Source organism: Candoia aspera, chromosome 6 (assembly GCF_035149785.1).
Source record: "Candoia aspera isolate rCanAsp1 chromosome 6, rCanAsp1.hap2, whole genome shotgun sequence".
In the NCBI taxonomy this organism is placed as follows: Eukaryota; Metazoa; Chordata; class Lepidosauria; order Squamata; family Boidae; genus Candoia; species Candoia aspera.
The window spans coordinates 23696584-24273299 of NC_086158.1; the positions used below are offsets into that span (position 1 = coordinate 23696584).

Below are 576716 nucleotides of genomic sequence, written 5' to 3' on the forward strand. Positions count from 1 at the left end.
TTCTTTCCATAATCTACAGTATCCTCTCTAATCATCAAAACCATAAATCATAAGTTCATTTTTTCTGTTTCACTCAAAAAGTCTATAGGGGATTTCCAGTCAGCCATAAATGTAGATACTGTCTTTTCTCTGATCAAAGAAGTAGATTTAGCCATTTCAGCAAGTTCCATCATCTTCATCAACCATCCCTCCATTGTGGGTAGTGCCAAATCTTTCCACCTTTGTGCATACAATAATCTCACTGCAGTTATCACGAACAAAAACAAAGTTCCATGACTTTTTTCCAACTGTTTATCCATCAATCCCAAAAGAAAAGTCTCTGGTTTCAACTGTAAATTAATCTTTAAAACCCTCTGAATCAGTGTATGTATTTGAATCCAGAATTTTCTACTTTTTTTACACATCCACCAAACATGATAAAAAGTCCTTTCTTGTTGTTCACATTTCCAACATAAATTTGAAGTGCCTTTATACATTCTAGACAATTTCTCTGGTGACATATACCAACAGTACATCATTTTATAAACATTCTCTTTAAGATTATAGCGTAGTATAAATTACAGTCCTTTCAGCCACTTATTCTTCTTCTGTTTCAAATTTCAATAAAAGTTTATACATTTTAGCAATTACATGTTCATAATTAATATGCAATTCTATTTCAAACTCAGTCTTACAATGTTCAAAACCATAAATTCTTTTGTCTACTTTACATTTTTGTAATCATTGTAAATAAGAGAACCATTGAGAACTATCTCACTCTGCTATCAGTTCTTCTTTTGATTTTATTTTACATTCCCCTTGGCAAAATTCTACTATCTCAAAGTTTTTAATTTTTGACTGTACTAGTATCCAACCATCCCAGCAAGTTGCAGCAATTGGGAAGCCACCTTTGGATTTAAGCAGGAAGGTGAAAAAGTGAAAGGTCCCCTGTGCAAGCACCGAGTCATGTCTGACCCTTTGGGGGGACGCCACTTTCACAATGTTTTCATGGCAGACTATAGCGGGGTGGTTTGCCATTGCCTTCCCCAGTCATCACCTTCCCCAGCAAGCTGGGTACTCATTTTAGGTTAGATTGTAGGTAAAACAAATGAACAAAAAATCCTGAAAGAAGGCAGTGGTATCTTATTTCCATGTTGCTGCCAAGAAAATGTCATAGATATTCATGAACTTGCCAGGAGTTGAGCTCAATTTGAAGACTTTATTTTAGCATTCAAGAGAGGAAAAAGAAGAAGAAGCTCCCTTGGGTATAAGACATAGATCTGAAACTGTACAGCTCAGTGAAGAAGTTGATTCCATTTGTGGCAGCTGAGGAAAAGACAAAATCCATGCTTTTGGTTCATTAGAAAAGGATCATGAGAAAAGGGAGAATTTGAAGCCAACCTTGTAATACCTTTCTACAAATCTATGGCATAGCCCCAAGTGAAATTCTGTTTATATTTCTGGTCACCCTATTTGAAAAAGGATCTAATAGAACTGGACAAAGCACAGAAGAGTGCAAACAAAATTATTGAGGGCTCAAGCATCATCCTTGCAAGTAAAGGCTAGAATTTTTGAAACTCTTTAGTTTGGAAAAAAAGGTGATTGAGGGGGAGACGTTATCAAAGTGTATAGAACTATGTATGGCACAGAGAAAGTGATAGGGAGAATTTTTTCTCTCTGATTAAGAATACTAGGACTAAGAGTCCAACTCACTGGAAGGAGTTTTAGAACAGAAAAAAGAACACTTTTTTTTACATAGTGCAGAATCAGAATTAACCTGTGGAATTCATTACCAGATGACATGGTGGTGACCATCAACTTGGATGGCATTAAAAGAGGCCTGGATAAACTCATAGAAGAAAAATCTGCCAAAGGTTATCTTGAAGATTTAATGTTGCCTCCGGATTGGAGAGAACAGCCCTCCAAATATCAGTTGCAGGGGTATAGCAGTGGGAGAGGGATATGTCTCCACCTCCTTTTTGCAAGTTCTCCAGAAGCATCTGGTTGAGCACTCTGAAAACAAAATTCTGGGCTAAATGAGCCTTGGTCTCATCCATCAGGGCTATTCATATGTTTTTATGATCCCAAAAAACAGACTTAGCCAAAAGTAAATCAGGATCTGTGTTGAAAGTGGCTAAGGGAAGATAGTGTTAACCTAGATGATCTATGCTATGATTCAGAATAAGACTGATGGGATGTTGCCAGTTTTTCCACCCTATGGCTCCTTAAAGTTTATCTTCTTTCCTTCCCATAACATTTACTTGAAATTTGGAATAAAACTAATCAAAATAGCATGAAAAATATCAGAGATGGGTAGCATAGCAGACTGGAACCTCTTGATCTTGCACCATACTGGGAGACTTTGGGACCACCTGTCCCACCTTCAAAACTTCATAGGATTCTTGTTATTTGACCAGCCCTTGTGTGGGAGGTAGAGAAGAATTGGGCACTGTTCTCCCAGAAGCAAGTACTAAAACTAAGGGTGAAAATTACAGAAAAATGGATTTCAGCTACTGATTGTGGAAAGTTGATGGTAATCTATCAAGGATGTTCTGATTGCAGTGAACTCTAATTTCACGTCTGTTCTTAAGGATTTGAGGTGCCAGTGACTAGCCTGGAAAGAAATAATGAGGCCATGCTGAATAGTGCAGTGAAAACATTCACCTCCTGGAGACTTGGAGAGTGTATTAGCTAATAAAATACCAGCCATGTGTTCCGTTTTGGCTGCTATTGGGTGGAGCTACTTGAAGGCAATCAGGGATGAAGGGAAGTTAGTTAAGCATGTACTCAAAGATTGAAAACCATTTCAGAAAGAAGAAAGAACGTTGTTCGTCTGGTAGCTAAGTTTATTGCTGTTTTTACAACCTTAGTTATGAGATTGCTAAATGTGTAGCTTACAAATTCATGGCTTGCAATGAAACATTGTTTTCCTTATGTGTAGTCCCTACACTGTGCTTTCTTTTTCAGGCATGTTGCCAAGGGCAGAATTATATACTGTTGAGGGTTCAGTTTTTGCCAAATGCAAAAGTGCTATTGCTTTGTTTGTAGAGCTTTGCAAGCAGATCTCCAATTGCAAAAATGTGCAATCTACATGTGAATTAATAGTTCATGCTGTTATGCTTTGGAGCTTTATTTGCACATTACCAAATGCAAAAAAATGTGCCTTGAGCCTACATATTTATTTATTTATTTATCTAATTTATCCCCGCCCATCTCCTTCCATCGGAGGCCTCTGGACGGTTTACAACAAATGATTAAAACCATCAGAATAATAAAATACAATACAAATACTATAAATAGAAATAAAAATAAAGAATAAAAATCCAAGTGATAAAAGATCTAAAACAGTCCAAGTGTGGGAGGAGTGGTCTATAACAACCATCCTCATGTAACTCTATTCCCCTCTCCACCCCAAGCGAGGCGGCAGAACGATGGGAGGAGCGATGGGGCCAATCTCACCTCCACGGAGAAGGCCCGCTTCTTGGACTCCACCAGATGAAATTCTTTTACAGACGGGGTCCGTAGCATACCCTCTCTGCACAATCAGGTGGGAGGGGTTGATGTAATGGGGAAGAGGCGGTCCCTCAGGTAACCTGTTCCCATGCCATGTAGGGCTTTAAAGGTAATAACCAACACCTTGAATTGGACCCGGAAGCAAACTGGTACTCAATGCAGCTCGCACAGCAGTGGTGTTACATGTGCCCTTCTGGGGGCACCAAAAACAGCTCACACAGCTGCATTCTGGATCAGCTGAAGCTTCTGGATACTTTTCAAGGGTAGCTCCATGTAGTGCGCATTGCAATAGTCTATCTGAGAGATAACAAAGGCATGAGTGACTGTTCGAAGGGCCTCCTGGTCCAGGAAGGGGCATAACTGGTGCACAGCACGTAGCTGCACAAAGGCCCTCCTGGCCATGGCTGCCACCTGCTCTTCGAGCAGGAGCCATGAGTCCAGGAGGACCCCCAAGTTATGTACGGGTCTGTCTGGGGCAATGCAACCCCATCCAGAACCAGAGATGTTAATGTCCCGGATACAGAAGAACCATTAACTCACAGGCACTCGGTCTTACCAGGGTTCAGTTGAAGCCTATTGTTCCCCATCCAGGCCCCCACAGCCCCCAGACACTCGGAGAGGGTGGTCACGGCATCACTTATTTCAGCCGGGATGGAGATATACAATTGAGTATCATCAGCATACTGATGATACCTCATTCCATGGTGATGGATGATCTCGCCCAGCGGTTTCATGTAGATGTTAAAAAGGAGAGGAGAGAGTACTGATCCCTGCAGCACCCCACAAAGAAGGGGCCATGGGGCCAATCTCTCCTCCCCTATCAACACCGACTGGGATCGGCCCTGGAGGAAGGAGGTGAACCAGCGTAAGACTATGCCACCCACCCCCAACTCCCTGAGCCACCCCAAAAGGATACCATGGTCGATGGTATCGAAAGCCACTGAGAGATCAAGGAGAGCGAGGATGGATGCACTGCTTCCATCCTGCTCCCGCCAGAGATCATCCATAAGTGCGACCAATGCCGTTTCCGTCCCATAACTGGGCCTGAAGCCTGACTGAAAGGGGTCTAGATAATCCGTTTCCTCCAGGACCCTCTGGAGCTGCAAAGCCACCACTTTCTCAACCACCTTCCCCAAAAAGGGGAGGTGGGAGACTGGATGAAAATTGTCCAGAACAGTAGGGTCCAGCGATGGCTTCTAGAGGAGGGGGTGTACCAACGCCTCTTTAAAGGCCGCCGGAAACACCCCCTCTCCCAAGGATGTATTAACCATCACATGGACCCAACCACATGTGACCTCCTGGCCTGCTTTTACTAGCCAGGAGGGACACGGGTCTAGATGGCATGTGGTGGCATTTACTGTCCATAGGATCCTGTCCACTTCCTCAGGTCTAACAGGATCAAACTGCTCCCAGATAACTGGGTAAGCCTGTTCCCCTGGTATCTCTCCAGACCACGCCTCACGCCTGGAGTCCAACTTGGAGCGGATCTGAGCGATTTTGTCCTGCAGATGCTCAGCAAATTCCTCTGCACAGCCCTGTAGGTGGGTCGCTGAACCCACCTTCCCCAAAAGGGATCGAGTGATCTTAAACAGGGCCATCGGGCGGCATTCTGCAGACGCAATAAGAGCGGAGAAATATTGACATTTCGCCGCTTTTATCGCCACAAGGTAGGCCTTAATGGAGGCTTTTACCTGTGTTCGGTTGAATTCAGTCTTCGTCTTACTCCAGCGGCACTCTAGGCATCTCTTAACCCTCTTCAGCACCCTCAACTCCTCAGTAAACCATGGGGAGTGCCGGGTTCGATGAGACAAGAGAAGCCGCACAGGCGCAATCCTGTCCAAGGCCCCAGCCGCCTCCCTATTCCAGGCTGCGGCTAGGGCCTCCACTGGACCGTGGAGCAGATCACCGGGTATCATATCTTAAGCCAAAAGCCAGAGAACTGTTTCTTTACTGCTGTTCTGTTCTAATAAGCTGTACACATTAAGTGAACCCACTGCTATTGAATCTTTATTGGGCTCAATTCTGTGTTTGCTCATACAGACAGACCACATTTTAAAAAAAATGCTTAAGAACCATTTTTTCCTATGCAATAAAAAAATAATCATATTGGCTAATTTTTCATTCGGTTCACAATAAGTAGAATTTTCCATCCTACATGTTTGTGTGCTCGAAGGATGACAGATGAGAGAACAGATGATTGATTTGATATCGGAACAATGGGAACTTTAAACTAACATTCCAACACTCAAACATTTCAAATGTTGTACAGTTGTACAGAACTTACTTGAAACACCTGGAATTTTCTGGATGGAGTATAGTATACACTTTTTTTCTCATTGCATGTACACCTAAAATTGGCCTGTAATTCAGTTTGATCACAGCTGGGGATGTGATATGGTTAGTTTGAAACTTTTTAGTTTGCAATCTTATTTATCATTTTGTTATTATGTTAACTAAATTTGGGTGTTTTGAAATTTTGCTGTTTTCCAGTTCCAGGGGGTTTAATTTCACAAGCAGCTTACAAATACTTTAAATAAATGTAAATCTAAATATTGAGAAAAACTGAAAATAAAAGTACTAATATCATAATGTAATCACATCTGGAATACTTTTATATCGTTGTAAGTTATCAGACCTCAAAAAAGATATTGTACAGATGAAACTGGTTCAGAGATGACTCTGCAAAATTATGGGGAGATTGAAGCAAACCCTCTATTAGAGAAGATTAAAATATTCAGGGCATTTTAGATCAGGAAGGAAGTGAATAAAGACATGACATAGATATATAAAATTATGCATGGTGAGGGTGAACTAAGCACAGGAAAATTTTTCTCCCTCTATCACACCATCCAGACTTCCCTAGACCAACAACTTCCTCTCTTAATCCACTCAGGAACCACTATTTTGTAGCTATTTTCCACAATTTCCTTTCTTAATTTCTCTAATATCAGTTCTTTTCCTTTTTTTTAACTGATAACTGAAAATCACTCTCTTGTACCGCTACTAAGAAATCTCTTTCAGCTCTGAGAGAACACCTGACAGTGCAATAAAAGCTGGGTCATTCTTGTGCATTCCTGAGCCATCTCAAAACTATGTAAGTGTAAGAACGCTTATTTTATTTCTCCAGACAGGAACATGGAGGAAATTTCAACAACAAATTCTGTTTCACTTAACTGAATGAGAACTGGAAAAAAATGCATGGGACTTTTTCTGTACTGCATTAACTATTTGTGTTTTCTTGACTAGTGGTATGACTGATTAAGACCTTTTTATTCATACCTAGATTCTTTTGGCATTAGATATGCTTTCAGTCTGTCTTAGTTTTTGAAAGTGACTGATTCAGTATCAGACTGATTTGCAAGGTAATCTTTAAATCAGAAATCCTAGCATGTGTGAATTTCACAAGTATGCTTGAAGTAATATTGGGCTTTCATTGCCCTTGTGGCATGTTGACCAAAATGTGCCCAAACAACCAATGTTTTTCTTACTAACAACAAGGAATACTGCATGTGGCATATAAAAGATTAATGTTGGTGACCTATTCTACATTCTCTCCATATTACTAAAAAGTGCTATGTGAAAGCCTCAACTGACCAAAGCTATGATGGGCAGTGCAGATCAACATCTATCAGCCCATCTGATGACAACCATGACCAGAAGAGTATGATTTAAAATGTAAAAGGAGCACATGATAAAAACCATGAATTAAATTAAATAAATAAAAATCGATACATTGTTTACCAATGAAACTAAGAGAAAGGGGGAAGGATGTAATAGATCTGAATGATGGTCTGATTTTGTGAAATGGGGCTAATGAATGTATACATGATACTGAAGATGTAGGTTTAATTATGCATGAAAGGCTAAAATATATGTCAGAACGTATGAACTGGTGACATTTAAGTTGTTGTGGGAACTTACGAAAATAGAAATTCAGAAGCTGGTAGTTGTATGTACATATTATGAACTATAACAGTGATGAATAATTGTAAACAGCTGATTTGGAAAACATGTACATTACTCTAAATAAAAATGATTGGGAGAAAATCATTTGGGTGACATGAATAGATGGATGGAAATGAAATGAAAGATATTGAAAAAGAGATTGGGGCAATCGGATATTTAAGAATGAATGAGGATAGTGGACTGCTTGATGAGCACATTGCAAAGGAATGAATATAAATCTATAAGTATGATTGATCTGATTGTATATGATGAAACATTGAGGGTGTTTATGAAGGATACAAAGAGCATGAGAATTTCTAAATGTGAGACAGAATATTTTTTGGTGGTGGTGTGAGAGGACCTTAGAAGGAAAACAAAATGAGGTAACAAGCTAAAGTAAAAGGAGAACTGCAAGAAGAATGAATGGGAAGTCATCATAAAGAAAGAGGATATGGAAACTGCTTGGAACAGAGTGAAAAAAAATATATGTTTCAGGGTGCCCAGAAATATATGGAATTACACGAATGGAAAATATGAAAAAAGATGCTTAGTGGAATGATACAGTGAAAGATACATAAAAGATCATGCTTGCTGCAGTATACAAGGATAATAGAATGATATTATATATTGTGTATGTAGAAAAAGGATAGTTCCAAAGCTTGTAGTCAAAGAGAACAAGGAACAATTAAAAGAGGCAGAGAAAATGCAGAGTGGTTTTGATGGAATTTTTTAAAAAATTGTTTTGAAAGTGGGAGGAAAGTACTAAACAATGATTAAAAATAATGAAATGATGTGGAATGAAATGGAAATAATGGAATGCTGGAAGGAATATTTTAGTTATTTGTATGGGAATGATAGTAACATGCTGAAAAGCGAATTAAAATGAATGCTGTCAATTAGATTTAAATTATGGACTGTTTTGTGTGAATATGAAGTTCAAGGTTGGTTGCTGATTATGATAAGAATACATTGTGGATGTAAATATATATGAGAATAAATTGTATACTTAGTGAGTGGTTGAACACTAAGCAGAGTGTAAAACTAAAATGTATGGTGTATAGTTAATGTAAGTGGTAATTTAATACATCATAAGGAATGCTTATGATGTCATTGGGGTGTGTTCATTGGAGATGAATGAAGCAGTGTATGGATGTGGTTAAAAAAGATGGTTTGCAGGAAGAGAAAGTTATGGTAAGGTATATTGAATAGTATCGATATTTACTGGATTGTCTTTTTCTCATCTCATTCCTTACTTTCTTTGGTTTATTAATTCTTACTCCTTCATTTCACATTATGTTGCTTACTCCAAAAGAGAATAGTGCAATGAAGATGTATGAATGTACTTTCCTCACACTATTAAGACACCAGCTTCATAGTTCTTTCTTAGACCAAATTCTCTTTCACTCAGTTTTACCTTTGAGGGGTCATTAAATGACCCTAATTCTTAATAAAACAGGTTTCCTCCTTCCAGATGCCTCCTCCAATAGCCAAGGCGGTTAGGTCACTTCCCCATTTGTTTCCATTTCAGATCAATTGAAAACAACCTATTACAATAACAATAAAGCTGAATGATAGGAGAGACAGGAAAAAATAAAGAGCATCTTCAAACTGCATATACTTAAATTATGGATTCAGTTCCATAATTGCTGAATGTGCATGACATACTTAACAGGGTCATAGGCAGAACACTGTGATATGCAAATGCCATAACACAGTAATGAAATTGGAGGGGGGCTCCTTTCCCCAGTCAGATATAGAGACAGAATTAATTCTGTCTCTCTGCCAGCAGCTGGAAGTCCTAGAGTGGCCCCGCAAAAATGGAGATTTCTAGGAATTTTAGCTCCCTATTTTACTACCTCCAACAAGTCACAGCAGGAATGTTATGAACAGAGAGAAAGGGTTGGGTTGGATAAGATTTCTCCAACTCCGTCTGAGGTAGCACTAATCCCAACTGGGCCAGAGTGTCTTTTTAAAAAGAAGTCTCTTTGTCAAAGATTGTCTTTAATAAGAGAAACTGACAACCTGCCAAGTTCTTCTGAAACAATGGGCATCATCTAAGATGGTCCTTCCCCATCTTATCTGTGGTTGTTACTATCATTGCATGAAGATGAGCAATTCACCCATGTCACACAACACAGCCAATATGTATTGATATTCCAACAATTGATATGACTTTTAAAGGGGATTAGGCAAATCCAGATAGTTACTACTTTTTTTTTTAATTGTATGGCATAGCAGTTCGGTGTTCATACTCCTTTTTTTTCTTGCTGGGAAATCCTTGTGAGGTACAGCAGCCAGATGTGTAGACTATTTAGCCATGACAAGTCACGTTGCCCAGGGTGCACCATGAGGAGGCTGGTCTACATTGCACCAAGTTGTTACTACTGTCAATGGCTTATAATTATGATGGTTATATATCAGCTCTAGTCTACTACCTGAAGCAACAGGCCTATGAACAGGGCTGAAATACTGCTTGTAGACGGCATCTGATTAGCCACTGCAGGAAATGGGATGTTGAACCACACTGATTTCTGGTTCCTCTTGAGTTCTTATTATTACCTCTGTGCTAATATTTAGATATTAATTTTTTTTTTTTTAAAAAGTGGGCACTTCAGCAAAGTATAACCTCCCCATGTTCTAGTCTCTCCCAAATAATGTTGGCTTTCTTCAGGCAGTTATGCATTCAGGATTATAGTCTATAGGAGAAAAGACTTCTGTGTACAACTATATGCATGGTGGTTTTCACAGGGTCCAGAAAAAATGTAGTCTTGGTTTTTATTTATTTATTTTATTATTTAAATTTGTATCACCACCCATCTCCCTCAGCGGGGGACTTTTGTAGAAGTCATGTTCCTACAGTTGAAAGTTTCTGCCTGCAGAGTCTCTGCTGAACACTAAACAGGCAACTGCCTGCAGGAATTTGGTATCACTGAGTGACAATGCCAGGGGGGCAGAAATTAACTGTGATGATGATGGAATCAGTGTATTTGTCTGTTTGATTTATAATCCATACATAGAGCAACTAACAAACATTACAAACAAGAACAGAAAGTAAAATGGTAATAACAAAAGCTGTAATAAAGTAAATGCTAAAATTAACAAATAACTAAAAACAATTGGTGCTGTGCTGTTTTGTCTTAGGGGTATGCCCCGGAAGAGGGTAATTCCTGAGTATCACTCTGGCCTTGTGATATTGCTGTTTTGTTTTTTTTAATTAATGTATTGCCACACATGCAACTAGAGAACTCAATTAAAGAAAACCCAGTGAGTGGAAGACAAGTTCTGCTGGTTCAGGCTAATATTACAGCATTCTATTCTCCACAGTAGCCAATCAGGTGACTATAAACAGGGCATGAAAACTTTCTTGATGCTGTCCCTTAGCAACCCATATTGAGAACCATGGGCTGCATTCACACTGTGTGCTAAACCATAACAGGATTTGTTTGGTTTCGTCTTAGCAGATTGGTGAACTCAGCCATTCTGGTTTGTTAATCATGGTTTATCACTTAGCATGATGTGTGCACCAAGCCAATTTTGATTTATCCATATACCATGGTCAAATTATGGCTTAGTGTGAAATGTTAGCCCAGATGGGGAATTTTTAATCCAGGTAGGAAGTTTCAAAATCCTATTTAGCCATGAAACTCACATGAAGAAATGATTATGGTTATGTGAAAAAATTCACCCAAAGTAGCAAGAGAGTCAAAATATGATATAGTTTCCAGCACATGGATAACATAAATATGTGCTTAAAGCCTATAGCAAGTTACTGGTTCACCATCCTTCCCTGGAAGAGTATATGAAGGAAGAATGCAGCTGGGGTAAATCTATAAAACTGAGCTTATAAATTGTGTTCAGCTAGCAAAGTCAGTGTTCTTTTCTCTTTAGGAACCTAAATGATCAGAAAAAACATTTCTCCTATTATTGGGTGATATAGAAAACAAGTTTCATGAAAATAGACAAATTCAAAAACAGCAATCCCTGATGACAGTGTAAAGTGCTAAACTAAGATACTTTTAATTCCTATCTATTTTTTTTACCAATATGCAGTATAAACAATAGTAACTTCTCTTCCATGGTTTGCTGTAAGAGTTACTGAGATTATATATGTTCATTGATTTCACTGATTTTACATAGTGTTATATTATTTTACTCAATTAATTTCAATGTTTCAGTTCAGGTTCCTCATGAAAATACTAAAGATTATTTATAACTGACTTAGCAAAGCAAAATAATGGTCCAGCAGTAAGAAGATGCCACCTTTTGTGTTTTCTTTTCTGAATTACATGAAACCGTGAGGACTCAAAATAAATAAAAGCATTGAACCAGGACTGGGCAGACACAATGAAAGGTCTTGTCTGATTGTGGTACTCACTGGGTGACTTTGGGCTAATCATTTTCTCTCAGCTCAACCTATTTCACCTACTTGTTGAGAGAATACAATGAAGAACGGCTTCATGCATGCTGCCTTGAGTTCCTTGAAGGAAAATTAGGATATAAATGTAGGAATAAAGCAAGCAAGCAAACAAGCAAGCAAGCAAGCAAGCAAGCAAGCAAACTAATAAACGTATTCTTCATTTTCAAGCCAGCAAGATTAGCATTTCTGCCACATAAAATTCTGTCTTCCTTCCCAAGATCAAAGGAAATCTTAGCTAATTTATTAAACAAGTTATAAATTTTGGCCTGCTTTAAAAGTACCCATTTTGGGATATCTAAATTGATATTTTCAGTGTAAACATATTTATGAACACTTAGAGCAGAAATACCCTTATCCATCCTGTTCATATAAGCAGACAGCTATTTTTTCACAGATGAAAGAATCTTCAAATGTAGTAGGTGCATCAAGTCAGAATTAGAAAATGGTTCAGTTTTTTAATGCGGTAAGTGCTTTAATGCTCCTAAATGGCAATTTATTAGCACATCAAGAATGATCTGCCTTGACAGCAAATATGCTTTGTGAAGTCAGCACAACTTTCCCTCTCCCAAAGGAGTTAGTTTTTATATTGTTGCCCAAATGCTTCTATTGTTTAAAGAAAACCTACTGATCTGTTCTTATCAAAGAAAACTAATGAAGTCTGCAATACTGACTTAGTATACTGTATGTCCTAGTATATGTCACCTAGTATATGTCACCTAGTATACGTCACTATGTCACCTAGTATATGCACTACAAAGTCCTGAGAATTAAAGTAGAGGTGCAGGTATTCTGGTAAAATATTTCATTTCCATTTCTCCTAATATCTTCCCCCTTTGCCCTCTGAAAGCATAGAGAAACAAACAAATATGACTTTGTCAGACCAAGAACCTGGAAAGTAGCAATGGGAATAAACACATTTGCCTTCTATTATTAATTTCTAAGTTTGTAGGTTCTCCATATTCCTCATAAAATACTGTATAATTCAAGTAACAGAAAGTTACCAGAACAATGGCATTTATCATTTTAACTCCTATAGAAATGCAGGTCAATAGGAATGGTCACATCAAAACAAATGCAGCTGATTGAGTGTTTCCAAACATCACAATACTTCCTCATTCCCAAGTCCTTACTAAGTTTAGACCTCAGAATAAACCATCAGAATGTTTAAAGCACATCTCCTCAAAACAATGACTAGTTTATCTCAAAGAAGATGCATCTATCTTAGAGATTTTATAGGTAATACACTCAGTCTAGCATCAGATATGGCTGAAAGGAAGAACCAATGGCAACATCATTTAGTTAGGCTATCCTGCCTGCCTCCATTATTCAGAGAGAAGAAAGAGTCTTTGTACAATAGAATTGTGTAAGCTTTGTGCACAGTACAGCAGATTACACATTTAAGAAGGACAAAACAGCAGCAGCAACAGAAAAGAATAAGAATGTTCACAAATTTGCAACTTGAACAATGGTAGTTTTCTAGGAAAATCTAATCTGTCTGACTACTTGTGGAGGGCAGGCTAAAATATGTCTGAGATGTGCATCTGGAGGACATTTATTAACTAAAGATAAATTACTTCTACTTCATGTATATCAAAAGCCATTAGAAGCATCTCACAGCAGTTCTTGAAGGGCTGAGTATTTCAGTTTTGTTTCAGAGATAAGGTCTTGGCAGTAAAGTGCCTCAGAAGTAAACTGACATAACTGATACTGACCTTATTTTAACAAATCAAAAGCACTGTCCTGAATCTTAACGGAGACATCAGATGTACCATTCTAAGGAAAAAAGGTATGATCATGGAGAGAGCTGGAACTGTAACAGATTTAGGTTGCTGTTTGTGGCCATTAATTGATTTATCAAAGAGGAAGCTATAGCAACCCTGGTCTAGTTCTCATCTTTCCATTTAAAAACACAGGAGCTCTTCCTGTACCTAAAGTGTAAACATTGATTAAAGATAATGAGAAGAGACCTGTGAATTGTGACTCCTTGGAATAGCAGCTTAGTATCATATTCATTAAGAGAAGTGTATTCATCCAAGACATGTATTGTTTTCTTACCTAAGATAGCAAAGGGCATTTTTATTTGGACTCTTATGTGATTTATAAATAAGGAAACAGTTTACTTTGGAATGTGTTTACGATCTTCCAGAATGAAGAAACTTTCTACATAGGGTCATCTAGTAGCTATTCAAAGATGAAAAGGTAATTGCTACAGGAGTTATGGGGAACCAATAATCCTTCAGGTATTATGGAGCAGCCCCAGCTAGTATGACCAATGGTGAAGATGCTGGAAGTTGTAGTTTGGCAACATCTGGAAGGCCACAGGTTTCCCATTCCCATAAGAGCTATAGCACATAGTTGTACTGAATTGTTATTTATTAGATGAATGTCCTCACTATTATTTTTCTGTGGCTTGCATGGGGATCTCCACAACACCTCCAGTTAGAACATCTATTGCCATTTTTACTGTGCCAGAATGTCAGATCTCTTTTTCTGACTGTTTTTTTTTTAAATGCGATCCCCAAGAAGTAGGGGACTACAGTTCCCATTATTCCCAGCTAGCAGTACCAGGATGATGGGGGGGGGGAATTAAATACCCCCTTCTAAGTAGAGAATACTTATTTTTTAAATCCACAATAGCAAGATTCCCCCCTCCCTAAATAATCCCTTTGTACATAGCAGTCTGATGGAAGACATTACACATCTACCAAAAGTTGATATAAAGATTGCAGTGGTGATACTTTAAACTTAATGAATGAATGAGGACAGGCATGGATGAGGGATACAAAACGCCACATTTCTTATTTCTGGAAGGTTTGAAAAGTCTTTGCTAAGCTCGCTTATAGAGGTAAGGGGGAGGTTTTTGAATACATACTGTTGCTTGAGCTACTGGTTAGAAAGTGAGAGTTCGCCCACTTGTAGGTACTCCCTGGGACTTAAACCATGGTCACAGTGTCCAAAACTCTCTGACAGTTTGCAAGTCCAGGAGAACGGGGACCAGGCAACCAAATGTCATGTGCCCAGAAATAAAACCAGGTGTAAAGCAAGTAATGCTGCAATAGCCTGTAGACTTCACATTAGGAGGACTTTAAATCCAGGGGGAAAAAGTGCTTTTTTTCATACTCTAGCCATAAAAGACAAGGGAGAAGCTTTTAGTTTTTCTTTTCAGAACGCCTTTAGTTTCTCATTCTCTGTTGGAAAGTCCTTCCTTTCCTCCTTTTCTCTCTGGCTAAATTCAATGAAACAAAGTTTAAACATGGAATTGATAGTCTAAGCCAAACAGTCGAGGAAAGGAAAGGAACGCGGGCTTTGGGGCTGTTGTGCCGTAAAGGGCAATGCCTTTTCTCTGGTCGCGGTCCCCTCAGCTTGCCCTTCACCAAGCCCTTTTAAAGAAGCTTAGCTTCGGGTCCCAGAGGTGCTGGCGATGATTGGGAGCGGGGGAGAGAGTGAACTCTGCACACGCTCAATACTTTCCCCCATGCTAGTCATCATTACAAAGAGATAATCAAAGGAAATCTGACATACCCCAATACCTGTTCAGGATGCCTCTCCCTGCAGTTCGCACCTCTGTCCTCTGGCATTGTGCCTTTTAAGTCCCCTCTCGCTCCAGAACTGCTCACCACCTCGATGCCCCCTCTGCTTCTCTACTCCGGATCCCACTTCGGCACCCCTCGCCCTCCCGGCATCTCAACTTACCAAGCTGTTCTTCGAAAAAGTTCGGAGGCGATGTAAATGTATACATCACCGACCAATGAAAACAGACGAGAGAAGCAGCCGTGGGAGCTCCAGGCGCTGAGAAGCCGCCGGCCGGGAGGCTCCAGGGGAGCGTCGGCGCGGCGCTCGGCGAGCGGGCGAGCTGGCGGGCTGGCGGCCGGGCGGGGATTGCTCCACTCCAGGGGTTCCCGGGCTCAGGCTGCGCGTCTTGCCAAAAGCCGAGGCATCCTCGGAACTCTGGCGAGGGCTCGCTCGCTCTCTTGCTTCCTGTGTCAGCCGCTGATCGGGGGAAAGAGAGAGGGAGGAGTGGGCTTGCTCGCACCCGCCGCGGCAGAGAGGCAGAGGCTCAGCGGGTCGCTGTTTGGCACGCCAGCCTCCCGCCAAAGGGACGGCCGAGGTCTCCGCCAGTGCCCGGCTCCTCAAAGGCGTGCGGGCAATTCTGGGGGCTGCTGGGAGGAACTATTCCTAACCTAAGCGCAGAGTCTTCGCCCTCCCACCACAGGGCAAACCCGGGAGGGAGGGGGAAGACTTTGTCAATCTCTCCCCTGAGAAATTAGGCAGCCACTCCGAGGGAAGGAAATGTCCTGCGGGGACACGACGGGGCCCGTTTCTCCAGAAGAGCTTTCTCGCTCTTTCCTGAGAATCGGGAGCACTTTACACTCTGCTCATCCACTTCCCTTGCTTTTTCTCGCTGGTAAGAAACGTTTAGGCAGAGCAGGCCTGCAACAGCTGCCCTGCCAAGGCAGTGAAGGCACTGGGTGGACATCTGGCTCAGCCTTCCTCAACCCAAAGTTCTCCAGATGTCTTCTGGACTATATTTCCCATCACTATCAGATGCATGTATGGATAGGCACTGGGGGCTGATGGTGGGGCAAGGGGTTGAGCATCCCACACATAATGGTGGTCTGATTCATAGTTTGCTACTTTATTGGAAAAGACAAAATAGATACATCTCTTTCATTCAAGGTAGAAATGAGACAGTGAAGATATAATCCCCAAAATTATTTCTGACAGCTGACAAGGAGCAAAAGACAGTGGAAGAAATTAGTTTTTTTGCCTCCAAGCCTTTCCAAGGGTGCTGTCAGCCCTTCAGGATGGGTCAGGTCAAGGAATGGAAGCAGCAGAGATCCCAGGGATGCTCTTTATTGCAGCAGGTAGAATAACAGAATCTTAAAAGCTTCTCAGAGTTTCAACATATACCAGACACAATCAAGGCAGGGTTGATTGAATTTCTTTCTCATGCTTTTCACTTTCTCAGGACTGAGTTATCTTTTCTCCTTCCTTAACATTGCCCCCTTGCCAAAGCCAGATCTGTGTCCTTTCACAAGTGCCTTTGTCCTGTGTCCTTCCAACCTGGAGGCTGGAGGAACTTCTATTGCCATAAATCTTGCTGCCCACACAGCTGGACCTTATTACACATCTGGAATGGAACCATGGTGTGTTGCTGCCTGAATGGCTGTAGTGTACAACACAGTCTGTCAAGGCAGTGACTGGTGGTTGCCCCTGGATGAAATTCAGAGATCACCAGTCTGGGGAAAAGCTACCACTAATTGCCGTATGGAATGTCTGGGCACTCCATCCCATATTTTTCCCCTCAAATTTGACTTATCAGTCTGACAACTATTACATGGCAGCAAAGAGTTCATCTGTCTTGAGTGCAATGCAGTGGTCACCTGGGTTTGTGCTGTCTAAATGTAGCTACTGCATTAGTGTTTTGGGGATTTGGGTAAGTGTGAGAGTCATGTTAAACTGTGGGGTGCTCTTGGGTATATTCTGAAACTGTTCCCAAGATGACTATTGAACTGTCAGCCTATAGGCCAGCCTATCAACCACTAAGAGGCAGCAAAGGGTTAAAGTTTTTCATCCCTTGGCTACTGTCTGTGGTCATTTGGATTTATGCAGTTGAGTCACTGGAAAAGTGTTATTGAAGAACTGAAGTTTGAGAAATGCATTCTGCTGTGTACATACAGGTGGAACCATAGACTTACCCTTTAAAGTATACCAAATTATTTATGGAAGCTGGGGTTCTGGCCTCTCTCACAGCCAGAGCAATGGCAAACATAAAAGAATGTCACATACTCACCATCCACCCCGAATGCATTCCAAAAGCACCCTCAGACTGCCTGCTTCATAGCATGGCCTGAATGGAACTGGTATTCAAAAGCAGGAGTAGTGTGTATGTGTCATGTTCACTGATTCAATGTAGTTTATACATCGTAATGTTTCACATGCCATGGCACTGACATGCGTTTCTGTTTGGGAGGGAGCTGCTGTGAGACCTTGTACCAAGCTCTGTATGTGAAATCAATACAATGGAATGTGTTTGGGTTATGTTCTCTGTTCAAGGACTTTTCCTGCAGACCATCAGAAACCGTTAGGAGCACCTGGGATTGTGAACTTGAGAAGATTCTACGGGGGGAGGGATTTCATTTGCACCCAGGGTTTTCAGTTTGAATTTGGCGCACTTTCATCATTCTCAGCTTTCTGTGTGATCCTGCATGCTATTCTTTAATAAATCAGATACCTTTGAATTCATACTCATGAGTCTGATGGTGTTTTAGAATAGGCAACCATTACATAAAGCTGTGGCAATTTATCCAGGGGTTCACTGATATTGCTCTGCCCCTCACTGATTTACTCCATAGCAAGGGCTTGGGGGAGACATGCAAAGTAAAAAACCCTGGGGCAGTGCTGAATTGGACGCCTGAATGCCAGGCAGCATTTGAGAAATTAAAAACCCTTTTCACTGCTGAGCCTATTCTACAGCACCCTGATCCTGAACGCCCCTTTGTGGTCCAAGTTGATGTTTCTGACTCCTCTATTGGGGCTATTTTGTTACAAAGGGATTCAGAAAATTGCTTAAAACCCTGCACTTATCTATCCAGGAAATTTTCTGAAACAGAACGCCGTTGGCATGTTTGGGAAAAGGAGACGTTTGCTGTAAAAGCAGCTTTAGAAACCTGGCGCCATCTCCTTGAAAGCGCTAAATGCCCTTTTGAGGTTTGGACCAATCACAGGAATTTGGAAGCCCTCCACACCCCATGACGTCTCAGCCCTAAACAGATTCGCTGGGCTCAGTTTTTCAGTCACTTTAACTTCCAGTTAAAATTTATTCCGGGAAAGAAAAACTTTCTGGCCAATGCTTTGTCACGGTTACCTCAGGACCTTGACCAGGTGGCAGATGTGGTTGGGACTGTTCTCACTGAACCACAACTGGGCTTGGTTGCTGTCACTCAGAGCCAGACCCGTGTGCAGGCAACCCCACCCCCAGCCCAGTCTGGGAAGCGGAAAGTGCAAGTTTCTTGTCAGTTAGAGAAGGACTTTCTCCAGGCACTGAAATCTGACACTTGGTTGCTAGCTAATAGAGACAATGTTTCTTTTGAAAATGGTCTGGCGTGGGTGGAACACCGCCTTTATGTGCCTGAAACTTTAAGAGCTGATGTTTTGCAGCGTTCCCATGATGATAAACTTGCTGGACACTTTGGTTTTGTCAAAACCTTGCATTTGGTTCGCCGTCAATTTTGGTGGCCAACCTTAAGACGTGATGTAAAAGACTATGTTGCTTCCTGTCCTGTTTGTGCCATGTCAAAACGAAAAGGGGGGAAACCACAGGGGCCTCTACATCCAGTGGCCAGCCCATCCCGCCCCTGGGATGAGATTTCTATGGATTTCATTGTGGACCTACCTCCCAGTCAGAAGAAAATTGTCATTTGGGTTGTAAAGGTTTTTTTCTCTAAACAAGCTCATTTCATTCCATGTGCATCCATCCCATCAGCCCCACAATTAGCGTGCCTATTTCTCCACCACATCTACCACCTCCACGGTAGCCCCTCCCATTTAATCTCTGACCATGGCACACAGTTTACTTCCCAATTTTGGAAATCATTTTTAAAATTGATTGGCACTAAACAAGCACTGTCCACATCATCCCATCCACAGACCGACGGTTCTACTGAGATTTTAAATGCCACTCTTGAACAGTTTCTTAGAGCATACATTAACTACCATCAGGACGATTGGGTGGAGTTGTTACCTTTTGCTGAAGTTGCTTACAACAATGCTGTGCATCAAAGTACCAGACAAACCCCTTTTTGCGTAGTTTCTGGTCACGACTTTGTTCCCATCCCTGAACTGCCACAGCCCCCTTCCCAAACATGTTCTGCGTCTGACTGGGCTGTTAAACTGTCTGATTCCTGGCCAGTAATTCAACAAACTTTGGCTGATGCCCAGGCTGCTTACAAGTCTCAAGCTGATAAGCATTGTTCTTTACAACACGACTTCAAAGTTGGGGATCAGGTGTATCTATCTACTAAATTTATCAAATCACCTCAACCCTCTAAAAAACTTGCTCCCAAATTCATTGGTCCTTTGCCTGTTGTTCATCGTGTCAATCCAGTTACTGTTAAATTGGACCTGCCTCACAATTTGAAACACTTGCACCCTGTTTTCCATTGCAGCTTGCTTAAGCCTGTGCACCACTCACCGCGTTGGTACCCTCAACCTCCTCCTCCTGCTCCAATTATGATTGACAGCCAACAACACTTTGAAGTCAAGGACATCTTTGATTCTCGCAAGCTTCGAGGCACCCTGCAGTATCTGGTCCGATGGAAACACTTTCCTCATCCTGAATGGGTGTCTGCCCACTATGTTAATGCTCCTGATTTAGTTAACCGTTTCCACCTTGCTTATCCTTTGAAGCCTGCTGCTTAATGTATTCTTCATTTTGGGGGGGCAGAATGTCATGTTCACTGATTCAATGTAGTTTATACATGCCATGGCCCTGACGCACGTTTCTGTTTGGGAGGGAGCTGCTGTGAGACTTTGTACCAAGCTCTGTATGTGAAATCAGTACAATGGAATGTGTTTGGGTTATGTTCTCTGTTCAAGGACTTTTCCCGTAGACCATCAGAAACTGTTAGGAGCACCTGGGATTGTGAACTTGAGAAGATTCTACAGGGGGAGGGATTTCATTTGCACCGAGGGTTTTTAGTTTGAATTTGGCACGCTTCCATCATTCTCAGGTTTCTCTGTGATCCTGCATACTATTCTTTAATAAATCAGATATCTTTGAATTCATACTCATGAGTCTGATGGTGTTTTAGAATAGGCAACCATTACAGTATGCAGGGTCTATCTGTCTGGTGGTTTAGACTGCATGGTCTCTTGGTCAAGGCAGCAACCATGACATTTGAGGAACCATCTCAACCAGAGATAATGAGCTCCAGGTCCCCTTGATCTAGCAATGTCATTTATTGGGACCAAGGAAGCGTACCTTCTCTGCTGCAGTGCCTGCCATCTGGAACAGCATCCCCCCAGAGATCTTCATGGCTCTGAATATGTTTAAAAAAAAAGCACTGAAAACTTGGTTGTTCCCCCAGGCCTTGGGTTAGGATCATATTGAGACATTATAGAATTTTATCGAATTAAGTATCTTCTTTCTTCTAGATGCACATGATCTTTGTGCCCATTGTTTTACTACTTTCTTGCTTTTAATGCTGTATGTTGTAGAGTTGGGTGGCCTCTAAACTGAATGAATGAATGAATGAATGAATGAATGCATGCATGCATGCATGAATGAATGAATGAATGAATGAATGAATGAATGAATGAATGAATGAATGAATAAGCCATTTTTAAGTCAATTGGTCCACTGGCCTGTAAGGAAAAAAAAACCAATGCACACAGAAGCTTGCATTCTAAACTCCATCACAGCAAAAGCAACACTACAAAACAGGCAGAGCCTAGGGACCTGACACAAGGGAGCAGTCCCACAACAGACCAGCTGGACCAATTTAATTGAGCAGATTGCCAACCTCCCCTGAATCTTCTCAAGCCACCTCCTCCCATATACCCTAGATTGTCTACATGGGCTGGCTTGGGCTGGCAAAACATGGAAAACACTATGTATGCACCAAAACATCCAAAGCCATCTTCAGGCTGCCTTAGCAGGTGCAGGAGATGAAAAATTGACAACGAAAAAGTGACAACATTGAGATGTCCTCAGCAAATGGTAAGTCTTCATATCTGGAGAAGGAGGCAGGGTACTCAGGGGAAAGGCTAGTCCATGTTTTTAAAAATATTAGAGAAAGATGGAGAGAGATTTGCACTGAATGGATTGAATGTCACAGGGATCTTACCTACAAATTCAACTGGGGGCTATGGATAGATCATACCAATGCAGCTTTGTCAATGCAAGTCTTAGCTTTCGCTGTAGTGATCCCTTTTCTTCAAAATGTTGGGAGATTAGGTAGGTGGGAGTATTCCTCCTAACCTAGGAAATGGTTTTCAGGAAGAACCAAATGCTTTGGGGGCTATGAAGCTTTGTAGATGTTGACAATTCTGTGAAAATTTCTAAAGGCAGGATTCTGAGTTATTTGCGCTTTGTCTTACTGAAATCAATAGGAAAAAATAAATTACCCGTAACTAAATCAACTAAGTAAATCAACTAACTATGGAAGAGTCTTGTGCTACTTTAATGACAGTTTGTTTTATCTTATAGTTCATTTCTTCAGATGAATGAGTTTTTATCCTATGATACAAATATATTCTGGGGTTAGAGAGAGTGATTGTAAACAGAAGAAAACAGAATGCAAAACATATGCACATACACACAAAGATATACATAGATACACTTACAGTAAACACAACTAATTTTGCTTGAGAGCAGGTCTATCTCATAATCTAGGCTTCTTTTATTTCATAGCCTCTTAATTCTGTTGCTCAGTATTTGCTCCTCCCTGTATCTATGTGTGTGCTTATAGTACATGTCTATTTATTTGTTTGTTTGTTTCACACCCCAGTTTTCTGCTGTAGCAAGCACTCAAAATGCTAATAGAATTTAAAAACAAAAATGGACAATAAGCAAAAATATAAATTAAAATTAATGATAAAATGTGAAAGAGATGCACCTTCCTAGATACCTACTCCCTGAGAGAGTGGGGACTAAATACAACTCTTAAGAGAGTGCATTCTCCTGTCTGTTACAAAGACATAACACAAGAACACAATAGCTTTGCTAGCCCTGGCTAAGGTCCATCTTAGCCTAACTTCTTCCCTTTTTGCAGAGACCAACCAAGTCCTTCTGGGGTGCTTGAAGACAAAAGGAGGATGCACGCTTCCCTCCTGCTTTTGTTCCCCTGCAACTGGTATTCGGAGGCATGTTGCCCCCAACTCAGAGATAACACTGAGTCTCAAGACTAATAGCCCATGACTGATCTGGCTTATCCAGTCCTCTTATAAGATATAATCACCTAGTGGCAGGATGGGCAGGATGGACAGGAGTGGGGGAGGCATTTTCAAAAGGGCCTGTCTGGCAGAACTTAACAGCTTAATAGGTTTGTAAAGGGAAAGGTTCCAGTCCTAAGCCATTTAAAGCTTTAAAAGGCAATACCAACACTTCAGCTTGTGCCAGGAACAAACTGGCAACCAGCAGGCCTGCAACTAGGGTCTGTGTCACCTGGGGCAAACTTGGATTCTGCACCCATTTTGACACCACCCCAGCACTCATTTTGATGCCCCCCCCCAGCATGGCGCCTGGGGCACATGCCACGCTTGCCCCCCCCCCCAGTTGAGGCCCTGGCAACTAGCAGGTATCTTTCCACACAACCATCATATGAACACTGTAGTTTGGCTGCAACCTTTTTTTTTTACTACTGCTTCCTCCAGATGTTTTTCAAGACCAGGCCCCCTTAAAGAACATTGCAATAATTCATATGGGCTTTAAACCCATAAAATGTATTCCTCCTAGTCTTTTTTGACCTCAGAGCATTCAATACCATTGACCATGGTGTTATTATGAACGCTGTGCAGGTTGGCGGTGCTGTCTTGCAAAGAGTCCATTCATTCCTAATCGGTCAGGATCAGTCAGTGGTAGTGGAGGAGGAGAAACTGGTCCAATGGTATCCTTCGAGGACTCCTGCAGCATTCATTCCCTTCTACCCTATTATTTCAGTATGTATATGAAAGCACTGGGACAGGTTATACTTTGGTTCAGGATGAGGTATAATCAGCATGCTGATGATAGGCAGTTACACCTCTCCACGCTAGGCCAAGCAAGAGGTACTGTAGAAATCTTGACCCAACATCTAGATAATGTGGGGACCTGGATGGGGACCTGGATGAGGCACAACAGCCTGATGTTGATTCCTAACAAAATGAAATTGCTGCTTGCTCAGAAACCATGTGGTTCTCTGCCTGCTCCAGTTCTAACTCTGCACTGAATTTCATTGTTTCCCTGGGAGCAAGTCTGTAATTTGGAAGTCCTTCTGGACTCAGTGCTACTGTTGCATTCACAGATGGAAGCCACAGCCAGGCTAAGGTAGGTGCCTTTGCCCATCTGACATGACAACAGAATCACACGAGGCTCCTTCATCTTCTACCTGAACAGAAAGCTAAATCCAGTATATATCCTGCTCTGTGCATGCGGCTTGTAGAGATCCATGGTGACAGGCCTTGAAGAAACTATTTAGAAACTGTTACAAAAACAAAACCTGTAGAAATATGTCTTGAGCTCAGGGAGAATGGAAACCATTTGAAAAAGACTCAGGCTGGCTCGTCCTGGACTCCTGGGGCACAAGAGGGAGGGAAGGGAAAATACAATCAGACTTGCAAGATTCTGTTACTGTAGTCAATTTCAATAAAGTGTAGCTGTAGCATTCTTGTGTAGTCTCTTTCCTGATCTGGATAACCTTGAAGGGCTGACATGACTAGATACCAGGTGGGACAGAGATGTTTCTGATGGGGCAGCCTCAGTGTAGACCAGTGTTTCTGAACCCTGGCAATTCTAAGATGTGTAACCCCAGTTAGGTTACATTATAAAGAGAAACTGTTAGGAAGCAGGATCAATGATATCTCCACCCTTTCTTGGACACACAAAATCAACATACTGCCAGATGGAGAATTTGGTCAACTAAATGGAATTTCTATAGGTCATGGCCATGCCATTTTCATACTTCCCAATCCTAGCTAACTGTGCCATTCTCTGGTGAATAATGCTGGAAGAGATTAATTTCCTCCTCTTCTGTCAGTCTGATTTTCATTTTACGTGCCAAGTCAGCCGTTTCATCCAGGATTAAATGTTATGCCAGCAACTGATCTAGCATTAAAGAGCAGGTCTTTCAGGTTGGAGGAGCACCATTGCTGTCACCTTGATGTTTTTGTCTTTATTTATGGGTTTAGGTGTATTGTTAATTGAGAATAATAATGAACAAAACTAAGGAAATCGAGTCTTATTCATGAAACATTATATCATAGTAAATGCCACAATGCTCCCTTTATGTTTTGTTTAAAGAGATTTACACACACACACACACACACACACTCCACCCAAACATTTTATGCTAACTGAGAATTATCCAGGCAATTGACATTTGAAATGGTAGTCTCTATCTTATCCACTCTTTTATTTTTTATTTCCTACCAGCCAAACAAAATAATCCAGTTATGCTGCTGAGCGGTCTCCAGAGTTAGAGCTTCTGGCAAATCCAATATTATGCCAGGCTCATATTAGTAGAGCAAAAATGTGGTTGTTGATTTTATTTTCTTTATATCCCACCTTGCCCCCAATGAGCATAAGCCAAAAGACATAGCTCCCTTCCATTTTCTCACACTACAACAACCTTGTGAGAAAAATTAAGGCTGAGAAAAAATACTGACCCTCAGTCACCCATTGAACTTCATGGCTGAACAACATCTGAAGCCGACAGCCTAGTCATTCAGTACTCTAACAACACTATCACTCTGCTTCTCAAATAATGTCTGATTTAGGCTTGCCAATTTTTGAACTACCCCCTGTGTATATGCCTTTAACCAATTCCTGATCTGAGACAATTAGCAAGTGATACATCCACTTATGAAAACATTTGTTTGCTAATTGCTGCCAATCAGTTTGTGAAGGCACTGGTACTGGACACCAATCAAAGGGTCGGCAACGAAAGGCTGAGCTAAGTAGGACGACAGGGTAAACAGCCTGACTGTAAATGTATTGACTCAAAACTTTTTTTTTTTTTAGAATTTTTATCTCGCCTTTATTACTTTTATAACTAACTCAAGGCAGGGAACATACCTAAATACTCCTTCCTCTTCCTATTTTCCCCACAACAGCAACCCTGTGAGGTGAGTTGGGCTGAGAGAGAGTGACCGGCCCAAAGTCACCCAGCCAGCTTTCATGCCTAAGGTGGAACTAGAACTCTCAGTCTCCTGATTTCTAGCCTGGTGCCTTAACCACTACACCAAACTTCCACTAGATTCAATGACACTTATTTACTGCATCAGAAATATTAGGGGGTGATAAAGCTTCTGGAAGCAGTTTTTACTAAAGCCTTCTAGGCTGCAATCCTATGTCTCCTGGTTGGAGATAGGGGTTCATATTCCGACGAGCAAGTCTAAAATTAGATCCTCCATGCCATCTTCTGCAGTTGGCTGTTTCTGAAGCTGGAAAGCCCAGCCTGAGGTATGGCAACATGAACTTTGGATGTAGATACCAGATAGATAGACTGACAGACAGAGAGACAGATGATAGAAAACACTTTTGTGATCTATGATCACTAAATGTATCCAGAGTATTATGTCTTCCCAGCTCTCTAAACTGACACTAGGATCAAATGTTTATTCCCTCCATTGTCTGCAGTACAAGGATGAAAAAAATAATAATAAAGTCAACAGCCACACTTGTGCTCTATCAATATGAGCCTGGCATAATACTGGATTTGCCAGAAGCTCTAATTCTGGAGACCACTTAGTAATGTAACTGGCTTATTTTGTTTGGCTGGTAGGAAAATGGGAGAAAAAAATAACTTCAGATAGCCAATGGACTCTTTTATTTTCCATATACTAAGGTGACTTGTCATGAATGTTTTTCACACATTATGAACAGGTAAACACAAGTAAATGGCCATGCATGTCAACCCGATGCACAGCTCCTAATATTCATTCTCCACCAGAGGTGGGCAACCTGAAGTTTCAGAGGTGGGCCCTTGAGGACACTTTTTGTATTTACCAAAACATTTCTGCACACAACCATAGAAAATCACCAAGATGGATTTCCCTATTTTGAAACTGGAGTTGCATGAAAATTATAGTCTATTGGAGTTGGGCAGCTAATAAATTCAAATAAGTAAGTAAGTAAGTAAGTAAGTAAAATCTCTGACATAGGTAGTTGAATATGGGTAAACAGTGGTTTTAAAAATCCTTAAACTCCCTCCTCAAATCCCAGGAAAAATGGGGTTTGTCTATGTCTCACATACAAACGGAGATATGGATCTCTGTTTGTATGTGGGACATAGCTCTGTCAGTTTGGCATCATTGTCTTCCCCATTGCAGCCCTCATGCTTTGTCTAAAAATTCAGCAGATCTGTGACTCCCAAAAGCTTGCTCATCCCTACAAACCTCTACAGGTTTGTAACTTCATAAATAAAGCTCCTTCAAATGCCTAGAAGGCTGGATGGGAATGACAATGTCAGTTAAATCTCTGTCTATAGGGAATTATTCAAGACTCCACCTGTTGGCCTTTTTGACCATCTGCTTAGCCCCACACCATGGTAGAGGTCCCAGTGTTGATCTATGAAGTCTTGCAGGACCTGCTGGTGTTTATCCCCTTCTGAAATCTTATTGGGACCAAGAGGAAAGATCAGCAATTAGTACTGGCAAGGCAAAGTAAAACCTAACAACAGTTTCATTGTATAGACTCTATAATTGCATATGAGGGTTTTAAAAATCATACATTCAAAGAGGTGGCGAGAGTTCAGATCTCTTTGGAGCAATCCTGATGTTTCCCAGTCTGTAGCCTATGGACTTTGATGATGGTCCATGAGGACATTGCAGGTAACCAGGGGAGTGAGTGGGGCCAGGCTACCTGAGGGACCGCCTCATCCCCATTACATCAACCCGTCCCACCCGATCATGCAAAGAGAGCATGTTGCAGACCCTGTCGGTAAGAAAATTCCATCTGGTGGGGTCCAGGAGGCGGGCCTTCTCTGCAGTAGCTCCCACCCTCTGGAACATCCTACCCCCGGAGGTGAGGTTGGCCCCTTTGATTCTGGCCTTCCGGAGGAATTTGAAGACCTGGTTCTGCCGCCTGGCCTGAGGCGAGGAGGGGGATAGTTGTGCTTGGGGATGGCTAGTGCCTTAAGTTGCTCATCGCACACAAGGACTGAATTACATCATTTACCATCTGGATTTTATTTTTACCTATATTTATCGTTTATTTATATACTGTATTTTATATATTGTAATTATATTGTATGTTTAGTGTTTTATTGATTATTTTATTGCAAACTACCCAGAGTCCCTCTGGTGGGAGAAGATGGGTGGTGACAAATTTGATTGATAAATAAATAAATAAATAAATAAATAAGATGACAATAATGATATACTTTCATATACCTTTCGTATTTGATATTACGTTACTGTTTCCATTTCATTGTTATTGTTTGTTCCATGAGCATCTTTTTAAATGTTACATTCTCTAAATTTAAAGAGTGTAAATTTAAATTTATACTCTTTAAATTAAATTCAAAGAGATGACAGTGTGAACCTCTGATGGCCTTGAATGTGGGACTCCAAAATGGATTGATAGCTTTTATCTGGCACACTCCAAATATAGCATGTTTAAAATGGCTGGCATGCATAGTGGTCTCCAACAGCTTTCAGTGACGATACAGTGATCTGCATACAAGAAAAGGTTGGGAATCCCTATTCTGCCTTGAGTCTTTTATCCCTAAAAGAGTGAACACAACTTCAGACATATACACTTATCAAGTCTAAGCTGGTGGTATCAAAAAAAGATGCTGGTAGTGATAACAGAAGATTTGAGACTTCTGAAGCTTTATGGTAGTTCTTGCTTCCCCGAGAAAAACAAATTTCTGGGCAAAGATTTCCAGCACTGGCTCAAAGAGTCTGTGAATAAGCTGCACGATACTGCCTGTATACCAAGTTCATATCTCTGCATTCCCAGAAATGCAGTAGGACAATTCCCTTCATGATAAGGAAGTGAACCAGAATGCACCTCAGTAGAATGAAGAAGAATCACACTGAAAAAGTATGAGAAAAAAAGGATGAGGAAGAAAGTGAAGAAAAAAAAACATGTTTATATCATGAATTGCAATGAAACCCCACCCATTATGCCCTGCATTAAAATCTTTTCATCTAGCAAATGAGCCATTCTTTCATTTTCTACTAATTAAACAATAACAATACTTGTAGTCTTGTAATAATAATGAAGACTCTGTCTTTTAAAAAGGGCACCTAAATTAATCAAGCCATATCAGTTTCAAATTTTCCTACATGTTTCTTTCAAGTCCTGCCACTTCTATTATTAAAGCAGCTCATCTGCTTAACCGGGCCATTTTAATGTTCATTCTGATGCAACTATAAAAATGTCACTCTGTTTGATCATCATAAGCAGTTTTCTCAATTATAGCAAATCACAAAACTTTGGTGGGAAGAAACCCATTTTGAACTATTCATACATCTAATCTTTTTCCATTTAAAATACTTCCTTTATAAATTCAGTCTAGGCCAGCCCAACTTTGTGGCTTCCAGATGTCTTAGCTTACGGCTCACATCATCTTAAAACATCAGAATCATAAAACAAAGCTAATCTCCTAAAGAAGAATATTGTGCCAAAATGTAGTTGTAGTGCTGCTAAAACTTAAACACATCAGTTTCCGATCATTGCAAGTTATTTTTTCATATTAACAGATATAGCATGTAACTTCTGTTCAAAATTCTCCTGCTACGCCATTTCCAGCAGAGGCAGATCTAAGTAAGTTAACTGCCCAGAGTCGCTGGGAGTCAGGCAGCATATAAATTTAGATGGTGATGATGATGATGTTAAATTCACCCTCCACTGCTAAATGTTCCCAGCTATTACAAGTTTCCACAACCAGTTTTTCCTGAGCTGTACTTGTGCTATGACCAACTCAGCTTTGTGTGTTCAGTATTCCTTTTTAATGCACCAGTTGACAAACAAGGTCCAGTTTATATGGCCATCTCATATGATAACAAAATAGCTGCAAGAGAGCCACAGTGTGACAAGATTAAGTTGAGAATCAGTTTTTGACATTTCTCAGTTACCCTGCATAGAGGATGCTGGACTTGCTGCAGCTACCATCACCTCAACAAACCAATTTATTATTTTTATTTCTTACATATATATCTTACCTTTCCTCAAAGGAACTCAGGGCAGCTGACATAGCTTGAATGCAAACCTCCCCTCATTTTATCCAAACCAGCCTTGAGTGGGTTTTCTTCCTGTCTAAGATGAAAACCCATAAACAGACATTACTCCAGATTGATGTGGCAGGATGCCCTAATTAGGTGACTTTACTTTTGTGGTGAAAAGACATTAACTTTTCCTAAATCCCATCCTCACATAGTAATATTTCCAAATGTCACCCCACCATTCTGCTAGAGGTACAGTTGGTATGAACACAATATTAGGGTAAAATCAATGTAATAAATGTTAACTACTGATGGAGGTTGTAATGTACTGGGCAACCACAAAACTATAGGGATGATTCCCAGTTCTCAAGTTTCTTCCTCCATGCTGAATGGCTTGAGTTTTTCAGATGATGCTTTTATTATATAAGCACCTTGTCCTATTGATAGAACTCTATGGGGTTCCAGAGTTATTGTCTTCCTTCCATTAATCCTTGTGTCAGGCTCTGCCTGCTACCCAGTAAAAACACAGATGCTAGTGTAGGCTTAGGTTCTGGTTTTATTTGAGTAACAGTATGCGTGCCCTTTAAGAAAAGCTGAGAGTGAGTGGAGCGCGCCGGAACGGGATTTAAATAGCCCGCGCCGGTCAGTGCTCCACCCCTTCTTACTTCGGGTGCGCCCCGAGCCCCGTCGGTTCTGTTGCCGGTAGGTGAGGGGTCGTGGAGCCCCTCCTGTGCTCCGGGCTTTTCCTTAATTGCTTCCCTGGCCAGTGATGGTTCATTGCCGGGCGATCAGGTTTGTAATCTCTTTGACAGCTCAGGTGCGCCTCGTGGTCTGGTCTTGTCAATTACCTTCTTTGCAACATTGTATCTCTCTCTTCCGCGCCTCTGGCTAGAGTTGATACTTTGTTGCCAGCACCTGTTGCTCTCTTTTGTTAGCTAGTTGCCTTTTCCCTTAATCCGCCCGGTACCCATTTCCCTGCATTGTCATGCGAGCCGTTGCGATGTCACAAGCATTGCAACGGTGATCATGACATACTGCCCCCCTTTGAGAAGGTTAGGCCGCGGGTTTGGAGGGGTAGGCGGTATGGAAGGTGTGGATCAGGTCGGGGGCCTGGACGTCACAGGCAGTGACCCACTCAGGGTGTGGAAAGTGTTTCCACTTTACGAGGTATTGGAGGGAGCCCTGCCACTTGCGGGAGTCAAGTACCTCCTTCACTTCGAAGTGTCGCTGCCTGTCTATCATCACTGGTGGAGGGGGGGGCGTGCGTGGGTGCCACCGGGAGGGATCACTTGCTGGCTTGAGCAAGCTGCAGTGAAATACTGGGTGCAGTCTCTTTAAATTATGGGGCAGGTCCAAGCGCACCATGACTGGGTTCACGATTTGTGTCACCTGGAATGGTCCAATAAACTTGGGGGCCAGCTTCTTCGACGGTTGTGGCGATTTTATGAATCTGGTGGATAGATAGACCATGTCCCCCACCTGAAATGTTGGTTGCTGGTGCCGGTGTTTGTCCGCTTGTAATTTGTACGCCGTTTGTGCCTCTTTAAGCGCGTCCTTGATGACCGGCCAGGAATCTGCGAGTTTCTCACCCCAATCACAGGTGGCCACTGTTGGGGACAGAGGCTGAGGTAGTTCAGGGATGGGGACGAACTCCCGACTCGACACTACCCCAAAGGGGGGTTTTCCCGTGCTTTGGTGTATCACGTTGTTGTATGCGACCTCTGCAAACGGGAGGAGGTCCACCCAGTCGTCTTGGTGATAGTTTATGTAGGAGCGGAGGAATTGCTCCAGTGTGGCATTAAGGATCTCTGTGGATCCGTCCGTCTGGGGATGCCAGGAGGTTGACAGGGCTTGCTGGGTACCTATCAGTTTCAAAAAAGCCCGCCAAAACCTCGAGGTAAATTGTGTGCCCCTATCGGTCACCAAGTGGGAGGGGCAGCCGTGTAGGCAGTACATGTGGACTAGGAAGAGTTTTGCCAGCTGTTGGGGATAAAATGCGCTTGTTTTGAAAAGTAGTCTTTTACCACCCAAATGACCATTTTCTTTTGGCTGGGCGGTAAGTCGACTATGAAGTCCATTGAAATTTCATCCCAAGGGTGGGAGGGTTCAGCCACGGGTTGCAGCAGCCCCTGGGGTTTGCCAGCCAGTCGCTTGGCCATAGCGCACACTGGGCAGGATGCCACATATGTCTTGACGTCCTTCCTCAGCGAGGGCCACCAAAACTGTCTCCGAGTCAGGTGTAGGGTTTTCAAGAACCCAAAGTGACCAGCCTGTTTGCTGTCATGCGATCTGTTGAGGATCGCCTGCCGTTGTGAGTTGGGTACATATAACCTTCCCTCCGCCCATGCGAGGTCCTGGTCCATAGTGACCTTGTTGGGGTTGGCGAGGAGCCAGGGGTCAGATTTTAATGCCGTTATAAAATCTGCCTGTAGCCCACCTGGCATTTGAGGTTACCTACGTCTAGGGGTGGGTTGCGTCATAGTTGTTTGCGAGGGGGGGGCAGGCTGTCCCCGAGTGTGACCCTGGGTGACCACTGCCATACCCAGCTGGGAATCAGAAAGCACCGTCCCTACGATGTCGGAGATAGGCTCCGCATCCTGAGGCAGTCGGGAGAGTGTGTCTGCCAGGAAGTTCTTTTTGCCTGGTATGAACTTCAGCTGGAAGTTGAACCGGCTGAAGAACTGAGCCCTGCATATTTGCTTGGGACTGAGGCGCCGGGGCGTACGGAGCACCTCGAGGTTGCAGTGGTCTGTCCAGACATCAAACAGGCAAGTCGTCCCTTCCAAAAGGTGACGCCAAGCCTCCAGCGCTGCTTTAACCGCAAATGCTTCCTTTTCCCACGTGTGCCAGCGCCTCTCTGTCTCTGAGAATTTCCTCGAGAGATAGGCGCATGGCTTCAGGATTCCAGCAGAATCCTTTTGCAGCAGGATGGCGCCTATTGAGAAGTCAGAGGCATCCACCTGCACCACAAAAGGCCGTTCGGGGTCCGAGTGAGCTAGAATTGGCTCTGCTGTGAACAGCACTTTTAGCCTGTCAAATGTGGTTTGACAGGCAGGTGTCCAATTAAGTACGGCCCCCGGGTTTTTTACCTTGTGCGTCTCCCCGACGCCTTTGGTCTTGAGCAAATCGGTTAAAGGTAGGGTGATTTCCACGAACCCCCTCACGAAGGACCTATAGAAATTCGCGAACCCAAGGAAGCTTTGAAGCTGGCGCCTGGTGTGTGGGCGTTCCCAGCTCAAGACTGCCTGAACCTTCGCAGGGTCCATCTCTACGCCTTTGTCAGAGATTCTGTACCCTAGGTAGTCCAAGCACGACTTGTGGAATTCGCACTTGGACAGCTTAGCATAGAGTTTGGCTTTCCGGAGCTTAGTGAGGACTTGCCTCACTAACCTCTCGTGTTCCCTCTGCGTCCTCGTGTAGATGAGGACATCATCCAGGTAAACCAGTACGCCCTTGAATAGGTGTTCATGCAGTACCTCGTTGATGAGTTGCATGAAGACCCCCGGGGCCCCCGCAAGACCGAATGGCAGTACCTTGTATTGGAAGGAGCCCAAGGGGCAGTTGAATGCCGTTTTCCACTCGTCCCCCTCCCTGATGCGGATTCTGTAATATGCCTCGTGGAGGTCAAGTTTGGAAAACACCCTTCCCTTTGACAGGTGTGCTAGCATGTCCTTTACGAGGGGTAGGGGGTATTTGTTGGATAGGGAAGCGGAATTTAATCCGTGGTAATCGGTGCATAGTCTCAGGGTGCCATCCTTCTTTTCCCGAAATAGGACGGGTGCTCCAACCGGCGAGTTCGCTGGTTCTATGAAGCCCCTGGAGAGGTTTTTGTCCAAGAATTCCCGCAGCGCCGCTAATTCTCTCTGGGTCATGGGGTAGATCTTGGGCTTGGGTAATGGGACGTCTGGGAGCAGTTCAATTGTGCAGTCCGTCTTGCAGTGGGGGGGTAATTGGTCCGCCTCCTCTTCTCCGAAGACATCTGCAAAGTCTGCATATTGCTCCGGCAGTCCTTCGGGGGGGGGGGTCGTGGGTATGGTCAATGACTTCTGCCCTCCCCACCGTCAGAGCAGATGGTTTGTCCGGTGTCGGTGCCTGGTAGACCCTGTCTTTGAACTTGATGGAGCGTGTCCTCCAGTCTATGTGTGGGTTGTGGCGTGCTAGCCAGGGGATCCCCAGCACTACTATGGGTTTCCCTATCTGGGTTTCCACAAAGTCTATGAATTCCTTGTGGGTGCCCATTGTCAGGGTGACCATTCCAGTCCTCTGGGTGGCCGGTCCCCCCCCCCCTGCTGAAGAGCCATCTAGTTGTTGGAACGCCAGTGGTTTAGGGAGGGGGGAACAGGGCAGTTTTAGTGCGGCAACAATGTCCAGGTGGATCAGATTTCTGGAGCACCCAGAATCCACCAGAGCTTTGATCGTAGTGGTTCTAGGGCCATAAGAGAGTTTAATTGTCCCTGCCAGGATGGAGCAATTGTCACTCACCCTGGGATTGTTGCGCCCCTTCTTCACCACCTGCCCAGCAGCGCTGCTTAGAGCAGGTGGGGAGCGTTTTCTGCTGGCTGTTCTTGGGTGTCGATCGCGTCCCCTGCGAGGTAGGCATCTGTGTCCTCGTCCGGGGTTGCTAACGCTCCTGTCAGGCGTCTGGGGGGGTTGGATGGCTTGTGCGGTGTCTTCGGTGTGGGTCTGGGCAGGCGATCCATTGTCCTGTTTTTGTAACAGTCCGCCGCTCGGTGGCCCATCTTCCCACACCTGGTACACTGCCTGCGGGCAAGCTTTCATTGTTGGTCCACGTGCCAGGTTGGGTCCGACTGTGGGACTGGTCCTCTGGTGCTGGGAGGGATTTTGTCCTCTGCGGTTGCGAGCAGGAACGTGCGCTGAGCATGCTCCGCTTTTCCAGCTAGGCAAATCCACCCGTGAAGGGAGGCTGGGTCATCCCTATAGAGTGCCCATTGTAGCACCTCCCGGTTGAGGCCACGCTTGAACATGTCAATCAGGGTGGCCTCAGACCATTCCATGATTTTGCCTGCAAGGACCTTGAACTCAAGGGCGTAGTCGGCCACCGTTTTTCTTCCCTGGCGCAGCGCTTGAAGTGTGCACTTGGCCCTTTCCTTCGCCAGGGGGTCCTCAAAGTAATGCTTCAGCTCGGCTAGGAAGTCGTGGAAATTGGCCAAGGCTGGGGCTCCGGACTCGGACATCTGTACGTACCAGTCCATGGCCCTATCTTGGAGCTTGGTGGCCACTGCCGAGATTTTTGCGGCTTCTGTGCTGAAGCAATGGCGGTATTGGGCCATGTAGTCCCTCGCATTTGTTAGAAAGAAGGACAGTTTCGTAGGGTTCCCGTCAAATTGTACGGGGAAGTCTTTGGCGAACCTCCCAATTTGTGGGACCCCTACCTGTGGGTGGTGAGGGATGGCTCCCACTGGCCTGGGGCCACGAAGCCCTGCGACAGAGTCTCGTGCTTGGCCCCTTCCACTCGGGGTTGTTGGCGGGGTGGGTATGGTGCCTTGATCCCCTCTTGCCCCCTGTGCCGCCTCAGTCTTGGAGCGCTCGCCTACGATTGTTGCCAGGGACTGGAGCATATGTTCCAGGTCTCGTACCTTGGCTTCCAGGGCCGTGTCCTTGTCTGGCGTGCTCCGGTCTGTCGATGTCGGGGACAGGAGCAGGTGTTCAAGGTATCGTACCCTGGCTTCCAGGGCCGTGACCCTGTCTGGTGTGCCCTGGTCGTCTGACGTCGGTGCTGCCAGATGCTGTCCGGTCTGTAGTCTTGTGGCTTCCTGCTCGGGCGTTTGGGGGTAGCGGAGCCTCCAGGTGGAGTAGGGTGTTCCCGTCCAGGGTCCTGCTCCACCGGCCCATGTGAGGATTTGCTGGTCCCCGACTTCGTCTTCCGTCAGGGCTCTCCTGTCTGGATTGGAGCTCCAGGTCTGCAACTGGGGTGCGGTGTGGGCAGGGAGGGTGTCCGTGTCTCATTCCATGTGTGCCGCCTCCAGCAGCTGTCGGGTTGCCTCTGCCTCTTGCAGGCCATCCTTCACGCCTCTGGTGCGAAGTGCTGGCTCCATTGCTGTCCCCGGTTCTGTTTTCACCAGTTGATCTCTCCCGCGGAAAATTTTCATCCAGTGGAGCTTGGCGACTTTGGTTTGGTGACTCTCAGCTTTATGTCAGGCTCTGCCTGCTACCCAGACGCTAGTGTAGGCTTAGGTTCTGGTTTTATTTGAGTAACAGTATGCGTGCCCTTTAAGAAAAGCTGAGAGTGAGTGGAGCGCGCCGGAATGGGATTTAAATAGCCCGCGCCAGTCAGTGCTCCACCCCTTCTTACTTCAGGTGCACCCCGAGCCCCGTCGGTTCCGTTGCCGGTAGGTGAGGGGTTGTGGAGCCCCTCCTGTGTTCCGGGCTTTTCCTTAATTGCTTCCCTGGCCAGTGATGGTTCATTGCCGGGCGATCAGGTTCGTAATCTCTTTGACAGCTCAGGCGCGCCTCGTGGTCTGGTTTTGTCAATTACCTTCTTTGCGACATTGTATCTCTCTCTTCCGTGCCTCCGGCTAGAGTTGATACTTTGTTGCCAGCACCTGTTGCTCTCTTTTGTTAGCTAGTTGCCTTTTCCCTTAATCCGCCCAGTACCCATTTCCCTGCATTGTCATGTGAGCCGTTGCGATGTCACGAGCATCGCAACGGTGATCATGACACCTTGCACTTCTCATTCCCCTTCTTCTCCCTTCACCCAAGTTCCAGAGGAGAGCTGTACAATAAGAAACCTTAACATCTTCAAGGTTACCACATTTATTTCAGCATAAGCTTTTAGTGACATAGTGCCCTTGATCAAATGCATAAAATATTTTTTTAGATTTTTTTTTAATCCTGCCTTTATTATTTTTATAAATAACTCAAGGCAGAGAACATACTGTACCTAATACTCCTTCCATTTCCCCCACAACAACAACACTGTGAGGTGAGTTGGGCTGAGAGAGAGGGACTGGCCCAAAGCCACCCATCTGGCTTTCATGCCTAAGGAGGGACTAGAGCTCACAGTCTCCTGGCTTCTAGCCCATCACCTTGACCACTAGACCAAAATGGCTCTCCAAAATATTATACAGAATTGTCCATGCAGAATTGCCTATGTTTCAGAAGTTTCAAGTATTCTGTTATCAGTACCAGCATCTTTTTTTGATACCACTGAGCAAAATATTATGCAGAATTGTATTTATTATTTATTTATTTTATTAATAATTCAAATTTTGCTACAGCCCATTTCCCCCAAAAGAGGAACTCTGGGCAGTTTACAATAAAATTAAACTATAATAATAAACAATTAAGATCTTATAAAAACAATTTACAAATATAAAATACAATATAAATAAGTATAAAATCCAAGAGGTTAAAAATTCTGATCAGGTGGGAGGGGGTCTAAGGCACGAGCCAACCCCATGAATGGTTGCCCACCTTCCCGCCCCATGTGAGACGGCAGAACCAGGTTTTCAGGGCCCTCCTGAAGGTCGGAAATGAAGGCACCTGCCTCACCTCTGGAGGCAAGGTGTTCCAAAGGGCAGGGGCAATTGCAGAGAAGGCCCGCTTCCTGGACCCCGCCAGATGGAATTCTCTTATCGACAGGGTCCGTAACATGCCTTCTCTGCCTGACCGGGTGGGGCGGGTTGATGTTGTGGGGATGAGATGGTCCCTCAGGTAGCCTGGCCCCATGCCATGTAGGGCTTTAAAGGTCATAACCAACACCTTGAATTGGACCCGGAAGCAAACTGGCACCCAGTACAGCTCGCGCAGTAAAGGTGTTATATGCGCCAATCTAGGGGCACCAAAAATAACCTGCGCGGCTGCATTCTGGACTCTTCAGGGGCAGCCCCATGTAGAGCTCAAATTATCTTTGAGCAACCATTCCACAGGAGGATTTTTTGTTTGTTTGTTTGTTTACTTATTCTTTGCAAGGTCACGAAATGTATTATGTAAAAGGGCTTGGGACTCTGCCTGTCTGTCCATCAGCAGGATAACGCTTCAAAAAAGAACAGAAATGGTGTTCTCTTGGTGTAGGAGAACAAGCAGGCAAAAGCAAGATTGAGTTTGGAAATGGGCTGGACCTGCCTGGGGGGCTGCAGAGAAAAACATTCTAGAAAAAAAAAATCACCAGTGTATTCCTGTCTTACGTTTGTTTGTTTGTTTGTTTATCGACTTATATGCCACCTCAGTTACCAGAGTATCTCCAGGTGGCTCAACTTTTTCTTCTTCCCCTTCAACTGAGTTATTTTCTTCCATTTTATACAATCTCAAAAGATGTGGCTGCTGTGCAATAGCAGGAACTGGGGTGTCTTCAGTGTGTGGTCAAAGAAGGCAAGATGGCAGACACAAGAGTGTGAACAAAGCTTTGCCTGTATTTTATGTGCTTTCCCTATCTTGTTTATTTTTTTTAAGAGTATGTTTGCTGTATGGATATGTGTTCATATTAGTTCAGTAGATTAAAATAAACTGTTGAAAATATTTTCATAATTCATACTTGCTACTCACCCTGTGATGTGAAACAAACAAATATTTGAAACCACCAGGTATCATCACTACATAGTAAAAACAAGGCAGTGGTGGTTGTTTTTTACCTTTGAGTCGTTTACGACTCATGGCAACCCTATGTATAAGAGAACGAAATGCTGTTTGGTCTTGCGCCATATGCCTGACTTTTCCAATGTTTGCATCCTTTGTTGCGGTAATTGTATCAATCCATCGCATTGAAGGTAAATAACTTACATATTGTCTACTTGTGCTAATGTTATATCTGTTGCCTTGGCATAACAGAACGATATAGACATCCTCAAATTAAAGGAACTCATATATACATGAATAAGTCATTTGCAAATATTTGCAGATATAAATTAGATGTATTACAATTATAGTTGTTTAGTTTAAGAAATAATCAAACAGCTAAAAGAAAGTAAAATAATTTCTAAAACAGGACATAATTTATTCTCTGTTTTGCTGGGAACACTGATTCCTAAAGTGGTTTAAAATTTAAATGAAAAAAAAAATCACAGCAATATGGATATATAGTAGAATTTTTGGACCTTGGCAATTCAGGTTCTAAATTTTCCTATAGGAGGAAGAAACTACTTGTGATACATCATATGCAGAAGCAACTCTTCCATAGATTTGGACAATATTCTGGCTCTTAGTTGATGAGACATTTCAGATTTCTGTTTCTTCCCTCCAAATGGTCTCAGGTTTGGCTAAGCCCAAGACCAAAGTAGTAACTAAAGAACATTTAGCATTGTGAACTCTCAAAATTATTGAGAAAAAGCAGGGAAGGCAAAATGGCTGTGTTTCCAACTCTGCAGTAGCTTTCAATCTCACAAGTCAGTGTTTACATACAATCAAAGTGAGTCTGAGGTGCTGTGATGGGCTCTATCTTCTGCCAGTGGGCTCCCTTGGGAGAGCTTGGCAGAAGTAAGCAACAACACTGTTACCGTACTCTGCTGTGTGACTCAATCCAAATGTCTTTTAATTCTTCACCATATACCAGAGGGAGAGCCAGTTTGGCATAGTGGTTAAGGCATCAGGCCAGAAACTGGGAGACCAGGAGTTCTAGTCCCACCTGAGGCACAAAGTCATCTGGGTGATCCTGGGCCAGTCATTCTCTCTCAGCCCTAGGAAGAAGAAGGCAAAGGTAAACCACTTCCAAAAAAACTTGCCAAGGAAACTGCTGGGACTTGTCCTGGCATTCTCTGAGAATTGGACACAATTGAAAAAAAAAATGCTAAGGCAGGCCTCCCTCATCCTACTCATCCTATATTCATGTCTTGCATTTTTTTTTTCTTGCCAGATGCAGAACTTTAATTTCTCTTGTTAAATTTCAGCTTGGTTGCTTTGGTCCATTGCTCAAGTTTATCTTTGAATATTCTTTTTTCTCTTCCAAAGAGTTAGCCACACTTCCTAGGTTTGTATCACTTGCTAAATTGATAATCATCCCTTCTGCCCCTTGCTCCAGGTTATTAATAAAGATATGGAACAATACACAAGGCACAGGACACAGCATTCCATTCAAGACTGTACACCAAGCTGACCCATTTTTGAGTATTCTTTGGCTGCAATCATTTAGCCAATGATGACTCCTAGTAGTTATATCTTCTAGCCCATATTTTACCATTTTATCAAAGAGAATATCATGATAAGCTTTGTTGAATGATTTGCATCAGCTGCAATCCTAAACTTATTACTTACATTTTTGGTTAAAACAGAATTGAAGTAATACAACTTTATGTCCAGAGTCCAGCTGTACTAAATAAACAAATGTAGATATAAATATTTGGGAGAAATGTTCATCCATAAACTACAATTATGCAAACCAAACTTTATTGAAAGGGAATCAACCGAAGTTAAATTCTTCATTAGGTGCTTAAGTCCCACAATTTATAATACAGCTAGAGCTAAGATATAAACTCACATTTTTCCTGGCACTGCCTGGTCAATGCTGTCTAAAATGCCTGGGTGTGGACCTTCCAGGGCTTTTGCTTTATTAATGATGTCTATAATATTCTGCTTCTAAAATAAAGTTTTCACAAATATTATCTCCGGGTGTCTCAAAAACCATTTTTCATAATAGCAATTCACTGACTGATATTTCTTTTAATGATGTATATTAAGAATAATCCTGTAAACTTCATTTCTTTCTGTTCATTAAAACTAGTTGTGTAGACTCTAAAACATCAGCTTATAAATGGTGGGTGTTATGTAATTCTATTGGAGAAGTAAGACTAACATTTGACTCCCCCCTTTCTGTTTTTCACCAAGATGGTAAGAATTGTCAAAACTGACAGCACTGGCCATTGCTTTAATAAGGAGATCCTTGAGGATTGTAAGATTGTATGCAGCTGCCACTATACACAAGGAACTTTAGATTGGAGCCTGTAACTTTTATATCATTAGGCATGTTGGATTAAAAGCTGAATAATTTAACTAATAACCCTATGTTGAGGGTAGAAGATTTCAGAATATGATCTATGAAAATTGTCAAGATATAAACTTTAACAAATATGTAAAAACCATTACAACCATCTGAATTCATATCATATTTGAGCCCAATCTGAAACCAAGTACATATATTTCATTTTATCAAATCAACGTTTCAAGGAGAACAAGCGACATAAGCAGAAGGAAAGGAGGAAATAAAAACTGTTTAATTGGCTGCAGAGATCTAGGAAAATAGAGTAATTTTTATTCTGTACAACAATTTGCACTAAGTCTGATTCCCATAGCAATGGACATTTGCTGAATAGTTGTGAGTCCTGAGAAAATCTGACAATGTCTTTGGGGACTCAAATGTTATGACTGTATAGCTTGTGATCATAACAATTTCCATTTTGGGAGGAACTTCTCTAGTAATTACAAAATGCTTCCAAAAGAAATTGAAATAATTGAAATTTCATTTAAGCCATACACAAATGAAACTGGTGCTACTTTTTGCTGGGACACTGGAAAAGTTTCCTATAATGATAGGCACGATATGCAAAAGTCAAGTACTAATGGAACCTCAAGAGCAGTTGATTGCTGTGATAGACCAGTTCTTCCTATCTTTGATAAAAGCATCATCAGAGGAACAAAAGCTTTAGAAGAAGCACAGGTTTTAGAAGGCTATACCATATACTGTATATGTCTGGAAACTCATATTAAACAAATGGTGTCCTGCTTTGTGGAGAACTTCACCACAATCAGAGCTAGCTGTCTGGAACTGCAAGTTGTATCAGAGTAGCCAATAGAGAGTAAAGTGCTGGAACAAGGTCAGTCCAAACTGTAATATTCAGCAGAAACAGTATCCAAGGAGAAACACATAGAATTTAGTGAGTTAGAGTAAGTCCATGAGCAAGCTAATGAAGAAACATTCCAGTAACTAGTCTTCTGAACTAAGTCAGTTACAGATCATTATCAACTTTCCTTAATGTTGCACACATTAGTGTTCTACACCTTTCTTAGGAACAGACAACTTCTTACAAGAAGTTTATTCTTTGCTTCACCTAACCACCAACTGATCATATATTCTTTGTTGCTTATGCTCTGCAGAACTGGGTGATGAGTCAGATTCCATTTAAAATAAAAGGGAGAATGCTCTGGGATGAATCTGAGTTCCTTCTGTGAATTTCTGCTGTAGACCATTTGTAATGTACACCACCCAGTCCCCACAGAACAACAGATTTTCTCTACAATACTGTCAGAAAGAGACCATATTCTGATTCTGATGTTTTGGATCTGGATCTGGATGTCTGATGCCTAGGAAATGGGTAGATATACACCTTGTTCCCTTGAGACAATTTCTTCATCATCATAATAATCATAATCAAACCTTTAATTATGGTCTTTAGGCCAGAAAGCACAACAATAAAATACATAAACTTGTAATTATTATTAAGAAAACATTTTTTAAAAAAAAGATAAAATGCAATAAAATTACATAAAACACATCATTATAGTAACTGTAATAAAGATAGCAGTGGCAATCACCACTAAACATCAAACATAGGTAGGGCAGGTACAACAGATGATAGCACAATATTGGGCAACCTGGAAAGATATGTCAGGATCCTAGTCAGATAGAAGCAGTGAGAGACAGACATTGTGCTCTCTACCAAGGGAGTTCTTTAACATGGGCTAAATGTGTATATTCTGAGCTTCCCTACAGAGCAAACAAGAAAGGAGCATATAGCTTAGGGATTCCACAGAGCCATCTCCTCATGGGCGTAAGCACTGCTGAAAAGGAATGCTTTATAGAACTGGAATAACTGTAGCAAACTCACCCAGATTTTTCCCTGGGAATATATTCTGTTGATTCTTGAACAGGAGGTTGGATTGCCTAGCACCGCCTTTTTTTCAGCGGTTCTAATTCAATGCAAAGCCTGTCTCAGGGGCTGCTAACTCTTACTGGCTGTTTAATCTAGGCATACCATTGACTAGTGGAACCAACAGTTCTTTGACAAAGTCAGATGCTTATGCAGCTCTTGTTTCAATTCGTATGAATTTCCCAGGTTTGGAGTGAGAGCTAGCAAATGGCATCCACCATTATTACCTTTGTGCGAGGGAAAAACAAAGAACCCTCTTGTCTTCTGTGGTTAGAATTGCTGCAGAGTAAGCAGGATATGCCTTAAGAGTGGACGTAATGCACTGTGCTTTCTGGCACAGTGCATGATTTATGTGTGGCAGAGTCTCATTTTCATTTTTACTTCTGCATCAGCCCAGGACTTTTGAAACGTTATCTGTATCTGAGAATAATAGTACCTTATATATTTTATCCTAAAATTTCTAGTATCTGCTCTATTTGCTTTTTGTTTGAATTTCCCTGATGTATTTTACAGGATTTCATCTTAATGGCCATTCATATATAATAAACACAATCCTCTCCTCCTTTTTTAAAATTATACCCTCTTCATATTTATGTCATATAGAGCTAGTACAGTACCATCTCCTCAGATTTTTCTAGCTTTAGATTAACTCACTGTCAATGATAATGTGCTCAATGAGCAACAGAATTACAAATAGTTCTAATGCTGATATGTTACCATATTTGATACAGTAAAAATGCATTTGTTTGTTTGATTGATTTATATCGCTAGTAATGAAAAATGATGGTTGGGTCATCATGCCCTTGACTCATAGCTGCACAGGAGATATTTTCTCTCTTTTTATTTGTGAAAAAAGAACACTGTTGCATAAGCATGCTTCTACATACAGTATGTCAATGCTGGAAGCTCTCTGAGTTTGGAGAACAGGGAAAGACAACATTGCCCTCAATGTTGAAAAGGAGCAAGAGACTTGCATGGCTGAAATTCCACCTAAGCATATTTTATTCTGACATTTTATTATGCAAAGCACCCAGCATTGGTTGGAGTCAGGCATGCTTTAGATCCATGTAATTAAATAAACAAACATATAATATAGCAGTTCTTAGAATTCAATTACAGTTTGTATAATGCTTTAGGGTTTTTTTCTCCTTCCTTCTTGATCAGTAGTTTTCTTTAACTTGTCTTTTTATGTAATTAATCCTATTTAAAGAACAAAAACAACCCTTTTTCCTTCCCCTTTTATCTATTTTAACTGTACTCAGCATTTGTGTGTTCTGTTTATCTTAGTACAACAGGTAAATGCATGTTTTCCATTAATGGCTTAACTGTTTATTTAAAGTTTTAAAGTCTTGGTATAATGCTTGAAAATATCATCCAAAATCACATCTTGCACCAATCATTAGCTGGAGGGAAAAGGAATTCTATGATAAAGAAGAATGGAGAAGAAAATGAATGAAGTCAGTTTGAACCAAAGCTCAGTCAATATGGCTGACATGGCTAAATCTGGAAAGTATGAAATAACAACGAAACCAACTATATTCTGCCCATACAATGTGCTTTTTTGTTCCTGCAGATGAATCCTCAGGTCATAAAAGAATGCCTGAAGAGTTTTGTCACAATCTATGATTCAAGCAAAGGTTGTATATTAGTTTTTCTTAATTAAGATTTAAGCTCTCAGAAAGGATGAATTTACCCAACTGCAATCAGCTTTCCACCGGTGGCAGAAGCTATACTGAATATATTTTGTTTATTTATAATTGTTTTACTACCATTCCCCATGCAAATGCAGCTCAAATTGTTATAGAAAATGTAAAACAGATAAAAATAATATAGATATAGATAGATATATAGATATTGATGATATAGATATAGATAGATAAATATAAATTGATATGCCACCTGACTCCCAACGACTCTGGGTGGTTTACAAATGATTTAAAATATAAAAACAAGATAATAAACAAAACAAAAAACAAAAGTAGAAATGGCAGAATAACAAACCAGGTAGAAACAAAAGAAAACAACCTTGTTTAAAAGAAGACTTCGGTCATCCTCACCAAAGGCCTGGTGATTGATACACACACATACACACACAAACACACAAACACACACCTCCATCCATATATGCATTACTTTAAAAGTGGGCAGGGAGAGCAATATGCATTAATACTGAGAAGTCCTGGGCTTTCTTAAGTAACACACTTAGTTTTGGAAAGAAATATTCTCTAAACATATCAAATGTATAGTCCAACATTTCTCAAAACCACCAAAACAATTTTAAGGACACCTTTTTACATGATACAGAGGATCAAAGCAAATTCCTACCTGCTTGACAGGCAACCACCCAATTTTTAACTTTTGAAAAAAATATTAGAAGTTTAATTCAAATTACCTGTTGGAAGATTTTGGGAAGGAGGGTAAACCTAGTGTAGAGAAATCTTTGTTAAGAAAAACCTAAGTAAAAAACCACAAGTTTTTCAAATGCTAGACGCAAGATATTAAGTTATTTTTACTTTGCAATTCTAATATCCTCTTGTTAAAGTGTAGGCACTACTTAGCTCAATACAACTTACTTTTTAGTAGGCATATTTGGTTAATATTCAGCCTGAAATGCTCTTGCTGTGTGTTTTATTTTTACTAACTCAAGTTCCAGAAGCATTTACTTTTTACTGAATGCTTCTATTTTTCTTTTAATCCACAGGGGTCTCTCAAGAACAGTAGCATAATAAAGGCCTAAACTTTTTATAGAAATAAAAACAAAACAAACAAAACAGTATTTTAACTTCTTAAAGAAGCTTTTTAAAATGTAGTTATGAGGAGAGGAAGGATGATTATTATGTTTTTTTTCTCCTTTTGCCCTGTCACCTTTAAAGTAGTTTCATGGAATCAAACAAATCTGAAGGGATTAAAAGCAAAACTGAAGCAAAAGTACACAAATGCCAATCTAAATGTATTGTGCTGCTTGTAAATTTCGTAATAAATGTCATTCAGGGCTCAAGAAGATCAATACCTTTCAAGTTAGATTTGTAGGCAGAATGAATAACTGGGTTGGCTGAAAGAACAACCAACAGCAACTTGATTCCTACACAGTCACATGGGTCGATCTCAGAGACATGCCATTTCCTCCCCACAATCTGTTGAAGCAAAGGCCTATTTAAAGTTGAGCTAAGGTGGTCTGGCAGAAAAAGTTCTGGAACAAGACTTCATATGTAGCAATCCTTTACATATTAAAAAAATGCTATCCCTCAGTTATCTCATGCAATATCTCAAGCCTTACAACTATCTTTGGTATTTTGCCTCAACCTTGTGCCCTCTGGAAGACCTGGGACCACAACTTCCAAAGTTCCTAATCTGCATGGCCATATCTGAGAGTTGTAGTCTGAAAATATTGTATCTGTTGGGACCCAAGTTGAGGAAGATCGCTCAACAAGATGAGTGGGTCTATAAATTATACCATATTCCAAAGAGAGAAATGGATAAAGCTTTCTATGGCTAGGTTCACACAAATGTACAGTATTCCAAATCAACAATTAACCTAGCATATTTTTCACACCTATCTTCTGTAGTTCAGTATGTTGTTCAAACCCCTAAACTGGATTAACTAAGTAACCATGGATGAGCATGTTCTGTGAACAGACAATGTGTTTAAAATAGAAATAATATTCAGGCTGGCTTCCATGGAAATCAACCCACTATGTTGGAGAAGTGTTACTCCACAGAAAATGTGGGTAGGATTTCAGGCACTATGTTATAAACTTTTCTGTAACACGTGGCTGCCCTTAAACAACCTTGGCTGATCCCCAAAGACTAAGCAGAGTGAGACTTGGCTGACACCTGGATGGTAGGGAGATCAGGAAATGTCAGGGCTGTAAATTAGATTAGGTAATTGAAAAAAACATCCTGAAAGAAAGCAATGGCAAACTTCTTCCTTATGTCAGATCCCTCCGATCAAAGGGTTCACAGAACCCTTTATCGGAGCATCTTCCATCATTTCCTTATCAATGTTGTAGACTCTCTGTCACCTGGTAGGAGAGGGTGTGAAGTTGGAGTGTGAATTGTATTATTATGGCTACACATTTATGATGGCAGACATCAAGGCCAATTGGTAGAGATACACCAGAAACACCACCTGGATGGGAAGGGGGGTGACATACTTTTGTGGGAAAGGGAACAAGTTAAGGGAATGTAGTTTTAAATGTAGGTTTGAGCGGGAACTCTCCATTCGCAGCTTTACCTCTGTCCTATTCATTTCGCTTCATTAAACAGTTAAAGGATCTTGGTCTCCTGACTGTTATTATGTGAATGCTCAAATGAATTGGTGCTGACACCTTATTTTTTGGTGTATGTGTATGTGTGTCTTTGAGTCAGTGTTCAAGTCCCTCCAGTTTCTTGGAAAGATTTCAGATGTGGTTTGCCACTGCTTCCTTCCTAGGGCTGAGAGAGAGTGACTGGCCCAAGATCACCCAGCTGGCTTTGTGCCTAAGGCGGGACTAGAACTCATGGTCTCTCGGTTTCTATGCTGATGCCTTAATCACTACACCAGTCTGTCTTCCTTATTACTACTAAGAAAATGACATGACTATGTCCATGCAGTCACTAGGAATCATCTTGAAATAGGGGAGTCTTTACTTTTAAAAAATTCTGCTTCTTGGTCTTTCAGAGGCTTTATATCAGATTACTGCCCTGCAATATTTATGAGAAACAATATAAGATGGAAATCTGTGGCTTTGGAGGTGCATTAAGAATCTTCTATAGCACAATTCTATGAATTGCTTAAAAATGTCTTTTTACTGAACTCTTTGGCTATTCCTTTTGTATTTGATCTCAATTTCAAGCTTCATTGTACTGTTTTACCATTGCATTTTCAATGTATTTCATACTTTAAAAAAAATGTTGTAGAGTACTTGTGGTTAGTAGCTCGAAAACAATATGGAAATTAATAAGAAGGGTAATAATATTTAAAATTGTTCTGCTTGAAAGTTTCTAATCTAATAGCCACATTTAAAGAAAGATAAGAAGGAAAGGAAAAATAAACCTTAAAAATAGTTGAAGAGACCAATAATTGTGCTGTGGATAATATTCTGGAACAAATCAGGAGCCAGGCTATAAGCCATTGGGACTGAAATGTAAACCAGTAGGAATGTCAAGAGAAAATTACTAGAAACATGTCAGAGTCCAGGAAATATTTCCAGGTGCAACACGAAACCCTCTATGCTGCTTCCAGTTAGTGAGTAGTGGGAAAAATCTAGTGGGAAATTTACACAAGTACTCCTGGACCTATTATCACATGCTGTTAGCTGTGTTTGAGAGCCAAGTCAATTTATTTTTAACCCAGTTGCCCTCTATTTGAAACCAGAATAAAAAATAATAATATTTTCTATGAAATGCTGTAGACCTTGTTGGTGGTCCAATTCCCCATTTCTAGGCTTCCACCATTTTAGCAAGTATTTCAAGAAGAAAGCTGACTTGACAATTCTGCACCTCCCCTTCACAGGAATCGCTCTACATTCCCTTCCCCCTTCCCCCTTCCCCCTTCCTGCCTGCCTGCCTGCCTGCCTGCAACCAAACATGTACATATAATATGAAATAAGGGTGTCATGAGTACTGAAGGTGAACAGGAGGGGGCCACTATCCAGGGGCAAAAACGCATGCATAGTTTAGAGAGTTTGAGCTGTCATTCAAAGAGACACAGAACAGACCCGCCTTGACTTTTGGGGGTTTATCTGTCTGGGTTTTCCCATGCTTCTTCAGTTTGGTAGGATTTTCTGTCTACTATAGCAATAATAAAGCACTAGAGACTTCTTCCTCGTCTCGGCATGGTTCTTGCTTACTCAGGACAAAGGATGTGGATGGCGCTCAGATGTGATTTATTTTATATTCCCCTTTTGGGTGGAATAGGTTGAGGGATTCTTTTTTTTAAACTTCAGGACATGCAGCAACTTTGGGTAGGACAATGATTATTTTCTTTGCTCTTGCTCAGTGCTTAGAGGTCAATAGAAGACCATTGTCTTTAACTTGTTTCTGAGGGATTGGGGAAAAAACAATGGTGGTGTAGAAGTCCGTTACAATATGAAGGATTTTTTGTATGTGTGTATTGTGAAGCTGTCTCTTGCAGTTCAGTAGTTCACTAAATTATGCAGCAGGATGTAGGTCCTGGGATACATACACTGAAAGACCATTCAGATGGAACCCAAATCTATTATTTGTTGTTACGATTCTCACCAAACCCCTCCTGGGTTGATTCTGGTTTGTAGGTAAAGTTCAGACAAAACCTACACAAGAGGAAGGTTAGCTGCTTGTGAACAAAATTAAGGGGAAAAAATGAGGCCAATTATGTTTGTGTAACAATACAGACTGTGATAAGACTTTTGCATCCTCCACAAGCAGCAAGCCCAAATAACCTCACCTTCCTACCTTGTTTTTATTCACTGTCCCTCCATTCCATCCATCTAGTTTCCCCAGACCTAACCACATAGCTGTCAGATTAAAACAAAACCAAAAACCATACCCCACAGCTTGGCTAGTGGCAGCCTAGCACCACACCATCTTTTAAAAATAGTCCAAATCTGTAGGTTCACATTCTTCATTTTTACAATAAAGGATTTCATGTCATCTTAAGAGGAATGCATTTATTATTGTAAGTGGACTGTGATCCATGAATGCTTATGCAATAATAAATGTATTAGTTTTTATGATGCTATAAAACCATTATATTTTCTGTAAAAGCCTAACATGACTCTTTGGAAAATGTTAGTCATGTCGTTAAGGAAATAAACATTGTGATGGATAGCTGGAAAAAATCTATTCTGATTAAATTTCTTCATGCTTTATGAGGTAACATGAGATTGGCACAGAATTTAAATATGATTGTTCCTGTCTTATTTTTCCTTGTCTGCACTGGCACATTTTAAATGCTGTTGTCTTACATTTAATATACAGTGGTACTTAAAAGTTTGTGAACCTTTTTGAATTTTTAATATTTCTGCATAAATATGAACTAAAGCATGATCTGTTTTCTACACAAGTCATAAAACTAGATAAAGAGAACCCAATTAAATACATGAGTCACAAACACGATACTTGTTCATTGATTTATTGAGGAAAATGATCCAAAGCTACATATTTGTGTGTGGCAAAAGTAAGTGAATCTTTGCCTTCAGTAACTTTGACTGTGGCCCTCTTGGGCAGCAATAACTGCAACTAAATATTTCCAATAACTGTTGATCAGTCCTACACATCAGCTTGGAGGAATTTTAGCCCATTTCTCCTTACAGAACAGATGCAACTCAGGGATGCTGATGGGCTTCCTCTGTGGTGGATTTCGGCGGTACTGCTGGTTCTCAGGAAGGAGGGAGCACATTCCAAGGAGGTGGTAGCAATAAGAAGAGGCACAGTCCAGGAAAATGAAGAGGTTCAGAATAGCCCCACCCTAAAGCTCTTCTAGGTTATTTCCCCTTAGGTTAGGTAGAGTAGCTTTAGTCTGGCAAGATTCTGTCTATACAGTGTGAGCAAATAAAGAACTGATGTTTGAATGGACTGATTCTTCGTCATTCTTGGGCTGGCCCTGACATCCTCTCATGAACTGCCTGTTTCAGGTCCTTACACAAGATTTTTCTAGGATTAAGATCAGGACTTTGATTTGGCCATTCCAAAACATTAACTTTCTTCTGCTTTATCCATCTGTTGGTTGTACAACTGGTGTGTTTTGGGTTGTTGTCCTGCTGCATGACCCACTTTCTCTTGAGCTACAGTTCATGGACAGATACCCTGACATTTTCCTGTAGAATTTGCTGGTACAATTCAGAATTCATAGTTCCATTAATGGTGGCAAGCTGTCCTGGACCAGAGGCAGTAAATCAGGCCCAAACTATGATACTGCCACCATCATGTTTCATAGATGGGATAAAGTTCTTATGCTGGAATGCAATGTTTGCTTTTTGCCAAGCATAACACTTTTCATTCAAGCCAGAAAGTTCTATTTTGGTCTCATCTTTCCACAGTACAGTCTTCCAATAGCCTTCTGGCTTACCCACATGGGTCTTTTGCAAGCTGTAGACAGTCAGCAATGTTCTTTTTAGAGAGTAGTGCCTTTCTCCTTGCAACCTTGCCATGCACACCATTGTTGTTCAGGGTTCTCCTTATGGTAGTCTCATGAACACTGATGACCTCCAGTGTAAGAAAGGCCTCTAGTTCCTTAGACATTACCCTGGGATTCTTTGAGACCTCCTGGAGTATTACATGCCTTGTTCTTGGTGTGATGTGATCTTGGTTGGTTGACCATTCCTGAGGAGGGTAACATTGCTGTTGAATTGCCTCAGTTTGTACACAATCTGCTTGACAGTGGACTAGTGGAATCCAAACTCTTTGGAAATAGTTTTGTAACCTTCTCCAGCTTGGTGAGCATCAAAAACTTTCTTGGAGGTCCTCAGAAATCTCCCTTGTTTGAGCCATGACTCAGTTCCACATCCCTGTGTTGTGAAGATCAGACTTTGATAGTGAATACCCAGAATTTTGTTCTTTAAATAAGTCAGGACCTCCCATACTGTCACCTGTTTATCATCCCATTCATTGAAACCCCTGACTCTAATTTCCCTTCAAATGAACTGATAATCTTAGAGGTTCACATACTTTTGCCACACACAAATAAGTAACTTTGGATAATTTTAATCAATAAATCAATAAATAAGTATAATGTTTTTGAATCATTTGTTTAATTGGGTCCTCTTTATCTAGTTTTAGGGCTTGTGTGAAGAACAGATCATGCTTTAGGTCATATTTATGCAGAATATTGACAATTCAAAAGGCTCCACAAACATTTAAGCACCACTCTATAATCCTCTTCTAGTTTAAGGCTATAACCCCATGGCAATTGAAACAGCTTTCCAGGAGCCACAGGATCCATCTGTTTTCCACTCCAAGACTGGAGACAGCTCTCAGAGCATGGAAATCAGGAATCTGGCCCCAGATCCCCCTTCCTGCTTCTCTCTAGTCCTTTGTGGTCAGCATTTTTTGAGATCATCTCAGAAAGTGTCAGAAAAAGATGCAGTAACAGTTCCATATAAATGATCCAATAAGGGAAATGTAGGTAAGTTTGAAATGTAATCACTCCAATGTTTGCTCCAAAGTGCTACCACCAGGTATATATAGAACAGCATTTTAGAAATGTAAATAAGAGAAATAATGTTTAGAAATATTTCTTTTGTGAGACATTCCAAAATACAGCTTAGAAATAACTGATTAATGTGGGAAATGGGATACAATGGATTTATGAATAACACTGCAAAATGGCTATTTCATGGAGGAGAAAGTTCTATCCATATACCTAGCTAACTCCAACATATTTTACCACACCTGAAGATTGTAAACATGTTAATGCACCAAATCTCAACATTCAAATCATTTCAAGTCAAGGTAGGGAAAGCATGTTTCTGGATTTTGTTTCTAAACTCTTTATCAGCAGTGGCAATAGGAGACATCTATATTTTTTACTTTATAACAAAGTGTGTGTGCACGCACCCATGTGTGTGTGTGTAGGTGCACACTAGGAAGCATGGGGCTGGCTGCAAATGCTCTGCTCTGGGTCATGTGAATGGAAAGGAGATGGGAAGGGGGCTTGCCTGACTATCCAGGGGTCCTTTTTTACTTTAGTTTTTTTCTTTTGCTGCTAACTCCCCCAAGTCAAATTTGGTCCTGTTCCATTCTCAAAAAGTTATTCTGCTGATAACTCCCCTTCGGTTGGAACGAATAAAAAGGAAGAAACAAAGAAAATAATTGCAATATAAGTGGAAATATGTAATTTAGAAACTGCAACCACTTTACTTAGCTAGGTGCTAGGTTTTGCCTATCCCTATTCTGTATTTCACTAAATCATTTTTTTTTTCAAAATGTTTTCAGGCCTGTTAGTTTAAAAAAAAAATTCCCAGAACCTCTGCTCACAAGGGAAAGTGATAGAAAATTGGAAATAAAATAAGAAGCAAATTGTTTATTGTAAATGCAAACACAAAATTAATATTTGCAGTGCACAAAATTAAACTTGAATTTTGCAAGTATTGGAGAGGTTAATGTGACTGTATAATGTTTATAAAAATTATGAATAAGTGAACCAACAATGAAATGTATCACAAGCAACAATTTCTGAAACACTGTATAGGTAACCAGTCTTACTCTTATTTAATATCTAGGTAGGTTTGTGTATACCAAAATGCAGCAGTTGTGTTTTTGCCTTCAAGTAAGGCACAGGGGCAAAAAAACATTTCATGGGACAAAGTAGAGTCTGTATTCCATCTAATTATTTTAAGTGAACTCTGAACTTACTTTCATTTAGGACTTCAGAATCCATTTTGTCCAGGTAATTCAGTGCTGAATTCACCGGTCTTTCAAATTCTGGTTATACTGTCTCTCAGGTTCCTTTCTACAGTAAGCATCAGAATAAGTCTTAGTGTCAGTTTGAACATTAATCATAATAGTTGTCAGCACCTGATCATTTGAACATTCACACAATCACAGTCAGGAGGCTGGGATTCCTTTAACTGTTTTAATGAAGCATAATGAACAGTACAGAAGGCAAGCTGCAAATAAAGATTTCCTGCTCAAACCTAACTTAAAAACTACATTCTCTTAGTTAGTCCCCTTTCCCATGAAACCATGTAACCCCACCCCCACCCCACCACCACCACCATTCAGATGGTATTCCTGGCATATCTCAACCCTGTGTCCTTGATGTCCTCCATAGCCATAATAAACCACTTCACACTCCAACTTCACACCCTCTCCCATCTGGCAACACGAATTCCATTCCTTGGAAAAGGAAATGATGGGAGATGCTCCGATAAGGGTTTCTGTGAAACCTTTGATCGGTGGGATCTGACAATAGCACTATCAAGAATGGAGAAGAAAGGAAAAATTCTGGATATACCAATGATATTTTTTTCCAGATATTCTATGCAATAGTTTCCTAAGTTTAAAAGTGACAAGCATTTTATGGAGGATTTAGGACTCCTTGCAAAGAAGCTAGAAGTGATTCTTATTTAAACAAGAGTCTTTAGGGGCAGTCTTGCTTGAGACTATTCTTGTTTAAAATAATGGATATTACTTCTGAATAAAGCTCTGTTCCTTTCATTTCCCCCATTTGCCTATTTCCCATGAATTCTTATAAGCAAAAATATATCCTTTCTACAAAAAAAGTTCTTCCTTCAAATAAATGGAGAAGAAACAAACATTATTCTAGAAGAAAGCATGCAACCTTTAAATCAAGTGTCTAGTTGTGACTTGTGTTTGCTAACTTACTCTTACACAATCTTTCCAGTAGTATAATTCATGATTCAAAGGGATGGAAATGGTCAAGTTGGGAGATTAATATTTTAACCAACAAATGTTCTTTGGGCATTTTTCTTGTTACACAAAAATGCACGAAGTATCATTTTTTTCTCATGGAGTCCTGTACATTTTCTTTTGAAATAATCCAGACTTCTGTGTTTTAGGCTCAGATGTTTGATTTCCAGATGTCTTCTAAATTTTGAGGGTATAGATTCCTGCTACCCAATACTTGCTCACATTCAACACACTGCCCATTGGTTCATCTTTCTTGCCAGTCCATGTAAAACCAAAGTTGAGAAAGGTCTGATCATATTTCCATGTCTTATTTCTGCTTGAGCTTAATTTCTCAAAACTTGTAATACAAGAAACAGCAGTGGAATTTCTTTCACTTTTTCTGTCTTCACCTTATTCGGTACTGTTTTCAACCAGTTTGTAGCCAATGATCCATTTCTGAAAAAAAATACTCATCAGGCCTAATAAAAATAAAAATAATATGCATTTACTGAAGAGTATTGTATATCTAGGAGGTGGGGTTGATGGCATAGACTTTTTCCATTGTGAATGCCTGGCTAAAGCCACTTAATCACCCTTCTTCTTCCTGCTTGCCTGCCTTTGCAAATGTGATTCTTGCGTATGCTTACTTGAGAGGAAGTCCCACATGTGCTCTGCTGTCAAAAAAGTGCAATCCTAAATTTATTTATTAATTCCTACACAGCTCAATGGGTCTTACTCCTAAGTAGGTTATACACAGGGTAATACCTGGATGATTAAGCAGACCTTTTGGAGATACAGGTAGTCTTCAACTTACAACCATTTGTTTAGGAACTGTTCAAAGCTGCAACACAGTGCTGAAAAAAATGACTTACAACCAGTCCTCACACTTACGACTGTTACAGTGTCCCCACAGTCACATGATCAAAATTTAGGCATTTGGCAACCAGCATGTATTTACAATGGTTGCAGTGTCCTGGGGTCATGTGATCACCATTTGCAACCTTCCCAGCCAACTTCCGATAAGTAAAATCAATGGGGAAAGCCAGATTTGCTTAATGACCATGGCAAAAAAGGTTGTAAAATTGGGTGCAGTCACGTGATGCCTCACTTAATGACCACATCGCTTAGCGACTGAAGTTCCAGTCCCACTTGTGATCGTAAGTTGAGGACTATCTGTATACAGATACATATACTCAAATAAGGTTGGCAATGTGAAAAATCAAGAGGGAGGGAGGGACTTGTGCTGTGATGCTCTTGTGCTGTTAACAAGTTAAGAACTCCCACCAGATTTCTAGCTCTCTCTGCTTTCAACTCCCTCAGCTGCCTGGAGAAATCTTTGTTGGAGTCATTGTATGGCAGGCAAAGAAGCTGGGTTTGTGTGTGTGCACATGTGGGAAGACAGAAACCTCAGGTCGTGGTGATGGAAAGGTAGCCCATTGCTCCTTTATGGACTGCTTGCAAATGCTGGTGATGTACAGCCAGTGAGAGAGAAGAGAAACATTGAGGGATGGGATGATGGAGTGTGTGTTTAAGACCAGTGCCTTAAGGTTTTCTTCAAAACACCCAGTACGAAAAACTCCACCTTAAGTAGATCTTCCTGTTATAAAATCATTAATCATTGCTTCAGTTAGACTTCCATGCTTACATGTTCACTCACAATGCTTTCCCTCCAACCCTTTCCACAAGCAACAGATGTGCTGACTTGATTGGCACAGCACTTTTGCATCTTCACAACCATGTGGGACTTTTGGCTGTCTTGGAAAGACAAGGTCATTATAATGCAGACTAAAGATTTGTAACTCCACGTCTGGAGTTGTGGAGTGGGGCAGCTTCACATTGTGGGAACTTCAGCCTCATCGCACTTTTCACCTCTTTCTCCTGGAATTCCACCCTTGAGGGAGAAGGCCAAGTTAACAGGACTTTGCTTGAATCCAGCTCTCTCCCAGTCCCTAAAAAAGCCACTTCCACCTGGCCTAATGTTATACCCACATTTTGAACCTCTCCATAACCTGGCTGGAGTTCTGATGTGGCGTAACTCAACTCTTCCTCTGCCCTGACCCCATTCAAAGCTATTCTGCTAGCATTTATTTTCCTGAAAATGTCTCTCCTAAAACAAAACAAAGCAAAGCAAAGCAAAACAAAACAAAACACAGAAGGGAATTTAAACCTGGAGGAGAGACCTCATCCCACTCCATTCCAAATAACATTCTTTGAAGTTAGGATTGTGCACTCAGTTTTTAGTATTATCCAAAGGGGTGGGGAGTATGTGTTTTGGAGTTTAGAATTTCTGTGCATTAGTTCCTAACTGTTATTTTTAAAATCAACAACAACAACAACGTTTGGACCTGCCATCTTACCTCTGATTTTGGAACTGGGTTAGAAAATACAGTCTTGAGAGCAGGAGAAAATAAGGAGCCAAGAGAGCAAGTGGGTTTCATTCTTTTCACTTGTGCACTTTTAAAAAGATAAAACCACCTTGACCCTCATTCTGCACTTACAGAAGAAATCTCAAGACACTAATCTTTTGCCAGGATTTACTGTTAACTACATTTGCTGTTAATTTAATTTATTTTGTATGTATTATTCTATTTTAATAGTTGTTAGCTGCTTTGAATATTTCACTGAGAATAAATACGAAATATACATCCAACAAAGAAAACACAAATTAAAGAAGAAAACTGAAATGCAGCATATCAGATATGCTCAGATAGACACTTGTTTGGCTTTGGTTGTTGTTGTTGTTTTTAATTGTGATGCACTCTGAGGACCGGCTGACAGTCCCAAAGGCAAGATATAGGCCGTTCAAATAAATAAATTGAACACGGAAAGTCTGTGCTATACATCAGATTAAAAAATGCACCTCTAAAGGTACTCTTTGCATTGTAAACATCCCCATGGTGTGCAAAGAATTTTTTTTGGACTAATACACTTTGATAAAGCAATGGCATTTGTAAAAGTAGTTTTAATTGTGATAGTAAAAGGTACAGTGGCATGCCTGAAGAGAAAGCTAATGGATAAATACCACATATTCTCCAGGAAGAACTCTCAGAGGATTTTGAGCTGGCAAGAATAGAGGCCTCTGCTTCAAAGCTAAGCTGCAATCCAAGACGGAAGGTGGAAGACCAGGGTTGAAGACTAGAGGTGGGTGTACAGTCTGAGGAAAAATTCTCTCTCCATCCCTCTGGTGTTTCAAAGCTCCTTGTTCTGTTGTGGCACACAGTCTATGGAGGTGGGACACGGAGGGGGTTCAGCTGGAGCTGACAATCCTAGGGAGGAAAGCTAAGCATGGCATTGGACTTTTGCTTGTATTTATAATTTATTCTTCCTATCCTTCATTTTGGAGTGGGGAGGGGAATCTTCCTTTCAGGTAAATGATTTACATTAATCTCTATTGTATTTTAAAGGGTCCTTTCTTCTCTCTTAGAGAACTCTGTTTCTATGTAATTTCAAACTCATCTTCTGTGAGTTGCTGCAGATTTCCACATACTTAAGAGATTTTGAAATTTTTATTATATTGCAGACTTAGCTAATCCTAGGAAGCTTCCTTTCTCTGAGAGTTTTATTATTGTCCTCATAGCCATAACAGAAAGTAAGACATGACCTATATTATCTTTTTAACAGTGATAGCAGGTAATGACATCTCACTGAGAAGTCCCCTATGAAGTTTCCAACTATGAATCGGAAGAGTTGATATATTCTGTTTGAACCTCAAGTATGCACATTCCCTTCATCTTTCTACACTGGATTGGCTTTGCAAAGGCCAAAGGCTGCTGGCTACTGTGGAGATAACAAGTCCCAAAGAATCCACAACAGGTGGTATTACCAACTGTGCAAATTTAACTTCCAGTCAAAATAATCTGACAACCCACTGTGAAGAAGGTAAGAATTTAGTAAAATATGTGAGTCTGGAGGAGGTGAATAGAGAATGCCTAGTTTTTCAAAAGCATCTTAATATCATGTTTTGTTTTTGGGAAATCAATGTAGCATGACGTCCCACTCTTATTTCTACTCTCTGAACAGACACAAAGAGCCCAAAGCTAGTCTGGAAGATGTTCCTGCACAAAGCAGATTTGATGTAATAAAAAAAATAGAAGCCCAGTCATTTTCCAGGTTAAGACTCATGCATCTATTTCTGTATAAGAATGGTCTGTTAATGTATGCCCAGCCCATTCAACAGGGTTCTTTCACACTGAAAGGGAAGACTAAAGCAGAGATGCGAAAATAATAATCTTCCAAGTGTTGCTGAATTTCCTATAATTTAAAGCAACTACAGCCAGCAATATCTGGAGGAAAGGTTTCCCAAACTCAGTAGTCATGATACCCTTAATCTTACTGTTTCTGCTGATGCAAATTAGGGTACCACATCTGATGATACAGTTAAAGTATATGTCATGAATCTCCCCACATTTCATTTCAACTGATGACACCAACTTTTACTGTGTGTGAGGGAGAAACTATTCATATTTTCTATGCCATATTTGATTTTATATATCTCTGTCTTCTTTCCTATTGCCTACCTTCAATACAAGCAAAAGCACTGTAAACATACCACATATTCTTTTTGTAGGGGAACTTCAATATTACCTCAGGCCTTTAATCTGTTGGGACTGCTTTTTTTTTGTTTTGCATGTTTCAAACTCTACAATATCTGATTTGCTGTGTGATGACAATGGCAGCTGGGGCAGTGGGAAGGAGGGAGTCCAGAATGGCTCAGGAGTTCATGGTTTTCATGAAAACCATGAGCTTGTCTCAGCTGATATCTGGCCCAACTCATAAGATCGCTATACATTTAATCTAGTTTTTAACTCAGAACAACAGGCTTGTGGTATGAAAGTGGAAAATATTGTTAACAATCCTTTCTGATGATTGAATCCCTTTCTGGCCAGTTTGTGGCTCATCAGCACCACTGACATCTGCAAGCGTGGAGAACCGATATCGGGCACCCCCCTAGAGGGCTAATGAATATCCTACTGCAGGTGCACATTTCCAGAAATGTGTTGGAGAGTTCTACCTTACTCCTTGTCAATTTCTGGAATGCAGAGAAGACAAGCATATTAGATATCATTACTCCCAAGGGGCATCTCTCAAACCACAAGCCTGGAGCTCTGGGACATGATATGGTGGAAGCAATGCACCAAGGAATGGTAGTAGAAGTCAGTGAGTATGACTGAACACAGGTATGAACCTTGGTTTGGGCCTACACTATAGTGATGAGATGCCAAAGGTAAACATGTACTCTCACTGTGTCAGCAAAATTTTGTCTGGCAATACTATTTAAGTAAGGGTAAGGAGGGTGGGATGATCTTCCTTCAGGATGCTATGACAATGTACTGTATTTTGCCACAACATTTTTTGAATTAATTCTGAGGCTCTACATGAACAAGTTGGGTAACTAGGATAACAACATACTCTCAGTGTTAACTGGGATTGAGTTTGTAGATTCCAAGGAAGTGGAAAGGTACTTGGCAGTGTGAATTTGGCAGCATTCGTTGGATCTAGGTCCTATTTGGCTCCTTTGGGCAGTTAGATGGGGTGTACAGTATATGATGGACATGAGATATGGTAAATACTTTGTTGAGGGAGGGAGTTGTGCCTTTTGCTTTGAAGGGCCAGTAGTACATCCCCTCCTGAAGAGGCCATCACTCAGTCCAACTGTATTGGATAACTTTTGTCCAGTCATTCCCCTCTTGGGATGGTTTTGGAGAAGGTGGTAGGACTGCAACTGCAAAGAATCCTCAATGAGCCCGTCAGTCAAGTTTCAGACTTGAGCTTGACATCATGTTGGTCATTCCAGGGGGTGGTCTCTGTCAGAACCTCAGTGTGGACACTGTAGCCCTCTTGGTCCTATTAATCTCTCAGTGGCATTTGATATCATTGACCATGGTATCATTTTTTGCCACCTGTGAGAGCTGGGAGTGGGGGCATTGTTTTCCACAGATTTATTTTTACCTACTGTAAGTGGTGGGAATGGGGGATAAGCAATCAAACACCTGAGCATTTCCTACATACATACATACATAATTTTATTAAATAAATTTTTAACAAGATAAAAACCATATGGATAGTGAAAAGAAATAGAGTAGATAAAGGAAAATAGTGCATAGTGAGAAAAGAAAAGAGAAAAAAGGAAAAAAGAGAAAGAAATAGAAAAGGAAAAAAGAAAAGGAAAAAATAAAAGATTATAAGGAAGCAGCTTCCAATCTTCTTGACAGTGATTATAAAGGCGTTTATATTTTACCCTCTCTCTCTAAGGTTACATCATAGTTTCTGTGAGATTCCAGCCAACCTCTGACTCAGAAAACGAAACTCTTTCTGAGTCAGAGGGGGAAACAGAAACTTACCAGGCAGAAACCGGGAAAGCGAAACCCAGAGATGACTCAGCAGTGCAGGAAAAGTCACAGATGCTGATTGGCCAGTCTTTGGAGGAGGATTTGAATCCTCCAATCAGCACACATGAACAATGGGCAGAAAAGCATGCAAAGAAGAAGGCAGCCCGATTGGCCGCAGAAGGGAATAGGCATGCAAAAGATCAGCATAAAAGGCAGTCGCGCAAAGAGCAAGCTGTCAGAGGCAACCAATCCTTCAAGCTTGCAGTTCCAGCAGAAGTGTCTTTACCCACGTTGGAAAGCTTGTCTATAGCCAGGGGGGAATCAGCGCCAGTGTTTCCTATCAGAAAGGACGTGGATCCTGCAACCACTGTCACAGAGGATCTTCTCCCTGCCGAATCCAGCAACCTCAGCCTTGCATCCAGCTTTGGACCTCTTCATCATCATTGTGTGCATTCCAGATGTGTTTCCAGCCTTGCTTCGAGTTTCCAGCCATGTCCAGAGTCTCCAGTCCAGCTTCATCGTGCTTCAAGTCCTCAGCCTTGCCCAGGATCTCCAGTTCAGCCTTACCATGCCTCCAGCTCCCAGCCTTGTCCAGAGTCTCCAGTACAGCTTTGTTGTGCTTTCGACCTTCAGCCTTGCCTTTGATCTCCAGCCCAGCCTAGTCACATCCTGGTTGACCAACATTGGTCAGGAACTTCAGATCTATCTAGTTACAAATCAGGTTTTCAATCTAGTCTAGAACCTGTGGTCCAGTCCAGCCGTGTTTCAAGCTCTTCGCCTAGTCAAGAACCTCCAGTCCAGCCTAGTCGTGTGCCAAGCTTCCAGTCCAGCCTGGAATCTCCAGCCAAGTCCAGTCATGTTTCAAGCTCTTCACCTAGTCAAGAACCTCCAGTCCAGCCTAGTTGTGTGCCAAGTTTCCAGTCCAGCCTGGAATCTCCAGCCAAGTCCAGTCTTGCTTCGAGTTATCAGCCTTGTTCTGAGTCTCCAGCCCAGTGTACTCAATCCAGCCTGAGTTGCCTAGTTCAGTCCAGTCCTACCTCTAGAGTCCAGCCTTGCCCAGTGGTTCCAGTTCTGTCTTCCCCAGTTCTCCATTGCCAACCTAGCTTGAATGGTGTTCCAGATTGCGGACAATTGTCACCAGTTCCAGTGATGCCATGTGCCCTACCTTCTTCCAGTCTTCCAGCTCCCATCAGCAAATCCTGCTCCACTGTCTTACCACAGGGTCCTCCTGCAACCTTACCAGTTTCCTCATTGTTACCCAGTTGATCTTGATCGGAACCAACCTACCTCTTGACCATAAGGACTTATTTATTGTAAATAGTTATTTAATAAAGAATCGTTTTGGTAATAAACCTGCCTGGCCACCTCATAGTCTGAACAGGACAGTTTCCATAAGCTGTCCTTTCTAATCATCAAATGCATAAATCACAAGTTCATTTTTCTCTTTTTTCAACAAAAAGTCCATAAGGGGTTTCCAGTCACTAATAAATGTAGTTATAGATCTTTCTCTAATCAGACAAGTCAATTTAGCCATTTCTGCTAGTTCTATTATCTTCAGTATCTATTCCTCTGTGGTAGGTATTTCAGAGTCTTTCCATTTTTGCACATATATTAATCTCACAGCAGTATTCATATAAATGCCTAGGCATTTCTGTATGCTGAGCCATACGTCACAGTTCTTTATTTAACATCTATATAAAATTTATGGTTGTAATGTCATTGCTTGGTTTGGTGTGGGTTATCACTTAGTGAGTTTCCATGGCTTAGAGAAGATACGAACCTGGGTCTCTTCAGTGCCAGTCCAACACTTTAACCACTATACCACATTGATTGTTTGTGATTTTAAAATTGATTTTAATGAATTTAATAATATTTTATTTAAGATCAATGTGTGGAATCAGTTGTGCAAACAAATGAATCTTTTTGCTGTTTAGCATCATTATAAATAATCTAAAAATAAGTGGAAAAAGATTATCATAGTGGTGGAATCTGTCCTCTAATTTCCTAAACACTTCCTTTCCTCAAAAATTTCTCATTCTCAAGGAACTTTAAAATGTTTTGGATCTTAAGGTGATATTTCTCAGCTGGTTTTATCATGATGAGGAAGCCAGAAATGCCATCTTTTTTCCTGTTAAATCTCTCATTACTCAACATCAATCTCAGCTGCTTGTGCCTTCTGAACTGAAAAAGCCTCATGGAAGGAGTTTTCTCATTAAACTTTTTTCCAAGGAATTTAGTATAATGTGCAAAACCAGGGAGGTTGAGGATAAAAGGAAAGACGGGGCATGCGTACAAGGTGCTATAACCAAGTTTTTAAAAAAAAAAAAAGTTTTGCTTTTACATAGGAAAAAAGAAAGAAAAAACAGAAAGAGGTTTTAAAAAAGCAGAAGAAACCCAAGAGAACAAAAACAAATTATATTTTAAGTAAAACAGTAGGTACACATGAAATGCCATTAATTAGCCTTTCCAATCTGTTGATAAAGAGCTAGCTCAAAAACCTAAAGCAAAAACATATCTGTAAACTTGGGTAGCTCTATCTTTCCAATATCGAAGAGTGATCTTTGCTACCCACACTAAGTATGGTAATTACATAGTTGTTCATACAGTGTTAAGTCTCAAATTTAGGGTATATTATTTAAAACATTCAGATCCTTAAGCTGTAATCACCTAATTAACAGTTTTTGTCCTAACAACCAGGAAACACACTGAGACAATGAACTGGTCTCTAATATTTATTACTAGTACTTAACAAGAATCCTAACAAACTGAAGAAGCGTGGGAAAAACCCAGACATATAACCCCCAAGGGTTAAGGTGGTTCCAATCTGTGTCTCTTTGAATGGCTGAACAGTTCCTCAGTGCTACGCATGCGCTTGACAGTCTGGGTGGGAGCCCCCTGCTCACCATCCTTACTCATGACATCACCCTCCCCTCCAGATTCACATTCCATTTCAGCCCCCTCCCCTCCAGAGTCTTGATAAGATGTGCTATCTGCTTGTAAGGTCCCATGGGAACTGGGCAAAGAAGGCAAATCTTCAAAGGACAACTCCTCCAAGGACGAAGCAGTGCTGCCCTCCCAATTCGATAACGCCTCCGGGCCAGGTGGCTGCTGCTGGAAAACATCTAGAGAGTTAGCAGGGTCAGCCCCCCTCCCCCCTGGGAAATGCAAGCCCGAGGTTGAGGGCTGTGGTTCCCCCACCTCCTCTGTAACTGGAGTCGAGGCTTCGGGTGGGGGCGGGGGAAAATACACACTCACAAACTCCTCAGCTTGGGCTTCTTCAGCCTGCTCAGGCGAAAGAGGAATCTCGGGTAAAATGCGAGGCTTGGGTTTGTGAGGGAAAAGCTGATGGAATCGATGAACCAGTGCTGGAGCATGTACATCTCTGGCATTCTCCCACGTGCACTCCTCCTCAGGGTACCCTTTCCAGTGTATGAAATATTGGATGCCCCTTCCCCTCCTCCTAGAGTCCAGAATTTCCTCCACTTTGTACTCTTCCTCTCCCTCCACAATTACTGGAGGTGGGGGGGGGGGTAGTTGCGATCGCAAGTTACTTGGGGGAGGGTCTTTGGCTAGCAAGGCTCTGTGAAACACTGGATGGACCTTCATGGATGGTGGGAGCTGTAAACGATAAGCTACTGGATTTATCTGCTGCACCACAGTGAAAGGGCTGACAAACTTAGAGTCCAATTTCTTGGAGAGTCTGGTAGAGATCAAAAACTTGGTAGAGAGCCACACTTTGTCTCCTACTGCAATCGCTGGCCCCTCCTGCCTGTGAGCATCTGCCGCTCTCTTATAAGCACTCTTTGCCCTGTTCAGCTGCTCCTTTAACAACTCCTGTGCGGCTTGTTGCTCTTTAAGAAAATCAGTTGCGGCTGGAACAGTTCCCTGCTGGGAGGAGGTGGGCAACACCTGAGGGTTAACCCCGTAGAGCACTTGGAACAGAGACATCTGGGTAGATGACTGTACAGAGTTGTTATAAGTAAATTCTGCCATGGGCAGCAGGGCTGGCCAATTGTCTTGCTGATAAGTGGTGTAACACCTGAGATACTGCTGTAACCACTGGTTAATTTTTTCGGCTTGCCCATTACTGGCAGGATGATGCGCTGATGACAGGTGGATCTGGACCCCTAATGACTGGAAAAGGGCCCTCCAGAACCTGGAAGTGAACTGTGGGCCTCTGTCACTCACCAAGTGATTCACCATGCCTCTATACCTAAAAACGTGGTCTATGAACAACTGCGCTGTGGCTGGTGCAGATGGGAGGCCCTTGCAAGGAATAAAATGTGCCATTTTTGTGAAAAGGTCCACCACCACCAGTATGGAAGTCAGGCCCTGGACCGGGGGTAAATCAGTGATGAAATCCATGGAGATCGTATCCCAAGGCCTACTGGGGGTGGGTAGGGGTTGCAAGAGTCCTGTGGGCTTCTCTGGGAGAGGCTTGGCTCGTCTGCAGGTGTGACAAGAAGCAACGTACCCCTTAATGTCTGCGACCATCTTAGGCCACCAGTAGTCTCTCAGAGCTCTATGGAGAGTTTTGAAAACGCCTCCGTGGCCTGCCGTTTGGTGGTCATGACACAGTCTCAGTACTTCTTCCCTCAATGAAGGGGGAATATATAATCGCCCACTATGCCAGAGGATTCCTGCCTCCACATTGAATGGGGAGGCAGTGTCTTGCGGGGCCCTCTGGAGGTCATCCATCCTGGCCCTGGCATACGGGTCCTGTTGCTGCTGAGCTCTGGCTCTTGAAAATAGGTCCTCTGCTTGTCTGCCTGCTGCTAAAATCTCTGTTTGGCTCCCCCTCATCGGCTGATCAAAGTTGTGAGGTTGTAATATAGCAGCCTGTACTTCCTGGTGAGTGGGGGGTTTTGCCTGAAAGGATCGAGACAGGGCGTCTGCCAAGCAGTTTTGCGCCCCGGGCACATAAGAAATAACAAAATTGAAACGGGAGAAAAACTGGCTCCATCTGATCTGGCGTGGGGTGAGGGATCTGGTGTTCTGTAGAAGCTGTAAATTCTTGTGATCGGTGCAAACTTTCACAGGAAAGGTTGCACCTTCTAGCCAGTGCCTCCACTCTTGGAATGCTGCTTTAATTGCCAGCAACTCTCTGTTAAAAACATCATAGTTTCTCTCTGCTGGTGAGAGTAGGCGTGAAAAAAAGGCACAAGGAAGCAATGTGTTCTCTGCTTTGTTTGTATATTGCAATAACACTGCCCCAATGGCAACATCTGAAGCATCTGAATACATTATGAATGGCTTCGTGGGGTCAGGATGCCTTAAGAGCGGTTGGGAAGCAAAAAGCTGCTTCAATTCCTGGAACGCTGCCTGCTCCCTCTCCCCCCATATGAATTTTGAGCCTTTCTTCAAGAGCTGTGTAAATGGTCTGGTACGGTCACTGTGATTTCTTATGAAACGGCGATAAAAATTACAGAATCCTAACCATTTTTGTATATCTTTAACATTTCGGGGAGGTGGCCAAGAGAGAATTGCCTGGACCTTAGCAGGATCCATGGATATGCCTTCTGTGGATACTATATAGCCCAGGAAATGTACTTCAGTTAAATCAAAGGCACACTTCTCTAGCTTGGCGAACAGCCTGTTCTCTCTTAGTCTTTGCAAAACATTACGTACATGGGTTACGTGAGTTGTGGCATCCTCAGAGAAAATTAATATGTCATCTAGATAAACGACCATGTACTTATCTAGTAAATCAGCAAAAACGTGTTTCATAAATCTGGAAAATATGGCTCCTGCATTAGACAAGCCAAAGGGCATAACAAGGTACTCAAATTTTCCAAACCTGGTGTCGAATGCAGTCAGGTATTCGTGCCCCTCTTTCACCCGGATCAGATTGTACGCACTCCTGAGATCCAACCTGGTAAAAATGCGTGCCTTCTGTAAGCGATCTGGCAGATCCGAGATTAAGGGCAGAGAATAGGATTCTCTCTTTGTTTGTTTATTTAAACAAGAGAGTCGTGGACCACTCTCATGGGTGTCTCCTGGGTTGCAGGTGCCAACGGGTCAGGCTTCTTTGGTACGAAGAAGGTAGGAGCAGACGCTGGGGACGTAGATGGTCGGATGAACCCCTTTTGGAGATTGGAGTCCAAGTAATCCTTTAAGGTGGCTAACTCCTTGGGGGACATGGGATATTGTTTCCTTGCTGGAATCTTGGCTCCTGGTATCAACTCAATGGTGCAGTCACAGTCCCTATGGGGGGGTAGTGCTGTGGCCTCTTGTTCGCTGAAAACGTCTGCAAAATCTGCATACTTGGCTGGCAAGTGGACTCCCCCTGCTACTGTGACTGCGTTGGTTGCTGGAGAGCGTGGAGCGGCTTGAATCTTGTGGTGCTGGCATTCCTCAGCTGGGAAGGAGATTGCTCCTGTAATCCAGTTCATCAACGGGTTGTGGATCCTCAGCCAAGGCGTGCCTAGGATTACTGGCACATTTAGCGATGCAGTAACATAAAGCTGGATCCACTCAGTGTGGTCTCCCACTGTCAGTTGCACGGGTTCTGTGAGCCTTCTAATCGGCCCTGCCTTGAGGGGCTGGCCGTCAATGGTCTCCACTTCTATGGGGCATGGTAATTCTCTGGTCGGGATGTTGCAGTCTTGTATGGTCTGCGCATCAATAAAATTAGTTGAAGCTCCAGAATCCACAAGGGCCTCTAGCTTGACCTGGTGCTCTGGGTTGACATGGATTTTTACTGGTAAGTAGTAAAAGGCTTGCCTGGAATCCTCGGAATGAGCCCTTCTCAATTGATTGATGGTCTCCCTGCTGAGCTCCTTGGAGGGAGACCAACGGAGTTTCCCTGATTGGAAACAGAGGCGGGGATGGGTCTTGTTTCAGCTGCCTGCCCTGGGGGTCTTACTAAGGCTGCTTGGTCTCTCGCTGGGCAAGCTCTCACCATGTGCCCCTGGGCTCCGCAGTAGAAACACAGGGCTCTCTCTCTCCTTCTCTGCCTCTCAGTCTCGGAAATCAGTCTCCTGCTTGCCCCAATCTGCATTGGCTCCTCTTGTGCTGAGTGAGAGGCTGCTACAGAGAGAGCTGGAAATCCTGAAAACGCTCTGAGTGTCTTGCTTCTCCCCGGCTGCATCTGCCTAAGCTCCTCTAGCCTGGCATCTATGACCACCGATAACTGATATAGGGCTTCTAAAGTAGCTGGTGTTCCCTGGCGCACCAATTCATTCTTAATTTCTTCATCCAGCCCCTGTTTGAATTGGTCTTTTAATGCACTCTCATTCCAGTCCAGATCTCCTGCTAACAACTTGAAATCAGCAATGTAGAGTCCCACCCTCTTGTTACCTTGCTTGAGCCTCCGAATTTCCCGGCTGGCTGTAGCTTCTCTGATGGGGTCATCAAAGTGTGCTCAGAACCCTGCCAAAAAGTTCTGGTAGTCGTTGAGAATCGGGTCGTTGTTCTCCACCATGGGAATAGCCCATTTGGCAGCTGGTCCCTTCAGCAGGCCTAGGATGAAAGTGACTCTGGTTCTGTCTGTGGGAAACTCTGCGGGTCTGCTGTCGAAGAACATAGTACACTGTGTGAGAAAGATTCTCAGCTGTCCTGCTTCTCCTCCAAATTTCTCTGGTTGACTGCCCTGGGATCTCAACATTACTGGTGGAGCTGCTGCTGCTGCTGCTGCTGGTGCCGGTTGTGGGTTAATCGGAGCTGGTTGTTGTAACTGCTGTAGCATGGCAGCTTGTAATGTGTCGATCTGGAGATCTACTTGTTGCTGGTGTTGTTGTAGGGCTGCTGCCAATTGCTGGATGGCGAGCCGCATTTCTTGGTTTTCTGAAGACATTTCTAAACGTATCTCCTTAATTGCTTGTTCCTCCCTCTTTCGATGGGAGCAGGAGTTTGTTAGGATTGATGTCCTAACAACCAGGAAACACACTGAGACAATGAACTGGTCTCTAATATTTATTACTAGTACTTAACAAGAATCCTAACAAACTGAAGAAGCGTGGGAAAAACCCAGACATATAACCCCCAAGGGTTAAGGCGGTCCCGATCTGTGTCTCTTTGAATGGCTGAACAGTTCCTCAGTGCTACGCATGCGCTTGACAGTCTGGATGGGAGCCCCCTGCTCGCCATCCTTACTCATGACAATTTTATAGCTATTAAACCAAACTGGATTGCTAATAGAACAAGCCTATACATATACAATGACCATCACTGGTACTGGCAACTTGATCATTAAGCAAAGCAGTTGCTAAGTGAAACCACCACTGTGCTTATGATCTTACTTCAACTTTCCTTTGCTTTACAGACCTGCAAAGGTTGTAAATGCAAGGATTGGTGCCAGCCCTTTTACAATATTCTCTGGAGATGCCATTAAATATTTAAAATAATGTTTTGTTGAATTAATCTAATTTTAAGATAACATGAAATAAACTTAATTTTTTAAAAAATCTCCTTGCTTTTGACTTGCTATTATAGGATATTCCACTCCTTATTTCAGAGTGTTTGCACATAACATACACCTTAGTAATAAGTAAGTATAAAATAGTATTGCCAGTATAGGATTATCTAAAGCATGTTCCAATACTGATAATAATTCAGGAATTTTAGGTGCTGCTAACACAGCTGGGCCAAATTCCAAAATCAGGACATGCTTTAGGTAAAGTACTATCATTTCACAATGTTCCAAATTCCACTCTCAGATGGAAATAAATAGAATACAAATAAGTTGATCAAAACTATTAAAATATTTAACTATTTGTAACTTTAAAGAAGTGTCACTTTATCCAAATCTGAAAATTCATCATGAGGATAAGGCTCAGATTATAATCTCATCCCATTCTCTTCCAAAGTGTCTTGCAACTTTTAATGCAGGAAATAAAACAGATGTATGGCTAAAAACAGAACTGAGCCCCTGCCAGAATACTAAAGGGTGGGAGTCACATAATAATTTTTCTAGTGGATGGATTTTTTTTAACTTAATCATTTGTATTGCATAATGAAGCTAAAGTTAAAGTAATGATAAAATAATGAAAAAGCTGAAAACCAGCAAATTTAAAACCTCAATCATGGTCTAGAAAAAGAAAACCTAGAGGGTTATCTTTCTCTCTCTCACACACCAACCTAAAATCAATCTGTTTGAAATAAATGAAAGTGTTAATATAGGAATATCTCAAAGTAAATATATCAATCTTGATCTATTTTTTACTACATTTATCTTTATAAGCTCAGTGGAATTTTTAACCATCTGGTTACATAGATTTTCATCTGAAACTTTTTAAATATATATATATTTTAGAGCCATATGTGAAGAAAGTTTCCTTGGGATAACTATTGTCAAATATTTAAAAGAGTTAAAACAATCCAATTCAAGAATTGTATAATTAAAACAATTCAACTGTTACAAATTTTCATAGACAGAACCTATGTAAGGTATTTACTCCAATTAAACAAGCAACCTGATAAATTATCAAGTTCCTGCATAATATCAATGAGTTTGGTAATATGTATTCATAATGTATTCATTATGTCTTCTCAGTAAGACATAATGTATAATGGAAATAATAACAGTGTAGTGAATGAACAGGCTGCAAAGCCCCATTCCACTTTTACTGACAGCCACCCAATAGCCAGTTGGCATCTGATTTCAATACACATCAAGAGGCAAAGATGTCTATCTCTCACCAGTTGCTATTAGGGGGAGGATATCTGTTGGGTGGCCCCAGGCAATAGATAATGGCAGTGATAACTATCAGACCAGCAGCTATACCAGGGAGAGAGACCAGGCTAGCATATGAAAATTGAAGTAACTTTATTGCGGTCATTAACCAGCACAAGGGAATTGGTATTCAAATATCCAAAACTAAATTGATAATATCAGGGTAATTAGGAGAAGTATATACAAAGAATTTTGGCTAAAAAACAATATTAAAACAATGAATGCTAAGATGCTTGCTCAGGCTACACACGTGCAACAAAAGGACCATATGTAGACCCAGTGGGTTTCTGGAAGTTTGAAACTTCTAGCTTTTCACCTTACAGGCTCAGCCCTACCACTGTAAAAGTTTGTCCTCAGTTTCAGCCCCTGTTATAACTGTAGTGTTCTCTGTTAGTCTAATAATGAAGGCCAGTAGTTTCCAATTAAGGATAAGGAACATCCTTGATAAGTCCCTTAACAGTAACTAGCTAGAAAAAATAATCCTTAACTAGCTGAAGCCATATTTGTTTTTTTTCTTTTTTCATATTGCCTCAAGGTTCCTTTGAACTGTAGATGACCTAGTGAGTTCTATATTTCTTCAGAATAAGAGGTTGTTCAAGAACAAAAAGGATATAATTCCATTTGTCTTAACTTAGATTTCACAGATACAACAACCCAATTCTTTCTATCACTTCTGTCAACTAGTTCCTTGATCCCTTTCTAGTACATTGCTCTTGAAGAGGAAATATTTTACCTCCCTGTCCTGAAGGGACATTAGTCCCGCACTACGCCTTGAATGCTGAATGCACAACTTGCAAAGATCTTTATTTTTTCTCCCTCTGTAAATAATCTTCCATTTCAGCTCTTATTCCTTGCCATGTGCCCATATTTTTATTCATTTTAAACATTGATGCCCCACCCTTCAAAACAAATATTACAATGACAAAGAATAACTTTGATTAAATGAGCTCACATGAACGCATACACAAACACAACCAGAATAAAACAACAATTTCTAAACTAGTCATAGCTCAAAAAAACATTTTAGAGATCTTGGGAAATAAAAATGTCTTTACCCTGAGCCCCAAGGTCAGATTAGATTCACATCAGATTAGATGTGAAGCAAGGTATCCCTTAAGGAATTAGTAGTGCTTATGTAAGTCTCCACAAACAAAAAGGCCTATTTCTCAGTTATTATACACTCACATCCTATATTTGGTTGTTCACTAGCAAATAGTAAATAAAAACAAAACCTAGAATCAGTAACAACAAACTGATAATATATAATCTGGTGTGTTATTGAAAGGTACAGATAAAATTGTTTTTAGTCATTGCCTAAAGACTGAATGAGAAAGACAATGAGAGTATCAAATCTCTTGAGGCAGAAAGTTCCAGGCCTGGGAAGCAGGGTGAAAGGTTAGTATTAAATCTGTAAGACTTCATTTATCTTCCATTTAAACTAGGGTGGGCCACATTTCAGGAGGTGGGTTTCACAACTCTGCTTCCCATACCTCTGGAGAGCCAGGAGACCTCCCAGAATGTTCTTGTGCCAAAAAACCTCCATTTTCAAAAAGAAAAAAAATGGTACCACCAAACTCAACATGCAGTTGAAATGCGTATGCATCAGTGCAGGCTTGGACTGTCATGGTGGGTGGGTTGCATGTGATCTCTGAGCCTCTGGCTGCCCAACTTTGTTTTAAATCATGCATCAAGCAATATTTCACCTCCTGGATTTTTTTTTCTCAAATCATATTTGAGCTTCCAAGGGTGCCAGGGTGCCACACATGCTTCCTTTCATATTTGCCAGATGTCCTACTCCACCTGACATTTTTCATTAAAAAAGGCATATTGTAAAAGAATTAGAAAGCTGACATGTTGCAAAGCAAATTGCTGCTTGCAGAATCATACTATTCTTTTTAAAATGGACCCCCAAAGTCTGACGGTTGTCTGCATCCATGTGCTTTGTTTAGAAGCATGCACATCTGCCTAGGAAAAGGACAAAGTTAACCAGGGATGATAATAGGGAACATTCTGAAAATGAGGGTATGTGCAGGTAACATTGTGGTAAATTGTGCTTTGTAATTTTACACCCCTTGTGGCAGCCATTTTGTGAATAGGCAAGATCATTTAGTGACCATTTTACAAGGATGACCACAACATAATTTGTTGATTTTCATATTTAAGTCTCTCTCTCTCTCCCCTCCTTCTTATTCTATTGTGTATGTGTTTGCTTACTCCATCATTTTCTTCAAACTCTTAATTGCTTTTGCTCCATATAGTTTGCCACATGGGGACATTGATGGCATAAATTACAAGTGAATATATATATTAAAAGTTAGTAAAATATAACATTACATAATCTGAACATTGCAGATATGAGAAGAAATAATTTACATTTCTTCTCTCTTAGTATACTCTCTCAATAAGATCATAGAATCCCATTCTTCAGTCATCAATGGAAATCAGGATGCTCATGTTTCTTATTTTACATAAGAAAGTGTCTTATTTGAAGGCTGTCAGCATTTGAAGGGCATCTAGACCATATCCAGTTGAAAGATAATGAAACATAAGAAAGGAAAACAAAATCCTTGAAGTTGCCTATCAGCAGTGAACAGACTTTGGGCTGAGTCCAATAATTCCTTCCATCAATGAAACCTAGATGATAAAATTAATAGTGACTCTCAGAAAGGGAATGTGGTAATGCAATTTTTTGTTTTTGACAATCTCACAACAGCTAAATAAGGAAGTAAATGGGAAGTCATCACTGGTTAATAAAATTTGCTCTCCCCTTGAAGCTACTATGTGTCCTCAAGTCAATCCTAGAGAATTGGGAAAGCCCTCAATGAAGGGGAGCTTCAGGCAGAAGGAGGAGAAGGAGAACAACTAGTGTGTGAACGGAAATCCAGAAAGCCAGTTAGTTTTCTCCATTATGGCAGGACATATTTTATTTCAATTTAAATTACATTCAATATATAGTTTGGGGACATTCTGATATATTCAATTTGCATACTGCACAGCACAGAAACTATTTGTAGAGGGGCAAGGTCTACAGTCTACCATGTTCTGTGATTGGCCAGAGCCAGGGTTCCTGGGGGCAGTAATCTCGATTTTAGAGATAAATCTGTCTGTCTTTTTGTCTGTCTCACTCGCCAGGTAGAACTCTAATTAGTGTCAGAGTTTTCTATATAATGTTAGAGTTTTCTTTGTTGCCATTTAGTGGTTGTCTGGATCTTTGCAGCCTAGAGTAAGATACAATAAACTTTTACCATGCGATTTTCTTGTGTTTCCTATCTTAAAATGGTGGGACACCATGCAATTGGTTTTCAGCAATTATGATCAAAAGAAACTCCATGGGTTGCAAAGTGTGTTTTGAAGGCTATATATCACGTCCTTAATCATCTCAGCTGAGTGGATCTTGGACAGATTTCACTTCTCAGGTTTTGGGGAAAATCCCACAGTCTTGCAAGACTCAGGTGTTTCTTGAGCTTCCCAGCCATTCCTCTGCCTAAGGTCTGCCCAATTATGCAACAAAATCCTCAAGGTGTGCTCTATAAAACTGGAGAGGGGAATACAGAATACAGCCATTAAACATAGGCTAAGGCATCAATAATGCAATTGTAACCATTTTTGAACTTCCAGAACTACATTCCACTTGGTGTCTGAAAATTTCCAATTTCATTTGAGAATGGAACCAAGTCATATTTGCTCAGACAAGTATGTTGCCTGACTTTCCATTATAATTAACTGGGGCCTACCACAGTGCCCATTCTGCCAGGACCAGTACATTATGTTTTATTTAAAAGGTTTGTGCATTCCAGAACTAAAAAAAAATGTAATTATAATATATAATTGTATCAATCAATAAAATTTATTAAAGAATATTTGAAGCCAATGACCTACAAGGCAATTAAATTATCACTTGGCATTCCAGTTAACAATCTCAAGGCTAACACGACTTCTGACAATTGCATCCTGTGGCCTCATAAAGAGGTTAAATATTATTGGGTACAAAATCAAACCTTGAGATACTTCAGGGCTGCAGTAGTAATGAGAACCTTTACAGCAGAGTAAAGGTCCCCATTACTACTGGCTGAAACCCCTTCCCCTTTAAGTAAAGAGCAGAACCATGATAAAACTATACCCGCAACTCCCAAACTCAAAAGTGATTCAAAGAAATTCATGGTCAGTGGTATCAAAGGCTGCTGAGACGTTTGAGAGCAAGATTACCCCTATTGTGCTCCCTTAGCTGTTTGTGTATCAAGGTGATCAAAGCTGTTTCAATGAAGAATCCTAACTAAAAAGTTTTACTTCAGCAAGATCTGATTATAGATTATTCCAGTATTTCAATATTAGTCCATTTCTTTAATATTCAATATCAGAAAAATAAGGGACATACAGAAATTGTGTTTATATAGACATGTATATACAAGAGTTGAATGAAAAGTAATGCCTCTAATATTATAAGTCACCAACAGACTGAAATATTGATACTGCTAAAAGCTTTGACATGTTTTTTTAGCATATCTTCTTTCACTTCAATTGGTGGAAGTTCCTGTGAGAAAATATTATGTTGTTCATGAAATGAAAGCCTGCAATGAGTACTGATCAGTGTATTTTAAGCAACATACTGTGGCTGAGTTTTTAACTGCTGAAGGAGTCCTTCCAACTGAAATTCAGTGCTGAATGCAGGTTGATTATGATGATAATTGTGTTGACATGAGTACTGTGCATTGCTGGGCCAAAAAACATAAAAATTGTGAACTGGGAAGAAAAAACGATATAGCAATTGTTTCTACTTTAGCTAAAATATGATTGATTAGGGACCTGACCAACTTGGTTAACTTAATACTGCCTCAGTTCCTAACTCTTCTAATTTAAGCTACACTAAGAAAAAAAAAATAAGGACAGAGAAAGAGGAAAGGATAAGGAAAGCCTGTAGAGTGTAACTAAAATATATTAAAATTATTACTAATAAGAGTTCAGTATTTGGTTTGATTTTTCTAATTGAGCAAATATTATTAAAGATATTGATAAACATTGACAGGATTTTCTAGGCTCTTTCCTTTTGCTTGCCAAATACATTCCACAAAACACTATGTGAATTACCCACATGACAGCTGTTGTCATTATTTTACTAACAATTGGTAACGCACAGTATATATTGAATGATATATTTGCACCTCTTTAGATCTATGTCTTCACTTGGAAAGGTCATTCTTAGGTCCCTTTTAATATTGTTGCATTCCTTTGTGCTGCCTCCCTGCTTCTTTGCCAAGCAAGGGTCCCTTTAGAAATGACCCAAACTTATCTGCCAGTGTAAAGATGCCAGATTTCTTATAAAAATGTACTGCTTGCGGAAAACAGTGTTTCTGGCCTTGTGGAATTGATCAATATATTAGAGCTGCACAACACTGAATTTAGGGAGAGGTAAAAATGAGCCTTGTGTGGTGCAGAGTGGTAGGCGGCAGTATTGGAACCGAAAACTCCCCACGACCCAAGTTCGATCCCAGCGGAAGCTGGATTCTCAGGTAGCCGGCTCAGGTTGACTCAGCCTTCCACCCTTCCGAGGTCAGTAAAATGAGTACCCAGCTTGCTGGGGAAGGTGACGACTGGGGAAGGCAATGGCAAATCACCCCACTATAATCTGCCAAGAAAACGTCATGAAAGCAGCATACTCCCAAAGGGTCAGACATGACTCAGTGTTTGCACAGGGGACCTTTCACCTTCCACACAAAAATGTATACATCTGCACTGTGAAACATAGCCCAACATGAATTTAGAAAGATGTCCTCTGTCCTGTAATGGTATGTGGGAATGACTTTGGGAAATTGGGGGGCAGGGGGATAGATGCTGCCTAGGGAATGATCAGATAAGAGAGGACATAGCCCACAGCTGCATAATGGACAAAGAAACTCAGAAAGGAACCTCCCTAACTTCTCAGGCTGTAAAAGAGATGGCGGGAGATTTGTACTATCAGACTTGCAAGATTCGGTTAATGTAGCCTTACAATAAAGTAGAATTAGCTCATCTGGTCATGTTTCCTGTCTTGATCTACCTGGGAAGGCTGACAGTCCCACAATGTAAAGGTGGGTAGATTTCAGAGTTGCAAAACTTATTTTGCTACTCTCCCCACCCCCCACCCCAATATGAGATGTACCCCCCACTGGTTCAGATATGTTAATGACACCTGGGTAAAAATCAAGGCTCAGGAGGTACAGGCTTTCACAGACCATATAAACACCATAGATGCAAACATTAGGTTCACCAGGGAAGACACCAAGGACAACAGGCTGGCATTCCTAGACTGTGAGGTTCTTATTGGGACTGGTGGCAAGCTAGAAATAGAGATTTACAGGAAACCCCCACACAGAGACCAATACCTGATGTTTGACTCTCACCATCCACTGTAGCACAAACTAGGAGTCATCAGAACATTACTTCACAGGGCAGAAACCATCCCTACCTCCATGGATGCCAAAAGGAAAGAAAACCAGCACCTGAGGACAGCTCTGAAGGCCTGTGGGTATCCAAATTGGGCCTTCATTAAATCTAAGTCTATCCCCAGACCCAAAACAATGGCAGAAGGGCTGAGACCCAAAATCAATGGAAGAACCTGGTCATTCCTTACATGGCCGGCATGTCGGAAAGGATAAAATGGATATTTGGAAAACACCACATACCTGTATTTTTCAAACCCACTAACACACTGAGACAGAGGCTTGTACACCCTAAAGATCCAACACTGAAACATAAGAAGAGCAATGTAGCATATGCAATCCAGTGCAGTGAGGAGTGTTCTGAGCTCTACACTGGGGAAACCAAACAGCCTTTACACAAGAGGATGGCCCAACATAGGAGGAGCAACACCACAGGACCAGAATCAGCAGTTTACCTTCATCTAAAAGAAAAAGGACACTCATCTGAGGACAATAATGTTCACATTTTGGACAGAGAAGATAGGTGGTTTGAGAGAGGAGTTAAGGAATCCATTCATGCCAAAGTGGAAGATCCTTCCCTCAATAGAGGCGGAGGCCTCAGACACAACTTGTCCCCCATTTTTCATGCTGCTCTTTCATTAGTCCCCAGGAAGATTAAGACCACTTCACAAGTTTACCAGGAAGGCCACACTTAACAATCCACTTGGGGATGAGGGAGGGATTTAGGAGTAAGACATCCCAAAGACAATTCACACCTCGGTGGCACAATTAACAGCCATTCAGGTGTAGGGACAATGCAGCCACCCTGGAAGACATATATGGGGTCCCCTCACCAACCTTTGCCCAGACTGAAAAAGCTGCTTGGACAAGCAGCAAAACATTTCAATCAAAAAGATAGAAATCGAATTGCCATGACTCAACCTACAGACCCCTGAAATCTGGTTTATTCTAGTCATAACTTAGAATAAAATAATTCTGAGGTCAGGAATTAGTTTTGGTGATAAAAACATAATGAAGTTCACAGTCATTTGACAAAAGCAAACTCCACTTCTGGTTACTCCAAGGTTTATTTCAGACATATAAGTAGGAATTGAACAAGAGAGAGAACAGTCAGGCAGACAGAATATCACTTTACATTTCATTGAAGGGAGTTAAAAATAATTGTTTATCCTCTGCAAGCCATCACAGATCTACCATAAGATCCTAATAGTTCTGTTTTTTATATAAATTAAAATATAGAATAAGAGAGTAGTGCCAGTAAATATTTTTTTAATTGAAGATTCACCATACATGCCGTAAACCCAAAATATCAAACCCAACAACATTGCTCTAATGTAACCTCTTGCTACATGTGGTCTGAATGAATCATTTCTCTTTCTTCCTCAAAGCCTTAGTTTATGGCAGTAAAACATCATTGTTTTTCCCCACACTCCTACCCCAGATTTAACATCTGTATCAGCCAAGCTAAACAACTAATTAACTTTGAAAGCATTGGCTGATTCCTCAGCTGTTATCACTTGCATTCAGCCTCCCCCAAAGCCTATCATTATGCTATTGAGAGGGATAATTAAACTATGGGAGGCACAGCTACAGGTTCATAGGGACTGTGAAATCTTAAGAGATATGGCTAGGCAAGTAGTATTGGTGAGATTAGTGTGCTTTTCTGCCTTTCTTTTCACTCACTCTCTTGAATTCAGCAAAATTATATTTTAAATCAGTGTTCATGAAAGATAATGTCCCTCTGCAGCAAGTGATGTTATTGTAAAAAAGGGTAATCCAGCAAGTAAGTCTCGGCTTTGCTGCTATGACTATTCAATCAATGCTGCCAGACTTGGTTATCTATCCATAGAATCAAATCACAAATAACAAATTTTTACCCCTTGCTAAATACTTCATTGACAGAAATGTGGGCCACCAGCTGTTTTATGGGTAAAATTCCAAAGCATAACATTGCCCTGATGTTATCCATTTTTTTCTGAGCCTGGGAAATACAATTTTCAGAATGCGTAATAGATGTCCTTGAAAATCTTCTGTTTAATTGGCTTATCAGCATTGTCTATAATTTCATATAGTGAATTAGTGTAACTGCAACCTGGCAGGGGGGAAATGTCATGGTGTTTTGTTCTGTTTTTCACTTTGGGAGAACAGCAGAGAGAGATGGTATTCCTAAGCACCCATCTCCCCCTCATTCCAGCTGGTGTATAATCACATACATCCTCTTTAGGCATGTACTGGATTAGTCTAAGTTGCTAAAGTTTCTCAGCTTTAGCAACTTTAAGACATGTGGACTTCAACTTCAACATGGCTGGGTGGGGTATTCTAGGAGTTGAAGTCCACATGTCTTAAAGTTGACAAGGTTGAGAAATACTGGTCTATAGGATGGTGACCCCCCTCCCCCACCATCCCCTTCCAATATGTGTACATATCCTTCCCACCCTCATTCTGGACTGTACATCATAGGATAGGTCTGAAAAAACTTTCTATTTGTGTTCAGTTCAACTGAATACAATTGGGGCATATGTGCCATGTGATTTGTTCTGTGTCTTCTGTTACTCTGTTGCCTTTAGGTACAATGGGGATGCTAGTTTATCTGCAGGGTAAAAGCAGATTCAGTGGTTAATCAATTTCTGCATATTGAGCTGGGTATGAGAGGGGCATCAAGTTGTTTCAGCAAAATGTTTTCAGCTGCCCTTGTTTATGCTTCTATACAAACATTAATCCCTTTCAAATATGATGATGGAAATGAAAGACACTTTGCGATGAAGTATCTTTCTGAAGAACAAGCTCAGAATGAAAATGGATATATGCATCCAGTGTCCTGTTTTCTGTACAGTACTGTTTAGAATTCTAGCTGTAGATATTGTTCATTTTGGAGACCTTAGGAAAGAAATGTAGCACATTATTTTTCTACATTTCTGAGCACCGGTGACTCACTGGAACCACAAACTTGGAGTTATGACATAATTCTGCTTTTGTAGTGCAGTCATTATCTCTACCCAGAGTTTCCTATGAAGCATGCTATAATAAGTTATCTTCCTGAAGCACTAAGAGATCACACTAAAACTTGGTTGGTAAAGTTTGTAAGCACCTGCTCAAGCTCTTACCCACATTTTTCATGCAGCAATTTATCATAAAGTGAAGCTCTTAAGCATAGTGTTTGACAAACATAGAGAAATACGGTCTGTACTTGTCATGTTTGCCTTTTTCATTTTTTTCCTATCTCAGTTTGTAATTTTGTCTAGTTTCATATTTAGAAAAGGAACCAAAAAATGCTTAGCATACAACGGATTGGGTAAATTGAACAGGCACAGCTATTCCCAAAATATCGGCCTGACATATTACAATATTAAAAATCTGCTGGATCAGACCAATAAGATGTCTAGTCTAGTATTTTAATCGCACAGTGGCCAAACAGATACCAATGGAGAATTCGGAAGCAGGGCCTGAGTTCATAAGCATGTTCTATTTTGTGCTTTCCAGCATAGAGCTTCTGTTACTGGAGGTAACATGTTGCTTTCATGTTCTACGAAATAGCATTATTCTCCATGGATGTGTTTAATGCTGTTTTGAAAGCATCTAGACTGGTGGTCATCAAATGCATCCCATGTTAATTATTTCCACAGTTTATGTATAACATGAAGATGTACTTTAAAAAGTACTTCTCACCAGATAAACTGATGAACAACTCTGGATTACACTATTATGAAAGAAGAAGAAAAACCAAAACCCTAAATTCTTTCTACTTAGTCTAACTCATGCCCAGTTCTGTAGACTTTGATCATATCATTTTTAACTTGCCTTTTTTCCAAGTTGAGCAACTTCTTACATTGTGTAAATACTATATTGTGTGTCAAACCTGCTGTTGGATTTTCTGCTATTCATTCTATCTTACTCCTTCTTTTTTCTGTCTTTGTGCATGAATGGCTCTTTCAGTAGGAAAACGTAACTCAGAAGAATTTTCTCTAAAGTATTTGGTGTTCATGTCAACCCTGTTTCATTGTACTTTTCATTCAGTTTCTGTTATGAGTCTAGTACTTCTTAAGCACAGATATCTAAAAGTGGCACAGAAATACAATAAAACCGCTTTCTTGCTTTTCTTTCCTCTTTTCACAAAACATCAGATGTAAGCTAAATATAAGAAAGATTAAATGTGGAATATATTCTGAACTGAGAGACAGTATCTGGGTCCTAATACTATCCTCTAATACATAGGTTTAGAAAACATCAAAACCAGATTTTTCTTCATTTTCAAGTCAAAATGGTAATACCACCTAATTATGTCAAGAAATTCTTTGCCTAAATGCTCATCTGAAGGGGATATTTTTATGAACAGAGACAGAAAGATAAAAAAAAAATTGTACAATCAGCTTGGACTGTTTTCCTCTGGAAAGCTGGTTCAGGTAGGAAAAACTCTTCCACATTCATGCTTTTTTTCATTACTTTTAACTGAACAAGCTGGGCAAACATGGAGACCAATAACCATTTTTAAAAGGCAAAAAGTTATCTAGAGCAGCCTGTCTCAACATTTTGACCCTGGGGGAATCCTTGAAATATTTTCCAGGCCTCGGGGAACCCCTGCACATTCAGACTCAAATATAGGCCAGAAGCTACAAAATAATTATATTCATTTCATGAGTAGGCCTGTATACAGTATATGCATTAACAGTGTTCTTAAACTGAAAATAAAGAATGAAACTTCTTTAATGTGAAGTTGCCCGAATTTGAAATAATTTTTTAAATAAATTGTGAACTCCCAGGGAACCCCTAGCGACCTGTCACAGAACCCCAAGGTTCCACAGAACCCAGGTTGAGAAACCCTGATTTAGATGTAGTTTGACAAAGAAATAGTCTCTGTTATTTAAAAATAGCCTCCTGGAAGCAAGAATTATGCAATTCATGGTCACTAGCAGTATAAATCTTATCACTGTGACACAAATTATATATTTTTGGAAGAGATGTGGTTGTAGAAGGAAGGAAAATGCCAGTGCAACATCCTACATTTTTCAGTGCACTTGCATTTATTTAAAATATTTTTATCAGGCTCTTTCACATTAGCTAAACAAAATAGAATACAGTGCAAAAATTATACATACAGTTACAATTACAATTAAAGAATGAAATAGCAGAATTTGAGCCAATGTATTTCACTTGTAATTCATTTGCTCTCTCTTCAACTGTAATCAGTGAGAGAGTTGAAGAAAGACATTTTCCTTGATTCCTGTCCTTATCTTAGTGAACTAGCAGAAAAATAAATTCCCCTCCCTAAAATACATGTAGTTTGTAGGGAGCAGACTTGTGGATTTAATAATTGCTTTTGCAAGCCAAAAAAAAGAAGCCATCAGAATTACACAGCTCTGTTTTGAATCATTTGCAGGTTAGTAAATCAACGAGTCTCTAGACTCCAAATACTGTGTGGTTTGGGATAGACTATTAAAACTATATAAGGCAGGGAAAATATTTAGCTATTATGTGAACATCTTCACTGAGGACTGAAGCTTAATTTGACTTATAAGGTAACCAAACTTCTCCTAGCAGGCCAAGTTGACTTCTCACTTTATCTAACAACATAAAAAATAATATGTACCTGGCAAAAATGTGTGATAAGTGCTTGGCTGGCAGTTTTAGTGTGTATAGAAAAGCCTCATTACAGCTGCCCTTTGATAGTTTTACAGCTGTTGCTGCTCTTAATACTTCCTTAAAAAGAAGCTGTGTGTCTCAAGTGAATTCCTTGGCAGATTGAAAAACTCAAACTCAATAAATAAATAAATATCAGAAGATACAGCACACAGTCCAAAATCTTGTTTTGTAGGTTCACTCCATTTAATTATTTGTTTTTGGAAGCAAATGTTCATTCAAACAAAGTTTGCTACTGATTTTCCATTAAAAATATTAAGAATAATTTGGTAGATTGCCGGCTTACAAGGCTGCATTTATTTTCTAAAATGTACCAGTGAGGGTTCTTCCATACTTCTTCTAAAGTTTTTTTAATAATTAAACAACTCTAACTTTGAAGAGCAAGTTCTTCCTTGACACTCTTGGACTAGTCATGTAACATTCCAGGAAGCTCTGGGGGGGGGAAAAAAATCTCTATTCTCCCAAGAAGACAAAGGCACTATAAATTCATCATACTTTTTAAAAGTGAATGAAGACTTGGGGGGAAAAAACTTGATGGCCTTGTACGAAGTGGGGAAGGCAGCTGCCTTGGGTCCTAGAGTCACAAGGGCCACCAGCCTCCCCTTTGCCACTCCTTGTTCTGGGTTTCAACAAAGTTAATTGGTAGGACTACCATATCTGGGCTGCAGCGGATTAGTAGCACAGCAGGAAGGATGGAGCAAGCTGCTGTTACCGCAGAGAGTAAGGAACATGACCCTGACAGAGATATGTCAAGACAGAGATATATAGGCAAAAAGGGCTAAACTGTTTTTTTAAGTGTAGAGCAAGATAATTTAGAAGTGGCTCAGACAGATTTACTGAACTATAAGAAGCGGGGGGGAAGTACAGCACAGACTTCTAAGATTCTGTTATTATAGCCAATATCAGTAAACGTAGCTTTAGCTAAACCACCCCACCAGGCTGGCCCACTGAGGCCGGTCAGCCGGTCTGTAATGCCGCTGGTCCACCGCACCGCCAGACTACTCCACCGTGCCTCCAGGCCACGCCTCTAGGCCTCCAGGCCATCAGACCAGTGCAGGCCTACCATCCAGAGACCCTGGGGGTCATGCCGCCAGCGCTCCCCACACCACTAGGATCCCCCCAGGGTCCAATGCACCGCCAATCTGCTGCACCGCCAAACCTCCAGGGCTTGTTGCACCGCCAGGGCTCATCCAGGTCTGTCGCCCCTAGCTGTTCCATCCAGGTATGAGAGCTGGGGGTCTCCAGAAGTCCCCTCCCAAGCCCCGACCAGAAGCGAGACTCGGGGGGAGAGGTGAGGTCCAGGAGTCCCCCCTCAGAGCAGCGGTCGACGTTGGCATTTGCTCCCGGTCACCATCTTGGAATTTGTTTTCCCCAATGTAATGTATTACATTATGACATGCAATCCTGTGTCTTGGGTTGGACACACAAGATTTAATGATCAAACAGTATAAAACCCTCTTCTAAAAGATATTATTATCTGATAAAATAAAGAGAATCCTACAACATGATGTGTTTTTATGTGGCTGTTTTTATTGGTTGCTGTGAGTTGCCTATGATCACTGTGTGAGATAGGTGACCATATAAGTTATTTAAATAAATAAACATTTACAGATGTCTTTTTCCCTGAAATATAACATTTTTTAATGGAAGCAAAATAAGATTCTACATAAGAAGTGAATGAAATTTACATTCTCCAGACTGTCTATTCTTTTCCTTCCTTATTTTGAAATCCTTCTTCATATCCTGACATTCAGGGTGGATCTTAGAGTCTATTCATCTTAGGTCAGTTGAAAACTAGAGCTGCAGGATAGCTTAAACTTTCTCCATTGGCTGTTTCATTTTTCCAGATTACTTTGGGGAGAAAATGGCTATGTGGGATTGAAGCATAACAAATTGATCAGTATTAGGATAAAAGTTTGTAATTTGTCAATGGAATCTAATTTACTAGAACAACAAATAGTGTTTTTTTCCCTAAATATTAATTCACTCTCTTCTATACTGGCAGCCCTTGAGGGAATGTTTTTAATTTTCCAAATTAATTTAATTTTCAATTTTCCAAAAATCACAATCATAGCTGTTTTGGTTAGGCTGACAGCATGATTACTTTGAAATCCTGAAGCAGAGCATTTCTTCCAGAGTTGGGAGGTGCCCACCAAGTATCAGAAACAGGTGTTCAATAATAGGATCCCACTGGAGGATAGTATAGGGTTGGGCATTTAGCCAAATCTAAAGTACCTTGAATATACTGTAATGCACTTATCAGCTCAAATATATGAGTTAGGTTAGAGCAGAGCATGCAAAACTTTCTGTGATAATGACTATCCTTCCTTTTGAGTGAAGTGCCTGGGGTTATTCTGCAAAAATAGTAGATGGAGTCAGGACTAAAACTAAATTTGTTTTAATTGACATTTATTTTATTATTTATTTATTTATCAAATTTGTCACTGTCCATCTCCTCTCACTAGAGGGACTTTTAATGAAAAGTCCAGTCATATATTGAATTATTTTCTCCTGTCACATTTAAAAAAAAATTACATTAGTAGAAGTGTTTGGAAATCTTCAGGGGCCACATGTAGGGGCCTGAGATTGTCCATAGATTGTCTGAGCTAGACTTATTAATCCATGGCAGATGTTGCCAAACTCTGTAATACCAGGACATCCTAAAATGATAAATGATTTTGTACAATTGTGTTACGGAAAAATAAATATATCATTTCCTAAAAGATAAGTAATTTTCACCATGCCTTCTTTAAAAACTTAGACTTACTTTTACTAGCACTACTGATAAATTGGTCATCTCTGAAAGTCTGTAACTTTTCAGTAAGAGATAAAAACACTAACCTTCTATAGACCCTCCAAAGACTGTGAATATATTATTGCCAGAAGTCAGTAGTCAATGGGAAACAGCCAATCACAGCACTTCGGTGATTGTTGGATAGCTTTTGAAAAGTTTTGCTGGATGGCTTGCTTCAGGCTTAGCCAACTTTCAAAATTCAGTCTTTGCATCCCATTAGGCCTGTGCAGCCCACTGTGGGCTTGCTTAGCAAAGCAGGAACAAACTTTGACAGACTTTCCTCCTACTTTCTCCACACAAATCTCTCATGAACCCCAGTTTTAGAACCACGAATCTCAATCCCATCAGGAAGATGTGCAAGTTGGAAATGTTTCTTTATATCTATATTTATTTTAATAAATAATTTAAGAAAATAACCAAAGCCCTTTTCAGATGTTCAGGTGAATGCATGGAGCACTCACATTGACTAGAAAATAAAGTGTGCATGCAGGTTGTTCTGAATTCTCTTCCAGCTCCACATATTCTGCCAAAAAGTTTCAGAAGATGAGGGCTTAACCAAGCTTGCCCTCCTAGCTTTACTTCTCTGGGAATTTCTGAACTAGATCTGAATAAATACACAGTACCTAGAATTGCACTGCACTATAAGAGCATTTGCTTAAGATTTCCATGCTTGACAAGGCTGTTCACCACTCCTGCTGCAGAATTGGCAGGATTTGTACTATTGAAGATAAAATTATAAAAGAACATGAAAAAATCAAAAAGCTTCTCCCTGGTATTTCTGATTTACAGTTTCTGTCTGGTCAGTGGGAGAGAAATATGCAAGGCCTTCAGCTGCATTCCTTTCTTTCATACAAATGCAAGCTTTTGGGAAGAAGGAAACATATAATTGGATAAAAAAAAAACCAAAAGTTTCTAGTTTGTCCAGCATTACTTGTTTGACTTGTGTTTTGTAAGACTATCACTAACAAATAGAAGATGAGACAATGGCCTCTATTATTGTCAATTTCTCTGTCTCATGGCATCCTTTAAGCAAAACTCATCTTCAGTACTTAAAAATCATCTTCAATACTTGAAAAGTAATTATATATCTTTTAATTTCAAAACTGTTTCAATTAATATAAATTTGCATCCAGAGTTTCCCTGCTTTTGGAGGAAAGAGGGAATTTTTTTTCAGCAGAGAAAGGCAATGTAGACCTCTGATTTTAGCCCAAACCAGTGTGTTGTGTCTAGCACTGACCACCAAGGCAAACTTTACAACAGGATGAGGGTATTCTCCCGCCCCACCCCAAGCTGGCTGGTAGCATATCTTTCTTGATATCCCATTGTCTTTTGCTTTTGCAAGAGGACTGAATTTACAGATGGCTTTTGAAATTAAGCCAAGGGCTGGATGAAATTGCTACAATGCCAGAACTACAAGTTGTCCACTTCTATAACATCAAGGTTTGCTTGAGTGAAAACATAGCAGAAATGCATGTGTTTCATATATTTTCCTTTTCATTTGACTGGATGAAGATGTCTGTAGAGAAATTTTTGAATCAGCCTGTACACAGACAGGGTTAGCCCCACTACAAGCCCAGCAACATTCAGGTCATTTCTTTCCTGTCAAAAACATAACTAAGAAACCGGACACACCTTTTCAGTCCCTGCATATTGCAGGTTGATAGGATGAGGATTGTGATGTGCCAACAAGTCAGTGTTGATTCTTAGCAACCACGCAGATAGATTTTCTCCAGGATGATCTGTCCCTAACCTAGTCTCCCAGTGGTGCACCCGTTGCCACTGTAACTGAGACCATCCACCTTGCTGCTGGTCATCCTCTTCTGCTCTTTCCTTCCACCTTTCCCAGCATTAGAACCTTCTCCAGAGAGCTCGGCCTTTGCATAATATGTCTGAGATTGATATGAGTGCTGGCTATACTATAGCTAGAATTCAACTGAAAAGTAACATTTCAACATTGTGTTATATGAGCTTATTCATGTGTAGCCAAAGCTGTGCAAGGTAACCCACTCTGTTTCTCCCACACTTGCCCTCTTTTTGTGCAACTAACAAGCTGCTCTCAATAGATGCTTTTCACTAGTCTGATTCCAGAAGGAAGCTTGGAAGAGAATGACTACATTTCGTCTTTTGTAAGAAAGACCATTCTGTTATTAGCGAGGAAATAAAGTTTTATTTCTGTTTTATATTGGTGATAGATTCATAGAACACAATCTCTGGTGGCTTGAAAATGAGATAAACTTTTGTGACTTGGTGGTAGAACAAAGTCATAACAACAGTCAGGATGTCCACTCAGCCAATACCAGAGTAAGGGTGAAATTAGACATTATGAGAAAAACATTTTATGTTTCTGTAATGTCCCTGCCAAATGAAGTGTGGTGGGTGGCAAATGGGGAAAAGGGTTTATTTGGAAATACCACCTTGGCTGTTTCCAAACAAACTCCTTCCAGATATGCTGCACAAATAGCCTATTTCCAGAGAAGTTCCCCACTTTGTTCTCCTTTCTCTTCCCCTTGGTTTTTTAAATTCACGTTTTTAAAAGCTAAAACTTGTTAAGATTGCTTCAGGTGATGCTCTTTAGTTATTATTATTCTCTCTTTTATATCTTTTGTATAATTGTAGGTTGCTTTTTATTATTATATTTTTCATTGTATATTTATTATTTATGTATTACATTCATATCCCACCTTAATCTCTGGCAGCTCAAAATGACATCAGTCAGGGGTTTTCCTTCATTTAAACTTCCAAACAACAACATCCTATGAAGTAGGTTGAACTGAAGCTAATCTCTGAGTTGAATGGAATCTAGATCTTCCCAATTCAATCTTATATATTGATTCTATATAGTTGTTTTTATCATTATTGTAAATCTCCCAGGTAATCTTGGTGTTAAGTGGTGGATAGATATGTTGCAAATAAACAAATCAATAATTAAATATTTATAGGAATTTGCCAGTTCTATTTTTGCCCCAGTAAAGTATGTATCAAATAGGGAGAAAAATTGGTAAATTTGTGCTCTGAAACTGATCCTGCTGAGACATTTTGGGGAACAGAAAAGAAGAACTGAATACTTCACCCACTAATTATGCCTTCAAAAAGTTTTAAGTGATTATTTTTCCTGAGAAAATCCAAACTAGTTCTAAGTGCTATGCATCATTTAATGCTATGCATTATTTTCAATCAGCTTGCATTGAATTTTATAAGAGAGACTCTGGGTTTGAAATTTCATTTGAAGGAGAAGAGAGAGTGAACCTCTTATGCATGGATTCCTGCATGTATTGATTGATGATGTGGACTTATATGGATGTGCCATATTTCATTGCACAATCATCTCTTTATTGGTCTACAGCTTCCCTGGCTTTCCAGTTTCCCACTAAATCCCTAGCAATCACATGCGTTGTCATCTCCAAATTAAATAAACTCCAAACAGTAAAATAAATATGAAGGAAATGCTTAATCATACTGAGAATGGTAGAAAAGTAGTTTGCAGGAGAAGAAATTTTTTAATAAATTTCAAGCTAGGGTTTGCAGAGCATTAATTTTATTTATTTATTTTAAAATTGATTTAAATCCTGTCTTCCTACTCAGTCAAACATTCAAAGCAGTTTGAAAGAAATCTGTTTTCCTCAATGTTTTCAGGAGAAAGTCCAAAGGTGTGCTAAAGCATCACACTATTTCCATGTTATCTTAGGAAGACACTTTACTAAAATAATATCTCCTAATTATACTCGAAAGCAGTATCAACCCTGTTTTTCCAATTCATCTGACTTGCTCAATAAATCATTCAATTTTTTATGCCCCGTACAGACTGTTATATTCATGCTGCATAATAATTCTGTCAAATACTATATTATAATCCCATTTCATTTCCTTGTTTAGTCTTTGGATATTTTTACTCTCCAGTGAAGTGAAATCAAAACAGCCATATAGCTAGCACAAAGAGATGATGTAGTCAGTGAGAAACAGCTATGTATTTTATTTATTTTATTATTAGTTTTATTTACATACTTCCATTTAAAAAAATAACAACAAGAAATCCAGACCAATGATTAATGGATTGGACAATAAAGCCAATCCCTATGCTTCTTAGTGGAGCATATGCAAACCATTCTCTATGCTTCTTGATGACAAGCCTACAACTGTTTCAACATAATGTACTTCCAAAGCTGTGTATAAGTGCCCTATGTTAATCTAAGAAAAAAGAGTGTAAAAATACACATTTCTAAAGAAATCTGAGAAGCAACATAGTCTTATACATAGAATCTTTGATGAAATGGATTTGCTTTTTTATTATTGAATAACACGTGAATTTCATTGGAAGACTTCAGAATGAAAATTGAAGCAACCCAGGCATAGATTTATCAGCTCAATGACAGCTGGTATCTTCTGGCTACCAAAACTACATATGTAGAGTAATCAGATGGTCATAATTTATTCCATCTTTCCCCAAGCATGAGTCCTATGTGTTGGACTCAAAATCCCAGAATTCCCAGGCTACATGGCTAGTTTGCAGAAAGCCTTGTGTAGCCCAAAACAAAAGATTTCCTCTCTATTTACACTTCCTACCCACAACTTTTTCCAAACCAGATGTATGCCTTACTTTAAGGACAGTGAAGAGGTAACTGATGATGGGAAGAGATCACTTCTGTGAGGTTTTTCCTTAACTGTTAATGATTCAAAGAACATAATTTTCATGCAAAGACTATAAGCCTTCTTTAAAAGCTCAAATGATTTGGGGAATGAGTATTACTGTCAATTATATATCAGACTTACCTTTTGCAACATAATGTTATCCAAGTTAGTTTTTAAATGACCTTAATTTCTTTCTTTTAAAAAAATTCCCTGAATTTTATAAAAAAGGATACTCGATTTTCTGTGCATATGAATTTATCTTGGCTTCAGAGCTACAGTTGTTATCCCCACAATTTCCACATCTAAGTTTTCCTGATTTGAGTCAGGAGTTCTGAAAGGAGACTGTATGCCTATCTGACTGAATGTACATATACCCTTCCCTGCACAACCAGCATTCAGCTCCCAGTTAGCAAAAAAATAGAATTTTCCTCCAAATGTTCCTCAGTTTGCTTAGTGAATTATACCTTACCATAAGCAGCCATACCCACACAACAGAGGAAGAGTATTTTGTTTTGTTTTGTTTTTTAAAATAGACTTATCATCATGATCTAAAACATATAAGTGTGTATGCACACATTACAGTTGATTTATCATCTGTTCATCTCTCCAGGTAGTTCCTATATAATGAATAAATCTTAAGTAGTAGTGTAAGCTTTATGGCTTATTTTATTCATTTGTTTGTTATGCCCATTCTAGTTTTCCTTCCCCCAACACATTCCTTTAACAGTAATCTTCCTATAATTTGGAACTGGAAATTGGAGTCTGATTTGATGGGCTCATGTGCCTAATGTGATTAGAAATATTTATTATAATGATATCTACAACTCCCTAAAGGAAGATATGAGGAGTAAGGCTGAGTTATCTCTCATTCCCATATGATTTACTGTCTTGCACAGAAAATAAAAGCACAAAAGGAGTGGGAAATAGATAAATCGGATCACTAACTTTTCTGTTCCAACTGTGTTCAGACACATGTGCTTTAATTCTCCCTTCAGATATTTCTGTTTAACAACAACAACAACGAAAAGGGCCAGGATATATGAGAAGATAACTCAATGAATGCAATCCACACCCCTTTCACCCTTAAAATTTTGAAAAAATGAATTAACATAATACATTAGGATGAATCAGTGGATTGGCTTAAAATAAAGCTTCTTCATACATCCAGTCTGAATGCAACCCAACATCTGTTTCCATTCATATGTAGTGTAAATACCTGAAAACATATCCATGATCAAATAAATAAATATCTGAAATGTAGTGCAGCATTCTCCATCTGAGTCCTGTCTTGATGTGTAGATTTCAAGTCCCAGAATTCTCAGCAATAGCCATGCTGGTTGGGAAATCTGGGACTTGAAATCCACAGGTACGGATGGACAACCGGCTTTGGAAGGCTGATACTATTTTGACTGAATACAGTAGCTCATTTCAAAGCATGTTTGCATACATCTCTGTATGACGGTTCAGCTAACCTGAACTTTTTGTTCTGGCTTTAGTAAAGACTGAACATTTCTCAGAGCATCACTATTTCTTCACAGATTCCAGAACCTGTGAATTCCAGAATAGTTATCATTCTAAATTCAGAATAGCTATCATTCTATAATTCCAGAATAGTTATCATTCTAAATTCAGAATAGCTATCATTCTATAATTCCAGAATAGTTATCATTCTAAAGTTATATGTACACATGCATAGCTACACATATACATACAAAGGCATACTCACAAATAGCACTGTTGCCCTTTTCCTTCCTATTGCTATCAAACAAAGGACTGGGTATTTCTTGCCGACAAAAATTATAAAAGCTTTTCCAGCACATACTCTATGGCTTGGTGAGGAAGACCAAAATGAAAAACTATGCTATTCTAAAAACCGTAGTTTTAGTTCCAACCCTATAAATATTTACCTGAAAGTAAGTCCTACTGGATTCAAAAACAGCTTATTTCTATAAAAGAAGGTCTTTATGATGATTGTATAAGCAGGGAAGTTGCTTTATAAACTGGAAAAGGGGGATATACTGTAAATATAACAATGTCCAATATCATTGACATCTAAAGGTTAAAATACAGTGTCATTATCCAACTGGTTTCCAGAGGTCAACTGAATATTGTTGAAAAATAGTTTGGTAAATTGTGATATCCCTGAGTATGTAATTAAGTCTTTTCTTTTACCTCTTTCAGAATGGTCCATCCATCTGAATCCTAAGAATCACTTATCCACGTCTCTAAATTCAGCTCTCATTCAGCTGACTTTCATTCAGTTTACTGCTGCCTCCAGGCAACTGCTACATACTAGCTCAGCTCTGCTGATTTGTTTGGAAAGGAGATATAGGGCCTTCCCCACTTGCACCTATTTATTGCACAAATATGCTGTGATGTTCTCTTTTTTGTATCTTGTCCCTATATCATTCTCTTAATCTCATCCCCACCTTATGAGTGAGACAGGTGTGGGTTGTCCTTAGCTGTATGGGTATTAAAGTAGTATTTTACCATTATTCTAAGAGTCTCCAAGGATAGCCTCAAGATGGATAAAATTTATTAAGTTTTGCCATCCATTACTTTGGAGTGAAGTTGGGTGACTGCTATGATTAAAAAAGGTAAAAGAGATGAGGAAAGGTAGGGACTGGGAATGCAGCCATCAAATTTCATGCCAGTATTGTTTGTGCCAATTCAAGGATGGGTGAAAAGCAGAGGGGAAAGGCCCAAACAGATGAGCTATATTGATATACTAATGCTGATGTGCTCCAAAACTCCTGATGCAGCTTCACATAAGTACTGAACAGATGGGGAATGAATGGAATCTAGAGGGATCCCACAATGAAATCACCATTCAGTCAACTAGAAATCCTTCACTTGTCAGGCTCCCCTCATTAGGACTCAGCAGTAAATTACTGATCTCTTGATACTTCAAAGCTAAGCTCAGCTTCTCAGCTAGACCTTGAAGAAGACTCATAGACACAGCCCGGTTACATTAGAACCTTCACTGTTGACCAGAATGAAGCCATAAACAACTGTTGATTATACCTACTGTCAATGGAAGATGTAAATTGTTGTTCTGGAGTTGGGCAGCACCAGTATCAAATCAATCAATGACTTTTATAGCCTTGGGATTTTGTTGCCTTCTTCAGGAAGTAGTAATTGAAACTTGACTAGGTCTTGACCAGGCAGTTCTGCATTAATTGTGTTGCCAAATTATATATCATATTAAACAAGATTCACAATAAGACAAATAGCTTAGGGTTTCCTGCTTCATCTCACTCTTAATTCTTTTTAAAAGATTATTCAAATTTTAAAAAATGAATGAGAAGCAGTTCCCAGTCTTTTCAAAATAGGGGAAGCATTTAATTCCTCCTGTACAATGTGAAGTAATACAGCCCAGCAAATGATACCATCTCCTCATGTCAATGATTTATCTGTTAAGAATCTAATAGCTAGAACATATCACTAGGGAGTGGCACAGAGGAATAATTGGGGTTTAATTGGCTGAGAAATGACCTCAGAAATAGTTATTTTCCTTTCCTAGAGATGGAAAAGATCCCGTTAGAGTTCAAGATTTCAGAGGCATGTAGGGAGAATGTAATCAAATAATATATGATTAATTAAGTGATGAAAGAAAAGGGATATTGTTCCCAGAACTTAATTAAGCACAGCCTAAACTTGTTTGACAAGGCAGCATTCCAGGAAATAACTTTTAGATAATAAAAATACTCTCTTTGACTTAAATAAAAGTTCCTGAAAGGAAGAAATAGCTCATGGCCTATTTGGAATCTATGACACATTAATCACAAGGGTATTCCTGTTGATATGAAAGTGGGTCCTGATGTTATCAAACTTAAAAATATATCAATATAATTACTCTTGCCTTAATCAATTTGTATATTTCAGTGAGATTACTTTGGGTCCAATCCATAGTTCTATAGTTTTGTCGAAAGGATATTCAAGACTAGAGAATCTCCTGAAAAGGTAATCCCAAAGCTAGAACAATTCCTTTATGAGAAAGTATCTTGAATTGTTTTCATTTAGATAGCGGGAGTGTTCACATCAAAGAAATGCAGGGGTAACTTAATCAGCATTTGTCAAATCCATAGTGTAGAGCAGAGCTCAGAAACATGGCATCCATGGATAAGACTACATATGTTAGTCTCTGAAGTATCAGAAAACCATTTGTGGTTTTTGATGCAGTTCACTAATGTAGGCATTGTTCTGGAATTCATTTTGTATATAGATTTTAGCTTCCATGTATTTCTACTTGTATTTATTTATTTGTTTGTTTGTTTATTTATTTATTAAATTTATCCACCATCCAGTCTCGTTCAATGACAGCTCTGGGCATCTTACAATACATAAAAGAATAAGAATTCATTATGCAATATAATATAATAAATATAAAATATAAAATCCAAGATGTATTTGTATTTGTATATACACGTATGTGTACCAATGTTTTAACATTCTAATTTATTGTCATAAGTACTGGGGATTTTTTGAAGTAACATGACAGGGGAGGGTATTGTCAGGTGCTGCCCAAGAACAAGGCAGTCAGTCCACTCAAACTCCAGTTCTTTATTTGCTCACCCTGTAAAAACAGAATCTTGCCAAACTAAAGCTACTCTACCTAACCTAAGGGGAAATACCTGGGAGGTTCTAGGGCAGAGCTATCCTGAACCTCTTTGTTTTCCCACCATTGCCTCCCAGACTGTGCCTCCTCTTATCTCCTCCCCCTCCTTGGAATGTGCTCCCTCCTTCCTGAGAACCAGCAGCACCGCTGGAATCCACCACAGGTATCTTGGTTGAGTCCTGCATTTTTCCCTAATAACTCTTATGGTGACCACAGACATTGTTCATGTCTCAGCAGGGGAGAGAATGGAGTGGACACTGCCTGGGCTCAGAAACTAAGCAGGTCTGGAAAGTTAGTATTTGGGTGCAAAACAACTGGAGAATCCCTAGGCAGCAGGCTAAACTAGGAAATAGATAGATAGATAGATAGATAGATAGATAGATAGATAGATAGATAGATAGATAGATAGATAGATAGATAAATCCAAATGATGATAATAGTAAACCACTTCCATACTATTGTCAAGCAAACTCATGTGTTCCTGTAATCACCAGGAGCTGAGTTTGACTCAAAGGCATCTTTATCGTTTTAATGTCTTACATGTTCATTTTTACTCTTCAGATCATTTAAATACTGAAAGCTTCATTACATCTGCTTTATCATTTGTACATCTGGAGCAAATAAAAACAACCTATGCAACATTCATGCCCAGCAGGGTTGTTAATGGCATCCAAGAAAGTTCAATGTTGTCTGAGCTTCAGGGGATTAGATATTATACGACATTTGCATTAAAAACTATTTCCTGGTGAGACTTTGGCATAATTCTTTCACTCATGCATTTCTCATTAATACAGCAAGACCCAAAGCAGATTTCTTAATGAGACATGACCATTGGACTGATTTTTCAGAAGTCACATGCCCCCTTTAGGTTCAATTGTCACAACTTGCCACACTTTTATCAACTGATTGTTTTAATTGTATATATTTTGTAACAGTTCATACATTGTTGGCAATTCTCATAGACTTAATATTTTTTTGATAAATTCATACTTTTTATATGGAACTTTTTATGCTCAAAGTGGTGTAGTGCAGTGAAATACAATTACAATAAAATGATAAAATATGGTGAATTAATCATAAAATAAAGGGCAAAAACATGTACAAAAGACAGATAAAAATAATTAAAAAGTGAACACAAACAAAAATCAAGTCAGCATACTTACAGCAGCCATAACAAGTCAATTTATGAGTAAAGGCCTGAATGAAAACAATTTATTTACCAGTAGATCGATGGACCTTCCTTGGTAAAAATTTTCCTATTCACAGAAGATAGAGAAGAACCTCTATTAAATTGTCTCTTAAACAACTGTATCATGTCCATTTCAACAGAGATATCAATTTCCACACATTTGGATTCAACTGTAATATTCAGTAATAAGGACCACTATAAATAAATATGTTAATAAGTAGACTGATAGTATCACTCTACTGTACATATAAAAGACCTTCATACTGGTCAGATTATTTGTTTGTGGTGTTATTGCACATATAAATATTTCACAGTCAACAGAGAGCTAAAATGAACAGTGTAAAAATAAACTTTTAGTTTTTCTAATATTTAGGGAGGAAAATAAATGAAAATGAAGCTGAGATTTCTATTAGAATTAAAATTACATTCTGTGTTATGCAAAAGGTCAAAATACTGTTTCTTAATATTATTTGTTCTTTCCCGTTCTTATTGATAACTGTAAAAGGATTCTGCTTTCTTATGATAGAATTCAAGCATAGTAGTAAGAAAAATGTGATTAAAAAAACTACTTTCTATTACACAAACTACAATAAATACATATAAACTTATAATTAAAGGGCAAGTCCTTCATGTTGACACTTGCACCAGCAAATTGAGGGCAGATTAGAAAATGGAAGGCAGAAACAAACACACACAAAAATTAGACTCAATTCTCATAAATGTTAAGAAACAATAAAGTCCATGAAGTGGCTTTACAATGGCAAATATTAAATCTGTATGCAGTCTTACCTGGATAGAGACTTCCTGACTATTATCATGCAGTAATTTGGTGGTAACTTCCTCCCCTTCTTCTCTCAATCCCCCGTTTACACTTTGGCAGTGTGCTGTATTGTGTGTGGTGATGCCCTTGAAAAAGGTTCAGAAACTGCTATTTGAAAGGCAATTGCCCCCTTCCCCCCCCCTCTGAACAGAACTGCCACAAAAGGAAGCATAGTTGATAACATCAGAGGCACTGGAATGTCCATGCTGTTCACAACACTGTATTCAGCCTTTCTTCATCCTGATCACTTGCACAGCTCAGTTTGTAAGCTCTTGTTAATTTTCTTTCTTTACATGGCACACTTTCTTTTCAAAAGCAAGATCCATTAGTTTAACCATCTGAACTTGTTATTAAAAGTAGCAAGTGCTATATGGGTACTACATTTTACTTTAAAACTACAATGAAATATTGATCAGGAATGTAGACTGCAACCTACAATGAAATGTGCTGCAGAAAGCAGATTTCAGGGGCCACCAAAGCAATGCACTTCTAGGGCTATTTAAAAGATGTGTTTTCTCATACCAGATGAACATAGTGTGTGAAGTAGCTGGCCTCAGACAGCAATTTCTGCTGTTGCTGCAGTGTTTTTACAAGCCATGGAAAGTGCTGTTGGCTGTGTTTCTAACGCAGTGGTTCATGTATTGTGATACCTCATGGATGATGAAGGAATAACTTTCAGAGTTACATATATATGCAGGGAGAAAAATACAGCAGTAAATCTCCTGGACAAAACACACAGAATAAAGGAAGTTGTCACTCTCATTAATGCAAGAAACAGAATTTCTGAAGTATGACTTGGGAACATTCTTTTATAATACAGTACAGCTAATATTATGTCATGTTACATTGACTGAAGACACTCTTGCAATTGTTTTTGAGGATGAGATAAGTGCTCAGTTTGTTCAAACAAAATATAGCTCTTTCTTGGGATTGTTGTTTATTCGTTCAGTCGCTTCTGACTCTTTGTGACTTCATGGGCCAGACCACGCCAGAGCTTCCTGTCGGTTGTCAACACCCCCAGCTCCGCCAGGGATGAGTCCGTCACCTCTAGAATATCATCCATCCACCTTGCCCTTGGTCGGCCCCTCTTCCTTTTGCCCTCCAATCTCCCTAGCATCAGCATCTTCTCCAGGGTGTCCTGTCTTCTCATTATGTGGCCAAAGTATTTCAGTTTGGCCTTTAATATCATCCCCTCAAGTGAGCAGTCTGGCTTTATTTCCTGGAGGATGGACTGGTTTGATCTTCTTGCAGTCCAAGGCACTCTCAGAATTTTCCTCCAACACCACAGTTCAAAAGCATCGATCTTCCTTCTCTCAGCCTTCCTTATGGTCCAGCTCTCGCTGCCATATGTTACTAGGGGGAACACCATTGCTTTAACTATGCGGACCTTTGTTGTCAGTGTGATGTCTCTGCTCTTAACTATTTTATCGAGATTTGTCATTGCTTTTCTCCCAAGGATTAAGCGTCTTCTGATTTCCTGACTGCAGTCAGCATCTGCAGTAATCTTCGCACCTAGAAATACAAAGTCCTTCACTGCTTCTACATTTTCTCCCTCTATTTGCCAGTTATCAATCAAGCTGGTTGCCATAATCTTGCTTTTTTTGAGGTTTAGCTGCAAGCCAGCTTTTGCACTTTCTTCTTTCCCCTTCATCATAAGGCTCCTCAGTTCCTCTTCGCTTTCAGCCATCAAAGTGGTATCATCTGCATATCTGAGATTGTTAATGTTTCTTCCAGCGATTTTAACTCCAGCCTTGGATTCCTCAAGCCCAGCATGTCACATGATGTCTTCTGCGTACAAGTTGAATAGGTGGGGTGAGAGTATACAGCCCTGCTGTACTCCTTTCCCAATCTTAAACCAGTCCGTTGTTCCGTGGTCTGTTCTTACTGTTGCTACTTGGTCGTTATACAGATTCTTCAGGAGGCAGATAAGATGACTTGGTATCCCCATACCACTAAGAACTTGCCACAATTTGTTATGGTCCACACAGTCAAAGGCTTTAGGATAGTCAATAAAACAGAAATAGATGTTTTTCTGAAACTCCCTGGCTTTTTCCATTACTTTCTTGGGGAGAGAGAAGGAATTAATACTAATGATTTTGAAAATCAGTGTTCCGTTTTATTCACTGAGATACAACTTGTATCTCAATGTTGTTCTCACTGTTGTGGTTTCAGGAAAAAAAAATGTAACTTCTGTATTTGTGGATTCATGAATAACATATTCCAACCAATGTACCAAGAAGTAGAACCACAGAAATTCTGACATCACAAATGGGATTTGGGCGATAACATCTGACTGCTATTAAAAATAGATGCCAAGTTGGCCAACTGCTTCACACTCTTTCCAAATTAAGAGCAGATCTGACTAAACACTGTTGAAGTGAACTGAGCTGAAGGTTTATGGGCTGGAAACAAGATAAGGAAAATATCATGGGGACATAGTAGAAAAAAGATGCCAAGATATGTTTGTGCTGTGGTTAGATGCAAGTGGGGAAAGGCCTCTCTCTCTCTCTCTCTCTCTCCTCTGCCTCCACATTCTTCCTGAATCTTAGAGGGTGTTCAGAAGCTGTGGCCAGAAAAAAAAAGTCCTTGGAAGACCCAAGAGAGTATATTTGTGTACACATCAGCATTTTCTTTGTATGTACATCTGACACAGTGCAATCATCTTCTGCCACCACCACTCCTCCCAACCCCATACTTGAGGAAAGTGGGTTAGCTGGATAGAGCTTTTGAAGTTTTGAACACCTATTTATATTCAGAAGATGATGATAATGGTGGTTTCAACAGAGCTAGACTTTTGGAAGGCAGCAGGTAGACTGCTCAGCAGATGTGTAGGGTGTGTGTGTTATAGATATATGGTTGCATTGTTCCATGCTAGTTTATCTCTTTCCATTAAAAACGTGGCATCTTTCACTCTCCTCAAAACAAGAAAACAATGTCTGTGATACATCTGAAAATGTGTTGAACAGCACCTCAGATTTTCCCTCTTTTTTAAATTGATTTTGGAATTGAATAATGAAGATCATATGGTCCTGGAAAAGGAGAGAATGTGAGAAAGAGACTCAGAATAACTCCACCTTGATTTTGTATGGTATAAAAGGGGCAGAGGGAAACTCTAGCAGGCTTCAAAAGTTTCTGCTATTATACCCAAAAACAACAAAGTAGAGTTCCAATATTTCTTGCAGCATCTGTTTCCTGAGTTGGCCAAACTCGAAAGGCTGACAGACTGGATGACCTGGAAAGTTGGGAATACTTTGGGAAGAGCTCATTAAAATGTCCTGTTTTCTACTCTATGGGCTGGGAAGAGGGGAATTCAGAAGGCCAATGTGCTTCCAGTTGTGTCTGACTTATGTCAAAGTGATATCTCATTCTCAAAGTTCCTCTGGAATCTGATATTTTAGCCAAGTAATATACCAAATAATGCCAAAGCTTGCCAGATTTATAATAGGACCATTAAATATTAATGATGTGTGCCTTGTATTTAACACAGAGTTTTCTACAGCTATGGTAGATCTCTCCATTTACTGGTTTTGGTAGATGTCTTCATGACCTGTAAAGTAGGCACTTTACTGCGATAAAACTAAGAGCAATTTATTTTTTCAGACATGAAGTACGGGCAAGGTTGAAAAGATTACTTTAGGGCAAACTGAAGTGTTTTTGAAAATATTCATGCATTATGGCTATTTTTTAAAAGTATTTATAAACCACTTTTTTACCCAAGCAAGGTTGTCAAAATAGCACACAGTTGGTAAAAAGCAGCGTACTTAATACTTATGAGCATTCTTTCTGAGGCAGAAAAGGACTTACATTAGAATAATAATAAAGTCATAAAATGTGGCCCTATTTCCATTTTCTTATTGGGAATGTGAGTCTTTTAAAGGTTGCTGTGCAACACAAAAGTTTGTCACTCTTGCAGTCAATGTAGTATCAAATTGTCTGGAACTATTCACTGAATGTAACAAATTTCTATAGTAAATACATTATATTCTGAATATATAACTCAGTTCAAAGAAGCTTTATGTTCCCGTTTAAGAACTGACATGATAATCTGAGTTTTGACTGTTTTATTTCGGACTCCAGAAATGGACTCACATTAATAGCTGTTCTACCATGCAAAAATTCCTTCCACATTGAAAATTACGGGATAGACTTTTTCATGGAAGATAGCATCCGGACCTTGTCTGAGTAATGTAGCATTAAAATGCTTACATGGGGAGGGAAGTTTTCTTGCTAAAATAATAAGATGTTTTTTTCTCTTGTAAGTGTAATTGGTACTGCAACAAGGATGATATTGTTTGGGCATATTAGCAGGCCTGTCTGAACCACACAGCCTAAAGCAGGGATACATTAACTAGTATTCAGAAACAAATCCAACAGTCTTTACAGAATTAAAATCTAGTCAGCAACCCTGGCTGTCCAGAAAAAACCCAAAGAGGAAGAATGAGTTGTGGCATGCCAGGCATGCCTTAAACTTTGCAAGCCAGAGAAGTAAAGTGGTTTCAATGCTGGAGCAGGAATGAGAGACCAAAGATCAAATCTTTATTAAGTTTGCCAATTTTGTACTGACCACTCTTGTTCATTTTAGCCTACACCAAGGATAAAAACATAAAGGGGAGAAGATCACATAAATATAATAAAATTCCAAAGTGGGGTCATTAGCTTAACAAGGAACAAACAGAGCTGAGTAGGAAGGGACAATATTATGACATATTAGCCCCGTTCAAGCACCAGGTATTCAGACATGTGTAAGCACCATCTCTAACATCTCTGACTCTCCTTGTTCCTTATGTGGAAAAAGTTCCTCACAGAATAAATTTGACAAAGTCTTGAGAAGCAGCAAAAAGATTTTATTAATGTTCTTGCAGGGATGGGTGCCCAGCCAAAATAAGCAGACCCCTTCACACAAAGCATGCAGTTTTATTCCCTACCCTCAGCCGGTGAAATCCCTCCTCCTGTTCCCCATTGGATAGGTACTTGGGAGTTCACAGCCTATCTGAGACGCCTTAGATTTTGCAGGAAGTCCCGCCTTTGTTTATATCTCCCATTCCTCACTTTTTACCTCCCCCAGTCCCTTATTTATTCTTTTCCTTATAAGGCAGCTAGCCCCCTTGGAGTAAGTAGGTTGGGGTCGTGTCTGACCACAAAGTTTGCTAGAACTGGTGTTGAGCATATTTTCAGCATCAGTTAGGCAGCTTCTTTCCTTAACACCTGTCAGCATAGAGATATTATCTTCTGTTCCCCTGACCACATATTCCACATCCTTAATATACGGTCAAGCAATTCTAGCTACTAGAAAGCAAGCTTCAGTTGGCAAGTTACTGAGAAAGTAAGTCCCCCACCTGTAAAAACAACACCGCTATCCCCCCTTTCTCACACTTACCTTGCTGGGACCAAGATCTGAAGTTCAGAGGAGCTGCTTATATTCAGTGTGAACATGCTTAGGGGTCTCGTCATGCTCAGGCAAATATTGAAGGATAGAGCTTTTCAATACAAGCATTAGAGCAAAGCTATCATGCATAGTCCTGTGCCCCACACAAACAAGTTTGAGTGTAATATCTGAATAAAGCTATTGTGAAATGAATTTATGTTTAACTTACTAACCATTACTAATTTTGTCATTGTGGAAAGAATATCATTGACTCCATTTATTGGGCAACCATCAGATTAGATTTCACTCTATTTTGTATTTATATTATACAAAGAGAATATTAGTTACTTATTGACAAATGGTCTGTTTGAGTGAAACATTTCGAAATTAACAACTACTCCAATCCTTTTGTTCAATTCTGTCATGTTTTTCAGTACAGGATCAAAATGCATCTTCTAAATGCCTATTGCTTCTGGTAGTAAAAATAAGATAATAACATAATCAATCATTTGCTGAACTTTCATATCAACTGAAATAAGTGGCCTTCCACAATCTTCCTAATGATAGGGATATTTAAAATTATAAATTTAGCATGAAATCAATGGAACTTGAAAAGTGCTTTGCTTTGGCTGGATTATGATTCCACAGATTTTTTGAAAAAAAATCAAATATTTATTTTTCAAAACAAGCAAATTTGATTTTCTAAAAGATAAAGGCTTCTTCAAGTTAGACTGAACTCCAGGTGACTTCATGACCACATCCACATAGTTTTCTTGGCAGTAATGCATAAGTGGTTTGCCAATGCCTTCTTCAAGGATGTTTTTTCAACTTCTCAGTTTAGCCTATAGCTTTGGTATTTCTTACCCACCTCCTATCCAAGTATAAGTGTCAGACTCTGGCCAGTTTTTTGAGATCAGCCAAGGTCAACTAGTGCTGCCACTTAGCTGGCTATTGTGGCTGAGTATGGTTTTATTTTCCTAAGAGTTGATGGCTTAAGTTCAATCATAATAAACAGTAAGACATGATTTTGATATAATCCCTTCATTTAGAAACCTCTCATTTATTTTACAGCATCTCCATCGGAGACAGAGTACAAAACATATTTCAGTTTGATATTGGTTGGATGGACAATAACTTGCTTGGCAGAGGGAATGTTATGTCTTTGAGTGGCAAACATTAGTTTACGGGTCTGGAAGAACAGATGCAAATGCTTTCAGTCATAATATGAGCATTCATTATTCCAGAAGAATATGGTCTAAACAGAACCATAGTTCCCACTGATATGTATTTCCTACTGCTGGCCTCTTTGTTTATAGATATAGCAGGTCTGAGTACAGGCAAACAGTTTGGTCAAGATAATAGCAGGGTAAGTGAAAAAATGTATTCTTGATGAGTAATGATGCCAAAAATGATTCCATTCTTATGCCAAAGTCAACCAGAAATCCTACCAAATAGGGATGTGAAGAAGAAGTCCATAGTCCCATTCAATAAATAGGAGGGGCCCCAAATGCAGCATGACAGATTTACCCCATTACATTTAAAGAGCACTCTTTCCATAAGAGTGTTGTCACAAGAACACAAAAGTTACTTACTTCTCACTCAACAATTGTTTAAGTCTAATATGATTCTGTGGAAATTATGCAAACATTGACTTAATGGATTCAGGTCAGTGAGTAAAACAAATGCTTTGCATGCAGGAGGCCTAAACAGTGCTCATGAAATCCCCAGTTTAAAGTAATGCTATAGCAAAGAAAGCCTTGGAAAATATATTCAAGTCCTATGACATGTCTGTACTTACAAAGTTTAGTGTCGTTCGGACAATGGTTTTCCTTGTGACACTCTATGGATATGAAAGTCGGACTTTGAAGAAGCAGGATAGAAGAGTATTGATTATTTTGTTTTGGTGTTGGAGAAGACTTTTGAGAATACCTTGGATACACAGAAAGGCAAATTAATGGATCATAGAGCAAATCAATCCAGAATTTTCACTCAAGGCACAATTGACTACACTCAAACTATCATAATTTGGATGCATGTGAAGATGCATCTCCCTCAAGAAGTCCATAATGCTGGGAAAATCTGAAGGAAAGAGTAGAAGGGAATGACTAGCAGTAATTTTGCAATTATAACTGCAATGAATGTACCACTGAGAGATCTAAAAGGCCAAAATGATCATTCTGGAAGCAATCTGTGTGGTTGCTAAGAGTTGATACTGACTTCATGGTTCTTAATTAATCAAGCAAGGCAATAATATATTATCCATTGTTTTATCAACCATTCCCATTCTACTTTGTTTTTTAAAAAAGCATATCCAGATTTTTTTTGGGGGGATGGGTATATGATCCTTACATTGCATAATTATCTTTCAAGTGGTATGGAGACTCCCCGGCTTCCCATGCAGAAGACATGATGAAGGAAGGCCTTCCATTTTTTTTTGCTTTGAGATTCCAAGTACACATGCTTCGAAATGGTAGAGATAGATTTTTAAAAATAAAGTAATGCTAAAATTGCATGAAACTTCTTATTTTTCCCCATCTTCCTCATGCTTTTAGATAGTACTCTTTGACTCTTTGGCAAACTAATGAAAATTGAATCATGTCTTGCATTATTATCCAGATATTATTATCAGCGCATCCTAATAGAGGTAAGTCAAAATGATAGACTCCCATGCATACAGGCTCTACGTTTGAAGAACTGTAGAATAAAGTAATAAGACTGGGGTTTTTTGCCATCTGACAGATCATAATTTCATAATTTTGATAAACAAAATGCACTGTTTTATTAAGACCTCACTGCTCAAGCTGAAAAAATAGCAGTCATTTTCTCCGCACTCCCAATATTTGGCTGAACTGAGTAGAATCTTTGGTCCGATTGTGTTTTTTTAAAAAATATGTAATATTTTTTTCCAACTATCTAGAAAAAAACTGCACAGGGCAGTAAGTACAAACTGGAATGCACGTGTCAGGTATAAGATGAGGTGACTCATAGTACGGAATACCCCAGAAGGGATACAAACAGCTCCTGTCATGAGTACTGATGGTGAGCAGGAGGGGGCCTCTATCCAGGGGGGAAAATGCATGCGTAGTACTGAGGAGTTAAGCAGCCATTCAACGAGGCACAGATCAGACCCGCCTTAACTTTTGGGGTTTATCTGTCTGGGTTTTCCCACGCTTCTTCAGTTTGTTAGGATTTTCTGTCTAATGTAGCAGTAATAAAACACTAGAGACCTATTCCTCATCTCAGCGTGATTCCTGGCTGTTAGGACAGCTCCTATTTAATGGGTCACTGAAGTGGGCTGTTCAAGAATGAAGGTGACTGTCTTCTCAACTTCCAGTAATGGGACATCCTGAAACAGACAGAGGATACTTTTCTTCCACACCCAGTTGAATGTCTTTAGAATGATTTTGTAAGAGTGTGAAATAGTATCGCAAAGGACTTGTCATGAGCACTGATGGTGAGCAGGAGAGGGCCCCTATCCAGGGGGGAAAGTGCATGCATAGTAGCGAGAATTTGAGCTGTCATTCAAAGAGACACAGAACAGACCCGCCTTGACTTTTGGGGTTTATCTGTATGGGTTTTCTCACGCTTCTTCAGTTTGGTAGGATTTTCTGTCTACTGTAGCAGTAATAAAACACTAGAGACTTAATCCTCGTCTCAGTGTGGTTCCTGCTTGTCAGGACAGGACTACTACAAATCAAACAGGAAAACCACAGTTGAGTGTTTTATTGTAGCAGACAACACCTCCAAATAACAGAAAGAATCTGTCCTTGGAGGTTTTTGTGCAGACACCCATTACAAATAATGCTCCAGTCCCAAATTTCCAGATGTAGAAGACTTTTTATTATTTGACCAGTACAACAATAACACATTTATTTTCTCCTTTAGGGCACCATAAAGATATTTCTACCTACTAGATCGTTATGTCAGAGAAAAACAGTCAAGTGTATACACAGAGCTAAAAAATATGGAGGCATTTGAAATATTAGGCATATATGTATGTTCACACACAAATGGACACATATTTGTATGGGTGATCAGGTTGCAAAGCTAAATATCACAATTTACCCCTTTAAATATTAAGCATACACACAAATGTGTATGCATGCACACACACACATACCCCACACACACACATAGCAGCAATGATTTTCAGATAAACAAATCTAGTCCTCCACAACCAACTGGTTTAAGTATCTGAAATCTTTTCTTAGCAAACTAAATTAAATGGGGGAGAATAATTAGGGCTGCTGATTTAATCAACAGAGATTGATATAATCTTTTCTTCTTTCTCTCATTTGTAACTATTAATTTCCTCAGTAGGGACTGCTTCATTCATTTCTTAACAGCATGGACAAGAGGCAAGGCCTGCTTATAGAAGAGGTAAAATTATTCTGTATCCCAAATTATGGAAGGCACTGTTATATATCTGTATTGTGTAACAGACTTATGTACCTGTGGTCACTTAATTCTGATTTGTTCAGTTAATTCACTTTATCTGGTTCACATTACCCACTGAACTATAGACCAAAGGCTTAAGCTGAGTTCACAGTAGCTAAAATGTGGTAGGTAGTTTATGGGTTATTCTGCAATGTAAATCACTCTATGATGTGTACCATTTTAATGCAATATACCAGAAAGCTTATGTAAGTAACTTTCCTCAGCTTAGTGCCGCAAGCCAGATGTGTTGGAATGTAAGTTTTATCCTCCTTGATGGCATGTTAGCTAAGGAATTATAGGAATAGTAGTCAAGCATCTTTGGAACATTTTAATTGGGAAGTGCTCATGGACATCATTGTAATGGTTGCCTATCCCAAACACTCAGACTCACAAGAGGTTACTTAAATGAAATCTGATTTATTAGGGAAATTATGACAGTTACAGAGAAAGCTGAGAATGACTAAAAGTGTGCCAAATACAAACTAAAAACCCTCGGCTCCAAACGTAAGCCTTCCCCCCTACCAGCCATAGCAAACCCCCCCCCTCCCAGGTGCTGGTAACCATTTTCTACACATCCTGGGAAAGCAACCTTGAATACATGAGATAACCCAAATACATTCCAACCCAGCAGCCAACAGATAAGAACTCCCCGAAGAGGAATCTTCCTCCCTTCTGAGAACAAACACGTATCAGGCTAATGACATGCGAAACGTTATGATGTACCAAGCACATTGAAACGGTGAACATGACATACTGCCCCCCCCCAAAAAAACTAAGGACCCGGTTTGGAGGGGTAAGCATTATGGAATCGAGTAACAAGCACAGGGGAAGCCACATCGTGAGCGGCCACCCACTCCGGGTGGGGGAAGTGTTTCCAGCGAACTAGGTACTGCAGCATGTTGCGAAGCCAGCGAGAGTCAAGAATTTCTTTTACTTCAAAGTGTTGTTGCCCATCAATCATGATGGGAGGAGGTGGCGGAGGTTGATCATGCCAGCTGTCAGAGCGAGCAAGGGGTTTGAGCAAACTGCAATGAAAGACAGGGTGTAAGCGTTTCAAGTTATGTGGCAAATCAAGTTTAAAAGTCACAGGGTTGATTTGTGCAACAATAGGAAATGGACCCACAAACTTAGGAGCTAATTTTTTCGAAGGTTGAGAGGACTTGATGAACTTAGTAGACAGATATACCATGTCACCCACTTGAAATGCAGGGTGAGGGGCACGCTTTTTATCAGCGTGCTGTTTGTAAGCAGACTGCGCTCCGCTAGTGCCTGCTGGATGACTGGCCAAGAGTCCGCCAGCTGTGTTGCCCATTTGGACGGTGAGGCAGGCGGGATGGACAGCTGTGGCAAGTCAGGGATAGGGACAAAATCCCTGCCATGTACGGTGCGAAAAGGGGTTTGACCAGTGCTTTGATGAACAGCGTTGTTGTAGGCAACCTCAGCAAAGGGAAGGAGGTCAACCCAGTCATCCTGTTGATAATTCATGAAAGCACGTAGATATTGCTCCAGTGTTGAATTTAGCACCTCTGTGGCCCCGTCAGTCTCAGGATGCCACGCCGTGGACAATGCCTGTTTAGTGCCCAAAAGTTTTAAGAATGCCCGCCAAAATTGAGAGGTGAATTGTGTGCCCCTGTCCGAAATCAAGCGGGAGGGACATCCGTGTAACCTGTACACGTGTACAAGGAATAGGCGGGCCAATTGTCGTGCTGAAGGAATGGAGACACATGGGATAAAATGCGCTTGCTTGGAGAAATAGTCTTTTACGACCCAAATCACAGTTTTTTGTTGGCTAGGAGGCAACTCCACTATGAAATCCATGGAAACCTCCTCCCAGGGGCAAGCGGGACTGGCCACTGGTTGCAACAAGCCTTGAGGCTTTCCCACTTTACGTTTAGACATAGCACACACAGAACAAGAAGCCACATAATCCTTCACATCTTTGCGCAATGTGGGCCACCAGAACTGTCTGCGGACCAGGTGCAATGTTTTCACAAAACCAAAATGCCCAGCAAGCTTATCATCGTGCGAACGGAGTAAAATCTCCTTTCGCAAGCTGTCAGGGACATAGAGACGGTTGGATTTCCAAGCGAATCCCCGATCAAAAGTAACATTGTCTCTATTGGCTAGCAACCAAGTGTCAGTTTTCTGCTCCTTTAGAAACTTTTGTTGCAATTGAGACGAAATGGACAAGGTGCCTTGCAGCGCGGAATCACTGCCAGCTGGCTGCTGCGCACGGGCTTGGCTGCGGGTCACAGCAGGCATTCCTAGTTGTGGCTGTGTCCACAGCATGCTGACCACCTCTGGCGCTGCGCTGGAGTCCTGGGGTTGCCGGGACAGCGCGTCTGCTAAAAAGTTCTTTTTCCCTGGGATAAACTTCAGTTTGAAGTTGGACCGGTTAAAGAACTGAGCCCAGCGAACTTGTTTAGGGCTCAGCTTGCGAGGGGTACTAAGGGCTTCCAAGTTCTTATGGTCAGTCCACACCTCAAATGGGTGATTAGCCCCTTCCAGCAAATGGCACCAAGAGTCCAAAGCCGCTTTAACTGCAAAAGCCTCCTTTTCCCACACATGCCAACGTCTCTCTGTCTCAGAGAATTTACGGGACAGGTAGGCACATGGTTTTAAGCACCCTGCCCCATCTGCTTGCAACAACAGGGCTCCAATAGAATAATCAGAGGCATCCACCTGAACAACAAAAGGCTTGGAGCGGCCAGGATGTTGTAAAATAGGCTCCTGTGTTAAAAGACTCCTTCAGCTTGTCGAAAGCCACCTGACAAGCCGGAGTCCATCTAAGCAGCGCGCCTGGGTTTTTTACCCGGCGGGTTTCTCCCACCCCCTTTGTCCGAAGCAAATCAGTCAGGGGTAAGGTTATTTCAGCGAACCCCTTTATGAACAACCTGTAGTAATTGCTGAACCCCAGGAAACTTTGAAGTTGCCTACGGGTGCGGGGTCTTTCCCATTCTAAGATAGCCTGGATTTTAGCAGGATCCATTTCTATGCCTTTATCTGAGATCCGGTAGCCCAGATAATCAATTTGTGTTTGATGGAAGGCACATTTTGACAGTTTGGCATACAACTCAGCTTTCCTTAGTTTGCGAAGCACCTGCTTAACCAAATGTACATGTTCTTCCAGAGTTTCAGTATAAATCAATACATCATCTAAGTAGACCAATACCCCTTTAAACAGATGTTCATGTAGTACTTCATTGATCAATTGCATAAACACCCCAGGGGCCCCAGCCAAACCAAAGGGTAAAACCTTATATTGAAAAGCTCCCAACGGGCAATTGAACGCCGTTTTCCATTCATCCCCCTCCCGGATCCTCACACGGTAATAGGCTTCCCTTAAATCCAGTTTTGAGAAGATTTTCCCCTTTGCCAGATGTGATAACATATCTTTTATCAAAGGCAGGGGATATTTATTTGATATTGAGACTGCATTGAGCCCACGGAAATCGGTACAGAGTCTTAATGTCCCATCTTTCTTCGGGCGGAAGAGGACCAGTGCCCCCACTGGCGAGCTAGCTGGTTCAATGAACCCTCTTGCCAAGTTTTTGTCCACAAACTCCCTTAACAAAGTTAGTTCCTTCTGAGTCATTGAGTAAATCTTTGGCTTAGGCAATTGGGTGTTAGGCACCAGCTCAATGGCACAATCAGTTTTCCGATGAGGAGGCAGTTGATCCGCTTCTTTCTCCCGAAACACATCAGCAAAGACCTGGTACTCCTCCGGTAGACCCTCAAGAGGAGGGGTTGGGTACTGCGGAGTCGCAGCTGCCACTACCACCACCACCTCCTCTGGAGCTTCAGTTCCCTCTGGTGCTTGGTAAAATCCGTCCCTAAAGGTTACAGTTCGATAGACCCAATTTATCTGAGGATTCTGCTGGACCAACCATGGGACACCCAAAACCACCAAAGGACCCCCCACCGGAGCCACTACAAATGACAACCCTTCCCGGTGGCTACCCATCTGCAAGGCTACCAAACCGGTGAAATGCGTGACCGGTTTGCCCCCGGCCATGGACCCGTCCAATTGGGTGAAAGCAATGGGTCGTTGCAATGGAAAGGTGGGTAACTCCAAGGCAGCTACCACGTTGGGATGCATTAAGCACCGTGAGCACCCAGAATCGATCATCGCCCACACTTCTATCGTCTTCGAACGGGATCCCAATTTTACTTTCACAGTGAGAATGCGATAGTTGCCACTCACCGACACCGGCTCGCGCCCCTCTTCTACCACCTGCCCTGCGGCGCCCTTTAGAGCAGGTGGCTGGCGTTTCCCGCCAGCTGTAGCAATTCTGGTTCACCCTTGTCCTCGTAGAATGGCACGCTTTCCAGCTTGCTGTCGGCCACAGCTGCTTTCATTTTCCTCGGTAGAGAAGGGGACTTCGCAGTCGATTTCCCCTGCCAGTCCTCACCCTTCGCCCTCGGGCACGCCGCCGTGTGGTGCCCCTCCTTGCCACAGCGCAGGCACTGCCCCTTCGCGTAACGCCGCTCCTTCTCCTCTTCCCAGGAACGTTGTCCGGATCGTCCAAAGGAGCCCAAGGGGCGGGTGGGCTTGCCATCTCGCCCCGACTTCGTTGCTCGTCTCTGCGCAAACACCTCATGGGCGTGCTCAGCCTTTCCAGCGAGCTGGATCCACCCGTACAAACTGTCAGGATCATCTCGCCCCAGCAACCAGCACAGCACTTGGGTGTTTAAACCATCTTTGAACAGCTCTATGACAGTTGCCTGCGACCAATCTTCCACCTTTCCTGCTAGCACTTTAAATTCCAGCGCGTAGTCAGCCACAGTTCTCGATCCCTGCTTGAGTTCTTTCAAGGCACGCTTCGCCCGCTCCTTCACTAGTGGATCCTCGAAATGATGCTGTAGAGCCCAGAGGAATTCGTCGAATTTCTCCAGTTCAGGGGCTTCCGACTGGCACATCTGTACATACCAGTCCGCTGCCCTCCCCTTAAGCTTGGTGGCAATGGTGATGATTTTCACTTTTTCCGATCGAAAAAGCGACCCCCACTCTTCCATGTACGCCTTGGCATTCATCAGGAAGAACGAGAGTTTTGTCGAGTCTCCGTCGAACTTGACAGAGAAGTCCCTCAATCCTCCGCCTGATGGGCTGCGTCCCCCCACTGGCGGTTCAGCTGCTCTGACAGGTCCCACCCACCTCCGCTCAGGGACGGGCAGCGACGCTAGTTCCACCCTGGGAGCCCGATCCCCCTCTTTTGGGCGAGCTCCCCTTCTCCATTCTGGGGACTGTGCCTGAGAGGAAGGGGTGGAATGCCGCTGGCTTGACCCCTCCCGCACCTCTTTCAGCGAACTCAGGTCCATGCCTATGAAAATCAAGTCTATCAACTTGATTAAACTTCTTTTGCATTGGATCATTGCAAACTTCTGATGTAATTTTAGAGTTGTTTTTGTTGTTGTTTTTAAAATTGGGCAGCAGAGAGCTTTTACACTTCATCTTTTCACATTTAACAAGAGATTCCCTTAAGATCACTTCCAGCCATCAACTTTGTATCATCAGTATATCTGAGGTTGTTTGCATTTCTCCCAGAAATTTTAATTCCAGGTTCTATTTTATCTAGTCTGGCATTTCTCATAATATATTATGTATAAGAGAGAGAGAGAGAGAGAGAGAGAGAGAGAGAGAGAGTGAGCACACACACAAACCTTGACATACTCCTTTTCCAATTTTCAACCATTTAGTTGTTCCATATTCCATTCTAACTGTTGTTTCTTGATCACTGTACACATTTTTCAATAGGCAGTTGGTGTGGCTTTTTAAAGATTTGTCCATATCTGTTGTAGTTTACACAATCAAAATCCTTTGTATAAATAATAAAACAAAAACAGAGGTCTGTTTTAGATCTCGCTTGCCTTTTCCATTATCTGTCAGATGTTATCCCCTACCTCTTCTGAATCCAGCTTGTACACCATGTTGGGAATCAAAGCAGGCCACTTTGATTCAGCTACCCATTTGTTCCATAGAGATAGGCCTTTGCTTATAGTTCTCATTCCTTGTATTGATGAAGTTTGAATTGCAAAATCTTGAGCATATTAGTTCTAGCATGTGAGATAAGTGCGGCTGTTTGGTACTTTGAGCATTCTTTACCACTGCACTTTTTTTTTGGTATCAGAATATAAATGAAAATGATTTTTTCCAAAGCCTTGGTCACTGCTGTGTTTTTCATACCTGCTTACAAACTGTACATATCACTCTGTGTCATCTTATAAGATCTGAAACAGTTCTGCTGGTGTTCCATGAATTTCTGCAGCTTTGTTATTAGAAATATTTTAGGGCCCACTTAATTTAATTGCCCTTATCCCTTCCTGCCCTTTTCTAAAATTCACTGTTTAGTTGAGTAAATTTTTCCTCTACCTTTATTGTCTTTTGCTTTCTCATTTGTAGTAATAGAGTGATACAGCATCCATGGCAGATTGGTGCAGATGCCCTTCTATGGAGCACCGAAGTCCAATAATCCTGGATAGCAGACAGTTCCCAGCTCTACCTTCTTAATATCTTGCTTGTGAACTTCTCAGGAAGATCTGGCTGACTTCTACTGCTCAGAACAAAATTCAGTGCCTTCTTTTTTAGAGTCATATCCCACTGAAAACATGCTTATGAAATAGCTACACAAGTAGCATTTTGTTGAAATGTGGTCAAAGACCTTTTATTATTTGGCCCTGCTCTGGTAACATTAATTGCACTCTAACATCTATAAATAAAGCAGTTTTGCCTTTTCTTCTAATTCTATCCCCAAGCCATGAAAATCTTGATTTTTGCAAGTCACTCTGTGAATAAAGCCAAAGGGGCAGAACCAATGAAAATACTGTAGTTGGCAACCCTACAGGTCCATCAGTATTAAAAGTCCTTTCACACATTCCATACTGACAAATCTATCTTAGCTGATCAGCTACTCAGTCATGCCTGAAATGGGATAAAGAACTGAAACCAAGTTGCCAATCAATTGGCAACTGAGCTGCAAACAGATAATTAAGTAACTTTAATCCTGTTTTTTTGCTTTAAAGCTTCCTTGTGCCTTATGTAAAGAAACAAACAACTAAACATTTTTGTATTGATAATTTGGAAATACTATTGAACTGCAATTAGCAAATCAGCAGAGGTAAATAAAATTTAGACTATTAATTGAAGCTTGTTTGTTTTAATGAAGTCAAAGTAGTTGTTTGTAGTAACAACCATCCAGTAGGTATGCACAGAGATTTGAAGAGTCACTTCGATTTGACAAAGCTTTGACTGAAATACTTCTTTGAAAAAAGCACCAAATCAAAGCAATACTTCCCTACAGAGCAGCCACCTTGTTTCAATCTGGATGCTAAAAGAGGGTTGGTCTTGTATGGCACATGAGCAAAGGCCTGTCTCTATGGAGCAAATGAGTAGCTGAATCAAAGTGGCCTGCTTTGATTCCCAACTTGAAGATGAATTGAATTGATTAACCAAGTCAAGGGGCTCCTTTGAATCCAATCAATGCCAACCCAATGTCTGGGATGAGCATTTCATACAGTTACCTAGGCAAGAGAAATACAGCTGTTAAAAACAGGCCAAGGCAGCATCTGACTGACTTTTCTGAGCTATAAAGTTAAGCAGGGTCACGTTTGTTTACCACTTGGCTGATAGACCATCAGGGAAAGCCATGGCTGAATATAAGATTGAGTAGTTGAAAAACATCCCAGAAGGAGGCAATAAAAAACACTTCTGTATTGCTGCCAAGAAAATTACACCAGCCATTTGGATGTGTGGCAGTATACAAATATAGTAAATCAAAATAAATGTAGTCATTAAGATCTGATGTCAGTATGACTTCAGTACTAGGTTAGCTATATTACTAAGAACAGACAGTTTAGCGTAGTAGTTAAGGTATAAGGCTAGCAACCGGGAGACCATGAGTTCTAGTCCTGCCTGAGGCACAAAGTCAGCTGGGTAACATTGGGCCAGTCATTCTCTCTCAGTGGTAGGAAGGAGGAAATGGCAAACCACTCCTGAAAAACCTTGCTAAGAAAATGCAGGAACTAGTCCAGGGAGTTGCCAGAAGTCAAAATTGACTCAAAGGCACACACACACAAAAGTAGATACTTATATTGCAAAAGTAACACAGGTGCATGAGTGTTGGTTCTGCTTATTTGTCTCCTTAAATTATCTAATTTGTCGGATTTATATCTGTGTTCTAATATAGAGATGACTCACAGAAGTACATTAACTGTTGCTGTGAAATCATCTGTCTTTCTTGATGGCTCAGCCCTAGAAAGAAAGACGAAGGCAAACAATTTCCAAAACCTTGCCAAGAAAACTGCAGAGACTAGTCCAGGCAGTCACCAGGAGTCAACACTGACTCGAAGTCCCACCCACCCCAAAAAACCTGGTAGATTTAAAGTTGTCCCTCTTTGACAGAAAAGATTTCTCTTCATTTTCTGAAGAATGATAATACGTCAGAATTTTGACATAAGTGATATGTGAGTATAACAGTCTGAACCAAATCTGATTACAAACTGTGCTGAAGATTTACTCTGAGTCACACACTTTTCAGACTGCTGCTAACACTGAAACAAAGACAATGAACACTGGATTCTACCCTCTAAGGAATGTCCCCATTTCCTCAAGTATTTGACACATGGGTAAATATTGGTTGAACAAAAGCCACATATATTTTTCCTGACTATTTTAAAACATTTTTCCTGGGGAATCATATTCTAGTTGCACATCTACATGCAGTAAATGGGCTCAAATATATTTCTGTGTTTACTGGCAAACTGATGACCAAAAAGGGGACCAGTGTTTTCTTACCACTTAGCCAATTTTCCACTAGCCAAACATACCCTGCGTAACTGTAATTCATTTAAATTTTAGATATTATCTAATTATTGTATTTTTAGGTGTTATTATATAATTTTAGTGTCTATTTTATAATTTAAATATAGACTGCACCCTGGACCTCACTCATAGATGGTAGTTAGGTTGTTTTAGAAATGTATTTTAACTTTGTCTTAAATTTTATTTTGTTTATTATCTATTAAGATGGATTTATATATATGCACTGAGCACTCTGCTTGTACTGGTCTATGACCGTAATGAACTGAATTGAATTGAATTGAATCAAACTGAATCAAATCAAATCGAATCACCACTTATGGAAGCAGGAAAATGGCCCTCTGGAAGCAGGGTCATTGTAGAAATAAGCTTCTTTGGTCCCTACCATCTCAAAATGATTCTCTCAAGATCATTGGTTCCTGCTGCTACTCACAGGAAACAAGATAACTTGAGTAAGATCACTGAGAGGAAGGAGGACTTGACTTCCCATCTCAGGAACCTGCCAAACTGGCAAGTTTCCCACAGAAGGTTCTGTAGAAATAGAAAAAGACTTGTTTCTTTCCTCTTCCTTTCAGGGACCTAGAGCATGATCGCACGGACACACATACAATTTTGAATGAAGAAATTTTTAATAAGTAAAAACCATAAAAGAAAAGACAAATAATAAAGACAAATAGTAAATAGTGAAAAAGAGAAAAGAAAAAGAGAAAAAGAAAAGAAAGAAAAGGAAAATAATAATTATAAAGAAGCAGCTTCCAATCTCCTTGACAGCAGTTATAGATACATTTATATTTTGCCCTCTCTCTAAAGTTACGTCATAATTTCCTTCTTTCTATAAGCTACCCTTTCTAATCTTCAAATCCATAAATCACAAGTTCATCTTTCTCTTTTTTCAGCAAAAAGTCCATAAGGGGTTTCCAGTCACTAATACATGTAGTTGTTGATCTTCCTCTAATCAAACAAGTTAATTTTGCCATTTCTGCTAGTTCTGTCATCTTCACCAACCATTCTTCCATTGTGGGAATTTCAGTCTTTCCATGTTTGTGCATATAATAGTCACACAGCAGTTATCATATCTTCCATGGTTCTTTTCTAATTGGCTGTCCATTAATCCCAGCAAGAAAAGTTCTGGTTTCAATTGAAGGTTTTGTTTTGTTTTGTTTTGATCTTCAAAATTATTTGTATCATTATATGTGTTTCAACACAGAAATTTCTGGCTTTTCTGGCTTTTTTTTGCAAGTCCACCAGGCATGATAAAATGACCCTTTGTGTTGTCCACATTTCCAACATAAATTTGAAGTACCTTTATACATGCTAGACAATTTTTCTGGAGTCATATACCAACAGTGCAACCCATTGTACTGTACAACACTACAAGAATTTATAAAAATTCTCTTTTAGGTTGTAACATAATGTAAATCTCAATTGTTTTAACCACATATTTTCCCACTGTTCCATCAATATATTGTGTCCAAAGTTCTCAGCCCATTTTATCATACAGTTTTTCACTTGTTCTTCTTCCGTTTCAAATTTCAATAAAAATTTAAACATTTTAGCAATTACATTTTCATCATTTGTATATAGTTCAACTACAAATTCTGTCTTCTGCTACTCAAATCAAAATGTCCTATTATCTACCTTAAATCTTTCTATTAACTGTGCATACGAAAATCATTTAAAACTAAATCCCTCTGCAGCCAGTTGCTCTTTTGATTTCATCTTATATTCACCATGTTCCTGTTCTAACAACTCTTGATAAGTTAACCATTTTTATTTATCTACTGTTTCTTTCCTGTAAAATACTTCTTTTGCTGAGACCCATAAAGGCTCCAACAGAAGAGAATATGTGTATCTCCAGGTTGAACTGTGGAGTCCTTGGTGCTCACTGAGCTTGGTTGTTTGCTTGCAGACGTTTCATTACCAACTAGGTAACATCATCAGCTGGCACTTCTAATATCATGGTTCTTAAAATCTGCATTAACCTTAACTTTACTGTACCATAGATAACCATGCCATCCAAACCGCAGATTGTGTCCTTCTAAGATCCTCTTATTTCTCAGTAGAACCCATGCTTTCATCCACCTAGATCATGATCACTGTGAAGAATAAGATGAAGTAGATGCACATAAGTAAAGGTAAATGTTCCTTCAAGTCAAACTTAACTTCATTGATTTCAATAATATTCCCATGAAGTTTTCTTGGGTACAGTAGAGAAATTGCTACTACCATACATTCTGGAATTTCTTTTTCTCTTTGACTTCCTAGTCTGGTGATCCCTAGAGATCTGTCACCAAAGTACTAACCAGGTCTGACCATGCTTAGCTTCTGAGTGCAGTCAAGGTTGAGTTGATGCTGCCATCTGCTGAGATATGATAAATGTAAGTCTATGTATATGAATGAATGCACATATGGCCATAAAGAAGCAGTGGTGGACAAGAATGTTGCCCTAGGGGAGTCTGCAGGGATTATCACAGCCACCATCTCGACTTTTTTGAGCACACCCTGTGGATGCCCCTCCCCACTTCTGTATTAGACTAATCATGTAGGAGTGTTAGAGAGCCATTTGTACATTAGGCTTGTTTTTGGAAGCACACAAAAATCTTTCTGGACAAGAAACAATTGTGGTTCTTTTAGGTTTTACAGATACATATATCTCTAGCCTTCCAGATTCTGAAGACAGTACTTTATACTTGTTAATGTATACAACTGCTATTTTCTTCCCTGCTTACCCTTTAAACCCCACTACAAGTTTTCTTGTCGCAAGCTTCAAACACAGAAAGTAATCTAATATGAGATCTATCAACAATTATGTATTTTGTCACAGTGGACAATACAGTTACTTTGTAGCCTCATGTGGCGCAGAGTGGTAGGTGGCAGTATTGCAACTGAAACTCTCCCCATGACCTGAGTTCGATCCCAGTGGAAGCTGGATTCTTGGGTAGCCGGCTCAGGTCGACTCAGCCTTCCATCCTTCCGAGGTTGGTAAAATGAGGACCCAGCTTGCTGGGGAAGGTGATGACTGGGGAAGGCAATGGCAAACCACCCCGCTATAGTCTGCCAAGAAAACATCATGAAAGTGGCATCCCCCCAAAGGGTCAGACATGACTCGGTGCTTGCACAACGGATCTTTCACCCTTCACACAAGTTATTTTGTTACCTTAAAAAAAGAGTCACCTAACACTAATCTCATGGATTCACTGTTGTTATTGTTGTTTTTAAAAAAATCTTGCCTACATTTCTGTTTGTTTGGCATTTCAATTTCTACCTGGCTTTTTTCCTACTAAAAACAAATCAACATACAAATTGGAAAGTAACCCAACCCTGTTTGTTCAGAGAAACCATAGAATTAAATCTTAATAAATATATGTAAAATGCCACAACCTTTCTTGCATGAAAGATAATACTGTGCTCAGGAATACAATACATATAACAGTGTTGTATGCTTGAGCTCAAAAATAGATAATATGATGCTCCTGGGCTGCAGTATGCCCAGAAACATTTCGTTTGGCATCTGCCAAAATCTCTAGCCCATTTTTCCCCCTAAAATCTCTCTTTTAATTAAAAAGTACTTAAGTGGCAAGTTGGCACACTGCAAATAAGACAAAGACAGCAAGACAAAAAATAGAATTTCTTTTCCAGTTTGCTGTCTCCTTGAAAAAAATAAAAATAATAAAAAAAGAAATTTAGAAAACATTAAAATTGGTAGCAGTTAGTAACAATATATGTAAATTATATTTCTAGCCTAAGAAAATCTGTTTAATTATTTATTTATCACACTGATATCCTGCTGCAACTGAAAGACTATGTGTATAAAACGAAAAATGTAAACAAGGCTAGGATGTGGTTGAATAAATGGCCAGAACTTCCATTGTTCTACTAAACACAGTGTTCATCAAAATGCACAAAGAACAGTGTGCCATCTTCCTATGTCCTGCTATATTGCATTTTTATAAGGATACAAGAGTCTGCCTTATCATTTTTTGTTTAAAAAAGAACGTAGGCAGTTCTGATTTATTTTATGTAGAGCTATTATCAGAACAGTATGATTAAGTTTCTATGAATGTGACCAATTTATGCTACATTGTTTGCAAAACTGAGCATACTATGATTGCATCGATAATCTTGCCGTAAACTGTATTGCATTGTATTATTTTGTTTCACCTGCCAGTAATTTGTTGAATTCTGGCCATGACCATAATAATGTACTAGTACTACTATTACTGGCAGAGTAGGCTTCCACTGACTCCCTTTACCCAGAGAATGACACCTTCAGAGCCTCCTCAGTTGCTGCCCCTTTCTGTGGAAAGGCATTCCCCTGAAGAGCCCAGTGGTGCCTGCTGGTTTTTAGGAAAGCCATCCAAACATGGTTAATCTAGCAGGTGTTGGGGTTTGGGATGCTATGATGCTGTTGCCTCTGACAGTGGGATATTTTGGGGGCAAGCGATGGCTGTTCCTTTATCTTTGTGGTTGATGCTAATATGTGTGTTTTTTTTTCTGTATTTTATGCTTTAACCCAATTCTGTATGTTGGGATGTATGCTGCTCAGAGTTGTTTGCCACTGAAGTTGTTCATAAGCCCAGTAAAATAATTTTAAAAATAAAGAAGACTACCTAAGGTGAAAAAGTGGGGGAAAATAGTGAAAAAATGTTAAGAAGAGACAAAAGAGGAGACACTAACTTAGAAGAAAAAATTCAGTAATTAAAATATGAAACAATTCAAATTTTAATTTTTTTACTATTTCCTTACCATTTTGAAATCTTAATTTTCATGTGTATACAAATCTTTAAATAGTAAACTAAATCTAGACTATATGGAATCATACTGGATGACCAATTTGCTGCCCCCCAACACCCATCATTTTAGTGCTGTTTCTAAATGCAGACTTCCAGCCAGCATTTGCAGGTTTCTTTTGTTTAATATTCAGCCTGACAAAGAGTTCTGAAAAACTTGCAAACTTGCTCATTACTTCGTGACATTCTGACTGGTTCTAAAAATGTCATTGCCTAACTGGATTGGGTAAAATATCTGAATCCTAATTTCCTCAAGATTAGTTCAGGGTGCTGGATCATTTCTCAAGAATCTGCATCATAGTTCCAAGTGAATGTATGTGAGAACATTGCCTCCAGCAGTCGCTGAGCTATCCAGTTAATATTTCTGCTTTGGTGATTAAAACCACAGAGAGGGGATAGCTTTGCAGGGAAGAAAGCTGGTACATTAGCTGCATTATTTGTTTCATTGTGTACAGGTCAGAGGAGCAGGTCTGAAAGATGAGAAGGGAGTTATTCAATCAACAATTCTCAATTTCTTCTGCAAAGCTCAGCTGGTTTAACTGAGAGAGCTGACCTTTACTATTTACATTCCACAGATAGTTGTAACCCTTGCTAACATCTCTTCTCTAAAGTAGTGGTGGAACAAAGTATTCTGTTACAACCCATTATTGTGAATCAGGTCAAACTGCAAAAGTAGAGGCTGGAGGGGGAGAAGCAAGAATCCAGTAAGGTAGACTTTTTATTGGATCAAATGTTACACCAACTTACCATCACCTAATGCCTCCCAGATGTGTTGGAATTCAACTTTCAGAATTTCAGCTGCATCTAACTTTAAGCTCAACACATCTGCAAGGATTCAGGGTAGAGACAGTCCTGGACATTTTATCCTGTGCCATCCTGCATATTTTGCAGGATAGCAAAACTAAATGCCAATAGTTATCGATTTGAACTTTGTGTTAAAAGGCTGTTAACTTGTGGATGCAAATGAAGCCTCCAAGTTAAGAGAGGTTTTGAATATTAGATTCTGGAAACACAACATCCCCCAACAACAACATGGTGGGATTTTTAGGATGCCATAGGGTAAAACTGAACCTAATTTATTGTCTCTCTCCAGTAACATGGGCACAGGATGCAACCATAAAAACTAGGAAAAGTGGAACATCTTGATAATGTATTAAAACCATGGAAAGAAGAGAGAGGAAGTCAGGATGTTGCTAAGGAACTTCACAACGTAGTTATAGAGACATAGCTGGGTGAGATGCCATTCCAAATATGTCATTAAATTAAATACGCCATTAAATATGCCATTAAGCATGCTAAAACTCACACAAAGCCCATTATCAAATATTTTCCACTTCTGTAGAGTATTCCACCATCTCTCAGTATTAGCTATAAATATAGTCCAGTAGCAACAGATAAGATACATTGAGAAGATAAACCCATTGCCTATTATATTGATACCTTCCTGAAGTAACTTTCATAGCTCTGTTATTACAGAGGTAAGATGTCTTTTAGTGAACCTTTGAGATTCTTGCCCTAAGCAAAGCATACAGTGATGGTGAATAGATTGAGAAACTTCAGGACCCAAAAGGGCAGAATATTTTTTTTTCCCTTCTTCCTCCCTTCTACCATAATTGTGTGCTTAAAAACTATATTGTCTGCTACAGTTCTACAAGCCTCAAGCAGCAACAATGACATCTCTAATAAAACACTAGCCTACAGATTTGCCAAGCTCAAACTTTATTATTGTCTTTATTGAATTTGAGCTTTAGTGGTATCAAATGCTGCATCTCAATTTTGAACTAAAAAAAAATACTCCAGCATTATAATCTTAAAAAAAAACTTTGTATGTAATGAAAAAGAGAAAATGTCAAATATGTTGGAAGAAAGAACTTAGGTCAAAGAAAGGATTAAAATGGAACAAAGTAGAAATATGCAGTGCCATACTATTTTTTAACTTTTGAGAAAATGAAGTCAACAACACTCTGCATCTTTTACTGATGGAAAATGGCAGGATTCAGATCATCCCAACCCTACATGTTTTTAGATGATCTTTGAAAGCTTGACTTTCTCCCCAAGATCTGAGATAGATTGGTGTTGTGTCATTTGGTGTAGAGTTTGCCATGGTATGTGTATAGTATGTGTTCCCCCTTCAATTCTATGTGATCATATTTTTTTTCTGTTTTCAAGGTATTGGATTGGTTTTAATTATAGGCCACCAAGAGTCTCTAAATTAAATAAATAACTTGTACATGCTGTATTTGATGGACTTTTATTCTCTACAATAAACTTTTGATAGAGATAAAAGTGTGCTAGCTGCTTATATAATCAATCTTTAAAACGATTCTTTGAGGTAGCCACTGAGTGATTGATTTTTATGGTTGATCAAAGATACGAATATGACTTACTTAAACACATCTTGATCCATCTGGTTACATAAATTGTGTTTGATTGCATAAAGATATTGTGAGTCCCAGTGTTATCCTGCTCTAATTAATAGAAAGCCATTACAACACTATGATTTTTTAAAAAAATCTTTCAAGAGTCCTTTGATTAACAGTGGGTCAAAATAGCAATGTTTTGTACTGTTGGAAATGGATTTTCAACCCATTCCAGGACTGTTATGGAGCCAACTTAATGCATTTGTAATAGCTAAACATAGTGAAAATTATCAGCTCAGAGTGTGGAAATCAGCCCCCAGTCATTTGGAAAGTGCTACACTGGGAAAGGTTACTTTAAGACAAGGATATGCAATCTTTTGGAGGCTGAAGGCTGCACTTACTTATTTTAGTTTTCTGTGATGAAAATCATTACATACATGGGAGGAAATATTATTAACTGCACTGAATTAACAATTCAAGTGTTAATGGAAATTAAATTTAAGATGCTATCAATTTTAGATGCCAAAAGTACTTTATGCTAGTCAGAATTGCCATACCCCAATAACCAAGGGAGTCGTTTTGAGTCTGGCAGTATACAAATACAGTCAATCAATCAGTTGCCACTTGGATGAACCTTGCAATCACTGTTCTTGATTTGATAATTTTTTCTCATATTGGCAAGATCACTAAAGAATAAAGGGATGAGAATTCAAAGTTAGGTGAATAACTTGAACTAGGTGAACTCCAATTCAAAATGTTCCTTTTGTCTGTTTTAAATGAAAACTTGAAGTTTATTTCAATACTCTTGTATTGTGCAACTCATTTGGGAGCTATGAGGTTTGCTTTTGAAAGCAGAATGTTACCACATAATTGCTCTGTTTAATGTAAGACTCAAAAGGGAAAACTTTGATTCAGTGAAGATCAGGCATTCAATTTTTGTACAGTCAAAATATAGAGTTGCTTTTTAACTTCTTGGTCTGGATTTAGAATTGATTTCACCTTAGCTCTCCATCAGGAATATTACTATAGTGTGGTGATTATTTCTGTATATTATGAAAAGCTTGAAAACTTTTATACTAATTTGGTTAGTAAAAAAAATAAAAAAATAAAACTTTAAAATCTCTTTTTTTCCCTCTCTGGTTATCTTAATTTTTGTAGAAGGACTTTCATTTTTCTGCTTTCTTCTCGATTTCTTGTCTCAGTAGTTGGCACCACCTAGCTGACCTTGGTTATTCCTGGAAGTTAAGCAGCACTGACCCTGAGTAGCATTTGGGTAGGGGACTATCTGGGAATCCCAGGAGTTTTGGCTAGACAGGGGGTGGGGGAGGCAGTGGCAAATCACTTCAGTAATGTGACCAAGAAAATTACATGGATGAGGTCAGAAGGAGTCAAAGGTAACTTGATAGGCTTTTACTCTTGCCTTCCTGGATGTTATAATGTGCAAATAGCTCCCTCTGGTGGCAAGAAGTGCTTAGACTTCCACTATCAGTGAAAAAATTCTCTAATAAACAGGACTAAAGCCATTTTTTTTTCTGATACAGATTGTAGTAGAGAAATTAAACCTAACCAGAAAAAAAAAATGGAGATAACATCCTTTTCCTCCCTGCCCTTTAGATGTGACCGGGGTCAAACCCAGTTCATTTCTGCCACAGACGTTTCATTACCTGACTAGGTAACGTCATTGGTGCTAGTTCTCATGATGTTACTTAATCAGATAATCTAGCACAATCAGTGCTAGCACTGATGATGTTACCTAGTTGGGTAATAAAACATCTGCAAGCCAACAACCAAGCTCAGAGAGCACCAAGGACTCCACAGTTCAACCCTGAACTACAGATATTCCCTTCTATTGGAAAAGCTTATTAGACATCAGAACCTCACCTAAAGTGAATGCCTTTTTGCGTAGGTGTTTTCCTGCCCTTTTGCTGAAACAAACTGCTTGTTGTGTGATTCTCATGCTAGGCCATCTGACCTATAGGTACAATGGCCTTATCTAATCCCAGGCTCCTTGTTTCCCACCTTTGCACTGACAGTTCTCACATGCCAAAGTGTAGTGCAGGGTACCTGGCTTCAGTGCACTGGACTTTTTGTGGGGCAATGCGGAAAGGATTAAATGAAAGTGGAGTGGCTTTTAAAGGGATGAACAGGACACCTCTCTTAATGGGGAGCTTAATCCAATTCCAGTGCCAAAGGAGATGCTAGGGGTTGTCATTCAGCAGTATCTGGAGAGTCCCCGTTTCCCTGGGTTTGGTCAAATAACCCTAAAGAACAACTTTCACTGGAAAATTGACTCAGACTGAAAGTGTTACCTTGCTTCCCTGTACTGTACTCTGCTGCTGATATGTGGAAGGCATTAATGGGCTGAACTATATGCAAATCTCTCTCTCTCTCTCTCTACCTCTACCTCTGTCTCATCATCTATCTCTATTTCTATATCATCTATATCTATCTATATCCATATCCATTATTTTCATTGAAGCGGGGGGAGTAGAAATTTGCTGGGAAACAAAGAGGCTTTGGAAATGTCATGGTATGTCAAGTCCAGAAGACGCTTAATCCTTGGGAGAAGAGCAATGAGAAATCTCGATAAAATAGTTAAGAGCAGAGACATCACACTGACAACAAAGGCCCGCATAGTTAAAGCAATGGTGTTCCCCGTAGTAACATATGGCTGCGAGAGCTGGACCATAAGGAAGGCTGAGTGAAGGAAGATCGATGCTTTTGAACTGTGGTGTTGGAGGAAAATTCTGAGAGTGCCTTGGACTGCCAGAAGATCAAACCAGTCCATCCTCCAGGAAATCAAGCCAGACTGCTCACTTGAGGGAATGGTATTAAAGGCAAAACTGAAATACTTTGGCCACATAATGAGAAGACAGGACACCCTGGAGAAGGTGCTGATGCTAGGGAGAGTGGAAGGCAAAAGGAAGAGGGGCCGACCAAGGGCAAGATGGATGGATGATATTCTAGAGGTGACGGACTCGTCCCTGGGGGAGCTGGGGGTGTTGACGACCGACAGGAAGCTCTGGCGTGGGCTGGTCCATGAAGTCACAAAGAGTCAGAAGCGACTGAATGAATAAACAACAACAACCCCCATATTCCACATGTAAAATAAAATTTGTAGAGGGAGAAAAATTGCACTGGTTGAATTTCTAAGTGTTGTTTGGGATACCTGAACAGGATAAGTACTGTCCCACTGGCAGAATTCCCTGCAATTGCCAAAGAGACATTTACATTGCTTGCCAACTTCCTTCCCTTTTTTATTCTTTCTTTATTTTAATTGTATAACCATATAATATGTTATTGTTCTGGAGAACCTGAAAATACCTTTAGGGATTTGAAAGGTACTGTGCATTTATTCTTCTATTATTTTAGATTTGTTTTAAGCTGCAAAAGGAACATATATGTTGTTGAAAGAAAAAATTATTAGCTTCAGGTGCATTTAGATGGACTCTCTTTACACCCTTAGAAAAGCAATTCTGTAATTATTCAGATCTCAGTCTAAGCATACTGCCACATGGTGGCATTTCTGGCAAATGCCGGACTGCTGATTGTCTTTATCAATCTCAGGAGAAATATATATTCACTTCTTGAAGGAAGTGTGAGAATAAAAAATGCTTAATAAATATGTGAGAAAAAAAGACACTGTCTTTTCTTGCATAAAAAATTATGTGGTTTAGTGTGCCAAGTCCTGCAGATACTTTCTTTAGCACCCCTATACTCTGTGGAATTTCACCTTTTTTTGAAATTTTCTATAATAATAATAATTAAATAGGAAGCTGGCATGCAGCAAAATAAAGTATCAGCCATGTGCATCATCCTATTCACAAGGATGTCCCTGGGCCTTATGTGAGCTGCACAGACATTTTTAGAAAATGAAAATTGTGGGTGGCTGCTTCTCAAGAAAAGAACAAATGTAGGCTGGGATCATCAAAACATCCTGTCAGAACAGTAGAAAGCAATCCCATCAATGTGTCTTCCATAAAATAGATGTCTTGGGACTAGCCCTGTTCAGCTTGGCAGCCATTTTGTAAAGGCATAAGCCCCTCAGGACAGCCACTTGGTCAGACCAGTTGAAACATGATCTCACAATTTTCATGTGGCCATTAAGTCCCTTTGCCCAATCTAAGTGAAGAACTTTAACAAAAAATGTGCCTGCTAAATGTTAGATAGCATTTAATTTCTTCCAAACTACTAAACAATCTAGTGCAAGGTGTGGCTATGAATCTTCTGAGACAATAACATTTCCTGTTTTGTCCCATATAGTTGCTGTACTTCAATAAGAAGTGGCTCTTCTCTGATGGGAAACACCTTACTTTTCCACCTCATTTATTGTTATTTTAAGCAAAGCAATCAAGAAAAAGAAATTCACCATATTTATTAATCTCTGAACACAAAAGGAAAAGAACACCATCAAACACCTCCAGCAGGAATTGTCTTTGACATTCCTGAGTCTGAAAATAAAATCAAGAAGGAAAGAAAGGAAAAGAAAACAAGGAAAATAAACTATTATCATAACATTATAGTTATTATTACTATTAGTATTTCATAACATTGCAAACACACTCCAGGAAGGAATAGAACTGTGTCTTCTGCTGGTAAGATTACCAGGCCATCATATCCCTGGAGTAAATAGATGTGATGGTGACAAACAACCTCAGTTCCCCACTTATACTGCAGATATGGAGTTTTGCTTTTATACAGAAACAAAGATGTGAGGAAAGAGTCAGACAGCATGTGCTATTGTAGAAGACGGACTTAAGACAGAGCTGGGCAACCCGAGGCTCTTGGATTAATTTTCAAGGCCCATGCTAAGCAGTTATTTCTGATAATAATAACTCCCATGCAAGAGTGATTCCTCTCTTCCTGATAGCCTGCTAGGATGTGAAAAGTAGGAGAGACAAGAAGGAAAATGGATTTACAGGGGGGAAAAAGAGGGGAAGAGAAGGAAGGAAGGAAGGAAGGAAGGAAGGAAGGAAGGAAGGAAGGAAGGAAGGAAGGAAGGAAGGAAGGAAGGAAGGAAGGAAGCTCTAGTTTCCTAATTTCACCATCTGTTCAAGGTTGTGCTCCACTAACTTGTGGTCTCTGTCAAGAGTGCCAGATGGATGTATTCCTTAATTACACACATGAACACAAGATTTTCATTTGTTTGTTTGTTTGTTTTCTATCCTGCCTTTATTATTTTTATAAATAACTCAAGGTGGGGAACATACCTAATACTCCTTCCTCCTCCTATTTTCCCCACAACAACCACCCTGTGAGGTGAGTTGGGCTGAGAGTGAGTGACTGGCCCAAGGTCACCCAGCCGGCTTTAATGCCTAAGGTGGGACTAGAACTCACAGACTCCTGGTTTCTAGCCCATTGCCTTAGAAAGCTCCTTAAATGTAGCTCTTTATTTACAGATCATCCCTGATCATCCCAGGCAAAGATTTTGTTGTCTACTCAGCAAATTGTTAAGACTATTGTGAGTGATTGTATCAGAGCAATACTATATATGTCTGTATAATCTTATTCCATAAGCCAAGGGACCAAAGATCAAATATAGCCCGTTTTGCATTTATATTTATATCTCCGTGTTTCAGCAGTTTTTATTCTGACTTCTTATATCATTTCCTGTTATTGCTTACATTCAGAGATTTTCCTTTTTACCAGGATTAATAATAGAAAGGATTTTTTTTTACAATATATAAATTAACATGTGGGATTGGCAGTGATAATATGGGATGGTAGGCATTTGGTCATATGAATCTGGAACAGGATCATACAGATTCATGGAAGAGAAAATTTAACTTAGTCAAAACTGTTAATGCAACTTACATCTTCAAAGGCACTTTTTTTAAAACCCCAAATATTGTTGGATCGAATCTCCCATCATCTCCATTCAGAAGGAATGATTTTAAGTTACAGTCCAATACTATCTGATGACCCAAGTTCTGACTGAAGAAATGAATACTGAATGATAAGGACAGGGAAGAGATGGACTTGCCTTTGTACACTCTTAGTGTCATCTAGTGTCAAAATTTTGGAAATGCAGTCAGAGGCATCGGCAGGGGCCAAAGTTTTTGTTAAAATGATAAAACCCACCTTACACGATTGCAAAGTAGGTTCTCCCTTTTTATACATGCATGCAACATCATGAGGCACATTCAAAAAGCATGGAGTTAGTGTCATGGTGTGATGTTCTTTTCATCAATTGCACTCCCCTGAGTACTCTGTGGCTTGTTGGTTTATTGAAAAGCTGAAGTCAATAGGCTTGAATTATGGAATGTTTCCCTTGAGTAAGCTTTTTGATGAGGGTGGATTGCTAGAGACAGTAAGAGCAGCCTATGATGGAAGTAAAGCATGTGTAAACATATATGGAGACAAGGATATATAATGTCCCTTTAGTTGTTTAACGTATTTGTAGAAAACATTTAAAGAGTGCTTGTGCTGGCATTAACGGTGTGTTAGTTAGAGCCATTAATTTGCATATACTTTACTTACAGACAATTTGCATGTACTTTACATACAATACTGTGTTGCTGACTGAGAACCCAATTGATTTCTAGTGAATGCAGTAAATAAATAAATTGTTCATATTTAACTATTTAATAGTTAATAGTGAACTATTCTTTGAGTCTTTCTTCTCTTATATTAAGGAATTGCTTTCAACAAGCAAAACAAATTTTCTACCACTTAGTGATATTTAAGAAAGTGGCTTAGGACATGAACGGATTTCCAACTTTTCTATTATCCTAATCAGCAAAACATGGAATAATAAACATAAATTACAGAAAGGCAGACCCCAGTGGAATGTTAGGAGAAACTTAACAAATACTAAGAGACGTTTGGCCACCTATCAGAGGTGCTTTGGATTAAGTGAGTGGTTGGACTCTTATTAGGCACTCCCTTGACCTTCTTGTTTAGGCACTCCCTTGAGTTGATCTCCACTCCTAGTGGAGTGGAGAGAGCCAGTCTGGTGTGGGGTTAAGGCTAGAAACTGGGAGAGCGTGAGTTTTAGTCCCGCCTTAGGCACAAAGCCTCCTGGCTGGCCTTGGGCCAGTCACTCTCTCTCAGCTATAGGTAGGAGGCAATGGCAAACCACTTCCAAAATCTTGCCAAGAAAACTGTGGGGACTAGTCCAGGCAATTGCCTTCGAGTCAATACTGACTTGAAGGTACCTTTCACGCCCAAAAAAGACTCCCTTGAATTGATCTCCACTTCTAATGACAAATAGACATATCCATGTAGTTTTCTTGGCAAGAATATTGAAGTGAAGCTCCTTTTCCAATTTTTTTGTTTTTAATCTCACCCCCAGCTCCCCCAGGGATGGGTCCGTCACCTCTAGAATATCATCCATCCACCTTGCCCTTGGTCGGCCCCTCTTCCTTCTGCCCTTCACTCTCCCTAGCATCAGCATCTTCTCCAGGGTGTCCTGTCTTCTCATTGTGTGGCCAAAGTATTTCAGTTTTGCCTTTAATATCATTCCCTCAAGTGAGCAGTCTGGCTTGATTTCCTGGAGGATGGACTGGTTTGATCTTCTTGCAGTCCAAGGCACTCTCAGAATTTTCCTCCAACACCACAGTTCAAAAGCATCGATCTTCCTTCTCTCAGCCTTCCTTATGGTCCAGCTCTCGCAGCCATATGTTACTACGGGGAACACCATTGCTTCAACTATGCGGACCTTTGTTGTCAGTGTGATGTCTCTGCTCTTAACTATTTGATCGAGATTTGTCATTGCTCTTCTCCCACGGATTAAGTGTCTTCTGATTTCCTGACTGCAGTCAGCATCTGCAGTAATCTTCGCACCTAGAAATACAAAGTCTTTCACTGCTTCTACATTTTCTCCCTCTATTTGCCAGTTATCAATCAAGCTGGTTGCCATAATCTTGGTTTTTTTGAGGTTTAGCTGCAAGCCAGCTTTTGCACTTTCTTCTTTCACCTTCATCATAAGGCTCCTCAGTTCCTCTTCGCTTTCAGCCATCAAAGTGGTATCATCTGCATATCTGAGATTGTTAATGTTTCTTCCAGCGATTTTAACTCCAGCCTTGGATTCCTCAAGCCCAGCATGTCGCATGATGTGTTCTGCGTACAAGTTGAATAGGTAGGGTGAGAGGATACAGCCCTGCCGTACTCCTTTCCCAATCTTAAACCAGTCCGTTGTTCCGTGGTCTGTTCTTACTGTTGCTACTTGGTCGTTATACAGATTCTTCAGGAGGCAGACAAGACGACTTGGTATCCCCATACCACTAAGAACTTGCCACAATTTGTTATGGTCCACACAGTATAGAATAGTCAATAAAACAGAAATAGATGTTTTTCTGAAACTCCCTGGCTTTTTCCATTATCCAGCGGATATTGGCAATTTGGTCCCTAGTTCCTCTGCCTTTTCTAAACCCAGCTTGTACATCTGGCAATTCTCGCTGCATGAATTGCTGAAGTCTACCTTGCAGGATCTTGAGCATTACCTTACTGGCATGTGAAATGAGTGCCACTGTTCGATAGTTTGAACATTCTTTAGTGTTCCCCTATTTTGGTATGGGGATATAAGTTGATTTTTTCCAGTCTGATGGCCATTCTTGTGTTTTCCAAATTTGCTGGAATATAGCATGCATTACCTTGACAGCATCATCTTGCAAGATTTTGAACAGTTCAGCTGGGATGCCGTCATCTCCTGCTGCCTTGTTATTAGCACTGCTTCTAAAGGCCCATTCAATCTCACTCTTCAGGATGTCTGGCTCTAGCTCACTGACCACACCGTCAAAGCTATTCCCTATATTGTTATCCTTCCTATACAGGTCTTCTGTATATTCTTGCCACCTTTTCTTGATCTCTTCTTCTTCTGTTAGGTCCTCGCCATCTTTGTTTTTGATCATACCCATTTTTGCCTGGAATTTACCTCCGATGTTTCTAATTTTCTGGAAGAGGTCTCTTGTCCTTCCTATTCTATTGTCTTCTTCCACTTCCGTGCATTGCTTGTTTAAAAATAATTCCTTATCTCTTCTGGCTAACCTCTGGAATTTTGCATTTAATTGGGCATATCTCCCCCTATCACTGTTGCCTTTTGCTTTCCTTCTCTCTTGTGCTACTTCTAGTGTCTCAGCAGACAGCCATTTTGCCTTCTTGGTTTTCTCTTTCTTTGGGATGTATTTTGTTGCTGCCTCCTGAACAATGTTGCGAACTTCTGCCCATAGTTCTTCCGGGACCCTATCTACTAAGTCCAGTGCCTTAAATCTATTCTTCACCTCCACTGCATATTCCTTAGGAATATTAGTGAGCTCATATCTAGCTGATCTGTGGGTCTTCCCTAATCTCTTTAGTCTGATCCTAAATTGTGCAAGAAGAAGTTCGTGATCGGAACTACAGTCAGCTCCAGGTCTTGTTTTTACCGACTGTATAGATGTCCACCACCTTTGGCTGCAAAGGATGTAGTCAATCTGATTTCGGTGTTGTCCATCTGGTGAAGTCCATGTATAAAGCCGTCTCTTAGGTTGTTGGAAGTCTATCCTATAGCCGTGGAATTTCCTGGAGCTCTTCTATCCAAGTGCTACCCAAGTCAACCCTGCTTTTTTTCCAAGACCAGTCAAACTGTGGCTAGATGCTGTCACATGCTATGATCAATAACCTAAGTAATCCCTTTCAACTATATGGTTCTCCATTATTATTTGAGGAGACAGAGAACATGTCTTCCTCCATGACTTTTGGAACTCTTTGAATGTGTTGGGACTGTTGCTGTTGGAACTCCCCAGCTAGCATGGCCTTTAGCCAGGATGCATGGGATTTCTGGGAGCTACAGTTCCAAGGCATCTTGAAATCATTAGATTGGGAAAGGCCTTAATGAAATGATAAACTCTACCCGTTTTTGGACAAATGTGTATTATTAACTCAAATTGTTCATTTTAGGATTTTCAAATAGCAGCAAAGGGAACTGCCACAAAATTGTAGCTCCCACCAGTTGGAACAATGGATGGCATTTCTGTGAAGACCAATTTGTGTAGAACTTACTGGTCTTGGTAATATATTTCCCTTTGGAAAACTTACAGAGAAATCACCTTTTGAGATGATACAGATCTAATTCAGTTTTTCTTCCAGTTCCCATCAGCCCAATGGCCAGCAGAAGGCAGTGTGTGCTAACTTTCTATGATGTAAATTAGAGTCTCCAGTTAGCTGCCTCCAATCAAGCTGGGGGTTCTGCTCTTTGGATTTACAGACAATATGGCCAACATCAGAGTGGCTGAGGAATTTTATGAGTTTTTATTATATTGTAAATATATTGTTTATATGTTAAAATACAAAAAAGTTGAGGAGGAGAGCATAAAGAAAGGTAGATAGGTGGATCATGTGGTTCCTTCCTGAATAGTTACCTGGATTCCTGGAATGGCAATATTACTGTAGGATATCACTCAATCAGGCCACTCACACCAAAATCATGCCTCTAGACATTGCCAGAGCAATGCATGGGCCAGTAGAAAATCAGCCCCTACTTTTTTGAGCAATGGCTGAGTGACACCACTATTTATTTACTAGAGTTTTGAGCAAAGCTGAAATCAGGGTTAGCTGACATTCTTCTGTTCCCTTTCATCTTTTTAAGATAAATGTTTTAAACAGAACAGCAGGAATTCTGGTGAGCCTCATGGTGTGTCCAGAATAGGAGTCAATGGAACATGTAAGAGCTGGTCCTGCTTTGCTTTGCAGTATGCTCCAAACAACTTTTTGTCAGCAGGGTAGAATGAAGTTCTCTCAATCTCAGTGATAAGGGATGATTGCAGATCTGCTTCTTCTGGTGATGATGACTGATCAATGTTTTTTTTATTCAAGAATTTCCTTGTGAGAGGCATCTTTGAAGTTCCCTGTGTATTTATCAAACTCATTTCCACAATAATGCCAGTTTAATCTAGTGGTCAAGGCAATGGGCTAGAAACCAGGAGACTGAGAGTTCTAGTCCCACATTAGGCATGAAAGCCCACTGGGTGACCTTGGGCCAGTCACTCTCTCTCAGCCCAGCTCACCTCACAGGGTTGCTGTTGTGGGGACAATAGGAGGAGGAAGGAGTATTAGGTATGTTCACCACCTTGAGTTATTTATAAAAATAATAAAGGTGGGATAGGAAATAAATAAATAAATAAATAAAACAAAATAAAACAAAATAAACATCTCTTCTAGAACAAGGCTCTATCTGTTTACTTTTGCCTATATCCAATGTTTCTTGAGATATCAATAAGTTTTTCATGTTTTTCTACTATACGCTCAACAACATTGTGTGTCTTATCACCTAGGATTACTATGGTATAATAATGACTTGGCTCCTTGTGAATGTGTGTGAGACAGAAAGAGACTGAGTGAGTGTGTTTCCAAAGATGGTATTTCAATGAGAGGAAACATTCAAAAACTATACATGGAGACAATTAGGTGATCATCAAAATAATCACCTCTGACCTTACTCTAATGGTCATCTACTGAGGTCATTCTGGTCTCTGGAGTGAGCCTTTTCTCATTACCTATGTAATAATTACCCTTTTCTTCCTTTTTTTAGTTTTCTGGATGCAGCTAGGAAACAACAATGTGTTGTCCTTTGTTCCAGTCACTGAATTTGCCGTTAATTTGGGCCATTCACAAGATCTATTGGATTTATGCTTCATGAAACTACAAAGCCAAGGGAAACAATCTGCTCCCATTATTAAAATGTAGCAAGCTGAGTATTATTTACAATACCAGCTATGTCCCATTTTGCATTGTGTTGAGTGTTTACACCTCTGTTCTCTTGTCCCACTTGCTTCAGATGACCTTCAATCATGGTGTCCATGGCAACCCAGAGAAAAGGATGATATTGGATTGGCAAAAAGATTTTACTATGAAAAAAAAGAAAGAAGAAGCTTGATGTTTTAAGGTCTGATAGCCAGAAAAATAACATGTTTTTAAATATTTGTAAACATTTTGTGGTTGAATATTTAAAGAAGAGTAAATGAAAGTGTGTAACATACATCCACTTCTGAATGCAGTTTATACATTATTGTATAACAATGATCTTTGTGTCATAGTGGAAGATGCACCATTCAGATGACCTCATGCAAGAATGGAAATTCTATGTCAGTGTCTATACAATCAGTCAATGTTCAGTATAATACGTTTGATATTCATACATTGATTCATAATGTATGAATCAATACGTTATGAGCCAATATGTATAATACATTATGAGTTCTTCCTTTCTTCTTGCTCGTGGGAAGTCAGAACAGATCATAAAAAGTCAGCAAAACTGAAACAGTGTTAAAAACATTTTTTTTTAAAAAAGTAAACAAAATATATTTTATTTACTGTTAAAAGGATATTACAGTAGAATAATAGAATCACGATTCTGTTTCAAACCCTTGCTCAGGACAAGATCCAAAATTAAAGCATCTCCATTAAATGATGATGAAGATGGAGGAGGAAGGTTCCAAGGAAAGGCAGTTAGGGGAAGGAAAAATATGAGTTGGGAGCTGGCTGAGCTCAAGAAATGCCATCTAATTATAAGTTTAGATGGCATTTCTGCATAGGGCTTTGGTGACAAGACTAAAAAAGAGGAATACTGCAGAAAGAGTTGGAGGGCTAGATAGAGCAATGACAGAAGGAAGACCTTGAGTCCTGATTAGTTCATTACATTAAAATTTGCACAGGTATCAAGTGAAACTCATCAGCCTGTTAAGATGCACAAGTGGAAAAAAGATGTTTAAACTTTAGTTCTGCTCAGCGTATATGGCTTAAGCCTTACAGGTTGCTGGTTTTCTAGATATGGGTACTCCAATATCTGGAGTAAATCTTTCCTCAAATCCCTGCCCATTAGTTTTCTGAATATATTCTCATAAAATGTACCAACTCATTTTCTAAAGTAATCTCTCAATAGTATTTTTTTTAAATAAAGCAATACTCAATTTCTTACCATTCAACAGTTGCTGGAATGTGTAGCATGTCATGCAAACTCTGTGATATTTCTTTAAAAGAAAAAAGGGGATTCCTGGTTCAGCAAAATACACACACACACACACACACACACAGCAGCTATGTCCCATTTTGCATTGTGTTGAGTGTTTACACCTCTGTTCTCTTGTCCCACTTGCTTCAGATGACCTTCAATCATGGTGTCCATGGGAACCTTTCTTATATGATTACACAAAGAGAAATATAATTATTATTTCAATTTTAGATTTTGTCTAAATGTGGGGATAAATTATATAACATGCTTGTCCTCATTAGAATATGATGGTATAATCAATATTATTATTTTTACATAGGATAATTACATACATTGTAAAATGTATTTGTGTGTATACATGTTATATATAGATATTTGATCTTGCTTCTAAATCTACTTTAGTTTGGTTTCAGAACATAAACTTTGTCTGTTAATTCTGTGATATTTGTGCATCATAAAATATCCATGTAAAAAGGAGATTAATTTGGGTTCTAAAATTTATATTCATATTCCCAATAGAGGCATTTCAATAAAAGGTAAATTAGGATCCGCTTAGTAAGATGATTTCTGGCACCAAAACAAATCATTTTATGCTTTGTATATTCTTGTTGAACAGTCTTATCTGGGGAATATTAGTCATAATGAGATGTGACTTTCACTCTATAATAATAATTAATTACACATGAAACTCGAAGTCATCTTTTGAGCTTTTCTGATAACTTATCTTAGGAAAACCCCAGAGAAGTTGTTTCACAAGATAAAGTTATTAATCATCACTTGTTGGGTGTTAAGAATTATCTATTGACAGAGGTAAATTAAGGAAGGTACTTTAGGCCCTGTCTAGATAGTTAAATTTTCCTGCCCAGGGCAAGGCAAAAATAATTCAATGGGAAAATCCTTTGTTTTCTTTTTGCCTGCTTTTCAAACATAAATAAGTATAGTCAATTAATTTTATGGTTTGTTTTAATTTAACAATTAAATATATGGTTAGGTAAAAGATACCTTAAAAAGCCCAGCTGGTCCCAACTAATACTACCTTCTCCTCTTCTTCCTCTTGGCTTCCTCTCTGATCTTGTAGGGAGCTAGTGGTGTGTAGCAGGGTGATACGATGCAGACCTAAAAATGACAGCAAGCTCATGCTTTCTAACAGCAGGAGTGAAATGTACCTGTTTCCTAATGGGTAGATGGTTTGACATCTTGCTTCCTTCTGGATTATGGAAGCCTAAACTTTGAGGTTTCATGGACAGGTCATTTTCCTCCAAGTTATTTTTCTTCTTTTTTGGAAACTGGCTATAAAATGTTTACATTGGATACTACACTAGTGTCTTTTGTTTAATCAGTAGAACAGACACATCTCTTCTTTGCTTATTCACTTCTGGAGGTTAATGTGTAGCAATATCAGGAAAGGAAGAATAATTGACCTGGAAGCCCCTAGGAATGGGCTCATATGGCAACAGATGCCCAATGAGGTTGATTTTTAATGCCAGTCCTAAGAATTTATAAATTCAAGAAGAGGCCCAGTTCTGTTGCCCAAGAACTTTCAGACTTCTGGATCTTACTCTTAATTAGGTACTTGTTGCTTCCAGAAGGCACCAGCGCAGAAGATCTTTCAGATTAGCCCCATCAATTGGTCCAAATTACAGACAATCAGAATAAGTCTACCTATAGGACTGTGTTCAGTTTTAACTCTCAACATCTATTTGCGTTAACCTTATAGGTTATACATTTCAGTTTCATGGCTCCAAGTATGTCTATTCACTCCATACCAGTTAGACTATTTCTACCCAACCCTTGGGGTAGAACAAACAGAAACAGTGGCTTATTTCAGAACAAATGTTGCATAAATATTTTTATACACTTTCACAATTTCTGTGAAATATATCCTACTGAGCGTTTGGTTCTGGGAAGTCAGTGTTATGAAAATGATAATATATTGAGACCGAGGGTACGGGATGGGAGGTTTTTGAAATACAGTTTCCAAGTGAGATTGTCAAGGGCCAAGATAGGCAAGGGAATTATCTCTTTTACCTTTAAAAATGCTACTTTTTAAGCATTTTCTGTGAAATCTGGTTTCTGTACCTGCTTTCATTTATGGCACAATAAAATAATAATCTACAGCAGGGAGCAGCCATTTATTCTGGATCTCTGTAGACAAACATGAATGATGATTAGCTACAAAACTAAAATGACTAAAAAAAGAAGAAGAAAGAAACTAGCATCTTTGAGGAAAAATAACTGAATGGGGATTGATAAGAGGAACCAATTCCAGCATTAAAATCTAGGGTCAAAGGAGATGCAAAGGGGAGATAACTCATGAGTGCTGTTTTGTTTAGTACAAAGCAGATGGACCAGAAAGAACAGTCTGTGGATATGACAAAAGCAAAGCAGAGTTTAACCTTTGCCCAGTGACGGCTATTAATGGTGAAAAAGATACCAGAATACCTGATCATGAACCTTCCTCATCAAAATAGAACCATGTAGCTTGCGGGTTGTGAGCCAAAAAGGTCTGCATTTTTCTGGTTTATAATTCCATTTGGTTCATTTTAAAAACAAGGAATTATCCAATTTTATACATTTATTTTAAATTAGAAAGAAAGACCTTAAGATATAAATAATAATTATTTGGGAGGGAAAGCAAAACTAAAAGATTCATCTGTCTCAAGATGGTGAAACTCAGAAGGACATTGCAATTACAAGAAAATAGCTGTTCTCATGCAATTACAAGCATTCAAATTTCCTGTAATAAAATGGCCTTTGGTAGTGAATGGAAGAAAATGTAGCCTCATTCCTTAAAATGAAGATAGGAGAGATTAGCTAATTGAGTACTTGGGTTACAGATGTATGGCATGATTCAGATGTATTCAGCAAATGTGTGAACATAACTTGGCAATGATCATTCCATTTATTTAAGAAATGGCTTTTTGGCTGCTTTGTGGTTTGCTCTTCTCATGAAAACATTGGCAGACAATACTAGATAAGTCACGATTTCCTGTCTGACCTTCAAGTATTCTTGCCTCATTTTCATCATTTTTGTAAATCAAAAACAGTCCATTGTTGCATTTTCTGAGAATCTATTTAGCACCATTGGCACATTAAATGCTACCTTCCAATGAGAGAGATCCAGTTGCAGAAATAAAGAAGATGTAGAGAAGATGATTTTCAGACATCTTCCTTCCCATCACATCAATGAAATATAGCTCCTTGTGGGATTCTTGAGTAATTACTTTTCTTTTATGATATCTCATTAAAGTATTACAGAAATATTCTGGAGTAACGTGCTTGTCCCACTTCCTTATTTTCAGCCCCTAGAGTACCTTTAAATTATACTGGTGAACTTCAATGGCAAAAGTTCAATTTGTAATGGCTCATTTTTTTAGCAGTTTGAGGAAGAGGAATAAAAAGGTTAAAATGGATACATTGACCTTTAACCCTGCAAATTCTCAAGAAGAATATTGCCTGGGTCTGCTTTGGTAGATAGACTGGTAATTTCCAATGTGGGACACGGAGATCTAAATTTTTGCTATCCTATAGTACTCTCTGGGTAGTTTGTAACTGTTTCATAGTTTGTTATCCACTTAAAAATGTTTCCTGAACTCCTTGAGGAAGATAAACCTCAAGATATAGCCAAAGGAACAACGATCAGGTACATACAGCAGTGGTACTGATGTATATATAAGGACAGGATATGACAGTTATTTGGACTAGTTTTGGTTATTATTACCTCCTGAGCTTGACTTGACCACAAAGGGTCTAGACATTACAATCTAGACTAATATAAGACTTTCCACCTGTGCCTAGAAGTTCTTAGTTATGTGTTCTCTGGTAACAATTTTAAATACACATTTGAATCAAGTTGACACAACTATACATCTGAGGAATAGATGAGTGTAATTACACTGTTTTTAAAGCTCCTGTGTTTCCATGGGTGAGAAATAACACATAAGGAGCCATAGAATTCTAAGAAAGGATGAGAATGAGGGGAGCATGGGAAACTGAAAACCAAGAGGAGAAAAAGATATGTACAGTAGATGAACATATACAAGAGAAGAAGTATAAGGAAAACATCACATTAGAATTGGCAAACATCAGAGAAGATATTACTATATTTAGGAATGTTCACAGGCCATGCATCAAACAAGTAAGGAAGTATTTAGAACAAAATGGTGACCACTTCAAACTTTTAATGTAATTTATATAGTAAAATGTCTAAGGAATTGACTTTTGGTACACCATATTTATATCTATGGAATGGTGAAAAACACTTCATTAACCAGATTCTTTGCTTATTCATTCAGCCCAAACAGCAGAATAATGATATCTGGTATTCACTATTCTATCTCATTATAATTGATGATAACATGTGAATACCCAATCTACTGTAACAAATGAGTTAATACAACAAATCCACACATGCTTTTACTTGTTTCTCCTTGTGTGCTCAAGGTCTTTCTGGTGATTTTTCTCTTTGCCATGAAATTATTAGTCATGTCATGTATCCTATATTAAAGGTGTAGGATCATATCATATTATAACTATTTGTGCAGAGGATCACATCAAAACAAAAGTGGAATTTGTTTTAAATTTTGGCAGACAAGACTCTTTTTAAATTTTTGAAAAGAGGTTATTCGATTTATCTGCACAGCACTTTAATTGTTCAGGGGAGTCCTGTCCCCAGTGACATCCCCCCACCAAAAAAGGTAACCCCCTCCCCCCCAAAAAAGGTGAGGAGAAGTCCTCAGTTTTACCTTTCATGACTTCCATTATTTCTTCTAAATAATCTGTAATAACAAGGGAAAATAGTTCGTTTCCTCCAAACAATGGATGACATAATCTGCAGAACTAAAATCAATAGTGCCAATACTAGATTTGAAATTTATTTATTAAGGTGCAGGGAAATGCACTTTCATCTAACATTTTAAGCTTAGCTCTATTTCCCTAGAAACAGCAATGATGTATTTCCTCTGGAATGAACAGTCATGTTATCAGTGTGACATACATAACAATGAAAGCTCCCATCAGTGTTTTGTCCACAGAATCCTACAAATACAGATTGCTTAACATCTTCACAGTGGTGCAATAGTGTGGGGAAAAGTAATTATATTGGAATTAGATGGATGGATTAGAACTTGCTTAATTTGCATTTTAATACAAGGAAGACATTTTTATGGAAGCGGCACATCCTTAAAATTGAATCTCTGAAAAGAAATACAGTTGTTTGACAATATGCATAACTTCTGTTTCCACAACGGTGCATCAGATGGTTATGGAAAGCCTACCAACAAGGAGTAGGTGAAGTGGCACTTTCCCATTCATGTTCCCAGCACTTAGTACCAAGAGATGTACAACTCTTCAGCATTGCAATACCATAGAACTTTCCTGACCAGGAACCCTTGACAACCTAATATTCTCTGAATTTATCTAATCCTCTTTTTAAATCGTCATTCAATATTTGATGGAAGAAAATCCTTTTTTAAACTTCAATTTGTCATGAATCTGCTATCATTTAGTATTATTGGATATGCCTGAGTTCTGCCTTGTCCCCTTGCTTTCCTCCTGCCCCAAACTAGAGGCCCACTCTAAGATTATTTGAATTTCTATGCTGTCTTTGTTTTTTACATTGCAAACAGATGCAGGAATGGATTGAAAACATCTGATTGGGGGAAAAAATGAGAATCTGGATGGAGCAGGTATTTAGAGATTTGTTCATCAATAAGTAGCAAAATGAAAGAAAACGCTACTTCCCAGAGCGCTCCTGTTCTCTTCTATAGTTCAATAGGGCCTAAACAGCATTTCACAGAGAAATAAAGAGCAACATTCTAACCCAGTTTTCTGGCTAAACTTGTCAGCTATTCCTTACAGATAAATGAATCCCTGGAGCAAAAACCCTCTGCAATACTCCTGTCCAGAAGCTTTCCAACTTCTTGTAGATTTCAACTTTTTCTCTGGCTCAGGGTAATGAGCCTCCTTCTCCTAAACTTAGTACCCAGCTTCTGCCTCTGTTCTCAAACTTTTTTTTTTCTTTAGCTGAGAGGGGGGACCTGGGAGAATCTGACTGTGGGCATGGCCTAGAGTGTTCATCTCTCTCTTGGGAAGATGTAGATTCTATGTTTGCAATAAGTTGAGTGTATCTTGTGTCTGGCATTAAGACTGAACACCCTGGAACATCATAAATGCCAACTAGTTTCAAAGTGGCAAATTCTGCAAACATTGGCATATTCTCAGGCTTCTTTCTTGGGTGCAAGTGATACAAAGTTTGGCCATGTAAATAATAGCAGGACTCATTCTGGAATGAAATAATTAGTTATATACAGTATTTCTAATGGAAGAACACTCTAATTTTTAAGTTTTGCCCACAATCTGAGCATATAGAGAATATTACAAGTATTTCAAAACTATGGGAAGGACAAGAAGATTATTTATCCTAGGTGGTGGTGATGGTGGTGGTGGTGGTGGAATGGCAAACCAGTAAACCAGTAACCAAGTCAAAAAATCAAGCATTTAATGCAGGAAAAGAATCCAAGTTTCATTCTCAGAATTTCAAGCAGGCAATCAGCCAGTGGCCAGATCTGGTTTCAGATTAGTCCAGGTATCAAAGGTCAAGATGGTTAACTATTTTTTGGCTTGCTCTTTCTCCAGTCCATTGAATTAATTTGAATACTCTATACCACTTTCCTATAGTAGAGTTTCAGACATATGTTGAGAGAAACCCATGAAACTACAAGAGAAAAAGAAACAATTGTAAGGATTTTCAAAGGAAAAGATGGTAACAAACTTCCAGCTTTTTCCCACAAATTGTAAATTAGGGGGGGAAAGGTCTGGGAAACTAAAAGGACTTTCATCACTTAGTTACAAATAGTTGCTTGCTATAAATAATTGAATCTAAATCCCACTTCTATTAAATGTAAAAGGAAGGCATCATGAAGGAACTCCTCCCCATTAGAAAATGTGAGCAACCAAGGGAGCTTTGGAATGATGGGAAATGTGTGACAGAAACCAGTACCAGCAGATGCATCCTGTGCCATGTCCAGCAATAAGCTTTTAAAAAAACCCTTCAACAGACATTCATAAATTCTCAAGCATTCTGCAGACAAAATAGAAAAACAAGCTTGTATCATAGAAGATGAATACTTTTGAGAAACTACAAGGCAGAGGTTGGCACAGAATTAAATATGATTATATAAGTGTGATAGCATCAACCCATTTCAAGATATGTAGGTGGTCAGGTTAATCTTTTGCAGCAAAAAATAACAAAAAGTATTTTGTCCTCTTTAATACATTTATTATAACATAGCTTTCATCTACCACAAGTTTCTTCATTAGAACTGTTACAGGACTCAACTTGTATCAAAGCATTATTTAACTTCTTAAGTGATCCCTGCTAGTCATAACTATCCAGTATCTAACATACACTTCAGTAAGACAAGTGTTTGTTGAGTAGTCTTCAGCTTGTTTGACCAACACCTCAGGTGAGTTAGTATAAAGTAGTTAGCATACTAGAAATAGCTGTGGCACTTTAGAAATCTTCAGACTGGCAAAAAGAAAAACACTAACAATTCTGTAGTTATTTTTTACTTTATGCTTAATTGCTTCTTTCCCTATCTAATAAAACAGAAGATTGTCTTCTGGAGTGAAAAGATGTAATATTTTTATAGCAAATTCATTTTGTAGTAGAAGTTGCTAGATCACTGTTTTCCAGCCTGGTGCCTCTGGGTGTGCTGAATCAGCTGTTGAGCAGAATAGCCATTAGCTGTTATAAAAATGAATCCAATGTAATCCTTCAAAAAATAAAGTAAGATTTATTTGAAGAAAAGAATCTAGGAATGGGTTAGAGCCTAGGCCAATCATCTTCACAGATTCTGCTCTTCTTTCAGGAGTAGAAGGCCTTGAAGGGGCTGGCTAGGAACTTTCACTGTTGTAGAATTTCTGGAACTGAAGGAGATGGTCTCTTACCAGTCTCTTACAAATTCAGGACATGGAATCTGGAGATCTCAGTGAAGAAGTCTATTACTCCAAGATCTTCATCCCCACAGAACCAGTCAGTTTCCAGTATTTCTGCCTTTAATGCTGCTTATCAAATGGTTCTTCTTTGGCAGAATCAAAAGAATCAGAGTAGGGAATGTGATATGAGTTTTTGTGGTCAATAATTATTCAAAAGTAGGGCCAAGAAAACATCTTATGCTGAAAGTGACCCTGTTCCCCTAATTATTGCATTCTATTCTCTTTACATGATGTATTTATTTATTAATCTTACTATACCGCTGACCACAGAGGTCTGTTAATGGTTTATAACATGAGCACTGCAGCTGAACTTTTTTTTTTTAATTGACTGATAATGATAGTGTCCTAACTGTCAGGAACCATGCTGAGACAAGGAATAGGTCTCTAGTGCTTTATTACTGCTACATTAGACAGAAAATCCTAACAAACTGAAGAAGCGTGGGAAAAACCCAGACAGATAAACCCCAAAGGTTAAGGCGGGTCTGATCTGTGTCTCTTTGAATGGCTGCTTAATTCCTCAGTACTGCGCATGCATTTCCCCCCCTGGATAGAGGCCCCCTCCTGCTCACCATCAGTACTCATGACAGATAGCTTCTTAAGAACCAAATTCTTAATGTAATCTAAACAGGACAATTTATCTAGGTAACATCTGGAATTTTATATTTAAGAGCTTCACCTTTGCAGCAATACTTGCCAACTCATAAATTAACAGCATCGGGGAAGGAGTTACCTCAGAACATGCTGCACATTTTATTCTATATATATGAAGAAAAGAAAAACTTTTAACTGACTGGTTTTGTAAGTTTAACTGCATTTTTTAACTTCTTGTATTTTTGTCATTATGGTATATCTGCAATATTCTTGTGGTATTGTTTTAATTATATTTATATGCCACCTTGGATCTGCCAAGGGAAGAGCTGCTTTAAGTATATAAATAAAGAAATAAGGACGGTAAACAAACTCAAGAGAGGCTTAGGAATTAATTAAAAGCTCTCATGCCCCCCAAATCACTGAAGAGAGAAAGAAAGAAAGAAAGAAAGAAAGAAAGAAAGAAAGAAAGAAAGAAAGAAAGAAAGAAAGAAAGAAAGAAAGAAGCATGACAAAAGTATATCTGTTTACAGAGCACTTTTTTCTCTTAATAAAAAACAAAACAAAACCCAGAACTCACAACCATCTTTTGAACTTTAGTCTGTTTAGCAATCGCTACACTAAAAGAAAAAGAAATTATTCTGAATCTTTGAAAGTTTAATATATTCCTACTTCCCACCCCCTTCTTTTTAGCAGTTTTCTAAAATCTATAAATAGCATAATGTCCTTGGTGCATGAGACGCAGAAAAACTTTCTAAAAATACCACCATCCACTGAGCTGGGACCTAAATTATTCATTTATTAATGCTGTTCAGAGATTTTCAAAGGCAATGTGATAAATACCCCACATGTGAAAATGAGTGCTGTTATTAATGCTTCAGTGATTCCTATTATAATTATCAACAGCACTGTTTTTCTAACGTCTGGTGGTGAATTAAGATTTCCTATTGGAAGAGTCTGGGCTGTCCTTTTTGTAAACCACAAAAATTAAGTCTTGAAGAATTTCTCCTCAAGACGTATGTACTCCTCACTAAGTAAAGGTAAAGGTTTCCCTTGACATTAATCACTTATATCCAGAAAGAACATGTGATCTATGTATATTTGGATGTTGGCTATTACTTTTAAAATGCTTTTATTGAATGATTGAAATTGGTGGGTGAAGCAACCTAATCTAAACAATTAACTTATTGTGTGAGTTTTTAAGATTTGGAAACTGTCAACAAGTAGATTGTGAGAATGATACATTCAAAGAAGTAAGGACAGTAGCTTTGTTTGTTTGTGCCTGGTGTATGTGTATATATGCACAAAGGGATACAAATGTGTTAAATGTGTTTGAATTTGCAATTATAGCAATATTGTGTTTGCAGATGTATATTATACACTTGCACACACCATATATATATTCGCATGTATATATGGTAGGGTACCTGCAGCCCCATCTACATTTCCAACAAATAGAACAAAGGTTTCCAAATAAATGCTACTAATGTTTTGAATGTGGTTGTCATAATTACTTAATGGAAGTTGCAGTCAAACTGGAGGTAACTAGATTGGTAGTGCAAAAAATGAGATTTATGTTAATCCCCTTCTAGCAAGTTTTAACATCCAGTCTAATTCCGAATCATGAAGCACTGTACAGAACTGTCCGTAGTTCTGACTCTCATTTCTCATTTCTCATTCTCATTTCTCATTTGCATTGTTCTTCTAAAGCTCACAAATACTGTTGCTAGTGACTGGCTGCTAGTCCCTGTTAAATACTTCACTGTTAGCAAATAAGACTTTGCTTCTGTTTTACCAAGTTTTATACTAGCCACTGTGGTGTAGTGGTTGAAGTGTTAGCCATGAAAAGTCATTAGGTGACTTTGAGCCAATCACTCTCCCTTAGCCCAACATACCTCACAGAGTTGCTATGTGTAGAAATAGGAGGAGAAAGTACCATGGATGCTGCCTTTCACTCCTAAACCACAGATGGTACATAAATCTAAAAAATAAATAAACAGTTTGAAGCAGGATGATGTAACAAGTTTGGGGCCCAATGAATGCTTATCTGGCAATCAGGGCAAATGTAGAGTTTAGTACAAATTGAACAAATAGTAAAGGTAAAGGTTTCCCTTCACGTAAAGTCCAGTCGTGTCCGACTCTAGGGGGCGGTGCTCATCTCCGTTTCAAAGCCTTGGAGCCGGCGTTGTCCGTAGACACTTCCGGGTCATGTGGCCAGCATGACTCACGGAACGCCGTTACCTTCCAGGGTGGATGATGTCAAGACATGCACCCTGAAAATGGCTTAATTTTTTTCAATTCCATTATTAATTTATGTTAAATTAAATTAATTTAATAACCACCCAGAGTCACTCTTAGTGAGATGGGCAGTGATGAAATATAGATAGGTAGGTAGGTAGGTAGGTAGGTAGGTAGGTAGATAGATAGATAGATAGATAGATAGATAGATAGATAGATAGATAGATAGATAGATAGATAGATAGTCCTAACAGCCAGGAACCACTCTGAGACAAGGGATAGGTCTCTAGTGCTTTATTACTGCTACATTAGACAGAAAATCCTAACAAACTGAAGAAGCGTGGGAAAAACCCAGACAGAAAGTCAAGGCGGGTCTGATCTGTGTCTCTTTGAATGGCTGCTTAACTCCTCAGTACTATGCATGCGTTTTCCCCCCTGGATAGAGACCCCCTCCTGCTCACCATCAGTACTCATGACATAGATGATAGATAGATAGATAGATAGATAGATAGATAGATAGATAGATAGATAGATAGATAGATAGATAGATAGATAGATAGATTCGTTATGGCCACCCACTCCAGATGGCTCTGGGCAGCTTACAAAATATTATATCGGCAAAGACCTAGAAGTTCTTTCCCAGGACAAAAAATCCTCCTCTTCATCTTCTCCCTCATCCTCTTGCACATCATCCAAGTAGAAATTTTAAACATGGTTGTGGCATAGCTATATAAGAAAAAACTAAATATGGCACTTAACACAGCCATTGAACTGAAACTTAACAATAAATCCACTTTCTCCCCTTATTTTAATGTTTATTTAACTTCCATTAATGCTATTTTGTTTTTATAATGCTTAATGGAAAAACACATTGGCACCAAGACCAGGTTTTAGAAACACATTTTTAGAAACCAGCTATGACAAAAATTATTGGATCTGTCTAGAGACCTGATACCCTCAGAAGTCAATGGAAGTCTTTTCCATAGACTAAAAATACATAGCCTTTGTTAGACTTGATCTGACATCCTTTGGATAACAGGGACAAGTGTAAATTAAATACTGAAGTACAAGCTTGGGCATGTAGTGAAAGTGTGATACAACTAAAAGAAACTTTTATTTTATTGTCAATCTCAACTTTGTTTTTGCTGCTGCCGCCCTTCTTCTCTTCAATTATTCCATCAAGTACTGTTCAGAAACATGTGGCCGTGGTAAAGTATGTTGTGCTACTGAAGTGGGATTAAAATGCTTGCATACAAATTCATTGATTAAAGTAATATGATGCCATAGTTAGTTTTCATCTTATAGTTGAACCAAGTGCAGTGGAAAGATCTGTAGGTAGATGAACCAGCATATCCAGGGCCCTTGATAAAGAGCTGGGAATAAGGATAGAGGAACAGTGTCCTTTCATTTCTGTTTTGATTTTTTAGTAGTTGGTGATTTCCTTCCCACTGATTACAGTAAAATAGAAATTATGTGTTTCAAGGTTGATGCATTTATTTTCCCTCAGTGTTAGGGTACTTCCATGTTATGGAAATGCGTATGCTCTGTTGGATATCAGGCATCTCCCTGCTCAATCACGTCACAAATGATGCCATATGACAACAACTAGGCATGTCATTAATTACAGAGAAGATGAGAGAAAGCCGGCTTCATTGGTATGAACATGTCCTTAGAGCGGAATCTTCCACTGTCGCCAAAATAGTTTACCATCTTAAAATCAATGGCCAGCAACCACGTGGGCAACCAAAACAGAGATGGCAAGACACCATCAATAAGGACATGAAAATCGAGGGTCTATGCCCTAAGAATACAGACGATTGGGCAAAGTGGCATTTCAGGATCTGAAAAGCAGACCCTGCGATAGTGGGAAAATGCTAGGAAGAAGATTAGGGTACCTCTGAAAACTGAGGTAAATTTTCAGCCTAGAGTATGTTGGATCCTGTCGTTCCAGGCTCTACAACTTCTTATCCACTCCTTTTTACTCTTCGGTCTTTGGAGCATTAATATAAAAAAGTGACTTTGCTTAACAGTATTTGTGAGCTTTGCAAATGAGAAATGAGAATGAGAAATGAGAAATGAGAGTCAGAACTACGGACAGTTCCATACAGTGCTTCATGATTCGGAATTAGACTGGATGTTAAAACTTGCTAGAAGGGGATTAACATAAATCTCATTTTTTGCACTACCGATCTAGTTACCTCCAGTTTGGACTGCAACTTCCGTTAAGTAATTATGACAACCACATTCAAAACTTTAGTAGCATTCCTTTGGAAACCTTTGTTCTATTTGTTGGAAATGTATATGGGGCTGCAGGCACCCTACCATATATACATGCAAATAAGCCAAGAATTTTAGGTGCCAAAAGACACCCCAAAAATTGGGTTCAGCTTATCCATGGATGGGCTTATCCATGAGTTATCTGTGGATGGTCTTATATACAAGTATATATGGTAAACTCAACCAGCCACTCATTATCACTGGCTGTCTTCACAAGTTATTCTGAACCACAAACTAGCCACTCACATTTTATCTTGGTATGTTGTGTGAATTCATCCCATATGAGTTATTATCATTATTTACTGTGTCATAGGAATTCAAAAAATTAGGGTAATGGAGCAAACCATAATTTGGTTAGGCATGGGTAAGTTCAATCATGCAAATGCAAATCCCTGTGCTACAACTGTGCTCCGTGATCTTTGTAGCAGAAGATAAGAAAAGTGAAGCCATCATCTCCCTCTTTGATCTTTCCAAATGCAGTTTTTTTAGTTGAAAGGTTAATAAAAGTTATTCTTATCTCTCTTGTGAATAGAAGAGTGGGAGTAGATTAAGAAGGGTTTATTCTTTCCCAATCTATATGTTGTAGTTCCAGACTGGATCAGCACCATAAGCTTTTAACATGAGATTTGGGGCAAAAGTCTCTTTCTAGATGTTATCAAGTTACAATTCCCAGATAGCCATGGCAAACAATGAAGGATGTTGGAGCCTTGGGGAGATGTGGATGGCTTTCTATTATTTAATATACTTTATTTATTTAATATATTTAAATGTTATTTCCTGTTCCAAAACTTCTTGAAGCAGTTTACAATAAAAGCAGCAATAAAATACATTGTAAAACAGCACATTAAGATGATATAAAAATATTGAATAAAACAGATGTATTAAAAAGAAGATAGGGAGGTGACAGGGAAAAAGCATCCTGGTCAGTAATACATGCCAGGTTGACTCCTTTATCCATGGTGAAGTAATGGCTGAGGGAGGTCTTCTTGTTCAGACATCATGAGGTCAACTGAATGTATTTAGATAATCAATTTTTATCCTTAATTCATTATCTCTTTTGCACTTTTATGGGAAAGGACTCAAAGAATCAATAATCAACAAAATTCTAGCACTACTTTAATTGAATCAGAATGTTAGCATTTTTTTCCATTGTGTTTCATGCTGATCATTGTTAGCATATTCAATATCAATTAAAAGAAGTGACTAAATTAAAAGGCATATTTACTTACATACCGAACTTGTTACTTCCTTGCATGGCAAGCATCATTATGCAAAGTACAGGAAGGGAATAAAAAATAGCAAGCCAAAGAAATGAATGGTACAGAATGAGAAAAAGAAAGAAATATAACTATATATAATTTAAACCAATACCATTTATTATACCCCTCCATACCTTTCTTTTTTTTCTTTTTCTTTTTCTTTTTTTGCAAATTATCCTTGCTTCCACCATATTCATACATTACTTTATGCATTGTCTTTTGTTCTGTATTCACTCTTGATGAAATGTTTGAATTTAATGTTGTAGTATGATCAACAGCACAGTTATAAATATTAAAGTTATTTGTATAATATATTTGTTTTTTCTGGTGTTGTTTCATTTGATGTGGGTGTTTTAAAAGCTTGGTAACATTCTAAAATGAATTAATTAACACTGATTTTGCATTGTATTAATTTTAGGACACACTTGTCAATTGATTAACAAAAGGTTTTGATCCATATGTCAGTGCTGGTACTTTAACACAATGAGAAAATGGCTAGCCAGTCTAGAATGTAAGAATGTAAACTCTAAAAATACCAGAAATGGAATCTGTCAATCCCCACTCCCCACCCCCACCCCCAGCCCAAGATTCCAAGACCAAACAGATGCTAGTCTAGGTACTATCTGCATTTTCTTTGTGAATAGGCAGTACATTCCAAAATTTCCTTCTAATGTAGGAAATGTCCAGAAAAAATCAACTGGATGCCCAAGAGATTATCTCAATGAGTCTTTCTTTCAAAAAGGGATACGGTCAAATTGTAATAGTAGTGTTTGATACGAATAACTAACTAACTGTGGTTGATCACTTGCATGTCACAATTAACCTGAGCTGGATGTAAAAGGCCTTTCAAAATTCTCCACCAAATTTGTAGGCAGACATATCTGGCAGATGAGTTCTCAAAATTTCTTCAGGGGACAGGAAAATTATTCCACAGTTTATTACATGTAGAATTTCTGTTTAGCAATAGGAGTAATATCATTATTGAAAAAGCCCAGTGAGAAGAGTTCATTATGTTGTCTCCACTTAGGTTTTAATTATAGTATGGGAACCTGCATGCCACTGGCAGCAATGACTGTAGAATGAAAGAGGACATTCACATATACACAACCACCTCACAGCTAAATAAATGAAATACACCCCACTCTACCCAAGAGAATTCTCTGAAATTCTCTTCTTCTTTGAAAGAATTTCCAAACCACATTTGGCTTTATCAAACAGAATCACAACTGGTAGAAACAAACGGTAGAACAATGTCCTGTGTAGCACTGCAAGTAACCTTGTATAACTGAACAGTAAATTTTACCCACTCCTAAAAGGGTTGGTTGCTATCATCCTGCCCTACAGTTGGTTATTTAAGCAAAGAATATTTGTCTCTCTGCTCAGTCTCACAGATTGAGAAGCTCTCAGGCAATGACCACTTCTTTTGGTCCTCAAAAGCCTCCATGTTTTCTTGAAAAGGCCCTTCCTTGGTTGCATCAATCAGAAGCAAAAGGAAAAATGGGATTTTCCTAGGAAGCAACCCATTACTGGGGCTAACAGAAGACTAGGAATCAGAGGCCTTAGATTTGAGTGACGTAGCCCACTTAAAGATGAGGCAGGTCTTAACTACTTAAAATAAGATGCATCTCGATTAATTATGCTAGCAGAAACATCTATGCGGTCATATCTTTTTGAATTGTTGCTCATTTTATTTGGTGATCATGAACAAGGATCTTTTACACTGGACCATAAAGTAAACAGAAGAATGCTTTTAGTTAAAGCTTTCTCCTGATTATATAAGTGTAATAAAAATCCATGACCTTGCTGTATACTTTTCAGCTCTTCTTTTAAAACCATGAAGTAAAGCGGCTTTTGAAACTAGTAGGACGTCTTACTTTCATATGGTGATCCTTTGATTAGTCATGCTGTGTAGCTTTCTGAGTCCTTGCTCAGAAATGGAATCATAGATCTGGAGGGAATCCTGTAGGCCATCTCATAGAAATGTCAGTTTAATGCAAGAAGTCCAGAGCTAGAGGATCTCCATCAGACAGCTGACCACTCTCTGTCTGACCACCTCCAGGGAAACAAGTCTCTAGGAATTTGCTGCATTGCCCAATGGTGATTACTCAGCTACACTGCATCCAGCAGGGCAAGGAGGGCAGGAGAGAGACAGGGAGCAACTGCAGCACCCATGTGGCACAGGGCTTGGCATGTTACCAGTGACACTGCTGTGATGGATTGTGAAGTCAATAACAGTGCATCACTGAGGGCACTGGAAGCTTTTTAACAGCATGACCCTGGCATTAAGAATGGCACTGGAAGCTGTGACTGCTTTTTACCATCAGTACATTTATTTTAATGTTCATCTGAAATCTCTGCAAGCCTATAGATCAAATGCTGTCCTCTGAGCAGCAGCTGAGAAGAATTTGCTTTTTTCTTTAGTATGTAATAGCCTTCCAGATATTTAAGGCTATACCTTGTCTCTGCTCAGATTTTCTTCTCCAAGTAAAACATACAGAACCTTTTCCTTTGGAGGCTGTTTTCTGTACTGTTGGCTATCTTTGGGGCCTTTTTTAATTACTCCGGTTAGTTTATGTCAATAGAAATAAAATTAAACGGCAAGATAAACTTCCCCCAAAAGTTTTTTTAGAACCAGGATTTTTAACGTGTTAGAGAAGATGTAAATTTTCCCTGGGAGATGCAGTCATGTAAAACTGACAGATTTATCTATTTTGCAATAAATCTGTCAAATCTGTGGAATAAATACATAAATCAAAGCATTCTCTTTATATAGTGTTAATGAGAAATAAAATGCCAACTTTTTCTTTTAAAATTAGTATCTAAAAAGCAATTACTTAGGCTTGTCAAGGATGCCATAGTGCTTACAGCTTCTTTGTACTTTAAGGAAAAGTCTCTTGGAATAGGAGTATACAATCATAATAATCTCTAAAAATTAGACTGCTATTTTTTCCAGTCACATTATGTTTTTTTTTCCCTCCTGTTTATCACTTACCTGCACAACAAAGTAACATTTTGCTATGTTGTAGGCTGGGGTTTTCCACTCAACCTTAGGGACTATTTGATGGGAATATGCAAATACATCCAGTTTTCAATCCCCAGAGCTTTGCCTCTTGATAAGGGTTCCAGGAAAATAACAAGAAGAAGAGTTAACAAGTTCTATTGCTTGAAAAAGTCTGAAATGTCCTGTTGTAGTCAAGATGAAGGCACAACTCTTGTAATGTGCTTTTAAATTATTTGACGCAAAGCTCCATAATGCCACCTCTCATCTTCCTGAACTCCATCTGCTATAGCTATACAACTTTTTGTTGTGGTTGTTAATTTTATATTTTGACATTGGTTCCATTAGTACATCAGCAGCAGTGTCTAGGTTGGCTTTTGGATGATATGAGTTTCCATTGATGCCAACATAATGGAAACTTTCCATATTTGGCTCTCCCCATTTTTTTTTTTTAAGTCAGGAGAGGTTGCTGGCATGGGCTCCTTGTTAAAATTATTTCAAAATGCGTGGAAATAATGCTAATTATTCTAAGAGGAAGAGGGGTTATAGTTAGATTTTCTTGAGCTCCCCAACAACTAAACAAAATTCTTGTTCCCCAAATTGGAGGAGCCATATATTGACTCTGAATCTGTTCTTTTTCGCAGGAAGCTTTGTTTGCATTCATAGAAAGTAGGAGCATTTTTATTATGCCTTGTTTAAAATATTGTCTTGCAATCATACACAAATAAAATGCATTAAGAGGCAAGTTGAACACCCTAATTTAGACAATTCATCCTTACCTCTAAGGCATTAGCCATATATGAACTCATAAATGTGGCAAGACATTTCCCAAACTAAGTGTCCTTCAGATGGTTATAATCAGCAGGAATTTTAGGAGTTAAGTCCAACACATCTGGAGGCACCAGACATAAACATTTATCCTGCAATTGTTGTTATTGCTGCATTTTGTGATGAAATTTTACATTCACTCATGAAAACGCATCACCAAGAACATTCTTTTCTGCAGGTGATTGCCACAGAAAATGTTTCTCTGGCAACTTAATAACCAATTGTCCTCCCTTGGATTTTTGGGGAACACACTAACAGCTCATTGATTGCAATTGGTACCATCTAATAGTTCTTGAATGCTCAGCTAGTTTTCTTCAGACATCTTTCTATTATGTCAGCTGTCCCTGCAGGTCTTACTGGAATTGTTGTGCTGTCCTAAACAGAAAAAGGCAACCATTTTCATTAGAATAGGTGGTCACTTAGAAATGCCATATTATGGCTGCAGACAACTGTCTTCCTATGAGGTACGAAAGATGAGTTGCAGATTTCCATTCTCTGGGCAACCTCGAGATATGTCACCATTAACCCTTATGGACCTGATCATTAAAGCAAACATTACTGAACTCTCTACTAGATATAATTTGGTGATGCGTTTGCAGGTTTACTCCTAAATAACTTACATCAAAATGATGCTCATATATTTCTATTTCTATTTCTGTCTCTATCTCCATAATCTTCATCATCTCCATCTCCATCTCCATCTCTCTCTCTCTATCGATGTAGTTGAATGCCTGCAGGTTTCCATAATTGTACAGCGATTCAGTAGACTATTCCACCATATTTACAGAGTTCCATCATTGCATAATGGTACAACTGCAAAGCAGGCCTCCATTGCAATATATCAGATTGCATCCAAACTTGAATTAAGCCCATGCTTCATTTCAGCAAGGGTAGATGCTGATAGAGTGCAGTTTGCCACCCTTAGGTGGTGTGAGAGTGAACTCTTAGGCTGCTAAGGAAAAAAATCAAGATAGGAAATTAGACAACTGCGAGAACAGAGGCAGATTAAGGTAAGTCATCCCACCTAAAGAGGGAGCCAAAGAGCTGTTCTGTAGGGCAAAATGAAAAAATGAAACATCATAGGTCTGAACATGATTTCTCTAAATAGGACTTGTTCTTGAATCTCTGTAGTTGCTGAAAGTCTTTTGGTTCTTAACCTTCTGCAAAGGTTATTATGTATTTGCAGTTATTTGATTTTCTTATCAATTTCAAAAAGGCTCCTAATTCTTCTTGGGAGATTAAACCTAACAGGTGGTAGTGGTAAACTAACCCTGGCAGGGAATTGCGTTCTCACAGATTAGGTGCTCACTCTAGGGATATTTACTGATGCACTGAGTACCTTTTATTTGTAGAATCAGAATCACAATCTTCTGGAAAGAAAAGTTTTGCCTTAGTTATCTATTCCGGTAATCATCAGGTTGGATTACTGCAATGCACTATAGGTCAAATTTATATCATACCTTTTGTTCAGGACCTCAAAGCAACGTATATAGAACTATATTCTCTAATTTCCCCCCATAACAACAGCCCTGCATGGACCAGACAGTGACTGGTCCAAAGTCACCCAGAGAGCTTCCACGGCTGATGGTGGACTTGAATTTGGGTTTCTCCAGAGCCTGTCCATCCTCTTAACTACTACATTACACTGATAATATAAGGTGCCATTGTTAACAGCATTTTGAAGAGGCACCATATGAGACTGAAATATCTGAATTTTGATCTTCTACAGGGCTCAATATGTATTATTTTCAATTCCCTAGCAATACAGTCAAGTTGCACTGCTGGAACACTCTAACACTTCACTATTACAAAGAATACGACCCATTGCTGTTGACAAAACAGCAGGATGGAAGTCTAAAAAGGAGCACTAGTCACTACTGTTCTGTTTTTTATATGAAGGAAATGATTCTCTCAACACTCCATGGATTATCTAAATATTCCCCTGAATCAAAAGTCCAGAAGAAGGCCTTTCCTTGTTCAATCTACTGTTCCGCTTTTGTACATTTCCTGTTGTAGAGTTTTTCACATTTGGAAGAGTGGGCCTCAGAGGCTATTATAATGTGGTCAGCAGGGAGAATTTCAGCACTGGATTTCAACTCTAAAATCAAGATGTATCTCAAGCTAGCATAACCAGCTGTAGGGCAGGATGATAGCAACCAACCCTTTTAGGAGTGGGTAAAATTTACTGTTCAATTATACAAGGTTACTTGCAGTGCTACACAGGACATTGTTCTACCATTTGTTTCTACCAGTTGTAATTCTATTTGATAAAGCCAAATGTGGTTTGGAAATTCTTTCAAAGAAGAAGAGAATTTCATAGAATTCTCTTGGGTAGAGTGGGGTGTATTTCGTTTATTTAGCTGTGAGGTGGTTGTGTATATGTGAATGTCCTTTTTCATTCTACAGTCATTGCTGCCAGTGGCATGCAGGTTCCCATACTATAATTAAAACCTAAGTGGAGACAACATAATGAACTCTTCTCACTGGGCTTTTTCAATAATGATATTACTCCTATTGCTAAACAGAAATTCTACATGTAATAAACTGTGGAATAATTTTCCTGTCCCCTGAAGAAATTTCGAGAACTCATCTGCCAGATATGTCTGCCTACAAATTTGGTGGAGAATTTTGAAAGGCCTTTTACATCCAGCTCAGGTTAATTGTGACATGCAAGTGATCAACCACAGTTAGTTAGTTAAATTATATTTGAACTCTTCAGGATGCAATAGAGTAAAAAGAAATTGCACCGTTGTCCACTTGAGGACTTTTATTTCTGTGACAGGGCCTGCATTTAATGTTTTGGAGGGAGATATGAGCTGTAGTGAGTGAGCTAATGATCTTAAGTAGTTAAAACCACATCACACATGTAAATACGGCCATGATTTTTCCATTTTTTTCTGGGTTGTGGAAAAATTGGTCAGTGCTCGGTCCATTTAATCATGCTATTTTAGGGCATACACTACAGTTTCCATATGCTTCCTGTCTCAAAATAATGGGAATATATCCTGCTGGTATTTACCATCTGTGCTCCTGAAATTTGGCAATTAGAGGAAGATGAAAGGAATGCAGTAAAAGAGAGGGAGTGCATGTTTGGCTCTGGAGCTGCAGTTGTTAAATTGAATGTAGCTGCTTCTCTTTCCGACATCTCTCATTTGTTTATTTGGTTCAGAATTTAAGAAGAATCTGCTGGACCAGGACAGTGTTCCATTGTTTTCTATTATACAATAGCTTCCCCCTGCCCCTGATGTATTTAGAAGGCTCACAAACAAGGATAGGAGGAAGATAATTAAGGTCTACTGCTTGAGATTCCAAAAATATTAAGCATCCATCAACACTACTAGTCATAGATGGCTGATTGTTTTGTTTCACCTCACATTAGAACAGAAGGATACAAATGAGGGGAGGACAGTGACATTTGCAGGCAATGGCATATTTAATTAGTACAAATATAGGCCCAGAAAATATGTACAGTAATCTTTAAGCAACATTATGGGCAATTACAGTGATGCTGACATATCAGGCAGAAATCTTGTATCTGTTTAAGCATCTGCCAAAGATTAGAGTTATTGCAAGTCAAAAGGGTTTCTTTTTTGTCTCTTCTCCTGTTGCCTGGCAGCTGCATTCACTCCCTTGCAATCAGACTTGCACATGTTCAAAGGTAGTATGAACCTTGACTTATACTTAGCTATTTGCAAGATTAAAATTATAATTGACCACCAGTTCCATTGCATTCACCATGACTTATTTGAAAACAAGAATTTATGATGAAGTGGCCAAGGCCATTAATTTTAATGTGACAACAGAGCTTATATTAATTTCTTACACTGAAACTGTGCTATAGATTGGAGTGTTTGCCCCTAGTAATTGCACAGGATATTCAGCATTCCAACTATGAAACACTCACAAAATAATTTGAATGGTTTGTGGGAAAAATATATGAACAAGTTGCCATTTTAATTTAACATGATGGTATTTTACATAATTGGCATGGTAGCTCAGTTTTCAAATATTAAAAAAAATGGCTTTAAGCAAGCTTATGCATTAGCAAAAGTACCCATTCTCTCCAAATGAATAATATTTCATTAAGAGACAAAACAAAGGAAAGGAAAAATTACATAAATATTGGGTGTTTTGTGATAGCAACAAGATAAACCTAAATTGCTAGAAAGCTAATTTAATATGTGGCTAAAGTTTTATTTAATATGCCCATATTTTAAAAACTTCTGCAGAATTGCTGATAGTGTTCATATATTTCCATCAATATATTCAAGTACTGGTTTCACTGATTTCATTTATAAAATGTCCAGATATTATAACATAATCCACACAGCTGCAATATTAGACATCATTCTTAATTCTATTGGTAGTTCATGCTTGATTACAATCATTAATTTACTTGTGTGTCAAAACCTTATAGAATGTTGCTAGACATTCTTGAATTATGAAAATACTAAGTAACCCATTAACTCCCCTAGGTCTGTTTCAGGCACCAGATCCATCTCATGAGTTGCTCACTCATAGAGTAACTTTCCAGGGTAGTGTGAACAGCCTAATAAAGTTGTACTACAATAAGCTATCACAAGTCAAACCATATGGCCAAAGTATTGAAATATTGTTAGTGCAATAAAGCTGAATATTGGAAATCATTTTGCTGAATTGATAACACATGGAGATGCTGCAGGGCAAGCATGAGATACTGTGTAGAACTGCATACCCCCTCTTTTCCACTAAATCATGGCATCAAAAACATGGATTCATGCACCATACTCAGTCATTGTAGTTTGTGAATCATGATTTATAATTTAGAATTATGTGTGAACAGGCTTTGTAGCTTATTTGACAAAACATGGTTTATTGTGATGTCTGATCTGAAACTGGGATTATTTGAGCCACATAAATGGCATGGCTTGGATTCAACACTCTAAAGCAGATATGAGTTATTTGGTGCCTTCCAAAAGGCTGGACTGGAAGGTCAACTAGCCATGTCCATGATGTGAAAGCTGTAATAATATATCCTGAGGGCACCAGATTGCGTCCCTCTACTCAAAACCTGTGATCAGTGTTAATTGTACAAGGAACATTGTGAAGAAGAATGGAAGGCAATAGTCCATACTTGACTCTTAGCTTTCTAAGAGGATTGCTAGGAAATCCCACAGCCGCCTTCATCATTGCACTTTCAGAGACAGGTCAGGTTTGACTCTGGAACTTCTAGTGATGATCTCTAAAACTTGTAAGAACAGATTGCTAGTGTGAGTGAACTCTGCAGCCCCAAAACTGCTGGTTGCTTTTGCATTGGTGTAGACCATCAAGGTAGCCACTACACATCCACCACTGTTAGCACTTATAGCCACACAGATATGCTTTTAGCACCAGCACTAGAAATATTGCTCAGCTTGATTGGAAAGGGTGGCCTATTTTCATTATACTTTCCTAAATAAAAAAAAAATATGAAGAACTTTTTCAAGTGAGGTTGATGTGATTGATCATTTGCATTCCTGGAACATTTAGAATATATATTAAGTGTTAGTTAGAACAGGAAACAAATAGGTTAAAAATGCAGTGACTGGAAGCATTAGTATCTAATTAAGATAAGGAATAGAAAGGATTAAGGAATAGAAAGCAAAAGTCACCAATGGAGATGATAATAGCAGAATTAGAATAAGGATTAGTATTGAAAAATTGTTACATTTGTTTATAATTCAGGCATAGAACAAGGGTACCATTTCAGTACAAAGTGTACAGCTATCTGTACAAAATATTAACAGCTCCTGAATGACTTTCTATCTGAAATTTCCACTCAATCACATCCCATAATTTTATTTATTTTTATAGACATGCAATATCAATTTTCTTTTTTAAAAAATCTCAAAAGATCCTCCTGATTCTAACTGATAAATGCATAATAACATGGAAATGTTCACATTTACAACTTCTTGAGATCTCTGCCGCATTCCTTGAAAAAACAAAGAACCTAATCAGAGACCTCCTTTAACATGTATGACCTAGTCATTCTGCTTCACAGGAAAAAAAAAAAGATGGAAAAAAAAACCATAATGCAAAAGGGCATGATAGGACCGGGAGTGAGCATTGCAAATAATGCCTTCCACTAGACTTCTGAATCCTCATTCAAATTGCAAATATAACCTTCAGTTACATTGAAAATAGGCTCATATTCATATCAAACACTACTATTACAATTTTGACCGTATCCCTTTTTGAAAGAAAGACTCATTGAGATAATCTCTTGGGCATCCAGTTGATTCTTTCTGGACATTTCCTACATTAGAAGGAAATTTTGGAATGTACTGCCTATTCACAAAGAAAATGCAGATAGTACCTAGACTAGCATCTGTTTGGTCTTGGAACATTGGGCTGGGGGTGGGGGTGGGGAGTGGGGATTGACAGATTCCATTTCTGGTATTTTTACAGTTTACATTCCTACATTCTAGACTGGCTAGCCATTTTCTCGTTGTGTTGAAGTACCAGCACTGACATATGGATCAAACCCTTTTGTTAATCAATTGACAAGTGTGTCCTAAAATTAATACAATGCAAAATCAGTGTTAATTAATTCATTTTAGAATGGTTACCAAGCTTTTAAAGCACCCACATCAAATGAAACAGCACCAGAAAAAATAAATATATTATATAAATAACTAAAGTCCTAAATAAACCACATTCAACATGCTGGCTGGGGAATTCTGGGAGTTGAAGTCCACACAGCTTAAATTTGCTGAGGCTAAGAAACACTGCTTTAAGGTGTTCCCAACAAATGCCAACCCAAACCACATATGCTTCAAATCACATTTTATACTCTGAATCCAGATGCATAGGCCTATTAAATGGGGCCAGGGCATCTTTGAAATTACTTCAGTGATGACATTTTAAATGTGGCTTATCACCAGTGATTTCAAACATCTCCTTAGTTATAGCTCAAGCACAAAATTGCTTGTATTAATTTTCTAAATAAAAGTTATGGACATCAAATGTAGGACCCTCTTCTTGAGCTAAAATACTATGCTTGCACATATAATATAGCAACATAAAAACCTGCCTCAGAGCAAGTCAGAACATTGGTCCTCCAGGAAATGTTTAGCTAGGGTTTCAGATAAGAATTTTTCTTAGCTTTACCTGGAGCTACCAACAACTGAACCTAGGAGCTTCTTCACGCAAAGCATGTACATGGACATCTGACCTACATCCACAGATGTCTAATATTACATTGAATAGTACATGTGAGAGCCAGTTTGGTGTAGTGGTTAAGGCCTCAGGCTAGAGACCAGGAGATCATGAGTTCTAGTCCTGCCTTAGGCTTGAAGCCACCTGGGTGACCTTGGGCCAGTCACTCTCTCTCAGCCCTAGGAAGGAGGCAATGGCAAACCACTTCTGAAAGACCTTGCCAAGAAAACTGCAGAGACTAGTCCAGGCAGTCACCAGGAGTCAATGCTGACTCAAAGGCATTTTAAAAAAGGTACCTATTTATATTGCAAAAACAACACTGATGCATGGGTGTTTGGTTTTGCTTATTTGTTTCCTTAAATTATTTTATTTGTCAGATTTATATTTATGTTCTAATATAGAGATGACTCAGAGAAATAAATAAACTGCTGCTATGAAATCATCTCTCTTTCTTGATGGATATTTCTCCTAACAGTTCTGTCCTAACCCCATCTGACTTCCTATTACTTACTGTGTCACATGGCTTTTTACTGTCTTCACAGCTTTCTCCTTTTCCTCATACCTGCATCTTTAATCTTGTTTCATTCTTTTCCTTCCTCAGATCTTCCATGATCTGAGGACAACTTGCACCTCTGTTGTATGCATGTGTGTGTATTCTTTTTTTCTGGAGCGGGGGGATACATCAATTTCTTGCCCACCAGAGTGGTTTATTATAAAAATAAACCACACTGTTGTCATCTTCCCAATTCTGGGATAATCACCATTTTTTTCATTTTGCCAAGAATCTCTCCAATCTGCAAGGCATGTGGAAAATGGAATGAGAAATTAGGTGGCAACACTTCAGTTCTCATGTCACATCTAAGACCACTGGATTGTATCCCAGAGAATGAACATGCTCTGTTATCAAATGTTCGCTGAGTGGCTTTGCCTATTAAAATATAGATTTCTGGTCTTAAGCTCCAGAGGCCACTTTGATTTGTCAGCTTTCAGAGCTCCCCACTTCAATTCTCTAGAATTGATCCTGAAGACGCTAATCCTATGGCATCTGTGAGAATATCCCGGGAGACAACATTGAGAATATTCAGATTGCCAGTTCTGAATGGCAGCAAAGCTTGCACATTATCTAAACTAATAAAATAATCCTTGTATTCCATTTAAATGGAGAAAACTGTTTACGTTTTGAAAAGGAAATAGTATACTCCAGGTTTTTATATATTAGACAAAATTGAAAAATAACTTTTCCCAGTGGTTTCTGGATGAAAAATCTTCCAGTATCATGGAAACAGATATCTTTGCTAAGTTATCAATGCTTTGTCATTGAGCAAAGAGAACTACATTAATATCTGGATCAAGAAAAGTGAGTAATATTAATAATAATTAATAATTCAAACATAAGGGCTGAAACTGATGAGAGGGGAATCAGTAGTTCCCTGAATTGAGAGAGCTGTTATGTAAAAATATCTCAGCTGCCTCTCACGGCCATCAAGAGACCATTGACTTGGGAAGAAAAAGCTGGAATTGAAACTCTGGAATGAATACGGAAATATGTTTCTGTCCGTGCATGTGCATGTTTTGACTTCTTTGCACTGCAGTAAGCATCTGGAAAGCTGTGAAATATACTGCTGAAACCTAGTGTGAAACTAAAATCATTTACTGCTCTGCTTCTCAGCACTGGGCAATTTTAGGACAAAGGGCCCTATGACAAAAATGCTTTTAAGCATTTTACTTCACAGAGTCCTTAGCTAATAAATAGGCTCTTTCCAAGAAAACTGGGAAACTTCAAAAATATAATGACTTACAAAGATATAGGTTTTCTCACTAAACATGTAAAGTGAAACCAGCAGACTTTTTTCCCATCAGTTTCAGTTGTATTGTTACTCAAAATCCAATGAAGAATTGTTTACAATTTTGCTAAACTGGCATTAAAAATAACTGAAATTGCCTGCATTATATCTAATCCCTACTGACCTTGCTTTGGATTTCCTATATTTTCAGTGAGGATGGCTAATAGCCGCAGTGGCTGGAATTTTGGAAACTGTTCCAACCCATTTGGAAGTAAGTGTGGTGTAGTGGTTAAATGTTGGACTAGGATTGGGGAAACTAGTCCAGTCTTAGCCATGGAAGATCACTGGGGTGACTTTGGGCCAATCATTTTTGCTCAGCCTAACCTATCTCAGAGCACTGTAGTGGGAAAAAAACAAGTAGAAGGAATGCAAGATGTTCTGCCTTGAGGTCCTTCAAGAAAGGCAGTTCATCAAGCAAGCAAGCAAGCAAGCAAACAAGCACCAGGTCAGGAGATGTTACTCCAGGACCTTATAATCAAACAAAATCTAATGTAATGGACATACACTGGGCTACCATTGCTGGTCTGCAAAAATCCAGTCAAGCACAAGCAAATAGCAAAGAGCTAGATACTTCTATATCTCTTTGCTGCTTCACAGTGGCCATCTAGATTTTTCCAGCCAGATACGGTTGCCCTAAGACATAAGCATCTTTTTACTGGGAGATGGGCGATGATATAAATTGGAATAATAAATAAATAAAACAAACAAATAAATAAATAAATAAGCAGTAAGAGAAGCAACTGTAGGAAAACAATTATGGCAGACACAAGAGTTTATCCATGAAGCCATGATGAAAGTAACTGCAGGGAAAAATTATGTTTTAGATTTGGTTCAAACTGTTTCATAAACATTCAAAATGTGGATTTATAAACAATCAACAGTGGTGGGTCCCCTTTTTATTTTTAAAAAAGAAACTGCATATGGTGATGGAATTATTTTGATGACCTTATAGATAATCAGGGTTCCCCAAAATACCAGTGATAATATTGGGTTTACAATCTTTCCCCTCCACACAGGACAGTCCCCTGGTATTTCTGTATATATACTACACATAGTACTTCTAGATCAATGCAGTGTGACAAGATCATGACACTCAAACAGAGGTGTTATGGAGGAACATGGTAGCCAGCAGGGCCATTCATTTAAATTCTGTCAATAATTGAACCAGAAGAGCAATTCTTTGCTTTTAATAAAAGAATGGGGCAAGGGTTAAGTTGAGCCTCTGCTATCTCTTCTAATTTTAAAGATATAACTCCTCTCCAAAACAGTGCATGGATGCAAATGCCTCCTATACGTAAAACCTGTTCAGAACTACTCCAGCCAAGTTTCTTCTGCTTATTGTGCTACAGCGCTACAATTTGGTGGATCCTTACAGACTTATGATATATTTAATCATTGTACAAATAAGCTGATAACAAACCAAGCAATGAGTGATAAAGGGCAGTTTTTAAAAGCCTCTCTCAGAAGTTGCTAGTCAGCCACCTCCTGCTTTCATTTTGTCTCTCTGCTTGATCCTGCTCTGAAGGAAATTAAAAAGAAAAAATAGAGAAGATGAAATGACTTTAAAATTTTGCTCTAAGCATTTTTCAGATGGACTAGAAGAAGATACTGCTATGTATGCACACCTGCAAATGAAGAGATCAGGATCTTTTAAAAGTGAGGGTAATGGGGCAGTTGCTCCAGTGTGACAGATGGAAGAAGTCCCCTCCAAATCAGAATTCGGTATCTATAATTATCAGATACATCCAGATAACAACAACAACAATAACAATAAACCGCTGAGCTGTCGATCGGAAGGTCGGCGGTTCGAAACCGCGCGGCGGGGTGAGCTCCCGTTGTTAATCCCAGCTCCTGCACACCAAGCAGTTCAAAAACATGCAAATGTGAGTAGATTAATTGGTACTGCTTCGGCGGGAAGGTAACGGCGTTCCGTGAGTCATGCTGGCCACATGACCCGGAAGTGTCCTATGGACAACGCCGGCTCCAAGGCTTAGAAACGGAGATGAGCACCGCCCCCTAGAGTCGGACTCGACTGGACTTTACGTCAAGGGAAACCTTTACCTTTACCTTACACTCCCAGAAACTCTGGACAGTTTTCTAATTGTTAACAGCATTTAAAAACAAAGAACAATACAAAAACATAAAAACAGCACAAAACAAAGTATTTTCCATTCAAGCCAGTAGCACTAATTAGTTAAAATATACATACCAATAATTATTTTAGTATTTCAGGCTTCCTTACATGAGAGAAACGAGAAATACAAGAAAAGGTGGACTACCACCCAAGGGAATTCTTGCTTTATGGAGAGCTCTCCCCACTGTTTTTAGATCATGTGTTTCTGAGCAAATTAAGAACCAAAAATCTAATACTAAATGCTATATGTTCACTAAGGAAATACAGGTAGTTCTTGTTTAGCAGCTGCCTCGGATAGCGACCAAGCCAACACAGCGGTAATAAATGGGAGTAGACAGCGTTAAAAAAATCATTATCTGACCGATGTGCACACTTGCACCCAAATTTCTATGCCTGACAACAACACACACCGGAATGACAGTAACGCTGGTGTTGCTACACAAGAGAACTTTATCTAAATGAGGTGGCAGCAACCAGTGATCTTCACAGCATCTCTCTCTCTTTCTCTCTCTCAGTCACATGGTTCACCTAGTGACCATTTCAATTAGAAACTATTTCACTGGAACCAATTGTGGTCACTAAACGAGGACTACCTGTAGCATACAGCTCTCTCTCATGATTTTTCCAACTAAATTACAAGCATGTGGGATGGATCAATCCATATACGGAATGCTGCATGTAAGGAAGGGTGACATATCTCCTTGAACATGGGCAAAATCATGCTCTCTTCTTCCTTCTGCCCCAAGGTAAAGGTAAAGATTTCCCTTGACGTAAAGTCCAGTCGAGTCCGACTCTAGGGGGCGGTGCTCATCTCCGTTTCTAAGCCTTGGAGCCGGCGTTGTCCATAGGACACTTCCGGGTCATGTGGCCAGCATGACTCACGGAACGCCGTTACCTTCCCGCCGAAGCGGTACCAATTAATCTACTCACATTTGCATGTTTTCGAACTGCTTGGTGTGCAGGAGCTGGGATTAACAACGGGAGCTCACCCCGCCGCGCGGTTTCGAACCGCCGACCTTCCGATCGACAGCTCAGCGGTTTAACCCGCAGCGCCACCGCGTCCCAACCCCCAAACCCCAAGGCAAACCCCAAACCCCAAGGCAAAAAGCAGAGTCACCTTGTGACCTTATAAATATTCTGCTATAAACTGAAAATGAGGCCAGGCATGCAAACAGGGGACAGGAAGTCACAAATGAAGGTAAGCAAAGAATACTGAAAAATTCTGCTAATACAGGAAGAAATGACTAATATGTGCACTACCTAGGCTCAGAGCAGAAGATATGTGTCTTGCCCAGCAACAAATCTTTGTATAGAACTGAATGAAGCAAGGAACGGAATGGAGTTGCCTCTGGGCCTAGACCAGACTTCTCCCATTCCCTGGTTGAATGGGGTCCAGGTGAAACCAAATGAATGAGTGAGTGTGTGGAGTTTGTTTTGCTTAAGAAAGTATTTTTTCTCTGACTTCACTCCTTTTATAGATAGGGTTACCAGGTATCTGAACAGGCAAAGGAGGACACGGACAAATGGGGGGGGGAAGACATATTGTTTAAAATTCTTGGCATCTGCAACAAAAATTACAGTGAAAAACTGTAAAAAAAAGTACTCAGGGCTACATGTATACGAAATTGCTTTTTCCATCATCAGAAAGACTGGTTTTTCAATCACACGCACTAGAGACAGTGAGGAAGCAAAAGCCTTCAGCATGATTAAGGTCTTGTCAATTTCAGGCAGCAGCACAAGCAGGACAGGGTACTAATGAACTAATTAAGGTCACAGAGCTGAACTTGTTAACTTGCAGTTAGCACTTATTAGGGAATATGGTGTGTGCAGTGGAGAAAAGCTGCTGAGGAAGAGATAGCTTGTTACATGCTCAAAAAGCCAGACAATATTTGATTTTAAGGCTATGCCTGCCAGACAGAGGAAATAAGAACAAAAAGAAGGGTGTGTCTTCCTTTTGCTGGATGTCTGGTAACCTTATTTATAGAGGAGGGCCCAGGATACTTATTTTTCTACAGAGCAGGGAATGAAGTGTGTCTGACTGTAAGTGGAAAGATTCTATAAGAATTCAGCTTTCTGTAATACTCCCCCCCCCCCAGTTCCCTTCAAACAATGCAGATATGATTAACCATTTGGTAGCTGAAGGCCCCATTTTGTATTTGAAGGCACCCAAGAGCTTCAGAGGGCATTGCTGTAGATGGATGAGGGCTAGACATTTTGCTTGTGTTTTCCTGAGTTCTGTGGAAGAAATTTTAGGTTTGCCTTTAGTCTCAGCAAGTGGTAGCACCCGACCAATTTTGGGCTTGAAAACTAAATGAGATTGGTCCTGGTAGGTAGTTAGATGGGAGTCTACCTAGGAATTTCAGTGCTGTTGGCAGAGTGGAAATTAAATGTACCCATCCAACTACCTATCCCAGAAGAAGATAATGGCAAACCACCTGAACTGCTGCCAGGAAAACTAATTACCTTGAAAGGTGCTGGGCTCCCCTTGACTGGATGCATTCAAACAAAGGATAGAGAGCCATCTGTCAGGGATATTTTAATTCGGATTATTGTATTGAGCAATGGTTGGACTTTATGAAGCAAATGGCCCCTTTCAGTTCTATGATTCTATTATTAGGGACATGTCTATGAAGTCTCCCAGAGGTGACCCCAACTAAAAGAAGACTATTTCAAGCCTGTTTTAGACTTATTTATTTATTTATTTATTTATATTTCAAATTTCCATCACCACCCATCTCCCCCCAAGATCTTAAGTTTTTCTCTGTTTCCTGCCTCCAAGTGGCAGAAAGCTGCACAACTATTTTTTAGCTCATCTGAGGAAACTCTAGGGGCTGCTTGGGAACCACAGATATCCTTGGGCTGCTGTGAACCTATTACTGACATTGAAGAACACTTAACACTGGGAAAGGAAGGGATAAACCTCTCCTCATGTCTACTTTATGATTGCCCCTAAGCCGATACCTGTAATTTAAAAGGATAAAGAAAAACAAGCTTCAGAGCTACATGGTATATATCAAGGGCCTATTTTGGTATTTAGGAGGGCATAGCCTTCTACTTATAAGCCACTCAGCTTGGGAAGTAGAATGAAAGTTTGAGATCACCCTCTATTTGATTTAGGCTTAGATTTTTTTTCAAACAGATAATTATTTTGTGACTTTATTATCACCTTTACATCCCATCTTTCCTCTACGACAGTGTTTTTCAACCTTAGCAACTTTCAGATGTGTGGACTTCAACCTCAACTCCCAGAATTGAAGTTGGGAGTTGAAGTCCACATGCCTTAAAGTTGCCAGGGTTGAGAAACACTGCTGTAGGAGCTTAAGGCAGTACACATGAGGCTGCCCTGTGATTTTTAGTCCCTCAGCAAATATCCTGTGAGATAGGATGGACCAAAAGAGAATACTCACCCACTCCCAATCATTCAGCTTTTGGATTGGAACTTGTATCTTCCCTACCCCACATCAAGAACTAAACTGCTTTCTAACAAAATGTTTCAGAGATCCACCCAATATCTATCCTTGTGAAAATTCCTACTGAGGAAATGTCGTGGGTGCAGGACCTTCTTACATACTATAGTCAGGGTTCAAAAGTAGCTTCAGTGAAAGTGATGCTAAGTCCTTTCAAATTTAGCACTCAGAGCTTATAGAGAGAATGGTTGCTTTCTGTACAGAACAAGCCCAGACACACAGACAGAAATCCTAGCACTGAGTCTCTGATAAAACATTTTAAGGGTTTTTGCTGTCATTCACAACTCATTAAGATGAGTGTGTTAAAAAATTTAAAAGCAACCCTTTAGGCTAACTGTTCCAACTGGATTTCTTCATTGCCTTCCTAAATTTTCCAGTGAATTAAGGGATCAAATATTCATAAGCTGGAAGTGAGAGATGTTGGAGAAAACAATGCAGGAAAGAGGAAGCAAACTGCTATGTTATCTGTAGCCGTGCCTAAGGATGGCGCTTTTTAAAATGATTTTAGTTGTCCTTATGTGGTAGGATTACATGTTGGGAGATGAATTACAAATACAAAAGAGGAATAGATACTTGCTATGGAACATATAGTTCATGCAGTCATTAGGGATTTAAATGGATTATTTGTGAGTCTTCAATTGCCCTGGATTTTGTAGTTCACTCAGCTTGGTCTTTCCTTGTTGTAGATCTGAATGTTGACTGTAGAATCTGCTAGTGGTGGCTTTCATCAGTAATGGATTCTGTAATGTGACTATCAATTCATAAGACTATATTGAGCTTTTTACTCTCAAAGATGCAGCAAGTTCCTTTATATTTGGCATAAAATAGGGTGAACATTTAAGTAACTTCCATGAGATACTCAATTTTCTGGCTGGCTATAAAACCATATAATCTGCATTACAAGTTTGAAAAGCAGACTAAGCACCAGAAATAGGAAAAGTCACTCTGAAACATGAAATGAAAATTGTGTATTTTTGAATTTGGAATTGGATGGACGGGAGAAATGTCTACTGATCCTAATTATTCTGGAAATCTCAACACTCCATACATAAAACTGAAAAATAAACTCTCTTTGGTAGTCATGTTATAGGCTTATTCCAACCAATTCCAACCAATGAGAAAAAAGCCCAGAATGCTTTTAAATTATTAATACCCGTCTCTTTGCTAAATCCATTCCCAGTCCCTGGGTTACGGTCTATGACTGCAATAAATTCATCCACTCAATTTCAGACCCCATAGTGCCTTTTTGAGGCAGAGGAAGAGGAGGGGAGGGAGTCAAGTTCAAGTGTTGCATTTCACTAACACTGTGAGTTGGCAGCATAGAAGCATTTTTCAGTTAAGGATCAGAATCCTTCAAGGTGATCTGCAGGCAGGAAATGGACAGGACTACAGCAAAAGTGGGCAGGTCAGAGAACAAAGTAAGAAGAATCATTCAGGCCTGCACTCCAGAGAGTAGCTAATAAATATCCCTAGAGTGAGCACCTAATCTGTGAGAATGCAATTCCCTGCCAGGGTTAGTTTACCACTACCACCTGTTAGGTTTAATCTCCCAAGAAGAATTAGGAGCCTTTCTGAAACTGATAAGAAAATCAAATAACTGCAAATACATAATAACCTTTGCAGAAGGTTAAGAACCAAAAGACTTTCAGCAACTACAGAGATTCAAGAACAAGTCCTATTTAGAGAAATCATGTTCAAACCTATGATGTTTCATTTTTTCATTTTGCCCTACAGAACAGCTCTTTGGCTCCCTCTTTAGGTGGGATGACTTATCTTCATCTGCCTCTGTTCTCGCAGTTGTCTAATTTCCTATCTTGATTTTTTTCCTTAGCAGCCTAAGAGTTCACTCTCACACCACCTAAGGGTAGCAAACTGCACTCTATCAGCATCTACCCTTGCTGAAATGAAGCATGGGCTTAATTCAAGTTTGGATGCAATCTGATATATTGCAATGGAGGCCTGCTTTGCAGTTGTACCATTACACAATGATGGAACTCTGTAAATATGGTGGAATAGTCTACTGAATCGCTGTACAATTATGGAAACCTGCAGGCATTCAACTACATCGATAGAGAGAGAGAGATGGAGATGGAGATGGAGATGATGAAGATTATGGAGATAGAGACAGAAATAGAAATAGAAATATATGAGCATCATTTTGATGTAAGTTATTTAGGAGTAAACCTGCAAACGCATCACCAAATTATATCTAGTAGAGAGTTCAGTAATGTTTGCTTTAATGATCAGGTCCATAAGGGTTAATGGTGACATATCTCGAGGTTGCCCAGAGAATGGAAATCTGCAACTCATCTTTCGTACCTCATAGGAAGACAGTTGTCTGCAGCCATAATATGGCATTTCTAAGTGACCACCTATTCTAATGAAAATGGTTGCCTTTTTCTGTTTAGGACAGCACAACAATTCCAGTAAGACCTGCAGGGACAGCTGACATAATAGAAAGATGTCTGAAGAAAACTAGCTGAGCATTCAAGAACTATTAGATGGTACCAATTGCAATCAATGAGCTGTTAGTGTGTTCCTCAAAAATCCAAGGGAGGACAATTGGTTATTAAGTTGCCAGAGAAACATTTTCTGTGGCAATCACCTGCAGAAAAGAATGTTCTTGGTGATGCATTTTCATGAGTGAATGTAAAATTTCATCACAAAATGCAGCAATAACAACAATTGCAGGATAAATGTTTATGTCTGGTGCCTCCAGATGTGTTGGACTTAACTCCTAAAATTCCTGCTGATTATAACCATCTGAAGGACACTTAGTTTGGGAAATGTCTTGCCACATTTATGAGTTCATATATGGCTAATGCCTTAGAGGTAAGGATGAATTGTCTAAATTAGGGTGTTCAACTTGCCTCTTAATGCATTTTATTTGTGTATGATTGCAAGACAATATTTTAAACAAGGCATAATAAAAATGCTCCTACTTTCTATGAATGCAAACAAAGCTTCCTGCAAAAAAGAACAGATTCAGAGTCAATATATGGCTCCTCCAATTTGGGGAACAAGAATTTTGTTTAGTTGTTGGGGAGCTCAAGAAAATCTAACTATAACCCCTCTTCCTCTTAGAATAATTAGCATTATTTCCACGCATTTTGAAATAATTTTAACAAGGAGCCCATGCCAGCAACCTCTCCTGACTTAAAAAAAAAATGGGGAGAGCCAAATATGGAAAGTTTCCATTATTTTGGCGTCAATGGAAACTCATATCATCCAAAAGCCAACCTAGACACTGCTGCTGATGTACTAATGGAACCAATGTCAAAATATAAAATTAACAACCACAACAAAAAGTTGTATAGCTATAGCAGATGGAGTTCAGGAACATGAGAGGTGGCATTATGGAGCTTTGCGTCAAATAATTTAAAAGCACATTACAAGAGTTGTGCCTTCATCTTGACTACAACAGGACATTTCAGACTTTTTCAAGCAATAGAACTTGTTAACTGTTCTTCTTGTTATTTTCCTGGAACCCTTATCAAGAGGCAAAGCTCTGGGGATTGAAAACTGGATGTATTTGCATATTCCCATCAAATAGCCCCTAAGGTTGAGTGGAACAAAGTTTGAAAAACCCCAGCCTACAACATAGCAAAATGTTACTTTGTTGTGCAGGTAAGTGATAAACAGGAGGGAAAAAAAAACATAATGTGACTGGAAAAAATAGCTTTTTAAAAAAAGAATTACTATATTATGATCGTATATTCCCATTCCAGGAGACTTTTCCTTAATGTATAAAGAATCACTAAGCACTATAGCATTCTTGACAAGCCTAAGTAATTGCTTAAAAATTAATGTGTAACCACACAAATGGCTGGTTATTTATTTTAGATTCTAATCTTAAAACAAAGAGTTGGCAGTTTTTTTCTCATTAATACTATATAAGGAGAATGTTTTAGGAACCTGACAGATTTATTGCAAAATAGATGAATCTGTCAGTTTTAGATGACTGCATCTCCCAGGGAAAATTTATCTCTTCTGTTACTTATTAAAAATCCTGGTTCTTTAAAATCTTTTTGGGAAAGTTTATCTTGCTGCTTAATTTGTATTTCTGTGGCCATAAACCAACTGGAATAATTCAGAAAAGGTCCACAAAGATAGTCAACAGTACCGAAAACAGCCTTCAAAGGAAAAGACAAAGGGCGTGTATGTTTTACTTGGAGAAGAAAAAGCTTAGCAGAAACAAGATAATCTTAAATATCTGGAAGGCTATTACATGCTAACGAAGAAATAAAACTAAACACAATTCAAGCTGAAGTAAACTGGGTTGCCCTGAATAGTGTACTGTATACCAGTAGGAGCATGGGAACTGCATTTCCACATGTTGTATGGTGAAGCCTTTGAAGATTTCCCTCCTTTGGATCTGTCAGTAGATCACCTGCAGTACAATGCTGACCTGCAGTATTGGTTGATGAGGCCATGAAGTTAATACAACAGCCTGACAACTGGGATGAAATCATTGTATTTTCAAGAAAGGTGACATGAACTATCTCACAAATTACAAGCCTAAATGTTTATTGAATATGATCAACAAACAAACTCCTGCCAGGCAGTTGTGCTTAAAGCTTTACAATGGGCTGGATCATGGAAACATTGAGGATGCCTGGGTGGGATTTAGAGAAATTAGATCTATCCTAAACATTTGCCTAGTGCTGGAGCTTCTAGGTGATAAATATGCATGCAGCCTGAATTTCCAAGTATTGGTATCCTTTATGAAGCTTAAAGCTGCATAATCTGAAGAGTTCATCTGTAGGCAAAGATGAAGTATTCCATCATTAATGAATACTAGTTGCTACTGATCTATAAGCTATATAAAAATTCTAGAATTAGAATTAAATGCTAATGGGTCAGCCAACTCTACAGTTTAGTCTTAACTACTAGGGGATAAAATAAAGCTACATAGTAGCCCTGTTTCTGTTCAATATCTATATACATTTGCTTATAAAATGCTTAAATGATCTTGGTCTACATGTGGAAGATCTACATGTGGTAGATCTTGATCTATATGTGGCAAATCCACTTGTGTACAACTGGTAGATGAATGATTACCAGTCTTGATTTAGTCAGAGTATGCTGCTCAGATTCCAATCAGGAGAGCTTTTAAGGCCTCAAACAACACTGTAAGGAAGAGCAGCTGATTATCAATGACTAAATGATTTTTTTCCCCTAATCACAGTTGGTGCATAGATGACCAACCTATAGAACAAGGTAAATGTTTTAAATATATACGGTTAATTTTCCAGTCCTTCAGGAAGAAAATTACCCATGTTAACTGTCCTCTCTAGCTCAAAAGAACATGACAACTGTTTTAGGATTCAACTCTAAATAGGGAACTATATTCCAGCCATTATTAAATTATTGGTAGCAAAAAACAGTAGCACAGCTTCCTTATGGGACACAATTAGGCCTTTATTCCAACTTTGGCCCATGAAAAAAAAAATCAGCCAGGTTTCTTAAGAACCCATTTATGACACCTAGATGCATCCACAGCGTAGTATTGAGACTAGAGGCTGGCCTCTTTAGAACTGAAGTCAAAGTCTGGCAAGACATGATAATTGCCTTGGTGGTGACCATGGTGGTGGTGACCATGGTGATAGGGGTGACCATGGTGGTGCTCCCATTAATAATATTAGACAGGCATAGGTCACTTTGGTGGAAAAACATCATAGGTAAACTTCTGTCTTACTGCTTCTCAATTGATTATCTGCTGGTCTACAAAAAGCTAAGGATGTTACTTAGCAGCATATCCAGGACACAGCGTTACAATAAGTCACATCTCCTGAACATATCAATCCCTCAGATACATTTTCCTGCAAACTATTTAAAGTCACTAACTTTTCCAAAATACTGTTTAAGAGCACATTTTAAAAATACTCTCAGCAGGTAGATATAATCATACCCCAGCCTTTCAGAGACTATATCTATGGGATTTAGGCAAGGTGGAGTTCAGATTAGAACTAAGAGCTACAAGCAATCCTTGGCAAATCTCAGTGGTGAATTAGTTTTATAAAATGAGTTTACTTTTATAGGGGATTTTTTTAAAAAAATCTTTTTTAAAAAACCGATTCCACTATACAGGTTCGCAAGCTAGCTTTTGGGCAAATCCTTGTTCCCAAGGTTAATCTAGTGAACATAATGGTGAAATTAAAATGCCACTTTTTAAGGAAGAAAAGAGGATATCACAGAAATATAAATACAGAGAAAAAGAACATCCACTGCCTGCAGAACTCACTATTTTCCCTAGAGAACCCTAAAATAGCTATAGCGAAATACTTCATTATCCACATTGATTGACTGTGAGGAACAATGTCAGCAGCCAGGAAGGAAAGAAGAAAATTAACTAAAAGTTACAATGGACATGAAAGCTGACCAGTAAAATGGCCCATAATTTTCACTTTCTTTATAGCTTGAACTTGAATAGGAAAGTCACTGAACATACTTCCTTCTGACAGCAGCAGCAAGCAAGTTGACAGCGTGGTTGGATTGGAACCTTGGACAAAAAACTGCTGTGTGTCCAGTTGCTCCTTTAGCTGATGATTTCACTAATGATGTCACCAGAGTCTGAAAGCTCCTACCTTCCAATGACACTTTATGGTGCAGCAGCAATCTCTGTGGATATACTGTACAGTAAGAGACATACTTACCAGGTAAACACTGATCTTTAGCACTCACAGTTTCTTTCTTGCTAGCTTTGAGTACCATCTGATTTGTGAACAGGGTTGTTTATAATAAAACCAATCAATACATTGGTTGTGTTAGGCATATGTGAATATGCAGCTGAAGGTTATATAGCAACTGTTCCTCTTTATGTTCATGGTAACTGTTGTCCCCAATTGATGCAAATTAATTGGAATAAAACTGTCACAAAGGAAAGCTGGCAGTAGTTCTCACAAGATTAGCGTTTTATAATGATAAGCCAATTATAATATTTTTCTTTGTTGTCGACATTGTAGGAAGTATTCAGTGAAGGAACACAAGAGAACAGTATTGCTCTAAAGAGCCATCTTTTACAAAACTCATGGAATGAAGGGCACAGGTTTTGCATAGAAAAATCCCAGATTTAACCCCACCATCTCCAAAGAAGATCCCTCCTCATATCTCCAACATTCCTGCTGGAAACCCTGGAGAGCAAATTTCTGCAACCTGGATCCCTGTGTTGCATGTACAACTTATGGAATTCTTAGTCAAGAACATACTGGGTTGGGGCAAATTGTTGCAGATAGTATACAGACAGATTAACGACCTGGAGTATTTAAGGAAGGTTCTTAGGCCTTTGTAAGCAGATAGGTTTGGTCCAGAAATATTCAATTGTTGAGCCATCATGATAAACATAGTTTAATAGCCATGTATTAGCATCTTATTTCCAGGTGTTGTGTGACCATATTGTTTTTTTCTTCCCTTGCCTGGGAAATAAACACAGCAGGTTACCAAGTATAGGCTTCCCTTGCTTTATGCTATGGTTACATACTCCTCCAAATTTTCATAAAACAAATTCATATAAAGTGAGACATTGAACCAGGGGAAAAAGTGGGGTTGCAGAGCCTCATTCTTCAGCATTACATCATTCAAACCTGTTTTCTTCTTTGTATCATGTTCTATGTATAAAAACATTTCTCCATTTTTTCTATAGCTGGATTTCTAATATGATTACACTATTACGTAATTTGTACCAGCATAGTCAATTCACATCCAATTTGTACCCAAGTTTTGGATGCAAATTGACTAGGTTGGCACAAATTACATAACAGTGAACTTTTTTTTGCATAAAGGAAATTGTTGGTTGAAAATGAACTATCTCACAATAGCGAATTCACATAAAGTGAATTCACATAAAGTGAGGGAAACCTGTACTGATCATCATACTGATGATGTTACCTAGTTGGGTAAGGAAATGTCTGCAAGCAAACATCCAAGGTCAGAGAGCACCAAGAACTCCAAAGTTCGATCCTGAGCTACAGATATTCTCTTGTATTGGATCCAGTTTGCTGCTAGGACCAAATTGCTGGAGAAGCATTTTTTTCTGATTCAGCACAGCACTTCTGGTAACTTTGTGATGTGACCGGCTTCTGGATCTGAAATTCAAATCCAAGCCAAGCTCCTGAAACTATATGACAAACTCTGAGTCCAGACAACATGGAGGCTTCACCTTACCAATTGTTCCAGCACCCATGAACTGAAATCTCTATGCCAGGAACACAGGAAGACATTTTTCTTAGTTTTGAAAACCATATACAAATGCTCAGAGTGAATGCACAAATATAAGCCACTGTGTGCAGAATTAATCAACTCCTGAGAGTTCACTGAGAGTACCATCAAACACAGGTGTTGCATTTAAATGTAGATAACACTCTTTGTGATTCTGCTCTTAGTCAAAATAAATGAAGTCAGTCTCAGAGAAGAGAAGTGTCTCTTGGGTACAGCCTGAAAAAGCAGAACCCTTCAAATGCACTTGAAGAAGTTGCTTCTAATGGTCCTCCCTAATTCCTTCTCCTTTCTTTAGAGTTTTAGGGGAAAATGCTTTCTAAAGGTTTCCTTCCTGCATCAAATCATCTGAATCTCTTGTTTAAAAGAAAATAAATCCTCCCCAATTTAATACTCTACAGATTGGCATGCAAGGAAAAAGTGTCCTACAAACTTGGAGAAACTATTTGGGTGAAGAGCTGGTTTTGTGGCTTAAAGCATAAATTCCATCTTGCTTGTTGTTGGCCTGCAAAGTGGAAGTAGAAGAGATGGAAAGAGAGAATAATGGAAATAAAATGTTCAGGGTCTCCAGACGTGGTTTACAGATTATTTCCATGTTGGCTTGCAGATTATTTTGCATATACTGTACCTCTGAATTGTAGAACTGGAAGGGATAATTTAGGCTAGAATTCCAAATTAAAGTATCCCAGACAAATGGCCACCCAGCCATTGCCTGACCACATCTAGCAAAGAAGCAGCCATCACCTTCCTGGGTAATTGGTTACACTGTCCAACTGTTTTTACTATTAAAAAGATTTTTCAAACATTCAACTGGAATTTGCCCTCCTTTAACTCAAATCCATTATTCCATGCCCTGAATGGTAGAACTCAAGAGGACTGGTCTTGTGTAAGGTGGATTTGATATCAGGCTGTTTCCACTTCAGAAGTAATCCAGTTTGCTTGTTCAGGCAAAGAGGCAATACAGTTTTTCTTAACAATGCACTTTGTGTCACTTCAAAGTCTCAATAGGTTTCAGTCTTCAATCATCTATATAGGTCTGTGCAGTAGTGAAGCAAGAATGGTCAGCTATTTACTTTGCACAAATCGGTGTAAGTAGTGGAAATGATGCAAATGTCACTGCTGAACAAGATCTATATTAGGAACAATTGATATATCAAAAAGTATGTGCACACTTCCATGTTCTACAGGATTCTTCATCAGGCAAAGTGGTTCAAACATCAGGAATAGTTGAAGAAAATCATCATCATCATCATCGCCAAATTAAGACTTAAAATTTAGAACAAACTTGGTCTCAGAATAGAAATAAACACCAATAGGTGTTATAAAATATCTCTAGCACCATGGAAGAAAGAAATAGCAGATTCTCCCTCCCATATTTCTGAGAACATGAAGGCTAGGCAGAGATCTCAGTTAAAGGGAAACACTGAAATGATTGATCATGAATTGCCACTGTAGATGACGATAACAAAGATAATCCTGCCACATTAAATTTTCTTCTGATACATACCAAAGCATTTCATATTTCTGGTAATGATTTAGCAGCAGGCTAATTTTTTTCTGAGATAGACAACTTCCATTGTCTTCTACACTAGGTATTACAAGAGCCAGTTCAGTGTAGTGGTGAAGGGATCAGGCTAGAAACCAGGAGACTGTGACTTCTAGTCCCGCCTTAGGCACAAAGCCAGCTGGGTGACCTTGGGCCAGTCACTTTCTCTCAGGCCCTCTGAAGAAGGCAGTGGCAAACCACTTCTGAAAAACCTTGCCAAGAAAACTGCAGGGACTTGTTCAGGCAGCCTCTGAGAATCGGACATGATTGAATGGGGGAAAAATGTGATTTCTAGAATTTCAGACAATGGTATTTCTGAACATTACTTCAAGATGCCAGAGTTTAATCCTGTGACCTTTTGAATTAAATTCATGTACTCTATATGTGAAGTATGGTTGACATTACTGTTGAATGGAATCCAATTAGTTTTCCTCCCCCAAATGGAAAATTTCTACTAAAAAATCAAAGAGGCAGTTATTCATTCTCTACCTGAAGCCTTCTATGCCCCACCCAAAATATTTTCTGGAAAGTCACTCAACTTCAGGAGAACATGAGAATATTATCTTCAATTGGCAGAGAGACACTTACTGGATTTCACCCATTTAATTAACCATGTTTGCTGATTTTAAATTTGTTAGGCATTCTATGCAATTCTCATCTTCATAGAAAGCTGCTTTTTATATATAAAACATGCTAAATAAATAAGCAAACCAACAAGATTTCCTGTGGTCAAATAACCACTGACAATTGAAGTCAAATGAACCGATGGGGAAACTATGGCCCTTCAAATAACGTTGGGTTATAAATCCTGGCTCAGCTGGATGGATCTGAACCTCCAGAAGATCTAGATGCTTCTAGTTCCTTATTTCTATACTGTAAAACTATCTGGTATAGTTTTACCTGGACTTTTGCATTATATTTTTTAAAGTCTTCCTTCATGCAAACCACATGTGGCCAGTTTTGTTTGGAAGCAAATTTCTCAGCACAGCTGTTGCTGAAAATATTATTTTCCAAAACCTCTCCATTCTTCCCCTAGTCACTATGCTGCAACCTGATTAGTTTCTTGGGGGCTACTTCAAATTACTTCTGTGAAACTTATATCCTTTAATTTATGGTGCTTATTCATAGGGGAGCTATACAGTCTACTAACAAAAAGTTTTCTGGGCATTTCATAAATAAAAATTAAAGCCATAAAACCTAAAATGGAAAAACAATAAACACATCTTAAATAAGTAAAATAATATTGGGGGGGGAACCAAAATGAAATAAAGGATAGGGTTATTTTTAAATGAGCAAGCAAGCAAGCATGCACATAACAAACCTAAATATAGAATTCTGACTAGAAGGAATATTGCTATTACTGGAAAGCTAAATCTATGAATTCTTAAGTTCTGTTGTGCTGAACTGAAGCATTGACTAGGGAGAGAAAATCTCATGCCTGCAGCTGGAATAGAATCATGGAGGAAGAAAAAATAACTACATCAGCAATAAGGCTGGCATTGATTATGTGTCATGAGTACTGATGGCGAGCAGGAGGGGGCCTCTATCCAGGGGGGAAAATGCATGCGTAGTACTGAGGAATTAAGCAGCCATTCAAAGAGACACAGATCAGACCCGCCTTAACTTTTGGGGTTTATCTGTCTGGGTTTTCCCACGCTTCTTCAGTTTGTTAGGATTCTGTCTTATTAGCAGTAATAAACACTAGAGACCTACTCCTCGTCTCAGCGTGATTCCTGACTGTTAGGACATCAATCCTAACAAACTCGTACTCCCATTGAAAGAGGGAGGAACAAAGAAAAATAAAGGAGAGACATTTGGAAAATGTCTTCGGAAAACCAGGCAACCCCCACTACTCACCAGGAGGTACAGGCTACTATATTACAACCTCACAACTTTGATCAGTCTATGAGGGGGAACCAGACAGAGATTTTAGCAGCAGGCAGACAAGCAGAGGACCTATTTACAAGAGTCAGAGTTCAGCAGCAACAGGACCCGTATGCCAGGGCCAGGATGGATGACCTCCAGAGGGCCCTGCAAGACACTGCCTCGCCATTCAATGTGGAGGCAGGAATCCTCTGGCATAGCAGGCAATTATACATTGCCCCCTCATTGAGGGAAGAAGTACTGAGACTTTGCCATGACCATCAAACGGCAGGCCACGGAGGTGTTTTCAAAACTCTCCATAGAGCTCTGAGAGACTACTGGTGGCCTAAGATGACTGCAGACATAAAGGGCTATGTGGCTTCTTGTCATACCTGTAGACGAGCCAAGCCTCTCCCAGGGAAGCCCACAGGACTCTTGCAACCCCTACCCACCCCCAGTCAGCCTTGGGATACAATCTCCATGGATTTCATACACTGGAAAGGCTCCCTGAGGAAGAGCGCACGGAGAATGCCAGAGATGTGCATGCACCAACTCTGGTTCATCGATTCCATCAGCTTTTCCCTCACAAACCCAAGCCTCGCACTCTACCAGAGATTCCTCACTTGGCTGAGCAAGCAGAGGAATCCCAAGCAGAGGAGTTCGTAAGTTTGCAGTTTCAACCCCCCCCCCCAAGCCTTGACTCCAGTTACAGAGGAGGGGGGGGAACCGCAGCCCTCCACCTCGGGCTTGCATTTCCCAGGGGGGAGGGGGGATGACTCTTCTAATTATCTAGCTATTTTCCAGCAGCAGCCACCTGGGCCAGAAGCATTATCAGACCTGGAGAGCAGCACTGATTCGTCCTTGGAGTTTTCCTTTGAAGACTTTCCATCGTTGCCCAGTTCCCATGGGAGCTTAGAAGGAGACATAGACTCTTATCAAGCCTCTGGAAGGGAGGGGGCTGAAATGGAATGTGAATCTGGAGGGGAGGGTGATGTCATGAGTACTGATGGCGAGCAGGAGGGGGCCTCTATCCAGGGGGGAAAATGCATTCGTAGTACTGAGGAATTAAGCAGCCATTCAAAGAGACACAGATCAGACCCGCCTTAACTTTTGGGGTTTATCTGTCTGGGTTTTCCCATGCTTCTTCAGTTTGTTAGGATTCTGTCTTATGTAGCAGTAATAAACACTAGAGACCTACTCCTCGTCTCAGCATGATTCCTGACTGTTAGGACGTTATGTGCCATCAAGTCATTTTTGACTCTTACCAACCACATAGATAGATCTTCTCCATGAAAGGCTGGTATATGGTACCCTTATTATTAAGCCACCTAGAGTCATTTGTTGAGATGGGTGGCTATAGCAATCAAGTAAATAAAATAAAAATAAATTAAATAAATCCATGCTCCAAAGAAAAGAAAGCTGTTAGCATGAAGTACCAGCTAGATTGAAGGAAAGAATCTAGGTTATGCTTAATTCTGACTCTCATTCAGTAACTTCCTTACTCTTGACCTGTCACAAACAACAATAGAAAGAGCCATATGAGGTTGATCAAAAGTGCTATCAAGGTGCAACTGTGAGGAGAGAGCGACTTCACATTCTCAAGTCATTTAAGTAAATAATGAAGAAAGTCTTAGGGGGCAGAGAACATATTCTTTTGGATAGAACATTGTAGAGAAGGCAGTGTGGCTACAAATCCAGAGGTACCTTTGGGGGGCTGGAAGTGGGAGGCATTGTGTTACACTAGTTTTCCTCCTTCTTCTGAGGTCAGTTTCAATTGGTGTTGATTGGGAAAGAGAGTGAGCCCAAGACTTTATGGGGTTCCACAGAGCTCAACACTGTCCCTGCTCCTATTTAATATCTACATGAGGCCACTGGCTTAGTGTGGAAAAGTAGGCTGCTTAGCAAAATTGCAGGCTGTGTTTCCTTCTTCCTCTCCTGTTTGAGCCTTCTCCCCAGCGTCAGCATGGCAGAGTTGCCAGTAAAGCTGCAACCTTGAAACAGGGAGGCGATGGGAGGAAACAAGTGTGTTTTGGAAGCTCTGCAGCCAGCAGCAAACCATGAAAAGCAGCCAAAATAAAATAAGGTATTTTTCCTTCACAGGGACTGGATGGTCCAGAGGAAAAAGAAGCAGCAAAGCAAAGCACAGCGTGGGAAGGAGCAAGTGTTTTACATGCTGGCCATTAATAGAGAAGAAAAACATTGAAGAAATCCCAGAGAGAAGAATTAAAGACAGGACAATGTCTGTAAGAGGAAAACATTATTATAGTATATAATATATAGTAGTAGAATATAGTGTAGAGAAAATTGTAATTGTATAGTAGCAATAGTAATAGAAATAGAATATAGGATAAGATAATAGCAATAGAAAGCACTCATGTAAGTTTCATTTTTGTATCTTGTTTCTTTCAAAATAAAACATCTTCCCAACCCTTACAGAGAGATATAAAACAAGGACCTGTCTAGGACCCAATGCTTTTGTGGTTTTTTTGAGTGTGGGTGAATTCTAACTGGGTCCAGTTTAAAAAAAGAACCCATGACATCCATTAGCATGGGGTCAGAAGTCTTCAATCTGCAGATAGTACCCAGCTTTATAACTTGATCCCAAGATGAACATGTGATGGAGGGCTTGTCCAAGTACCTGGAGGCTGTTGGGCTCTGAACAGAGAGAAACAGGCTTAGACTAAGCCCTAGAAATATGAGTAGCTTTGGATTCAAGGACCTTCCATTTCCAAGGATTTTTCATCTTTAGATCTTGATGGGGTTGCACTTCCTCAAATCGAACATGTGCATAATCTGGGGGTCCTCCTGGATTCTCAGTTCTTGCTCATTTCACCTTTTTGAGGAAATTTGGTTTACAGGGACCCTGGGCAAGCCTTCTCAGTGATGGCTTCTCCTCTATGGAACAGCTCACCTCAGATATCCAGTCCTCCTCCATCTTGTCAGGCTTCCAAAAGGGTGTGATTTGGGAATGTATTCTAGGATGCAGAGGTTTACCCTTTCCCCATGGGATGATTTTGCCATGGGATGTTGGTTGATGTTTATCTGTTGGGACCCTTGTTGCAGGGTTCTCATAGCCACTTAAATCTGATGGGAATTTAGTGGCATAGAACCCTTAGTCGATATATAAATAAACAAATTGATTTCTTCCCATAGGTATGATTTTTTATGCTTTGGAATCCAAGCCAGCCAAAGATTGATCCAAAAGCTTAAACAGTCTTCAACGTTGTTCATTTTTTGTGTGTGATGTAGGCTGCATATACAAGTAGGAAGTTACAGGGCAAGGTGGAGAATGAGAGGGTAGCTGCAGAGCAAATGTGAACACTTAAATACAAACTGTTGCAGGCAGAATTTGTGGGCAGCACGGTAACTGCTCTAAATCAGATGCAAAACCCAAAATAATAAAAGGAGGAAAAGCCACTTCTGATGATCCATTACCCTTTTGTGATGTCACTGCTTCTTTCAGCACACTCATACCTGCAGCCATCAGCATTCACATGAGCCAGCACAGCACAACTCTTCACCATGTGTTGCATGTACTCTCTGGCTTCAGCAGTGGATTTGAATATAAAGAAAATTTCCTGATCTCCTGCCTGATTTCCTGCCCCTGTTTTACCCCAGTTGCACCAGAACTGGCAGCCGCTGTGCTGTCAGCAGGATCAGTAAGTGGACACAGCTAAAGATAAGCAATCAATGATAGATAATGGACTTGCTTGCATTTCTACTGAGAAATGTTCTTATGTAGTATCTGAGTCAACAAAAATATTCGGAGATGGCATCTGCAACTGCCTCTAAACACAGTGTTATTGAATGTTATTGAATTTCTGCCATTGCTCTTTTGAAGAAAGAAAAATACAAATCCAAATGTTTACAAGAAGGAAGCTTACATTCTTATACCTGAATGGCCCATTTTCCTTGTATGAAAGCATGGGGTAGCTTTAAATAGAGGAGGAGGTCTCGAATGAAGATTTTTCAGATTCAGTCCCAACCCTTTCTCCCACAGTCTTCTTGGTCACCATATTCTGAAAGTTAGAGGAGTCTGGCTTAGTATAGAAAGAACTCTCCAAATAGTAATAATAATCATTTTTTTCTTCTTTTCAAGCTGGGGGACACATCTGATACTTGAACAGCATGCTGGGGATGCTGTTCCGATCCCTTTAAAAAGTGGTCAGAAAAGGGGATAAGACTAGAACAAAAAAATAGAAGAAATAAATTCCCAAGCAAGCAAGTCTGTCTTAATTTTAGACATATCACTGCTAGACTTGAACTTTCAAAGCATTGCCACTTCAAAATTTCAGCAAATGATGCCACCAAACTTTAATGGCAAACTGGACTGCTGAATTTTGGTGGCAATGAGAGAAGAAACAATTGTGCTACTTGATCTCTGGGCACTTACAACTTATAGGCTGATGGTTGACTATTCCTACTCTATGGTGCACTTAAGAGTTATTTGCATCCTCCTTGGGCAGGCAAGTGGCACACAGAACCGAAAATAAGGATGAATAGGTTAAAATGGACAGTAGAAGTAAAAAGTGAGAGATTCACATCAAATGCAAGGAAAAGAATACAGAGCCCTAACAAAAATGAGAGCCAGCTGGATGACTTTGGGCCAGTCACTCTCTCTAAGCCCAACCCGTCTCACAGGAAAATAGGAGGAGAAAGAAGTATTAGGTATGTTCGCCACTCTGAGTTATTTATGAAAAATAATAACGGCAGAATAAAAAATCTAAAAAAAGAGGTTGCCAGTAAAAACACACAAACCTTTTAAACAGCTCAGTAAGTTTAACATATATGCATAATAATTTATTTATTTATTGTTCAAATTTAATTACCGCCCATCTCCCCCAAAAGAGGGACTCTTCTTTAATTACTTTTTTAACATAAGAGCACAATATTTAAAGTGTGTGACTCGCCCAAGACCTAATTCAAATTGTCAATTTGGGGAGTTACTATAATTAAATTCATTAAACAGTGTGTTTGTGCAAGGTCATATGTGCCTATAGAAAAATCCAGAGAATTGCCAAATTGATTAGAAGGAACCCAACTTGATTCAAGACATTAAATCATTTTTCCAAGTTAATCTGAAGATTTTATCTGAAGGGATGAATTTTTCCACACCCATATTCAAAAGGTCTTTGTCATTTTTAATCTTTTGTTTTACATTTACAATAGAGAAAACATAAAACATAATCCACAGGATGAATTCTTTTTCACCCAAATGCAACTAGAGCATGTGTGTGTGTGTGTTGTGTGTTTGGCTAATGGAACAAACTATTTTTAATGTCTTAGATATAAGGTATTTCTCTATATAACAATTTTAGATTTTCTTTTTCATTTTGCTATAATGGCATGTCCTAAGTATTCTGTTCTCCACATTCCAGCAAAAATTGGAGGGAAAGCATCCACCTAGGTAGAAAAACCCAAAAGCAGTTTGTGCAAAATAGTTCAATATTTCTTCTTTCAAAACAACATAATAGTTATGGTAATCTCCTGTTTTTCCTAAAATATGGTAAAGCCAATTTCCTTCATGCCATTTGCTACTTGCCACATTACAATTCCATTTTGTAAGGGAATTACTAAGGGCTTCTTTTATTTTTTGTTTAAGCAATCATGAATTCTGTCTCATTTGCCTACTATATGTGATCCTTATTCACAAACTGCTAGCAAAATGAGATTAGAATATATTTTGTACACAGTCCCTAAGAGGAAAAATATTTTTCCCCAGTAGATCTGGCATTATTCACATGTTGGAGAAAATAGTAGTCTCAGTTGCCCAGGGACAGCACAGAATGGTAATTAAATCTGGCAGTTCTATTTTCTGAGGCAGGGATCGTTTTTTCCTTCACTGTTTGTCCAATCTCAATCCAGACTATAGTTTGGTGCTTTCTGGATGTGTTGGGCCTACAACCTACAGAATTCTTAGCCAGCATGCTCCCTGGGAATTGTAGTCCCAATAAATCAGAGAGAACTAGTTTTAAGAGGTCTCCTATAGATTGTACACTTTGTTCTGGATGACACGAGAAGAGCACCAAGAAATTGTCGTTCCCAGTCTTCATGGTTTTGCCTTTTCATCTGCTAGAATATTTCTTGGAACTCAGTGTGCCAGTTCACTGTGTGACAGTACATGGTGTTGATCGTGTCTGGTATGTTGATCATAGCAATTCCAAGATTTAGATTTTGCCATTCCATGTTTTACGGTTATTACAAACAAACAAATACCTCATTATTTTGACAATTGCCTTCTGTCCAAGGTTATTGGGAAGTGTTCCTCATTTTCCTTCAGGACTTGCTAGAAATAGATTCTGTCTCAGACACAAAGACACAAACTCTCCTTGCTTTGTAATTGCAGGTGTGTGGCTCCAGATCAAGATGGAACAATGAATTGTATTGGGTACATTGTGTCCTTATGCATAGTGCTGCCAGTGTTTTAAATATGGTATCTTGTTTTTGCATTGTGCTGAAACAATATTATTATAAACATTTTCCTTTCATAAATCATTTTTTTATGAACAAGAGACATGTTATTGAGAGAGAAATTTGTCACAGTTATAAATGGAAAAATAAATTCCAGGCTTGTAATTTTTGCTCTCTCTGTTTATTGGAATTGGAGGTCTACTTTTCTTCAAAACTTGGTGCTCAAGTTAAATTGAAGCATGGGAAACCAACGGTTCTGCAGACAACTGAAGAGATGATTGTACATTGAAAGTCAGCATATTCACACATACATCTGGCTAACCATAATTATACCATATTCTTTGCATAATAATTTCTCCAAAATCCTCCTTTGAAATTTTAAAAGCAAATTTGCTTTAAAAGCAAATTCTCTTTCATTAAATTGAATGACAACTGATAGGAAAACATTCATGACAATATCTGTATCCCTAGATGGATGGATGGATGGACGGACGGACGGACAGGCAGGGGATAGAGATGTTTGTTCCTTTGTGCCAGTGTTGACTCCTGGCAACTGCTTGGACAAGTCCCTGCAGTTTTCTTGGCAAGGCTTTTTGTCAGAGGTGGTTTGCCATTGCCTGCTTCCTAGGGCTGAGAGAGAATGGCTGGCCCAAGGTCACCCAACTGGCGTTGTGCCTAAGGCGGGACTAGAAGTCACTGTCTCCCGGTTTCTAACCTGGTGCTTTAAACCACTACACTAAACTGGCTGTCAATATAATATATGACTATGAGTAGAACATAATTATATTTTTAAACCAGCTTTTTAGAAAAAGATCAGCTTTTTACAAAAGTGCATGCTTTAATAGTTATTTAAATCACAGCTGTTGGCTGGCTGAGAACACTTTCTATTTGAGCCATAAATCATTCGTTTTCATTTGAAATCCATTCCTTATTGGTGCTGCAGGGTAGCCCTCAAAACAGGGTATTTGGACAGAGATGCATTTTTATAGAAAAACAAAGGTTTTTCTTGAATTGGTTAAGATTTCACGTGAGGGTGTTTTTAAATTGCATTATTTATGATTGTTGGGAAAGCTCACCTGGGAACATATTCCTCTGAGGGTTCAAATACATTTTGATTAAACATGCTGTAGTTTTAATTAGCATTGTGACCTTTCCTGCCTTATTAATTCACACCTAACTTGAGGCAAAAGGATTCACCAGCTGTTTAAATACAAGACATTAATTGACCCTTTTCAAGGAGAGCCTACCTTTCTGATCAAAAGACAACCTGACCCAGAATTCCTTAGTTCTTATAAGGACTTGATGATATTTCCCTTGCATGCACTATAAATCTGCTTGATCCTTTGTTCAACCATCTGTTTTTACTAGAGAAATACCTATTTCAAAAAGTATATTTTGAAGTGAATATTGATGCTCTGGGAAGGGAGCTCAGATGCCAAGGGAATGTGGGGGAGTACAGAGTACAAGAAAAGCTTTAGCTTCAGGAAGTGGACGTCTGTTCTCCAATACTGTCTCTGAGTTTCTACAGAAACTTCTACTGCAGTTGTTTTCTAACACCAGCTCTCCAGTGTTAAAAAGAAAAGAAGAGAAGATATTTAAACACATCCCTGAAATGGTTGTGTCTTAATCATTTCAACCCTCTTCTTGAAAAGTGAACCCTCTTTTTCACCTCAATATATATATATATATTTGAAATGGCTTTCTTTGCTGTTTGCACCAGATTAACACTTCAGTCCTACGTGTTGTAGTAACCATGTAGTATCCATGAAATAAACCCTACTTAATAAGTCCAGTTTGACTTATTCCCAGTTAAATCCATACTGGACTACTGTCTAAATACAATCCATTTGAAATCCATATGAATATTCATTCTTGTATTTATTGCTTGACAGGAATACATTAAATTTCCTAACAAGAGTGACTATTGAAACAGTTACCTCAGCACTGTCTGTTCCAGCCAGTAATAATTCCTGTGGTTTTCAGACAGGAAAGGTTAAGGTATGCATGTGTTTGTTTTCCTAACCATTTGTTGTTACAATTACTCATAACCAGCATACAAAATAAAACAAAATACCATAGAATGAATGAAATAAGTGATTACAGTACAACAACAATATTGAATTAGCTACTTTCTTCTCACTGATGGTTTTTCTCTTCTAGAGCAATATTGTTCTTGAGATCCTAAGGCGAAAGAAACATAGCAGCTAACAACTTAAAGGTATCTCGTGAAAAATAAATCTGATCTGAATCCAGAATGGCTGAAATCACTGCAGAATAGTCTCTGTAATCCAAAATACACTAAGGTTGCTTTTGAAGTCAGTTTAATCACAGTCTGGTATTGCAAAGAGTATGGACCTCTGTGCCCATTTTGTCCATCTACTCTCCTCCTCTCACCCTTGTGCCAACTGCTGCTGACTTTGCTTGCTTGTTAGGCAGACAACATGCAAGTTTTCTCATAGCATCCACCGTTTGTTTGTCAATTCCCTTGGACCAAAAAAAACGGAAGTGGGTAGACTGTAATGGTCTGTAAAGGAGAAGGAATAACAGTGAAAGCTTTTGATGGTAATCACTACTGATACACAGAGCCTAGGAAAAGCTGATCCTCAACAAAGATCTTTTGAGTTGTCACCAGTCATAGTATGGCAAAGGATTCTGACCTGCAAACAGCTAATGTTAATTCATGATTCTTGGGGCTGAACCCATACATCTTGAAACTATTTCCAGCCAGGTGAACCAACTCTCCATTCTAGTTCTAAAAATAAAATACACTGTATTTAATGTTCTCTATGTCTACCTGAACAGGTAGACATAGAGAACATTAAAAACAGAGAATTCTGATAATGTTTTATCATAAGTTAGGATAGGTGTAACAGTCTAAGAAAGTATCAAAAACTGATCCACAGGGTTTTAGAAGATTGTGATGAAAGACTTTTTTTTTTCTCCTGCCACTTTTCACGAAACTTTCTTAGTCTCAGATGAAAATTATTACATGTCAGGACAAGAGCCACAAGATAACAGCTGCTGATGCAGATGATGTTGACTAAGTGAATCAGAGACAGTGTTTTTAGTCATTTAAACTTGATGATTAATAAAGAGAGATGACTGGTATTTCAATAGCAAACAATTTGACTAAGATGACCAGCAGCATTCTGGTGGTAACATGGAACACATTTGTATTTATTTAATTTATTTGTCCAGTTTATATGCCATCCATCTATCCAAGGAAACTCTGGGCAGTGAACAAAATAAAAACAGAACATTCCAGTCGACACCAATAACAAAAACCCCAATCAAGGCCCAGCAGAATCTCAGTAGCCACAAATCATATGAATCCATACCAGAGCTCTCAACATTAATATGCTGGTCCTAACACCTGGGAGAAGAATCAGGTCTTCACAGCCTTCTGTCAGCCCTCCCAGGTAAACATGACCAAATGAGCTAATTCTACTTTATTGTAAGGCTACATTAACAGAATCTTGCAAGTCTGAAAGTACAATTCTCCAGCTGTCTCTTTTTACAGCCTGATCAATTAGAGCGTATCCTTCCTAAGTTTCTTTCTCTGACTGTTAAGCTGCTGTTGGCTCCTCCCTCTTTTATCTGATTGTTCCCTAGGGCTGGAACCAACTGGAACTGACCTTGGAGGAAAAAAAGAGATACCATGACTAATGGTACTGAAAGCTGACAAGAGATCAAAGATGGACAGGATGGTTATTCCACCCCTGTGTTGGGCCTGTTAAAGATCATCTACAAGTGTGACCAATGTATAGCAGCCTGAAACCTGACTTCCACAGGTCTAGATATTCTGATTCTTCCAGAGCCCTTTGGATTTGCAAGCCTACCACTTTCTCAACAATCTTGCCCAATAAGGAAAGATTGAAGATCAGATGAAAATTGTCCAGTACAGCCAGGTCCAACAATGACTTCTCAAGGAGGGAGCGAATCACCACCTCCTTGACAGCAGGTGGAAACACCTGTTCCTGCAAAGAGGCATTTACCACCATTTGAACCCATCTACATGTCACCTCCTGAGAGGCCCTAAGCAACTAGGAGGAGCATGGATCTAACATACAGGTGGCAAGACTTAACAGTAAGATGTTTGGCATGATCCTCACAGCACCCCTGCAAGTGTTTCCCCTATCTCTTCTTACCCAGAAGGGACTGAGTCACTCTAAACAGGGTCACTGGGTGGCTATCTGTAGATGCAATAAGGATGAAGAAATAAGTACATTTTATCATCCTTATTGCAACAGAGTGAGTCCCAATGAAGGCTCTTACCTACGCTTAGATTTATTGCTTATTTTCCTCTTTCATCTTCAGAAAAATGAAGTGTCAACATCTTAGTTCTGCTGTTGTTTATATATGGTGCCCACAGAATACCATTGCACCTGACTGAGCTGTTTTGAGATGTTCTCTCTTTAGGATTTTTTCCAGGTATGTATGTATTGTTTCTTTACTTGTTGGTGCTTCTCCCTTATGCTTGAATGGTGGTGGCAGTGAGATCCACACTCAGAGAATAAGTCATTTGGGGCATACAGCACAAGAACCCTTTTTGTGCAAATGCAATGGAAGAACCACATTCTTACTGATTTCAAAATAATACAATACTCAGAGTCTATTTTATTATATTTACATCTTGTCCTTTCAATAATAACAAAAGATAACACATGCTATTATGATTAAAACAACTAAAGAATATTTCAGTGCAAAATCTACAACTTGATTATGTTTCGTGGTCTTTCCATTCTACTTCTAAAAATAAAATACACTGTATTTTTTTTCATTGCAGTTTAGAGATGTTCTGTGTAAAATGCGATAAGTAAGTTATATAAATCTTATTGAAGACAATTAGATTGCCGCAGTAGTGAATATCTTTCTTTTTAAGACAGGTAGACTGATCAAAGGGACAACATAGCCATTTGACATTATGTTGCTATATTAAGAATCTTTATTTAAATTTTGTTCATATCATTACTTTCAAGAGTAAAACTTTTTGTTTATTTATTTATTTATTTACTCAATTTATATAGCCACCCATCTCACTTTTATATGATTCTAGGCAGCTTACAATAAAACAGATAAAAACACAAAATACATAATATAAACAAAAATAAAAACACATAGCTGGGCATGATCTTCTAACCTATCATCCATACAACCAAGAGACGGGATGTAACCCATGCCCAGAGCCCCAGGCTCAAGCACAAAGCCAGGTTTTCAAGGCCTTATGAAAGGCCAACAGGGATGGGACTAATCTAATCTCAGGGGGAATAATGTTCCAAAGGTTGGTGCCACAGCAGAAAAGGCTCTCCTTCTGAGCCCTGCCAGCTGACACTCCCTAGCTGACAGTTCCCAGAGCATGCCCCTCCTGCCAGATCAGATAAGATAGGTAGAAACAACTGGGGAGAGATGGTCCTATAAGTAACCCAGGCCTAAGCCATGAAGGGCTTTAAAGATGACAACCAGCACTTGAACTGCACCCAGAACACACCAGAAGCCAATGCAGCTCATGGAGCAGCAGTGTCACATGTGCCAAGTAACTGGCACCAGTAATTTCCTACACCACCACATTTTGCACCAGTTGAAGCTTCCAAATACTCTTTAAGTGCAGCCCCACATAAAGCACATTGTACTAGTGCAATCTGCAGATCACAAGGGCATGAGTGACTGTGAACTGGGCCCCTCAGTCCAGGAACAGCACAACTGACACACAGCTCTAAGCTGTGCAAAGGGTCTCCTGGCCACGGCTGCCACCTGCCCTTTAAGCAGGAGCCATGAGTCCAGGAGGCCCCCAGATTGTGCACCAGTTCTGTCTGGGGCATTGCCACCCATCCAGAACCAGAGATGGAAGGTCCTCAGTGTAAGGTCGGAGAACCCAGAAGCAATAGCTAATTGCGACTGGGTACTCTAACCTTAGGGACGCGGTGGCGCTGCGGGTTAAACCGCTGAGCTGTCGATCGGAAGGTTGGTGGTTCAAAACCGTGCGGCGGGGTGAGCTCCCGTTGTTAATCCCAGCTCCTGCTCACCTAGCAGTTCGAAAACATGCAAATGTGAGTAGATCAATAGGTACCGCTTCGGCGGGAAGGTAACGGCGTTCCGAGTCGTCATGCTGGCCACATGACCCGGAAGTGTCTATGACAACGCCGGCTCCAAGGCTTAGAAACGGAGATGAGCACCGCCCCCTAGAGTCGGACACGACTGGACTTTACGTCAAGGGAAACCTTTACCTTTACCTTTACTCTAACCTTACACATCAAGGGGAATGAAAGAGAGAAGAGAAATAATGGAGGGACGAGGGATGAGAAGAAAGCAGCTAGCAACAACCCCACTCATAACTGAAAGACTGCAAAGCCACCATCACGCAAGCTGTCAACACAGAGGAAGGGGTGGGACAAAGAAAAGGCAGGAGGCTTAGGAAGGGATGCAGGAGGAAGTGGGGCTAGTCATGGCTTTGACAGCCTGAGAGAAAGACCTAATAAAGAACTTCGCATATCCATCGTGGCTTGTACTGTGAGTTTCTAAAATTAGGCCTTAAAATCATAACTCTCACACTCAGAACCAGGAGGTCCAAAAACCCAGAGCCACTCAGTCTTGCTTGAGTTGAGCTGAAGCCTATTGAATCCTATAGACAAGAGGCAGAACTTCCATGGCATCACTCAGGCAGCCTGGGGTGATGATATAAAGCTGGGTATCATCAGTGTACTGATGATATCTTACTCCAAACCTTTATATGACCTCATCTAGCAGTTTCATGTAGATATTAAATAGGAGGGGAGAGAGTACTGAGCCCTGAGGCACCCCACAAAGGGGCCACTGAGTGGATCTCTCCCTTCCTATCAACACCAACTTCAACTAACCCCAGAGGAAGGAGGAGAAACAGCACAACACCGTGCTGCCCAGCCCCAACTCCCAGAGCTGATCCAGAAGGATAGAATGATCAATGGTATCAAAAGCCACTGAGAGGTCAAGAAGAGCAAGGATGGACACACCATCCCTATCCTGCTCCGACCAGAGGTTATCCAAGAGCTCAGTCAATGCAGTCTCAGTCCCATACCCAGGCTTGAACCTTACTTAAAGAGGTCAAGATAATCTGCTTCTTCCAGAGTCCTCTGAAGCTGCAAAGCAACCACCTTCTCTACAATCTTCCCTAGAAAGGAAAGGTTGGAAACTAGACAAAAATTGTCCAGAATGGTGGGGTTTAGTGATGGCCCCTTGAGTAGGGGGAGAACCACTGCCTCCTTAAGATAGTGTAGAACTACTCCTTGCTTTAAAAGGAGTTAACCACCACCAGAACCTAACCACACATCCTCTCCTGGAAGGCCTTAATAGCCAGGAGGGACATGGATCTAACACAGAGGTGGCTGCACTAACAGCCCCAAGGAACCTGTCCACTCCCTCAGGCCCAACAGGTTCAAACTCTCCCCAGATAACCAGTAACCTTCACAGGACCTGCATCAAGGCCAGAGTCCAACTTAGAGTGGATCCTATCAACTTTGTCCATCAGATGCCTAGCATCTTCACACCGACCCTGTAGGTGAACACTTCAGAACCACTCCTACCCAGGAGGGATTGGATCACCCAAAACAGGGCTGCTGGACAGCTATCTGCAGACACAATAAGGGAGGAGAAATATTGATGTTTAATAGCACCCTTGTTCTTCCCTTTTCCCTTTGTTGATGTGATAAACATTGCAACAAATCATGAAGAAGCAATTTCTTTCAAATATCTAATGAGTTATACCATCCCGAATCATGAAAATGAAGGTTGACACACTATGTCCAACTCAGAATGCATGTTTTTCTTTATTTATGTTTCCTGCGACAATAAATTTGATTTTCACTGTAGAACTAAGTTCTTAAATTCACTTGGGTCTCATATTTAAGGATTAGTCCTCTATAGATTTGTTAAGCTCATAAAGTGAAACCATGATATTGCCTTCATATCCTTTTAGACATTGGAAGGCAGTGTTGAAGGGGGTGGGACCATTAGTATCTAGACATGATGAAATATAAAATAAAGTATTTATTAAGTATCATATAAAAAATCTGAGCAGCAGCTGAGTAGTTTCCTAAGAATTCTTTTTTTAAAAAAGAGTGTGGGTGTATCAAATGAAAGTTTATAATATCATATGTTAATAAGGCCAAAAGCCTAGTCTAGCATTCTGTTGTAACAATGTGTTAGAGGATTGGTAGGGATAGTAACCAATTTAGACACACCCAGAGCTCAGACACCAGTTGGAGTGAAGTTGATTATTATATACAGGGTAATGCAGTCAATAATTGGTGCCATGTGTGTTCAGGTACAATGTCCTCCACTCTTCCAGATATGCACCATGTGGGTATTTAATTATAAGCCTAACTTAACAGCTTTTGCCTACATGCATTTACCAAGCCTTTTTTAACATTCCTTCAGGTTTCAGCCACATGGAGTTTACGCCTTCTCCCTTTGCCCACAATTGCCAGCTTAATTGCAGACTGTTATGCTAACTCCCTTCTTAGCTAGCCTTGTCTTTTGCTTCCCTGGCATAAAAGCACTGAACTGCCCATAGGAGGAGGAGGAGGAAGAAGAGCTAAAAGCTTACAGTTGCTTTCTGACTTAACCTTCTGAAAAGCTAGAACCTCGGCCACCCTTTGCTTTCAGTCCAGGCTACAGGGCTTCCTTCCTCAGGGCTGCTGAGGTTCCTTTCCCAGGCAGGACATTGCCCATCTCCCCTTCCAGCCACTTCTTTTGGAAACTGAGTCAGTCTGTCACATATTCCTTGATCCTTTTCCTGCTCTGTAACCACCTCTCTCCTTGGTCTTCAGCTTCTCTGGGAGCTCTGCTCCAGGGGAATCTGCACAGGGTGCATATGGATGGATGTTTCAAAAAGTGTAGCTGGCAGCTGTGACTGCACCATCAAAGCCCACCCCTTTTTGCATGTGATGCAGCTGCTCATATGACTCCCATAAAAATGGTGAGGAGCTTTGATCACACAGTCACAGCTGCCATCTTGACTTTTTAAATCTCCTCCTACAGATACCCTTGCCCTGCTCATTGATCGCATCACCTGTAGACCTTGAAAGAAAAACCCGCCCTACCTATTGTTGTCTCTTATGTACATCATCTCAAAAACCAAATGTGTCAGCTCACAGGTGCAGCTAGGATTTTTCTAAATGCCTCTGTGACTCTAATCCTGCACCTATCAGATGACCAAGGGGTCTAATGCTGAGAAGAAAACCATCTTCAGTCGTGGCAGCCTGGAGTGCCCCACAATGGCTTACCAAATACCAATTGGAAGCCCACCATTAAAACAAAGCATGGTAATTCATTTAGCCACAGAAACCAAGAGGCTCACTGCTTCTCATATTGAGAATAATGCACAACAATCACAAAGACTTTTCTTCATCAACCTACCCCTTATAGACCTTGAGCACTTCCCAAATCTAAGTGCAGCACCCAGACACCCAGAATTTACTCACTTCCAGTAGCTACTGCAGGCACTAAGCCTGCATCATAATTGCAGAAGGTTACCCTAGAGATTCTGATCTCACCAGCAATATTGGTCTTCATCACTTATCTTAGCCATTGGTTGTGATGCTTCACAATATTCTCAATATGAAAAGTCGATGTCATGAGTACTGATGGCGAGCAGGAGGGGGCCCCTATCCAGGGGGGAAAATGCATGCGTAGTACTGAGGAATTAAGCACCCATTCAAAGAGACACAGATCAGACCCGCCCTAACTTTTGGGGTTTATCTGTCTGGGTTTTCCCCCGCTGCTTCAGTTTGTTAGGATTCTGTTTAATGTAGCAGTAATAGACACTAGAGACCTACTCCTCGTCTCAGCGTGATTTCTGACTGTTAGGACAGTCTTCACTTGAAAAAATGAGTATGTTCTTTTTTTAATTGTGGGCTTCCAAATGGCATCTGGTAGACCATTGTGTGGCAGGACAATCTGCCATGATAGCATAACTCAGTCAAAGACCCAGATGCACAGAGTAGTGATGTGGTTCATCTCCAATCAGGCAGGATCAGGACCTCCAAGGGGTGGCTTGTTCAATGTTTTGGAGTATTCTAATGGGTTAAGTCTAATAGAAGGCTAATATACTGGAGGGCTTTCCTTTCACTTTCTTTACTTAAAAATGCAAGATGCCACTGTTTCTCAATGGCTTGCCTTGGAATCTTTCTGAAATAATTTTAGGGTCCAAGAGTCTCATTAAAATGTTTATGGCCTGCAAATGCTCACAGGCCTCCAGTTGCCTACCCTGGGCTGGGAGAATAATGGAAAATGTGCAGGCTTATAAATGCAATAAAAATTGCATAGGGAAAGGATTTATTTCTAATATTGATACCTTGCCTTTCCTTCAAGATAATATACTGTATGATTTTCTCTTCCCTGTATTCTATTCTCATAATCATATTCTGGGACTGAGAGAAAGCAATTGGAACAAGTTCAACTAGCAGGTTTCACAGCCACTGGTCCATGGAAAAAATTAGTCACCGTTTCCTTGGCATTCAAGCCAGCTATGCTGCTGGCTCAGCCTGAAAACACTTGTAGTCCAACATGTTTAGTGAGTACCAGATGGAGCACCATATTCCTTCTCTGAAAATCCAAGGACATTTTTACAGGATCAGCTGCTTTTGTTCTTACAGATTCACATGGTTGTCTCTAATACTCTTGAGAAGATACTATTTTATTATCTGCACTTAGTGTATTTACAAATATGCAGTGTCAGCACAGGAGACCAGCCAAGTACTCACTTTATAAGTTTCTACAAAATACAAGGGTTAATAATTTAGAGGCTTTGTTACTTATAATCAGTCTGTCAGCAGAATACAGGTAGTCCTCACTTAATGACTGCCCTGTTTAGCGACTGTTTGAAGTTACAATGGCACTGAAAAAGGAACTTTATGACTGATCCTCACATTTACAACCATCGCAATGTCCCTGCAGTCATGTGATCATTTGGGCATTTCGCAATCAGCGGGCATCAACCACTGTCACAGTGTCCTGTGATCATGTGATTGCCATTTGTGCCCTTCACAGCTGACTTCCAACAGGCAGAGTCATGGAGAATCCAGAAGTAAAATTGCAAGTCACAGTCACATGACGTCTCACTTAATGACCATGTGTCTTGCTTAATGACTGCATTACTTAGTGACTAAATAAGTCCCAATTGTGGTTGTTAAATGAGGACTACCTGTATAAATAAAGTATAAAAACAGCAGTAGACATTAACTGTTTAGGTTATGTAGTGCTTCATGATAACTTGTTTCCAAAGTAGATGCTTCATATATGCTATATATGCAGTTGAAGTATTCTATACATTTGACGATAGAGAAATCAAATATGCTCGTTAGAACCACTGCCAACCAGATACTTCCATTAATACCTTTAGTTATTGCATACCAAACAAAAAGTAAAATGTATCAGTGCTATAAATTGAGTAGTATCATTGGGAATAAATTAGAGTGTGAATAAAATACAGTATTCCCTGGTTGAAAAAGTTGGTGCTATATACAGCTATATGGGATAAACAAGTGAGATATGAAAATATTATGCTATCAGGATAGTCCTGTATCACTAGTTCGGATTCCTTCCTTCCTTCCTTCCTTCCTTCCTTCCTTCCTTCCTTCCTTCCTTCCTTCCTAAAATAGCCATCCATCTCACCTAGTGATTCTACATGGCTAACAGTAAAAATATAAACATGCAATAATACATAGAAAAAACAACATTACAATGTAACTGAAACCTCTAAAAACTATTTCACAAACATTATCCCATATACGCCAGCCTCAGTTAACAACTTGGCCCTGGCGCCTGTAGGAAAAGCCAGGTCCCCAAGGCTTTCTGGAAGGCTAACCGGACAGGACTATCCAGATTCCATTCCTTAGGACAGGAATTGTGCCACAACAGAGAAGGCGTACCTTCTAGCTCACTCTAAATGACATTGCTTGACAAAATGGGAACAGGCTTCAGGATATCACTAATTTAAAACAAATTATTGAAGTCTGTTGGTCACTGATGGTTCTCCCACAAATAACAGCAAGTAAAATAAAAAAGGAAAGTGCTGCAACAGAGAGGAAAAGTGTAATTAAGACTTTTTGGCTATGGGAAAGGCCCACAAATAAATTGTGCTGTGCGATAAGGATTTTTTTTTCTTTCTTCTTCATTCTCAACTCATTTCAAAGGAAAAAAAGAATGTTGGTTACATTTAAGAGTACAACTGGGGAGACCCCGGTTTCAGTCTACCCTCAGGCATAAGTTAAGGCTAGTAATGATCTCTCAGTGCAACCTAACCTACAAGTTTATTGTCACAGGGAAAATAAAGGAACTTCTAACAAAAACATAAGATTTAAGCAGCATTAAAATCTGGAAGCAGACTATTATATCTTGCCTTCCTTGAAGAAGAAGCTGAAAGAAAATTTCATCTTCTCTAAAACAGAAAAGTTACTCCAGATTGCCCTCGCCCTACAGATAGTTCTCTTAATAGTTATAATACTGTCTTTATCATGTTTATTTATATTTATTTATCTGTGCTAGATTTACATCTCCACTGTACCATTTATCATATTAATTTGCTGTAGTTGCATTTCCACTGCTGCTTATATTCAATTATTCATTAAAATTAATAATTATACTCTGCCTTTCCTTCAGCAGCTCAACGTTTATCCGTGCAGCAACCCTGTGGGGTAGGTTGGACAGAGAGTTAGTGACTGGTCCAAAGTTACCCAGTAAACTTTATGGTTAAGGGTGGATCTGAACCTGCCTGCGTCAACAGTTACACCACACAGGCACTTGGTTCAATTATGGCTGGCTTGCTTGCTTATTTATTTATTTATTTCAATGTATTATCCGCCCAACTCCAATAGACTCTGCAGGAATGTGGCTGAACAATTTCAATGATCTATCCATGAAAAAAAAAGTAAGAATAATAAATTAAAAATTGCTTTCAAATTCAGTATTAATTCCATGCATTATGCAATTTAAGAGGAGAACACTACATCGGAAAAGGAAATAGCTTAAAAAAGAGGAAAACTCAATCGTAATCAAATCTGATCCCATGAATAATTCATTTCATATTTTGTAACCAAAGTAAATATAGTATTTCCAAGCAGAAAATGGACCTAATGAAAAGCCTTATTCTTTTGGAATCTACCCTATAGTGTGCCCCATCATTGCATATTTCTCTTTCCTGCTGGGTTAAATGTCAAATGTTTTCCCCATCTATGGGGATGAAAAAAAGTGCCCACTAAAAGCATATGATAAATTACTTGCAGATGCTATTTTGTGTGCATGTTTGTGTGTGTGTGAATGTGTTTTTGTGTGCGTGTGTGTGTGTTTTCCACATGATGCCTCAGAACAAGGTAATATATCGGGCTTTATAGAGAACTTCAGCTGCCAGAAAAGACTACCGACCATAAACTGGAAAGGAATTCACTGGGGAGAAATAAGTTTGTGCAAATCCTCAATGCCATAAGTGGAGTCACAAATGAGAATTATATTCATATCCTTTGCCTCCATGTGCAAGCTGGTCAATTAAAAATGAACTGAATACACCCTAGGGTCCAGTTCTTCAAACAATCCTAATGATTTAATGTTTGCTTGCCCTTAAAAAATGATCCAGACAGAAAATACTTAGAAGGCCAGACTAATTGGTTCTTTATCTAAAAAAACCCCTTAGATTCTAATTCTTAATTATATGTAATAGAGTACAATTGATATAGATATGTATACCTATCATCTATCTATTCTAGCTATCATCTATCTATCATCTATCTATCATAATGTGATAGATGTGAATATTATTGATAATATTGTGATTATTGATAATTGAAGATTATTGATAATCCCCAGCTGCCATTATTGAGTGACGTAACCTGCCTGGAACGAAATAGGCTGAGATCTAGACACTGAGCCATGTCGCTAAATCACTTGTAGAAGATGACTTCAGCGGCCACAATGTGTGGAAACAGTATTGGCTAGAAAATTGTCCTCCACAGTGTCGAAGCTTACCCTACATCATCTGGATTTGATCAGTCCTGTGTGATATGGACAACACTGAACAGAATCCGCATGGGCTGTGGTAGATGTGCTGATGTCCTTCATAAGTGGGGCAAAATGACATCACCGAACTGTGACTGTGGGGCTGAAAAACAAACTATCCAACCTATAGTGACAGAGTGCCAAAATAGAGCCTATAACGGAGATTTCGCTGATTTCCTGGCTGTGACAAATGAAGCAAAAAATTATATTTGTAATCTAGACATATGCCTATAATTTTATACTCTATATTTTATATCTTGTATTTTATTTCCTGTGTTTTTATTCTATTGAACTGTGATGTGAATGTGCCATACAATAAATAAAATAAATATCATAGTGTATTAAAGATAAATGGATATGTTATGTATACACATACTCACATATTGTATCTATGTGTCATGAGTAAGGATGGCGAGCAGGGGGCTCCCATCCAGACTGTTAAGCGCATGCGTAGCACTGAGGAATTAGGTAGCCATTCAAACAGATCGGGACCGCCTTAACCTTTGGGGTTTATATGGCTGGGGTTTTCCCACGCTTCTTCAGTTTGTTAGGATTCCTGTTATGTACAAGCAATAAAACATTAGAGACCAGTTCCTTGTCTCAGCATGTTTCCTGGCAGTTAGGACATCAATCCTAACAAACTGAAGAAGCGTGGGAAAAACCCAGCCATATAAACCCCAAAGGTTAAGGCGGTCCCGATCTGTTTGAATGGCTACCTAATTCCTCAGTGCTATGCATGCGCTTAACAGTCTGGATGGGAGCCCCCTGCTTGCCATCCTTACTCATGACACTATGCTTCTGAAAGACATCCTTGCTGTGAAATGTTCCTCAAAGAATACAGTACATTCCAGCTCATAACATGATATTTTGATTTTGCAGTGCTGTCTGAGGACAATCTTCTATTTGAAGGTAGGCATATTCCTCGGATGGCAGACTGACCTAGCATACAGACTTCCTGGCCATCTTCTTTTCTTTAAAATGGAGATAATGTATTTCTATTTTCACAATAATTATTATTTCAAAATATACATCTTTACGAAAAAGTGTACTCCAATTTGTTAACAAAGGCAGAAGGAGGAGTGAGAAAAGTCATGGGTGGTATGGACAAGTCAAAAACAGCCTGTCTCCCTGGCTTACTCTTTCCTGCTGCTCTCTGGAACCAAGTTATACAAAAGAGAAGAAAATGATGAATGTTGTCAGGTAACAGTGGGTGAACCCACCCTGTCTTGGTCCTCAAGCGCTCTGCCATCTTGGGTGCCTGCCTTAATTCCTTTGTCCCTGCAAATACCCATAATGTCATTCCTTTAAAATCAGACACACAAACTGACATTTAGACATGAATGCATGATCGAGTTTCATACTGATAATTCAGATAGATAGAGATAGAAACAGAGATAGAAACAGAGGGATAGAAACAGAGCCGGTTTGGTCTAGTGGTTAAGGTGCTGGGCTAGAAACCAGGAGGCTGTGAGTTCTAGTCCTACCTTAGGCATGAAAGCTGGCTGGGTGACCTTGGGCCAGTCACTCTTTCTCAGACCAACCCACCTCACAGGGTTGCTGTTGGGAAAATAGGAGGAGGAAGGAGCATTAGGTATGTTCGCTGCCTTGAGTTATTTATAAAATAATAATAAAGGTGGGATAAAATAAAATAAAATAAACAATAAAATAAATAAATGATATAGATATACATAGTCTTTCATGTAACTTTATAGGCTATAGTAGTGATGCTGTAGAAGTCTTGTCCTGCTGCCTGGAGGTTGGTAGGATTTGGATGGGATAAAACAAGTTGAAGGTAAACCCAAGTAAGACCGAGGTACTGCCCATTGCAGAGCTTAGTCTGATTTTTGAGGGTGAGGCACTATGCCTGAGACAGCAGATCCATAAATTGAGAGTCCATCTGGACTTGTCATGCTTGCTTGAAAGGCAAGGGAGGATTTTGCCCATCTGATACTGGTGTGCTAAGTTGTGGCCTTCCTGAGACATAAGGCAGCAGCATCCACTGGTAAAGGGAGGAAGGGTCTGTTGGCATTTTTTTTCTGCTCTTGGCTACCATGGTAATTAAGTACTTCCTAAAGCATCAGCCGAGTGAAGAGGTCAAATTTAATTGTCCTGAGTTTAGGTGTTAATAGTTGCATTGCCTGAGGGAAAGGCAGCTTGCAGGACTTTTGTTTAGTTTTTTTAGCCTTGCAGCCAAGTAAGCAGCTCGCTCCTCTCTGAGAGTGTGTGTGCGCATGCACAAGCCTGTAAATATGTTTTTGTGCTTTCTATAAATAATTTTTTATAGAAATGCCTGGTGTGTGATTTTTCTGATCTCCTGGGCCAATCGCTTCCTAGCCTACTCTGACAGGTTATGGGACCAGTAAAGCAGTGCAGTAAAACCCCAGAGAGCAGAGAGATCAGCTCCATACCTCATGTACATTTTTAAAGGCAGGTAGCAAAAACCTGTGAAGACTTTTCTTTGGAGCCGCCTGGAGATTTTTCAGCAACTGCCAGTCTACAGGACAAAGAAGCTAGCTGAGGTGACTTGCAAAAGAAGGAAGAAGCCATGGCTACCTCCCAGCCCTCAGCGATGCCTCTTGAGCGCCTATCAGAGACCAACTACTTGAATTGGGCCCTGAAGATGGAGATGTATCTTTGCAGAGAGAATCTTTGGCTGCCAATTGGTGAGCAAAGCCCCCAAAATCCCAGTGTTGAATGACTGAGACAGGATGAGTGGACTAAAGCCACCATTATCCTGGGAGTTGAGGATAATCAGCTAGTGCACGTGTGAGGTATGCAGTCTGCAAAGCAACTTTGGGACTCTTTGAGAGACTTGTATGTAAAGGCAACAGCAGGGAGTAAAGTTACCCTGACAAAAAAGCTGTACAAAGCCTACCTTTCAGAAGGAGATAGCCTTCCTAAGCACCTGCATTATATTCAGCAGCTGTTTGTTGAGTTGCAGGAGAGAGGAATGGAATTTACACCTCCCACAAAATCCTATATCCTGCTGTCCTCATTGAATGAAACGTGGGACATGCTGATTTGTACCCTGGAGGCTATGCCTGAAGCAGGCCTCACCCCATCGTATGTTACACAGCGCTTACTCGCTGAATGGGAGAAGAGAGAGGAAAGATCCCCCCCCATCTCTTCTGGAAAGCTACAGCACCAGAAAGCAAAGAGAAAAGAAGCTGAAGCTACAGCACTAGCCAGCCAGCGATGCTTCAATTGTGATTCAGCTGGACATTTGCAGAAAAACTGTACCTTGAGACCCAAGAGTAGAAAGACAGAGAAGAAGAACACAAGGGCAACACAGAAGAAGGCTCTTCAGACAACCCAAATTGCACAGGTTGCTGAGAAGGGTAATTCTGATGTATGGATGTTAGATTCTGGGGCCAATTGTCATTTATGTAATTGTAAAAGCTCTCTTGTGTCACTGTCTAAAACAAACAGACAAAGTGTATCTTTGGCTGATGGGTCTGTGAACAAAATTATGGGACAAGGTGACTTGTATTTTTCCTGCTTGGGAGAAACTGTAAAAGGTGTGTTGTATGTGCCAAATCTACAGTCAAACCTTTTATCTGTAGCACAATTAGCTGCAACAGGGTATATCACAACATTTAAGAAAAATGGTTGTGAGATACGTAAAAATGGAAAATTGTGTGCTACTGGTATTGTAAAAGACTCCTTGTACATTGTGCAAAATGCAAGGAAGCCAAGCTGCAAGGCTGCAGTTGGCAACACTCCATATCATGATCAATGTGTACACCTGATGCATAGGAGATTTGGTCATGCTAATTTCAAGTATACAGCACAAATGCCACAGCTGTGTGCTGACCTAAAGATAAAACCCTGTGATAAATACTTAGACTGTGTAGTTTGCAAAGAATGCGAAACACTAAAAGCTCCTGTGAGTAAGCACAGTGACAGAGTTACAACTAGACCTTTGGAAATTGTACACTCTGACATTATCGGTCCTTTTGCTCCAAGTCTTGGACAAGCAAGGTATGCAATGACCATCATTGATGATTTCTCAAGATACACATTTATCTACATCTAAAAACATAAAGATGAGGCATTTGAGAAAGTTATAAATGTGAGATGGGCAAATGGAAAATTCCCTAGGCCTGTATCTGTACTCCAATGTGATAGAGGAGGAGAGTACCTTTCTCACAAATTCAAAAGGTTCCTAGCTGAAAAGGGGATAGAACACATTCTTTCTAACCCTTACACCCCTCAGCAAAATTGTGTTGTTGAAAGAAAGGGTAGAACTTTGCAAAATGCAATGGAATGCATGCTTAAAGATTCCAGGTTATCATTCAGATTTTGGGCAGAATCAATATCTACTGCCTGTTATGTACAAAACAGACTATATAACTGTGTGGTTCAGGACACTCACTTCCATTTGTTTTATGGTGTGAAACCAAAGGTAAACCATCTGAGAATGTTTGGTAGCACTGCATGGGTTCATATTCCAAAACAACAGAGAAGGAAAGGAGGCCCCACAACAAAGAAAGCCATCTTTGTTGGCTATGAACAAAGCCAAAGGAGCTACAGGTTCATAGTGGGAGAGAAATTAATAATTAGCAAAAGCACTTCTTTTGCTGAACAAAACTGGGGAGATTAAATTCTAGCTCTCCAGTGGATCTATCTACAACAGAACAGCAAGGACTTGCTGATAGTGATCTTTTGCCTGATGAGGACATTAAACCTGAAAAGCAAACTGAAGATCTGTCTGATGAGATAGATGCTTCTCAGGAAAGTGATAGGAGTCAAAATTTAAGCCCTGTATTACCTCGCAGATCTTAGAGGAGTAATAAAGGCGTTCCTCCATAAAATTTCAGGCTGAAACAGTAAAGGCTTTTCATATATTCACAGAACCTGAGTCCTTAGAACAAGTGAATGCTTTACCACCTGAGAATGCACAAAATTGGCATTCTGCCATGCAACAGGAGTTAACATCCTTGAAAATAAAACATGGAAACTGGTAAATCTACCTCCCAATGAATGCTGTCTAGGTTGTAAGTGGGTTTTCAAACTGAAAAGGGATGCTGATGGCAAAATCCAAAAATATAAAGCAAGGCTGGTTGCAAAAGGGTTCATTCAAAGGAAAGATTTAGACTTTGACAAGACTTTTGCACCAGTTACTAAAAGTGAATCAATTAGATTACTGTTAAAAATTGCTGCACTCAAAGGAATGTCAGTTTATCACTATGACATTCAGACTGCATTTCTCTATGGTGATTTAGACCACAAATTATACATGCAGCAACCCCCTGGCTATGAAAAAGGGGAGAATCTAGTCTGTGAACTGCAGAAATCAATCTATGGGTTAAAACAGGCTGCTAGATCCTGGAACTAAAAATTAGGTGAAAAACTGCAGAATTTTGGTTTTGTAAAAGGAAAAGCAGGTCCATGTGTATATGTGAAGAAAGACAAGCAAGACCGTATGTATCTGTGCATTTATGTTGATGATTTGCTGCTGTTCACATCAACAGAAAAACAAAGGCTTGATTTTGAAGCCTGCATGAAAAGCCATTTCACATTAAAAAGCCTTGGAACAGTAACAAATTACCTAGGCTTGGTAATACACAGGGAGAAGGATGGTAGCTTTCTGTTAAGCCAACATAGTAAAATTCAAAAGCTCTTAGAGGATTTTAACATGCAAGACTGTAAACCAGTCTCTACTCTGATGACAACAGATTTTCAGAAAGATATAGGAGAAACTCATTTAACTGAAGCAGAGAAATATAGATCTGCAATTGGAAGTTTACTGTACATTGCAAATCACTCTCACCCAGATATCTCAAATTCTGTGGCCATTTTAAGTAGACAGGTAGAGAAGCCTATATCTACTGGAAAAGCAGCATTGAAGAGGTTAATGAGGTATTTGCAAGGAACAAAGAATTATTGCCTGAAGCTAAATGCCTGTGGAACAGAGAAATTGCAGGCTTTTGCCAATTCTGACTGGGGAGCAGATGTCAGTGACAGGAAATCCACTTCTGGGATTTGAATTCAATTTGCTGGCATTCTAGAAAGCAAACACTTGTTGCTCTTTCCACTGCAGAAGCAGAGTTTTATTCTCTAGCACAAACCTGTAATGAGGTTATATGGTTTAAACAGTTGTTAAAGGACATAGGCATGGAAGTGAACCAGCCTATAACTGTTTATGATGATAATCAAGCTTGAATTGCTATGGCAAAATCTGAAGCCTGCAAGAATAGGACAAAACATGTAGATATTAGATATCACTATATCAAAGACATGATAGCCAAAGGGGAAATAATGTTAAAATGTTGTGAATCAAAAGACATGATTGCTGATATTTTAACCAAACCTCTTGCTCTACCAAGACATACAGAGTTGACAAAGAAAATTGGTTTGTGTCTTACTTGTTAACATAAAAAAAGGGGGAGTGTTGGCATTTTTTTTCTGCTTTTGGCTACCATGGAAATTAAGTACTTCCTTAAGCATCAGCTGGGTGAAGAGGTCAAATTTAATTGTCCTGAGTTTAGGTGTTCATAGTTGCATTGCTGAGGGGAAGGCAGCTTGCAGGACTTTTGTTTAGTTTTTTAGCCTTGCAGCCGAGTAAGCAGCTCGCTCTTCTCTGAGAGTATGTGTGCATGCACAAGCCTGTAAATATGTTTTTGTGCTTTCTGTAAATAAATGTTTATAGAAATGCCTGGTGTGTGATTTTTCTGATCTCCTGGGCCAACCGCTTCCTAGCCTACTCTGACAGGGTCAAAAAAAGCAAGATGTATTACAAACATGCAAAAGGGGTTAGGCTTAGATCACAATGCAGCAACTTGTGCAGCACCCTCTGCCTTTTTGAAAACCTCCACCCCAACCCCCTACCCCCAACTGCTGCTGGTATAAGAACCTTGCAATAGTGATTCATCACATGCTGAAGTCTACTGCAATGCACTCTACAAAGGGTTGCCTTTGAAGACCACACAGAAGCTTCAATTGATGCAGAGTGCTGTCAGGTGATAACCACCAGCAGTACATCACCCCTGGTCCCAAAACCCTGCATGTGTTACCAATAGGCTTCAGAGCAATTCAGTGCTTGTTTTGACTTATAAAGTCCTATAGTATATGGTTTGGTACCAAGGTATCTCCAGGACCAAAATTTCTTTAACTAGAATCAGCCTGTCTAACACGATCAGGTATGGAGAGGCTTCTGTTGCCCCCTAATTTTCCTAAAAGTAAAAGTGCTGTGTTGAAGATGCAATACTTTTATATATGGCTTCAACCTTATGAAATAGCATTCATTCCTTTCGATATTAGACTGTTCTTCACAGAACAGGATTTGCAGAAAGCAATAAAGACAGAATTGTTCTACAGGTGGTCATCTGACTGAAATTTCTTGTTTGAATGCTTAGATGAGGTACATTTAGAGTACTGTTTTTGGTTTGGTTTGAGTTATTGTAAATTATGTTTTAATATTTAACACTGAAATTACTGTAGTTGTTACTATTTAAAACCTACAATTTTTTAATGTATGTTGTTATTGTTTTGTTATGCTATTCTAAGCTGCTGCTGAGTGGGCTGGGTTTGTCTGCATAAGTATTTAATATATAAATAAATGCATACAGGTAGTCCTTGTTTAGCAACTGCCTTGTGTAGTGACCATTCACAGTTACGACAGTGATGAAAAAGTAACTTTGCAACCAGTCCTTGCATTTATGATCTTTGCAGGTCTGCAAAGCAAAGGAAAGCTGAAGTAAGATCATAACCACAGTAACAGTTTTACTTAGCAACTGATTTGCTTGATGACCAAGTTGGCAGTCCCAGCTGTAGTTGCTAAATAACTTGTACATAGCTGGGTGACCTTGGGCCAGTCACACTCTCTCAGCCCTAGGAAGCAGGCAATGGCAAACCACTTCTGAAATCTTGCCAATAAAACTGCAGGGACTCATACAGGCAGTCGCCAGGAGTCAACACTGACTCGAAGGCACACCACCAGGAACAAAAACAATAATAAAAAAATAAAAGTGCATATTCTTCAGCAAAGGATCATTACCTTGTTGTGGTGCTGGAGCTTGAGCACCTCAATGATCCCATGAGCTAAACCGTGAAGGGCCACCCAAGACAGGAAGGTCATGACAGAGAGGTCAGACTAAATGTGATCCCTGGGGAAGGTAATGGCAACCCACCCCAGTATTCTTGCCGTGAAAACTCAATGGATCAGTACAACCAGAGATATGTCGGTATACCATCGGAAGATGACACCCCCAGGTCGGAAGATGGTCAAAATGCTACTGGGGAGGAACAGAGGAGGAGTTCAACTAGCCCCAGACATGATGACGCAGCTAGCTCAAAGCCAAAAGGATGGCTAGCGGCCGACGATGCTGGTGGTGAACGGCGAATCCGATGTTCTAAGGATCAACACACCATTGGAACCTGGAATGTAAGATCTATGAGCTAGGGCAAATTGGATGTGGTTATTGGTGAGATGTCAAGATTAAAGATAGACATTCTGGGCGTCAGTGAACTGAAATGGACTGGAATGGGCCACTTCACATCAAATGACCACCAGATCTACTACTGTGGAAAAGAGGACCACAGAGGAAATGGAGTAGCCTTCATAATTAATAGTCAAGTGGCTAAAGCAGTGCTTGGATACAATCCAAAAACGATAGAATGATCTCAATTCAAATTCAGGGCAAGCCATCTAACATCACAGTGATCCAAATATACGCCCAAACCACAGATGCTGAAGAAGCTGAAGTAGAGCAGTTCTATGAGGATCTGCAGCACCTACTGGACAACATGCCTAAAAGAGATGTTATTTTCATCACGGGAGACTGGAATGCTAAGGTGGGCAGTCAGGTGACACCTGTAATTACAGGTAAGCATGGCCTGGGAGAACAAAACGAAGCAGGACATAGGCTGATAGAATTTTGCCAAGACCACTCACTCTGCATAACAAACACTCTCTTCCAACAACCTAAGAGATGGCTTTATACATGGACTTCACCAGATGGACAACACCAAAATCAGATTGACTACATCATTTGCAGCCAAAGGTGGCGGACATCTATACAGTCGGTAAAAACAAGACCTGGAGCTGACTGTAGTTCCGATCACGAACTTCTTATTGCACAATTTAGGATCAGACTAAAGAGATTAGGGAAGACCCACAGATCAGCTAGATATGAGCTCACTAATATTCCTAAGGAATATGCAGTGGAGGTGAAGAATAGATTTAAGGCACTGGACTTAGTAGATAGGGTCCCGGAAGAACTCTGGACAGAAGTTCGCAACATTGTTCAGGAGGTGGCAACAAAATACATCCCTAAGAAAGAGAAAACCAAGAAGGCAAAGTGGCTGTCTGCTGAGACACTAGAAGTAGCCCAAGAAAGAAGGAAAGCAAAAGGCAACAGTGATAGGGGGAGATATGCCCAATTAAATGCAAAATTCCAGAGGTTAGCCAGAAGAGATAAGGAATTATTTTTAAACAAGCAATGCACGGAAGTGGAAGAAGACAATAGAATGGGAAGGACATGATACCTCTTCCAAAATATTAGAAACATCAGAGGAAAATTCCAGGCAAAAATGAGCATGATCAAAAACAAAGATGGCAAGGACCTAACAGAAGAAGAAGAGATCAAGAAAAGGTGGCAAGAATATACAGAAGACCTGTATAGGAAGGATAACAATATCAGGGATAGCTTTGGCAGTGTGGTCAGTGAGCTAGAGCCAGACATCCTGAAGAGTGAGGTTGAATGGGCCTTAAGAAGCATTGCTAATAACAAGGCAGCAGGAGACAACGGCATCCCAGTTGAACTGTTCAAAAACTTGCAAGATGATGCTGTCAAGGTAATGCATGCTATATGCCAGCAAATTTGGAAAGTACAAGAGTGGCCATCAGACTGGAAAAAATCAACTTATATCCCCATACCAAAAAAGGGAAACACTAAAGAATGTTCAAACTATCAAACAGTGGCACTCATTTCACATGCCAGTAAGGCAATGCTCAAGATCCTGCAAGGTAGACTTCAGCAATTCATGGAGCGAGAATTGCCAGATGTGCAAGCTGGGTTTAGAAAAGGCAGAGGAAGTAGGGACCAAATTGCCAATATCCGCTGGATAATGGAAAAAGCCAGGGAGTTTCAGAAAAACATCTATTTCTGTTTTATTGACTACTCTAAAGCCTTTGACTGTGTGGACCATAACAAATTGTGGCAAGTTCTTAGTGGTATGGGGATACCAGGTCATCTTGTATGCCTCCTGAAGAATCTATATAACGACCAAGTAGCAACAGTAAGAACAGACCACGGAACAACGGACTGGTTTAAGATCGGGAAAGGAGTACAGCAGGGCTGTATACTCTCACCCTGCCTATTCAACTTGTACGCAGAACACATCACGCGACATGCTGGGCTTGAGGAATCCAAGGCTGGAGTTAAAATCGCTGGAAGAAACATTAACAATCTCAGATATGCAGATGATACCACTTTGATGGCTGAAAGCGAAGAGGAACAGAGGAGCCTTATGATGAAGGTGAAAGAAGAAAGTGCAAAAGCTGGCTTGCAGCTAAACCTCAAAAAAAACAAGATTATGGCAACCAGCTTGATTGATAACTGGCAAATAGAGAGAGAAAATGTAGAAGCAGTGAAAGACTTTGTATTTCTAGGTGCGAAGATTACTGCGGATGCTGACTGCAGAAGACACTTAATCCGTGGGAGAAGAGCAATGACAAATCTCGATAAAATAGTTAAGAGCAGAGACATCACACTGACAACAAAGGTCCGCATAGTTGAAGCAATGGTGTTCCCCGTAGTAACATATGGCTGCGAGAGCTGGATCATAAGGAAGGCCGAGAGAAGGAAGATCGATGCTTTTGAACTGTGGTGTTGGAGGAAAATTCTGAGAGTGCCTTGGACTGCAAGAAGATCAAACCAGTCCATCCTCCAGGAAATAAAGCCAGACTGCTCACTTGAGAGAATGATATTAAAGGCCAAACTGAAATACTTTGGCCACATAATGAGAAGACAGGACACCCTGGAGAAGATGCTGATGCTAGGGAGAGTGGAGGGCAAAAGGAAGAGGGGCCGACCAAGGGCAAGGTGGATGGATGATATTCTAGAGGTGACGGACTTGTCCCTGGGGGAGCTGGGGGTGTTGACGACCGACAGGAAGCTCTGGCGTGGGCTGGTCCATGAAGTCATGAAGAGTTGGAAGCGACTAAACAAATAAACAACACAACACTTTACAGTATGTGTTTAATAACTGTGTTTGTCACAGCTATTTTCTGTTACATGAACTATAAGGATATTGTGCAACAAAAACAGGTCTTTTACCCTGGTGTATATTTTTTAAATCTGCAGAGACTGAAACGATCCCAAGTGCTATCAGTCCTATCAGTTTAAAAATTGAAACAGTAGTCTATCTATCCCTCCTTAACAGAAATTAGTACAGCCAGAAAAGAGTTGTAAGAAGTGGAAAGGAACATAGTAGGGCCACATATGGAAGTCGGAGTCATCTGAACTTGCAACATTCAGAATTATTTTCATCTGAAAACATACTCAAAGTATGTTCTCACATACTCTAATTTATAGTCCTTTTATGCTGACATTTGTTCACACATAACGTTTTCACCTGTGGCTGTTGCTACTGCCATTTGATTTATTATTGATATGATTAAGTGCATTATTTATAGACTGGAATAAGACTGAAATATTCTGGCTGGCTTACAGTAAAAACCAGAGATTCAAAATGACAGGAGAACAAAAGCTCAGCATGAAAAAAAAAACACCTTGTTAGAACAACACGAAATCAAAAGCAAAACAAGCAGAAAGTAGAAAAGAGAAATCAGAGGGAAAAGCTAGCTTCCCTCCCCCATACCAATACACACACATACACACACACACTCCTGATCAACCCTAGGAAAATTAAAGTATCTTTCCCTGGCACTGAAAGAACTTTGGGTCAAATGTGAAAGTATGAAGGGCTATATGTGAATACTGTGGAGAAAGAGATATTTCAAAATATTAGACAATTCTCTGGGAATGCTCTTCATGGCTACATGTGGAAGAACAAAACATGTTTCTTATACCTCCTGAGTGATCTAGGGTTTTTTTAATAAGAAAATGATAATATGCACTTTTTGTTGTTGTTGTTTATTCGTTCAGTCGCTTCCGACTCTTCATGACTTCATGGACCAGCCCACGCCAGAGCTTCCTGTCGGTTGTCAACACCCCCAGCTCCCCCAGGGACGAGTCCGTCACCTCTAGAATATCATCCATCCACCTTGCCCTTGGTCGGCCCCTCTTCCTTTTGCCCTCCACTCTCCCTAGCATCAGCATCTTCTCCAGGGTGTCCTGTCTTCTCATTATGTGGCCAAAGTATTTCAATTTGGCCTTTAATATCATTCCCTCAAGTGAGCAGTCTGGCTTTATTTCCTGGAGGATGGACTGGTTTGATCTTCCTGCAGTGCAAGGCACTCTCAGAATTTTCCTCCAACACCACAGTTCAAAAGCATCGATCTTCCTTCTCTCAGCCTTCCTTATGGTCCAGCTCTCGCAGCCATATGTTACTACTGGGAATACCATTGCTTCAACTATGCGGACCTTTGTTGTCAGTGTGATGTCTCTGCTCTTAACTATTTTATCGAGATTTGTCATTGCTCTTCTCCCACGGATTAAGTGTCTTCTGATTTCCTGACTGCAGTCAGCATCCGCAGTAATCTTCGCACCTAGAAATACAAAGTCTTTCACTGCTTCTACATTTTCTCTCTCTATTTGCCAGTTATCAATCAAGCTGGTTGCCATAATCTTGTTTTTTTTGAGGTTTAGCTGCAAGCCAGCTTTTGCACTTTCTTCTTTCACCTTCATCATAAGGCTCCTCTGTTCCTCTTCGCTTTCAGCCATCAAAGTGGTATCATCTGCATATCTGAGATTGTTAATGTTTCTTCCAGCGATTTTAACTCCAGCCTTGGATTCCTCAAGCCCAGCATGTCGCGTGATGTGTTCTGCGTACAAGTTGAATAGGCAGGGTGAGAGTATACAGCCCTGCTGTACTCCTTTCCCGATCTTAAACCAGTCCGTTGTTCCGTGGTCTGTTCTTACTGTTGCTACTTGGTCGTTATACAGATTCTTCAGGAGGCATACAAGATGACCTGGTATCCCCATACCACTAAGAACTTGCCACAATTTGTTATGGTCCACACAGTCAAAGGCTTTAGAGTAGTCAATAAAACAGAAATAGATGTTTTTCTGAAACTCCCTGGCTTTTTCCATTATCCAGCGGATATTGGCAATTTGGTCCCTACTTCCTCTGCCTTTTCTAAACCCAGCTTGCACATCTGGCAATTCTCGCTCCATGAATTGCTGAAGTCTACCTTGCAGGATCTTGAGCATTGCCTTACTGGCATGTGAAATGAGTGCCACTGTTTGATAGTTTGAACATTCTTTAGTGTTTCCCTTTTTTGGTATGGGGATATAAGTTGATTTTTTCCAGTCTGATGGCCACTCTTGTACTTTCCAAATTTGCTGGCATATAGCATGCATTACCTTGACAGCATCATCTTGCAAGTTTTTGAACAGTTCAACTGGGATGCCGTTGTCTCCTGCTGCCTTGTTATTAGCAATGCTTCTTAAGGCCCATTCAACCTCACTCTTCAGGATGTCTGGCTCTAGCTCACTGACCACACTGCCAAAGCTATCCCTGATATTGTTATCCTTCCTATACAGGTCTTCTGTATATTCTTGCCACCTTTTCTTGATCTCTTCTTCTTCTGTTAGGTCCTTGCCATCTTTGTTTTTGATCATGCTCATTTTTGCCTGGAATTTTCCTCTGATGTTTCTAATATTTTGGAAGAGGTATCTTGTCCTTCCCATTCTATTGTCTTCTTCCACTTCCGTGCATTGCTTGTTTAAAAATAATTCCTTATCTCTTCTGGCTAACCTCTGGAATTTTGCATTTAATTGGGCATATCTCCCCCTATCACTGTTGCCTTTTGCTTTCCTTCTTTCTTGGGCTACTCTAGTGTCTCAGCAGACAGCCACTTTGCCTTCTTGGTTTTCTCTTTCTTAGGGATGTATTTTGTTGCCACCTCCTGAACAATGTTGCGAACTTCTGTCCAGAGTTCTTCCAGGACCCTATCTACTAAGTCCAGTGCCTTAAATCTATTCTTCACCTCCACTGCATATTCCTTAGGAATATTAGTGAGCTCATATCTAGCTGATCTGTGGGTCTTCCCTAATCTCTTTAGTCTGATCCTAAATTGTGCAATAAGAAGTTCGTGATCGGAACTACAGTCAGCTCCAGGTCTTGTTTTTACCGACTGTATAGATGTCCGCCACCTTTGGCTGCAAATGATGTAGTCAATCTGATTTTGGTGTTGTCCATCTGGTGAAGTCCATGTATAAAGCCGTCTCTTAGGTTGTTGGAAGAGAGTGTTTGTTATGCAGAGTGAGTGGTCTTGGCAAAATTCTATCAGCCTATGTCCTGCTTCGTTTTGTTCTCCCAGGCCATGCTTACCTGTAATTCCAGGTGTCATTTGACTGCCCACCTTAGCATTCCAGTCTCCCGTGATGAAAATAACATCTCTTTTAGGCATGTTGTCCAGTAGGTGCTGCAGATCCTCATAGAACTACTCTACTTCAGCTTCTTCAGCATCTGTGGTTGGGGCGTATATTTGGATCACTATGATGTTAGATGGCTTGCCCTGAATTTGAATTGAGATCATTCTATCGTTTTTGGATTGTATCCAAGCACTGCTTTAGCCACTTGACTATTAATTATGAAGGCTACTCCATTTCCTCTGTGGTCCTCTTGTCCACATTAGTAGATCTGGTGGTCATTTGATGTGAAGTGGCCCATTCCAGTCCATTTCAGTTCACTGACGCCCAGAATGTCTATCTTTAATCTTGACATCTCACCAATAACCACATCCAATTTGCCCTAGCTCATAGATCTTACATTCCAGGTTCCAATGGTGTGTTGATCCTTAGAACTTCGGATTCGCCGTTCACCACCAGCACCGTCGGCCGCTAGCCATCCTTTTGGCTTTGAGCTAGCTGCATCATCATGTCTGGGGCTAGTTGAACTCATCCTCCATTCCTCCCCAGTAGCATTTTGACCATCTTCCGACCTGGGGGTGTCATCTTCCGATGGTATGCCGACATATCTCTGGTTGTACTGATCCGTTGAGTTTTCACGGCAAGAATACTGGGGTGGGTTGCCATTACCTTCCCCAGGGATTGCATTTAGTCTGACCTCTCTGTCATGACCTTCCCGTCTTTGGTGGCCCTTCATGGTTTAGCTCATGGGATCATTGAGGTGCTCAAGCTCCAGCACCATGACAAGGTAACGATCCTTTGCTGAAGATACTGTAAAGTATGCTACCAAATTAGGTTGGTAGTATATTGTCCTCATTGTCTTCAGTTGATTGCGAACTGTGATGAAGCTTTGGCTTTAATTTGGTAGTACATGAAAACAATGAAGTAAATGCAACAGAAATAAATGCCATCTGAACTGGTGCCTGTGCATCTGTTTTTTTTCTTTTGTTCATTTCCATTTTTCCTAGAACCCAGTCTGAGAAAGTAACCTAGGGAGAAAGGAGCAGAAAGGAAGATCAGCAAGGTAAACCAGTGGTTGTCAACATTTTGGACCTTGTGAAGAATTTTCAAAGCTATTCAGTGTCTTCCCACAAATTTGTTGCAACAGTGGGTATGGCCAACCAGAAAATCAGGGACTAGAGAGCACGCTGGTGAGGATGTTCACTCTCATTCCTTCTAGCATCCAGGATGTTTTGTCTAGCCATAGTGTTTCTGGACAGGAATGCACACTTCCCAGCAAGGCACAATGTTGCTATCTCCTGCTTATTTTATTTCTAAGAATGCCTGTAGAGCCCATAGGGGGTATGTCAATTTCCTCTTTTGTTCTCTGACTCAAATGTATTAGTTTGAAATCCAAACTAATGGATTTGTAATAACAGTTTCCTCCAATAATGATTATGTTTCTCCTCTTAGCACAAAATGTCTTTGTATGTAGCCTAGGAGTTCCTTGATTTTTTCAGGCATCTTTTAAACTTTTTATCTGGTTTATTCACATTCAAATATTTGAAGAGGCAAACAAATGGCATGTTTTTTTTTTACTTCTTCACTGCTGTTCCAGAAAGGAAGGGTTGTAACAATTAGCAGACATGATGTATTACTCCTTCATTCTTGATATTTTCCAGACAATATTTTATTAGCCTTAAAAGAAGCTGATCTTCCCTTATCGCAGGAGCACAGATCCAATTAAAAGCCTCCAATCAAGAACAGTTGTGGCACAAAAATTTATTCACATTAATATAAAGCTCAAGAGCAGCCTGTCTATGGAAGTTAATCAGACGGCCACCTGGGGTGCCAAAACTCCAGGGGCTTCTTACTGAGTAGAGTAAATGTCTTTGAGAGAAGGAGGAAGCCACCATCAGTACTTTGGAACACAGTGTTTCAAAACAGTTTAGTGATTGATCAACTGGGTGCCATTCCCCACCTCCTGAAAGACACATATGAGAACCTTTGGTTGCCCAGAGCATAGACATAGTTGAAGTGGTTTCCACAGTTGAAGTAGAGGGTAAATGAAGGAGTGACAAACTTTATAATAAGCCAGTACTGGTGAGGAATATAGAGACAAACTTAACTCTTACAGTATTGCTTGATCCATAAAACAAACAGACATTTGCCATCAAGCACAAACTGAGACTCAACAAAAGGTTAACTTGTCTAAAACCATACAAGGCCTTTGGCTTGTTTGCTAAATTTCATATTTGTAAAAAGGTTATTAGATACAAATCTCTTGTATTCTGAGAAACAGCCAATAGAATTGGCCTGATATGTCAAATGTGTGATTTGTATAGCAACATCAGATGTCCCTGGCTGTTGTGGAATGTCCCTGGCTGTTGTGGTAAGACTTCCCACAGGAATTGCTTCATTTAAAACAGATCTTTAAAAAACAACTTGAACTATGGAAATTGTGGTGGATTCTGAAAGCAAAATATGAGACTGAAAGAAATATGAAATCTTGGGTCTGGTTGTAAAAAGGTATTTTGCACTGATCTACAATCTGCCAAGAATCAGAAAGTGACTCATCTGAATGTAGATGTTAATTTGGGGTCCTAAGAATCATGGTGTCTTGTGGAGAAATTGGCAGTTATGTTTCATCAAAAAGATATTTTGGGGATTATCACACATGTATATGTTAAAATAGTGCTAAATTATATGATTTCCATGAATCTTCTGCTTTAATATTTATATGGACCTCAATAGTGGAACCTGTTCATACTATTAGAAGGCCCATACATTTTTCTTTAAAATGCATTTTGCAGGTTTCCACATTTTTAATTTATATGCAAAGTAAAAATGCTTGTTTCTCAAATGAATTCAGTAAGGTGAAACAGTATGCTTTAAAGGCATTTTCTATATTCAGTATACAGCACACCACAAATTATTTCTGAGCTATGATGATGATGGAATGATGATTCAGAACACACCTATCAGTGCACATATTCTTGGGTGCAGTTCTGATTAAAATGAAACAGTGAAAGAAATCTTATGCAGGAAAACTTTGGGTGGGTCACTGTCTTCAAAACTTCAGTGTGTTTGCTACTAATCACTGAGCTGATTTACCATATATTAAAGACTAAGCCTCAGTTTACAGCATAATGAAAAGTCAATCATGTTACAACCACAATTACTGCCAAACCTTATATATATTCTTATGTAATGTTAAATTTTTAATTCTTCCATTTAACATTATTCCATGCTACTGACTTTCAGTCAAGGATTTCATTATTTATTTTGTGTTGTGTGTTCCAGCACATGGTAGTAGTGGATATGTTGATGATTTAGTTAAAGTAGAAGCCTTTGATTCATTTTCTAATTATTTCAGCCATCTCAAATAAATAATATACTATTTACAAATGTAAGAGAGTGATTTACTCTATCTTGCAGTGGATTCCCTCCTCGCCCCCGAGCTCCCAGCTAACAACCCATCCTTCAAGTGTAGTCTATAGCAACATTTATTTTATAAACTATCCAAGTTGTTTATGAGCAAAGTGGAGCTGCCAGTGTTTTTTCTTCGGTTTGGTTCTGTTTTCTCATGGCTGTGCCACTAATGAAGCAGGCTTCTTTATATGTATCTCTAGCTGGATAAAAAGGCATGTGTCAGGATCCTAGCAGCTTCTTTTCTTGATGGTGACTTCCCTGGCTGCCTTCTACATCTCACCACCTCTTTGTTGTCAAGATTCTAGATTTATCAGAAGATTTAGACCAATCTACCAATCTGTCCACATCCCAAAGCAAATGCTTTAAGTTCATGAATACATTAATATGTATTGGGTGGAGTCATATAAAAGATCAATCCATCTGGGGGACTTTTCTGGAGACAAGACTGTGGGGTATCAATAACTTCCCACGCTTTAAAATGGACTGTACTATATAACACTGTTGATTGTATTTAGTATGATAGATGAAACTAATTAGGAAATGAGCTAAAAGTTTTGCTTCACGTGAAGTGTACCCTTTATGGCACAGAAGAAACTTTTGTAAAAATATAGAGTTCATAGTGGCTATTAATGTTTTGACAGGTTACTAGTCAGTAAATTCACAATGATAGAATATTTGTCACCATGTCAAACTTACTACCTGGCTAGACACCAGGAGACTGTGAGTTCTAGTCCTGCCTCAGGCACAAAGCCAGCTGGGTGACTTTGGGCCAGTCCCTCTCTCACACTGGGAAAAAGGTAATGGCAAACCATTTCTGAAAACTTGCCAAGAAAACTGCAGGGACTCCTGCAGTCACCAAGAGTCAAGGCTGATTTGGAGGCACACACACGTGTACCAAAAAAAAAAAAAAAAAGACCTCTACTTGGTGGGTTGAAGTCTTTTTAATCATTAAAGATGTGGCTTCTAAAAGGTAAAGGTAAAGGTTTCCCTTGACGTAAAGTCCAGTCGAATCCTTCTAAAAATGATAAAATATGTTAATGATAAAAAGATGATATTCCTGCACATAGACTAGAAGCTCAAGACTGTTTTATATTTGCTTAATCCTTAATTCTCCACAGACAGACTTACAGGAAGCTAATGATGTAAATAAAGAAAATGGTTGTATATATGTATAGTAATATCAAAACAAACTGAGAATTCACTTGGGAGGTAACACAGATAAAAAGAGTGATGCACAAAGAACCAGTGGGAGAGAAATGAACATGTACATCCAGAAAAGCAGCCAAATTGCTTATGAAATTCAATTTCTTAGGGTCAGTTAATGTCAACGTATTGGACTAAAATCAGTCTTGGGGAACTTAAAAGGTTTTTCTTTGGAATTAGAGAGAATGAAGCCAAAGGAGTTCTGGATGAATATCTATCTGCATGAAAGAACTGTGATTGTAGGCCTAAGCAAGGTGTTCTTAAGGTAAAGGTTTCCCTTGACATTAAGTCAAATGAGCTAAAAATAAAAAGAAACAGCAGGTATACCAGGATGTTAGATAATTTGGCAACTTTTAAGGTGACATTGTTTAGGCCAGAGGCAGGCAACCAGCTGCCATCAATCATTTTCTGTTTTGTTCACCAGCTTTCCTGTTCCACTTTAACACACACACATACACCTCTATTTGTCTATCTGTTGCCTTTCTATCTATCCTTTGCCCCAGTGTTTGGCATCACATTTATTTATAGGAGTGACTTTGGATCCTAAAATGTCCCACTGCATCAATAGAATGCTTAGTAGAGGGTTAGTTCACCTTCTGGTAAGTGGATTTTGATATTGGCCTTTCCACCATTACAGATGTTTTATGAACTCTAACATTTCCAACTGTGCCCCTGGAGTAAAAGGTTGCCTACATCAGACTGAGCTAACATTAGGGTTACCAGTGCAGACCTGCATTCCAAAGTCATGGAAACTGGAATATTCTTTATCATTAGAAATAAGAATTCTTGCTTGGGTTGGAACTCATAAAAAACCCTACCGCTTAATTCATTTACATTGCCCTCATTAGTTACCACTCACAATAGTTTGTATTTGCCCTGAATGACACTTTTGTGTGATAGGTTCCCTTCTCAAAGGAGATGAAATGTTTTGTTTTTGCTATGATATCTAATTTAATGCTTAACTGAGGAAGAAGGGGGAAAAAAAGTGGCAGCTAAATATGGGGATCGGCAAAGGGCTACTAGAACTGGGCTGCAAAACACCAGACTCTGATTCCTAGATGGTGGCAAAGAAACCCAGAAAACATTAACTCTGTGCTGCCATCTATTGTCATCCAAAATTTTGCACCTCAGATCTGTAGCCCTAGATTGATACTAAAACATCAGCAGCAGCCAATGGAACAATGGCAAAACCAGGAAAAAATTTCAAGTACTAGCCAGTATGAATAAACTTTCCACTCTGATTTCACACAATAAATTAACCCTGAGCAGTGTGATAACTCATGTAATGATCTGTGAGAATAACCCTGGGAGACAGGAGGAGGACGAGCCGCAGCCTAGGCAATGGTCAGACATGAGATATCTCAGCCCACAGAAAGAATGGAGATGTGGAAAGTGTCTCAGAAGGGACCCTCCCTAGTTCTCTGGAAAGTAAAGGCAAGGAAGGGGGAAGTACTTTCAGACTTGCATTCTGTTACTGTAACCTCACAAGAAAGGTAGTGTTAGTACTCATGATTTTGGTTCCTTGTCTGGACTACCTCGAAAGGCTGACAATTTCCATAACATTGGAGCCCTGTAGCAAGAATTAGTAGTATATAACTTCCCTGCCCCAATATGATACAGCTAACAATATGGAACCCAGCCAGTCATGAATAAAATGATAATTTGGGAACATTATTGAAATTATTATTTCAAAATAAATGCTACTTTCAATAGGATTTACTGTTTGCCACCCTAGGGAGACAGTTATAGTAGTTTTAACAATATTACTTATGTGTTATGGCTCATGGCCATAACTGTTGGGTGCCTATGGCAGCTGCTTAAGTTTGTTTATTTTCTATGCATGGCATCTGCAATATTGTCAGGGTATTGTAACATTAAAGCCTCATGTGGCGCAGAGTGGTAGGCAGTGGTATTGCAACCGAAACTCTCCCCATGACCCGAGTTCAATCCCAGTGAAAGCTGGATTCTCAGGTAGCCAGCTCAGATCGACTCAGCCTTCCATCCTTCTGAGGTCAGTGAAATGAGCACCCAGCTTGCTGGGGAAGGTGACGGCTGGGGAAGGCAATGGCAAACCACCCCGCTCTAGTCTGCCAAGAAAGCATCGCGAAAGCGGCATCCCCCCAAAGGGTCAGACATGATTCGGTGCTTGCACAGGGGACCTTTCACCTTTCATTGTAGCACTGGCAGTAACATGGGAAGAAGTAAGACTCAGCTTATTGAATGGGTCTGTTAGTCTGTTGGTAAGAGCACAAAGTCTAGGTGCCTAGCTCTTTATAATATTGCACAGGTGATCAAATATATAACTTTACAGTGTAAAAGCACTATAGGCTTGTTATTTTGGTAAAACAGATACAGTGGTTGACAGGGAGAGGAAGTACCTTCCAAATTAATTAAGAACTTGTTAAGTCTGTCAGGAAAGCAAACTGATTAGATCATTGTAGTTCATGTTTTCATAACCTAATCTGTAGAAGGAAGTCATAATTACTCTGCTAAAATAAGGTGATGTGGGCTTTTGTCCTCCAGCCAATAAACTGGAGTAATCCCATTGTATTAATTGCATTATTTTCTTGAGCGTGCAATGCATTTCTTAGCTTTAGATCAGTGGCATATCCTAAACAAGGAATTATAAAAATAGCCTGGATGCTGGAACTGGAAGTGATTTTTAACAGACTATCAGAAATATTAACATGGATAACTTAAAAATACAAGTATGAATATTCTGAGAATATACTCAGAAAAATAAGGTAGTTTTAGGCTTAGAAACTGCATAAACAATAATTTGATGTTATCTTCTAAAACACGCCTGCATTTTAATACATTGGGAAGCCGAGAATATTACTGTACTACTATTGTCTTTCAAACTGAATAATAATAATAATAATAACAACAACAACAACAACAACCTTTAAGTCTATGTGAGAAGAAAGACATGGCAAAATGTCACACTCAGTGCTTGGCATCTCCAATCCTCTCCTTTTTTTAAAAAAAGAAGAAAATAATTAAACAGCCTTTCTTCCTATTTATATTATTTTGCAGAGCTGACTATATCAAAATCAGGAAATATAAAGAGCAATTTACATTTTAATAACTGTAGATAATTCTGGCAAATAAATTCAGAAATCATCATCATCATCCAGGTTATGCTTAAGATAATTTATTTTTATCAATTATTTGCATATTTTGCAACAAATATAGCACCACCACAGATATACATTCTATTGCTGTTATCTTATTAAAGCTATATCATTGGTAAATTATTATTATTAACCTGCCTTTCTACCAATAGACAGAATCAAAACATTTGGGCTTGTCTCTATGTAATTCTATATCCTGAAGTTTTAAAAAACCTTAATTATTTATTGTCATCCCATTAAATATTTTGAACCAAACAATGACTCCTCTTGCATACTACACTTTTTTGCTCTGTGCTTTTAACATTTTTTTCCCTTCAACCTTCAACATTTTCAGAAGTATCAGAAGCCATCTCTGGCCCTGTAGCTGTCCAGCTCTGCCAAATCCCTAATGCCTCTATCTCTCGTTATTAGATGAAAGCTATTTTTATCTAATTTCACCTTTTCTATTTTTAAATCAGGATTATAAGTATTAATATGCTGAGCCATCTGCTAGGGAATGGACATACTGATTTGTCAAGCAACTACAACAGCAGACCTAGTAGGGGATTCCACTTACAATCCCAGTAGTTTCTATACCAATCCACATAATATGGAAAGCAAACAGGGATAACTTGAAATCCTAACACAGAAGGACAAATATATCATAGACACCATTAAAACTTGGTGGGATGACACACAGATCTGGACCCCTGGAAGGCTACAACTTATGTAAAAGGAATAGAAAAGGAGGGGCTGCACTGCATGTAAAGCAACCATATGCCTGCACATAAATTCAAAACTCAGAGCATGGAAATCCTGTTGAGCCTACTTAGGTAAGAATAAAAGGAGAGAAACAACTGTGATATTTTTTATTATAGACCATCTGGACAGGGAGAAGTTATATGAAATGAGAACTTTCTGTGTTAGATGAACACCATTTTCAAATTGGCATGCAATAATGACAGTGGGAGATTTCAGCTACTCTGATATCTGCTGGAAATATAACTCTGCCAAGAACTGGAGGTCCTCAAAATTCCTGTCCTCTGTTGCTGACAATGTCATCTATCAGAAAGTGGAAGACAAAGCAAGGCAGTTTTCTATTCTGGACCTAATCCTATCTGAAAGGGAGGAATTGGTTGAAAAAGTACAGGTTATTCAAACCTTGAGACCAAGTGACCATATTATCATTGAATTCATGTTATCAAGGGGAGGAAGAATAGACAATATTCAGAACTATATACTGGATTTCAGAAAAACAGATTTTGATGAACTCAGATGGGAGGTTAATCATACCTAATAGTTTGGAAATCCTGAAAGAGGTAAGTGTCTGGGAACTAAAGCTCAGAATTAGCTGAAGCTTGTAAGAAATGCCCTACCCTACCCCACCCCATCCCCGAGCTTTTGAGGATATGTCAGAAACCAAAGGAAATAATAAGAGAATTTAGATGTATTGTAAGGAGAAAGGAGTGAATTGCTTATAGCTTACACTGAGGAGATAGAACATCTGTAGATAAGAGGTGAAGGAAAACATGTTCTTCTTCTTTGGAGTTCTTCAAACATAGGCTGGAAACCATCAGTGTGAAATGCTTTAGCAGATCCTGAACTAAGCAGCAGGTTACACTAGATGGCGGCTGAAGTCCTTGGCTACTTTAGGATTCAGTGATAGATCATTTTCCTCGTTGGTGGCATAAGTTATTGGTTCTGCTTCCTTGTGCCTATAAGCTTGAATATTTGTTCCAGGTACAGGTAGTCCTCGCTTAACAACCACAACTGAGACTGGAATTTCAGTTGCTAAGCGAAGTGGTCATTAAGCGAATCCAACCTGATTTTACTACCTTTTTTGCAGCAGCCATGAAATGAATTCTGCAGTTTCCCATTGATTTTGCTTGCCAGAAGCCAATTGGGAAGGTCAAAAATGGCGATCACGTGACCACGGGATGCTGTGACAGTTGTAAGTGTGATCCAGTTGCCAAGCACCCAAATTGTGATCACATGACCGCAGGGACACTGCGATGGTCATAAGTGTGAGCACCGGTTGTAAGTCAGTTTTTTTAGCACCATCGTAAGTCTGAACCATCATTAAACAAATGGTCATTAAGTGAGGACTACCTGTAGTTCTGTATTGTTTTCAATCCAAGAGTTTATTTGAATTAGCTGTTTCTGAGTGTTGTGAACTGAAGGGATAATCTGTGCTGGTTATTGTCAGCTTAGAAGTTAGAGATGGCTATCCCCCACATTACTACCCAACAATGCATATAGCTGGTATATCACTGCCTCTCCTTCGTAAAAAGAAAAAAAAAACTTTGTTCTCTCATCTGGCACTACATGTGTAGTCATGCAAGTCTGCACATATTGTGAGTGGAGGATGCACAGAAGCAATTTATTTCCCATCTTTTTCAGAACCTCTGACAAATTATCGAACATTCTTTTGATCATTAGCAGTTCCATTATGAAGCTGAAACAGCTTATGTGTCTCACTGTAAGAGCTCTGAAGCCAAATGCTTTTGCACAAGGTACATACCAATTAACAGTCTTGACTCATTAACATACATTTCACCACCTACACTATAGTTCTGTTCTCATCTAACATACATCATCTGCCTCTTAAAAGCCAATCTTTTTTGTTTGAAAGTAATCATGAGGTTTTTTTTAAAAAGAGGAAAATGTGAAGGAAATGAAGCTGCTTCTGAAAGTTTACTCCTGTTTTTGAAAAGGATAGTGATGCTTCATTGATAATATTTGAGAAGGAGAGCAGTTTACTAGGTGAAATTTGGGGGAAAATATAATGTAATGGGCACTTCCAGACAGGAACCTGTGTCACTCAGAAACCAGTTCTGCACCTGTGCGATCCCACAACATTGACTGGTTTGTCTTTATAACTACTATGATATAAAACAGTCTTTTCTTTGAAATGCTAGAGGTCTGTGGAACTTGTGGGCAATCTGTTTCTCCATTTACTAGAATATACATCACATCTTTCTTCCTGCTTCTAAGCTTTCTGCCACCTGAGAAAGTACATGAAAGAGAAAGGTGGCTTGATGGCTTAGCAGCTCCCCTTCATAGGACCCACTCAGTTTTTTGCATTCAATGGAACAAATATACACAACTTGAAGGGCCTGGGTTATAGGAAAGGGAGAATGCAAGGTATTATTTTATTTCCTTCTACATGGAATGGAGTGAAGGAATGTTAATTTTTCCAGGACCTGTGGCAAATCATGGCAGGGCATTTAGATGTTGCTCCTTGTTCTCAATTTGTAAAGTTGGCAGCAAAAAAGATGACCACAAATAGGCTTCAAACTGTCTTTGGGGATTAGGAGTGAAACAATGATAATGTGGAAGTGCCCATCTTTTAATGCAGGGTTCCTCAACCTTGGCAACTCTAAGCTTTGCTGGCTGGGGAATTCTGGGAGTTGAAGTCCACACACCTTAGCGTTGCCAAGGTTGAGGAACCCTGTTTTAATGCATCATTCTGTGATACCATCAATATTCCAATCTTAACATAGATATTCCTTTCTTTCAAAACTTTTTGACCACTTTGGTGAGCTAGGCTAAAACACTTAATATAACTATTCCCATGGTTTGAGCTTTAGATCCATTGGTAAGGTCCTGTTTCCATTCCAGATTGCTGTTTACAAGGAACAGACCCTTCTGGCTAGCAGTTCTGGAAACATTTGTTAGGATCTCCCATCTTATCATCCTACCATAACAAAAAGCTGTTGTCACAATGGTATATTCTTTATCTCCATCTTTTCTGATATATATTGAATAGCTGAGATTTGGATTATAATTGATTTTAAGTTTGATATATATTTTCTTCATTCTTCACCTAAGAGCAATGGTTGAGAAAGGAAATAGAATCAAAATCTAGTTAAACCCATCCACCTTGTGTGTGACAGCAAGTCATAGCCCAGAACTGTTTTCAATCTTGTCACATTTTCACCCTAACACATGCCATTCTTTTTAGTTTATTGCAGAAATTAAGAAGTAGAGAATATACATTTTCCCACAGATAGTAGCTTTCTCCTAGGAAAAGGGGGGACTGCTGCTTTGCTGATTTGAGGAGACTTCTGGGAAGAAGAAGGCTGGTAAATGCCCAGGACAAGATTCTTGAAGTGGAGGTGACTGGGTCTTCCAAAGAAAACCTTCTGAAGGAAGAAGGGGGACAAGAAGGGGCAGTTCTACTCATCATAGATGACTTCCGTGGGAAGAGAAGAAGGGAGAGACCATGTTCAGGATAGATCTTGTGTTACTATATCCATGTGCTCCTCCCAATAATACAATGAACTATAAGAATTCCAATGCTTGGCAAGGGATGGAAGGCAACCATGTGAGAGCATATGTATTGTCTGAAGGATGACACCGAGATATCATTGATCTGCTAATTTGTTTCTAATATTAGTCAACCAGATTCTACTCTGTAAATGCCTTTATTCAGTGCACACTGACTTAGCTTTGAACCATAATGCTGTCTTTAGTCACTGATTAAATACTTCCATATTTGTTGTAATAAAACGGGCAAAACATATACAGTAAATTAATCAAGAACTTCAAAGCTTTAATACAATGGATCAAATCATGTTAGGAATTATGATGTAGACACAAAAAAGTGAACCAGGCACTGTAGCTGGAATTGCACATTAAATAGCAATTTCCTATTGTAATGTATGAGGCATTCTTATTTAACATAGTGACGCATATTTCTGATGACCTTGTGGCTTTTCAAAAACACTGGGAAATAATAATTGAATATTGCTTCCATGTTCTGCTTTTAGGGTGTGATGATTAAGTCACAAGTCATTGTAGCTGATCTGAACTGCATTTAAAACTTACTATAGCCAAATACAGTCATTATCCTGTATACTAATAGAGAACAGAATCCAAGGTTAGATCCTCCTGAGACTGGTGATAGGCAATATATGATATCTGTAGATTCTTTGTTCCTTCTGAAATTTTAAAGGAGTCTTTTATAAATAAATATATGTGATTTCTGGGCCTCAATGAGAGCCTACAAAATTGGGGGGGAGGGGAAAAATAGCAGTAGTCAATACTTCATTTAAGTTAAATTAAACTGAGGTTATACAGACAGAAAATAGTTTATCTCAGTTTGCCTTCTGTCCTGTTTGCTGGATATTTTGTGACTTGCCATCCTGACGGTAGTACCATTTTGTTGTTGATCATCTTCCATGACTCACATTTGTAAGAATGCCTTCAACATTCAAAATCTCTGCATCAGGTCCAGAAGTTTTCCTATCCCTACCTCACTGTTCACAAAAGTGCAATCATCACCATCATCATCATCATCAAAATTCAGGACTGAGAAAAAAGAAGGGCAAAAAATTTAAATGAAATGGGGCATTCTGGAAAAGTGCCTGGCTGGTTTGCTGGACCACAATTCAATGTTTTATTCATTCATTAAGCTGAATAATGTTTAATAATCCTTAATTCAATAAAAGATAATCTTTATCTTATAATCACACTGCCACCAGTAGACAAACCAAGTATGAGGTGAAATACATCTTTATTTCATATAAATGTTGTGGTTCTCTTTACCTGCAAATAATAGCCATGGGGAAGAGATTGCTGCTGGTTGGAAGGGAAATTTAACTCTTAATTCCTCTTTGGCATTTAAGCCAAAAGCATTCTTTCAAAGCTGGAAGTTTTGGAGTTTCCCTTCTATTTGGCCATGATTTAAACCCCTCTGTGATTTCTCATGCTCTTTAAAGTTGTATTAAATGTTCTATCTTACAGAAGTGGCAAGCCTAATGAGGAACCACATTCTCAGCTGAGCAGACTACTGTATTAAATCACACTAAGCTCTCCGTATATTTAAACAACTCTTTTCTATCCCCTCTTCTCAATCTTGCCTTAAACAAGCATAGACTAACATCATCTCAGTGTGCAGCAGTAAGACAAAGCATCTGCCAAAAGAGGAAATACAAATTGAACCTCTGCAATCTGCATTATGATGCACTAGACCAATGTCTCACTGTATTTGGTAGGTTCTTCAAACTTTTAAGAACTTTTAAGAGGTGGAGTAGCTTTTTTTCTTTATGAGGAAAAGGAAAGACTCAGAATCAACACCCTCTCATGCACACAAAGCTTTGAAATCCATGTATCAACATACATTATTTCTACATGTAAGCTTACAGGGACACACAAAAAATAATTGTTTAAATGTCAAGCCCCCTGGCGCATTCCTCACCTACACAAATTTAGAGAGGATTACTCCACATCAATTGGAAATGTTTTCAGGTTAGAATAATCCAACCAATGCAAATTTCTGTAACACCATCACATGTACTGTAGAAAGGAAACAGAGAAGCAGAAGGCATCCAATCAGATTTCTAATTTCACTTCATTTTATTTGGCTATGAAAAATGTTACTGCTAATAATAAAGTCCTGTCATTAGAGACCCAGACATAATAACCACCTAACATTTTCCCCTCAAATATTGAGAAAGTGCAATAACAAATTTTGAGCAATTTGATTTACAAAGCTGAGTACTGCTCAAGTCTCTGATGTAACCCAATTTAAACTGAAGTAAGATAAAGCCAAAAAGCAACCTTCAACTAAACCAAAGGTCAATCCATCTCAGGGAGATTATTCTATATTTTAGTCTCATTTCTATTGTTGAACATGGAAAGTCCTTTGAAAAAATGGGCACTTTTCTGTTACATTAGGTGCTTGTTTCTTTTCCATTTCTCCTGACTCAAGACATTTTGCCTCCTGAGGCAAAGATAGCACCCTCGCCTAAATTCTGTTTATAGAAATTGAACTGACTAATAACTGAATTTATTTGGACAATCTCAATGATAAAGTGTCATCAACAACACCTGAAAGACATAAATCTACTGCCTGAGATGGCTGCTGCATCACTCTGCCTTATCAGAGGATTAGCCCATTTATTACTGATAAAATACTTGCCTTTACTATTAGCAAATCATGAAATCTCATGTAATCACATCTTGGCTTGTTTCCAGATTGGAATAAAATAATCAATTCCAGTGTATTTTTAATTGGTTAATCTCCCATCTAGCAGTGGAGTGCAGATACAACATGGCAGTTGAGAGATTAATGCTATTTATTTGCTGTACTCTGAAGCTATATTGATATAAATGTATATGCAAATAACAGCACACCAGGAATCACCAGGAGACTATGAAAAAACCCTGCCTGTTAATAGCTGTCAACAAGTGTCCCACTGAATGGCCAAAAGCCTATTTAAACAAGGATCCTACTTCTCCTCTGGTCAACCCAATCCCTCATGGCGACTCCCTTAGGTCAATGTAAAATCTCTTTTTCACTTTGTTTTCCAGTCTTTGAACAGAAATATAGCAGCCATAACCCTATCCTCCATGTTGTAATCCTTCCCCTTTTCAATTCATCTTAAAATAATGGCCATTTATCTCATGGAAGTGAATTTTATTAGTTAACTATGCAGTGTATGACACTTTGCCCTATAAGTCAGTTTCATTTGAATAAACCCACATTCTATTCTGAGATAGAAAGATTGGGAGAAAAAGTTATCTCTTGTCCCCATCACTAAGTTCAGCAGTATAAATGTTGAAATGTTATACAGTGTAATAAATGGTTCCTTGGAACTCAGCAGGGTTTATCCTTCTGTCAGGCATGAATGGGACTGCACTCTAAAATGACATGTTATTTTATGTTTCATGAAATAAGCAAAGAAAGCAATCATAATTCCTGCGTGAACTGTCAAACTTTTAATTACATTGTTTTGACCAAAGTACAAATAACATGTTAATTTGGGCTGTATTGTGGGCAGGAAACAATCTGTATATCAGTTTCTGGATCACATTTTGCTTACTGTGCCTTATTTATCTGGTTGACAGCTTAATAGATGGAGTACTCAGTATTTACACTCACCTTCCTCCTTTGTTTTCTGTAAAACAATTGTTCAGCATTAGAAATATGTTCTTTAAAAATGGGATCATAAGTTGGCTTCTCTACCAATCCTTTTGAAAATAATACTCTCCCAGTTTTATAGGCTGTCACTTCCAAAGCAAAAAATATATTTGACTAGCCAAACAGATACTGTACATCAGGAATATATGATCCACAAATATGTGCAAACTACATGTACAATCAGAAAATCAATATTACACATTGGGCACATTTGCAGAACATGAATTCTGGTTTAATATGGAGTGTTCCTGGAAAGAGAATTTCTAATTCAGAAGACATGCTTAGCAAACTATAATTGGTATTACCTATAATCTGTTACCTTTGCCACTGTGACTTTATCCCTGCTAAGTCACTGTTTGGGCAATATGATGATTTAGTGCAGGAAGAGGTCAGTGACAAGATTATATTATTAATTGTGACTATTCTTTGGCTGGGAGTGAAAACAAATAATTTCACTGGAATAATGACAATGCAAGACTTAGTCAAACCAATGAAAACAGTTAAAATTTATAGTATAAATCTTCTATAGCATCATAAACCATTTGATAATCAGTTTGACTATATCCTTCTGCTTGTAACTCTATTTAGCCTCTATTTAGTATCCTTCCCAGTTATCCAAATTATGGTGGCTGGCAATCCATAGCACAATCCTTTCTGTGGTGGTACTTAAATTCCATAGAAGAGACCAGGCCACATGCCTACTATCTGGCCCACCCAGCATTATCTGTCATTTCTTCAGCAATGTATTATTGTGGAATTCACTGCCATCCATTGTGATGTCTACCACCAATTTAGATCATTTTGAAAAGGGCCTTGATTAATTCATGAAGGACCAGTCTATCAATGGCTATGGATTCAATGGATGCTTACTACCTCCAGAATCCCAAGCAATACACCTTAAATACTAGCTGCCAGGGAGCAGCAGTGCTCCCTGCCATGTTTTTTAGCTTCCTAAATGCATCTGGTGAGCCTCTGTGAGAAGGCAACATGTTGGATTAGACTGACTGATTGCCTCATCCAAAAGGCATCTTATGTACACAATGACCAACTATTTACATTTAGGAAGCCAGAACCAGAACTTGAGGACACTAGCTGTCTTCTGTTGTTGCTCTCTAGCAACTGGTACTGTTAAGGTCATACTTCCTTGGATTCTGGAGGCAAGATATGGCTAAAACTAGTAGCCATATATAGTTCTACCCTTTGGTATTGACTGTAGATGGTGAAACTGAGGATATCCACTTCCTGATTACATAACCACCAACAACTCTACTTTGTCTGTTACTGCTGCTATGAGTAATGTGGCTAATTAGTTTCTCTACAGTGCTTTTAAATGTTGATACACTGTATATTTTAATATAATTACACAATAAATAAGTAAATTCTTAATATTCTGGTTTGATTTTCTTTAGGAGTTGTTTTGTTGGCTGCCTTGAAGATATTTGATGAGCACTGTATCATCAATATTTAATTCCTAAGACAGAATTCTTAGCAACCTCTCTGATCTAAAATTCTTAAAAAACATGAAAGAAGTAAAGACACTACATCAATCTACTGCAGTAGCAGATAGAACATCAGATTCACAAGACTGGGAAGATTCCAGTTTATACCCCTTTTCAAATTAATGGTGGCTTGGATGTTGTGTGGAGAATTACTACTGGTATTCTGAGCTTTCTTAAACCAGGACAGAATAAAAACAGAATGCAAAAGATCTATTGTACCTCATAGTGGATCTTCTGGGTAGTCCAACCATTTTAAGCAGTATAGGCATCACTACGGAGGAAAGTGGTGGTGCTTCATTTTGGCTGTACTGCTTTACTTCTTCCCTGGAAAGTTTGCACAGATAATTACACTGACTGTACTGTAGTGTGATGCATGTGAGACTGACCAGGGAGATTTAGATTCTAGTTCACATTTAGCCAGGGAAGTTCAGTGGATGATTTGGCCCAATCGCTTATTTCAATCCATCTTCCTTCATATTGTTTCTGTTATCAGTGTGTTGAAGTCCCAGAAGAAAGCTAGGATAGATATCAACTAAATAAATTAAGTCTTGGTGGAGCTATGCAATATTTTAATGCAAACCTTCTCAACCTGGTGCTTTCCAGATGTGTTGGGTCTTTGGGAATTCCCTGCTGCGGCCCCAACAATATCTGAATGGCAGTGCGCTAGAAGGCGCTATACTCTACTGGGGAAGTATGTCTCTGAATAGTCTTCTACACTGACAGAATGCAGAAACAGACACCACTGTTCTGGTTGCCAGCCAAACAATCCATCTATGCCAAATTCCAAGGTATTCCATTCCATTCCTCTCCCTTCTCCACAGATCCTTCCCTGTTTTTGTGCAGAGATGGTGCTGTTTTGGCTACCTAACCATCCCTCTTCACAAAGGAAGTTTGCTATTAGCATATAGAGAATGAATGCATACCCTGAAGCTGCAGTCCTAGGAAGATTTGTTCGAGAGTCTCCCTCACTATATTCAGTGTATTTGACTACTATGGAACAGATAGATGCACAGTTACAGTGTAAGTTACATTTCTACTTGACAATGTCTTTTTCTGTGTTGCTTTTTTTACTTTTTCAGGGGAGAAAAAAAATCAATTTATTCTTCAGTTAGTCTTTGTTGATTTTCTCAGCCCCTGAAGCTCAGCCATTCTTCATATGAGCTGAGTTAATCTACCTTCTTCCTGATAATCAAAACTAATTAGCAGAGTTTTTCTTATAAAACTGATTTCGCAGCAAAAGAACGTCTGAAACACATAGAAAAGGGTGATACCCCTGCCTGCCCGCCCCCCCACCATCATTCTCATTTCTGGAAGGTTCTACATCATGCTGTTAAATCTATGATAGATCAGATTTTGTTTTGTTTTTAAATAACAAGTTCCCAATAGGCCAGCCCACCAAAAGCAGACTCCCACATAATGTTCTCTAATTGGCAGTTTTTTTCCTCAAATAAGGAGTTACATTGCAGGCACAAGTTGTTATGTAAACTAAAATAATATTGGATTCAACATAACAGAATCTCTTGTCCTTGCCTCTGCCCCACTTTAATTTCCAGAGAAAATGAACTTATGGAACAAAGGAAGATCATGAGAAAAATCTGATGATGTAATTCTTGCAGGTGATAATACTGGCAATTTAACTGATTTTTATTTCCTTCTCAGGTATCCAGCTTGGGTAGGTAAGTTTGGTTTTTGTTTTTCAAAGATATGAAAATCGTAAATATTATAAGGTTATTATTATTTAGCTGCTTGAATCTTCTTGCTGGATCTTGCTACACACACACACACACACACACACATACAGTATATATCAGTGCTTTCCCAGACATGGGTGCATGACAGTGTGGCCAAAGAAAGCAAGTCAGAAAAGAAACAAGGTGTTCTATTGCCTCTCCTATAACATAGCTGCCTTTAGCTCTCCATTAACTATTACGTATCAGCAGCCATTCCATCATAACTAGAGACAAGAATACAAGTGTAAGAACGATTGTTGGGAAATCAACAGCTGATCCAGATCAGCTTTTTCCCTTCCTGTATACTAGATTTGATTAAGAAGTCTCAATAGCCTAGACAAGGCCTGTACAACTGCACAACTAGACAAGGCCCAGGGACCACATGCAGCCCGCCAAGTAGCCTTGTATGGCCCACCAGCAGTTTTTGAAAACTCAATCAATCCACTATTGCCAAATGTCTCCACCACCAGGAAGGATCCACCCATGCCACTGCCCTGAGAGACACACCGCTGAGTAATTTCAATGCCTCCAGCAATGCCTCCAGGCCTCACTGACACTGACTCTAGCCACTGAATAGCTGTTTCACATGCCAGCTATTCCTTTGTGGCCCACAATTATTCTGAATTTATCAATGTGGTCCTTTCCCTCAATGACCTGTGCACTCCCTATATGTAAGGTGTCCAGCAGGTCATCTCTTCTATTTGCTAATTCTGAAAGCACTTAAATTTAGATGTCAATCTGTGGCGGTGCATGGTTTGAATATGGTTCAACTGCTTCAGACATTGCACAAGAGTGAGCACAGCACTTAACTGTTTTCAGAAAAGATATATGGCTTTCAAGAGCCTACTGCTGAGTCTCATAAATTAGCACATTTTTTCAGGCTCATGTGGAAGCCCAGGAAGAATGAAGATGCTTTAACAAATAGCAAAAAAAAAGGGTTCACTTTGCAACAGCATGACATCTGAAGCGCTGCTTCCAAATAATTTTGAAGCATGCAAAGCCTGACTGCATTTTCTAGTTTATATGTTGCATGTCTAATTTCATATTTTAAGTAAATGTATCTATATGTTAACAATGAAGTTGTATAACAAGAGATGAATATATATGCAAGATTACTTTTGTTTAGTACAAAACGGGTGTGTGATTTCCCCCCTCCCCTGCTTCTCTTTCTTTCCTAGACAAAAGTTTTTCTGATAGTTTTACAGTTCTCTGGACAGATTATAATCTTATTTTAATAATTAACAATCTGTCAGGGGAACCACAGTTATTGGGTAGATCAAAAATACAACTAATAAACAAAGTCAATCATGTTTACAGAATTTTGGGGCCAAATTTCATGGCAGAGACCACTCTGTTGCCAAAAACCAGAGAAACAGCATTCTTGTGCCCTGTTTCTTCTTCTTTTTATAATGACCTTTTATATTTTATTAAGGCCTACCTTGTGGTGGTAAGGGTGGCAAAGTGACAGTACTTCTCTGCCCTTACTGTGTCCGCAGATAGCCATCCTGCGGCCCTGTTTCGGGTGACATGTACCCTCTTGGGTACAGGGCATGTGGAGACCCCACTGTAGGGCTGTGCTGAAGAATTTGCTCAGCACCTTTCGGATAAAGTCACTCGAATTCATTCTCAGCTGGATGCCAGCCTTATTGCATCCCAGACAGGTGCCCAGGGCAGAGTCTTGCCTTGTTATCTGGGAACCTGTTGGGCCTGAGGAAGTGGACAGGGTCATTATGACTGTAAGCTGGACCACCTGCTCTTCAGATTCATGCCCCTCCAGGCTAATTAAAGCTGCCCCCTTATGGACTTTTTGCATGAAACAGAAAAAATGAACTTATGATTTATGGTTTTGATGATTAGACAGAATAGATTATAGAAAGAAGAGAGCTATGTTGTAACCACAGAGTAAGAGATAAATTTATAATTGTACTTACAATGTTGTAAAAAAGATTGGAAGCTACTTTGTATTTTTTCTTTCTTTTCTATTTTTCTTTCAGTTTTTTTTCCTTTCTTGCACTTTCAGCTTTCACTCTGATTTCTTTTTTTCTTTTCTTTTTTTTCCTTATATTAGTTTTTATTAGTTTTTATCTTCTTTTTAAAAACATCTTTAATAAAAATTATACAAAAAAAATAGATACAACAAATGGCATTGCCAATTTCCTGTGAACCAATGTCCTTCTTCCCAAAACTGGTAAGAACTGGATCTCATTTTCAGCTTGTCTGAATGAAAATGGAATTGAAGAGTTCTTTGACTTAGTTTCAACACTGTTCTTGAGTGGTAATCACTCTTTCCCTAACAGCAAGCTTGCTTTTTCATATGTAACATTACCATGCAAACCACAGAGGAAAGCAATTAAATTTAATAGAGGCTTCTTTTGTATATTGAAGTTGCCCTTGATTTAAAATCCTCAGAGGAAAAAATAATTAGATTTGATAGGCTCAGCAGCTTCTGAAGATCATATTGTATAGGTATAGCTTTACTCAACTTTTTAAAGATGAGATGCTAGGCTGCTTTTATTAAAGTTGCCAAGGTATTGTCACTGCCTGGGAAAAATCAACATCTCCAACATTTCAACATCTCTAATAGGTTTACATCTTGGGGATTGAGAAGAGGTGAAAATGAGGCAACTGCACATCAGATTTCTGGGATACTTTAGTCTGTACTGTTACAACTTTGGATAAAAGATTTGTCAATCTATCACAGAATAACAATTTTGGGAATTAAGCATTTGCAACTGGCTGTGATAATTGTGAAGCAGAGATATGGTCATAATTCTTGGACAAATAATCTTTTTGACAGCAGATACAACTTATCTGGAACTGCTCAACCATGTGGTTTAAAATGCAGCAGCATCACCTCCTTCAATGTATTATTATAATTATTTGTGGTATATCTGAAGAATTTATACACTGCTTTTTCAACCTGAAAGAATACCAAAGGGGTTCACGGAATAATGAAAACCGGACATTATACAATCCAAAAAGCTATGATATTGAGGGAAATGGGAGTAGAAAAGGAGAAAGAAAACAATATAGTTCAGGCATCCTTTCTTAGTGTTGTTATAATGTGTGATGAAGCCAGCTATAACAACACTGTATAGATAAAACTAGTTGTACTACTGTCTACAAGCACTGTGTTTCTAGTAATGCCACTTCCTTGTGATGGTGCAGTTTTATATATGGTGGCTTGCACAATTACATGTTCAATTTGCACTTGTTCTGTGTATTCTCAACTTTCCAAGGAAGGCCCAGTCATTCTCCAGAAAGGACAAGAGACCACTGACCCAGCTAAGTAATGAAGGCTACGTTGAGCCCTAGTGTTGATGTTGAGGAGACAATGCTAGATTAGTTCAGGAGTCAGTTCATGGGCCACATACAACTCTTGAACTCCTTTTCTGCAACTTCAGAATCCACAGAGCTCATACTACCTCCTTCCCCCACCCTGCTGTTTGGTGGGGGATAGCTAACAACACATGTATATGCCTAATTTAGATTGAATAAACTGAAAGAACATTTCTACAAAATCTCTCAAATCATCTAAACATCCCTAAAATCCTGCTTACCTGACCTGGTGACTTTGTTCTGTGGCATTTGGCACCTAAAAAAATAGGGGAACAGAGTGGACACAGATACCAAACACTGGCTTGCCCCCAAACCACAGGGATCATAGGTACGTCCATTATCCAACAGGATCCTTCTTGCACTTTTATTGCACAACTACTGTGTTTATTGAGCATCTTATTTGATAATTCCAAAATGCTTCTGGTTCAAACTATTTTGCTTTTATTATGAAAGCTACAGGGCAAGAGAAAGGGGAAGAAATGTAAGGTTATTCTGAAGAGGAATAAAAGTGGAGGCTGCAACCTGTGCATGTTTGCTTGTCAGTTCTTTTATTCTGGATCACGGGTGCATGAAAATAGAAATGATATATTCAAATTACATTTGTGGACAGCAAATAATTAAGGGCTGCCAAACATTCTGATCTTCACATGTGCTTTGAAACTGAGGAAGGCTCCCTGTGAGACAGATATCCTTCTGTGAAATGACAGGAGTTTGCAGATGGCTTAATTAAAGAGAAGGTTTTAGAATGTAGGTGGAAATCAAGCCATAAATTCTATGTCCATGAACAGTTTGTTGCTTGGCATAGACCTTACATTAATGACAGCAGCCTGAGTGGCTCTGAACAGCGCATATTAGCATCACAGGGTGAAGGCCTAGCATGTTGACTGCCTCAATGCAATCGGTTGCTACTTTCATGCTTCTCTGTGGTGCCATTGTTCTGCTTGTTTATAATTTCAGGAGAATGCATACACACCCATTCCTAACCCCTTATTTGTTGCAGGGATGCATGAGAATGTTGTGGGTTCAATTAGCTCACAGAATTGCTGTTGTAGAGGAAAAATGGAGGAGGAATTGCTACATACATGCCTCGAGATTTAGAGGAAAAGCAGGATATAAATCACCTTCATCATCTAATTTGCCTTTTTTCCATAAAAGAAATAGAAAAATATCAATAATCAAATGTGGGAGAATTGAATCAGTTGCATTGACTGATTCATTCATCTGGAAAGAAGATTTGAATGCACAGCTCTTAAAAGTCTGATTCTGAATCTCTGTGTATTCAGCTATGTTTGTTGGATTCTATTAGGGTTGCTAATTCTATTTTCTGACACCTGCACGGCAGGCTGGTAAGGCATAATCTGTCTTCTTGATGAGAACAAATGTAACTATTGATCTGGCACTGCAGAAATATAAGAACTTTTTTTTAAAAGTTTTAATATTTTATCAACTTTAGGAAATTAATTCATAAACAAGATGAAAAAAAGAAAAAGAGAAAAAGTGGGAGAAAGTAAAAATAACACCTCTGCTGTTGCCTAATCTGCAAAGCTTATTGATCTGTATCACAGTCTATGCAGAATCTTACTGCCTCACTGACCATGTCCTCCTTTCATTCAAGGATAGTACGTCAAAATCAGGAGGGATTTTCTGTTTACTTCTTATTCTGTAGATAGATGATCCACCCAATTGAAACCAAGCAGGTTAGGTCTACTTCAGGGCACAGCCTTAGAATTCAGGGCTTCAGCTGGCCATTACAGTGTTGTATGCCTCTTACAGAACCCTTTTAAAGTTTTCTGGTGAACTGTAATATTTATAGGAGAAAATTATTAAATATGTTGTAAGTAATCATATTAATTGCAATTAATATTTTTAAATTTAGATTAAACTAAATATATTTTTCACCAGTTTCTAGAGTGTGACCCATGGCATAAGGTCCATTGAGGCCTGTGATTCCAAAAATCACAGGACATCCTCAAACTAATCAATATCTGTGGCTGTGCACTTGACTGTCATGATGGAAGGAAAGGAAGTTACAGATTTGTTAAATCAGTAAATACAAATACATGAGGTGTAATGTTTGAATTAATTATATGGTTGAGCAGGCAGGGAGAATAAATTTATCTTTTCCAAATCTAAGCCTCTATTTTCTAATGATCACCCATGACATCATGAATAAAAGGGAGAAGAAAGAGCAAAATTGTATCAAAAAGAACTAAAGTTTGTGATGCACATTGTGGTTTGTCTCCTGTCAAGATTTTGTACCAGGCATGGGTTTAAACATTCTCCCTCTCATGTACTCACAGACACAAGAAGTTCATACATAAAAAGTCATTCTGTGTATAGAATACTCAGGAAACCTCCTTTCTGCATGTTTCAGGGTTCAGATCAGGACCTCTTCTACCTTTTCAAGTTCATAGATCTCTGGCTTCCCTTTTTTCAGCCTTGAAGCCTTTGTCTGTTCCTTGTTTAGCAAAGGTCTCTTTTTGGCATGAGAATCAGGGGCTCTCACTCCACCAGCTGCAACTCTTAACATCTCTAGTCCTTTGGACCAGTATTGATTTTTCCAATTTGATACCTTCTCTATTTTTATTACTGCCATTATGTAGTGTCCCCTCCTTCCGCCTGGCCTTTAAAACAATTATCTTGGGGTAGTCATCACAGAAAGTACTTTAATATGATTCATCTTTCAGGCCTCACCTGATTTTTTTTTTTAAAGTACAGTTAACCTTTTCCCCTGGGATGCTTAACCTTCTTCCATTTGGCAGCTCACCTCCTCACTAAAACTTCCTAAGAATTCTTCAGCAAGTTGATGAACTCTTAAATTTTTACTTTTTACTTCTGAATCATTCTGACTTTCCTACCATAGCATCATTCTCTCAAGTTCTCTCTTCCATTTTCCAAATGAATGGCTTTGTGCTGTTTATTATATTATTTTATAACGAAATACCTGAACATACTTTTAAATATATTGATTTGTTCTTTTCAATTTTCTCCTAGCAAAGCCAAATGTCTACAACCTAACTCTGCATTGTAAATCCATCTCACCATTATGTGAGCATTAATTTTCAAAATTATGGTAGAGCACATCAAGCTTCATAAACCTGAGAACATACAAAATAGAAGCATTACCATTCAGTGTTATTATACATAAAAAGAGGCAAGTTAGGGTAGCAGATGTGCTGATTTCTCCCTGAAAACTAGGCTTTTGCTCTTTGGTTCATTAAAGTGTCTCAATTCCATTTACTGTCTTTCTTTTGTTTTGCTTTTCTAAATAAACTGATTGCATCATTCTGGAAATCTGGAGTTATTCTGCATGCTTAATTAACCCAAATACATTCAGGGCTTTTTGTGCTAAAATAATTAAAATCTAGGGCTTGACATGAATTAGAATGCTTCTGCAACTGAATTATTGTTTTGATTTTGGAGTTCAGAATACACACACACACACACACACACACACACACACACAGGTCCTGAAGAGCCAGCTCAATGGGAAGAACAAGATCCACACCATCAACATGTATGCCCTGCCAGTCATCAGATACCCTGCTGGTATAGTGAGCTGGCCAAAGGAGGATATGGAGGCTGCTGATGTGAAGACCTGGAAGCTCCTCACAATGTACGGAGGCTTTGACCCCAAGTCCAACACCCAGAGACTGTATACCAGGCCGAAAGAGGGAGGGCGGGGTCTGGTGAGCGTCCAAGCCACTGTCCTGGATGAGACCCAGAGCATCCAGGAGTACACAGTAAGATGGCACCTGAAGATGAGCTGCTGAGAGAATGCCTGAGACAGCAGCAGACATGGAAGGAAGACCAAGCAGAGGAAGTGCCATGACAAGACCCTGAATGGGATGTACAATCAATAGATAGCTGAGGTGGCTGACCTGGGGAAATCCTACCAGTGGCTGGAAAGAGCTGTACTAAAAGACAGCACTGAGACACTGATCATAGAAGCACAAGAACAGGCACTAAGCACCAGATCCATAGAAGCAGGGGTCTACCAGACTAGACAGGACCCAAGGTGCAGACTGTGCAGAGAGGCCTCAGAGACAGTCCAGCACATAGTGGCAGGGTGTAAGATGCAGGCAGGAACAGCATACACTGAATGGAACAACCAAGTAGCTAGCACTGTGAACAGGAACATCTGCACAGTGTATGGGCTAGACCCTCCCAAGTCCAGATGGGAGATTCCATACAAGGTTGTGGAAAATGACAGGGCTAAGATCCTGTGGGACTTCCAGATCCAGACAGATAGGCAGGTACTGGCCAATCAACCGGACATCGTGGTAATAGACAAGGACCAGAAGACAGTGGTGGTGATAGATGTAACAGTGCCAAGTGACAGCAACATCAGGAAGAAGGAGTATGAGAAGCTGGAGAAGTACCAGGGCCTGAAGGAGGAACTAGAGATGATGTGGAAGGTGAAGGCCAAAGTGGTCCCAGTGATGGTAGGGGCACTTGGGGCTGTGACTCCCAAGCTGGGACAGTGGCTCCAACAGACCCCAGGAGCAATAACAGAGCTCTCTGTCCAGAAGAGTGCAGTGATAGGAACAGCTAAGATACTGCGCAGAATCCTCAAACTCCCAGGCCTCTGGTAGAGGACCCAAGGTTGAGGAAGACACATTGTCAGCACCTGATCATTCGAGCATTCACACATACACAGTCAAGAAGCTGGATCTCTTTGAACTGTTTTAATGAAGCGTAATGAATGGCAAGCTGCGAATAAAGATTTCCCGCTCAAACCTAATTTAAAACTACATCCCCTTAGTTAGTCCCCTTTCCCACGAAGCATGTCACTCTCCCTCCCATCCAGATGGTATTCCTGGCGTATCTCAACCCCACATCCTTGATGTTCTCCATTTCCATAATAAACCACTTTACACTCCAACTTCACACACCCCTCCCATCTGGCAACATGAGAGGATGAAATGATGGGAGATGCCCTGATAAGGGTTTCTGTGAAACCTTTGATCGGGGGATCTGACACACATACCACCCATATGGGTGAGAAGGGATTTTTTTTTAATTTTATGTTCATTCACAATGGAACTGATGCATTAGAAATCCTCTTCCTCCTCTGCCTTATTATTATTAGTAGTGGTAGTAGAAGTAGTAATATTTTCTACAAAGCAGCACATATATGGAGTAAGGCATAGCTTTTAGCTGTTCTAGGTTATTTGTATCTTCATTCATTCAGTATGCTCACATGCTGTATGTTATCTTTTATTTCTTCCTTTTGAAGTGCCCAGTGAATGATCACACCTTCAATTATGTAAAAATATATTTATATTTACTTGATATATAATATTATTATAATACATATAATATAGTTACAATTATATTTAGATTTATACTATATTTTAATAAGGCATGATTAATGATTGTTTGTACTGATATTCCCTGTATAGATAACCCCTGTAAAGAAACAAAATAAATAGCAAACAAAAAAATCAGTTTTGATGTGATAGCACGTATCAATGAATTATGTTACATTCACTCATATAGAAATTTTATTTCTGTAGGCTGAGTCTAGAATTAATTCTAGAAATGTTTTCCCATTAAACTGGAGTTCAGGAAACAAATGGACAATAAAGCAAATCCATAGATCAATCACTGAGCAAACCTGAGAAATCTACTCCTCCCATAATCATGTTATGAAAAGAACTCTTGCAATTGCTGCCTGTCACAATGTAATTCTGTGTTAGGTGATTTAGAAGGAAGTTTTCTTATCTCAGGAAAGCATCCATAGGATTGCAGCCTAAGAGATACCAAACTAAGGTGTATCCAACACCTGTAGCCACCAGGGAGAGGGCCTTCTAGGTGGTGGTGATGCCCCAATTGTAAAATGTTCATTTCAGAGACTCCTTCCTTCCTTCCTTCCTTCCTTCCTTCCTTCCTTCCTTCCTTCCTTCCTTCCTTCCTTCCTTCCTTCCTTCCTTCTTCAGATACAATTTAAAAATTCTGAGGTTAGGAGATACAAGTTTTGTTCTTCATCAGGTTTTACACCCCAATCCCATACATGCCTACCTGGAAGATAAGTCATTGTACCAAATAAGACTTAAACTTAACTAACAGAATATAAATTCAGGCTTATCCTGCTTTCATAATCTTGTGAAAATTTGTGTTAGTTTTTAGGAAAAGTGAAAAAAAAATACTGATAAAATAATAAAACAAATATCCTTTACAATTAAGATTCTTAAGGTGATGCACTGGCACCTCTTTTCAAACTCTGTGTTTGTTTAGTGATAGATCATGCATATCTTTGATTTAATGAAAACTAGTAGAGTGGAAAATAATCTGCTGAAAAATAATCTACAGCAAAGGCTTGCCCAGCTACACAGGCTGACTGTATTTCAGTTGTTGTTGTTTTCTTAATCTAGTTTAAATGATCTTCTGGATGCCTCTTGGGTTTTCAAGCATCCTGCATATGAAGAGCTGTCCCAGTTAAAAATAAAAGATCGTAAGAGGGGAAAGCAAGTGTCTTGCTCTGTCCATTCAAGATTAGCCTTTGGGTAAGAAAACAAAGGAATGCATAGGTCACTTCATTCGTTTTCCCCATTGTATCAATATACATTGTATGACTGTTTAAATCAACAGTTTCTAAATTTTCATCTACACATACTAATTATTGATACTTTTGTTGATACATTTGTATGCATATCTATGCTCTCTTTTATGGTGGTGCATTTCCTCTATTGGGGAGCAAAGCACAGGAACTCATGTTAGGTCTACTACCACAGGTTCCTTGAAATTAGGCCGCAGAAGAACTCAGTCATATTTTCCTTCTTGATATTCATGCACATTACCAAACAATTCATACACAGAATTTTCTCATACCACATGTGTTCTTTGTGCTAACGATAAATCATAGTTAATAGTATTGTGAAGGATACGTTGTCTACATTTCGTCTAGAAGTGGGAATTGCTTTTCATAATATTATCCAACTGGAATAAGGATCCTCTTCCTTCCACTGCAGTAATAAATCAAGAAACCTAATAATGAATTCCCATTCATAACATCCCCAGCTTGCTGTCTGAGGCAGCTGCTTCAGCCTATCTAAGAGTAGAGCCTGTCCATCAGATTCTACAGTGTGTGAAATGAATTGTTCAGACTGAGGAATAGATTTGAATTTTAATATTTTATTTAGTATGTCTCTCATGAACTGGTGAGTGGAGAGATCTTCAGGCAAGAACTACAATCCATAAGATATCCCTAATCAGCCTGGTTTGTTCTGGGTGCTACTGATTCAGGAAATAAATAGCCCAATAAAACTCTTGGAAGACCCTGCCAAAATCTACCATTCATTTCAGGCTTTATAGGGAATAGAAATTTATAAACCTGCAACTCCCTTTTCTGGAAACACTATTGTGGTTTTTGAGTAGCAATTTACTTCCTGAGTCCTTCTCGGCATGGTATTGTGGTATCAAACTGATACATGAGATTTACTGTACATATGTGTCTCTCTCTCTGTGGAGGTCCAAAAAACCTTGAGGACCAATCTAATTCTCTTCTTTCAGGACCTGCCTAGCTCTTAATGGAAAAAAAAGTTTAAGACTGTGAGTACTATGGAGAGGCAAAAAAAGAACTCTTCAGACACTTCTCAAACATTTCAGCCTGGATCATTTCCATTTTTCTTGCCCTCTCTTTCCATCACAGCATTGTTCTGCATTCCAGAGGAATAAAGGGTTAGGGGCTGTGCCACATTGATAGAGTCTGAGACCACCCCCAACCAAATACAACTGGAGCAGAATAAGCTAACATTCAGCTTGTTGTATTGATCCAGTTTTTCAGGCATAGCTACCCCCAAAGTTGCAAAGCCATTCATATGTGAGCAGAAGCAGCTTGTGAACAAGATGTGGCATCCAGAGCTCTTCATGATGAGATTGCTACTGATACATTGAATGCAGAAAGACATTCTGTGTAGAATGTGTAGCCAATGTAGGAATTCTGGGATTTGCAGTTCCCACATCGCTGAAGAGTGCCAAATTGGGGAAGGTTGCTCCTGTGCCAGATCACCCCCAAACCATCTTCATTTACTTTCTTTCCCCTTTTGTGACAAGAGGCAGCAACAGAGGCCACATTAGGGGGTCAAAGAGGCCAAGTGTCAGCCACTCAACAGATAGTTTGCCTCCAATTCTGATTTCAGAACCTGTTGTAATGAATTAAAGATAATGCTGACATCAACTATAATTATTTCTGTTCCAAAATTCTAGCACGGGAATGTTCAACCTGAGGTCCTAGAACCCCAGCACATACTAAGAATGCTTTGGCTTTGACCCAGTGCCCCTCTGAAAGTTATTGCCTTTGGGTTTCCTCCTCTTCGTCACCCAAATGCAGCAACAGCTGTATTCTGAGGCTGGGAGCAAGAGATGACATTTATGGCTGGATCACTGTTTGCACTGGCTTTGTGCATCAGTGCTGAAGGTGTGGCTTTGCAAAGATACTCTTCCTTGCTTATAATCTGAAAGCAGCTCTGCTACATGATATGCTTCTTCTACTCTTCTGCTATCCTGCTTATATCTGACTCCTCCCTCCTGCAGCTCTGAATTGTGCAGACTGAACCAAAGAGCTTCTGGTGGTTTTTTCCCCCTCCCCTCTGCTATAGTTTTTCCTAAGCCGGCAGCGTGAGACTGATATTCTGCTTGCTTTCCCCTACGGCACGTTTTTTGACATCGGCTTCCAGCTTTTTACTTTAAGAGCTAAACTTGATCACCTCTGAGGATTATAAAGGACCAACAAAGAAACAAGAAAAGGAGAAATTGTTGTGGCTTATTTTCTTGCCTGGAATCTTTTGCTCTCTGGGACTTAACATTATTGCTTCTTTTAACAGTGTGAGCTGGGCATTACTTGGGTGCATCCTAAGCAGGCATCCAGAAAGGGGAAAAAATTCTATACAGTCCAAGAATAAACTTGGTAGAGAAGATGAGCAGTCTACTGTGGAGCTAGCAATGTTTTCATCGGATGAGAACACAAAGAATCTGTGAGAAGGTAAAGTAACATCTACCCCAGCTAACCCAACCATCCTGGCAACAATGTCAGTCACCCAGAGTAATGTTTCACTAAATGGGACAAGCTACTCAAACCAGGGAATTATGGATATACCCAAAGATCAAAAATCGTTGAACCTTTTTATTTTTTGCTTGATTTTTGTCATCACATTCATAACCCTGCTGGGTGGCATCTATTCATTAGTGTCCCTCCTGAGAATGCAGAATAAAAGTACTGTTTCGATGCTTGCAACTTCCCTGAGTGTGGATGATCTGATTAGCGTGGTACCAGCAACAATTTTTATGCTCAAGCCTTGGTTGAATGAGATGCTTCCCCAGACCTTGTGTACCACTTCGGCACTACTGTACTTATTTCAGGGCTTCTCCAGCAACCTGATGGGGTCCCTTGTAGTTTCCTACAACTTCTACAGCCTCAACAAAATGGGAGCCAGCCAAGGGGCCACCAAGAAGCCAGTGAGCATGATATGGGCTGTAGTCACTATCTGGATTGTCTGTTTGCTAATTTGTATTTTGCCTTTATGTGGCTGGGGCACCTATGCTCCCACTTCTTGGGGATGCTTTACTGACTGTACCAGTTCATACACCTTGTTTCTCTTTATAATCTACTCATTGTGTTTCTGCCTCCTAATTATGCTCTCCATTCCTCTTATTTATCAGCTGCTGTGTTCAGATGAGCAACAGCACTTTTATGATGATTATCATCAAATCACTGGAGGACATTTTTCTCCTGGGGTACCTCCATTTGACAGTCACATATCATCTCTTCCTTCAGAAGACACTGTGAACAAAACCTTGAAGCTCTGCCAGAACTCTGACCCAGTAACCAGACAAAGTCCAGCTGACCGGTGTCACTTGGACCAGTATGGCACACGAAATGCGCCACATAACAACCGGAACATCACTGTGGAATTTGCTCAGAAACGCTTCTCGCTAATTCTGGCTCTGACAAAAGTCATTCTCTGGCTCCCAATGATGGTAAAAAACCTGCCCAAGTTTCTTTTCTTTATCTCTAAAGGTTTAGTTAAGCAGTATCTGGGGATATCTGGAATTGGGGAGCAACAGAACAGAGCAAATGAAGCTGTGTTTTGTGTCCAACTTGAAAACTTGCATCCTGCATTTAAAACTTTGGTTAATCAAGATTTTTTTAAAGAGTTACTGTGTCATATGCTTTGAATCTTTATATTCTGTTTGACTATCAGTTTGGCTGCTGTTTAAATGTATTTCTTGTCTATTCAAACAGTTGGGTACGTTCCTGAATTCAATTGAATTTATGTTTCTCATACTGGTTTATCTAGTGATCAGGAACACAAAATGCACAAGGCCCCATATCAGTGTATTCTTAAGGAAATGAGTAAGGTTTTAATTACTTTTCAGATGATTGAAATTTGTTTTGCTAAATGTGGAAAGTGTTGGTTATAGTCAGATACAAGCAGGATTCCAGACGACTACTTTATGGCTCTGGTTTTATGCTGGCATAAGCATTTCACAGATATGTCTTGCTGAATGATTCCAAGAAAAAAAGTAGATGGGATAGGCCAAGGTCTTCTGCTCCAGGCAATTCAGTCGGCATTAAGTTGTCTGTTTTAGCATCTGCCAAAATTTCCTTGGCTTTGTTTATTAGCTGCAAGACACACCTTTTGATGGTGAATTGCCTGTAGCTATGTAATTGAAAAATATTGCACAAGTGACTGAATGTATTTCCTTATTTTCTATTTCCTTTTTTTTTTTTTTTTTAATCAGAATTACCAAGAACTGCCTTGATGTATATGAAAGTACAGACTGCAGACAGGGCAATGTTTACATGTGATTTTTTTTGTTCATGTACGTCTTACACCCCATTCAGTGCCCCATTGCATTTGTGAATCCCACTTTTGCCTGGCACTTGGGGAGTCATAGTTTGGAATCCCTTGTTTCTTCAGAGCCATTTTCTAATTCTAGGTTCATTGATGCAAACTTTATCATCAATTTGGTCTAAGACTGAAGATCTTGTGTAGTCTTTCCTGGAAATAAGCCCTATTAAACACTACAGGATTTACTTCGGAGGAACACATACACTCCCCCTTCCAGTACTCAGAGCTACATTTTCTCACATTCTTCCCTTGTAACCCTCCTCTAGCAATCCTCCCTTTGCCCTTACTGATGGAATTTAAATTGTAAGATCCATGGGGCAAGGACTTGCTTCTTTATTTATGAAGTCTGAATAATGAAAGTGCTGTGCAAATCATCTATCAAGGGTACCTCTCCCCCTCCCTGCAGTAACTCAAAGGGCCCTTTATTAATAGCTCAGGGTTGAAGCTACTTCTCTGCTACAGAACAGGCATCAATATTTATTGTCTCACTTGAAGCAACTGGCACTCTGAGAGACCCAAATGGGACTTGTGTTAGAACATTTGCTTTTTGACATCTGTCAAGATTCAAGACACACAAAGCTCAGCTGAGATAAATTCCAGGAGAACAGGAATGTTTATCTGCTTTATCTCAAATCCCTTAGAGACCAAATGGCTTTGGATGTCTTTTCACAGACAGCAGAAACTGCTTGTTGTTGCATGCATTATTCTGCAATGGCCCTGTAAATATATTATCAACCAATTACCTGTATAAGGTAGTAGATGAGCCTGACAATGAAATAAAAGGTTCACCATCATGCCTGGACCTCATGGACCATGGGATGTCCAAAACTGGGCCTTAGCCTTACAAAGAGCAGAGCAGGGACATGTGTGCCCATGGATGTGTTTGAGTAAGTTGAGTGTGATGACAGAATGTGTGCAATTTTGAGGTTGGCCACTTTTGGCCTTGGCTCTACCTACCATAATACGTAGACCGTAGAAGACGACCCCCAAGTAAATGAGGCTGTTGGGAGGAAAAGGCTCACTTCTACTTTAGGCATATAGCAGATTGCAAAGTATAGCAGACATACATTGCAATGCTAAGTAGAAGTCAGTTCTACTGAAGTCAGTGGTATTTATTTGTGAGTGGTATTTATCTGTGAGTAGACATGTTTAGGAGAGTTCTGTCTGGATCACGTCCTTGTTTTCTAAGATGCCAGTGTTCAAATCAGGGGAAGCCTACGCAGCAAAAACTTATGAGAGCCTACGCAGCAAGAACTTATACCATGTGTTATAATTTCTGTTCAAGCCAACTGACTGCTGTTTAATTTCTTTGTCATACCTCTCTCTTTCAGATACAAATGGTTGTTCAGTACACTGTTGGGTTTCAAAATCTTTCCTTTGAGATATTCAGCTTCCTGCTAACTTTGCTAGCTGTCACCATCACTCCAATGTTTGTCTTGTCGGAGCACTGGAGTCACCTGCCTTGTGGCTGCATCATCAATTGCAGAAAGAGCATCTATACAGTGTCATCAGAGGAAAGCAAGGGTAAGTAGGAAGGATGGGGAGAGAGGTTATATCACCTCTTCCACAGGGGTATTATAAACCCTTTCTGTCAGACAGTGCAGATCCACTGTAAAATCCATAGTTTTATATCACTTTTAAGATTTTTCACTAGGACACTCTCTTTGGAGGTCTCATCCACTTTGGAACTGATCTGACCCATTTAAAAATGCAGACCCCAATGTGCCATTGAAAGATAAATGTGGTCTTCTGGCTGACAGAAGCTCAGCATCCATTATATGAAATATGGCCAAATAAGAAAAAAGGTGCTATGATTTTACAGTCTTTTTCATCAAAGTGAATGATGGTTCACAGGGTGGTTTTTTTCCTTCCCCATGTCTCACTCTATGTGATAAGCATGTTCTTTTGTGCACTGTAATGTACTAAGAATGTGAGGGTTTTATCCATGGCAATTGTCATGAGTGAGGATGGCGAGCAGGGGGCTCCCATCCAGGCTGTTAAGTGCATGCGTAGCACTGAGGAATTGGGCAGCCATTTCAAGAGACACCGATCAGGACCACCTTAGCCTTTGGGGTTTATATGGCTGGGGTTTTCCCACGCTTCTTCAGTTTGTTAGGATTTTCCTGTTATGTACAAGCAATAAAACATTAGAGACCAGTTCCTTGTCTCAGCGTGGTTCCTGGCTGTTAGGACAGCAATTTCCTTAACCCTCAGTTACATTTTGGAACTGGGGTCAGGTTGCCATTGTTCAGGTAATTCAGCTCATTAATCCCAAACTATTTATATGACTCTAAGCATATAGGTAGTCCATCTAACCAATCAGACCATCAGCTATTTATGGTGGCTTATGAAGTGAGCCTTTTCCTCCCAACAGCCTCATTTACTTGGGGGTCGTCTTCTACGGTCTACATAAAGCTATTTTTCTACCTGACCCTGGTTATAAGGAGGGAGGGATGTCAAATCCTTGGCAGCTTATTATATGAGGTCATAGGTTGGGTAGGACTATGCCTTATATTCATTTTAGCTGGACTGAAAATTCCTAAATGATGCAGAAGAAGGAAAAAAGCTATAGCTGAAAATGGATCCTGTTTAGAATCCTAGCAAGGCGCAGAATCCTCTTGCTTCTTCTATTTTATAATATCTTCCCCAACATTTTTTGACTAATGGGCACAGTTGAAATTTTCAGAGCCTACTGTGGTAACAAATGATATCTATGTGAGGGGGGCCAAACACAAAATGTCCACAAAGGAAGGGAAATGAAAATGCCTCTAAACATGAAGTGAGGCAACTAAAAATAACATGCATGCATTCTGTGGGAACTACTCATTTCTGCTTCACCACCCATTGTACCAGAAGCAAAAGTAATATAGTGTAGAAACAAGAAACCTGGGTGGGTAACCAAATACAATGAAATATGCTTATGGCAGGATATAAATTGTAAAATTTAAATAAAACTAAACTAAACTAAACTAAACTAAACTAAACTAAACTAAATTATGGAACCTGAACTCAAAAACCAAATTTCTAAAAAAAATTGATGTATTTATTTCATAGAAGGCAAACAAGTAATGCTCAGAAAAATAAGCACATACTACAAACATACATGCAGACCAAAGAATCCATGCCATATACAGACTGCAAAATTAAAATAAGCAGGCAAAAAATGTGTACTATACATAAAACCAGGCAAAATGCACAACACACCGAAGTAAGCATTTCTATCACCCCCACCCCTTCTAGACTTTTAGTGTGCTCCTTCCTGACTACTAGTGCAACTTTATCTCCTTTTTTGGATATGTTTCATAAGATAAATAACTGGAAACAAGGATTACATTGGTGGTGGACACTCTGTATGTATGTATTTAATTCAGTTTAGGCACCACCTGATGACAAACTGACTCTGGGCAGCTCACAGTATAATAAACCATAAAAATACAATGTAAAGCAAAACAAACTGAGATCTAGTCACTCTATACAACATAGACATCAGTATGTCAATCATAGTTAAATAATTATTTTAAAGAAAATCTTCAAGTTCTACTGGCAGTCCCCCATATCTTTTTCTTGCATTCAATTTTCTGAGATGCAACTATCTTCTTTTTGTAGGAAACTTTCCCATATACATGTCCATATAAGCTTGGAATAAACTTTTGGAACTCAAAGCTAAGATAATCTTGCCTTGGTCATTTCCTGATTGGACTATTGCAACAACATCTACCTGGGTCTGCCCTTGCAGACAGTCAGGAGGCTACAGCTGGTCCAGAATGTAGAGATTCAGTTGGCTGAAAGCACGTCTCAGTTCACCTGAGCATGTCTGCTACTAACAGACCCTACTAAGTGGCTACAAGTTGACTCCTAAGTATAATTCAGGGTGTTTGTTATCACCTTTAAAGTTCTGCATGGGTCAGAGCCATGCTGGATACATGTAGAATTGCCTTCTCCAAATGGTTTTTGCCTGACCAATGAGATATAGTGGGAAGGACACCCTTGGAGTCCTATCCTTCAAGCTGGGTTACCTTTAAATACCAAGATGGCATCCCTTTTTTGTTGCTGCCCCTCTCTTCCAGATCAGGGTTGCATCCAAGGTCAGATCAGCACTAATCCATTGGCACTGAGAAAAGCTGATAAGTTCATCTGGTTATTTCAGAAAGCCTTTACCTGGGGACAGGTAAAATGGGGGTCCTCAACCTTGCAGTAGAGATTTGGTGATTACTGAGAGTAAATAATAATAATAATAATAATAATAATAATAATAATAATAATAATAATAATGATGTTTTAATTATTATTGCTTCTTGTCTGGTTTATATTTAATGCTTTATATTATTGTTCTTATTCCAATAATTCCATTATTCTATAAGGTGCTTATAGAGTGTTGTTGGATTCAGTGGCATATAAATCACAGCAAATAAATGAACAAAGAAACTGCAGACACTAGTAGTCTCCCAGCATTACAGCCATTTGTGCTGTATCAGGGCCTAATTTGGCAGATCACGTCATTTTGTTTTCAGAGAAATTTGTGGGAGATTTCTTTTATATCCTTATTGTCTAAATAATCTCTTATCCAGCCTTAAAACAAACTGCTGGCCAGCCCAGGTCTTTAAATACTGATGAAATACAGTAACATTAGTTAACAGCAATTCCACTGATTACCTTGGCAGCTGTATTATAAACCAGTCGAAGTTTTCAATTGCCTACGCAGGCAACCCACATACAGTACATTCCAGGAGTTATGAAGCACAATTTTATTCACAATTCACACCAAAAGCAAAATGGATCTTGACAGAGAGAATCTTTTTTCTCCGAATAGATGCATCCTCTGGATCTTCTAGAGCCTGCTTCCCAACAGCTGTGTTTGCTTAGTTTCAAGAGACAATGTGTTATACCTACTGCATATTTCTGGCTCTGATAAAATATTTGCAGAAGGAAATGTGTGGCAGATGGTAATCCAACAATTACCTAACAATTTAAACCTGAACTTTTTCTCTCATTTTGTTTAAGCTAAAGGTTATTCCTCCCCTCTCCCCAAAAACAAAATATTTACCCTATGTTTATGGCTGCCTGCAGAATTAAATAGTTAAAAGTACAATCAATGTGTCCAATACCAACATCCCACTGGTTTAAAACCTTTTATTTTTATAACTACCTTTGCTGGAAACTACAACTTCTTTTTATTTCTAACATATCCTGTTACAAAGGATAGGAATAGCAAGCAGCAATAGGAATAGGCAACCTGGTGTCCTTTAGGAGTTCAGGAATCCAATTCCAATAAGATGCAGTTAAGATGGCCAATAAGAAGGGACTGTGAGAATTGTAGTTGAAAACATCTGGGGGCACTAGAATCCCTACTGCTGATTTAAGCCTTGATTCCAGAATCAGTACAATCAAGGAACACAGCTTATTTGCAGAAGTGGGCAGATTTGCAATTCTGAGAACATGTATTAGGAGCTCTCAGAAGATGGCTGCTACAGTGTGTGCAGCTATCCACAAAACATCCTTTCCCTTCTGTCTAACTTGTCTATCTGAATCACCCTACAATTCCCTATTTAACATAGCCTTTTCTTTTTCTGGGCAGGTGGGTACAGCTCCAGAATATTGTTGCAGTCCCTTGTCATTTTGATTTTGTTAGAAACCTACTGTGTAGGATCTATTTGAGGTTGGAAACGTTCTTATGAATACAAATAATGTTAGAGGCTGACGCTTAAGTAGCTTACTATTTACATTGTTTAAGTCCTTAAATATGAGTGTGTGTGTGTGTGTTTTCAAGTCAGTGCTGACTCCTGCAGTTTTCTTGGCAAGATTTTGGAAGTGGTTTGCCATTGCCTGCTTCCTAGGGCTGAGAGAGAGTGACTGACCCAAGGTCACCCAGTTGGCTTTGTGCCTAAGGTGGGACTAGAACTCATGGTCTCCTGGTTTCTAGCCTAATGCCTTAACCACTACACCAAACTGATTATATAAAATAATATTTTAAGCAGCTGGATTAACAGAAGTTTTTATGAGCTCCTTAGTAGAAGGCTTCTCATTTGCTCTCTGGATTAAGATGTTGTAGCACTGAGATTTTTTTTTCCTTATTTTTTCCATGGAGGAGGAAAATGAGAGATCAGCCATAAACTAATACTGTTATTAGTAATAATTGCATATGTCCCACTTTAACATCAGAAACTATGCATATGAAACTATAGGTCCAGCTCTGGGACTCAAGCATAGATGCAACTCCAGTTGATAGCTTTTACTCTTAATTCTGAAGAGATGGCTTTTATGTTCACTGTTCTTCCTGAATCACTACATAAAACAAATACGAAGAATTCAATTAAAACTTATCAGACAGATAAAAATGTAGCAGAAGTTGAATCCCAAACCAATTGCACAACAAACAACCAAAAAAAAAATCAGAAAAAAATAGAGACATTGGAGACATTCAGTTTGATGAGCTACATGTTAGTTAGGTGCCAGTAAGTCAACCTGATTCCTGACAACTGCATGGACAAATGTTCAACATCTTGAAGTTCTTCCAAGAAGAATCCTATGATTTCTTTGATCCTATCTATCCACTTTATCAATTGTCTTCCCATTTTTCTACTTCTCCCATATTTCCAAACATAGATAACCCCGTTCTAGTCCATCATCCACTTATATCACACACCCCGTATATGAGCTTCTGATCATCACCTCAAGGGAGGAATCAGTCTTTCTTGGGCCCAGGGTTGAAATCAAATAGCCTTATTACAGCCATAAGGCCAGAAAGCAACAATATAAAACCTAAAAAGTAAGTGAATATAAATATACATATAGATCAATTGGCAAGGATATATAGATATAAGATAAATAACAAGAAATAAGAATGAAATATAGAATATAAAAGTACAGGGATAAAAGTGCAATAATGATAGAATAGAATAACATAACATAAAATACCAGAAAGTAAGTAAGTCAAACTTATAATGCCAATAAAGGTTTGATTGATTGATTGATTGATTGATTGATTGATTGAAGTCAGACTACAAGTAAAACAAACAGCACATGCAGAGACACAAAACTGGGCAACCTGGGAGGATATATTTGGGTTCTTATTGGATAAGGGGACCGACAAATAAAAGCCGTGCTCTATGCCCCCAAATGACTTCAGGATGGGGTGCATGACAGTCATCCTAGAGTGTAAGGGAAACAACAGAGGACACACAGCTCAAAGACTCTAATGAACCATCTCCACAGGGGCATGGCTGCTGGTGCACTGGAGTATTCTCAGAGTGTCCAGAGAGGACTGATGAAGGCAGTGCGTCTAGCCTGGCTAAGATAAAATGCCTACATCATTTTGATATTGTAATAGATGATAAATAGGAGGCTGGTGCAAGCCCTGTTTGGAAGAATCTCCTGAACTAGAGGACTAGACACTAGGCTTAGATTAGATCAGGGATTCCTAAACTTTTTGCCATTGTACCTCCCTTTAGTGTAATCTTAAAGCACACACCTCCCCTAAAAATCCAAACACCAAAATGAATACAAATGAATAATGAAAACAATACAATGAAATGTTGGGAAAGGTGGGTTTATTGTAACAATGTAACAAAAAGGTTCTTTGCACGGGAGGTACGCCTCGCAGTTTGGGAAACCCTGAATTAGATTGACGGTCTGTGTCCCCTGGAGTTGGGCTGCCAATAAATTTTAATAATAATAATAATAATAATAATAATAATAATAATAATAATAATATCCATTGCTTGAGAGCTCATTTGGCATTTTCAAAGCCTAAGGAGCAGAGGTTCTCTATTGAAACACCCAATAAATTGATTTTATCACTAGCTTTCTTAAGCCACATTGATTTAAAGTGGTCCCTGAGGGCCAAAGGATCAGGCCTATAGGAAATAAAATTAATTTTAATCAAAAGTTGATGAGTAAAAACCAAGCTTTAGCTTCCACAGAAACTAAACCTTTCTCCAAACGTCGAACGGTGTTCTTAATACATTTTGGGACTGCAAGGATTGATTAGTTCTTCTTAAAGTCCATGATCCTCTTAGTAATTATTTCCAGATGTATAATCTGATGGCAATTATCTTCTTTCTCTTTCTTTCTCAAAGGCAACTTTCACAGCCAAGTATTACCACTGGGAAAGACTATACTTGTAATTGTTCTGATCTTTGTTGTCATAGAACTATCCTTTTCCTTCATGACACTATCATTGCCTTCCTCATTTGGATTACTCTTTATCCTACAGCACACTGACCTTGTTTATCTATTCCTGAGCCCAAGGAAACAAAACTATCACTTTAAATTCTTCACCATTAATTATAATTTCATGAAACCTGTTGGTTGATACATTAATTTTCTTAACATTTAACCCTAACCCAGTATTTTCACTATGCATATTTTCATTGTGAATGCTCTCTCTCTCTCTCCTGACAATGTCCTGATATCTCAAATTCTTACCTTGAATCAAAAGAGGAGAATGGCCAATCTTTTAATGTATTTGCTATTAAAGATATTAAACATATATTAAACATGTATGGGAACAACCTGCATCATTGTCTTGTTCCTTTTCCTATTCTGAATCATCTCCACATTTGATTTCTACAGTGAATTCTTGTTCATTGTAAAGATTCCTCAGAAGAATAATCAGAGACAAAGAGAATAATCTGATTTCTCTTATTTGTAAAAATCTTTGTAAACATCTTCTTTGTAAAATCTGTAGTTGAATTTACTTGCATGAGAAATTAGTCAACCTGGTCAGTATGAGTATATTCACCATTTTTTTACAATCTTTAGGCTACAAAATCTTGTTTTATATTTGTTGACAGAGAACTGTCATCACTTTAACTGCCTCTTCTCCTGCAACTTTAATCAATGCAAATATGTATTAACCTGACCCAGTGTTTTCTTATCTGGCAGCTGGTTTACTTTCTATCTTACCTGACTGGTTCCTGAACATATTCTGAAAATGGTTTCTGTCATTCTGTAATTCCATTTGATTCCATATTCCTTCAACCTTCTTTGATTTTATTAGATCTCTTTTGTGATTAGATAATATTCCTATCTAGATATAATTTTTCTGTGATTTCCTGTGAACTCCTGTGATTTTTTTTTTACTTTTCTCTCATTTTTCTTTCCTTGTTATTTTAAATTTAACCAATATATTTATGGTCTCTTCCACAGTTTGCATCTGAAACTGTCTTGGCTGCCTGGATTGCGCTGGATTGCATGTCTCTGTCTTTTTCTAATTATACAGTTGGTTTGATTCTGCTGTTGTACATCCAGTAATGTCCATGTACTACTGTATATATAGTCTGCATTTACGTTACTTGAAGAAGGGGTTGGCAATAAACAATTTTTTTCATACAATCTTACTGACACATCCCCTACATTATTGTATTTCTCCAAATCTTCCTATGATTCTCAGTTCCTCCAGTTCTCCAATGTTTGCACTGCAGTCACCCTTTATAGTATCACTTCCTTTCCTTTGCAGTTTGTCATATCAACATCTTCCACTATTGCATTTGTAGTGGGGACAAATACTTGTCTACACATTTGTTGGCTATAGACAAATTCTGATAGATATGACTCTATCATTTATTGAGTCATAACCAAGCACATCCTTAGTGGTGCTATTTTTTAGTATTATTGCCACTCAATTCCTTTGTATAGTCTCACTCCTGAATAGCATAGTATGCAATTATATGGTGTGGATGGTCCCATCTCTTGGCTGTATTAATATCTATGCATTGCTCACTTGGCAGCCATATATATTTATTTTGTATTTATTTTATATGTTAACTGCTTTAATTATAATTGTTTTAATTGTTTTATGGTTTTATTGTTGTAAGCTGCCCAGAGTCACTTGTTGAGATGGGCGGCTATAAAAATCAAACAAACAAACAAACAAACAAATAAATAAGATTTAAAGTGGCTCATTCCATACCACTTATGTTTACGTATTCTTAAAGCATCCAGTTTAATATGCTTCATTTCCACTTCAACAATTTCAAGTTGCATTTGCTTCACACCATCCCATGTACCAATGTTATGTGTTCTTGTAGTATGAGAAATTCCTCTTTTCAGTACTGGTATCACCAGTGTGTGTTTGTGTGTGTGTGTGTGTGTGTGTGTGTGTGTTTTACAAGCTTTAACATTATGGTACTAAAATAATAGTACACATTGTTCCCCACTGGAATAAAACTATATCCAAGTCCTGCAGATAAGTTGAAGGGTGAAGCGTTAAACCAACAAAATAATATACAGACAATTTTAAAAGATTAACGCATTTATAGGAATATTTCCTTTTTCAGGGTATCATTTTAAATACCAGCTCCAAGTCAAATTAGAATTTATTTACATTTTATTTCTGTCACAATAAGGTCATTAAATGTACTTGCCATGTAAATTTCACAGTCTTTCAAAGGCTGTATTCCTAAGAGAAGCAAAATAAAAACTATTTTCTAATATCTGGGAAATCATTGCATACTTGTCCTAAGAAATGTTTATTTTACATTCCATGTGCCATGATACTTCTGTCTTTAAGACATAAATGTATGTGCAAAATATCTTTTACTACATTTAGTACCATTCTAAACACATTTACTAGAATAAGGCTCATTGAATTCACTTAATCACTGTGTGACTGATTTCCCCCTGTGCATCCACTGCACATGATAAAATGAAGAACAGCTTTTTTATACAGTTGCCCAATTGCCACACTGTCTGGGAGATAATCACTTCCTGCTGTTTTTAATTTTTTTTAAGCATTAATATATAAAGATGAATGTATGTATGTATGTATGTATGTATGTTGGCCTGGTCAAGATTTCTGCCACTGGAGAGTTGGGGAAGGCTCACCCAACCCACCCCTTTTTTTCCCATCCCTCTATGAGGCTGTAGGGGAATGAAAAAAGTAAGAAAGACAGAATTCCTTAGAACAACCACTCTAAACTTTTATCTCCTTGCCAGCAACAGAAAGATAGGGTTAGCCTTCTGTTAACTTTTGTTCCAGTTTGTACAGTAATGAACCAAGGGCTGTTTACAGCTAAAACTAATTTCCTCTAAGTCTGATGCTAATTGGATTATGGTCTTTACACAATATACTAACTTCCTCCATGCACCAGTTAAGTATGTTGTGCAAACACAGCCTGTGAATTTGGCTTCATATATTTTCATGTACCTTCATCTATTTTCTATTTTGTTGTTTAATGTTTTAAAAACACATGTTATGATAAATGCACTGCTAACCCAATTATCAAAATATGGTGTACTTTTTAAAAATACTATTAGCTGTCATTTGCATTTCCCTTCCTGTTTCTAGCTATTTTAATGCATTTACTTTCTTTATTTAGCCAAAAGAAGAGGCTTTGAATTCAATTTGTCATTTCAACAAGGTTATGGAATCTATAAGATATCCCATGACAACCACCACAGTGATGGCGGCAACTCAATATCCTACCACAACTTGCTCAACTGTGATTGTGACAATGCAAAAGGAACTCAAAGGGAAAGCAGCAAAATAGAGTTCAGCACAGTTTCCCTGGTGGACAGCTCCATACTTAAAAATGTCCCGGATTGCAAAACCATGGACAGCACAGACCCCAGGAAAGACTTGAACAGGGATAAATTAATAGACTGCCTAATTTCTGATAAAATGTCATATAAAAAAGAAGAGATCAGGAATATTGAAAAGGGAACTTTTTTTGAAGGACCAGAAAGACGGTTGTCTCATGAGGAGGGACGGAAACCAGAACTCTCCGACTGGGAGTGGTGCAGAAGTAAGTCGGAAAGGACACCTCGACAGGTAGTGTGTTATTTAGTACTGAACTATTTCATATCCAAGGTTCACAACTTGAGGCCCCCTTAACATCCATGAGTGTGACCTCAGAGAACTTTCAAAACTTTCCACTAAAGTACAATTTTTAAAATGAAACAAAAGGAGGATGCTATTAAGTAAATGAGGAATAATCATAACAATTATATTTACTTAATTTCATACAGCTTATATGCAAAGCAATCAAATTTAGTTATTGTCCTTGACAATACCCACTTCTTTGTCCTGACCCTGGCTACTTTGGGGAGTGTGCCATTCAAAGGGAAAGTGTTGTTGGCAGCAAAATGTTGCACACACACACACCTGATTTGTTTGCAAGTGTAATAAGTGTTGAGAACTTCACAGTGTTGTTGGTTCTAAACCTTCCAAGTGATGACAGTCAACCTGCTGCTCAGGTTTGTAAGAAACATAACCATGTCCTAAATTACAACTCAGTCAAGGGAATATACTTCAGCATAGTAAAATGCATTCCTATGTATTTCACTGGAAAGTAGTAGTAAACCACAGATACATTAGTTTAGCTACATTGCAGATAGGATAGGTCTGTAATCTATTTTGGCAGTTAAGATTCAAATTGAGAGAGTAGTTCTATATGAATTATTTCTGATTTCATTCAAATTTAAGATAGGATTCAAAGAAGGCATGATTTAATCTGAATGTGTGGTTTGAGAGGCCAAATGTTTAACTCAAGCATCTTCAAGTTTCTGCACCTGATTCAGAAAAAATAAATATCTACAGCTATAATGAGAAGCATCAAAACACCTGCAGCTGCTTCATTATTTAGAAGAATACTATAACAATACCAGGAATGGTATATCCTTTACAGCACACTGTCTTTGCCAAGTTTGGACTGAATACTTCCACTCCAGTGATTTTTAAAAGATATTTCCTTTGTACCTCTTTTAAGGCAGAGGTAGCATGGGTAAGGAAATGGCAGCAAAGCAGCTTCCATGTGCTCCAGTGAAGAACCTGTAGAGAAGTTATGCTGAACCAATACAGAAGGTGACTCCAATTTAAAAATAAAACCTTCCAAATATTATTTAAAAAGTATGTTTCCACTTCTACTTTTATTTTCACTTGGGGTGCCAAGCTTGGCAAGACTCTCAAGAGGCTTGGCAAGACTCTCAAGTCTCCTATTAACTTGCCCTAATGGTGTGGCTTTGCTGCTTCTCATGGTTGGGTTTATTGGATGGCCAGACATGTTGGCATAGTTGATTAGCAAACTTAGCCTCTCCTGGGAAGAACACTGGTGGGTGCCAGGGTGGGTAGACATATTAGCAAAGCTAATGCCCCTTTGGAGCAAGATTTGGCTCCTGGTCTGTCACAGAGTTTCCTGGCTGGCATAGAGAAAGTGGCATTTGTAGAGTTGGTATTCACCTCAACCCATCATGTTTAAAAGTAGTAAACATTTGCACCAGTGCCTATAAATGTTCGCCTGTACCATTCACTCTTTGAGACTTGGTCCTGTCCAAATTAATTTTGAGCCAAGAGTGTGACTGGATGTATAAGCCTTCAGGCTATAGTCCAAGTGGCTGGAACTCTCTATTTAATTGATTTCCAGTTTAAATTAAATCAATTTTAATATTTGCCTTGACCCCAGGCATCACCCAGTCCTGGCTCTATTTCTGCACTCCAAAGTCAAATGCTACCTTCAATCTAAAAAAACAACAACAACTGTGCATTCCTGCTGTGGGGAACAATAAAGAGGACAGTCTTTAAAATAAGCAATGAGGATGAACAAGGTAGACTGTAGACTGTAGCTTGGAAAAATAAGTACAGTGGCAGAATAGAGTACACTGAACAAGATCACTCCAAATAGTGCAACAATTTTTTTTCAGTTTCCATTTCTTTAACATGTACTATGGCAGTAATTTTTTAAATGGGCACACACATGCTCATGCTTAAAGAGCTGTATTATCCACTAAATCATTTCAGCCCCAGGTTTCAGTAGAAATTATTTTGGTTTATATGGTTGGACACTGTCCCATAATTTAAACTAAAAATGTGATGGCTCAGTTTCATCCATTTGACAATAATACTCTTGTTCAGGCTGACCTTTATTTGATTTACATGATGATACTTAAATGCAGTTATGTTCTGAGTGCCTTGAGCTATTTTGTCTCACTGCTGTGGCTGTTCAAACACTGTGGCAGTCCTGTAAATATCGACAACTATTAGAAGCCATTTTTTTTTAGCTTTTGTCTATAATGGAAAGACCATAGTGTACTATCCTGGTAATTTTCTGAATTCTTACCCATGGCTATACAGTAGCATCTGGCAATAATTTTTTGCTGTACAAATGAATAAATGCTACTTTCTCTTTAGCTGAGGTTGAACAAAATATTAAGTCATAGTTTGCATACTACAGTGACAAAACCTAACTGCTTGCGCATGTGAGTGAACACACGTTCATTACATACATACAGTATGTTAAGACACAGGTTTGTTTGTCTTAGTCTAGTATGTTATGGGAACATGGACACTGTGGTTTGTTAACCATAGTTTGTTTGTTTGTTTATATTTCAAATTTCTGTCACCGCCCATCTCCCCCAAGGAGATGTTAATTTACAAATTAACATTTTGTACAGTCTATGCATGAGTGCAGTCTTTAGCTGCTTATGATTTTCTATTGTGCAGATTTGCATTACTCCACATAAAAAGTGAGCCCTCTGAGGTTACTTCTTCTGTTTCTTTGAGTTTGGACTCCTTATTGTATAAATACTGAAGGCAAACTGCAAGGCTGAACATTTGAAACCATCTGTTTCACAGAAGGAAAACTGATCGTATTAAGAAACGCTTTCAAATAAACAAGCTCCAAATACACACAGTGAGTGTGAAAGCAGGAGAGAAAGAAGCAAAACTATCACCACTCCACCCACCCCCAAAAAGACAAAATTGGCCTGCAGAGCTGTCTCACTGAAATGAAACCAAGGTAAACACGTATGGAATGAGAATCAAAATTATCTCCCCAACACACACACACACCCACACACACACACACACAAGAAATGCCCCTTCTTCCACCTCCATCCCCACCATGCACAGTAGACTATGTGGACAGCCTAAACACCCAGTGGCAATCACATCACACCAGCATTAAGAGGGTCAGAAATGGCCCCAGTTGTCAGTTGGACCAATTGCAGTCATGTTCTACAACCTTCACACCTGACATCTTATAAAAGCCATTATTCTGTAAAGTAATCAGAAAGCTAGATCTGCAGGTGTGAGATATATACAGTAAGCACAAGGTAAGGACAGATTCTTTCCCAGGCAACAGGCCCCCTCATCTGCACAATCACCTGGGTTTCTCTCACAGGATAAATATGGCTTCTATGCAGCTGCCATTGAGAGGGGCATCTCACACAAAGAAGAAACCATTCAACTTTCACTGATCTGTACTAGATACAGAAGCAAAAAAGGTTTCCGGACAGATAAAAATATGGGACCAGGGGAGATAATTTGTTTGTTTTGCTCAAGTTAAATATTGAAAGAACTAATGCAAATTTTGTTTTCTCCTAACAAAGGAAAGAGAGAAACCAGAACTCACCATACTGAGCAAAAATATTATATGCAATGTACTTAGTGAGTTATTTTGCTGTTAAAAATTATTGATGAAGAACTAAAGACTAAACACTTTTTGGGAACAGACATTGGGCTCAACGCTCCTCCTCCTAAGGAAAGCAAAATGAATATCTGTTGTTTTAAAACCAATTTAAAAAAACAACCAGAGTTAAAAACAACAAAAATGATGTAAAAATAGCAGCCGAGAAGACTCACAAACAGTCAAACAAGCCACGACACCCATGCTATTGGTTTCTTTGCTTTTGTTCCAAGATCACACCACTTGCTACAATCAATGTGCCCTGTTGCATAGTTGTGGCCCTCCCACTTAAAAGCACAATTCTATGCAAATGTTCTTGGAATGAATTGTACTAGATTCTGTACTTAAACCCATATTGCTATAAATATTATCACCTAAGTAAGTCTTTGGATTCTGATGTACAAATGTCCTCCAGGACATCAGTTTCTACCAATTCCAACCAGTATAGTCTATTACAAGAAAGTGTCATAACTGTAGTCCAAAACGTACTGATGTTACTGGATTGCCTATCTGCAACAGAGAGACCAAAGTAACTGTGCTTCAGTATAAGCCAATTTCATATGAATAATTAGAAAACAGTTTTGGGGCTTCATGTTGTCATTTCTCTGCCCTCCCTTCTCCACTGAATTAAAGGCTGGTTCCACTGCAGTACAATTTCTTATATAAAAACTATGATATTTATGCACCATAATTTGTATGCCACGTAAGTACTCATTTTATTTATTTTATTTATTTATTTAAAAGATTTGCATAGCCGCCCATCTTAAACAACTCTGGGTGGCTCAAAACAGCAGTAAAACCAAATAACTATAAAATATGACCATAAAACCATAAAACGAAAAGAAAAACCTGGCACCTTAATCATCCCCTTGGGATACCCCACAGCTGGCTCCAAATATCCTCATTCCTTTTATCTATTCTGTCCCAGCATCTGGGTAAAAAGCCAAGGCTTGATGGCCTTCTGAAAGGCTAAAAGAGTGGTGGCCTGCCAAATTGCCAGGGGGAGGCTGTTCCATAAGGTAGGAGCAGCCTAGGAAAAGTCCCACTAGGTGGCAGGATTTCAGGGAAGGGACCTGGAGTGTGCCTACCCTATCTGATCTGGTGGGATGGGCAGATACTCTTAGTGAGAGGCAGTCGCAGAAATAACAGCAAATAATCATAGCATTCTTGGTAGCTTATATCCATAATAATAATACAACCATTAAAATTACAACAAAAACAGTATTATACCATAATATCCTCCCCCACCCCCCACCCCCCTTCCACTGCATAGACACACTTACCTTCAATTAAGTGGTCTCATAAACTGAAAGCTCTTTAGAAATGTATAGTCTTAATGGCCTTCTAGAATGACAATAGGGAAGGGACAATTCTAATCTCAGGGTACAGGCTATTTTAGAGTGAGGGGGATACCACTGTGGAGGACTGCTTCTGAGTGCCTGGCCCTAAATATGTCAAGGGGAGAGGTTTATTGGACAGCACATATGGGGTAGACAGATTCTATCTGGAAGACATAGTCCCCAAGGTAATAAGGAATGGAGTCATAAAAGGCTTTATGAATTTGGTCAGCACATTGAATTAGACCCAGAAGCCAGCTGACAACCAATCTGGTTCCTTCAGTATCTAGGTTATTCTACTAGAGTGTCTTTCTCTCTCCCATTTCAAGGCAAACCATTACATAGATTCTAAATGATTTAGGGTAGCCCCAGACAGATTGAGTTGCAATCAGACCATGAGCTGACAAGAGCATGAATTACCATTGTTAGTCCCTCCTGATCCAGAAAGATCATGACACTGTCAAAAAAGTGAGATAGATAGATAGATATTCCAATTGCAACACTCTTTTGAAATGCTAGATTTGACATCAGCAAGAGCCAGTATAGTTCAGTGGCAGCTATAACTTATTTTGCCTTAGAGGTGAAATTTATCATTTTGGAGTCAGATCTTTAGCCTACCTGTCTGTCCTTCTGCTTCCCCTTGCCTTACTGTTTATTATTTTATCATGTCTCTGATTTTGATTCTTTCCAAAGCATAATTCAGGTCACTGACATAATGCCCTCTTCCACTGTGGTGTCTGAAGTTCAAGAATTCTGTTCATAAGATCTATTATGTCCTGGATCCAGGACTAGCTGCTGGCCTGCCATATTTTTCCTGAACAAACCAGGTGAAAGGCAAACACGAAAGCAAATTGTTTATTTATTTATTTATTTTATTGAACTTCTCGACCGCCCAACTTATATACAACAACTCTGGGTGGTTTACAAATAATAAAAGTAACATATTACTAAAAAATACAATGTACATATAAGTATAAATATATATAAATATAAATATAAAAATACAAATATAAAATATAAAATATAAGTACAAGATGGCAGATCAAGATCTTACCATTGGCACCACCATGGTGCTAACCACCTCCATGCCTGGCTATCCCCCCTCCCACCCCAAGTAAGGTGGCATAACCAGGTTTTAGCCCCATTCCTGAAGGCCAGGAAAGTGGGGGCTGTCTTGCCTCTGGGGGTAACTTATTCCCAAGGGTGGGGTGCAAACAGCACAGAAGGCCCTCCTCCTGGACCCTGCCAGTTGGCAATAATTAGAAATGACTTCTGTACTTCAGAGGCTATGGAAAAATAGATGGAATATATTGGTTTTATTAATGACTGATTTATTACTCTAGTAAAAAGTATAGTATGTGAAAATTTCCTTATCAACATTTTCTGTTTTCTAGTGAATGTTGTTCTTTCTATATCATGGAGGGAAGCAAACTGTTCCCCTTTTAGTGACATCACAAATGCTATCCTGTGGTTTTTCTTTAAAGAATTCTAATTAACAGTTCATTGCAACACATTCAAGGGCATGATTTTCAATAGAGCACATAGATTAAAAATACACAGTTGTGTCCAAAGATTGTTTGCTTTTCTACCGGGTAAATGAGAAAAGCAATTCAATAAAATAACAACAACAATAATGCGGTATAAGTAGGCAGTGTAATTTATGTCAAGCTGATAGCATTGTCTCTTTCTAATATTGCAATCAAAGCTGAAATTGAAGCTGGAACTAGTTCTAATTCTCAAATATTCCATACATCTCAAACTTCAAATGTATTTTGAGAATGGTATAGATCCATGTCATTCAAAATCAAAGGAACTTCATCAAGAGCTTGGCATAATGACATTTAATTAAGCCCACTAGGGTATCATGAAAGTCTTGAAGAAAGAAGTACAGGAAGATTTCAAATTTAAATTTGATGAATCAACTTGAACCTCTTCATGGTGTAAAATTCCTTTAAAAACTATTGTATTTCAGCAAATAATCAAGAACTGATTGACAGAATCACTCATAGACAGTACTACATCCTCTTCATATTGCATTATATTAATCAAAGTATTTCTAGAATGTGTCAAAAGGGTTGTGACCAACTAAGTACCTCTTACTATTTGTGGTGGAAATGCCTATTTAATTACTCATTTTATCTAAAAGTTTTTGAGGAAATCTAAATAATTACATTGTCCTAATAATTAATTATTGTCCATTTTCCTCAGGATATGGTGACATATTGCAGCACAATATAGTAATTCAACTTTTGTTATGGGCTGCCAGATTTATTATAAGAAAGCAATGGAAAAGTGACAGGAATCTTTTTTTATATCAGTGCTATTTAATACAGTGTGACGAAGCAGCAAAGAGTTTTGAAAAATACTTGTTTTCCATTTTTTACTTGTACCCACAAAATAAATTCTAATGGAATACCTTCATCTATATAAATGTCTTTTATATAGAAATAGTAAGGACTATTTCCATATGGTCCAGAGCTACAGTATGTAGTTTTGTTTGTTTGTCCATTTGTTCTGCTTCTATGTATTTTCTGCTTCTGCTCCTTTTTTATTTTATTTTTTATCTTGCCTTTATTATTTTTATAAATAATTCGAGGTGGTGACCATACCTAATACTCCCTTCTCCTTCTATTTTCCCACATCTTTCCTTGTAGTTTCAATGACTATTATGTTTCATTATTTAAAACTAAATCCATATATTTCTAAGGTTACAGCAAATACTGGACTATTTCAATTGTCCCTGTCCTATTGCCTTCCAGGCCAATATCTGTCTGTCTGTCTCTCTCTCTCCCTCTCTCCTCTGCAGGCAAATCAAGCAATCACATGCAAGCAGAAATCTTGTGCTGTGCTGATACGCATGCACCAGTTCATTTTTACATGCTGAAAATATGCGTCCAACAGGAAGATTGTCTTCCTTCCTTCCTTCCTTCCTTCCTTCCTTCCATCCATCCATCCTCCATCCATCCATCCATCCATCCATCCATCCATAAATTATTGCAGAGGATGTTCATGTTTCTTTGTATGGCATGGGATCCTCAAAATAACACCCATGTATCCCATGCATCAGGGACCCCATGTAGCCGATACTTTCCCATGTATCAGGGACATTGCCTTTGGTGCATACTATGTTCTCCAGCCCTCTGATATTTTCACAAACAAATAATATATGGAAAAATAAATGAATGGGAAGCTGGCATATCACAAAACAAAGCACTAGCATCCAGCATCTTATTTTATTCTTCTAATAAGGCCCTGATCCTCACAGTCCTCACAGTCCTTCCTAGAAAATTAAAAAGGGGCTGTCTGCAGCTCAGAGTTTTGTTTGAAAATATGGTCTCCTGCATCTCTATGAGTTTTCTGTGTGTGTATGTTTTGTTGCGTGTTAGAAGCAGAAATATGTGAGTTGGCATTTGAGGCTCAAGCTTCACTTTTCCCTTCTCCTTAGGGAGCCAGGCAAGTTATTTCTTACTAGCCTCACCAATTTGCCTTCTATAAAATGGACTGCAGAACCATATTTTGGTCAAAAAGACCTATATGTGTCCTCAGTTAAGTCGAAAGGACCAGGACTACACCTTGTTCAGCACTAACTCCAAAAGCTGCAGGTGCTTGCTGAATTCTTTGCACTGAAGTGGCCCACTCCTTCAGCATAATGCAGCTATTCTAAAAAGGACCACAAAAAAAATCAGAGGATGAGAATATTTTTAGTTATCTCTTTTTTCCTGGTTGAAGGGCAGTGACAGAGATAGATAGATAGATAGATAGATAGATAGATAGATAGATAGATAGATAGATAGATAGATAGATAGATAGATAGATGCTAAGATACTCCACAGAACCCTCAAACTCCCAGGCCGCTGGTAGAGGACCCAGGTTGAGGAAGACACATACTGTACCACCCATAGGGGTCAGAAGGGATTTTTTTTTAAATTATTTATATATATTATTTGGGTGGAGGCAGAGGCAGCAAATGGATTTCTGCATGGTAACATTTCATGTGTTAGATTTTTGAAACTAAAATAATACTGTACTTCATGCTTGCTTCAAGAAGTTCATTGATAGGGAATGGTGGAGAACAGATGACTTGTCTGGGGTTAGTTGCCCACTTGCCTCCTGCCTGGAACTCCCCTGTTTAAGGGACTACCAAATCTTAGATTAAGCATTCTGCATCTTGTATGGGGTATTGTGCATCCCTTTCTCAGTGCTGGATTAAGCAGTGCCAGCTTTCACTAAGAAATGGGCAGTGTTACCAGCTTTTTGTTCCACCTTCTCTCGGGGTCATCTTGAACTTGCAAAATTGATGCTGTTAGTGCTCCTCTCATGATTGTTCAGCAGCATTTTTCTCTAATGGGAAAACTCATCCAGTGCATATACATTAGGCCTTGATTGGGCCTTGTACTCTACTCCCTCAGAGCAGCTTTATTATACTATAGTGATTCTTCATTTAAGTAGAGCTTTGGCAACAACAAGGCTTGATCAGAAATTCAGCTATTCTTACTGTGGAGTGAACAGGGCTGTCTTTGGCCTTTTGGGCGATCTTTCAGTGTGCCATACTCATTTTCATAAATTAATCTTCAGCAGACTTTTACCTGAAGTCAAATCACTCAGATTGGTAAGCATGGCAAGGAGTTCTGTGCAGAACTCTTTGTTTTATGCAAGGACAGGAAACACACTACTCCTTAGAGCACTGAAAAATATGTAGACTGAAGCCCACATATTAATAATTAGGAAAAAAATCTACGCACATAATCCAATATATTTCATCTCAAGGTTTCAAATGGCGAAGTTGCAGATCCATCTAATTTTGTTCACAGTTCTGGTGGCAAGGAAAAAAAAAAGAATGAAAGCAACCATCTGATTTGTTTATTACATTTACTTATACATGATTGCTTGCTTTCCTATGTTCAATAAATAATAATAATAATAATAATAATAATAATTTAATTTATATGTTGCCCAACGCCCAGCAACTACTATGTCTCCCAATGGATCATCAAATAATTATTAAAGATAACAAATAATTTAAATTCATTGGACTATATCCAGCATTTTAAAAAGTCATCAAAGATATAATAACCCAGAAGCATTTTGTCTACTTAAAAAAAACAGCAATAATTCTATGTTTTACTACCTATAGTAGTCATATTTTTAAGAGCAAGTTCATTCATATTGTTTTCGTATCTTTAATATGTGTTATTCATATTGAATGTTTGAATTCATAAAAAATCATATGATAAATATTTTTTTCAAAAATATGCATTTCTAGAGAGCTCTTCCCCTAACGTTTGTCATTTTACATGTAAAATGGATGTATTTGTACATATTTTGGTACACACGTCTGGATCTGCAAACCACACTGCAGACAGAACAAAAATGGAAAGACAATGGCATTTTAGCTTGCATATTAGTTCAGGAACTGTGAAATAGGGCACTTTGTATTAAAATGAGGACCAAACAATTTCATCCTTATCTCTAGCAACAGCCAACATAAGAAACAAAAATTTGTCCCTGAAAGACTTTATAAACCATTGGACTGCAGGTAGCACAGAAGCTTCCTAACAGGTACCTCCTTCTTTGGTGTCCTTAGGTTCCCCATCCACTTGGCTATTATTTTTTAAAAAATATATATTTTAATTTAACAAACTAAATTGAGCACTGAAATGCTGCAAAGCACTAGCCTTCAGCATCATCTTTATTTTCAGCAATGCCTCGGGCCCCACAAAAACCAATAAATAATCTTAGAAAACAAAATGGTGATTGACTGCAGTTCAGTTCTTTTTTCCAAACATATTTCACTCCTGGGGGTGGGGACGGTAGTTAAAGTAACACACTAAGGAGCAATTCTGGGCATTTTGAGGAAATGTCAAAGAGAGGCAGAGGAATCAAGAGAGTTGCATTTCAGAACATCTAGGGAGTATCAGATTTAGAAAAGACTAGTCCAGAAAGCTGCTTCTGAGAAAGAAGATTAGTCATCTCTAAGCAAAAGTACTGATTCTTTGAAACTTGTCCACTTAGTATAGTTTCTTCATATCTTATGCTCCCACATCAACAGTAGTACTAAAACAGGAGGTCCTCATGTCAGGTAGTTATATTTGCCCACTGTTTTCTAACAACAGCCCTGACGACAACAAAAATAAGGAATCCTTTTTTATTCTAACAATGTCTTCTTACCAAGAAATAGAGCTGTTTATTACTGAATTCTGGAGGATTTATGAGACTCTCTGTTTCAGTTTCCAAAGCCTTAATTACTTCATGGTAGGAATCAGTGATTAGTTCCACTTCTGGAAAGTGCAGACACCTTTAATGGAATGAAAACAACAACAACAATAGAGAGCAGGCCTTGAGGGGAACATAGCTATAAGCAGATGTAAATCACAAAACTGATTTTCTCCAAAAGAACATTCAAGTCTCTGAGTAGGTTATGTGGAGATTTCTGGTAAAAAGAAAAAGAAAGTAATTTTCTCCAGATGAAAAATACCTACATACAGAGGTCTGTGCTCCAGGATTTAAATTCTAGGGTTTTTCTCCTACCTTCCCAACTCAACAGATACATGAACTATTGCCATGATGCCCTGGAAGGCACCTAATCCATGTTGACATAATGATTCTCTCTGACCTCTGACCACAATTATTTCTTACCTTAAATAATGGTGGTCTAGAACAACTGGTAACAGAGTGACCAGAGGAGATATAATTCTTATTTCTAAACACTTGATATGAGTGTGTTGAACTAATTGAAAAGAGGGACCAAAGGACTATCGAACTGATTATCTTAGTTGAGAGGAAATGTACTGTGAAGTCCAACACTGACAGAATTCACTTTTCAATGAAAGAGCATTGGATAAAGATTTTCAAGAAAGTCTCCTTGTTTACATCCCTAATTAACAAACAGTAGTCACAGAACAAAGCAAAGATGCTTTGCTTTATCACAACATGGAAGCAATAAGAAGGGTAAGTTAAGACAGGGTTCCCCAATCTTTCTGAAGGTAGGCTGTGGACAAGTGGCTACAATGGGATGAGAAAACTTGTGCATTTACAAAATGGGATCCATGGTATGTATGTCCAGTTACAACACTCCCATATACTAGAAGGCAAATTTGTAAAGACTGCTCCTTGTCATCTCCTCAAGATGCTCACTATTTTTGCCTTTTTTTCTCCCTGGGCATGTACATACATTTCCAAACAAATCCCCAGGGTGCACCCACCAACTGATTTTATACAGATGCTAATGGGAGTTACATAAGGATCACAGGCATTCTGGGGGATGAAATTGACACTGTAGGCTGACACTGCTTTACAACATGCTATCCTCTGTTTTTGTTTTTTGTTTTTCTATAAAAGTGTTAGAGTATCCACAGGTACCTTGTATTAGGGTTTTCAGGATTAAGACATAGTTTAGGAATGTTCATGAAACTTTTCTACATACTCTTGATCAGGAATGTTCTATCCCTATTAATCTCAGTTTTAGGAGATTAGCACTCAGTACTATAGTACTCAGTACTATAAATTTTATATGTGTCTATTCAGAAGTAGGTCTAGCTGAATTTATTAGGGCATATTCCTACATAATTTATGGATAGCAGCTCTGGACCCACTTCTCCTCCAAGTCAATTACAGAAGATATTTAATTCTTACTCTCCAAAGTTCAGTTGTTACAAGACAAATTGATGCACATGCCAAACAGACTTGCAATGCCTATATTTTTTTTCTTTTTGAAAAAAATTAATAACAAACCACTTATCATTGTCACTTATGTTAATTGCTGCAGTCATGTGGCTTTCAAGGCTAAAAGCAATGGCCTATTGTCTCTCATATTCTAAATATTCTAAAAGCAAAAAAACAATTATTACTAGGAAACAAAAACAGAAAAGCAATATGAACCCCAGACAATCAAGACAATATTCCAGGAAACAAAGGTGTTGGCATTTTGAATGTCATTACAATATATTAAATGAAGTGGCCTCCAGTGGATTGAGCTTTATATTTCAAGGTTAGAAAAAATACTTCAAATGGTGGAAAGTACAGAAGCCATGTCTTCTATCTTCCCTCAGAAAATGATTTTAATTTTAAAATAGCTATGCCAATGTATTCAGACCAAAAATACTACTATGCATAAAATTATATCATAGATAGATAGATAAGAGATAATTACATACAATGCCCATATATTCTCATTTCCCATATGATCATATAGAATTGTATTAGAGCAAAGGCAAGCAATTTAGAATATTCTAATCTATCACTTACATGCAATATCATATAAGTGTTGCATTTTGGAATGCTACTTGTCCTATTTATATCAAATTCACATGGACCATTATAAGAAGGTGTTGTTATGCAATTAGAGTGTTCAATTCTTTCAGAGACAACCTAGACCCTTTTTATCTAAGGTTTTCTGTTAAAATAGCAGCATAAAAGGATATCACAGATATCACAGAAAGAAAAGCACTTCTATTTGAAATTCTATTCTGTTTGAACAGATATTTTCCAGAATGCAGTAAATGCACATGTCATATTCTTATTATTGGACAGTGGGGAAATGCCAAACACCACATGAAATGCATTAAAAAAAAGTATTACTCTTCCCACAAAATATCATTTCTAACATCAATGCTTGACAAAATGATAAATATATTTAGACCTTATTTAAGTCTCTTGCCCTTGGAACTTTTAAATAAACATACCCAAAAACTTGCTTGGCAAATTTGTTGAAGAACTGTACGTCTTACTGAGCTTTTACTTCTCTTTTATGTGAGAGGAATATTCCAGTATCTAAAATGGTAGATTACTTTGCCAGAGGTATTGGCCATATATTTTTTTATGGTTTAGACTCTGGAAGAGAGGGATATAAATTTATTCAGTTTGTATTTGGATACAAATTCACCTATTTTAATTTTTTTCAGATAAATACAAAAACTGCAAATCAGAATATCACAGTTTTCCAAAGGTTGCAATGTTGTTTACTATTTTTATAAAACAAACAAAAGCCCTAGGTGTATTAGGGAAAGTCTGTTCAAAAATGCATATGCAGGAAAATAATGGAGAAAAATACATTATATTAGAGAAAGATATTTTAAAATGGGGAAATTGCCAACAAAAATGCACTTACTGGAGAAATCTGCCCCCAGACCCACACAAATTTTAATAATTCCTTTAAAAGAACAAAACTGTCCCATTTGGATTTGAAACAGCCTCCCAAATGAGAAAAAGCAAGCAAGCAAAGAAAATTATTGACAGATTGGCAAAAATGAAGAACCAAGGGAAAATAAAACGGATTGATCCCCTATTCTTATTCCCCTACCTTATCAGGCCTTTGAAGCATTCATACAGTGCTTGAAAAAGCCCTGTCCATTTTTTAATTCACCTACAACCTCATCAGCCAACTGTTTCAAGTGACATTTCAGTGGGCTTGGTTGTACACATAGAATTCATTCAGATACTCACAAAGATGATGGAAACAAGATGAACTGTTATGTTGTATCCCCTTAATGATACATGTAGAGCAGTGTTTCTCAACCTTAGCAACTTTAAGAGGTGTGGACTTCAACTCCCAGAATTCATGGCTGGCTAGGGAATTCTGGGAGTTGAAGTCCACACAACTTAAAGTGGCCAAGGTTGAGACACACTGATGTAGAGTCAGATTTTACACACACATACACACACGCAGCACAACAGTCTTTAGACTGTCAACAAACATGTACAAAAATGTCATTTTCTTGGGCACAGGATAGACCAGGAAGCTGCAGCAACTTACTTTTCATTCTATCTTTATATGCTATTTTATTCTTTCAGTCATTCCAGCTTATACTTGCATGGTGAGGAGTGACTGTCAGAAGCGAGATTCCCATATTTTCTGGACCTTGAACCTGGATGTTCAACTGCTATAGTTTAAGCACTACATATAAATGAAAATTCCATCAACTTCAACTTCTCCCAGAATAATTGGTTTATTTCAGCTTATATTGTGTACATTACATTCTTAAAGTGGAGTATTATTTCCCAGGATAGTTTCCCCATCCCACTCCTATTTAAAGGCTCTTTTTAAATTTTAAAGTGCTCTTTTTAAAACTGGATAGCCTGTGCATTAGAAGCATTTTTAAGGGCAATATAAAATGCACTAAGAGTACGCTAATAATTCTGTAAGAAAAAAAAATCATTTCTGAAGAGACAAACCATGCAAATGTCACAAGAAGTAAGTTTAGTTTTCATGGCATGTTGTCTGGCATCACTCTGATTTCCATTTTAACATGAATGTGCCTCCAGATATAAATATGAACAGATTGCTACTGTTTTGCCTGATCACTACTGCCATACAATTTGGGGTAGCCTGAAATATTTCTTCCAATTCTCCAGATATATTTTGGGCTCATTGAAGAAGTCAGTAATTAAGCTGGGTGCGTGTTTGGAATACTAACCCTTTAATACAAGGAAAGGCAAAAAATGGAGGGGGGAGGGGGGAAATGCATGCATCCTAAAAAATAAAATTATACTTTTTGTTCCTTTGAAATTATGGAAATGTTTATTATATTACCTAGCATATTATCCAGATTTTTTCTAAGTTTTATTCATGAATGGAGAATCACCTCTGATACAGTATGAATTCACATCCTCTGTGTTAGATTCTCATCTGGCCAGACACACAGAGAAAGAGAAGCTGTTGTTTCTGCTTTCACCTGCTCTACCATCTCCTTAATGTGGTAATAACGAATTAAGCTTGTGTAGCTGGGCTTCCTGCTTGAGGCAACTGAAGGAACGAAGCTCTATGAGTGGCACTGTTAGGATGGCTGTTTTAAAATAGAGGCATGAAGCCTCCTTGATGTGTTTTTCTAAATAAATGGCTTGCTTTCTTCTTTTAACAATGGCAGTATTTATCTTATTAAAAGTGTCAAGATTATCTGTTCCTCAGTTACTGTAATTAATTTTCTTGTATGAATGAATTAAGGCCATCCACCCTGGAAAAAGAAACCCACAGTCAAAGTTCTGAGCTCCAAGAAATGGCTTCTTCTTAGAAGCACGTATGCGGAACACATCCAAATTTACTTGTAGCTGTTCTTTTCTAGTCCAGTTGTGGCATCTTCCATAGAATGTCTTGATGGTCCTGCTCTTATATTAGTAGTAAAAGCGATGGGAAGCAGCAACAGTGATATGATGCTCTACGGCTCATTGGTCAGGCTGGGGCTATCCTGTCTATGTACTAAAATGCCCTAGAGTGGCTCAGACATTATGGGACATTTAAATAGTTGCTCTTACATTGCAATGTTGAAAACGAAATTTCCATGATAGGTTTTTTTGTTTTTAATCGTATGGCATAGCAGTTCAGTGTTCATGTTGCTTTTTTTTTCCTTGCTGGGAAATCCTTGTGAGGTCCAGCAGCCATGTGGGCAGACTATTTAGCCATTGCGTGAGGTGCCCCATGAGGAGGCTAGTCTAGTCTACATTGCACCAGTTGGGCTGAGAGAAAGTGACTGGCCCAAGGTCACCCAGCCAGCTTTCATGCCTAAGGTGGGACTAGAACTTCCAGACTCCTGGTTTCTAGCCTGGAACTTTAATGACTAGACCAAACTGGCTCTCATTCCACAATAGGTATCTGTAATAGATGTTGCAACTGCCCAAGTATTTCAGGTGCTAAGACAGCCAATGCATTCTTGGTCTGCATTAAAAGGACTGTGTTCAGATCATAAGAGATAATATTTCTATTGTATTCTGCATTGATTAGACTGTAGTTCTGGAAGATGTGTTCTAAGAGACTTAAAGATGTTGGAGTTCAGAAGAGAGACCAGGGTTAGAAGGGGTCTGGAAACTAAGTCCAGGATGGTTAAAGGAACTGGGCATGTTTAATCTGCAAAAGGGGTTATCTAAAAGGGAGGTATCTAAAAGGCTGCCTCTAAAAGGAAGAGGATTTTTTTCTCTGTTGAAACTGAAACTAAAGCTGTACAAGGATGATCAAAATTTCAGGAAAGGTGATTCAGTCTGAAAATTAGGAGAACTTTCCTACAGATAGAAGCTGTGAAACAGTCTATCTAGAACAGTTGTGTACTCATTCTTACTGGAGGTTTTCAAATGGGAGCTGTCAGGAAAGGTTTAATGGATTCCTGCACTGAGCAGGAGATTGGACTATATAATCCAGCCTTTCTCCACCTTCTGACCCTGGAGGAGCCCTTGAAATATTTTCTCAGGCCTCAAGGAACCTCTGCACATTCAGGGTCAAATATAGGCCAGAAGTTACAAAATTATTATATTTGTTTCATGGGGAGGCCTGCATATATGCACTGACGGTGTTCTTAAACTAAAAATAAAGAATGAAACTTAACTCTTTAATGTGAATTTGAAATAATTTTTTAAATAACTCGTGATATCCCAGGATAACCCTAGTGACCTCTCACGGAACCCTAGGATTCCATGGAACCCTGGTTGAGAAACCCTGATAAAATCTATAATGTCTCTTCCAACTCATCCGTACTATTATTCTATGATTCTGAGGTTCTGGCTCTGCTGTACAACACAAAGAGCTGTAAGAAGTGAGAATGGAAACTGGCCAGGATGGCTAGATATTGCTTCTTAAAACACAATAGCATGCCTCTGAAAAACCAATAATTGAGGACTTACGGTGAAAAGATGATATTGTATTTGCATTGCCTTCTTTGAGATTTCTCACAGGATGATGGGCTGAAAAAAGCATTTCATCAGATCCATCAGAGCTCAGCTTTTATCTGTATGCAGTGATGCTACACAGGCAGATATGTTGCTCTGAAACAGCAGAGGTTCAAAGGAAAATCAGAAAATCAAATGCTTCCTTATGTCACCTCCTTTTTTGGAAAATTCTTGTTTAAAATACTAGATGTAAACCAGCTCTGATTTTACTCTGATTGGAGGTTCAAAATTCAAGGAAGGCGTGATTTGCTTTGAATCTGTCATTAGGGATACAGTGACAATGCAGCTGGATTGGAGCTGATTTGGGGAAAAAAACCTTTATAGGCTGCAATGGTGAAATTTCAATCTTGGAAGCTATTGATTAAAATAGAAGGATGATACAGGACATTAGCCCTGCCAGGTTTTAGCTGGGTACCTCCAAGGGCTTTATTGCAATTTCTTTTTTAAAGATTCCCCTTTTAGGGTAGAATGGTAGGGTTGAGGAAATGGCAATACAAGAAGCTTCCAAATTATCTGAAATCTAGAAAAGAGCCTAAAAGGAAGTTGGCTGAACCATTGCAGTATCCTACTATAACTTAAAAACCCAGATTAATGTTCAGTACATACCTACATGCATACCCATCATGCTATTCCCTTTCATGGTAAGCAACATTATACAGAGAACAGAAATGGAGCAGGAAATAACAGATTAAAAACATGAGATAGGAAAAAGAATGGGAACACAGCTAATTCTAATTCAGTACACCATGATCTAACCTCAAACACAGTCTCAGGCCCACTAAACTCAAGACAGAGATGGACAAGTAGAAGACAACAGAGGAATTAGAGAGGGAATTAAAAATGGAATATGGGAGTGAGAAGAATGAAGACAAATGAATGAAATAACTCAGACAAGACAGACATACTAAGACAAACATGGAATTAGGTCAGAGACAAATAACATCTGAATAAAATATAGATTTGGAGGAACATATGATTACACCTAAGAAGAAACCAACAAGCAAAACCCCACCAAATAGCATCAACTGTTCCATCTCTCTCTCTCTCTCTCTTCCCCTCCCCCTATCTCCCAGCAGAATAAGCTGCAGAGCAAGCAAACCTAACAGGAAAAGTGAGAAAAGATAAACAGAAACAAAACCAAAAGAATGTTCCACCCCCAAATAGTTCTGAAAGGCAGTCTAACAAAGTAAAACTCACTGGCCAGCCGTTCACATGACTATCTGAGAGTCTGCCACAACAATCAACTAAGGTAGAGGTTCCCAACCTTTTTGGCACCAGGGACCAGTTTCGTGGAAGACAATTTTTTCCACAGACTGGGGGGGGATGGTTTTGGGATGATTGAAGCTCTTCCTCTTTTTCCCGACCTTTTATTCTTTTTTCTTTGTGCCTTTTGGAGATAGCAGCCAAAGGGCTTGCTTCCTCTGACAGGATGCAGAGCTCAAGTGGTAATGTGAGCGATGGGGAGCGGCTGTAAATACTCAGGCTGCAAATTTGCTCGCTCACCCATCACTCATCTCCTGCTGTGAAGCCCGGTTCCTAATAGGCCATGGACCAGTACCGGTCCGCGGCCCAGGGGTTGGGGACCCCTGAACTAAGGAATTGGATTTGCAAATTGGATTTGCATATCATCTGTTGGAATACTAATAGCAGCAGAAAAGTCATCACAATTCCAAACAAAGTGCTTTGAAAACTTCGAGTTGGATTCACTGTTTCACAGCCAGTCCTCATTTTGATCTGTGGATCTGTTTTAGAGGAGTGACTTGAGCAAAGTGTCATCAAATTAAATCATCTTTGCACTGCCCTATTAAAAAAAATTAATAAATACCCATCTTCTGTTTCTTTTTCTTACACAATAGACATGCCATCCTCTCACAACTAATTTCCATATACAATAATATGTCTTTTTAAAATTTATCCTTTCCTCTAGGTCAGGGGCTATAAGTGTGGCTATTAAACTGTAATATTTTTAATGTGACTGTCCTTCCTGTCTTTCCTGACACATTCCTCCATACCTCCCTCTTGGCTGCATGGTATTCCTAGTCCCTATCTGGGGGCCAATTAAGATATCCAAGTGCTACAGTATCACTCTTTCACTGTTTTTGGATAGGCTGCCTTTCCTTTTTTTTTTTTTTGATCAGGGATTTGCTAGTCCCTGGATGAAACAGAAATCCTAACTTTTCACTTTATGCCATTCAGTAGAAAACAAGGGAATATGAAATATAAAGGATTCTACATCACTGAGCACTTCTGTCAAATGTATCCACCTCCAAAATAAAAGATTACTTGAATATACAGAAAAGAAAATATGTACAAATATGTTCTTTCAGCAAACAGAATTAAGAAAAATAAGCCAAAAATCCTGCTGTCATTTCTCTCACTGGTAATTAATGGTTAAAAAGCCTTTCCCTCTTTTCCTGACACATTTTTCTGGATCATGCCCAGCTCTCTTTCAGGAGGCTTCAAACTCTCCTTGAACCAACATCCTGGAACCAACAAAACAAAGCTTCAGTAGTATAGCACTGTCCAGTCAAATTTAGGATTATCGTCCATCTCCACTCTTCATTAAATCCATCAATCTATAACAGTCACTGCTGTCTAGGTCCATCTTAGTTGCCAGATACTATACCTCCTCCATTCCATTTCTGCCCCCACTCCCAGTTCTTCTTCCCAGATTTCCTCTTGTAATTTAAGATTCCACCTCCGATGCCAGCCCAACACCTCTCCTGTGGGAATGTCTTCCTATGAGAAATTAACAATTTAATTACTTTGAGCTTCTCCTTATCAGAAACCAATACAAAGCCTTTATGTTTTTGAACAGAGAAACCAATCTTGCTCCTCTGTTACTTCTTCCCTACACCTGCCGCTTGAACAACTGATTCTCTCCCCCTGGTTCTCCCCATTCTTTCCTGATAAATAGAAAGAATTTAACTCCATAGTGGGCAGCAATCATCCACACGGTGACACAAGGGGAAATTACTCTGTACATAAGGAACAGTCATATATATACCTGTTGAAAAAAAAGGTGAAAGGTCCCTGTGCAAGCACTGAGTCATGTCTGACCCTTTGGGGGGATGCTGCTTTTGCGACGTTGTCTTGGCAAACTATAGTGGGGTGGTTTGCCATTGCCTTCCCCAGCTGTCACCTTCCCCAGCAAGCTGGGTGCTCATTTACCAACCTCAGAAGGATGGAAGGCTGAGTCGACCTGAGCTGGCTACCCGAGAATCCAGCTTCCACTGGGATCAAACTTATGGGGGGAGTTTTGGTTGCAATACTACCACCTACCACTCTGCGCCACACGAGGCTGTATACAGTTGTTACCTAATATAATTAGGTAACATATACAGTTGTTACCTAATATAATTTTAATTCATTTTAAATATCAAGTAGACTACCTCAAATTTTACCTTTGTTTTTGTCCCACTCATTTGTCCTGCTCTGACTACAGTACCTACTTTATGGAGTAATGCCTCCTGCACATCACTCCAAAGACAAAGGCAGCCTGTCCCCATCTTCAGAATGTTGTACTTGGGTTATTTATAGCCTGCCAATCATTACAGAGATCTAGGCACAGGAAAAACAAAACTTTTTTTTTATAAAAAAGCTTTAAACACAAAAGTAATAACCACGTGTATATTCATCTATATGTACAAAATATTAGGACAGGAGAATATGCCTATATTTGTATACTAACAGATATCTACCCTAGTAAAATTGTTCCTGAGAGTATTATGAGCATGAGGCAGTCAATATTATATCCCACTGAAGCAGTTAAACAAGAAAATAGTGAGGACCTCATTTGTTTGGGGGGGGGGGATGCAAAGAGACATAAGAAGCAAAGAACGAAGTTGTAGATACTCTCCAAGGGTTCATTTGGACATTTTCAGTATTTTCATCAGGAACAAATCCATGTAGGTCTTCAGACTTGTAACTTGAAAAAACTTACTTGTGTTTGACAGGGTTTTTCTCACTCAGACCAAAGTTTTCACTTCCAAGTAGAAGCTGAACAGAACTAGGCCCAGATTATTTGGTAGGATCCTGTGAAAATTAAATTAGCCTTCAACTGTATAATTCCATCCTTCGTTCTATGTGATTTGCTCCATAGTCCCATTTTCCAGAGTATGTGAGCTTGTGATTATATGTAGATTGCAGGCATGCAAAGCCTTGTGAACAAAGTATGTCCAAACAATCTCCCATCTATCCACCCATCCATCCATCCTTCCATCCATCCTTTCTCCAAGTCCCCTTTTCTACTTGTTCAGCAGCACTGGAGTATGGTTATTCGGAGAAACTGTAGGGAAGAAAGGTTGAATGAAGACTGCAACTCAGCACCGGGGGAAATGAAGGATATTTTTTAAATTAAATTGTCCAACATAGACATTTTAATTGTTTTCCATGGATGTTTTCATTTATTGCCCATAAAATTTTTCAGAGTAATAAAAGCAACAACTTTATTTCTTTTTATGGTGGTTTGTGTTCCAAGGCATTTGCTAAGGAGAGAGCAGAAAGGCAGAAAGGCAGAGCATGGTTAACAACAGAGAGAGAGAGAGAGAGAACAGGTCTCCCAGATATATCTGTTATTTCTTGTCTAAAGAATGGTCTTGCACACAACTTCATAATTAGAAATGGTACCAGGAAGCCAGTTCAGTGGTGATTATAGATTTCCATTCTGTTCAACAAGATTCACTGTCTTTGAAGAGCTCCTCCTGCTCCAGAACTTTTTCATAGCCTGCAACATAGATGACTCTCTGCCAAAAATCTAATTAGCAAGCCTGAAGTCACAATCTCCCTTTGTACCCAATCTGGTCACCTCAGTCTGTGTATGCACTGAACAGATTTTTGACGGAGGCACCAGGCTGTAGACATGAATAAAAAGGTGGATTAGAAAAAATCAAGTGCGAAGGAATCCTCCAATCTTTACAGCTGGCACTTCTTTAGCACTAAATAGCAGTCCATACACTGCAGCACACATCAGTCTAACTGTCTGGGGTGAATTTCATAACTTCTTCACCATTTGAATTACCAATTTCAGTGGTGAGGCTGGATATTCTTTTTTGCCTTTCACACACATTTTCACTTCACATGCTTTTCTACACTGACTAAAAGGATAGATCCCTGTCTCACTGTGTAGGTCATCATGATTAAGGCATACAGGAAAAAGCACTGAAGATTAATTTTTCTTCTGAAAAAAACAAACTTAGTTTCATGTAGCACAGAAGTCTGACTATTTTTGTTGTTGTTCACATCTCATATGAGCCAAGCTTATTCATGTGTATTCAGGATGTTTTTCTTTTCCAGATAAGTGTGAATCAGATTGTCACTTTGATCTCTTAAGGTTGATTTTCTTTCTTCTGGTCTTTAGAAATAATAAAACCTTCTGCACTTTCAACAGCATGGGTAGTGAAAAAGGAAAATGAAAAGGAATTCACCTTTCATATATTTTTCTATTGCAGAGATATGGCAAATAAGGGGTGAAGGTAGTACATTAACTCCACCTCTGGCTGAAGTGGCTTTTTGGCCCAGTTCTAGTGTCACATCTTTTTTTGACTTTAGATTATAAAATTATACACTCTAGTCCAATCAATCAATTAATCTATCAACATAACCGACTGATTAATACTTATTAGTTGATACATTCCAAATTAGGAAAAGAGATTAATAGGTAGAAGTTCTTTGTCCAGGAAGATAATTATTTCATTATGAAGCCCTGGTAACTTTGTGTCATTTTCAAGATAGCAATACAGAAATAATTTGCTACTTCCTTTATGTGCATAGTTTTTTCTACTTGCCAGCCTAGCATATAGCATGTAGCCCTGGAGACTTCCATCTTTCCATCCAAGTACAAACCAGGGCCAACTCTGCTTAACTTTCAAGCTCAGACAACATTGGACAGGTGCTAATACTTGCCAGAACAAAATTGGCTTGATGGTTAAAAAATAAAAGGAAATGGTGCATTTTCTGAGACTGTGCAGGAAACAGAAGGATTCAATACATTATAGATAAACTGGGAAGACTGTGTTTTACACTGTTCCAATTCAAAATAAGAACTGTGAATAAAGTAGTTATGTATTTTTATACCATCAATTAAATTTAAGGTCTTTAAAAACTATTCTCAGCACACAGCAGTGAAAATAATAGGGTTTAACTGGATTTCTGACAACTGTTTTTTTAAGCAACATTAAATAATAGCAATTTTTCTTGTTTCAGCGTTCAGGTGGTGCCTTAGCTATTCCTCTGTGTGCATTTCAAGGAACCGTATCGCTCCAAGCCCCCACAGGAAAAACCCTCTCTTTATCTACATATGAGGTAAGCTCAGAAGGACAAAAAATCACCCCCACATCCAAGAAAATTGAAGTGTATCGCTCCAAGAGTGTGGGCCATGAGCCAAATCCTGAGGATTCTCCAAACACGTTTACTGACACCAGTGTGAAGATTCACTTAGAGGTACTTGAAATTTGTGACAATGAAGAAGCCATGGACACTGTTTCCATCATTAGTAATATTAGCCAATCATCTGCCCAGGTCCGCTCTCCATCCTTACGTTATTCTCGGAAAGAAAATAGATTTGTCTCATGTGATTTAGGAGAAACGGCATCTTATTCACTCTTCATACCATCAAGCAATCCCAACAGTGATCTGAACATATCCATCCCTGACACTGTGGAAGCTCACAGGCAGAATAGTAAAAAACAGCACATGGAAAAAGAAGGTTACCAAGAAGAGATACAAATGTTAAACAAAGCATACAGGAAAAGAGAAGAAGATGGGCTTGGTAACTAAAGCAGAGAAAAAAAGTTACTCTGAATAATTTGGCCCCTCATTCTTTAAGTTTGCTTGGGCCCTGAATCATTTATTCATGGCATTTGAGAAAGCAATTGAATAACATTAAAGCATTCACAATATAACCCCACATACAAAGTAATACTTTGTCCAACAGTTGTTTTAAGCAGCATTGCTATATTCCCAAGGAATTGGGTAGCAGGGAGGGTCATTGGCTAGGACAGATTTCCCTCCCTGCCTTCTGAAGAATTACTGATGGAAGTTTCCTTAATGAGGCAGCTGAAATCTCTATTATTTTAATACCAGTTTTGCTGCACTAGCAATGGAGCCAAAAATGAGGCATTTGAGGGGTGTGTTAGGGAGGCTGTGAATCCTGGATTAAAAATTAGATAAAAGCACTGCAGCCTCCCAGCCAACAATCTCAGGGGGACCATGAGTTACTTCAGACCCTCAATTTTTTAAATAAAAAGCTGGTTTTTAGATTTTATGGAACTTGAGATGGGAGGCAAAATGAAGTTGGGCTCAACCTTATGCAGGTTTACCCACCATCTTCATGGATACATCCTTGCAATGTTCTTGGCAATAGTACAGAAATGGTTTTGACTTCCCCATCTAGCCTATACCTCTGGCATTCTCTGATAGCATCCTATCCAATTACTAACCAGACCTGACTCAGCTTAGTTTGCAAACCCAGATCAGCTCCTCCAGGCGCAGCACTATTCAGTCTATTCCTTTCATGAGAAAGGAGTTTGCTATCATCTTTCAGTGTATCTAGCCAATGTAACGATAGCTGTGACTCACCATTTTTGAGCAGTGTTAAGTGTAGAGATTAATGCAAAATGACCACTTGTTTACCGAAGGAACTTTTTGGTCATTTTAATCCAATGTTCTTATTGCCTCCTGGACTAGTGATTAATTACCATTGAAAATAGTCCCATTCTGCTTTCAAAAAAGCACATAACCTGTTTTTTTTTCATTAATATAGTATATAGAGTAGAAAGGCTTTGCATTGCTGTATATTAAACAACTTTTTTTCCCCAGTGTGTGCATGTAAAGCATACACAAATATTATGGATGTCATGGACAAAGTAGGAGAGTCACTGTACTCCACTAGCTCCATCATGGACTAGATCTGCCATGGAGGCTATGAATATACAGAATGCTAAATCATTGCTTTCACCTGAATGGGATCAGAGCTATGCTGAACCTGGAGATGTCATAATACTTTTCCTTGTATTGGAGCCAATGAGAGTGAAGTAATATAAAAAACCCAGCTCCATCTCTCATTCTGGCCTCAAAAGCCAGTTGGGCCTTCTACTGGGTTGAGTAACAAAAATAATTTCCCCTCCCACTCCATTGGATTTACACAGCCTGTGCATGATGGCAGCCAAATATTGAAACCAGTTCTAACTGGAGTGGGACAGAGAGAAAGAGAGATATAGCAACTTTCTAAATTAATAAAAACAAATTTCTACCATTTGTTTTAATTTTCAACACTGGGCTAACTGTATATGGACACATACAAAAGTGAAGGTGGTCAAAAGCCATTTTCCAATGGAGTGTTCATTATTATTACAATGTTGTGTGTCTTTGTACAGAGATACACAAAATTATCTGCACTTTTTAATTCTTAAAATTCAGTTTTTAATTTCATAAAACTGAAATATGTCTCTCATATATTGAAATAATTGTTCTGTGCTGCATAAACTTCAAAGAGCCCTATGTTGCTTGCTTTAGCACTGACAATTCCATCCAAGTACTGCAGTGTTGCTGATACACAAACTGAGCTCCCACAGACTTACTACAAAGCACCATAATTTAAGTAATCAACAAAGAATTGATTTCATGATCTACACTACATAACCACCCCCCAAAAATCAGAAACATAGCAACTGATTGACAGATTTTTGTAGGATAAACTTAACCTTCTTTTCTTTCATCTATCTGTGGATTCCAGAGTTCAGGTAGGACACATTTATACTGAGATATTCATTACTGAAATGAATAAGAAAACCATTCTATGTTTGCACAGAAACCACTGTATGCCCAGAAATCTTTAAATCCACCACAAGCACAGAGGCTTGATTCCCACATTATACCAAGAAAGGCAAATATCACACAATATATACAGTACATGCATATATACTGTACACACACATCACTCTATTCTCTTTCAGGCTAAGCAATGATATGCAAAGTGCAGGAAAGGAGTGAGAAATAGTAAGGTACACAAGTTAAAGGCAAGAAATAAGAATAGGAAATGCAGCTATACATAATTTGTACCAACACCCTTTGTAGCATTGTTCCATACCTCTGTGCTTGCAATACATCCTTGCTTCTACTACCTCCATACACTATTTCATATATTGTCTTTTGTTCTTTAAATATATTTATTTATATATGAGGTTTTTACATTGGTTCATTTCAACTGTCCCTAACCACCACCTTTTTATGAATCTCATCAACTCCACTCAACACATGTTTCAGTCTGCTCCTTTCACTCAACCAATTCATTCTTTCTTCATAGTTGCCTTGCAATGTCAACCTCATTCATTCTCTCTTTGTTTGTTTTATATCCTGCCTTAATTATTTTTATAAATAACTCAAGGTGGGGAACATACCTAATACTCCTTCCTCCTCCTATTTTCCCCCACAACAACAACCCTGTGAGGTGAGTTGGGCTGAGAGAGAGTGACTGGCCCAAGGTCACCCAGCTGGCTTTCATACCTAAGGTGGGACTAGAACTCACAGACTCCTGGTGTGTAGCCCATTGCCTTAACCACTAGACCAAATTGGCTCTTTATGCCTAAATAATTTCCACATGTTTTGTATTCAATCCACATTCACTCAGCACTCCTTCATTCCTGGTCCTATTTTTTTGCTTTATTACACACAGTCTTAAGTAACTCATAGTGCAACTAATATTTGTGAAATACCCATCTCTCACTTCTATATAACAAAATGAACCAAAACACATGCTTATATATGGTTAATTTTGCTTCTTTCACCAAATACTCATTCCTCACAACAGACCATATGCTACCTACTACCTTCCTACCAGCTTTGCATGTCTTAAAATCTTACAATCCATTTTTCATCTTTAATAAACATTTTACTCAAGTACATAATTTTATCTTGCTCTAGTTTTTATCCATATGTATGTGACTGATAATCATTCAATCAATCATTTTTTCTGTTGAACACAGCTAACTTTGTCTTTGATGCATTCATTTTCAGATTCATTCTTCTCATTGCATCATATAATCTATCTAACATCCATTTTATATAATTCATGTTCTCTGCAAATGTGGCATTGTCTACACTGCATTTATTCTCACTCATTCTTTACTTCCACGATATACCACTTTTGCCATATTCAGCAGCCAACATTCAACTCCACGTCTTCCCAAAATTTATTTATTTATTTAATTTTTATCCCACCTTTATTATTTTTATAAATAACTCAAGGCGGCAAACATACCTAATACTCCTTCCTCCTCCTATTTTTCCCACAACAACAACCCTGTGAGGTGAGTTGGGCTGAGAGAGAGTGACTGGCCCAAGGTCACCCAGCCGGCTTCTAAACCAATAAGTATATAAACAATGTAAGTTAGTTCATCAAATCTCACATTAGTTTAGAAAGTGAGAAAGGAGTGTGGTTCCATGTGTATTGGCAGAAACATCAATAAAGTGGGGGCAACTTTGTTCCAAATCTCATTATAGGAGGTGAATTCTTCATCTTTCCTCCACTGTATGGCCCTAGTTTGAAATCCACAGATTTGCTTTGCTATAGCCTAAAAGATATATTCTGATTTATAATTTGAAAATATAGCTATTATAATAAGGCTTGAATTTAATCAAATTCAGCTGTGCACATTTTTGATGCCTTACTGAAAACATGGAACTTCAAGTGACCTATTTCCACAGGGATCAACAGTGCAGAGATTTCAAAAGAGCCATCCTACAGGGAGTTGCTGATTAAGTCATCCTTAAACTGTCCATATTCTTCTGATGGTGATAGGAGAGATGCAGATATCTGGCTATTATTCACCAGTTCTATTTTTAATCTGCATTGAAGCCATCAATCTGTTAGTTAAGATTATTAATTTATCTTTCACCTTTCCCTGATTTTCATCAACATCAAAGAGGATTTTCAATTAGGGCATTTTGAACCCTTCAAATTATTGATTCAGAACTCCTGTCATGATGGATTTTGCATCTGCACTCACTGAAGCTACAAACCACAAATACAGAGAACATTTTGATCGCTAAAGCTAAGTTTTACGGACTGAAGTGAAAATTCTGTTCTTAAAGCCTCCAAATTCTCACTGTTCAGAACTGCCAATCAGCCTTATGTCCTGTTTTCTATAATTTTTTTAAAGAGCTATAATCCCTGGACAAACTTTATCGTACTTCCAAGAATCTGGTCTAACACCCAATGCTCATTCTTTAATACCAACTTGAAACCATCCAATTTCTACCCCAACTATCATACTAGCCCATAAAAAAGAAACAGTTCTAAAATACAAATGAAGCGAACTATATTATTACTATTATTATTATTATTTCCCTCCTTTATTTTATGCAACTCAATATATAATGCTTCCATCTCCTATTTTCTCCACAAAAACAACCCTGTAAAGTAAGTTGGGCTGGTAGAGAGTTACTGGCCCAAAGTTACCCAGCCAGCTTTCATGTCTAAGAGAGGACTAGTGTTCATAGTCTCCTGATCTATATAGTCCAGCACCTTAGCCACTACACAATATTCTGCTTGTGTTAAGAGTTTTCTTAACACTAATTTGTCATTGGTTAATTATGCATTTATCTTGGGTTAGATAAAAACAGTTCAGGACTCAACCTATTTGTATGGTACTGTTCTGCTGTTGTGCAAAAGAGGTAAATAAATTTTCTTGTACAACCCACTCCATAAATGGCATTCTGTCCAGTGGCCAACTGGATTGTGTCTCATTTCAGTAAAATGTTGGAATGATTGGGTGTTATTTATCCATCAAGAGCTATTTGCATGGTATTAAAATCTACTTATCCCTTCCTATTGTTTATTTATTAGAGAACATTAGAAATGGTGAATTGCTTATTATTTTTAGAAATCCAGATGGATTTAAATTTTTAAATCCTTTTAAATTTCTAATGAGCAATTATTTCATCCTTTTCTTCTCTGAATTTTCCATCCTCCCCTGTGACCTTTAATATGCATCAGAACATAGTGTTTGACATTTCTGGGCAGAAGGATGGTTGTCAAAGTGACCTTTTTGAAGGTGACTTGAAAGAAATGTGATCCAACCAGACTGCATGTGGTATAGAAAAAATCCTGGAAAAATATAAGAAGCAGACACTGAGTTAACTGAACAGCAGTAATTTTAGGCGACTGAATAATACATTTCACATCACATTGAAAATTGGGAGGCTCAATATTCACAACATTTTCTGTATGTCAGCTCGCTCTTCTCCGTGTCCACTCACAGCTCAATTTCTATTTAGTTAGACTGTAATCTAGAATGTCAATCCTTGGTTGCTCTGAATCTATCTACATTGCCACCATGGGGTAGCAAATCTATTATTTTAGGTGTTTTTTTTTGAAACCTATCTGACAAAGCTTGAACAAGAAATTTTGTTGCCTGAGGCAGGGAGCAATATGGTCCTTCTCTCCTTTCTATTACAATGACTCCTTTCTATTATTACTTCCATGTGTAGAAGACAATTGGACTGACTTCAATATTGGCAATAGGACTTGACTTCTGGTTCAACTGTGGGCATTAACCTATTTTAGGAGGTTCAGGGTGAGCTGCTTAGCACACACAGCTCTGTCATTCCACATGATTCCTGCTTCCTACATCTGCTGCTTGAAATGGCAGCCTACTTGTGTCTAATGACTGAGCAGCAGATGCAGCCTTGTCACAAAGGTTTTAACAAATATGTTAAAATGATCCTGTATCTGCTCCGCTTTGGAAAAAAAAGGAAAAGAGAACACCAAACCAAAATAGTGTGAATGGTAGCAAATTCAATCTACTTTAATGGGATTTACTTCCATGTAAATACATGTTGAGGATCAGGACACAAATACATTAACTGAGAGTGGTGTGTAGTTTGCATCCCAATATAATATGGAGTATTTGTTAAGTAGGCCCTCAAGGCAGCTGACAACAAAATACATACATAACAGGTACATTATAATTAAAACATAAAACTAGCACCAGTTAAAATATATTCACAGCATCTATTTAAATGTTTTTTTCCTGCTTTGAAGAATAATCAAGAATATGTCTATTAGTCTTCTAAATCAGTCATTAATTCCTAAGTGTAAATTACTCCAATGTCTCTAATAGCTTGTGTTGTTGTGCTAATGGATTGTTTCCACAGGATTTGTAGCATTTAGTAGACTAATGAATATAGTGAATATAGTATTATTGCAGAGTGATAAGTGGCTGTGAGCTTTTAGTTTCCTTGCCATACCACTTCTTATAATGTTTGACTACGCTCTGAGGGCAAAGAGTAAATGTGCAAGTCACATTTTTCAGTTTTCATTCTCAACCCTATTTAGCAATGTCTCATCCATCAGTTCTCAACACACTCATCTACAGTAGTATTTGGGTGAGTCCTGTCTACTTTGCAAGACCGTAAAAAGGAACTGTGTGATTAGGTAAACTCCTGTTAGTAAGTGTGAATAAGTCATTACAAAAAGAAACTTCTTCACACTTGACATCATCCAAGATAAAATACTTTCTAATGAAATTGCTCAAAGATGCAGCTACACCAGAACAGATATGATCTATATCTGTATCTGTATGTGCTAGCTCATCATCATCATCATCATCTACATCTTCCTCTTGCTCCCCCTTCTTTTTCTACCTAAAGTACATGTGCAGTGAAGCTGGACCCGCACCCATTTTTCAGCCCAGCTGATCCGGTACAAAAGCCATAGACACATAATCCTAAACTAATGGAGGAAAGGTGGGATGCAAAAGTTAAATATTAATATTGTTACTAATAACCAGAACACTGTTTTACCTTCAAATATATAATACTTTTTTGCAAACCAACATACACATAATCATAACATGTCTAAAATTCAATTACATTTCAAATTCAGGCACTACATTTCATGGTTTGCTGCCTTCAGTACTTGACTGCAAATCCAGCAAGATGTTTTATTACATCAGTGGGTCTTTGTACTTTCAAAAGGAGATTTCATAAGCATAATATTTTTACTAACAGCCTTTTCTGAATAATCAGCAACCACAGTGCCCCTAATCAATTAAAAGAGATTAAGAAAATGAACATTGCCATTGAAATTTGATTCCATTCCTATAACTACTGTGTCATCATGAATGCAAACCAATGTTTGAACTTAAAGCAGCTTTTAATAAAATCTTTAAAAATGAGGAGAAAGAGAAACAGTATGGCTTTATGGGAATTAAGTGTAATTCAGATCTGAGCCTTTAACCATGGTGAGATCACTCCCTAGTGTGGATGAGATTTACCACTATCATGAACCTCTGCAGGTGGGACGACTGATAAACATGATCCATCCTACACAACTGATGGATCTAGAGAACATTTAGGGATTTTCCAGAAGCCTAGCAGACAATTCTGGTCAGGTGCCTGATGAGATAGTCCTTGAGTGACTCCTCTCTTCTGTTCAGTTCTGAGGTGCTCCTTGGTTTACTGAGGAGCTCCAGGAGATGTAGAGGCAGAAACAATGCTGAAGGCATCAGTGGAAGTAGACAAATAGTAAACTTGATCAAATATAGGAAAGACTCATGTTCAAGCCTACATCATTGGGTAAAGACAGTGAAATGTTAACACTTTGACATTATTGTCTAGGGGGTTGCTATCTGGTGGCCTTCTTTAAAATCAATTGAACCTACCAGTGAAAAAATAGACAAGAAAAGCCACTGCCTGGCCACTGTGATAGACATTATTATTATTTTATTTTATTTATTAAATTTATATCACTGCCCATCTCCCCCAATGGGGGACTCTAGGCGGTTTACAATAAAATGTACACATGCACATTTGGCTGTCACAGTCACTCAAATTCGCCAGAATCTTGTCTCCTCATGGGCCAGTATGAAATGGTAATGAAGCAATGTCTTATACAGTTATCTAGGATTCATTTCAGCTTGTTGACTGTGGTAAAGTGGATAAGATGCTCTCTAGCATGAGCCCTGCCATCTGCAGTTTAGATCTATGCCACTCATGGCTCATTTGTGGGGCCTGGAAGTATGAGAATACCTGGATTTCAGAAGTAGTCAATGTCTCTTTTGGGGAGGGAATTGTGCCAAATGCCTTTAAGGAGACATTGGTATGCCTCCTTCTGTAGAGGCCCCCTCTGGATTCAGCTATTTATACAACTACTGCCCTCCTTCCCACCTTTTCTTCCCACCTTCCCTAAGAAGGCAGTTGAGAAAATTAACTGAAACATTGTTAGTCAATGTTTAGATCCAGGCATGGGAATGAAATGGCATTACTAACTTTGATGGATTATCTTTTTCTGCACTGGATGGAGAGTTCAGCCTTTCTGGTGCTAACAGACTTCTCAGTGACATTCAATATTTGGATTACCTGTGAGGATTGGATGTTGGAGACATTAGTCTGCTTTTTTCTGAGTGGGTGAATCCAATAGGTGGGATCAGGAGGCAGCGGGGAGAGACAAGTCAGCATCGTAGGTGTTCCCCTGTAGATTCCTGCAGGGTATTTCTTTTCCTGTTACTTTTTAATATCTACATGGGCCTCCTGGGAGAGGTTCAGTTCAGGGTGAGATATCATCAGTGTGTTGATGATGATACCCAGCTATACATCACCACCCCTGGTAGACCAGAGATGCCAAGGAACTCTTGACCTACCTTGGAGGTTATGGCCTGAATGGGACAATTTTTTACCTTTAAAATATGGAGTTGCTGTTTGTCCAAATATCATCTGGTTCTCTGTCTGTTCCAGTTATAAATCAGATAGGATGGAATTTTCCTTGAGACCTGGCAATGGTAATTCATGCCCTCATCACCACTAGGAATGATTAACGCACTGTGCTCCATGTGGGGTGATCTTTGAACACTACTCCAAAATTGCAATTGATGCAGAATGCAGCTACCCATATGCTGACAGGTAAAAGCCACTTCAGCAACATGACATCTACAGTTGTAGTCAAAATTATTCAACCCCCATTGCAAATCAGGTTGAATGTCAAAATGTACAGACTTTCAGCTGTTTGCAATGAACAAACCAAACAAAAGCAATTGAAATAGCTCAACACAATGAATGCTTCAAGTGGTGTCCCCAAAGTCAACTGAAAATGCAACTTATAATGACTTCTGGATGTTGATTGTACTACACTCCCTTGCCAGCAATCAACACCCAGATATGCAAAGATCAACACTAGGATTCACACCAGATGAACCATCAAAAAGCGCAATACACCTTAATCAAGAAACTATTAACTCAGTCAATCAACCAAGCAGCAAACAGCCCAATCAAAGAACTCCCAAGGAGAGAACAACACTCCTACCAACACAAGCAGGGCAAGCCACTGCATATAAATTGAGAGCAAGGTTCATTCCCTCTTCACACTGAAGATGTTGCCTTATCTGGCAATAGAACATCTGCAAGAAAACAACAAGGCTCAGAGAGCACCAAGGACTCCACAAGTCATTACAAGTTGCATTTTCAGTTGAATTTGGGGACACCACTTGAAGCATTCGTTGTGTTGAGCTATTTCAATTGCTTTTGTTTGATTTGTTCATAGCAAACAACTGAAAGTCTGTACATTTTGACAACCTGATTTGCAATGGGGGTTGAATAATTTCGATTACAGCTGTATATTGCAGGCATTGCGCTGGCTTCCAATAGGCTTCCAGGTACAAGTTGAAATGTTGCTTTTGACCATTAAAGCCCTACCTCCATAGCTTGGCTCCTAGGCACTTGAAGGATCATCTTCTCCACATAGAACCCACCCAGTACAGTTATCCTGGCTGGATTTGTTGACAATCCTCAGTATATGAGAGGTCAGAGCAGCAGGAGTCCAGAGTTGGTGTTTTTTTTTGTGAGGGCATCCAACTTGTGGAATAGTCTATACTGGAGAATAGATTGGCACCAACTTGAAACTTTTCTATAGTTAAAATCAAGCTATTCAGCATGGCCTTTGAGAGCTAACGCCACTCAATATTGGTGGATGCCTTTGATTGTGGGATTTGAAATTGATATTGTTTTAATTGATGTTGTTATCCTGTTATTTATTCTGGTTTTATTATATGTTGATTTTTGTGTTTTATAGTTCTATTGTGTTTTACTGCTTAAACCACCATAAGTCGCAAAATCTGGCAGTACATTAATTTAATAAATAAACAAATAATCACAGATCAGTGTCAAGCTATTTCATTAAATGATTGGGATAGAAATCATGGTAGTGTGGAAGTGCCCTCTTAATTTTTCAGATGTCTTAATTAATCTACTTGTAGAATGCCCCATCTACTGGCCATTTGTAAATTTTCAAATCTCACATAAAATAATGTATGTGCATTTTCCCTACCAAAGAACCACCACATGTTGCAATTGCCCTGAGGCAAAAGCCAGAACTGAAGTCTGACCTTCTGGTATGTGTTGAGTCTTCAGTAACTTGGATAGCTCCATGGTTGCCATGAAAGGCATGAACGCCTGAGATCACCTGAGATCACTTGATCACCTGGCAGTAAACTGAAGTTTACAAGGACAAACAACCACAGGGTCTCCAAAACCAGCCCAGCAATAGAATTCAGCAGGTCAGGCAGGGCTCTTACTGTGCAGCAGCAAGGGTGGAACATCAGCAGCAATCCCAATTGTTCCCTAAGGCTCAACATCAACCAGAGAGTCTCACATCTAGTTGTCTGCAGAGCAAAAAGTAGAGGTGCCCAAAGGCTTAGAGTTCTGCTGTGGGAACCATATTACATTTCAAAACAACTTCCAGGGGATGCTTAGTCTGAAATATCATTGAAGAATCCCTTTTATGATTTGTACAATCCTAGTGAGAGTCTTCTACAAGATCTCAGAACCTGAATATCTGATAGTATGTATATGAGATAATCATCCTTTACAAATATAGTTCACTTATATTTAAATGTGTATTTAAATATAAAATAGAAAAAAATTACATATCATAAGTTATTTTTGTAACATTTGACATTTAATAATAAATTGGTAATTAGATTCAGTACAGATGCAGACTCAAAATGAAATCCATTATAACTGCAGACTCAAAATGAAATTTATTATATGGAAATAAATTATCTTAACCAATTATTATGTTGATTTATTCTTATTCAGTGTAGTTGAAAAATGAACTCTAGCATCTAGTTTTTCCCTATGGTTACTGGATATTTACTGGACACCCAGAGAGCCAGTCTGGTGTAGTGGCTAAGGCATCACGCTAGAAAGCAGGAGACTCTGAGTTCTAGCCCCACCTTAGGCATGAAAGCTGGCTGGGTGACCTTGGGCCAGTCACTCTCTCTCAGCCCTAAGGAAGGAGGCAATGGCAAACCACTTCTGAAAAATTTTGCCAAGAAAACTGCAGAGACTAGTCAAGTCTGTACCAGGAGTCAACACTGACTCAAAGGCACCAAAATCAATCAATCAATCAATCAGCACCAAAGCTACGGTTTACTGGTTTAACACTTGAGAACATTAAAAAACTCTTATTGAAAAAGTGCAAACAGAATTCATGCCCTTTTCCTGTAAGAAACAAGCTACAGCTTCCTCAAAGTGTCATCGACATACATTTGCAGATACAAACCTGACTACAGTTCTTTATTCACACCATTCATATCCTTCTGACAGAAAATCAACATCTGTGTGAAATTTTCATTTAATATTTACATCAGGCACTGAAGAATGCAAGATAGTTAAGATTCTGCATACATACAGTACTTGACTGTAATCAGCAGACATCTTTTTCCTGGTTCTGCCAATCAAAATTACATACACCTACATGTGAAGTGGAAATAAGAGTCTAACTGTACTAACAAAAACATGACAGCATAATTTCCATAAATCAGAGTTTGCCTGGAATGTCAAGTGTGCTTCACTTTATACCTGCTTCTCCTGGACCTTCTTTATCCACTGAGTTTTAAGTTTGATTGGTTTTACCTTGAACTATACATGAAGTACAGCTATTAAACTGCAGCAATTACAGTAAATCAGGGCCTTCCAATTCTTTTGGGCTGTTGACAACTAGGACTGTGCAGCAGAGACTGTGCAACTGTCCTCTGCAACTGTTGCATGATCCTGAGGAAAGGTTTGTCTGTTTTGGAAAGTTGCAGACAGCAATTTTGTGAACTTTGAAGCACTGTCTGAAATGGGACCTGAAAGACTGCACAGCCTTTCTGAGCACATTTTGCATGGTGAAAATACAGTGTGGGGGCTGTTACAATTCGACTTTTGGGAGTGCAGGCTTTCCAATTTGCAAAATGCTGACTATGATAACTGACAAAGAGTTGATGGCCCAAAATTATCTGTCAGCTTTCATCCCTTTTTTATGCAGGTGCACACCAAAGCTGGAAAGTTAGTTTACAGCATGCCAACTTTAAAAAACTTTTTAAAAAGTCGAAGATCAGGGAGGGAAGGGCCCTGGCAGGCCTGAACAGGTCTCTCGGTACTCCCAGGCACCATGTTACGGAAGCAAAAATTACAATATAAATCTGTGGACATTTAATCCTTGATGCCTTCAATAAATATGCCTTAAACTCCATGTTAACACGGATCAAATCAGATGCTTAGGCTGCAAATTCTCCGCATCTCGATTTGGGATTGAGCCCCTCTACCTCGTGGGAGCCTGGGCCGCAACTGGGGGTGGGGGGCAAGCGGGGCATGTGCCCCAGGCACCGCGCTGGGGGGGGGGCGCCAAAATGGGCATGGAATCCCTGTTTGCCCCAGGTGACACAGACCCTAGTTGCGGCCCTGGTGGGAGTCTTAAAATAAGCTGAGCTGAACTCCTGATCGCATGGACACAACCATGCACTTTGCTCAGCAACGACTCAGAAGCCATTTGCCATTGTCCCTTCCTTCTTGCCTTCGACTCCCGTCCAAACTGCACCGCTGGGATTTCCAGGTAGTCTCGCATGGACCCTACAGCCCAGACTAGGCTGGCGAAATGCTGCCGCTTGTTAAGCCGGTGAAAATTACCACTTAATAAAAGGCTGCGATTGTATCTGAAATGCACGTCTGTGCCACTCTGGGTAAAGCTGGACCGAAAACACCTTTCGCTGAAACACCGCAAAAGATTCACACACACAAAAAGCACGGTTTGCTCAACACCACGGCTGGCTTAGTATGACCCTTGCCCGCGTACGTGCGGACGACTTGCCAAGGGCTTATCCGACCACCGCTCTAGGACAGCAGCGCTTGTAGCAACGCGGATACGCCAGCTGTATTCGAAATTCCAAATTAGAATTCTAAATTCTAAACCCTCGCTGACTGGGGAATTCTGGGGGTTGAAGTCCACACATCTTAAAGTTGCGAAGGTGGAGAAACCCTGTTCTTCAACGCCCACTTAGCGGCGTTTGCGCCTGCGCGCCAGCCTCTCGTTTCCGAAGGGAAGTAATAATACTGGGACAGGCCGGCTTGAGCTAGTTGCTGGTTTTGGTTCCGGAGGTCATCGCGTCCGCTGACGGAGAGGAGGGTCCTTCGATCCGCGCTTCTGTTGCCAGGTTTACGATGAGCTACGAGCACCGCCGGGCTTGGGGCCGAGGGGGCGGGCCCCGTGCTTCGCAGTCCTCGTCGTCCTCGTCTTCCAGCGGTGGCGGAGGAAGAGGTTGTGCGGGGGGCGGCGGGGGCGGCGGTCGCGGCCGTCCGCCTCCTCACCTGAAAGGCCGCGAGATTGGCCTGTGGTACGCGCGGAGACAAGGCGAGAGAAGCAAAGAGGCCGAGAGGCAGCAGGTGGGTGATGGCACCGGCAGGGAAAAGGAGGGGGAGCAGAAGAGCTCATTTCTCCTTAGTTTGCGACGCGGGGTATGCCTCCTCCTCAGTTAAGGTCGTTTCCCTTGATAGATCGGGGAGCCTGAAATTGTGGCGAGGAGTTCGGTTGATGGGGAGTTGCAGCTGTAGAACTGACGGTGAGGTATGTCTTGAACCTGGGAAACTGTTCAGTTCGTGTCAGGGTTTTGAATTTCTCGTATTCCATGAAAAGGGAAGAAAAATCTCTTACTTTTTGTGCATAGCAGTATACCTCTTTCGAATCAGTTGTAGACTGGCATAGTAAATACCTTTATGATGACTCCTTATTTGTCTTTTTTCCTAAGCTAAAGAAACTCCAAATATTGTAACCTTTTGACATCTGTTGCAAAGTTATCTCTTCGACAGCTTTGGTTATTCCTTCCTGTTCTGGGTTTAGGAGAGCCTTCTGTGTGCACTATATCAAGTTGAACATAGTAAAACAAGTGTGGCTGTATGAAGGATTTGTATGATGATACTGTTATGCAGTATTAGGTTGTGGTTCTTTGATAATGTGGAATTGACTGTTCTCTGCAGCTCCTACTAGTTTGATGTTTTCATTGAGCTATTTGTCAGCATGCCAAACTATTTTACCATTTTTAGCAGGCCACCCAGACACCTTTAGCATATATCTTAGTATATGTAAGTACTTTGCATGGTTCTCCTGATTAACCAATTGCCATAGCAGTTCCTACTGGTTGGCAGATGTTCTGCCTGTCTAAGTCCACCTTCAGTACCTGAAAGCCTTTTCACTAGAGATTCCACTATTCCCATTAGTAATCAGAAAATGCTTCTTTTCCTGCTCATTGCCATTGACCACCTGAATTTTGGGGCACCTAATGTGTTGATTGATAGAGGAGCAAAGTTCCTTATACGAACGGCCCTGTTTCTTTTCACTCCCTCTGCTACGTCCTAATGACACTTGTGGATAAAATTGGTCAGTGAGACAAAGCCAGAATAAAATTAAATGCTGTATTTTAAAGTTTTAATAAGATACATTTTATTTACATAGAGAGCTGTGGTACATATGGATGAGCGCAGAGAAGAACAGATTGTACAGCTGCTGAATACTGTCCAGAACAAAAATGAAAAAGAACAAGAAGCTATGTCTTGGTGGTCTGATGAAGAAGGGTAATAAGAACATTAAATCCTTTTTGTTTTAGATAAATTTCAGTTTCAGTAGGAATTACAGACCAAACAGGGAACAGCTTAAAAATGAGAAAACATGTAATACTGTGTCTAGTCTGATTTCATGTCTTGATTGGAAAAATATAAGGTTTGGAGAGGTTATTTGAGATCATCTGGTTCAATCCCCTGCCCAGTGTATGAATCCACTACTACCTCCAACAGATGGCCATCCCGGCTTCTGTTAAAAAAATAGCTCCAGTGAAGGAGAGTGCACCATTTCCTGAAGCAGTCTGTTCCAATGTTAAATAGTTCTCAGTTAGGATTTTTTTTTCCTGATGTCTAACCAAACCTACTTTCTTGTCATTTAAACCCTTTGTTTCTTGCCCTGACTTCTGCACCAGCTCTGAACAATTCTGTCCCTTCTTTTCCATGACAGTCCTCCAAATACTTGAAGACAGCTGTCATGTCTCCTTGCAATGTTCTCTCTTCCAGACTAAGCATATCCAATGCCTCCAACTGTTCCTCTTAATCTTTCCCTTCCAACCCTTTATCATCTTGGTTGCTCTCCTGTGACATACTCCGGTCTGTCATTGGCCTTCCTAAAATGCAGTGCCAGAATGAATGCAATATTCTGAACCCAGACAAATACTATTACTCTCTCATGGGACACTGAGTCAAACACTTCGCTGCAGGGAAGATACGCTAAATCTCCCACATAACTGTAATCAGGTAAATGGGTCATTCTATCAAAAAGGGAGATTAGAGTGTTTGGGCATGATTTATTCTTGGTGATCCCCATGGTGGCTCCTATCAAGCGATGTATTCTTTCCTGTATGCTCAGAAACTGACTGCTTAATAATCTGTTTTGTCCACTATTGACCACTAACTGACCATTCTGGAGCCTTGGTCCTCTTTTTCCCCCTTTCTAAGTTAACAGTGATATTTGCCTTTCTCCTGTCCTCTGCCAATATTCCTGTCCTCAATGTGACAGGAATATTTCTCAATGATCACAGAAAGGGGCTTGGAGATGACATTGCAAGCACCTTCAGAATTTTTGGATGATGTAATTAGTCTGGTCCTAGAATCTTGAATTCATTCATTCATGATAACCAGATGCTTCCTAACCATCTCGTTACTTACCTTGGATTCTTACTCCTTTTTTGTCATTCTGTTTTGTTCCATTTGAACAGAGTTCCTCTTTCCTTTGATTAAGAATAGTCAGTCTGATGCTTTCCCTGTATTTTGGACTACAGTATTTTTAATCCGTTTCCATTGTCCATGCTGCTTGAAAATAGTGCTAGTTGAATCTCTAAATAATGGGGAGGTAGAGGGGAATGAGGTGTATATGTATATGTAAATATATATATACAGGTAGTCCTCATTTAGTGACCACAATTGGGACTGCAACTCAGTCATTGAAGCAAAGCGTTTGCTAAGTGAAACTGCGACTGTGCTTATGAACTTACTTCAGCTTTCCTTTATTCTGCAGACCTGCGAAGATCGTAAATGTGAGTATTAGTCATCAAGTTACTTTTTCATCACTGTTGTAACTATGAATGGTCACTAAATGAGGCAGTCATTAAATGAGGACTACCTTCATAGATATAGTCATTTGTTTATTTGTTGTTGTGGCAAAGTAGCACATCACAATAATGCTTTTTAGTTTGCAAGATTGCCCATTAGGAATCAGAATGATTAAAGTAGAATTTTGGTGTTCGTGAATGGATAGTGAATGAAATTGTCTTTTCAAAAAGCATTACTTGAAATTGTATGATAACTGTAGTCTTGTGAATAACTGACTTGCTGAAGCTTGATTGCTTATGCTAATGAGTATCATTGTTCTTTAGATAACCTATCGTTTACTGCCATATTATTCCAAAAACCTTTCCCAACACTTCCTCTGTATGTTGGCTGCATTGATAGTAGATAATATGTATATTATATAATATGTATATGTATCAACTAGGTCAACAGCCAACTGAAGTCAGGGAGTTGAGTGCACAGGAGTCATGATGTTATACTTTATACATTTTATAATTAAAAGTTTTAGACTAGAACTTACTTGAGACTGTGCTATGATGTGAGCAGAAGGAGTATGGCAGACTGATACAGGAGAAAAGAAAGCACAAATAGAACAAATCTGAATCTGCCAGATCCACGGAAATTAATAGCACTTACTTAATTGTAGGTGAGCAGAGAGTTGTAGATCAGAATTTTAATGATTAAATACACATTTCAATAAAATACTTTTTTTCACAGTTGGAATACTTACATTTATTCTTTTCCAGGTATACAAAGGAGGTTCCTACTGAAACAAAGCCTGTTGTGGAAAAACCTGTTGTGGAGAAGGCCCCTGAAAAGAGAAGGCCAGCCTTGGAAAAAACATTTCTAGGTCAAGATTCAGAGTATCTCTTACAAGAAAATATGCCGGATAGTGACTTAGATGAACAGTTTAAAGAAGAACTGAGAAAGAAAAGATCTGATTCAAGATATATTGAGATGCAGGTACTGAGGTTTTCTGAATGGCAGAATACAACCTTTAAAAGTCAACTAAAATTTATTTTTATTAATGTTTATTAATTTTCCTCAAAATTATAATAAATTGTACAAAAAATGTAATATTACTCAATGGAGTGTGAGGTAGGCAGTCTTATACATCTAGAATCAGTGAGACTTAATTTCTGAGCTGATGTGTATAGGATTGTCTTACAATAGAGCATTTTTTCCTTCAGTCAAGAATGCTCAGCCATTGAAGCTTCATAATCTCTCATGTCCTGTTGGCAGTGGAATGATGAGATGGAAGTGAATAGGACATGATCAGTGTCAAGGTCTAGGAATAATATAAATAAATTGGCAGTTTAAATCACATTGTGTTAGTCTCAGTGGAGCTGAGGATAAAGACTTATTTCTTGGTACACAAGGCATGCTAATCTGTAGGCAAATGAGGCACCAAGGTAATTAAAGAAACCAAACATAGACCAAGATTATGGATAGGTGATTTGGCAGATGAAGTAAATCCAATCAGTGTTAGAATGTGCTAGATCTGCAGATATGCTTGGTGCCTTGGCAGAGTGAAAGGACAAAACTTACTAGGCTCAAGGGACTAACTGCTAACAAGTTATAAAATAATCTGAAAGATTGTGAACTATGCCCTTCTGGGCAAATATTCTTATAATCAATAAAGGAAGAATAATTGGAGGAGATACATAAGTAAATAGAATTATGTCTCCTCTGCATATCTTTGGGATATCATTTTTGTTCCAGACCAGTGTTGTTCAATTGACAACTTCATGTGTAGAAGCATGTGGATCTCAACATGCCAGTAAGTAGTGGTAAGCATTCCTTTCCTCTTTAAATCATGTGATGTCAGCGAGCAGCTGAACTGCAGTAGACATTCTATCACAGCTCTGGCTTACTTTGAAGAATCCTTATTGCAGACCATGGTATTGTTTTCACTGAGACCAGCACTTCAGTGATGTCACCAGTATGACTTAGAGAGAGAGAAGGGTCTGCTCACTGCATATATGCTAAGGTATCACTTTAGCAGAGACACTGTCCTTTGAATGCCTGGTATACTTTGTCTTGTTTCAATTGAGCTTTGAACTAATGTATAACAATAAAGTTATTAAAAATGTCATTTTTAAATGTAAAGAGAAAACTAGTACATCTGAATGCCTTTGGAATAGGGGATACCAGGGAAATTACGTTTTATAATCTTATTAAACTTTTTAAGCAAATGAATTATTATGAAATAACCAAGTTTCATGTTCTTTAATTTGCAGAGATTTCGTGAGAAATTGCCTTCCTACAGTATGAGGAAGGTAAGGAATGTTTATTAAAATAATTTGCTACATCTTTAACACAGTTAGGATAAAGAGATTTAATATGAACAAATGAATGCTAAGAATCATGAGGGAAATCTCAACAATAAAATACTAAAAGCAATGTGGTAGAATAGGGTAATTTGTACAAAGGAGTTGGAACTTGGTGGAATAACATCAAATTTAATCAGGCCATTTGTTTAAAGAATTGTCACCTAGTCTGCCTGCTGAGACAGTTATGAACCTAAAGTTAAAACACTACTTCTTTTAGTTAGCATGGTTAGCTTAAAGATGAAGACTGTAACTCATGAAGAAATGTAAGTAGCTGCTTATAAAGTACTTGAAAACTGTTGTTTTATTAATGCTAACATTTATTTATTGGGGGAGGGATCTTAATGGTCTTAAATGAGGCGACATTTTAGCAGAATTAATGCCCCTTTCTAACCTGTAAGGCTTGTGCCAGCCAGAGTACAGGATAGGAAACTAGGTGTTTTTACTTCTATTTAATTCCCATATATTATCCACTATTCTGATTAGAGAAGTAAGAGTAAATGCAGAATTTCAGGTCTAGTGCAATTGCCTCCCTTGCTGGAGGTGCATCAAGAAAATGGTAAGCATTTGGATCTGCAAATGCAGGCTGTCTTTAATGCATTCCCAACCTGTCTATTTTATTCTCTTTTCTGAGCGTCATTAGTAATAGGGCTACAGTTGGTGTAACTGTACCTGGCTAGGTTACATATCTTTTAAAATAAGGGATGTTTGTTTAGTTATTAATTTAATTTATATCCCATCTTCTATTTAGAGAACCAGTCCAGACAGTTAACAGAACTGAAGCCAAAACATGTTACCACCTAATAAAGTTAATACTAAGTTTATCATTGTATACTGTGGATTTTATTTATTTCATAGATGGAAATGGTGCATGGATACATGGTTGGTGCATCTATACACAAAAAGTGATCACTTTTATTCTTTCCAAAACAGGAGCTTGTAAACCTTATAAATAATAGCCGGGTAACTGTTATAAGTGGTGAGACTGGTTGTGGAAAGACAACCCAAGTAACTCAGTTCATTTTGGATGACTATATTGAAAGAGGAAAAGGATCTTCTTGCAGGATTGTATGCACTCAGCCTAGGAGAATCAGTGCTATTTCTGTAAGTGATATTTAAATCCCTTCTGTAACTAAAAGCAGTAACTGTGTTTTAGAAATACATAGATTTTAATAAGGTATTAATTTTATTAAAATCAAGGTAGCAGAGAGAGTTGCAACAGAAAGGGCTGAAAGCTGTGGTAATGGAAAAAGCACAGGATATCAAATTCGCCTTGAAAGGTACGTGATTCTTGTTTATAACCTGACATTTCACAGAATGTAGATTCTCTTGAACAGTTTCCAGTCAGTTGGAAGTACACTTAACATTAGAATGCCAGGATCCAAATTTTGTTTGATCTTGTAGCCAAGAATGGCTTATGCATCACAGTTGTTAACCTGGACAAAAAGGAAGCTGTTGTTCAACTGATCCTCCTCAGAGTCTTTAAAATTGGGTACACATTGCACAGCCTTCAGAGACTCCATTGATGTGCTGAAGAAAGTTGCAGCTTAATAATAGTTTTGTAGCCAAATAATAATTTTATTGTGAGAAATATTGTCAGAAAGAGAAAGGATTGGTTAGGCTGCATTCCTGTGTATATACAGTATATCTAGAGACAGATATAGGATTACATTGTTAGCATTCTAAGCACTAAAAAGAGATAGCACATGGACAATGACAGACAAAAAGATTGAGATGATGATTACAGTTTGGGAAATAGTAACAGAGAGTTGGGGAAGGCTTATAAAGAAGCAGGGCACTTAGAATTGCAGAGTCCCACTGGATTATGTAAGAATGGACATATCCAGAAGAGGATCAGGAGAAAAAGAGGAATAAAAAAATAGGTAAGATCTTATTTCAGAATGAAGGGAATGTAAAGGGCCTCACTTTCTTGTGGGTCATGAATACTGAGAAACTAACTGAAGTCTGAGCTAGGCTTTAATCTGCTGGCTTGAATACCTGCTTGTTCTAGAAACAGCCAAATGAGTTCAAGAAAATGATCATTGGGATGGTGAATTAGTTATTAGAGGTTTCTGAAGGAAACTGCGTGATTGCAAAACTCTTAAATTAAGATGGCAAAGCTAAAACGGAAACATTAGGACTGAAGACAAGCTGGATTTATCTACCAATTAAAAGCTTTTGGGAACCTGCATGTATTCAAACATGGGGGTCATGATTTGGCAGAACTTTATTCTTGCATGGCTATTAAACATCAAAATCACTGAATCCCAGTTCTGTATCTCTCTACTATGATATTTAGCCTCTTAAATGTAGCTACGTAGACAAAGCAAAAGTCTTTTTCTGTATGAGAAGCAGCAGTGCTTCCAAAATAGGTGGAGGGCCTGCTGCAGTAGTCTCAGTTTTGTTATCTGCCTTTCACTGAAGTGGGACAAGGTGTTGGAATGCTATATTTACCAATGTTTGAAGGAATTAGGATGATGCCAGCAAGAACACAAAATGCAAACTATCATGATTGAGGTTTTCAGAAGCATCATAAGACTGACTTTGTGATACAGCTAGGTAGAACTCAATGTAAGTTACTTTAAACAAATGATGACTTCCTGATTCAAGCAATCAAATGACTCACGCTAGTGTGATCAAAATATGCATATGTTGCTACTTCCTTGAATGTTTGCTTCATTTGCATACTGCTTTCTTTGTGTACTGAACTGAAAGTAGCAATACACGGAACAGGTAGTCCTTCTTTAGCAACCACAGTTGGGACTGCAAACTTGATTGTTAAGTGAAGTGGTCTCTAAGTGAAACTGTGACTGTGCTTATAATCTTACTTCAGCTTTCCTTTCCCCTACAGACCTGCGAAGGTCATAAGTGCAAGAATTGGCAGTAAAGTTACTTTTTCATCACTGTCATAACCACAAATGGTTGCTAAACAAGGCAGTCATTAAACAAGGACTACCTGTATTACAATAACCAGTACAGCACTTGTGGTTGCTTTGGAATTGGCTGCTCTTTATCTTTTATTCTTACAGTGCACAGTGATTCTAATAAGCTATAGTTTACTGAAGTCTTGCTTCAGTTCCAGTGAAAATTTTAAAAAGCTGAATAACTGCTATTTAAACAGTAGAACTTACTGTGTTTTTTTTGTTCAGAATAATGCTTGTGACTCTCAAGATGATTCTGAGGAGGGCCCCCCCAATTAATTAATAGTAGTAATTTTTAAAAATGCCTGAGATCTCATAAAATCACCACATTTTGCAAGACTTTGATATTCTCTTTTAAAATCTCAACGTTTTAGACATCCATACCAAAACTCTTTTGAGATTTTGCACCACCATACTGAGTTTTGATGATTTCAGGAGATTTAAAACTATTACTATTTCTATTTTGGCCCAATACCATAGGCAGTTCTCTTGTCTACCATCAGTAGTCTGCAGACCGCCTGTTGGAATCTTTTGGTATATTGATTTGGTATTCTGCACGTTTGTGCAGAACTAAGTCCAGACAGTCCTTTCTCTGAAGGGTTCCTTCCATGCATCAGTGGTACTGGAATCTAGCAGAGGCATTTTCCTGACAGTTTTTTTCCTGCAACACACAGAACCTTTTTCTGTGCTATTCTAGAGGTTCCTAGAATAATTTTCTATTGCCAGTGGAATACGACTGAAAGCAATTTATGATCCACTCTATTGATTTGAGTAGGTTTCATCTAGGGAAATGTGTTGATAGAATTATAGGTGTCATCTTCATTTTGCACAGCCACGCACTTCATTTGAATCTTAATATGTGCGTAGAGCTGTTGCTGAAGTCATATTGATTCATTATAGCTTTTAAAACTATATGTCCTCCTCCTAGTTCTCTATTGATTTTTTCAAATGCAAAAAAGGGGAACTGAAGTATTCTTAATGGATTTCTTTCAGCCGGTTGCCAAGGAGACAAGGTTCAATTTTATACTGCACAACAGGAATTGTCCTGCAGTGGCTCCAGTCAGACAAGTATGTATTTTTTTTTCAATCAAAAGAACTAATAAATGTTTTTTTCAAGGATTTATTTAAGGGTACATTTGCTACTGGTAACAACTGTACTTGCTATGGCCAGTCATTTCCATTTACTTGCAACTTTTTAATTGTATTTCCTGGTTTTGAAAGCCACCATGTCTATTTGCTTTGTATTTTTTCTTGTAGACAGTTGTCCAGTGTAAGTCATGTAATCCTTGATGAAGTCCATGAGAGAAATCTTCAATCAGATGTTTTAATGGCAATAATTAAAGATCTCCTGAATGTACGACTAGATTTGAAAATAATTCTGATGAGTGCTACACTGAATGCTGAGAAGTTTTCAGATTATTTTGGTATATGACATAATCAAGATTTTTATATGTAAAATGTAGTTTGTTTTAACTGTTGTTAGCATCTAAAAGTAAAGTAAGTCCAAACTGAGAAATGGCAAGTGAGCATGAAACTACTGTTGGATATTTCTATAATCAGAATAGCTCAATCAGAATAGCTAATACATGTTGTGTTAATATGGCACACTTTTTTAAAATCAAACCAAGGTCCATATAAATGTGACACATACATACATACATACATACATACATACATACATACATACATACAGGAAAAGGTAAAGTAAGGCTGGGATGAAAATTAAACCTGTTTGAGTTTAATTTCAATTAATGTTTTTCAGCCTTTTTCTCTTTAAGGGTTCTTATAGCTTGGGGTGATTTCATAGCTTCCCAGGGCAAAATAGGTGTTTGAACTTAGCACACTGACTGTACACATTTTGGAAGCCAGAAAATAAATTGGTATTTGGGGGTGCTGCAAAATGGACCTTGGGAAGTGCAGCTCCCCTTCTTAATCCATTTCTTAGACACTGTGAAGACCACAGCTTGAATTCTATTTCTGGTTTTTCATGTGCAGATGGTTTAGGAGCATGTTGAGGCTTTAGCTGGGCTTCTATTAAGGCACTATTATGCTTTGCTGTTGGTTGTAGCAATATTCCTTGAACTTATGCAAGTATATCCCATAGTTGGAACTATTAATTCATCCAAACAGAACCTTTGTATATATACTAACTGTGTACATTCCCAAGATGCTTACAGGGCTTACATGTTTACATTCTAAGGCATAGAAAAGTTTGCAGTTGGGGGTTTTGTATGTTTGAATAGTTTACGTTCCTTGTATTAGTCATGTGCATATGCAACAGAATGTTACATTCTCTTAAGAAACTAGATCAATACAAAATTTTTGAATGGTTTTTTTATTCTGTATATGCGTCATACGCTTTTCTTGTGGCATTTTATGCCTCATATATTGATGCTCTGTTTCACTCACACAGCAGTCTGTTAAAAATGCTGGTGTTGTCATATTTTTTTTCTCCTCTTTACGACAGACAGTTGTCCTATGATCCATATTCCTGGCTTTACTTATCCTGTCAAGGAATACCTTTTGGAAGATGTAATTGAGAAATTACGGTTAGTCAGAAGACGGTCCTCTTTTTCTTTTCAGAACTGTAGTAATCTAATTTGGATTGAATAGCATATAGACTTCAACCTACACATAAGACTTCCCTTGCTGTCTTACTTCTTCATATCTCCCGCACATGATCCTATGCCTGAACCTTTCAGTACAGATGTGGGGCTTGTGTACAGGTAGTCCTCAGTTAACAACCACTTGTTCAAAGACCATTCAAAGTTGTGATGGTGCTGAACAAGTGGTGCTTATGACCAGCCCTCAAAGTTCTGGCTGCCGCAACACCCCTGCAGTCATGTGATCATGATCAAAGTGCTTGGCAACCAGCTCACACAATGGTTGCAGGGTGCCATGGTCACATGATTGCAATCTGCAACCTTCCTTGCCAGCTTCCCACAAAGTCAATGCGGAGCCAGCAGGGAAGGTTGCAAGTAACTCCTGCCACTTTTTCTCTCAAGGAGCCCCCTACAGTATATGAGATCCCAGTACTTTGTAGCATGCTTCCGCTGCAACACCCCTCCCCAGCCTGCACGCACTTGCGTGGCACCCCAGCACTCCTCCCGCCTCACTCCATAGCACTCACCTGCCCTGCAGCCTGCTTGTGAGCTACCCAGGACTTGCAACTTCCAACCAGTTTCCCCATTGACTTGTAGGAAGCTGGCAGGAAGTTGCAAGTCGCAGTCACATGAGTTTCTCACTTAACAACCACAATTTTCGCTTAATGGCAACAGGGATTGCTGGGGTTGCTGTTGTTAAGTGATGTGGTCACATGATGACTCACTTAATTACCACATAGCTTAGCGATCAAAATTCTGGTCCCAATTACTGTTGTTAAGCAACGACTACCTGTAGTGCAATAAAGAAAAGTGGAAAATTCATTTTGCAGGCAAATATCCTGCAAAATGATAGAATCATTTTGCAGGATATTTGCAAAATATCATAACATTGTATCTGTTTCAAAGGTACATACCAGAAAACATAGATCGCAGGCCACATTGGAAAAAGAGATTTATGCAGGGACATATAAGCAGACCAGAAAAGGAAGAAAAAGAAGAAATTTATCATGAACAATGGCCAGATTATTTAAAGCAACTAAGAACACGGTAGGTATATATATTTCCTTTCCCTTTTTTATGCAACTTTCAAATTTTCTTGTCGAATAACTCTTTAACTTCTAAGGAAGCAAACTGTATTGAATAACGGTAGTTGACTTCACAGTAAATGTGTGGGATTGTGAAACAGAAGTATAGACACTGTTAAACTAGCAGTATTTTTATGATTTTTGATAATATAATTTTTGACTCTTGTTAAGTTTACTCAGTGTATTGTATTATGACAAATTTAGATGTGCTTATGTGGGGAAAAACAAATTTCTCATTGCTTGAAAGCAAACAGTTCATTTACTGTAATTCCTTTTTAGCAGAGTTAGCTTAGCTATTACTCTGTCCTTAACACACACTGTAATTTTGCTCTTTTTTTTCTTTCATACATTGAGAAGTGGTATATTCTTATTGAGCATAGCAATTTTGTGTTGGATGTACTGATTCTTTAATCTCTACATGATTTCTAGATATTCAGAAACTACAATTGATGCACTGGAAATGATGGATGATGATAAAATTGATCTTGATTTGATAGCAGCATTAATCAGATATATTGCTCTTGAAGAAGAGGTGAGTTTCTTACGGGCTAGTAGACTGCCTTGCTTGATTTATTTATTTGCTTGTTTAGTCATCTGCAGAGGAGTCAAAGCAGGCAAACTGTTTGTGGCATCATGATCAAAGCCCCACCTCTTTTGTACACACAGGTACAAAGGGGCAGGGCTTTGATCATGACACTGCAGTTAGAATCTTGCCTCTTTTGACTTCCACCCCGCAGACAGCACTGCTTCTTTTCTCTCTTAGTTTTATGTGATGCTATTTAAGTAAAATTAATATGAAATGCTAAATTTGAGAAAAAAAGACTTACGTTGTCATTCTATACAGGTCTAGCCAGCAGAAAGTCCACTGCAATGGGGCTTACTGCCTTCCAAGTAGTATATAATGACAGCCATAAGCAGTTGGTTACTAAAAGAAAACAGTAGACCATATCTATGTGACTTTGACTGGATCATGTACATCATGATTTAAGGTTAGAAAGTATTTTGCATTTCAGCACTATACATTCGTAATAGAGAAAGTTATTTTGTAATTGATTTGCATATGGGATTTTGCAAGCTGTGCCATGAAATGGGTAAAATAGAATTAACGTCATTTTCTCTTGGAAAACGTTAATATTCCTTGAGAAACAGTGAAAAGTATTTTTTCTACTATTATATATTGCCCATACAAGTATTAATTTATGTAATATTGAATAATGACTAGGCTACCAGACTTTGACCATTATCTGATGAGTTAAACCTCGGCTGCAATTGAGGGCTTGCCTACCTCTGATCTAAAGCTCTGTGTAAAAAGACTGACCTAGAATTATGTATGTGACCATATTGTATGCTATATTTATGAATTTAAAATGCAGATATGTTATTTAATATACCTGTTTTATATTCAGGAGGGCGCAATTCTGGTATTTCTTCCTGGATGGGATAACATTAGCACACTACATGATCTTCTGGTATCTCAAGTTATGTTTAAATCAGGTAAAATTTTACAATTGAAATAGTTGTTTGTTTGTTTTTTGAATAGCATATGGTATGTTAGGCTTTTTGTAGAATTTGACCTAAGAATTCGGTAAATCGTTTTCAGACATATATTGGCTTACATTACATTAAATATTGGCTTGGAGTGAACTAGTAAATCAATACGGTCAAGCAGCTACTGTAATACTAAAGAGCAAAGTTACGGATATCTATATAATGTTGAGCCTTTCCAGCTGGCACTCTGAGCCTCTCCCCCTATTCTGTTTGCAGTTGCTTTGCATGTCCCTTTACTCTTTAGCAAATGCCTGTCCTGATTTTCAAGCAACACAATAGCTGAAGTGGGATTTGTTGAACTGCATACTTGAAATAGCAGTAAGTAAGATTGGAAATAGCATTTAATGGATAAGTCAAGGTGATGATGGTGATGACGACAATGACATATGAAGATGATTTGGGGCCAAAGGGAATTTTTGCCAAGAATGCCTATCTGGTCAAAATCACTCCAATTTTACCACCTAAAATCATCATCAAAGTTATAAAGATCCCCAGAACGCTAACCAGGAATCTGCAGGTTTCTCTCACCTGCCTGAAGTCAGTGCTGATGATTCCACTCTCAGAAAACTGGATAGAAATAGAGCTCATGGGACAGTAGCAAAGTGGAAATTGCTCACTAAGAAGAACATTGATATTTACCTGAAAAAGGGATGCAGGTGCTGTCAGAACTCTTCAGATTTCTGGAGGACTGTTCTGTTGACAAATGAGTCAAAAATTGAACTTTGGGGCTATATAGATGGTGGTATACCTGCCAGGAACTGAACACTGCATTTAAAATAAGCTGTCAAGCATGGAGGTGGCAGTACCATACTGGTAGTAGCATTTGACTCTCTCAAATGCTAACAAACTTTGGTATTATTTGCTTACTCAGACTACCTTTACATAATATTAGGGCCTACATAAATCTCTAATACAGGGTTTCTCAACCAGGGTTCCGTGGAACCCTAGGGTTCTGTGAGACGTCACTAGGGTTTCCTGGGATATCACAATTTATTTAAAAAAATATTTCAAATTTCAGCAACTTCACATTAAAGAAGTAAGTTTCCTTCTTTATTTTCAGTTTCCAAACACTGTTAACGCATATATACAAGCCTACACATGAAACAAGTATAATCGTTTTGTAACTTCTGGCCTATATTTGAGCCTGAATGTGCAGGGTTTCCCCGAGACCTGAAAAATATTTCAGGGGTTCCTCCAGGGTCAAAAAGTTGAGCAAGGCTGCTCTAATAACATTCAGGGGCAAATAGGCAAACTATCAGAAAATTCTAGGGGTGAATATTTTTTTACTGAACTGTAAGTCCGATTAAACTTAGTAGGGTTAACTTCTAAATAGATTTGTCTGGTAATTGCAGTATAAGTTGAAAAATATCAATTTTACGATTATTTTCAGCATAGCTTTACCTGTTAAGATCACACATATAATGATTATCAGGGCAGTGCATAGTATTTTAAATGGGAACTTCAGGAGTATACTGGCGCAAGCAAAGCATTCCCTTGCCCCTGAAGCATTAAAGTAGTTGCATCCCCTGTAAAGACTGATGTAGCTGTTTGAAGACTCTCCCCCACATACACAAATGGTTTACTTTGTTTGATTTTCATGCCCACACAAACATGCATTTTGAGAAAATCTTTGGAGCAACTGTCCCCACCCAGCTGTTAGAATTATAGATTTGGAAGGGAGCGCAAAGACCATCTAGTAATCCCTCTGCAGTATACAGAAAAAACTAATTAAATCATCCATGAGAAGTGGCTCTTCAGCTCTTCTTTAAAAGTTTCCAGAAGTGGAGAACCCCAATCTCCGTTGATTGAGTGATCCATCCCTTCAAATGTTTTACACGTTGCTGACTGCTGGGGAATTGTGGTTAAAGGTTTACCATTATTCCCTCAAATCCATCCATCCCAACTTATTTAGTACCTACCCTAATATTGGGCCTGAACAGTATTTTTGCCCTTAATAACAACAAATGTGTCTCTATTAAAAATCATATTCAGTAAAACTTAAGTTTTTAATGAATTGGAAAGCATCTCTAAGAACTATTTGTACAGCTTTGTTGTCTTTTTACACTTCAGCTCTCTACTTTTTTTTTTCTGTTTTCCAACTGAATTTCACATAAAGTATCGTGCTTGTTTTAATTTTCAGATAGGTTTGTCATCATACCTTTGCATTCATTGATGCCTACTGTTAACCAGACTCAGGTATGTATAGTAACTGGTAAAGACCATAATTTTAATAACCTTATCTATACAGGTAGTCCTTGCTTACCAACTGCCTCGTATAGCAGCTGTTCGAAGTTACGACAGTGGTAAAAAAAAAAAAAAAAAAGCAAAGCTTTGGAACCAGTCCTTGCATTTATGAGTGTCACAGCGTCCTGCAGTCACATGGTTGCCAGTAGGGTGGTTTGCAACCAGCATCCATTTACAGCTGTAACAGCATCCCACGGTCACGTGATCCCCATTTGTGTGCTTTGCAACTGGTTTGTGACAAGCAGAGTTAATAGAGAAGGGGAAAGTAAAATAGTAAGTCACAGTCATGTGATGTTTTGCTTAATGACCACAGTGCTTAGCAATGGAGTTGCCAGTCCCAATTGTTGCTAAGCAAGGACTACCTGTAGTAGAAAATGCATGTATCTGCTGAAGAATACCTTAAGTCTGTATACAAATTTGGCATTGAATTAAATTAATTTAGTCTGAATTTTCACAAAATTCATTAAATTTTCTTTAGCATTTAAAGTAACATGAAAAGTCGACACCTTCCTACTCTGAAAAGACTTAGAACATACTCAAAAAATAGTCATCCTGAATCTCCAGATATGGTGGAATGGGTTTACACTACCCACCTTTGGGCAGTGTTGTATACCACACAAAGTCCTTTGGGATTGGGATGGGTTATAAGTAGTGTAAAATAAATAATAAATACATCTCTAAGATAAAGAACATAATGCTTTAATTAGGAGATGTTCTACTTTGAAACACTAATTTTTCAAGGGATTAAAGATCATTAATAGTAATCAGATTTAGGCATACCAAGAATAGATCCATTCAGTCAGTGGCACTTGAGTATGTTAGAAGTAATTTAAATCCCACTGATTTGCACATACCTATTCCATCTGTAAGAAGTTTAGCTCCAGCTCCCTTATTCCAATTTTTTTGGTTTCTATTTGATTGCTGTTCCCTGCTATTTTAATGATATGGTTCAAGTAATACATTCATTGTTTAAGTGTTTTAATTTAAACAATTAAATTCTAATCTTATTTTAAATGCTTCTCATTTAACTGAAATAATTTAAATCTGTTAAAGACAGTTTAGAATAAAAATAGATTTTTATAACTACTTCTCTTACTCTCCTCTCTCTCTCTCTCTCTCTCTTTTTTTGTAGGTTTTTAAAAAGACCCCTCCTGGTGTTCGTAAAATTGTAATTGCTACAAACATCGCTGAGACTAGGTAAACCTTAGTTTATGCTTCTGGTAATACATGAAATTAACGTATTAGCAAAAATTTGAGTATCTTAATCAAAATTAAGATGATTTGTTTGCGCAGTAGTAGCAGTAAAATGGAGGGAAATGTTTGTAAACCTTATTTCTCTATGTTTTCATTATTAGACAATTTTGCTTAGATGTTTTAAAGGATGTACAAGAGAGTCTAGGCATTTTCAACATTTATAGATTGGGTTGAAGTCCTGAGTGAAGTTAGGGTCAGTGCCTATGGCAGCTTTGCTGAACCTGCTGTAATTTTGTTGAGCCAAGAACTGCCAGAATTCGAAGCCAGGATGTGTAGTGGCTGTACTGGGCAATTGTGGAGGGCATCAAATTGAGCAAGGCAGGCTTACAGAATAAATGCAAAGATGCCTTTTTGTTGTTGTTGTTATGCCTCAAAAGGCACAACTGAAACTAAATAAAAAATAGTATATTGCCTTTGCTATTTTCCAAACAGAGTGTGTCCCCTGTGTCAGTTTTACTTAATTTTTACATATTTATATGTGGACAGAAAGAGTCAGGCAGATTATTTGGTTTGAGGCTACCTGCTCTACAATTATTTGATGCTCAAAATCTGGAAATTCCTATGGATGAAATGTAGATAATCATACATAGGATTAAGACTTTGTGTCAAAGGTTAAATCCTAAGCATACTTATTAAGCAATTCCATCAACTTTCTCCCAGATAAATCTGGTAATGTTGTTTAATTCTAATATTACAGTGTAAATTTGTCCTCTGATAGTTTTAGCATTTTGTTGGTTCAGTGGAAGCATTCATACTGCAGTATGCCCAGGCTTACCTTTTTAATCTTGTTCGACTTTTTGGCAAAGGAGGAAACAAAGCAGCAGCCAGTAATTGTTGCTGTTCCTTATGACTTGATTCTGGAGCCATGGGGAAGAAAAGGACAATGTTTGTGTCTTGCAAGGAGAAAATTACTTTATACAGGGGTTGATTGGTACAAGCTAAGAATCTATGTGATGTAGATAAACGAATTGCTTCTCTCTGTTTCTCTTTTCTGCAGCATCACCATAGATGATGTAGTTTATGTTATAGATGGAGGAAAGATAAAGGAAACTCATTTTGATACGCAGAACAACATTAGCACAATGGCTGCAGAATGGGTTAGCAAAGCAAATGCCAAGCAAAGAAAAGGTAGAGCAGGCAGGTAAGTGTAATGCCTACTGTTATAAAATGCTGGCTCATTTGGAACATTTACTAATTAACTTCAAAGACTTTTCATTTTTCATTTTTTCCCTTCACTGCATATACTTTCTTAACGTTGAAGTCTTACTGCTTTACTATTGCAATTTTATTTGCTGGCTTGGTTCTTCTAATTTTAATACTTTTTTTTAATGGGTGGATAATCAAGGTAGTATAGCAGATCCCGGTATATTTTATGGTAAGTATATCAGGGCATGGGCTAGAAATTGCTTTATCAAATGCAATATCTAGTCCCGGCTTTCTTTACAGTTTACTTGGTCAGATGCTTAAACTATGGAAATTGTTATCAAATTGCATGTGCAAATCTTTTTGAATGTTTTACCAATTATTAACATGATTATTTTCTCTGGAATTTAAACTTAATTTAAATTTAAAACATGAACTCTAACCCTAAATCTCCCTGAATGTATACCTGACAAATGTATATGAACCATTACACCACTGAAAGTGGTCAGAGGCCTCAGAAGGATCCTACTTCTTCCTTTCCCTGCAAATATATACAGAATAATAATGTGGGAGGTTGAATTCAGAGGGCCAAATTCTTTCTTTTGAGTTGATGATGTTATATGTTTGTAGACTAATCACTCTGTGGATTTTTCAGTATTTTTTACTCTAGGTATTACCCATTTACTAACCATATCCACTTAAAACATACAGTTCAGTATCAGTTCCATATAAATATTTGTTAAATTCCAAAATCCTAGTATCTGGAGAATATGCACTGCATTAGTTAGTTGACCTAGAGTAGGGATAGGTAATCAGTGGCTCTTATGATCTCCTATTTGCAATTTTTAGAACCCATTCAGAGCATAATTGCTGAAAACTGATTGCACTGTTTTCATCCCATTTAAAATGGGAAACAGGTGAAAAGCTGTATGATAGGCATATCATGGTTATAAAAACAAACCAAAAAAACTTCCATATTCCCCAAAGAAACCAAGCCCCACTCACATTGGTAACAGGATTTTATTTCATACTGTGTTTTATCAGCCTCCCCAAAACTGTTAAAGAGTGGCCCTTGGCCACAAGAAGTTTGCCCAGCCCTGATCTAGATCATTGACCATCTTTATAACTGCTTCCTCATGATATTCTGATGATATACTAGACAGGCATAGGTTTTAAGTTTGATGTTTTCCTGGTAAAATTATTTTAGATTATTCAGTCTGAATGTATATGTAACACTGTTCCATAAAAAAAAGTGCTTCTAAATAGCTGTAATTATACAAGGCATCCTTATTACTACTTGGAAAAAAAGTACATAATAGAATATATTTATCCTTTTACAGAGTCCAGCCTGGCCACTGCTATCACTTGTATAATGGTCTTCGTGCCAGTCTGCTAGATGATTATCAATTGCCTGAAATCCTGAGGACACCTTTGGAGGAACTGTGTTTGCAAATCAAGGTAATTTACACTATTGGGACAATGATGATATATGCTGGTGAAGTCTTGCTCTTACTCTTTAGGAAACAGATTTTGGTAAAAATCTTGAATTGGTCATTCAGTAACTTTTACAGTAATTCTGAAGCTCTGGGTGACCTAGTCCAAAGCTAGGTTCCTAAAAGACGTTGGGGTGCAGAAATCAGAAACAAAAATAAGGAATAAAAAATAGCAAGATGACAGTACATTTTTTTTTTACTATTCATTAGGGATTAAGACTGAGCCTCCTTGTTTAGCTGAAAGGTTTAAATGGACTTTTTTTTTTTTGCTTTGAGGTAAAAGTTATATCTTGTGAGGATAATGTAGAATAATGTACATTGTATAAAGTTAACTTTAAAATTTGATTAATGTTAACTGTTAATATAATCATGTGGTTATTCAAACTATTGATTTATGTGCATATTTGCTTTCAAAGCTTTTAAAATAAATCTTGAGTAGTAAGTATCAGTATAATCCAGTTTGTTGTTGGCATGACTTCTGGTTGATTTGATATACCGTAGATATATAATTTATTTTATTATTATATTTTCATCCCACTTTTTATTTTTGGTCAGTCCAAGGTGGCGTACATATCTAATGCAAGGGTGCAAGGAAGGCGCGGCAAGGCTCAGGGAGGGTGTGAAGGGGTGTGCAAGGGAGACATGGCGAGTGGGGAGGGGGCGTGGGGCTGTGTGAGGGGGTCATGAGGGTGTGAGTGAAGCACAGCAAGGGTCATGAGTACTGATGGCGAGCTGGAAGGGGCCTCTATCCAGGGGGGGAAACGCATGCGCAGTACTGAGGAATTAAGCAGCCATTCAAAGAGACACAGATCAGACCTGCCTTAACTTTCAGGGTTTATCTGTCTGGGTTTTTCCCACACTTCTTCAGTTTGTTAGGATTCTGTTTAATGTAGCAGTAATAAACACTAGAGACCTACTCCTCGTCTCAGCGTGATTTCTGACTGTTAGGTCAGCAAGGGTCGGGGAGAGGGCATGAGGGTGCGAGGGAGGCATGGTGAGGGTCGGGACGGTGTGCAGGGGTGCGTGAGGGTGCAAGGGAGGTGCAGCGAGGCTCAGACAGGGTGTGCAGGTGGCCAGCATGGCGTGAGCGCAGAAGGGCTGGAAGACAGTGTGTGGGTGGGGGAGATTTACCCCAATGACATGCAACCTTCCCTGACAGCTTCCCCATTTACTTTCTGGGGAAGCCAGCATGGAAGGTCACAAATGGCAATCACATGATTGTGAGGTGCTGCAACTGGTCGTAAGTGTGAGCTGGTTGCCAAGCCCCCAGATTGTGATCACATGACCACAGGGTTGCTGGGACAGCCAGAACTCCAAGGACAGGTCATAACCACCATTCGTTCAGCATCATTGTAACTTCGAACAGTCGCTGAAGGAATGGTCATAAGTCGGGGACTACCTGTAATGCATTATCACTGTTTTTTCCCCAGGTAAGAAATCTCTTTTCTGAGGTGTAAATTAGACATAAATGGAAAAGTAGTAGTATTATGCAAGTCATATGACTCTCAAGGTTACATAGTTCACTTTGAATTTATAATCAAGTAGAATCTTGGTTTTCTTTCAGATTCTGAAACTTGGAGGCATTGCAAACTTTCTCACCAAGCTCATGGATCCACCATCACGTGATGCTGTATTGCTGTCCATAAAGCATCTAAAGGAGTTGGTAAGTTTCTTTTTCTTTTGCTTGCATACTAACAAATTTATTTATACTTAACTGTAACTGTAGGATGATGATTGAAAATTTGAAGAACGCCAAATAGGTGCCCTTTTTACTATTGAAACATATTATACATTTCATTTATATCTAGTACAAAATAATGCATCAAGTGTAACAATTAGTGTCTTCTTTTTAGTATAAAAATTACTATTGGCATAACTACAACTGCAAATTTAAAATTGCAGTTTCCCAGATTCAGAGGATGTTCCTTTTTGAAATTATACATCTTTTTTCTTTGAATTGCAAATCTAACTAGAGAAATTGTCACTTATAAATAAAATAAAATGTTATAAATATTTTATTTATAACTAAAATAGAATCTAAATAAGTAAACAATGGACATTTATTTATCAGTTGCACATTTTGAAAATTATTTAAAATGAAAGTTTCACATTATGCTTATGTGTTTCAGTTCAATAAATTAAAAAAAATCACACTCGGAGTTGTATGTATATTGTTTGTGTCATGGTGTTCTTGTGCATTAGTTAATCTGTAGTCTGAACCAATATGTGAATTTTCTACCCTTTGTTTTTGCCAAAGAATAAAAAATGCAAGCAGTGGCTTTGAAACTTCAGCTTTGTGATTGAATTTGGCCCTCATTTTTTTCTTTATCATGTGATGGAAGTATGTGTTCGGAATAAACTCAGTTATCCTTATGTAAATACATCAGGTTGGATGTTTAAAAAAAGTAATGCTACTGCAAGTAACTTAATAATTTAGTACCTCAATCTCCTTTATTAAAGCTGTTATCCATGCTCTCCTCTTTAGTGTTGTATGGTTTTTCATTGATTTGGCTTCTTTCTTCTTCCCCATTTGTGTTCTTTCACTGATAGAATGCTTTGGATAGACAAGAACAGTTGACTCCCCTCGGTGTCCACCTGGCACGGTTACCTGTGGAGCCGCACATTGGAAAAATGATTCTCTTTGGAGCTTTATTCTGTTGCTTAGATCCTGTTCTCACTATTGCAGCTGGTCTCAGCTTCAAGGACCCTTTTGTGATTCCTTTGGTAAAGTATCTGAAGATAAAATTAAAATAAACATGTAAAAAACCTGTCCTTTTTTAAAAAAAAAGTTAGTAAAAAGTAACTGGCAGAAATCCAAACGTTTTACTTGATTCTATTCTAATTATGGCAAATTCGGAGTCACTGTTTAGTTGGTTGTATACTCAAAATGTTCTTTTTATTTTAACTTAAACAAATTAAAAAGTGTTCTGTGTTTATCCCAACAAGTGTTTTCCTCCTCTAAAGGGTAAAGAAAAAGTAGCAGATGCAAGAAGAAAGGAACTCTCGAGGAATTCTAAAAGTGATCACCTCACTGTTGTGAATGCTTTCAAGGTAATTCTGTTACAATCGGCAAGCTATAGTAAATTCAGAGAGAATAGGTAGCTGCCTCTTTGAAAGCAACAGCATGAAGAATTCATAGATATAACAGACATTTATTGCTACCCAGTGAATGAAATCTACAGGATTTTTCTTGCTTCGAGCAATATTTGATTTACGGGCATAGTGAAGCATAATCTATATTAGAAATACTTTAGTTTGGAGACCGAAATCTTATATCAGTAGCTGCTGTGATTCATTCTAAATAATCATAATCAGTTTAATTTTACTTCAGTGTTTCCTCCAGTTTGTAGATCATGAAGTCCCTTTGTCTCTGTTTTAAAGCATAGGATCAATTACTTCAAGTGTTCATTTGTTTTATAAGCAATAAAAAGTCTTGTGATAGTTTAGGCAAAGATAAACTTTTGGATCATAGTCCATTAGCCTTTTTACTAAAAAATAGTGCTTTGGAATTATTCCACGTAGTGCTGTAAGGAAGTAAGATAAATTTTGTTTGTGGCTTTTTTCCTGTTCTGCATAAATATATAGTTGTATGACAGAGATTATCAGTATACTTCTTCAAAATTAATGCATTTATAATTAAAATGCATTAATTTTGAAGAAGTATATTGATAATCCCTGTCATACAACTTCTTATTATTTCCTATCAAGCTTCCTAAATCTACTTGGTATCTGGCATCTCATTTCCTTTTAAAAATCACATTTACTCAGTATGTTTTTCTCTGAGTTACCTAGTAGGACCTATAATAAATGTGTTCCTGTTTTCAGGGTTGGGAAGAAGCTCAGCGGCGGGGCTTCAGGTGTGAGAAGGATTATTGCTGGGAGTATTTTCTTTCTTCAAATACATTGCAGGTAATAACTTTGTCTCTGGCAGGAAACTGCAGTCTACAAAATCTGCAAGAGGATGTGACTGGTATTGTTTCTACTTGGAAACTGCTTTTGGACTATTCGAAAACGAGGTTTTGATTTTGGGTTTTGACGATTAAATTGTTATTTTTCTATAGAAATAATGTTAATTAAGGTTTAATTAAGAGTAAGAGTTTAAGCTATTATAATATGCATTTATATCTGTGTTGAAGAAGGTTGGAAGTCACCTTCATTCTATCTTTTCTTGCTATTCCTGCACCTTTTAGTTTTTCTTTTTTCTTTCAATTCTGTATTCAAGCTTTTCTGTACTTTGTATTTTAACTGTATTTTGAAATCTTAATAAAGTTCTATAAAAGAAATCTGCAAGAGGTTACTTGGTGCTTCTATGTTGCTCTTTAGATGCTGCGAAACATGAAAGGGCAGTTCGCGGAACATCTTCTTGCAGCTGGGTTTGTGAATAGTAGGAACCCCAGGGATCCCAAATCCAACATTAACTCAGGTAAATGTTGAGAGAGAAGGAAAATAGCAGGGATGCTTTCAGTTCTCCCATTGAGAGTTCCACTTCACTTGGCTGTTTTTTCTTCCAGAAAACGAAAAGTTACTCAAAGCTGTTATCTGCGCTGGGCTATATCCAAAGGTGGCAAAAATCCGAACGAACTTCAGCAAAAAGAGAAAAATGTAAGGCTTCTGGAAATTTACCCTTAGACTTCTTATTAAGAATGCATGGAGGATAATTTATTAAGCAAAGCTCCATACTATTGCAGTGAATTTACTTGGTATGTCATCACAAGCCTGTCTTTTTAGCACTTCTGCATGGTGGGATTTAGTAGACAGTGATTAGAGTCCCTTTTCAGTGGGAGCCTCGGCTTTTCACCTTCTTTAAACCCCAGGATATGGCCTTTCAAATGTACTTCAGCTCCAGCTCCAAGTTAGCTGTAGCCAACATGATCCAGGACCTTTTCTAAGGTCTCTTCACAGTACAAGTTTTTGGGGGCTGCTCCAATATTTTTTTGTAGCAATATGCAAGGAAGGAAAAGGGAGAATTGGAAGACTAGATCTATCCATGTTCTTGTTGCTTTACCTATGTTCAAGACAAATGCCTGAAGCAGCAACAAAATCTGGCATACAGGTAGTCCTCGCTTAATGACCCTAATTGGGACTGGCAACTCTGCTGCTAAGCAAAGCAGTTACTAAGTGGGAAATCACATGACTGTAGCTTGCTTGCTCCCCCTCCCCTTGTAGAGCGGAGAGATTGGAGACAAAGGGATTTCAAGAGAGTAAGCTGTTTGCCCTTCTGCACATTGATGCTGGCAACCCAGGGCTGGGAGCAATGGGTATGCTATGCAAACAGCTTACTCTCTTGAAATCTCTTCCTCTCCAATCTCTCTGTTCTACAAGTGGGGATGGGGGAGCAAGCGATTTCCGTAGGCAATCTGCCTGACCCTTCCCACCCTTGCGGAATGGAGAGATTGGAGAGGAAGAGATCTCAAGACAGTAAGCTGTTTGCATAGCGCACCCACAGCTCCCAGCTACATCCTAAACACCTACATCCTAAAAAAAATCCCTTTAATTGAATTTGAGGATCGTTTAGAAGATTTGATGTTTACTTTGGTTATTTTAGAAATTCTAAAGCCTTATCCAAGTAGCTTTATATAAATATTCTCTTTAAGAAATCATCTAATCAGATGTTATTGAAGAGTCATTGTGATTGCATCAATGTCTGAAAAGCTTAAGCAAGTTGCAGTAGTATGGTTTTGTCACCAGATGGTGTTGCAAATGAACATTTCAACAACTTAGTTCTTAATTGCTCCCTTAACATATTCTAAAAGTATGTTTATTTAGTAGATAGCTAGCAAAAATGTGTTAATTACAGATCTCTGTGATATCCTGAATGAGGAAATGGTAGATAATAGCTTATTGTTATGTCCAGAACGTATTCCTGCTAGATAAAAGGTAAATAATATGGAAACAGTGGGTCATATGTTTGGAATTATCTTTGGACAAATAGCATTTTTTTAAAGATGCCTGGGAGAAATAGAAGAACATATATACACAAGAGTACTGAATATTCAGGAAACTAACTGAGTTCTCTTAATTTTGAATGGGGAATTTTAAAAGATTACTCTTAATCTGTTTTGCATGTACTTCTTGGTTCTTATCAAAGGTTTAATGAATATGCTACTTTCTAATGTATTTACTTAGACATATATGATGTTCTGCATTTACAATTGCCCCTCCTTACATGGAACAGTTGTTTTAACTCATTGAGGGAACTGCAGATTTTCTCCAGTTTCCCCCATTCCCATTCACCATCTTCCAGGCACACGTGGCACTTTTTCCAGAGACTTCCCCAACTCTTAGGATCAGTCAGAGGTTAGTGTCACACTGCAGAACAGAGTGTGAATCAGTAAATGGTCATTAACTCTTTAATGTCTTTTCTAAGAAAATAGTTTTAAATGTTGGAATTCCTGGATGTCTTAGTCACCTGCAGGTGAGTTATAACTGCTTTGTGTGTTTAAGGGTTAAAGTTTCCACCAAAACAGATGGAACAGTCAACATTCACCCCAAATCTGTGAACGTTGAAGAGACAGAATTCCATTACAACTGGCTTGTTTACCACTTGAAAATGAGGACAAGTAGCGTAAGTTACCATTTTTTTACTCATTTTAAATGTAAATGTGTATATAGGCAGACTTTTATTGAAACAGTTCTGGTCTTTCTATGATTTAAGACACTAGTTTCATCTCTAATCATCCTTATTAGCTACAGGTATGAAGTAGAAATAATCAAGCTTTCTTGGATATAGTAGTAGCAATAGGTACTCAATCCTAGACTGACAGATATTAAGGTGAATGCATGTAGCCATTCTGAACAAATCTCTCTTGTTTATTCACTTTTGTACCATGCTTTTTGAGTAGAAATACCTTTGCTTATCATTTGGTCCTGTGTCATTCTGTTAATAGTATAAACGGAAACATTTATGTAACTATTACAAAAATATCTGGGTTGATTTAAATATTCAATCAAGTACCAGAATGGGCTGCATTCAGGTTGAATGGTAAAACAAGCCTTAATTAAAACTAAACTCAGTGAATTTATTTAGGTAATAAGAAAAGCCTGATGGATTAGAAATAAAAGCAAAAAATGCTCATTTTTCTTTGTGGTTACACTAGAGAACAAGTGTAACTAGTGCAAAGCTGCAGGCATGATGGATTTATTCCTTTCATTATAAATCATGATTTATTGTGCAGTCTGGACACAGGCATTTAAAATCAAATAATGTCCCTTGACTATATTACAATATTTTATTGTGTGCTAAATGCTTTCTTTACCACAGATATACCTGTATGATTGTACAGAAGTCTCGCCATATTGTCTCTTGTTTTTTGGAGGAGATATTTCAATTCAGAAGGACAAAGATCAGGATACAATTGCTGTAGATGAATGGATTGTCTTTCAGTCTCCAGCAAGAATAGCACAGCTGGTAAAGGTGAGTGAGTTTCGGCAATCCAGATGAAACTAGCCACTTAAAATAATTAATGTAATTTAATAATTACATTATAAAGACTATTTTTAAAATCATGTTTCATGTAGATTATTTCCTTAAAATGTAGTAAATATGAAAAATATTAAGCACAAGTCCTGTTCAAACATTTCATTAAGGGCTGATGCTTAAAACAGCCACATCATTTTTTTCAGGCTCAGGTGGCAGCCTGTGAAAACCATAGGCTACTTTAATTAATAGCAGAGAGGTGCCCTACTCAGGGTCCAAAATGCTTCTTCCAACCCATTTCCAAAGCATACCCATACCTAAAATAGAGAGGTATTTAAAATCTTTCAAATATTTCTATTGATACTAAACACTGCATTACAAAATCATATTCATTTTAAACTACTGCATTTGCTATTCAGTTTAATGATGCACTATATTGAGATTATTCATTTAGTTTGATTTTTATCTATTATGTTCTGCATGGGGTAGCAATTAGCTTTTAAAAATATATGTGCATTAAACTTGACTTCAAGAAGTATCATTTAGTTTGAAAATAGAATTGTTTGACTACATTGATCTCTTGAGAATAGTTTCCTTCTGAGACTTGCAATAAAAAAATAATTTCAGAGTCCAAAACTGCATTACATGCTACAGCTTTATATAGCTTGAACATGTAAAGTTGTTCTCAAAACGAAATAGTTGACTGTCTAAAGCAGTGTTTCTCAACCTTGGCAACTTTAAGACGGGTGGACTTCAACTCCCAGAATGGCTGGCTGGGGAATTCTAGGAGTTGAAGTCCACCCGTCTTAAAGTTGCCAAGGTTGAGAAACACTGGTCTAAAGGTTTGTCCCTCCTGTTACACAGCTGTCCAACTCTTAAAATCTGCAGGACAGGCCCTTTTAAAGATTCTCTAGTTGTCAACACTAATATTCCTAAGGAATATGCAGTGGAGGTGAAGAATAGATTTAAGGGACTGGACTTAGTAGATAGGGTCCCGGAAGAACTCTGGACAGAAGTTGGCATCATTGTTCAGGAGGCGGCAACAAAATACATCCCAAAGAAAGAGAAAACCAAGAAGGCAAAATGGCTGTCTGCTGAGACACTAGAAGTAGCCCAAGAAAGAAGGAAAGCAAAAGGCAACAGTGATAGGGGGAGATATGCCCAATTAAATGCAAAATTCCAGAGGTTAGCCAGAAGAGATAAGGAATTATTTTTAAACAAGCAATGCGCGGAAGTGGAAGAAGACAATAGAATAGGAAGGACAAGAGACCTCTTCCAGAAAATTAGAAACATTGGAGGTAAATTCCAGGCCAAAATGGGTATGATCAAAAACAAAGATGGCAAGGACCTAACAGAAGAAGAAGAGATCAAGAAAAGGTGGCAAGAATATACAGAAAACCTGTATAGGAAGGATAACAATATCGGGGATAGCTTTGACAGTGTGGTCGGTGAGCTAGAGCCAGACATCCTGAAGAGTGAGGTTGAGTGGGCCTTAAGAAGCATTGCTAATAACAAGGCAACAGGAGACGACGGCATCCCAGCTGAACTGTTCAAAATCTTGCAAGATGATGCTGTCAAGGTAATGCATGCTATATGCCAGCAAATTTGGAAAACTCAAGAATGGCCATCAGACTGGAAAAAATCAACTTATATCCCCATACCAAAAAAGGGAAACACTAAAGAATGTTCAAACTATCGAACAGTGGCACTCATTTCACATGCCAGTAAGGTAATGCTCAAGATCCTGCAAGGTAGACTTCAGCAGTTCATGGAGCGAGAATTGCCAGATGTACAAGCTGGGTTTAGAAAAGGCAGAGGAACTAGAGACCAAATTGCCAATATCCGCTGGATAATGGAAAAAGCCAGGGAGTTTCAGAAAAACATCTATTTCTGTTTTATTGACTATTCTAAAGCCTTTGACTGTGTGGACCATAACAAATTGTGGCACGTTCTTAGTGGTATGGGGATACCAAGTCATCTTGTCTGCCTCCTGAAGAATCTGTATAACGACCAAGTAGCAACAGTAAGAACAGACCACGGAACAACAGACTGGTTTAAGATTGGGAAAGGAGTACGGCAGGGCTGTATACTCTCACCCTACCTATTCAACTTGTATGCAGAACACATCATGCGACAAGCTGGGCTTGAGGAATCCAAGGCTGGAGTTAAAATCTCTGGAAGAAACATTAACAATCTCAGATATGCAGATGATACCACTTTGATGGCTGAAAGCGAAGAGGAATTGAGGAGCCTTATGATGAAGGTGAAAGAAGAAAGTGCAAAAGCTGGTTTGCAGCTAAACCTCAAAAAAACCAAGATTATGGCAACCAGCTTGATTGATAACTGGCAAATAGAGGGAGAAAATGTAGAAGCAGTGAAAGACTTTGTATTCCTAGGTGCAAAGATTACTGCAGATGCTGACTGCAGTCAGGAAATCAGAAGACGCTTAATCCTTGGAAGAAGAGCAATGACAAATCTCGATAAAATAGTTAAGAGCAGAGACATCACACTGACAACAAAGGCCCGCATAGTTAAAGCAATGGTGTTCCCTGTAGTAACATATGGCTGCGAGAGCTGGACCATAAGAAAGGCTGAGCGAAGGAAGATCGATGCTTTTGAACTGTGGTGTTGGAGGAAAATTCTGAGAGTGCCTTGGACTGCAAGAAGATCCAACCAGTCCATCCTCCAGGAAATAAAGCCAGACTGCTCACTTGAGGGAATGATATTCAAGGCAAAACTGAAATACTTTGGCCACATAATGAGAAGACAGGACACCCTGGAGAAGATGCTGATGCTAGGGAGAGTGGAAGGCAAAAGGAAGAGGGGCCGACCAAGGGCAAGATGGATGGATGATATTCTAGAGGTGACGGACTCGTCCCTGGGGGAGCTGGGGGTGTTGACGACCGACAGGAAGCTCTGGCGTGGGCTGGTCCATGAAGTCACGAAGAGTCGGAAGCGACTAAACGAATAAACAACAACTAGTTGTCAAAGGCTGTCTTCTGGACATGTGGAAGAGAGCCTTCTGCACCCCTCCCAGGTAATGGAACCTACCTTGGAAGCTGGGTTTGATCTCTACTTTTCCAGGGTTCAGAAAATGTGAAGATGCAAATTTAAGTTAAATATACATCTTAAATTTAATGCATGTTTTCAACTTTTTAATTTTTTTAGGCATGTTGAGTATGTTAAATAGAAATGTAGCAGTGATAGATTTAATTGCTTTTGATGAAGTACTGAGGGGTGGGGGGGGAGAAGTGAAAAACAATGAGAGTGAAATTAGAGTGACTGCACAAAGAGAAAGTATGAACCCTAGATGAAAAAGTATTAATTTCCCAAAATAATGAATGAAAAGAAGATGTGGAAGTTGCTTGGTACAGAATGAAAATAATTATGTTATTAGAGTGCCACAGAAGTATTTGTGCACTAATGGGTAGTATGGAAAAGGATGCTGAGTAAAATGATAAAGTTAAAAAGGCTGTGTATGAAAAAAAAATGATTGTAAGAGAATGGTGAAAAAGCAAAGCAACGGGCTAGAAACCAGGTGACTGAGAGTTCTAGTCTTGCCTTAGGCTGGGTGACCTTGGGCCAGTCACTCTCTCTCAGCCCAACTCACCTCACACGGTTGCTGTTGTGGGGAAAATAGGAGGAGGAAGGAGTATTAGGTATAGTTGCCTCCTTGAGTTATTTATAAAAATAATAAAGGCAGGATAGGAAATAAATGAATAAAATATTGTGCCTTGTGTATGTAGAGAAGAATATAGGTGCAGAGAATGTAGTCAAAGAGAGCAACAAATAATTAAGATTAAAGAAGCAAAACAAATGCAGAGAAACTAAAGTAAGGGAATAGTGGAAGGAATATTTTAGAGATTTGTAGGGAAATGATAGTGATATGTCAAAGACAGTAATTGAAACAAATGCTGTAAACATTGTCAGAGAAAAAATGATTAAAAAGGGAAGTCAAAAATGCTGTGAGAATTGCAAAGCTGCAGGTGTGGATGGTATAACTGGAGAAACATGGGTATGGTTTGTTTACGTACTTGTTTAATGCGTGTTTGAAGGCTGCTTCTGTGCCTGATGATTGGAAGAATGCTGTTATTTTTCCCTTAAAGAGATACCTGAAAAAGTATCAAGGGTGAATTCAATAGCAACAGAGATGTAAGTATGTATGTATATATGTATGAATATTTGCCAGTATAAAAAGGCAGGGTATAAATTAAATAAAAATGAATGTACAAAGCTTATTATTTAGATAATCTAACGCGCTACAGAAAAATAGAATAATGGTAAAAACTTGCTGCTACTCATTTTCCTGAACAACACTTTTTTATTCTCAGGATTTGAAAAAGGAGTTGGATGACCTTCTGCAAGAGAAAATAGAAAATCCACAACCTGTGGACTGGAACAATACTAAATCAAGGGACACTGCAGTGTTGACAGCTATTATAGACTTAATCACTACACAAGAGAATGAAACTGCCAGAAACATTGCCCCTCGTTTCCAAAATGAACAATACAATTAATAGTGTTCCCTTTCTGTTGAAAACATGACAGAGCTACCAATTTTTTTCTGCCCCTCCTTTTAATTTTTTTATATTTGGGCATCTTGGAATATCATTGTTAGCGTTAATATTTCTCGATGGCTTTGTGTAAATGGCATGCAGTGTATAAAGTACGTGTTTACATAGCTCTACATGCATTATCATCTGTGATATTGTGTATGTGTGTCAAGTTTATTCGCTGCTGCTTGTGTAACTTTTCCCCCCCTGTGGTAAAAGTTGGATGAAATAAAAAATGAACTGATTTTTACATTCTTTGGCTTACATGACTCTGTAAAATTGTTGGTTTGAAAAGTGATCAGCATTAACTAAAATTTCACTTTTCAGCTATTAGTCCTCTATTTACGGTACTGTCTGTTCAGAATTCTGAAGGAATTCAGTTAGAACCAGAGTGCGCACCACTAGGAGCTGTAGGGGTTTGTCAAGTTGAACCAAACCAATAGATAATACCATGATAGGAAAGACATTCGTGAAATGGATGTATGTTTGCATCCTTTTAGGAGTAAGAGTAAATATGTGCTCCGTTCCAGCTGTTAGGCATACAGTGTAAGAAATAACATGTTGACTTTCAGCAACCAGGGCTGTTCGTAAAGCCTTGTTTGATATGCTGTAAACATCTGTCAGCTGTTTGGATAAGAACAGGATTTAATTTCTTCCCTTGGCAAAGTGCGTATTTGGATTGGGACTGTGGAATAGAAATAAAGTCCTTCAAATTCCAATGGAATGAAGTATGCTTTAACTGTACACTAAGGAGCAAGCAGACTTCTATTTCAATAATGTAAATTATTCTTTTTTTTTTTTTTAAGTTCTCCCTGTAATTATAATTGAACCCATGTACCACTTTTTAAAAAAAAATCGGTCCAAGGTAGATACCCTCCTAATGTATGCAACTCCTTGAATTCCCAGTCTTCCCAGCTGAGATTTGTGGGAGTTGAAGTTCACACATCTGGAGAGTGTGCAGGCTTGGAAATGTTGGTATATGTCCTAGTATTCATAATGCACAAAATTAGTCAGGATTATGAGAATATTTGTGAAGTTATCTCAAGAATAGGGAGAACACAAGGTTGTGAGCAGAGCTGTTGTGTTGGCAATGTCTGAACGTCATTGTTGAACTCTTGCTGCATGAGTACACCAATATTTCCTGCAGAATCTGGATTTAAGCAATATCTACTTAATTCAAGTTACTCTTAAGCAAAGACACACAGGTATCTTGAAACTGATGCAGTCACTCCATGTCTGGCTGATAGTCTTAAACTACGAAAATGACACAAGACCTTCCTCCTCCTGGGGTATGCAACCCTAGTTCTTAGGGGATTTTTTTTTTTTAATATTAATTGTAATGCTATAGAAGTTGCTTGTGTGACCCAAGGCTTTGTTTTGTTTACTGAGTATGTATTTTACCTTTGATTTCCTGTAACCTGATGAACTCCTTAGACTTCCATAAACTGCTGTATTTCCAAAACTCATTTATTTGTTTTTCTACGTAGTTTCCTAATACACCATACATATTTTTTGCTAACAGTTTGCTCCAATATATTTTTCTATATATGTTTTCTTTAAGAGGCATATACAGCTTTGGAAAAAATGTTCCAGTTCACTTGTAAAATTGAGAAGAGGGGCAGGAAAGATTGTATTAAAATTCAAGTGGAACCTCATTTCTCTCCATCCTATAAACAAAGCAGACATTCTTAGGTGAAGTAGACCAAACAAAATTTAGTACTCCTTCTAAAGTTCTTGCTAATGAAAGTAGCTGAATAGATTCCAAGAAACAGTTGTGTGGATTTTTTCAGATCAGTTCTTTCTATCTTCCAGGTGAATTTGTCATTTGCAAACATCCGTCCTTAAGGAATTTTTTCTGGCATGTATCTCACAATTGTTGTAGATAAGAATCTGTTAGAAAACTGAAATAAATTGGTCAATGATTGCATTAATGGGATTTTTAAAAATATTTGGTTGCATACTGAGCATCCAACACACAATTGTGTGAACTTTCCCAATAGGTGAAATTTAAAAACTTTTTTGTAACCAAGTAGTGAAATGTGTTAGTTACAGAGCTGTCCAAAGTAAAATATAAAATGGTATGGCTTAAATACTAGCACTTCCCCAAATGTCAATATATGAACTGAGTTCACTGGCTAATTTGATCCAAGATTTCACATTACATTTCATAGGTTATTGCAGTTTTGTTACTCATGGTCCAGTTAAATTACTTAGCATGAGATAATGGGTATGTTCAGGTACAAATCTTTCTTCTACATAACTTGTTCCTAAAAAAAAACAAAAACCACTTAGGGCTGTATTTTTCATATATTTGCATATTGCAGCAATGTTTATCTTGTATTTCAATTAACCAAAAATAGAAATGTATCCCTAGGCATAATACATGAAGTTTATTTCATTTTTTTTAGGAATGAAAGAAGTCATCTATTAACATGTATGTTACTATATATATTTGATTTTCAGCTATATGAACTTCAGCGTCTTGAATGAACTGATTTTAACTTTTTCAGTCATTCAGCCACTTCTGACGCCTTGTGAATTAATAGACAGCATTTCACAAAAACTGTCAGCAACTATTTCTTCCAAGCCCATGCTTCTGTCATCAGTGATGGTATCTAGCCACCTAAATCTTCTGTCCCTTTTTTTCAGCTGCGTTTTTTAAATCGGTAGACATCTTCACCCAGGGGTCTTGGCATACAGGGAGGAAACGGCTGCCATTGCTGGGGTCAAAGGTGCTGGGATCACTTTTTGAGACCCCCTCAAGGCTGACTGGGATACCTAATAATCTAAAAGCTCGTCAGTTGCAGTTGGCTGAACTTTGAGCTGGACTGTGACATGGAGTCCCACCAGAGCTGAAAGCTGAAAACAAGGAATAGGGAATTGGGGCTTGAGCTTTTGCTGGAGGAAATCGGCCATGAGTTGCCATTGCTTCAGCATCCATCTCCCATGCCTGCTAAAGGTTCAGTTGTTTAAGACAGTGTTTCTAAATCTCAGCAACTTTAAGATGTGTGGATTGGTGCACTGGCTGGGGAAGTCCACACATTTAAAGTTGCTAAGGATGAGAAATGCTGGTTTAGGATGCACATTTTCCAAACAAAAGCAGAGATTCTGCAAGATCTTATGACCAGAAGCTTCCTCAAGCAGGAACTGGAATTCTTAACTAGATGTTGTATAGACATGCCACTTCCAGATATATCTATTGGCCATAGATACAGTGCATCATTTATTTATTTATTTATAAATTTATTCACTGCCCATCTCTCTCCTACAGGGGTATCATCCTAGAGGGAATCTCCCCTGGTTCAGCCTTTGGTGGTCCAGCTCCTTGGGCAGTATTGGGAAGCAGCAGGCATTCCCTTTGAGACATTTGGATCCATTATTTCCCATTTTACACAGCCCAGATGCAGATACACTTGGATAAATGGTCAACTCTAAAAACTGAGCAGCTACTGCTGCTCCACTAGACACAGAGGTAACATCATACCTCTCAGCAATTTTTATCTCAGCAGAGGGGTACCCTGGTATTTATCTCAGGAATGCTGCCACCAGTCCTTTGTTCCATTCATCCTACTTCTAACATCAGCTTGTAGCAGAAAATCCTGTTATTTCACTTAATAATGGATGACACCCTTCATTAGAACAAATTGTGTTATTTTGATACCAGAGGCTGCAATAGCAAACCTAAAAAGGGCCAATAATACAACCCTCTTATGCAAGTCAAAGTATACAGGTAATCCAGGAGGTTAAAGGTAATGAAGATGGGACTACAAAGTAAATGGTCGTATTCGGAATACAGAAACTGTATTAGAATAATGGTTACTGTCTGATGTTTCTATTCTTTCCTATTATCTGCCTTGTCCTGGCTTTCCTTAACTTTCCTCACTTCCAAGTATCTCTTCTCCTTGTTATCCACATTCCTTGCCTTCTAAGCATTTTATGGCTGTACTGGCATTTTTATTGCTTTTCTAAGGGGCCAAAGAAAGGTGACTAGAGGCTGTGTGTGATCCGCTTGGCTACCTAACACCATTTTCTCCGTGCAGAAGTATTTTTGCCATTAGTTTCCTTGTAAACAAAAAGTACCTGAATATTTTCTTTGTGGAAACACATTTATTTACATACAAAGGGATACATACATAGAAAATACAGCTCTGTATGAGCTGCCACCACCATACGGTTATCTGTTAAGGCCATGTGCATTGCATAACTTCCATTATGGTCTATGACCATAATAAAGATTGTTTTGATTGGATTCTCAAAAATGTCACACCATTTTGATGGAAACAGTGGCTTTATAGCAGTGATTCTGGACCACATGTTAACATACGCTCAACTAGAAAGAATGTACAATCTAATTCATGGTCAGCTATTATACATATTACAGAACTTTCCATCTATCTGAAGAAAAACAAAGAAATCACACTATGGGTTTCTTTTAGCCGTTTGATCCTTATTAAATGATGAACCATGCTTAAAAAAAGGTTGGAATTGCTAAAATATATCAGTAAAAAGCCATGGCCATTTACATAAGCATTACTAATTTCTATTGATAAATAATGACTACAACTGCAAATTAATTCCTATGCATGACATGTGATAAAAGTGTTTTCAAAGTCAGAACAGAAATACAGGAGTCATTTAAGAAGGAAAAAGGAAGACCATATATTGTTCACAATCCAATAGGCTGCTTTAGTAGAAAGCTAACTGCTTAAAACAACTTGAAATCAATGAGTATCATGGCTAGCAAATCTGAACTCAAATCATATTGTAAAGTATTTTAAACGGGAACAAGCAAGTTTAGAGTACTATACATTATAATCCATCTCAGGCACTGCTACAATAGAATTTTTGAACCCATTTAAAATAATATATGGGATTGTTCTAGTTCCCCTTTAATCAAAACATATCCATTTCACAAGGGCATGTTTGAATAGTTAAATAATTTTTTTAAAAAGGCAAATTTTATTATTCCTACTCTTTAAAACATCTTAAGTGCCTCTCTCTGAATAGTTACTTTGGGGAGGGGGGTGGATAGAAAAGAATCATTACAAAACTTTTTTTTTTTAAAAAAAAGCAGAGATTTGAAATGTGTTTGAGCAAACTTACCATCACATATTACACACCAGTGGTAAATGCTTGCTTTGGATACACACTCAAAATACATGGCATTAAAGGTTTCAGCCTGCTCCTGTTCTTCCTCCCCCCACCCTCAAATGTTCACTGCAATGTTGTTTGTATAAATGCCACAACACATTCTATTCAACTAAGTAAACATAATGTAGGCAACGGGGGGGGGGTGTCTCTTGCAATACTATTTGAACCACAACCACTAAGATAACCCCTCTCCTCAGTGCAGTTTTCAACTATTTCACATGATAGCCAAATGATTTAGGGTTGCTCTGAAGCAGTGTTTCTCACCCTTGGCCACTTCAAGATGGCCTTCTGGCCATCTTCAACTTCAACTCCCAGAATTCCCCAGCCAACCATCTGGGAGTTGAAGTCCACCCATCTTGAAGTGGCCAAGGTTAAGAAACACTGCTCTGAAGTAAAGCACCAATGTTTTCAGGGAATTGGTGGCTGGTGTAAAGTCAGTTGTCTCAATAGCCTGGAGAGCAGATTTAGCAGCAGTGTTTACACATCTGTGGCAGTCCAAGTAGGTGTGCACCCTTAGAGGTGACAATCTTCCTGGCTTTTTATATGAATTATGTATTCATTCCATCACAAAGCAACAGAAGAAACTTCTGCAGAAGGATGCTTAATGAGCCAAAACAGAGTAGAACAATGTCTGATGAACTGCAGGTATTAAACATGATCTGCAAGCAGCAGCTGTCAGTACCAGAATAATATTGCTTTGCTTTTGCTTATAGAAGCTTTTTCTGGGTGGTCTAATAACTCACTCCAGGCTTACAACTGTTTGGTCTGAATAACACGACAAGGAGTTTAATAAAGTGCTGTTTTCTCCGCTACTACCAAGTTACGGATGAAATTGCTTCTTCATCCCTCATGTACTTGGTGATGGGCCAAGAGGGGAGAAATACTAAATCTTTGCAGAAACACAAAGACAAGCAGGGGAAGGAAATTAAAGTGGTTTCAAAAATAAGGGGATTTATTCTGTCCAATTCAAGTGTCTGGCCGATTCACCATTTGGGTTAGCTGACAAAGAAAGCATGTGTAATTTCAAATAGATAAACATTGAAATTGTTTGCCCATACATATGCATCATCTTCCATATCTTAAGATTTTATTGTAGTTTATAGAATTTTTTCTTATGGTACAACTAACATAATCCAGATGACCTGTAGGTGGCAGTGAAGAGCTAAGCATTCTCTCTCCCCCCCCCCCCCCATTTTATGCTACTATCTAATGGCCACCTGGACTTTTGTAGGCTGTATCCCAAATATTTAGTCATACTTGTAGTGCACTGAAATTTAAGTCTTCCATTGCAGCATCTCTTTTTGGGGGGATATGGTGCAGCTCTCCCTTACATATTTATTGAATAGAGCTTGGTTCTTGACAGTACAACATTCCGTTTTATGCTGTTGGATCAGAATTTATCTATTAAACACACCTTCTTAATAACTAGGCTGACCATATTTCCTTGAGACAAAAATGGAATGTTGGGATGGCAAAACGGGATGGGGTTAAACTTGCGCAATATTCCGTATTCACGAAAAAGACGTTAAAAAAAGTTGACAGTAAGCTGGGAAAGTGCAGGAGGGGGAGGTGTGGCAGTGGTTGGGTCTGGAGAGGCTGGTGCAGGGGTGGCGTTGGACAGAGAGGTTGCAGGAGGGCTGAGGGTGGCAGCGAGCTGAGGGCGGCAGCGGGCTGAGGCGAGCTGGGACGGGAGGATAGAAATGAAGCGGCAGGAGGCTGGAGAAGTACAGGACGACTGAGGGTGGCAGCAAGCTGGGACAGGAGGAGAGGATCAGAGGAGTCTAGTGAATGGTTGTCCCCGACAGCCTATTCCTCTCTGGTGCACCCTTTTATTTTCTTCCCGCTGTTTTGGCCTGAGAGCCAGTTGGCTTCTTTTCTGCGGGGCGCTTTTCCAACTGTCCTCTACTGCAGATTGGTAGCAGTGACTCTTCCTCTAGCTTACCGCCAATCAGCTGTTCCTGCGGTTCCGCTCTAGGTTTCCTGCCGGATTGAGAACTACTGCCAAATCAGCCTCCTTTTCAATTTCAATTTCCCCCCCGCTTGTCCCAATAACGGCTCCAATGTTTTTAAAAAATGGGACAAAATTGACATTTATATTAAAACGACGGGACAGTTGGGAAATGTTAAAAAAATGGGACTGTCCCATTCAAAACGGGACGTATGGTCAGCCTATTAATAACTGTTCAATTGCCACTTTTTATTCAATCTGGTCTGTGTTTTGATTTTTTTCCCCCAATTGCTATTTCTCTGGTTGTCTTCTTTCAAAACAGAGGCAAGTGAAGCAGACAGAGGAAAAGTTCTAATAAATACTATTTAGAAAAGTATGAAAAGCTGCAAGTGCATCACAGTATATGCTTTTTTAAAAAATATAACTTTTATTAAGAATTTTAATTACAATAGTAAAAACTAATACAAACTGAAGTTAGAGATGACAATGGAAAGAATAAAAAGTGCAGGAAAAAAGAATATATAAAGTGACTTCCAACCTTCATCACAAGAAGTATAAACAAATTTAATAACTTCACCCCCTATAAGGTTAAGCAGGTATCTCTTCATCCCATATCCCATCCTTTATCTATATGCAATTCCATAAAACATCGACTTTTCAGTCCTGGTGTCAGCAAAAAGTCCATAAAGAGTTGCCAGAACTTTGCAAAAAAAAAAAAAAAGAGGGAGAATCTTATTGTAACCTTGATCAAATAAACCAACTTTATATTCCTTCTTTTACTTCTAACAGTCTTAATCTTTAATTCAATTAAATATTGTCATAGGATGATTTCTCTTCAATTCTTCTTTATCCCATATCAGAGATTTCTTCAAGGTTTTAACAAGCTTCTTTTGTAGATCCAGTAAGAAAACATTTTCCAAGTCATTCTTTTATCATTTGTATTTTCCTTTTATTTTTTTAAAAATTCAGTCAGTTTCTTTTGTTTATCTAGTAAAGCATCTTTTTCCAAATCATTCTCTTGGCCTGTCATTTGTAGATCCACATTCTGTACTTTCTCTATCTTGTCAGATAAAATTTCCACATCTGTCATTCCTTCATTAACATCTTTTGGACAGTCTATCCATAGAAACAGACATGATTACTGACAGTGTTGATATTGTAGTTACTAACTTCTGGCTCCATTCTTCAAAGATCTCCTTTAATATTTCTGATGTTGTAACGTTTTGTTTCATTTTGTAAGTCCTAGTATTAACTCAAATCAGGTTTGTATATATATTTTTCTTCTGCTTAAAATCTTTAGTCCCCTTTAGTGTCCAGTTTCTAAAATCATCACGTCTTTTGTTATGACATGCAATTGCCAGAAAACCAAATCTGTTTCACATGAGAACTTATTTTTTATAGTTAATTCCAAAATCTTATAGCAAAAGCCAATATTCCAAATTTATTTGGATCCTTGATCTGTTTATAACTTTCTTAGATCAAAATCTTAAGTTTTTGCTGTTTATTTCAAATTCTTTAAGTTCTTAAGCTTGTAATTAATTTTTCTTTTGTTCAGAGTTGAGGATAACTCACCCAAGACTTTTCAAACTTGTTGTTCTGAAGGTCTCTAATAGCTTTAAGGTATTTAATAGGCAGTTTCCAAAATTGATTAGAAAGTGAGGTTTGTGAACTTAAATGTCCTTTAAAAGGCTCTGATGTGGTTGCAAACAAGATGGCTGATCCTGTCGTCTCCTAGTGTGCAAATCTGTGGAAAACCGCTGTCCTGCAATCTCGTGAGGAGCAGCCATCTGGACATGTGGACAATTTCCCATCCTCTCCTTATCTGGAGAGGTTCCAAGGAACCAGTCTATTCCCCGGTTCCTTGGTCTTTGCTGCAGACATCAGCTCTACTTCCACAAAGCCATCTTCAGTTTGCCATACCTCCCCTGGAAGTCCATACATTATAGGCCTCGAGTTAAGAACATCTGACTTACGGACAACTTGTACTTACGAAAAGACTGCCTATTACTAAAAATAGTGGTGGGCTGAATGGCAACATGATCCAGCTAAAAATGGCGGACGGCGTTCTCTTTCCTCAAGCCGACAAACCCCTGAAGCTGTGCAATGTTTTCATGAGTGTCACAAAGTAGCGCATGCATTTTTAATACACAGCCTGTTTTCAGTGGTTCATGAAAACATTGCATAGCTTTAACAGTTTGTCAGCTTGAGGAAGGAGAATGCCATCCACCATTTTTAGTCAGATCACCTTGCCATTTAGTCGGATCACGTCACCATTTCTATTTACCATGCCTCCAAAGCATAAATCCAATGGAAGTGCTGGTGATACATCAAAGAAAAGGAAAATTATCATGACTGAAAATAAAGTGAAATAATAAAGTGATCAGAAAGTGGTGAAATGTCATTGTACACTGGAAAAGCATTAGGCTATAGTTGGTCAATGATTGGAACAATTTTGAAGGTTAAAGAAAGAATGGAGCATGTGAAAGGCCCTGCTCTGATGAAAACTACAATCACTACTAAGCAACACAGTGGTTTAATCACTGAAATGGAAAGGCTATTGATTATTTGGTTAGGTGATCAAAATCAGCATAATATGCCTATTAGCCTTACTTTACTGCAAGAAAAGCCTTGAAACCTTTTCAATGATTTAAAAGCTGCATGGACAGCAAATGAAGGTGATGGTGATGAAGAATTGTTTGAGTAGGGGTTGGTTCAATCATTTCAAAGTGAGGGCAAATTTACATAAAAGTACAAGGTGAAGCAGCAAGTGCCAATATAAGTGTTGCACATGATTTTCCTGACATGTTTAAAACAATTATTAAGGGGGGAGGTTATTTGCCAGACCAATTATTTAATGTAGACGAGACTGGCTTACTTTGGGAAAAAATGCCTGAAAGGACCTACGTTTTGAAAGAGGAAAAAGTGCACCAGGGCATAAAGCATCGAAGGACAGGCTATTATTATTGCTTGGGGGTAACACATCTGGGGATTTCAAGCTCCAGCCTTTGCTTGTGTATCATTCCCTAAATCCAAGGGCACTTTGCTGTATCATCAAGGCATCTCTTCCCATTATTTGGAAGGCAAATACAAAGGCTTGGGTTCTAATTGCCAATTTTCAAGATTGGTTCTTGAACCAATTTGTCCCTGCTGTTGAACATTATTGCTTGATCAAGAAAATTCAAGATTCTCCTTGTGCTTGACAACATAACCGGACATCCAGGCACTTTAGATGACCTTCACCCCAATGTAAAGGTCACATTTTTACCCCCAACACCACATTGCTACTTCAGCCAATGGATCAGGGGGTCGTAACTTCCTTTAAGGCCTATTATTTACAGCGGACCTTCTCACAAGCAGGCAGGGCTACCCAAGATGTGATGAGCTTAAGAGAGTTCTGGAGGAATGATAACATCTATGATGCCATCAAAAATATTGCTGATTCTTGGGATGATAAAAAGCAGTCAAGTATGAAAGGAATTTGGAACAAATTGTGTCCCCAATTCGTACATGCTTTCCAGGAGTTTACAGCTGATGACATCGCTGAAGCCAGGCAAGCTATGGCTGATGTTGGTAATCAACTGCAATTGGACATCAGTGAAAATGATGTCATACAGCTTCTTGACTCCCATGCAAAAGAACTGACCAATGAAGACCTTATGGAACTAGAGCAGCTGATGATAGCATTTGAGGAAGAAGACTGGGACCTACAAAATCCAGAACCAAAAAAGGTTTGGATGAAAGAGTTAGCTGAAGGCTTTCATCTCATTGAAGCAGGGATGGCAAAGGTAGAGGAGCAAGATCCTAATACAGAGAGGTTTACTGTAAGTTACCGAGGGCCTCAGCTGCTACAAGGCCATTTATGGGGAGAAAAAGAAGAGCTCTGTGCAACCTCCCTTGATGCCTACTTCAAGAAATGGACTCCAGAAGTAAACGCCTCCTCTCCAGCACCAGGTCCATCCTCCAACAGCAGCCTTGTGCTGTTAACCTTTAATCATGATTTTTCTTTTTTTCTATCTAAACCATTTTAAGAACAGTTTCTTTTATTATTATTCTATTATTATGTACTGTATTACGATGTTTATGATGTTGTAGTATATTTGGAAATGTTTCTTAAGCATTTTATATGCATAGGAAGGTAAATAAATACTATATACTAAGACAAAACATTTGACTCACTGATGCTAAATAACCTGTTCCAACTTACATACAAATTCGACTTAAAGACAGACCTAGGAACAGATCTCTTTCTTAACCCAGGAACTGCCTGTATTTGCCAGTGACATCAATAGTGTTTCAGTTTGACTGAAGTCAGTTGGAAAAGTGATAGTTAATGTTCATGGGTCTCAACAGCCAGTCTCTAGCTCAAAATATGCAAACGGTTGGCTCAGTCATGTGCATCCACAGCAACTGCACACATAATAGAAGCCTGTTCCTGCTTCGTGATGTTCATTGTGGGAGTGAAGCAATTTCATGGAAGTGAAAAGGGTATATTAAATTAAAATGGAAGGTGAAATGAATGGACTAGAGAACTAGCTTTTAGAACGAAGGCATATTAGACATAACAGACAGGAATAATTAGGTCATTGTAAATATTGTAAATCTGTAAATAGGAATGCTATTCAAATATAAAATCAGCATTTATTTTTAAAAGTTTTTTAAAAAACCAAAGTTCATACTGTAGAAACTGATTCTGAAGAGCCCTTATTTGCCTTGAATTGGGTTAGTTTCTTCCATTCTTAAAATCTATTTCATATATTTGATCTGGAAGGGACCAAGATGCCACTGACTTTAGTGCAAATTCTAGAGTACATGTATTGTGTAGAGAGCCTTATACATTTGTTTCTAGGCCTAGCAAACGTCCCATTCTTTCCATATTTTTTTCAATTGTGGCTTGACATGTGATCTCCTTGGCACATTCCATTGGAAACCACCCTCTTTCTCCATCACGCAATCGCTCTCCTTCAAACCAACCTGCAATGAAGTGCAAAGGGATATTAAACACATTAAAAGAGCCCACTGTAAGGACAAAGCAACCTGTGAGACCCACTGAAGCTCTCCTGAGTTTAATATCCCATTTAATATAATGGCTAGTCAGCTGGGTTCTCAAAGACCACTGATCTAATAAACGTATGTGTATATACTATGCCCTCTAGTAATTAGTGAGACTTAGTGACATACTAAAGGATGAGGAACTCGCACCCCTTGAACCCCAAAAATAAGCACTATGGGTTTACAAGCTCTACTGCACATGCACAACCAGGACTGGATTGGCTCGATTTTACCTGCACCATATCTTTTTCCCTCAAGGGGAAGGACAGTGTATAAGCAAATGTAGCATAATCACCAGAAGTTATAACAATGTCTTCCCCTCTCACCATTTGTCTAGTTAATGTCTTCCTTTTTAGAGGGAAGAGACAGAACATTTTTTTTTTCCATTCCCAGGCAGAGAGAACTGAATTATTTCAGAGGGTAAGGTTTAATGGACAGGCTGACACCATTCTATTAAACCCTGATCCCTGATACTTAAACTTTCTTGTACTCTGGCCTTAATTAATAAAGTTAAAGTTCCCAAAGACTGTACTTTGTCTCCCATCAAATAGGTTAGGAAACATCAGCTTTGTTTTTATATATGATAACACCAGCAAGACTTTTATATGCACAACGGTGGAAAGATTTGGCAATACCTAGAATGGAAGAGTAGATCGTGAAGATGTGCTGAGATGGCTAAACTGACAGCTTTGATTAGAGAAAAGACATTAAGTTTAATGCTGATTCGAAACCTCTTCTGACTTTTTGCGTGAAACAGGAAAAAAGTGAAAGTATGATACATGGGTGTGATGATTAGAAAAAATTCTAGATGATAGAAAAAATAAAAGTTATGTTGTAATCTTAGAGTAAGAGTTCAATTTAAATTTATAACTGTTGTAAAAGAAAATCAGAAGTCATTTCTTCCTATTTCTCTTTTCTTTTTTTCCTGCACTTTTGGCTTTGTTCTTCCTTTACTTTTTATCTTTTCCTTATCTTAAACATTAGTTTCTGTTAGTTTTTATCGTGCTTAAAATTTAATGAAGTTATTATTATAAAAAAACTAAATATCAGCTTGAACAAAATGAAACCATTTAAGCATTGATACATGCTGTTCCAGCGGCTCTTAAACTGGGGATAATTACCCACAAGGGGGTAATCTGGGCATATCCTGGGGGTAATAGAGCAATTTGTAATTGCTTGTTTGAGTCGAGGATCCAGTTTGGGCTGCCCCTGCTGAGACATTTGTGTAAAATAACAAAGTCTGGTGTTTTTTTGTTGTTGGGAGTGATGACGCTATTTGAGTCCAGGAAAAGGGGTAATTGGGTCAAACAGTTTAAGAACCACTGCACTATGCAGTAGGAACATGTGGCATTTAAACCATACCAACTGGTTTAGCTCCAGATCCAGTTTTAAAAGGCTGGCAATGACTGATACATGAGCAAGTACTTTTGGATGAAAATCATACTCTTATGATTTTAATTGTTTGTTTTATTTTATTATTTGCTTTTATCAGTTTTTAAATTGGTTTGTTATATGCTGACTTTGGAAGACCTAGCCTATTCATAAATATGCTAAATAAATCCTAACAAAAAATAATAACTAGGGCTAGAGTCTCTGTGTCATGAACTTGGTTAATCCCCATTTAAAGCCATTTAAATGTTGACATCTGTTGACTTGTTTCCTTGGACACACTTTCAAGTTACAGGCCTATTATTTACCAGTAGGGTCATGCAATGCTTCAGATTTAACTGAGAAGAAGAGCAGAGAGGCTTCCACTGCATGAACCTGGAAAGAGATGTGGCTGCTTTCAGGACTCTCACACACACTGCTGAGTTCACACTCCCATGCTTTCTGAAGCATCTGTTTCAAATCAAATCTGAAGTATTGCACAGCCGTATTTATTCCTTGCCTGCTCCTTTTAAGGGAAAAAAAAATCCAGCTACCTGGCACTGGTAGTCCTCGATTAACAACAGTAATTGGGACCGGAATTTCCTTTGCTAAGCGATGCAGTCGTAAAGCACAATGCCACGCGACCGCATCGCTTAGTAATGGCAACCCCAGCAGTCCCCACTGCCGTCGTTAACCGAATCCCACCAGTTGTTAGGCAAGGACCCACCCCAATCCAAGCCATTCCCAGCTTGGTCCCTCCCAGCCTTGAGCCTCAGTAAGGTAAGAGACTGCTTCCTCTGCCTCCTCTTGAACTCTCCCCACCTATCTTCCTCCGCATCTCTGTCCTTTTGGCTGCCCACCTACCCAATGCCACCAGCTGCCCCTGCTGCTGTGCCCTGCCTGCCGCCACAGCTTGTGCCACTGTTGTACTGGCTGGGGCCTTTCATGCGCCGGGCTTCTTTCACAAAAGAAGTCCCTGAGTGGGGCCCAAATGGAGGCCCTGACTAGCATGCGAATGGAGGCCCTGAGCGGGGCGCGAAAGAAGCCCTGGCTGCACAAGCGTGAAAGAGGGCAGTGTGAAAGAAGGAAGGCCCTGGCCGGTACAGTGGTGGCATGTGGTGTGGTGGGCACAGTGGTGGCGGGCATGGAGGCTGGGGCAGCCAGTGAAAACAGGTAGGCAGGCAGCCAAAAGGGACAAATTTTGTCCATGTGACCATGGGGGCGCTGCAATGGCCAAACCTTCCAGGACTGGTCGTAAGTCCCTTCATTTCAGCACTGTTGTATCTTCAAATGAACGGATGTTAAGCAAGGACTACCTGTATTATTTGGCTACTTTCTAAAAGATAATCATTAACTAATGCAGTTGTGAAATACAGAGAGTGCTATGTTGTTAACTTTCCGAACAGCTACACACAGAGCGTTACCATAAGCACAGATTCCAAATACTCTGAGTCCTAAAAGGACTGGGGGAAAAGAACAGTTATTTTCTTTTATGTACCATCAATTAAAGCAAGCATGAATTTGAATTTGCAAAGTTTAACATTCTTCAAGATTAATCATTAAACCTTCCATATACTTTGCATTCCTTTTTCGTGGCTTCTTAGAAACATCTGATTTATTTCTGCAGCTTTCTGTCAGAAAGGTGGGTTTTCTGAACATCCCACCACACCTGGTTAGGTAAAATTACAGGGTCAGATACTTTCATGACATTTTTATAGAAAGTACTAAAGATTTTACTGAAAGCATAAATGAAAGATAAGGTGCAGTATTTTGCTAATACTCATATTCCTTACAAAAATGACTTTCAGAAAGCCCTTCAGATGTTTTCCATTTGACCATATTTTATAAGTATTTTTATTCCATCTACAGTTTTCCCACATACTTGGGACAAATGCCCAAAGAAGGTATTTATAATGTTTTCATTTTGAGATGGCCCACATTTTACTCACACAGCAAAAATGGAATGAAACGTGAACCTAAATCATCATAGCTTAACATTTTTAACAAGTAAAGCTGGCTCTTTCATATGACAATATCCTAAGAATGCATGATAGAAAGTAACATTATGATTTTATGTAGCACAAATGCTAAAGAGCTTTGCACTTAAAAGGGTTTTACAGCAGCTAAACAACTGAAAAAGCCCTTTACTCACCATCATGGACTTTCTGATAAACAAGAACTACATCAGCAACTTGGAGGGACAATTCATCAGGTTGCTTGGCAGTGTATGACCTGATGACTTCTACCTGGGTCAATGCTGAGGGGAAAAAAAGTATTTATTAAGTCATATGGTGAATTTCAAAAGCTCATGAATTCACTTTAAACATGAAGCAGTAACAAACATGTTCAGTAACACTTAAATGTCTCTGCATACAGAGTTTGCAAAATTCTTTATCTCTTCTGCAAATTCAGGAGAATCAGACGGAATACAGAAAAAAAGCAAGATAAAAATGTTCATATAAATCATTTTAGAGTTTTAATTATCAATTACATCCAAAGCTATAGACCAGTAGGGGGCTTCCTTGCAATGTTCTTAAGTCTTTCTCATGAAAATTAAAAGGAAAAAAAAATCAAAGGGAATTAGATAGTTATGATAGGGTCTCTGCTGCCTCCTTGTTATTCATAGATATATTGATAAATGTGGGCTAGGTCCAAAAAAAAAACCAACCCCACCAAAACCTAGTCAGAAACTGAACATTTAAACTTTTCATCAATGGTCAGTGCAGCTCACATTAAAGCCCCAAGTAATTTTCTCAATGAGGACAAGGACACCCTTGAATAACATGGTGAAGAACACCGATACAAGACCTGAACGCATTGAATATTACATGGTAGGATGCCGAAGCACTCGCCCAAGACCAAAATTGTTGGAGAACCCTTACTGCCCGATATGCCACACGGCAGTGATCCGAGACGAGAGAATTTTCTCATTCCTTGCTTACTTGTCCTGTCCTTGGTCCTTCTATCATTGCTCTGTCCAAGTGCAGTAATCCAGCGAGCTCTCTCATTCCTAAAAGGGAGGAAAAGTTATCTATATTTAATTATTTCCCTCTTTTTCTATAGGATGTATATATTTATATTACACGTATTTTAAACAACTATCATCTAGTGACCAAGCTCCCCTTTTAAAATGACATGGGGTAAATGAAAGCAGTATAGAGAGTTCTGGAGAAAACAGATTATCCAGATCCATATTAACTGGGATTTAAGCATGGGTATAGGATCAAAACTGTACTGATAAGACTAGGATAGAAGAGGGTGACCCTCCTCATCTTCCCAGATGTACCTTTGGCTTTCAATACCATAAATATTCTTATGAACTGCATGGGAGTGGGGAGCACCACATTGTGCTACTTCTCCTGTTTCTTAAGTGGCCAGTATTAGTTTGGGGGGGTGGGGGGAGGTCAAACCTTCAATTACTCTGGGAGAGGTAATTCATTAGCATGGAGTAAAGTTGTTATCTCTATGCTGCTAATACGCTACCCCATGCCAGAGAAGTGAGTCAGTAGAGGTGACTGGGATCTGCATTGGGACAAATGTTGAGGTTGCTCCCTAGAAAGACAGGTATGTATATGTGAAAGCCTTCTAAATCTGGAGATTATTGATTAACTAAACTTGTCTGCCACCCAACTCCCAATGACTCTGGGTGGCTCACAATAATCAAACATGGAAATTACAATGAAATCAATAGAAGATAAAGATAAAAGATGGCAAGCGCAATGAAGTGGGGATCTATTGTCCCTCATCAAAGGCCTGGGTGAAGGGCCAGATGTCATGAGTAAGGATGGCAAGCAGGGGGCTCCCATCCAGGCTGTAAAGTGCATGCGTAGCACTGAGGAATTAGGTAGCCATTCCAAGAGACACCGATCGGGCCCGCCTTAACCTTTGGGGTTTATATGTCTGGGTTTTTCCCACGCTTCTTCAGTTTGTTAGGATTTCCCTGTTATGTAGCAACAATAAAACACTAGAGACCTGTTCCTTGTCTCAGCGTGGTTCCTGGCTGTTAGGACACCAAGTGTTCACAGCTCTTCTAAACAAGAGAGGGGTGGGGGATCCAGATCTTGGGGGGAATCCTGTTCCAGAAGGCAGGTGCTGCTGCAGAGAAGGTACACTTCCAGAGTCCCAATAGATGACATTGTTTAATTGAAGGAACCTGACTGCCCCAACCCTGCAGGATTGAATCAGCTGGGCAGGTGTTACGGGAGACAGGCAGCCCTACAGGTAACCTTAAATAACCTGCAGGTAACAACCAGAACCTTGAATCGCACCTGGAAGCAAACTGGCAATCAGTGCAGCTCATAAAGTAGGGGCATTATATGGGCATACCAAGGCACGCCCATTACTGCTTGCAAAGGAGATGTTCCATCTACAGCTCTAGATGGGATTGTACTCCCCAATATGGAGCTGGAATTTTCCTGGACTTCTAGCTCCTTTTTGTCTAATTTATATCTGCTGTAACTACTGGTCTTGGAAGTTTACATAGTTAGAAGCTAAACAAGCATTAAAATAAAATATTCACTGAAAAGCTTAGACAAGTAAAATTATAAAGCCATAATGGTCTTGGATGGGGTTGAACTTCCCCATTCAAGACTGGTGTGCAACTTGAAAGGAGCTTGAATTCACACCTCCTGCTCAAAGAGCAGGTGGCAGCTGTCACCAAGAGGGCCTTTGCTCAGGTATACCTAGTGCATCAGTTGTGCCTGTCCTGGACAAGGAGGCCCTTCAGACAGTCACTCATGCCCTAATCACTTCATGAAGAGATTACTGTACTATAATGCCTGCGAGTCCCTACTGCTCCACAAACTGCACTGGTTAACAGTTGGCTTCCAGTGCAATTCAAGATACTGGCGATCACCTATAAAGCCCCTCATGGCATATGGCTGGGTTACTTATGCAACCAACTGTCTCAAGTTGTGCAATGCTCTGCGTACCATTGCTTTTGCAATGCCATCTTGGGAGCCCAGGAAGCATGTCTTCCCTGTTGCAGTGCCTGATCTTTGGAGTGGCATCTTCCCAGAGATACAGATGATTCCCACCCTGATGATGTTCAGGAAGCTATTAAAGACCTGGGTTATTCTCCCAGGCTCTGGAGCAGAATGAAATGACCAAAGTAATGTCCTTATATATACTGCTACACTACAACAATTTTAAAATTATGCTTTGGTATCATGCGAAGCAAGATTTTCTATGTGACTTTCATAAAAGAGACTGTTACTTATTCACAGAGCTAATGCAGTGAGAAAATCTCAGGGAGTTACAGTCACTTTTGAAAACTAGAAAGTCTAATTATGTCTTGAAGGTGGTTTTTAATGCATGCAGGACATTTTCTAAAACAGAGGGGCCTCCATGAATCAGCACAAAAAGTACGTCATTTGAGTTTCAGTATATGAAGAAAAAGAGTGATTTTAATAAAGAAAATTGAATCAAACCTCCACTTACTAAGTTTTAAGACACACACAGCAGAAAACAGGTAACTACAGGTATGCTAATGACACCTGTCATGTCATTTGGAATACGGCATAGACTTCTGAGCAGGATTAGAAGAAGCTTCGTTTCTTCCAATGAAGAAGTCATGATGATTAGACTTTAAAAGTCTGAACAGTTATAGAAAAGGTTTAGTTATGCCAATTTTAAAATTGGCTGACTTCACCAGAGGCATTCTGGCATTTTAATCTAATCATATTGCAATATTTAATCAACTGGCTCTAAAACCATCCTATAGGAATATGTGTGTGTCTCTGTCTATATTTCACAATGTGGTGATCCTTCATGGTTCATTTTAACGTCTTGGAAGGAAGAAAAGTCATAACGCTATTGGGCAAAAATATATGGATTTTTATGCACATAAACCCTCTTTAGCTTTCTGGTTTTGAATAGATTTAGACTTTTAGTTTTCAGAAAGCTACTGAGAGGCTAAGGAAATTCCACAAAATGGAAATTTTTTTTATGGAATTTGAACCATTGAGAACAAGATGCTTTTTGTTGTTGCTGCTGCTGTCTCAGGATGAATAGTCTTTCAGTGTAGTCTAGCCAAACAAGGCAGAGCAGTTTCTTTTATCATCTCCCTTCCCCAGGCTACACAGAATTCAAAAAGATAGTTTCCATGACTGCAGTTTGGATTGAATATGTGAATTATAATGCTTATTTCCTAAGGAAGTAATTAACTCTATGTGTTATCTCACAAATCTGTAATCCTATGATAGTTACTAACAAGAAAATCTATAGGTTGATAATAATTGAGGAGCATTTTATTATTTTGTATTTGCAGGATAAAGGTCAACAGAAGCAGAAAAATGTATTTCAATACAGTGGACGGAAAAATCTTGTTCTAGAATCTCAGATATAAAAGGCAGATAGAAGAAATTTAGTTACTGAGTGCCATTTGCTTACTGAATTTCAGTTCCCAGAAGTAGTTCAATCTTCTCTCCTGCATGGTTACTTAGGACAGTTAATCTGAAGAGGTGATTGGCAGAACTCTGCCGAGAGTAAAGCATTGGTGTACTGTTTTTTACTGGAGAGGAATTCAGTTCTTCGTTGTCACACTGCTCAACTAGTAACTGATCCCTTAAGGAGTAATCCGTAACATTGTAGCTCTCTTCACTGCAAACACAAAGAACCAACAAAGGGAGATTTAGAGTCAAAGCGAGTTTAGATTCAGATCAATGCTAAACATATCAGGTGTCTTGCTCTGCAGTGAATGGTCCAGAGAACAGTCCATAGCACCTAATTTTCAGACATTTTCAGCCTTTCAGCAAGAGGAAGGAGGAAGAAAGAAAACATTAACGAAGTATCTAATTATCAAGACAACAAACGAAGCTAATATTGGATCCTTTAGAGGAATTCTATTCCATAATTAAGCTTATATATTTTTGATATACTTTTGTTAATTTAAACATCCCTAACTTGCTTCCTTTTATAGATCTGGGTGAGAATAATGTTAACTAAGGGGGAAAAACAACATTAAAGTTACCCTCTAGCTCTTTACCCAGGCCTTTGGCAAGGGACAGTGAGCCCCTTTGCTTCATCATGCTAGCTATCTTTATCATTTTTTTTAGGTTTTACTGATTTTACTGTAGTTCCTTTGTTTGAATGTTGTGAGCCAGTGATATTCCAGTTATATGAAATAGCCTCCCCAATGCTGGTTATCATTTGGGCTCCTGACAAGACTTTTGTTTATTTATTTTTTTACTGAGGCATTTAAATTAATTTTACTTCACTTAAGAAATTAATGTTCTGCTTTTAAGGCTTTAGCTATTTATGGCTGAAACAGCGCTTCATCAAATAGCTCAAAACACAATCTAAATGGTCAAATAACTGAGAATTCTAGAAAGGAGCAAATTAAGTGGCCCTCACAGCAAGGGAGTTACATTTATTTATAAGATTTACATCTCATCTCAAGACTACATGAATTATTACTCCCTTCTCCAATTTTTTTCAACAACTTTTTGAGGCAGGTTGCGCTGAGAGTGAGTGAGTGAGTGGCTGGCCCAAAATCACCATATGAGCTTCCATAACAGAGGGTGGACTTGAACCTGGTCTCCACATCCTAATTCAGCACCTTCACCGCTACACCACACATAGCAAAAGCGGTGATGATTGCTGTAAAATCCTCTCTACATCTACTGCAAATTGAATCTCACTGAACTTAGTGAAGCTTGTTTCTCATATAACAGCACCTAAGGTTATACGTTTAGCTTTAACTGGGAATCACGATCAAAGTTAAAAGCATAATAAGATATATTCATGATACATTTGTTTATCAGAATCTATCCTACGAGCAATGGTCTTCTATGATACTGCATCATCGAACAAAATAAAGCTCATAGGAATGTGCACTAAAACATGTCTTTTGTTGCAGACCTAGGCAGGCAACAGAAGCCTGGCAACTTGTCAAATCTCTGATGACCACCACCATCCTTTTTGTGTGTATAAGTAGTGAAGTCTGCTCTATTTCCAAATGGAAGGATTTTTGTTTTGTTTTGTTTTGCTTTTTACATGAAGAGGACTGGAGATCCTTAGAAAAAGCTAACAGATTAACAAATAGGCTGTTTGTTTCCAGATTCATGAGCTCATGCACTGAGAAATGCTATCAAAGCATACACAGAGGCAGAGAAAGCAGTGTTGAGTAATAGTGCTTATTTCTAACTCATATAAGCAAGAGCTGATTATACCAGGCTATTCTCACAGAGGTGCAGAAGTTACTATTTAGCTTTGCCCAACAGTAATATTCTTATTTAAATCTTAGAAGAGAAATGAATTGAAAAACATGAAGAAACTTCAAAATAGACAATAAACAGAAGATGACAAAGGGCGTGACATTTTATTGGACTGAAAAACACTGTCTGGCATAAATTCATATATACAGAGTGGCAATTATGCTAGCATAGGTGCCTTTGAGTGTTGGTCACATGGAGACTGTCATACTGCAATGATAATTCCTAGGCACAGCTGTCTCAACCTTCTACCTTGCTACTTACATCACACTCCTTCACTCACAGGAAACTGACATCAGCCATATTTATCCATTTTTAAGCTTTTATAATACTTTAACTGGAAGCTTGGTATGTTCTAATTCCTCCAAAATTATTTCTATATATAATCTAAATCTATCTTTATAAGCTAGAGACTTACATTCTGACACTGCATGTACTTGGGCATTTCTGTACATTATTTTATTTTAGTTACTGATGTCCTATGCAAGATAGGAAGAAATCTGGGCATGAAGCTGTTTAAAGGTATCAGGAGGATGGATCATCTGTGCTGGTGGTTATCAGGTTATTTGCATGATTAAATCTATGTCTAGCCTTGCCTCTTTCCCCAGCTAAGATCTCATATATGTGGCATCTTTGAGTGAAACCATTATGTTTTTGAAAAAAATGCTGGCATGATACTAGTTTATACCCTATTCCCACACTACCATGATTCTTTGTCAGCAAAACAGGTGAAGAGTGAACTGTGAAGTCACTAGTTAATATCAATTGGTCACTGGATGAAAATGTAGTAACTACCAATTTGGGGGCTACCACAATGGATCTGAATCACTGCCTTCACCTGTATAGATTGTAAGGCTTTGAAATGGACTTCTTGGGCCAATGAACATAATTGCCAATCTTTGTGCAATGTGCCTTGTGCCCCAACCAAAAGATTTTAAGGCATTGACTATGCACATTATTCATGATGCCACGAATGATTATCTGATGCCAGAACTTCAGAGAAAAGTCATCCATACAAGTGTATCAATCCAGTTCTTGTTAATAAAGGCCAATCTGCTCTCTACCAGCAGGTTCCTCTATTGTATTATCAATCCTTCCTGTTGGTTAGATCGGTTTTGTGCCTATGTCACAGTTACTAATGCTGTACAAAATTCAACATTACTATATGCATGCTTGATAAAAAAACAAGTATTAAACTATGGAGACTCAAAGCAAAGAATATACATTTTAACCTGATAATTAAGCTGACTCACCACCCTTCTTATTTGGATTTATATAGCTCTCAAATCACTCACTGCCAGTCAATAAAAATTAACATGTAATAACGAGAGAAAAAATTGCTCCTTCCAAATATAAAACAGATAATAAGATACATTCAAGTTGGGATTTGAAATAACTCTGCAGCACATTACAGCAGATAATTAATATGAACGAATATTCAGCAAGAAGCTGGCTGCAGAATGCATTTTATCTGTGCTTCTTCCAGAACAGTCTTATGCTATGTGAAATTTGCAAGTTTACCAATTGTTCATTAAGCATATAATAACTACATAATAGTTATAATTCATTTAATTATAATAAACTCATTTTAAAAAATAGAGCAACGTCACATTTCTTGTTTCTCTGAATCTGAAAAATTATCTGTCAGATAAAAGTTGCTCAGATTCGTTCTCAGTTGGATGCTGCCATTTATACAAGTCCTGGGGTGATGCCTGGGGTGCAGTCTTGCCTGGTTAGCTGGGAACAATTTAAACCTGTTGGACCTGAGGAAGTGGACAGGGTCCTTATGACTGTGATCTCAGCCACCAGCTCTTTAGATCCATCCCCTTCCTGGCTGGCCAAGGCCTCCCAGGTGGTGATGTAAGGGTGGGTTCTGGTGGTGATGAATTCATCCTTGAGGGAGGGGGTTGTTCCTCTGCCTCTTACAGAGATGTTGGCCTGCCCCCTCCTCAAGAAGCCATCACTGGATCCCACCATACTAGACAATTTTCATCCGGTATTCAACCTCCCCTTTTTAAGAAGATGGTTGTGCAACAGCTTCAGAGGATCCTCTATGAAATGGATTATCTGGACCCCTTCCAGTCAGGATTCAGGCCCAGATATGGGATAGAAACAGCATTGGTCATGCTTGTGGATGATCTCCAAAAGTGAGACCATGATGGGGGTAGTGCATCCATCCTTGCTCTTCTTGACCTCTCAGTGGCCTTCAATACCACTGACCACAGTATACTTCTGGATCGGCTTTGGGGGTTTGGAGTGGGCAGCATGGTTTTTTGTTGGTTCACTTCCTTCTTCCAAGGCCAATTCCAGTCAATGTTGATTGGGAGCGAGAGGTCCAGCCCTCGGCCCCACTATGTTGGGTTCCAGAGGGCTCAGTGCTCTCTCCACTCCTATTTAACATCTACATGAAGCCGCTGGATGAGATCATCTCTCACTGTGGGTGAGGTGCCATCAGTATGATGATGATATACTCACCCCAGCTATATATCTCCACTCCTGGTGAGCTAAGTGATGCTGTTGATGTCCTTTCTTGGTGCCTGGAAGCTGTGGGGGTCTGGATGGGGAACAACAGGCTTCAGCTGAACTCTGGCATTACTGAGTGGCTTTGGTTTTGGGGCCTTCTGTATCCAGGGATTTACTATCTTTGGTGCTGGATGGGGTTGCACTGCCCCAAAAAGACCCAGAGCACAATCTGGGGGTCCTTCTGGACTTATGACTCCTGCTCGAAGAGCAGGTGACAGTCATGGCCAGGAGAGCCTTTGCACAGCTTCATGTTGTGCACCAGTTGTGCCCATTCCTGGATTAGGAGGCTACAGTCTCAGTCACTCATGCCCTAGTCACCTCCCATATGGACTCTGTAACACACTGTCATGTTCACCGTTCCAATGTTCCTGGTACATCGTAACGTTTCGCATGTCATTTACCTGATACGTGTTTGATCTGGGAAGGGAGGAGGATTCCATCTCGGGGAGTCGTTATCTGTTGGCTGCTGGTTTGGAATGTGTTTGGGTTATCTCATTGTGTTCAAGGTTACTTTCCCAGGATCAGTAGAAAACGGTTACCAGCACCTGGGCGGGGGGGGGAGTTTGCTACGATCGGGCGAGGGGAGGGATTACATTTTGAGCCGAGGGTTTTTAGTTTGTATTTGGCACGTTTTTACTCATTCTCAGCTTTCTCTGTATTTGCATACTATTCTTACAATAAATCAGATATCATTAAGTACCTGCTTGTGAGTCTGACTCTGTTAGGATAGGCAATCATTACATAAAGCTGAGAATCTAAAAACTTTTTCCATTAGCTCCTTTCCAGATTTATTTTGTGAGGGGAAGTGCTAGCGATGAGCAAAGCAAATCCACAAGCTATGGAAAGCGAGGAGTCAAGCAAGGGGGAACCCGATTCTACAGTGGTAAGAACGGAGAGAGTCCCCCCTAGAGAGACTTCAGAAGTTCGGGAGGGGTCGAGCTTCAGCCTAGGGGACGAGGAGGCTGGAGCCAAGAGAGCCCCTGAACCGACCGGCGAGTCACCAGGCGAGTTGATCACCTGGGATGAGACACAGGGACCCCTACCCGGGACGTCAAGAACGTCTTGGAAGCAGCGGTACCCGTTGTCCCCAACCGTGGTGAGGCAAAAGAAACAGGAGGAATCCCAAACCCCTGATCGTATAAAACTGCTGGAGGCTAAATTGGAGTCCTTAGAATTTATGTTCCAAAAAATGTCCATGGACTGGGGTCCGTGAGAGAGGAGGAGAGAGGAGTTCAGTCGTAGGTACTTGACTCCTTCTTCACCCCCACCTTCCCCAGAAGAAAGGAGTAGGACCCGACACCGGAAATAAGAGCACCGAGGGTGAGAATTTCAAGGTCCCCTCCTCGAGAGCAGAGATCTTTGGGGGCTACGAGGAAGCCCGATCGTCCAGCTGTGACGAAGGGGCCACCCGGAGCGGGGATAAAGGACTTTACCGTTCAGTTTGATGGGAGATCCAACCAAGCTGTCGTTCTTCCTTACCAATGCAAGAAGTTATATGGACGACTGGGAACAGTGCTTCCGTTCAGAAAGGGCCAAGATTAATGCCATTGCCACTAAGCTCAAGGGGCGGCTGGCCGATTGGTACGTGCAGTTGTGTCAATCGGAGGCCCCTAAGTTAGAGGAGTTTGAGGAATTCCTGTGGGCGTTAAAATTACACTTGGAAGACCCGTTAGCTAAGGAAAGAGCAAAACGGGCATTGAAGGAACTGTGCCAGGGGCCACGATCGGTGGCAGACTACGCTCTGGAATTTAAGGCTTTGGCTGGGAAAGTTGAGGATTGGTCCCAATCCACCTTAATAGAACTTTTTAAGGACGGTCTGAATACGGAGGTCCTAAGGTGGTCACTTGGGCGAGATGATCCGGACTCCTTATATGAGTGGATACAGCTGGCAGGGAAGGCTGAGCATGCCCAAGAAACTTTTGCTCACCGAAGGGTGATGAAATATGCTAAGCTCAGCAAGGGTTCCCACACTGCTGCACCCACTGGAAAGTCCGGGCAACGTGCGTGGGAAGAGGAGAGAGAGCGTCGCTACGCAAAGGGACAATGCCTCCGATGTGGGAAGGAAGGTCACCGAGCGGCGGCGTGCCCAAAAGGAAAGACTGAGGAACATCCAGGAAAGTCGCCGGGGAAATCTCCCTCTTTACCCAGGAAGATGAAGGCAGCTTTGGCTGAGACCGAAGCAGAGGAAGTCCCTTATTTTGGGGATGAGGGGGAGCCCGATCTGCTCCAGCCGGCGGGAAACGCCAGCCACCTGCTTTAAAGGGCGCCGCTGGGCAGGTGGTAGAGGAAGGGCATGACCACATTTCAGTGAGTGGCAACTATCCCACACTGACAGTGAAAGTGAAGCTAGGCTCCCTCACAAGAACTGTTGAAGTGCGGGCTTTGATCGATTCAGGGTGTTCACGTTGCTTGATGCACCCTGACGTGGTGGCTGCTTTGGAGTTACCCAGGTTTCTGTTAAAACGTCCCATGATTTTTACCCAGCTGGATGGTTCTACGGCGGGGGGGAAGCCAGTCACCCATTCCATGGGCATGGTGGCGTTGCAAATGGGCAGCCACCGTGAGGGGCTGCCGTTTGTAGTGGCGCCTGTGGGGGGTCCTTTGGTCATTCTGGGGATTCCTTGGTTGGTCCAGCAAAACCCGTATATAAATTGGGTGCACAGGACTTTGACTTTTGGGGATGGTTTCTATCAAGCCCCTGGAGAGGACGACGCTCCGCAGGCTGCAGTGGGGAGGGCGGTGGCAGCAACCCCACACTTTGCTGCCACCCCACTGGAAGGCTTGCCGGAGCAATACCAGAGTTTTGCAGATGTGTTTGGTGAGAAGGAGGCGGATCAACTCCCACCTCATCGAAAAACTGACTGTGCCATAGAGTTGGTCCCAGATGCACAACTACCCAAGCCAAAAATCTATGCCATGACACAAAAGGAACTGGCGGCGCTGCGGGAGTTTGTGGACAAAAACTTGGCCAGGGGTTTTATTGAACCAGCAAATTCACCAGTGGGCGCCCCCGTTTTGTTCCGAGCAAAGAAGGATGGGACATTGAGACTTTGTACAGATTACTGAGGATTAAATGCGGTATCAATATTGAACAAATATCCTTTGCCAATAATAAAGGACATGTTAGCACATCTGGCCAAGGGGAAAATCTTCTCTAAGCTGGATTTGAGGGAAGCATATTTCCATATCCGTATATGGGAGGGGGATGAGTGGAAGACTGCTTTCAATTGTCCTCTGGGTTCTTTCCAGTACAAGGTTTTGCCGTTTGGTTTGGCGGGGGCACCTGGGGTGTTTATGCAATTGATCAATGAAGTGTTACATGAACATTTGTTCAAAGGGGTACTGGTCTATTTGGATGATGTTTTGATTTATACTGAAACGATGGAGGAACATGAGCGTTTGGTGAAACAGGTGCTTAGCAAACTGAGAAAGGCTGAGCTCTATGCTAAGCTGTCTTAAGTGTGAATTTCATCAGACTCAGCTTGACTATTTGGGGTACAGAATTTCCAACAAGGGTATTGAAATGGACCCTGCAAAAATTCAAGCTATTTTGGAGTGGGAGCGCCCACGTACGCGCAGGCAGCTCCAGAGTTTTCTTGGCTTTTCCAACTATTATCGCCAGTTCATCCAGGGGTTTGCAGAAATTGCATTGTCTCTCACTGATTTATTACGAACAAAGGGGCTGGGGGACACATGGAAGGTGAAGAACCCAGGAGCGTTGCTCAATTGGACACCTGAGTGCTAGTTGGCTTTCGACAAACTTAAAAGCCTGTTCACTGCTGAACCTATTCTGCAACACCCTGATCCCACAAAGCCTTTTGTGGTTCAAGTGGATGCTTCCGATTTCTCCATTGGAGCACTTTTGTTGCAGGCGGATGCTGCGGGCTGCCTGAAGCCCTGTGCGTATTTGTCCCGCAAATTTTCTGAGACGGAAAGGCGATGGCATGTTGGGAAAAAGAGGCTTTTGCAGTCAAGGCTGCTTTGGACATGGCGCCACCTCTTAGAGGGGGCCAAATGTCCTTTTGAGGTTTGGACTGACCATAAAAATTTGGAAGCGCTTAGTACACCCCGTAAGTTCAGTCCTAAGCAAATCCGTTGGGCTCAGTTTTTCAGCCGCTTTGATTTTAAGCTGAAGTTCATTCCGGGAAAGAACAACTTCCTGGCTGATGCACTTTGCCGCCTGCCCCAGGATTCGGTTCAGGTACCTGATGTTGTGGGTTCACTGTGGACAGAACCCCAGTTGGGTATGCAAGCTGTCACACACAGTCAGACTCATGCGCAGCTACCCTCAGCTTCAGTTTCACCGGCTGGGGGAAGGCTGTCGATTCTTTCGCAATTGCAACAACAGTTTCTCTCCGAACTGAAATCTGACACTTGGTTGCAAGCAAATAGAGACAATGTTGCATTTGACCGAGGCTTCGCATGGAAGCAGAACCGCCTCTATGTCCCTGACAGTTTGCGAAGGGAGATTTTGAGTAGATCTCATGATGATAAAGTGGCTGGTCATTTTGGCTTTGTGAAAACCTTATACCTGGTGCGCCGGCAATTCTGGTGGCCTACATTGAGACGTGATGTCAAAGACTATGTTGCTTCTTGTCCTGTCTGTGCCATGTCAAAACGGAAGGGGGGCAAACCGCAAGGCTTGCTGCAGCCAGCGGCCAGTCCCTCCCGTCCTTGGGAGGAGATCTCCATGGATTTTATTGTCGATTTGCCTCCTAGTCAGAGAAAGACTGTGATTTGGGTGGTGAAGGACTACTTTTCTAAACAAGCCCATTTCATTCCCTGTGCCTCCATTCCGTCTGCTCAGCAATTAGCCCGCCTCTTCCTAGTCCACATCTACAGGATTCACGGGAGCCCCTCCCGCTTGGTCACAGACCGCGGGACACAGTTTACTTCCCAGTTTTGGAGGGCATTTTTAAAGCTGGTGGGCACCAAACAGGCGTTGTCCACTGCGTCGCATCCTGAGACTGACGGATCTACAGAGGCTCTTAATTTGACCCTTGAACAATTTTTGCGAGCATTTGTTAACTATCAGGACAACTGGGTTGATCTCCCGCCTTTCACTGAAGTGGCTTACAACAACGCTGTCCATCAGAGCACAGGACACACCCCTTTCCGTACTGTTTTTGGCCAGGATTTTGTGCCCATTCCTGATTTGCCTCAGCCCACTACACTGCCCTGTTCTGCTTCGGATTGGGCTGCGCACCTGGCCGATTCCTGGCCAGTAATTCAACAAGCGTTGGCAGATGCCCAGTCCGCCTATAAACTGCATGCTGATAAGAGACGAGCCCTTCAACCTGCCTTTAAAGTTGGTGATAAAGTCTACCTTTCCACCAAGTTCATTAAGTGTCCTCAACCCTCGAAGAAATTAGCTCTTAAATTTGTTGGTCCTTTTCCCATTGTGGGGGTTGTAAACCCTGTCACGTTTAAATTGGATTTGCCACACAATCTTAGACGTTTACATCCTGTTTTTCACTGCAGCTTGCTCAAGCCTGTCAACCACTCCGATCGCTGGCATCTCCAACCTACACCTCCTGTGCCGATTATGATTGATGGACAACAACATTTTGAGGTGAAGGAGGTCCTCGATTCTCGCCGGTTTCGTGGCACTTTGCAGTACGTAATTCGATGGAAGCATTTCTCCCACCCTGAGTGGATGGCTGCCCGTGATGTTAACTCTCCTGTTTTAGTTAGACACTTTCATGTTGCTTATCCTATGAAGCCTGCTCCTTAATATTTTTTGGGGGGGCGGTATGCCATGTTCACCGTTCCAATGTTCCTGGTACATTGTAATGTTTCACATGTCATTTACATGATACGTGTTTGATCTGGGAAGGGAGGAGGATTCCATCTCGGGGAGTCGTTATCTGTTGGCTGCTGGTTTGGAATGTGTTTGGGTTATCTCACTGTGTTCAAGGTTACTTTCCCAGGATCAGTAGAAAACGGTTACCAGCACCTGGGGGGGAGGGGGAGTTTGCTACGGCCGGGCAAGGGGAGGGACTACATTTTGAGCCAAGGGTTTTTAGTTTGTATTTGGCGTGCTTTTACTCATTCTCAGCTTTCTCTGTACTTGCATACTATTCTTACAATAAATCAGATATCATTAAGTACCTGCTTGTGAGTCTGACTCTGTTAGGATAGGTAATCATTACACACACTCTACATGGGGCTGACCTTGAAGAGTATCCAGAAGCTTCAGATGGTGTGAAATGCAGCAGCGCAGGCAGTTATGTGTGCCCCAAGAATGGCACATGTTACACCTCTGCTCCATTGGTTACCAGTTTGCTTCCAGATCCAATTCAAGGTGCTGGTGATGACCTCTAAAGCCCTACATGGCATGGGGCCAGGATATCTCACTGATTCTCCCCAATTACATCTACATATCCTATCAGGTCTGGCAGAGGGGGCATGTTGCAGGTCCTGCCAGCCAAAGAACTTCATTTGTCAGGACCCAGGAGGACAGTCTTTTCTGCTGTGGCACCCACCCTTTGGAACATCATTCCTCCCATGGTGAGATTGGCCCTAACCCTGTTGGCCTTCCAGAAGGCCCTCAAAACTTGGTTTTGCCATTGGGCTTGGGGATCTCATGGAAGGGTGGAGCCCATTAAATGCCTGGTATAAGTTTAGACTTATAAACAGTTTAGACTTTTTGTTATTAGTCTTTTAAATTGTTTTTAATTGGTTTTAAAGAATGGATTATGTTGATTGTTTAACTTTTGTTTTAATTGTGTATGCTGCCCAGAGTCAAATGCAAATGAGATGGATCGCTATATTAATTCAGTAAATAGGCTTTTTATAGCAGAAAGCATTATTGATGATAAACTACCAATCACACAAGTTTACATTTGCTGAAGAAGAATCTGCATTAACTTCCACAATGCTTGTTCCTGCCTGGGTGAATGCCCTTAAGTAAATGTACTGATTTAATGAATTAACTAAACTTAATTTAGATTCAATTCAATTCAAACTAAACATAATCTGGATTCAATCTCCATCCTCACTGAAAAAAACAGAAGTATATAAAAGAGTGTGTGTAATGTTTAGCTGGTTTTAAAACATTAAGCATATAAATCTCCCCAACCCTCATCAGTAAACACATTACATTAGTTCCATTATTGTCTATGGGATCCAACTGAAAATTCATATGGATAATTTTTTATATAAACAATTGATTTTCTGGAGTTTGTAAAGCAATTATTTTTAAATGCACTAGAATGAGAGAGCTTAATTTGTTTACAGTGCATAATGAGTCTTTACAATCAATGCCAACTCCTCACCATCTCAATAGCCACCCTAAGCAATATACTGCTGGAGTGGATGGTTAACAGATGTATGAAAATGGATATGCAATCAGGCTGGATTTATATAGAAAAGTGTTCCCTTCAGTGTAAGTAGAAAAATGAGAGATTAACAGATGTATGAAAATGGATATGCAATCAGGCTGGATTTATACAGAAAAGTGTTCCCCTTCAGTGTAAGTAGAAAAATGAGAGATTTGTTTGCTAGTAAACCATTACTGTAGTTTCCACTTCAAATTTGCCCTCATGCCAAGAAATGCAGGCAATGTTACTTGCCATACAAATACATTTTTTCTTCTTTCCCCCTTTCCTGTTAGAATATTCTTTTAACAATTAAATGCAAAAATTGGCAAAGGTTTCAGTACATTTTAGCTTCACTATTTTTATTGGTTTTAATGCTTTGTAAAGCTTTGCAACCTAACTATTTAAGGAATTCAAGCAGTAATTTAATTACAAAAGGGTGTTATTGTTTTGAATATTATTCTGCTGTGTGTAGCACAAGTTTTATCCAGAAACTGTAGACAGGTAACATTCCAAAGGGTTTGTGACCTTTGGCTAGCTTCATATTTAAGAAGTCCAGCTGCATTCCACTGTCAGGATTATCTCAGGAGCTGACAAACCATTAGATGGAGAAAGAATTTCAGTGGTGTCCAAGGGGACTGTATACCATGTAAGAATATTTAATAACAACAGAGTAAAAAAAATATGGGTAGGCTTCTTAAAATGTGTGCATACTACTCTGACAGTTATCCATGTTTCTGTTAATGAAGCTTCAGAGTAATCTGAATTGTTGTAAAAATAATTAATTCAGCAGTTGAAAACAAGAAACATTTAATTGAAATAGGATGAGGATGGGAACAACCAATATGCATACAGATATCAGACATGGAAAAAGGATGTATGTTGGCCAGGGAGCTTTGTCAGGCAGGACCTAGGAGGAAGGCCTTTTCTGCCATAGCCCCCACCCTGGGGAGCATCCTTCCAACCATGCTGGCCTACTGCAAGGCCCTTAAAACATGGTTCTGTCAACTGGCCTGGGGATCCCATGATAGAGTGGAGCCTGTTAGATAGTTACATGTTGGTTATTTGGAATGCACTCACTGTTTTTTTTTTGGGGGGGGACTTTTTAATTTATTTTGGTTGTATTTTCAATTGGTTTTTATGTATTTGGATTGTTTTATTGTGTACACTGCCCAGAGTCACTACGTGAGATGGTTGGTTATATAAGTGTGATAAATGAATCAATAAATATGCCATATTTTAAGGTAGAATAGCTTAACAACAGTTCAGCATTCACTGAATAATATGTTCACTAATTAGGGCTGAACAAAGCTTTGACAGAATTTCAAATAAAGCACCCCTTCAAAGCTGTTTCGTAAAGCACTGAAGGTCTTAATGCAGAGACAGAAAAGCAACATAATCACTTAGTTTTAGAATACATAGGGATTCCACTTGGCCTCCATGTGCTACAAAACTAGTAGGGATATATAAAACCTATTAATTTGGGCATAGAACATTCTGGAAAATTTCAGATCATGCCTAACCTCTTTGGATCATGCTACTCCAGGGTGGTTTCTGGAAGACATTTTTCAGAACTGAAAGCAGATTAGGGTGTCCAAGATAAGGGGTTCTGGACAAAACAGGCCTGTTTCAGGGTTGGGCCATGCTGGAACAATTCAAACCAGTTCCAGCTCACAGGATTTAAACCTGAAAACTGCCAAAACTGTCTCTGGAATGACATGGTTCAGGGTGGAACAGAATGTTCCAGAGATCCTTGGAATGTTCCCTTCTAGAATTCATGAATTTTGGACTTTCCTAAAAAGAAGGCCAAGAGTCAAGCACTGTGTGAGAAAGTTGGAAAGAACTTCTCATTCACTGCTGGTCACGGGCCTTCTCAGGTTGAGCAGCTCCAGAGTATGCTGGGGAAATTCTGCAATGTGAGCTGAAGAAGTCAGAACTTAGATCCTCTCAGCACTCCCAAAGCTTTGGCTAGAGAGTCAGGGGAAGCCATACATATTTAAGTGATTACCATAAAGTAGTGCTCTTCAAGTATTTGTAAACTTACAAGTCACTCAATCCTCTGAGAACTACTACACAACTTCACTTCTCAAGACAACAGGATCCACAACCCATTCTTAAGCATCAGATTAACCCATCAGATTTGGCTAATATGAAGAAAATTAATTATATTAAATTAGCTTCTTATAGCTCTTTGGTCTTGAAAAAGTCTCACTGCTTGGATGCCTTTCAGCATGCTTGATGATTATAAAAATTCCATGTAATTCGTTTAATGACCTAGCTGGTATGTAAAGCATTTGGAAACGTCTTCTTAGCCAATGCACAATGCTGTCCTTAACTACAACAACCTTTTGCAAAGTACTTAACTTTTGCTCAGTTTTGAATGTAATCACCAATCCATAAGATTCCAGGTTCAGTTTCCCATATCACTCCTTAAAAGGATCACAAATGAAGAGCTGAGCAAAAACTATGGGAAAAATGACTAGCCTAATAAACATGAATATCAGCATATAAGACACTCAGATGAAAATGCTTCCCCCTCTATTAGATTGCTTTCTCAAGAAACTAGTTACCAGGGTTTTTTTTTTTAATGGCAGAAAAGACAGTGTTCTTATTCCTCAACTAGGAATGAAAAGGGAGTAATCGAAGCAGATAATAAAAAAAATTAACATAGCAAATAAAGATTTATACATCATACCCACAGAAAAAGGCGATTGATTAAAAATCAACTGAACTGTCAAACTTTTAAATAAGAGAATTAAAAAGTTTATTCATTAGGTTTGTTTATTCATTAGGCATAATAAAAGACTTAAAGGCATAATTCTACCATTCCACTGTAAAAGATCATGTATTCAGTAAAGTTCCTACCTTTTCTTTTTTGTGATAATGAGGACATCATTAAAGAGGAAGAAATATACTTGTTGCTTAGAGGTCCTTTTAGAAAAAAGCCCAGTGTCTTCCACAAATGCTGCCAATTCACCCCGTTTCACTAACCATCGTGAAGAAGAAACCAGTGGAAAGGGCTACAAAGTAAGAAAACTGCAATTTAACCTTTTGTCTGGATTTTCTGAACAGACATGTGTGTTTAACAATAATTGGGTGCTCTTCTTACAGTTTTAAATGCAAAAGAAGACAAACTGGCATTTGCTAGCTAGGGATATGAATCGTGCTGTAATCTCTATGCATCTTTGCTTTCAGGAAGCACGTTATCTTCCAGAACATCAACTGAATAATCTCACTTTGCCATAAGAAAATAAACATAGCTTATTCCCACTGTGACAACTCAGCATTAAAACAAAGCAGAAGTCAAAAGTTTGCATAAAAACATATGGAAGAAATTATCCTACCTTGATTTTAAATTCTAATTGGGAGTTGATGGTATACATCATTTCTGTCCTTTCCATTTTTCGAGCACCTTCATTGCACAGACGAACCAACTGGAAAAGAAGGCATCTATGTCATCTGACACTGACACATCTGCATTCAGTATTAAAAATTGTTACTTTTTCTTTACAAAGTACCTTCTTTCAGAGATACATAAGGCGATCAAATGGAGATTTTTATTGTGCAGTTATCTTTCAGTGAAGTAGTCTTTTCTACCAACAATGTAATTAAGAATGCTACTTCCATTAATTTTTTTTTTTAAAAAAGACACTGCTTACAATTTCCTTAGTATTCTAACTCATAAAAACGTGATCCCTGCGCCTTTGGTTTTTCCTGACCAGCCACATCCAACACACAAGCACACATCCCAGGACATAGTAGGTGTTTTCGTTTGGGTAGAGGGATGGATGGGCAGGGCAGGAGACTGAATGTTTCCTAATGCATTTTTTTCTTTGCAAGATTTTTTGTACTTCTGCAAAACTTTGTGTACAGCCAGTATGCTAACTTTTGCTAATTACTTGGTAACTATAGCCATCACAATTCAGGGTGGTTTCACAAAACATGCTAACCTATAAACCCTAGCTAGAAAACACACAACATGCTATGTCCAAACGAACAGCCTAGAGCAGTGTGTAAGCTGGATTCCATCAACATAAAGCCTTCTGCAGTTGGTCACAACGTAAGAACTCAGAGAAATCATAGGACTGAGACTTTGGATGGGGGCTATACTTCCAGCTCTCTCCTCTCATCCCAAGAGACAGAATAGCAGAACCTCAGAGCCTAGGGGCTTCTGCTGTTACTTTCAAATGCCATATCTGTCCATAATATCATCCTCACTGTGAATGAGAAGGCAGACCTGATATGAATCACCAAAGCCTGGGTGGGAGTAGAGAGTAGGTCTCTATCTTTGAAATCTGCCCACTCAGGTTTCAAATCTGGCACCAGCAATGGTCCCAGTGTAGGGGTGGGGGGGCCTAGAACTATGAAGAGCCCTAGAGAAAGCTGATTATTTGGATTCTTGGCAAGGCAGGTTTCAGGCCTCACAGGTTTCTAGCATGGAAATTGCATTGGATGCACTTGTCTGTGGAGGCTGGGATTGAGGAGCACAACCCTCCTGGCCCTCTTTGACCTTTCAGTGGCTTTTGATACTATCGATCACAGTATCACAGAGTCCCTCCGTTCGGTCATGGGCAGTGACAAATTTGATAAATAAATAAAATAAATCTTTCTGGACTGTTTATAAGGGACCGGAGTGGGGGACACTGTTTTACTACAGTTCTCCTTTCTAACAGGGCAGTTCCAGTCAATGGGGAGAAGAGTGCTCTCTCCAGAAACTTCTTTATGTGGAATGCCTCAAGGCTCTTTCCCCTCTCACTCCTTTTAGCATCTGCATGAAACCACTGGGGCAGGTTATTTGTTGGCATGGGTTTTGGTATTAATACACTGATGGCACCCAGTTACATATCTCAGGGAGTCGGGGGGAGGGGCTAGTCTGAGTCTCTTTGTAGCACTCTCCTGTTTCCTTGGACTTAATGCATGTTTCTTCTGCACCTGCTGTTTCCCTAATGGCCTCTGGATTCCTTCTCTAAGGCCATCTCCCTGGCTATCCACACCTTCTCACAGCCACTCATGCCCTCCCCCTTGGACTACTGTAATGCACTCAGATATTCAGAAGCTGCAGCTGGTACAGAAGGTAGCTGCCCAGGCAGTAATGGGTGTATCCGTTGTACCAGGTTGACTCCTCCGCTTTGGGGACTGCACTGGTTGCCTGTCACTTTCCAGGTGAGAATCAAGGAAGCCACTGCTGGTTGTCACTTTCACAGTCCTATGTGGCTCTGGATCAGTTATCTGAGGAACTGCCTTCTCCCGTATTCATCTAGCCATCCAATCAGATTGAATAGGGTCAACTCCGTCCAGGCCCTGTCCCTTCGTGATTGTCATCTGACAGGCCTCAGAACTGGGCTTTTGAAACAGCCCCCACGCTTTGAAATTCCATTCCTACAGAGGTTTGGTGTGGCCCTGACTCTCCAGGCCTCAGCTGTTAAGACCCACTTTTTCCATCTAGCACAAGAGGAGGGGATGCTTTGAATGGAAGTGAGGTTGTGGGCACATGATGGTTATTTTGCTGGTTTCATTTTTTTTATTCTGATTGGTTCTTTTATGTATGTTTGCATTGTATTTTCTTTTCTCTATTGTTAGACTGCTACTTTATGCTCAGTCCTCCTCCAAGTGACTATTTATTTATAAGACATATATGGCAGCCCATGTGTTTCTGGGTGACTCATAGAAACAGCAATAAAAACATAAACAGACAATAAAACCAGCATTGAAATGACCAGGACCCCAAAAACAAACATTCCTCCATACAGCAATGTTTAGTTTAATTGGGCTCTGGCCACACCCTATCCTAACACTTACCGGAAGAACCAGCTCTTCAAGTCCTTCTGAAATTTACTTCCTGATCTCCCCTTGACTAAGCTAGAAGGAGACACTCTAGTTTATAGACTCCCAACTGCCAAATGCCAATGACATTTGTATTACTACTGACCTACTTTTAAAAATTAATGTAACACTTATTTCCTCATTACCAAAAGAAAAAAAAAATGCAAGAATTTCTGGAGAAGCAAAAGTTTTTAAAGCTTTCCCCTTGCTGCTTTTTTTCCTATTGCGAAGGTCAACGTCAAGAATTATAGCAACACAAAATGCCGATTCTATTTATTTCCAAGCTATATCACTAAATCCATTTCCCAAACATACCATTAGTGAAAAGTACCACCAGATGTTGCTTAAAAAAAATAATCATCTTTTCTAATTGCCACCAAGATAAACCTACTGTACCCAGTAGCAGCCTCACCCAACTTCCTGGAGGTACATTTGGGGAAGTCTGTTCTATTTCCCAAAACCTTGGAAACCCCCCCGCAAAAAAAAGGAACAGAAAAAAACTTGTATCCTTCCCGAGAGAAAATTCAGCTTGAGTTACTTAGATACAAAGCAGTTACATTTCTATTTCTAGCTACTTTATGTGTAGGAGGCACATTAAACTATTTTCTTTTTTCAGTAGCAATGAATTCAGTTCAAATAATGAGTAATTTGGAAAAAATGAAGATAAAGGCATTTTGAAAAGACCCATGGGACATATTTTTCCTGGGAAGTATTTGGCAAATTGTTAGCAAGCTATTAGAAGCATTTTTTATGAGCCAAAGATAAAGATCAGGTTTATCAATAATAATTTAGTGACATCCACATAAGAGTAATACTACCAGTCAAGAGAAAGCTATTTTGTCTTCTTTCCTGATTTGAACAGTATGTACAATGAATCACTTTTCTTAGAACAAACTCTTAGAATGTTGATTACATCATATAACATGCAATATCAGCATGTAAAAATAAATCATCAATAACCATATTTAAATTAACAGTTTTCATATTGTTCCCCTTTCTACTTCTCAATATGAAAAATGTTAACACTATATTACCTGGAATAATTTATAACAAAAATGCCTGTGTCTTAAGCAGAATATAACTTTTACTTCTAACAGGTAGGCTAATCTGCAAGTAGCCCAGTGAGATCTTCCACAGAGTCATTATTGCAACTTGAGTCCTGTGACCTATATTCCCTCTACCCAGCATGGATGGAAGTTAGGACTGCACGCCTATATAATTCAATTTACAATACTGATAATCCATAGTATTTTATAAGTGTTCATTGAAAGCAATATCACTAAATGCTAATTTATTTTCTTGCCAGTGATAAGCATATATGAGAAATTGCTGGGCTTGGGGAATAAATTCCCTCCCTCTTCTTTGTCTTGAAGATCTCAGGGAGAGAACTGGATTTTTGCATTATGTTTAGCCAGAAACCAATTCTCCTTTTCTTCATGTTCTCCATGATTGCAGTGGAGAGGAACTACTTGTGCTTCTTATAGAAGTCCAGGATGTGACATTCCAGTTGTCCCTTCTTTCACTGATACAAGGTGGGGGTTCTTTCCTTCCCAAATTAGGCTTTTGCAAAAATTGGCAGCCGAAAATATAAAGCCAACCATCCCTAATGGGAGTAAACTTATCAATACTGCCATTTTTCTCTTCTTCAACATTATATGCATGTCTATGGAAATACAGAAGGCTCAGAAGCTGCTAAGCTAAACCAAAAATTGCCCCCATATTTAGCTTGCAATAAAATTCTGCTGCAAACTTTAATGTAGCAAATGACAAATGATCAGTACTAAATTCTACTTCATGTGATCACTGTATAATTTTAGGATGTTCCTTAAAGGAAATTAATCAAGAAACAATGTATATGAGAGATTTCTTGTTGAATGTGTTCTAAATGTGAATTTAGTGTAGTAAACGTTAATACATTCTGACACTAATTATTATATCAATATCAGATTCCTCTGAAGATATACATCAGATTCTTCTGATGATATGCATCAGCCAACATATACATATAAAGGTTTGACAAACATAAATATGAGTGCTAAATAAATGATACAAATGGTATATTCCTCAAGTATTTGAAGAAGACCAGTCTCAAAAGTTTCATAGGCTATTAAGCCAAATTCAGACACCAAATAGTACTTTAGCTGTATATATTTTAGCTTACCCTATAGAAAAAAATTAAATTCAGACCACAGAAAATAAAAATGTTTAAAACTGCTGTAATGGACAAACCAAATGCAACAGAGACAGTATGTCTGATGCTATTATAAGTGAGCAGAACTTATTATGCAACTACATAAGTAGAATCAACGTCTTTGATAGTGAGAATCAATGTAGTAGTACAGGTAGCATGTTGAACAAGGACAAGTAAGATCCGGAATAACTTTTCTGAATCAAATGTTACAAAAAAAAAAAAAAGACAGACTTGCCCAATGCAATTCTGATAAAGGAAAATATCTGTGGAATTCTGACTTCTAAACATGCACAAAAAGATTTCAGCTACAAACATATTCTATTATGTACAGAAAAACTAAACATACCTTGCTTACTTCTTTTAAAGCCCTTTTGCAAACTTCGTATTTTGGCAAATCCTTCTGCGTTTTCTGGCAAATTGTCTGAAATAAAGAGTTCACCAATTTAGAGCTGTGTATGTTTTTCTTTGATTAGTTGAAAGGAGAATGTGTATGGCACTCAAATCTGCAAACCTGCATCATGAATTTTCTGCAATTTTTTATATTCTGGAGAATCAAAATACACTATTTTCTAGACCATCACGACATCTTGTTCTGAAATGTTATTTTTTCCAGGAAATACCTAAATTTCAGCTTTAATATTTAGTGTGATGAATTGGTAACCCTATCTTCCATTCCACAGATCTTTCTTCTACTTTCAAGTAGAAATGCCTCCACCCACTCACCTCCCCAATTCAATTCTAGCAAGGTAATTCCTAAAGATCTGCATACTGGAGTCTTTTGAGAACATTTAGATAGTTAGATCCAGCACAAGATGCAAATTAACATTTTCTCTTTTATTTTACAATAAAAGTAAAAATGTCTGATCATTAAATCAACATTTTATTGACTTGCTTTTATAAGCAAGCTATGAAAACAAAGGAGCACCAAAGCAAACATCCCACACTGATATATTTCTAATGACAAGGGGATGTAGTGCTCTTTTTTTGTGAAAGAAGCCAAAACGCTATAAAACTGTTCCTGGTAATATGTTGTTTTTAGAGTCTGAATGCAATAAAAAGAATTATTGCTGAATTGCAGGCCAAAAGACAGCAATTATATACTAATACATAATTCAGTATACCAAGCTATGGTGGCAGAAGATTCAAGACTCTTGCTCACAAAACTCATTGGGTGGCCCAACCAACTCAGATTTTCACAACTGAAATTCTGTCTTGTGTTTTATTTATGAATGTAGCTTTTTATTAATAGACATTTTAATTGTTAAGTGAAACTGTAAGAATTATCTGTACAAGGTCTGAACATAAATCAAACAAGGAATATAAAACACTTTGACCATGTAAAACAAGGATATAGGATTTTTTCCCCCTGTGTAGAACTGCATTTCCAGTGGGAATTTGAAAGGGGCTAAGTATTGATGATGGTTTGGATGGTGCCAACACTTTCTTCTTTCTAGCCCATACATTGTCTATCTCTTTTACATTTTTTCTCTTCTGATACCTCCTTTTCCCTTTCCCCACAAAGGATCAGGTGCAAGATCAAGACTTGATCAATCAAGTCTTTTTACTCAATGGATTTTCAAGATGTTTGACATTTCACTCTCAGTTTTTACTTTATCTTTTTTGATACCCTTTTCAAATAACCTGAAACAATGAGCATATGTTCTGGAGAATGCCTCCCATTTAATTAATATATAGATATATATATAGATTTGTGTATGTATGTATGTATGTATGTATGTATATTATTACTAGACTTCTAAAATTCCAACTTTCATACAAAATACTCAAATCATTTCCATTAGATGTAAATCTGCATTTTTCCCATTCTAATCTGACACTAGTAACGATAAGGGAAGGAATTACTACATCTGTGCCAAACATTTTTTTCCTGTGGTTTACTTTTTTATTATTCTCTTTTAATTTGGTGGAAGATAAATTGTATTCCATTCTTTTCAAAAGATAAAAATTTCAGCGAAATCTTCATGGGTGGAGAGTGTGAAATGTTCTTGTACTTCACTCAAGCTGCATGTTGAGTGAAAGGTGTTTCTGAGTTTCTTTTCTCTCACTGTACAAGCATCTCCATGTGGTCTGCAGCTTTCCCATTCCTTCCATTAAATCCCAAGAGATTATGAACTTCCTCTCAGGAAGCTTTTGCAGGTCAAGAAGCCTTCAGAATCAAAGAGGTATAAATAGCAGGGAAAAAAGAAAGAAAAAAAGAATACCGCCAACAACATCCGTTTCTACTTCCTACAATAAAGGAAGATTTAAAAAAAACCCACCAAAGAAATACAAAATAAACTAAAACAGACTGAAATTGAAGTAGAACAGAAATTCAGAAGAAAACTTTAAGGAAACGGGAAGGAAGATTGCAGGGTATTTTGGTTTTGCCGTCAGGTTTGGGGATCCTATGGAAACATGGAGGCCGTTAAATGGTTGCACAGTATATAAGTTTAGACAGCACTTCCTCCTCTCTTTTCGTTATTGTTGCTTTTAACAGTTTCAATTAGTTTTAATGGTTGAATTTTGTGATTGTTAGTTTGTGTTTTAATTGTGTATGTCACCCAGTCACATGTAAGTGAGATGTTTGGCCATATAAATTAAATAAATAAATATTAAAAGATACTATGGCATTGTGACAACTGGTTTAAGTGTGACTAGCTTATGTTTTAGCCCATAAAGCCTTAAGAAATCATTTCCCACATTCTTAAACCTAGTATTCTTCTAAAATGTTTATAAGCAGCACTCAGTGTGTCAAATATCATCTTCTGAAGAGAATGGCACTGAATAGTGCAACTAAAGTCAAGTCAACCAGCAGGAAAGGGCAAGAAAAAAAGGATGAAATCTTACTTTTATTTAGAGCTTTATAATCCCACAGAATATTTACTTGCCCCAGCAAAAATGTTTCCCAGGTTTCTCTGGGCCAAAACTTTCTAAATTACTAAAATTACGGAAGTTCAGCAGTTTATATGCTGAGTCTAAGTCCTGATTACATAATTACAATTATGACAGTGGAATTACGTATTTAAACACATAAATAGAACAGACAATTAAAAATAGGCTGCTCTTACATCCATCAGCAGTGGAAGTCGTGTAACCCTTTGCATTGGAAGAATGAGGAAGGAAATCATTGGTAAATTCCTACACTCTTCTTGAGATTCAATCCGTGACAATACTTCCTTGAAAGATGGATTGGTAGCTCTGTCCAAAATAACAACAATTTTATAGACAGCCTTAAATATAAAGGTGATATATTTAAAACTACATTTTTGTTTGAATATTTTGATTGGTTTGCCAGGTGCTTTCGTGGAAACATGAAAGTTAACACAAACAATCAGAACTCATAAATTAGGGGTTTGTCCAGAATTCACAGCACCATCCCCCAAATCTTCTATTAAGATGTGGTAAGATCCTGGGTGGTGATGAAATTGTTGCTTACAGTTTTTCAGTTCAGAGGAAGCTGAAGATTAGCTACCACAGAGGGTCTTTTACATGTCTTGCTAAACCAAGATACATTGTAAAAACACAATTGTTTTTTTTTACAACATGTTACCCCCAGAGGTGAGGCAGGCCCCCACTCTTCCGGCCTTCCAGAAGGGAGTAAAAACATTGCTTTGCCACCTCGCTTGGGGCAGGACGGGGGATAATCAATCATGGGGGTGGTTGGCCCCATGATGTGGCTCCGAGGAATTTTATCAAGATTGTTTCTCCATCCAGGATTTTATATTTATATTTTAATGATGCACTTGTTTTTATGATTTTAATCTTTTTAATTGAATTGTAAACTGCCCAGAGTCATTTGGTGAGATGGGCAGTAAAGAAATGTAAGAATTAAATAGTGCAGCTACAGCTATAATTTCTCTTGTTTGTTCCATTGATCCATCTGCACAATTATGACTGTACATTATGAACTCTCTTCACTGCAGATCAGGTAAGAGGGTAGGTGGGGTCTAGTGAAGGGGTTAAATATATTTTAAGAATATTTTAAATATACAGGTGTTCTTTGCATATGAGAAACTTATCTCATAAACTACTATTCCTTTTCTATTTTTTTGCCAGAAGAAATAGGTCTGGTGCTAATATGATTTTCAATTTTTTTTTTCTTCAGAAAATTAACCAAAATTTTAGTAACAATTGTGACTGTGACTATTTTTTGTTTTACCTACAATTATATTCATATTTTATCATGCATGATGCCTCTGGATAAAGAACAATTTAGAATTATGTTGAAATAAATTAGCTCTGATGATCAGTGGAGCAAAATCAAAATCCCATCTTGTTGTCTCCTTCAGTTAGTATTGCTGAAATGTTTATTTTTCAAAAAACAAAATTATACATATTATGCATAATTCATAACATCATTTTCCTCCCAAGCAATTCCAGTAATAATAGTTCCCATTACTTACAACAGTTTCTGAAGTGTCCGTTGTTGATAGACTTCATTTGTGCAATATTTTATATAAGGGTCAAAAGTTGAAGTAGTATGCTTTTCTACAATATCACTGATATCTTCTATGAAGATGTTACTCTGATGCCTTTCTTCAAGCTCTGTGAAGAACCTGAAATGAGCAGAACAAGTTTGCAAAACACATTTAATCACAATTTGTTATCTAAAAGCGAAAAGGTCCTTTATTGTCTTTGTACCCATACAATTGCAAGTTGCTAGACAGCATGTCCTTGAATACTCTATGGAATTGCCCACAAGAGAAGAACCTGACCTGACTCCTTACCTGAAAATCATTAACACTTTTACTGGCAGGAAAATGTTGAGTTTGAGATTTGTCTCTCTGGATGGAAGGTAAACAATCAACTGACTACAGCGAAGACTGCATTCAGAAGATAAATGAACGTATTTCACAGGCTATTCAACAAACAACTGGAAGAAACTGTATGGGAACACTTTTGTTTCAGAAAAGTGAATGTTTGAATTAAATTAGGTTCTTCTGTTCCTCATTTAAAACATGTGAGGCTGAAGTGGGAATTTACATATTTCTGATGACCAGAAGTTTTACACAGCGTAGCTGCTCCTAAGTATTTTATTTAGAAGCCAGATGGATGGTGATTATTTTATCAACTCTCATACCTGTTTATCAGGTATGCATACATATACACACACCAAGATACATATACATTACTGCTGTGCAGTGCTTTGGATTTGAAGGCAAAAATGATTTGCAGTGGGGAGAGGAATGCCAATGTAGTAGGCCAGAGGTGGTTTCCATAACAACCTTTTTTCTGCCACATGACAAAGGCCTCTACCTATAAAGCCTGGCATAGAGCATGGTTACTGCCTGTCTCCTATAGTATCTGCCTGGCTGATCCAATCTGGCAGGGTTGGTGCGCTCCAGGTTCCTTTGATTAAAGGATTAAACAATGCCATCTATCGGGACCCAGAAAGTGCTTCTCTGTTGCAGCGCCTGCCCTCTGGAATGAGGTTCCCCCCAAGATTCAAACTGCCCCCACTCTACTTGTGTTTCAAAGGGCCCTGAAGACATGACTCTTCTCCCAGGCCTTTGGCAAGTGTGATTGAAGCCCCCTTTTGTTTTCCCTTGTTCCCATCTGGGTTTCTGTATCACTGCCATCTTTCCTTTTTGTGTGTGTGTGTTTTCTTCTTGTTTTAAATGTTGTTCACAATTTGTAAACCACCCACAATTGCTTGGAGTCATATAATTTATTATTGTTGTTCTCCTAAAAGATGTATCAGGGAAAGAATAATAATTTGAACCAGGTTCAAGTACCAGGGAAGAAGTTACCTGAAGCCTTCAGCAATTTCACATTTTCTCCCCAAAGTGATTCTCTGTATTTTTTTCTTAATACATTTTAACTTCGAAACGTAATTCTAAAACAGAAGGTATTGATTTAATAAAACTTCCCAGCCCAAGGGAGTCTTTGATGCAGATTGGTGGGATGGGGGAGAAAAGGAATAAACTATTCTAAATATTATAATGTAGGAGTAATGAATGTTCTAAGGCATGGTGCTAAGCTGCCAGTTTGAAATTATCCAGCAAAGAGCAGTGAGCAACCAAGGTATGTATCATTCCCATGCCTAAACAATTTGCTTAGAAGATACATTAGTACAGAATGATCTATTTACAGGGTTGTTTTACCTACTAAACTTTCAGAAAGAAAAGCAGCTCCATGTAGGAATTAAACATTACCCAGAACCTGTCAATGCAATTTAAGACTAGATATAGTCTGTTATTATAATTTTATAAAGAGCAAAAAAAAAAAAGTGCAGTTTTCCCTTTTGTTAACTAGAATTTTTCTCCCATCAGCAGACAGCCTGGAAGGAGGATCAGTATATGGAAGTAAATACACTGAGAAGTAGATCCAGCAGCAACTAGTTAACAAAATGTACCTGTAGGTAAGACCACTTGGTAGGTCTTTACCTGAAATTGAAATCTTAACCATCACTTTTGTAAGTGTAACCTATCTGTGCTCAGCTTTGCAACATCAGCATTTGTACTATGAACAATATTCACCATAGTGTTTTTCACAGATATACAGGCTCAAAGATGTCACTTGCAATTCAAAACTACAGCTTCTAAATAAGCTTAGGATCAACAAATACTGCTTACAGAACCAAATTGGGGGAAAAAAAATCTTTTTTACATATTTAGAAAATGGAAAAATTCAAACTTAGAGGAAGCAGAGCAGCTCAAGGATAGGTCTACAGTATACATAGAAAATTCCAATTATCTCCAGTTTGTTTTAAAGACAATTAAATGGGAAAGAGATGTGAAATACCATTGTCTAATAAACTAACTTCAGCAAACGATCATTGCCTTGTCGTGGTGCTGGAGCTTGAGCACCTCAATGATGCCATGAGCTAAACCGTGAAGGGCCACACAAGATGGGAAGGTCATGACAGAGAGGTCAGACTAAATGCGATCCCTGGGGAAGGTAATGGCAACCCACCCCAGTATTCTTGCCGTGAAAACTCAACGGATCAGTACAACCAGAGATATGTCGGTATACCATCGGAAGATGAGACCCCCAGGTCGGAAGATGGTCAAAATGCTACTGGGGAGGAACGGAGGATGAGTTCAACTAGCCCCAGACGTGAGGACGCAGCTAGCTCAAAGCCGAAAGGATGGCTAGTGGCCGACGGTGCTGAACGGCGAATCCGATGTTTTAAGGATCAACACACCATTGGAACCTGGAATGTAAGATCTATGAGCCAGGGCAAATTGGATGTGGTTATTGGTGAGATGTCAAGATTAAAGATAGACATTTTGGGCGTCAGTGAACTGAAATGGACTGGAATGGGCCACTTCACATCAAATGACCACCAGATCTACTACTGTGGAAAAGAGGACCACAGAAGAAATGGAGTAGCCTTCATAATTAATAGTAAAGTGGCTAAAGCAGTGCTTCGATACAATCCAAAAAACGACAGAATGATCTCAATTCGAATTCAGGGCAAGCCATCTAACATCACACTGATCCAAATATACGCCCAAACCACAAATGCTGAAGAAGCTGAAGTAGAGCAGTTCTATGAGGATCTGCAGCACCTACTGGACAACACGCCTAAAAGAGATGTTATTTTCATCACGGGAGACTGGAATGCTAAGGTGGGCAGTCAAATGACACCTGGAATTACAGGTAAGCATGGCCTGGGAGAACAAAACGAAGCAAGACATAGGCTGATAGTACTTTGCCAAGACAACTCACTCTGCATAACAAACACTCTCTTCCAACAACCTAAGAGACGGCTTTATACATGGACTTCACCAGATGGACAACACCGAAATCAGATTGACTACATCCTTTGCAGCCAAAGGTGGCGGACATCTATACAGTCAGTAAAAACAAGACCTGGAGCTGACTGTAGTTCCGATCACGAACTTCTTCTTGCACAATTTAGGATCAGACTAAAGAGATTAGGAAAGACCCACAGATCAGCTAGATATGAGCTCACTAATATTCCTAAGGAATATGCAGTGGAGGTGAAGAATAGATTTAAGGGACTGGACTTAGTAGATAGGGTCCCGGAAGAACTCTGGACAGAAGTTCGCAACATTGTTCAGGAGGCGGCAACAAAATACATCCCAAAGAAAGAGAAAACCAAGAAGCCAAAATGGCTGTCTGCTGAGACACTAGAAGTAGCCCAAGAAAGAAGGAAAGCAAAAGGCAACAGTGATAGGGGGAGATATGCCCAATTAAATGCAAAATTCCAGAGGTTAGCCAGAAGAGATAAGGAATTATTTTTAAACAAGCAATGCGCAGAAGTGGAAGAAGACAATAGAATAGGAAGGACAAGAGACCTCTTCCAAAAAATTAGCAACATCGGAGGTAAATTCCAGGCCAAAATGGGTATGATCAAAAACAAAGATGGCAAGGACCTGACAGAAGAAGAGATCAAGAAAAGGTGGCAAGAATATACAGAAAACCTGTATAGGAAGGATAACAATATCAGGGATAGCTTTGACGGTGTGGTCAGTGAGCTAGAGCCAGACATCCTGAAGAGTGAGGTTGAATGGGCCTTAAGAAGCATTGCTAATAACAAGGCAACAGGAGACGACGGCATCCCAGCTGAACTGTTCAAAATCTTGCAAGATGATGCTGTCAAGGTAATGCATGCTATATGCCAGCAAATTTGGAAAACACAAGAATGGCCATCAGACTGGAAAAAAACAACTTATATCCCCATACCAAAAAAGGGAAACACTAAAGAATGTTCAAACTATCGAACAGTGGCACTCATTTCACATGCCAGTAAGGTAATGCTCAAGATCCTGCAAGGTAGGCTTCAGCAATTCATGGAGCGAGAATTGCCAGATGTGCAAGCTGGGTTTAGAAAAGGCAGAGGAACTAGGGACCAAATTGCCAATATCCCCTGGATAATAGAAAAAGCCAGGGAGTTTCAGAAAAACATCTATTTCTGTTTTATTGACTATTCTAAAGCCTTTGACTGTGTGGACCATAACAAATTGTGGCAAGTTCTTAGTGGTATGGGGATACCAAGTCATCTTGTATGCCTCCTGAAGAATCTGTATAACGACCAAGTAGCAACAGAAAGAACAGACCACGGAACAACGGATTGGTTTAAGATTGGGAAAGGAGTACGGCAGGGCTGTATACTCTCACCCTACCTATTCAACTTGTACGCAGAACACATCATGTGACATGCTGGGCTTGAGGAATCCAAGGATGGAGTTAAAATCGCTGGAAGAAACATTAACAATCTCAGATATGCAGATGATACCACTTTGATGGCTGAAAGCAAAGAGGAACTGAGGAGCCTTATGATGAAGGTGAAAGAAGAAAGTGCAAAAGATGGCTTGCAGCTAAACCTCAAAAAAACCAAGATTATGGCAACCAGCTTGATTGATAACTGACAAATAGAGGGAGAAAATGTAGAAGCAGTGAAAGACTTTGTATTTCTAGGTGCGAAGATTACTGCAGATGCTGACTGCAGTCAGGAAATCAGAAGACGCTTAATCCGTGGGAGAAGAGCAATGACAAATCTCGATAAAATAGTTAAGAGCTGAGACATCACACTGACAACAAAGGTCCGCATAGTTAAAGCAATGGTGTTCCCCGTAGGAACATATGGCTGCGAGAGCTGGGCCATAAGGAAGGCTGAGAGAAGGAAGATTGATGCTTTTGAACTGTGGTGTTGGAGGAAAATTCTGAGAGTGCCTTGGACTGCAAGAAGATCAAACCAGTCCATCCTCCAGGAAATAAAGCCAGACTGCTCACTTGAGGGAATGATATTAAAGGCAAAACTGAAATACTTTGGCCACATAATGAGAAGACAGGACACCCTGGAGAAGGTGCTGATGCTAGGGAGAGTGGAAGGCAAAAGGAAGAGGGGCCGACCAAGGGCAAGATGGATGGATGATATTCTAGAGGTGACGGGCTCGTCCCTGGGGGAGCTGGGGGTGTTGACGACCGACAGGAAGGTCTGGCATGGGCTGGTCCATGAAGTCACGAAGAGTTGGAAGCGACTAAACGAATAAACAACAATAACCTAAAGAGATACAAGACACCAGAAAGCATATACTGATCAGAAATTGAGTGTAGGGCTAGCATAAGGTGGATTCTGAAATTTTATCTAACTCTAGAGTTTTCTTTTCTCACAAAGACAGAGCAAGCAATTAACATGATTAATTTACTAACCAACTGAAAGTTTTATTAGCCCTTAATAACCAAAATATTAATATTTCACCTTGGTTATTAGACAAAGCCAGACACATGCCTATTCTTGAAGATACTCATATTTGATTAATTATAACTTCTATATTATGCTATGATATTAACAAGTAAAGTTCTCAACAGTTTTTTCCCCCGAGGATTTGATTTTCATTTCTAGTATGGGCCAGAAAGCATACAGAGATTGATAAAATACAAGAAGAAACTGTTGTTTTGGTTTAAGTATGCTTTATTCTAATTCAGAAGTAAACTTATTTTGACCAATAGAGAAACATGCTTAGTAGAGATCAATGCATAATTATTAATATTTTAAAGACAAGGTTATGATTTCAGCCGTAAACATGCAGTAAACAGGGCCAAAACTTAATCTACTCACCCAGTGAATTTTCCAAAAGTTTTTATAGCCATACTAATAGCATCTCATACAAGATAATATAATTTTTGGACATACTAAAGGTGTGACTCATCCATCACTTTGCAGGTGCATTTTCACTGATGTAAGAAGTAAGAATAGACCAAAGGCAAAAATAATTTCATGGTTATTTTCATCAAAACCAAATATATCAGAGCATCCCAACTCCTTGATAGTTTTTTTCCCTTCAACGTTACTGTGAAAGGGGATAAAAATGTTTCCTAACCAGAAGGACTACCCTGCCTCTGATCACGCTGAAACTAGATAGACACAAATACATTAACTTAATAAATCTAGTTCTAGTTAAGAGCTGCTCCGTATAAGCAAGGAAGGTACTTTATACATTAATATCACAGCTGCATGTTTGAGTAACATGTAAATTTACACTCAACCTTAATCTGAAGACCCAGGAATAAAAATGCATACCATAGTAAGAGGAGGTCTTCAAGCAGAACTGTATAGCTCTCTGCTAGAGACAATCTGACTTTGGTTTTTCATAGTGCTTGGTTCATTTGGAATTGGGAAAGCATGTTATGGATGACAAGAGCCAGAATGCATGGCAGAAACAGAGCCTGAGCCTCAGAACACAAAATAGTTGCTTTAAGCTTGTAATATTCTAATGTTATGAAAATCCATTTCACAGAAAGACTATCACATCATCAAAATACTAAATAGCTATAAATACATAAATGAACAAGGTTCTTCCTGGATGCAGGAAAAGATGTCCATGGAGACCATACTGCATATCCCATTCAGCAGCCTAGTTTTATGATTATATCCCTAGGACATCCCCCTGTGACATATCTTATATAGAAATAAACTGCAATATCCCCTGGCAGATATATGAAAAAGCTTACATGTGCTTGCTGCAACACCTATTGATTTGTTTAGTAACAAGCCAGCTATTTATGAAAGTTTTATGAATTGTATAAACTTGAGCATGTCCCTGTTTCAGCAAAAAAAGAAAGAAATTTCTTTCTGGTTATTTAGATGCTAGTTTAATATAAAACAACAGGTGGATAAAGCACAATGATGCAACTGTTCTACATGGTCTTCTTCTCCTTTCATATCCAGATCAGACCTTAAGCTGCCAATATGATGCCACCTTCTTGGCTTTGTCATTGGCCAAAAACAAGTCATTTTCAGTGCACACTATTGGTAATAATCAGGTCAGCAGGGGGGCCGAATTCTGTCTCTCTCCACATTCACACAGCATGCTATTATCCATCAGCAATCTCATTTGAGCATATTAGTCTTACACTTAGGCACTCCAACCCTCAACCTATTCAGAGTCCTCCAAATAATATGAGGGAGGTCAAATCCTTCAGCCATATTCTTCTCTGGGACTATTCCTTGGTCAGGGATTTCTCTCCTCCATCTTCCAATTCAGTTTTGCTCTTGCGTGCCCTCAAGAGTATCTGCTCTTGCCATGAAATTCTTCCTAGATTTTAATCGACGAGTTTGAGGCTCGTACCCATAGAGAGGGTGCTGGGGATCCTTCTCGTTTTGTTCTCTCAACATCTGCTGCTACTTCTCTCCTGATCTTGGGTGGTGCAATACCAACAAGGAGGTACATTTTCTCAATTGGTGTAGGCTTAAGACATCCTGTCACTATTCGTACTGCTTCATTTACGGCGATGTCAACTTATTTTGTGTGTGTAGATGCACTCCATACTGAAGTGGTGTACTCTGCTGCAGCGACACTCAAGGCCAAAGCTGATGTTCGTAATGTGGATGGCCAGGCTCCCCATATATAATTTGTCAATTTTCTAATAATGTTATTCCTTGCACTAACCTTGGCCTTAATATTCAGGCAGTGCTGTTTAAAGGAAAGTGTTCGATCAAGTGTCACACCGAGATACTTCAGTGTAGGACAATTCTGTAATCGATTCCCTTGCCATATAACATTCAGTTTAGCCCCGGTGTCTTGATTTCGAAGACAGAAAGTGCACACTTGGGTCTTACTTGGATTAGGCCTCAAATGGTTAGTAGTGTAATATTGTCCAAATTTTTCAAGTGCTACAGTGAGTCTTCCAGCTATCTCATCAAAACTTGATCCTTGTGTAGCCACTGCTGTATCATCTGCGTAGATAAACAGTCGCATATCTTGCGTAGCAATATCCTATGATTAACGGTATCATATGCTGCAGTTAAGTCAATAAAAGCCACGTGGTAAAGACATCTTCTACGTGGTGAAGACATCAAATGAAATATAATCCTATATGAGTTTTCAGCCAAGAGAAACCAAACAATAGCACAAATGATTCAGATTTTTTGGATGAGTCAATGCCCAAGGTTATAGTGTTGCTCTATGGTAACTTTCTTATGTAAGAGGATTTCTTTCTTAACTTTTGATTTCCTTACCTTGGCTCTTGCATAGTACAGCTAATCTAGCAATAACAAATAAATCATAACTTTGACTCTGTTTCAGGAGATTATAAATTCTAGAAAAATGAGAAAAATATTTCTCTCATACATACACTGTATCTCTTCTATACCTTATCCTCTAACCACATTAGATATCTGCAATTAATAGTGCAATCATTTGATCATTATGTCAATAAATTAGGGCTGATCAGGTGGTACAAACTCCTCATATGACATATTCCATAAATCATAAGTCTGGTTCACATAGTGTTAAGCCATGGTTTATTTAATAGCCTATAGCCTGGTTTATGTGATATGGAATATACCAGTCTCTCTAGTCAGGCAAACATAAACATCTATGTAGCCCTGGACTGAGTTTCAGTTTCAGTGTTGATAGATAAAACAAAGATTTGCATACTGCAAATGTTAACACTGTAATTTGTGTTACAGACCGATACCATGGACTAATACAGGTTTTATAACTGAAATACAAATGTTATTTTAATAATTTGCCATTTCTGGATATGGCCAACTTCATACATATTATGATATAATGGGCTTGCTTCATTTAGGCTTACTGTGCTGCCACTGTTGTTTGCAAACCATAGTTTGGCAATGTGAGAACCAGGCCACTATGGTTGCTTTAATAAATTACGCTTTAATAGATAACTTTCGTTGGCACCTTTAAGCAACACTAAGCACCCTACCCCTGCAACGATTACAAATTGTTCAGGATTACCTGATGGAAATAAGCTTTTGAACTAACCTTAGGGCTAAACCACTGTTTTCAAAGGCAGCCTGAAAGTCTTCATGCCACTGCTAGCATTCAAAGAAATATCAAAATGTCATCTAATAGAAAACACCACCAACCAAATAGAAATGCTGGAACTGTAGCCAAAGTGCTGAATTAGAATTGGGATGCAGGTGGAGAGGGCCAAAGGGAGAAAGGAAGAATAAAATCCTTACCAGGGATGGTCTGAATTACTGGCCATGATAGCTAGAATTCTGGGAACTGTATTCCCAGCATATTGGAAGGCTGTTATGAAATTAAACATGTAAATGGAACTCTACTCATAGGGTATTCCTGCAGGCGTAGAAGTCAATTTTTGATGATTGTCTCTTCCTCCCTTGTAATCTTATAACCCAGGAAAATATCCTGAGCATCAGTGCATTCAATTTTTTTTGAATGAGAAAAAATTGCTCCTAGAAATAAAAGCTCTTGAATATACTTAAATGCAATTCTATGCATGGTTACTCAGAAGTAAATATAACTGCATTCAGTGGGACTTATTCTCTAATAAGGACATATAGATTTCACCTTAAACAGACTATCTACCATCATTGTCCACAATTAAAGGGTTAATTATGTAGACTAGTACAAATATAACTAGAAATCCATGGGGCTTTACACACACAATTTAGATCACAAATTAAAGATCAAAATATCCTGCAACAATAAAATCAATAGATTTTATCAAGTTCACAACCATAAAATAGCATCCACTAATCATGAGTTAATCTTTTATGCATATTGTTCCCACACATCTCTTAAGTGTTTGGCAAAAGCTGTTTGGTCTAAGACCAGAAAAGATATGATTCTAAACCAGAAATACCTTAATTAAAGAAATCTGTCAAGGCCTTCGACAGTATTTATACTATGCACTACACTGTCTGCCAACAGATTAAAACAACACACATATAAATCCATTTTAATGGATCTGCGTAACAAACATGCAGCATATTCCATGAAAGTTATAGTATCTCTCGCAGCAAAGATAGGCAACATAATATGATTTCAAGCAGTAGAAACTTTAAAGAATTATAAAAAAAAAACATTCCCAACTTCTGTCTAGCAGGCACTGTTGTTTAAGCTCTACTGATTTTGGTAAGTCTTAATAGCAGCTGTAAAGTACCTAAAATCTGCACACATACAACTCTGATTTAGTTCTTTACTTGTTTACAATTTGACCCTGAAAAACATAAAGACCAATTCCACCACACTTTTATAAATTTGTCCTTGGAGTGAATTGCCTAAGAAAATGGAGTAACAATGCAACTGCCAACACTACTAACATTAAAGCATTTAAAAATTCCTGGAAGCACACAACAACAAAAAAGGCATGTCACTAATTCTGGTGATAAGACTGCTTAAAACTTACTTCTTGCTTGCTTCACAGACATCAGCAATATTGGAGAAAAGATGATGGCTTTCAGTCTTTGTCATTGTAGAACTTAGTTCTTTGGAATTCTTAAACATCCGGATCAGAATCTCTAGACTGAGCAGATATGAATGTTCTGAAGATATTACTTCAAATATAGCCTGCATGATCAGGGGCAGGAGGAGCAAGAGAAAGCTGAAGTCATTTCTTTTGATTTTTAGATGACAAACTAAAAATGTATTCATAAATGTATTCATAATAATACAAAATGTATAAATGTATTCACAGTAATACATCTTCACAAGGGTATTTTTGAAGATCCAAAACAACGATCTTGAAAGAACTTTTCTGAACTATAAATTTATTAAAATGTAATATTTAGTACATGTTTCAACAAGTAAAATACAAATTTTAGGACGACTTTATACCTGTTTCAGCATGTACTTTACTTAAAACAAAAAACAAAACTACAAACAAAACATACACAATAAGTGAAAAAGGGTGAGGAAAAGGTACCTTTTCGCCCTTGGCCAGTGAAGATATATGAAATACATATTAAACATGTAATATAAAAAGAAGAAAGTGTGTAAAAGTGTTGGTTAGTGTAGACTGGGTGCCAAAATGTGGCAGATTTCAAACCATTTTCAGGTTTTTGGGGTATTTTAAAAGGGAAATATCAGCAGTTTGACTCCTGGGGGCTCCCAGTCTCAATGTCATCCTTTAAAAAAAGGAAATACTCAAATGCAAAATCAATCAATCAATCCACACCATTATAGTGGCAACACCATAGCATTCCTAGTGGCAGCCAGAAGGCAGGATGGCTGAGCTATAACCCTCAGATCTTTAAATATTATTCCCCATCCTTTAGATAAATACGTAAATTATACCGTATTTTCAGACTAGCCCTTCTTTTTTGTTTCAGATTTTCTTTCCTCATATATTTTAATATATCAATTTAATAACAAATTTGTGCCCATGCAATAGCATGAATATAAGTTTTTGGAAAGAATTACAAACAAAAAGGAAAGGAGAAAGAGCCTCACAAACAGAATTTTTAAAAGGTCAAATTGCTTGGAAAATCTTAAAGACTTTAAAAAAATCAACTGTTGATAAATTACAAAAATCAGCAATCCACTGCTATGTTATATACGTATATGTATGTATGTATGTATGTGCCAGTAAGAAGAAGTAATCAATTCTTGATACTGTAATATATTCCAAAAATCCAGGATACATTCAAAAACCCCTATATTATCATAACATATTGACTGATCTAGTCATGTTAAAAATCCTGGTAATTCAGCCCAAATATAACAAAGATAGGACAAGTCCAGACCTTATAAATTATGTCCTGAATTGTTTCTTCATCAGCACAGAGATTGTAAGCAATCCTTATTAAATATTGTTTGAGATGTCCACCATACATAAAACAAAAATAAGCTTTCTTAATTACAAAATTAAAATGGCTCATAGTAAAATCAGCAGCAAAGTCACACAGAATAGTGAGGTTACTGCTGCTGCTGCTGCTATTTTTATCAAATGCAGACAGGAAAGTTGGTTGAACATGAAAAGGTTAGGGATCCAGAATGTATATATTGTCCCCCACACAAATTTTTCCAGACCCGTATTTCCTCATTCCACCAAATCTTTTAAGACAGTACCAAATGCCTCCCCTCCCCCATCTAGTATTTTAACTATTAAAAGCAAAGTAATGAAAAGTGAGCCTGATTCAAGTATTTATTTTTTTTTAACATCATCAATGCACATATAGTTTGACACAAGGAAAATGACAAAGAAAAGAGCAGAGAGACAGGAGATTGTGTGACTGATTTGATTATTCATTCTTAAGTTTGGTTACAATAGTAGTGACCAAATTTTTTTGTGCGGGGCACAACCGTTTTATGAAAGCCAGTTTAGTGTAGTGGTTAAGGCACTAGGCTAGAAAACAGAAGACCCTGAGTTCTAATTCCGCCTTAGGCATGAAGCAATTCTTCAGATGAGTGGGCTTTGACTGTCAAAGTTCTCAGCAATGGTCATTCGGGCTTGGAAACCCTGAGAGTTAAAGTCCACATATCTGGAAAACTGGTTAATTGTTTTCAAGTCCTTAATCAACAACCAAGTGAACATAAAGAAGATCTGTATAATATGACTAGAGGGAACAGAAGCACCATGACTTACATTCCTGCAATCATCTTGCCTTGAAAACTATGTTTCTACTGCAGGCAATTTGTTGCCTTAACTGCAGCCATAAAGAAAGGATTTGCCTAAAGAGAGCAGCAGTGTTCCATGACTAATTTGTTCTGATCTGATTTTTATTTTCAAAGAAAGGACAGCAGAGAACTCATCTTCAAGACTATTTAAGGACTCTTTGTTCTCAATCCTGATGACAGCCCTAATTGATTCCCTCAAAGCTGAGAAATCCAAGGCTAGGCATACCAGTTTTGAAAGTGAAAATGAGATAGGGGTTAGCCAGTTATATCTGCTGTGAGCCACGCAGATAACGAAAACAACTTTTCAAAGGATTTCAGAACACTTCAAAACAATTGGTTCCAAAAAAACAAAACAGGGAGTGTTTGAGCTCATGTATAATCTAGTGATGCTAATTGGAGATGAAGAATGAGAACGTATTTTCCAATTCTTATTTCTTACTCAAGACAAGTGACAATCTCCATGAGTGACACTCCAAAATGTAGTTTCAGTTCATCTGCACAGCATCAATGCACACAGATGTTTAAAACTTGATAGCTGATGAACAGTTGGTAGAACTTTTTAGAGATGAAATGTGCACTGAAGCTTTGCATATGGCACTGAAGAAGTACTTACATTTAAGATTAAAGGGGCTTTAAAACAGAAGGCACATTTTTAAAAGCTAGTGCTTAGGTCCAGTGTAGTAATTACATTTAAGATTAGAAAGGCTTGTAGATAACAGATACATTTTTAAAAGCTAATGCTTAGGCCAGATTATTTTTTCCTTGGCTTGCATTATCACACGTTGAATTAATAAATTGCAACAACAGATAGTGTCCAAGATAGCCCATTATGTACTTTCTAAAACCTTACTCAGTAACTTTTACTCAGTTCTTTTTCATAAATACATTTAAAAATAAAATTTATGAAGCTTAAATTAATCAGTAATGCAAGGGAAATAGCATCGAACTGTATACTGTGTTTCTGTCCATGTATTTATTAAAGCAGTCTAGATTAGGTACAGTTTATATTAGAATGAGAAACTCCTCAAAACTCCTGTTCAATGGAACTAGTGTGCATTTGGGGAACTGAACCCTGCAGATGTTTTCTCGATTCATTTAAAGATAATGCCTTCATTTCTTACCAACATGGCTGGTTTACCATGTAACATTAAGCTGAGGCTTGGTTTAGTTAGTTTATTAAAAAGCCAAGTGGCTGAAAAAATAAGCCACAGAGTTCACAAACCATGATGGGATACACACCAAGGCTAAGTCACGAACTGTGTTGTAACTACCACCACACAGTAAAAAGTCTTTCAAGGTAATCTCCCTGACCATTTTGATCCTACTTTACAGCCTATAAAATTGTAGCTAATCAATCCAGCAGTCTTTTCCCTTTTTTCCTCTTTAGTTTGAGTCATTACTCAGCCTTGAGCTCCTCTGATTTGGACCGCAGCTAAAGAGAACTGTACCAACTTCAACTTTTCCCCTGACAGCTGATAAGTTTCTATCATTTTAATAATAAGTTGCTTCTTTTCCCACTTTATTCACAGCAGAATTTAATTTAGAATGTTGATGTTCCCTCCTTTTGACATTCCCTACCCTGACTTTACGCAGCTTAAAAATCTGACTTGACTTACACTCAGAATGCTCTTTAGGTCCTTCCTTATGATCTTTCATTGAACTGTCAGGACTATTCTGAGGAACAGTTCTCTTGAGTGCAGTCCAAACCAAAAGGAGCTGGAGGAGAGCTTTCCACACTCATCAAGGGGGCAGCAGAAGCCTCTAGAGGGCTGAGGAGGAGAAAACAGCAGATTTTAGGATCACTCCTCATAATAATATGTTATAAAGATTGAGATCCTAATGCAAGCTCATGAGCAGAACATGCAAGGGGAAGGAGATTATTTCCACATTTCCACCTACCTCTGGTCCCACTGGCTACATGCCGACCTTTGACAAATACCAAACATCGCAGAGCATTTTCTCTAGCCAGCCTTGACATATTACCTTCTTCATTCATTCATTCAGCAAATTTTACCACCACCCAAAGGAGGACCTCTGGGCGGTTTACAACAAACACAAAGTTTAAAATTCAGTACTATTATAAAAACAATAAATATAAATATAAATAGACAATAAAAATATAAAATGTGATAAAATCCAGATGGCTAAAGATTGATGGCAGATATTTTTAAAATGCATATTTATTTGTTTGTTTATTTTTTTCTCCTAAGATGCTCAATATACATAAATATGGTAAAGGAGGTAAAGGAATGGAATCAGAATCAAATACATCTTAAGACTCTCTATTCAGAATGTTTTTGCCCTTGGAATCTCATGTGATACATGATATGGAAATCTTACTATACTGCATTTTTACATGCATTTATGAACCATCTTAATCATGTCCTCATAAAACATTTACCAGGCAGAGAAGATTACTCCTCCTGTCTGACCTATGTAACAGGTTCTATACCCAAGGTTTGCACTTTAGCCACAAGAGTAAGTACCCACCAGCAGAATACTCACCAAATATTTAATACAATCCAGGTTACTAACTATACTGGTGCTGGAAGTCTAAGATAACAATAATAAACACTGACTGGATTTAGAGTTGAAGGGTAAAAAGTTGTACAGCCTAAGTTAATCTCTTTACACCATATTAGCAGAGTAATTTTTCTGTCCCCTTTTAGTGATTTGGCAATTTTTAATTTTGATTTTATTCTCATCTTTAATTTTCTACTTCTGTTGTTGGTGGTGAAAATTAATTTCACCAATTAATAATAAATTCCTATGGACAACAGTTTCCATCAACCTTTTGACAAATGGAAGGAGTCAATGAATAGTCATGCTATATGTGCTCTCAGGTACTTCCATCTCGGAAAATTTAAGACATATAATACAAGTAGTTGACTAGGAAATTATGAACCGCAAAAACAGAATTGGTTATGAGTAAAGTCACAAATATACAGTGTTTATTCTACATACTTTACTTCTTTACATGGGCTAAGAATCTTCCCATCCTTAGATATCCCTCCAAAACCACATATTGTTTATGCTGTATATGTAATTATACTTTATATACCACCCGTTCTACCAGCAGAAGTATTTTCTTCCCATAGGTAAGCAATACAATTTCAGAAAGCCTGGATAAAAAGAATGCTATTGTAATTTGGTTCAAAGAAAAAAGATTGAAAATAGAACCAGAATTTACTGAGTTTGTCTTTCTAAAACAAAAGTAATAGAAAGCCATGTATTCATAACTGAACTCATGATTCAGGTACCTCTTGCCTTTTTCTTTCTTCTTGGCTGATGGTCTGAGATAAGCCATTCCTCTTCACCTGAAATGAATGCTTAATTATTAATATATTTTTCATAATTCACACTTTTAAAAAAAAGATATAAATAGTTCATCTGCTTACCTTAACTCAGGATTCCTCAACCTTGGCAACTCTAAGCTGTGCAGACTTCAACTCCCAGAACTCCCCAGCCAGCTTTGCTGGGGCGTTCTGGGAGTTGAAGTCCACACAGCTTAGAGTTGCTCTGCCTTAACTCAGTTTCTAAAATGTAAAGCTATTTCATTATACAGACAGCAACTGACCATTTATGATCATATCTAAGGGTCTGTCAGCTACTCAACTAGAGGTAACCTCTGTACTGTCAGTTCCCTTTGCAGGACCACAACTATTGAAGCCCTGGCCAATCAAAGGCATTCTGCAGGGATTCTATTATGGCTTCCTGGATGTAAAAGGAAAACTGCCCTGGGCAGAGTGTTACTGCCAAAAGTGTGTTTGTGTTCTCAATTCCCCAGTAGACTAAGGTGTTGATTTAGTTCTGGTAAAGAGTTCTCAAATTGCACGATGCCCCAGAAATTTCAAGGGTGGAACAAGGACGTGAAATTCAAGGGGGGGAAAAATCTGTGCTTAAAAAAAAACACGGTATTTCTTATATGAAAATTCTAACAGACTGGGAATATTGAGGGGAGTGAGTAGGTTGATGGAACATTCTGTGAAGATTGGCAGATCAGCAGTGGGCATGTGATAGGAAGGAGGGAGACAAAAACCTTGCAAATATTCATGAATGTGTGGTTGGAAGATTAAGACCTGGGCAGACTGTGGGAAGGAGGAATAGAAGACAAATACATGTTATCTCTGTTACTTTATTTTAAATTACTTTATTTTCATTAGTTTTTTGTTACATGAAAAACCATTTCTGCTTATTCCTACTCAAAAATATAAAATGTTTATCATGTGTTTGTATTTTAGTTAGTTTTAATTTATTTAGTTTAGTAAATTTAATTTATTTATTTAATTGAATTGTTTGTAAGGCCAGAAGTCAACTGCAAAGAAAACGTGAGTGTGTGCATGTACGTATGTGTATACATATATACATATATGTATATATACATATAAATAAAACAGATAAAAGTAAAAATTAAAGAAAAAATACAGTTTCAAATCACAAGGAAAGGTACATGATACATATATGAGCAACCTGGGAGGACATATCTGTATTCTGGTTGGACAAAAGCAGCAGCAAACCGAAGGCGTACACCCTGCCAATGTATCCTATCTTCAGGATACGATACAGAAAAGACATCCAGAATTCCAGACAGAGATACCAGAAAAAGAGCACATGGCTCAGGGACACACGCACTGGTGATGTAAATGGGTATTTTTGTAGCACCCGAGCAAAATTGCAGAGGACAGTGCATCCAACGTGGACAAATAAAGGCATGATGAAATTTCAGAATGGTGATAGAGGAAAGGTAAGAAGCTGGTGGGAAATGCACAAGTGTAAGCTTTAAGTTTACTATTTTTTTGCTTGATGCACACTCAGAAAGCCTATTTTATTCATACACTTATGCTTACCACAGAAAGAGGCATTACTTTACAGTGGGCTTATCCAGATTAGTGAAAGCATGCCTCTAATCATTTTAATACAAGCAAAACTCTCTATTACTGCAATAAAAGGTTAGAATTAAAATTAATCAGATTTGTCCTTGTTAGACAGATTCAATCATGCAGATCAGCTCCTCACATTCCTACAGCCTCAGCATGTCAAAATTGCATACCTTGCATATAAGAAAAAATCAATTCAGGTCCCCATCCCCATAAATTTTCTTTTAAGATCAAAATTTGGGACTGATCCAGCTAATTGGTCATTTATAGGTAGCTAGGTAACGAGAAAGGCCATTCATCAGATGATTTCATAAGAGAGGGAATGCTTAATTGTTCCCTTAGAACAACATGTCTTTACCTGAGATTCTCATTGTTCATGAAAGCAAAGGAGCTGTCACTCTGAGAATGGGATATTGGAATTGTATCTCTGAAGATCTATTCTTTCCAGAAACTACTTTTCTGTAGTTATAAAAGGTGCAACTATTTTAAGGTGTTGCAGATAACTTGAAAAACGTAGTTGTATAACTTAACATATACCATTGCCAAGTTCATTTTCACTTTACTTCCTTGTATGCTCACGATTAAAGCTATCTTTCACATGCGTATTACTGCCCTGTTATTGCATATTGTGAATGAGACAGCATAGCTTTTACTTCTTCAAACAAAGAGGGCTTTAAAAAGAGCTGGAAGATATCACATTTCAAATAGCTTAGGAACTATTTTCAAAAGACTTTGTTCTATCCAGCTTCTTTTTCATACAGTCAATTTAGAAGAGATAAGCAAATTAAAAAGGAAAAAAAAACACCTTACATAAAACCAGAACACATGGAAGGAACAAGAAAGATAATCATAATAACCCCCACACATAGTACCAACATTTCACATATATTCTCTATATATATATTACACACACATTAAGAATCTGACTACAGCACAATTTGTAACCCACCAGCTATTTACCACCTAGCAGTTTGGTCCACCTCATCTTTGAAAGCCATGGTTTTTAGCCACAGCTTGTTAACAGAATATATTCTGCTAACCTATACATCTTGGCTTACAAACACATAAGCTGGGTTCACAACTGCATTAAGCCATAATGCAATTTGTTTGGTTTGGTATGCTGAATAAATCCAACCAACAACTCAGCAAATTACCTGATTTTGCTCCATATTTGGGAAAGCAAGAACAGACCATAAAGTGTAATTACTGAACTATATTTGGCTTGGTGAATTTTTCTCTAATACCTTTCAGTTAATCCAGTCATTCTTACATACAAGATTACGTTATAGCCAATAGAGACATTTTTTTTGAAAGTCGTTACTGCATAAATAATAGACTAAAGACAATTTTACTAAAGGGAATCAGAATGGCTCTTGAGTCATAAAAGCATTAACTTTTTTTCTGTTCATTTTGGGAACAATAGTAGCATGCAAAGATACTGCCAAATATTAAAATCAAATATAAGCAGCTAACTACAAGTCTCTTAAGCGATGAATTGGACTTCTAAGTGCAGCTAACTTCAGAATACAAAAAAGAAACATAATTTTTCACCTCTTACAGATTAAGATTTTGCAAAATTATTTCTGTATCTGTGAAACTGCAGGAAAATAGTTGTATCACAGAACTGATGTTCATTATCTGCTTGTGCATTATCCATTCCACATTGCTCCAATATTGCTGAGGCAGCTGATAGCAAGTGGGCAGGGGCTAATGACATGATTATTTTTTGCAACAGCTCTATCCAACCCCTATGGAATGGTGTGGGAAGCAACCACATGAAAGCAATAATCAGACTGCTAAGATAATGGCCAAGTTTGGATGTTCACACTATAATTTAAGCTCCCTGCAATGAGCCATTTCAGGTTGAAGCAGTCCATCTTCTCTCCTAATCCAGCAGAGACCACAGCAGGAAATTAGCAGCACAGCATAGTTGGTTGTTCTGATTGCAATAGGTCAAACTTTGAGTAGTTAATGAAAACAACCTTTTTAAAGCAGTTGATTAAAACAATGATTTTTGGCTTGCTCTTAAAACTATGCCATTAAACTATGTTGCGTATCTGATTTAGCTGAAACCCAATTCAATTATACTGCTTCAGAAAGATTTAAGGAATGTTCATTCACAATGAATCTTTTGACTAAGCTCACATTTGAACTTTCTGAAAATTTTTAGCAATTTGGAATTTGGGGGGACAGAACATCTGTTCAAGTGTTCAGCTGAAAGTGTGGAAGGCTTGACGTATGAAAATACATAGAAAAACATGCCCTGCCCTTGAGTCTCCTTGCTCTTCATGCAGCGATCTTAAGGAGAACTGTCATTTACATTGGCTTGACCTCAAAGAATGCACCTTTCTATACAATGAAAGACCCCAATAAGGCAGGAATATTCAGGGAAAGTAACCTTCAAACCTCTGTCTGAGCACAAATTGATGTGCTCAGGGAGATAAAGAAGAACCTTGTGGGTCAAGTCTCCCACATGTTCAGTTGAATGCCTGATCAGGGCTTCCATCTCTGCAAAACTGAAATTGCCAGCAAAGTTTCAGGAGAATTAGGGTTCAAATTGGGTCAGTTTCAAAGAAGTCCCAATGGTTCCTTGATACACGCAATATGACATGGAACTGAGGGGACAGGGAAAGAGAGGGGGTAGTCTTCTGATTGACAGCTTTAAAAGAGAACCACCACACTTTAAAGATATATTACAAGCCATGCTTTGCAGGGAGCCAGTGTTTGCTTGCCCTGGTATTTATAAGAAAAGAACCTATTTCCATAACCTCTGCTCAGCTGCTCTTTCTTCATATTTTGTATTTTTATTCTTTATGCATTGGTATACTGCCTACTCCATGAATTCTGTGCAGCTTACAGTCATCACACATTAAACCATAGCCAATTAATCACTTTAACAGCTAACCCACATACTGCTGTCAGCCACATGTGAAGATCTTCTCTCCAAAAGGCTCTGTGGAAACGCCCAGCTTTTACTGCTTTCCAAAATGGTAAGAAGGAAAGAGCCATCCTGACCACCCTCCATATTGTTATTTTATTAAACATGCATCAAAGTTTTTTCCTCTCCATAAAATTCCAGTAAAGATGGTTCCTGAAGTCTTAACACGTATGGTCTGGTTGCCTGAAAAACCATGAGTCAAAGGCAGGAATGCAGATCCAGCAGCTACCTATCTTTGACAATTACAACTACTGAATATTATCTGCATGTTCATAAATACTTTGCTTTGGGTGGTAGTTGAAGGGGAAGAAAGGCTATAAAACCTCACATTGGCTGGTAAAGAGACTTGCTTATTAAGCATTCCTGGTTTTCAGTTTGAGCTTTGAGCTACATACTAATATTATGACACTTACCACAGACAGCTGACTCCAAGTCGATCTTAGAGGTTTGTATTGAATAACTATTTTTTCATCTGACTTGTGTTCTTTTGATTCTACCTCTTCATCGGAATCTATATCCAAAGCTTTTTCTTTGTAATTCTGATACAACACTGCATTTTCTGCAATAACACAAAAAGGAAATTGATTTGAGAAGTTTCTAAGCTACGTAATTATAATTTTCTCTTGAACAGTCAGCCTTGTTCAGAACAGAGACCACACTAGCATACTACAAATTACAGGAACAACAGGTCAGCCAGATTCAGTAAGGAAAAACAAAAAACAAAAGAGAACCCATTTTATTCTCCCCCATCCCGTAGGTAATTGAATACAAAGGGTTCTTGTGAATTTTGGCTAATTTAACTTGTTAGTAAGCAAGGCATATGACGAGGAAAGAATAAAATCAATTGAAATTTTATATAGGCTCAGTTAGCTTCTTGTACTTCTGACTGCAAATGAAGAGCTGAAATGTATGTAGTGACATCTTAGATTTTCAATACTGTATATTGGTCTTTCTTTTTTCTCATGCCCAATTAAAATGAAACAAATTATGTTCACATAATAATCAAATCAGTCCATATTTAATCATGTTGCATAATTTATACAAGTGGCTATATTTAGATTTCCTTTACTTTATAAATACTGAACACACATTACCCTAATAAGATTCAAGAAATTAATAATACCTTAGCAATATGTTGTAAAGCCAGAGTAGTACTGAACATCATGTTATTATAAATAAAATTAAGGGCTTGACCTAAGTGTCTGAAGTCTCAATCAGAAATCCCAAATAGCCACATTTTCAGATAAATTTAAGTCCCTTTATATTCCACATGAATAATAAAAATAATATAGTTCAAAAATACACACATGATCAGTTAGGAGACCTAGGAAGTCAACAGTAAGATGACTGTGAAAGTAAGCTGAGCTATGTTTCAAGTCTTCTTATATGCCAACCCTATGAATTCTATAGAAGTTAGTTCTGTGTATATATACATGGGATCAGTCTGAACAAGTCCACTTTCCTGTTATTAACACTTTGCGGAGGGGGATAGGAACTGGACTTGACCCCTGCTTTCAATTTATCATGTTAGATTTCAATTGTTGTTTCATTTACAGCTTTGGCTGAAAGCCTAAGATTTATTAAATACAGGACATATAAATATGTTATACTGGTAATAACAGTGTGAAGACACCATTGAAGTTGTGGAAATATATTAAAAATTGCAGTATGTTAAACAAGCAGTATACGTAAATCAAATCTTTATTATATTCATAGACCAGCAAAAAGCAGTATATGTATAATGTAGCTAAAAAATGAAGCAGTCTCAAATTAAGAGAACTGAGGTGTTGAATGAACAAAGGCAAAGACATTAAAGGAAACTGCTTAATAAGAGAACTAAGACAACATAACAAAGGGAAAATTATGAATTAAAAAAAATTCACCGACATGTGAAATGCAGCTGACCAAAAAACAAACCAAAGTGTTACCTAGGAAAGTGATCAACAAAACAATATGTATATTAGTACAAGAGGCAACAGTGATGACAACAGAAATTCACAATACCCATAAGGACAGATGGGGAGGGCATGCAAGTGGGAGATAACCAATGCATATATAATCCACTATAACAAGATGAGTACTTCACTCCCACACTATGAATTAACTATACAATATGACAGAATGGCAACTATTCCTTGCAGTAGGAAGTCCCCTCCTGTTTTACTCTACCTGAATATATCATAAAGCTGGTCCAGATTTCTCTCACCCATGCTTCTGGTAGAACACTACTACTGGATATTACAACAAAAATGCCACTTTATATTCTGTAAAGGCTTTGGTTTTGTTTTCCCTCACCCTGTTAATATAAATTCAACAGAAGAATCTACACCCTTGGTCCAAACTTTGCACTGCAGAGTAAAACTTAACTTGGTTCCACTTCTTTATAAATCATTAAAAAGTACAGTATTTAAACAATCCTTACCTTGTCCATCAAAGGTCCCTTGTCCTTTGAGCATTTTCTTCTATAATATTTCAAAAAGAAAACAGAGAAGAGGAAACTGGTAAAAATAGGAATTTTCAGTGAATTGCGTAAGAAAAATGAATTTAAAATGTTTTTCATAACATATTTAATCATTAGTAAGTTACATTAGTAGCCATCTTCCAGGAGATCTATAACTTTGGTACAGTTCTGAGTTAGAATCAGAACTTTCCAAACCCATTCACAAGAGAAAACACACTCAGAATCACTACCTCCACTGAAATTAGAGGAATAGATATTTACAAGTAAGAGAATTTCACATGCATATCAGTTATATTACTTTTTGTTCAAGAATAATTTTAAACTTTTTGTTAAAGTATGAAATGGTTCATTGGGTTAAAGTGTAATAAAATACATAAAATAAGTGATTTTGTTAGTCTGAGATCATCTTTGTGTAATTAAGAAAAATCAGCCTTTTCCCCTAATTATCCTAAGAAAACATCTGGTTCTATAGGGGTTTCAATATACATTCCTAAAAGCTAATTCACATACCAGCTTTTATCTAAATTTGTATTTTCTCAAGATTTTTAAAGCATTTGCTTTTAGACTCTGAATATATTCCATCACTGGTTATTTCATTAAGGCTTAAATCTTACCTTATTTGGTAATAAGTCTAGGGGGGTGGATTAAAATTTAGGTACATGCAATGGGGCTGGCATAAACAGACTTCCCTATTCCACCTAGCAGATTTTCTAGTCTCCCAAAGTTATACAGAAGATCAGAAGTATCAGCAAGATAAAACAGGTCATAGGTCAGATGCATTACAATTTACCTCATTCAGCTTCATCATTATAGAAGAGTTGACATGAAAAGAACAGGATATAGTAGCCATGATCTGTTAGCTACATTACAAGTAGCTAGGTTTATGCATCATGCTAAGCCATAGCCATAACTTGCAGAACCCAATGGCTGGGCTGCACAACACATTAAGCTAAAACTAATCCAACCACACAGTCCCAGGGATACTAAAAAAAAAACCTAACATTCCTCAGATGATATCCAAGAACACCAAAATGGAATATTTTTTTTAAAAAAAATCTTCAAATCCTATCAGTTTTTAAAATGTTTTAATGTACACATTCCTAACTGTAATCTCTGAAGTCCAGGGTGGGGAGGGGTTAGATTATGACATTTAAAAAATATATTATTTGTAAGTTTTAGTGGCCAGACAGTTGTACTTTGGTGCCTAGCAGTGACTGGACTGCAAATTAAAAAAAAAAGGAATTAAGCACACTTTTAGTAAAGACATGACAGCAAAATTATATTCAAGAAATCCAGTTGTACATCTGCCATATTTAGTTCAGTTATACAAATGTTGCCTTTGAACAAATTATTCATAAGTTTGAAATTTGGGGAAATTTCTCTTTTCTTTATGCAAAAGGGTCTATATTAATGGACAGTAAGTAACTGTCAGTGTAATGAGATTCATCTACAGATAATGAACCACTTTTGACTAATACGAATTAAGATGCCAGAAATGTTGATTTGTAGATATCTATTCCCTTGCTCCAATGATCTGAAAAGTAAACCCAACTCCAAATAATGCTTCCAAAGGACTGCTTTGGAATCTGTATTGAATATGCAATTTGCACAAAAAGTTCATGAAGAATGTATTCCATTAGTCATTGTAGAAAGAACAATACTTGCACTCTGCTCTTCCAGTTTCTCAGTTCCATGATTGTCCTGATATAAAACTGATAGAATCTCTATAAAGTGGATTCATCTTGAAGTATAACTGAAGAGCAGTTGCATAAACAATACTTCCATAAAGGGTTATTCAGACATTTACAACCAGGAAATAATTAGCACAGCAACATCAATATAATGATAAATCAAGATATACGATCCCAAGTCTTCAATCAGGGCTTATTTACATAATTGGGAACAATCATGTTTACCACATAAACCAATGTTATAAACTTGAGCATCTGAAGGGAAATTTATGAAACAGTAATGTCATTCTCTCATACACATATCTATATACATTTTAGGCTTCCATATCTATATACATTTTAGGCTTCCAGTCTGGAGAAAGACCAAGCAAGTCAATGCACGACCCTGCCTTTTTTCTGAGGTAAGATTGAGGCACATGGCTTGCTTCTGATCCCAACAAGAGCTCTGAGTGCCTAAAAACACAGGGTCAAAGAAGGTTACTATTCTCAATGTTCAGTTTGTTTCTATACTGGATAGTACTCCACACTAACCAAACTCTGAAGATAAGAGAATTGGATTTTTATCCAGAGCTTGTGCTAGAGTTGAAATACATTTCAGACATAAAACCTCATCCCATGTCACAGGGATAAATTTCTGGATAGCTGCTAAGAGCACTTGTTGGAGTAAAGAACTCCCTATGGGTGTTTTAGCCATGCAGACAGAATCTTAATTTCCTACTCAAAGGAGTAAATATAGCATTATCATAGATAACTAAAAGTGGGTAATGCATTGTATAAAAAATTAAAACATGTACATTTTAAAAAATGTGATGCACTGCACTTTTAAGAAAGGTTCCCCCCCCCCCATGGATAAGTTTGATAGCAAAGGGTCTGTTCAGGAACATTTCAAAGACTCATTTGGTGATAGAATCTCTAAATCTGGTAATAAAAATATAAAGGCTACTGTCTGTAAGTAGTTGGCATTAAGTTCTATGCTGTAAAATTGGATAATATAGAATGCTATGTAGAAATAAATGCACTTATTTCTTTTCCTACTTGTTTCAGTAAACAGAGAAGTTGGTATATTTGTAGGGTAAGCAACAAGATCAATATACACATAACACAACATAACATGAACTTTCTGTTAGAGAACACTTCCTTTCTCATCCCTAAACCTACAAGAGTTCTCACAATTTTTTTTCCCTACATACCATAAATCCATTCACACAAGGGGCACATCATGTCATATTAGAAGCAATATATATATATATACATATATTTTCCCCTTGTACCTTGCTTTGTTATCTTTTCCATCCCCTAGTATTTCTCCATCTAAGCCAGTACAGTTCAGGAAAAGTCACAAACTGAATAGATTCTTTCACCTATTCCTCCTGCTATTTGTGCTCATCCTATATTAACCACTGTAATGAATGCATGTTTGCAGAATGCTGTATTCATCAGAGCAAATATGCCTTTTAAGTAGTCTGTGAATTAGTAAATTGCAAGTGTAACCCATTTCACAGATTACTCTGTAGTTAAAACACTACTCTGATCTTCTTGCAGCATAAAAACTAAAACACCGTATATTTAAAATAAACCAATCTGAACTACCAATGATTGTAAACTATTAATAATTTCATCTATTTACTTACCTTTATTCTTCCTAAACTAGAGAACTTCTCTTTATCTTCCATGACTGCCTTCAGCACTGGCTGAGACATCCTGTTTTTCATTTTAAAATTGGCAATACCATCAAAGTCAATACCACTCACAACAGCTCGTCGGTATGAAGTAGACCTCAAGCTACGCTTTAGCATCCCTGGACTCTCCACATCCCCTTCTGCTTCTTCATCTTCACTGGCTACCAATGGTGCATCAAGAGACTCTACCATGCTGCGTACCTTTAGCACCCTGCTGTTTGCTTCTGCATTCTGACAATTAGCTTTGCCAATTACTCTTATTTCAGAAGCTAAACTCTTAGGGATGATCTGCTGTTTCCCCACTTTTAATGCAGCAAGACTATTTGTACTCAGAATCACAGCTGACATATCTGATTGGTTATTCCGATTTGATGGTATTCTTTGTAGAGGCAAATGCGGAATGTCTGAGGGAGCACGCAGGCAAACAGATTCCGTCTCTAAGTTTTTAGGAAGTTGACTGGGTTGTAATGCTAAGGCAATGGTTGTGTTGTTATTTGGTGAATGCACAATTTCTGTTGGTGACAGTCCAAGGCTTGATGTGAAAACAATTTGTTCTTTCTCGGGGCTAAGTGATGGTTGATTAGAAGCCTTCCTTGGGTGAGTTGATTTATTGCCTGCTGAATCTATACAGCCACTAGATGTAATGTTTATAGAATTACTTGAAACCATTTTCAAGATTTGAGGGGACTGGTCAGAAAGCGTAGAAGATAAGGTTCTATGTTCTGGAAACTGAACTTTTCCATTTGGCACATTTTTACAGTTGAAAAGCAAGGGACCTCTCTGAATAGAGCTGCCGTCCGGAGAAGTAATTATTGTTTCATCAGGTTGGGTTAAAGTGAATGTATCTTTGTCTTCCACAGGAAAATCTGTGAAGAGGACCCCAGTGGAACTCTGATAAGACTGTGGTCTGGGTTTGTTCTTTGTATGCAAATGCCCATGATGAGGTGATCTTCTCTTCCACAATGGTATAATGTTGTTATTGGAAAAGTCTACTTCATTTTGTCCATCCATAACCCAGAACTGAGGTCAATTCAACATCAACACAGGAATGCAATATGTCCTATTGCACAATAAAAAAGGGAAAAGAAACTTAAATCATTCAGTAGCTATTGACAATCTGACTAACAAATCACCCTTGATGGGTAGAGGGTAGAGAAGAAAGTGTCCACTATTTCCAAAGTACTATTAGTTCATGTTGGCCAAGAAAGTGGGGCTTTTCAGTCTGGGAGACTTGTGTGGGGGAGGGATTTCAGCAGTGGCAGCTTAAAGATGGCATAGCTAATAGATACCATTCAAACCCCTCTCAGAAGTATAGAGGAAAAATGGATTAAGTTTAGGGACCTCTGAAACATTCTTCTTTTAAACAGTAATTGCCCGGGCCCCATTTATGGAAGAAGAATCATCTAAAATATAGATCAGTATTTGAAATTATCAGATGTACTAATATTTCTCATTCAAGTTAAAATCCCAGTAATTGTTTCAGTATTGTCCATCTTCCCACAGGCTTCCATCAACATGGTTAAAGAATAATGGAGAAAAATATTGCAGTCCATAAGATGAAATGAAAAAAGAAGGGTATTTGATGAACACTCTCTCAAAGACTTTAGGCCTACAGCTGGTGGGAACACGACTAGTGGTGGATGCATGGAAGCAGAATTTTACAGAGAAATAACTAGGCAATCTGCAATGTATTCTTACATTTATTCCCACCAAGATAATATAAAAAGGGCACTGGTTATATTGTGCCAGAAAAAATTAGAAACTTTTAACTAAAATTAGAACCTGTTTTACTGAGATAGTTATTTAAAGTAGGCAGTTTCTTATTCTATGTGCAGTTAAACAGCAGAGGAAAGAGGCAGCTTTTTAAATAAAGGGGCTACTAAATTACAGCACTGGAACACTTGCCAAGAATAATTTAACATACGCCACCGTGGTTCCAGAAGGCAAGGCAAAGCAAAAGAAATAGAGTAATCATTTGTATTGGATCAACTTCTGTTGATGTGCAAGTAAGCCACACTCTGCTCTTCAGCAGCCAGGCAAATGAAGAACCCTTTATATTTCCTACCACTAACAAATTCTCTAGAAAAATATATTTTTAGGTTTGCAAACATGTGATCTGGTGCAATTTCCTTCATCAAATCTAATTTCACTCAATACCACCATCAATCCATATTTCGGTACACTCCTAGGATTATGCAAAATATGCTCAGGATTGCTAAGAAAGCTCCAATATGTACAATGCATAACAGTGCCTTTGAGAAGGAAAGATGGAGATACTTTAAAAGTATCCCAAAAGGTACACAATGATGCTTCCAAGGTTTCTTTCTTTTTCCTAAGGAATCAGAGGGGGTAGCTACCATATGACAAACCTGTTCCCAAATTCTTCCCTTTCAACAAAGAATAATGGCATTACATGTTGCAAAGCAGCAAGAATTTAACTTCCTTTCCCAGAAAAAAAATCCTGTATAAATTTACACTGAAGAAAGCGCCAATGAACTCTGGTATTCACTTTTGAGTTAACATGTATAAGATTGCACTTTAGCAGCAGTTTATTATATTGTGCCTCGGGCCAGCAGAATCCCAATCTGATAAGCAGAACTGTACAAAGTTTAGGAGCATTTTACAACCCAGTACATTTATTACACAACATGAGCTTTTAAAGCAAAAGAAAGTGGTAAACTAGGATTTTGCTTTCAGACATTTATTCCACAATACTTGCATGGGGTTTTAGAACTGTATTTTGCTCCAACAACTCCATGCTCAAGTATGCACATTTACTCAATAGAAAGCTTTGCCTAGCCTGAGGTTGAGAAAGCCCAGGCCTGTTTTGAGGATAAGCCCCCTTCAGTGCCCTGGGACTTGCTGAAAACATGCATACTATTACACAGTTAGTACTCTCTAAGAAGCACAATAAACGAGAAGAATTCCAGCATCCACATTAATCCAACTGCAGGCCACAATACAGTTGCAAACGTTCCAGCTCTCCAGGACTCTTGGATGGCATTTCTACCATTTCTATCCATCATAAGCACGGAGGAGGGGGGGGCGTGACAAGCCTTCTGTGTGCGATCCTTGAAATGAACTGCATTTGAAAAGAAGGATTATTTTTTTCCCCCTTTGTCCGTTCAGGACGCCGTAATCTGTTTGAAGCCTTTGAAATAAAGCAGACGGCACCTTTAAGAAAAATCTGAACTTTCACTATAAGAGTATGAAGTAATTCCCATACTGTACATTCCTCCGTAACTGCTTGCGTACCAGCTCGCTGTTCCTGTTGTTAGCGTTCTTATAGCATTGATATTATTCCCTACATTATTCTTCTGTAGGCTTTTTGGGCGGGGGAGATACAGCAACCCCCCATCTGCCTGAGGCACTCCTGCGGCGCAGCGATGGAAGAAGCACCAGCGTGTTTACACACACCAATTCCCCGTCTCTTCAAGATCCTTTTAACTGCAGCAGCTGCTAGGGAAACTTCGTGCGGGGAAGGGACGCCTTCCAGCCTGTCCCAAGCTGCTTTCCCGCCAAGATACCCAAACCCAGAAGCCCCCGGTCACGTCTAATCTTTCCCCAATTAAGCCCAGCCGACTCACCTCATCGGAACCGCATCTAAGTAAAGGCGGCAGCAAAGGACCCGCAAAGCTCCCGAGCCTCAGCGCAGCCAAACATTCCGACGGGTCGCACCCGCGCGCTCCAGCCTCTGCTCCCAACTCGACCCGCTCCTTGCCCGCCTGTCCCCGCGCGCTGCTCGGCCTTCCGTCGGAGCCCCGCCCCCGCAAAGGCAAACCCCACCTTCTTAACTCGGCAGGAGGGCGTAGAGGAGAGGCGGCCGCCGCCGCCGCGCGCAGGCTCTGCCGGCTGGGTCCTCGAGCCACCGAGGCTTCTCCGCCCGTCCCCAAAGAACCTGTTCTGCTTTGCATGCAAGGCGCAACCGTCCCGTCTGCTGCGCGTCGGAGGAAGACGGGAAGGGCTTTTGAGGGCGCGTGAAAATGCCCCATCAATCACGCAGCGTTTGGAAATCAGACGTCCCGGTCCTACGGCCAGAAGGGGATGACATCCAAATGGGATGGGGCGGGGGGGGAAGGGGAGCGGGGAGTCATTAGAGTTATTTCAGTGAGTGGACAAAAGTATAAAGACACTAGGCAAATACCGCAGCAAAGAAAATATACACGTTATCAGACCCAAAATGCGAGGACTCGGCAAGCTATTTAAAAGGTATCACCTGGATGAGGTGTAAAAGCAAATCACGTTGTGGTTAGGATTGTCATAAAACAAAATAATTAAATAGTTTGCTCCTTTAGGCAGGGCAGGGAAGCAGCTGCAGAACTTTCCTTTGCTCCCCCCTTTTTTCTTATTTTATCAACTTACTGATAATTCTAATGAACATGAAAGCTTGCATGTTATCCTGCTTCATGCACAAACTAAACAGTATGGTCTGTTAAACCGGCCATAGTATACGGCTACCAGGTCTAAGCTGCAAATATCCAGATGGCAGCAAATATGGCAAACTCACGACATTTTTGCTGCTATATAGTTGAACTTCGGATGTTTGCCAAGTGGATATGTTAGTTTATTATTAATTAGTCAAATGACCATTATCAAAATAAGGTAAAGCCACACGGATATGATAGCCCTACCCTAGTGGACTGATCCACATAATGCTAAAACTTAACGGGTAGGCTTATGCAGCGTTAAATCAGAAGCAAACAAGCCATGTTATGTCATAGTGTTTTTTTATTATGTTCTGCTGACCAGTTAAAGGTATTGGAATCTAAATGGAGGCCTTGGCAATGATAATTCATTAAGGATTTCAGCTGTACTACCGCACTCAAATATGGAGCTCTATTCTGTACCCTTATTTCTGCTCAGTAAAGTATAATCTCAAGTAGGCATGCATAAATTAGGAACCTTAAGCATCTACCTGAATTTTCCAGTCTGATCCAGAGCACTAAACTGGTCTCACACATAGAATAGGCCTATTCAAAATTTGGTCCAATGATTCAAGTACTAAAACAAACTAGTAAAATCATCATCATCATCATTATCATCATCATCCTGGGAGCTGAGAAATGTGAGGTTCTTCCTGCATTTCCATTTACTGGGCCATGACTCCAGTGGACAAATAAGAAAGACCAAAAGTACATTGTCACCGCATGTAAAGAGAAAAAGGTGGTCAGGCAAGGGAAGCCTCTCTGAGTTAAAAAGGTCCTGCATGCTCCCCATGATGTTTGTAAAGTAATTGTAAAATAATTGTCCGTTATTACCCTAACCTTTTTACTCTTGTGCAGGTGTTTAGATAAATATTTAGTCCTTAATTCTTATGAAAGAGTTGTGAACTTGAAAAGTTGAAATGGAAAGTAAGTGCCCACACAATTCACGGCAGAATCACCACTATCATTCTTTCGAGAGAAAAAAAAGCCTGGTGTTATGAAAGGAATGATGAGATTTTCCCTGTCCTTCCATATTCCCAATTGCACTGATTTTTCTGATCTGTTATTCCCACTCGTTCTGTCACTGCTGCTTCCTGCTATCATCCACAGCATTCCAAATGAAGTTTTATGATGAAAGCTGGAGAAAGGTCATAATCTGGGGTTGTAAATAAGCAGAAGTAATACTGGCCATCTTTGTAAATTATGTAAGCACAAAAGCCTGCAGCTTCAAGGATGTCGCAACTTTTTAAAGACTTTGGTCCGTACTGTAATTCTAAGGATCAGAAAAACATATTTAAAGTAGTAAACATCGTTTCTGGATCACGCAAATGTGCCAAGAGGTTTTTAGATAGCTACAAGTGTCTCAAAGCCTCTTATTAGTGAATTGCATTCATTAGAGTTCACATAGATTAGTGCTTTTCAGGCTTGGCAGCTTTAAGATGTGTGGACTTCAACTCCCAGAATTCCCCAGCCAACATTATTATATGCTTATATAACATATCAAGCTTCTGTTTGTAGCACAGGGTCAGGCATGCTGGCTGGGGAATTCTGGAAGTTGAAGTCCACACATCTTAAAGTTGCCAAGTTTGCCGTAGATTCACCAGCTTCTTTTTCAGAGGAGCCTTGCCCCTCTATTTGCATGCCAGCTAGAAATCAAGTAAGTGATGTTTTCCTTATTATGGGATTTCCATGATGGAAAAAAAAAATCACATCACTGTTAAAAATACCAAAAATCCTTTCAGAGTTGGCAAAGATTACACAACTATTTTTGTGGGTTGGGTTGACAGACTTCTCGCCTAGGTCTCTGCTGGCGACTTCATATGCTTATATAACATATCAAGCTCCTATTAGTAGCACAGGCTCAAGCCAGATAGCAACTCTACTTTAAAACCTTGACTCTGAAATATAAAAAGATGTACTGTACTGCCTAAGGCTCAGCAAAGCTGGAAAAGGCTGGATTGCCTCTGCTCTAAGAGAAACACTTTTCAAAGCTCTTTCAATGTAGCCCTAAGGTAAAGTGATATGTTCCGATGCATCCAACAGCAGGAAAAAGGCTGCTGCGCATGAGCTGCACATATGTGCAAGTCTCTCCCAGCTACAAGTGATGCCAGAGGAAACACTCAGAATGACTTGAAACTCCTAGTTGAGAATAACATTTTCTCTGTAATGCAAAGGAAAACTAAGGTGACTTCATTTTTTTTTAATCTGTTCAATGGTGTCCAATTAATTTGGTAATAGATTAATTAATTATTGATTAATAATCTGGTAATAGATTACCAGAACATGACTCAACACTTAGATACAGTACTGTGTTTGCACACCACACTATAGCACCATGCAGTCAGCTTTGGTGATTTATAAAACATGATTTACGTATTAAAAGCATATGTGAACCCAGCCAGTAGTACCTTGTTCAATAAACCATGAGAAACAAAATCGTGGCTTACTGTGATGTAGGAACCTAGTGGTAGTTTCACTATGTATGGCTTCTTTCATCATAGCAACACATACGGTAGCAATTGTACCATCCATAAATTTTCAAACCAAAAGAATTATGCAGGTTAAAATGTAATGCAAAGAGACCCTGTGTTTGAATTGGTACTGTCAGTAGTACATGCATATATACTAAGCCTCAGCACCTTCCTTTATTAGTTATTTACAGCGTTGCTGGAACAGCCTAGCAACCACAGTTTTGTCCCCTATCCCTATGAGGGTAACCTTTGTCAGACCATGATTTACACAGCTTTATCCCACTGTTTTCTGAATCACAAAAACCCAGCAAGGCCAAAAACACAAAGGAGGATAGAGATTGTCAAGACAATGCATTATTATGCCAGCAACATTTTCTACTGCCACAGTAAAAGCTGAGCCCTGCTAAGGACTGCTAATGAGGAAACACTTTAAGGGGTGATTCTTTCTACTGGTAGAAGGCTATTTTCCTATGACCATTTTTTTTTAGTCTAATGTGTTTATATGCATGCCACCCTTAATTAATGCTCTGGCAATTTACAGCATAGTAATTAAATACATTAATAATAAATCTGAACAACCCCCTTTAAATAGAAGGACAAAAGGCAGTTGTTGAACCATAATATTCAGCAGGAAATAAAGCCCAAATGACATTGCTCATTGTTGGTAAATAAGAAGGCAATATAATTATACCATCTATTTCTAACTACAGGAAAAAGGAAATGCTCCTACTAGTAATTTAGATTTAAAACCTGAGCTTTCCCTAGGGATGAATAGGAATGGCATTTCCTTTCTTGTTTCCTGTTCTTCTTTCACTGGTCACGAAAGGCAACTGAGGCTAAGAAATAGAGAACTATCCATGGGTCACCAGGAAGAATTTGAAAATTATATTTGCTCTGTGCTCTCTCCACTTGGCACACATACAGAACACAATTCTGTTCCTGGGAGGTCTGATGTAATCCTTGTGTTAGGTAAACTGAGTTGGCAACAATTCATCTGGTCATTACTCCAAAGTCCCAAGCTTATTCTGCATCCTAAATTAATCTGTTGCCTTCAAATGGGGATGATGGTAAAATCAAGAATGCAGTATAGTTCAACGTATTTTCTGGATGCTTCTTCTTGGGGGTTAGGTAATTGCTTGGTCGGGGGGTAGCTTGGCCAGGAGTATCTCTTGCCAACTTCAGAGAAAGAAGGTCTAGTGTGAGTGCCTCCACTACATTTCATTTGGATTACTATAATGTGCTCTATGTGAGACAGCCTTTAACACTATTTTCGGGCTACCCCTAGAAGAGAACATTCCATTCAAAAAATTTTGGGGGCTGGATACCTTCATAACAAATATTACAACTTCACTGGCTTCCAATTAATTTTAACTCAAAATGCTGGTTTTGGTCTACAAAGCCATAAACTAGGAGCATGCAACTTTGTTAACTTGAAGGCCATATGAGACTTTGCATAGTACGTCAAGGGACACATTTCAAAAGTGGGCATGTTCAAGAGCCGTTTTTTGAAGGGTGGAAATTATGAGAGCCGGTTTGGTGTAGCGGTTACTCACAGTAGTGGTTAGTATAGTGGTTAGTTGTGTAGTGGTTACAGTTTGGGCTAGAAGCCGGGAGACTGTGAGTTCTAGTTCTGCCTTAGGCACAAAGCCAGCTGGGTGACCTTGGGCCAGTCATTCTCTCTCAGCCCTAGGAATAAGGCAATGGCAAGCCACTTCTGAAAAACCTTGCCAAGAAAACTGCAGGGACTTGTGAAGGCGGTCTCCGAGAATCGGACATGATTGACTGGATTAAAAAAAGTATCTTAAGCATAGGCAAGCCTTAAGGCAATTGTTTTGTTCAGTATGCAGAAAAGGGCCAACATTTGTGACCTCTGCTAGTCTGAAGTCCATGAAAGGGATACTGGTGGACTGCATTTCTGTACTCCATTCTAAACAGTATGGGGTTCGGTTATCTGAAGCACTGCCTTTTCCCACTTGTCTGTAATTTACAGGGTTCATTGGGTGGCCTGATATTTCCTATAATCTGGAAATGCTTGGTTGATGAGTATCTGAAAGAGAACTTTTTATATAGCAGCATTCTGTTATAGTGCACTCCTTTTAACAAAGTTAGACTCTCTGTATCTTTCCCTACCTTTCTTTCTCCTCTCCTGTGTGTCCTGTTGGGATTTTCATTTTTTTAGTACTTTTTACTGCGGGTTAAACCGCTGAGCTGTTGATCGGAAGGTCGGCGGTTCGAAACTGCGCGGCGGGGTGAGCTCCCATTGCTAGTCCCAGCTCCTGCACACCAAGCAGTTCGAAAACATGCAAATGTGAGTAGATTAATTGATACCGCTTCGGCGGGAAGGTAACGGCGTTCCGTGAGTCATGCTGGCCACATGACCCGGAAGTGTCTGCGGACAACGCCGGCTCTAAGGCTTAGAAATGGAGATGAGCACCGCCCCCTAGAGTCGGACACGACTGGACTTTACGTCAAGGGAAACCTTTACCTTTACTTACTGATAATTTCTAATCTGATTGCACTGAATATTTTTGTTTCTGTGCTCTCCCACAATTTTATTGTAATTTGATTTGTGTATGACTGCCCATGTAGTAGATAGAAGATATAATTTATAAATCCAATAATCAAATAACTGCATTCATTCATTCATTCATTCATTCATTCATTCATTCATTCATTCATTCATTGCAGTTCATATGTTGCTCAGTCCAATAAAGCTCAAAGCAGTTTACAAAGGAAAAAAAATACAACTTAAATAAGACCAACATTGCAGTTCATATGTTGCTCAGTCCAATAAAGCTCAAAGCAGTTTACAAAGGAAAAAAAATACAACTTAAATAAGACCAACAGAAATCATAACAGAAACCAAATAGCATCCCAAGGAACAGCCATAACACAGAACATTATAATAGGAAGGTCTTCGTTATTACCAGTCTATCCCCATGGCTCTCTGGAAAAGTTGGGTTTTAATCGATTTCTGAAAAACTAATAGGGTAGGGGCCAATGTAACTTCTGCAGGCATACTGTTCCAAAGAAGGGGGGCAGTGACTTCTTACTTTTCAGTCACTTTTGATTCTTCCTGACCTGATGGACATCATTTAGTCACACTGACTATCAGCAATTGCTTTGCTGGGATCTTGTCATCGGTGATAGCACCTAGCCACCCTTTTATTCCTCTTGGCCTCTTTTTTCAATTGCCTTTGATATTTTCCAAGTGTCAAGATCTTTTCCAATGACTCTTGCCATTTCATTAAGTATCAAAAATATTTAAGCTTAGTTTCATTATTAGTGTTTCCAAAGAGTAGTCTACTTATACTTCATCTAATAGTAAATAATTTGTTCTTCCTGAGGAGTAAGGTGTTATCAACAAAATTCTCCAGAACCGCAATTCGAAGCTATGATTTTTTCCTCATTCAATGTTCCAGCTTTCACACCCATATGCTATGGGAAGACCATATACTTGCAATATGCACCTTTGTTGTCAGTGTGATGTGTCCAACCTTTAATATTTTGTCTAAATCTGTCACAATCTTTCTCCTGAGTAGGAGACTTCTCTTTATTTCATGGCTACAATCACCATTTCTGTGAATTTTAGAGTCAGGGAAGACAAAGTCTGTTACCATATCAAATGTACCTCGGCCTGTTTACATTGTGCAAGTTTTGCTTGTTGACATAATCTTGGGCTTGTTTGTTTTTTTAATATTAAGCAGAAAATTGGCTTTTGACTCTGCCTTCACTGTCAGCAAGAGGTTCCTACAGTAATGTGGAGAAATCATAGTGTAGAACTTCCTAAAATAACCCTTCTTTAGAGATTTCTAAAATAAACCATAGTCACTGAATCAATAAATGAAAGTGGAAAGGAAAAGCAGACAACTTTACCAACTGCTTAGTGTTAGTGAAAGCTGTTTTAGAAGTAATATGCATTTAAAAAGAGGAATCTTTTTGTCAGACTAGAGTTTCTCTTATAAACCTTGCAGCTAATTGTGATTCAAGTTGGTATGTTCACATTTTCACCATTCATTTTTTAAAAAAACAATGGGTGAAAAAAATTGTTCAGAGTCTAGTGATCAACCAGCTAGCCTGTATTTATAAGAGGTAATAAAGGATGATAAATTATCATTTGGTCTAGTGGTTAAGGCACCAGGCTAGAAACTGGGAGACTGAGAGTTCTAGTCCTGCCTTAGGCATGAAAGCTGGCTGGGTGACCTTGGGCCAGTCACTCTCTCTCAGCCCAACCCACCTCACAGGGTTGTTGTGGGGAAAATAGGAGGAGGAAGGAGTATTAGGTACGTTCCCCCCTTGAGTTATTTATAAAAATAATAAAGGAGGGATAGAAAATAAAATAAATAAATAAATAATAAAATAAATAAAAAAGCAGGACTCGTTATGTATAATCTTTTATATAATGGGCATACAATCAGGATGACAGTAGATTGTACAGTATGCAAACATTCCTTTCATAGCTGTAGAAGCAACATGGTGCTAATTGTAACAAGAATGCTTTTAAACCAGTTTTCCCTGATTTGGCCGCCTTCAGGTGAGTTGGTCCATCAGCCTCAGTCACTATGGGCCATAATCTTTATCTTGCCATATTTACTTGAAGGTTGTGCCTTAATGTAAGGTAAAGGGAAAAACTCCCTCAAGTCAAGCACAATTTCTACTGATTACATGGACAACAAATGAACTGTATAGTTTGTTCGGCAAACAAAGTGATTACATGGACACAAATTGTGCAGTTTGGCAACAACATTATTTTGCCAGCGGGCATGTGGATCCCAGGTTGATGCGGAGCCTATCGAGCGGTTTGTTTGAATTGTATTGTTACTGCCAGGGGGGTGGGAGTGTAGTGGGTTTTGTATTTGGGATTTTATTTTTGTAAGCTGCCTGGAGTCACCGTGAGTGAGCAGCCATAGAAATCTGTAAGTGGTTTGCGATTAACTTCCTTCAGGATTTGTTTGTTTGTTTTAATTTATAGCCCTGGGATTTCCTGATATTCTCCCATACATACCAACCTTATCTGTTCCTGCCCAGCTTTTTCAATCAAGTGGTTGCAAGAATGCATTTTAGGTAAACTGATCAAGTGGATGTCACTGAAGACATATTTGGCATAAAGCCATTGTTCTAGTTCCCCTGTAAAACAACATGAACGTTGCCAAATAGAGTCAGATTTTTGTTGTAATAAATTCCAAAAATGTACAAAGAAGGCAAAGTTCCATTGTAAATAGGGGGAAAATCCAGGTGTCAATAAGTTAGAATAGTTCTCAATTACTTTTCAAGCTCTGAAGATGTTAGATTACTGTATATTCCAGGATATATATTGTTCTTTACATTTGGATCTTGGTTTCAGTCGTCGCTTTTCAAGCAGACACACTGTTTTGGAAAGTGTTGTCCATGCTTTCTGTTACTGCTGTTAATCTTGGCTTGCACCTTCAAGTTTCCTGCCACTTAAATTCATGCTGAAATATTTAGGTCATTGTTTCTGAAACTGAGCTTAAAAGGAAAAGCTAGAGGAGTGCGAGCTAGCTAGTCATTTGGTAGACTTATTGCCAATTTCCTTGTACTTGACAAAAGGCATTCTGCTTTCATTATGCCTGGGAAAAAAAATAAGGCTTCCCTCTCTCTGTGAATTTGAACTTGAATACTCACCTACACAGATACCTTTAGAACAAAGCCTTGGGCCTCCAGCCAACTTGTCCTGCAGGGCACAGTGGTGATTCTGTACCAAACATTCCTTGGAAAAGGAAAATGTCAGATTTAGAAACCAGCTGGAATGACTATTTAGAGAATTGCAACAGGATTTAACATATGATGGCCATATATCACCCCTCTGTGTAGCACTGATACAGGCAATTTCCAAACGGATATATAGATTATATCTAGGTGGGAAAAAAGATAGAAAATTGGTCTTGTGGCTTAGATTCCAGAGAAACTCAGAAGTATAGAATATTTTCATACGAATTTAGTGCCATACAGTTTCTTTAAACATTACCCAGTTTTCATGGCTCCGTATTTAAATTTTGTTCTGAAAAGGCAGTCAAGCTTAAGAATCTTGTGGAACTGATCAGACAAAAGCATTTGAATTGTTCTTGGGCTTTTGTCCCCATCAGTTATTATTCATGTGCTTCTGCTGAATCAAGAAGAAATGCATACATCTCGAAGAAAAAATTACAGAAAAAAGTGTATCTCATGGCAAGCCTCCACCTTGCCAGTAAAACCAATAAGGAAACCCACTCTTTAACACATCAAGAGGTTCAGTTTACCACCTGAATAAATTAAGTGCATATAACAATTTTGTCCATGGTAGTCTGTCTTTGTTTAACCGTTCTAAAAGCAATGAAACGATTTCAAGCTTCTGTTTCTTTTCACTGCTTAAAAAGAAACACACTGCTTTCTTTGTTTCAGCCCATCTTAAGCACAGTACCATGATCAGTGAGTCCCTTGCTGCTTTGTCCAAAGCTATAATTGTCTTTAAAATCGAGCATCAGTTGTCTTTTCTTGTTCATTGCTTCTTAGGGTGGTGTTTTTTTCTTGTAATTGACCTAGATTTTTTAAAAAACATTTTTTTTTTCATTCTTACCTAAAACTATCTCTATCTAAAAAAGCTATCTAGGTGGTTGCTAGAAGTCAAAAATGACTTGATGGCACATAATCAGTTAAAAAAAAAACCCTATCTCTACCCTAGTCAGGTTTTTTTTTTCTTTTCTTTTCCTTTTCGCCTTTCAGTCAATGATTCCTGGCCACTGCCTGGACAAGTCCCTGAAGTTTTCTTGGCAGGCTTTTTCGGAAGTGGTTTGCTCTTGCCTCCTTCCTAGGGCTGAGGGAGAGTGACCAGCTCAAGGTCACCCAGCTGGCTCTGTGCCTAAGGCAGGACTAGAACTCACAGTCTCCTGGTTTCTAGCCTGGTGCCTTCACCACTACACCAAACTGGCTCTGGAGTCAGGTACCAGCCTCTAACTTCCAAGCCAGGGTTATTTCTCTATTTGACCCAATTTGTTGCCTCACTAGTCAAGGAGATACATATGCCTTATTGGCACATTCCATACAATTCACCCAATGAATCCAACATGTGGTTCCTTACTGATATAGGTTTAGCACCTGCCTGACAGAAAATCAGGCCTCTGTATGAGCTTCTGACTCTGAAGTAAATAGTTGCTTTGTTTAAACAAGGAACCTGGGGTTTGAAAGATTGCCATCAAAATTGTCATGTGGATGGTAACTATTGCCCCTTTTGAAGTTATTTCTACAACCAATATATTGAGGATTCAAAACTTAGGCTTCCCTTCTTGTCCCTGGATATCACTTCTAGAACTGGCCGTGGGTGGGGGGGGGGCAAGGTTGATAACTGGGAGCATCTTTATTTTCAGGATTGTGTCCCAAAGCTTGAAATATTTGACCCTATTTTCATTTGGGTCTAAATGCAAAAGCACCAACTTCTCTTGGATTCAACCTTTATACAACATGCCTTTGTTACCTAGATATGAACAGCTGAAAGTTAATACTTTTATGTTCCTCTTCCCTGAAACAGATACTGCTTCCTTTTGTTATTTCTCTGTTTTCCTTTCTTCTGATAACTATTTCAGCCCACCCCCCCAGCTTCTCTTTTTAATTAGTGGTTGAGCTTCCCTTTGCTTTCTTGTAGTCCAACCCTGTTATTTCCCTAGCACCACCTTTCGCTCTGAATGTAGATAGTGGTGGTTCCCTTCATGTTGTCATTTCTCTTTTTAAGTTGAGGTGGTTGGAATTAATGTGTTACAAGGATGAGAATACTAACCAAAATCTTTTTCTCTTCTCTATCATGAATGTCTGCTTCTCCATAGCTTTATGTTTGTATGTTGTGTAAAAGAAAGCTGTGAACCTTTTGGAAATGACATGTTTGTTTCTGCTAAACATTTCCCATTGTTTGCGGTTGAAAGTGCTTGTTCAGCTGCAGTGACTTATTTGACTAATGATTCCATGTTGTTTGTACATCTTAGGAAGAATCTGAGCAAACTGTTCTCAGATTAGGCAGAACACAGAGGAACATCAGTGCATATACTGTGTGTCTGTAACACAGCTGTAGGGAAGATCTAGCTTTACACAAGTACCCATGCAAGTCAACAAAACTTTGGGAACTGAAGATGTTCAGCAGCAGAAATCAGCAAATAATCTTTTTCAGAAAGAAAGTTTTTTATTGGGTGTCAATATTACAATGGAGCACTTAGAAATAGGAATGTGTCGACATTACCCACAATGGAGGAAAGGTTGGTGAAGATGATGGAACCTGCAGAGATAGCTAAATTAGCTTCTTTGATCAGAGAAAAAAACAGTATCGATATTATAGGTTTGGGGTTTTTTTTGCATGAAATGGAAAAAAAAGTGAACTTATGATTTGTGGTTTTGATTAGAAAAAAATTGACAATAGAAAAAGTGAGCTTTTACTCATAGAGTAAGAGGTAATCTTCTAACTGTATTTATATTTGTTGCAAAGGAAATTGGAAGCTTCTTTGATTTCTTTTTCTTTCTTTCTGCACTCTTTCTTTTTTTCTTTCTTGCTCTGTTCTATTCTTTATTAGTTTGTGTTCGTTTTTATGTTCTTTGTAAAATTTTTAATAAAATTAATAAAGAAATAGGAACGTGTGGGTATAAGTAAATTCAGGCTATATATTTATATTATTTACACTATTGCCTTGTATGTATTCATTATCTATTCCATTCCATTTTCTGCGAATAAAAAAATAATAGAAAAATTGCATTCATTATTACAAGCAATTTGCCCTAATAGACACAATTTTGTGTGCCATGTCTGCTAACAGGAACTTAATTCAACAATATCTAATGCATAAGCATTTGTAAATTGACCATGATCCATTTCAGTGAAGCACTTTACCACACAGAGGTTAAGTGCCTTGTTGTAGCAGTGAATCTCTCTACCTTCCTGAAACATGGAAGTAGGCCTGATCTATGTCATCTCTGCTTCTCTTCAGGAAGGGCTTTTGAACTTATGCAGAACTCCTGTTATTTGGTGAAATGAAACAACTTTGTGACATTACTGAAGGGGCACTTGCTTAAATCTCTAATGAATGATGCATCTCTTCAAAGATTTACATAGCTCTGCTAATAAATATTTTTTTAGTACATGACTTTACGACATACATTGTCTTTTAACGTGAGCTTTCCCAATTAAATGCTTTTTTGTTCTTGAGTTAACACAGTAGAAGTTAGCAATCTTTGTGTTTTACTGCTGTCATTCAGGTGACAGGCAATATCATGGATTACGCCATTTTGCTGTAAAAGAAATAAAGGGCACTTTTTGGTTATTGTTCCCCTATATTTTGCAAGACTGAATGCTAAAATAAACCAGGGGGATTCATTTTTTTAAAGTGTTCCTGGGAAGGTGTTTGGCAGATTTCTGATGGAAATGCTATATGACTTTATGCCATGCAGGGGGTGTGTAGACCAGATTTTTTTATTTAGCAAGTCACTGAGAAATGTATGAATGTGGAAAGAGAGTCTATTGCACATCTTTGACTGAAAGAAAGCACACAGTAAGGTGAATAGACTTAAATCATGGAACATTTTGCATGAGTATGGAGATGAATGACCATTCTGAATATGAATGAATATCTTGGTATATAATAGAAGTAAAGTATGTGTAAAAGTAAATGGAATACTTAGCAAATGGGTAAACATTAAGCAGGGAGTAAAACAAGAATGTCTGATGCCCCCTTGATTGTTTAATGCATAATGTGTAAGAGATGCTTTGATGACAGAATGTATGTGAATATATGTTACTTATGCAGATGATGCCATGTTGTAGCAAATCTTAGATTGTATGTGTTCGGTAGCAAATAATAATGGTCTGAAAATGAATGTATCAAAGATAAATGTTTGACAGAGAAAATGGACTGTATGATTGCAAAAATGACAGAAAAACTCAGAGCAGGTAGCTGAATGTGTATACCTTTGTAGAGTGTTTACTAAAGATGGATAATGTATGGATAAATTTTAAGACATGCACATGCAGGTAAAAGGTGGTGGATAATATGTGGTCTGTTGAGAGGAATTAATGTTTGTTGAAAGAAGTGAAAATGGCTGTGTTTAAGAGTATGCTTCTGCCCACTTTGTTATATGGAAGTGAGAATTGGGTGTGTCAGGAAAATATACTGTAAAGGTAAGTTAAATGCACTGGGAAAGAGTTACTTAAGACGTTTGAAGAAATAGAGTCAAGAATGAATGGATGGGTGATGAATGAGTGTGAACTGAATACAAAAGTGAGTGACTGGAATGAAGTTCACCAAAGTGGTTTTGTCATAGAGAGATAATGAACGAAGACTGAATTGCAAAACAACTATATGAAGGAAGAGTGAATGGGATGAGAAGGAAAGGAAGACCAAGAATGTTATGATTGAATGGAATTTATGAGATCCTGATAGAACTGAGAAGTTTAAAGAACTACAACTTCTCAGTTCTATCAGGATCTCATAAATAGTTCTCATAAAGTACTACACCTTTAAAAAATGCAGGTTTTTTGTTTCTCTTACAGACATAGTTCTTCTCTTCCAAATGCTGACCAGATTCTGTATTCTTCTATCCCAGCCTGGCCTATGAACTTCACAGAGTCCTTTTTATTACCATTAGCTTTTCTACCAAGATACTCTTTTACAGGGAGTCTTTTTTTGAATGAAATTAGTTAATATATCATGCTGAATTTAGAATTAATGAGCACAAGTATTGTTTTTGGAATATTCATATAATAGGAAGTGCTTAGCCCTGTCCTTGAAGTTAATCCAAGGCTTTTAAAAGTTCTTGCAAGCAAGAAAAAAAATGCTTTTATAATGTACCCTGCTATCTTAGCTTTAAAATAATATATTGTAACTTCAAAGCAGTATTCATGTAATTGCTACTTTATCTTAAAAACCACATGCAAATAAATAGCCAGTTAACTCTTTGAGTTAAATTTGAAGTTGGTGATTGATTTTTGTCCTTAAATACATCTTTCAATTTACACAGAGTAAAAAATGACTACATGTGCATTACCACAGAATAGTGCTGTGCAGCAGTTCAGATTTGATTTCAGAAGCGCACAAAGGCACAAACCTAGCACCTGTCTGCAACTCATTAAATCAGCCATATCTTTTCCTACAAAGAAACACAGATACTTTAAGAAGTTACAAACATATGCCATATCTGTGACCCTTTACGCGCATAACACCTTTTGAGAATCAAATCCAAAACTCTGTACGGTCCTACCAAAAAAAAAAAGGCAAAAATGGCATGTTTGTGTATACTAATTAACATATTATTAGAAATGTAAACTTTAACAAATGCTGCACTTTAAAGAGAACTAGAATACTTCTTGCTACAACACAGAAAACTGTCCTGGGTGACCTGTATGCCTGCATCCTATTTTATTTTATAGCCAAAACTTATCAGTAAAGTTTTGGCTATAAAGTCATCAACCATGGTTTATAAACTACAATAAATGAGTTTACAGAACATGTTAAGTAATTTATTTATTCAATAAACCTTGATTAAACACAGCATGGTGTATAAATACACATTGCCTGTCTGGTCCTGTCCTGTCCCAGGCCAAGCGCACAGAAACACACACAGAGGTGGTTGCAAACTTTACTGATAAGTTTTGTGAAGTAAATAAACAAGTGGCAAAAGAAATGTGAGTGAAAACCCACACACCCACACAGAGGAGAAACAAGTCCCCAAAAATCCAGCAAGCTTTCCTTGAGAGAGTTCCAATCCAAAATAGTGGTCCGTTCATCAGAACAGGGCTTGCAGAAAGTTGGGTCCCATTGTGAGGTTGGTGGTGAAGCCATTAGTGGCCTGCTAGAACCACCTAATGGAGCAGAGCTTAACACAGCTGAGAAGCTGTGCACAGAAAAAGAATATGATCTAAAATAGCTTTAATGAGCATGTCAGAGAAACACAGGTTATTGATCTTACACATTCAGCCCTCGCAAGCATAAAGAATCACACACTTAGACAAAGTAGGTTTAAGATAAGTAAAAAGATTCTTACTGACTTTATTGTTGGTTCAGTTACATCCATCTTTGGTGGAAAAATGATGTTCCTTGTATCTTCTGTTCTTTCTAAATTTAATTCACCCTAAACTCTCAACTCTAGCTGCCAAGAGCTGCATGGAAGAAAATGGAAATTACAGGCCCACCGCACAGCACCTAGAAAAATGGAGCAGCACACAGCCGTGTGCTTTGCTCCCGGTGGAAGGAGGAGGAAGAGAGGAAGTAGGAGTGGCAACAAACAGCTTCCTCTCACAAGCATCATGGGACAAACTCTATTTACATGTTAATGAGGCATGCTGGATTTGCCAGGACTTCCAACAGGTGGGACGTGGGTATCGACCCTTCGAGGTAAGCCAGGTCAGGAAACAGACACCACAAAGACTACTAGAACTTACTTCGTTGTTGTAGAACAGTATTTCTCAACCTTACCTACTTTAAGATGTGTGGACTTCAACTCTACACATCTTCAAGTTGCCAAGGTTGAGAAACACTGTTGTAGAGTATAATAGAATCTTGAAAATTTCAAGTTTAACAGTTTCCCTCCTATGCTTCTTATACCAAGGAGAACTGAGGCAGGGTAATCTTCTTTTTCACCCCTTCCTCATCAGGGCTGAGTGGATGTTTACTTAATTGTTACTGCGTTCCTTCTTCAAGGATCTCTCCATACTCTTCTGCAGTGGGTGAGTTAACATACCTACTCTGAAATAGCTCCCACCTTATGGAATGCTCTGCTCCCAGAAGTATCTCTACTTTCACATTGCTGCTGTTGCATAACAACATTAACATTTTAATGTGCTTTTTGTCCTAGCTGGCTAACTGTGGGCACCTATCTACGTCTCATTTGGGTTTTTATCCTTGCTTTTATCTTTGTGATACTGATTTGGATTTTAGCTTGTTTGTTTGTTGGATGTTGTATGCCACCCAGAGTCCTTTGGGACTGAGGTGGGGTATTTATAATTGCTGTAAAATTAACTAATTAAATAAATAAAATTTAGGGCTCTATAGAACAAACTGAAAAATATTATTTCAGGCTACCAGAGGGAGCAACAGAGTTTGTTCCATATCAAAGAGCATGGCCACGCATGGCAAAAAGTCATATGTAATTTTGGTTACTCACTTGGTGCTGTCACAGGGGTGGCAGTAAATCAGGAGCAATGTACCTGGGTGTCACAGATCCCTTAGAGCAGTGTTTCTCAACCTTGGTGGCTTTAAAATGGGTGGACTTCAACTCCCAGAATTCCCCATCCAGCAAGCCTGGCTGGGGAATTCTGGGTGTTGAAGTCCACCCATCCTGAAGCTGCCAAGGTTGAGAAAGACTGCCTTAGAGAGTCAAGTTTTCTTTTGGATTTGCTGCCTAACAACTGGAAGCCACTTGTCTATTTGCGTGCTGTCCTCAACCGTTGCCTTTTTTAATAGAATCCCAGCTTCCCACTGGTGGTCTGCCCAGTCTTCCTCAGTAAAGGAGGTTCAGAAGGATAATTGTCAAGCTTGGGTCTCCAATACAGGCAGAACTTACTGTAAATATAATACTGGAAGGCTGAATAGAATGTGATGTTGTTATAAGACAAGATAATAGTGCCAAAGATAAAACGCTACGGATACAGCAGCAGCATCTGTCTCCCATGTATATATACATGTGTGCCATACTGCTAAGCCTGGTTATAAATACAAATTAGGTAGCCAAAAATACAATTAGCTTAAACAAAAGGGCTTGAAAAGCAAAAGGATGCCAATCAATCCCCTAATTTTTCAAAATAGACATGGCCTTTTGTGGGAAAGAGGCCCAGACAAATGTTCCTTTGGCATTGCTTCTGAGTAAATATGCATATGATCAGGCAGTAACTCTCTCTTATTCAGAAACACTGATGGGTATGTTTTTGGATAATATCTGATTAGAGAATACTTAAATGTTAAGTGCCACCAATATTTTCCCTCCTCATGAACTATCTCCAATTTTGTCACTTGCAATGGTCTAGTGTTAAATTTTAAAAACTTTCCACCAAACAAACAAAAGAGAAAGGGAATGTAAAATACTCTAACATAAAGTTTGTGGTTGCTATTGGCAACTGAAGCAAGCTTTGAAGAAGGAATAAAATAGTATGTGAACTTGAGAACTGTCTCCCAGTCGATAGAAGTCTACCTCCCCAGCACCAACCCCACCATTGTCTCTGCATATGCACATAGCACACAAAAGGTGTGCAAGTAATAATATCTGAATGGAAGAGGAGGGAATATAAATTAATTTTATTTATCTAATCTATTTTTAAGCTGCCTCAGTTGCCATGGCAACTCTAGGCAATATATAGCCATCTAATAAATACATTAATACTACTACTACTAATAATTTATTAAACTTGTATGCAGCCTGTCAACGACTCTAGGCAGCTCATAACAAACAAAGAAATTACTATAAAAACGGGAAAAGAGAAAAGAGAAAGATAAAAGATGGCAAGCACGATGAAGTGAGGGATCTTTCCCTTCCTTGCCAAAGGCCTGGGGGAGAGCAACAACAATTTTAACAACAACAATTTTAACAGTCCATGTTATGGAAGACAGTAACGATAGCTGTGTGAAGGGCCCTGTTTCCTGGTTGTGCTGACACTGACGGATTTTAATATCTCTTGGCTGCTATTTGTATTTAACTTCTTCAGCACTGTTTTATTGTTATTGTTTAACTGTTTTTATGACTCTTAGCCACACAGAGTCACTGGTTATATACTGGCTATATACATTAATTAATTAAATAAATAAATAAAAACATCAGTCAGTTTTTTAAAAAAACAATGGGATCACAAATCATCCTGCCCCAGGCCCTGCTGAAAGGGCAAGTCTTCAGAGCTTTCCCAAAGATCTGGTACAATATCAAATAAAAAATAAACTGAATCCTGACGCTAAAGGTTTTGCTGCAAATAACAGCTTATTGTTATAATTAAAAATCAGGAATACAAGTATCATATTACAATAGGAGGATTCAGCAAGGATGATGAATAGTTTTGAGTATTTTGAATATCTGGAATTCAGGTTTAATTTTTTTTAAAATAAAATACTTGTGCAGGTGTACTGCACACCTGTATCCACAATCACAGTTTCAATTACATTCTGGAGAGTGAATAGGCAAAGGTGGAGAAAGAGCGTCTGGGACGGGTGGAGCAGACATGTGGAGGTTCAAATGCATTCCATCACGATCTGCTCCTGATAAGGATGGAATCTGGCAGGTTTGTTGGTGATAAAATGAAGAATGAAGTGTGTAGTTGCCAGCTGGCAGTTCCACAAGTAAAATAAAGTGGAAATGGAATAATGTTAAAGAGGGCTCATGTCTAGATGCAGTCTATCTTTCTGATGAAAATATTTACAATTTGGGTTCAAAAAAGAGGATGCGATGTATCATTGAAAAGATATCAAAACTTAACTTTTGTGGAGACGTAGGTAGCAAGCATCAATAGAAAGCAAGGAGTGTAACTTTTAAGACAGGTTTGGTTCTTGAGGTGTGAAGAAAATGTAAATCCTTTTCCTTGCTTAGGGATTATGTGATCCAATGTGCACATAGATAATTACCTTAAAGTGTGGTGACTCATTTTTCTGTACCCCTTAGCGATATAGTCAGACTCTATTTCTTGATTAACAAATCCACTTGATTTAAAAAAGGAGTAATCTCAAGACAGTAAAGTTGGATCTTCAAATATAAATAACATTCACAACGTTTTATTTATACTTCATAGCAGTGTGAAATTTGAGGGATTTTTGTGTTATGTGTATACTTCTGCTTTTTCTAAAATACTAAGAATCAGCCATACAGTTCAACATTTATTCACTGCATGTTTAAGTAACTGTTAATTGGCTCTTTCTATAGAGGAGGAGGTATTTTAATAGTTAACCTAAAAATTCATACTGTGAAATTTCAGAGAATCTCTAAAAAGTAACATGCTTTGCCACTTAGATAAAGCAGGATTGTTGCCCCATCCTTCAGGTATACTGTAAATGAAAGGTTTTGCTAGACAACCATCTAGCACCACCATTTTGTGGCAGGATTAGAGAAAAATCATGTTAAGTTTGTAAAGAAAAAAAAAACTATTCCATACAGGGAGAGTGATAACAATCTAGTCATAGGTATGTGAGAAATAAAGTGATTCAGAATTGTCCAGATGACATTGCAGATTGTTTTTACTAAAATCACACTGTATATTTTATTAAAAAGGGAATTATTGGGTATGGTTGCAGTCTTAAAGATTGTTTCAGGAAGTAAAGAAAACTATTATATCTAGTTTCATAAGTTTAAAGCCAGTTCAGCAATGCTTTCCTTAATCACACTGAAGTTTCTCAATGCTATGGACACAGTTTTCCATAGAGGGCACACACAAGCACACACGAATTGGAAATTTGACATTAAAGGATTCTGTAATCCCATAGGTCCTCCTCAATCATGTCTGATATAAGTAGTTCCATTAACTTATGAAGTTAATGGAACTATGGAGATGCCAATGTTTCATTTTCAACAGTAGTCAGCCAGACATGGTCAGCTGTAAGGTAAGAATAAAACTACAACCCTTGGTTGTATAAATCCCTTTAGTATTACCTGATCGGAAATAGTTGAGCAGCACACAATCATTGTGTATTTATTTATTTAACATATTTCTAGCCTTGATATCCAAAAAAAAAAATCTTACTAAAAATCTGCATGGAACCAGTCATTCGCTGTAACTTAGCTGTCAGTCTTAATAGTATTCAAATCCTTGATCTGGAAACTACATGTGGAAAAAGGAAGCTTTTAAAAAAATTATATTTGAAGACTGATAGTAAACTAACTGATAAAAGAGAGCAGCTAAACATGCATAATAGTTTACCTTCAAGCAAAAAAAAAAAAGACTCAGCACAGTTTTCTTTTAGTGCTTTTTAAAAAAAATGAAACTATGCTGGAAAAGCTATTTTCCAAGTTAAGAGGGGCAACAGCTATGCTGGGATTGCATTTATAGCTAGACAAGCAAGCTTCTTTGGGATCAACAAAAAAACTTAAAAGTGCACTCACACTCTCTCTTTTTAAGTGCTGCTTTCCAGAAACATTACAGTGTGTACCACAATTCCCTTAGCATGAGCTTTGCATTTTGCCCCTTTGATTTTGGAATAGTCTGCATCTTAAAGAACAATTTGGAACAGAATCTCCCAAAAAGTGCTATTTACCATGGATAATATAAACAACAAAAAAAATACATTTAAAATCAGAACTATACTGGGATTTGAAAAAGGGGTAAAAACTAAAAGTGGTTTGTGCATGAGAGAGACGGGAAAAAAAGAAAATGGACCAAAGACATCTGCATTATAATGGAATATTGTATTAAAAGATGACACTTCTCAGATAGTGGATTTGCAATAACTGAAAAGTATTTCTGGCCAGGATTCAAATCCTCTTCAGATCCAGCCAGGTTATCAGGTAAGCTTCTGACTTTTTTTTTGTTCCTTTGAGTGACAAAAGTTTCTCCTCAGGGCTATATGAAAAACGTTAGAAAAACAGGACACTTCGAATAGCAGGATGCTTCCTGGAAAATAAATCCAAGGTCCCTTCCTCACTTTCAAGCTTTTTGTGAATATTCAAGACATATGTATTGTGGAAGGAAAGCCTTGCAGTGGCTAGCATGAAGTATTCCTTCTTTTTGTTTACTCCCCTGGGACTTTAAGGCAGCCTGCAGAGTACTGGGCCACACCTGGTTTCCAATTACAAAAGCAAAACACTGATAATGCTGAAGCATGGGTGTGTTGGTGTGTTTTGGAGGAAGCTTTGTGTTGTGTGGGAGCACAGAGGAAAAATTTGCAGCTGAGGGAGTAGAGCAGGGCCAGCTCAGCAGGCAGTTGATGGTGAAGGAGGAGCAGGCTTGGACTTCAGCAAGCCAACAGCAGACAAACTGAAAAGGAACTAGGGCCCAGCAGCCTCACCATCCCCACAGAGATGCTGAGAGCTTACAACCAGCCAGCAGCTAGTAAAGCATCTTCCTTTTGCCACCCCAGCACAGACTGAGAAACTGCAAAGCCACCACTTCAGAAGAAATTCAGAACAACAGCTAACAGCAACAGAAGCCAACTGACTTGAAGGTGGCTAAATGGTGGCTAAAGGCGATGTTATAAGCTCAGGCAACAGAGGAGAACAGAATTGTTCATAGGACTCTTCAGGAATTAGATAAGCGTGTAGGCATAGACATATTGGTTGTTCAATCATTAAGTTGTGTCTGACCCTTCCATGGACCATAGCACGCCAGGCCTTCCTGTCATATACGTTAGTGTAAATATAGTATAAGATTGATTCAAGTTGTTTTCAACTCCACATAGATAGATTTTCTCCATGACAATCTGTCCCTAACCTGTTCTTTCAAGTCTCCCAATGGTGCACTCATTGCATCTGTAAGTGAGACCATCTACCTTGCTGCTGGTCATCCTCTTCTTCTCTTTCCTTCCACCTTTCCCAGCCTTAGAGCCTTTTCCAGAGAGCTGGGTCTTTGCATGATGTATCCAAACTAGGATAATTTGAGCCTGGTCATTTGTGCGTTGAGTGAGAACACAAGTGGGTTGATTTGTTCGATGATCCACCGTTTTGTTTTCTTGGCTGTCCACAATATTTTCAGGAGTCTTCTCCAACACCAGAGGTCAAGGCATCAACCCCCTTCCTTAAAGTCCAACTTTTACTTCCATACAGTGTCAAAGGGAATAGGCTTAGTGATAAGTGTTAAAGTAGAAGTTAGGAATAATAAAAGCCTCCTTGAAAATACAGGGAAGATTGTTGATAGTCTGTACCACCAACTCTTTGCACTTTTTATTGGTGGTCTGCACTATTTCTCAAAATAACCCCTGTATATGTGTGTGTGTGTGTGTATGTGTATGTATATATATATATATCAGAAATTTCACAACAGTTTTTTAAGGTAAGGCAGTAATAGATAGAAAATGTACTTCATGCTCTTGTGAAAGACTGTGGTTTTGTGTGCTACAAATACACATTCATAAAGTTAATTCCAACATCATAAAAAGTTTATAAAAATACAAACTAATCGAGATAATTATATTCTTAGGAGTATGGCGGCAGGACGAGCAATGTGAGAGCTCGAGAATATTCTCATCTACAACGCAGGACGAAGGTGGCTTTGCGGAGTCGGAGAGACAGGCAAACCACGGAGGCAGCACTGGAAGAAGAGCTCTGCCGACGAAGAGCTTCAGCGGCCTTGGAGCGGCAGGCGGAAGCTTTGACTTTCTTCTTGTCACTTTCACTTTCGCCGTAAAAGAGCAGCCGGGAAGCCAGGAAGCAAGAACCGTAGAGCCTGCGTGAGTAGCCTAGCTTTCTAGGCAATTCTGCTGCCCCCTTCACTTCGATGAAAGGAACAATAATTACTGACTAAATAAAGAAAAAAGAAGAAACTTCCTAAGTAGGGGGGGGGGAAATCTTTATTATAAGTCCTTGCTGCGATAAAGGGAAAACTGATTTATTTAATTAATTCATCACGCCATATTGTAATATATTATAGCTTTATATAAATACTTAAGCATATTTTGTACTGTATAAGTAGAAATAGATATTGTATATTGTAACATATAAACGAATAGTGTATTCAGATTAATAGTTAAGATAAGCTAAAAAATTAAGGATATTTACAAAACAATATGAATACAAGAAGACAGACAAGAAGCGGGGGAAGGTGAATGGTTGAAAGCCATGTTTGAAGACTTTACATAGAAAACAATTCAAAACATCACTCAAAATTTAACTCATTTATTGGAAATTGATGGCTTTGAGAAAAGATTAGACCATAAGTTAGAGACAATGGACAAAATAATAAAAGCAGATATCCAAGAAGTAAGAGAAAGAGTGGAGAAATTAGAATGGGAAAAGGACACTGAATTAGACCGTTTAACTGTGTTAGAGTTAAAACAAAAAGAATACTGTATTAGGCTTAGAGGAGTACCAGAAAAAAAAAGAGCCAGAAATGAGAGAAATCGTGATTCAAATGCTTGCCAATTTAATTGACTGGGATGAAGAAAAATTAGAAGAAAATATAGAAAAAATATATAGAGTTAACTCGAAATATGCAAAGGTTCATAGGAATCCAGGAGACATAATAACTGAATTTGCAAGAAAGAGGACAAAAGAATTGATAATACAGGCCTCTTATGGTAAAAAAATTAACATTGAAGGAGAGGAAATCATGATACTGAAGGACATACCACTGAAAATACTTAAAAAGAGAAGAGAATACTTTTTTCTTACTGATGTCTTAAAAACAAAATTCCCTTCAGATGGGAAATTCTGGAGGGAGTTAATGTTATGTTTAAACAACAAAGATACAAATTGAATACTATCTCAAAAGCGCAGGAATTTCTTAAAAAACATAAGAAAGATCTGGAAACAGATGCAGAGGGGAGTGACAGATTTAAAAGTAAAGGGAAGTGTCTAGATTCTGAAGACCCCAGTGTAGAAGAATTAGCTTCTAGCTCTAAAGAGTTTACAATACTTCTCTCAAATGAATGAACTAAAATGCCTCTCCTGGAACATAAATGGAGTCAACTCCCAAGTTAAAAGGAAAAAAGTTTTTCATTATTTATATAAATTGAAACAAGATATTATATGTCTTCAGGAAATGCACATTGCTAAAAAAGATGATAAATATTTGATAAACAAGAAATTAGGAAATGAATTTATAGCAGCAAGTGAAAAAACACACAAATGGAATTGTAATATATGCAAAGTCTCATTTAAACTCTAAATTGATAAGTGCTGACAAAAATGGAAGATATATAATAATAGAAGTGGAACTGCCAAGCTTTAAAGTATTAGTGGTTGGAGTATATGCCCTGAATGATGATCAGAATTTTTTTAATCAAAATTTACTTAATGTACTTTCTGAACTACCCTATAATAATTGGATTATGATGGGAGATTGGAATGGGGTTACTTTACCTATCATTGATAGAAAGTCTGAACAACAAATTTAAAAAAATCAAGGAAAATTACCTCAGTCTTTTTTTGATATGACCAAAAATTTGGCTATTGTAGATGCCTGGAGATTATACCTTCTACTCAGATAGATTCAAATTGTTCTCCAGGATTGATATGATATGGCTATCTAAAAATCTGGCAAATAAAATCTCTGATGTAACAACCCTCCCCAGATCCTTCTCAGACCATAACCCAAATCAATTGAGCATAAAACTCCACCCAAAAAATTATAGGTGGAGATTAAATGAAACTTTGCTGAGAAATAAAGAATTTGTAGAAGCTTGCAAAAAGAAACTAAAGGAATTCTTTGAATGGAATCTAAATAAAGAAGTAAGTATTGGTACTGTGTGGGATACTAGTAAGGCCTATATGCGAGGGTTCTTTATGTATCAAAATAGGTGTTTGAAAAGGAAAGCACAACAAAAAACTCAAATAATTTTAGATCAAATTAAGTTAAAAGAAAAAGAGCTCCAATTAAAGCCATCTGATGAGGAAATAAATCGCCAAATAAAAATTTTGCAACAACAATTAAAAATACTTACAACAGATGAAATTGAGAGGAAACTGAGATATATCAAACAAAGAAACTTCGAACATGCTAATAAAGTGGGCAAATGGTTGGCATATAAATTAAGAAAAGATAAGGAAAAAAATACCATTACCAAAATTCGAGAAAATGGGGAAGAATTAGTTGACAATGAAAAAATTAAGGCATTTTATAATTTTTTTACAAATTTATATAAGAAACAAGAAATATCAATTGACAAAATTGAAAACTATTTGCTAAAACACAATTTAAAGAAACTAACTAAAGATCAAAAAGCAACAATTAACAACCCCATTACAACACAGGAAATTATAGATGCTATTAGAAAACTGAAAACAGGCAAAGCCCCAGGACCAGATGGTTTTTCTGCAGGATACTATAAATATTTCCAAGATCAAATACTACTACCATTTAAGGATTTATTGAATATGATTGTATCAGGAAATCCAATACCTCAATCTTGGTCTGAGATGAATATTATATTAATTTCGAAAGAGAAACAGGATCCGACACTATGTAGAAATTATAGGCCTATTTCGCTACTGAATAATGACTACAAAATATTTACATTAGTTCTAACTGAAAGATTAAAAATTATATTACAAGAAATAATTGATCATGACCAAAGTGGATTCCTACCCCGAAGACACATAAAAGATAACATAAGGACTATCATAAATATAATAGAGTACGCCCAAATTCATAATGAAAAACAGATTATGCTACTCTTTTTAGACGCAGAAAAAGCCTTTGACAATTTAAACTGGAATTTTATGCTTAAAACCTTGGAATTTATGGATTTTGGCCACACATTTATAAAGGCAGTCAAAGCAATCTATACATTCCAAAAAGCCAAAATTGTGATAAACGAAGATACAACACAAGAATGTGTAATAGAAAAAGGTACCAGGCAGGGTTGTCCACTCTCTCCCTTACTATTCATATTGGTTTTGGAAGTCTTAACAGAGAATATTAGAAAGGAAAATCAGATTGAGGGAATAAAGGTAAAACAAGAAATATATAAATTAAGAGCGTTCGCAGATGATTTAGTTATTACCCTACAAAATCCACTAACATCTCTTGACTACTTATTAAAAACGCTACAAGAATATGGAGAATTAGCTGGTTTCAAAATAAATAAAAAACGAAAATGATAAATTTAAATACATCACAAAATATTCAGAATATATTAGAAAATAAATCAGGATTCTCTAGTGTTAAAAAAGTCAGATATTTAGGGATAGAGATTACAGCTAAAACTAACGATCTATACCAAAACAACTATGCAAAAATATGGAAGGAAATTCAACAAGACTTAGGGAAGTGGGAAAAACTAAATTTATCACTTATGGGCGAATCTCTGTAATCAAAATGAATATCTTGCCAAGGATGTTATTTTTATTTCAAAATATTCCAATATTATTAACTGACAAAACTTTTAAATTATGGCAAAAAGACCTATCAAAGTTCATGTGGCAAAGGAAAAGACCAAGGATTAGACTTAAATTAATGCAGGATGCTAAAGAACGAGGAGGCTGGGGTCTTCCAGATTTTAAATTATATTATGAAGCATGTGGATTATTATGGGTAAAAGAGTGGAATACTTTACAAAATTATAGATTATTAAATCTAGAAGGCCACGACCTGAAATTTGGTTGGCATGGATTCCTATGATATAACAGATTGAAAGTAAATAAAGTATTTAATAATCATTGTATTAGAAAGTCCCTTCTTAGAATTTGGGAAAAATATAAATCTACTCCAACACCCACTCTACCATTATGGATTTCCCCGCAAGAAGCGTATAGTAGGAGAGAAAAAACAGGAATTTGCAAATGGCTAAGCTATTTGGACCTAATAAAATTTGAAGGGGCTATATATAAAATGAAAAGAAGAGATGAATTGGAAAATGAAGGACATCCATGCCAATGGTTTTTGTATTTTCAATTAAAGGAACAATTTAAAGTTGATGCCCAAAGTTACAAATTCACAAAAGATTTAACCTGGTGGGATAATTTAGTTTATGCCAACAATGACCACATGATTTCCAAAATATATAAAATGTTATTACAAAATAAGAATGGCAAATGTACAAATTAAACAATGTATGATTAAATGGGAGAAAAATCTTGGACATCACATTGACTATGATGTTTGGGAAAGAATGTGGACCAAAGGGCTGAAATTTACTTTAAATTATAATTTAAAAGAAAATTTTTACAAAATGATGTACATGTGGTACATTACTCTGGACAAAATATCCAAAATGTTTCAGAATACTTCAAATGTCTGCTGGAAGTGTAAAAAAGAAACAGGAACATTTTATCATATGTGGTGGACTTGTAAGAAGGCGAAAAATTTTTGGACATCTATACACAATATAATTTGTAAAATGTTGACTAAAGAAATTAATAGAACACTGGAACTGTGTAATAATAGAACAGTGAATTGTGAGAAGAAATTATTTAGTTAAGGTATAAAATTGTATTACTTAGGGAGTTGTAAATCCATTTCCTTTCTTTTAAACCTCTTCTTCTCTTTCTTCTTTCTCCTTTCCTTTTTTCTTTCTCTTGTTTTTGCATTTTATGTTTATTGTTTATTTGTCATTTTATGTTTGTATTATTTGTGTAAATAATTTAATAAAGACTATTTAAAAAAATACAAACTAATCAAAATGTTCAAATATTATTAAACATATCAAATGTAACTGTAATGTATAAAGTATTTATATACATTATAATGATATGTTAATCACAATAATTTTCTCTCTCCTGCACAGATTTGATATCATTGCAAATATTTATTTTCAAAGCTTATATGGCCACCCATCTCATATAATGATTCTAGGTACACAAGAAGCAATAAAAACAGGATAAAAACAAAAAACCCCTTCCCCCCAGGCACCAGACCAGCAGCCTCCCAGCTCAAGCCCCATCCTAGCCCAATGCAGGGGGGAAGAGCCAGGCCTTCACTGCCTGGAGTTACTACTGGTAACTGGCACCCAGGAAATTGCTTGGAGTCAGTTTGGATCTTGGGCTGAAATAAGTTCCCTTCTGTTGCAATAGATACTGTCATATGCCTGAAATGTCCACACGAGCCACTTGAAATTCAGTTCTGAAACTACAGAATAATTAGCTCTTCAAGGTTTCTTCTTGACATGTCTTCCTGAACATTTATTATAAGAATTTATAATTTGCATAATGAATCTGCATATGATAAATTTGCATCTTCTTTCTAGTAGCAACTGGAACAGATATTTAAGGAAAATGTTCTTGGCTAATTGATGCTCTCAGTTATACAGAGACAACAGCGATGAAAGTAACCAAGAGTCAAACAATAAAATCCTTCACTGAGCTAAGTATTATATGATTTCTAGTGGAGAATTACTATTAATGTTAAACTTGGGGAGTGGAGGATCCCCAGATAAGGAGCATGAAATTAATGTTTAAAAGGGAGAATGCTGAAGGTTTCACTGTTGTCACTTGAAGATAGCTCTATAGTAGTTACAGAGAATGAGGATCAAACATGTTTAGTTTAATTGACTTTAACTGTTGTTTTAAGCTTTGTATTTTTGTTTTAAGTGTTGTAAACCACCTTGAATACTACTATAAATAGGGGGAATGTAAATTCGATAAATAAATTCATAAATTTTATATTATATTAAAAATATACAAAATCCATAGTGAGCAGTATTTTTATTGGAACAAACCAGAAGTAAATAAAAAGGTATTCAGAGTTTTAAATTCTCCAGAATTATTCTTTAGACGCAATGCTACAAAAAAGAATGATCGTGTCAATTTACATATTGCATTCAGTTACAAGGAAAATTATGCCTTAAAAACCAAAGACCTTTTGTGTTTGATCTGTTTCTTACCATGCATGATATACACAGATGGTATATCACGGTCTATATATAATGTTTATATTAGCAAGGCCAGAAAGTAAATTGCGGGGGGGGGGGGAGAGGAGTTTGGGGGGATTCTCTATCCCATTTCTCACGAATATATTCAAACTATAAACTTCACCTTAGACTCTCTTTGAATAAGGTGTTTTGAATGCATAATAACAGTTGTCTAATCTCTCCTCCATAAACTCCTGTATGAACTATATAAACCCTATCGACTAGAGATTCAAACTTTCACTGTAAGCTTTAACATAAAAAGAGAAGCAAAATCCTTTCCTCTATTGCCTCCAAAAACACTTATTTAGGTATGCAATGTTTCAAATGATTAATATTAGTATTTCCTTTCCTTCCTTTAGGATATAAATATGTTTTTATATTTATATAAAAATAACGCAGCAATAATTTGCTGGGGTTGCATATTAGTAATTGTCCTAAAGTCATCCAGTCAGGGTCTGAGGGTGGACTTAAGCTCCTCTCAGTTCAGTTTTCATGGCGGTCAACACAATGCCTATGAAAAGCCCACAAAGAGGACTTGAATGGCACAGCAGTCTCTGCTTATATTCCCCAGCAACTAACAGTGAGATTGTTTTAAGATACTGAATGTAATGTATAATCAAAATAGTCCAGTCCCATTTTTAAAATATCTATGTTGATGGCCATCACCAGATCATCTTCAAAAACATGGGTGCTATAATCTAAATAGGAACTTACAAGAGCATGAATAGCTGGCAAAATTATTGTAATTGGTACAATTTTCCATGATAGATTTCCACTCTTTGAGCCCATGCATCAAGTAAAGCTAACGTTTCATGAAAATTAAAATCCAGCTCTCTCTCTCCTTGTTATGTTTGTTTTATATTTAACCTTTCACTTAGAGCAGCAAATGAAAGTGATAGAAACCCTTTCACCAGAGAAAATTCAAAGCAGGTAGAATTTTTCATATTTTCAAATATTGCACACTTGCAACCAATACCAATAACTTTGCCTCAAGCAATGCTCTTTCATCTCTCACTGGTTTATCAAGGGTTACTGCTCTAGATAAAATACAGCATCAATCTGCAGTCTTTTAGACATGAGGAGTGCAAGCTTTTTCTTCTGCTTGCAGTCAAGTTAAAAGAAAAAGACTCTTGTTAAATGGATACAATGATGCTGTTTGGAAGAAGGATGTGATACCCCATTTTTGGCTCCTGTGTACTTATTAATATAAGTATGTATATTATAGGACATCACTTGTTCTGTAAGAGTATAGAATATACGTATAAGTATGCATCTTCTAGGACGTTCTGCACTGAGTAACTTGTCATTTTCAACTGTACAATATACAATTGTACAATGCAGTTTAATCAAGATGTATATTACACAAGTGCTGGTATGTGATTAGAGAATGTAAAATGCTAACTTTATTAGGATTGTCTGATTTTCAGCTAACGAGAACAATTCCTCTCATACTGATTGGGCTGTGATATTTACAGATTCCCCTCCCAACTTTAGCATGTTGTAACCACGCTATATGAAGTTCCAAATAGGATCCTTTATCTGCAACAGCACTGTGTGTGTGTGTCATTGCATGGAAGGAAAAAAATTGGGCACTCTGGCTTCTCTAAAGTTATAGCTGGATAAAACCCAAGCTAATTATTTAGTTCTCTATGAGAAATAATTTAACTAAAATATTGACAAAAAAGTAAACTGGGATGTAAACAACTCTATAAAATGAATAGAAGACTACCAGTTTGCAATTGATCTAGCCCACCTTAGTTTTTGCTCTTTAGATTTTAGACATGATTGTTGTTTTGAATGATTAAATGCATCTATGTACTATGCATGCATTTGTGCATGGCAAAAGCACAAATCTGTCTGCTTTAACAAAGAACAGACCTTTGAGCTGCATTGATAACGTTGCTGTAATTATTATGCAGTACTTAAATAATAAGAAAAATATATGGTCATAAAACGTATGGCTTTATTTTTGCAGATTATCTAATACCAGTTCTTTAAAGCTGCCCAGTCCCCCTCTTTTTATCAAAAACTCTTTCCTCCAACTTCCATCTGAAATGGTTTCCCCAGGAGATGCCCTGTAGAAAAACAAAGAGGAAAAGAGTTGCTAATAATTAGGAGGTTGATGAATGGCAACTAAGCTGGGATCCAAAGCATACTTCTTTGAAAAGAAGTTCCACTGAAATCAGTGAGGCTACTTCCACGTCATGTCTGAAAAATCAGTGTGTGGAAGAAAGAAATGCTTATTGAGAACAGAGGCTAAAAATTGACTGGCTGCCAAAAAACATACCAAGTGGAAAAACAGACATGGGGATTTGCATGGAGTTGGCAGGCACTTGCTCAAGGAGATGCCAAGACAGAACACACAAAGCGACTAAAATGAGTTAGGGCTTATGAAAGGAGAGAGAAGGAAGAACAGCCAGAACAAGGGTAGACAGAAAAAATCAGGAAGGCTCCAAGATCCAAGATTTCTAAAAAAAATGCTAAATAAAAACAAATGGAAAACCACCAAATACAAAATAAAATAATAAAATGGTACACATCTACAATCAAAGTGCAGAGACACCAGTCTGTAGAGAAAAAAGACTAAGATATAGTTCATCTCTCTCAGTCCTCAAGACACTAAAGATAAGCTTGCTATTGGAAATGGTGTGCAGTGATTAATGTTTTGAACTGAGAAATGTGTGTATCAGTGGACATGTTTGATTTCAAATAAATTCAATATTCCTCGAAAGCTGTGTTGAGTGTAATTGTTTTCCAACTGTGAGCTAAAGTTTTACTGTTTTGTCTCCACCTGCTGGCAATACATTTAATCTGCAGGCTGCTAAAAGCTGCTTCAATCTGAGTTGATTCTTGATGACCATCTAGAAGCCTTCATGGGTTGTTTGTGGGTGGGTGAGCTGGGAAAGCACAGATGTGGAAAGGCTTTGCCATTGTTTTCTTTTGGGATTTTTTCCCCTCAAGTCTCACCTGCAGTCTTGAGAACTCCCACCAAGGTTCAAACCTGTGTTGTTTTGTTTTGTTTTGTTCTGAAGTCAGCCAAAGTCAGCTAGGTGCAGCTACCTCAGCTGAGCTGCCATCTGGGTTTCCAACTTGCAGAACCCTCAGCTGCCATGCCTTTCCTTCTATTTTCCTCTAGTTCATTTCAGGGTTGAATTTCACCAGTGAGGTTTCTGATGATGTTTTCAGAAAAGCTCTAAGCATATAGACAAGAGACCATCTTCTCTTCTACGGATCTGCCTACAATTTATGAGGATATTCAGGTGCTTTGCTCCATATCTCTGTATCTAAAGGCTGTGTTCACACAAAAGGCTTAACCAAGTCAGTTGCAAACTTAGTGGCTGTGTTTGTACAATATAGTACCATTTGTTAGTTTTAATCTAGGATTGTGTGTGTGTGTGTGGCTTAGCATGTCATAAGAAGTTATGAGTCAGTGCATTATGTAAATCCAGAAAACATATTAATTTAGTAACGAAATTAGGAGTGTTGTGTGAAGCCAGCAAAGAGTTTCAGACTGGGGGAATGCAAGAAAGAGGTTTTTCTGTAGCGGTAGCACCCTGATCCTGAACAATTCCATTATTGATGGCATTTAGGTTATTAGTATTTTCCCTTTATTTCAAAGGTATTTAATTATCATATTCAGTTTATATATTTTCTTTCTGCCTTAAATTTTCTTTAGCATTGTTTTAAATTATTAGTTTGATTATATTATTATTCACTTTTAGAAAACTTATTAGTACCAGGAGATAGCATTATTTTTTCCAATTAATTAATTCAGATATAGGAAGTAAGAAGATGGTGGTGATTGTAGCAAATCTGATGTCCCAAGTTGCATGAGAACAAATATTTTCTACCAGGTCAAAACTACCTTTAAATAGAATTTCTGTATTCCAGAATAAATATTTTTCAGAGATCGTTTGACACTTAGGAGTTGCTGTAATGAGCAATGTGTATGCTGAGAATAGTACAGGCACAGACAGGGAAGCTGATTAAAAATAATAGGATGCAACATTGAAAGTGAAAGAATTTTCTTGAAGCCAAATAAAACTATTGCATGTTACATGTCAAATTCTCCTACATCACATATCAATATTTGTGAAACAGTTGTATTTTCAAACACTTTTAGAACTCATTTTTGTTTTCTGTTTTAAGTTTCTGATGCAATTAAAACTAAACCACATTTTTTTTTAAAAAATCAGCAAATATTTACATTTGTTTATCTATACAATGCAGTGTTTTCCCCCTGGAAACAAATTTTTGCTCTATGAAACAACTGACACAGTTTTTTAACCTCAAGAGACAATGAATTGATCTTATATAGAAGACTCTTCCACTTAGGTAAATGAATCTTCCTCTCAAAGCATTGCAGTCACCATCCAACATTTTCCTGCATAGTAAATTGCACCAGGTTAACCATTAAATTAGAAAAACGTAAGCTTGGTTGCACAATATTCAAATGCTTAATTTATATCACTTCAGGAAATAACTTAAAGTACCGCTTACATACAATGTCATTTTTATTTTTTCCCCCCAAACCGCCATCAAAGATGTCCATTAAGAACATCTGTTGTTAGTGTAATTATTCCATTTGCCACTAGAAAGAGCTGTTTTGTCTTATTTTTAATCCACTGAATCACATAAGCTCTCCTGTTGCAAAGGTGCAAATAGGCTGGTATGGTAATGGCTTTCTGGAAAACTAGAATTATTTAAAATAATGAGATGATGAGATGTGGTTGACAGTTAGATTTTCTAGACTCTGGAATTGATAAAAATGGTGTGTTACAAAGGAAATTCAGAGATGAATAACAATGGTCAAAAAGGTTTGGGGGTCTATATAAAATCATGAAAGACCATGACATTTCAATTAATACAGAAGTCAAAATGGCCCACTCAATGGTCTTCCCTATTATGATGTATGGTTATGAAGGATGGACTCTGCACAAAGGCAAGAGGACTCCTTTGAACTATAGTGCTGTAGAAAGCTACTTCACATTCCTTAGGAGGAAGATGCCAACAGCATAGGAGGTGGATAGATAGAATACTGAAAGCTACAGGAATATGCATGCGAAAATTGCATTATATAGTCAGAGACAGGACAGCTTGGAGAGTTTTATTCATACAATCACTAGTAACTGACCACAGCTTGACAGAATGTAACAACAACAGCAACATTGGGAAGGGAGACAGGTAAGACTCCGTGATAACATTGAAACCATTTTAGGAGGTGTAAGAAGTTTTTATTTTTACAACCATACAACATCACTTGCATTGTTCTACCTTGAGTATCATCAAAACAGAGGGCATCAAGAGATTCAGCTACAAAGGGCTGGAAGTTTATGAAAATTTGTATGATTTTGACCCACCTGGATAAAAAGTGATAAATACTCATCATTTTTAGATAATGGATGGGTGAGAAACCATTGTAAGGCTAAAGAAACACTTTGTCAGTTTCAGCCCAAGAACAAGCAAGTCAGTCCACTCAAACTCCAGTTCCTTATTTGCTCACACCGTGCAGACAGAATCTTGCCAGACTAAAGCTGCTCTTACTGACCTAAGGGGAAATAACCTGGGAGAGTCTAGGGTGGGGCCACCCTGAACCTCTTCATTTTCCCTCCATTGCCTTGTGGACTGTGCTGCCTCTTATCTCCTCCACCTCCTTGGAATGTGCTGCCTCCTTCCTGAGAACCAGTGGCCCCGCCGAAATCCACCACACACTTATTTAAAAAGAAAAGAAAAATACTAGAAATGCCATGATTGTGTGAGTACAGCAGACCTCACCTAGCTAGATCAGTAGAGATTCCTTCTTTGCTTAGTGCTGGACCTCTCCAAAGCCATGAAGGGTCTTTGCTTTGGTGGAAGCTTCAACAATGCAGTCTTTTGAGGGGGCTTCACAAAGTGCCAGATGCTTTAGTCACCTACTGTGCAAGCACAGAAAACATTTTTGCCAGAATGAAACAACTAGGCAAAGCAGTAGCCCATTTCAATGATGCTGATTGGAGACATCATGGCACGGCCGCTTTGCTTTCCCACACACAGGCACTGCCTCAAAGCAGATCATGCCAATGATCAGAGTGGATGGATGGATGGATGGATGGATGGAAGGAAGGAAGGAAGGAAGGAAGGAAGGAAGGAAGGAAGGAAGGAAGGAAATTAAATGGCTGTCCTCAATCTCCAAGTCTGTGAATGCTTGCTAGTGAAAGCTGCAAGAGAAAGCTTCAAGACCATACATCATGTTCCTGCTCAAAGTTCCAATCAGCCAATTCATTTTCCAAGACACTGCATTCAATTTGTTCCCCTGCAACACTCACTCAGCAGTTGATGTCTACCCAATGTGCATGGCCCTCACTGATCCGTCTGATTATTATACCTTTATGGAGTTTTTTTTTTTAAGTGTGGGTTTATTGAAATTTTTGCAAAGCCTATGTTTCCCTTGAGCTTGCTGGTATTTCTGCTGCTTTTGGAGTATACAAGGATCCAGAGAATGAGTTAATTATTCACATATAGGAGTAATGGGCAAACTTTTTTTCCTTGTAAAGGTCACTACTTCAGGAGTAATCTTTTGGGGTCTGCACATGATAGGAAGAACTAACATAATATGGGGAAAGATACAGTCATTGTGGATTATACAGTATATCACACACACACACACGAAGAGAGAGAGGGAGAGAGAGAGAAACATACAGAGATACTCAATGCCTCTCTCTTTTCCAAGTAGTAGGTAGTCAGACAAGGAAACAGTAAGCTTGTACCAGAGGTCAGGTCAGGTCAGGACAGGACTTTATTACCATCAATAGACCAAAAAGGAAAAGACCACCATCGTAAAACATTGTGTAGGTGTTAATAGTTAACAACTATATAAGAAGGACTTCACACACTGTATAACACAATGTAGCAACACAGAATAGTCTTTGTTGCCTAATAGGTAATTTAAATAAAATAAATCAGAGTGCCCTGGGAATTTAGAGAGGAATGGGAGATCAACCGCAAACCAGTGTCCTTGTAGAACGGACACTATAACAAAGCAGCGGTCTGAACTGATTTCCTGAACTGATCTTTTGCAATTAAACCATTAATAAATAACCATACCAGTGGTGTGGGGCTCCAGTAAAGAAAACGTATCAAATCAGGAGGATTTGGGTAGGTATACAACTTGCATTTAATGGTCACCAGCAAGAAATCTAAAAAGGGCAATTGGGAATGTTAGTTAGGAAATGACGCTGTATCTTATTTCAACTATCTGCCTATGGCAGTAGAGGCAAGCCATAGTGAGCAAGTATTCTGTGAAATAAGTGAGGATGATATTGACTGTCTTTCACTCGTTTTCTTCACTGATATTCCCTCAGCTCTATCAGCAGTCAAAGAAGTATTATACGTCTGGTGCTGACTGCTTTTTTAAAAAAATGTTTTTTTTAAGGCACAGGTCTCTTAATCATGTGGAAACTTACTGTCTCATCTTGTTGCACGAGCCATCAAGTGGTGCAAGTTGAAGAGGAACTATAAAATCAAGCATGGCAGATGATTCTTCATACTGAATGGTCCAGTGATTGGAGACAGAAACAAAATAAAACCATCAAGGAAGAAGGAACACTAAAATTTCCCAGCTTGTGAGAAGCAAAAGTCATAGGAATATAAGAAACCGCCTTACCTAGTACTTTTTGTTTCCCCAATATTGTTTATTTCAGTAACACTCCAGATTTCAGTAGAAGTCCTTCTCACTGACTGCTAATTGGATATGCCAGTGATTATTTATTTTTTGATTTTTTAAAAAGCCACCCAATAGCCAAAGCTTTTGGGGGCAGTTTACAATGAAACACACTGAAAAATACAGTCTGAATAAGAATATATGGAGTAAAATGCAAAACAAAAACACTATATAAACTAGGTAGCTGCAAGGTTGTCATTCAAAGATGAAAGCAAATTCAAATACAATTAAAATACAAGCTGGTTAAAAAGGTTGAGTTTGGGATTCTCAGAACACCAGAAACAAGAAACTGAACCCAGTCTAAAGACCAGGTTCAACACACACAAAAGGTGAATCTTCACAAAAGGTGAAGCTGCACCAGTCATTCCTCTTCAAAGGAAAAAGAAAAGATACACTTGAATTCAGTAAGTGTGATAGCCAAAAAGGAAATGACAGGTGTAGTCAGAGCAGAGCCACATGGCTTCACTTGTGTGTGTCGTCGTCTTGTCAGAGGAGGAATGACCGGCTCAGCCCAAGTCAGTAGGTGCCATTCAGTTTCAATCATGTTTGTCCTTTCCTGGGACAGCTACCTTGGTTCTTTCCAAGAGAGGATAAATATGGCCCAGGAGAGCCATGCAGCTTTCCAAGGGGCAAGGAAAGGTTTGATGGGAAAAGGGAGAACTAATCTGGCACTCTGGATTAGGCCCTCAGACTATAGATTGCTTATCCCTGCTGTACACAAAGTTTATATGAACTAGCCTTCTCAAACAAAATAGTAGGGGAACCCTCATTTTCTCCTCCCAGCTATCATGCTAAAGACTGTTTTTCTATTGTCAGTGGAGAACAGAAGCAGCATTAGAAGGACCTAACTTATGTAGTGCCTAGAACTTCTGCAGGCATAAAAATAGAGACTTCTATGGCTTGACATGACATAGAGCACAGATGGACAACCTTCTCTGGTAAGAGCCAGAGACTACGTCGCCACTGCCACCATTTTCAGGGGACAGCTGGTGAAGTCATCACCAAAATGGCCACTTGAGGAGGCAGCAAGCACTTTCTTCCACTCTTGTGCGGGTCAGGTAAATATATTTCTTTTGTGGACCACATGCTGGATGATTTAAGGTGGCAAGTCAGATCTGGCCTGTGGGCCATAGATTGTTGACCCCTGACAGGTTATTACAATGATAATGAAACAAGGAAGAAGAAGAAGGATGATGATGATGAAGAAGATGATGATAATGATGATGATAACAAGGACAATGAGGAGGATGACCAGAATCTCAGACTTACTGAAATTTTCAAACATTATATAATTCTGGTGGATCAGGGATTAGTGAATTGTTACATAAAACACTTGGTGTGCTTTTTGTTGTACAAAGTTTTGAACCACCAGAAATATACCTTAAAAGTTCTTGGAAGATGCATACTGGCTGCTTATACACCACATCTGTCTTTGAAAATGGACTAGGATTCCTTCATGGATATTATACAATTTGTATCTTCTGAAGAACTAAAATTATGTAGCTGTAACTTGTAAACTATGTAGAGTTCATTTGCCTTCTCTTTCCCTATCAATAGCTTTGTGAACAGATGGTTAACACCTCCCCCCACACCAGGATCAAATACCACCCACATCCTAAAGCTGCTTCCTCTGAAATATGTTGGCATGTAACTGAAAAGACAATGCTAAAGAAGATGAATGGAATAAGCAGTTCCCAATAGAGAGCTCTAATAGATGCTAGGATATGGCTGAAAAATAGTTCCAACCTAAAATAAAAATAAAAATAAAGTGAAATGTGAGTAGTATGCCAAATCTACAAAACCAAGAAGCTTTGCTGTTTCATAACTTCTCATTCTAGGTTTTTTTTTTAAGGCAATCAGTTAAAAAGTGCATGAGCTTTTTTTTAGGCTAGAGGTGTTATTTCCTCTTTGTGCCCTACACAGCAGGTATGGTAAATGGTTATATGATGTCATTAGAGTTAGCATAGCTCCTCAATATCTTCACCTTCCAAACAAACAAACAAAAAATAAAAAAATAAAAGTCTTCCAAAAGTTCTCTGAACTCAGAAAGAGGTTCCAACCTTGAATTGGTATGCTAAAGGAGATCGTTGGTATGATTCAAAGATCAAACAAAATGGAAGGAATATACTGAAATACTATACAATAGAGATGTCAACATCCAAGGTACCTTAGAAGATAATCCCTACTTACAAGAATTTCCAAGTTGGAAAGCTACAGGAACTGATGGAATACTCACTGAAATATGGCAAGCAACAGAAGAAGAATCAGTAAAGGTTCTAACCAAGATATACACCAGCAAATCTGGAGAGTGACACAGTGGCCATCAGATTGGAAGAGGTTAATCTACATTCCAAAAAGCCTTCCACAAGAGAATATGCAAACTATTGTACAATATCCTTAATTTTAGCAAAATAATGCTTGGAGTCATCCAGTGCAGGTTAGAGCCATTCACGGAAAAAGAAATGCCAGATGTTCAGTCTGGCTTTAGAAAAAGCCAAGAAATATAGCCAAAATTTATAGATTTATATTTTGTTGATTTTTTGCCCTGAAATCTTAGATTTTTTCCCCAAAGATTATACATTTCTCCAGATAAATTAGAATAAAAGCATTTTCCCATTCTGTCTACATTTTGAACCCTGTTGTTGCTTTGAATATCTTCATTGTTCACCATATTTTTGCAATCAACTTCCAGGTTTTAGCCAAGAACTTGGCAATTGTATTATTGATAATAAAACTTTCCCTGAGTATCTGCAACCAACCTCCACAATCTGAGATTTGAGTTTTCCTGTTAAAAATCTGACTTCTTAACCAGTCTGGACAATTTTTTTGTTTCAGAAATTACATTAATAACTGCCTGGAGCTAATCTAGGGGAAAAAAACTGTGATCATAAAGGCATTCTTGCCTTTGTCTTTATGTACGTCTTAATTTTACCACTATGTGGCACTAAAGCAATTTTTTAATATATGTAGCATTTTAAAGAGAGTATTGCATATGTTTTGTGGCAACAAGCTATTGGCTTGTTTGCAAAATCTGAGTTGCTATTATTAATTACTGATTGACTTAAGGGGAATAACCTTACTGAAGCATCAGTGATCCATTTCAATGCAGTAGACCAATGACCTGACCCTTGTATTTAGTGCTTTATAATGTGCAACTTGGTCACAAGCCTAAGGGTTTTACAAAGACAGTGGAAATAACTCCTGAAAGCTAAATAGTCTGGCACAATCATTTGGTAAAGCAAGCAAGCAAAGGAGTGGGGTTTTCAAACAGTTTTCCCAGAACAGCTGCATTAGGATATTTTCAGAGAATTACAGATGGTGTCTAGCAATACAAAAAATATTTTTATTATATCCAATCCAGACTGGCACTTAAATGTCTTTGTTTGTACAAGTGTGCGTGCCACATTAAATCTTTAACAGAAGATACAAAATTATACCTTCTTTGCATATTTGATGGTGCGATCTTCTATATACTCACCACAAGTTATATTCATTGTTTTCAAATGAATGCTGAAGCATAGCCTAACTACTTGCAGCCATAATATTTTAATCACTGCCACTGAGAGACTTCTTAGTCAAAACCAACCAGAATGAATTATCACTAGGGTGAGACAGAGTTCCATTTGTTCAGTCTGAGATAATTTTTTTCAGTGAACTGCTGATTCTCTATCCAATGTCTTTTCCATGACATATTTAATAATATTTTTCATTGTAACTTCAGCAAAGAAACTTGCACAACTTCCTATATGCACATGGAACTTTTTATTACTTTCACACACAGGTGAAAAGTATACACACAGAATGTATACAGATATAATCACACTGAAGTCTTGATAGCATACAGACACCAGCATAATGGTAAAAATTATTAATTCTACCAAGGTGGCACAAGCAGATCCACATGAATATCTGCACAATTAATTGCATCTCTGGATTAGAATCATAGGGTCTTAGAGGTCATCTAGTCCAACCCCCTGCTCAGTGTAGGATCTCCCCAGCATCTTTGACAGATGACATTAGCCTGTGTTCAGAAATACATTATTAAAAAGGAGAGGCTCTAATATCCATATGCCAGTCATTGTTGATGAAATATTACTCTCCCAAATTGTCTCTACAGGGTTGTAGAAGTCTCAGAGAAGGCTAGGGCAATGCTGCAGTGGGCTGCATGCTAGGTAGACATTAGTTCATGTTAGTTTTTATGTTCTCCTTAAAACCTTTAATAACATTTATTAAAAAAAAAAGAAAGGGTGGGTCCCATTAAATGCAAGAGAGCCTGCTAGCACAGTGTCAAATGGCAACCTAGGATTTTTTTTTTCCTGTTCCTATTTATTGGGGAAAAAGTGGATTATGGAATCTCAGGAAAACCTTTTTTCATGATCTGTAATTACACTATATCACTGTAATGTAAACAAATTCAAACTGATAACAATACACGAACTATTGGAAGTTTTGTTTGCCATTCTTAAACTTCACCAAGCCAACTTTGAGATTTAGAGATTTAGAAAACAGGCTAGCTCAGCTTGGCCTCCCCGAATTGCCCAGCCAGCATAGGAATTGAAATCCACACATCTTGAAATTGCTGAGGCTGAGAAACACTGCTATAGAAGATACTTGACTTAGTTCAGAATCCAATCAGAATCTCACTTTAGATATTCAGTTGTTTCAGTCTCCCTACTGAGTATTGCTGAAAATTAACAAGGGACTATTTTTGTTCAGAATTATTCTAAGATTTGTAGGCACAGCTGGTGTCTTTAAGAGTATGAACAGGGCCAAATTTCCAGCAGTTTCAAGGTAGATCAGAAAATTGACAACTATTTTTTACTTGTTAACATAACTGCAAAAACATTTGCCCTTTCTGCAGAGCTGGATTTTGTCAGTTTTCAGAAAGATAGGTGGATGGGTTTTACGTAGGTGTAAACTTTGCCATTTGGGGTTTTTTTTCAAAATGGTGATGGGCTGTCCTTTGCTGAGTATGTTCAAAGTTGAGCTGAATAGTGATCTATCAGGGATGCTTTAATTTGGATTCCTGCTCTAGGCAGAGCATTAGATTCCATTGCTTAAATGGCCCCTTAGAGCTTTATGATTCCACCAACTTTGGCTCTAAGAAGGAAGAATTTGAATCAGAGGCAGCAGGTATCTGCACCCCAAAAGTAGAAGAGAAAGAGGAGCATAAGCAATCTGGAAAGTGCTTCTGATGTCTTAACTCCAGTAAAGGAACTAGGAAATATGACTCAGCCAATGCTGAACATTTTAGAAATGCAAAGGCACAAGATTTTTCTGCTGGAGATAAACTTTGTTTATGCTCCAAATCCTGAGATAAAGAATGAATAATTCACAAAGCTCAAGTGGAATTATACAAAAAGCACACATCTAAGAAGCAACTGTTGGTGGGTTGTTTTTTTTTTGAATCGTATCAGATATACTTCCAAATGTTTCATTGAACAGTGACAGGATGCTATTTTTTCAAGGGCAGATGATGATTTCTTGAAGAATACTTTGATTAAAAGCCTTATAAGATATCTAGCTAGCTCTTCTATTGCCTTAGAATAAGACACAATATATCCTCATCCCAAAGTAAAAACATCATTAATACATTTAAGTTTTTGATTTCATTTCAGTGTGTCCAGTATTATGAAGCTCACCTTTCTTATTAGGTTTTTAAAATTTGTTCTTCTGGGTAAATATAAAATTGTAAATATAAAATATATTTAATTATATGGCTGGTGTTTCTTTTGGCTTCTCATATTTAAATGTCTGTCTAAATATTCATTGATTAATTTAGGTTGTTGTTGATTTGGCTTATGAGTACTTAAAGTTAAATGTACCATCTGAATTAACAGCTGGACAAGAAAGTAGGGATGAACAACCTTTTTCTTGGCAAAGCCACATTTCCTTGCATTAGCCTGCGGTTAGGAAACTCTGGGCAAAGAGGCACTGCCTGAACTAGAAGTAGTTGAGGTGTCAATTCTCTAATTTCCACCCCCCCTTTTTTTCTGATTTTTCCTTCTATTTTTCTTTTTCTAACACCAGTCTTTCTTTCTACTCTTCTTCTCCACACAGTTGGCTGCCAGGGAAGGGATAGTGGAGTATTGCAAGAGATTTGAACTGATTACTTCCAGAAACTTTAGAAATCAGGCTAAGAGCTACATGAAATTTGGCCAAGACTGGCAAATTGCCCTGGCCTGCCTGTTTCCCTGTTTTTAGTCTTGTTCGTATTATAGCCTGAAAAAGCCAAGTTACCACCCTGATTCTTTCTAATGCCCATTGTGTTCTACCTAATTACTTTACCAAATTTTCTATCCCATACATTTTCTGAGAAGCAGTGGGGAGGATATATGCTGAAGTCTGAGAACATTCGGGATCAACTTTCCCAACCAGTCTAGAACTTTGCTGAATGCTGATAGGCTAATCCCTGTTTCTCATCCTAACATACTTTATAGGGTTGCTGTGAAGGTAAAGAAAGAGGAATGGGCAAAATCATATATACTGCCTTGATCTCCTTGAAGATAGGGCGAGATATTGATAATACTTTTAAAAAATGGTCAAGCAAGGAACATAGTTTAGGTGGCTTTAAAAATAGAAATTACACTGGGTATGGGGATAAAATCTCAATAACTGTGTTAATGCAGCAGCAACCAGATCTAGCATGATTCTTAAATTCTTAACGTGCTGTTTCTCCAGTAAAGAGACAGTGACCCAGCTGAAACAACCATTGACTGAGAAGCAGTTGTTAATATTATTTGCACAGTTTCACTAAAATCAAAATACCGATAAAGGATGTGCAAACAGTAGTTTCCAGAATAAGAATAAATGATGTGTCCATTTTCTTCTTGGTGCCTAAATAAATTTTTTATAGTGATGATGTTGATAGTGACAATGACAATGATGATGATTTTTTTCCCCTGGAAAATGTATTGGCAGAATCTTGACTCAGCTCAGACTCTCAATCAGGATCTTTCATTATCATGTTGTCAAACACAGCCTTTATTATAATATTGATCAGATCAGGGCCATTTTAAGTTCAGGGTTTCCCACATTAGACGGCTTTGCAATAACATACTCTGGACAGTTCTCTGCATTTAAGAGATTGAAGATAATGTTTCTGAAACATGCACTTAACATAATGATTGTTTGGTCTAGTGCTTGGTCAGTGAAACAGTGAATGGATCAGTGAAATGTAAAGTTGTCCTTGTAATGAATCCCACCTCATTGCTTGTTGTCAGGGCCACAACTAGGGTCTGTGTCACCCGGGGCAAACATGGATTCCGTGCCCATTTTGGTGCCCCACCCAGCACTCATTCTGGTGCCCCACCAGCGCAGCGCCCAGGACACGTGCCCTGGTTGGCCCCCCCACTAGTTGCGGCCCTGCTTGTTGTTTTTTTGTCTTAAGAGCAGACCATGGAAACCATGATGATCTGTTAATCACCCATCCAGACAACTCTGAAGAAGGGTTTCCAAATTTTGGGATACAATTCTATAGCTTGACAAATCTACAGATAGCGGCTGTGGTACTTCAAACATGTTCATTGTCTTGGAAAACTCTAAAAAAGCCACCTCAATACAAAAGGACAAGATGTTCTGTTCCACCCCATTTCCTACATGCTGGTTCACCAACTTTATATGAAAAAGTGCTGAATTGTGATAAATTGCTGGATTTATTTTTGGACAGTTGGCCTTTACTCTCTTCACTCTCCTTTTTGATTGCTGATGGATATAGATAACATCCCCTCTAGCAATTCAGCTGCCACAGGAATACTGTTAATTATTGTTCTAAGTAGCCTGTAGCCACTGTCTTCTTTAACAAACCCCAGCCCAATCAGCTGTGTCTCATTTTCTGAAATTAATAGTCTGGTGACTTAAAATAAGCATTTGAATGCTGGACTTCTGCTTCTTGAATATTTATTCCAGTTCTAGCAAATCACCTTACTGTTACACACAATTAGTGGAAAAGTCACAGTCTGAGTTTAATTGTTTGGACTGAATCTAGGGTGATGATTGTGGTAACACCTTACAATGTTACCTAGAATTAATTTCAGCTTGTGGAAAGCAAGGAAATTGATAGGTTTCTTTGCCGTATGCACACCATCATCTTTGATTTGGATCCATCCCCCTCCTGATTCCTTTCAGCAGCTGGAGGGCATGTGAGTGGCTGAATTTGAGATGCTTCTTTAAGAGAGACTGGAATGCCATCCGCCTTGAAAGAGACAGTAGTGTGCGCTCTCGTAAAGAGGCCATATCTCATCCAGCTTTACGTGAGAATTATTGTCCTGTCTCCAACCTAACATTTTTGGTTGTGGGTGATGACTCAGCAGATTATTCAAGTACTTTTCAATTGGAATTCAGACATGACAAAGAAAAAATACTGTTGCTGTCCTAACAGCCAGGAACCATGCTGAGACAAGGAATAGGTCTCTAGTAATTTATTACTGCTACATTAGACAGAAAATCCTAACAAACTGAAGAAGCGTGGGAAAAACCCAGACAGATAAACCCCAAAGGTTAAGGTGGGTCTGATCTGTGTCTCTTTGAATGGCTGCTTAACTCCTCAGTACTACGCATGCGTTTTCCCCCCTGGATAGAGGCCCCCTCCTGCTCACCACCAGTACTCATGACAGTTGCTCTGGCAGATAACCCACATTGGGACTTGGATAATGGGAGTGAGCTCTCCTTGGTTTAATTAAACTTCTCAGTGGCCTTCATTACCATCAACAAAATTTTATGGACCGCCTACAGGAAATTGGAGTTGGAAGCATTGTTTTTTTGATGATTCCACTTTTACTAACTGAATGGGCTATTCCAGTTAATAATAGGGAGGAGGGGCAGTTGAGCTGGGAGATTCTCATGTATGGGGTATAGCAGCTCTCTCTATACTGTAACTCATTAACATCCATTGGGTATAAAGTCTTTGGGAGATGTCACCTGCCTATTTGGGGTAAGGTATAATCAATAACTTGATAATACTCAACATTATATCACTATACCAGGCTGAATCAGAGATGTTGTGGTATCTGGACAGGTAGAAACCAGTTCAGACTCAATCCTATCAGGACAGAATTCTGTGTCTTTAAAGCATTCTATTTTCAGGATGTACCTCTGCACTTGATTTCCTTCTAAAGGAGCTGGTTTGCAGCTTGGAGTCATCCTGGCCTTCTACTGGGACAGCAGATGGAAACTATGGCCAACGATGCTTTTGTTCAACTGAGGCCAGTGTGTGCCAATTGTGGCCTTATTTGAACCAAGCAGTCCTGGCACAAATGACTCATAACTTTATCACTTTACTGTATACAAAACATCATGGCTCATCTGCTAGCAAGTTAATGCTTTTATGCTAGTATTGTATGTATTTTTCAATTGCTGCCCTTAGACTTCCAGATCAACTTCAAAGTGCCAGTTTTGACCATTAAAGCCTTGGTTTGGCCCTAGGTACCTTAGGATCATCTCTGTCAAGTAGAATCTATTGTCTCTGCGCATGTATGCTGAGGGTCCTGTCCCATGAGAAGTCAGAAGGCAGTCCTTCTCTGTGGTGGCCCCAATAATTTGGGAAACCATGTATCTCAAGGTTTGCCAGGCACTCTCCTTTGGGGCTAGGCAAGCCTTCATTTAACCTTGGTGAAACCAACCTTGTTTGAGTTCACATTCAAGATTAAGTAGAATAACTGATTGAGTGGGAGACCATTTTGTTTTGTTTTGTTTTGTTTTGCATTATCCTATGTTATTTGTATCTATTTTATATAAACCACTAGGAGCCACAATCCATAAGTATAAGAGAACTTGTTAGCAACAAAACTCGAAACAAATTAGATTCCAACAGTCTTTGAGTTTAGAAATAGAAAAAGACTTTATTTCGCTCTCTCTCTGAGCTTCTACGGTTTGCAAAGCGTGGTGGACTTTCCAGGAGCACGATGCAACGTGTCCAAAAGAAAAGCCACCCCATACAATATTTCAAGTTTATTTTTATACATTTTCCTGTCCCGTCGCTCCTCTTTATCCATTTGCCCATTGGCTGGGTACTCTCAGACTTACAATCTTCCGGCCGCCTTTGTTTTAAACCATTATCATATTAGGTGATGTGTTTAGCCGTTGCCCTGATAAGTTTAGCCATTACCAGATGATGAGTTTAGCCATTGCCATGATAAGTGATGAGTTTAGCCCTTATCATTTGATGAGTTTTCCCCACTATCTCCTCCTGACTTCGTGTTGGTTTAAGTATTTAACATGGCGTTGCTTTTGCTCACTAGCTTGAACTTATTTACACATTAAAATCTTTACCTCTCACAAACTGTAGATAGATAAATACGTTGGTTTCATTTTGGGGCTTCTTTTTAGTTCAGTCTTGGGGACTGAGGCAAAATGGCACAAAACTCCTTAGAGGTTGAACACTCTTCATTTGTTGAAATAAAAATAACAACAGCAATAAATAGAGGTCATAGGGGCAGAGTCCAAACAGAGCAGGAAAGCTCACTCCTGTACCCATTAGACCCAAAGGAAAGCCACAGCCAAGTGCTTTGCATTCATTAGGATTAAGAGGAAAGTGAAGTTGCCCTCTGTAGAGTCCTCAAAAAAAAAAAAAAAAACTGTATGCCACAGATAGTTGCATGTCCAACATCACTATGTGGCATCCTCAGGTCAATGACATCTGTCTTCCAGCTTTTTTATGAGGACCTAGAAAAAATAGCTTTTGGGCACCATAGCAAATGAAAAAAGCGGCTGTCAAGGTAAGTTCCTAATCTAAAAAAGAGGACAGATGAAGAATGTTGCTCACAAAGAACCTGAAGAGCTGCAGAAAAGGCAACAACTAGTTTGGATGAAATACTGAACTTCCTCTGGGTTTTTAGAAGAGAAAGTGAGACTTTCTTACTTGGGTCTGTTGCTCAACATTTTGTGATACCACTTACCAAACTGTTTCTGAATATCACTGGTTTAATCCCTTGCCTCAATGAATTGGATCTATGACTACTCAGCTTTTCCACCCTTCATTTTAGGATTTTAGAGGTAGGAACTCCCATTCTGTGGGACCAGCTGCCACCAGAAATAAGATCAGTGTTCTTGTTATTAACGTTTATTAACATTTAGATGAAAGCTTTTAAAAACCTAGTTGTTCCAGTGGGCATTTGGGGAATGGGGAGTCAATGATCCATACACCTGGGATGTGTGTGTGCTGCTTTTTGATTTGTTATTGATTATTGTTCTGTCATTATTGAATTGAAATACACACACACATATCCTCTGAATGATTCATGTATTGATGTATATGTGTGTGTGTGTGTATGAATTATGTGTATTATTGTTATACAGCTTTTGTAAGCCACTTATTCATTTGGTTGAAGTGGCATAAAAGCGCTTGCAATAAATGAAAATAAATCATTGAACAGTCTTGGGTCTATAAGAACTTGATCTGTAAACAGCCTTGCAATTAGTTTAGTGGGCTTCTGGCTGGCTTTAAGCCATAAAACAGATCAGCCCGTCAGGACTTACCAGTACCGGGGATGAATCTAGCAGACAGTACTTAAATCCATCAAACCTGGAGCCACAATTGACCTTTAGAATCCCTGATTATCTGGCAGACATTAAAGGGAGAAGCTTTGCACAATGTCTTTGGCCAGGCATCAAGGCTCATCGTTGAGGAACTACTCCATCATGGTATGATTGTAAAAGAAAGTCTTGCATTAATATTGTATTAAAGACATCACCTATGTCATCCTTTGGCCTGCCTTCAAAATGAAAAGGAGATAATAGCTGCAGGCTGGGTATGGTTTTGCAAGCGTTACTCCTTGCTTTTGGTGAACTTCAGATACTTGCTGTTATTTTTATACTTTAGTAATTTTAGATACATTATGAATGCCTGTGTGACATGTAATTGTGGCCTTGCTGTGATAATTATTCATGACAGAGTAGTAATTAGTATAGCAGGTTCCAAGTATAGCATTTTTATGTGCCTGTTAGAACTTGCCCTCTTTATTATAAAATAAAAATGCCTGGATCCTCACAGTTGTCCATTGAAGCAAAACTGCCTTACCATTTCAGCCAAACTTGTTATGTCTCCACTAACACTAACAGATGGTAGCGAATTAGTGAATTACAGTTGTTATCCCCTTTCTCAAAAAGATGCATTCCTGTGTAAATACAGACATATGTATGGCAGCAGTGATATGGAGATGCTTTGCATTGGCATCAAGGTGAAATTAGGGTTAGGCACAAGCCTTTCTGAGGTTTACGGCTAAATTTAGAGTGAGGAATAAAATTTGAATTACTTTTTATGATTAGTGGTAGTCCTTGTATTACATTACAGTTGGCATTCAATGCCAGGCTGAGAGTTAAAATAAATATTTATATTGGCATTATGGGAAAGACAGAGTTTACGTTGAATGAGGTTTAAATTTTGTGTGACGGCGAGTTTCTGTTGTGAGCAGTAGTCTTAGTTTTATGTTACACTGAGACTGAATGCTCAATTAGGGAACAATATTTATACTGGGGTTAGGTGAAATGAGGGTTATGCTTAGGCTTCCTTGAGGTCTATAGTAACATTTAGTTTGAGGATTAACATTAGGGTGAGGTTTAGCAATTCAGGTTAATTTTTGTTTATGTTCAAACTGAAGTGTGGGACAAGGTTTAGGGTAAATATTTTTACTGGTGTTAGGGTAGAATTAGGGGTAGGGTAAGGTTTCCTTGAGGTTGATTGTAAGATTTAGTATGAGTTTAGCATTTAATGTAAGCATTAGGGTGAGTTTTAGTTGTTAGTGATAGACTTAGACTTTAAGCTATGGTCTGAAGTTAGGGTTAGGGTTTATTTACCTATATGTATTTCCTTACAAATTAAATGTATCAGGCTGCCCAACTCAAAACCAACTCATGTAAACAATATGATGGTATCCCATAAAAACAATTCATAGCATTTTCATACAATAAATGCTCACTTCCACCCTGCTGGAATACTTTACTTCTTCCCTGCTACAGTTTCAAAGTCATCATGACATATATCATTTTCCCACTTTTTATTTTAAGTCTCTTAAAGATACCTACTGAAAATGTCCAAATCTGTAAACATTTCAGAATGTACACAGACGTGCTTTTAATATCAGAACTGATTAGAATTGCATTGCAATTGGTTAGGGTGGGGTTGGGGAGAGATGGGCATTTCTTGATTGGCTCGATACATTTACTTTGTTTCAAATATTTCTTATTAGATACTGTGTCAACATTCCTTGTCTGTAGTATTTAACCTGGACAGTGGTGCTTAAGGCTAAAGTTAATTACCTAAGAAAGATCTGACAGTACCTGATTCTATACTAGGCATGGACAATATTTTCCCTTTCTTGGGCTGCCCTTCTGTTTTTTATTTGTTTCAGTCTGAGAAGGTGGCAGGGGCCACTGCCAGTGATAATACTAGAAGGATCAAGGCCAAAATTTTCTACCCGTTTTTTTCCTATAGGGAAGACTGGGGAGTGCTTTATGTGGAAATGGGTATGCTAAGCCCTATGGATACTTATTACCATGCTAAACATTAAGTAAGATTGGGCGAGATTAATATCTGGTTGGGAGCCCATTCTCCATCTGTTTGGCAACAAAAATGGATATTCTGCGATATAGCACAGAGAAGAGGAAGGCATGTGGGGTGGGAATCCCCATCAAATTTGGTATCAGAATACAAGATGTTATCTCAACAGGAAAAATGAGAAATTACAGACAGGTGCAAGGAAGAGTACTGAAAATCTTGTTAGTATTGGATGTTTTTGCTAAATATATTTCTATTATTTAAAGTTCATGCCCAGCTAGAGAGTCTATGCTCAGTGTTGTAATGGACATATAGATAGATAGTTCAATTAAAACTAATGAAATTGATGTCCCTGATGTCACTGTGTTTGATTCTAATACCCCCCCCCCCAATCTTTACAATATTACATTCAGTGATTAATGCTATCCTCGCTGGTTTTTGCAACAGTAAAGTAAGTATCTAATTTTATTTTCTGATCTCCAATCCAATTCAACAGAGCTTTTCAACAGCAGTTCAAGTAATTGGAAATCTGATGTGTATCATCACAATTTATATTGCCTTTCTTCATTGAATCAACTATTGAGGTCTGTTTTAAATACCAAGATAAAACAGAAAGTATCCTGCTATCACTGGCAGTTCTGAACATGGTTTCTTATTAACAAGCCAAAAGGAAAGAACCTGCTGACTCTTTCTTTTAAGGGTATGTTCAAATGATCTCTGCACTGCTTGTGATGATTCACAAAAAGTTATAGACAATTTTCATTGGGAGCTGAAGCAAAATGTTCACCAATATATTTCCAATCATTTTATTTGTTCATTCTTATTACAAGACTAGACTTATTTCTAAAATCTTATTATCCAAAATGAAGAATATATTGCCAGCTTTATAAAGTAATTCAAATGAAGGGAAGAAAAATCACTCCATGAAATACATGCCTTCCTCCTTTTATTTCTGCCTATATAGCGAAGGTATAATTTCCAGCTTTAAAAATGGAAACTACTTTATTTCACTAGTGATTCAGAACCCTGTCTTCAACCCATTAAGATTCCACAGAAATACCATTTAGATGTTATTTTGGGGGTTGGGTGGAGAATGCCACAACGGTGTTTAAATTTAGCTCTGATTCTAGTTGATATCTTTTCCACAAAGTGTTCAAGGTTGAAATGGAAAGAAAAGAATATTATGTTGATTCCACCTTGCTGCAGAAGTTAATTTGTTTTAGTTAGACTCTGCAGAATCAGGAGTAAACTGCAATGAGTAAGATCAGAACTTTCAGAAAGGACGGAAGGAAGGAAATCATTATGCTTGTGATTTGGGATCATCACTATTTTAGTCCCAATGGTGTGTGTGTTTGTATCTCCATCATCTTAATCCATTTCTGAATAAGCAACATTATGCAAAATGCTGAAAATTAGTAAGAAATGTAAGCCAAAGAAAGAGGGCATGAAAAAAGGAAATATAGCTAAATCTAATTTAAGACTCTTCACTATACCTCTCCATAACTTTCTGTCCCTGCAAACTATCTCTGAGGTCACCACTTCCAGAAATTGTTTAACGCATCATATTTTGTCCTTTTGAAATTTTCACATCACTTTTTAGAGCATCTCATCAGCTCCATCTAAGCAAGGCCATCTTGTTCTTCCCCTTTCTCATAGCCCATTCACTGTTCCCTCATAGTATTTATTTGTTTTGCAGTTCAGTCCTCATTCAGTGTCTCTATATGGCCAAACCAGCTTAAAATACTTACCTTGTACCAGTCCCTTACTTTGTATTCAATCCACATTCATTCCCCATCCAGTCACTCTTGACCTTCACCTATTCTTGTTTTACTACACTCACTTCCTGAGTATAACATTCCCTGTCAAGTTCCACCCAGACCAATACTTGAAATAGAAAGATTGCAGACAAGGATATAGATCTTGATAAGATAGTTTTATCACAGATACTAGAAAAGCCATTAATAATGAAGAAAAGTAACTACTGCAAACTGTTAAGATTTTGTCTCCCTCTAATACCTTTCTCCCACCTATGCATCATAATGGCATAAGAGTCTCTAATTCTTGGTGGGAGGAGTGTGTGACTCCTCCCACTTGTTCATTGTTCTGGTGATGAACCAGACTGATCTCTGTCCTTTTGCTTTAGATCTTCTAGCCCTCATGCCTCTATTGCATTCAATTTACTTTTGTATTTCTCCTGACATCCTGAAATTTCACTTCCATATAACAGTTTTTGTCCAATCATTTTTCATAAAGACCACACATTACCCACTACTCTTCTATCAGCATTTGCCTATCTTAAAATGTATTTATTTTTGTTTATTTATCACAGCAATTTATATGCCACTGAGTTCTAAGAAGCCTCTAAGCAGCTTATAAATAAAATAAAATAAAATAAAATAATAAAATAGAAAGAATAACTAAGATAACATAACAGCACCCCAGAAGCAATGAAAACAGTAAACCTTCCTATTAAAACCACAAGAAAACACAATCCTGACAACCATCATTTACTGCAGGGAAGGAAGCTTCCATACCTTCAGTCCATACCTTTGTCAAATGCCAACAGGGTTGGTGCTGATCTGACCTCAGATGGAGCACTGTTCTGAAGGAGTAGGGAAACAACAGAAAAGGCATTAATGGTCCTTGATGCCAACAGCCCCTCAAGGAGATATGAAGGGTGCCTTCTCTACCAGGTCTTATTGGACAGGTAGAAACCACTGGGAGAAGATGGTCCTACAGGCATTCAGGTCCTGAGCCATAAAGGGGTTTAAATGTGACAATTATCATGTTATATTACACCTGGAAGCTATGTGGCAAACCATGCAGCTTTTGTAGTAGTGCTGTTCCAAGGGCAAATTGAGAAATGTTCTTAACTATTTTAACTTCTATATTCTTCACCAGCTGTAACTTCTGGGTGGTCTTCAAATTTCAGTAGTCAAAACAAGAGTTGATCAAGGTAGTATTCATTGCCTCTAGATCCAAAAATAGTCAACACTGGTGTATAAGGATTGTACATCTCAACCCTGGTTTTTCCAAGTGATGTGTCAAGGTTCTGACTTGATGTCTGAAGGCTATAGGGATCTGGAGGCAGGAGAATAGGCTCAGAATCAACTCTTATAACAAGTGGCTGTGGATTCTCAGGACATTTGGATCCAGGGATTTCCCTTTTTTGATTCTGGATCAAAGAACTCAGTGTGCAATGTGAGGCTCTTCCTTAACTCATGGCTTCTGCTCAAAGAGCAGGTAGCATCTGTAGCTTAGAGGGCCTTTGTACAGCTCTTATGAGCCAATTGTTTCCACTTCTAGATCTGGAGGCCCTGCTCATGGTCACTCATGCCTTGGTCATCTCATGACTGGATTATTGCAATGTGCTCTACATGGGACTGTCCTTGGTTACCACCCAGAAGTTTCAGTTGGTCTAGAAAGCAGTGGCATTGGTACTTATGGGCATACCTCAGTAGTACCTCAGTATGCCCATATACTAAGCCAGTACCTCAGTGTGCTCATATAACACCTCTATTTTGCAAGATGCACTGGTTATCAGTATACTTTTGGATGCAATTCAAACCCCTTCATGGTTCAGGGTCAAGTTCCTTATGAGACTGACTATCTGTGATTATTTCTGCCTATCCAGGATGATATGATAGTATCTACATACTTCTGATCCCATACCTTAGGCAATTTATCTGGTGGGACCGAGAAGACAAGCTCTGTTGCTTCTCCTACTCTTTAGGACAACATCTCCCTTGAGTTTTGGCTGGCCTTGAGCCTGTCTGCCTTTGAAAAGCATTAAAGACCTTTTTTCCCTTGGGTCTGGCAGCAGTGTGACCCATTGGATGAATTTTCCTAGGAGTTTATGCATTTATGTGTTTCCACTTTAGGTTATGTTTTTTTACAATTTGTTTTACTGTGTTGTTTTTATTGAGTTATTATTGTTTATTAATGTTCCACACTGTCCTGAGTCATGGGCCAAGTGGCTGGGCGGGTGGGAGGGGGGAGAGAGAGAGAGAGATCAATTAAATAAAACAAAGATGGAATTGAGTAAAGACCCTCCTAGCCACAGCTGCCCACTACTCTTTGAGCAGCATTTGTGAGTCCAAGAGGACCCCTAAGTAATGAACCATTTAACTCTGGGACAGCATGACCCCAACGAAAACTGAAGTTAAAATATCACTGGTCTCAGCTGGCCTCTAAACCCAAATCTACTCCATCTTGGCTAGTTTGAGCATGAGTCTGTTTTTTTCCCATCCAGATCCTTACAGCCTCCAGGTACAGGGTTGAGATTTACAACTGAGAATCATCAGGATTCTGATGATACCTGGCCCTGAGTTGCAGATGAATTCTCTGAGTAGCTTTGTGTCCTGTTAAATAGGAGAGGGGAGAGAATAAAGTTTTGCAGCACCCAACAGTCTACCACCATGGACTGTAACTAACCCTGGAGGAAAGAAGAAAACCACTGCAACAGAGTCCTCCACACTCACAACTCCAAGAGGTGGTCCAAAATACCACCATAACTGTAAGTATCAAGGGAGCTGAGAGATCAAGTAGAGCAGATGTTTAGAGGCTTAGTTTCCAGCTGTTGCTCATGAATGCCAAATCTGGGCCAAGATGAAAAGAGACTCAAACTTTAAAATGAAGAAGTTAACATTTCTTCACCACTTTGTAGTAGTCAGCCATCTTGCAGATGTGGTATTAAATAATAAGTTGGCCTTTGTGGAATCCTAATTGGTCCAGCATTATGGCTGCAATTAAGATGTGTCTCCTGAATATGAATAAATATTTCAATATGCTGCTTCAGTTATGGAAGAGGCACTTTTAGCATGCTGAATAATTAGCCATATACAGAATCTCCTCCCATCTGGCTTTAGCTAAGAAATAAACATCTGTTCAACATCTGTTAAAAGTAAAAAAAAACACTTTGGAGATGTGGAATATCTGTAAATTAAGGAAATTGCTAGTATGTGGTAATCAAAAATCATCTGGTGAATCAGCATAATGTAAGTTTTCATAGCTTTGTGTTTACTGATTGATTTAAAGAAAAAGATGAAAAATGTTAGGCTGGAGCTTACCATGTAAACATAAGCACAGCTGTTCCATACAGCCTGAGTTTTAGACAAAATCTCAGCCATGCCATCTGCCAACCTACAATGCCACACTTCTGAAGTAGCATTATCTTAAGATAACACTCCCAAGGTAAGAGATTCTGAAACTTTATTTTAGAATGGTAAATGAAGTCTACCTTCTGCCATAGCATGCACACATAGCATAGGCCCCCAACCACAAAACATACACACCACCATCCATATTTGATTGAAAGGTGTAACAAGGCAACAGAAATCTATTACTTGTCCCACATTTTTTGGCTACAGGCTGAAAAGTTGGATTCAATTCTTGCCACTTGGCTATAAGATACAAACACTTTCCCTTTTAATATTTTTCTCTTACCAGAATTATAACTTTACTAAATTTAACTTTCTAGTTATTGTGCTAGTTTACACTTCAACTCCACTATTTTATACACATGTCTTAATGAAAGCTTAATGTAATCTTATGATGGGAACTTTAGCACTAAAAACTAAAGTGCTACATTTGACACAAGATTTGACACCAGTGCTGGATATAGATTTTCAATGTGTCCAAAGGGGATTGGAGCCAGTGGAAATGGAGCTGTGGAAGTGTTGCTTCGTTTGAAGGTTATGGTCTTGGAATCCATGGATGGGTGGGTGGGTGGGTGGGTGGGGTGTGGCAGGTGGGTATGACCCTGATCCAGCACTGCTGAGTTTTATAGGAAAAATAAAAATAAAAACTGGTTCTTATAAGCTAGAATGAACCAATTAGATAACACTCCTGCTTTGCAATTATCTTTTCATTTTCTGACTTTCTCCCTTTGTGAATCTACTTGCCAGGATTCTGCAAAGTTTCAAAGAAGTGTTTTCATTCAATGAACCTTCAAGTGAATAACCCCTCAAAGCAGATTCACAGATTGAAATGGCAACTTGTTTTGCTGTGGCTCATAAAATCAGGTGGTTTTGAAGTGCTTTGCATTCTTTAGAAGTACTTTACAGATTCATTGGATTTTCTGCTTTTTCTGTAGTCATTATAGACAATATTCAATGTTGCAACCATACTTCCATATAAGAAGAATGCTGAAGGAATTGTTGAATGTTATGTTGGTATTTCTGACATTGTTATGAGTAGTTGGCCAATTATCACCTCATTAAACGTCCCCAGTGTGGCTCTCCATAGAGAAATGGGTTTACTAAAGGTAAAGGCCAGGCATGGATTAATATCTTCAGTTTATGACTGAAGATGTTTTTCTTTCCATAGATTCTCTAAGTCTCTTAATACCTGCTGGCAGATTTACATACATTTGGAAACACAAGAATGAAGAGAAAATGCTTCAGTATGGGTTCTCCTCACTGTTGAGGAAGCTACACTATTAGCAAGCCAAACTACATTACTGTAAAACAGAAAAAGGTAGATGCTAATAACCAGTTTGTTATCTGCCCCACATGTATTGTTGTAGGCAACCATGATTCTGTTTCTAAGTCAATAAAGTACTTTGAGCAGCTGACTCTCTCTAAATATTACAGGACATTTACCACTCATCCAATTTAATATTCTTCATGTAGTGGTAGTGGAAGGAGAATTCATAAGGATCTTTTACACTGATAGTAGTTTGGGTGCCATTAAAATACTGGCACACAGCCTGATTTACTGTAACTTTTATAAGAATAATAACAACAACATAATATTTCCTCTGATTAGGAATATTCCTGATCACTCTGATGAATTTTATGTTAGATACCTTCTGGATGACCAAGACCCAAAGTTTTCCTCCTCCTCTTGTAAATCAAGATGCAAAGATATGTTTATGTAGATAATGGCTGTGTTTATGGCAGATACTTTAACTTAGTGCCTTTTCTTGTAAATATTATTGTAAATTATGAGTGTATTCAGTTGCTCCTCTATATTTTGGTATGTGACTATAACAAAGTTCTCCTCTGTCTCTCTCTCCCTTTATCTGTCCATCCACCCTTGGTCTATGTCTATCTTTTTATTAAACTCTCTACCTACTACAGCTCTTTTGGAGTAGCAACATTTCATTCACTGTCTCAACTCTCAACTTTTTTAATATGGATAGGTATCAGCCCTAATGTTGCTCTCTTCTGAGCTAAAGGAATGCTACATTTCTGTGCTGGTCCTGCCAATGCAGCTGGAAGTTCAACTTAGCTGTCAGCAATCAGAAAATGGGCTGCAAGTTGATCAAATCAGAATGTACCCTTGAGTGAAAGCTTCCTTTTAACTTCAGGAGGATAGGAGCAATTCCTATTAATTTTTAAGATTTTAATTGATGAACGGTTCTCAGGTTAACACTTTCAGACACTGACATTAACTTTTTACTCTTTTAAAGAATAGAGATAGCCTGGCTATGAATGCCACTAATTTGGTGCTAATCTCTTTCTCTTTAGCACTTCATCTTCTACAGAAGATTAGTTTCTATCAAATTACTGACTTACATAGATGCCTGAACACACACTCCATCAGGATCTCTACAAATACTCCTGTGCCTCAATGCACCAAATAGAAAATGGAGACAATGGCCTCGAACACCACAACAAACTGTAAAATTCTCTTTTGGAATTCATGTATTTTTAATTCTTCATATTAAATAGAAAGAAAAATAAAGCAAACTTATGGAGCAGGGTGAATCAAAACAACCACGAGAAAGCAAAACTGTAAAAGAGAAATCATGTATTAAATGGACTTCTTGACTTTGAATTTCGCCTGTGATTTATAACTAGTAGATTATTCTAGTTATGCTTCCTAAATTCTGTAGAGATTGTCCTGTAGACTGCCCTGTCTCAATTTTAATCCCAATTCTGATGAGATTTTCAGTAATCAAAATATTGGGTTAGATTGAAAATAATTTAGAATGAGAGCTTTCAAAAAGAAGCTTGAAAATTTTAGTTTATCCAGGTCTTTTAGGAAACTGCTATTTCTTTCCAGTGAATTAGATAGACTCCCAACTCAACAGTTGCTATTCTCCATCCATTTCAAGCACTAGACAATGGCAACATCAAATCAAGGGGCAACTGGTTATAGGCAGGGGGACACCATGTGCATTTGTGACAATAGGACTTAAATAGATATGTTTCTTGTGTTTTAGAGTTGCTAGCAAACAGCATTTTGCTGAGAAAGAGATGAATTTACATAACCTTGAGTCCTCCAGAAATCTTGACTACCATCCCCATAATCCCCATGCAGCATGTTAATTAGATGTATTGTTGTTGTTTATTCGTTCAGTCGCTTCCGACTCTTCGTGACTTCATGGACCAGCCCATGCCAGAGCTTCCTGTTGGTCGTCAACACCCCCAGCTCCCCCAGGGATGAGTCCGTCACCTCTAGAATATCATCCATCCATCTTGCCCTTGGTCGGCCCCTCTTCCTTTTGCCCTCCACTCTCCCTAGCATCAGCATCTTCTCCAGGGTGTCCTGTCTTCTCATGATGTGGCCAAAGTATTTCAGTTTTGCCTTTAATATCATTCCCTCAAGTGAGCAGTCTGGCTTTATTTCCTGGAGGATGGACTGGTTTGATCTTCTTGCAGTCCAAGGCACTCTCAGAATTTTCCAGTTAGATGTAGATTGGACTCTATATTGTACTTAAAATGCACAGGATGTCAGATCTCACAATTTTTAAGCAATTTAGGCTGGGAACTCTGGGCACTATAGTCAGTCACACATGACAAACAATAGTTTAAGGAAAGAAGTTTTAAAAAATGCAGCCTTAGAGCTGAATCAAAATGTGAATAAAAAATTATAGCATTTGGCATTTTGGCAAATTAGTGCTTTTAAAAATAAATTCCTTGGAAACATTCTTGATTCACTCTGCTAGACAATAGCATGGCAATAAAGATAAGGGGGAAAGGATGCTTAAGGGATTTCTGAAACTGAGGAACCTGATTGTTGCTGACTCTGTTATGAAATAACCTGCACTTCTAAAGTGTATGTCAGAATGTACCCGGTAACTTTTCAGACTTCGATGTTCCAATAAAGTTCCTAGCACCCTGAAATAGGCTTAGAAATGCTTATTTTGAGATGAAAAATATAAAAATACATTCAAACTTCCTTCAAGAGACTGTAGTTACATGGTGTACTAGAGAAAGGCAAGCCATGTTGAAAACGACAGTTTTCCAGAGCACTGTGTTTTAATCTTCATTCCACAGAAGCTCAAGAGAGGAATTCCCTGACTTCAGTTGATCTCCTCCTCGGAAATTCGCCAGGATGGAGAACTCCCTTCTCCAAAGCAATATACAGAAATAAACACCAGGTGGCTAGGGTGGCAATTTTCTTTCTAAATATCATCTGAAGTTCTTTGCCATTGGTTGTGACTCATTGGGAACAAACCATTGTGACTTGCAAACAAGTCACATCGATGTGTGAGAAAGAAAGAAAACGAGGAGAAGAAAAAGATCACCAAGTCCTTCCTTTTGTATCTATTCAGCTTTGCCGCTTCATTTTTATGATGGAAGATTCAGAGCTTCTTGTATTCTTAATATGAGCTGCCGTCCTTTAGAACATAATACAGTTAGGCAATTTTAAACTCTGGACTTAAAGGTCTTAAAAAACAACAGAGGGTAGGCAGAAAAGACCTATAAATGGCAATACCATACAGATTATTTCATTTACGTCGATATGAAGGCACCCTTATTGCATGGGGGGGGTACTCTTCTGCTATATTGAATTCTAGATTTCTACCCCAAAATTATCAGGCATAGTGTATACCTTGGACAAGTCTAGCACAGAGTGTTTATCAATAAGAATTTGCCAGATTGAGAGAAAATTCAAAATTAAAAGGAAAAAATATCTTTGTTTGGATCAGTGTATTGCATCAGTTACATGCAGAGATTATTTCAATTTGCATCCTTTATGGAGTTGGATACAGAGCAGTTGTTAAGAGCTGTGAGAAATAGGCTTCCATCCTGTTGGAGAGTAGCAGTAAAGTAACCATAATCCTTCCCCTTCTCCTTCATAAATACACACAAGCTGGAAATTAACCCCGTGTATTCCCAATGCAGCCTGGATGAAGCTTCTGTTACCATTTCAGCAAAAAACCCAATCCTAACAATATTTTTGGACGAGAAATTGGAGACGGGAGGACAGTGATAATCTGATAAATGAGATCAATTTCCCCTTTATTGCTGCAAAACGAAGAATGTAAGATAGGGCTATTGCTAAGCAAAGTCTCACTTCAATCACTGGATCCTCCAGAGAGGACCCAGGAGGACTGCTATCTGAAACCCCAAAACAGCCGTTCTGCAGTTTTCAGTTCCTCCTACGATTTTCAACAATGACCAACAACTCCAATGACTGGGAGTGGAGGACACTCAGGTGAAGATAGCTACCGTTAAAAATGGTTGCTAATCAGTGTTCAACAGTCTTCCCCAACCTGATGCCCTTCAGATGAGGAAGGAGATCTGCTGGCTGGAAATTCTGAAATCCAACACTTCTGAAGATGAAGAGATTGGGAAGGCTGGTGTAGAAAAATATTAAAATAGACAATGGAGTGATTCAGGACCAGTTGTGCATGCCCCTTCCAAGATTTAGGTTTGAGACATAAATTGGATCAGATTCAACATCTAGTTAATGCTGTAAGGCAGAACCAACTGGACAGAAAAACCATCAGAGCTTTGTAGTAAAACATATGCTCTGCATATAGAAAATCCTTGGTTCAGATTTTTGTGTCTTCAGCCAAAAGGATCATATAGGAGATTATAAGAAATATCACTACACGAGATCTTGAAGACCTGTTGTCAACTGAAGAAGATAGTAGAATAGATAAACACAAAATCTGACCTGGAATAATGCAGTTTCCCATGTTTCTATGAACAACCTGAAAGGTGGAAATGTATAAATTCAGGCACCATTTGATCAAAAAGAAATGAAACAAATGCCCAGGGGACAAATTTTGTTTGCCATACACGCGGCATTATTTCATATAAGTGTAGCATCCTAGACACTGCTTTTATTGGACAAAATGACAACATATGAGATGTACAATGAGTGCTGAAACAAAGAATGAAAAAAACAAATAAATATTCATAATGGACAAGAAATAAGAAATATAACTTTCTCCATCAGTCATATGGAACTGGTGCTTTTTCCTTCACACTTAAGAAAATTCAACTACATATCAGCCAAGGGAAGCATATTTGGCAACACTGAAACAAGTCTTTAATTCAAACCCAGGTTGATAATTGGCTTAGGGAGGAAAATATAGTTTAATTAAAACAAATGTCTTTAGCACTTCAGGAGATCCAACTAACTGTGGGGAATTTTTGCTGCATGCATAGAACACACACACTTTTCACATGCCTTCCTACCCCATTTAGCTTTATTGCTGAAGTATAGAAACCATTACATTCTTTGTTATGCCTAAAGTATAATAATATGCCTGAAGTATAATAATTCTGTAAGCCGCCTGGAGTCACCGTGTGTGCGCTGGGTGGCCTTATAAATTTGTTTGATAAATAAATAAAATTATTCTAAGCATAGGAATCCAGAAATTTTATTTATTTATTTATTAATCCAGGAAATTGATAAATTCCATCATTTAGATGAAAAACCTTGTACATTGAGAGCTGAAAGTAGCCAAGTTTGGTCAATCTAAATTCAACATTGAATTCAGTAGTGCCTCTGAATGAGTAGCTTGCTGGAAAAACTGTGTTTTCATTGCTTTTCTGAAGATGACAAGGGTGGGGGACATCTAAAACTCATGGGGAAAGCTTGTTCCAGAGGACTGGAGTTATACACTGAGAAGGACTATTTTAGGACCTCTGCCTGCTGACATTTACAAACAAGGGTACCTGCAAGATTCAATCCTGAGCTGAGCGAACAGGGCAGGCAAATTTTAGGTACAATCCCAAAGGAAGACTGGGCCTGAGCCCTATAGGGTTTTACAGGCTAATACCAGCACCTTGAACTGTACCCAGAACTTAAAGACAGCTAATGCATCATGTGCAATATAAGTGTCACGCTGCTGATCTGGCTTTCATATGTCAGCATAAAGCTGCATTCTGGACTAATTGCAATTGCTAGGTCATCTTCAGAGGCAGCTCCTAGTAGAGAGCATTACAGTAGCACAATCAAGAGGCGGTAAGGACATGAGTTAATATAGACCTGTCTACAAATTGTCTAGCAAACTTGACAGGACTACCTGAAGGGGGATTTACTGACTCTTCCCGCCCCACTAGGGTACAGGCTACCTTAACCAGTGCTGCCAGATGACAATCTTTTGATGCAATAAGGGTAGAAAATACTGACATTGTGCCACTCTTATCAGTGGGCCTGAATATGGGCTTATACCTGTGTTCAGCTATATTCACTCTTTGCTTTCCACCATTGTCGCTACAGATGACATTTCTGACCCTTTATCTCCTATAGCTTCTTTGTAAATCAAAGAGAACTTTGGAAAGAGAGCCCTAGGGCAATCATGTCCAATGTCCTCAGCTTCCAGAGGTTGACAGATTCTGGAGAGCTGCTTACTTATTGTTGAAAAAATCCCCAGGTGCCTGCTGGAATCTAATAAGACCCAAAATTACATTTCTTTGTTATATCAATATAACCCCCAAAAGTAGATGACCTCTGAAGTCCTTTCCAACTCTGTAATTTTATAAACAAACATTTGGTGCAAATTTTTACCAGGAAAAAAACCAGACTAAATAATAAAATAATAAAATAAGTCACAGTGGTGGTTAATTTACTGGAATTCCCCTTCATAGAAATCTGTGGCAGATTTGCTTTACATCCCAAGAAATGTTGAAGCAATCCAGTGGAAGACAAAATTTAAATAAATCACATGGATCCAAGTGAAGTCCTGCTTTAAAGTTAACATAGCTAATAATTTAGTCCTGCATTTGCAGCAAATGAAGTGAAATGCTCTTAGAACCCTGAAGCACTTTGGCTGATTTAGACTGGATCTGGATCACCTGCATCTTTGTGGTCTATAGGAAATGGGTAAATATTCCAAGGCATGAAGTAATTCATTGAAGGGTTTTTAAACTGATTTGACTGAATCAACTTAACAAACCAGAAAACAAATTTAATTGTTGAATCAGATAGTGTACCTCCAAATGAATTCAAATCAACAGTACACATTGTGAGCTGATCTGCACAACCTTAATATCTGTTTTTTTCCCTGAGCATGGACTAGTAGAAGTCTCTGACACCAAATATTCTAATTGCTTCCCAGAATAATCATTGCTTCTATCTATTAAGTTGTAAAAGCAATAGGACTCATCTCTCTGTATTCATGGTACTGTATTTCAGATCAGCATGTAGGGTGAAATGTACTGACCTTTAAGTTAACACCTTTATGTTTTAACACTTGTTTAACATTTGAGTTCTTGAACAGATCAAGAACTCAAGAATTAGAATGCAAATTAAGTAAACTAGTAATAACAATTTGGTACAAAATCTATTGTATAATCATTTTGTTTCCTTCCCTCATTTCTCACTTTTTTTCCTTTTCACTGTCTAATATTTGCTGTCAATCATTCTCCCTTCTATTACTATCAGAGTTAAGAGAAAAGCTCAGATATTATGGGCTCAGAGTGCATAATTTTAATTATATACTATCTTACTCAGGAACTAAGGAAAAATTGAGATTTGATAATTCAAGATTTCTTGAGTATTGGCTACATGGACAAAATTTTCAAGGGTTAGGTCAAGCTCGGTTTATTTATATAGTTGCCAGAATCTAATTGTTCTTAGAAATCATAACACTTTGATATGTAACAAAGATTTCTGTAACTTTGCAAGAGTCCTTGATCATTTCAGTGGAATGCTTATGAACAAACCATGTGCTTTTCTGTCATTGGCATCTGTAGCAAGGGGCTGGTGGAAGTGACAAAATGGGCATTGTGATGTTTCAATGCAAACGCCATTCCTTACAAGTCACATTGTGACCTAAGTGTGAAAGAGCAGAGTTTGCACTGTGACTTGACAATGACAGTTTAACCCTGAGCTACAGATATTCTACAGATATTCTCTTCTATTGGAATGTTTTGTTTGTTTGGCATCATTGTGATTAAGAAAGGATATCTATGTCTCCTGTGAAAGATAACACCTATTCATACATGAATCTGTACAGGCAATTCAACACAGCTTGGGGAAAAGCTTGCAATTTTCACTATCAAATAATATAATCAAATTTATAGTCATGTAAATAACAAGATAATATTTTAACCATTGGAGGAAATTAATATGTTAATAGATAAAAGTTACATTTAAATTCTATTAGGTAGTCCTCTTGTCTGTTGAAAACAGAGTATATAAATATATTGATTCTTCGCTTTAACAACGACTATATCCAAAACAATGCATAAAAGGAGGGCTGCTGTGTTCACATATTACATTAACCAAACTATGGTTTCTTGAACAAGCTATAGTAGCCTGGTTCACATAGCATTGATCATTACTGTTAGATGAAATAGAAATGAACCAAATTAAGCTAATATGTAATGCTGTTATCCAAATAAAGTTGTCCCTATTGTCAATTTCAGGAGTAGCTCCTACATAGGCAATTAAAACATTTCATCTAAGGAAATTCTTTAAGAAATTTAACTCTCAGATCTCAAATCTCTCTCTTTGCTCTATGTAGTGAGGGGAATCTTTTTCGTCTCATGCCATACCTCACTGCATTCTATAGCAAATCTGACTCATTTTATTGGCTTTTTGCCACATGAAAGTTTCAAGGAATGGCCATCAAGAGAGAGATGTCCACCCTCACAGAGAAAGATCTAAACTCCAATCCCCCTCCCCTTCCATCAATTCCTGCAAAAAGCTTTGTTGTCCTTACCTCTTTGACCCTGGAGTTCTAGCAGCAATAGAGGAAAGAAAAGTAGATCAGGACAGGACAGTGGTAACCGGAGTAGGTCAATGTAAGCTTTGGATTTGCAGGATCCAAAATTTTCTGATCTCTAAAAATATCCTCAACATTAAGCCATTGCATAGTGCTATAGAAAAACTTGTCTCTTCAAGAGATTAACTGAAACTCAGTTCCCAAAGAAGTACTGAAATTTTGGTTCAAGATTAGCATGTTCAGAAAAAGGGAATACCCATGGCAACATTCCCTTTTAATTAGGATCTTTCATTTGGAAAGCTATGTTATTTTGACAAAGCATGTGCTCTTTTCCTTAATTGGCTCCAGATGTTTTCTACTTTTCTTAAGGGATTCTATTTTGAATTTCTTATTAAAATATAATGTAAGCAAGTTAGATTTTGTATATGATAAAAATGTCAATGCTCTATATATTTCTCATGCATGTCGGAGAGGAAATTTAGAGGGCTGAGTTTTAGTTAAAGGTTCCACTATAATGTTTTTCCATATTCACCCTTCACTTCTTCTCAATGGGAAATTTTAACATTTTAATAATGCAACAGAGTATTTACTTATTATCATTGTTTGGTAAAAGTTGCAAAAGGATGGAAATATTGGAAGGCAAATTAAATGTATTCTTCTGATTCAAAATCCATAGAAAACAATTATTTAGGATGATCATATATGCCTACTAGGCCCAAGAAATATGTATTATCAAGCTAGGAACCACAACATGAAGCATACTTATAAGATATCAGAAATGTGTTAAAATGAATGCTTTTTCAGTAACAGGATCATGAAGTATCAAATTCAAGTGCTATTCTACTGCAAAATTACTCAGAAAATCCAACATAGTGGTTATCTATTTTTTTAAGTAAACCTTTTTAAAACAGTAGAGTATCCATCAATAATATTTATTCAGTCAATGACCAGCAAAATTTAAAAGGAGAAAACAAAGTAAAACAACAACAACAAAAAATACAATAATATACCAGCAACTAATACAATAGATCACATAATAATATAGCTATTACTCTATTAATATATTTGTTGTCCAGGTAGTGTGAGTCTAAAACATTAATAAGTATAAAATAAATATATATACCCCAAACAATTAATTAAGTATTTCAATTTAAAAGTAATATTTAAAACAAGGGTAATTAGTTCTTTAGCTGGTCCTATTTGTCTTATTTTCATTGAGGCAACACAAAACTTGGCTACTGCACACAAAATGTATGGTTTTACCTGAAGAAGATGTTTGTAGCTTTAAAGAATGCAGTTCTCAGCTTAGGGAAAGTTAAGTTTAGCAAATAACTTGCTGGTTCCCATACACCCCGTTTATCCAAATCCTATCGTGTTGGGGCAGCCTGTTGACTTCAATGTGGACTGAGATCTGGACTGGAATGAGAGTGCATTAAAAGACCATGTTCCTTATTCTTTGAATGATTGCTTGGCTTGATCATAACCTTCTCCCCAAGCCTCAAAAGCCCAAGCCACTTTCTGGCTTCCGGTGGGAATGGTGGACTGAACGGCTGTGCCCGCGGGTTCAGCGGGCAGATCTGACAATGTGGTAATTTTTTTTCAGGCTCAGGCAGGCTTTCCTGAAGCCCAAAAATGTTTTCCCTAACTTGGAATCATCCCATCTGTCCTCCGGATGGCTGCTCGCAGCCAGAAGATTGCAAACAGCATTTCATGTTCAATTGGTAAGAGCCAGGTGGGAGGCAGGGATTTCAACACTTTCCAAGCCATGCTGTAGCTTTAAAGGGACCCTAAGACTGGCCACCCCATTTCTAAGTCACCAATTTGTATTTTTTTAAAATATGTATGTATGTTTCATATGTACCCCAAGAGAGGCTTTCTACAGCAAGGAGAAGCTGGTTCTCTTGGTGCTTAACATTATTTTTGGGATTACTTAAAAAAAATTTTTTTTTTAAGTTTTGGATTTCATTTTCCTTCCAAATGTAAAGGAGGATTGAGAGTAAACAATTGTCTTCCTATTACTATTTTTGCATTAAATCTGAAGATATTAGCATTTTCCTACACATTGAATTGGCTGATTTGAACCTTCAGCTTTTTGTTTTCACTTTCCCTTGAGAACTCTCTACTATCTCAATTTCACTTTATGAAAACACACTCTGGAACTCTTCCATATCTTTGACTTTTGCTGGTTAAGCTCCTAGGGGGCGCCATAATCTACTGCATGAGACATGGAGGATTTCAAACAGATTCTTTCTGACTTCCACCAAGATTTTAAACAGATCTCTTCTGACTTCTACCAAGTTTTTATGCAAGATAACCAGGTTATTATGGAAAATATGAGATGTGGCACTGCGGGTTAAACCGCTGAGCTGTCGATCGGAAGGTCAGCGGTTCGAAACTGCGCGGCGGGGTGAGCTCCCATTGCTAGTCCCAGCTCCTGCCCACCTAGCAGTTCGAAAACATGCAAATGTGAGTAGATCAATAGGTACCGCTTCGGCGGGAAGGTAACGGCGTTCCAAGTCGTCATGCTGGCCACATGACCCGGAAGTGTCTATGACAACGCCGGCTCCAAGGCTTAGAAACGGAGATGAGCACTGCCCCTTAGAGTCGGATTCGACTGGACTTTACGTCAAGGGAAACCTTTACCTTTTATGAGATCTAAAATGTGCCATCAGGTTGGGGATGTGGTGGACGAAACTGAGGAATTTAAGAGCAATAGAAAGGTCTTTTTTAAGAGTGAGATTGGGATTTTTATCGAGATGCTGGATGAAGATTGGATAGTAGAGTTGGAGAAATCTAAGGGAGAGAGTGATCTGCAAGCCATAAGTAAAACTGATCTCCTGGTGGAATGACATGAAAAGAATCTGGAATCTTTGACGAGGACAGTTGGGCTGTTTGATTCTTTCAAGAGAAAAGCTCTGTGCACCCTGTGGAGATATGTAATTGTTCTGGTTTATTTTGAAGTGGGATAAGGGTTGAAGAATGTTTATCTGGCTTGTTTGATTGATGTTATTTGCTTCTAAAGATTTGGATTTACTGTTTTGAATTGTCTTGTTTTTTGGGTTTATTAAGATTGGGATTATTAAAACTGTTTTATTATTAAGTATAATAGCAGACAACCTATGTGCTTGTTAATTTGATTCTTATTATAGTAGACAGAAATGTATAGAATAGTGGTAGGAAGGGAATAATTAAATATGTGTTATCTTTTGGAGGGGAGAAAGATGTTTAGGAGGTTTATATGAATTTTTTTTTCCTTTTATTTTAATAGAAGGGGGAGGAGTAACTGTACTTAGTGATTTTTATTATGTGTTAAAATGGAATGACTTATAGAAATAATGTGGTGTTTTGGTTGAATATAGAGTAAGAGATTGATTATTGAAATTTTTGTACATCTTTGCTGTTAAAAGTTGGAAGCCACGTCTTTTTGTAAATTTGAAAAAAAAATTCTTTTGTTTTTCTGCACTTCTTTAGTTTTTTTCTTTCTTTGTAGTTTTCTTTGTAGTTTTTATTCTTCTCTTGAAATTTAATAACGTTTGCTAAAAAAAAGAAAAGCCCAACCCACTTTTTGGAGCAGGGAGGTAATTGAGGTAACCCCATGAAACAAGTCCCCCATATCCCCCACAACTACACCACTCTACCTTTCCATGAGGTCTGCTTTCTGGCAGCAGGAACTCTGGTCTTCATGCAATGGCTAAATGAGATTGCAGAGCCAGTTTGGTGTAGTGGGTCAGGCACCAGGATAGAAACCAGGTGACCGTGAGTTCTAGTCCCGCCTTAGGCACAAAGTCAGCTGGGTGACCTTGGGCGAGTCGCTCTCTCACAGCCCTAGGAAGGAGGCAATGGCAAACCACTTCTGAAAAACCTTGCCAAGAAAACTGCAGGGACTTGCCCAGGCAGTCTCAGAGGACTGGGCAAGGATTAAAAAACAAATGATATTGCAACCAAGGTGGATAGCTCCCAGCTACAGCTGTGCTGCCATGGGAACTTGAATATCTCATGGAAACTAGGAAATTTTCAAAAAGAGTTTCTTCCTCTAAAGTGTGGGGAGGAGCAAACTGTATATGTGAGAAGAACAGAAACTGCATTAGTTTCTGCCTTCTCACTGCCTCATCCATACTGCTTTGACAGGCTGTTACCATTTTATGTCCTTGGCTATCTCCCTAGAGACCTGATGTGGAAGCAGTGAAATCTAGGTATATATTTCATTCTGTGCTATATATCTGTAAATAAAAATGATGTCACAAAATGACAATCAAACTACAGTGGCCTCCTTATAAAGGAATCTTAACATGGTTGCTAAGTGTGCTGGGACTATAGAATTTTTTTCTTGTTCAGGGAACTGGGCTATGCTTAGCAGTAATATAGTCGCAATAGAAGGTGATAATCCTCTTAATGATTTAATGTAATAAATCTTCTTGAATTTTTAATACCAGATAAAACTTATCACAGGAAAGCCAACATTTTAAGTATAGCCATTCTTACGTTAAACAAGAACTGTTAATGTGACATTAATCAGTGTCGCACAGATAATATAGCTATGTGTTATAACTTATATTACCCATGCTTTCAAGTGGATTTGAACATGTAATATGAGACATAGGGGGAAATGCATTCTAATATCATGCTTTATAAACAATATTTTAAGAACAGATTTTTCACATGAGTGACAACTAATTTAGAATGATAATGGAAATACATACATATAATTAAATGGGAATCCCATAAAGCTAAAGCTTTGGGATTCCACAAAGTCTGTTATGCTATTGCTGTACTGGCTTTATGTGATACCCCTACAAGCATTTTTAAAATTATAAAAATTTACAATCTCATCCATTTTTAAGGAGATGTGGTAGACTGCTTACTACTTCAATGGAATCACATGAGTGGCACAGCAATCTCTGGCATTACAGTAAAACATGAAGGATAGTTTTTAAAGTGATTTGACAGCACCATGGACATACCTTCCTGGACCAAACTGGTGTGTCCCAGTGAAAAGGAATCCCTCTTCTAATTCAGGGGTTAGGAAGAGCAGGACAACAATTATGTAAACTAAGCTCAAATTCCAAAATCTCCAGTATGAGTCCTAAAAAAGTTCCAGAAGGTAGCAATGTCAGGCTTTTAGGCAGGGAAGAATGAATACAACATGGAGTATCAGGCAGTCAGCATTCAAGGACATGAGTAACCACTCATGAGTAATAGCCATTACTTTCAGCCTGGAGCTGCTCTCAGGCAGAAAGGTTTATTGTGCTCAATAGACCTGATCTGGCTGCAAAGCTACTGTCACTTTGAGTAGATCTTTCTTCCCTGGACATTCTTTCCAGCAAGCAAGCAGTTCCTTGCCTCTCTGTCTTCAGAAATTCAACCTTGTGCTGGTGCCATTCATGTAGTCTGGATGGTTACAATTCAGACAGACAGACATCCTTTATTTTGGTCATTGACCAACAAAATTTACATTCAAAATTAAAATGAAACCCATCCCATTATGCCACCAATAGTGCATCTTAGAACAGATTCTGTACAGAAGGTCCTCAGCTAATGGTAGCTGATCTAGCTCTAGTTCTGCTAGGTAGGTCCTAGCTGAATGGTGTAGAGCAGTATTTCTCAACGTTAGCTGGGTGGCTGGGGAATTCTGGGAGTTGAAGTCCACACATAGTACAGACACCAGGATTGAGAATCAGTGGTATAGAGGAATGAGAGGGATTCCATGACATCCCTTGGTAGAGTCATTCCCAGGTAATACTATGGATGCTATGTTGTGGGTTTCTGTTGGTCAATGACCAAAATAAAGAATGTCTGTCTGTCTGTCTGTCTGTCTGTCTGAATGCTGCTGAAATCTGGTTCTATTTCAGTTCCTTAAAAGTACCAGCTAATTTAGGAAAATATCAGTACCATATTTTATGTATTTATTTATTTGATTTATTTTATACATAGCCCATTTCACTATAAAAGTGACTCCGGGTGGCTTACAAATAGAGAGTCATACAAATCATTATAAAAATACAAAAAATACAAGAAGGTAAAGGGGAAAAACTAAAAGGCAGGGACAGTGTCTTCAAACCACCAACCACCCCTAGGGCTGCCTACCACTCTTGGATCCCCATGCTAGTTGGCAGAGACTTAACACTGTTAAGAGTGGGGGCCAACCTTACCTCAGGGGGCAAGATGTTCCACAGGGTGAGGGCAATGGCAGAAAATGCTTTCCTTCTCGATGACGCCAGTCAAAATTCTTTTGCTTATGGGGTCTGTAACATGCCCTTCCTGTTGGACAGGGTGGGGCGGGTCAATGTAATTGGGATGAGACAGTTCCTCAGGTAACCTGGGCCCATGCCAAGAAGGGCTTTAAAGGTGATAACCAACACCCTGAATTGGACCTGGAAGCACACCGGCACCCAGTGTGCAGCAGAGGTGTTACATGCACAGCCGTAGAGGCACCCATAACTGCCTGTGCCACTGCATTCTGCACCAGCTGCAGCTTCTGGATACTTTTCAAGGTAGCCCCATGTAGAACACATTGCAGTAGTCCATATAGGAGATGACCAGGGTGTGAGTTGAACAAATGCTCTCCTAGCCATGACTCCTACCTGTTCCTCGAGCAGGAGTTGTGAGTCCAGGAGGACACCCAAATTATGCTCTGGGTCCATCTGGGGCAGTGCAACCCCATCAAGGACTAAAGATGGTAAATCGCCAGATACAGAGGAGCCCTGCACCCACAGCCACTCCATCTTACCAGGGTTCAGCTGAAACCTGTTGTTCCCCATCCAGACCCTCGCAGCCTTCAGGCACCGTGAAAGAACATCCACAGCATCGCTTAGTTTACTCAGGATGGAGATGTACAATTGGGTATCATCAGCATAGTGACGATACTTCATCCTGTGGTAATGGATGATCTTACCTAGTGGCTTCCTGTAGATGTTAAAAAGGAGTGGAGAGAGCACAGAACCCTGAGGCACCCCCCAGAGCAGGGGCTATGGGTCAGACCTCTCACTCCCTGTCAACACTGATTGGGACTGGTCTTGGAGGAAGAAGGTGAACCAGTGCAAAACTGTGCCACCCACCCCAACTTCTGGAGCTGACCCAAAAGGATATCATGGTCAATGGTACTGAAGGCTGCAGAGAGGTCAAGAAGAGCCAGGATAGATGCACTGCCCCATCCCGCTCTCACCAGAGATCATCTAAAAGCACAACCAATGCTGTTTCTGTGCCATATCCAGGCCTGAACGCAACTGGAGGGGGTCCAGATAATCCTGTTTCATCCAGGATCCTCTGGAGTTGCAGCACAACCACCTTCTTTCTAGGGAAGGTGAGAGGCTGTATGAAAATTGTCATATCATATGCAGCATGACTTTTCCTCCTCTTAGATAAGTACAAGGCTTACCTCTTATGAAGTATAATGAAGTACAGTCACTAAAAGCATGTTAAAGTACTGTGAACTCCAGTCTACAGTTTTTTTTTAAATGTGCAAATGTCAAAGGAAGTTGCTGTGATTATAGCGTTATTTTGTTTAAATTATAACAAGAAATACTTTTCTAAAATGCAAATAGCAAGATACACAGAAAGGGAAACCTGTACATCTTAGATAATATTGTTCTGATTAGATGGTTTCCCTAAGTTATCTTCAGCCTGCCTCATACAAGGACATTGTTTCCTTGACAAAATAGACACAATAAGATTTTCATCAGTAATTCATTATGTAAATTTTAATTCAAGCAGCAAGGCCAGCTTGAGTATTAATTGTAATATACACATCTGGATTCCCTTGGGCTGTGTGTGTGTGTGGCAGGGGGTAGAATAATGTGTGAGAGACTATTACTTGGAATGTAAAGTACTATTCAAAATAATTCATTTCCAAGTCTTTTTTAAGAAAGAAAGAAAGAAAGAAAGAAAGAAAGAAAGAAAGAAAGAAAGAAAGAAAGAGAGAAAGGCTTTGTTACATGAAATTTGCAGGTGATTGGATCTCATATTCTAGAATTTTTATGACTAGAGTTTGAATCAACAAGCGTGTTATAATTCACAAAGGCAGAGCTACCAGATCTGGGCTACAAATAATAAGAGGACTCCTGGATGGCACCAAAAGCTAAAGAAAACTCTAGATCTTTGCTGCCATCTGATGATTGTCTGGATATTTGCAGCACAGATCTGGTAACTCTACATAAAGGATGTTGTTAATATATTCTATTTCCCCCTTGCTTTTGCACAGGAGTATAGAAGAATGTTCATCTATAGATTGCTCTTAGCATGGTAAGTATGATGTCTGCCAAATCACACACTCCACTCCCCCCACAGCAGCCAAAATTAATTTCATTATCTACAGAAGTATTTGAAAATAATCACAAGTGAAGCAGTTCAATGCTTAAACTGCCTTTGCTACTATTTACTTCAATGAAATAGTTACCCAAACCAATCCAGTTACTTCAGCTCACACATTATCTACATGTACATCCAGATCATCTGTATCTACATCTACATCATCTGTATCTACATCATCACCTTACAGCAGTGTTTCTCAACCGTGACAACTTTTAAGATGTGTGGACTTCAACTCCCAGAATTCCCCAGTCAGCATGAGAGCATTCTGGGAGTTGAAGTCCAAGCGTCTTAAAATTGCAAAGGTTGAGAAACACTGCCTTACAGCATATTTCAATACCTGCAGGCTCTTTCAAAGGAAGGCAGTGTGAATAATCAAGTTCCAATCTGTGGTTCTCATTATTCTGGTGAGTAGTTACTGCTTACAAAAGCTTTCTGATAATATCTTTTCTCCATCTACCAATAGTCACTTTATTCTTTTCAGCCCCATTAGCTGAGCGCAAATATTATTCTGTATCTCATCTTCCACAAAAGAGGTTGTGAAAATTCTTATTAACTTTAACCACAGCTTGGCTAATAGTCAATGGCTTACAAGCCTGCTCTGAACAACAAGGATCATGTGAAATTAGCAAAGCAATATTTTGCTTGAACTTTTAGCCAGCTCCATTAGCAACTCTGAAGCAATTTCCCCTATGAAATGGTTGAAAGCTAGGACCGGCCAAATATGAACCTGCTGCTTCTAATTAGCATTTGAGCACAGCCTCTCATCCAGCTTTTCTTTCAAGCCATTAAGCTCCCATTTGTTTGGCACTCAGCCTGCAGCCTTTCACCTTATGGGACTTGTAAACCACCCTCAAGATGGTTCAATCACAGCTTATGCATTTCATCCCCATACAATCAAACTAATCCATTCTCTTCAAATCTACTCCCAGGGTGTCAGAAACAAAGAGTTGTAGAGACAACATCGGACAACACTACAGTCAGTAAAGCAAAGCACATCCTATTTTATCTTTTCATTGTATGGTTCCCCAGCCTCTCAAGCAATTATTCATCGTGCAAAAACAGAGCAGATCCCAAGACTCATTGCACCCATCCTTTTATCAGTGGCAACCTCTCAGATCTAATAGAAAAAATTGACTCCCATCAGCTGATTTTGTAATTGGATATGTGGCACTTTATTGCTTTCTTCCTTAAGCCTCATGGGCTGCCACTCTGATGGCTCAGAGATGTGCAGATTGCAGACTTAGACCATTAGTTTCATAATCTCTAAATGCTTATAATGAGATTGCTTGGACAGCTATTGACACCTCCTTACTAGAACATGATGTTCTTGCCAGGTATTCCAAAGGATACAGCAAACTTAGTTTAGCTGACAACTGCCAAGTACCATCAAATTTAGTGACTGCATTTTCACAAGCAACCAAAATTTTACTTGGGGATTCATCTGCAAGGCTTAGCACAAAATCACATAATGAGGAAGAAGGAAATCTTTTCTGATTGCTTTGTGAGAACCCAACTAATGCTGGAAGTCCACCTCTGTGGTGCGTAAGCTGACAGCATGAATTGCCCCTAAAAGAATGGTGTTCACTTTGGATCTAGAAAAGCCCTGTTTCAGTCAGTTCAATCCAGCTGTATAGGTCAGATTTACCCCCAGAATATGATTGCGGATTGTGAGAACAAAGTATTTCAAAACCAACTTAAAGAATAAATGGATAATATGTATGTTTGCTTATCTATCTAGTATGATATTTATAGCCCACACTTCTACTGCATACTCACCAGTCAGGGTGGCTAACAAGAATTAAAAACTGTGTGACTAAAACTATTTAATGGAGAATGCAAAAAATGCAGTGTGTATTTAGTAATACCAAGAATATCTTATAAAATCAATATTGCTTATAAAATCTATACTACCAATGAAACAAATGTTTTCCTAAGTAGGAAGTCCAACCAATTGGTGAAAGATCATGGAATTGGAAGGGACTCAAAGGTCATCTAACCCAACTCTCTGATCTGATAAATCATGTTGGACAAATGGCTACCCAACCACCAGTGAAAGGGAACTTATCACTTGGTACTAATGAACAAGACTATTCTCTCTCCCTACCCGCCCCCAGAACCCTTTAGATCAGTGTTTCTCAACCTTGGCAGCTTGAAGATGTGTGGACATCAACTGCCAGAATTCCCCAGCCAGCCAACTTCTGGGAGTTGAAGCTCATACATCTTCAAATTGCCAAGGTTGAGAAACATTGCTTTAGATATTTATTTACACATTAATCTTCCATACTACTGTTAACGATATCATAAAACATAGCCATGAATAACATCAAACTATAAGATTTGTATCTTCAACTTTCTAAAAATCTGTAAAAATCTTAAAAATAATAACATCCAACTATAACTATAATGCAACTTCCTAATTCCAAAAGCAAAATCACCCACAAAAGCTCATGGGGGTATCTGAAGACTTCTATCATGCCTCCCTTTAGTTTCCGTAGTTCTGATAAATCTAGATCCTCATAGGATGTGATTTCTAGTCCTCTCACTATCTTGGTAGCCCTTCTCTGAACTGACATTGTCCAAAACTGGACATTGTATTCCAAATGGGGCTGACCAAGGAACAGTAGAGTGGGATTATTACTTACTGGGACCTGGGCTTAGGGTCTTCTTCATACAGCCCAAAATAGCATTTGCCTTTTAGCAGCTGCATCTTACAGAGGGTCATATTCAACTGACCCACAGTGAACATGACCAACAGTGGGTTATATTCATCTACTAGGATACTTAGATATTTCTCACATATACTGCCTACACAGGTCTCCCTCACACTATTCTTGTACCTTTCATTTTATTTTCCTCCACAGATGTAGGACTTCACATTTCCTTGTTAAATTTCAGCTTAGTTATTTGGCTCATTGTTCCAACTTGTCTAGATCTTTTTTACTATTATGTTTACCTTCTAAAGTTTTAGCCACCCTTCCTAGCTTTGTATCTTCTGCTAATTTGATAATCATCCTTCAGCCCCTTGATCGAGGTAATTAAAATAAAATGTGGAACAGCACAGGGCCCAGGTCAAAGCCTGTAGTATTCCACTCAATACTACAGGTAGTCCTTGCTTAATGACCATAGTTGGGACTGGAGCTTCCATGGCTAAGTGATGAGGTCAATAAGTGAGTCACACCCAATTTTACAACCTTTTTTGCTATGATCATTAAGCGAATCACTACAGTTGTTAAGCAAATCATGCAGTCTTTAAATGAATCTGGCTTCCCCCATTGATTTTGCTTGTTGGAAGCTGGGAAGGTCACAAATGGCAATTGTGTGACCCTGGGACACAGCAATCGTGAGTGTGAGCCAGTTGCCAAGCACCCAACTTTTGATTATGTGACCGCGGGGATTCTGCGATGGTTGTAAGTGTGAGGACCGATTGAAAGTCACTTTTTGCAGTATAGTTGTACCTTTGAATGGTTGTTAAATGAATGGTCACTAAGCAAGGACTATCTGTACTCTCCAAGTTGACATGGAGCCATTTTTAGCACATTAGGTGCCTGTCATTCAGCCAGTTATGAATCCACCTGACAGTTGAATCATTTAACCCATATTTCACCATCATGAGAGACTTGTCAAAAGCTTTGCTGAGGCCCGAGTACTCTATGTTCACAGCATTTCTCCAACCTATTAAGCTAGTAACTGTCACAAAAGGAGATAGTTTAGTCTGCCCTGATTATTTTGTGACAAATCCATACTGGCTCTTGTAAGTGTTGCATTTCTATCCAAGCACTCACAAACATGCTGTTTAAGAATTTGCTCCAATGCAGCTTGTGGAGCAGAGGTGTAATATGTGCTCTTCTAGGAGCACACATAACTGCTGCTATATTTAATTGTCTGTGTTGTTTTAATTGTTTGATTGTTTTTATTATTGTTAGCCACCCAGAGTCGCTGGTCTGAGATGGATGGCTATATAAATCGAATGAATGAATGAACGAATGAATGAATGAATTGCCCCCGCTGTTGCATTCTGCACCAGTTGAAGCTTCTGGATACTCTTCAAGGGCAGCCCCATGTAGTGCTCATTACAGTAGTCCAATCTGGAGGTGACTACGGCATGAGTAATGTGAGTACAGCCTCCTGATCCAGGAAGGGGCACAACTGGTGCACAACGTGAAGCTGTGCAAAGGTCCTCCCAGCCATGACTGCCACCTGCTCTTTGAGAAGGAGTCATGAGTCTAGAAGGCCCCCCAGACTGTGCACCAGGTCTGTTTGGGGTAGTGCCATCACATCCAGCACCAAAGATGGCATAGTCCTAGAACCAGTAGGCCCCAAACCCCAAAGCCACTCAGTCTTGCCAGGGTTCAGTGAAGCCTATTGTTCCCCATCCAGACCCTCACAGCCTCCAGGCACCGGGATGTCATTCACAGCATCACTTAATTCATCAGGGGCAGAGATGTATAGTTGGGTATCATCAGTGTACTGATGATACCCTACCCCATGATGACAGATGAGCTCACCCAGCTTATCAAGGTTGCAATATGGTGGAAGATCACTTTATGCAGTTTTTGATGCCACATTTAACTGGTTCCTTTGATGTCCATGGTCTACGAAATGTCTTGTGGTAATATAGTGACAACTATATGTATATATTTAAGAATGTTTCCCAGAAGGAAGGGAACAGGTGAAGGGAACTTTACAGTGCTTGCCTGTCATAGAAACTTTATTTCAGAGAGTGACAGTAGACATCTGGGGGCCTGCCCAACCCAAGACTTGTTGGAGGAAACAGTCTCTATATATTTTTATGACCTACTCTGCTAAATGCCCTGAACCAGATTAATGCTAAGACTGTAAATCAGTCTTTAATTGACTTTTTCCCAGAACAAGTTGACTGCTGGAGATCTTGACAGATGCAGCAAGTATTTTCTTAATGGATTTGATGGAGAAATTATGGCCTACTCATGGTATGGAACATTTCATGTCAGTCTCCTATCATTGCTTAAACAAATGGATTAGTGGAGCAGTTGAATAGGACTTTCAGCACCATGATTAAAAGCTTTCTCCAAGAGGACTCCAATAATTTGGATTTGGTAATGCCACAGCTCTGGTTTGTATACAGGGCTGTGCTATACCATTGTTTGGGAGTTTCCTCTTTCATTCTTGTGTATGGGATGGATGTCAGATAGCTAATACAACTGATATTATATATTATATTATTTAGATTATATGCTGTTCCAATCCGAAATTGATTCTGAGTGCCTTATACTCTTCTTAGAAAGGAGTTAAAATATACAGGAAATAACACAAAGAAATACCCACTCCCCCCCCAAAAGAAACCATAGTAAGCCACAATAGTGTCACATCTTTAGTGCCATTTCCTCAGAAGCAATTCAACTTACCACTTCATCTCCAAAGGCCTTCCAGAAAAGCCAGGTTTTGACAGTTTTCCATAAGTGATGGGGTTGTTCTCAGAGGGGAGGAAGAGGAAAGTACCAATCGAAGTGAAAGAGGAAAGTCTTCCTGAAATTAAACCCCTCTGGATTTGTAGAGCAGCTACAAAACAGCCTGAGAAAGAAGTTTACCCTTGCCCAGCAAAGTCTGAGAGAGATCTAAGCAGAACAGAAGACCTGAGATGATTTGCACACCAGAGAACACACCTTGAACCAGGAGACTCACAAGACCTAAGCAGCCTGGGAGGGTCCCTAGCGCATTTAAGGGAAGTGGGACAAGTAAACTATGTGAACAGTTTCCAGGAACAGGTTCAAACCTAGATTGCTGCTAGATGAACATCTTCATCTCTTACTACTCCAGGAAAACTATTGCTATTTGGGTGCAGTTTTTCCACTAGTAAAAAATGGAGTTCAATTGTACAAATGAAACACTTTTTCTAAACCAAGGATCTACTTAATATATTTATATGGGTTGGTATAAAGGTATACACAGACTGAAGAGCTTCACCAGGCTTTATGCAACATGTGGTGGGAGATAACTCCAAAAGTGAGTGAGTCTAGGACATGTTAGAGGGAATTGTTAGGGATTTACTTAGAATAAACTGCATACCTTAAGTTTCTTTAAGGCACCTTGTTTGCCCTTAGCCCCCAAAATGTGTGAAAAGCCTAAAATATTTGAGTTCATCCACTTTGGAGTCAAACAAACAAATACAGTAAAGCCCTAGACTAAAGGGCGTACTATTATTCCAATAAATCACATTAATCTTTTGCCATGAAAGATTATTGTATTTCCCCCTGTATTCTTACAATCTGAGCCCTTGATAGAATTTAATTCAGATTTAATTCAGATTTTTTTAAAATGCTGTCTTTTAATCCAGCTCCATAACAGTAACAGTTATGAGTGTTATTATGCCTTTGGATAATAAAATAGGAAATGCAAATCCCAGATGGCTGCAAAATTAGAAGCTGTTTTGCTTTTATGCTTATTAGGCTGTGTGATTTAAAATGTGATTTAAAGTAAAACCCTCTATACTCAATGATAGTTTAGAGTATGTAGGATGTGCAGACTGAATTATCCTATAATAATTATGTAAAGAGGAATGTTTGCAAAGCACTTGTAGCATCATGTTTTGCTTCCTGTATGGAGTAGGATTACTCCCAAATTCATTTGTAGGTTTGAGCCTGTTCCTGGAAACTGTTCACATAGGTCACTTTTCCCACTTCTCATAAATGCACTAGGGACCCACCCAGGCTGCTTGGATCTTGAACTGCTCTCCCAGTTCAAGGTGCGATCTCTTATTTCTACCTCAGAATAATGGGAAACCCTGCCACCTGTTTTCAGCAATCATCATCAGAGAGGGATCTGAGGACCCCAAAAAGGAGGGGTCCTCAGAGTCAATGGCATTAGGACAGTATATAAATGTGATCAATCTTTAGGATCATCACTGTCATCTCTATCATCTAGTTGCCCACTCTATTCAACAAGTTGATGGGCTAAAGAGCAGCCTTCTCCAATCAGTTGCCAGTTTTAATGGATCTTTAATGGATTTATGGGAACTGGAGTCCAACATATTTTAGGACAACAGATTGGGACCATTGGTCCTCTCCTAGGAGACCAAATTTAAAGAACTACCATATTAGTTCTTTGAGATGCCCACAAGCTTTCCTAGTCCAAAGAGGTTCTATTTCTTGACATTTCTGAAAATATTTATGCTTTTGCTCTGTTCTTGTCAATGTGATAATAAACTGATCTGAAAATCCTCATCTGACAATTTTTAGTTGCTCTGCAGTGTCATTTGGTTTCAGCAGCATACCATGCCTACAATGACAGTATGTTCTGCTGACTGTTTTGTTTTTAGAATCAGTGAACCAAAATATGATTAAAAATATACTTCCTTCTAACTCAAGGTTATTTTCATTGGGATGAGAAAGAGTGTTATATTTACAGTATGTTAAAATGTCTCTTATATCCTATTGCTTCAAGGCATCTTGTTATTGATAAAATCTTCTGGGCCTTGATGAAATCTTCTGGGCCTTGTAGTGGCTCCAATCATCTTTGGAGCCTAAACTATGTCAGCTTCAAGACTATAATATATGGTTCTGTATAATCTCTTTTTTGCTGTACAAGAATCCAAGAATGTGAGGGCTTTACCATGACATACATTGCATATGATAAGTAGATAAGACTGTTAAGCATTATTACATTTTTTTTTTCTATCTTGGTAAGGCACTGTGAGAGCTGGACCATAAGGAAGGCTGAGAGAAGGAAGATAGATGCTTTTGAACTGTGGTGTTGGAGGAAAATTCTGAGAGTGCCTTGGACTGCAAGAAGATCAAACCAGTCCATCCTCCAGGAAATAAAGCCAGACTGTTCACTTGAGGGAATGATATTAAAGGCAAAACTGAAATACTTTGGCCACATAATGAGAAGACAGGACACCCTGGAGAAGATGCTGATGCTAGGGAGAGTGGAGGCAAAAGGAAGAGAGGCCGACCAAGGGCAAGGTGGATAGATGATATTCTAGAGGTGACGGACTCATCCCTGGGGGAGCTGGGGGTGTTGACGACCGACAGGAAGCTCTGGCGTGGGCTGGTCCATGAAGTCACGAAGAGTCGGAAGCGACTGAACAAATGAACAACAACAACAAGGCACTTCAATAGAAAATCAGAATGTGAAGCAAAATAGCCAGTATTAGGCTTTCATATTCCATAGCAAACATTGGTAGAGACAGAATTAGGATTTTTATTCTGGATCTCCCAGTACTGGGATTATTCTGAAATGTTACAATAGAAACCTATCCATAGGCCATTCCTCAAGGTTGCCATATTGGCGAGCCACCAATTTGAACATGCATTTTTATGGCAATTTGCCACAGAATCAGAAAACCTGCTGGTGGCAGTCATACAATGAACAGGTTACAGTATAAGGCTGTTTTTAGCTTGGTAGGACACAAGCTGTGCTGCAAAATAATGTTCACTTGGAATATCACCTCAGCAGAGCAATGGCTAATTGGTAATCTGGGGATCATGTCAAAAAAACCCACCAGATTTCTTCCAACTTTCTCCAGTTGGGAAGTAAGATCATTATGTTAGTTTTCATCTATGCAGGTTAAATCTTCCTTTCCCCTGGCAAAGTTATATGTAGATTTTTTACTTGCCATGCTAGAAAGTATTTATGACACCACTTAGATATTATACTAACAATTTCTAGTTTATTCCTAAGCTATTTTTTTTAAAAAATTGTGAATCATAATGTTAAATAAAATTCCTAGTTAGTTCTGTACTTCCTATGTCTCAATACTGATTGCACAAATTCAGTACTGATCCAGGCATAGCTAGAAAGTCATTCATTGTGGAGAATTTGCCAATAAACTATACACAGAAAAGAGAAAATTTGGAGGCTGGATTCTGCTTGCAAGAAATAATTCATTCTGTCTGTGTGCAACACTTCCAGTAACAATTTTGGTTAAGGTAATAAGTAAAACCAAAATGAAACAAAAACCCTCCATTTATAGGAAAGAAAAAAAAATACATATATCTGAATGGGCTTCTTGTACCTTTGCAGTATGTAAAGTGGGAAGAAAAAAATCCTCTCTTGATCCACCTTCCTTGGTATCCATTTGTCTAGTTTGACTCTATATTCCACTGTTCTTCAACCTCAGCAACTTTAAGATATGTAAACCAACTCCTGTAAACCAAACCAAATTCTGGGAGTTGAAGTCCACACAACATAAAGTTGATAAGGTTGAGAAACACTGGTTTACTGTTGTCATTTTCCTGCTGTTTACTTCTGAAAGAACTGAAATAGATACTTCTCTTAACACCTTTGCAGAATTAAAACAAAGGCCATCATTTGTGATAAACATTTAAATAAATATTTCAGCCTCTCGGGTTTCCCTTCTGTCATCCATATCCTTCCCTGGGAAATATGCAAAATCAAAATCATTATCGCTTTGTTGAAATGCAGCCATTTTGCAGGATTAATGCAGTTTCTTATTTTCAAATCAAAATGGAATTCTTTTGGGAGGGATGGCTCTTAGTGGGGCCTACATGATACTTTATGCAATGCATTCATTAGTTCTGGTCATTCAAGAGAAATAAAACAATACAGAGTATCACTACATTTCAGTATTAGATGTCCGATAGCTTAGTCAGGCATACAGTTAAAGAAACTTCACTCAGTCAGTTGTGAAACGTCACTTGGTCACTCTAATATAGTCAACTGATCCTGAGTAAGAGCCGCTGAAAAAGAAAGCTTTGCAAAACTCATTGCGGTACAGAACACATTTCCCAGTCGCCGATCAGCTGCAGTGGCTCACTCGTGCTTACTGCTACCTAACTGATCCTGGGGAAGGAGCTAGTGATATCAGGACATTTTAATGATAGTCATATCAACCTTATATGAAACTTGGAGCAAATAAGATGAATTATAAGCTATTTTCAAAGGTAGCAATTTCCTCTTCTACCAGTACTGTCTGGATAGAGCTCTTCAAGGTTTTGGAGAAAAGTCTTTTCTTGCTCTGCCTGGCCTTCATATGTTCATAGCATGTGCTGTACCATATGTAGGATTATAGCCCTTCCCCCATAACATAAGCAGCAGATGAACATGCTGACCAGCATCCTCTATCTGAGTAAAAGGAAGTGGGGAACCTAAGAGTGTGCAATGATGTGATTTGAAAAAGGATGACTTCAAAACAGTCCCTTTCTGCCTGCATAACCATACAGATAAAAGGGACGCGGTGGCACTGCGGGTTAAACCGCTGAGCTGTCGATCGGAAGGTCGGCGGTTCGAAACCGCGCGGCGGGGTGAGCTCCCGTTGTTAATCCCAGCTCCTGCTCACCTAGCAGTTCGAAAACATGCAAATGTGAGTAGATCAATAGGTACCGCTTCGGCGGGAAGGTAACGGCGTTCCGAGTCGTCATGCTGGCCACATGACCCGGAAGTGTCTATGACAACGCCGGCTCCAAGGCTTTGAAACGGAGATGAGCACCGCCCCCTAGAGTCGGATTCGACTGGACTTTACGTCAAGGGAAACCTTTACCTTTTTAACCATACAGATAACCTTGCCATCTGTTCTGCTAAGCCAGGAAAACACTTACCAACAGTTACAGACTTCATTGTGGTGACAGGACCTACCTTGAAATCTGCACAGACTTAACAGTTTGAGAAATCAAAGACTGCTTCTGATACTGTTTCTGCCCTCAACTTTCTTTGTGCGTCTCCTGTAACCTTCTGGGAGTGCTACTATTTGTACTGCCTGCAACCTGATTCTGCGCACGGTATACCTATTCTTTTGATTTTTAATCCAGTTCTTGAGACATCCAGATGTAGGTCTAGGTTAGAGCAAAAGTAAGATCAGGCCAAACAGGGGTCTTAATAGAACTGTTAATGGAACTTGGGAAAGATCATTCATCTGACAAACATGCCTGTATTTTCCCATCTTTGATGATCTTTAGCTTGTATGTGCATATGGATTGGCAATGCAGTCCTTGCAAACACCAGAATTTCCACAACGTCCCCAGATAGGTGATAGGGTCCATAAACAACCCCACTATTACCTTTAAAAATCATTTAGCTATTTTAAATGGCTGGAAGCTTAGGTGGGTGATTTTCAAAAATCTAGATAGATAATTGTCAGCCCTCCCAGGTAAACCAGATAGGAAACACGACTAGATACGCTAATTCTACTTTATTGTAAGGCTTCATTAACAGAATCTTGCAAGTCTGAAGGTACAAATTCCCTGTCCTCCCAATTTACCACCTGAGTAATTAGGGTGAGCCCTTCCTAAGTTTCTTTCTTTGGCCATTACTCTGTTGTGGACTCCTGTCTTTTTTATCTGATCCTTCCCTAGGCAGCAGATCTCCCCCACTCCCCATCTTCCAAGGTCGCCCTCACATTCCATCACAATGATAGATAGATGAATGGAGACAGATTACAATGAGTTAGTTGTGGAGTAGCTGATATTCTCTAGTGAGATGGCTTAGTGTGCTATGAGGGAAAATACATACTTATTTCCTTTTTTCCATAACAGTTTTACCTAACTGAGTCATAGTTTAAAAGAGGAAAGAAAAGCGGAAAGAAAACCTATGATAAAACATAGGAGAGTTAAAAATAATAACACCATAGTTTGGACCTCTAAAAAATTGTGTAAGTGGGACATGATGATCACACAATAAAAGATTCAGTTAGAAGCTCATCTGGAAGTTTTAAGTACCTTCATAGCAAAATGTAAGGTACAATTTAGGTTAAAAACATGTAGAGCATATTTTTCCCAACACATTTTTCTCAGACTTTGTGTTTAAATTGCATAGTCACAATGAAAAATCCTTCCTGTGTACAGCAGAACATTTTGAAGTGATGTGTGTTTTTTGGAGAATATCAAATCTCAAAGCATGTGGGCTATATTGCATTAACCCAGTATGAGTCTTCCACTTAATTGTGATAAAAAATATGCCATAATTAATTCATAATAAGCCCCTTTAAAACAATTAAAGAGATTCTATTTCTAGTTTAGGGGGAGTGATGTGGGGAGGGAGGAAAGAAAAATTAATTATACATCTGACTATGACCCCAGATAACTTCAGCATCTTTTTTTTTTTTGCCTAGCAACAAGACTATATTAATCCAATGGAATGTTACCATGAGAATTATACCAATCTATGAGGTGTTCTGCTTTTCCCTTTTTCTTTTTTAATCTTCTTGAGCTTCAGGCTTGTAATTCAAATTTATATTTCACCTGAATTAATTCTACTGTATGGAAAGGGGAACTGGGAGAAACTATTAAAGGAAACACATGCAGAACACTATTCTGCTAGTGGTAATATGGGCTGCAAGATCCATAGGAGGAATGTTGCTCAGAACCAGATGTGAAGGTGATTCATTCAGCGAGGCTAGAATCAGTGAATGCCACTCAGTTACACTCAGAGATTTAGTAGGCTGAGAAGAGAAAGGGGGGTTATAAATATTTTAACTGGAGGGGGAAAAAAAATCAAACACTTGAAAGACTGTTTTGAATGAAAGATGGTCCTCCACGGAACGCTGAGAAAGAAATGGATTTTTCGGTAGAGCTAATGCATGGCTCCCTATTGATCTAGCAATTAAGCCAATTTTTATGACTGAATGTCATAAGGTCTCATTATTGACATTTCCATATGATTTTGTTTTCCCCAAGATAAAAAAAAAACAACCCTTCCCTCCACCATCTGAGTTATCATCTCAGTCTGCTTATCCCAACTCAGCCTTCCCAAACCTCTCTATTTTCAACAGAAACATTAATTCTGGCTCTGTGTTCAGAAGCAAGTTCAGCATAACAAGAAGAGAAGACTACATGGCAGAGGTCCAGAGCTGCAGGCAGCCCCAGAAAGGTCAGGTTTTGGCCCACAGAAAGCACCAAAATGGCTTACAAAACAGTAATTGTTGATTTTGACAGAAGATGAAAATGATTAAATTAAATATATGACTTCAGAATAATTAAATTTATTGTAGTTAAATTTATTTAGAAGCAGTTTGATTACATTGAAATGTAAATTAAATCCAATCATGTTTAGTTTCTGGCCCTGACTCACCCATGACTTTTTGGAGTGTGGATCTCTCAAAGGCCAAATGTGACCCTCAGCCCTCTACCCCCCCACCCCCGCACCTACCCTGGTTAATGACTTTACATGGCTAGACCCATCCCAGAAACTCATGGCTGTTTCCTGAAAAGAAGAAAAAGAAATAGATGCTATGAGAAAAATATAAAAGATACTTCAAGAAGTCAAAGAATTCTTGTGGCACTTTAAAGAGTAATGATATTTTTAGGGCATAAACTTTCATGAACTTGATGCTCCCAGGTTGATTTGGAGCCAATCATGTGATTAGTTTGAGTGTGTTTGTTGTCACCATGGGGGGTGAGGGTTTACTGCTTTTTTTTTTTGTATTTGTATTTGTATTTTACTCTTGTAAGCCACCCTGAGTCACTGTCTGTGAGTTGGGTGGCTATATAAATTTGTTAAATAAATAAATAAATAACTACAGTCCACTTCATCAGATGCATGGAATATTATCCTAACAGAATAGTATATACACCTATGAGGGAAACATTGTATAAACTGGTATAGAAGCCATTTTAATTTTCTATTAAATCCATGCATCTCCAGTGCTGTGCTCACTGAATCCAGCATACATTATTTCCATTCCTATGATAATCATGGACTGGTGACAAATGAAGTTAAATCAAGTTGGATTTATTCATTCACTCTGTTTATATCTTGACTGCTGAATAGCTACTAAAAACTAAGTTCCAAGTAACCACCTGCAAGATAGTTTAGAGTCACAAATGCTATTTTTCATCTGGATATAAAATAATTTTGCTAGGCATCAATAATTGTATAACTAACATTTGTTGGTTCCCAGAATAAAATCCAATTTGTGTTAAAAGATACATGCAATCCTACTGTCACGTGGCCATTCCATGAATTGCTGCAATGAAGCAGCAGCTTCTGTGAAAGGATATGGGGTGTTTTTGCTGTGACAAGAAAAAATGCCAAGAGATCCAGTTAATGATGTCTTCAGAAGTATATAATTGCATATTACCCCACTGTAGCTAAACAGATGTGCAACATCATGCCTAGTTACTGTATTCAAAATCTGGACTTTAATATGCTAGAGTAAAAGGGATCCAATTTATATGGATCCTCACTTTCTACTTTCAACAAATGTTTTCACCAAATAAATGTATACATAACAATTATAAAAAGTATTAAAATAGCATTACAACAACATATCTATCACAACCAGTTGTAAATTATATAAAAGCACAAAATTGATATGATATGTCTTAAATCTGTTCCAGCATATCAAAAAATTAGGGTTCTATATCAGCTCTGAAGAATAAACACAGCACATTTTATAGGGGTTACATGAAGAGAAAGCTCAGAAATGTATTCATCAAGAAAGATGGCATTTCTTTTTTAGAAATGGAAAGCTGTACTGCTATTATTAAAACCAAACAGACAATCCTCATTGCTAATAAAGGAGATTTGGTACTGTTCAGAAGTATATCAAACGTACTTTTGAATGCTTTAGAAAGCCCCATGGGGATATGATTTTAATGTTTCAGTTTCAACTGAGATACCATACATACATACAGTACAGTTCCGCTCTAGTTCTTCCTGCAGAGGAACATCAGAGGTGACTGTCCAGAAGAGTGCAGCACTAGGAACAGCTAAGATATTGCACAGAACCCTCAAACTCCCAGGCCGCTGGTAGAGGATCCGAGATTGAGGAAGACACATACCACCCATAGGGGTGAGAAGGATATAAATCAGCTGAAGAAGTCATGAACAACATATAGCTTGATGTCATCCAAGTAGAGGAGGTGGCTGATGGTAGTTCCACTCTTGAACACACACATACACATGCACACACACACTCCTACAATGGTAGGAACTTCCCATATTACAATATATTTTACTGTACTATAAGTGAAAAGTGCCTCTACATTATACTAGTTAAGGCTTATTTGCAGGCAAAGACCAAAATATCAAACTCATTACAATTCTAAAAACAAAATGGGGGTGGGGTGAAGAACTGGAAAGTAATAGAATTACAAATCATCCATACAGACAGTCTTCTGAAGTTATTCTTAGTTTCCCCTCCTTGTGTCAGCCATTACACCCTTCAGTCAGCCATGGAGGTGAGCACCAAAAATAGAAGACAGTCAGCACACCATCCCTGTCCTTGCACTTCACCTCACCACATTAGCCTTTTATGAGGAGAAAATAAATGCAAACCAGCCATTATCAGAAGAGTGGCAAAGCTGTGCCTCCGTTTACTGTTGGACTGAAAGAAGCAGCTTGGCTTCTGTAGGCATCATGGCAGTCTGGCTTTTGTAACTCCAGAGGCAGGAGGTGGGACAAAAAGGGACTTGCCAATGAGAAGCTGCCCTCAGCTGCAGAGGAATCACTGCAAAGCTATGGTCACAGTGTTCCTCTGGAACAGAGGAAACTTACTCCAGAAGGAACTTGCACATCTGAAGTAGTCAGAAGGACTTCATGACGGATGTGACTGCAGTACTGATCTTAGTTCAGTGCATCTTGTGAGCATGGAAGGGCCTTCAGTTACTACAACAGGAAACCCTTCCAAAGATATTTCATATTTATCAATATTAACCACAGTCGAACATGGACTTCACAATATGGGTTGTCATTTAAATCCTTGAGTTTAAGAGTGTCTAATGCTGAGGGGCCTGAGGTTGTTTCAGTTAAAAAACAAAACAAAACTCAGTATGAATTTCCAGTCTTCTTCTCATTTATCCCGGTGATCCAATTCTCCTTGCAGAAAACAAGATCAAAAGTATTGTGCTACACATCCACCAAATTTGTTACAAATTTCTGTAATTTGCTACAAAATATATGAACATGCATTTTATGAATATAGGAAGAAAGCATTTCCTGAATTTTCCTTTTCCAAAAGTCAGCCATTTGGAAAACAGTTTAAAGGATTTGCATTGTTGTAGAGAGGAAACAGGAAATCCCTAATATTGAATTGAATGGCTACATCAAATGTGGCTTAGTGGTTATTTGTGAGTTGATGGGATAAATGTCTTTTTTTCAGTTATGCTACATGTTGAATTATGCCATGCAGAGAGAATATTCTGCATTCCCCCCACCCCCCAGCATGAATTTCTTTCATTTCAATGTCAGAGATTTTGCTTTCAAAATGTCTCTCAAAGAAGGCAGAATTTCAGTAAAATTCTCGTGGGTGGGGTGTTTATGCACTTACTACAATATATTCAAGGAATGTGTGTAAATGTCCTGCCTTTCAGTGTACAGTCATTTCTCCAGTGGGAGAGAAGGAAGGGTGGGAAGTTCAAGTAGCTGCACAGCTGCTCCAAAACATGGTTGTCTTTGAAGATTAGCCATTGTTTTGGTGGAGCTTGCTTGCCTGAATTCTAACCCTTCTGGTAACCCCAAAACAGGGCTTCCCTTTGGGCATTGGCAGTGGAAGTAAAAAAAATCCTCAAGGTGGTGGCTACAACCATATGGTTGAATCCTACCTTCATTGTGGATGTGACACATGTAAAAAAGACAGGGCTTCAATCATTTGGTTGCAGCCATGCTCCTGATTGTTTTGACTCCACTGGAGAAGCTTCTGGCTTCTTTCTCTTTTCTTCTCTTCCTAATACAGCTACTTCTCCCTCTTTCTTCATCCTCTGATTTTTTTTTCCTTATATAGTTTGGCTAATTTTGCTGGAAGGAAGGAGGGAAACATATGTGTTATTATAATGATTGCCTATTCTGACATACTCAGTCTCACAAGGGGATTCTTTATGAAAACTGATTTATTGAAAGAATAGTATGCAAATACGAAGAAAGCTGAGAATGAGCAAAAGCACGCCAAATACAAACTTAAAACCCTCGCTTCAAAACCAGCCCCGCCCTTCCTCCCTCCTAGCAACCACCCCCTCCCAGGTGTTAGCAACCGTTACCCACATCGGCCTGAGAAAGTAACCTTGAACAGAGTCACTAACCCAAACATACATTCCACAGTTGCAGTAAGAAGATTACAGCCTGGCACGGCTGGAAATTTCCAGCCCGCAAACATGGGTTAGAAAAGTGACATGCGAAACGTTACGATGTATACAGAACATTGAAACGATGAACATGACAGTTATGTCTCCTTGTGTGTTGTGTGAAGATGTGTTTTGGTATCTGCAGACAGGGCAATCAATGCATTTTATAAATGTTTTATTTTATAGTAAATAGTTATTAATCAAAAGGTATTAATGCGAAAAATATCCATTGATTTATTTGTTCTGCCTCTGCTCTTTTTTGGAGTGTGGCTTTTGGCAGGTATAGAGGTGTGCACAGAGACATTCATAAACAGACATCCACATTTGTCACATGTATATATTTATTGGGGGAAAATACCTGGGATTGGCTTCAATGGGATTTGGCAAAACTAAGATGACAAGGTAAGAAAACTGGGCATTGCATAGAATTTTTATCTGTGTTTACAATTCTTTTTCTGTCTACACTTCCATTCTCAGCCATCTTAAAATCACTGTTGTCTTCCCTTTGCGTCTTCAGCAAAGGATCGTTACCTTGTTGTGGTGCTGGAGCTTGAGCACCTCAATGATGCCATGAGCTAAACTGTGAAGGGCCACTCAAGACAGGAAGGTCATGACAGAGAGGTCAAACTAAATACGATCCCTGGGGAAGGTAATGGCAACTCACCCCAGTATTCTTGCCGTGAAAACTAAATGGATCAGTACAACCAGAGATATGTCGGTATACCATCGGAAGATGAGACCCCCCAGGTCGGAAGATGGTCAAAATGCTACTGGGGAGGAACAGAGGATGAGTTCAACTAGCCCCAGACGTGATGACGCAGCTAGCTCAAAGCCGAAAGGATGGCTAGCGGTCGACGGTGCTGGTGGTGAACGGCGAATCCGATGTTCTAAGGATCAACACACCATTGGAACCTGGAATGTAAGATCTATGAGCCAGGGCAAATTGGATGTGGTTATTGGTGAGATGTCAAGATTAAAGATAGACATTTTGGGTCTCAGTGAACTGAAATGGACTGGAATGGGCCACTTCACATCAAATGACCACCAGATCTACTACTGTGGACAAGAGGACCACAGAAGAAATGGAGTAGCCTTCATAATTAATAGTCAAGTGGCTAAAGCAGTGCTTGGATACAACCCAAAAAACGACAGAATGATCTCAATTCGAATTCAGGGCAAGCCATCTAACATCACAGTGATCCAAATATACGCCCCAACCACAGATGCTGAAGAAGCTGAAGTAGAGCAGTTCTATGAGGATCTGCAGCACCTACTGGACAACATGCCTAAAAGAGATGTTATTTTCATCACGGGAGACTGGAATGCTAAGGTGGGCAGTCAGATGACACCTGGAATTACAGGTAAGCATGGCCTGGGAGAACAAAACGAAGCAGGACCTAGGCTGATAGAATTTTGCCAAGACAATTCACTCTGCATAACAAACACTCTCTTCCAACAACCTAAGAGACGGCTTTATACATGGACTTCACCAGATGGACAACACCGAAATCAGATTGACTACATCCTTTGCAGCCAAAGGTGGCAGACATCTATACAGTCGGTAAAAACAAGACCTGGAGCTGACTGTAGTTCCGATCACGAACTTCTTCTTACACAATTTAGGATCAGACTAAAGAGATTAGGGAAGACCCACAGATCAGCTAGATATGAGCTCACTAATATTCCTAAGGAATATGCAGTGGAGGTGAAGAATCAATTTAAGGGACTGGACTTAGTAGATAGGGTCCCGGAAGAACTCTGGACAGAAGTTCGCAACATTGTTCAGGAGGCGGCAACAAAATACATCCCAAAGAAAGAGAAAACCAAGAAGGCAAAATGGCTGTCTGCTGAGACACTAGAAGTAGCCCAAGAAAGAAGGAAAGCAAAAGGCAACAGTGATAGGGGGAGATATGCCCAATTAAATGCAAAATTCCAGAGGTTAGCCAGAAGAGATAAGGAATTATTTTTAAACAAGCAATGCGCGGAAGTGGAAGAAGACAATAGAATAGGAGGGACAAGAGACCTCTTCCAGAAAATTAGAAACACTGGAGGTAAATTCCAGGCCAAAATGGGTATGATCAAAAACAAAGATGGCAAGGATCTAACAGAAGAAGAAGAGATCAAGAAAAGGTGGCAAGAATATACAGAAGACCTGTATAGGAAGGATAACAATATCGGAGATAGCTTTGACGGTGTGGTCAGTGAGCTAGAGCCAGACATCCTGAAGAGTGAGGTTGAATGGGCCTTAAGAAGCATTGCTAATAACAAGGCAGCACGAGACGACGGCATCCCAGTTGAACTGTTCAAAATCTTGCAAGATGATGCTGTCAAGGTAATGCATGCTATATGCCAACAAATTTGGAAAACACAAGAATGGCCATCAGACTGGAAAAAATCAACTTATATCCCCATACCAAAAAAGGGAAACACTAAAGAATGTTCAAGCTATCGAACAGTGGCACTCATTTCACATGCCAGTAAGGTAATGCTCAAGATCCCGCAAGGTAGACTTCAGCAATTCATGGAGCGAGAATTGCCAGATGTACAAGCTGGGTTTAGAAAAGGCAGAGGAACTAGGGGCCAAATTGCCAATATCCACTGGATAATGGAAAAAGCCAGGGAGTTTCAGAAAAACATCTATTTCTGTTTTATTGACTATTCTAAAGCCTTTGACTGTGTGGACCATAACAAATTGTGGCAAGTTCTTAGTGGTATGGGGATACCAAGTCATCTTGTCTGCCTCCTGAAGAATCTGTATAACGACCAAGTAGCAACAGTAAGAACAGACCACGGAACAACGGACTGGTTTAAGATTGGGAAAGGAGTACGGCAGGGCTGTATACTCTCACCCTACCTATTCAACTTGTATGCAGAACACATCATGAGACATGCTGGGCTTGAGGAATCCAACGCTGGAGTTAAAATCTCTGGAAGAAACATTAACAATCTCAGATATGCAGATGATACCACTTTGATGGCTGAAAGTGAAGAGGAATTGAGGAGCCTTATGATGAAGGTGAAAGAAGAAAGTGCAAAAGCTGGCTTGCAGCTAAACCTCAAAAAAACCAAGATTATGGCAACCAGCTTGATTGATAACTGGCAAATAGAGAGAGAAAATGTAGAAGCAGTGAAAGACTTTGTATTTCTAGGTGCGAAGATTACTGCGGATGCTGACTGCAGTCAGGAAATCAGAAGACGCTTAATCCGTGGGAGAAGAGCAATGACAAATCTCGATAAAATAGTTAAGAGCAGAGACATCACACTGACAACAAAGGTCCGCATAGTTAAAGCAATGGTGTTCCCTGTAGTAACATATGGCTGTGAGAGCTGGACCATAAGGAAGGCTGAGAGAAGGAAGATCGATGCTTTTGAACTGTGGTGTTGGAGGAAAATTCTGAAAGTACCTTGGACTGCAAGAAGATCAAACCAGTCCATCCTCTAGGAAATAAAGCCAGACTGCTCACTTGAGGGGATGATATTAAAGGCAAAACTGAAATACTTTGGCCACATCATGAGAAGACAGGACACCCTGGAGAAGATGCTGATGCTAGGGAGAGTGGAGGGCAAAAGGAAGAGGGGCCGACCAAGGGCAAGGTGGATGGATGATATTCTAGAGGTGATGACCCGTCCCTGGGGGAGCTGGGGGTGTTGACGACCAACAGGAAGCTCTGGCGTGGGCTGGTCCATGAAGTCATGAAGAGTCGGAAGCGACTAAATGAATAAACAACAACTTCGCTTTGGGTAACTATGATATAGTTAAAATTGTTATTTCAAATCTTTAATAATTTTTCTGTCACATTAAAATAATAAGTAGGCAACAGTCTTTGGAGGGAATTTTGAGGAAACCAAAAGTTTGGGGAGACTGCCAAAATTTGGACTGGAGTTAGGATCAGGATGACAGAGTAGGCAAATTGAGTTAAATGCTCAATTTAGGATAAGGCAGTCTCTATTTTCCCAACTTGATTTGTGAATCCTGCTGCAGAATCAATTCTTCATATGTTACTTTTCTAATGTAGTCTGTCCCACTGGCCATACTGACTCTGCTTTATGAGAGTTGAAGTGCCTTCTGTCTGGTGAGCAAGGAACCAGAGGAGACTGGTCTAAGCAGTAAAGTTATCAAGAGTCTGGAGACTTCTCAAGCTGATGCCTTCCAGAAGCATTTTGTCACACTATCCAAATTTCCAGCCAATATTTTCAGCCCATATAATGGCAGTGCTGACTCCAACTCTTGAAGGTATTATCTAGTATCTTTGGAAGGCACAAGCTGAAACAGGATACCACTATTCTTCTGTTGAGAATAAAACTGTTCAAATAGTTTTAAATTTCCTGAGGAGTTAACAGAGAATAAGTCAAAAGAACAAAACTGAAATATACAGTATATCAATGAAGAATATTGTGTTAGAGTGCAAACTTCCTTTGATATTCCCTCAAACAACTAATTTATAAAGTTAATAAAACTTTAACGGTACATTCAAACTTCTTAATTAAGCTTCATAAAAATGCAGACCATGTTCCTTATTTCCTCCGCACATTACCTGTCTCTGAACTTTTAATTACTTTACGATAATCAAGAAGAATTACCTTAAAGGATAATAATTGGGTAGCATAAGAATTACTTCTTTTGTGAGATGAGAAGCTGGATTGGCTAATGTGTTAACAGATCAGATTAAGATGATGTGAACAATCTTTTTTTGGCCTGAAGGCCAGAAACAGTGACATCATAAGTAGAATTGGTGGTGCTGAAGTTTTTGATCCAATTATTTGCATCTGGGGGAGCTCAGTCAGGTTAAGGGGAAAAATGAGTATCTTAAGCACTGAAACTGTCCTAACTGCCAGGAAACACGCTGAGACAAGGAACTGGTCTCTAATGTTTTATTGCTTGTACATAACAGGAATCCTAACAAACTGAAGAAGCGTGGGAAAACCCCAGCCATATAAACCCCAAAGGTTAAGGCGGTCCCGATCTGTGTCTCTTTGAATGGCTACCTAATTCCTCAGTGCTACGCATGCGCTTAACAGTCTGGATAGGAGCCCCCTGCTCGCCATCCTTACTCATGACATCACCCTCCCCTCCAGATTCACATTCCATTTCAGCCCCCTCCCCTCCAGAGTCTTGATAAGATTCGCCGTCTGCTTCTAAGGTCCCATGGGAACTGGGCAATGATGGAAAGTCTTCAAAGGAAAACTCCTCCAAGGACGACTCAGTGCTGCTCTCCAGGTCTGATAACGCTTCTGGCCCAGGTGGCTGCTGCTGGAAAAGAGCTAGATAATTAGGAAAGTCATCCCCCCTCCCCCCTGGGAAATGTAAGCCCAAGGTGGAGGGCTGTGGTTCCCCCACCTCCTCTGTAACTGGAGTCAAGGCTTCAGGCGGGGGGGGGGGGAGGTGCACACTCACGAACTCTTCTGCTTGGGCTTCTTCGGCCTGCTCAGCCGAAAGAGGAATCTCGGATAGAGTGCGAGGCTTGGGTTTGTGAGGAAAAAGCTGATGGAAACGATGAACCAGTGCTGGAGCATGTACATCTCTGGCATTCTCCCACTTGCGCTCTTCCTCAGGGTACCCTTTCCAGTGTATGAAATATTGGATGCCCCTTCCCCTCCTCCTAGAGTCCAGAATGTCCTCAACTTCATATTCCTCCTCCCCCTCCACAATTACTGGAGGTGGGGGGGGGCAGTTGCGATCGCAAGGCACTTGGGGGAGGGTCTTTGGCTAGCAAGGCTCTGTGAAACACTGGGTGGACTTTCATGGATGCTGCTGGCTGTAAACGATAAGCCACTGGATTTATCTGCTGCGCCACAGTGAAACGGCCCACAAACTTAGAGTCCAATTTCTTGGAGGGTCTGGTAGAGTTCAAAAACTTGGTAGAGAGCCACACTTTGTCTCCTACCACAATCGCTGGCCCTTCCTGTCTGTGAGCATCTGCAGCCCTCTTGTAAGCACTCTTTGCCTTGTTCAGCTGCTCCTTTAACAACTCCTGTGCAGCTTGTTGCTCTTTAAGAAAATCAGCCGCGGCTGGAACAGTTCCCTGCTGGGAGGAGGTGGGCAACACCCGAGGGTTAACCCTGTAGAGTGCCTGGAAAGGGGACATCTTGGTAGAGGACTGTACAGAATTATTATATGTAAATTCTGCCATGGGTAGCAGGGCTGGCCAATTGTCTTGCTGTTAAGTGGTATAACATCTGAGATACTGCTGTAACCATTGGTTAATTTTCTCGGCTTGCCCATTACTGGCAGGATGATGCACTGATGACAGGTGGATCTGGACCCCTAATGACTGGAAAAGGGCTCTCCAGAACCTGGAAGTGAACTGTGGGCCTCTGTCACTCACCAAGTGATTCACCATGCCTCTATACCTAAACACATGGTCCATGAACAACTGCGCTGTGGCTGGTGCAGATGGGAGGCCCTTGCAAGGAATAAAATGTGCCATCTTTGTGAAAAGGTCCACCACCACCAGTATGGAAGTCAGCCCATGGACTGGGGGTAAATCAGTGATGAAATCCATGGAGATAGTATCCCAAGGCCTACTGGGGGTGGGTAGGGGTTGCAAGAGTCCTGTGGGCTTCCCTGGGAGAGGCTTGGCTCGTCTGCAGGTGTGACAAGAAGCAACGTAACCCTTGATGTCTGCAGCCATCTTAGGCCACCAGTAATCTCTCAGAGCTCTATGGAGAGTTTTGAAAACACCTCCGTGGCCTGCTGTTTGGTGGTCATGGCAAAGTCTCAGTACTTCTTCCCTCAATGAAGGGGGAATATATAATCACCCACTATGCCAGAGGATTCCTGACTCCACATTGAATGGTGAGGCAGTGTCTTGCAGGGCCCTCTGGAGGTCATCCATCCTGGCCCTGGCATACGGGTCTTGTTGCTGCTGAGCTCTGACTCTTGTAAATAGGTCCTCTGCTTGTCTGCCTGCTGCTAAAATCTCTGTCTGGCTCCCCCTCATAGACTGATCAAAGTTGTGAGGTTGTAATATAGTAGCTTGTACCTCCTGGTGAGTGGCAGGGGTTGCCTGAAAGGATCGAGACAGGGCGTCTGCCAAGCAGTTTTGCGCCCCAGGCACATAAGAAATAACAAAATTGAAACGGGAGAAAAACTGGCTCCATCTAATTTGGCGTGGGGTGAGGGATCTGGTGTTCTGTAGAAGCTGTAAATTCTTGTGATTGGTACAAACTTTCACAGGAAGGGCTGCACCTTCCAGCCAGTGCCTCCACTCTTGGAATGCTGCTTTAATTGCCAGCAACTCCTTGTTAAAAACATCATAGTTTCTCTCTGCTGGTGAGAGCAGGCATGAAAAAAAGGCACAAGGAAGCAATGTACTCTCGGTTTTGTTTGTATATTGAAATAACACTGCCCCAATGGCAATATCTGAAGCATCGGAATGCATTATAAATTGCTTCGTGGGATCAGAGTGTCTTAACAGCGGCTGGAATGCAAAGAGTTGCTTAAATTCTTGGAAGGCTGCTTGCTGTCTCTCCCCCCAAATGAATTTTGATCCCTTCTTCAAAAGCTGTGTGAGGGGTCTAGCTCTGTCACTGAAATTCCTTATAAAACACCTATAGAAATTGGAAAATCCTAGAATTCTTTGTACATCTTTAACATTTCGGGGAGGTGGCCAAGATAGAATTGCCTGGACCTTAGAAGGATCCATGGATATGCCTTCTGTTGATGCTTTATAGCCCAGGAAATGTAATTCAGTTAAATCAAAGGCACACTTCTCTAGCTTGGCGAACAGCCTGTTCTCTCTCAGTCTTTGCAAGACATTACGTACATGGGTTACATGAGTTGTAGCATCCTCAGAGAAAATTAATATGTCATCTAGATAAATGACCAGATACTTATCTAGTAAATCAGAGAAAACTTGATTCATAAATCTGGAAAATATGGCTCCTGCATTAGACAAGCCAAAGGGCATAACAAGGTACTCAAATTTACCAAACCTGGTGTCGAAGGCAGTCAGATATTTGTGCCCCTCTTTCACCCGGATCAGATTGTACGCACTCCTGAGATCCAACCTGGTAAAAATGCGTGCCTTCTGTAAGCGATCTAGCAGATCCAAGATTAAGGGCAGAGGATAGGATTCTCTTTTTGTTTGTTTATTTAAAAAACTGAAATCGTGGACCACTCTCATGGGTGTCTCCTGGGTTGCAGGTGCCAACGGGTCAGGCTTCTTTGGTACGAAGAAGGTAGGAGCAGACGCTGGGGAAGTAGATGGTCGGATGAATCCCTTTTGGAGATTGGAGTCCAAGTAATCCTTTAAGGTGGCTAGTTCCTTGGGAGACATGGGATATTGTTTTCTTGCTGGAACCCTGGCTCCTGGTATCAACTCAATGGTGCAGTCACAGTCCCTATGGGGGGGTAGTGCTGTGGCCTCTTGTTCGCTGAAAACATCTGCAAAATCTGCATACTTGGCTGGCAACTGGACCCCCCCTGCTTCCGTGACTGCATTGGTTGCTGGAGAGAGGAGAGCGGCTTGAATCTTGCGGTGCTGGCATTCCTTAGCTGGGAAGGAGATTGCTCCTGTAGTCCAGTTCAGCAACGGGTTGTGGATCCTCAGCCAAGGTGTGCCTAGGATTACCGGCACATTAAGCGATGCAGTAACATAAAGCTGGATCCACTCAGCATGGTCTCTCATTGTCAGTTGCACCGGTTCTGTGGGTCTTCTAATCGGCCCTGCCTTGAGGGGCTGGCCGTCAATGGTCTCCACTTCTATGGGGCATGGCAATTCTCTGGTCGGGATGTTGAAGTCTTGTATGGTCTGCACATCAATAAAATTTGTTGAAGCTCTGGAATCCACGATGGTCTCTAGCTTGACCTGGTGCTCTGGGCTGATGTGCATGATTACGGGTAAGTAGTAAAAGGCTTGCCTGGAATCCTCAGAATGAGCCCTCCTTAATTGATTGATGGTCTCCCTGCTGAGCTCTGTGGAGGGAGACCGATGGAGTTTCCCTGGTTGGAAGCAGAGGTGGAGATGGTTCCTGTTTCAGCTGCTTGCCTTGGGGGTCTTACTGAAGTTGCTTGGCCTCTCGCTGGGCAAGCTCTCACCATGTGCCCCTGGGCTCCGCAGTAGAAACAAAGGGCTCTCTCTCTCCTTCTCTGCCTCTCAGCCTCGGAAATCAGTCTCCTGCTCACCCCAATCTGCATTGGTTCCTCTTGTGCTGAGTGAGTGGATGCTACGGAGAGAGCTGGAAATCCTGGAAACGCTCTGAGGGTCCTGTTTCTCCCCAGCTGCATCTGCCTGAGCTCCTCTAGTCTGGCATCTATGACCACCGATAACTGATATAAGGCTTCTAGGGTAGCTGGTGTTCCCTGGCGTACTAATTCATTCTTAATTTCCTCATCCAGCCCCTGTTTGAATTGGTCTTTTAATGCACTCTCATTCCAGTCCAGATCTCCTGCTAACAACTTGAAATCAGCAATGTAGATTCCCACCCTCTTGTTACCTTGCTTGAGCTTCCGAATCTCCCGGCTGGCCGTGGCCTCTCTGATCGGGTCGTCAAAGTGTGCTCATAACCCTGCCAAAAAGTTCTGGTAGTCATTGAGAATTGGGTCATTGTTCTCCACCATGGGAATAGCCCATTTGGCTGCTGGTCCCTTTAGCAGGCTTAGGATGAAGGTGACTCTGGTTCTGTCTGTGGGAAACTCTGCCGGTCTGCTGTCGAAAAACATTGTGCACTGTGTGAGAAAGGTTCTCAACTGTCCTGCTTCTCCTCCGAACTTCTCTGGTAGACTGCCCTGGGATCTCAAGACTACTGGCGGAGCTGCTGCTGCTGCTGCTGCTGCTGCTGGCGCCGGTTGTGGGTTAATCAGAACTGGTTGTTGTAACTGCTGTAGCATGGCAGCTTGTAATGTGTTGATCTGGAGATCTACTTGTTGTTGGTGTTGTTGCAGGGCTGCTGCCAATTGTTGGATGGCAAGCCACATTTCTTGGTTTTCTGAAGACATTTCCAAATGTCTCTCCTTAATTTCTTGTTCCTCCCTCTTTCGATGGGAGTAGGAGTTTGTTAGGATTGATGTCCTAACTGCCAGGAAACACGCTGAGACAAGGAACTGGTCTCTAATGTTTTATTGCTTGTACATAACAGGAATCCTAACAAACTGAAGAAGCGTGGGAAAACCCCAGCCATATAAACCCCAAAGGTTAAGGCGGTTCCGATCTGTGTCTCTTTGAATGGCTACCCAATTCCTCAGTGCTACGCACGCGCTCGACAGTCTGGATGGGAGCCCCCTGCTCGCCATCCTTACTCATGACAGAAACCATCTCAAAATGAAAAAAAAAATGTTTTAAATGCATATTTAAGATGATTTGCATCCTAGAGTACTAAAGGAATTATCTGATACAATGTCCAAACCTTAGGCATTAACATTTAGAAAATATGAAAAAATCATGAAGTGCCTCATTAATAGAGGACAGCAAATATAATCTCTAACTTCAAGAAGGGGAAAATATGATCTAGCTGGTTCCTTCCATCGCTATGATTCTACCATTCTAAGCCTCAGCAAGGTTTAGGGCCACATTTCCCCATTAAAAGTTCCCCAGTGTCCCAAAATATTTATTTATTTTATTTTTATATCACCAAATCATTCAAGGATGGACTCTGGAGTTTGCATATGTGGTGCTCAGGGTTAGCACATGGCTTTCAGACCTCTGTACTAAGCCATGGTTTGCTTAACCATAGTTTATTGAATAAACCAGAGTTAGCAAGGTAATCACAGTGACAAAAGACAGAAATCAAATATATATGGATCAAAATAATTCCTTCAGATTCCATGGGGGTTACCATAACAGAGCTCTAACTATATAATTACTCTAGACAGATTATTCCCCAATTTAGGAATTCTGCTTTACCATGGTTTACAGATTGTCAATCAGGATGTAACTTCATTTAGCCAGATAGTCAAACATCAACCTATTACAGAGGCCTTTAAAGCATGCAGGGAGAAGCAAAGGCTAACAATAAGCAATAAAGGCTAAAATAAACAATAAAAAAGGCAAACGTTTGCATATGACTAGTTAATCTTATCATGTAAATATTTAGGCAGTAATCATCACATGTTAGAGAATCAAAGAAATACAAAGTAGCTATTTAAGGTTCAAATTAATAGTTAATTATTCCATTGCTTTTATTTTTTTTTAAGAGGCCAATAATTCTGATGGTAATAAACATCAAACCTCATTACATAAAAGCATTAGGAGCTGAGGCATGTAGTGATTAATCTCCTTGATCTTATGTTTTGAAGTTTCTATTTTTACAAAATGCATTTAAACTAGTCTACAGAATCCTGATGAGAAGAAATGATTTCTTTTGCTGAATGCATGAGTCACTGACCTCGCAAGCAGCTACAGTGGTTAATGTTAAACTTTAATTACACAGGGGAAAATGTGTGTTTGTGTGTATGTCTCATATTATGTTAAAGTGAACATCAGAATTTGGTGACAGTAACCATTCATTCGTGATTGCTGGCAATCTGCAAAGAATTTTCTGCTTTCCAAAAACCACGGGAATACATTCACAAAGTGAGTTATAGAAATATGCAGAAACCATTAGGTGGCAGCACCTTGCTGACCTTGTTCAAGATTGGAAACTGACAGGAGCTGGACCAGTTTAGTACTTGGATGGGATTCCTCAAATACCAGGGCAGGACACTAGATTGGGAAGTTAAAAAAAAAAAATCTTGACAGAAGCCAATGACAAACCAGTTGGAAAACTGCATGGATGGTTCCACAAAGTTCTCAGGACTTTAACTAAACTCATAGGATGCTTTAATTTTTTCATTTTATGAATGTATTGCTATAAAAGAAAAATTAGATTAAAAACACATTACCAGAAAAGGACAAAGTTGCATTAAATTTGTTTATTTATTTATTTAATCTTTTTATCCTGCCTTTATTATTTTTATAAATAACTCAAGGTGGCAAACATACCTAACCTAATACTCCTTCCTCCTATTTTCCCCACAACAACAATATACTAACTTGTAAGCATAGATAAAAATATGGAAATCTCTATCTCCTCTATCTCTATCTCTATATATTTCATTCATTCTCCTGGTGACTGCCTGGACAAGTCCTTGCAGTTTTCTTGGCAAGATTTCAGAGGTGGTTTGCCATTGCCTTCTTCCTAGGGCTGAGAGAGAGTGACTGGCCCAAGGTCATCCAGCTGGCTTTGTGTCTAAGGTGGGACTAGAACTCACAGTCTCCTGGTTTCTAGCCCGGTGCCTTAACCACAACACCAAACTGGCTCTCACTGCATTAAATTTTTATATGCTAATTTATAAGCATAGATAAAAATATGGAAATAATTAGTACAATTTAAATATAAATGGAAGTTACACCAGATCATAGTGAAGAAGTTAGTGCCAAGAGAACTGCGTGCTGTGTCAAGATGATAATTGTAGAAGAACTACTCTGAAGAAGTTGCTCCTCTTTCTTAGGGTTCATTATATTTAAACTGGATTTCCATTGAACAGTCCTTCAGCTAGCAGATATCTTCAAACAGAGGGAGTCCAGGACTGTAGTGAAGAAGGTCTCCTTGGCCTGTGGTGATTCAATGGACAAATCCCTGTTGTTTTCTTGGGAACAAAATGGAAATGCTTTCTTATTGCTTTCTTCTGTGATTGATATTGTTGTTTTTCTTCCTGGCCTAACCAGCAATGCTATCATTTCCAGGTGGCCTCTCAGTTTTGCACCTTATGCTTCCTGAAATGGGGAAAATCAGCAAAACAAAAATTTGGTTCTGCTCATTCTAGGAGTGCTCTTGATGTAAAATGGGTGCTCGTGGCCCATCCCTGCACCAGAAGGAATAGATGAAGTTCCCCTTTTTAATCTTGAATCGGCTTGGAAGGGGAGGAAAGATCATTTGCAAACTTAACCAGGAAATCTGGGAAGGAGACAAGCCATGTAAATGATGTAAGAGAGAAGTATGGGAATTCTCCCAATAATGTACTTTTTTAGATTACATTTAGATTCAGGAACACAATAATTCCAGCGTCAGCCAGGAGTGCAAGCTGTATTTACTAGTATAATAATATGTTTCTTATGATGAAAACTGCAATGATATACTTTGCTAAGGAAAACATAAAAATATTTACATTACAGCATAACTTTAGGGAGACACTGGCAAGGGAAGATGCAGATACAGCAGCTTCAGAGGTTTCTTCAGTGGTATAAGGAACAGCGAGAAACGAGCTGCATTTTCAAAGCAAGAGGGTTGCTTTGCAGGGAGACAGACTAAAGAAACAATTGTAACAGTTAATAATTAACTTGCTTTCAGAAATCCCAGAAGAATTAAGCCTGCATTAAAAGGTAGGTTGTAAATTACATCAATCAGAAACGGTAATGCTACATCTGGTCTTGTTGCTATTTGTAGTAGACGTGTAATTAATTGCTTTGATAGAATTTTAATTAGTTTAAAATTAAACTAAAATTGGTTTTTTATTTAAAAACTTTTTTTGTCTTGGTGCTCCACTTTTTGCAATTGTATTCAAAGGTCAAATATAATCTAGAAATCTAAAAATATTGCTTTATTATGCTTGCTTTAAATATTTACATCCCGAGTCAGAATACTCATTCTCCCAAATTGTCCTTCCCTTGAAAATGTCTTCTGTTCACCACCTTCATCTTTATCTGTGTCCTGGCCTTTGTCCAAGGTGAGACTGAAAGCAGCTTAAGAGGAAGGAAAGGGTAGAGCAGAAACTGAAACTCAGTTTTAAAAAGCCCAAATACCAATTAAACCATAGCTGAGGTTTCAGTGATGGGCAGTAGCTGAAAAACTCTTCCAGATGAAATACCAATCGAACTGTGCAACTTCCACTGTCTTGAAGAGGGCTGCATGTAAAAACGGGTGAGGCCAGACTCTGTATTCAGATGGTTTTTGAGGAGCTTTAAGCATCTGTAAAGTTTAGGAATCCATTTTACTGCTTAATCCTTCCCCAAACCTTCAAAAGACACACACACACATCCAAATGTTGGCCAACTATCTGAAAGACACAAACCAGATACTGATAGATGATATATGGCCACATTTTCTGAACCTGTTAGCTAGCACCTAGCATGAATCTCAGTAAACTCCAGGAGACAGTGGAGGACAGGAAGGCCTGGTGTGCTATGGTCCATGGGGTCACGAAGGATTGGACATGACTTAATGACTGAACAACAAAAAGCAGACCCAGCCTTTCAGATGCATCTCTGTTTTGCTCTTCAAAAGTCAGAAGCTGTTAAAAACATTAAAAGTATAAATAAGACTTCAAAACTAATGCCTTTTTATTAAGCACGGGATTGCAGTAATTTTTTGCTTGGGCATCTATCAGGGAGCAAATGATGATGCATGACAGTGGCTTGTGGGACAATGGGATGCAAGTCCACACTGGTAGCATTTGCAGTATGACATAATTGTACATGTATCATCATTTTAGGGACGCGGTGGCGCTGCGGGTTAAACCACTGAGCTGTCGATCGGAAGGTCGGCGGTTCGAAACCGCGCGGCGGGGTGAGCTCCCGTTGCTTGTCCCAGCTCCTGCTCACCTAGCAGTTCGAAAACATGCAAATGTGAGTAGATTAATTGGTACCGCTTTGGCGGGAAGGTAACGGTGTTCCGAGTCATCATGCTGGCCACATGACCCGGAAGTGTCCCTAGGGACAACGCCGGCTCCAAGGCTTAGAAACGGAGATGAGCACCGCCCCCTAGAGTCGGATTCGACTGGACTTTACGTCAAGGGAAACCTTTACCTTTACCTATCATCATTTTAGTGTCATCAGGGTTTGTTCCTGATACAAACTGTACGTGATTCCTTTCTGGATGCACTATTTCTTAATATATTTTAATTTTTTATTTCAAACGCTCAGGATTTTTTCCCCATTTTCATTCTCTTCTATTTTATTTCACACGGGCCCTGGGAGCTTTTCCTGGGATGCCTGCCTAGGCTATGTTACCTATTAATTTTTAACATACTTTCTGCCATGGTTAGATAACTCTGTTCTCTTATACAATGATGCTTTACAAGCTTTCTCAACTTCTAAACTCACAGAGTTTGGCAATAAAAGAAAATAAAATTCCAAGGATTCTTCTGGGAGCTGTTTTCTGAAAAACAACACCTTTAGTTAGAAAAATTGCAGCTTTACTTTGTCGTCTTACAAAAATGAAATTGGTAACTATTCCTTATCTTAAAAATGGAAGGATTCATTACGTTAAAAGGCTGACCAACTATCTCTGAAGGAATGTGAAGCCTGACTGACTCATGAGAGTTCATTAGAATACAGGTGCCACTCCTCTGAAAAGTACCAAGCTGGGTTATTCTAGGTTAGGCTAATCTAACATTAGGTCCAGGAAAGAGAGCCAGTTTGGTGTGGTGGTTAAGGCACCAGGCTAGAAGCCAGGAGACGAAGAGTTCTAGTTCCACCTTCGGCATAAAGCCAGTGGGTGACCTTGGGCCAGTCACTCTCTCTCAGCCCTTGGAAGGAGGCAGTGGCAAACCACTTCTGAAAGACCTTGCCAAGAAAACTAGTCCAGGCAGTCACAACACTGGCTCAAAGGCACATGTACACACAGGTCCAGGAAAGTTTAGATTACAGCCCTGCTCAGAACTGAGTGAGTATCCAGTCAAGAGCAAAGTCATTTAGCTAACTTCCCAACATTTACATCGGGACATTTTGCCCCAGGTCTTTTGCCCTGGGGCAAAAGACAAAAAAGTCACCCATTTGACTGGCAATTAAATTAACCAAGTTGGAAGTCTCATCAGTAGGATAGCATCTTCCCTCTTGCCCAAAGATGGGAGACTAATTTAGGAAAGCAAGACAGCTCTGTCCTCCAAGAAAGGAAGAGACGCAGAGCTGACACCACAATCCCCTCCAGCAGGGACATCCATATTAGGTTTGTGTATCTGTGGAAGAAAATCAATATGGTGATCATGACTGCACACCAAACCCCTGACCCTTTTTACACGTGTTGCAATTATGTTAAAACAGGCAGTGCTTCAGTCACATGGTGACAGCCGCTGTCTTGACTTTTCTGACCCCATCACCCACCTGCAGATACTCTGACCAGCATCATCTTCTACCTGAGGCACATACCACACTCTGCTAAATGCTAAGGTCAGCTCTGATCCTCCTGCGTCTCACCCCAAATCCATATCCTCAGGGTTTGAATAGGAACAGTTTACCAGATTCAGAAATCTCTGTCATTTCTGAGTCTGGTAAAACTGGTCTGGTTCAGACCCTGAGGATCAGGATTGCTTTCTTGCCTTGCCAAGGTGGAGGGGACAAGTCCTGAATGCATGGTCCCATCTTCCCACACAAGATCATGTGTTCTGTTCTAGCTAAACGTTGTCTGGCTTAGTATTGCCTGTGAGTTACTGATGGCTATTCTCAGGAGTCTGACTCTTTTGAACTGGAGATTCCAGAAACTCCTGGGCATGTTCTGCATGTAAAAGATGTGGTTTACTGCTTAACCATGATTCTAAAAACATGTGCATAGGTACCAATTCTTTTAATCACACAAGTAAGAGATGTTTTGTACTCAGTATATATAGCAAAGCACATTTTCAAGGTGATGGGCATGAACTAAATATTCTTAAACTATCCCTGAAATGGGCAGCAGTTATTTCTCACACTCTTGACGTCTTACTTTAGCAGCTCTCTTGCTTTTATTAATTCAATAAGGCACCTTGGATTATGTTCTGAAAATAGATTCAGCAGCTGTCACTATGGTCTACCAAAGCCAAACCCAAAAATCAGAGACAACATCGGAACAGCACCAAAGATATCTATTCCCATGCTTATAATTAAGACTATAGAGAGCATGTGCATGAGGAAGAGAAAGAGAGAAATTATTAAGAGAGAAATTCATTTTATGAAGTATATAGATAAGCACTTCCTGATTTTAGATGCTAGACCAAGGGAGGGTATCTTTATTCTATAGCCACAGGCCCAATTGTGGCATTTTAATGTGCATTATGATTACCCTAAGTTTGACCTTCTTATCATTTTCTTTTCCAAACTCCTCACTAGAAATAGTGAAATAAACTCACTAGAAATCTATTCTCTTCTATGAAATTTCTAGTGATTTAAATCGTTTTGCCTCTGAAATATGCATGTATGTACAATTGCAGGTTACTTTACACACACTGTTCCACGAAGCTCAGTCATTAGGATGCTTGCTTCCTTGCTTGTTTTGACTTGGTGCAAATTATCTGGTATATTGATGATGTCACAATGCGTAGGAATCCTGTGCCTTGCAACCTGGATTTGGCCTTCAGTTTCCTCTCATCCAACACATGTTCTCTTGTTCCCCTTATTCTCTGCCACGGCCACCTAAAGCAAGCTGCCTTGATAGCACCCTGTCTCTGCTCAGGCAAAACCACAGCCTTTCTGTGCTGTCCATTACGAGAAGGAAGCTCATTCTTCAGCCCACCCCACAGAATAAATGCCAGTTTCCTAGGGCAAAACAAAGTATTGTAATTCTGCCCACACAATCCCATGACTTTTCATTCTTGGGTACTGCTACCTCTATGGAGCCTTTAACATCTGACAGCTCTTGGACTTCTCTCAGAGCAGGAAGAGTGATAGTGCCTCTTGGAGCATTGAGTTAATTGATGGGCCCTGCTTTGACCTGGCAAGTTGAAAAGGTGATAACAAGCCTCTCAAATGTGGTAATTGTTTGGGACAGATTACCAAGGAGAGGAAATGAGAGATACTTTCCTTTCTGTTTTAGGTTCTTACTGTATTTATTTCAAGTGTTTTAAAAGGTAAGTCATCTTGGCAATATTGTTTAGATTATAATGAATAAGTAAAAGTTGTTTTTTCTGATAAAGGTCAGGGCTATTGCTCAATGAATTTATGTAATATATATATATATATATATATATATATATATATATATATATATATATAATTTATATATATATATATATATAATTTGTTTATCTTATCTAAGCATCATGCCATTTGGGGTAAGGAAGTATATGCTTATTAAAGTCCTGAACTTTAACATTTACCACTGCATGATTTCAGAAAGCATTCATTCATTCATTTTTGCAGTAAAATGATTGGAATTACAGAAGTGAGATGAGCATGCCTGCAAGGCAACTCTCATTATATCCATCCTACTGATATTTTGTCTTCACAGTGGCAATTAGCAGTTTTTCTGTGCTGTCATTGTGCTTGATTACATTAGTTTGTGTTTCCTGGTGAACAAAAACAATTGAAGAATGACATAAAATTGGATTCATATACTGGTGGGTTTCCGTGAAATCCATGAGCATACTCACAGAGCATACTCACAGATCAACTATAGGTTGTATTGTTGCTGGTACTCCTACATGTATAATTTGGAGGATAATTGAAATTACTTGGGAGGGGAGGAATACTTTAATCCACTCTAAACCTATTGAGGCATTCCAATGGAATTTAAGTTCTTGGGAGCATTAAAAAGCAAGCCAGATTCTAAATTGACATGTTGTTGCATGTAAACTTGACCATAAATTTGTCCCTTGTAATTATATGAAGAGATATATGCCATGGGGTACCTAGATGTTCTGTCCTGGGCCCAGTGCCCTTCAACATTTCTATAAATGACTTAGACAAGGGGATAGAAGGAATGTTCAGCAAATTTGTAAATGATACAAAGCTGGGCAGTGTAGATTGCTAACACCTTGGAAGATAGGATCAAGGTTCCAAAAGATCTTGATAGACTTGAACATTGGGCCTTTCCCAACAAAAAACAGTTCAGTGGTGAAAAATGTAGGGCTCTGCATTTAGGTAAGAAAAATCAGATGCACAGGTACAAAATAGGCAGTTCCTTGCTATCCAGCAGTATTTGTGAGAAAGATTTGAGTAGACCAGAGATTAAGCATGAACCAGCAATATGCTGCAGCTGCCACATGAGTCAATGAGGTCTTGGGCTGCATTAACAGAGATCTAATGTTGTGATCATGGGGAGTGAGGGATCTGTTCTACACTATGCTGGTCAGACTGCATCTGCAATATTGTGTTCAATTTTGCTTGCCATAATACAAGAAGGATGCTGAGGAACTGGAACGGATGCAGAGAAGAGCATGAAAAAGGAGTAAATAGTGTTGTGACTGTTTGGATTCCCTTGGGGGAGAAATGAATGACATTTTGCAGCCTACCTCCAAAGTCAGTTCAATGTTTAACAAATAATCTTTTACCCTTTGGAAGCTAAATTAAGCTGCTGGGTTTTATTTCTTCCAAAAATTCTTGTTCCCATCTCTCAGTTATTTCCAAGAAAAGCTATGGTACACTTTCAGTACTTCAGATCTGATCTCTTCCCAAGGATGAGCTCTAGTAACCTTCACCAGGCATTAATGAAGTATTGCCACACCAAATTCATAATTCTGTTTTTCATGGGGAAATGGGATTCCAATCTGAGTGGATCAGTGTCTGAGAAATGGAGGTGGGGAGAGAGTCTGAGGCTGAATGATGCTTTGAAAGACTGCATTTCCTTCAGTTATGCCTCAAGGGTTTTCTCTTGAATGAGTAATCCCCTTGGTTTTTTCTTAACATAGGAGCCTTCCTCGAAATTGACATTCTCAAGGCTTACTTTTTTTCATTTCCATTCTTTCTGTGCCAAATGGCTTTTGGAGGCGACCTTGACAAATAGTAGCAAAAGGTACCATGACTGCCCAGGAGAAAACAGACATTACTTTTGTAGGATTTGCTCACACGCAGTGCTAAAACACAGATGGCGCATAGTGAATTGGTTCACAGAAATAACAGAATTGTGGGATTTTGAAAGTGCAAAATATTGAATGGTAGTGGGGTTTCAGATTAAGGTAAGGAGTGCTAAATCCAAAAAGTTCATATAACTAAAATCTTTAAATAAACAACAAAAATGTTTAAAAATGTGATGCCATCTAAATGTTAGCATTGTAACTCTCTAAATTTTGTCATCCCTCTATAATCCCTATAAACTAGGGTTACTATAGTGACTGAGGCAGTATATAAATTGATAGATAAATACATTTCCAAGCATCAGATATGGACAAAATTCAGGGAAGTTATATACATATGTGTATGTAGTGAGTCATTTCCAGTCACTGGTACAGAATAATTTTGCAAAAAAACTTGGGCTTAAACGAAGAGTCCAGCATAGTAAGACCTAATACTTGCCTGCTTGTTAAGATTCACAGTTATGAACAGAGCAAATCTATTCCAAAAGGTAGCATGTGTGCTAATATGCCACAGCAATAAAAAAAATGCAGATCTTTTGATATTACTGTAAGATTACGGTAATGGCTGTTAGAATGTTTTATGCTTTGAGAGGCCTGAGACAGAATATTCCCATCATCTGAGCTACAGCTTTCTCTAACTATCTACTCAGCACATGATTCTTCTGTATGATCTTGAAGGGACTCTGGCACTTATAAAATCAAGGTTCAGAATTCTTTCAAAATTCTCTATCAAATTTGTAGTCAAAGAAATTGAATTTGAGAGACCCGGCTTTAAGTCTCCATTGATTCATGGAGCTCATATTCTCCAGTCTTGATTTGGCTCAAGACTGGCAAAAAACTGTAACCTAACTTCTTTCCATTGGTAAGGTATTATTTGTTTTACTCTGAGAATAGCAATATTTGTTTTAATGACCAGGCCACTGGAGGAAAAAAAGAGAGAAAAGAAAAAAGATAATTCACTTTCCCTGAAAAATGATTATTTCTAAAAAAAATGTATTTTGAGAAATGTTGGCTCAGCTATAGTTTGATTCAATTACAAAATTAACTTAAAGGGGTAAAATATAACCCACCTACCCCACATACTAAAAAAAAGTGGATTAATTCAAAGCTGAACCCCAGAACATTAGTTTTTGGAGTCTTGTCTTAGTTTTGCATAAGGATTAGAGCCAAAGAAATCATTTTCAGTAATACTCAGTATTGTTTGTTGCATTTTATAGCATTGTCTTCTTAGGTATACAGATTTCTAGAAATGACATTTCTACATGAGCCTGTAAAAAGGGGCCACACTGCAATTAAAAAAAACAACCTCACAAGTTGTTAGTGGGTTAATGGTATTTAGCATCAAGAGTTAGAAGAACTTAATAAAGATGAAAGCGGGAAAAACATAATCAAGAACAAAAGGCTTATGGAAGGGATAAAGCTATAAACTCTGGCATATGGATCAGAATACAAAAAGCATGGTTCAGAAATTCACTGGGTGACTTTGGTATAGTTAAACTTAAATAACTAACTTAAAATGGAGTGAGAAAATAAGGTATGCTATATTCTTCTTCTTGAAAAATAACAACCAACCAACTAACCAGCCACAAGTTTAAGTCAATCCATCAAAGTCAAATGTTATTTTCAGTCATAAACCAAAATTCTGTATAAAACATCAAACAACAAAACATAATAAAACAAAAAATATTTAAACATAAAATGTGCAGCTAGTTGCCTTCTAAATGGAAAACAATCCGTCATTTCTTAATTATACCCAAAGATTGAACAAAATATTGTTCAATCATGATCTTTCTTTCTTAGAGCAAGTTTCAAGGAAAGGTGATATTAATTTAGAGCACCATGAATAGTACTCTGAACAGCTTAGCAAAATGTGTGATATTGATTTAACTACATCCTCCATGCAGGGACAGATTTGATCTGTTTTTTCTTCAGCTTGTATACAATAAAAAGTACAATAGGTCCAGCATCAGCAACCAGGCATGGTCAAGATGGCCCAGTGAAGCTGATATTAGCGGGGGATGCTGTTGTCATTGTCTTCATTTTGGAGGGGTGGGCTGTGGAATGGAATTGGAGAAGAAACATTTTACCAGGTTGATTAGGGTATGGAGATGGTGTAGGTTTTGTATGGAGATGGTGGCAGGCTTAGATACTGTAATAAGGACTTTTTATTACAAAATGTTTACCAAAATAATTATTTTAACTCAAATCTGAACTTCCAGCCTCATTTGTTCTTAGACAACTTCATATCTTACTTACCACTTGAAACTATAATACTGTTATTTTTGATAGTTCTATTTCCTGGCTCTTCAGCAAAGGATCGTTACCTTGTCATGGTGCTGGAGCTTGAGCACCTCAATGATGCCATGAGCTAAACCGTGAAGGGCCACCCAAGACGGGAAGGTCATGACAGAGAGGTCAGACTAAATGCGATCCCTGGGGAAGGTAATGGCAACCCACCCCAGTATTCTTGCTGTGAAAACTAAATGGATCAGTACAACCAGAGATATGTCGGTATACCATCGGAAGATGAGACCCCCAGGTCGGAAGATGGTCAAAATGCTACTGGGGAGGAACAGAGGATGAGTTCAACTAGCCCCAGACGTGAGGACGCAGCTAGCTCAAAGCCGAAAGGACGGCTAGCAGCCAACGGTGCTGGTGGTGAACAGCGAATCCGATGTTCTAAGGATCAACACACCATTGGAACCTGGAATGTAAGATCTATGAGCCAGGGCAAATTGGATGTGGTTATTGGTGAGATGTCAAGATTAAAGATAGACATTTTGGGCGTCAGTGAACTGAAATGGACTGGAATGGGCCACTTCACATCAAATGACCACCAGATCTACTACTGTGGACAAGAGGACCACAGAAGAAATGGAGTAGCCTTCATAATGAATAGTAAAGTGGCTAAAGCAGTGCTTGGATACAATCCAAAAAACGATAGAATGATCTCAATTCGAATTCAGGGCAAGCCATCTAACATCACAGTGATCCAAATATACGCCCCAACCACAAATGCTGAAGAAGCTGAAGTAGAGCAGTTCTATGAGGATCTGCAGCACCTGCTGGACAACACACCTAAAAGAGATGTTATTTTCATCACAGGAGACTGGAATGCTAAGGTGGGCAGTCAAATGACACCTGGAATTACAGGTAAGTATGGCCTGGGAGAACAAAACAAAGCAGGACATAGGCTAATAGAATTTTGCCAAGACAATTCACTCTGCATAACAAACACTCTCTTCCAACAACCTAAGAGACGGCTTTATACATGGACTTCACCAGATGGACAACACCGAAATCAGATTGACTACATCCTTTGCAGCCAAAGGTGGCGGACAGCTGTACAGTTGGTAAAAACAAGACCTGGAGCTGACTGTAGTTCAGATCACGAACTTCTTCTTGCACAATTTAGGATCAGACTAAAGAGATTAGGGAAGACCCACAGATCAGCTAGATATGAGCTCACTAATATTCCTAAGGAATCTGCAGTGGAGGTGAAGAATCGATTTAAGGGACTGGACTTAGTAGATAGGGTCCCGGAAGAACTCTGGACAGAAGTTCGCAACATTGTTCAGGAGGCGGCAACAAAATACATCCCAAAGAAAGAGAAAACCAAGAAGGCAAAATGGCTGTCTGCTGAGACACTAGAAGTAGCCCAAGAAAGAAGGAAAGCAAAAGGCAACAGTGATAGGGGGAGATATGCCCAATTAAATGCAAAATTCCAGAGGTTAGCCAGAAGAGATAAGGAATTATTTTTAAACAAGCAATGCGCGGAAGTGGAAGAAGACAATAGAATAGGAGGGACAAGAGACCTCTTCCAGAAAATTAGAAACATTGGAGGTAAATTCCAGGCAAAAATGGGTATGATCAAAAACAAAGATGGCAAGGACCTAACAGAAGAAGAAGAGATCAAGAAAAGGTGGCAAGAATATACAGAAGACCTGTATAGGAAGGATAACAATATCGGAGATAGCTTTGACGGTGTGGTCAGTGAGCTAGAGCCAGACATCCTGAAGAGTGAGTTTGAGTGGGCCTTAAGAAGCATTGCTAATAACAAGGCAGCACGAGATGATGGCATCCCAGCTGAACTGTTCAAAATCTTACAAGATGATGCTGTCAAGGTAATGCATGCTATATGCCAGCAAATTTGGAAAACACAAGAATGGCCATCAGATTGGAAAAAATCAACTTATATCCCCATACCAAAAAAGGGAAACACTAAAGAATGTTCAAACTATCGAACAGTGGCACTCATTTCACATGTCAGTAAGGTAATGCTCAAGATCCTTCAAGGTAGACTTCAGCAGTTCATGGAGCGAGAATTGCCAGATGTACAAGCTGGCTTTAGAAAAGGCAGAGGAACTAGAGACCAAATTGCCAATATCTGCTGGATAATGGAAAAAGCCAGGGAGTTTCAGAAAAACATCTATTTCTGTTTTATTGACTATTCTAAAGCCTTTGACTGTGTGGACTATAACAAATTGTGGCAAGTTCTTAGTGGTATGGGGACACCAAGTCATCTTGTATGCCTCCTGAAGAATCTGTATAATGACCAAGTAGCAACAGTAAGAACAGACCATGGAACAACGGACTGGTTTAAGATTGGGAAAGGAGTACGGCAGGGCTGTATACTCTCACCCTACCTATTCAACTTGTATGCAGAAAACATCATGAGACAAGATGGGCTTGAGGAATCCAAGGCTGGAGTTAAAATCTCTGGAAGAAACATTAACAATCTCAGATATGCAGATGATACCACTTTGATGGTTGAAAGTGAAGAGGAACTGAGGAGCCTTATGATAAAGGTGAAAGAAGAAAGTGCAAAAGCTGGCTTGCAGCTAAACCTCAAAAAAACCAAGATTATGGCAACCAGCTTGATTGATAACTGGCAAATAGAGGGAGAAAATGTAGAAGCAGTGAAAGACTTTGTATTCCTTGGTGGGAAGATTACTGCAGATGCTGACTGCAGTCAGGAAATCAGAAGACGCTTAATCCTTGGGAGAAGAGCAATGACAAATCCCGATAAAATAGTTAAGAGCAGAGACATCACACTGACAACAAAGGCCCGCATAGTTAAAGCAATGGTGTTCCCCATAGTAACATATGGCTGCGAGAGCTGGACCATAAGGAAGCCTGAGAGAAGGAAGATCGATGCTTTTGAACTGTGGTGTTGGAGGAAAATTCTGAGAGTGCCTTGGACTGCAAGAAAATCCAACCAGTCCATCCTCCAGGAAATAAAGCCAGACTGCTCACTTGAGGGAATGATATTAAAGGCAAAACTGAAATACTTTGGCCACATCATGAGAAGACAGGACACCCTGGAGAAGATGCTGATGCTAGGGAGAGTGGAAGGCAAAAGGAAGAGGGGCCGAACAAAGGCAAGATGGATGGATGATATTCTAGAGGTGACGGACTTGTCCCTGGGGGAGCTGGAGGTGTTGACGACCGACAGGAAGCTCTGGCGTGGGCTGGTCCATGAAGTCACGAAGAGTCGGAAGCGACTAGATGAATAAACAACAAATTTCCTGCCTTAAGACTTTGTTTTACTTCCTATTTTATCCTAGACATTATTCTATAACCAATGCTCTATATTATATCTTAGCTCTTAGTTCCTGGGCTATTGCTAATGTTTATATCACTTCTGTACTATCCCCACCCAGCACTATCTCAAAAACACTTGCACGTAGAGTATAGCTAATATGCCATTCTATGATTTGCACTTTTTACAGCACTTTGGAGCTGGGTAGTGTAATTATTATTATTATATATGAAAGCCCACAAAGAGAAAGCAAAATAGATTTGTGTTTAAAGTACTGCTGTAGACTAAACGAAAAATGCTGTACTGTGGGACCTCAGTTTAATGGACCATGCAGTGCAAGAGGATATCCATTCTTCCTGAATGTCTTTTGAATTACAAAGTACATAATTGTGACAGTTTAAATCATCTGTGTACATCATTTGCATCCATTTGCATACTGATGTTATACACAAATGTTATAATTCGTATAATTTTCACCGTAATATTACTGTGCAAATGATATAAATGGTTGTGTATACAATAATATGAAGGAATGGGGAGTAAGTATTTCTTAAGTCCCTGGTCCACATTACTTCCGATGCAATGGACATGTCTGTTAATTTGGGGAGATTACCCAGAGGGAACTTTTGTCCATTGCATTTGAAGGCCACTAAATGGGAGTCCCCTATATAAGATTACACTGTACACTAAAATTGAAAATAGTCATACTTTCACACTGCTATCCAAGGCAATCCATTTTTTTCACTCCACACTCACAATTAATAATGCATAAAAGTAGAGGGCAAGAACCAAGGCCACTTTTGGTTTTATGATGGCCGGTCCAAGATCATCTCTTGCCTTTATGCAAGAACAGAATGAGAAAGGAAGCACTTGTTCTAACAGTCATCAAATGTTATCACAGAAGTTCACATTGATCTTCTTTCTCTTTAAAAGCTTTAGTCCCAACTTAACATTAAAATCCTTGCTGGTATTGCCCATGCCAGGTTCAGAAAATTCCAAAGGCTTAAGTGCAGTGGAGACAATCCTACGATAGCGTTTTCTGTTTCTAGTGTATAAGTGCTGTGTACAAAGCTTTTCCGAACACCACAAAAAGGGGCATAGTAAATTTATCCAGAAAGGAGGACAAGACTAGCAATACAAGAGATCCATAGCGTGGGGTTAGATCAATTCAGGACAAGATGAGCTGCAATTGTAATAATCCTCCATAAAGAAAGTTACTAGTAAATAGTAGAATAAGAAACCAAAAGATAGCAAAGATAGCAAGTTTTGTGAAAAGAGGCTGCATTAAATCCTGTATTGTTAGCTCTCATGGGTAAGACTGCAAGGTTTTGTGAAGTTAAAATGAGGACAGTGAGAATGTTGTGAAGTTTTCTAAGGTGATCAACCTGAAGGACTACAGAGAGGTCTTTTCTGATAAAATTTCTTTTTATTTTATCACTTAATGAGTGTGATTCAGAAAAAGTGTTGCTTTCTCTCACCCTTCTTCCTCTCTGGCTCTCACTTTTAGCTTCTGGGTGTTGTTCCAAGCCACCAACTGACAGTATCTCTAGCTGGGTTATTTAATCTTGGATGCTGAAATTTCTCTAAATCCCTTGCTAGAGACTACACAAACACACACACACTTAATATATTACTCTTGTCTTTTTCCTTTCTGTCAAGAAAGCTGAAATTGCTGGCTTGTCTCTTTTCTGGGACTCCTCACCACTGGATCTAGTACCCAGCTTTCCTCTTCATCTTTGCACATCTCCCTTGGAAATTCCTATCCCCAGTGGGCTGCTAGTGCCTGGGATTAAGCTTAGAGGAAGCAGTATCACAGTTTTCTTCCTCATATTCTCGCCTTGCTGGCTCTGCCTTGTTAGATGGTTGGGCTGGTTCAATGGCTGTTGTAAATTCTCTCAGCTGCATTTCTTGGCCTTCTTCATCTGCCTAGAATTTATTGCCAGGTAGAATCAGTAATCAGTAATTAGCAAACTTCCTTAGCCTCTGCTCTTTGCCACTTGGCCTTGCTGCTGCTAGAGACTAGCAGAAATGGTGGATTTTTTAATGGCTTCACTCACCACTGGTCAAACAAATCAGCTGCCTCCCCTTGATGTCTTGCTTTCCTTCTTTTTGGTGTGATCACTACCTCAATGCTCCACCACAGTTCCTCTTAACTGCTTCCTCAGCTGCAGATCCCCTAAATCTTCAGTTGTGTTGAAGGAATCCTGTAAAGCACAACTTATATACACCTCCCTCCCTCTGGATCTTCAGCTTTCTTCCAAATCCCTGAACCTCCTGGAGCCTTCATTGATATTTTGGGCAGTTTTCCATCTGCTCTACTCCCTACCAAGTCTTCAATCTGTAACACATCCAGTGCCACACCAATATTCCACTGCCACCATGCTACACCACTCTGCCTCTTCTACCTCACTGGACTGAGCCATTTTAAAGCTTCCTCTTTTTCATGCATGTCCTTTCCAAGAAGAAGTGTGGAAAAAAACATGACTACATGACAGGACCACAATTTTACTCAGGTCACCGAGAAGACCACTGGAAAGCCAGTCAGGAAAAGCAGAGTTTCTTCATTTACAGCAGATTTCAGACTTCATGGGAATCTTCAGGGGTGACAAAGGGGTAGGGGTAGGAGGCAAATTAAGATATGTGTGTGTCTTTTTTGCATGTAATCATGCAAAAAAGCTATGACTTATGTACTTGCATCAGACATCCTGATCCAAGTACCTAATTGCAGCATTTGCAGGATGATGTCTCACATTGTGACATCATTATGGTTTGCTGGGTATGCCACAGTGAAGTTGGCCAAGTTTTTGAAGCTTCTTTATTTGTTCCTACTGTTTAGAACTAAGTATGTGTTTAAAAAGAAATTTTAAAAATCTGGTTCTTGATGGCAAATTCTGTGTAATGTGATGGAATATAAATCCCATAAAATAGCATCCCATTAAATGCTTTGCAAAAACCGTACTGAGTTTAGCTATTTATTTACAAGCCCCCCCCCTCCCCTCTCTCTGTCTGTCTGTCTCAGAAGAAATTCAATAATATCAATTACATCTCTATAGATCTTTGTTAAGCCAATTACAATTCATTTAACTGCAACCAAATGTTTAGACATAAATGTTCCAGTTAGGGTTTAAAGTACAATTTATATGCATGGTTGCACAGCAGTTCAGAGCCATTTATCCAGTTTTATAGGACAATAATTGTGAGAAGGACAATGAAAGCGCCTCGGTTACAAAATATATATCCATTGAAATACGAATCCAGATATCCTCACACAGAGAATCAACTCTAGAAATACACAATCCTGGACCAGCTCAGAATTAATTTCATAACCCAGCTAACCAGTAACCATATGTTAAGTTGAAATCTTAAAGGTGGATATTGCTATATAATCTTTATATACTATTTTTGCTAATGATTTCTAGAGTCAATTTCTAATGGATTATTAAACTGCTGGAAAATTATAGAAGTCAGTTCTATTTTAGTTGGGTCTTCTAAACCAGATGGGATAGGATTGTTTATCATGCAAAGAGGGTTATTTGTGCATAGCTGGTAAATATAGGGCTCTGTACCAATGTTTGCTAACATGATAGCCTTCAAATGTTTAAAAACCGAGTCCCATTTTCCTGACCATTGTCTGTGAACACTGAGGCTGAAGTGAGGGGCAGTCCAAAACGTCTGTAAAACATCAGACCAGAACCAGTTTGATATATAGCAATAAGCAAACTTTTTGGTTAATGGAGCAAATTATTTGGGGGATATGATATGGGTACTCTCAAAAAAATATTGCTCACCTTGTGGGAACAGTCAGTTGCAAACCACTCATTTACCAGAAGGCAAAATGGTAACTTTGCTCCCCATCACCCCCTTTTAATTTCCAGAATCCACTATACCACACCATTGTATATTGTGTTTATTGTGGTATATTGTGCATTTTCCTGGGCATGCAGGAACTGTCCCAAACAAAGAAATGAGATGTAGAATTAAATTAATTTTCCAAGAATGGTTATAGGGCTTCTTTGAAATGAAGATGATGCTAGAAGTTGACACCCTGTTTTGTAACATGCCAGAATCCCTTAAAAAAATAATAAAATGCATTATTTATATTAAAAAAATAAAAGGCTAGCAAAAAAGTTAACAGTAGTTATTTATGTCAAGAACAGAACTGAAAGCTTTGCTTCAAACTGATTAGTAGTTCCATACTCAGTGCTATTTCCTCTTAGCTTGCTATTTTAATAGTTGGTGTCACAGCAACCTCAACAGGGCCTTGGATTAGTTGAAGCCAAGAGCTGGTTCAGATGCAACCATGCAAAAATATCTGAGGACTGCATAAGGCTTCTAAATACCTTTCAGTCCTGTTGGACTCTTTTATCTACCTTCAGCAGCCCAACTGTATGGCAGCAGATGCAACAGTTCATGAGAAAACTGAGATCTGCTGTGACCTGGAGATTGGAAAAGAGCCACACTGAGATCACCTGAGGTTTCTGTGGGCAAAACTGTGGGCCTCTGTGCCTCACTTTAGTAACTGCTTTGCTTGTGGGGGATTAATGAAAGAATATCAGTTCCCTAAAATAAGCAACTTCTTGTATTTGACGCATACACTGAAATCAAGTTGCCATGTCAATATCTGCCAGAATGATCAAAGATAACCCTGAAATCTAATTTGCACAGCAAATACATTCTGATTAAAAATATTTCTCTGCATAACAACAGAAAAACTGATAATCAATTTTGAGACCAATGATTTTTAAACTACTTAAGATGAAAATAAAATGTTAAAACATAAAGTAGTATGCTTTTACCTTTTCTGGTTGTGGCTGATTTAAAATAATACATTTAAATTTGCATAAACTGAAATTAACACATTAGATATCCTAGTAACTCAGGAGGATTACATTTTAAGCAATTCATTATATAAGTGCAATTAGAAATTATGCAGCTTCATTTGAATAGCTATTGGTTTTAAATCACTGAAATTAATCAGAAGTGACTGATATCTTGCTGGTGGATTTCCTAGATGATCCTAATTGGCTACTGGAAACAGAAACCTAGACTAGATTTAATTTTCAGCCCGATCCAGAAGATATCTGCAGTTATGTAAACAACTTGTTTTAAATTGTCCATAGTGTTCTTTAAACGTCAGTAAGCCTGACTGTATATTTCCCACTGAAGATTTTTTTCTTGGGGTTATAAAATGAAATACTAATAAGTAGAATATATTCTTTTCTCTCCTGCCCTCTTTCTCTCTCACTTCCTTGTTATTTCTCTGAGCAGTGAACCAGCAAAGCCTGTGCTGATTTATAGAATCATTCATAGCCGATTTCAATTTTAAAGGAACTCCAGTGAGTATAAATCAGTTTATATCAGTGATTTTTAAAAATCATTTAATGTTATGTTTTCCTTTTTGAGCCACTCAAAATCTTTAGAAATAGTGCAGGTGTTTCACATATGCAGTCGTTATGGTTTTACATCAGTCCTACATATGCTAAAACAACATCCTTGCCATCTTGAAATTGAATTTCTTGCAGCAGCAGCAATAACAAATGCATTTGATAGTAGCAAAAACTACACCATGTCTCCTTGAATGCAAGTAAGGATGGGCTCTCCTCGTAAGCCATTTTTTCTACATGTTTGGTAAAAACTTCTACTGTCGTAGGACTGAGTATATTTGTGCAAGGCTAGCTCACACTTTAAGTGGAATTCATATGAAAGCATATTTTTTTGTTGTTGTTATTTAGTTCTTAGCACTATGGGTTCCACTTGTTTTGGCTTAGCCAAACCAACCACTATATTTTCCACATAAGCAGAAGATCTGAATCATGTTTTGTACTGTCTGAACCTCATAAGTACTAAAGAAATTATCCTGCTTTCAGTGTAAACAGGATATGTGTAGGTGAGCTCAGCTTGTCTGCAGTATAGTACACAGAAATAGCAACAATATTGTGATACTATATGTGAGGTGTGGTGACTGCAGCATCACTGTTGTCTTACAATCCATAAAACTTCTTAGATTTCCAGTACTTAAAGGAATTTCTGATGAACTAGTAAATGTGGAGATTGAGGAACTGGGCAGGGCAATCAAGACCCCTTTCAACCTTTATGCATTTGAGGTCCTATTTGCTCAGAAGCTTTGTTCGCTCTCTCCCCTGTAGAACTGGAACATGCTGATCACATCTGGAAATAAACACGTTGTTGTTAGGAACTCTTTCGCCCAGAATGCTGGGTTAATCTATAGAATTTCCCTACACAAGATTGCATGTGGCCATTGGTTTGGATGGTGTCCACTCCTATTCAGCTTTTCTGCCTCTCCATTTCCAAAGACTTTGCGTGGCTTTAAAGTGGCTATGCTTCTCCATTTCTTTGTTTATTATTATGTGGCATATAATAAGCTTACACAACTTCTGCTAACCTAGATGCTAATACCTAGTTAACTTTGACTGATCTCAAAAAGCTAAGAAGGGTCAGAAATCATTATTGTCACCACTCAAAAATACCTGAGATGGAAGCTGGATTGAAAGCAGGGAATTGCTAACCATTTCCATATTGTGGATGGCACGTGAATGGCACCAGGAGTTGAGCTCTTTTACCCTTTTAGCTTCTGAAACTGAGACCCTACTGCCATGTCAAATAAACATTTTGGATTTGCTAATGTTTTAGAATTATATATAACCAAAATCAGGAATTTGGTGATTACAAAGATGGATGATTAAAATAATGATAATTAATAATTAAAAGGCATATTTAGTTTAGTAAATCACATAATGTCTGCATTGTTTCATTACATCTCTTTTGAAATTGGAAACACATGGGCTTCCTACTTCAAATCTGTTACTGTGATACCCTGAAAGTGATTGGCAAAAGAATCAAGACAGACAGCAGCAAGTATTTATTCACATATGAAATCTGATGCCAGAAGATGCAGAGATGACCTTTAGCTTACATAAGTTAATAAACAGGCAAATTCATGGAACACAAGATAAATAGATAATTCATGGTTGCTTAACAAAGTCAAATAAAGACCTAGCAGCTGCACACTTCTTGTGGCTTAGAGTGGCTTAGAGTTTATGGTTCAGTTGATGCAAATCCAAAAATTTGGTTAATTCAATAACCAAGTTAAGTGTGTTCTATGAACCCAACCTATGAACAGCTGGTTATAGGGGCCTTCTAGATTCAGAGGCATTTCCCCAATATGGAATCTGGGAGCTGAAGTCCATTTGGAGGGGACCAGGGACAGGAAAGTAGGAATACTCACTGCTGATGAGCAAAATAATGAATGGTTATTTCTTCTATATCCTGAATATAAACCTTCTAGGCATTCTAGTATTTTTATTGTGAACCGCCCAGAGTCCCTCCTTGCAGGGGAGATGGGCAGTGATAAATCTGATAAATAAATAAATATCTAACTAGTCACAGAATGAAAAAGGAGGATGAAGGACTACATGTCCTTTGCTGTATGGAAATTGTGAACTTTTCCATTTTTAATCCCTACTAAAATGTTCAGGACATCCTAACTAATACCTTTATTGATTACTTAATACATCTGTATTCACCCAAGAATGGAGGGTGATGTAATTCCCATTTTATCTTTACAACAATGTTGTGAAGTATATTTGAATCCTATAATCACCCAGTTTCTTCAAGAGTTTTTAGTCTATGTGGTCAATGTTTAATCTATTAAACTACATACATTCTTGCTTTGGTCCAAAATGAAACAAACCATATTATAACTTAGCATAACATTGGAAACCAACACCCTGCTTAGGGTGAGGGTCAGCAACCCAGTTCCTATCATTCACAATATCTATGACAACTGTAGATGGTGCCCATTATATTTCTAATTAAAGTAATAATAACTTATAATGGTCAAAATTTCACAAGATCACCAATTTTTAAAAGATCCATATGTACTGACATGAAATTTTTGGCCATTATTAATTTTTAAATGTTTCATTCTTGTTTTTCCACCTTTTTTATTTTTATATCTGGGGCTGCAACTCAATAGTTAATGCATGCACAGTTGTGTCAGAAACAGCTTCCCTGCCATGAAAATGGCTTCTGTAACTCAATTTCATTTGCATGTTCATTCACAAGTTTATATAGTCTCACAGCCTTCGTTGCACACTCTATTGTCCATTGAGACTAAACATTCAGAGCCAATATTGTTGAAGCATAGGTCATAAACTTGCCTTCTGACTTGCTGGAGAACAGTACGAACAAGAGCTGTGACCTTTGATATTGTTTCTTGAGCAAATGAGTGGAAATGATGGCTCAGTGCGGGAAATATTATTCTGGTTACACCAAGTCAAATGAGGACATTTCTGATGTATTAATCATGACACTTTCACTTACTGATGAATAATACAAAAAAAATAAATTCAAGTAATATGCTTTCATAAACTAAAGATCATATAGATTAAGATGATACCAGCAATGCCTCATAGAACTGGGGGCAACTGGGTGAAAAGAGGATTGGACTAAACATACAGCAACTCAGCTGAGATGAGCACCACCAAAACTTTATTGGTTACAGTTTACAAAAGATTTGGGACAAGGTACCAGTCTATTAACCAACAGTTTCCTCAACCCACATGATAGAGAAGATTGGGAGCACTTAGAACTTAAATCCAACCACAGCATGTACTTCTCTCTGACCATTCAGATGTATTGCTGGCATAGAAGCCTCCAAATGGGACTAGAATCTTGCAATCCTGCCTCCATTTGGTATAGGAAAGGAAATATATTTCTGATTTATGAAATATACCTGCCTTCTTATTCTGAAACTACATAGATCCAGAGCAGACCTGACTGGTCCAACAGATTCAGAGAGACAGTGTGAGTGATCTAGCTGGTTACAGTCAAGAACATACGGATCAGAGTTATATTTTTTTTTAAGTAAAAGTGTAGTCCAGTTCAGTCCACCAGTTGACAGAGTAATACATTACTGTTGAATATCCACAAGTACCAGGCAAGAAGTGTACGAGTATAGGCAAGGGTTGAAAAGTTCAACCAAGCAAAACTGGGTTGAGGGTTAAGGCACTAGGGTATAAATCAGGTTTTCATGTCATAGACTGTTTCCAACAATCTGATCAGTCTCCAGTGGAACTTCACATCTGCCAGAAGCTGAATCCTGGTGCTCCTAAAACTTCTGCAAAACTGACTCTTGAGAAGGCCATTACTTTCAGGAGGAAGCCAAATTCCTGTGCCCATTCTCTGATCCTCAGCATGACAGCAATGCTCTCAAGTATTCAGAGTCTGTGATGTAATTTTGGGATTATAAAATATAACACCAGGGTCTGTCATCTTTGAAGAGTTTCAATCCCCTTCAATCCAAGTTTCATTCTAAGGACTGAACCTCACTGTTAGCTTTTTCTGATACTTCTACCTCTTCTTAAGAGTGGCCATGATAAAATCTGGAGTGGCCATGGTAAAATCATGTAAATGAGTCATGACAAAAAAGCTATATGGAAAAACCAGAAAAAAATGTAGTGCAAGTGAGGAAAATTCTTGCTAACTTCATTAATAAGTGGTTAACATACATCTAGCAATGTATGTTAACTATACAGATTTGAGGAGAGGGGGCCATAACTGACACAGAACTGAGCCAGAACTGACACAGGCCATTTCAAGACACCGAATATAAATTCTAAAGTTGGATCACTGTGCCAATACAAAAATGTCCAGAAGAAAATAAAGCAATCTTAGTTTATTTTAAATACCTTTTATTAGTATTAGCTTTAAATATTTGAATATTTAGTATTCATATTAGCTTTGAATATTTGAATATTTGTCAGATTTGGGTCCAATATTTCTTCTGGAGAATAAATAAATAATAAATAAATTATTCCATGCTGTACCAAAACATCCTGGATAAATATTGGAAGCTAAAGGAGGTTTACATGGGGTCTCCTGTTATTTCACCCCCACAAGAACCCTGTGAGACAGTCTAGACAGAGGGAAAAAACTGATCCCAAATCATCCAAGGATCTCTATGGTTGAGTGGGGACTTGAATCTGCGTCTCTCTACCCAACTACTACACCACAGGGATATCCTTGGTTGGATGGTCACTTGAATGTGATTGTTGTAAGCTGTTTTGAGTGCTTATCTAAGAAAAGAGGCAGAGTAAAAATTTAATAATAAATAAAATAACTTTGCAATTAGCATTCAAAAAGGCAAGTTTCTCAGTCATGCATCAGGTGCTTTTATGTGTGTATGTATGTATGTATGTATGTATATGGATACACTATTCAGAGTTTGCCAAGCTACATGTGCTTTTCTTCACACCAAGCTTGTACTAAAAAATAGGTACTGTAATTTTAGTCTTGCAAAGAATTTTATATTACAAAGGATAAGTAATATATTTGCTATGTTAAAAATGCACTCCTCCAAAAAGAATGATACAACTTTTAATTGATATCCTTCTCAATTGTGGTCTAAGCCAATGGTATTTTCATTTCTTTCTGCTTAGGTATTTTGACCTCTGCATCTTGATAAATTTTAAATACCACTTCACATTTCTCTCTAATCATTATGTTTCTAAACTGCTTTATTTTCACATAACTTGGAGAATAGGTTTTCTACTTCAGGAAGGTATTAGCAATTAATCAAATGTTTAGTACAATGCTGAATCCAAGTGATTTCTGCTGCCAAGTAGAGTGATCTGCAAACTATAGGTATATTGCAACGTACTTTTATATTTAAGAAGCAAAGCTTACATTAAGGGTCTCCCATGCAATCACAATTGAAGAAACAGTTCCTCTGCTAGACCAATGTAGTATTAGCATAGTTATGAGTCCCCCTCTTGGGGGGAGATGGGTGGTAATAGAAATGTGAATAATAAACAAACAAATAAATAAATTATTCCATGCTGTACCAAAACATCCTGGATAAATGCAATATGCCATTTTTTTTTCTGGCACAGTCTAGAATTGTGGTCTACAAATTAATAATACAAGAGTGGGATCAATACATCCATGTCCAAGTCAAGCAACAGATGGTGGGAAATGTTTTTTTTCTACTCCGAGTATAACAACAATAATATAGCAAAAAAAAACCCCATTAATATATTTTTCAATAAACAAGGCAAGTTTGTACATTGTTGTTATACAAACTTAATGAACATAATAATACTGGATGGAAATGTTCTATTTAGATTACAATGAAAATTTCACTGGTGATAGCAGATATGTTATTACAGTACTGAATTCAATGCATAACTGGCACACATAAGTCTATTTAATACTTCATGAGCAATCATGGCATCCAGGTCAGCTAGGCAGTTGCAGATATGTATGTCAGATTCACCTTACTTACAACACAATGCCTTTCATGATAGTCATTTGTATGCATAGGGCATCATTGCCTATCCCACCTGCAGCAATTTTAAAGTGGATGCAGTTCAATCCTTTGCATGATTATTCATACATTCTCGGCCTTTTGGCTAAGATCAAGTGTAGTGATTATTCAGTAATAAGTTCCACTGAATTCAAAAGAGTATACTCAGAAGTAAATTGCATAGAGTGTGAAAAACCCATCTGGAAATCCACTCTCAGTTATACCAATGACCTAAACCAGCCTAATGCAACATCTGCTGTTACTGGTGTGGGCAATGTCACTTTGAGGTTAACACAAACTTTTTGCCCTTTCCTGCTAGTTAGTTGCATATATTCTTTTTACCTTGAGCCAATTTTATTCTGGGCATGCAAAAATTGCTTTATTTATTCTCATTCTACTATTCCCATTTTGTTTTTACAGATTATATGGCCCTAATTAAAAAACAAAACAAAAACAAAAAACAAAAAAACCCCAGGTGAAATGAGAAATCAGCAACATTAAAAAGTTGGCTTTATGGATTATGTATGGTTGGATATTATGTGCTTAGAAATTGTTTTTAGGTAATTCTGGATGGATAATTATGTTAAATTAGATTATTTATCCATTAATCCCATATTGTCTGCTCCAAGAAGGAGATCTATGGTCCTTGAAATGTCTCTGATGGCAGTCCCAGATAGCATGGTCAATAGTGTTACATGCTAGGATTTCTAGTTCAGTAACATCTGGAGCTTTTTAGAGACTCAGCATCATCTATTACTTGAGATGGGTTTGTTGCTGTTGTTGTTAAAGGGAGATGCTGCAATCTTATGAATGAAAGGAAGCTATGTCTTCCTTCAAAGGTACTTTTTGGGTGACCAATTTGTTGATTTATTTGTAGCTTAGGTCCAGTTTGGAGACTGGCACAGGCAGACTGTCCCAATAATAGATCTTGGGCTGCATTGCTGCTAAAAATAAACTACTCCTGGTCAATTATAATTTGTAGAATACTAAGTCTAGCTTAGCAAGATAGTCTTAATTATACTTTGCCCTTGCCTCTGCTTAAAATTGTCCCTACAATCCAAAAACAACAATGCCAATTCTAGTTTCTTCCTTTTTGTATCACATTCAAGATACTGTCTATGTTCAGCTCTATATAGCATCTGTGTGATTAATCCTTCTGAAAGCAAGGGGAATTTGGGGAGGATGCTTTCAGCCTTGCAGCTAGACCCACATCATTTTGATTTTCAAGATCACCAATTCTGATCAAGCTACAGCATATTACAACTGTTCTGTACTCTGAGGGGGAGGCAGAAAGCCATACAGGTTTAATTCTGACAAACATTGTGTGGAAAACTGTCAAATTTAAGGCATATGGCAGAAGTGACTAGAAAGCATAGAGGTGCTTTACATCTCATAGTCTCCCACTTGGAGCTCTCCATAAGAACATGAGGCATAGAAGAAATTGTCCTACAGTTTTCTTTAATGCTCTTCTTATTATCCCCATTAATACTTGGTACATTGCTTACAAGACTTCTTTTTGCTTTTTTGGATGCCATTTTAAGGGAGGGGGGAAATATGAGTGATTTGTCTCTGGAAGGCTTTCAGTTCCCATCCTTATACTTATCTTCCCCCCAAAACAGGCTATATTGGTAATGGAAATGTAGACCTACCCTAAGAGAAACCTATGATATCAAGAAGGTTGCATATGACAGTGTGCTAGATAAGCTACTTGTAACGGCCACTCCAAATGTTACATTTTAATACAAATATGAAAAAGTCCAGGAAATGCATCTCAAATAACAAAAGGAGAAACCTGATTTCAGCAGGGGGAGATCTTCAGAGAATCAACAGCAGTAGAAACCCCCTTCAATTCTGTTGAACCAGATTCATTTTTGACTTGAGGAACACTTCTGAAGCATTACTGTTTATAGAAGAAAGGGTTGCAAACCTATTAGCAAAGTATCTCTGAATGAGCCAGCTAAATCAAATTAACTCAGAATTTGGCAACCTTGACAGTTTAGAAGCAAAAGAGGCTTGCAAGATAGTTTATATACAGAGACTATGCACAGCATACTGTGACCTGGAACAGAATATGCTGGGCTTTTTCTTTTATACACATACAAGAAGCTCCATACAAACTCCTCCAGCTCTCCCTAGTTGCTAGGCAACATGGAAACAGGGCTCCTAATTAGGTTTGAACCCTGAATGAGTCCTGCTATTACACATTTAGGGATCTAAAAAGAAATTAACTCTTTGAATGGTTCTCTTCCATAGCTATTCCAACAAAACCATCTTTTAATACCCAAATCTTATTATATTTCCCCTCTGCATACCTTGTTAATAATACTGCTCCTTTAGACCTTGCAGAATGACCCAGTCAAGCTCTCAGTAGGTGGTTGTGTTAAGGATGTCTTACCATAAAGATGAAAAACAACTCACATCCTTGAATGAAGCCATAGCACTCCTGAACTTTTTGGGACATATATAGTTTTTTTGCTTTTTCTCTTGTCAAATTGTAATTGGAGAATAAACCTGGCACATCTCATATACTTAGCCCATGGATTTCCACATTGCCACAGACGCATTTTAAAGTCTTTTCATGCTTTCCTCCTTGAAGTTTGATGAAGAAGGACATGGCACAGATTGAAAATACCCTGCTGTAGTTGCCTGGTTAGGGCTACTTTGTTTAACAGGCAGCTTACTATGACGTTGCTTTGTCTCTCTTCCTTGGAAACAGACTGAGACCAAGTGGTGGAGAAAATGCTTCATGTGATACTCTAAGTTCAGTCCCCAAGAGCTGGGTGAGATCCTAGAAAACCATGTTAGGAGGGTTAGGAGGAAGTCAAGCTTTTCCTTGCAGAGGTCAAACATCTCCAGGACAAAGACTGTACCCACTTCATCTGTTTCCTGTTGGTCTTTCCTGTCAGTCCCCTGTCACAGTACCTTGCATTCACATTCCTCTTCCATATAAATATGTGTACTTTTATGCAGGAATAATTACAGGGTACGTGTGAACAAAGAGGGTGTAAGAGTTTTACAATGAAATTTGAGCCTACTATTTGGAAATATGTTTATGAGTTCTATGTTTGTCTTCTTCCTAAAGATGAAGTCTGGAAGTGTTGAGCTGCCTCTTTGTTGCAGCTTAATAGGATTCTATTTCCAGGATATGCCCCCCTCCAAAAAACAACAACAAGAACAACTGGTGATGTATAAGTTTGGAAATCATATTCAGGCTGAGTGTTATTGGTGGATGGCAATGGCCGCATTGTCTTGAACTGCTACTGGTAAAGTTTTGCTATTTACTTATTTATTTTTATAGATAAAGGAATAGAAATGACAAAATTGTACTGGAATGTTACCTGCAAGCTTAAAGAGCTGTTAATGACCTACATGGCATAATGCTGGGTTCCATCAGGCATTGCCTTGCAGAATTGAAGCTATGCATCTGACGAGGATATCTTGGCAAGGGCTATTAAGAGATCTCTCTCTATCTGAAGATAGGGAGACATGGATAAGATGACAGGCCTTCTCTGTGATGACCTCCACATCATGGAACTCTTCATCCCCAGAGGTTCATAAAGCTTCCTCTCCCATGGCATTTAGACATTCACTGAGGACAGTTTTATTTCACCAAACCTTCAACACAGTAAAGTGTTACAGATGCCCATCTTAGAGGGATTGATGTATTGTTATTATTTCTTTGTATAATTTGTATACCTGCCCAGAATCTTTTGATTTTTGTGGCTATAAACACTGTTAAATAAGTAAATAAATATTCATGGCATAGCACAATCTTTTATAGTATGCACTCTGACCTGAGAGACAAAGTTTTATAGATAATTAGAAAGCTTGGAAAATGCACTGGTTTTATGTCCCCCCCCACCCCCATTTGGGTTTTGAAATAGAAATTGTATTTCAATCACTGTGATAAACATTTACTAAAGGAGAACAAAAATAGTGATAATTGGACAGGGAATACATGTTCATATTGAAAATATTCTCTGTAGCTACTCTTTTATTTTATAAAGCGATGACAGCACACTATTATTAAAGGCTCTTAATAAAAACAGATGCACATAAGGCTAGTATCCATTTGCTCCTTTTCATTTTACTTAATACTGCTTTCAGAAATGTACTTTGCACATCATTAGATAGATGTAACGTGGGTAGACTGTGTTGTTGAGGTTGCTATGGTTACACTTTTTTAATGAGTTTGGAGACTTTACTATCAAAGTTAATACATTCATAATTACTGCTTCTCTTTTGTACAGAACCCCTATTCTTCCTCTCCACCCCCATAAAAATCAGATTCACATTGAATTAAATGCCAACAATTTGAAGGACAAAACAGCACAAATCGTAGGCTTCCCAGCTATTGCTAACTAACCAGAGACAGAGAGAGAGAGAGTAAATATTATGAGAAAAATTATCTGTTAGCAAAATGCCATGTGCACAATACATTCATGTCACCCACAAACATTCACTATGTGATTCTAATCTGCTAGTTTTAGAAGAAATGTTCTGATGTAAGAACAATCACTTGCTGCCACAGCTTGATTCACATGATTAAGGCTTTCTCCCTCTTTTTGCCAATTCACATTTCAGAACAAAGAACGATAAGAGCATTCATGACTAGAAAGAATTTTTCTAAAGAAGAACAAGAATTGAATCCCCAGGTGTTTTCATACAGCAAGGGGTCAGAATCAAAGCATATAAATTGCCCATCCTGATACTGTAAGTATGCATTTATTAAAGGGTGCTTTATTTTAGGTGCTGTTCCTCTAAAAAAGTTGTTTTTAAAGTTCCTTCATGTGTTATGAAGCAATCTTAGAAACATAGTAACTCTGTGTCATATAATTGATTGTCTTAATGTGCTTCAAAACAAAGAATAATTGAATGAAAGAGGAATCACTAAAGAATGATTGAAAAGTTAGGACTAGCATCCACAAAGTTCTTGACCATTTTCTAAGACTGAAAAATCCTAGGCTTTGACCACAGTAAAACAAGAGACAGTAGTCCCTTATGCCAATATATGAATTGCCTGTGGAGAAAGGGTCAAAATTTGCAAGATGGTGGCCCCAGCACTGCAACCCAAACCCTGTGGTTTTTGTACTTGCATTGTCTATTTATTTATTTATTTATTTACTTACTTACTTACTTACTTACTTACTTATTTTCTATCCTGCCTTAATTATTTTTATAAATAATTCAAGGCAGCAAACATACCTAATACTCCTTCCTCCTCCTTTCCCCACAACAACAACCCTGTGAGGTGGGTTGGGCTGAGAGAGGGAGAGTGACTGGCCCAAGGTCACGCAGCTGGCTTTCATGCCTAAGGCATCATGCCACCTACATTTCAAACTTGGGATACAGTCAGACTCAACGACTCACATCAGAAAAACAAGCTATAGGTACATCAAGCTATAGGTACTCATGTACAAAGGGCAGGGCTTGGATTAAGATACTGTACCAACCATCTTGCAGATTTTGACACACATCTCTACAGATGCCAGGGACCTTCAGTATAGTCAGGAAGTAAGGAAAACAGTTTTCTCCTTTGCTCATGAGATATTTCTAGTGAATTATTAAAAAATAAATGGGGTAGCCTTCTAATTTTCTGTGCAAAAATGTGCATTCTTAAAGGGCAAGGGCCAAGGAGCCAAGATAGATTTGAGGCTATTTGAATTAATGTATTTACTTTTAAAAAATAAAAAAAGCAAATTCCAACAGAGTCTGAATTATACTTTTCCTCTCTCCTGCTCTGCATTTAATGAAAATCATCTTCTACCCAAGGAACCCTGTGCAGCAGCTACACCCACACAAACTTCCAATCACATTTCGCCCTTTGAATCATATATATGTCCGATTCTCAGAGACTGCCTGGACAAGTCCCTGAAGTTTTCTTGGCACATTTTTCAGAGGTGGCTTGCCACTGCCTCCTTCCTAGAGCTGAGAGAGAGTGAAGGGCCCAAGTGTGCCTGGCCCAAGAATTGCTGGCTTTGTACCAAAGCAGGATTAGAACTCATGGAGTCCTGATTGCTAGCCTGGTGCCTTAACCACTACAGCAACCTGGCTCTCCAAATTGATATAGATGCTACCTAAATGGAGAGCAACTTCACTAATATATATTACCCCGTTTCAAGAAATATGCCACCTGCATTTCAAACTTTGAATTCTGGCTGACAGATCCCAAAAACTCTTATCAGAAAGAACACACTATAGGGCATCAAGTTGCACCCAGCTCCCTTGAGGACTCTCATGTCAAATCTGCAGACATCCACCACCTGATTACCTTAATTTAAGGTACAAAGATGTGCTTAGTCCCACAGCTGCCTGATATCAGACAGCTTCTTATAAGCATCGTGTTTTTGAATTAAACTTCTGCATATATGTGTTTACAACTATATTTGCATAATATTCTTTCTGCACAGTTAGGTATCCTTGAAATGCAGGATTCCTAATCCCATAAAAGAATTGTGGGATAGATTTTATAGATTGTGATAATCCCCCCACCCTACAGTTACTATCATCTGTGAACTGGGTGTCATGAGTACTGATGGTGAGCAGGAGGGGGCCCCTATCCAGGGGGGAAAACGCATGCATAGTACTGAGGAGTTAAGCAGCCATTCAAAGAGACACAGATCAGACCCGCCTTGACTTTCTGTCTGGGTTTTTCCCACGCTTCTTCAGTTTGTTAGGATTTTCTGTCTAATGTAGCAGTAATAAAACACTAGAGACCTATTCCTTGTCTCAGCATGGTTCCTGACTGTTAGGACATCAATCCTAACAAACTCCTACTCCCATCGAAAGAGGGAGGAACAAAGAAATTAAAGGGGATACATTTGGAAATGTCTTCAGAAAACCAAGAAATTCGGCTCGCCATCCAACAATTGGCAGCAGCCCTGCAACAACACCAACAACAGGTAGATCTACAGGTCAACACATTACAAGCTGCCATGCTACAGCAGTTACAACAAGCAGCTCCGATTAACCCCCAACCAGTGCCAGCAGCAGCAGCAGCAGCAGCTCCGCCAGTAGTCTTGAGATCCCAGGGCAGTCTACCAGAGACGTTTGGAGGAGAAGCAGGACAGTTGAGAACCTTTCTCACACAGGGCACAATGTTTTTCGACAGCAGACCAGCAGAGTTTCCCACAGACAGAACCAGAGTCACCTTCATTTTAAGTCTGCTAAAGGGTCCAGCAGCCAAATGGGCTATTCCCATGGTGGAGAACAACGACTCAATTCTCAACGACTACCAGAATTTTCTGGCAGGGTTCCGAGCACACTTTGACAACCCAATCAGAGAGGTCACTGCCAGCCAGGAAATTCGGAAGCTCAGGCAGGGCAACAAGAGGGTGGGAATTTACATTGCTGATTTCAAGCTGTTAGCAGGAGATCTGGACTTGAAAGTGCCTTGAAAGACCAATTCAAACAGGGGCTGGATGAAGAAATTAAAAATGAATTAGTGTGCCAGGGAACACCAGCTACCCTAGAAGGTTTATATCAACTGTCTGTGGTCATAGACTCCAGGCTAGAAGAGCTCAGACAGATGCAGCCGGGGAGAAACAGGGGCCTCAGAGCACTTCCAGGATTTCCAGCTCTCTCCACAGCATCTCTTTACTCAGGACCAGAAGAGCCGATGCAGATCGAGGTGAGCAGGAGGCTTATTTCCGAGGCTGAGAGACAGAGAAGGAGAGAGAGAGCCCTTTGTTTCTACTGCAGAGTCCAGGGGCACATGGTGAGAGCTTGCACAGCGAGAAGCCAAGCAAATTCCATAAGAGCCCCAGGGCAAGCAGCAGAACCAAGAGCCAACTCCACCTCGACCTCCAACCAGGGAAACTCCATCGGTCTCCCTCCACAGAGCTCAGCAGGGAGACCAACAATCAATTAAGAAGAGCTCATTCCGAGGATACCAGGCAATCCTTTTACTACTTACCAGTCATAATGCACATAAACCCAGAGCACCAGGTCAAGCTAGAGGCCCTCGTGGATTCCGGAGCTTCCACCAATTTTATTGATGTACAGACTGTACAAGACCTCAACATCCTGACCATAGAATTGCCACGTCCCATAGAAGTTGAGACCATTGACGGCTAGCCCCTCAAGGCAGGACTGATTAGAAGTTTCACAGAACCTTTGCAACTAACAACGGGAGACCACACTGAGTGGATCCAACCTTATGTTACTGCATCACTTAATGTGCCTATAGTCCTGGGCACACCTTGGCTGAGGATCCACAACCCATTGTTGAACTGGACTACGGGAGCAATCTCCTTCCCAGCTAAGGAATGCCAGCACCACAAGATTCAAGCCACTCTCCTCTCTCCAGCAACCAATGCAGCCACAGAAGCAGGGTGGGTCCAGTTGCCAGCCAAGTATGCAGATTTCGCAGATGTTTTCAGTGAACAAGAGGCCACAGCACTAACCCCCCATAGGGACTGTGATTGCACCATTGAGTTGATACCAGGAGCCAAGATTCCAGCAAGGAAACAATATCCCATGCCTCCCAAGGAACTAGCCACCTTAAAGGATTACTTGGATTCTAATCTCCAAAAGGGTTTCATCCGACCATCTACTTCCCCAGCATCTGCTCCTACCTTCTTCGTATCAAAGAAGCCTGACCCGTTGGCACCGGCAAACCAGGAGGCACCCATGAGAGTGGTGCATGATTTCAGTTCCCTCAATAAAGTCACAGTCAAGGAAAATTTCCCACTCCCCCTAATATCTGATCTGCTGGATCGCTTACAGAAAGCATGCATTTTTACTAGGTTGGACCTCAGGAATGCGTACAATCTGATCCGGATGAAAGAGGGGCATGAATATCTGACTGCCTTCGATACCAGGTTTGGTAAATTTGAGTACTTTGTTTTGCCCTTTGGCTTGTCTAATGCAGGAGCCATATTTTCCCGATTTATGAATCAAATTTTCTCGGATTTACTAGATAAGTATCTGGTCATTTATCTAGATGACGTATTAATATTCTCTGAGGATGCTACAACTCATGTAACCCATGTACGTAATGTCTTACAAAGACTGAGAGAGAACAAGCTGTTTGCCAAGCTAGAGAAGTGTGCCTTTGATTTAACTGAATTACATTTCCTGGGCTATAAAATATCAACAGAAGGGATATCCATGGATCCTTCTAAGGTCCAGGAAATTCTCTCTTGGCAACCCCCCCGAAATATGAAAGAGGTTCAAAAATTTCTAGGATTCTGCAATTTTTACAGGAGATCCATAAATTTAGTGACAGGGCTAAACACCTCACACAGCTTTTGAAGAAAGGTTCAAAATTCATTTGGGGGGAGAGGGAGCAAGCAGCCTTTCAAGAATTTAAGCAGCTCTTTGCATCCCAGCCGCTTTTGAAGCATCCTGATCCCACAAAGGAATTCATAATGCATTCAGATGCTTCAGATTTTGCTATCGCTGCTGTTTTATTGCAATATACTAACAACACAGAGAATACATTGCTACCTTGTGCATTTTTCTCCCGCACGCTCTCACCAGCAGAGAGAAACTATGATGTTTTTAACAAGGAGTTGCTAGCAATTAAAGCAGCAGTTCAAGAGTGGAGTCACTGGCTAGAAGGTGCAACCTTTCCTGTGAAAGTTTGCACCAATCACAAGAATTTACAGCTTCTACAAAACACCAGATCCCTCACCCCATGCCAAATCAGATGGAGCCAGTTTTTCTCCCGTTTCAATTTTGTTATATCTTATGTTCCCGGGGCACAGAACTGTTTGGCAGATGCCCTGTCTCGATCCATTCAGGCAACCCCCACCACCACCAGGAGGCACAGGCTACTATATTACAACCTCACAACTTTCAGCAGTCTATGAGGGGGAACCAGACAGAGATTTTAGCAGCAGGCAGACAAGCAGAGGACCTATTTACAAGAGTCAGAGCTCAGCAGCCACAGGACCTGTATTCCAGGGCCAGGATGGATGACCTCCAGAGGGCCCTGCAAGACACTGCCTCCCCATTTAATGAGGAGGCAGGAATCCTCTGGCATAGTGGCCGATTATACATTCCCCCCTCATTGAGGGAAGAAGTACTGAGACTTTGCCATGACCATCAAACGGCAGGCCACGGAGGTGTTTTCAAAACTCTCCATAGAGCTCTGAGAGACTACTGGTGGCCTAAGATGACTGCAGACATAAAGGGTTACGTTGCTTCTTGTCATACCTGTAGACGAGCCAAGCTTCTGCCAGGGAAGCCCACAGGACTCTTGCAACCCCTACCCACCCCCAGTAGGCCTTGGGATACAATCTCCATGGATTTCATCACTGATTTAACCCTGGTCCAGGGTCTGACTTCCATACTAGTGGTGGTGGACCTTTTCACTAAAATGGTGCATTTTATTCCTTGCAAGGGCCTCCCATCTGTGCAAGCCACAGCGCAGTTGTTTATGGACCATGTTTTTAGGTATAGAGGCATGATAAATCACTTGGTGAGTGACAGAGGCCCTCAGTTCACATCCAGGTTCTGGAGGGCCCTTTTCCAGTCATTAGGGGTCCAGATCCACCTATCATCATTGCATCATCTGGCTAGTAATGGGCAAGCTGAGAAAATTAACCAATGGTTACAGCAGTATCTCAGGTGTTACACCACTTATCAGCAAGACAATTGGCCAGCCCTGCTCCCCATGGCAAAATTTACTTATAACAACTCTGTGCAATCCTCTACCAAGATGTCTCCTTCCCAAGCACTCTACGGGGTTAACCCTCAGGTGTTGCCCACCTCCTCCCAGCAGGGAACTGTTCCAGCCATGGCTGATTTTCTTAAAGAGCAACAAGCCGCACAGGAGTTGTTAAAGGAACAGCTGAACAGGGCAAAGAGTGCTTACAAGAGAGCTGCAGATGGTCACAGACAAGAGGGGCCAGTGATTTCGGTAGGAGACAAAGTATGGCTCTCTACCAAGTTTTTGACCTCTACCAGGCCCTCCAAGAAGTTGGACTCTAAGTTTGTGGGCCCTTTCACTGTGGTACAGCAGATAAATCCAGTGGCTTATCCATCCAGTTTTTCACAGAGCCTTGCTAGCCAAAGACCCTCCCCCAAGTACCTTACGATCGCAAATGCCCCCCCCCACCTCCAGTAATTGTGGAGGGGGAGGAGGAATACAAAGTCGAGGAAATTCTGGACTCTAGGAGGAGGGGCAGGGGCATCCAATATTTAATACACTGGAAAGCATACCCTGAGGAAGAGCGCACATGGGAAAATGCCAGAGATGTGCATGCACCAGTGGTGGTTCAACGATTCCATCAGCTTTTCCCTCACAAACCCAAGCCTCGCACTCTACCAGAGATTCCTCACTTGACTGAGCAAGCAGAGGAATCCCGAGCAGAGGAGTTCATAAGATGGCAACCTCCACCCCTGCCTGAGGCTCTGAGGCCAGAGACAGAGGAGGAGGGAGAGCCGCAGCCCTCCACCTCGGGCATGCATTTCCCAGGCGGGAGGGGGGAAGAATCTTCTAATTATCTAGCTATTTTCCAGAAGCAGCCACCTGGACCAGAAGCGTTATCAGACCTGGAGAGCAGCACTGATTCGTCCTTGGAGGAGTTTTCCTTTGAAGAATTTCTATCATTGCCCAGTTCCCATGGGAGCTTGGAGGGGGAGATGGACTCTCATGAGACCCTGGAGGGAGGAGGGAACTCTGGAAGGGAGGGGGCTGAAATGGAATGTGAATCTGGAGGGGAGGGTGATGTCATGAGTACTGATGGTGAGCAGGAGGGGGCCCCTATCCAGGGGGGAAAATGCATGCGTAGTACTGAGGAGTTAAGCAGCCATTCAATGAGACACAGATCAGACCCGCCTTGACTTTTGGGGTTTATCTGTCTGGGTTTTTCCCACACTTCTTCAGTTTGTTAGGATTTTCTGTCTAATGTAGCAGTAATAAAACACTAGAGACCTATTCCTTGTCTCAGCGTGGTTCCTGACTGTTAGGACACTGGGCCACAATAAGATAATTCAACCATTTTATTTGGGCAGTAAACTCATGGAAAAAGGTATCCTTTCTAAAATGTGACATTTATGTAGTTGACCTTAAACAATTGCTGAAATCAGCTTTCTAAAAAGAAAAGCTTCTTGAAAATGCTTATTTAATTGTAAGGTTGCAACCTTGCTGGCAATGTCAAAAGCTTATGAAAATTGCTTTGTTTTTATACCCCCAAACCTTAAAAGATTAAGTACATATAAAATGGAAGAGTTAAAATATTTCCTCCTGATTTGGTTTAAAAATATTGCATCTTAATTGCACAATATATCATAGGATTTAACAGATAGAACTGGAGTTAAATATCATAAGCCAAGGTTTACGTAAGATGGAAAAATGTAATAATAAAATATGAGGAAATAATAGGTAGTGCTTTAAATTAACATATCTTGCATAACAAAGCTCATAATCTGTACATTTTAAAAGAGGGTTCCTCTATAAAGAATTGGCATAATGGCTGTTCAGCCATAGAAATATCTAAGTTGTTAAAAATGTGTCTATTTTTGTTTCTCTAGCATTTGAAGGCAGGCTACAATTTCTCACAAAAGTTCCTAACATTCTGATTGCTTTTCCATTCCAAACACTCAGTGAGAATGCCATTGGCTTCCTAACTATTTTCTAAACATTAGTTCCCATCAAAAGATAACTTGAGGGCCCTGGTCTCTGGCTGCTGCTCCTTAACGCCAGGTCAGTTAACAACAAGGCCCCCCTCATATGCGACCTGATCGCAGAGGAGGGTACAGACCTGGTGTGTATCACCGAGACCTGGCTGGCCCCAGAAGGGCAGGTAGCCCTTTCAGAAATGTGCTCAGCTGGATTCCAGGTGTGGCACCAGCCGAGACACCAGGGTAGGGGAGGAGGGGTGGCTATTGTCATCTGAGACTCTCTGGTGGCCTTCAGGGGTCCTGCTCCACAAGTGGCCATGTGTGAGACCCTGTTCTTCAAGTTGGGTTCCTGAGAACAGTTGGGAGTGCTGCTACTGTACCAGCCTCCCTGCTGCATAGCAACCTCCCTGCCTGAGCTGATGGAGGTCATCTCAGGGTTGGCAGTGAAGTTCCCCAGACTTATGGTTCTGGGGGATTTCAATCTGCCTTCCCTGGGGTGTGCCTCGGAGGTAGCCTGGGAGTTCATGGCTACCATGGCAGCCATGGGCCTGTCCCAGATCATCCGGGATCTGACTTGAGACAGTGGTCTCACTCTGGACTTGGTTTTCTTGTTGGAGCAGTGGCAATGTAATCTGAGGGGAGAGCCGCATCTACCCCCATTGTCATGGTCAGATCACGCCCTGGTGGCCGTGAGATTCTCCTATGCCACCCCCCTCCGCAGGGAGGCAGGACCCATTCAGTTGGTCCACCCCCAGCGACTGATGGACCAGTGAGATTTCAGAGGGAGCTGGGGGTTGTACCTGAGTATCTGCTGCATGGTCCAGCAGAGGCCCTGGCTGCTGCCTGGAATAGGGAGGTGGCCACGGCCTTGGACAGGATTGTGCCTGTGTGGCCTCTCTTGCCTCATCCAACCCTGTGGTTCACGGAGGAGCTGAGGGTTCTGAAGAGGCTTAAGAAACACTAGAGGAAGACAAAGACCAAATCTGACCGAACACAAGCTAGAGCTGCTATTAAGGCCTACCTTGTGGTGGTAAAAGCGGCGAAACGGCAGTGTTTCTCTGCTCTTATTGCATCTGCAGATTGCCATCTGATGGCCCTGTTTAAGACCACATGTATCCTTTTGGGGAAGGTGGTCCCAGTGACCCACCTGCAGGGCCGTGCGGAAGAGTTTTCTGAACATCTGCAGGATAAAATCGCTCAGATCCGTTCCAAGTTGGACTCCATGAGTGAAGCAGGGTCTGTGGAGATCCTGAGGGAATGTTTTAACTTTGTTATCTGGGAGCAGTTTGATCATGTTGGACCCGAGAAAGTGGACAGGATCCTCCAGACTGTGAATGCCACCACCTGTCATTTAGATCCATGCCCCTCCTGGCTGGTGAAGGCAGCCTGGGAGGTGACATGAGGTTGGGTCCAAGTGATGGTAAATACATCCTTGAGTGAAGGGGTGTACCTGGCTGCCTTTAAGGAGGCTCTGGTGCACCCCCTCCTCAAAAAGCCATCGCTAGACCCAACTGTGCTGGACAATTTTTATCCAGTCTCCCACCTCCCCTTTTTGGTGGGAAAGTGGTGGCGTTGCAACTCCAGAGGATTCTGGATGAAACAGATTAACTGGACCCCTTTCAGTCAGGTTTCAGGCCAGGATATGGGACAGAAACTGCATTGGTCGCACTTATGGATGATCTCTGGTGGGAGCAGGATGGAGGCAGTGCATCCATCCTTGCTCTCCTTGACCTCTCAGTGGCTTTTGATACCATCGACCATGGTATCCTTTTGGGATGGCTCAGAGAGTTGGGAGTGGGCGGCGTAGTTCTATACTGGTTCACCTCCTTCCTCCAGGGCTGATCGCAATTGGTGGTGATAGGGAGTCAGAGATCTGACCCTCGACCCCTCTATTGTGGGGTGTTGCAGGGTTTGGTTCTCTCTCCTCTCCTATTTAACATCTACATGAAACCACTGGGTGAGATCATCCATCACCATGGGATAAGGTATCATCAGTATGCTGATGATACCCAATTATACATCTCCATTCCGGGTGAGGTAAGTGATGCAGTGACTGCCCTTTCTCAGTGCCTGGGGGCTGTGGGGGTCTGGATGGGGAACAACAGGCTTCAGCTGAACCCTGGTAAGATGAACTGGCTGTGGATTGACAGCTCCTCTACATCCAGGAAGTTGTCATCTTTAGTTCTGGATGGGGTTGCACTGCCCCAGACAGACTTAGTGCGTAATCTGGAGGTTCTCCTGGATTCACGACTCCTGCTCAAAGAGCAGGTGGCAGTCGTGGCCAGGAGGGCCTTTGTGCAACTTTGGGTTGTGCGCCAGTTACGCCCATTCCTGGAACGAGAAGCCCTCCGAACAGTCACTCATGCCCTGGTCATCTCCCATATAGACTACTGCAATGCGCTATATATGGGGCTACCCTTGAAGAGTATCTGGAAGCTTCAGCTGGTCCAGAATGCAGCCGCATGGGCCATTTTTGGTGCCTCTAGGTCAGCACATATAACACCTCTATTACATGAGCTGCACTGGGTACCAGTCTGCTTCCAGGTCCAATTCAAGGTGTTGGTTATCACCTTTAAAGCCCTACATGGCATGGGGCCAGGTTACATGAGGGACCACCTCTTCCCCATATATCAACCCATCCACCCAATCATGCAGAGAGGGCATGTTACAGACCCCGTCTGTAAGAGAATTTCATCTGGCGGGGTCCAGGAAATGGGCCTTCTCTGCAGTGGCCCCCACCCTTTGAAACATCTTGCCTCTGGAAGTGAGGCAGGCCCCTTCACTCCTGACCTTCCAGAAGGCCCTGAAGACTTGGTTCTGCCATCTTGCCTGGGGTGGGAAAGTGGGTAACCATTCTTGCGGGTGGCTTGCACCCTAGAGTCCCTCCCACCAGCTTGGAATTTTATAGCCTCTTGGATTTTATATTTATTTATTGCATTTTATAATTGTAATGTGTTTGATTTTTATGAGATTTTAATGTTTACGGCCGTAGTTTGATTTTATTGTAAACCTCCCAGAGTCCCTCTTTTGGGGGAGATGGGAGGTAATTAAATTTGAATAATAAATAAGATAATAAAAGAAACTTCAACCACTTCTTAGAAACTGTAATCCAGTGATCTGCTTCTGAAAAAACTGTCAGACAGTAGTTTTTACTTTATTTATTTATTTATCAGGTTATGAAATCTGTTGAAATTGTACAGTTATAAATATTCTGGGTATAAATAAATTGGAATAAATCTAATATTATAACTGTTGGTAAGAAGGTCCTGAAGGATGCAGATAAAATTTAAGCTTTGTTTATTGTTCAGAAAATATTAAATACTTGGGGATTGTTATATATATATATATATATATATATATATATATATATATATATATATATATATAAAATTTTATCACCACCCATCTCCCTCCCAAGGAGGGATTCTGTGTGGTTTACAATAAAATAGAATTAAAAACCAAAACAATTATAAATACAATAAAAGTAAGAAAGTGATGGAATCAAGATGGGCAAGAGGTCTTTATCAGACCGTGAGTATAGCAGGTCCATCAGCAGTCACCCTAGGGCTCTAGCCATCCCCAAGTACGGCTATTCCCCCTCCCATTCCAAGCCTGCTGGCAAAACCAGGTCTCTAACCTTTTTCGAAAGTCCAGGAGCGAGGGGGCCGGTCTCACCTCTAGGAACATATCTTCCTAGTGGATAAGAACATTTCAATTTGTACCCCACATAAAGGGGATATTAAGAGGTAGACGAGATTATTTCTAAGACTGCAAGGAAGAATCAATGTAGTGAAAATGCATATTGTATCAAGGCTGATATACCTTTTGAGAGTACTGCCCTTCTTGATTCCACATATATTTTAAACAGATTGATAAATTACATGTTTGTGTTTTTCCCCCCTCTTAGTTACAGCTTTCATATTCTAATCATGAACTCAGGCACAACCTTACAGAAAAGCAAAAGCATGCCAGACTGAATCTTATCCATTACAGATCTCTATCTGATGGTAGCTTGGTCAGCAGACTATTGCGACCCATGCTCCGAGTTGAAAATTGTGATCGTGAAACATGCTAGAATCATAAAATACTATGCAAGCATCCAGCTTTACCTTCACTTTAGTATAAATGTTTGTCAGGTTTATGTAATATACTTAGGTGGACTATCTGGCAGACCATGTACGTCTTTCTCAGCTTTCACCATCTATCCTACCGCTCATTTTGTGGTAAGTGCTATATACAGTATTTCCTTTTGGCCATCTCTTTTATTATGGAAATATGGATTGCTCTTGATATCAAAGTGTGGGAAACACATGGTTTCATTCAGTAGAAGATGTCTAATACAATCCTCAGCACCCTAAATTTAGAAGAAGAAAAAATAAGGAGATCAAATGACAGTTTGCTCTGTGAATCATCAGTGAACAGCAAGCCTGAATACTGGAGTATTAAGTGATTTCTGGAGTAAATTGAGATATTGTAATTTTATCTGGATGACACTAGAACTGACATTTTGAAGTCATTTAAATGGCAGCAACAGAGTATTCTTACTATACAACCTATTAACTTAACCAAGAGAAGCATTTCTTGCTAATTTGTAATGACATCCACAACAATACATACACAATTAAAAGCTAATGAAGAAATCAATATTTTAAACCAGGAATGACAGTACTTTAAAATAGAGGATGGAGCGAGTGTTCAATGTATTACCATCTTTTCAGACTACAACTCATGGATCCCTGCTAACACATATTCCTTCCCTCCACCTCCATAAAAACAACAGTACAATAGTATCAAAGTAGATAAAAAGTCCAATATCCTTTCCTTGGCTACATAATTAATTCACGTGCTGCTAATTCACATAATACACCAAACCCTTTGATGGTGGGCTGCATTGAACTTAATACTGTTGTTGAAACTACAGTTTCCAGAATTCCTAGCCAGCATTTTGTCCCAACTTACTTGGAGTTGAGTCCTGTTTATCCAGGTTTGAACTGATTAATCTTACTTTCTTATCTTGAGGTGTCTTATCTTAGAACAATGGGTTTTACAGAAGGGTAAATACTATTACCCCACCAAATATTTGTTCAAAGCTTTCAGCATCAGGATATTTAAAAAAAAATAGTTTATATTGATGGAATGTGAAGGTTATTCCAGCAGCAGCACAATCCAGTCTGTTTACATGGATTTCAGGTAAGTATTTCCAGGTAAGTGTGCTTAGATTTGTACTGCTGTTAAAGTTTTAAGCACTGGAGTTTCAGAGCCATCAACTGGCTTTAAATTTGCTTCAGTGACAGCAGGAAAATCATATAAGATCGAACATCATCAGCAATATAGATGCCAATATCATAACAGCCTCATATAAATCATTAGCAGAACTGCATCTGGAATATTGTGTGCAGTTCTGGTTGCCATATTTGAAAACCTATTTCAGGGAACTAGAGAAGCTTCAGAGGAAGGCAAGGGTCAAGGAGGTGGAGCAACTTCTCTATGAGGAAAGGTTGAGACATTTGGGGCTTTTTAGTCTAGTAAGGAGGTAAATGAGAAAGGACATGATTGAGGTGTACAAAATTATGCATGGAGTGACTAATATGGACAGGAAAAAACAGGAGAGCCAGTTTGGTCTAGTGGTTAAGGCACCGAGCTAGAAACCAGGAGACTGAGAGTTCTAGTCCCACCTTAGGCATGAAAGCCGGCTGGTTGACCTTGGGCCAGTCACTCTCTCTCAGCCCAACTCACCTCACAGGGTTGTGGTTGTGGGGAAAATAGGAGGAGGAAGTATTAAGTATGTTCCCTGCCTTGAGTTATTTGTAAAAAAATAAAGTCAGGATGAAAAAAATCTAAAAGACAAAAGCTATCTATCCCTTCCCCACATATTAGAACCAGAGGCCACTCAATGAAATTAAATCCTGGAAGAACCAGGACAGCCAAAAGGATTTTTTTTTAAATTCAACACATAATTCAACTTTGGAATTTGCTACCAGGCTTCAAAAATAAATTGGACCAATTCATGGAAGTCATGGGGATCAATGGCTAAAGGCCATCTGCTGGAAGACCTGGTATCTTCCTTGTACAGTCAGTTGACCACTGTGAGAATAGATTGCTGGACAAAATGGGCCATGAGTCCAATTCAGCAGGGCACTGCTCATGTTATGTTGGATTGTATCTGTTTTGTTCAAGTGTTTCTTACTTAATCTTAGTTTAACAGGAAAAAAAAATCCCTGTCGTGCTTTAGTAAGACTCCTTCAATAGTTAGCACTGTTCAAATAAATTGACAATTATAGGTTGCCATCTCAGATTCAGTTATGCTGACTGTTAACTCTTAATTAGATAAAGGTAAAGGTAAAGGTAAAAGGTTTCCCTTGACATTAAGTCTAGTCGTGTCCGACTCTAGGGGGCGGTGCTCATCTCCGTTTCAAAGCCAAAGAGCCGGCGTTTGTCCGTAGACACTTCCGTGGTCATGTGGCTGGCAGGACTAAACGGAACACCATTATCTGCCCGCCGAAGCGGTACCTATTAATCTACTCACATTGGCATGTTTTCGAACTGCTAGGTTGGCAGGAGCTGGGACTAGCAACGGGAGCTCACCCCGTCACGTGGATTTGAACCGCCGACCTTCCGATCAGCAAGCTCAGCAGCTCCACGGTTTAACCCGCAGCGCCACCATGTCCCTTTAACTCTTAATTAGACAGCAATAAATTAGCATGTTGAAAGTGGAATGAATGTCAGCAGATATACATCTGCTGTATAGTCCAGCCCTTTGGTACTGTTTTATGGAATGTTTAAATTATGTATCAAAATCGTGTCTGTTTCTGTTTGCAATGTTGAGCTTTTGTACGTAACTTTCTCTAACGGAGATAGTTGTTAACGTGATATTTTAAGTGAGAATTGTATTTTTTGTGACATAAATTTCTCAAATGCTAGCCTTTCCTAAATAAACATAAATCTCCCCAAGTAAACTTTAACTCCACCCCCCCACACACACAAATTAACAGGTTTTGCTTTTGAAGGGCGATGGTGGTATGCAATTTGTTTTCTTCATCAAATACTTTCACAAAAATGCTGTCTCTCTCTCTGTGTGTGTTTGTGTGTGTGTGTGTGTGTGTCTGAAGCTTTTATCAGAAAAAGCTACAATCTCCTACAGCCTGTTCAGTGCCTATCTGTGATGTATCAGCTTCGGGCAAAACCCAGCTCCATGACATGTTCTTTCTCCATTCCTCCCTATAGACTTATTTGTTTATTTGAAGCATTTGTTTCTCTTTCAGCAGAAAAGGCTTTCAGAGATTTTAAAACAGGAATTATTTCATTTCTATCCACTTGGGTCTTGGGCCAGAGTTCCCAGTTTCAGAATATTAGAAACTCTCCAGACCTTTGCTAAGACTACAAGCTTTGTTGTACATTTCAACAAAGCTCAGCTGCCAAGCTCCAGATGACCGCTAGATGGCAGCAAAGGGTATTTGTTATCACTTTGCAGCTGTCTGTCAGTTGGCAGTCCAGATCTGGTGGCCTTAATATTTGCTGATCATCCATAAACTCCAGATCCATAGGCACTTTTTTATTTCATAAAATTCTAAGATTTAAATAAATAAAAATCATATTTATACTTTATAATGTATTTATATGTGTGTATAGATATAGCTAGATACACACTGATAAGATATAGACGTACATAGACGTGCATAGACACATTTAGTCATATACTCCAATAATTATTTATTAAGAAGAGTAATGACTTCTGACATTAATCGCTGCACGGTAACATAATTTTACTTTCCTAAGAGACAGCACAGAAGGGTAGCAATACTTCCATCAACCCCTGTCCTGTCAGTTTTATGACTATGTTGGGTCCTTTTCTGTGATTACTCCAAAAATAATAATGGTTACTGAGCATGAGCAGAGCTCAAATCTGAGAAACAAAAAATATCCTCTTTCTTGATATAAGAAACTCTAGACCAGGGTTTCTTAACCAGGGTTCTGTGGAATCCTAGGGTTCCATGAGAGGTCACTAGGGGTTCCTTGGGAGATCATGATTTATTTAAAAAATTATTTCAAATTCAGGCAACTTCACATTAAAGAGGTAAGTTTCATTCTTTACTTTTAGTTTAAGAACACTGCTAATGCATATATATGTATAGGCCTACATGTGAAACAACTATAATAATTTTGTAACTTCTGGCTTACATTTGAGCCTTAATGTGCAGGGTTAGGGTTAGCCTAAATGAGCCTGAATGTGCAGGGGTTTCCCGAGGCCTGAAAAATATTTCAATGGTTCCTCCGGGGTCAAAAGGTTGAGAAAGGCTAGTCTAGACCATCTGCTACTTAAATGTCTGGGCAATGCAGACCATGTCCCCCTTGTGTTTAGTCTGTGGGACTCTTAGACTGGCCTTACCAGATGTAGTGAAAGATTAAAACTGGACAGGTTCATATCATTCATATGGACAGGGGAGGATTATCTTTTTTTTCCTTCTTTTTACTGTGGGTATTATTTATACAAAACTTTCTGTTTTAGGCCAACTTAGGGCTGATGGTATAGTTTTCATCTGCATCCCACCTCAAAATAATAGAGACCGTGCAAACAGTTTTCAGAAATCACACCACCAAATTTTGGCAGCACAGCAGGAGTTTGCTCCAGGAAAAGACGCAAAGAAGTATTTTGGGGTACTATACAGATCTGGAATCACAAATTGCCACTCCCTGTACTAGATAATGGTTCAGAAAGAAAGGTAACAAATTAAGCTTGTCGTACCAATTGAAGTTGGTAGTATTGTAAGCTTGTAGTATTCTAATAGATTAAACTTTAGAATACAGTCTTGCCTTGATAGCATCTGGGCATGAAATATGTACCATGAACATATTTATATATGTGCATATATAATATGTAGCACAAACATACATACATAATATGTACCACAATATGTACCACAAACATGTTTATATATGTACTATGAACATACATGAATGATGTGAGTCTGCTTTCTACAACTTGGTATCCTTCAGAAGTGTTTGTATTGCACTTGTTTTAAAAAAAATATTTTCTATCCTGCCTTTATTATTTTTATAAATAACTCAAGATGGTGAACATACTTATTACTCCATCCTCCTTTCTTCCCCACAACAACAACCCTTTGAAGTGAGTTGGCCTGAGAGAGAGTGAACGGCCCAAGGTCACCCAATTGGCTTTCATGCTTCAGGCGGGACTAGAACTCTCAGTCTCCTGGTTTCTGGCCCATTGCCTAAACCACTAGACCAAACTGGATCTTGCAATTCCTAGAAGATTTGTAAAATTGAAAAAGGTAGAATAAAGCACAGCCAAGCTATTGCAGTATCTCCCTATTAGGAAGATTACAATGTTTAGGCTTCTTAGTTTAGTGCAAAAAAAAAAAAAGTAACAGAGGACATCACAGAAATGTATGCATTCATTGATGGCATTTTGAAAGTGAATAGATCAATGTTTTCAACCTTGGCAACTTTAAGATGTGTGGACTTCAACTCTCAGAATTCCCTAGCCAGTCTTGTGAGAGACCTGACACATATGATATTGTGTGACTGTACTTGTTTCATTTTCACTGGACCTGGTTAAGGATATTGTGAATCCAGCCACTGTGTTTAGCAGGGCTTGGTCCTGGTCCATGTGTTTATAGATGTGAATGGATACAGCAATATTATAAGTATTTAGCTGCTATTAAGGTCCAGTGATATTCACATATCACACTAAGCTATGTTTATCTAATCATGTTTTTAAAGAAACCATAATGGACTGTGTTCATACAGCATGCTAAGCCATAATCAGTTGTTTAAAATTCACAATTGCTCAATTCACAAAATACTTTTTACAGCTTAGTATTCTGCATGAATCAGGCCAAAAGACATGCTTCTGATTAAATCTATCCAGAATGGAGCTATAAATGTGAGCCTGGAAATCAAATCCAGAGATTAAATTTCATTCCAGTACAGATTCTTTCAATAGCCTACCTCACAAATACGCAAAATACTTTAAAAGCTCAAGAATATCTGTATTTTAAAGCTAACCATTATTGTGGCAGTTTAATATTTTGCCAACATTAACTCCAGCAATGCCAAGCACAAATAAGTTTCCCAATGTTATATTCCTTACTTTATTATTTATTTTTATTTATTTATCTATCATATTTTTATCACTGCCCATCTCCCTCATACGAGGGACTCTGGGCGGTTCACAAAAATCAGTTTAAAATTAATAAAATCATAATAATATCATTAATCTACAAATATCTATATCAATAAATAAATATAAAATGTAATGAGATCCAAGTAATGGGAGATCTAATACCACCCAGAGGGGAGCAAGATCGGCCTTGGCAGGACTAGGGAGCCAACCAACCCCAAGAGTGGCTCTTCCTCTCCCCACTCCAGGCATGGTGACAAAGCCAGGTCTTCAATCGTTTCCTGAAGTCCAAAAGAGAGGAGGCCAGTCTCACTTCCGGGGGAAGAGTGTTCCAAAGGGTGGGAGCTGCTGCAGAGAAGGTCCGCCTCCTGGACACTGCCAGATGGAATTCTCGTGCAGATGGGGTCTGCAGCATGCCCACTCTGCATGAGCGGGTGGGACGGGTTGATGTAATGGGGATGAGATGGTCCCTCGGGTAGTCTGGCCCCATGCCATGTAGGGCTTTAAAGGTGATAACCAACACCTTGAATTGGACCCGGAAGCAAACTGGCACCCAGTGCAGCTCACGCAGCAACGGGGTAATATGTGCTGATCTTGGAGCACCCAAAATTGCCCGCACAGCTGCATTTTGGACCAGCTGTAGCTTCCGGATACTCTTCAATGGTAGCCCCATGTAGAGCGCATCACAGTAGTCTATATGGGAGATGACCACGGCATGAGTGACCGTTCGAAGGGCCTCTCGCTCCAGGAAGGGGCGTAACTGGCACAACACGAAGTTGCGCAAAGGCCCTTCCGGCCACGACTGCCATCTGCTCTTCGAGCAGGAGTCGTGAGTCCAAGAGGACCCCCAAGTTATGCACCGAGTCTGTCTGGGGCAATGCCACCCATCTAAGACTAAAGATGGCAAGTTTCTTGGAGCTGAGCGGCCATTAACCCACAGCCACTCCATCTTACCAGAGTTCAGCTGAAGCCTGTTGTTCCCCATCCATGCCCACTCAGCCCCCAGGCACCTGGAGAGGGCAGTCACAGCATCACTTACTTCCCCTGGGATGGAGATGTATAACTGAGTATCATCAGCATACTGATGGTACCTCATCCCATGGAGATGGATGATCTCACCTAGCAGTTTCATGTAGATGTTAAAAAGGAAAGGAGAGAGTACTGACCCTTGTGGCACCCCACAAAGGAGGGGCCGTGAGCCCGATCTCTCCTCCCCTATTAACACTGACTGGGACCGGCCCTGGAGGAAGGAGGTGAACCAGCGTAAGACTATGCCACCCACCCCCAACTCCCTGAGCCGCCCCAAAAGGATACCATGGTCAATGGTATCGAAGCCACTGAAAGGTCAAGGAGAGCAAGGATGGATGCACTGCCTCCATCCCACTCCCGCCGGAGATCATCCATAAGTGCGACCAATGCAGTTTCTGTCCCATATCCAGGCCTGAAACCTGACTGAAAGGGGTCTAGATAATCTGCTTCCTCCAGGATCCTCTGGAGCTGCAGTGCCACCACCTTCTCAACCACCTTCCCCATAAATGGGAGGTGGGAGACTGGGCAAAAGTTATCCAGCACAGTAGGGTCCAGTGATGGTTTCTTGAGGAGGGGGCATACCAACGCCTCCTTAAAGGCTGCCGGAAATACCCCCTCCCACAAGGATGTATCTACCATTGACTGGGCCCAACCATATGTCACCTCCCACGTTCACCAGCCATGAGGGACACGGGTCTAACTGACAGGTGATGGCATTTATAGTCTGGAGGATCTTGTCCACTTCCTCAGGTCCAACAGGATCAAACTGTGCCCAGATAACTGGGTAAGTACGCTCCCCAGGGATCTCCTCAGATTCCATCCCATGCTTGGAGTCCAACTTAGAGTGAATCCAAGCAATTTTATCCTGCAGTTGCCCCAAAAATTCCTCAGCACGGCCCTGGATTTTCCGGATCCCCTTTCCCCAACAGGGATTGGGTGACCCTAAACAGGGCCGCTGGGCGGCATTCTGCGGATGCAATAAGAGCAGAGAAATACTGGCGTTTTGCCACTCTTACCGCCACAAGGTAGGCCTTAATCATGGCTCTAGCTTGTGTCCAGTTGGGTTCGGTCTTTGTCTTTCTCCAGCAGCACTCCAGGCATCTCTTAATCCTCTCCAGAACCCTCAGCTCCTCCGTGAACCACAGGGAGTGTCTGGTTCGATAGGATAAGAGTGGCTGCAAGGCACGATCCTATCCAAGGCCCCAGCTGTCTCCCTATTCCAGGCAGCAGCCAGGTCATCCACTGGACCTTGCAGCAGATCCTTGGGTATAACCCCCAGCTCCCTCTGAAACTGCATTGGGTCCATCAGTTGCTGGGGGCGGACCAATTGAGTAGGTCCTGCCTCCTTGCGGAGGGGGGTGGCATATGAGAATCCCAAGGTCACCAGGGTGTGATCTGACCATGACAATGGGGAAAGATGTAACTCTCCCCTCAGATCACATTGCCACTGCTCTGACAATAAGTGGTGTGAGGCCACTGTCTCGAGTCAGGTCCCGAATAATCTGAGTCAGGCCCATGGCTGCCATGGTGGCCATGAACTCCCAAGCTGCCTCTGAGGCCCACCCCAGGGATGGCAAATTGAAGTCCCCCAGAACCATAAGCCTGGGGAACTCCACCGCCAACCCTGAGACTGCCTCCAGCAGCTCAGGCAGAGAGGTTGCTACACAGCAGGGAGGCTGGTACAGCAGCAACACTCCCAACTGCTCTCAGGCACCCAACTTGAAAAACAGGGTCTCACAGCCAGCTACTTGTAGAGCAGTGCCCCTGAAGGGCACTAGAGACTCTCTGATGACAACTGCCACCCCTCTTCCCCTGACTCGACATCTTGGCTAATGCCAGACCTGAAACCCAACCAGGGACGTCTCCAATAAAGCCATGGCCCCCAGCCAGGTTTTGGTCATACACGCCAGGTCTGCCCCCTCCCCTGTGACCAAGTCACATATGAGGGGGGCCTTGTTGTTCACCGACCTGGCATTAAGAAGCAGCAGCCGGAGGCCAGGGCCCCTATGAGGCTGTCCAGGGCCTGGGTTTAAGCCCGGAGGGTCAGAACATGCCACAGGTAATAAACACCTGGGGTGTCATCCTCTATGATGACTCACCCTTCGGCTTCCGTCTTAACATCCCCTGCCCATCACTACCACAATGGAATGTCCAGCCCTTTATCCCCCAGGCTCCACCTGTCCAGCTGCCTCCAGTTCTGGACCTCTAGAATTCCTGGGTTGAGGTAAGGGTCCCTTCATTCTCTCACACAATCATACAACCATACACACTTCCCACAACTGTGTGGGGATGGTGGGCCCACCAGCACACCAGCTCTTGCTCTCGGTGCTGATAGGCCCAACCATCACCCAGATACTCACTATGCTCCCCAAGCCTCTCTCACTAGGCAGCAGGGGGCATCATATCCACAACCCCTCCCCCCTGTCTCTCACTCCGGGGGGAGTGCTCTAACACACCAGTGCATTCACACTCGGACTCCACCCCCATCTCTCACACACAGGGAAGGAGCCCCCATTCACTTTGGGGGGACCTTATTAACCTCTACCACACCTCATTGAAAGAATAAGGAAATTGGGAGGGGATAGCCAAACTCTATCGATTTTACAGTCTATAGGTCAAAGGCCCCAGGCAGTTCCCCCTGCGTTGTCCATTAGGTTGCCGACAGAGACCTCAAAAATCCCTCTATGCAGCCAGCTGTCCACAAAGTCCAGCATAATGACAAGGTCCAGGTTCTGTCCTCCACCACACCCAGCCAAATTGCTGTCATGGGGCTCGTCTGGCGGCTAAGACCAGTCTGGTCTACCACTCCATCTCTGCCAGGGCCGACCATTCGTTGAGCCGTTTGTCACACCGTCCCGATCAGCCCTCCTCATACCGTGCCACTGGGATCGATCTTCCACCTGGGGCGGGGGGGGGGGGCTAGTTGGGGCTCGCTCCTGAGCCACACAGCTACTCAAAAGTAGCTCCAACAGGACTGGCCCGCTGCTCTGCTGCTCATCACGCTGCCAGGCTGCTCGTTGCCACCAGGCTGCCTGTTGCACCGCCAGGCTGGAGAGGAGGAAAAGCTCCAGCAGAGACAGGGAGCTCCCACCTCCAACGATGTTAGAGGTAGTCGCTATCAAGCCACAGTCCAAAGGGGCCAACCAGGGTTCCTTGCTGCCTGCTGCTGCTTGCCACCGCTGCCGCCCTGTCCAGGAGGGTTTCCCCACTCTCACCAACCACACATCAGGTATGGGGGTCAAGCTCTCTCAACTCCCCCAATACCCTAGCCCAAGGCCAAAGTTGGGGGCAAAGGGTCTAAAAACTTAGAAATAAGTGGGAGTCTCCCACCCTAGAGTGGCATCCAGCATCTAGTCGCCATCTTGGATCGCCATCTATTCATTATTCAGAGTTATTTATTTATTTATAGGACAGATGTGCTTATTTTGAATAAGGGTGAGGAGATCACTAAAAAACCAATTTAAAATTTGCATTTCAGCACAACTAGTTACATTTTATGTTTACTCTTAAGAATAAATGATACCTTTTAAAGAAATGGGTAGGAAGAAAAAAGTTACTTCTTGACTTCTAGAAATTTTAGATAGCAGGCTCTTCTGGATGCCTGGATTTTTATTATGTTATATATTATTTATTTAAGCAGGGGCTCCTTTTTTTCCTGTAGAATACAATTTTTTTCCTCAGTCACACATGTCAAAGAACACAGCCCTTGAAGTAAAGAAATGTGTTTTGCCACATTTTAAGCCTGCAAAAAGTTGATGTATTTGAGTAAAAGTATTGTATAAAGATGTATTATCTCATTGTACCAGAAGGCTGCCTTCAAGTCAAATTTCCAGTCAGGAAATTGCATGCAGTAAATTTTATGTGACAGAATGCTATTTTGTATAATGGAATAAATTTTTTAAAAAAGTACAATTGCAACCACTATATCTGTCAATTAGTTTCATTTTATGACAGATTTTAGCTTTGTTTTATGCACATGAGTAAGCTAATGTGAGAAAATGATCATCTTTCATGCTGTGGCATTCTGCTTATCCTTTGCTGCTCTTTTAAAGTAGAGGTTTATCTGCAGCACCATTTAGTTAAACATCAGTGACCTGAGAGGAGACCGCAGGACAGCCCTGACACACTGGTTTGCCTATCCTTTTCATCTCACCTAGGGAACTGAGCATGGTTATAGAGAACATGAGAACCAACACACTGAGGCATAATCCTGATAGTACTGTTGATGAGTAGTTGTCGACCCAAGTGAGTGGTGATGAAGCAAGTTCTGGAAGAGGTTACACTCATCTTGAAAGATCAGCTTCACAGCCTGGAAGTGTTACTTGCGCCTGCTATTCTCCCTAGAAGCACAAATGGTTCTTGTGGCCAAGAACTCCTTTTATAGACTGATATATTAGTTGGGGCCCTTTCTGAGTAGAGATAGCCTGGTGTGATTTATACATGCACTGGAAACTGATTACTACAATGCATTATGGGGCTACCTTTGAAAACATTTTGAAAATACCAGTTAGTCCAAACTAGCATTTGAGATGGCTGATATGAGTGCTTTGTTAGCCACATAGGTGCCAATCCAGTTCTGGGTCCATCTCAGTACTGAGGTTGATCCTTAACATCCTGAATATCTTGCTGCTAGGACATCTCAAGGAATGCTTCCTCACATCTTCTTGGAGGCCATCCTTTGGGTGCCTCTTCCAACTAAGACCTTCTCAGCTATAATCCTTATTTGTAAGAATGCTCTTCCCAGAGACACCTGCCTGGGACTCACACTAATCCCTTTTTAGCATTAAATCCCATCTTCTACCAGCAATTTTTATACTGAGTGTGTCCATTATATGCTCTAGTGACTTTCTGTTTCCATATTTTTGTCCTGGGCTATTTTTCTGTATTCTGATCAGCTTTTTAAAGTTATTTTTTTAAAATGTTTTCATGCTTTATTTTTAATAAATCCTTTGCAGCCCATTGAAATAATTTAAATGGAAATGTAATGATATACAGTAAATAGTCAATATAACGTAATTAACAAAACTAAACTGCCTGAACCCATGAGCTTGAAGTCTATCTTTCTTTTTTTAAAAAAATAATGGTTAAACTGTAGTAATTAACTTTTTAAACTTAAGTTAAAAAAATATTTCAGGCAGACCCCAAGAAGCTGCTGGTCTGCTACCAAATATATATATGGAGATGTGAGTGGAATTATTATTCTAAATCACAAAAGAATATATACACACACACTTACACATATGCACAATCTGAGACATGGAAAAAGCACTTGAAATACACATAATTATTGATCTTGCATGGAGAATTAAAAGACAGAAGACTTATACAGACCAGAAAAATAAACATCAAAATTCTAACATTCATTCCTTATTAGACATGTTATCTATTCTGCTGGAAGGTCTGAAGTAGAGCAATAGTTAAAACTTGAATACAATGCACCACTCTAGTGACCACAGTAGGACAGCCCTCTACACAGGTGGCTCTATTTATATAGTTGCAGCTTTCAAATATTCATTGAACGCCTCAACCCATAAAGACAACTTGATGCTTTGCTTGATGTTCCCCAGGTTCTTTGTACCACCTGTCTTGCATGTCTTTTTCAGAGTCTTGGAAGGGAAGGGAAGGGAAGGGAAGGGAAGGGAGGAAGGGAGGGAGGAAGGAAAAACCATCACAATGGAAGTACCAATGTCTGTTATATTTCTTGCACAAATGACTCTGAGGTCATAGGAAATATACTGTAATTAGTGGCTGGCTGCAGCTCATTATTTCTTTGGAACAGCATCCATCTATCCAGAAGTAACTAAGGTAGGCTGAGGTGCATCAAATATCCTGGATTATCGTCATCAAGTAGCCGACTATAAAACAGGTGCGTTCATATGTATTGGCAAACCAGTCCTCTGATGGCAGCCAGTTTTTAAGAGTATCCATGACAGCATCTCAAAATTCTAAATATGTCCATTGGACCAAAGTTTTTACCTTCTCCCAGCCAAAAAAAAAAAAAGTCCCTGGAACTATGGGATGTCCTTCTAGCGAAAAACTGTTGGCTTTGGCCATGGTGCACAGATATAGCATTACTTACAAATACATCTGTTTGTATACCCAAATCTCATGTGTTATTTGTTTAACATGGTAGAATTGAAAACTGGGATACCTTATTTAATGCAACTTGAATATTGCTTCAAGCCTTATAGACTTTATGAAGCCAGATTAATAAGCCAATTATGGGACATATGGTCAACAGGATATTTTTGAGAGCAGACCTATGAAAGCTGTGATACTTTCCAACACGTTATTGATACAAACCCTTATCTGAAAATTAAGGACGCTGTGGTTTAATGGACACACTTCATTCCATTGTGAAAACAAATTGTTGTTGTTTCTTTGTTTAGTCGCTTCCGACTCTTCGTGACTTCATGGACTAGTCCACGCCAGAGCTTCCTGTCAGTCGTCAACACTCCCAGCTCCCCCAGGGACGAGTCCGTCACCTCTAGAATATCATCCATACACCTTGCCCTTGGTCAGCCCCTCTTCCTTTTGCCTTCCACTCTCCCTAGCATCAGCATCTTCTCCAGGGTGTCCTGTCTTCTCATGATGTGGCCAAAGTATTTCAGTTTTGCCTTTAATATCATTCCCTCAAGTGAGCAGTCTGGCTTTATTTCCTGGAGGATGGACTGGTTTGATCTTCTTGCAGTCCAAGGCACTCAGAATTTTCCTCCAACACCACAGTTCAAAAGCATTGATCTTCCTTCTCTCAGCCTTCCTTATGGTCCAGCTCTCGCAGCCATATGTTACTACGGGGAACACCATTGCTTTAACTATGCAGACCTTTGTTGTCAGTGTGATGTCTCTGCTCTTAACTATTTTATCGAGATTTGTCATTGCTCTTCTCCCAAGGATTAAACATCTTCTGATTTCCTGACTGCAGTCAGCATCTGCAGTAATCTTCGCACCTAGAAATACAAAGTCTTTCACTGCTTCTACATTTTCTCCCTCTATTTGCCAGTTATCAATCAAGCTGGTTGCCATAATCTTGTTTTTTTTGAGGTTTAGCTGCAAACCAGCTTTTGCACTTTCTTCTTTCACCTTCATCATAAGGCTCCTCAGTTCCTCTTCACTTTCAGCCATCAAAGTGGTATCATCTGCATATCTGAGATTGTTAATGTTTCTTCCAGAGATTTTAACTGCAGCCTTGGATTCCTCAAGCCCAGCATGTCACACGATGTGTTCTGCGTACAAGTTGAATAGGTAGGGTGAGAGCATACAGCCCTGCCGTACTCCTTTCCCAATCTTAAACCAGTCCGTTGTTCCGTGGTCTGTTCTTACTGTCGCTACTTGGTCGTTATACAGATTCTTCAGGAGGCAGACAAGATGACTTGGTATCCCCATACCACTAAGAACTTGCCACAATTTGTTATGGTCCACACAGTCAAAGGCTTTAGAATAGTCAATAAAACAGAAATAGATGTTTTTCTGAAACTCCCTGGTTTTTTCCATTATCCAGCAGATATTGGCAATTTGGTCCTTAGTTCCTCTGCCTTTTCTAAACCCAGCTTGTACATCTGGCAATTCTCACTCCATGAATTGCTGAAGTCTACCTTGCAGGATCTTGGGCATTACCTTACTGGCATGTGAAATGAGTGCCACTGTTCGATAGTTTGAACATTCTTTAGTGTTTCCCTTTTTTGGTATGGGGATATAAGTTGATTTTTTCCAGTCTGATGGCCATTCTTGTGTTTTCCAAATTTGCTGGCATATAGCATGCATTACCTTGACAGCATCATCTTGCAAGATTTTGAACAGTTCAGCTGGGATGCCATCGTCTCCTGCTGCCTTGTTATTAGCAATGCTTCTTAAGGCCCATTCAACCTCACTCTTCAGGATGTCTGGCTCTAGCTCACTGACCACACCGTCAAAGCTATCCCCGATATTGTTATCCTTCCTATACAGGTCTTCTGTATATTCTTGCCACCTTTTCTTGATCTCTTCTTCTTCTGTTAGGTCCTTGCCATCTTTGTTTTTGATCATATCCATTTTTGCCTGGAATTTACCTCCAATGTTTCTAATTTTCTGGAAGAGGTCTCTTGTCCTTCCTATTCTATTATCTTCTTCCACTTCCACGCATTGCTTGTTTAAAACAAATACTATACATAATATTTGCTGTAATAGCAAATAGAGAAGCTGTCTAATGAACTAAAGAAGTAAATCTGTCAATCAATGTGATGTGCCAGGGCTAAACACTTTAGAAAGACAGGAGGGAACCAAATTATATTAGAGTGGGTTTATACTGCTGTTAACAGAATTTGGGTTAGCATATTATCCTAAAGAAGCATTAATATACATTTTGATATTAATTCATCATAAAGCTACAGTACATAGCTGCATACTACTAAGACTTTAGCGCTCTAAAACTGGTACCAGGCAATGATGAAAAAGAATTGTCAAAAGAACTTCATGAAAACAGGGAATTGTGAAGTGAAACTGACCCATTTTCCTCTTAGGCTGTAGGAATGTCCTGTATATTTCCTTCTAGGGTAGCTAGGTGCCCTCATGGTATAGGACCTGACTGTTTGAGGAAACACCTATCTCCTATAGTTTCTGCCTACCTGGTAAAATTGGGCAAAGTGAGCATGCTCCATATCCCTTCAATTAAACAATGTCATCTTTCAGGACCTAGGAAACACACCTTCTCCTTCAAGGTGTTTGCCCTCTGGGACAGCATCGCCCCAAAGATCCATATGGCTCCCACCCTAAAGCTATTCTGTAAGTCTTTGTAAATCTGATTTTGCTCCCAGGCCAGGTTAGGGTAGCTGTTAAGGCTGTGTTAGTTTTCTTTTGAAGTGTTGGGTTGACTCTTCTGGATGTACGTCTTTTCTTTCACTTTTTATTTCCTACTTTTGAGAAGTAAGCCACCTGGAATTGTTGGAAGTTGGGGCAGCCAGTAAGTAAACAAATACAAATATATAAAATTTGCCCAAGGAAAAGGCAAGGTGAATGACATTTTGGAATTGGAAGCCAGAGCTTTTAAACTTTGACAACACAAATTAAACTGGTCGTAACTGTGGGTTTCAACAAGTCAAATAAAATACTGAGTAAATAAGAAATTAAGAAGGAAAAAAAGTACAAATCCCATAGGTTAGCTACTTTCAGTTCCTCAGAAGAGTTATTATCATTTCTATTTTTGTATCAAAAGACTCTATGAAGGAATGGTTTTAAATTCTTATTACCATATAATGATAATCACAGTAGTAATAATCACCACCACCACTACCACCAGAAAGAGGGCAAATCTTAAAAGTGACAGCATTATTTATTATTTATTTATTGAATTTATATTCCGCCTGCTGTACAGGAGCTCAAGGTTGGCATGCCTAGTGCTCCCCTCTCCTATTTTCCTCACAAAACAACTCTGTGAAGTAGCTTTGGCTGAGAGAAGATGTGCAGGGTTTCAAATATGTGATTTGCTTTAACAGAGGGTCATTGGAAGTGCCCCTTTGAAGATGCTTTGTGAGGTGACAAGGCTTCTGCTTCTAAATTGCTTCATTTCATGTCACTCCTAGGCCTCATCTGGCAGTTCTGGCTAATGGAACTGTTTCATGTGGCTTTGGAGCTCCACAAAACACCTCAGTCAGGTGAACTGGGGTAATTCCAAGGTGCAAAGCACTTTGTCCAAGCAAGGACAGCTGCCTCACATATTCCTAACTGTTAATGTACAGCAGCAGGGACAATAGGATGAGTTTGGGGTAATTGATAACTTTTATGTTCTATGTTTAAAATATGGGTGATAGGGCACTCGGAACTAAATCCTGCAAGAAATAGGTATGTTCAGCCTTGAGCAGAAAAAACCAAAGGTGGTAAGATTGCATTTCTGAAGTTCCTGATACAGCTGTACAGACTTGGAAATTGATTTTGGAAGAAGTGTTTCAGACTTTGAGCAAAGGCAAATAGAGCAGCCCTCTGCTATTCATTAGAGCAGACTTTTTTTTAGGCTGCTGTTATGAAGTGAATAATCATTAAAGCAAAACCTATTTAATACAACTCTTAAAAGAGCAGCATTTTCTTTTTCAGGCTTTCATGAGGAAAGAACCTTGTACTTTAATGAACAGCAGAAATGTCCAAAATACTTCTTCTGAATCATTTAAGAAGCTTGCCCTGACCTAGTACCTGAAAGAAGGTCATGTAGAAGAAAGCCAAAACCTGTTCTCCATCATTCAAGAGTGCTGCACATGAAATAATGGTTGTAAGTAATAGAAAGGCAGATTGTAGTTGAATGTTAGGGAAGCCGTGCTACCTGCAAGGCAGTTTGACCTGACAACCAATTACCCCAGGACAGGGTGAGTTTTCCTTCCATGGATGTGTTCAAGCAGAGCTTTGACAGCCATATATCAGGGATGGAGCAGGAACGGTGTCCATGTGGAGACCCTCAGTACCCTGACTGGCCTTTCCAACTCTGTACAACAATGATTTTATTTCCTCCAAGGAGCTCAGGGTGGTGTATACTGTCCCCATCCTTTTGTCCTCACACAAAACTTGTGATAGATTAATTTGTTGCATAGTAACTACCTCAGAGCACTAATCTTAATTCTCATCATGGGATGGAAATTTGGGATGTATAAATGCTCTCCATTAGCCAAACACTTTCCCCGAAAAACTACACTGCCTGCCATAAAATATTTAGAAGGCTAAGGAATGCTCATAAGTTGGGAAAAGATCCTGGGAAGTGAGCAGGTCTCTGGGAAAGCAAAAGAAAGTCATTCCCTAGAAAGAAACTATGTACAGTATGCTGCCTCTTTGTTCTTTCAAAACTTCATTGTCTTTACAATCCTGCCCTAATTATTATATCCTAATGGCCTGACTGACCTCACTAGGCACATGATATGCTATACCCAAAGGAAGGCCTGGCTTCTATATCTGATCACATGCATATTCTAATTTGTGTAAGTCTATAAAGAGGGACTGTAACTTTAGGCCTGTCTTTGTCTCCAGTGCTATCAATAAACTAATTTCTGCTTTCACGTAAATTGCCCTGGTCTCCAGTTCAAATGTACTCCTAAAATATATTACTACGCTACCAATCAAGCATGTATCTTCAACTGTAGCATTTCCATCTTTTCTGGAATCACCAATATACCATGGTAAATATTATTAAAAACTGCTGAACTGTTAGGACATCTAACAAAACCAGCTTTCCATTCATCAGGTGACCAGTCTATTCCTTTTTTAAGTTTTGAAAAAGGTGATAATTAGCATAGATTGAGGAGTTCCATCCAGTCCAGTCCAGTCCAGTCCAGTCCAATAGTCTTCAAGAACGGCAGCACAGGAATCACGGGCTATAACCTCCCCCACCCCCACCCCCCCAGTGCTTCTCAGGAAGTGTCTACAGCAATACTTTTCTCTGGCCAAACTGAATGACATTTAACCAATATTACCCCCCTGTCTCTCATTTCCCAACATTGCAGGGTGGAAATCCAGGCATAGAGATCCATCGTTTCTGGCATATATCTCCAGCTATGACATTGTTTTTTTTTCCAGGAAACGTGGCACCTGGGTGAATTGCTAGCAGAGGGGTTTAAGGCAATCACACTGGAAGCTGTGCCTGGTGCAGGACATGGGAGGCTTTACAGTGGTTTAGGTATCTTAACATCTACGTCACTGCAGGCTCAGATAACTAGTTTACAACCATTAGACCAGTATGCACTGGCAGTTCTGCTTCAATTCAGTAGGAGTCAACTCCTTTTGATTAATGTGTACATCCCACCCCTGCATATATGTTCACAGATAAGACATGTATGGGATAAAATAGATACCTATGTGGAAGATCAAGAATACTTCTCTCTTAGGATATTGCTTTCAAATGATATTGATGCAAGACTTGTTAATTCAACCAGATTGAAAGATAATCATCTGGGACTAGCTGTTGTCCCTGAGATTTAAATGTACCGTATCACCCTGAGGACCTGAAAGTGGGCTCCAAAAATCTGAAGCTCAGAGCTAAAACCTGAGAGTTTGTAAGCCGATCCCCACAGGGACTGTGGCTGATCTTTCATGTGGCTTTATGGTATCCCTTCTACTGTGCCTTTCTTCTGCTCAGTGACATCATTACTTCTGAAATAGGCCACCAAAACACGCAGCAGAGCAACAATGGGAATGAGTCTTATCATAAAAGAGGGCTTCCTAATTTCCTTTTGAGGAAGGAAACTTGCTACACTGGCAAGCAATGACAATGTTAAAGATTTCTCATTCCAGAAAACAACCAAGAGCATTGCCTTTCTAAAATGCTTAATTATTTTGTAGATTCAAATGTAAGTATACTCTACTCTACAGTAATGCTGAGCTTTTAAAAAAATTCTACTCTTTTAAAATGGTATTCTTTTGACTTCTAATAAGATAATTTAGGAATGAACTCTTCCTGGCCTTTCTATTGCTCATTTCTGCCCCTCTCTCTTTTCAAGGATGTCCTTTGATGATTACAGGATATTCAGTAATAATAGAGGAAGGTTGCCACATTTTCCCTGAATGCAGGATCACCTGCAACTTAAAATAGTTCAGTGCTTTCTATTGCATAAGTTTCATAACATGTTAGTATGCAATTTTTCAAAATTTTCTCCCCCGCCATTCCCAATTTAAAGGAAAGTACCCAAATATACATTAGAATTAAATAATCCTCTGAAGCAGTGGGCTAGGCAGTTGCAAGTCACATCCTTATTTCAAGTGGTTTGTTGCATAATTAAAAAAGTGACAAAATTCAAAAGTAGAACAGTACTTTCGTGGATCAGTAGAAAATAAGCAGAAATAAGAGGACACCTAGCAATGAAAGAAATGCTGTTTGCCTTAAAAGTGAAGGGTAAAGAAGTCAATTCCTACCAAATTTTATTTTTCTCAGCCTTCTCTTTATCCCTATTTATTTGTTTGATTTGTTTTTAATGACCCATAATGGAAGCTTTCTGTTACGATTACTGTACAAACAAAGAAGAATAAAAAAGCAAGAAAATGAAAAATTTAGGTTTGTTTTATCTCAGCCTCACATGTGTTTTTTAAAGTCTTCATACTTAGATTCAGTGTATACCTTTTCCTAATATAGGAATTTTAAAAAACAGAGCAAAACAGAAAACTGCATACAAAATTGAATTCACAACGGTGCAAATTTCAGTATTAAAATATAAACTCAAGTATTTCCTCATCCTTAGTTGAGGACTGAATCACATATGTATTTCTGCAGTATGCAAAGGCTTCAGCATGGCATCTAAAATGCTACTTATCTAATGGGAATTTTTTCACTGTCTCAGAACTGAACACCAATCAGCAATCTTCATTACTATGGCTCTGACAGAGCTCATGACATATTAAACCACTCTGGATAGTTAATGTGAACACATACACAGACACCAAGACCATGAACGGGGATTTTTCTATAGCCAAGCACATCATCTGAATTTGGAGTTGCCACCATTTCCAGTTGACATTCACTGGAATTTGATAGCTTCTGGTTAATACTATTTGGAAATGGCAGCAGCACTAAAGTCATATGACATGTTTAACCATAGAAAATTTTCCAGTCATGGGTAAGAAAACACAAGGGATGGGGAAAGGAAGAGTAACATTCATGTGATAAGGAAAAGAAGCTTCACTATTGGTAATTCTTGTCTTTTTTTTCCCCGTCTGAATCCCAAGCTCACAAAAATAAATGTATGGAATCTTATCAACGTGTAAAAGTTTATCTTGAGCAAATAAATTTAGTGGTCATTTTCTCAGCTGGTTTATATAAAATGGCTCTTTGTAGGATGCTAATGTTCACAATACAGCCAATTAAATATGGGAGGTGAGAATCCCCTTGAATGCATTTTATGACATATATCAGCAGGTAAGAAATGTTCTGACAACTGAGATGGTGATGTGTGAAGGCAGCATAATTCCACTGAGAGTGGCAAATATTGGCTCTGTAGCCTGTTCACTGTGCTAACACATCAGTCTGTAAAGAATAAAAATAAAAAGAAGCCACAGCTCTGGAGACACACTGTGAGGAGATAGGCTGCTGGGATGAGGTGCCATTTTAATGTATTCTGTTTTCTGGGCACAGATTGTCACACTGAGCCTCCAGTCAATCAACTTCTAACTAGCGCTAACTGTGGTGTGAGCTCTTCCCCTTTTTTTCCTGCTGAAAATATTAGTGCTTGAAAAACACTGAATCAAAACAACTCACACAGCTGGATTCTCTACCATAATTACAGTGGACAGCTGGGCCTCAGCACTGGCTGTAGCTGTGAGGAGGGCATGTGTATTCAGGTGTTGTGTTATTTGCTTACAGTATAGTGTTTGGTTCAGGGTTGGCCTCCTCTAGCTGTGAGACACCGGCTGCAAATACAGGTAAGACCTACTTAAAGAAGGAGGGGGCGTATTTGACAGGCAGTGACATCTGGCATGTCCACCATACCCCTGCAGGGATGGGGTGAAGGGGAATGAGTTTGTCTTTAGGGTTTTTGTATCTCATGCAACTGCTCAAGCCACAAAGCTCAGGCACAGCCCCCTTTCTGAAAAATATCCATTTTCTTTTATCTCAAAACATCCATTTTCAGTTCAGTCTCATACCACATATAAACACATTTGACAAATCTAGGCTTATGCAAGTGTTAAATGACCTGACTCATTTACAGCTTAATTTGTTTTCTCCATCTGCATGGTAATTCAATGCAATTTAAGGGAATGAGATGCCAGAGAAAAAATAGTAATTTGACAGACATAGTATAGAGAAAAACTGCATCCATCCCTCCATCCCTCCATCCATCGATATGTGTCTTTTCAATGTGATTAGCTCTAAACAGTGATCTGTGGCAGGTTTATGTGGGCATTATATCATTGTATCCCATCAGTGTGACTAGTGTCTCCTTCGGGAAACACATGATGTATGCCCCATCCTATCTTTCTGATGCTGTTTTTCTTCAAAACCATTCTTCCTTGCCTACTGTTAGAATGGGTCTGATCTGTGGAGTTTAATGCATTTCCAACTTGTGACGTTAGCTTTAATTGTGGGAGTGGTTTCAGAGTTCAGGTGCATAAAGGAGTAATGGGTTAGAGGCTGCCTGTTTGCAGATGATTAAAGTCTTCACACTGTAGGATAGCAAAAGTTTAGGTGGACAACTTGCTAGCAGGGAATTAACCACTTGGTTCTCTGGGGGAAAAGATATGATAGGCAAGGAAGTATTGCTTTTTAAAGACATTATTTAAAGACACATGAACAAAGGAACATATTGTAACCAAACACAGAATTAATTTTAAACTTCATTTCTAGGCAGATCTATTCAAATTCAGACAGGTAATGGATTATACTATTTCCTCAGTATTTTATCTGACTTGTTGATATCCCAATATCTGCAACCAGAGTTCAGTGCTGCAAAGTTATAAGCTGTAAGGAAAAAAGCTGCTCTTTCTACAACTTCTTACATTCCCTATACTTACCTTCTGCTAATATTTTAATATTGCTCTTGACTTATAATATGGTTACTGAGCAGCAGTTTCATTTGGAGCAAAATGCCATCTTCTGATATTTATAAATAAAAAAATAAAAAAAAATATAGGTATAAGCAGAACTCTATGTAATGGGACAATTCTCTGATATGTGTTTGCATTTCTCTGTGTGCAGCTGCAGGTGTATGCATACAAGAGCTAAAATAGATCCACATTCCAACACTGGAAGAATGTAATTATCATAAATAATGACCAGCTGAACCTGTGAAGTGGATGAAACAGTAGCTATTGCAGTCAGTATCACGCTGATGTGGGACTGGCCAAGGTCTTCCAACTGGGCCATTTGTTTCAGTATCTTAAGCTGCCATGGGTTGCCTCAGGTCAGTTAGCAGCCACGGGAATATATAGGATAGAAACAGATTTTCCTTTCTCTACCATAAGAGCAGAACTCCTGAATGAGTTATTATCATACCCTGCTTGCTGGCTTCCGGGATGCATCTGACTGGCACCTATTACCTATTTATTCAAGATCATCATCATCATCTACCTGCTTTGTCAAAACATATTTTGTCCTCATTGACTAAAAAGGGGACTGCTAAATGTGTGAGAGACAGCGAGAGAGTCTATTTGTTGAAATTGGCTGTATACAAGCTATATACATGTATGTGTATGTACGCCTACACACATTAGCAGACACAAGGCTGTATTCCTTTCCTTTCTTATTATATAGCATTATAACTTAGTTGCATTTATGCACTTTAATATTTTGCACAAAGAGAATAATAGACAGCATTAGAATGATAAACACTTAAAAGAAGAATTGCAAGAATCCAAAATGTTCCCTTTTCTCTCCCCATTCTGATGTTCCCAAATATTGTAAAGAGGTTTGATGCTCATTTGGGAAGTTCTTAGCTCTTTCAAGTCTCCAGGCATAACTTGCAATCTAAAAATTTAAAAATTGCATGCCAATGTGTGTAGAAAAATACTCCCATTGAGAATGGCATATAACTTGAGATAGTTTTTGTACATGCATGCTAACCGTACTTCATTTTTAAATCTTCATGAAGATCTGAGCCTTTTTTTAAAACCATTGAAATAAGAACATGATACTGAATAAGAAGTATTTTGGCCATATAAAGTTTGGGATTTCCACAAATACCTGTATGCAAAATTATTTTCAAGAATATCTCCAATTATAACAGTGCATTTTCATGTTTTTCTTCTCTAATACTAACTTTTCCTAATACTGTATTTGTATTTTTATGGATTGCACTTATCTTTGATAATTTAAAAAAAAAAATATTTTGTTACATTTTGGACATATGGTTGCAAAAATAAATTAGAAGTGATCTCTAAATAAATAAATAAATAACTGTACACACCATTACCTTCCCTAATCTGATATTTATTCCTTTATTATTTATGGAGTACATTATAGTCTCTTTATGTTTATTAAGATTTATTAATCTTTTGTTTTTTCAGACTTCATGTAAGTCTCAGTACTGAGAAAATATAACTAAGATTGAGGCTGTTCATGTAGTAATTATAAACTTGTAGATTTTGAAATCTTTCTGTAAAATCTATTACGCAGTAGTAATTCCGTAACTGAGTCCCATATTTAAAGTTATGTATACTCATCAGTGCCCCAAGAACAAAAAAATAAAGCTCATTTTCCTGAGTTCTTTTTGTTTTATTTAATGTAAAAAGATAAGTCTTGGACTGATATCATATAGTAGACAAGCTACTATATGTTCTTCAGGATAAAACTGACAAGTTGTCCATTAATTGTGAAATTAGGTTATACTGAGTACAATTGCCTAATTATTCCTGAAAGGAAGCTGAGCGCATCCTGTATTATCCCATGACTGACTCTATAGTTAGGAATGGGATGCGTTTATAGCAATCCTGCCTCTGAAAAACTATAAGGGTCAGCAAACCAACTGGGGGAAATGGTTAGACTCCAGAACTCTGTTGCCCTTACTTCCTCTCTTCATAGCATTCTTACATGCTCATGAACAGGGAGCAACTTCAGCAACAATTACTTTTGCCTTATATTCAAAGCTCCCACCATGACATCATTGAAGCAATAGAGAAACTTAATTTACCTCATCTGGAGACAGTTCATTTTGCTCTGGATAATGTTTATATCACCACTTATCAATGGAGCTGAGGCAATGTCTCTGCCTCTTCAACTGACTGTCAGGAATTTTAATTACAGTAAAGGGCTTTGAGGGACTTTGTAGTCACATGTACTAGAGAAAGTATGACAGACTTGTCAAGTCAAGAGGAAGAAAGAAGTGTTGTAAAACACTGCTGAAGAGATATGGGTGAGAAAGTTGAAATGTGTTAGAATTCCACAAACGATAGGAATGAGAAATTCTACTATGCTGTTCAACTAGATTTTTTTTATTTTTAAAAAAAATAAACTCCCATTATTTAATATCCAGGTACAATTGATCAAATATATATACATATACATACATACATACATAGTAATAAAAGCTAATGCAATCTCCTTTAATATTTCAAATGTTATAGTGTTTTGTGTCATTTTTTAAATCCCAATCTTAATCAAAACCAAAGGCAGGGTTTTTTTTTCCTTTTTGCCTGGAATCTTTAGTCCCCTCTATTGTCTAATTTAAATCATAAAGTCTCTAATCTCTATTATGACTTGCAGTAGACAAAATAATTTTGGTTGCCATGAAAAGCTGTTTATTATATATAGGTAGTTTGAAAATCTTATAGTAAAAGTTTCAATATTCCAAATTTGTCTGGACTCTTAATTCATTTATAACTTTCTTGATTCAAAATCTTATTTAGCTTCTTGCTGTTTATTTCAAATTCTTTAAGTTCTTAAACTTATAGTTAATTTTTCTTTTGTTCAGAGATGAAGATAGATTCACCAGGTAGCTTTTCAAACTTGCCATTCTGAAGATCTCTAATAGTTTTAAGATGGTTAGGTAAGCAATTTCCCAAAGTGATTAGAGGCAAGAGTATGGAACTTAGTGTCCTTTAAAAGGCTCCACCACAGTTGTGAGCTTGATGATTGATCCCTTCATCTCCTGGCACTCAAACCCATGGGAGACCATTGGCCTGCAGTTTCCTCATAAGGAGTGGCTGTCCAGAGCAGATGTGAGTGCTGTTCTATCATCTCCTTGTCTGGAGAGGTTCTGAAGTACTGGTCTACTCCCCAATTCTTCAGTCTTTGCTGCGGTCATTGTCTCCACTCTCCACAGAGATGTGTTTAGCTCACCATGTCTCCACCAGAAGTCCAATATCCAGGCATGATTTGTGCTGCCTTTATAATCCTTTGTCTTGGCCATCTTGATGGCTTGAGTTCATACAACACACATAGTTAAAGATTTAAAGGCTGATGTTAAGCTTGGTAAATAATTTAATTCATTTTTGGTTTTTGGTTTAGCATGTTGTACAAACCCAACACTGTTGCTTACTTTGTAGATCTTCTAGATAAAGATTCAGGCATGGTAAATGGGCAAGATGATTGATTTTATGATTTTATGTAACCCATGGTTTGCAGCTTTGACAAATCTCTATGCCAGTGGCATTATGTTCTTGGACAGGGGGATCCAATTTCAAGGTAGAAAATGCTACTTCAGAAAATGATTGAAGGGGCAGTCTCCACTCTCATTGGAGGGGCTGGAGGGGCTTCATCCATTGTCTTACCTCCTAACTTCTGGGATTCTCTGGTAGCAATGTATGGGCACCATGAAGTAAAAGAACCTAACAGCTGAGCTGCCAGGAAGCCAATATTAGGAATTTGGAAGGTGCCACCTTAGCAAGCACAGAACCACAGGAATACAGTAGTGATTCATTATCTTTTATTCTTGTGAAGAGGGGACAGGCTGTATGTTTTAGCAGGGACCTGAGGAAATGGGACAAGACACTCAATTACAAGGAAGCACTGACTGGTTGACAATTCTCTGTGCTTAGCTATCGGCCACAGAAAGTAAGCACTGATTTGCAGGTGGTTCTGTGTAAGTGCTCACCTCACAAAGGCACAAACATGCCTTTGTTCATAGCATCCTGAAGTCTGAATAGATCTGAAAATACTCCAAACAGCCTGAATAAATATCAGGTATATACAGTATAAAACAAGATTCCGAAGGATTGGAAAATGAAAAGCTTGCTCATGAAGAAGAGCCATTTGATTCATTGATTGTGCATATTCAGGACATATATTATTTCTAAACCATTTAAGTAGGTTGTGTGAACTCAGTCATAGATTAGTAGACCATTCCCTGCACTGTTGCCTCTCAGCACATCAGGTCTCTCTCTCTCTACATTTTTCAATATTATACATGCAAATGTGAAAGACTGGAATACAAGCATCCCTTTTCATTGTGTTGTCTACTGTTCCCAGATGCATAAAATTCAGCTTTTACACATGTGGCTTAATTCATGTTCTAGTACTTTGAAGAATGCCAGTATAAAAATACAATTATTGTTATTGTCAAAGACTCATTTCTAAAGAAGGTTGCACCTTCCACTGACTATACTTCTAGCACTTTCTTATCATTTAGTTGAGCTAGAAAAGAAAGCAGGATCTGATACACACTGGGATTGAGAGGGCCAAATCTATCACTGTCACTTTTATCCCTATTCATTTTTTGAAGCTCTTACAGTACTTTCCTTCCCATTGATGAAGAAATGTGCAAATATTGGTTAAATTGTTAGCAAATCAACATGTTCACTCATGCCTAACAGAAAACAAGCATTCAGTCTCTATACATTGGCCCTTGTGTATTAATCTTAACAGCTTTGACAACTTACTCATATACTAGGAATGATTTACAGACCATTCAACCATATTAATGAAGCTAATTGCCAACTCTTACAATTCAGCAGGTGACCCATACCTCTCCAGGGAAAGCATCATGCTACTTGATAACAGGTCAGGACTAGAGTCAGTAAAAGAGTAACAGAACACTGCTAGTGAATTAATTTCTTTTTTTCCATGCATTTATAAAGCTAATATGCTTATTGGGCATATTATTTGCATACCATTCTATATAAACAAACTGCAAATGACAAGGGCTCTCTGAGATTGCTCTAAAGACTTACTATAACGATGTTTCCCATATATGTTTTACATATGGCAAGGGGAGACTCTCAGTACAAATATGGATTGTAACAACCAAGAAATATGAGTGTTTTGTTTCAGACCAAAACCAAAGTTCCACTTGCCTTTTAAATCAGTGCTTTTGTTTAAATAAACATGTATATTTTTTGAAAACAAGAGGAAGCATTTTGTCCTTCTGGTGTTATAAGGAGATACTATGCACATTCAAAGAGATAGTGAAACTACTAATGACTGCAATTCCAAGAATCCTTAACTAGTATGAAACCTCTTTTTAAAACATGGAGGCGTATGATTCAAATGTCTAGGAATAAGGTGGGAATTGCAAGTCTTCATTTTGCATGGATTTGGGGAATTGGGGGTTAGATAAACCATGGTTTATTACCCTTTCTTTGGTGAGAACAAAACAAATTCTCTCAATCCATAGGATTAGCATAGGATAGCAGCTTAGTCTCAGGCAAAAGTAGCTTTCAATTTCCTGTTGCATGAGAAGGAGGAGGACTGTGGTTTGTGGTCACTTCTTCCCAAAGATCTAAACCAACCGTACCTAACTGGAGCCACAGGAATGTACATGGCATCCAAATCTTTGGGGAAGCCCAAACCTCTCCAAAAGCAGAAAATAATAATTTTTAATGAGATAGAAGGAAGACTTGTTAGGGAACTGTGTTTTGTCATTTTACCTTCTGTTAAATCTAAACAGTTTTTCATTTTTGTCCTTTTCCTTATTTTGGAGTGCTACCTAACCATGCTCTTGAAAAAGTTGAGAGAAGGTTTCATCCTAAGAAAAGTTGCACATTCCTGATCTAAACCTTGGAGTCTGATACCATCCAAAGCTGTTGGTTGATTATTTGCACAAGTAGGGTAGAATCAATGGAAACAAACCCTGTAATAACTGTAAATGTTTTTTATTGGCTTCTAGTAGGGTACTTTTCAATTCACCAGAAATATTTATGTGTTTCAATCCTACTGTATAAGTCACCTTATCATGATCCTGTGCTTTCCCTGAACTAGTGACACCAATCTATTATCTTCAGTGAACAAATGGATTTGTTCCGTTTGATTTTGTTCAGTTTCTTCTTTGTCTATACAGTACTTTTATTCCGTCACACTTCCACATCAATTTCTTGATTCTTTCTAACTTAAACTCTATCCTGGTTTATATTTACAGCTGAGAGAGGATTGGATTCATGCCTGCTTCTGGCACTGCCAAACTACTTACAAGAAGGTAATACAATTTTACCAAATCTTTTTCTGAAACAGGTTCTCCAAAGGTTTTCTCTATGTGACCCCTCAGGACTCTGGTCCAGCTCACTGTGATGAGACTTCGCCTGTCCTCCAACTATGTTACTTCTGACCTCCATGTGATTCCAATGATGACTTTTCCCTCAGAACTCACTAAATCTCTGTTCTGTTTTTTCTTCTAAGTTGACTTATCCCTGATAATCTACTCCTGTTGGTTTATTGCTTCTCTCAGCCTTTGTCACAATATATTGACTTTCTCTCCAAACCAGCTTTTAGCTGATAGGTAGCACAACTATGGGATTCAATTGTTTACTTATTTCATTACACAACAATTTTATTGATCCTTAAATCCATTAAAAGACCAAAGCCTAAAAGACTTACTTTTTGGAACCATTTTCCCACTGCCCAAAAGCATCAGGTTTCTGACCCTCTGAATTTGTTCCTAATGATTGGAGAACTTAGCTACCAAGAAACCTTGATACTCAACAGAATATAATATTTAATAATCACTTATAAAATAACACATATTCACTCAAACACTTTTCCTTCAGTACTATTTCTCTTTATATGATTGACATTTGAACAAAAAAGGTATATCTTACCTCAGCATACATAACTCAGAGAAAAAAAATTATACTGGCCATTTTTTGCTCAACACACTTATTAGTGTAATGAGGCATGGGACACTGTGGAGGGTGTGATAAAATATACAGAACTTAATTTTTATTTATTTATTTATCAAATTTGTCACCACCCATCTCCTCCTACCAGAGGGACTCTGGCCAGTTTACAACAAAATAATAAAAAAACAATAAATATATAATAAAATTCCAATATAAAACTGCACTATAAAACAATTTCACATAGCTACTAAATATAAATAAAGTCCAGATGGCTGTGATCTCATTCAGTCCTTGCATAGGAGGGGCACTTCAAGGCACTAGCCAACCCCAAGTATGACTATTCTCCTCCCCACCCCAAGCCCAGTGGCAGAGCCAGGTCTTCAAATTCCTCCAGAAGGCTAGGAGCGAGGGGGCTAACCTCACCTCCAAGGGCAAGATGTTCTAGAGGGCAGGTGCTACTGCAGAGAAGGCCTGCCTCCTGGACCCCCCAGATGGAATTTTCTTACTGATGGGGTGCGCAACATGCCCCTCTGCATGATTGGGTGGGATGGCTGATGTAGCAGGGAAGAGGTGGTCCCTCAGGTAGCCTGGTCCCATGCCATGTGGGGCTTTAAACGTGATAACCAACACCTTGAATTGGACCCAGAAGCAAACTGGTACCCAATGCAGCTCGCACAGCAAAGGTTTTATGTGTGCCCTTGTAAGGGCGCCAAAAATAGTCCGCGCAGCTGCATTCTGGACCAGCTGAAGCTTACGGATACTTTTCAAGGGTAGCCCCATGTAGAGCGCATTGCAATAGTCTACATGGGAGATAACAAGGGCATAGGTGGCTGTTCGAAGGTTATGTCCCATCAAATGCCAAAACTTACATATTTGCATTATATGTTGGTTCAAAAATATGTAAATGAATCTTTTGCATTATAACCTTACCACATGCATGTCACCATTTTTCCATGATTGTTGCTTGCTGTGATGGCTATTTAAACCCTTTAATCCACAGAAGGTTGCCCTTCTCTAACCCAAGGGGTGTTAGATGCAGTCTGAAACCCTACCCTCTTGTTTTAAGTTAAACTAAATCTGTGCAGTATGTTAATTCCCCCTGCATAGACTACTTACCAGGGAATTAGTTGACTCTCCTTAGTGCCAACATGGAGACATTATGTCTAAGAACTCCCATTTCTGCTTTCTTGGTAGTTCCCCTCCCCCCAGCTTCCTTGGGTCATGTGGTGAAATAAAAAGGGGTCAGAAAGTGGTCTTCTGAGCATACCCACAATGGAATTAACCCAACTGGGCTAAAA

General features: G+C 39.1%; 3 protein-coding genes and 1 long non-coding RNA gene across 6 annotated transcripts; 2 read left to right on the plus strand and 2 right to left on the minus strand.

Annotated features, from left to right (window-relative positions):
* Positions 1–122925: 122925 nt before the first annotated feature.
* Positions 122926–419174, minus strand: LOC134499731 (uncharacterized). The gene is made up of 3 exons (XR_010068174.1): positions 419132–419174; positions 332635–333906; positions 122926–122935 (listed from the first exon to the last, which is right to left on the minus strand). It is a non-coding gene; the product is annotated as an uncharacterized LOC134499731 (long non-coding RNA).
* On the plus strand, positions 245267–283255 carry GPR149 (G protein-coupled receptor 149). Its single transcript, XM_063307885.1, has 4 exons — positions 245267–246217; positions 248424–248616; positions 258411–258862; positions 282683–283255. Exons 1-4 carry the CDS (start codon positions 245267–245269, stop codon positions 283253–283255), a joined length of 2169 nt encoding a protein of 722 aa, XP_063163955.1.
* On the plus strand, positions 296880–328740 carry DHX36 (DEAH-box helicase 36). 2 transcript variants are annotated; one of them, XM_063306535.1, is made up of 25 exons: positions 296880–297175; positions 298242–298360; positions 300646–300862; positions 302140–302178; positions 303163–303333; positions 303430–303509; positions 306144–306218; positions 306408–306574; positions 307618–307699; positions 308660–308800; positions 309268–309370; positions 310245–310332; positions 312527–312582; positions 313763–313827; positions 314882–315025; positions 316368–316485; positions 318085–318183; positions 319071–319244; positions 319485–319571; positions 320346–320429; positions 320844–320943; positions 321032–321122; positions 322965–323085; positions 323782–323963; positions 324082–324263. In XM_063306535.1, exons 1-24 carry the CDS (start codon positions 296954–296956, stop codon positions 323959–323961), a joined length of 2823 nt encoding a protein of 940 aa, XP_063162605.1. In that variant the 5' UTR covers positions 296880–296953; the 3' UTR covers positions 323962–323963; positions 324082–324263. The 2 variants fall into 2 exon arrangements, with proteins under 2 accessions (XP_063162605.1, XP_063162604.1); XM_063306534.1 differs by lacking the exon at positions 324082–324263 and adding an exon at positions 328269–328740 and having other exon boundaries at positions 296884–297175; positions 323782–323934.
* On the minus strand, positions 335876–402722 carry ARHGEF26 (Rho guanine nucleotide exchange factor 26). Of its 2 annotated transcripts, XM_063306536.1 has the most exons (15): positions 402615–402722; positions 398980–400087; positions 395619–395658; positions 393610–393755; positions 388642–388698; positions 383172–383332; positions 372479–372631; positions 371144–371273; positions 368422–368496; positions 363406–363495; positions 362927–363081; positions 348397–348606; positions 344949–345016; positions 344159–344263; positions 335876–340560 (listed from the first exon to the last, which is right to left on the minus strand). In XM_063306536.1, the coding sequence occupies exons 2-15, from the start codon at positions 400036–400038 to the stop codon at positions 340418–340420; spliced, it is 2592 nt and encodes an 863-aa protein (XP_063162606.1). In that variant the 5' UTR covers positions 400039–400087; positions 402615–402722; the 3' UTR covers positions 335876–340417. The 2 variants fall into 2 exon arrangements, with proteins under 2 accessions (XP_063162606.1, XP_063162607.1); XM_063306537.1 differs by lacking the exon at positions 398980–400087 and having other exon boundaries at positions 402615–402665.
* Positions 419175–576716: the final 157542 nt, after the last annotated feature.

Coding starts and splice junctions, on each gene's coding strand:
- GPR149 (XM_063307885.1), top strand. CDS start 245,267: ATGTCAGTCACCCAGAGTAATGTTTCACTAAATGGGACAAGCTACTCA. Junction 246,218..248,423: donor TTCTCTGGCTCCCAATGATG/GTAAAAAACCTG, acceptor TCTCTCTTTCAG/ATACAAATGGTTGTTCAGTA. Junction 258,863..282,682: donor CGGAAAGGACACCTCGACAG/GTAGTGTGTTAT, acceptor TTCTTGTTTCAG/CGTTCAGGTGGTGCCTTAGC.
- DHX36 (XM_063306534.1), top strand. CDS start 296,954: ATGAGCTACGAGCACCGCCGGGCTTGGGGCCGAGGGGGCGGGCCCCGT. Junction 308,801..309,267: donor TTAAAGCAACTAAGAACACG/GTAGGTATATAT, acceptor CATGATTTCTAG/ATATTCAGAAACTACAATTG. Junction 323,935..328,268: donor GAATAGCACAGCTGGTAAAG/GTGAGTGAGTTT, acceptor TTTTATTCTCAG/GATTTGAAAAAGGAGTTGGA.
- ARHGEF26 (XM_063306536.1), bottom strand. CDS start 400,038: ATGGATGGACAAAATGAAGTAGACTTTTCCAATAACAACATTATACCA. Junction 372,632..383,171: donor GTCTGTGAAGCAAGCAAGAA/GTAAGTTTTAAG, acceptor TGCTCATTTCAG/GTTCTTCACAGAGCTTGAAG. Junction 368,497..371,143: donor GACTTCCACTGCTGATGGAT/GTAAGAGCAGCC, acceptor TCTTTATTTCAG/ACAATTTGCCAGAAAACGCA.